We start from the raw sequence: 576,716 nt of genomic DNA, 5'->3' as shown, positions 1-576,716 counted from the left end.
CAAAGGGTTGCGATACCCCTATAAGGGAACCCAAATTTGAAATGGAACAAGGGATGAAGATGCCTAAGGAAGCTTCGAAGAGCTTCACAGAAGTCTCTACTCTAGGTAGGAGGGACCCAATTGAGCCGGGGATGGATCCCTCTATGCTTACTACCTTTTTAGAGACGTGTATGAAGCTGTTGCGCGATAGTACAACCATTAAGGGACTACAAGAGCTGATCACTAAGTGCGCAGGGTTAGGCGAGCCACGCGTAGTCCAGAAACTGGGAAGACATGCTCTGTGTACTGGATGGGAGATGCGTATGACAGCACAAATCGGTGAGTACGAGATGGACCAGGTCATTCTGGATTTAGGGTCGGATGCGAATGTGCTACCTAAGAAAACGTGGGAACGCATGGGTAGGCCCGCACTGCAGTGGTCTCCTATTCAACTAAGGATGGCCAACTAGCAAAAGATCCTACTGATGGGCCAACTGCAAGGGGTGACAGTGGACATTGAAGGCGTAAGTACGCAGATCGACTTCGAGGTAATAGAAATTGTGGATGACACTAATCCCTACCCTGTGTTGCTAGGAATTGATTGGGCCAAAAACATGAATGGGGTCATCAACTTCAAAAGGCAGAAAATGATGTTCGAAAAGAAGTCACTACAGGTAATTGTCCCGCTGGACCTGGCTAAAGGAGAGCGCTACACTGAGTCGGTGCGCGATGAGGACAATGACGATGAATTGGATTGCATATACCAGATAACAGTGCAAGATCAGGGTCAGGTGAATCCCTCAGCAGACGAAAGATTCTCATGGGAGCGTGATAGTTCATGCACATCAGATACAGATGAGGAGATGGAAAGATGGCAGAATAGATTGTAGGAAGTCACCACACTCAATTGTAATGTGATGATTAGAATATTACGGCACGTAACCACTGAAGTAAGGCAAGGGTCAGCAGATAGCCGCGCAACCAGTGAGGGGTAGTTCATCAACCATGGCACCTTAATCGTCACCCTGAAGCAGCATGGTGCATCGGAAGAAGCGCCGCACGTGTAGAGGAAGTTGAGTAGGAGAAGACGGTTCCATGTACGGATTGGAGGATGTGCACACTGGAGCAGGGCAGTCATCCATTTACAACAAAGGGCACAGCCGTATGTTGCGCAACCATCGCACCAACTGAATTTGCGCATGGAAAGGGTTCGCTGGGCCAATATGACCATACCCAGAGCAGGGTATGCCAAGGGAACTCTATCCACAGACGGATGGGCCATTTCCCCCACGATCCAACCTGCACCCAAAGACTTGCGTGACGGGATTTGACAGTTATGGGAAGCCGTTCAGCGTGGAAAAATGAGACTTCACGAGTTAGCAGAAATGGGGGCCAGAATATGAAAGAAAAGTGCGAAGCTATATGAATAAATTGATAAAATCAAATTAGAACTCACCCACACGGACCGCACGCAAAAGCTATTGAAGGCATCAGACCTGGCCAACTCTCCTACACTATTATGACAAGCCGCAACCCTGCTAGCATGGTTGTGCCTGCACCCTAGGGCACACGAGAACACAAACTGCGATACGCCATCAGACTCAAAGGAATACGAATGGTGCTCACAGCCCGGGCTAGTAGGGAAACGAAAGGCTCACACAATGGGTGTGACCACTTGGCTATCGGTAGAAGGCCCAGTGCTAGCGCTCCATGTAGTTGGAAGAGGGCATGGGACTATAAAACAGGCTACAGAAAAGTTGCACAAGGATGGTCAAATGCATAGGATGCAACCGTGCAACAAGGGCTGCGCTGCCGTGGGGAGAGGATGGAAGGCGAACATTGCAGGTACTGTTCATGACAAGATGTACCATTTAAGACATGGAAGAGCGGGCGGCGGGCAATTAAGGTGTGAGGATAACCGCCAAATTTGCATTAAGGAGCCACGAGGGGGGTGAACGACCGACTTTGAATTTGAAATCATATATATCATACAAGCACAGAGACATACCACAAAGTTTGATCTTGCGAAGAATAGGACACCCTGGGGGTTCCAGCCAAAAGGAGCAAGATGAATGACAAAGTACTGAAGCAAAGCTCGTGGTTTCAGGCACTGCCAAAGGAATACTGAGAGTCATTCCTCAGGTCAATAAACCTTACCACAGAGAGTCCACATAATTCCATGCCATAGGCAACCAAACTCCCTAAATCACCTCAAATGCCGTGGACCAAAAAGGACCCCCAGATACCAGGACCATTGTGGCGGTTGCCACAAAATCCGTGCTTTAGCAACCTCACAATGGAAGAAAAGGGAAAGACTGTTACATTGAAAGCAACAAGGAGGACGAGGGATCCCCGACATATGTCGAATAAATAAACCTCGACGAGGAAACTGTCCAGCCAGTGCACCATCCCAAGTATGTTCCTCCAAGAAAAGGGAAGGCTAAGGTCCCTACCAATCTAGATGACATTGACAACATAATCACCACCCTGTCTCTTCTTCCGGTTGAAAGCACGATGACTGGCCGTATTGCGACAATGAAATTTGAAGACTGGGACCTTGCAGATACAACAAAATTTCCCCATTTGGCAACTAGCGAATTGATGGAGCAGAGCGTGGAAGGGACGGTTACGACACTTCAGCCAAAGGAATGGCTGCGAAAGGTGGAGAACGTCGGGTTGCTCTGTCTCCTGTCCATTCCCCACTTTCTTCGACCCCCTATTACAATCTTGGTCATCAGACAAATGTTGTGTCTGGTACATGATAGATACTTATGGCTTGTAAATCCCATCCAAATCACGGTAGAACTCATACATAGGATCTCACTGCATACCTGCGAAGGAAGAGACCCCAGGGAAATTGTCGATAAGAGCGGTGATGTGGCGATGACCGAAACCCTGAAAAAGAAATATAAGTTGGAGAAAGGGTAGTGAGGGTACGTTATTGATAGTATCTCGGACAGAGCAATATGGTTGCTACCCAGTTGCTGGCCAGGAAAGTGATGTGGAAATGCCGCGGAACCGAGGTTCCAGCAATCGTCATTGCACTAGCAGAGGAATGCGCAGCTGGAGAATGGTTCAATTAGGTGCAGTTCCTTTGTGAAGAATTCCTAACCAACTGTAGGGAGGTCCAAGAGGAGGGAAAGACCTTCCACTATGCATGGCTGTTGTTGTCCATTGTGTTGGTTACCACTGACCTACCTGAAGACAGTCAGTTTCCCTCCTTGGACCAGGATTGGCCAGAAGCCACCAGATTTGCATCGCTTTGGGTGACCAGGGATGCTGAAAGAATCCTGGGCATCAAGATTTTTTGGATACTGATGGAGGCAGATGTTTGACACTAGGTCACCCAGCTACCTCAGTTGTCCATCGAAATCTATGACAGTGTGAAACCTATAGTTGAGATTAAAGCAGACATGCACTTTGTCTACATTTGGGCGCGTAAGGACCCCAACCAAATGTGGACTACACTTCCTTTCATTGCCATTGATGAAGCTATCGATTTAGTATTGGATACTTGGCCATTGGAATGGCACAGACCTGAAGCGGTGTGGCGCAATGAGGCTAACATCAAGAAACAAAATGCTGAAGCGAAGCGCGCCGCACAGCAGAAGCGAAACGAATAGCACGCTACAGAAGTTCGAGCGTCCTGGGTGTTATAGAAATATTTGGGCACTGCAACCCCAATATTATATGTCGATAAACCAAGGGCTCTTTAACCCCTAAAAGTGTTGTTTCATACCCTAAAGGATCATGGTCAATTGATTACATCATTCCCCAAAAGTTCCACCTGAAAACCCACTCGAAACTGGCCAAAACAGGACCATACTGATTGCCCCACTATCAAGGTGCGATGCATACTAACTTCTACACTAGCCAAGTGTGAATCATACTGAAGAGGCCTTGTGTGGGGTGCGATGAGCAAGGATGGACAAATGTCCGAGACAGTTTGCTAAGTGGATGCTCATGGAATCTTCCAGAAACTTCTCATATGACACTTGCCTCTCTGAATTCGCCCAGGGATGAGTAAGAGATCCAAGAAATCTCCAAGTGGAACCAAGAACAACAAGTGGAATGACACTAATCAAAAGCCCAAAGATGACTCACACCCTTGCATACATCTATAAATGGATCCCTCATTTGAGGGATCTAAAGGCTGGAATTTGGTAATTTGTAAGGAAGTGCTGATATTTTGTCTTTGAGAAAATGCATTGTATTGTTGGGCGATATTTCTTTTCATGAGGTGAAGAGGGCTTTGATGCTGGGAAGATGATGTTGGATCAGACAGCTGGGTTGTAATTCTCCCATCTATTATAAATAAAGTTCTTTAAGTTTTCCTCCATACAATCGTGTATTTGTGAATGTTGTTATTTGTGAATGCCATTGTATGATCAATGTATTTTTGATTCTGCATTGTTTATGATATAATAGATCGATATGTTTCGATGGTGTTTTGTTACTTTGTCTCTACAGGTATTCATTGAGCGAGATAAGTAGGAGAAGAGGTGCAAGCTCTATCAAGGGAGATAGAAATCAAGCAAGGAGTCAAGCAGAAGATCTAGGATGGTCCCTTTACTCCTCTCTTATCTATCATACATAAAGGAAATAGAAAATTTCTTTGATTGTTTGTTTCTAGGATAGCTACCAATCCTAGTGGGACTAGGAGATCAAAAATACACTAGTTTTCCCAGAAACAAAATGGAGATTCCACTGGGGATCGAATAGTTTGTTGGTTTGTTGTTGATTGTTTGTTTTATAAACTACAGACAGAGCCTGAAGTTAGCCAGATAGCCTTCGAACTGCTCTTGCTCTGCAATTGCAAAGTAGATGAATGCTGCTTTAGTCAATATCTGGTTTAGTTTATGATTTGAACATTTGACTTACAAGCATTCTAGATGACATGTTGGTAGCTCAATAACCTCCCAATATCATACCCTTGTACTTTGTTCTTTACTGTCCATAATAGCTCAGCTTAACTCACTGAATTCAGCCGCAAATTTGAGCCAAAACCCACCTCAGTTGTGCTCCCTGGCCCATCGCACTGTATACCACTAGAAACCAGTATGCATCGCACTTCCCGAGTGTAGAAGGTGAGATGCATCCCTGTTTCTATGAAGCACAGGTGTGATGATTGAGTAATCCTATTTGTTTCCTTGAAATTTGGGTTCTTTGTCCTTGTTTTCAGCTCTCTTTAATTATTTTGCTACTTATGAACAATATCTCATTACTAAAGCCTCCTTGCATTACATAGACCAGCCTCCATTTGATTATGATTAGTAAATGTTTTTATGTATTTGTCCATAATTTGCGATACTTTGTTGAAAAGTTGTGAAAATCAATCTGTCGTCTTGGTGCAAAAAGTTTCGTAAATGTCGTTTTTGTATCAAAAAGAGAAGTGTCGTTGAATCTTCCTTCCTTGGATAGTCAATTGGACTAATTGTCATGTATTTGATTTGATTTGTTGATATTTGAAGTGTCAAAATCATTTTCTATTCGAAATTGAAAAGTGTCATTTAATTCTTCCTTTTGTTTTGAAAAAGAAATTGTCGAAATGTTTCTTTAAAGAAAATATTTCAGATCTATACTTAGTTTTCCTTTTTGGCATTTCTCACATTAAGGGAACGAAAAACAAATACATGCATTTGCATTTTCATTTAGACTATGTGCGAAAAATGATTTAGGAAAAGTGCATTTAGTGTGTGTTGTTCGCTCTCTATTTGAAAGAATCGTAATCTTCTTTCCTTAGTAGCTAGGATTTTCATTGCTAAAAACAAACAATGATTGTTTATCATTTTAGATTGCATGTTTAGGAATTTTACATATACATCATGCGGTGAACCATTGAAAGGCAAACTTCTAAGCAAGATCAACTCTAAAATAAATTTCAATGAACTGAACAACGCTTTGGAACCTAATGCTACACATCTAGAGGTCCAGGCTAGAGACGTGTTCTGGCGTCGTAAAATCTAGCAACTATCGTTTTCATTGAAGGTTGCATGATTCCTCCTCTTTGATACGACAAGTGCTAGCATGGACTTGTGCTCCCTGTATCGTCGAGTATATATTGGGAGACCACAATAGTCTTATATTCTTTATCCATAAGAAGTTGTGTCTGCCGCCCTATCAATCGCAATGCATTGAACACAACATTCAGGAAGATTGACTACCATACATAAGTCCTTGGTAATTTCTATTTAATTTATCACCAAGGTGCATTTTGCAGTTTTGCGATTGGTTTGGTAATCCATCTTTCTAGATCTCCAGAGTAGTCACTTTCATTCCTATTCGACTCCTTAAAAGAAAAGGTCCATCTGAGCACTTGTCACTTCGGGCTGATTAAAAATCGAAGGGGAATAGAGTCATCTTTAGCTTTTTCTCGACCCTTAAAAATTGAAAAAGAAAATTTGTGTCAAAGCATCATTAAAATTTATCTAAATTCAGAATAACATCCATGTTCCTTTGTTGATCTTAGGTTGAGTTAATGGAGTCTACCAATCATGGAATCCCTCTTGAGGGGATTTCTAGCCCTTTTACATCTTGGGGAAATATTGGTGCACCTCATATGGCCACATTGTCACTACCAGGTTTGACTATTGGCCTGCCAATGTGGCTGTTCTCAACCTCTGTGGTTCAAAATAACATGATTCCTCAGCAATCGAATCAGCGTCCAGTTGATACTAAAGTTGACCCTTCACCTTCCTCTTCGTTTGTTTCTCCCTCCCCTTCTTCATCTTCGCTTGGTGAAAATAGTGATGCTAGTAACCAAGTTCTTGAGCAGAAGAAGAAAGGAAAGGAGAAGAAAAAGAAGAAGCCAGTTAAGAAAGGGGGCAACCATGAATCATCTAGTGAAAATCCGCACACTAAATCTCCAAAATATCCTTGTGTAATTTGCGAAGGAAATGATTTTCATTGAGATTGTCCTTGCATTCTGCGGATCTTGAGAGAATGGTCTCCCCGTTCGCACCGTCCGGTGTCATCAACCTCTGGTGATCATGTTGACAGCACACCATCAACTAGTGAAAATGAAATTCCTGGACAGAAAGGAAAGGTTAGAACTCCGTGTGGATTATGTGAAGGGGACCATTGTCTTCCCCGTTGTCCTTTTTTGAATGAGGCCAAAAGATTCTTGCATAACCGTCCTACTTCACCACAACGACTTCCATCTGGATACAAGAAACTCACCTCAAGTCCTTTACTAGTTGAAAATTCGACTGACTTAACTGAACCATTGGTCGTGTTAGTGTCAGTCTTTGCAGCCTTCCTCCAGTGATCAAATATGCTCTTACAAAGTGATTTTAAGGTGTCAAGGTCAAATTTTGTCATTTCAGTGAGTCTTCAAGTAAAATTTGGTCACTAGGTATTAGGTCTAGGGTTTGCTCTTACTTTTGTCAAAGTTGTCCAAATGTCGGTCCATGTCACCATTCAGATGAGTGTGCCATCATTCAAAGGGTTTTCATCATCATGTCAGGTTCCACTGGGTCATTTTACACCTTGTTCATGCTTCAGTTGCGCCTAGGTAAGGTTCATTTCCCTCTCTTAGGGTTTTGAAGGTAATTTCTCTTGGATAATCAAATCATTAGCAAAACTTGTATCTTGATGTTCATACAACTTTCCCCATCCTTAATGTACCTTATTAAACACTTCCCATCACTGAGATTCCCCAAATTCCTCATTTTCGCACAAACCCTAGTTTCTTGCTACAAACCCTATTTTCTAAGCTAGGCCTGTGTTCTGCCCTTTTGGACCCCTTCCCCCCACTCAATATTTGAAATTCTACTTCCCCCTGCTTCCTAACATCCCTCCCCACTTCCAAAAATTTTCTCAAGAATTAGAAGCCCCTTATCCCCTTCATTTCGTTTCAGTTCGACAAATCCCTTGTTCCACACATTGGGGTAGGTTTTACTAAAATGATATTTATGAGAAATAAAAGATGAATTTGGAAAAACTGAGAGAGGTTTTTGTCCAAAACAGGCCAAAGAAGAAAAACCTCCTTCACTTTTTACACAAGTGTCATGGTTTTAGATAAATGTCAAAAATACAATTGTATCGGGAGAATTGATGCACCTCTGAAGTGACCTTGGAAAAATCAATTTTTCTCCTAGCTTGGTTGGCCAAATGACTTGCCTGATAAGTCAAATGATAGCTAGACACAAAGAGATTTCCAATGAGCTATCATGATCTCAATTTGGAGTTGAGGAAGACCTTCAAAAGTTGACTGTAACAGCACTTTGCCTTTACGCAGCCTCATTTGGCACATTTTGACCAGTCTTGGGAGATTTGACTTTTAATAGGGAAAATGAACTATAAATTGAAAAATTTTAGTTGGGTTGGAAAGTAGACTCAGATACCTTTCCAATGAGCTATCCTACGCCAAATTTGGACATCGGGAAGGCCTCCAAAAGGCTCCTGCAAAAAGGCACTACGCATAGGGAAGGCGCGGCGCATTGGGCAACAATATCCAGTGTAAATTTACACTGGCGCGACGCATAGGGAAGGCGTGGCGCATTGGGATAAAAAGCCTGAAATTCACTCAAAAAACTCTCCCAAATTGCAAACTTTGCTCAATCTTCTTGTGTTCAAGTAAGTTAACATTTCTCCCATGACCAATGAATGAGTTACCTTGGTGTTTATGGTGTTTTAGTGAGAAAATTTTCAAACCCTACCTCCTTGCAATTTTTCCTCAAAAACAATTGCTTAGGGTTTGCAGTTTGAGATTTTGTTGTCAAGTCCACTTCATCACTCCCTCCCTTATTTATTTTCCAATTTCATAAACCCATTCCCTAATTCTCATTAACCCTATATCCCTAATTCTCATTATCCCAAACCCTAGCTACATGTTCCTAAACCCTAATTGTTATCCCAAAATCTAAAAACTATTCCTAAAACCATTCTATTCCAAAAATTCTAGTTGGAAAAATTTCTAAAACCCCTCTTGCCCTCTCCCTCCACAGTCCCACCTATCACTGTTCCCCTTGGTGGCAAAGGTCAAGGCACACCATAAAATCACCTATTTTGCATCAAGACAGTTCAAGGCAGCTCCAAGACATTTCATCCACTAGTAGAGATGGCATCTGATCCGTCATATGATCATGAGGAGGAGACCCACAATGATTCACCAACAGAAGTACATGCACCCAGGAGGCCTCATAGAGGTGGCAAAAACATAAAGAAAAACTGCCAAGCTACCCAAAGAAGGAGGGTGGAGTTCACTTCGCTTGAGCAAGAAATCAACGTTGATCGAGAGTCTTGGCTCGAGAGATTCAACATCCACTTGGAGAGACTACTGGATAAGGCTGACAAAGACAAAGCATTGTTTAGACACATGGCTTTCCACTACATGGCCCAGAACAAGGTCTGCAAGGCATGAATAAGGAATCTAAAGGCAAAGTTAAAGAAGGCAATAAGGAAGCAAAAGAGGCAAAGGGAGCTTGATCATCTTTAGATATTGGCCGAAGCCTCTTTAGCCTAGCATGACACTTGATGGAGAAGCTCCAGCCCAAATTTCAAGAAATTTGGGGCATTTTTGGCATTTTGACAAATTTTGGCACAAAAAACAGGGTTTTTCTCCCTATGCGCCACGCCACGTGGCGCGCGCTTTTGCTAGGGAGCTCCAAATTGCAAAAAGTTTACATTTTTGGATTTTTCATGAAAAATCATGGTTTCTGGTGCATGGCCAAGAAATTTGGGCAAGTTTTGAGTCCTCAGGAGGTCAAAAACACTCAAAAAATGACCTCACTGCCCCTATTTTGACACACAAGAAGCAGTCTTGGGAGATTGAAGTTTTGGAGGGGCAAATGACATCCAAATTCAGAAATTCCACTTGGGTTGGAAAGTAGATAGTTATGGCTTTCTAACAAGCACACTTGGGCTCAATTTTGACTTCAGGAAGTGCTCAAAATCAGCTCCAAATTGGTGCGAAGCATAGAGAATCAGGCACGGTGCATAGAGGATTTTTTGCCCATTTTTCACTGTTCAGCTCAGAAATTCGCCCAGTTTTGACTAGTTTTGCTTCTTGAAGTTACTCTTGACCTTTCATGATGTAATATTGGCACATTTTTAATTGTTCTAGAGGATTCATTCATTAAAAGGTGAAAATTGAATGAATGAATCAGTTTCCTAGCATATAGGGGTAAGTTGTTTGACTACCTAGATTTCAGTTCCTTGTTTAGAATTAGTTCAAATAGCTCCTAGAATGATGAGCTCGACCCCTAGAGGCAAGGGAATAGGTTTGGCTTGTCTATATTATGTAATTTATAAGTCATTTTCATGGTTGGACACTAGGGATTGCTTTGGCATATCATTGTACATTCTATCTCTGCATTTTTGGCTAAGGAAAGACCAGGGTTTTGCAGCACTGTTTGGGATCCATGTGGCTTTATGTTTTGATGGTGTGATTCTCTAAGTAATTGTAAATTCATTAGTGTTATGTGTATAATTTTCCTATCTCTTCTTCTGAATTTGAACAAATGAGTGATTAAGGTAGAATCCATTAACTGTTATGCTCTGCCTTTGAATTTGTTTAAATTTCCATGTTTTCATCTGTTTAAGGAGAATTCTTGAGACTCTCTTGCTCTCCTTAGCTCCTCACCAGTATGATCTATCCATTCACTTAATTTAAAGCATCAAAACGATTTCCTTCCTTGCCCCAATCAAAACTCTACAGAAACTGTGCCTCATCACCGAGCCCAATTTGCATTTCCCTGTATCCAGCACAAAACCCCCAAAAACCCAAATCAAACCCTTGTACTTCATGCCTAGCCTAAGATTAGCTTTTATTACAGTCATCTAGAGCCCCATCGATTATCTTTTGCTGAGATTGACCTGGAGAGAGCCCTCTCCTGTCCTCGTAGGGCTAGCTACGAGGCTGAGTGTGGTTTGATGTGGACCTAGAACCTTGTCTTTTCAGCTTGAGGAAAATCTAGGCTCTAACAGGTCGAAACACCTATTGTTGAAAGTGAACCTTCTAAGTCCACATTGGACCAAAGTCAACAGGTCAAAATGGCAGTCAACCCAGTTTTGCCTTCAAAAGATCCACCTTTATATGGTATCATTCCCAAACAGAGTGAGAATGATACTGTTCAAATTCTTTTTGTCAATTCAGAGTCCGATGAACTTGGGGGCAATCCACCCATTCCTTCACAACAAGAAGAGAATCCCCCAGTTCCCGCTACTCAAGGGGTTATTTCACCCATTTATTTGGTACCCCCTCCAAGCAGTCTAATCGCTTCCTTTGATTGGAATCGACTAGCAAGATCTTACCTTCCTTATAATGTACCATTCCGAATCATAGTACAAGTTTAAAAAATTATTGTGTATGGCACTATAATAGATGAAGGAGCCTTTGTGAGTATCCTTTCCTCAACTGCTTGGAAAGCGCTTGGTTCTCCATCGCTTATGCCTGTTACACAGAATTTGCCAGGCTTTAATAAAGGAACCACTCGACCATTATGGATCCTTCCCAAGTTGCCGATAACTTTGAGAAGGAAAACCGCTTACTTAAATGTGATGGTAGTCCAAGGACCGTTAGATTTCAATCTACTCCTCGGACGTGAATATGTTTACAACATAGAAGCTATTGTTTCAACACTCTTTCAAGTGATGTGTTTCCTGCATGAAGGCAAAATTGTCACTGTTGACCAGCTTTTGTTCCCCGGTTCAAACATAGCTTTAGGTCAAACATCATCTCTAAATGGTCCTTTTGCATCAAGAGTGTCTCTTCAACCTTCATTTCATCCACCTAATTACCGCGAGTAGTCTGGTGAATGAAACAAAGCTTAGGGGGCATGCACCCTTGTCTATTTGGTGGACAAACCCAACCGAAAAAATAAGTTTCCCTATGAGTTATGTGATTGGTCTCTGACACCTTTCACCTTCGTCTATTCTGCGGACAAAGTGCAGGAAGTGTTTTGTCTAAACACTGATAGAAAATCATCCTGCTTAACCACAGTAAGTTTCCATATGGTTACCTAGAGACTCTCTTTTGATGCCTGGGGGCATGCAAACCTTTTTAGGCAAGCAAAAAATGACCAATTTCATTTTTTAACTTTTTATATTTTTTTAGCTTTTTAGTTTTTTAACTCCTAAGGTTAGGTGATTGGTCTGACACACCATTCACCTTCGTCTATTCTGCGGATGAAGCAAAGGAAGGGTTTTTTCTAAACGAGCTGATGAAACCATCCTACCTAACCTCAGCAGTTCCTTAGCTTTAATAGTTTTTTTTAGCTTTGTAGTTTGGTCGTTTCTAGCCTACGTAAAAAGGCAATGAGCAATGTTATCATATGGTTCAAGCTCGTTAAAAAATAAACCTACCAATGAGCATATGTTCCCCTAGAGTTCAAGCTCGTTAAAAAATGAACCCACCTTTGGTAAATAACCCTTGTGATCGCAAATTATATCAGCCTTTTGAACCTTGGTTGTGTTTCCTCCATCACCTCCATCCGTTTGGCCGATCATATGCTTCCACTTGATTGTTTACCATTTTGAGGAACAGCTGCGATGAGTGGTCTTGTTAGCCACCCTCTTCACATCACCATGTTTTGAGAAGTTCCAAGATTACCTAGAACCAGTTGCTACCCTAGATACCACTCGTTCCTCAAAAAAAGAGTCCACTTTAAACCCTTTTCAGACTCACTAAACATGATAATATTATCGATCAATTGGCCTCTCCGGCTTGCTAAAGTGATTGGAAGCACCATCTTTCCTGTGTATTTTAAACTTTTCAGACCTAAGGGATTATCTCATGAAAAAGTTCGAGCGCTTGTCTTTTTCGGCTCGCTAAAGTGATCAAAAAGTCATCCCTTTTGTATTATTTTAATCTTTTTCGGACTTAAGGGATTATGCTACGAAAAAGAACTAGTAGAGTTCTATTTTCGTCCCTTTTCAAACTCTCTAAACATGAAAAGGACCGATTTTTCTTTGTCGTTAAACTCGTTAAAACAATAGTGACAAACTTGTCCACCTGACAAGGATGAGTTTCACTATCACTAGACTCGCTAAAACATAGCAACAGGTTTGCTCGAAGGGAAAATTATAGAACAAGCATATGTTATCCTGCTCAAGCTTGACAAAAATAAAGAGGTACTGGTCAGCAATGACTGGGGAAAAAGGGAAGAAAACTTGAAGAATTTTATTGGTAGCAGGTCGCTCTTGAACATGACACTTTCACTCCATCACCATGATTGAGTCAGGTTGGGTTATTTCGTTCACCGGTCATATCACCATTGGTCCTCCATACCATCCATCTTTTGGGGTTAACGCTACCAATCCATCTCAGTGTCGCCAATATGTTCAAGAGAAGTCATTCAGAGAATTCACCATCTAGTTAATGCCTCATCCACTGCAATACCTTCACCCTCCATTTTTCATGACCGCCATTCCTGAACCTTGTATCATCAGATCATTTTCACCTCCAGAAAATCATTTTCTTCGTTTCATGTCGTAGATGTGGGATACATTAAGGCCCTCCTACGATGGGTCACTTCTTGTCGACATCAGCTCATTATCCAAGAAGTTGACTTAGAAACAACCCTTTTAGTACTTTGAAGCTTGCATGCCTCAATGGCAAGTTTCTCACTTCTGGCGACAGGTTTACATCAATGGCTTTCGACCGAAAGATTTTGCGTGGTGTTCGACATCGGATCATATATTCACACCACGTTAGTTGTACTCTAGTACCTTGAGGGTCATTATCATTATCGGTGATTCCTCTCATGCCTATTAATAGCTTACATTATTGGCTGATAATCAGGTGATGTCTTTCCATGTTCGACTTCAGGACATCTTTTCACATGGATTGACTTATACATTAGGCGATGATTGAACGAGTTTTGAAGATCCCGGATCTAGTTTCATCCATCCGGGCTGCGATATATTGAGGAATATAAAGACATCAAATGTACAAAGAAGCTGCACAGATAGTCATCTAAGCCAGGGAAGATGACTCTTCATATGAAGAATCACCAGTCTGCAACTGCAGACGATTATCTGTTCTATGTACATGAAAATGAATTTATAAAACTGAGCATGGGAATGCTCGCCTCAGCGAGATCATGAAAATAATATAAATATGATGTATTGTATTGTACCTTATACAGGTCACCTTCCAGTTCGAATACCTCAGATCCTCATGATAATGCATTTCACTCGACATCAAAAGATTTATGACTTCATGCTTTAGGGGGAAATTGTTATAGACATATTTGGGCATTGCAACCCCAATCATATATCTCGATAAACCAAGGGCTCTTTAACCCCTAAAAGTGTTGTTTCATACCCTAAAGGATCATGGTCAACTGATTACATCATTTTAGATAGAGGAGGAATGACCTGTTGTAGAGTTTTGTGAACCCAACATTTCGGACTACCAAGTGAGTCCATCATTAGGGGAAGATGCAACAATAGATATTCTTAAGATCTTAATGATCTATCCAAGAGCTATAGTAAGGGTATATATATAAGTTATTAAACAAAATAAATAAGAAATAGGTCGGCTCTTTTTTATTTAATTAATTAATCAAACTATTTATTGTTATTATTATTATTATTATTATTATTATTATTTTAATTTATTCAAGGGGATAACTTAATTGATTAATTTTACTATTTATAGAATTGATTATTATGTTTATTAATTTGTTCAATTTATTCATTAATTTGTTTAAATACTAAATTAATTTGTTTGATTAATAAAATTAGTTAATTCAATTATTTATTCTTTATTTTATTCATTCATTTATATTATTAATTATTAATTTGATTAATTAATTTATTAATTAATAAGTTTAAAGGGATAAATTAATTTCTTATTTTTCTATTTCTAGAATTAATTATTAGATTTCTTACTTTTATGATTTTTTTTTTATTGATTAATTCATTACTATGTTTTACTAATTAACTAAATTTTTGATAGTTAATTAAACGAAATTAGTTAACTAAATTTATTATTATTATTATTATTATTTAATAAGTTTATTGATTTAATTTTATGTATTTATTTCTTTGTTTAATTGTTATATTTGCTTAATTAATAATTTAATTTTATATCATTTTTATTTTATTATTATTTTATTATTATTATTATTATTATTATTTTATTATTTTATTATTTTTATTTTTATTTATTTATATTTTTTATATTTTAATTATTACTATTATTATTATTATTATTATTATTATTATTTTTTCAGATTTAGTGAGTTATTTATCTATAATTTATAGAGTTAATTATTTATTTATTTACTTTATATTATTTTATTTTATTATTATTTGTTTTAATAATTACACCTACATGCATTTTATTATTATTATTTTAATGATATCAAGTGATTATATGTATGTTACATAATTGATGTTTTTGTTAGTTATTTATTTATTTATTTTTTAAGGGTTTTTTAAGGGAAACAGAGTTAATTATTGGCTTTTAAGGTTTCAAGTAAAGGTTTCCAGGTATTGCTTAGTTTTAATCCATCGTCCCGGTTCATGTTGTTCATCCTTTTTTCTATTTCAATGGCTTCCTTGATTTTCCTTTTGAGGTAGTGGTCTTCTTTTCTAACCAGTTTGACGTCTTCCATGCAGATGTAATGAGAGGAAGAGTGAACATGTTCAGCTAAGGCTGATTTAGAGGTCCTTTCTCTTCTTAAGTCAGCAGTGTGTTCTTTAATTCTAATATTAAGAGACCTACCCGTTTCGCCTATGTATTCCTTACTGCATGAGCAAGGAATCACATAAACACCTTTTTGAAGTTTAGGGTTTATGGGATCCTTGACAGAATTGAATAATTGTCTGATGGTATTAGCAGGGATGAATGCTATATTAATGTTATGTTTATTAAGAATTTTAGAGATTTTATCAGTGGTGCCTTTTATGTATGGAAGGGAGACTTGAGGAGGGGATAAATTTTGATTTTTAATATCATTGTTAATCTTGTTTAGGGATAGGTGCATAGCTTTCTTGATGGTATTTCTATTGTAGCCATTTAGTTCAAACACCTTGTGAAGATGGTTAAGCTCATCATTTTTGGGAATGATTACATCATTCCCCAAAAGTTCCACCTGAAAAACCACTCAAAACTGGCCAAAACTGGACCATACCAACTACCCCATTGTCAAGGTGCAATGCATACTAACTTCTACACTAGCCAGGTGCAATGCATACTAAAGAGGCCTTTTGTGGGGTGCGATGAGTGAGGATGGACAAATGTCTAAGACAATTTGCTAAGTGGACGCTCATGGAATCTTCCAGAAACTTCTCATATGACACTTGCCTCTCTGAATTCGCCCAAGGATGAGTAAGAGATCCAGGAAATCTCCAAGTGGAACCAAGAACAACAAGTGGAATGACACTAATCAAAAACCCAAAGATGACTCACACCCTTGCAGACATTTATAAATGGATCCCTCATCTGAGAGATCTAAAGGCTGGAATTTGGTAATTTGTAAGGAAGTGCTGATAGTTTATCTTTGAGAAAAGGCATTGTATTGTTGGGTGATCTTTCTTTTCATGAGGTGAAGAGGGCTTTGATGCTAGGAGGATGATGCTGGATCAGATAGCTGGGTTGTAATTCTCCCTTCTATTATAAATAAAGTTCTTTGAGTTTTCCTCCATACAATCGTGTATTTTCGAATGTTGTTATTTCTAAATGCCATTGTATGATCAATGTATTTCTGATTCTGAATTGTTTATGATATAATAGATCCAGATGATTTGATGGTGTTTTGTTACTTTGTCTCTACAGGTATTCATTGAGCGGGATAAGTAGGAGAAGAGGTGCAAGCTCTATCAAGGGAGAGAGAAATCAAGCAAGGAGTCAAGCGGAAGATCCAGGTTGGTCCCTTTTCTCCTCTCTTATCTGTCATACATAAAGGAAATCACAAATTGCTTTGATTGTTTGTTTCTAGGATAGCTAACAATCCTAGTGGGACTAGCAGATCGAAAAGACACTAGTTTTCCTGGAAAAACTGAGAAGCGGAACAAACTTCGACAGACAAAGCACCAGCTAGAACGGCTACGACAGACAAAAGCCATCGGAAGGAGCCCACAGAGCCAGCCACGGAGAGAAGGATGAAAGGTACACCATCAACCACCACGGGTGCACCCTTAAAATGGTCGTTGCCAACAGAACGGATGAAGCCACAGAAGAAGGTCAAGGTGCCTAAATGGGACAGAGCACTGACCACCTTGACTGAGGGTGACCTAGGTGACATAAGGGACACCATTCGCAAAGCCACTTGGGATGCAAAAAATGACGCCATGTCAGAGCAACAGATTGTGTTGGGGGAGCTCCGTGTGCAACTGCAAGAACTTGGGACACAGGCAGCATAGACGAGAACCACCGCTACTCATGGGGTTATAGGTGTTAGTGTCAGTCTTTGAAGCCTTCCTCCAGTGATCAAACATGCTCTTACAAATTGATGTTAAGGTTTCAAGGTCAAATTTTGTCATTTCAGTGAGTCATCAAGCAAAATTTGGTCACTAGGCATTAGGTCTAGGGTTTGATTTTACCCTTCTCAAAGTTGTCCAAATGTCAGTCCATGTCACCGTTCCGCTGAGTGTACCATCATTCAGAGAGTTTTCATTATCATGTCAAGTCCCACTGGGTCATTTTACACCTTGTTCATGCTTCAGTTGCGCCTAGGTAAGGTCATTTCCCTCTCCTAGGGTTTTGAAGGCAATTCCTCTTGGACGGCAAAATCATAGGCAAAAATTGTATCCTGATGTTCATACACCTTCCCCTATCCTTAAAGTACCTTATCAAACACTTCCCGTCACTGAGATCCCCCAAATTCATCATTTTCGCACAAACCCTAGTTTCTTGCTACAACCTGGCAATTTTCTAGGTTGGACCCGTGTTTTGCCTTTTTGGACCCCTTCCCCTCACTCAATTTCTGAGATTCCGTTTTCCCCTACTTTCTAACATCCCTCCCTACTTCCAAAATTTCCTCAAGAATTTAGAAGCTCCCTATCCCCTTCATTTCGCTTCATTTCGACAAATCTCTTGTTCCACACATCGTGGTAGGTTTCACTCAAATGATGTTTCTGAGCAAGGAAAGATGAATTTGGAGAAACTGAGAGAGGTTTTTGTCCAAAACTGGCCAAGGAAGAAAAAACTCCTTCACTTTTTACACAAGTGTCATGGTTTTAGAGAAATGTCAAAAATACAATTGCCTCGGGAGAATTGATGCACCTCTGAAGTGACCGTGGGAAAATCAATTTTTCTCCTAGCTTGGTTGGCCAAATGACTTTCTTGATGAGTCCAATGATAACTAGACACTAAAATATTTCCGATACGCTATCATGATCTCAATTTGGAGTTGAGGAAGGCATTCCAAAGTTGACTGCAACAGCACTCTGCCTTGAGGCAGCCTCATTTGGCACATTTTGACCAGTCTTGGGAGATTTTATTTTTGATAGGGAAAATGAACTCCAAATTGAAAAATTCTAGTTGGGTTGGAAATTAGACTCAAACACCTTTCCAACGAGCTATCCTACACTCAATTTGGACACAGGGAAGGCCTCCAAAAGTCGTCTGGAAAAGGGCATGGGGCACTGGGATTTGTGCGCAGCGCACACAGACCAGGGGCCGAAAAACGTTGCCAAAGCACTCCAAATTTTGGTGAATGCTATCTAATCAAGAGGTAGGCCTTATGAAATCACTGGTTCATCAAATTTTTTCAATGATATGCTGTTTATAGAGATGTTTGAATGTCACCCAAATGCATAAGGTCAACCATAAGAAATCGCCAAGAAAATGATGCCTAGGGTTGTTAAAATGTGTTGTTAGTGCCAAGGTTTCACTCCACTCATGTATTCCCCTCACCTATCATTTTCCCCATCTCCCCTCGATCATTTTTCCTAAAACCCCGCCCTAAATCACTACCTAACCCTCTCCCTATTCCTCCACTATTTGGTCAACTTAAAATCACCATAAGACCAGCTCATTATGCAAGCAAGGCTGTGGAAGAGAGGTGCATGGTCGAAGAGTTGAAGAGTCAAACGATTAGGAGTAATTTAGGGTGATTTCAGAGCACACAGCGCACACACGAAGGAGCGCAGCGCACTCATTGGGCGCGGTGCACTCAGAGCCCGTCCACTGTGTAAATCCGCCACTGGCGCGGCGCACTGGGCATAACGCACGAACAGGGATATAAAGCCCAGAAACCAATTAATTTGCCTAAAAATTTTTGGATTCTCATCAAATTTGAAAGGTAGGCAACCTACCTCCACTCTTGCATCAAACTTGAAAGGAATAGCATGGTTTTAGGAGTATAAATCAAATGCAAAAATTTTTATAAAGCAAACAAAAGAAGACACAAAGAAATCATGATCCTAGGGTTTATGCTACAGTGACAGTGCTGCCAAGGTGTTTCAAACCCTACCCCATCAACACTATACCAAAACTACTCCCAAATCCCTGACAAATCTCTCCCTTTAACCCCTATTCCCATTTCATCATTCCCCTCCTAATACTCCCTGTTTTATTGTCCCCTTGGTGGCAGATTTTCAAAGCAACTACCAGCTTCATTGGAATCAAAGGGCAGCATAAAACTCAGGGTACAAACAACAGTAATGGCATCAGAAGTTTCATCAGAATATGAGGAGGAGACCCACAGTGACACAACTTCGAGAGAAAGGACCCAAAGGAGACATCACCAGAGTGGCAGACATCTTAGAGATAAGCCAAACACCCTCACCAAGTTGCAGGCATGCCCCCTTGCTATGTCGTGTTTCCAGCACTTAGCATGTTTTGAATTTTGTCAGAGGGTGGCAAATGTTAGAGTTCATCATGAGTTGGCCCATTTTTTTGCACTTCACCTACATGGAGGACAGTCTATCTTGGCTGGGGTCACCTTCACAATGACACATGAAACCATATCAGTGGCAACAGGCATACCAAACATTGGAGAGTAGTGGCATAAGAAGAAGAAGGTAGAGAGGCATCATTATGAGCCTTACATCAAAGACAGTTGTTTGAGCCACCTCACGAGAGTTTTTCCATTCAGATTTTTGAAAGATGAGTATGCCCCGCTCATGAAATTGATCATGAAGTATTTCAGTTGCGAGGGGAGGTTTTCTCGCCTTTATGCCTATCACATCAAGTTGCTCATGCACTTTACCAGGGTGTGGATGATGAACCTCCCATTTTTCATCTACGGGAACATAGAGAGGATGAGAAATTTCATGCAGCACAAGACCCCTCGACAGCAGCTCAATAATGTGTATCACTTTGCCCTTATCCGGATTTTGGTGGACCATCAGTTGGGATTGCAGGGTATTGCTTGGGAGGACTTCATCTCCCGTGACTTCTTCAGCGCTCCACAGGTGGTTTCAGAGGCAGAGCATGAGATAGGGGGCCCATCTCATCAGTATGAGCGACATGAGACTGCTACTATGCCAGTATACATCACCTATCAGAGAGGCAGTAGACCCTTATTTGCAGCAGCAAAGCGAGTGTTATCTCCACCTAGGGTGGAAGGGGCCTCGCTTCCGACATCAGCATCACAGGAGCAGGGTAAGGGTAAGGAGCCAGTGCAGGAGGAAGGGCCATCAGGTGAGCGAGAGACCGAGTTTGTTCTCCTCTAGGATGATGAGACATATGCAGAACCAAAAAATGCAGAGCTTACAGAGATCATCCAGGAGCAGCAGTCAGTGATTGAGTCCTTAGCCCTTGACTTGGAGAGGGCCAAATGGAACATGAAGTACCTGGAGCAGAGAAACAAATAGCTTGAGGACCAACAGATGACATGGAGCTGCAAAACATTCGTGAGCATCACCAAGCTGCACAAAGAAGAAGGGTTTCTCTCACATCTTTGGAGCAAGCAATCAATGAGGATCGGGAGGCCAACCTTGAGAGGGTCAACATGCATTTGGAGAGGCTACTGGAAAAAGCTGACCAGGACCTTGCTCTACTGAGACATATGGCTTTCTGTTACAGGGTGCGAAACATGAGTGCATAGGCCCAGATAAGGAACTTGAAGGCAAAATTGAGGAAAGAAACAAGAAGAGAAAAAAGGGAAAAAGAGCAAGATCGGCTTCGAATCTTGGCTGAGGCTTCCTTGGCCCATCATAACACCCCATAGAGATCCTCCAGCCCAAATTTCAAAAAATTTGGGGAAATTTTGGTCACTTGGTAATTTTTTGGGTAAAAAACAGGGATTTTCTCCCTGTGCGCCATGCCACTGGCGCGACGCTAAAATTATAGAGCTCCAAATGAGGAATGGTTTATAGATTTGGATTAAGTATGTCAAATTATGACTACTGGTGTCCGGGAAAGAGATTTGGGCAAGATCTGGGTCTCTTAAAGGTCAAAAAACACCCAAAAATGGCCTCTCTGCCATTTTTTTGACACACAGAAAGCAGTATTGGGAGAATGGAGATTTGGAGGGGCAAATGAGCACCAAATTCGAAAATTCTAGTTGGGTTATGAAGTAGACAGGATAGGATTTCCAGCAAGACCACTTGGGAACATTTGGACACCTACAAGTTCCCCAAAACAGGCCCCAAAGTAGCTCGATGCACAAAAAAAATGGCGCGGCGCACAAAGGAAAAAATTGCCAATTTGCTTCCGTTTCGCAAAATTTCAGTCCGCGACTTCTCCAAGTGGGCCCGCTCATCTACACTTCGGTTTTTTGGCACCAAAGGTGGCATTTAAAGAGTTTTTTCTCCAAATTGGCTTCTATCCAAGTGGCAAAGGAAGGAAAACGGTCACCCCAAGCCAAATGTCATGTTTGCAGCGCTGCACCTGTAGCTGATGGTTGGCTCTCCATCTCCATTTTGTAATGATTCGAGTAACTCCCCAACCCTTGGGTGTTCTATCTCTTCCTCACACATTCTATATATTGTATGCAAGTTATTTGCAAAGGGTTGGTTGGCTTGTAACTTCTGGGAGACTGTGGGAAAGAAACTTTGTTTCTTCACTGTGTATTTTTGACAGAGAATTAATGAAAGGCAGCGGCTCTGTTTCATGAGATTCTTGTGGTTGTGAGTGTAGCAAATGTGTCTCTTATGTTTTCATATGTATTTAGTTATGTTTCATAATTCAATTCATGTTCATTTCCAGTGAAATTTTCTAAGTGAGATTAGCTAGAATTCAATTTTATTGCTCTGCCTATGGGAAAATTTCATGTTCAGTGTTCTTCTTCTGTTGAAAAGGATTCATGTTCCTATTCCCTTTTCACACTCCTCAGAAATCTCTCTGTTCCACGTTATTCCAAACTAAATTGCTACACTTTCCGCCTGCCTTGCCTCACGAAGTAATCTGTGCCTTTGTATTAAATTCTCTGTTCTTTGCTGACCGTTGGTCCCATACCATCCCAGAAGCTCGGTCATTCATAAAAATTGTTTCTTGTATCCATATTCACTTACTAGCCTAAGATCAATATTTCATTGTAAGTCATCTCAGACCGTTTTCGATTATCTATTCACTGAGCGTGACTCGGAGAGAGCCCTCTCCTGTTCTGGTAGGGCTAGCTACCAGACTGAGCGTGGTTTGTGGTTACCCTAATTTTTGCCTTCCTTCAGCCTGAGGCAGATTTAGGTGCTAACAATAGGTATGTCAGCCACTGAAGGCCGAACTGGCTCATACTATTGCAATTCTAACAGGAGCATTGATAATAGAAAATGAGGAGGACAGAGTTGTGGTAGGATGGCTTATCGGGCTGGGACTCAATTTGGCTACCCTCTCGCGCGAAAACTTGTACCAGTTCCAGGAATGCGCCACGATGGAGCTACGTTCCAGTGAGAGGTGCATGGAACAGGTACTCAGCGAATAGAGAATTAATATAGAATAGTTGAGCCTCCAATGGGACGAAGTCATCACACAGATTCAACAAGTAGAGAAAGTGGTAGGGGAAGCATGTTCGTGTGCCCCTGAGCTGGAGATTGTGGCCGATTTACCTGTTGGGATACAAATCCATAAGCTGGCTAGTGGTTTCTCTGAAGCAAAGGAGGAGGCCACGAAGATTCAGTTGGAGCTCAGTTTGCAGATTGTAAAGCTAAAGCTACAGGCACAACCTTCAACGCCACCAGAGGTCACCAAGCAGTGCAAAAGCCTCATTAGTTTCGGCCGGGAAAAGATCACATGTTCTATGAAGGAATGCACTAACTTGTTGACTTAGTTTCTATTTACGCTCACTTCACTCCAGGAAGATCCTATCCTACAGTGACTGGAAACCGAGGCAAGAGAGCTCCAGTAAGCCTATGATAATATCAAAGGGACCGCGCAGACGGTTGTGGTTACGTAGTGCTTGGCCAAGATGAAGGAGGCCCAAGCTCTAAAAATCTAAGCTAATGCTGCCCGCCAGAAAGAAGCAGTGATTAAAGAATGTCTCCATCCATGGATTGATGAGGCATTCGCGATTTCCACCACCATTGAGTGCAAGGTGGCACACATGCAGATAGAATATGCACTTGGGGCAGAAGCTATGACAGAGACTGATGTGTCGATGACACGCATTGAACAAGTACAACAGATGGCGGATGAGTTTGCTACAAGTACCAATGAAGCACAAAAATTACTGTTTGACCTCCGTGCGAAGATTGTCACACCAGCCGAGTGACTTGGGACGAGTCACAATGATTGTTTTGGGGGGCTGTCGGGTGGAAGAGGGCCCGCGTAATAGTTTTGAGGTTCAAAGCCCGTCATTTTTGGAAAAGTATGGTAAGGACTCCGCAAAGTGCGCGAAGCGCGAATTGTAAATGAGTCAAGTCAAAGGGTTATCCGCCCAAAAATAATGTAAAATAATAGGAAGTGAGTTGGCCTACCCATGGTCTGCGGACCATGGGAATGTATAAATAGAGCAAGGCTCTATGGATAGAAGTTAACTTTTGGTATGTATTTTTGGATCTGGAATGTAATGGGTTTTTGAAGAACGAAGTCTTGAAGCGTCTGTAAGTCCGAGTCAAGGGTGTTGGTAGGTAGATAGAGGCTCTATAGTTGTGTGTGCAGAGGCCTAGTAGAGTCCGCAGCTGTGTGCACAGACCCCTGCAACTGAGTGCGCAGGGTGGATCTAGATGTATTGGTGAAAGAATTGAATAAAGATAAGTTGATTTTGAAATTCTGTGTTAAATCTGAATTATTGCATATCTATGTAATTTATGGTTGATATAACTGTTTGATCTATGTGTGTATGCTTATGTTATGAGTTTATGCAAATCTGTATCTTTTCTGGGTGCGCGAACTGGTTATTTCTATTAAATGTTTGCTTAAAGACCATAAAAAGTAGATCTAATCTATAACAGTGCATTAATAAGTATTAAGGATTTTCCTAGGTCCGGATCTACATGGGGCAGAGTGGCGTGAAGCCGCAGAATGGTGTGCGAACCTTCCAGACCACATCAAGACATCCCAAGGGTTCGGAAACCTGGTTCCAACACCCTCCCATACTACTTCGGGTGAGACCTCAGTCCGCGCTCCACAGGCTGTTGTCGAAAGGGCTAGTAGCTATGGGATTTGTTTAGCTAAATAACTCTTCTGAACCTGGGTCAAGCCCATATAAGCCAAAAAAGTTAACCAACTAGTCAAGCCATGGTTAAGCCAACCAAACTATATTGGAAGGCATCAAAGCATCTGTTGAGATACCTCAAAGGCACTACTCATTTTGGTCTTTGGTATAGATGGACAACAGGAATGAAGTTGTAAGGAATCACAGATGCAAATCAGGAGGGGAGTCATTCAGAAAGGAAGAGCACATCAGGAGGAATTTTCAGTGTCGGGCTAGCAATAGTTTCTTGGTACAACAGGAAGCAGATATCTGTGGCACTCAACTCAGCAAAAGTAGAGTACATGGATGCAAGTCAAGCAACATGTGAGGCTATCTGGATGAGAAAGATTCTTGTTTGGTTATTTGGTCATAAGATGGATCCTACATTGATTTACTTGACAATAAGAGTTGTATCAAACTCTTTGAGATTCCAGTATTTCAAGATTGATCCAAGCACATTGACATCCAGTATCACCATCTACGATATTGTGTGCAGAGGTGGATTATGTTGTTACAGTACATTCCGACAAGGAAAAAGATGCAGATATTTTGACAAAGGATTTGTCAAGAGGAAAATTCGAGTTCCACATAAGCAAGATTGGGGTATATGATAATCCCTTTCTTGCTGAGAGGGAGTGTTGAAAATGAAACAAGAAATTCCTAATTTAATTTTCCCTTGATTAAATTAGGAGAAATTCAAATTTCAATTTCAGCGGAATACTTGGAGGTAGTTAACTGAGGTGACATGGCTCTTTTCACTTAGGTAATTCAGTAAATTCGAGTTGGATACACTTGAGTTTAGTTGTATATGATTGATTGCTAATTTGTAGCAATATATTTCAATTAATTTGAGTTATTGTTAGTGTAACTAGTTCTCACTATCAGTAGAACTAGTGGAGCTCAAGTTAAGGGTGTGTAAATTTTTTCACACTAAGTGATCATCCAGTTGAATGACCAATCAACCCAAAACAATTTTTTCATGCAAAGAATTCGAGTTACCCAATTGAGATTCAATTTCAAGGGCAGTGTACTATCAGTTGTAAACTAGTTCAATTTTTACAGGTGGTGCATGTAGTCAAAGAATTGATCTATGGTAATTGCGTAATTCCTTGGTGAGGAATTTCTAAAAGATAGGGGAAATTTCCCAAGGGAAAAATGCAAGGAAACAAGAGCTTGGAGGCCTGAAATTTTGGCTAAGAATTGGCCAAGGTCAGTCAAGTAGGCAGAGGATAGAAGTTACAAGTGCAGGTTGATCTCAATATTGAGCAAATCATATTGTATTCATCCAGATTCTTTGATTAATGCAATACATATAGGAAAGGGTTCTGAGCAGTTTCTTTCCCATAGATAAATACCTATTTATGTGTGTTGAATCTTGATGAAGGTTAATGATTTGTGTTCTGTATCATGAATTTAATTCCATAGATCAATAGAGTAGCTTCTAGTCTTATGATTTAGAAAATTTCGTAAGCGATTTAGAATCTATACATTAATTTCTACACCACATAGGAAAATAATTAAACATCGAAGTGGTTATAATGGAGATATTGTAAAATGATTCAAGGAATTGTCTGAGGAGAAGCTTTATGCCCCATTGAAATATTAAAGGTCATAGGCACAGGCAATTAAGGTGTAGTGGGTCGAATGGGTTGATAATTAAAGAGAGGGTATAATGGGGGTTATTTAGGTAAAAAGGGTAAATTAAGTAAGTAGTGAATTATTTGGATATAGGAGATCACTTAGCATATGTAGAAAAGGGTAGTAATCATGCTCTTGAGATAATGCGGCTATATAGTTAATAATTAGGTATGCCATACCCACATATCAGTGGCCCTTATAAACATCAAAAGATACTAAAAAAACAGTTAAGACTACCTAGCTCGTAGATGCAAGCACTGTATAAATTGTCGCTCTTTATCTTGATTGCAAAATTCATCTCCGGAGGATAGTCTGTGAATTAATTTCTTGCAAAAATGAAATAAATTTATATCAAGCAACATTAAAGAAAATCATGCCCCTATTTAATATGTTTTTTTCTTTTTCTTTTTTCGAACTCTGCCATCCAGAAATCCTATTTTCTAGCACAAGGTCATCAAATTGTGCCCTTAATGATTTTCACAACTAGAAATATTATTTTCTAGTGATGATAGCTAGAACATGGTTTTCCAAGATAACTAGTGTTCATAGCACCTCAAAACCAATTTCTCGCCACCAATTTTTTTCATCACATCTGTTAGGTTCCTATAACAATAGGAGTCATAACTTTGAATGACTAGGGTGAAGCCTTGTAATATTATACATACCTTTGCTTTCTGCAAATGTTTTCCATATTAAAAAAAAAAATTAAAATGTAAAGAGGCTATGTCCTAAAAGAATAATCAAAGGAAAAAAAGAATCAAAAGGTCAAAAAAATGAAAATATATGAACTCCAAAAGACAAAAGACACCATGAAAGTGTGCAAGTCAAAATGCCACTACTATTTACTTTTTATGCATAATAAATTATTGTGTGTAGCTTGTTACTCATGCCATAATCCATGATAGTCAAATTGTTTAAACTTGGCTATTTCATGCTTTGAATGTTATGTTCATAGGTAGTGAATAAATCTGACCAAATATTATATTCTTGGCAGATCATTAGATAGGTAGAGTGAATAAATGGAGCTCATCAGCTTAATCTGAGCCCTTGGATGATATAAGGTTCGAATTAGATAGTTTATTTTGTAAAGAAAAGAAAAATATTGCTAAGGGTTTGCTAGCCTAAATGCACCCAAATAAAGTGAATAAAAAATGGTAGCATGAGTAAGTGGGTAAGTAGTAGAAAGGTTGCAAAAATGTCATGTAATTATACAAATGCACTTATGTCATCATATTAAATGCACTTTTCAAAAATTCTTAAGTAGAGGACAAAGCAAAGGCAAAGTGGGTGATTGGTACCTTTATCAGAACCATACAGAAATCAGAATATATGGTTGCATGTTGGCACCATACAAGCTACCAAGATACCTCCCAATGAGGTTGTTTGCATTAGAATACTATAGACAAATCATCAATGCAGATGAAGTAAACTTCATCAATGCCAAGAAGAAGGCAAATTTCAAAATAAAATACCAACTAGGACCCTTCATATGCAACTCTAGGGAGGCAGGAAAAGAAGCAGACCTAATTCTGCAGAGAATGAAGTTCCAAAGGAGTTTTGTTTGGAGATATGACCCTTTGGAATTAATCACAAAGAAGAGACAAAAGGTCAAGCTAGGACCTTTCATTCACCATCCCATACCTGAAATAGAAGCCTATGCCAACCAAACAGAATGGGTGGAAGGTACCCTAGTGGACCAAGACAGCACTAGGGTAGACATAGAGAATGCTCTCATTGATCTAGAAAGACAACTTGATGAGGGTTCTTTCCTGTAGGTATTAGAGCAATCAGACCAACCAGAGACAACCATGAGTACTCCTCCAGTTATGAAGACTCCTCAAAATGAGGAGAAAAACCTAAGGAGAAGTAGGGAGGAGGCCACTACATCAGCAAGAGAAACCTCATACGCTCAGCCAGAAACAAGTCAAGCAAAAAGGCAGAAAATGAATCCTGTCTTTGAATAGGAGGATACAGAGGGCTCAACTGAGGTCACCAACACAAAAGGAAAGAGAAGTAGGCCTACCACTCCGTCTGAAGGCAGGCAAGAACCTTCCACATCACTGACTCAAATGTTGGAAAGGAAGCTTAGAGTTGAAGTGTCTTTCTTTAGAATCCCTGCTGACAAAGACCAAGATATCAAGGAAAGATACAAAGAAATCAAAGCTATAAATGAGAGGCTTAAGGCCCAAACATATGCTCAGTACCTAAAGCTGACTCCCACCAATCAAACAAGTTTAATGTCAGCCTTTAACATTAAAGAGTGAAAGTTTCAAATGACCTTTGTTATGCCTACAACCCAATAGCCAAAGACAGCATCAGATTTAAAAAGGGTATATTTTGAAGTGTTGAAAAGGGATATTCATCCCATATACCAGATTGAACTGCACAAACAAGCTGGAGAGATGATATACTCCACCCTGACAGGTAAAGCCATAGTTGCTCACTAGCTACAAAACTCTCTAAACAACATTTCAACACAATTTCAGTTAGAAAAGGCCTCCTCATAGGCCAAGGATACTAGGATCAAGTCCTTAGAGGACTTAATGATTGAATTGGGACACAATCGCAAGGATATAAAAGCCACAGAACAACTTATTAAAAAGAAGAACGATGATATAGCTGCATTGAAGAAACAGCTAAAAATACTTCAGCTGCAACATCCACAAACATTGGAAGTCCTAGAAGACCAGCAGGGGCATGAAGAACTCATAGACATGGTCTTAAAATTGAACGATCAACTAAAAGAGACTAAAAGGGAATTGGATGTTTTAGTCCAATTAAAACAAGCATGTGTGGCCACTTCTTCAACAAGCGTTATCCCTACAGTCTCCACAACAGTGCCATCCACACTAGCAACATCTTTGGCACCTACAGCTCCACTTGCAACAGCCTTGCCAGCAACAACAAAATCTACATTAGCAACAGGTGCATTAGGAGAGAAAGTAGTAGAACTAGTCAAAGCCATGGAAGAGATGTCTATCCAGGCTACTAAAATGAATAGGGCAAGAGAAAAGGTTGCAAGTTTGGAAACAGACTGCAAACTTGCCCAACTGAAGCAGAAAGATGAAGCAAAAAAAGCCCAAAGAATGAGTGAAAGGATCTAAGTCTTAGAGAAATACTTAACACTGGAGAAACCACTTGGGCAAACCAAGGAAATGCTATGGGCCAATATCATTGACTCTGTCAATGATATTTGGCCATCAATCCAGGTTATTTTTGAACAAACAAAGTTAGTAAAGATAGCTACAGAAGCTATCTAGAAAGTGAAGGAGGAGTTGGGAGATAAGCCAGAGTATGCCAATAGACTCATCCACTTCCTCAACATCAAGAATAGATATGAGCTCCATGAGCTAGATATAGAAGATAGGACTGTGAAAATTTTAGAAATAAGGAAGGTCCTTTCCAAAAGGAACCTTATGCTTAATTTAGAAGAAAAGTGCCACAATATGCAGGTAGCCACTGATAGGTTCATGGCTAAATTCCATATTTTAAGGGAGAAAGGTCTGCCTAGTCCTATGGTTATCAATGACAAACCCATGACACAATTGGACTATAGTGATAGGCTTAGAAATTTGGCTAAGGAACCGGCTAGCTCTTCATCCATAAAATCATTACCAATAGGAAAAGTGTTATACAACACATTTGAGAACTTGTTTTTCCTTGAGCATGAGATAAGACATAACCCAATTTTTCCAAGCATACTAAAGCTGATGAAATCTACAAGAGAATGATGAATGTAAAATTACCTGATGTAGAATGGTGGGAGACAATGACTGATTTACTGTGATAAATTTACAGCAAAAAGTTACTGCACAGTAAAAACAGAGCAGCCAGGTAAACAGGTGAAAACAACACATCAGGGTCAAAGAGTATCAGTAGAAAGGTAAAAGTTAAAGAAGACTCCAGCGTGAAACACCACAACTGCAAGCCAACATAAAGGGCTACACTTCAACGATAAAGGCTAGCACAACCATAATAAAAGGGACAGCATGAAATAGTTCATTAGTTGTCTCTATCTTCTTGCAAGAAGATATTTGTATTTCCTAGATTAAATCTCAAGTTGTTTTGAGATATTTTGTAATAATTTTTTGTATAAATACTTCATAAATTGAAGTATGTAGGGTGGATTCCAAAAAATTTCTATAGACTTCTTGTTCTTAAGTCTGAAATTCTATTGTATCAATGACTGGATTAGCTAGCTGGATCAAGGAATAAAGATCAGATATTTCACTGGATTCTTGTGTAAAGAAAAGTTCAAATAAGTATTCTCTCACGTTCAATGTTATTTTTCTTTAAGTTTTTCCACAGTCTTACTTGTATCTCTAAAAATCTGAATGCTATAACATGGAATGATATCTCAGAAATTTCTTAGCTGCACTCTGTTTTGACTATTATGCATATTGAATGTTTTCTTCACTAATCTAAGTTAAGGAATTCTTGATTTCTCCTTAGTTTAGGTAGTTCCTTGTGGTCTATAGCAAAGGATTCTTAATTGCCCTTTGTTCATGATTAACCTCTATTCCTCATTTTAACCCCGATCTGAGAATTCTTAAGTGCTCTCTCACCCTGGTTAGGATCATTTCACCCGTTCAACCTAAAGATTTGCACTTTACTTTGCTAGCCTGCCTTGTGAATATTCCCTTTAATAAATTGATCCAGTTCTACTATCCATTTGTTGACTTCATAGCCCATTGGATTAAAGACCTTTCTCTATCCATCTATTCGAAGAATTCCACCACCCAACCTTCAATTCAAAACCAAAACCCCAATGAACAATAAGAACTAGCCTAAAATCCCAGTAAAACAAAGCTAAATTTCATATAGAGAGCCCTCTCTGAGTCATAGGTTGGCTAGAGCCTATACTTAAATGATTGGTTTGTGGTTACCTAAGTTTATTCCTTCTTATGATAACTTCTAAGGAAAATTTTGAGTGATAACATAGTGGCAACCATAATGGGGAATTCAAATCCTTAGTCCTAAGAAATTTCTAAATTTATATTTCAAGCCTCTTAAAACAATTTATTAGAACTTATTTTAAAAAATCTCACAAAAGAAAAACAATTAGAACAAGTTTTGAAATTATGGCTTCAAGGAGAACTCATTATACTAGGGCTAACCTAGATCCAAACCCGGCCCCAGTATTTGATAATCCCAACCTGATTTCAAGAAAATCCAAAAAATAAGAAAGTTCAACTAGCCACACAACATTGATTAAAGCTAATTCATGTCCTGATGAGTGGTTTTTTTAGAAGATATTCCCTTTGATGAGCAATTTGATTTGTCATTATTTAAGTCAAAGTCTGAAAGTGAAATTTATGATATTGTCCTAGATCCTAAGTTTATTGCAGACCTTGAAGTCCAAAAAGCCAACAAATCAATTGATGAGTACATTCTGAATTCACCACAATCATCCCTTAGTACTGCCAAGATCCCTGAGCTTTCTAAACAATTGTCCACTACTCTTAGTTCACCATTATTCCCTTAAGCTTTTGAAGTCCATTCCCCACCTCCATTCATACACTCACTCCCTTACCAACCTAGCACTACTCACTTACAACTCGCCAGTCCTAGTTCATCCTCCACTACTGTATCATCTTCCAATGCCTCAACCCCACATCTTAGCCCTTCCCAGCTTATAGCCATGGAAAATAGATATGCTCCCCTTGTCTTACCTGCTCCACTTGGTGCCATGCCAATAGACTACCAGAGTAAAATCATCCAATTTGATGGCATAGGACACTACACTGCACAACACCATGTTAATAAGATGACAGACTACTTTGAACTTCATGAAATTGATATTGTGGATGTCCAAATGAGACTATTTGCTCAGACTTTAGCTGGTGATGTTAGGAAATGGTTTAGATCACTACCTGATAATAGTATTGATAGTTTAGAAGTATTTCATCAACAATTTTTGAATAGATGGGAAAAGAAAAAGAATCCTCTACAGATCCTTTCAGAATATGAAAATATTAGGAGAGGACCCAATGAAATTGTTCAAGATTACTGCACCAGATTTAACAATATATACAATGCAATTCCAGTTAATCTTAGACCCCCACTTGACTTAGCATTAATAAATTTCCCTGATGGTTTTGACACAGACATGGCATTCCAACTCAAGGAAAGAAACCCCCCAACCCTAGAAGATATGCAAAGTGTAGTTGTAAGTGTAGAGGCTAATTTATTAGCTAAAAGAGCTAGAGTTAGGAATGAAAGAAGAGGAACAGCTAAAGATGAGCCTTCACCCTCTGACATTAAAATAGATAGCTTAGCGAAAGGCATGGAAATGTTAATAGATAGAATAGAAAATATAGAGAGAGGAAACCTCAATGGGATAACCAACAAGCCCCTCCAGTTAGAAACCAAAACTTTAGGAGAAACAAAAATCAAAATACTGGAAAAAATGGACCTGATCAGAATATTAGACCTCCTTTTCAAGAAAATTATGCGGAAACATCCCATCCAAATGATCTAGAACAAGATACACAGATTAATTTGATGGGATTAGATGATGAACATATTGTTTTTCTAACTCAAGATGAGCAAGAACTGCATATGTTGCAGCAATTGCAAATCGAGTCTGGAGAGTCATTTGATCATAAACAAGGATATGATTCTGCCATTTTTGAAGTGCATAAACAGTGTAATCTGAGTAAAAATAACTCTGATATATGCTCAAACCAAGAAAACAGTGTCAAATCAACCCAAAAAAATCAAAGAAGCCCTGGTTTCTAAAATCCTCCAAATTCTCCCCAGACAAAACTAGAATCCTTCTGGCCCCACCATTGTAGATATAACCCCTAATCAACCTTCTGATGATTAGCCCTCCACTTTAATTCCCCCTAAAAAACCAGTGGACACACCTCAAAACACCATACTTGAAAACGAACAAAAGGAGACCCCCAGTAAAGGAAAACAAGACCATCCCACTCAAATCCCTGCTGTGAAAATTCAAAACCCTCAAACAGAAAAAGGCCCTTTGCCATTCAATTTGGGAGCAGAGGTAGCTAAGTTAAAGATTTCAGTCCCTTTAACAGAACTAATCAAGAATGAAACTTACAAGACACAGATAAACCAGACTCTAAACATTGTTGAAAATGAGGATTCTGTTAACCTGTTTGATGTCAAACCAAAACTTATATTTTGTTCCAAATGTTAATGGAAAACCACTAGAAGGAGGAATACCACCTTTCTACATTAGCCTTAGCATCCATGACAAAATTATTCACAATGCAATGTTGGATTCTGGGGCCTCCCACAACTTAATGCCCAAATCAGTAATGGAGAAATTAAACCTGGACATTACAAGGCCTTACAAGGACTTATTTTCATTTGACTCAAGTCAAGTAAAGTGTCTAGGGTTGATTAAAGACCTGTGTGTTACCTTAGTTCAATATCCTGCCAAGAGCATCCTTATGGATATTGTGGTTGCTGACATCCCACTGAAGTATGGCATGCTATTATCCAGATCATGGGGAGCCAAACTTTAGGGATCTTTACAACTTGATATGTCATATGCAACAATTTCTGTTTTTGGACAACCCAAGAAGTTGTACCGAGAAACTTTAATGAAATACATGGTAAGTAGCCAGGATCGACCTCAAAACTTTCCTATCTACTCCATACATTCAGACATTGATTCTTTTATCCTGTATAATGTTGATCAAACACAAGAAACTCTTTTAGACAGTGTTGATACAGAACCAAAAGAAATTGCAGTTTCAAAACAAGAGGAAATTGTCCAAACTTTAGAACTTTCCACTAAACAAGGTAGTCAAAATGAGGAAAAGTTTGTTGCACCAAATGATGAGAATTATGAACATGAGATATTGTGGCATCTTGAGTTTGATGGGTCAGTCAATAAGTTTGGAGCAGGAGCAAGAGTTTGGATATACAATTTGGAGAATAATCACTCAGAAGGCCATGCATACAGACTAAATTTTAAATGTACTAACAATATGGCTGAGTATGAAGCACTAATTTTAGGTCTTAAATTAGTTAGGAATCTAGGAGCTAAAAGAGTTTCTGTCATGGGAGACTCTGAACTGGTTATAAAACAAATTGATGCTATATATATGACAAAAGACCCTAGATTAAGTTGTTATAGAGGAACCATTGTAGAAATACTAAACACTTTCTTAGAAACCAAGCTTGTTGTAATTCCTAGAAAACATAATATGCAGGCTCATAGTTTAGCAATGTTTTCCAGCACTTATAAGTTACCCTTTCAACCTAACCATCAGTACACTACTGAAGTTAGGCACAGACATGCAATCCTAGATAATTTGAATAATTGACAAATATTTTCTAATGACAGATAGATAAACAATTTTTTAATCTCAGAAGAAGAATTTGTAAATAGAAATATAGATACTAACACATCAATAGATCCTAACATTAAAAACAAAATGGAAATAAATGAGATAGAAGGTGAAGAGATAGATAGATTTCATCCCACTAAAATTACAAAATCAGATGTAGAAAACCTAAAACAAGTTGAGATTGATGAAATAATTAACAAAGACACAGAAGTGATCAATCTCAAAGACAATTTCTTACCTAAGGGATTAACCCCTTTGGAAGATTTGTTTGATTCAAATGATGTTCCTAGGAAGCCCAAAATGGAACCTTGAAATCTGATATAGAGGAGTGTAATATAGGCACTAATGAAAATCCAAAATTGATCAAACTTTCGAAATCACGAACTCCAATTGAAAAGGTGAAATACATTAAGTTACTAAAATAATTTCAGGATGCCTTTTCCTAGAGTTATGAGGACCTCAAATCCTATGACACCAACATCATACAACACACAATCCGCTAAAAATAAATAAAAAACCTTTCAGACAAAAACTTAGAAGGATTAATCTTGTCCTATTACCTTCAATTGAAAAGGAAATCTAGAGAATGTATGATGCTAAGATAATTGCACCAATCAGATTTTCTGATTGGGTTTCAAACTTGGTGCCAACTAGGAAGAAAACTGGTGAGATCAGACTCTGTGTGGACCTTAGGAACCTCAACAAAGTATCACTTAAAGACAATTACCCTCTCCCCAAAATGGATCATATTTTGCAAAGGGTAGTTGGATCAACCAGAATCTCATTATTGGATGGGTTTTCTGGTTACAATCAAATCTTAGTTCATCCTGATGACCAAGCCAAGACTGCCTTCACTACTCCTTGGGGCACATTCATGTATGTGAAAATGCCTTTTGGACTAATGAATGCAGGAGCCACTTTCCAAAGGGCTATGGATATAGCCTTTGCCAAAGAAATTCATGATTTCCTTGTGATATATCTAGATGACATTACTGTGTTTTCAAAATCTAATAGTCAACATTTGGATCATCTAAGGCAAGTTTTTATTAAATGCAGGAAATATGGAATTTATTTGAACCCCAAGAAGTCTTTGTTTGGGTTAGAAGAAGGAAAGTTATTAGGTCATATAATCTCAAAAGATGGTATCCGAATAGACCCTGCAAGAATAGAAGCCATCTTACAGATACAACATCCAAGGAACATTAGGGAATTACAAGATTTCTTAGGGAAAATTAACTTTCTTAGAAGATTTATTTCTAATCTAGTAGAATTAATTAGATCACTAAACAATATGTTGAAAAAATATTCGACCATAAAATGGACTGTTGAGGCTAAGAAATCCTTTGAAGATATCAAACTAGCCTTAACTAAAACACCAGTTTTGATCAGTCCAAAATTTGACAGAGATTTCATCTTATTTTCCTTTGCTTCTGAGCACACAATTGCTATAGTTTTACTGCAGAAAAATGATCAGGGCTATGAACAACCTATTTCTTTCTTTAGCAAAGCCCTCAGATATGCCCCCTTAAAATATAGCATAATGGAAAAACAAACCTTTGCTTTGGTCAAAGCTATCAAGGATTTTAGGGTATATATTTTATATTCTCATATAGTAGTCTATGTTCCTAATTCAGTAGTCAAATACATCTTAACTTAGGGTGGTCCAGATGGAAAGAGGGGAAAATGGATTGCTACTATTCTAGAATATGATATAGAAATCAAACCAACTAAGTTAATCAAGGGCCAAGGTATAGCCAAGCTCATGGCTGAATCAAACTGTCAGGCCCTAGATATAAACTTTATTGCACAAATAGATAATGAAGAGAAGATGGTGACTCCACTAATCAACCAGGCCTTTATTTAATCACCATGGTATGCTGATATCATTTATGTTTTATTGAATTTACAAGCTCCTCCCTAATTATCTAAGAGAAAAAAGCATATTTTTAATGATGAAATCCTTAAAATTTTGTATATTAGACAATGTTTTGTTTTAGAGAAAACATGAAGGTATTCTTCTCAACTGCTTATTAAAAGATGAATCTGACAAAGTATTACAAGAGTTTCATGCAGGTGACTGTGGAGGACACCTTTACTGGAAAACCACTGCTAATAAGATTCTTAGAGCCGGTTTCTACTGGCCTACATTGTTTTCTGATGTAAAGAAATATGTGACCTCCTGTCACAAATGTCAAATTTTTGAGGGAAAGAAAAAGCTTCTACCTTTACCCCTCAAGCCAATCTCTGTTGAAACACCTTTTTAACAATGGGGTTTAGACTTCATTGGTGAAATTCACCCACCCTCCTCTGCCCAACACAAATGGATCCTCACAGCCATAGACTATTTCACAAAATGGATAGAGGCCATACCTTCAAGGCAAGCCATTGACACTGTTATCATAACCTTCCTTGAAACCAACATTCTATCAAGATTTGGATGTCCAACTAAAATCATTACTGATAATGCAGTAGCCTTTAAATCCAAAATGATGATAGATTTCTGCAACAAGTATCATATAACCCTGGGCCATTCCATAGCCTATTATCCTCAAGGAAATGGACTGACAGAATCCTCAAACAAAAGTCTGGTGAACATCATCAAAAAGTTGTTAGAGGATAATAAGAAAACATGGAACAAAAAGCTAGTCAATGCCTTATGGGCAGATAGACTAACCACTAAAAAATCAATTGGTACCTCTCCCTACCAACTAGTTTATGGGATGGAAGTTGTTTTTCCATCCTCCTTGGGAACACCAGTGATGAAGTTGCTTCAAGAATTGCAGGTTGAACCAAATAGTATCCAAAGAAGAATCAACCAAACAATACATCTTCAACAAAACAGGGAGGAAGTATATATCAGGTCTCAAGTTGTGCAGGAAAGGATTAAAAAGATTTTTGATAAGAGAACCAAGGCCAAAGATTTCTACCTTGGTGACAAAGTCCTAAAGTGGGATTCAAGGAGGGAAGATAAAGGTAAACATGGGAAATTTGATTTCCTATGGAAAGGTCCATATGTCATTTATGCTTTCAGAGGTAATAATTCTTTCTTCCTAAGAGAAATGGATGGTACAGAAGCAGAAGGTGGACCAGTGAATGGTCGAATGCTCAAACATTATTTTGAACCTAACTACTGATTTTTATTTTCCCACTGTACATATTTCATTTTCCAAAAAGTCTAGTGTGGATTGGGATGGTGATTTTTGAAGTTGAAGCTCGAAGAGAAGGCCCTAAGCTTTAAGGATTCACTGTCATAAGTATCAATAATGCAAAGGCATAGAGGATAATTTTGCAAGGTAACTTCAACAACAGTTCAGAGGCTACTAATCCAGAAAGTTCTTGACATTTCACCAAAAAATGCCATCCCCAAGTGGAGCCACTGTTAGGTTCCTATACCAATAGGAGTCATAATTTTGAATGACTAGGGTGAAGCCTTGTAATATTATACATACCTTTTCTTTCTGCAAATGTTTTCCATATTAAAAAATAAAAATTAAAAAATGTAAAGAGGGTATGTCCTAAAAGAATAATCAAAGGACAAAATGAATGAAAAGGTAAAAAAAATGAAAATATATGAACCCCAAAAGAAAAAAAGAGAACATGAAAGTTTGCAAGTCAAAATGCCACTACTATTTACTTTTTATGCATAATAAATGATTGTGTGCAACTTGTTACTCATGCCACAATCCATGATAGTCAAATTGTTTAAACTTGGCTATTTCATGCTTTGAATTTTATGTTCATAGGTAGTGAATAAATCTGACCAAACAATATAATCTTGGCAGATCATTAGATAGGTAGAGTGAATAAAAGGAGCTCATCAGCTTAATCTGAGCCCTTGGATGATATAAGGTTAGAATTAGATAGTTTATTTTGTAAAGAAAAGAAAAAGATTGATAAGGGTTTGCTAGCCTAAATGCACCCAAATAAAGTGAAGAAAAAATGGTAGGATGAGTAAGTGGGTAAGTAGTAGAAAGGTTGCAGAAATGTCATGTAATTATACAAATGCACTTATGTCATCATCTTAAATGCAATTTTCAAAAATGCATAAGTAGAGGACAAAGCAAAGGCAATGGTTCACAATGTGATTTATTTAACATCCCCTCATTCATTTTAACCCCTATAACACTCACTAATTTCCCTTTCATAATAAAAATATTAATACCTCTAGTTCTTTTAGTCAAAAAGGCTTAGAGAATTTCTCTGACTTCTGGTGGGACCGGACCCTCGGCTTGATGACTTAAGAAGGAAAGGTGTTAAATTCCCTTATAATTCATTCATCCCCCTCACAAAACCCCTTTTCCTAAGGTTAAGTTCTTTTGCCTAGGAAAACCCCTTTATAAACATGTTTTATGTAAAAACCCACCAAATACATTTATCCTAAAGTACTAAGTGTATGGAATGCACATAACATTTCATATACCTAAGTACAATACCCCTTTCGCTCATTTCACCGCATATTAACTTTTTTAACTTTATTATATAAATTTCTAAAAAACCCAGTGTCCTGTATATATTTAACTCCTTTATATAAATTAACCTCGCCCCTTAGTTTATTTATAAACTATATTACTACCCCATATCCCACAAATATATTAAAACCCCGCCCACAGTCTTTAAGCCTGTATTAAAGCGTCCCCGATGAGATTAAGTTCTAAGATAATCTTATACCATCGGTGATTAGACCCATGGCCCCCCCAAAAAAATTTATGTCTAAATCGTCGTGCAGCTTCATCTCCCAATCATTGTTGATTATCCCTCCTCCTCATCCAACGACCCGTGATCATATCGGTCGTGCCCGATGTCCATCCTTTACCCACTTGATACTGTGGTTTTCCACCTAACCCCCGATGCTACGTGTCAAATGAGAAGTGGAATTGTGCGTCCCCTCCCAAATACTGCCCGCACCACAAAAGCGGTGCGATGGCCCTCCTAAACCCTTTCCCCCGTCTAACAGATAAACCGCCATTGTTCCTCAATCAATGAACCCACCAAAAATTAACCGTTTTCGCTATAAAACCCCATTTACCCCTCTTTTCACTCTTTTCGCACAATTGCCATTGACAATTCAGAAAAGCCGTTGCGACCCCTGCAACTAGCTAATTCACTCACAGACCTCCGCCATTGCTCCACAAACGCTGCAAACAGCCCAGCTCGTTCACCAGTCCATGCCAGAACCATACGAACCTTTGTAGCCTCCATCAACCACCATTTACAGTCAATTTCACCCAATTCCAGGTATTTAACCATGGAAAACCAACTCCATTGTCAAATTCCAAGTAAATTCACCCTCGTAACACTGTTAATTAAGTGAAAAATATCAAATTTACTTTGATTTTTACACTCTGAGCCATAACCATCTGCACAACCATCGTTGCCCTAAAAACTCTGAATTACCCCCCACACTCAAATCCACAAGAACTGAGTATGGCTGCCCCCATCGCCATGGACGTGAGACCCATTACCACCCCCCATTTGGACCTGGACCACCTTCCTTTAGTTGATAAATATTTCCAAATAAAAGATACCACTGCCATAGAGCCCCTGCTCAAAGTACATTGCCAAAGTAGGGATAGATACCTTAACCATGCTGATGAAATTGGCCTGTGGGAGTCAAATTTTCCCAAGTACCAGTTCCCCCAAGTTCACATATTTCCAGAAATTGTCCATATGTGTTATGCATGCTATGTCCCCAGCCACAAAACCATAATGTCTCATGACCAGAAGGTCCTCTTTACCATCACAGCTGAGTCTATAAATGAAATGTTGTAGCTCCAACTAGGGCCAAACCTAACTCCCCTTTCAATTGGAGACCTGTTGGACCAGTATCCCAAGCTTAGTTCTGCAAAATTGGCCCAATTGTTCCAAACCTTCATTAGAGAAGAAAAACACATCCCTAAGGATTCCCCTCCATATGTAGCTGCTATTTTTCCCCATGGGGCCAGAACATTGTAGCCATGATATCCTGTGTTTTGGGGTACACCACTAGTGAATACATTGATGAGTTAATCCTTGCCTTCATGTCCATTTACACTCCGGGATAGCCTCCTGTTGTCATTTATGACTATGCCCAATTTATAGCTGATAGGATGCATGAACAATTTCTTAGAATGAGAAATGAAAGAGTTTTCAAGTATTCCTCAGTCTTATATCATATGTTCTTGTATTATCAACCTAATAAGTTCCCATTCACCCTTCAAAAGCTTGACACCAAGGGCCAGCCCAGATCTGTAATCTTTTGGACCCCACTTTTTCATGAGTCTGGATCACCATATACTTACTTAGACTTTATAGATTCTTTTGTACATCCCATCATGACCATGCTCACTAGGAATCCTCCACCTAGGATAAGCCTAGAAATAAAGAGATTCCTCCAACTTTCCAGGCAAACCAAAGTGGGTGACTGGTACCTTTATCAGAACCATACAGAAATCAGAATATATGGTTGCATGCTAATATGAAAACTATAAAGTATTTGGTGATATATTTGTAAAAATATTCAAATTTATTATGTTTTTATATATACTTTTGGCGATATTTAAGGTGAAATAATTTTGTATTATAAAAATTGGGTGAATTATTTTTACAAAAAATGGAAATTGGCGAATCGTTTTTTTTGGAAAAACCACATAAAATTGGCCCACCTATGAATATTAGTGATCTCTTGTTGAATGTTAGTTTTGTCGTGCTAATTTCAACTTCAGAATTAAATGCAACTACTTATCATTTGCTTCATGTGCATATGTTTCCTCTATGGTGTCTGTGAATGAACCATGGAAAATTTTAGGGGCGAATGTTCGCCCTTTCGCGAAATTAAGGGGTTTTAAATTTTTAGTGGGTGAATATTTTGTATCATAGTACATTTTTACAAATCACCTCAAATAGCCCACCTTGTTTTAAGGGAGAGGGTAAAAAAGGTAAATTTAGCCCTTGAAATTAGGAGTTACAACCTTCCATTCGCCCTAATTTTCAAGAATAGGTTTTATTTAAGTGAATCCTATGGGCCAAATACCATATTTATAAAAGAGGTATGGTAAATTAATAAAAATATAAATAAATGAAAGGTATGGTGAATAAATAAAACATTTTTTATATTTACTCCATAAGTCACCTTATATACATGCAAGGGTGTAAACAAATAAAAATATAAGTAAAGTGGAGGTATGGTAAATAAATAAAACCTCTTTTTATACTTACTCAAAAGGTATGGTAAATAAATAAAAATATAAATAAACTAGACGTATGGTAATAAATAAAACCTCTTTTTATATTTAGTCCACAACCCTCGTTCTATTTATGAAGGCTCAAAAAATAGGTTTTATTTAAGTGAATCCTATGGGCCAAATACCATATTTCTAAAAGAGGTATGGTAAATTAATAAAAATATAAATAAATGAGAGGTATGGTAAAAAATAAAACATTTTTTTATATTTCCTCCATAAGTCACCTTATATTTACGAACACTCAAAAAATGTGTTATATTTAGATGAAACCTATGGGAAAAATACTATGGGACAAATACCATGGGCTAGATTGTTATTAATACCATGAAAAAAACATTATTAACCCTAATATTAGTATTAATAAAAATAAAAATGGCACATGGTATTGACCCATGGTATTCACTTGGAATGTAGCCTATTTAAATGGGGGAATTAAACCAGCATAGATCCATCTTTACTCTGGATCTACTAACCCCCCATAGGTATCAAATATTTTGATATGCAAACTAGCATAGAGTGAAAAAATATTTGATCCCTCTCGGGCTTGGTGGATCAAGAGTAAAAATGGATGTTGTAATTTAATGTATGTTAAACATTTTAGCTTGGTTAAAATTAAAAATAAAATAAAAATCAACTATTAATTTTACTAATTTTTATAAATTACTAATAGTAATTTTTAAGCTCCAGGTTTATGATAACCCATGGTATTGACCCATGGTAATACCATGGTATTCATGTGAGCATAGACTATTTAAAGGGGAAATTCTATCATCTTAGATCCATCTTAATTCTGGGTCTACCAAGTGCTCAGAGGGATAGATAGATTTCATGCCCCCTAAGAGTGGTATAAGTGGAGTTAAGATGGATATAGGTTGGTTTTTATGATAATGAAGATATTAAATAGACTTAGGAAATTATATTGTAAAAACATCTTAAGGTGAATGGTTAAAGCATAGACATTGGACAAGTATATTTGTATACTTCTGTTTTAAACTTAAACAAATCCAGGGCTAAAAGGAATGGAATGATTGCACTAGTCATCCTTCTATAACTTTCCAACAGAGGCTGGAGTAAACAGATTGTAATTTGGGTAATTTTTCTAACTACAAATAGGAACATACTTGTGTATTGGCAGGGTATGGAATTCTGCATTTGTGGTTTACCTATATAGATTCCATGGAGAAGTATTAGTGGTGTGACATCAATTGTCCTCAAGCAGAGGCTTTAGTTTTACTCTTTTCTAGAAGGAAATACTTTCTTCCAACATTTTTGAGTTCCATGAAAAATTTGAAAGTCCTAATAGTATTCAATTATGGGTTCAAGAGATACATAGTATTCAATTATGAGTTAAAGAGATCCACACTAAATGATCTATTGGCCTTATCTTCACTTAGTTTAAGACTATTCACTTGGAGAGGCTGCATGTGCCCCCACTTCAAGAGCATAGTAAAGTCATGTAGAACTTAGAGAAGCTATCTTTAACTTTTAGTGAAGATCGGAAAAATGTCTAGGTTCAATAACACCCAGTCGAGCATTAAGCTTCCAATAATGCTATATTTTAACCTGGAGCACTTTTGTGATTTGGAGGAGATGCCCCCTCATATTTGTGACACATCTTCAGTTGTGAATTGGACTATTACTAACTGTCATTTCCTTCGAAAGTTACCTGATGACTTGGGGAACCTCAACTCTTTAAGAATGTTAAGGAAGGAAAGAAAGTACATTATGCTAAGTTCTCTTATGCTTTTCAAGTTTTTCTTGGATATCTACAATGTTTCAGGTAGGAAAGTACATTCTGTTAATGAAAATTTGTCTTGATAGAAAGGCCCAATTTCAAATTCTAATGCTTTCAAAAAACATTGTATAACTGTAATGTTTCTAAAAGGAAAGCATATTTTTTCAATTTAAGTATCATGATCCCATATTCAAAGTTATTTTTCAGTAACCCATTAGGCTTTGTAGCTTTGAATAAAGCCATGTCTTTTGATAATATCCTCTTCCAAATTAGAACACAGTTTCCTTTTGGCAATAACCACATACAATGTCTTGATTTTGTTATTGAGAAAATAGAGGTTGTGAAACAAGCTTGTGCCATACAAGGACTTGATTCATTGATTATGTATCAATTATGGCTCTTGATGTAACAATGTCTTGATTTTGTGGCTTGAAAATAGAGGTTATGCTTTACTATTTCACAAAATTTCTTACAATCTTTCCATAAGTATTGATTTGTAATCTCAGTCACTGAGGGATGACAAGACAAAGGTAATATTCCATGGTTTGAAGTTCCCCTCTTACTAAATATTTAAATATATTACCACAATTTAACTGTTAGTTAAAGGAATTGTATTTGATTTGTAAACAATTCATTGCTTGATTTATAGATTTTGATTTTTTCCCTTTTTTATTTTTTTCTCAACTTTAGTATGAGATATCTTCCAAGATTTGGGTTCCCTTGTTTCCCCACCATAGCTACTAGGTTCATATGCTATCATTAAATATTCTCATAACATTACAACTTTTCCAGTAAGTGTGCTTTGAAACATTGTTGTTACTTTTCCATGGGGTTAATGCAAATAAGCACTGCAACTAGTGCCATTATTTAGATTAAGTGCCGAAATATAGGTGGTCTTGTAATGATGGAGTGATTTTTTTCTAGCTACTAAGGCCATATGCATTTTTATCTCTTATGTTATCCTAAGATATTCAAATTCAGAATAAGAATTGAGGTCTCATTTCCACTGTAGATTGCAATCAGTTTCTTGAACATAATATATAGTAGATTATCATTTACTAATCAACTATGGATGTGATCCCTTGCAGGAAAGGAAATTCAAAGTGACTTTGATTTCACATTGATTTGTCAAAACATCCACATAGGAAAGGAGATTCAAAGTGACAATGATTTCACACTAATTTGTCAAAATGGAGGCAAGAGAAAAGGAAACTTTGTATTCAGCAATGCTCTTAATTTCATATGTACATGCATAGACATATTAGTAGAAAATATTGAAGGGTTGCCTAAGTAATATTTTCCATTCCACTACATTCTTTACAGCTTGTAAATAAATGACTCGGAACAATTCATTACACTACTTGTTATTCTTTATTAATCAGTGGTTAAGATTTTGATATTGAACTGGCTAAGATTTTTCTTCCTTCTGTGAAATTGTGTGTTCTATAATGCTTCTTTTCCATTCACTATGTATAGCATATCAAGTGTGTCTAATGGAGTAGGAATATTGGAAAGTCTTGTGATCCTTGAACTATGTTACATGGCAAAAACCCATCGGGGCAGGGTAGTTGCATCCCCACAAAGGGGTCACAAATACCAAAGTTGGTACTGGCTAGTGCCTTGAGCTAGAAAATTTCCTTTACCCTTGTATTAACAGTGAATCTGGAGAGGATTCTAATATTGTCTTTATAAGATTTATATCAGTTAAGGTTGATGAATAAAATTCATGAGACATGAGCTAGGATGTCCTTGCAAGGTGGTTGTTGATTATTGGAAGCTATGATGGCCATTATGTCAGGCCAGGTGGTCACACTCCCTTGATCATGAGCACGATTGTGATCAAGATGGAAGACTTCACAATCTAGATTGATTGTTTAGCAGTGATAGTTAGTGGACTCATTCACAAAAGCTTCTATTTCACTAACCCTTTTTATAGAGTTGTCAAATTCAATTTCCAAAGGTTTTAATTACACTATAGAGTTGAGTTCTGAGAGAGTTGTGATTCACAGTTTTAAGTATAACAGCTATGACACTTGAATGAAGACAAGCATAGTAGAGGTATCAGACTCTGTTATAAGCTTACCTGCATATTATAAGGGGCTTGGTTGGCTTTTTTATAATTTTATAAACAAGTTCCATGTCGTGGAAATGTGAAACAAAAACAGTGATATTGCCACCATGTGGCTCTTGTCATATATGGTTTTATACTTTTTCAAAAAATTCTCTAAGAGTTCACAATGCTAAGATTCACTGGGACTTTACAAAGTTTTATTATTTATTGAAAGACTCGCCAAGATCTTACAATATTTTATAATTGAGTAAAATATTCACCATGCTTGGTGAGAAATTCGCCAAAAAATTATATATACATATTATATTAATGATAAAATCACCTTCCATTTTTCCTATATACCATGGAGATTCGCCCATTTATTATACATATAAATTTAGGGGGGGTTCTTAAAATTTTCACTGCAATGAACAGGTAAATTTTTATCAAGTTTTATGTCAAATTCATGAGAAAAATAACATGTAAATCAAGTGTTGAACAACAACAAAAAAATGTACAACAAACCATCAAAATGAACACTTAACACAGTGTTTTGATGAAGGATTTCACCCCTCTTGGGCTACATCTCCTTGGTCCAGCTTCCATGGCTTGGGCCTCTATATTAGCTCAAAATGGAAAAATTGTTGTTTACAATATCTACTTCTCCTGAAACCTGCTTCGATGTGCTCAGAACATCAAAATCATCTAGGAATGCCTTTTCCTGATCCCAATTTGGTCGAATTTTGCAAAATTTATGGAAAAATCAATTTCTCCTAGGAATTCTCCACTAAAACTGGAGGAACTCCAGTTAACTCCACTAAATTTGGAGTTACCGTTGAATTTGGGGGACCGCCAAATTTTCTGCCATCTTAACTAATTCGCAGTTAATTAGGATAAGCTCGGATTAATTACAATAAAACTACAATTAACACTAATACTGCGTGTTTATGGTTAGCATATAATGTTGTAATGGTCACATGCGGATTATCTGATGGTTAAGCTGTGAGTTAAGTTGATGGTTACAGTAGCACCAGCAGTCGATTTTTATGGTGTGTTTACATGGGAGGGGGTTGGCTCCCTCCTCTCCCCAATTGACAACAATTATGACTTTAAAGATATGTTGTGACGGTAGTATATTAAGAACCAAAGTGCGGGTATAGTGGTAAGTCATGTGGTTTGTTGGGGAGAGGTTGTGGGTTCGACTCCGCTGACCTACCCATAAAAAATTTACACTGCGCGCTGATAAGTCTGACCTTTGGGGAGGTACACATGGCAGCCTTCGGGCTTGCCACTTGTCCCCATCTCATTGGTCCATCCTCCGACCAATAATATGAAGCCAAATCACCACACCTTTAACCAACCACAATGCGCCACTTGGTGAGTCCTTATTGGAGATTGACCATCCCTTTGACCTGCCTAGTTACCTACCACATCAATAGTATGGACTGCTGATTGTGCAGTGACTGTGCTTTTTTTTTTGCAAAATTCCACTGTTTCGCAAAGTGGACACAATGTGATACCTTCCTCATACGAGCTCCGTTTTGAGTGAAACGAGTTGCATTGGGGTTGTATCTTTGAGACAGACACCTTCGTTCAGTGTTTGAGAAATTCTAAGAACTTTAATTTTTGAGCTAAATATTGATCACCTGATCATTCCTCCCCACTGGAAGCCTTTTGGACCCCAAAAGATATTATCAATTATTCAGAAGGTGAGGGTACAACTCCCTCACCTCCTTGATATGCAACCATTGTTCCTTATAAGGATTTTGTCCCTTCAGTCCCACTCGAAGGTATTCAACATTCCCTCTCTTTGAAGTTCTAGTTCTTTTGTCAAGTATGAGATCTTGCTGAAGTTCGTCAAGATATTCTGGTAATAAATCATCTATTGATGGCAGCTGAATATGTTCTCCTTGATCATCAATCAAAGGAGGCTAAAAAAATCTCAAATTCTCAATAGTAACAACATAGTATATTTGCATTTAACGAGGGAAATCTAGTTTAAATGCATTGTTACCAATATTTTCCAGAATTTTAAAAGGACCATAACGGATTGGCTTCAACTTTTTACCTTCCCCTTGAAGTCTCTCGTTTCTAATATTTAACCAAACTTCATCTCCAACTTGAAATATATGATCGACACGATGTCTCTCATGCCTTGCCTTGTAACTGTTTTGAGTTTTTCCAAGTTGTTCTTGCACTGTGTGATGTATCAACTGAATTTGATCAATGAAATTCCTTGCCTTATCGATGTTGGTGGGCCCCAGTATTGCAGCAATAATGATGCAACTCCTGGAACTCCCTTCTTTAATTTTATCAACCCGGTAGTTCGTAACAAACTTGGAAGCGACGGTGCTGTATGCACAAGTACTAGCTCTTGCCGCAGCTGTCACTTGGTCAGCTGGCACAAGTCCACTAGGAGCTTAAGCCAACTTCTATGAGCTCTTAGAAGAAGCTTTTTAATTGATGGATGAAAGCTAACTCGAAGGAAGCTAATCTAATTGCGAAAAGAAACTGAAAGCCAAAAAGAAACACAAACCCTAGCAAACCCTAATTCTACCAGCTAGTCCTATTGACGCAAAGGAGAGCATGCAAACTACTGAAAGAGATGCCATTACTTCTATGAAGGTAAAATGCATGTGTCTAAGTTATCACTATCTGAAGAAAACATCTTTTTGTATTTTTGATTAAGTTGTTGGAATTATCATGCATGTGCTTCTAACTATTTTTTACTGTGCAGAGGTGGATCAAGGAGGAGAAATGCTTGGAAGAGGTTGGGAAGGTTCGGAGAGGGCCTAAGGGGTCCCTAACACCCTTCTAGAGAGTTTCACAAAGTTTGGCTGCCAAGAAACCGCGTTTATGAGCTTCTACAGGAAGTCTGCAGGGGTTCTACAGGATGTTCTGAAATTTCTACAGGATGTTCTGCGATTTTCTACAGGATGTTTAAAAATTGGATTTTGGAGGATGGGTGAGTGAGGGTAGATGCATGAATGGATATGGAGGTAGGATAGGGGTCTGAAGTGGCCGAGGAACTGGTGGATGGAGCTAAGGAATGGCGAGGATGGTTCGATTTGTTCAAGGGAGAGATGAAACGATGTTGCACAAGAAGATGAGAATCATGGCAAAGTAAGCGAATGAGGCAAATGTAAGGTAAGGGTTCTAAGTGAAGGGTGAAGCAGGTAGGTTGGATGGAGTATGGGCAGGTAAGGAAGGATAACATGTACTCTGCAAGTGGTTTTTCAAACTGACCAAACAAACACTTATAAAACCTATGAAAACATGAACAATGGAGCTTGAAGAAAACATGAACATCCCATTTTTGGACATTCTAATCATCAGAAAAGAGGATGGCTCTTTGGGCCATAAGGTTTTCAGGAAGTCAACCCACACAGAAAGTTACCTCCATGCGGATTCCCACCATCACCCAGCCCAAAATTTTGGTGTTCTAAACACTCTTGCCATTAGAGCCCTTCGAATTTCGGACTCAGAGCATCTGAACGAAGAAAAGAGACATTTAGTTTCAACTTTTAAGAATATAGGCTACAAAGATCATGAGATTAAAAAAGCCATAGAAAAAGCTGAAAGAAAGTTGTTATCTCTCGAACCTAAGGATCAAGACCAACCTCAATGTGGTAAGGTTTTTCTACCTTATATCCATGGGGTTACAGACAAAATCGCTAAAATCCTAAGAAAGAAAAGCATTATAACTCATTTCTCAGCTCCTGGTACTATCAGGCAAAGTTTGAAGTCTGTAAAAGATGATATTGACAAGCATCAACTTAAAGGAGTCTATAAAATAGACTGTTCTTGTGGAAAAAGCTACATAGGTGAAACAGGTCGCTCCCTCCAGACAAGGCTCAAGGAACATGGCGCTGACATCAGGAATGGAAGATCTCGGACCTCAGCCTTGGCAGAACACTCCTCGAAGACTAAGCACCACATCTGCCTGGAAAACACATCAATTATCGCAAGGGAAGAGCAGCATCAGAGACGAAAGATCAGAGAAGCACTTGAAATTATTAAGCATCCTTGTAATCTGAACAGAGACAATGGTATGGAGATTAGCGGGAGCTGGCTTCCCTTGATCAGGGAAATCAAAAAGCGTCAACCCATCCCCAGGTAAGCATTCAGCAGGTAAGTTATCCCTCTCCTATTCTATTATTATTGGTCAGTACCTTTTTATTTATATCATAAATAGAATTATTAACATTAAAATACTTTAATATATTAATTTCTATATAGCTATTAATTAATATATTAATTATTATATTAATTAATTATAAATATTAATTATTTATAATTGTTAATATGATTTGGTTCAAATATATTAATTTAATTTATATATAGAAATTGATATATTACCCGAGTATTTCTATAAGAATTAATTTATTATCCCTTTATTTTATAGAAATAGCTCTTTTAACTTAATAATTGCTATAATATAATAATTTCTATATAACTATTAATTAATATATTAATTATAAATATTTATTATTTATAATTAATAATATTAATTAGTTTAATATATTAAATTAATTTATATGGAAATTAATATATTTTAGTTCAATCTATTATCTAATTTTAGTATTAGCTCTAATTCCTTTTTAATCTATAGGTTATAAACCAAGATATTAACTCTTCAAAAATTTTAATAAAATAAAAGTAATTTATTAAAAATAAAAATAAATTAAAAATATAATTAAAAATATAAATTAAATTAAGATTCTAGCTGACAGTGTGTTGTTCCTTAAAATTTATCCTCATGAGTATTTATTCTGTCTAATCTGCTCTTCTTTTATCATCATTCTCAAACCCTGATGATGGATCCCATTTGGGATTTGAAACGTTGGTATAAAAATGTTCATACTGTGGATTCTCTGGTCAATGATTCAAAAAAAAACCTATGACCTAGTTACTTTACTCTAATCTGACCTAACAGCAAAAGGAAATGAACAGAAGTTTATTCGAAATGAAATATGTGAAATGACTATGCAACTAAGAAATCATAAACTGAAGCATGCAATCAAAACTGATATCAAGTTCGACAACTAAGAATCCAACACTATTAATTGCATGGTGAAGCAAAGAATGTGTTTTGTGGGCAGCAAGGTTACATTGGTCCCAGCTCATGATTCCACTGAAGGGTAGGTGAGATCCAAAGTACTTGGTAGCCTTTTTCTGAATATATCCCCTGTGATTAACCTATCAAGTAAATCTGAACATGAAGAACCTTTTTAATCATCAAAAGCAACCTAAATAACAACACAATATTTAAATCTAAATAGCATATTTTATTCTAAGAATGCAGCAAAGACACATGAAAGTAAACAAAGGAGGTACTGGGCGCTTGAGATGGGCCCAACCCCAAGAGCTACAGCCTCCTAAGAGAGATTTAAAGCTGGTGCAAAGCTAGATTCATCTTTATTGAGCAAGAAAAGAAGAGTTACATCAAAACTGTCCACAAGGGAAACTTGAAAATGAGCTGAAAGCAAAGCTAATCTATTGCCTAAAAATCGAACTACAAAATGACTAACTACTGGCTAACTACTAGCTAACCCAAATGAGGCCCTAAGCCTTCTTATTTATACAAATTGAGAACCCCAACAATCCTCCTAAACTTTAGGGACTCGGCTGCCCAAAACTTGTAGTTAACAGCAGTCCTACTTGACTTGCTTGGCTGCCCTTGTGCTAATTGATTTGGTGGCCCTTGAACTCCCAGATGATGGTGGAGAATTCGAGGTAAGGGCCCATAAATGAAGGGGACACCTTCCTACAAATCCTCTCCCTTGTTCTCCCACGAATTTGGCTGCCAAGTGCTCATTAAAACCTTCAATTTTCTCTCCAAATTGACCAAAAAGGCTACACAAAGCACACATTAGACTTGTTGGCATAATGACTAACCCAATTCACTCTATTAGCATAAATATAATCAAAAACGTGCAATAAACTAATGAGAATGGTGGATTAAGTCGAATTAGGAGGTTGAATGAGCCCAAATAATTATCCATTTTTGGGGCTCATCAGATGTCACTATGACCATCGATGGTGACATCATTCTCAAAGATGAAGCTGAATGGCGATCTTGGTAAGTACCCAGAACATGCCTCAAATGGTGATGTGTTTGTGGAAGAATGTTTTTTCCCTGTTGTATGCATGTTGTATGTAATGCAATTGTTCATCCCACAACTTGGGATGTTTGCTGCAATATCCTCTAAGAAGATGAATTGTTGTCCTGTTGACCACATCAGTTTGTCCATCTATTTCCAGATGAAAGGTTGTAATCTTCTTCAACTTAGTGTCCATCATGTCCCACAAACTTGACCAAAAACTCCCAACAAATTGAGAATCTCGATCACTTACAATGGAAGTAGGAAGACCAAAATGAACAAAAATATTTTGAAAGAAAATATGAGTTGTTTATTCAGCTGTAATTTTATTTTTACATGGGGTTAGAATACACATCCTGCTGAACCTGTCTAATCATGACCTTTCCTTGGCAATGGAAGACCTTCTACAAAATCCATTGAGATGTTCTCCCATGGACATGAAGGTACCAGAAGTGGAGTGTACAATCCTAGTTTCTTATTGCCAGGCTTACTTGTTGCACACAAATAACATCCACTAATGAAATGAGATACATTATCAAATATGCTTGGCCAATAACAATACCTTTGGAGATTTGCTATTGTCTTGCATACACCAAAGTGTCCAGCAATCAATGAAGTGTGTGCCTCCCTTATGGTATTGTTTCTTTCTCCTTGTTGAATACATAACTTGCCCAAGTGATAAACAAACTATTATGTACATGGTAATCTAAATCTTCAATTTGGTTTCCTTGCCTCAAGCTTGCATACACTTTTTTTTCCAAAGGAAAAAGCAGTAACTTTTATTAAAAAATAATGAAAGTTACAAATTTTGCATATGCCATTAAGGCCCGAGTGCTTTCACACCCCCGCAACGTTAGGAGGCTAACGTGCAAAAGAAAAGAAAAGAGAGGAAATGAGAAGAGAAGAAGGAGAGAGAAAAAGAGAAACAGAACAAAAATTTCAGCTGCAAATGAGATTCATGCTTCACGTTTTTCTCCCCTTTTTCTTTTCGACCTTACGCCATTCTCCTTGAGAGGGTTCGGTCGAAGCTATGACTATCTGAGTTTCTGTATTCTGTGGGATGGTTTCTTTATCTGAATCTGAAGTATCAGAGTGGTGATGTCGTTTGGTGCCTCCCGTGCTTGGATCCACCATTGTCATCTCTGTTTTGTCATGTAGACTAGTTCCCTTCTGATTCTCCATTTCTTGTGATATCTCAGTTTTCTCTGCAAGGGTCACTTCCTCCTCTGCTTCTGACTCTTCTTCCTCAGAATCTGGGGGTGAGAATTGCCAGCCTTTCTTCTGCTTCCCTTTTTGCTTCTTGTTGGTTTTCTTTGCTTCTGGGCATGTGCTTTGCAGGTGTCCGGTCTGCCTACATAGCCTGCATCTGAAGGCCGTGTTTTCATAGTCTAGTACTTGCTGCCAGTTTTGTTGTTTGTAGATTAGCTTTATACTGTCCGGCAGCCCTTTACTTAAATCTACTTCCACACAAATACGTGCGAAAGTATAGATCCTGTCATCGATCCTTTCCAGGTCTGTTTTAATGTATTTCCCTATACTGTTTCCAATGCCTTCCAAGACTCGATCGTTCCAGAAGTGCAAAGGAAGGTTGTATAGTCTGACCCAGACTGGCATTTTGGTAACTGTCATTTTGTTTGGATCAAAATCCGGGAACCATGGAGTCATAAACAGCCCCGAAGTTCCCCAGAACCATGGGCCTGAACTGATGACTGTATCTCTGACCTCCTGGGATGTAAATTTTACGATAAAAAACCCCTTAGAACATAGGTGGATCTCACATTCCATGGTCCAACTGGTAAAAATCCAATGGAATAGATCCAAGGGTTTGGGCCAATAGCTGTTAAATCGGCAGATTAGAGCTTGTGTTTCATAGGATTGGACGAAATCGTCAAGCCCTGTAGAATCTAGATTTATAGCTGGGGTTTGTTCTGCCTGATCTACAATGTATGGCCTGGGTACGTTTCTGCTTGGATCTGAAGATGGCCCTGCTTCTCTGCTGCCCTGAAGAATGTTTTTGTAGGATGTAGTTTTTTTCCCCTTGTCTCCATTTTGCTGTCCTTGAGGTGGAGCCCTTGGCTGTCCCTGAGGCATAGCCCCTCCTCTCAATCTGAAATTTAATGTAATGGTTGATCCAGGTCCAATCTCATAGCTATCAATCGATCTGATATCCTGGAGAGTCCTCCTTCCACTGATCAGATGTTGGATCTGAACAGGGTAACCCATTTCAGCCCAGATCTGTTGTTTCAGCTGCAGGGATGTGCTTCCTGCATGAACCCAAACTAAACGAGATTTTCCTTGAGGGGGTTTGATCAAAATCTGAAAACAAGAAATTTTTACCTGCTCTGGCTGAAAGCATGCCTCCAGATCTGACCCAGATTTTGATTGATTTTTCTTGAACTTGTCTGGATCTGCTAATGATTTTGCCAAATCAGTAAGATCCACCCCGGATCTGCAAGTTTTTGCCCGATCTGAAGTGCTATTTGCCGGATCGGGGCTCCTATTTTGCCTGTAGCTCTTTTGCATGATCTGCTTGGCTTTTAAACTCCATACTTCCTGCACATTTTTTTGTTCCGGGCCGCATTTGAAAACCCCGGTCTTCTGCAGAGGGAAAACCTCCTCATCTATCCACGCCGCAGGGGGAGCTACCGATGGTGTATACGCCCCGCCGTCTTTCTGTGAGCTTGTATTGCGTTCCCCATCCATGCTCTCGCAGATCTTTGAGACAGAAAGCCCCATACCCGCGTGGCTGCATATTTCTGGGCGTGTTTGAACCGGTATTCTTTGACATGTCGGCCATTTCTCTGATATTGTTTGCAGGGAAGATGCCCTCTCCCCATCGAACACTGTTTCCCCCAAGTCTGAAGCGCCCTCGGCCCCTGAGGCGAATTTGGGAGCCGATGCGGCAGCACTCAGGAAGCTGTTTGCGCGAACCCTAATCATCGCCATCATTCAATCAATACCAAATCCAGTCAAGCTTGCATACACATCTTGAAAGTCATTATCATATGCATATTGCTCGATGTAACTTTCATGTAAAATATAATTGTGCTTGAGTATAATGGATGAATTTACAATAGGCCTAGAAAGCATATCAGCTACCTTATTGTAGATTCCCTTTTTGTATTTGATAACCAAATGAAACTATTGTAGAAAATCCATCCATCTGAAGTGTCGTGATTGTTGCAACTTTGACTGTGACTATAAGTACTGCAATGGTTGATGGTTGGTATGGATAATGGTCTCCTTCCCCATCAAGTAGTGTTTCCATTTTTTAACACTTTGTACCAATGTGTAACGTTCTTTGTCATAATTCGGATAGTTAGTCACAGCACCATTAAATTTTTCAGAATGAAACGAAATGAGCTTACCATGCTGCATAAGAACTGCTCCCATGGCATAATTACTAGCATATGTTTGAATCTCAAATGGTTGTCTAAGATCCAGAAGAGACAATACTGGTGTTGAAATGATATTTTGATTTAAAGCATCAAATGGTTTCTGTTGTACATCTCCCCAATGGAAGGCTTTCTTGACACTAGTCAATTCATGTAATGGAGATGCAATGGAAGAAATATTAGCAATAAATTTCCTCCAATATTGTGTTGCCCCTAGAAAGCTTCTTACCTTTGTAACTGTACCGGGCTTGGGCCAATTCACAATGATGTCAACCGTATAGGGGTCTATCTTTAGCTCACCTCCTCCAAAAATGTGTCCCAAATAAACTAAATAAGTCTTGCCAAATTCACACTTTGACATCTTTAAAAACAATTGTTCTTTTCTCAAGATATCAAGTACTTTGTTCACATGCATGACATGTTCATCTCTGGATTTGCTAAATATGAGAATATCATCTAAGTAAACAATGAAAAATTCATCTAGAAATGGTCTCAATACATCATTCATAACTCTCATGAAAGTAGCTGGAGCATTTGTAAGGCTGAAAGGCATAACAAGCCACTCAAACAATCTTTGTTTCATTTTAAATGTGGTTTTCCAAATGTCCTCTTCAGTTATTCTAACTTGATGATAACCACTTTGTAAGTAAAACTTAGTGAAATACTTTGCATACCTCAATTGATCAAGAAAATCATCAATTCTTGGGAGTGGATAATGATTCTTTACCGTTATTTTATTTAGTGCACATAAATCCACATACACGCACCAAGACAATGGGTTAACCACATGGCAGAGTATATGGGCATATGATACCTTTGTTCAACAATTCTTGAAATTACTTCTTGATTTCCATGCTCTCCATGATCGACATGTGATACATGCCAATGTTTGGAAGTGGAACATCCTGCTGCAGCTATATCTCATGCTGAATTCCCCTCTTGGGAGGTAACTCCTTTGGTTCCTGAAGCATCTCGCCATACTTTCTTACCACATCAAACAAATAAAATTTTAATTTATCATCAAAACCTTCAAAATATTCATAATCAATATCATTATTTTTTTGAATCATGAGAAGCACAAAATTTTTACTTGCATTTACTAGTCTCTTCATCTGCCATGCATTAACCAAAGAAATGTTTAACTTTTTGTTGTGGGATCTCACAATATACTCTACTCCATCCTTCAGAAATTGGTATTTGTTCTCATGGTGATAAAATAATGCTTTCCTATCATACAAATATGGGCTTCCCAAAATGATTCCTGAGATGTCAAGTGGAACTACATCTAACTCAACTTCATCAATGAATTTTTCAGTAATGGAAAACCTAAATAAGCATTTCCTTGTAACCTGTAAATTTGCATTATTGACTATCCAACCCAAGGGATATGGCTTATGATGAGGTACAGTTTCAAGGTTAAGCTTTTTGACCAAGTCTTCTGAAATTAAGTTCGACTATGACCCACTATCAAATAATGCATTAATCTTTGCATGATTTGAAATTACCCTTACATGAAACAACTCTATCCTTGATTCTTCATTTGGAGTGTTGTTGTGACTATATGAGGAACTAGTGCTTTCAATAGCTTCTTTCCCTTTTGTGACCATGGCTGAAATCTTGGTCTCATCACCAGAATCTGATCCAAGATCATGTTGTGTGGTAGTTGTCGTCTTTTGTTTTCCCTTATTGTTTAGTTTCTTAGGCCTTAGTTTGGGATGTAATTTCCAACAGTGGATTTCATCATGCCCTACTTTGGAACAATGTTGGCATATAGTTTTCTCCCCTTCTTTATTTACACTTGAATTCATCTTTCCTTTCCATTTTCCACCCTTCTCTTTCTCCTTACCCTTAAATGGCTTCTTCTTACTACCCTCTTCCTAAATGTTCTTTCATCTTTCTTCAAGGTGTGTGGATTTCACACATACCTCATCTAAATTGCTTGGATTGAACATCAGGATAGTGTGTTTTAAATAGGAATGTAAACCCCCAATATATTTCAACAATGTATGTTGTGAATTCAAGTTTACTCCTAACAACAAAGCCCTTTTCCTAAACTCCTGGGTATAGTCTTGAACTGTTTGGCCCTTGAGTTGCCTAAAATTTTTCCAACTCATAATGGCTTTTTGCATATAGGCTAAAGGATAAAATTGTCTTTTAATTGAAGAAACAAATTCAACCCAAGAAATGGATACCTTACCATGAATTCACATTTCCTCTCGAGTCTTTGCTTCCCACCAAACTAGTGTTGCTCCTTCTAGCCTCAATGAAGTCAACTAGATTTTTATGTCATCTTCTTGAAGGTTCTGAATTCTGCAATAAACCTCCAATTGTTGAATCCAATTGTCTAACTTTTCTGCAATTGTCTAAGTTCAAACATAATGTCCAATTTGAGTAAGGGGTTTTTTTCCTTTAGGGTTTTTGAATGAGTATGAACATTTTTTGTGGTGGAAGTGGAAGATGGTGTTGTTTGTGATGATGAGGATGATGAAGATGATGAGGAAGATGAAGATGGTGGAGATGGAGGAGGCTTTCCTCCATTACCCTTTGAATCCCTCTTTTCATCTTTTTAATCTCCTGAGCTTCCCTCTCCATGTGGGGTCTTAGAAATTTCTCCAGCCATTCTAGTATTCCTCTATTCATAGAGGACTCTAACCATGTCAGTTAAGTCATAGAAATCTTTCTTGAATGCTTCCTCTTCTGAAATACCTTCAATCTCTCCTCCTCCATACATGATGGCTTTGGATTCAAGCTCAACTTCTGGTACTACTTGAACCTCCCCAATTTCAATTGAAGGTAAAACTTTAGGTGCTTCAAGTGCAGCTGGGATTGGCAATTTGGGTGGATATTATGGCCTTGTGGCTCTCCTTCTTCTGGGCATTACCTTAGGAGTTACAACCAACAGTTTCCCTTCTCCTCTTTGCAACTTTAACCATGTAAGCATCACAAATTTGCAACCATTAAAACCCTACTTGCACAAAACTCAAGAAATCAAACAAATAACCTTTTCTCTTATACCAACTTGATCTATTATTGAATGTTAGTTTTGCTGTGCTAATTTCAACTTTAGAATTAAAAACAACTACTTATCATTTGCTTCATGTGCATAGGTTTCCTTTATGGTGTTTGTGAATGGACAGGTAAATTTTTATCAAGTTTTATGTCAAATTCATGAGAAAAATAACATGTAAATGAAATGTTGAACATAAGAAAATAAATGTATAGTAAACCATCAAAATGAACACTTAAAATAGTGTTTTGATGAAGGATTTCACCCCTCCTGGGCTACATCTCCTTGGTCCAGCTTCCATGGCTTGGGCCTCTGTATTAGCTCAAAATGGAAAAAGTGTTGTTTACAATGCTCTACTACTCTTGAAACCTTCTTCGATGTGCTTAGAACATCAAAATCATCCAAGAATACCTTTTCCTGATCCCAATTTGGTCAAATTTTGCAAATGTTATGTCAAAATCAATTACTCCTAGGAATTCTCCACTAAAACTGGAGGAACTCTAGTTAACTCCACTAAATCTGGAGTTACTACAAAATTTGGGGGACTTTCAAATTTTACAGCATCTTAACTAATCCGCAGAAGCTCTTATTAATTACAATAAAACTGCAATTAGCGCTAATACCGTCTGTTTATGGTTAGCATATAATGCTCTAGTGGTCACATGCGGATTATCCGATGGTTAAGCTACGAGTTAAGCTTACGGTTACGGTAGCACTAGCTGTTGGTTTTCGTGGTGTGTTCACATGGGAGGGGGCTGGCTCCCTCCTCCCCCCGACCACCAATAATTATGACTTTAAATATATGTTGTGACAGTAGTATGTTAAGAACCAAAGCATGGGTATAGTGGTAAGTCATGTGGTTTTTTCAGGTGAGGTCGCGGGTTCGACTTTGCCGACCTGCCCATAAAAATTTTACACTGTGTGCCAATAAGTTTGACCTTTGGGGAGGGACATGTGGTGGCCTCTGGGCTTGCCACTTGTCACCTCCTCATTCATCCATCCTCCTGATGAGGCTCATCATTGGGTAACTATATGGACCTTAAGTCACCTCCTAGCTTAGTCAAATCAACTCTTCTCACAATTTATTACATGTTTTGATTACATTTTGTTTAATGAGATGAGTTAAAGTGAGATACTATGCCTAGTGGACTAATATGCACTGAATGCAAGTTTGAAAGAGAAAATCGAAGAATTTTGGCAAGATTAAGGTTTGAAAATTGAATGGGACAAGGGAGAGATATTGTAGGAGGTAAATCCTCCTCATTTACTCCTCCCTCATTCGAATATTCCTCCATTAATCACACCAGCTTGGAGTACAAGCAGCCAAGTCATGAAGATCAAAAGGCAGCCGAGCAAGTGATAGTCAAAGAGTTATTTCATCTCGAGTTTGGGATCCAAGCCTCCCTAGATTTAAGGAATTCGTTGGGGACTTCAGTTGTATAAATAAAGAGGCCTAGAGCCTCATTAGGATTCGAATTTTGGTTGTAAAAACACTAGTTATTTTTGAGCTCCAGACTTGTGGAAGACATTGCTATGTAATTTTCTGTTTTGATAATGAGAATGAGCTTTTTCATGATCCAGTACTGAGTTAACTTAGAGGGCTAAAGCTCTTGGGTTAGGGCCCAACCCTAGCAGCAAAGGCTCCTCTTCTTGTATCTGTATGCTTAGATTAGTTTCATAGATTCATGATTAAATTGTCCTTAGAAGTATTTCATTGTAGGCAGTGTAGATTTGATTAGTTTGTTTATTAGTTTTCTTCCATTTGTGCTTTACTTCAACAGTAGGTTAGAAGGGGAAAAAATCATCACAAAGCTTTCAGTAGGTGTCTTGGCCTCACCTCTTCCTTCAGGGATCATGACTTGAGGAAAGGACCCCTATGCAGCCCCAAAAAGACAGATTTCTATTTTCTCATAGAATTTAGAGTTTACTGTACTTGAACCAGCATTTGATCAGTTTGCAAGTGTAGGATTTAATTACCATCTCTTCCATCTTCAGTCTTATAGTAGATCTCATCAATGATTCCATTTTATTCTGCAATTTTCCTCATGCATGAAGTAGACAACTAGCTCATTAAACTCTGTTTTTCTAGCTTATTAGAATTCTTGTTTACATGGTTTTTTGGCAAATATCAATATCTGATGCAGAGCAGGTGTTTTAGAATTTGAGAGAGATCCCATAGAAAGCAACCACCTTCCAACTTCATCCATCCATAATCATTCCTTGCTTTCACCAAGACCTTCACCTATTTCATCATTTTATATAGAAACTCCTCCAGGCATGTTGAGAAAATCAACCATATCCTAGCCTTGGTTTTGAGTTTTGAGTGACCCTAGGCATTTTTTCACTCCATTCCAGCTACCAACCACCTTCCCTAAGCCTTCCATCACCTCTAGCACCCGTTGTTTTTCTCTCAGCTATATCTTGTAGAAATACAAGGAATCCTATAGGTTTTTAGGATATCATATAGGTTTTCCAGTAGTGGCCTGTTTTGAGGCCGAATTGAGGGAAAACCTCTAAGATGCTGAACAAGGGAACCTGAGGGTCTCCCAAACCTCCCAACCATCCACTAGCATCCCTAATCCACCTGCCACATCACCAAAAGATATTAGGGTTTACACTTGATTTTCCATAAAAAATAATAAAAAGAAAAAACAAATTTATTGTAGTCCTTTACATTCACAGTAGTTATGTTGATGTTTTGAACTTCCATTCTTAGGATAGTAGCATTTCATACATGTTATCTTGGCATTCTTGTAAAGAATAGTATCTCAGTAGTTAGTTAGCGAATGGTGTGTTTTTAGCATAGGATTTAAGTCATTTTCCTTATTGCAGTAGACAAGCTTTCTCCTAGAGTAGATTTCTCTTTCTCTCATCAGCAATCAAGCTTCTTCTGAATCCATAGAAGTCTAGATGGAAATCCCTAGTGGTCTCCCACCAGTTGAACAGTGAAAAAAGGTAGAAACATCACTTTTACTTGTGTATAGAGCACTGTCACCTCTAGGTTTGTACGAACCCTGGGTTGATAAAGTAAAGCTAGTAGCTCCAGGAGTTGCAGCATTCTTGCTGCAATACTGGTGCTCATCACTTTTTGGCGTCGTTGTCGGGGAGGTGTCTGAGTAATATGTGATTACTGCTTTCTTTCTTCCATTTCTTGTCTCTGATATTCCGCTATTAGTTTCAGTTCTACAAAAGTAATTTAGATTGCTTCCTTTTCCATGCTTTATTCTTTTCTTTCCTTTCCATTTTGTAAGTAAGATTTCAATCAAATAGTTAACTTTTCATTCAATCAGTATTTTTCATTCAGTCTGCAATTTCAATTCTGCAATTACTTTCAAAGTTTGAAAAAACACAAAACAAAACAAAAACATTTTTTTCCATGCCTCGTAGGAATAGGGATAACTTAGGGAAATTTTTGCCAAATACCCCCACTGCTTCAAACAACCAACCTTCCCTCTTCTTCGGTGGTTGTGAACTGGAGGAACCCTTAGGTGAGAAACCAGACATATTTGAAGAACCTACAAGGGAAGAAGGAGAAGAAGAACCCATTCCTACTGAACCAATGGCTAAAAACAGAAATGACAGAGGAAATAGAGAAAGAATTGAGGGTGCCTTCCCCATCAGGGAAACCAATGGGAATACTAAGATAAAAAATATAAGCCCCTCTACCCTTCCTCATTTCCATGGCCTGACCACAGAAGACCCAGAAACTTTCTTATTTGAGTTTGTTGTCATATGTCGAACCTATGACTATACAAATGATGAGCAGAAATTGAAACTATTTCCATCCACTCTCAAGGATGCAACTTTGCACTGGTTCAAGTGTTTACTTGGAGATAGCATCACAAGTTACAACTTGGGCTCAGATGTAGCAAGCCTTCAACAACAAGTATCGAGACAATTGTAGGTCTAAAGACACTAAAGAGGAAAATTTTAGGATGACCTTAGGCAATGATGAATCCCTAGAGGATTATGAAGAAAGATTCTAGCTTAACTACAAAAGGGCCATGCGCACAGTTGACCCTGAGTCACTGAAGTTGGTCCTGATTAGAGGAGTAAGGGAAGATCTTCTGGATACCTTATACCCTTTAATAGGAGGGGATATCTACCAATTACCCTATGAGGATATCAAGACTGTCTTTAGAAACCATTCTAGGGTAGCTAGGAAAAAGGGTAGGGGTAGTCAACCTATGGTCAGTCCATCCTCTTCTAATTCATCCATCAATGGTGAAATTGGAAATATGCTAGAGGGTTTCAAGAGTGAGATGTTTCAAACCCTTGCCCTACAGATAGACACTATGCACATTAAGATAAATCAGGAGGAACTAGAGAGAGCCTTGGCCATTTTCTATCCTAGATGCACCATGAGGCACCCTAGGAACAAATGTCCATTGAATTCTATTGAAATCTACTTAGTCTATGAAGAAAACCACTTCATAGACAAGTGTCCTTCTCTACTTGGACTAAAATTTGTATATCAAGGAGTTGAAGGGGTCACTGAGTAGCTCTGCTACATAAACCAAAAGAGTTCTCATGGGCCTAGGCCATACCAGGAGGGCATGAAAGGCTCGTCCCATGCATATTACAACCCCAACAAGACCACATCCATACCTTCTTGGGGCCCCCCTGTTCATCCTTGCTTGTCTACACATCCTCCTTGGTCCTTTGCACCTCAGTATCATTCCCAGCCAGCTAGCCAGTCATTTCAACCATATGCTCTGCCACAACCTCAATGGAATGCACCGCCCCAGGGGTGGAGGCTCCCATACAACAATGTTCAGCTTTATTGCCTTCACCATCTTCTCAACCAAAACTTTTACACTCTACTCCACCTAAACAACCCTAGATGCGTGCGCAACAAAATCTGAACCTGAACAACAGATAGGTACAACAAATATATAGTGGAGAGACATCTTATCCAGCTTATGTTGTGGAAATTCAGGAAATCAAACTGAAATCTAGGAAAGTACATCTGGACAACCAACCTCTACCTCCACCTAGGGAGGTTGAGGAAGAAAGAGAGGAAAGCATGCTTAAAGTAAATCCACCATCCTTTCCTGGGAGATTAACCCAATCACTCCAGCCTACCCCAGAAGAGACTGGACTTCTGGGAGAATTGAAAAACCTATGTGTCAAAATTCCACTTCTCCAAGCTATTAAAGATATACCTATTTACAACAAGTTGATTAAGGAGAAGTGCTTCAAGCATCCAGGGAGGCGAAGAAGATATGTCCCTACCATTAATGTCATTGGACAACTATCCGACTTAATGTTGGGATAGGTAATCTGTCCAAAGCATTTGGACCCTGGAAGCCCTGTAGTTGATGTGCACATCAATGGCACCATTGTCCCACACACTTTGATCGATCTTGGGGCTACCATTAATGTGATGACCAAGGACACCATGCTCAAGCTCAACCTCCAAGGTTCATTGAGAAAGACCACAACAGTTCTGCAACTTGCAGACCACTCCACAATGACCCCTAAGGGGATGGTGGAGGATGTGATGGTCTCCATTGATTCTTGGGTATACCCTATAGATTTGCTAGTTCTCCAACCTAAGGCTAAGCTTACTGGTTACCCTCTCATCCTTGGGAGGCCCTGGTTAGCGACCGTCGATGCTTACATTAGCTGCAGAGCTGGAAATATGACCATCAAGAATGGCCATGCTTCCAGGTAGTTAGTCCTATACCCTCCTTCTCAGCCATCTCTAGAACATGACTTACCTTTGTGGCTAGAAGAGGAGGAAGAAGATGAAGTTAATTCTGCCCAACTATATACCTTAGAAACGACAATGGGAGGGGGACAGTAGGATGAAGATGATTTGATTGAACACATACTCCAAATTCCAACTCCCACTACATTGTCCTTAGAAGAAATAGTAAAGGAAACCTAGAACAACCATCATCTTGATCTATGCTTAGCCGATTCCAACCCTCTTCATGTTAAAATGATAGAATTTGGCCCCGAGAGAGCTTTGAAAATCAATCCATCTCTTTCTGTTCTCCAAGAAGAAACGTTGTGCAACATGCTAAAGGAACATATGGATGCCTTTGCTTGGAGTTACAAAGAAATGAAGGGAGTGCACCCCTCAACGTGTACTCACCACATTTATATCAAAGAAGGTTGCAAGCCAGTCCGACAACCCCAAAGGAGAAAGAATACAACTCTTAAAGATAAAGTCAAAGAAGAACTGCAAAAGCTGCTAGATGCAGGATTCATTTACCCTATCTGAGATAGTGAGTGGGTCTCTCCTTTGGTGTTGATTCCAAAGAAAAATGGTAAGTGGAGGATTCGTGTTGATTACAAGGAGTTAAACAAAGCCACAAAGAAGGACCATTTCCATCTACCTTTCATCGACCAAGTGCTAGATGGCCTGGGAGGGAAAAAGTTTTTCTCTTTCCTTGATGGATTCAATGGGTACAATCAAATCCAGATCAGCCCGAAAGACCAGGATAAAAGCACCTTCACTTGTCCTTGGGGTACTTTCACCTATATGGTCCTTTCTTTTGGCCTATGTAATGCTCCTACCACTTTTCAAAGAGCAGTCCTAAGTATCTTTGCCAAGTGAGTCCATGATGTGGTAGAAATTTATATGGATGATTTTACACCTTATGGAGGTGATTTCCAGGAGGCGTTGTTCAACTTAGGTAAGGTGTTGCACAAATGCATTGAAATGAACCTATGTCTTAGTCCCAAAAAAAGTGAATTCTTGATGACTACAGGGACCGTGCTAGGTCATTCAGTATCTCTATAAGGACTGTAGGTGGACCCAAACAAAATAGCTATCTTCCAAATGGTCCCACCTCCACAAAAGCAGAGATATGTCAGAAGTTTCCTAGGGTTAGCTTAATACTACCAAATGTTTATAAAAGAATTCAACAAGTTGGCTTCTCCTTTATTTGGGTTGTTGGCCAAAGACTCTGAGTTTGTATGGTCAAAAAGCTTTCATGAGGCCCTCGACACCCTGAAGGACAAGTTAACCACTGCATCAATTCTTCGAGGTCCAAATTGGGCCCTTCCTTTTCATATTCATGCTGATGCCTCACACAAAGCCATAGGAGTATCCCTATGCCATATAGATGAAAAATTGCCTTATGTCATTTACTTTATTAGTAAGAATCTGTCAAAGGCCGTATTGAACTACACGGTGACCAAAAGGAGATCTTGGTTGTTGTGCATTCATTGAACAAATTTAGGCATTATATTACAGGCTATCAAACACTTGTACATACTGAACATGCTACAATAAAATATTTAATGAATAAACCTAATGTGAATGCCCAGATAATTAGATGGTCACTTTTACTATAATAGTTTGATCTAACTATTTTTGATAAGCCTGGCAAGGAAAATGTTGTTGCAATTTTTTTGTCTAGATTAACTTTTCCTGCAGGTGAGGATGGAATGCTTGATGATCAGTTACCAAATTAGCACTTATTTTCCATTTCATTTCTCTCTCCATTGTTTGCTAACATAGAAAACTATTTGGTATATGCACAGTTCCCACCGAATTTGTCCTCCAAAGAGAAAAGCAAGATTGTGAGGAAGAGCACCCCCTTCACTTCGATTAGGGGCAACCTCTTCAGACTAGGCCCGAATCAAATTCTGAGTAGGTGTGTTAGGGAGGAGGAAGTCTTTGACATCCTTTTGACCTATCATGATGGACCTTGTGGAGGTCACTTTGTAACAAAGAGGACAACATTTAAAGTGTTACAAGCTGGGTATTATTGGCCCACTCTTCATCAGGATGTGAAAATATATACTAGTCAGTGTGATCGATGCCAAAGGATGGGAAAGCCTACTCCAAGAGATGAAATGCCTCTGTAACCTCAAGTGACTTTTGAGCCATTTGACAAGTGGGGCATGGACTTCATTGGACCTATTGACCCTCCTTCCAAGAAAAAGTAGTATATCATTGTGTGCACTGACTATCTGACTAAGTGGGCTGAAACCAAGGCAATTAAGGCAGAAACAGAGGAGAAGGTGGCTGAGTTCTTAAGGGAGAATGTATTTTACAAATTTGGGTACCCTAGAGAACTGGTCACTAATCAAGGCAGCCAATTTACCTCCAACATGATTGAATACTTGTTAATCCAGCATAAGATCAAGCATAGAACCTCCACTCCCTATCACCCACAAGCTAATGGGAAAGTGGAGGTGACCAATAGAGCATTGGAGGGCATCCTGACCAAAGTGGTTAGCAGCAACAGGAAAGATTGGGTAGATAGACTAGTTGAGGCCACCTGGGCCTATAATACCACCTGGAAGACCACCACTAGATTCACACCTTATGAGCTGGTCTATGGGAAAAAGGCCCTGTTGTCCATTGAATTTGAGTATAATACATTGAGGATGGCAGCCCAACTAGATCTAGATCTCAGTAGTGCACAAAAAGAGAGATTGCTCTAGTTGAATGGTTTAGATGAGTTCAGAATGCAGGCCCTCCTACACATAGAGGTAACTCAAATTTAGAGGAATATCTCACATGATAAGAACATCAAAGATAAGAAATTTCAAGATGGTGACTGGGCCTTGTTATATGATTCCAAATATAAATACTTTAAGGGAAAGTTAAGGACAAGATGGTTAGGGCCTTATATTATAGAGAGATGTCATGATAATGGTTCAGTGTAGATTAGAACCATAGATGCAGAGGCCATTCCTTTACTTGTTAATGGGCACAGATTGAAAGTTTACAAAAGTACATTGTCAAAGCAAGAGTTCATTGATGGTATCAATAAAACAGTGATGGTGGTGGAGCAAGTCTCAGCTCCTGCCTCATCAAGTCACTGAGAAAAGAAAAATAAGGAGACTCGGGTGAAAACCTCCATGAGGTGCCTGAGTCCCACTATTGGGCTGAAAACCTCTTGGGGTGGCCCAATGGTGTCAAAAGGAAAAGGAAAAAAGAGAAATAAAAATATATCTAGGTGAAAACCTCACTTGAGGCACCTAGGGTAAGTAGCTAGAATGAAAACCTCTTGGAGTCAAACTAGTTGTTTTCAAAAAAAAGAGAAAAGAAAAAATCATGAAAACTGTTTGCAGGTCAATATGAGGACGATCAGAGAGCAAATGAGAATCGAAAGGGACCTATTCCACTCATATTTTTATTTCTCCATTCATTTTCCTTCATCATTCCACTGTTCCTTTCATTTTTCACTCGTTTTCCTCAGTTTGCAAGGTACCTGTGTTTTCTACAGGATTCCCTGTAAACCTACAGGATCCCTTGAAAACCTACAGGATGATCCTGTAGGAATTACAGTGGCTTCAGAATCCTAAAGTGAGTAACCCTAGGGCAAGGAAATGACCTGCCCATGTCAAAAAAATAAAAACCTACATCACAATTTCATTACCATACCTCTCTCCACCTTGATCACCCCTGCATTCATCATTAAAAAAAAAATCAGTTTTCAAAAAATTCACAGTCTTCAAGAGAAAACATAGAGAAAGGATGAAATAGAGAGCAGAGGGGAACAACACCTGAATGTATTTCTCATTATTCACACTCCTAGACCTCCTCTCTATCCATGTCATCATCCTCAAGTCCCAACAGTGGAAATGATTAAAAATTCTGAGGGAGAAGCAACTACAGGACATCCTATAGGAAATCCTGTAGCAGCCTATCCCACAAAATAAAAATCATGAGTTGCAGTGAGCTTCTAGCATGGAGATCCAAGGGTAGAAGAAGCTCCAAAGCAGTAGCAACACAATCATCTTCAACACCAGGTACCTGCACATCAAGGCAATCATCAAAAGGGAAAGATATATATAAAAAAAGGAGGGAGAAATAACATGCAGCCAACACACAACAAGCACCTCATGTCCTCAACAAACTACAGCAAGGTATTATCACCACAGGTAAGTATCTCGCTTCACTCTCTCATTTTCATAATGTAATCAAAAGATGTAAAGATTATGGACGAGTTGGTTTATAAGTGAAAAGTGGATAGTTAACTTGGCCACCTTCGTTCAATCAGCAAGGAAAAAACAGTTAGTCCCCTCACATGTGGTAGCAATCAAGTCAAAGAAAATGAGAATGAGGTTATAAATAGTTGAGATTACGGATGCCCGAAGTGGGAGTTGATCACGAGGAGAGGGGAATGATGATGTGGTAGTGGGGACCGATAGTCCAAAAAAAGAAAATTGCACCTCGGCTGCCAGCACACCACCTCACTCAACTCGACCATAAGAGGAAATAAACGTTGATCCCCATGCACTCATGCATTCATCTCCTCGAGGCTCACTCTAGCAAAGTCGTTCTTGTACCCAAGCAACCTAAAAAAGAGAAAAAATTTATCTTTCTCCTACATAGGACTTCCTACAGGATCACACAAGAATCCTACAAGATACAGTTAGGTAGTCTACAGGATTGGCAGAGAGCAGTTTCAAAGGAGAAAACACAAGGGTTGGCTACAACAAGCACCATGAGGAGGTAGGCTCTACATTTCCTTCCATTTTTCCAAGTGAAAAGGATAGAAAAATCTCCTAGTTTGATTGAATTTGATAGTTGTGTAAGGGAATAGTTCCACAAGTATTTCAATCCCATTTCCTCCTTCATTAAAATTTGTATCATACATCTTTGCTCCTCAAAATTCACCAAAAAAAATGACAGGGGGGTTTAATATAAGGGAGCCCATCAACACTGTGAGGATTCACCAACACCCTCCTGTGCTAGAAATCTTCACAAGGCATAATTGGATGGGGTATTTTGAGAAATTAAGGGGGTATGATGATGAAGTAGCCCAATATTTTTCTCTCTCCCTCATTCCACTGACAAGAACCCATGCCACTATGGTGGTAAGAGGCCTCTCCATAGATCTCACCCCTGAACTCATAAGCAGAATTACCACACTTCTCCTAGGAGTTCCTTGGAGAAAGGAAGATAAGGGGGATAGCCAAACTGCCAAGACAAATTCTTTCTAGAGGGAGAGGAGCCCATTGAAGACAAGAATGGAGTAAGGAGAACAAGCATACCATACCCATGGAATGAGGTAAGCTAACACCTTATAAAATAAATATCATGTGAAGGTAGGTATAGTGTGGTTTAGGGATATCACTTTAGGCTTCTCGAATAATTGAGGTTTGGAGCAGATACACCTCCTCACCACAGGCTCGACATATTGTACTTCCTTCTACAATCACTGATAGATACAAGCATAAAGGTGCAGGAAGGAAACTACCAACAGTTAGCCCACCATGGGTTAATTAGAATCATCATAGGATATGCCCTCCAAAACCTTAGAATTCCTATCCAATGGGAAATTTTCAAAGACATGCAGACAAATGAGGATATCAAAGCCCTCACATATGATATTAGCCTACTGTTAGTGAAAAGGATGAAGAATAGACTAAAACAAATGGAGAATAAGCAGAGAGGGATGAAGAGGAGATAGATGAGGATGAAGAGGAAGAGAAAGAGGAAGAAGTTGATGAAGAAACAGAGGAAGATGTCAAAGAGGAAAATGATAAACAAGATGAGGATCTAGAGGGAGAAGAAGAGGGTGAAGACAAAGGTGAAAAGGGTAATGGAAAAGAAGAGGCATAAGACAAGGAGGAGTCACCTAGGGTGTCTCCAGAACCAACTGAGATAGAGGCAGCAGCTTCCCTCATTGCCCTTAATACCCCTATCAAAAAAAAGGCAAAAGACAGATGAAAACCCCCTTATACTTCAGAACAAGAAAAAGTACAAGGATAAGGTAGTGAAAAACCCAAACTCCAACCAAGGTTCCCATTGTTATTGAGGTCTCACCTAAATAGCAAGAGAAGATGGCTCCTCTTACAAAAACTCAAGAAGAAGGATCCTCAGCATAAACCTCCCCTAAGTCTACTATCACCTATGTGAGAAGACCTGTAACCAGATCCACCTCATCCAAAGGAAAAGACATCCTACAGGATACATAGCAGGACCTACAGGAAGCAGAGGTAATCCTACAGGAAATTCTGCTAAACCTACAGGAAACTCAAAAATTGGAAAAGGACGGAAGTATGCAGCTAGAAACAAAGAGAGAGGACCCAGAGCTAAGGGAACCTAGTCCTCAACCTAACCTTGGCTCCTACTACAAATTTATTGACGTGGGTAGGGTCATTCCACAAAAAATTGTCATTCCATTATTCTTTAAGCTTGAGAAAGAAAGATCCAGAACACATAGATGGATGCAGATTTCCAAGTCCAAGGGAGTGGAGGACATTAGTCACATGGAGGAAAAGCTCAAAGATATGGGCAGAGAACTAAGTAGCCTAAGAGACAGAGAGGCCATAATGAAGGCTTAGTTAGAGACGGAAAATGCATGGTTGAAAGGACAACTACAAGAAAGAGAAAATCAATTAGCAGCCATGGCCAATATATCTTTGGAAGCAATCCAATGCAGGATGCCAACTAAGTCCTATGCATTATACCTTAAGTAACATTGGCTACATTTCCAAATCAAGACCCTAGCATAGAGACACACTATTCCATTCTAGGATTATAGACATTTCATTGATCTCTGTGATCAAAGTACATTAGAGGATATGGCTAAGATGTCTAAGTTCTACTTGCATAACATGGCTTTGACATATATGAATGTATGGGACCCTAATGCAAAGCTGGGGGATTTACAGTTGATGGATTTGGTATCATGGATGAACCATGAGGAAGAAAGGGCTACAGAAATGAACAAGATATTGGCAAGGGAACAAACTGAGCCTCTGATGATAAAAGCTTAGCAGTCCAATCCAATGGTTGTCATTAGCACACATAATCTAATTGCAAATCATCCTCAAGTTGCACCCAGGTATCTTGTTGCCAAAGAGCAAGCAATTACACATTTTGAGGATATGTTCAGACTGTTAGGGGATGACATCATGCAAGCTTGCAAAAGGAGATGGAATACTTTTCCATATAGTTTGAAAATCATAGAGTACCATTCTCCTCAAAGGATGAGAGAAGCACTAAACATGACACCCATGTATAAACAAACCATCCAAAGGCTGAAAGTCAATTGGATTGGCTTGAGACTTAGTCCACCACTGCTCTTGGGGATGTTATAAGGAAGGAAGGAAGAGGAAGAAAGAAAGTAGTGGGAGGAGGTAGAAAGGAAGGCAGGATTCTATGCACAGGAAGAGGAAACCACAACAGAAGCATGGGATGTCAGGGAGGCCACTAGAGCTATGAAAGACATGGATATTGATTGAGTTGCTCATAGGATGAGCAACACTTTCAATGGGGGGTGATGATGAGCTTCATCATTGGGTAACTATATGGACCTTAAGTCACCTCCTAGCTTAGTCAAATCAACTCTTCTCGCAATTTATTACATGTTTTGATTATATTTTATTTATTGAGATGAGTTAAAGTGCGATATTATGCCAAGGGGACTAATTTGCATTGAATGCAGGTTTGAAAGAGAAAATCGAGGAATTTTCGCAATATTAAGGTTTGAAACTCGAATGGGACAAGGGAGAGAGATTGTAGGAGGTAAATCCTCCTCATTTACTCCTCCCTCATTCGAATATTCCTCCATTAATCACACCATCTTGGAGTACAAGCAACCAAGTCATGAAGATCAAAAGGCAGCCGAGCAAGTGATAGTCAAAGAGTTAGTTCATCTTGAGTTTGGGAGCTGAGCCTCCCTAGATTTAAGGAAGTCATTGGGGACTTCAGTTGTATAAATAAAGAGGCCTAGAGCCTCATTAGGATTCGAATTTTGGTTGTAAAAACACTAGTTATTTTTGAGCTCCAGACTTGTGGAAGACATTACTATGTAATTTTCTGTTTTGATAATGAGAATGAGCTTTTTCATGATCTAGTACTGAGTTAACTCAGAGGATTGAAGCTCTTGGGTTAGGGCCCAACCCTAGCAGCAAAGGTTCCTCTTCTTGTATCTTTATGCTTAGATTAGTTTCATAGATTCATGATTAAATTGTCCTTAGAAGTATTTCATTGTAGACAGTGTAGAGTTGATTAGTTTGTTTATTAGTTTGATTCCATTTGTGCTTTACTTCAGCAACAGGTTAGAAGGGGAAGAAACATCACAAAGTTGTCAGTAGGTGTCTTAGCCTCACCTCTTCCTTCAGGGATCATAACTTGAGGAAAGGACCCCTATGCAGCCCCAAAAAGACAGATTTCTATTTTATCATAGAATTTAGAGTTTACTATACCCGAACCAGCATTTGATCAGTTTGTAAGTCTAGGATTGGATTACCATCTCTTCCATATTCAGTCTTACAACAGATCTCATCAACGATTCCATTTTATTCTGCAATTTTCCTCATGCATGAAGTAGACAACTAGCTCATTAAACTTTGTTTTTCTAGCTTATTAGAATTATTCTTGTTTACATGATTTTTTGACAAATATCAATGTTTGATGCATAGCAGGTGTTTCAGAAGTAGAGAGAGATCCCATAGCAAGAAACCACCTTCCAAATTCATCCATCCATAATCATTCCTTGCTTTCACCAAGACCTTCACCAATTTCATCATTTTACATAGAAACTCCTCCAAGCATGTTGAGCAAATCCAACCATCTCCTAACCTTGGTTTTGAGTTCTGAGTGACCCTAGGCATTTTCTCACTCCACTCCACCTACCAACCACCTTCCCTAGGCCTTCCATCACCCCTAGCACCCATCATTTTTCTCTTGGTTATATCCTATAGAAATACAAGGAATCCTATAGGTTTTTAGGACATCCTGTAGGTTTTCCTGTAGTGGCCTGTTTTGAGGCCGAATTGAGGGAAAACCTCTAGGAAGCCACACAAGGGTACCTGAGGGTCTCCCAAACCTCCCAACCATCCACCAGCATCCCTAAGCCACCTGCCACATCACCAAAAGAGATTAGGGTTTACACTTGATTTTCCATAAAAGGAATAAAAAGAAAAAAAACAGATTTATTGCAATCCTTTACATGCACAGTAGTTATGTTGATGTTTTGAACTTCCATGCTTAGGAAAATAGCATTTCATACATGTTATCTTAGCATTCTTGTAAAGCATAGTCTCTCAGCATTTAGTTATAGAATGGTGTGTTTTTAGCATAGTATTTCAGTCATTTTCCTTATTGCAGTAGACAAGCTTTCTCCTAGAGTAGATTTCTCTTTCTCTCATCAGCAATCAAGCTTCTTCTAAATCCATAGAAGTCTGGCTTGAAATCCCTAGTGGTCTCTCGCCAGCTAAACAGTGACAAAAGGAAAAACCATCACTTTTACTTGTGTATACAACACTGTCACCTCCAAGTTTGTACGAACCCCGGGTTGATAAAGTAAGGGTGGTAGCTCCAGGAGTTGCAGCATTCTTGCTACAATACTGGTGCTCATAACCTCCAACCAATAATATGAAGCCAAATCACCACACCATTAACCAACCACAGCACACCAGTTGGTGAGTCCTTACTCGACATTGACAATCCCTTTAACCTACCCAGTCACTTGCTACGTCGGCAGTACGGACTGTTGACTGTGCAGTGACTATCCTTTTTTTTTGCAAAATTCCACAATTTGGCAAAGCAGACAGAACACGATATCTTCCTCAGAAGAACTCCATTTTGAGTGAACAATTTGCGTTGGGGTCATATCATCGAGACGAACACGTTCATTTAGTGTTTGAGAAATTCTGAGCACTTTGGTTTTTGAGCTAAATACTGATCACCTGATCAATTAGCCCCTAACATTTTCCATGTGAACAATAGTGCTTTAGTAGAAATAGTGAACAAGTTCTCATGAGGAAAAAAATCTTCTACAAAATCATACTTATCTTCATTATTAAGTATGGATAAAAAGGCAAAAACAACATTTTCTTTTCTAGGTTTATCAATAATTGTAATGTTAAATTCTTGTAGAACAAGTAACCATCTGGTTACTCGACCATGAGTATTAGGTTTGTTCATAAGATATCAGATGGAAAAATGATTAGTGTGCACAAACGCAATGTATCCAGTAATGTAATGACGAAATTTTTTGATGGCGTGAACTACAACAAGAAATCATTTTTTGGTGATGGTATAATTTAGTACGGTTGGGGTGAGGTTTTTGCTAATATAGTGGGCATATGGATTTTTCTCTTCTTTTTGTCCTAGTACAACCCTAATGGTTGTGTCTAAAGTATCAATGTGATTGTGAAAGGGTAAGGACCAATTAGTACCTCGAAGGATAGGAGTAGTGGCATGATCCAGATTTATTCAGGAACGCAATAGAACACATAAATACACATATACACAGAGATGTAGCAGAAATAAAACTTCATTTCATTAATATCAAAGAACTAAAATATGCTTACATGCAGAAATAGAAATAAACTAGGTTGGGCGATGGTAGCTTATCTCTGAGAAGAGATGTGGTGGCTACATGCCTCTAAATTGTGTTACAATGAGGCTCGAAGGCCTATTTATTATTGAGAAACAATGGAAAATTCTAAACATCCAAAAACCTAACCCCAGGAGATGAAGCGCCAAAACTATGGGCCCTGTTTGGGTAAATTAGTACATCAACTTCCTAGGGTTGTAACTTTGGCATACGATCTTTGTTTGATGCCCACAATACATCATTAGAATGGTCTATCCGAGGACTACAAGATTTGATTTTAAAAACCAATCACAGAATTAGGTTTTCCTGTTTTCCAAAAAAACGTCGTTTAGGGCCTCAAAATGGCTCTCGAAGTTCAGGACCCAAAATCTGCCATAAAATAGCAAACTGTGCTATAATTAAGGAAACTGAAAAACTGAAAGAAACAGTGGTGGGGTCCAAGTGGAATAGGGGAGTGGTCACCAATCCACCTAGATTAGGACAAATTTTGTTTAAGTGCACCAAAGGCTTGCTGACATTATTCATTTCGAGAAAATTCCACAACCTTAGTAAAAATATGGAAAAGAGTGGATGTTATCTTGGTAAATTTTTCTATAAATATATGATAATATATTGCATAACCCAAAAATATATGGACATCCTTTTGTGTGGCAGGGGTAGAAAGATTTAGGATAACTTATTTTTTAGCAGGGTCCACTCTAATTCCTTCACACGAAACATGATGTCCTAATACGATCCCTTGATTTAGAAGCATCTGACACTTTTTATTACTAAGGGAGATATTAGTCTCTTGACAACGGATCAACAAGTTTTCTAAATTCTTCATGGCTTCTTAAAATGTATTCCCATATACAATAAAACCATCCATGTAAATTTCAACACAAGCATGAGTAAAATCTGAGAATATACCAAGGACATCTCGTTGGAAAGTAGCTAGTGCATTACAAAATCAAAACAAAAGTACTCAACATGCATAAGTACCCTATTAAAAAGTGAAAATTTTCTTTTCTTTGTCTACAGGGGCCACTTGAATCTGATTGTGATGCAGGAGCATCGAAACACCCTTAATCAAAATTTAAATTCAAAGTTGTGAAAGGGGAAACATAGGCAATCATTGTAAACCAGGGCAAATTATGTTTAAACAGAGCTAAATTGATGGAATTGATCTCTACAAGGCTTTATTAAATTAATTATCTGCCATGCATGTGAATAGAGAGATTTAGGGGTTTGATAGAGCAATTTTGGGAGAAACTCATGGATCTTAAAGGATTCCTCCATTTGTAATTTCCTATATAAGAGAGTTTGTGTTGTGTGAAAGGGATAGATAGAGTATGCAATGTAGCCGCAAGGCAATTTGTGACTCGGGTTGTGAGGCCTTAGCCTGTAATCGAGTTCTGTTTATAATTGAAATATGTGTGTTATTATACATCCAAGAAAAATCTGGATTTTGTGTGTCTGTGTATTGTTTACATATACATTCTTTACTGTAAGTTGATAAATTGCATGTGCAAGTGTAAGGGACAAAGTTCCTATGAACTTCGCCTTAGACAAAGTATGGCAGAGATAAATTTGTGTTGTAATGCGAATTCCACCGATAAGAAAATGAGAGATCCATTGGATTTGAGAACAGATCAATGGAGGAGAGTTTCAATCACAACTGGAGTCGATTGAATAGCACAGCGGAACCGGGGAGCAGTTTTCCAAAGATGGTAAGTGGTATATCACGTGGAAATAAAATGGTAAGCGGAAATTCTTGAGAGTGCGTGATAAAATGTGGAGGCGCCATGTAGCACACCCAAAACAACTTTTCTCGCGTGCTTCCAGAATTTTATCCGTCGTGCTAGTTAGAGCATGATTACACGATAACCGTTGGATGGGCAAATAGATCAATGGTGGAATTTATGAAGGTTCAAGGGAATTGTGATAAGGGTTTTAGTCGGTAAAGATATATTGTGGTTGCAGTATTATTTTATTGTGAAGTCTGCTGATTGAAATGCTTCTGATGTATACGTGGGCCCATAACCCACAATTCCATGTGCGAATTATGTAAAGATGCAGCTTTGCTTCATCAAAGTGGTATCAGAGCAGGGAAAGATTTCTTGCAGAGCGAGTAGCATGCAATGGACGGAGGTACAAATATGTTGTGATTTGGTAAGTGTGTGGTATTTATATTTTTGTGAAGGTAGCAGCAGAGGAAGGTGAGAATATTTGTAGCAGCCTAGAGCATGGAGTGCTCATATGGTTCCAAAGGAGAGAACTAGAGAGATGCCAAAAGACTGAGCTCAGAGGAGAGAAGCTTAGTGAGGTATCATGTAGCAGGGAGGACTTGCTACTGCAGAGGTTTTGTTGCAGCTCACGAATGTTGTTACGAGAGACCAAGAAGGCATATGACCAGGAGGTCATAAAATTTTTGTACCTCGGGAGTCTGATGCAGGAGCATTGGAACACCCTTAATCAAAATTTAAATTCAAAGTTGTGAAAGGGGAAACGTGGAAAATCATTGTAAACCGAGGAAAATTCTGTTTAAACAAAGCTAAATTGATGGAATTGATAAGTCTCTAGAAGGCTTGATTAAATGTAATTATCTTCCATGCATGTGAATAGAGAGATTTAGGGGTTTGATTGAGCGATTGTGGGAGAAACTCATGGATCTTAAACGATTCCTCCCTTTGTAATTTCCTATATAAGAGAGTCTGTGTTGTGTGAAAGGGATAGATAGAGTATGCAATGTAGCCATAGGGAAATTTGTGACTCAGATTGTGAGGCCTTAGCCTGTAATCAAGTTTGGTTTATAATTGAAATATGCATGTTATTATACATCCAGGCGAAATCTAGATTTTATGTGTTTGTGTATTGTTTACATATACATTCTTTACTATAAGTTGATAAATTGCGTGTGCGAGTGTAAGGGATGAAGTTCCTATGAACTTTGCCTTAGACAAAGTATGGCACAAATAAATTTTTATTGTAATGCGAATTCCACCGATAAGCGTGTTAGATACCTATACCAATAGGTTTCATATTTCATGATTGGCTATGGAAGGTCCAAATATGCTCTGCTTTGATGACTCAAAAATCACATATTTCCTAGAGAATCTGATCTGTGCTTATAGCTTGGTATGGACTCAAAGTTTTGATGGATGGTCCAAAAGTCTAATCTGGATCATAACATGGTTTAAATTTGCAGTTGTAGAATAGAGAAAGGAGTCTGTCCAAACTGTTTAATCTTGGCAGACAAGTAGTTCAGGTAGAGAAGAAAAGGCTCCCAACAGCTTAATCTGGGACCTTGGAAGAGATAAGGGTAGAAGTAGATAGAAAAAACAAAGGAAAAGCCAAAGAAAAGAAAAGGCAAGTAAGGGTCTGCAAGTCCAAGTGCACCCTCTAAGAAGAAATAAAAAATGCTAGGCAAGTAGTTGGGTAAGTAGTTGGGGTTGCAGAAAGGTTATCTTTACCATTGCAGATATGTTAACTGTGCTTACCAAGGCAAAGTCTATCAATTGACAAAGTTTTTATCTTCATCAAGTTACAGCAAGGAGCATGACTAACCTCCCTCCCTCCCCCTTTCTTTTCATTACTAACATCCCCTTATCAGCTGAGATTCATGGAAGAAGATCATGGTTTCATGGTGGTTCTTGTTCATTCAAAAGCCACATTTCTTGTGTAAAAATATTTTCATTTTGATCTACTCTTTAAACCAAGTGTTTTGCAAACAAATTCAATATTTTCCCCTTTCATTTACCCCATCCATATTAACTCTAACTTTACTATGTAAATCCCTATATCACCTTTCCCCTACTAGTATTAACACCATGGTGTATAAACCCCAAAATTTGTATAAATATCCTCCTTTTGGCATTATAGCCAATAAGTTCTCTGTCAGGGATCAAATGGCATCTGGTCACTTTGATGAACCTAACCCTAACCCCCTCCTCTGAATTCAGTTGGCCCCTTGAAAAACTTCATTTGCTAAAAAGTCTCACAAATGACCTGGTTTTGCCTATACCCACTTCATTTACAAAATAATTCCTAAATACCTATTTCATTCTCTTATCCAAAGTATATGGGCTGTCTTATTGTGCATAAGTAAAACCCTATACAAGCCCCTTTTACCCATAACCCCTTTCAAATCACGAAAAGACCCAAAAAACCCACTTTTGACCGCCTAAACCAAAGTTGGCGCATGCATTTGGTTTATTTTTTGAAATACATTGAGAACATTATGAAAACCCATATCCTAAGGTCTCCGCCGGGCGCTGTTCCCAAAAATAAATAATAAAAAAGGTATCCGCCCGCATTCATATCCCCCGATCATGTCATCATCCCGTCCACCTTCGGATCAGATCCAAGAGATCCGACGGTCCGTATTAATATCGGAGCGGCCCCCGCGACATAGGTTTAGCGCCCGAGAAAGTGACGTTGCGCTACGTCAGGGCGCGGCCACGCGTCGCCCATTGAGGGCTCTCGGAGCAATATCTTACAATTGAGGGGCCGTATCATAACCGCCCCGAGAAACCGTGGCGGCTAGGGCTAAACCGTAACCATTAGGTCACTCACCGCCCGGTTTGATGGTCCAGCGTAATCTCCACGTCATCACCCTGCCTGCCACCGCATCACACTTTTGTCCGCATCTGTGCCAACGTGCCCGCCACCTCATTACCCCGTGGACCAATGGCAACCCGCCACCTCATCCGATGACGTCATGCTGACGTCATCCAAGGCTGACCCCACCCTATGACGTCATGCTGACGTCATCACAGAAAAAGCGCCAAATTGCAAAAAGTCCATATTTAGCCAAAAAACGCATTTTTTTTGTACTTTTCACTCATTTTCTACTGTTTCCTCTGCATGCTATTTTTACGTCCTGAACTGCGCCACCTGCGGGAAACGTCCGGAAGACCTCCAGAGCACCAATTCCACCCACAGCTACAACCTCTGTTCGCGGTTAGCCAGGTATTTCTCATAGTTCATCCTCCATACGCCTGAAATTCACTCTAAATTGCTCAGAACACTTAAGGAACACTGAAACTCACTATTTCACCGATAGCTTTCCTCTGCAAGCACTTTTAATTACAATTGCAACCTTGAAACCACCAGCAGAGCCTTCATTTCCCTAGTTTTGGCCAAAAACTGTAAACTCCTCGCGCAAACGTGAGACAGTTGGTCAAGTCACTTAAAACCTGCCATAGAAGACAGAGGGAGACCAGGCATTGGTCTTATTTATAATTCGAGCAGTATTTCAATTGCTGCGTGTCCACTCCACCCTCTGCTCCCCATAATTCACAGTTGCATTGCACAAACTCACCTCTGTGCTGTACTGCTCACTTGAAACTAATTCACCTGCAAGACAGAAACTGAATAGACCATGGAGACTCCAATTGCACTGAACATCAAGCCTCTCAATGCCCCTCACCAGGAATTAGAATGGAAAGCCCTGGGAGATATGGATTATCAAATGCTAGACTGGTTTCCATTGGGCTCCAAATATAATATTCAGATGCTGAATGAGTTGAAAGCCCAGCACCTTAGTGGAGCAGACATCTTAGGGATTTGGGACTCAAACTTGCCCATCTACAACCTCCCCCAGGTAAATCCTATGCCAGAGTTGATCTACAGATGCCAGGAGTGCTATGACCCAGGCCAAAGAGCTGTCCTCAGCCCTACAGGCTCAGTCCTGTTCCATATCACCCCAGAGAGTATAAATGAGATGATGCACTTCCATACTGCAAAGCCATTGACCCCCCTCCACATGCAGAACTTGATAAAGAAGGGGAACAAGTTGTCAAATGACCAACTCATCAAAATCAACCAGCTGTTTGTACAACCAGGCTCTGAAGCCATCAGAACTCCTCCTATTGGATATCAGTACTTGAATGAATTGGGCAGAATGTTAGTGGATTTGATCAGCTATGTCCTAGGGTTCAAGGGACTGGAGGATGTGGATGAAATCATAATGGCAATGCTGTCTATATTCTATCCTGGTAAGCCCCCAGCTGTACATTATGATTATGCTACATACATTGCAGATAAGATCCATGACCAGCTTATGAATTTGAAGAGGGAAAGACTGTTCAGGTATACTTCATACATATACCACCTATTCTTGTTTTATCAGCCAGCCTGCTTCTCTATTCCCTTGAAGCAAGTCAATGCCCAAGGAAATCCAAGGTCAGTTGTGTTTTGGACCTCTGTCTTTCATTGTGCCTCTGTATCACCATATACATACTCCGAGTTCATTGACTTATTCATCCATCCAGCCATGACAGTATTGCATGGTGTTCCTCCTCCAAGGTTAACTGATGACATGAGGAGAATTCTCCACCTGAACAAAACCTACAGCATTGGTAATTGGTACCTCTACCAATACCACACAGTCATCAGAATATATGGTTGTGAGTTGAAGCCTTTTAGGTTGCCAAGGTATGTCCCCATGAGGCTTTTTGCCTTAGAATATTTCAGGCAGTTTGGGAATGCCGACTACCTCCACTTTCAAAGCAAGAACAAGAAGTCACAGTTAAAAGTAAGGAGCCAGCTGGGCCCTTTCCTATACAACAGAAAAGAGGAGGGGTGGAAAGAGGCAAACAGTATCCTAGAGGCCCTCAAACTGCAAACTAGCTTTGAATGGATACCCTATGACCCCAATCACTTTGTCTCCCTCAGGAGGATAAAATACAAATTGGGCAGCTATTCACACGTGAGGCAGCCTGAGATTGAGCAGTATGCCAATACATTAAGCTGGGAAGAAGGTACCCTCGAAGAGGAAATTACTAGTGAGGAGCTGCTAGAGAGAGAGGCTAGAAATATTCAAAAGGAAGCTGACTTAGAAACTTGTGGACAGGTTCCCCTCTCATACAAAAAACAACTTGGAGCAGCTGCCTCGTCCTCAACAAAGCATCATCAAGCTGCCATGAATCCTCCACAGACAGTCAACAAGGGCAAAGAAAAGCAGGTGGAACAGCCACCTCCTATGACCGAAGAGGAAATGGAAACCCTAGTGCAGCAACAAGAAGAGATGGAGCAGCAGGGTGAAGGGCAGCAGCAAGAGGAGCAGCAACAACAAAAAGAACAAAGGCAGGAACAACCTGCCCAGCAAAAGCAAACAGTGGAAGCTCCTAAATCCACTGAACAAACTGAGCCTCCAAGGCAAGAGACTTCAGCTGAGGCATCTACACTCCAGACTCCACAAAAGGAGGACACAAGCAGGAAAAGGGACAGAGAAACTCCCCTTACAACGTCAGCAACTCATGGGGAGAAGAGGCAGAGAATCAATCCTCTTTCAGAGGAAGAGATGCCAATAGGGCAGCCGCTGGGTATGGTCCCACCCAGCAGGGAAACATCAGCAAGTTCCTTTCAACAGGAACAGGATAGGGCAATGGGAGGAGAAGTAAGTTCCTCCAGGCAGCAAAGGGAAGGTGGGCCTAGTATTAAACAACAGTTCATCGATATTAAGATGAGAAATGAGCCCATCAAAAGACAGCTGTACAACCATCTGCTAAACTTGGCTCCCACCAATCAGCAAAGACTCATGTCTGCATATGATGTGCAGGGAGGCAAAATGATCATGAGTCATTTCATGCCAACAGCAGTACAGCCCCAAACTGCCTCTGATTATTTGAGGACTAAACTTGGAAGTCCTTGCCAAGGATATCCACCCAATGGACAAAATAGAACTGCACAAGCAAACGGGTGAGATGGTCTATGCTTCTCTGGCAGACCAGACCTTGGATAACTATAGGCTACAAAATAGCCTTAACAATACAGCCTCTCAACTGGAGTTAGAGAGGGCATCATCCCAGGCAAAGGACAACAGAATAAGGTCCTTGGAAGAAATAATCATTGAGATTGGACATGATCCCAAAGATATCAAAGGGATCCAAGAGATATTGAAGTTGAGGGATGCTGACATGGCAGCATTGAGGAGAAAGATGAAACTCCCTGCCACAATCCACCCTCAAACAGATGATGTGGCCCAGCAAAGGCATGATCAAGAGGCCACTACCCTGTTAATATCTCTATACAAGGAGCTGATCCGGACTCAAGACAAACTAGGAGAATCAGAGGCTGCAAAGGCAGCACTACAGGCAGCATTGAAACAAAAAGAAGAGGGTCAAACCTCCCAGCCTCCTCCTGAAATAATCAATCTTGAAGAAGCTGCTCCAACAACTGCCCCTCCTCCTCAACAAACAGGGCCTACAGCACCAACTACATCAACAACTGCACCAGCAACAGAACAGACTCATAGTCTGGATATGCAGAAGCTCCAAAATGAAATTCAAGTCATGGAAGCTCAAATGTTGGAGCTCAATTCAGCCAAAGAATCTTTGGCTAAAATAAATGAGAGATATGATAAGAGCAAACAGAATGCAGCTGAAAAAGATCGAGAAATAAAAGCTCTAAAGAAGAGGATAACTGAGCTTGAGAAGGAGCTCACACTAGAAAAGGTAACAGCAGAGCTAAAAGCAGTCCTTTGGGGCAATATTGGCCGGTCTATCACCAATCAGTGGCAGTACATTGAGACTATAGATGAACAAATAGTACTCATTACAAAGGCCAACAGGGAAATACACAGAGCTAGAGAAAGCCTTGGCAACATGCCTGATGCTGCCACCAGAATGATAAATATTTTAAATAACAGGACAAGCTCTCAACTGGCCACCATGGGAATTGCTCACAGGACTGAGACAATCTCAATGGTTAAAAGGGTCCTGACACTATGAAACCTGGTTGGAACACTGGAAAGAAGAACCCAGGATATGCAGACTGAAATCAACAAGTTCATGGACAGATTTCAGGCATTATAGAACAGAGGCCTCCCCAGCATATTAAGCAGTGTAGGAAGACTGCTTACCCTTGAAAACTACATCAAAAGGGTTGATGCCCATGCTGTAGGACAAATTGCAAGACAGCCCAGCACTTCAGCAGAATCAGGGCCAGCATCAGGGCAAACTTTATACAATAGGGTGGACAACCTATTTTTTATTATGAATGAGATCAATCATCTGTTTGATGTGCCTCCAAATTTCTTTAAGTATACAGAAGCAGATGAAACCATAGAGGCAATTGTGAAGCACCAATTGCCCACACAGGAAGTCTGGAAAAATTTGACACAGATAATATTATCAAGCCAGAACCTGTAAATGTTAATTTTTGTCCAGTTTATAAGTAGTCATACACAGGCAGAATTTTGGTAGATAAGCATACAAAGGAAAGATAAAGGCTGAGCCAACTCAGCAGGGCTATTCGGTCACCACAGCAGCAATCACAATCACAGGTGGCAAACCCGAGAAAATACAGCGCAGCAAGCATAAAGACGTGTTCTCCAGCATTAAAGCAAAGTGGCTCAACCGACTCACTGACCTCCAAAGGTCAAATTATCCTCTGACAGACATAAAGAGCATTTATGCTGCATTCAAAGTTGTAATAACTTCTTTTCTACTTTCTGTACGAAGTTATGAAGATATTTTCTCTCTCAGATGATTCAATGCCTGAGATATTTTGTATAAACATTCCTATAAAGTCCCCTTCGCATGAGCTTGCAAGGGTTGTTGTTGATTTCTCCTAAAGAAATTCTTATGCTGTAAATCCTTTCAGAAGTCTAATAAAGAAAGTGATGGAATTTCTCGGATTTCTGAAGTGTTGAATGTGTTCTGGTGTCTGTTGATAACTGCTGGATTCCTGTGTATTTCACCATACAATAAGTCTCTGTAACTCTCTCTGTTAATTAGTTGTTTTGTTAAAATCCATATATGTTATCTGATTTTCAATACTAAGCAACAAGGAAAAAGAATAACTTTTCAGGATTTATTCACTGAGTACCCTGAGTTCAATCTGTGTTGTTTATGAATGTTTTCTTCAGCTGTAATCTAGGTAAGTGTAATTCTTAATTGCTGCACTTTCAGAATACACCTTTCACAGTGGCCTTTGTCACAGGAATTCAAGTTATGCTCCTGTGCAGTGTGTTCACCTTCACCTCACAAACTTAATAGAAAATTCTTAATTGCTTTCTATTGGTTGACATACATCACCATTTAAGCTAATTTTGTTTGTCAAAGATACACAATAGGCCCTGCAGTTTGAACACCACCAATCCTGCATATCAAATCATTTCACATTCTAGACTCCATTGCCCAATGGTATTTCACTATCTAAACACTATATCATAAGACCTGAAAGAAGTCCTTCAACCAAAACATAAACCAAAACCTGAGCATAATAGCTAGCCTAAAACACCATCATAACAGAGACAAATCATAAAGAGAGAGCCCTCTCTGATTACAGTTTGGCTAGAAACTGTGATCCAAAGATTGGTTAGTGGTTACCCCGGCCGTATTCCCTTGGGAGTCATAGGGAACAACCTGGGTGTTAACAAAGCGAATGAGAGATATGTTGGATTTGAGAACAGATCAACGGAGGAGATTTTCAATCACAACTGGAGTCGATTGAATAGCACAACGGAACTGGGGAGCAGCTTTCCAAAGATGGTAAGTGGTATATCACGTGGAAATAAAATGGTAACCATAAATTTTTGAGAGCGAGCAATAAAACGTGGAGGCTCCAAATAGCACACAAAAGCAACTTTTCTCGCGTGCTTCCAGAATTTTATCCGTCATGCTAGTTAGAGTGTGATTACACGATAACTGTTGGATGGGAAAATAGATCAACGGTGGAATTTATGAAGGTTCAAGGGAATTGTGATAAGGATTTCGGTCGGTAAAGATATATTGCGGTTCCGGTATTATTTTGTTGTGAAGTCCACTGATTGAAATGCTTCTGATGTATACATGGGCCCATAACCCACAGGTCCATGCACGAATTATGGAAGGATGCATCTTTGCTTCCTCAGATTGCAGCCACTAAACCCATCCAAAAAAGAGAAAAATTCCTTCCTGGCCAGGTTATCCAAGATTTGGTCGATAAAGGGTAATGGAAATAATATTTTAAAATATCCTTGTTTAGTATGCGATAATCAACACATATTCTCCATTTTCCTCCTTTCTTAAGGACAATTACCAAAGGGGAAACCAATTTACTATATGAGATAGGATAAATGAAGTTAACATTTAGCAACTTTTGCAACTCTTCTTTTAAAATTTCCTTTATGGTAGGGTTCATCCTCCTCTGAGGTTGTTTGACAGGTCAGATATACTCTTTCAAATAAACATGGTGAGTACACATATTGGGACAGATACCCTTCATATCAACATAATCCCAAGCAAAATCATTGTTATTTTTCTAAAGCATTTGTATCAATTGCTCTTGTTGGAGTGATTCTAAATGGGCATTGATGTTAAAAGTTTTTCTAGGATAGATTTCAATGGCCTAAGTATGATTATCAATGTCTGAAAAGGTCATAAAATCTAATTACTGTAGCAACTCAGTAGGTGAACATGTTTCCTTAAAACATGTTTCTAATATTAGACCATATGGTGACATGCAATTATCTTGAAAATTAGCAATGGTAGTGCAGATCAAGTCATCCTTAGTATATTCTTTAAAAGTACTAGCATGTTCAAGAGTTAGGAGAGGTTAAATTCCTTGTCACTATCCTCAAACCATAAAGGATTTTCAAATTTTATCAAAGGTTTGGCCTATGGATGGATATAAGGTAAGTTTCTTAGTGGAGCCTCCTTATGAAATAGTCATACTTCCAGAGTTGCAGCTAATATAGGCATCTGTTATAGCCAACAAAGGTATCCCTAGGATTAATGGATAGCCCCCATGATTGGTTTTTTGTTGGAGGATTATAAATTTAACTAGATATTCCCATGAATCTATGGATAATATTATATCCTCTATCACCCCTTTTAGTTTAATAGTGGAATGATCAACTAATTGGACGATAGTGGGGGTTGACCTTAAGCTCGACAAGCCAAGCTTATTCATAGTTTCTTTGGTTATTGCATTATTGTTGGGAATGGGTTCCCCCAATAGAAGTTTTCGGGCTAAAATCTCATGTTTTGGGATAATTTTGTAATAAAGTTGTAAAGTCTCCGCATTTTGTGGTCGCAGAGTGCAAAGGTGTCAAGAATCATAAAGGGTTGTCTGCCCTTATTTTGTAAAGTGTTAAGTCAGCTGTAAAGATCCACCCATGTTCTATAAACCATGGGATTGTATAAAAAGGAGCTAAGTAAGTAAGCTCTAAGAAGTGAAGTAAGGAAGAAAGTAGTGAAGTAGAGTGGAGAAGTCTAAGTGTTCTCAGGTCTTAGCGTAGGTAGAGGCTCTGCAGCTGAGTGTGCAGAGGCCTAGGGTGGAAGTCTACAGCTGAGTGCGCAAACCCCTGCAACTGTGTGTGCAAGGTGGATAGAGTTTGTATTAAACTGGAAGATATCCGTAAAGAGAAGTATTATGCAATTACTTTGTATTTAGTTCCTGTTGATGCATCTGATTATATTGTGTTTTGGGTTTAATTTACAATGTTTATTTGATGCGTGAATATATGTGATTGTATCGCTTGATTGAACGCAAGTAAGGATATCAGTTTACGTGGCACTAACTGTGATTGATCAGTAAGATAAGTAAAACACTTAAGATAACTTGGGAACCTATACAATACATTTTCATAGCTGCACGAAAGTACCCGGATCACGGGTTAGGGTTGTGTGAAGGTTAATTTTACACCTTCGCGAAGGTACCGAAGAGCGGAATAAAGGGTAGACTGACAAAACCATAAGGCTTAGCGGCCTACGTGAAATTAGGGGTAGAGGGTATAAATCGACATCACGACCATCTCAGGGTGCAGAAACTTGGTTCCAGCTTCCCCCCATACTGCTTCGGGTGAGACTTCGATCCACGCTCCACAGGTTGATGCCAAAAGGGCCAGTAATGTAGGGATTTGTTTGGCTAACTAACACTGAACCTGAGCCAGGGCCCACAAAGCCAACACATGGTTCTGTTGGTGGGACTAGAATCTGCATGGGACATGTGTGATGTCGTATCGCTAGAATCCAACTAAGAAAGAGATTGAGGACTAGTTGGATAGAAAGATCCATGAATTCGCAGCGCAGGAGAATAGAAACCTGTGGTTGAAAAAGGAATAGTGGCTAGATAGGTACCTGTATACGAAAATCCACGAGATATTTTTCTGTTCCTTTCCAGTTGAGTTATATGAGTGGATTGCGAAGCTAGCAAATAGCCAAGGAAGGTGGAGGCTTGACAGTCCTATTGTCTGGACCCTAGAGCTAGTACAGAGATTGGAAGCTTCTAAGGATAAGATCACCTGCACTGTTGATCATTGGCTTGATTGTATCATAGGAGGATTTGTGATTGAATTCGCGGTCGATACCTCAATCAGTTACAATGAGGCAGAGAGGCATTTTTTCAAAGGTCCGCGAGGTAAGTACTTGAAGTCTTTAAATACTTGGATTAAGATGTTATTGTGTGAAAAACGAGTTATGTAGCTACCTTGATGTTTGGAGCTACACGAAGTGGAAAGACTTATAGGAACGAAGGAAGAAAGGGCCCTGAATATAGCCCACTGATTTCACCTCCTTTGAGTAATGAACAGGTAGTAGCAAAGGCTTCTCCACAAAATGCAATTCAGTTGATGAAAAAAGGATTTCCACGACTGCCACCTCCACCTGCACCACCTCCAACTTCACCACCATCACTTGTGACTTTGCCCACACCACCACCACCTCCACCACAGTTCAACATGGTGAATTCAGTGAAGCTGCCTTTGTTTAAAGGCTTGGGAAATGAGGATTCAGACCAGTTCTGACTCATCGTAAAAGTTGTATGGGAAGCTCAGGGCGTCATAGATGATCACATGAAGAAGGCAACATTAGTTAGTGCTTTACAGGATCGCGCGCTAACTTGGTACATCAAGTACTCTAATGATAACCCAAATGCTGGGTTGGCAGAGATCCAGACCGCGCTGAATAAAGAGTTTAGTAGGCCTAAATCTGAGGCACAATCAATTGTGGGGTTCAAGGAAATTGTGATGAAACCAGGTGAGACACCTTGGGAATTGGATTAGAGATTGAAGTGTAAAATCCATGAAGTTAATATGAACTTAATAGATGGAGAGCACCGTGAGTGGTTCGTGGCTTCACTCCTGCCTCACCTAAGGGTTGCACTGTCACAATAGAAGATTACGACTCAGGCAAAGGCCTTGGAGATTGTAATAAGATTGCATGAAACACCGATGCAAGATCCAAATATAGGGGTTCAGTAGATCCATGTGTAGTTGCAAAATCTTTGCCTCGAAATGCAAAGCTTGAAGCAAGACAGAATAGTTCGACCAGAGGCACGCAAAGAGATATGGTGCCTGAAATGTAAGGGTCAGGGGCATGATAAAGACCACTTCCTGGTCTTTGCAAACTATATTGCAGGAGGAGGACCGATGCCTTTGAGGCTAGAAGCCCAAGCAAGACCAAGCGCGGGGCCTGCGTTGTGGTGCGCTATATGTCAGGTAGCAGGGAAACATACGACTGATAACTGTCATTTGCTGCAGAAGTTTGTACAAACACTGCAACAACTGTTCTGCAACTTCTACAGGTCGGTAGGGCATGATGAGCACAACTGCTGAAGTTATGAATTGATGATGGACAGAACACCCACCTATAGAGTTCAGGCAGAAATGCGACCCCCTAACGAGAGCATTGAGATGGCGTGAATAGGCTTTCAGGGGCATGGATGAGGCCAAGGCAGAGGAGGACCTGGCAAAGGTCGGGGACAATTGATTTGTTATAATTGTGGAGGACCAAGACAGTATTCCCATGAATGCACTAAACCAACGCATTCTTCGTTTAAATATTGTACTCAGTTTGATCATGAGACGGAGGATTGTCCTACACTGATAGCGAGGATACATGACAAAGGGGTGCTACCACCGCAGCTGACTCAGAACCTGCAGATGATGAGGGTTGAGCCTCGTGAAGAGGATCCAAATGTGAATATAGTGCTCCAAAGTGGAATTGCAACGGGTGACGATAAGGGGAAACAACCCGAAGACAGCGCATGGGTTCACAAAGCTCTGGTGAAGGAGGTTGAATTTGATTTGGAGCATGCACGTGAAATGTTCATGGAAGAAAAAAAGAGCTTCGTTGAGGCCTCTACCTCAGGGAGTCGGGATAAGCCTATTCAGGAAATGGACCCTTCTATGCTTACGACCTTTCTAGAGACCTGCATGAAGTTGCTGTGCAATAGCAAGGCTATGAAGGGGTTACATGAACTTATAAATAGATGCATTGGAAATGCTCCGGGTGAACCACGCGTGGTACGAAAGAATGGTAAGCATAAGGCAAGGATAGGGCATGAGATGAGACTCACCGCGCAGATAAGAGAATATGAAATGGATCAAGTTATTCTGGATCTGGGGTTAGACGCGAACATTTTTACAAAGTAGACTTGGGAGCGGATGGGGAGACCTGTGCTGCAATGGTCTCCGATTGAATTAAGGATGGAAAATCAACAGAAAATTATTCCCATGGGATGACTGCAAGGAGTAATTGTAGATATTGAAGGCGTGAGCGCATTGGTTGACTTTGAAGTGATAGAAATTGTGGATGACAGCAACCCCCACCTTGCGCTCCTTGGCATTGATTGGGCTACTGAAATGAATGGGTTAATCAACCTAAAGAAGTGAAAGATGATATTTGAAAAGAAATCGCTTCACATAATAGTACCCCTAGATCCTGTTGAAGGATCGTGCTATATTGAACCAGTCCATGATTACAAAATCAATGGCAATTTGGACTGCATATATAAAATAATAGCGCGAGACCAAGATTGGGTGAATCCAACAGCAGATGGCCAAATTACATGGGATCACAAGAGTTCCTGCACCTTAGACTTAGATGAAGAATTAGAGCGCTGGCAAAATCGGCTACATGAAGTAACTACGTTGAGCTGTAACATGATGACTCGGTCGCTGCACTGTGTGTCGTCAGAGGTATGAAATCTGCCCACTTATGATGGCTTGAATGATGTGGATATGTTTTTGGATGCATTTGAGAGGGAAGTACCAGAGAAGCAGCGCTTCCAGGATTTGGACTGGGCACTGTGCGCTACGCCCGCGAGATGGTGGGGTACGCACAAGGGTAGTTTTGATGACTGGCGCGAGTGTAGGAGGATGATGAGAACATGCTTTGGGAAGCTGAAGGTATGAGTGACAGACAAGTATGATGGGAAGGACGATCCGCGTGCACACTTGGCCAAATGGGCTAAGGCCTATGGCACAAAGCCCCAACCTGAATGGGTGCACTTGTTTTGTCACACCTTGGATGTCATCCTGATGAACTGGTACTTGAAGATAGAGCTCCGCCATGGCACGGGTGAATCAGATATTCTGCACTAAAGGTTCATAATGATTTTCAGCGTCAAAGATGGGTTTGACTGTATTGACGAAGTGCTACAAGAAGTTAAAGCAGCAATCTTTAGGATACCGCGGGATCCTTTGGATCTGATTCAACCCAATTGGATTGCTCAACTGAGCCACGCGATGGAATTCTATAATGTGATAGTCGAAGAAGAAGATGAGGACCCTTGAAAGATTGATATCATTGAAACTGAGGGTCACTGCGAGGACGAGAGATTGCAGATCAAGAATCCTGATACAATGCACCACTAAAAACAAAACAGGTAAATATTGGTACAGAGGTAGAGCCCAAATTCATGAAGATTGGAGATTACTGGGATGACATGACGGTAGATAAGGTCACCGAATTTCTCCGCGAATACCAGGATTTGTTCCCTACCAATTTTACGGAGTTAAAGGGGATAATAGGAGACCTGGGCATTATGAAGATCACATTAAAACCTGACGCGAAGCCGGTTAAGAAAAGACCTTACCATCTCAATCTAAAGTATAAGGAGAAGGTCCGCTTAGAGTTAGATAAGATGCTCATGGCAGGCATCATTGAGCCCGTAGAAGAATCTGATTGGGTGAGCCCAATGGTGGTACAGGAAAAGAAGCAAAAGGATGAAATAAGGATATGCGTAGATCTCAGGAAGTTGAATGACGCTTGCGTGCATGATCCTTTCCCGACTCTGTTCACTAATGAGGTATTGGATAATGTAGGTGGCCAAGAAGCATACTCCTTCACTGATGGGTTTTCTGGGTACCATCAAATCAAAATCGTGCCTGAAGATAGAAGTAAGATGACCTTCATGACTGAATGGGGATGTTTTCAGTACACTATAATGCCTTTCGGATTAAAGAATGCACCTGTGATTTTTTCGCGCGTAGTCATTGCTGCATTCAAAGACTTCATTCATAAGTTTCTGGAGGTGTACTTTGATGACTGGACTGTGTTTGGGTTGGTAAAATTCCATGTGGCAAGTTTGCGCTTAATGCTAGATACTTGTCAAAGGTACCAGATTGCGCTCAATTTGAAGAAATGTCTATTTTGTGTTCCTTTTGGGACTCTGCTGGGTCATGTGGTTTGTAAAAATGGACTGATGGTAGATACCACGAAGATCGCAATGATACTTAACTTGGAGGCGCCGAGGAGTGTGAAACAATTGCGTGCAACCTTGGGACATATTGGGTACTACAGGAAGTTTATCAAGGGCTATGCCCAGATCATCGCACCTATGGAGAAGCTGTTGAAAAAGGATGTCACGTTCTGTTGGAACGAGGACTGTTAGAAAAGATTGGACATGCTAAAAGGAAAAATGGTCACCGCACCAATTTTAGTCTTCCTGGATTGGAAGAAGGAGTTTCATGTACATGTATAGCACTAGGAGAAGTACTGACACAGGTCAGCTGAGGAGACTTGGACCATCCTATAGCGTTCGCAAGCAGGAGGTTATCCAAGGCTGAGAAGAACTATTCCACCATTGAGCATGAAAGATTAGCCATGGTATACGTGCTCCAGAAGTTTAGACACTATTTTTTGGGTGGACATTTTAAAATGTATACGGATCATTCTGCATTGAAATACCTAGTCAATAAGCTTGTGTTGGGGGGGGGAGGGGAATTTGTAGGTGGTTATTATTGTTCTAGGAGTATGATTTTGAAGTTATTGTGAAGCGTGGACGACTGAACGCGGGACCAGACCATTTGTCGTGCATCGAAACGGGGGAAGAGCCCACTAATTTGGATGAGTGATTGCCTGAAGCGTAGCTCTTTGCAGTGCGCATTGCAGATGGTCACTTTGAAGACATCATACACTTCCTAACGATGGGAACTTCCCTAGAAGGCTACACTGTCCAGCAGAAAAAGGAGTTAGTGGTGCACGCGGTAGACTTTTCTGTGATTGTCGAACATCTATAAAAAAATGGGGCCTGATGAAGTATTGTGACGATATGTACCAGAGTTTGAAAGAAGCAGTATCCTCATAGACGCTCATAGGGGTGTCGTGGGAGGCCATTATGTAGGAAGAGAAACCACGCAGAAGATTCTACGTGCAGGGTTGTGGTGGCCAACCCTCCATCAGGATTCCAAAGCCTACTGTAGGGCGTGCAATGTGTGTCAAAGGACTAGCAGGCCATCACAGAGATATGAGCTGCCCCTGAACCCATAGATGACGTTACAACCTTTCGAGAAATGGACTATATATTTTTTTGGACCCATTCAGCCCCAAGGAAAGAAGACAGGAGCATTGTACATTATCACCGTGACTGAGTATTTGACTCGATGGGTGGAGGCACAACCTATAAAGGACTGTATAAGCATGACTGCTACAAAGTTTCTCTTTAAGTATGTACTGACGCAATTTCAGTGTCCAAAGGTTTTGATGAGTGATCGCGCTACGCAATTTCTTAATGAGACGATCAGCGTGCTGACAGAGGAATTTTAGGTGTATCACTAGAAAAGAATAGCTTATCACCCACAGGCTAATGGGATGGTGGAAGAATTCAATAAGGTGCTGGAGAACGTGCTGACAAAGGTTTGCAATGCTCAGCGAAGTGATTGGGACTTGGGCATACTTGCAGTACTATGGGCCTATCAAATGATATGCAAAATGTTGACTGGGTAGACACCCTTTAGGCTTGTATATGGTGTTGAAGCGGTGATGCCCATGGAACACATTGTGCCTAGTCTGCGCATAGTGGCACTCACGAGTATGACAAATCACGGAGCCCTGGAAGAGAGGCTCGTGCAACTTGCTGAGCTTGAGGAAGAAATATTTCTGGCTGGATTTCACCAACAAGTCCAAAAGCAATGTGAAAAAGCATGGCATGATTGGCACATTAAACTGCACACCTTTAAGGTAAATGATCTGGTTTTTTTATATGACAAGAAGTTTGATAAATTTCCAAGGAAATTCAAAATGCACTGGCTAGGGCCCTATGTCATTAAGAAGATTACTGATGGTGGAGCATTTCAGTTGGTTAAATTGGATGGATATCCCTTCCCAGGAAAGGTGAATGGCAGCTGATTGAAGTCATACACTAGTGATCCGGCCAAAGGACTATATGAAGGTAACATAGTCTTAGCGCTCCAGGTAGATGAAAGGAGGTGAAAGACTATAAACTACACTGCTCGGGTTGGGGAACTCCATGATTGGAGGATTTTACGGAACGAGGCAATGTCACAAGGTTTGTGACAGCACAAAGAGAGCTACGCTACCCAGGGAAAAACCACGCAAGTCAACCGGAAAGTGACCGTTAAAGTCACTATTCATGATTTCACGATGAGAATGTGACCATATGGAGTGGATGACTGACATTTAAGACAAATTTATGGGTAAGATCCTTAGAAATATGTCGCCAATCCAGCATTAATGAACCAAATGTGGGGGGAACGGTCGGATTTGAATTCAAAATGGCCTATAAATCACAAGTGGAGGCCCAATGAAAAACACTTGGCATTTATAACATTGATTTGGTGAGCTCTCAGACGTCCATGATCTGCGCATTCTTCAAATAATTACTTGACTGCCTAGTGTTTAATTGATTTCCAAAGTCTAACCACAATTTCATCCATGATTTTATCCCAGGATCCGAAGCTATGGACGCCGAAGTAGTGACAGCCAAGGGGGTTGTGCTGGAGGTTGTTATGGAGGCAGAAGGAGCTGCTCCAGAGGTTGCAGAGGTACTAGCTGAAGTCCCCAAGTCACCACGGATGCCTAGACCGAAGCCTACCCCGACCAAAGAGAGTGTGAAGGATAAGAAGGGCAAGTAGGCTGCGATACCGGTGCACGCATCGCCTAGAAGAAACCCACAGAAGGACAAGCCCACCGCACAGGAAAAGGGAAAAACCATTAACTTGGAGCCGGAGGAGGAAGAAATTGAGGACATCCCAATGGATGATGAGGATTTGGGGGTGGAAGTGGAGGACGTTGAAGTCGAGGGTTCTGACCCTATCACTAAGTTGCCCGAATACGTCCCTCCGTGCAAAGGCAAGACCAAAGTGCTGAAGGACATCAACAAAAGCAAGGTCACCCTACACATACCTCTACTACCAGACGAGATTGTCTTTGAAGGACTGTGCTTGGGGTGGGTTCCTTTGTTGAAACTAGAAGATTGGGACTTAGCTGACAATGAGAAGTTCCTGCACTTGGTGACAGAACAGCTAATGCACCACGTTGTTCACACAACCATCGGGATGACTCCATTGGAACTACGGAAGTGGCTTAGGGGTGTAGACAAAACAGGTCTGCTCAACTTGCTATGGGTGCCACACTACAATAGCACACCCATTACAATATTGGTCATCAAGAAATTGCTATGCTTGGTGCATGATGGGTGCCTATGGCTGGAGGAGCCAATGCCCATCACTGATAGGTTGATCCATAGGATCTCGCGGCTACCCTATACAGGGGAGAATCAGGCCATGATGTTTGGCAGAAAAGGTGGCAAGTCGGCCCTTGCAAAGTCCATGAAGGAGAAATTCAAGCTCGTGAAGAAGTCGTGCAGCTATGCCATCTCGCGTATCTGCGACCCCGCGATCAAGGTGGCCACACAGATCCTGGCAGGAAAAGTTATGCAAAAGTGTCGCGCAGATGAAGTGTCGGCACCCGTCATTGCTCTAGTAGCCCAATGTGCCGAAGAAGTCCAGTTTAATTGGGCGTGCTATCTCTGTGGTGAGTTCCTTGCGAACTGCCACAAGGCACAAGAGCTCAGCAAGACCTTCCATTATGTGTGGCTCTTGTTGTCCATTGTACTAGTAGCCTGGGAGCTACAGAAAGACAGTAAATTCCCCTCGGTCACATCGGACCTACCAGAAGCAGCGAAGTACACTTCACTGTGGGTGACCAAGGATGCTCAGCGCATCAAGGATAGCAAGATCTTCTAGATATTGATGGAAATGAACATATACATGGCTATCAATTGCAAACCGTGATTGTTGCCTACTGTGTTTTCCAAACTGCAGGAGTATGTGGAGTTCAAGGCAAACTTTTAGCGCGTCGCGATCAAGGCATGGAAGGACCCTGAGCAGAAGTGGCATGACTTGCCTTACTTGGCAACGAACGATGCAATTGATGCAGTTCTTGATCGTTGGCTGGCTGAGTGGCACACTGCCTCAAACTCGGCAGTGGGGTCGAGCAAGTCCGCCACGCAACAAAAAAGGAGGAGGCCAAGCTCAAGATGGCACAATTAGCCGAGAAGAGGAAGAAGGAGGCCGCTGACAAGGCCTAGGTAGTGCGCGATGCCACCTAGTAGGCGTAAAAGCAGACAGGTGAAACAGAGCGTGGCTCTGACAAAGGTGCAAGGTCGCCTTCACCTAAAATAGAGGAAGAAACAGACGAGAAAATAGAGCAGCATGGAGCAGACCCACAGACGGTATCGTACCACATCAAATGTCCAAGAGAACAAGAAAAAGTGGGGCCACGGAAGAAATCCAAGGCCAATAAGACATCGCTGGACCCAATCACCCTAACAGAGGGAGATTTGAATGACATTGGAGACATGATGCGGGATGTCACCGCGGAGGTACTGCAGCAACAACAACAACTATTAGGGGCCATCCAGACGGGTCTGCATGAGCTGCAGATCCGTGCATCATAGGCTGACATGGTGTCCACCAACTTCGCTATCAGTACTTTAGAAGCTGCCAAGATGTTGCGTGCGAAGGACTCTCGAGTGATAGTGCTGCTGGATGGAGCACTGACCATAGAAAACGAAGCTGACAGGCCCATTTTCAGTGCCCTCAAGGGAGTGGGGTTGAACTTGGCAGTGCTTCCTAGCGAGGTGCTCCACCTACTGCAGGATGGGGTGATCGCAGAGCTGAGGGCCCATGAATAGCGCGTTGTGCAGGTGATCACTGAGAAGCAAATCAATAATGTGCAGTTGGCCCTACAGTGAGACACTACCATCACCATCGTGACTCAGGTAACTGATTGAAACAAGCACATAGTTCTGGTCATGGAGGAAGCATGCTGAATGGTCCCGGAGTTGTCCATTCCAGAGGGAGAACCGGTCGAGGTGTGCGTTTTCAAGCTTGCCACGGGGGTGCATGATGCTCGCACAGAGTTGGCTAAGGTTTAGCTAGAGCTGAACCTATAGATTGCAGAGTTACAGTTGAAGGCCCAGCCTTCAACTCTGCCAGAAGTAAAGGAGTAGCACGCAACCACTATCATAGAGGCGATAGCAGCAGTAGACAGTGCAGTAGTAAACTGCACACGGCTGTTTGAATAGTCATTCAAGGTCCTGACAAGTCTGCAGGAGGATCCTAATGTATAGCAGTTGGAGACAGAGGCACGAGAACTGCAACAGCGCTATGATGAAGTAAAAGGTATAGTGCGCACCGTCACTCTCACACAGAGACTGGTGAAGCTGCAAGAGGCCAAAACATTGAAGGAACAGGTAGATGCAGCGCAGCACAAAGAGGCAGTGTTGAAGGCACACTTGAAGCCCTAGTTGGATGAAGCTTATTCAGTCATGGTCTCCATTGAAGGCAAGCTTGCTAATCTGCAAACGATTCAGTAGAAGATTCAAGCTGATAGTTCAGGACCAGTGACAAAGAAATTGGTTGAGGAAGTGAAGTAGGCAGCTGCATAGTGCACCGCTAAAGTGGCTGTCATACAGATCGAGGTGGGAGGTCTTCGTGCCAAGACCTCCGCGCCTGTAGAGTGACTCAAGGGCAAGTCACCATGTTTGTGTTGGGGGCCTGTTGGGAACAGGTTCCCCCAAGAGCAGTTTTGGCGCTAAAAACCCATGTTTTGGGATACTTTTGTAATAAAGTTGTAAATTCTCCGCATTTTGTGGTCATAGAGAGAAAAGGTGTCAAGAGTAATGAAGGGTTGTCTGCCCTTATTTTGTAAAGTGTCAAGTCGGCTGTAAAGATCCACCCATGGTCCATGGACCATGGGATTGTATAAAAAGGAGCTAAGTAAGTAAGCTCTAAGAAGTGAAGTAAGGAAGAAAGTAGCGAAGTAGAGTGGAGAAGTCTAAGTGTTCTCGGGTCTTAGTGTAGGTAGAGGCTCTACAGCTGAGTGCGCAGAGGCCTAGGGTGGAAGTCCGCAGCTGAGTGCGCGAACCCCTACAACTGTGTGCACAGGGCAGATAGAGTCTGTATTAAACTAGAAGATATCAATAAAGAGAAGTATTCTGCAATTATTGTGTATTTAGTTCCTATTAATGCATCTGATTATATTGCATTTTGGGTTTAATTTATAATGTTTATTTGATGCGCGAATATATGTGATTGTATCAGTTAATTGAACGCAAGTAAGGATATCAGTTTACGTGGTGCTAATTGTGATTGATTAGTAAGATAAGTAAAACACTTGAGATAACTTGGGAACCTATACAATACATTGTCATAGCTGCGCGAAAGTACCTAGACCACGGGTTAGGGCTACGCGAAGGTCAATCGTACACCTTCACAGAGGTACTGAAGGCATGGAAAATTTTAGGGGCAAATGTTTGCCCTTTGGCGAAATTAAGGGGTTTTAAATTTTCAGTGGGCGAATATTTTGTATCATAGTACATTTTTACAAGTCACCTCAAATAGCCCACCTTATTTTAAGGGAGAGGGTAAAAAAGGTAAATTTAGCCCTTGAAATTAGGAGTTACAACCTTCCATTCACCCTAATTTTCAAGAATAGGTTTTATTTAAGTGAATCCTTTGGGCCAAATACCATATTTATGAAAGAGGTATGGTAAATTAATAAAAATATAAATAAATGAGAGGTATGGTAAATAAATAAAACATTTTTTATATTTACTCCATAAGTCACCTTATATACATGCAAGGGTGTAAACAAATAAAAATATAAGTAAAGTGGAGGTATGGTAAATAAATAAAACGTCTTTTTATACTTACTCAAAAGGTATGGTAAATAAATAAAAATATAAATAAACTAGACGTATGGTAAATAAATAAAACCTCTTTTTATATTTAGTCCATAACCCTCGTTCTATTTATGAAGGCTCAAAATAGAGGTTTTATTCAAGTGAATCCTATGGGCCAAATACCATATTTGTAAAAGAGGTATGGTAAATTAATAAAAATATAAATAAACGAGAGGTATGGTAAACAAATAAAACATTTTTTTTTATTTACTCCATAAGTCACCTTATATTTTCGAACACTAAAAAAATGTGTTATATTTAGGTGAAACCTATGGGAAAAATACTATGGGACAAATACCATGGGCTAGATTACTATTAATACCATGCAAAAAACATTATTAACCCTAATATTAGTATTAATAAAAATAAAAATGGCACATGGTATTCACCAAAATGGCACATGGTATTGACCCATGGTATTCACCTGGAATGTAGCCTATTTAAATGGGGGAATTAAACCAGCATAGATCCATCTTTACTCTGGATCTACTAACCCCCGAGAGGTATCAAATATCGTGATATGCAAACTAGCATAGAGTGAAAAAATATTTTATCCCTCTCGGGGCTTGGTGGATCAAGAGTAAAAAAGGATGTTGTAATTTAATGTATGTTAAACATTTTAGCTTGGTTAAAATAAAAAATAAAATAAAAATCAACTATTAATTTTATTAATTTTTATAAATTACTAATAGTAATTTTTAAGCTCCAGGTTTATGATAACCCATGGTAATACCATGGTATTCATGTGAGCATAGACTATTTAAAGGGGAAATTCTATCATCTTAGATCCATCTTAATTCTGGATCTACCAAGTGCTCAGAGGGATAAATAGATTTCATCCCCCTAAGAGTGGTAGATGTGGAGTTAAGATGGATATAGGTTACTTTTTATGATAATGAAGAGATTAAATAGACTTAGGAAATTATATTGTAAAAACATCTTAAGGTGAATGGTTAAAGCATAGACATTGGACAAGTATATTTATATACTTCTGTTTTAAACTGAAACAAATCCAGGGCTAAAAGGAATGGATTGATTGCACTAGTCATCCTTCTATAACTTTCCAACATAGGCTGGAGTAAACAGATTGTAATTTGGGTAATTTTTCTAACTGCAAACAGGAAAATACTTGTGTATTGGTAGGGTGGTTACGAGGTCCCTAGAAGTGATGAATTTGAATCTTTCTTGGTTTTATATATAGTATTAGGTTTTTTCTCATGCTTTCTGTGAATGACACAGGTGAATTTTATCCTACACCGACTAGGTTATCGATATGTAATTTTGGTAATTTTGATTTCAAAAGATATTTTAAAGAAATGCAATGATTTCATTTGTGTATTCAATAAACACAATATTCTAATGGAATTCTGCATTTGTGGTTTACCTATACAGATTCCATGGAGAAGTATTAGTGGTGTGACATCAAATGTCCTCAAGCAGAGACTTTAGTTTTACTCTTTTCTGGAAGCAAATACTTTCTTCCAACATTTTTTAGTTCCATGAAAATTTTTAAAGTCCTAATAGTATTCAATTATGGGTTCAAGAGAGGCATAGTATTCAATTATGGGTTAAAGAGGTCCACACTGAATGATCTATCGGCCTTATCTTCACTTAGTCTAAGACTATTCACTTGGAGAGGCTGCATGTGCCCCCACTTCAAGAGCATAGTAAAGTCATGTAGAACTTAGAGAAGCTATGTTTAAGCTTTTAGTGAAGATTCGAAAAATGTCTGGGTTCAATAACACCCAGTCGAGAATTAAGCTTCCAATAATGCTAGATTTTAACCTGGAGCACTTTTGTGATTTGGAGGAGATGCCCCCTCGTATTTGTGACACATCTTCAATTGTGAATTGGACTATTACTAACTGTCATTTCATTCGAAAGTTACCTAATGACTTAGGGAACCTCAACTCTTTAAGAATGTTAAGGAAGGAAAGAAAGTACATTATGCTAAGTTCTCTTATGCTTTTCAAGTTTTTCTTGGATATCTACAATGTTTCAGGTAGGAAAGTACATTCTGTTAATGAAAATTTGTCTTGATAGAAAGGCCTAATTTCAAATTCTAATGCTTTCAAAAAACATTGTATAACTACAATGTTTCTAAAAGGAAAGCATATTTTTTCAATTTAAGTATCATGATCCCATATTCCAACTTATTTTTCAGTAACCCATTAGGCTTTGTAGCTTTGAATAAATCCATGTCTTTTGATAAGATCCTCTTCCAAATTAGAACACAATTTCCTTTTAGCAATAACCACATACAATGTCTTGATTTTGTTATTGAGAAAATAGAGGTTGTGAAACAAGCCTGTGCCATACAAGGACTTGATTCATTGATTATGTATCAATTATGGCTCTTGATGTAACAATGTCTTGATTTTGTTGCTTGAAAATAAAGGTTATGCTTTACTATTTCACAGAATTTCTTACAATGTTTCCATAAGTATTGATTTGTAATCTCAGTCACTGAGGGATGACAGTAATGACAAAGATAATATTCCATGGTTCGAAGTTCTCCTCTTACTAAATATTTAAATATATCACCACAATTTAACTGTTAGTTAAAGGAATTGTATTTGATTTGTAAACAATTCATTGCTTGATTTATAGATTTTTATTTTTTCCCTTTTTTATTTTTTTCTCAGATTTGGTATGAGATATCTTCCAAGATTTGGGTTCCCTAGTTTCCCCACCATAGCTACTAGGTTCATATGCTATCATTAAATATTCTCGAAACGTTACAAATTTTCCAGTAAGTGTGCTTTGAAACATTGTTGTTGCTTTTCCATGGTGTTAATGCAAATAAGCACTGCAACTAGTGCCATTATTTAGATTAAGTGCCGAAATCTAGGTGGTCTTGTCAAAACATCCACACAGGAAAGGAGATTCAAAGTGACACTGATTTCACACTAATTTGTCAAAATGGAGGCAAGAGAAAAGGAAACTTTGTATTCAACAATGCTCTTAATTTCATATGTACATGCACAGACATATTAGTAGAAAATATTGAAGGGTTTCCTAAGTAATATTTTCTATTCCACTACATTCTTTACAGCTTGTAAATAAATAACTCGGAACAATTCATTACACTACTTGTTATTCTTTATTAATCAGTGGTTAAGATTTTGATATTGAACTGGCTAAGATTTTTCTTCCTTCTGTGAAATTGTGTGTTATATAATGCTTCTTTTCCATTCACTATGTATAGCATATAAAGTGTGTCTAATGGAGTAGGAAGATTAGAAAGTCTTGTGATCCTTGAACTCTGTTACAAGGCAGAAACCCAACGGGGCAGGCTAGGTGCATCCCCACAAAGGGGTCACAAATACCAAAGTTGGTATTGGCTAGTGCCTTGAGCTAGAAAAATTCCTTTACCCTTGTATGAACAGTGAATCTAGAGAGGATTCTAATATTATCTTTATAAGATTTATATAAGTTAATATTGATGAATAAAATTCATGAGACATGAGCTAGGATGTCCTTGCAAGGTGGTTGTTGATTATTGGAAGCTATGATGGCCATTATGTCAGGCCAGGTGTTCGCACTCCCTTGATCGTAGCACAATTGTGATCAAGATGGAAGACTTCACAGTCTAGATTGATTGTTTAGCAGTGATAGTTAGTGGGCTCATTCACAAAAGCTTCTATTTCACTAATCCTTTTTATAGAGTTGTCAGATTCAATTTCCAAAGGTTTTAATTATACTATAGAGTTGAGTTTTGAGAGAGTTGTGATTCACAGTGTTAAGTATAGCAGCTATGACACTTGAATGAAGACAAGCATAGTAGAGGTATCAGACTCTATTATAAGCTTACCTGCATATTATAAGGGACTTGGTTGGATTTTTTATAATTCTATAAACAAGTTCCATGTCGTGGAAATGTGAAAAAAAAACAGTGATATTGCCACCATGTGGCTCTTGTCATATATGGTTTTATACTTTTTCAAAAAATTCTCTAAGAGTTCACAATGCTAAGATTCATTAGGACTTTACAAAGTTTTATTATTTAGTGAAAGACTCGCCAAGATCTTACAAGATTTTATAATTGAGTAAAATATTCGCCATGCCTAGTGAGAGATTCGCCAAAAAATTATATATACATATTATATTATTGATAAAATTGCCTTCCATTTTTCCTATATACCATGGAGATTCGCCCATTTATTATACATATAAATTTAGGGGGGATCTTAAAATTTTCCCTGACTGAAGGGCGGAATAAAGGGTAGAATGACAAAACACTAAGGCTTAGCGACCTACACGAAAGTAAGGGCAGAGGGTATAAATCGACATCATGACCATCTCAGGGTGTGGAAACTTGGTTCCATCATCTGCCCATACTGCTTCGGGTGAGACTTCGGTCCGTGCTCCGCAAGCTGATGCCAAAAGGTCCAGTAGTGTAGGGATTTGTTTGGCTAACTAATGTTGAACCTGGGTTAGGGCCCACAAAGCCAACAATTATATCTCCTCCTACTAGTTTGATCAAGTATTTTCTATGGGGAGGTTACTAATCTTAGCTATCAAAACAGGGCTCCATGGGTCTCCATATTTTATTGTAATCAACTTTCTAGACATTAAGTCAGATAGTTTCCCTATGACCTGGAAAGTCTTAGGGTCCTTTTTTTTTCCTTCCTATTTTCTTTAAAAAAATTCTTGTACTACTTTTGCATATATGGGAATGTCCCTAATGGTTTGGAGTAATGGAATATTTACACATAAATTCCTCAATTATCCTAGAAATCAAATTCAGGTTGTAATGGGGATTTTTCTAGACTTAATCTCTCACAAAAAGGAACAGGTTTTTTTTCAAGAGAATGTTTGGAGGTTGTATCCTAAATCAGGGGAGAAAGAATTCCAGGTTCTGAAGATGTGTCCTCATCCTCTTTCTCTTGAATGATCGGTGAAACTTGATTTTGAAGCACCTTACCAAAACATAAATGAATGTTTTCATGGTCCATTGCTGAAAAACTATAAGAAGGAAAAAATAATAATTCAACATTGTAGGTGGCTTGAGCTACTTTATTATTCGAATTGGGCCTGGGTTGAGCTGGAAGTTGAGGTATTTGTTGAGTCTGATCTTGAGTGAGTTGATTCGAGGGTAATTGAGGAGGCTATGGAAAATTCTGAGGTGGTTCTTGTGATGTCATATTTCCATATGAAGAGGGCCCTATCCACCCTGGAATCCATCCTTGTTTTTGCATTTGTGGTGGCCATTTTGACCGAGGGATAGGAGGATACTATGCAAAGGTTGGAGGGAAATAAGGATATAGAGATGACACTTGGGTTGTGTTTCCATATGCTTTAGAGGGCCAAGGTTTCTTTTGGGCCACAAAACAGATTAGTTTCATTTCTTCACTAGCTTCCTTGAATACAACTTTAAGCTCTGGAGGAGAAGGACATTCTTGGGTTGAATGCTTCTATTCACAAATGTTGCATATCTCAATATTATTTAATCGACATTCCCTTAAAGGATGATTCTTGTGACATTTAGAACAAAATATAGAAAGTGCCAAGTCAACTTCCTCCTACTTCTTCTTAGCTTGAAAAGCATCTAGTTGGGAGCTTAGGGCGCTACATATGTCAATTTTGAAATTTTCTAATAGCTTGCCTAACTCGGCCTTTGTCACCCCTACTCAACTAGATTTATTACTTCTGGAAGTCACATGTCGAGAAATTCAGTTATGTTTTGAACTCACCCTGAAATATATTGTACATAACTCACAGATCTCATCATAAGTTAAGGTTTAAATTCTCAAGGAAGTCTTCCTGGATCCCGTTAAGAATGAGGATATGTAAGGTATCAGAATCCGAGGAATTTTTCTTTGCTATTTGTAAAGTATACTGGAATCATTCAACATAATCTTCCAAACTTTCGCCATAGGCTTGATACATTTTGAAGACTTCTTCCTTAGTATCATGAAATTTACAATAGTCCTAATATTTTTTCAAGAAAATCTTCTTCATGTCGGTCCATGTTCGAATGGAATTCCCCTTAAGTCCCATAAGCTAACGAAGTGCAGAATATTTTAAAGTTTCGGGAAACAAATTTATTTTTTGTGCATCTATGGAGTAGTCATAACTACGACAGGACATCAAAATAAAAAAGAAATGTGTTAGGGTTTTCCCTAGAAAGGTCGTGGAAATTAGGTAGGGAAGAAAGAGGAATGTTCTTCATTTGTGCTATTGCTTCAGGATCTTGGATGGGAAATTCAAAGATAACAGGGTCTTATGATCCATTTACTTCTTCATTCTCCATTCCTTCCTTATTTGAATTTTCAAGGGTTTGGGCTTTATTAGATGAAAAGGAACTTTTCGTTTCTTTGTGAAATGATTTTTCTTCCCCCATTGGTTCCCCACCTCCTGTTGGTTTCCCTACTACACATTTTTGCACACCGAAGCCTTTCTCAGGTTTCCCTCCCTTGTCTTCTAGAATGTTAGAAGATGTGGCTCCTATAGCACAACGTATTGGGGTTTTTACAAAAAATTTCCTTCTTTTAACTATGTTGTCATACCTAAACTACCATGACTCTAAATGCAAGACATTTAGGAGATAGGTTACTGAAAGGGGAAATAGCTATCTCCCTTTGGTCACTTCTACTCCTAGTGTCATTTCCTATTTGAAGGGAATTCTTAGTACTTTGAGTGCCTCCCCGAACAACGATGCCAAAAATGTCAGAGTGAATATATGTATGTTTAATTAATAATAATTCATTTCATCTATTTAATTATCAACCAGGGTTTGTTAACTTATGGGGACTCCATGTTGTATGCACAATACAAGAATGGCAACAAAAATATGGATATGCAACAATCCTACAAGATAGTTTAATCAAGATTGAGACAAGTTAACTATGATGGTTGTTCTAGTCATAAGCTTACCTGAATTATTGGAGTGCAAATATTATAGACAAGAGAATCAGTTCATAAGGCTTTCCTATCCAAATCTGATTTTGCAGCAGTTCTACAATTCCATGCAATTTTCTAATTTTGCATCAAGGTTTACCGATTTCGTAGCACTGTGCAACCACGACTCAAAACACACTTCAAGGACAGAATGAGGCCAAAAGTAGATTGAAATAAAAATCACACTAATAAAACTTAAATGCACCATCTAATCTATTTTAGCATATCACGAATCTACAGAACAATTAACCAAAATTAAATATTACAAGAAAATGGCATGTAAATAAACAAACATGGAAAGAAGATGTGCGCAACGCCTTACCTCGAGCTAGCCCAAACTCAGGGTTTGTCCTGCACCCAAAGCTTAATTAAACAAAAGGGAGTTTAGCATCAAGATAAGAACATCTACAAACAATTTATATTATCAAAATTATAAGTAGAGTTATGATGATAGTAGTCCTACTTTTCAAAAGCCTATCATATTTATAAGTGTGGGGGAGAATCTCGACCCTAATAAATAACCATAAACTATCCCTAGAATCCGCTAAAATTCCTAAAATTGGACCAAGCATTAATCACATAAAATTAGTATGTATAATATGACAAAGAATCATGTAATGTGTGCCAAAACATCATTTTGTTGGTCCTTTTAATACACAGGGTTCTTAGGATTCCTTCTAGGTTTGAATGGCATCTTGGAGAGTTAATAGGCTTATGCAAGTGGCTACAAAAAATGCTCCACAAGAATATGCCACATTAATATGTAATAAGAGAAATCAACACCCGGGAAGATGCCTTCTAACGAGCTCCGACCTTCTCGTAACTTGTCTGCCCACATGTGTCATAGTATGCTTGAAAAATGAAGTTTCTAGTAGTCTTGAACAATGACAGTCAATACCACTTTTTATTCATATTCACAAACACACACACACAACATTATATTATTGATCACACTCTTAACTAATTTCTAGTTCTTTTGAGACACAAAATAAGAAACCAACAAGACATGTAGATTTCTTAATATGTAGATTCAGTGATATATGATGCTAGTGGATCCATTTTGAAATTGCTATGAAACAAAGGTCCACAAGGAAGCAGAGAAAGGAGGTTGGAGCCTACTCATTGGTAAGGTTGGAGCCCCAATCATGTTGGATCCTAGAGTAGGTTGGAGCCTACTCATTGCTAAGGTTGGAGCCTCAATCAAGTTGGAGCCTAGTGTAGGTTGGGTCCTACTCATCCTTGAATATGGAGAGTCAATAAGGTTGTAGCCTATAGTGAGTAGTTGTTTGCATCTTCGCGGTTGGTGCCTCAACCAAATTGTAGCCTACCATAAGTGGTATCTTGCATATTTTTTGGGTAGTTTCCTCCCGCAGGTTGGAACTCACAAATTGATGTAAAGACTTAAAGACAAAGCATAACAAGAGTTTGTGGTTTTCTCCCATTTGGATTTCCACCTAAAAAATTGTGTCTCCTTGTGATGTGATGCTTTCTTGTGTTGTTGATTGCTTCTGATATGATGGTGCATTAACATAACTGATGAAATAATTTTATTGTTCACTACTAACACATGTATGATTAAGAAATATTATTAATTTATAAGATTGACCTCACATTGATTCACCCCCCCCCTAGTGTGACATTTTTCCCGACAACCCCGTCTACTTAATTAGCATTTATTAAGATTAACCTCACACTGATTCACCCCCCTCCCCCTCGTGTGATCTTTTTGTCGACAACCTCGTCTACTTAATTAGCGTTAAGGCACCATGTATGTTACAACTTAATTGTAGGTTGCAATAAGTTAAATAATGATGTGGAAATCTCATGTTATTTGAAGGAAGTGTTAATTACGATCACCATGTTATGTAAGCCCCATATTATCTTTTATTTTGGATAGGTTAGATCGTGAAGTGGAGAAGATAATTTCTCACAGAATTATTGTATTTAGTGAGACCAAATGACATGAGTACTTTGTTTGTTTGAAGGACAAGCTTGGACCTTAGGAAAATTGTGACATTAAAGAGTCATTTGGGAAAAATGAAGACAAAATATGAGATTTTAAAGAAAGTGGTCTCGACGTACTAAGAAAAACCTCAATTAGATGTTGTTGGGGCTACACTAAGTTTTAATGAGGGAAGATGTAAGGCTTTTTGTTTTTGAGTAGCAAAAGGCACCCTTTCCCTTGATAGCTTAGGAAATCTTAGGTGAGTATGATAGCTTGAAAAGTCTCAATGTTAAAGTTGGATGACATGAGCGTTAGGTTGTCTTGTTGGGCATAATGACACGTCAAAGTGAACTTGACTTGCTAGACGTCTTGGAAAAACGTTTAATAGGAATAAACATGACCAAGTTTAGTGAAGAGTCTAAGTCTTGCTAATAAGAAGTTATTGATAAAGAGGATGCCAACAGATTCGATACAACCTTAGGTTGGATTGTTTTTTTTAGGAGATAATGCTTGAGTGATTGTGATTTATGGCTTGGTAGTCATCAAAAAGAAGAATTGTGTGGTCTTACTTGTGTGCGAGGTAGTTAGGCATGTAAAGATTGAGTTGGTTCGAACATCTTGGGCACTATGAAGTTTGTGCCTTGCCTTGTCGAAAGATTGGGTCTATAATTCCATAAGTTAATGTGGAGTCTAAGTGCATTCATTAGATCAAGGAAATGACTAATTCTCCCTCCATTATATACAATGGGCAATGTGGATTGTTAAGACAACATCATATGAAAGGAGTTGGAGTAATTTGTCAAAGTTAGAAAGTTTGGGTTTCTAGGGTATGACAAAGGAGCAATTCTATGATGGAAGAAGTGGAAACTCAATATTGGAAAATATGTGTTACTTGAGTGTTTTGGACATTTTGAACTAATAAAAAACAAGACTTGCATGATGTGGGCTTGTACGGGCTTTAAGAGTAAGTTGTGTTGTGAAATGTAGTAAAGAAGGTCGGTGTAACCTTGGGCTTAGTTGTACTTCTATAATATTGTGGTGGTCGACTAAGTATACACTTGGAAGAACTCTTTTGGTAACGTCTTCTAATAAAATTCCAGTATGTTGCTTGGGCATCGTCTATAGCAATTCTATGGTGGAAGAAGGGGAAACTCAATATTGGAAAATATGTGTTACTTGAGTGTTTTGGACATTTTGAACTAATAAAAAGCAAGACTTGCATGATGTGGGCTTGTACAAGCAAACAAAACTTGCATGATGTGGGCTTGTACGGGCTTTAAGAGTAAGTTGTGTTGTGAAATGTAGTAAAGGAGGTGGGTGTAACCTTGGGCTTAGTTGTACTTCTATAATATTGTGGTGGTCGACTAAGTATACACTTGGAAGAACTCTTTTGGTAACATCTTCTAATAAAATTCTAGTATGTTGCTTGGGCATCGTGTATAGCAATTCTATGATGGAAGAAGTGGAAACTCAATATTGGAAAATATGTGTTACTTGAGTGTTTTGGACATTTTGAACTAATAAAAAACAAGACTTGCTTGATGTGGGCTTGTACGGGCTTTAAGAGTAAGTTGTGTTGTGAAATGTAGTAAAGGAGGTCAATGTAACCTTGGGCTTAGTTGTACTTCTATAATATTGTGGTGGTCGACTAAGTATACACTTGGAAGAACTCTTTTGGTAATGTCTTCTAATAAAATTCTAGTATGTTGCTTGGGCATCGCCTATACATATGCGGTGTGGTTTAATTGTTGGGATGTTGCAATGTTCTAAGTTAATGTAATGTCATAAATATTTTGGCTAAGAGTTGGCTTGCATAACTTGGGATGTTTACTAAGGCGCAATGATTGAGCATTGCCTCCCTTATTAGCTTTAGTTATAGAACTTTAGATGCAACCTGAGTAGATTAGGTTAGGTCCCATTAAGAAGGTGTGGTCTAGTTGCAAGATGTCTAAGATGACCAAGTCACTACATAGATTAGAAGGCAATACCCCATCTCAATGATGTAAAAACAAAGAGTTTAAGAATGATTTTTAAGGCCAACATAATTACTTCTTGAGGTATTCAATAATGGTCTTGATCTTGTAAAGGATCTATGAGAGAACACTACAAACACCATCACTAAGGTGTGGTGTTCAATCTTTATCGATTTTGTATCAAGGTACAACTAATTTGGCTTTCTATGCATCATAAAGGACATTGTCAAATGGAGATCAATAGCTTGGAAATGGTAAAGTCAAAGTGCGATGTAAAAAATGTCAAGTGAGGAACGTTTTTAAGACATGCATTCACCTAGGAAGTCAAATTCTCTACCATGTCCTTAACATTTACTTTCAAAGTTATACTATCGTTTTAATGATAATAGTAACTACCATGCGTACATGGTACACTGGACCCATGTGACAACCGCGCTGCTCACGCGGATTCTAACCGACAATTGGAATCGAAATAGAAATTAAAATAGCTGTTCATATATGTAGGAAAATAGAAAAAGGGGCCCTCAAAGTAAAGACTCCGCTATTAATTTGATAGTACCAATTTAAGTTTAAGACGCCACGAGAGACGGAGTAATGAGGGAACAATATGAATCATTCATTATTTTACAATCTTTTGGAAAATCAAGTACACTGACAATAGGCCACGTAAGCAGTCTGCCTATATTTAAGAGACTTAGTTACCGGATCGCTAGAAATATTACTTTATCAAGGTTATAAATTTGTTTATCAAGGTTATAAATTTGTTTAGAAAATTTTGGTATGATTTTTGTTAAAATTTGTTTGAAAATTTGGGAAATCGAGGTAATATTTGTTAAATTTTATGATTTTGAGTATTGGGTGGTTTTTGATAGTATTAAATTTATTTCCTTTTCAGAAAATAATTGACAATAGGCCACGTAAGCAGTCTGCCTATATTTAAGAGACTTAGTTACCGGATCGCTAGAAATATTACTTTATCAAGGTTATAAATTTGTTTAGAAAATTTTGGTATGATTTTTGTTAAGATTTGTTTGAAAATTTGGGAAATCGAAGTAATATTTGTTAAATTTTATGATTTTGAGTATTGGGTGGTTTTTGATAGTATTAAATTTATTTCCTTTTCAGAAAATAATTCAAATATTTTTATAATCAAATATTTTTTTACAAGAAATTACTTAATTTCAATTAAAAAAAATAACTTTCACAATAAATTTGTGACCTCCATAGAAAACGCCATCCCTATAATCTTCCAAAATGTAGTGTTTGACTTAGAAAACAAAAGGAATTTATTTATTTACTTTGTTGTTATTTAGGAACTTGACATCTACCTCCAAGGACCCACCAAGGAGGAAAAGATAAGTTGAAAATTAGTTGGGTAGGCATTGCACGAAATGCCCATAATTGATGTCCCACCACGTCCTAACCATATCTCATGAATATCTATAGTACAATATGTGCATGGTTTGTCATATTTGTCTCCCTCACTATCCACATGAACATGATTGCCCATATTTCTAATCCAAACTAAGAAACGACACGATGAGAATGGGGACATTCCAAAACATCATCGTTGCCGTTTGTACATTAATTGGACATATATAAAAATATAGGATAAATTAGTGTTGACTATCAATTAATTCTTTTGACTTATTTTTATAGTCTTGTTTTTTATTTAACGAACAAAAATGTATTTAAAATGATTTAAATTTTGATCTCGTATTGTTTTATTGCGGCTTTCGTTGTTCTCAACGTATATTTCTCTTAAAGAATTTTACATTAGCCTAAGTTTTGGGAGACAATGAGGACTATTAATGTTAGCTTTCAAGTTAATATTAATTCTTCTTTTTCATACTGGAAATATTTTGTGTATATAACATCAATTAATTAGCTGCTTTATGTTTTACATTGTTTTTGCATTAAAAGATTTGTTTTTTACACAACGTTTGCATTTATTTCTCTAAACTTACTCTCTTCACCACTGCCTTCACCATTGCCAATTATCCATTGTCTTTTTCAACCCCAATCGCTTGCCTTTAGCATAACCTCTAAGCCAAGAAGAAAAGAAATTTGAATACGATGGTGATCAGTTACACCTCTATCTATTGAAACTATCCAAACTTCCATTCATGTGAATTGAGAAGAATGGGCCACTCTCCCAATGCCCAAGATATGGAGCTCCACATTGGCCAATAATGTTGCTACCATTGCCTTGGACAATATACTGCTTACTTTGTTGTTGGTTAATTGGATCAATTAATGTCTTGTGATGGATATCACATCCACTAGATCTTTGAACTCTCGATTTGGTAGGTAGATGATACATTTTTATCCAAAGCTAATGAGCAAAGGTCTATGCATGAAGTTGGGTTACACTTTTTGGCAAAGCGAGGACATGTTTTGGTGAAAAAAGGAACATTGATTGTGTCAATTTAAGCACTTGATAGAGCAATTTTTAGGCACTCGATCGAGCTTCTTAAGCGCTTAAACATAGCTCAATCGAGTGTTTAAACAAACCCTCAATCGATCTCCTGTGTAACCCAAGTTAGGAGCTTGATCAAGATTTAGGGATCGATCGAGCTTTATGGCTCGATCAAGCAGAGCTAGATCAAACGTCAGGGCTCAATTGAGCCATTATTTCTTATTCAAAACCTTACCACAGTTGGTGCGCGATTACTTTTTAAATAACTCAATCAAGCCGCTGGTTAACCACGTTGCTCTATTGGGGGTTTCTTTAACCCTCAATTGAGTTATTTGAATTTAGAACTTAAGCGCTCGATCGAGCTACTGAGGTCCTAAAAACCACAGTTTTAGCACCACTTCTACATATTTCTCTATAATACCATTTTGTACCCTAGCAGATGTAGGGCATAATTTGTCTTTAAGTGGCAGAGTTGATCATGTTAGGTTCCTGAAAGAATCCTATGTCCAATGGAATATGAGTTTCACGCTTTCAAATTCATATGATATTTTTCATCTAATTTCTTTTAAACATAATGGTTGAATGTTTTATGGATAGTTTCTAAGGGGTTGAATAAAAAATCAATAACATAAAATATACACAATGAAAAAAATTCAAAAAATACCACTATCTTCGTTTATGAGTGCTCTTCAAAAGGGTACTATTGGTTTTTCAATTTATTTAAATAGTTGAAAAAAATCTTACGTGAAATACAAAATACAATTTAAATATTACTTCATCAAGTTTGAAAAATAATAAAAAAGTATAATTTTGCATAAAAAAATTAAATTTTTAATATGAAAAACATAGTTTTCTCCATTTAAATCATACTCATATACATACATACATACATACATACATACATACATATATATATATATATTAAATTACACATTTTAGACTAAGTTAAGGTACGCAAAGATACACATACCTCTTAAGATGTGTGAAAATTTGCAAGGACAAGCATTTCATTTAATGGAAAATTGATAGACTATACGACACCAATTTTTTTTGCAAAAACAATCATTACAACATCAACAAAATTCTCCACAAATTGTTTTTTTACTCCAAATCAAATTTCACAATGCTTATATGAATTTCGAGAGCTTCAAGTTAATTGGAGTAAAATTTTGAAATTTCATCATCGTATTCGACCCAAAAGTGTAACCCATATTCATACATTCGCTCATAATTTTACTGCAATTAAATAATCACTACTTCAAATAAATAATCTTACCAACATATTTTAGATGTAAAGAAAGATATATATATATATATAGATTACTACTTCAAATTATGTCAATGAATTTGATTAAATATAATATGATAGCTACCCTTCTCAGAGAGAATGAAAAAGACCCATCTACCATAGCTCTTAGCCATGCTATATATGGATACCACGATAAGATTCATCCCTCACTAATAACAATGACTTTATATGCATAAATCTCATCTACCCAACCTATATAAAATTGCTTCAATCCATGCCGGGCAACATTTAAGTTTCTTAAATTTATGTCACAAAAATGTTCCTTTTAAAATAAATCATACCAATGAAGAGTGGCATTATATTGAACTTTGTTATAAGCCTCAAACACAATCATGTGCCCATTTCACATATAAAGAGTTGGACCCATTCATATAGTGATTATGTTATTCTTCATATTCTTCTTATATTTCCCTCACTATGTTTTCATTTATTTGACTTCGGCAAAATAAGTGAAGGCGGACATGAAGAGGAGCGTGGATTAGCATGGATTAAGAGTGGTGACCACACCAAAAGAGACCAATAATTACCATAAGTGAAGCCAATTGGCAAGACAATGCTAATGATGGTTGTGTTCAATGTGTAAGTTGTAAGGTTACTATTTCCTTCTCTTAATAAATATCTCTTTTTAAAAATATTCAAACCAAGCTTCTTAATATTCTACATTTATTCAAAACACAAATATAATAAAACAATTGTAATTCAAATTAATTAAAGATTCAATCATATTTATTACTAAATATTTTATATTCGAAATAATAATAAATTAAATCTATTTAAAAACTTATACATAATGAAAATAAAAAATATATATTATGAAAATTTCATTAAGAGTATTGTAATAAAGTGTGACATATTCAAATTTATTAATTTCAATAATTTTTTGTTATATAAATATTGAAAATTTTCTTATATAAAGTTAGGAATAACATTATCGACATTTGCACTAGATTCTTTTGTTGCGATGTATGTATAGATGGCAAAACAAATTGGGGTGAAATAATAATAAAACAACTATTAGATTAGTAATTAGTAATTTGTAAGTCCAATGGGGTTTTCACCTATAAGAGAAACTAATTTTCCTGAAAGTGGTTGAGACCGGTGGTCGAGACATAGGAGTAACTGTTTTCATTTCAACACAAATTCATTTATCAAAATCTAAAATTTAAATGTGGTTGCTAATTAAATACATCATGAATTAATATTAAATACATGAATTAGCTAACTCAATTTACTCCATGCATAGACACAAAAATAGAGTGCTATGGAGTACCACTAAAGAAATCCCAGGACTACGATTCTGCAAGTTTATGTTTCTTTAGGAGACAACATTGTCTTCCCACAACTACTATTTTGCAAGCTTATTTGGCTTTAAGGGAAAAAATTGTCTTCTTTTGAACTAGACTTCCTTATTTCTCCTCCTATACTCTACAAAATGAAGGTTATCTCTCTCCATCCCTCTTCCATCCATAAGGAACAAATGCCTCTCAAAAACAATTTTAATTGTTTATGATGACTACTTCCTCAAGGTTGGTCTATCACTACTATGAAGGAGCATGACCACTAGTCTACAAGCTTATTTGGCTTTGAGGGACACCAGTCTTTACATTTGAACCAAACACCCCATACTCTGCAAATGCATCCCAACATTGGTTTATTACTTGACACTACAATTATTGATGCAATGGAGACTTGGCCCATACATAACAAACATCCTTTCAAGTTTAACTCACCATCTCCATTTGTGGTATGCAAGCATGTTGTTTCTCATGACGAGAGATATGTGGCCATAAATGGGCCATTCTATATATTATAATTGGTGTTTAATTAAATTAAACAATATGAAAAAAAATCCTTTGATCACTTTTTAAGTGACTAATACAATGCCCTGCACCCCTACCAAATATTATATTTTAGATGCATGTGTTACACGTGCCTCTTGTCATGAAATTTTGGATAGTTTGAAAGGGAGGTGTATAAGGTGACAGACTTGCATGCTTTTTACGATTAGGTGTCCCTGAAGATCTTGGGTAACTTCCTCCTAGATTTCATCCTTGTCCTCTTCCTAGCTTTGTTCCTCCCCTTAATCAATGTTTTGAAAACTCATATTTCAATAGCTTATCTATGGTGACCACTGCTTTGGTCTGGAAATTAAGAAGAAATTGTTTGAACAATGTCTTGATCTGCATGAAAATGAATCTCAACACATTTATTTCCTTTGATTTATTTCTCACGTTTACAGTTTGGAGTAGGCCAACAACATAACGCATGACAGGGACTTTATTTGTAATGTTGGAAACAAATCTTTGAAGGAGTAGGCCAACAGTAGAGTAGGTCAATATTTTATTTGTATGTTGGAAACAAATCTTTGAATATATTTTCATGAGAAACAACTTCATCCTCTAATGAGTTACAAAGACCTTCAAGCGACGAGGATCAAAGAGTTGGAATTCATTGTTTAGTCTTTGTGCTACAACCTGCTTAGAGATCTTTTGAAAATAATTTCAAGTCAAGTTATAGGAAAACGGTACAACTTTTGCACAGTTTAAACTTTATTAAAACCAATTCCTAATTTTCCTTCACAGTAACTTTCACTGCAAAATAATTAAAAATTGAATTGGAATCAACTCGAACATGAATCCATTTTCCCTTCATATAGTTTGAAACATGCAAAATTTGCATCATTTTCTTGGTTTTTCTTTCACAATCACATATTCTCCAACTACATATTGCCCCTGTGTCAATTTAGCATATCAGAAATTATCCAAAAAATTGTGCAAGAGCAAGTATCACTCTCAAACCAATAACAAAAATATCCACCACATTTAAAAAGCATGTGTCCAGTTTTTTTTTCTTTCATAGATTTTCACATAAACTTTGAACAATCTATTTCAGCACATAATTTAAATGTAGAATCCAAGAGAAGGATTTGGTTTTTGCCTAGCAACTTGTCACGTTTATGCATTGTTAAGTTTAACTTCAACATCTACACTTTTGGAGTTCAATACTCATTTATTTATTATTTGGTAGGCATATCATCTATAACACACTTGTTAATATGAGTTTATTTCAAAAACCATTTTGGTCTTCCTCAACATAATCTCTTTCTATGTTTAATTCAAATTTTTTAATTTATTTGGAATATTTACTTTTCTACTATCAATATCAATCTTGAAGTTGAGGTGAGTAAAATTATTAACTTATAAATTTTATGAAATTTAAAAATTATTTATTTATATTTTTTTAATAAGATCTATTTTAAATTTCAAATTAATTTTAATATATTTATAAAATTTTAAATTATATGTAAAAACCAATTAAAAGACAAGATACTAATAAAGGATATCATATTTGTAACAAGTACAATATCAATTATTTATGAGAGTAATCTTCTTATTAGCCCCCACTTTATGGACTATCGATTTTGCTCAGTGGTCAAAGGGATTTTAATTATATTAATCCACTTTAGTTTCCCGAGATATCCAAGTTTAACTAGATTATTTCATTACCATTATTTATTTAAATAGTTAATTTATTTTTTTAATCAAATTTTCGATTGGTTAAAAAGACTATGATTTGACATAAATCCCCTGGTTTAAGTTCATTTATTTGTTTCAATGGTTAGAAATATAAATTGATTTAAAAAATACATTTATAAAAGTTTAAGTATTCCTTCCACACTGAGATTACCATTTCTATCATTTGTTGTTCCTTCTACTCTAAGCTTACGATGTCTCCATGCCAATGTTGCAGTAGTGTTTCTAGGAAATATTTTGGGATCTGTGTAGAGGAGCACTGCATAGGAAAGTCAACTAAGGATCAATGAATGGAATATGGAAATAGGGAAATCCATCAGGTTTAGGTTTTTGGTTTTTTCCCATGATAGTTTTTACCACCCATAGTAAAAATAGGCTGTTTGTCGGCTTTACACCCTAATGTAAATCTATAAATAGATAAAGACATGATATAAAATATATACTCATGCACATACTTAGACTTAGATACTTGTTTGTTTTGATTATGTATTTTTATGTTTGTAAGGGCTTCGCATTGTAATAATTGATCTATTAGGTTGGTGAGCCACGATAATTGGAATGTAATGCAAATTTCACAATAATAATAAAGGAACTATTTGGGTTAATTTATGTGTTTGTGCATATGTGTTGAACTGCCTTTTATTTTGTTTTATATTTATGTTAAATGTGATGGAGTTAATGCACAGACTAGGGGTATACCTAAATTTTCTATTATGAATATCTGAGATACTGGACAGGGACTAATTAGAGGTGTACAATCTACATCTCTTTCATCATTGTAGAACTGTCTAGCTTCCTGCAATCCCTCATAGATGCCTCGGGTGAGTGTGTGGGCAAATTATAGACCTATAATTTGACAGACATAAATTATCGACCAGGGGTAGGTAAGCTTGTGAGATGTTGCACAAAATATATGCAAGCTAATATTGCAAGTGTTGTTCTAAATAAAATCACACACACACAACTTCAAGAACACGTTTCCTCATCAACCCTTAGTAGCAAAGGTTATGGAGTAGACAATTCATCTTTCTACAACACCTAGAATTACTGATGCAAATCAAGAAAAGATACAAACCCAAACAACAACAATTAACTCAATTCACACTTTTCGTAATAGAAATGAAAGCTTATTCAACAATTCCAAATCATTCATCAAATAAGCTCACATTTAACCATCATTCACAAGTTGTTGCAAATTAGAAAAGAGAACTGCAAACTATGTACTAATTCTATTAATGCATGACAAGAATAAATGGAAATAAAAAAAAATCTGTAGCTACAAGAGTTGTGAGTAAAGGGGGCCCTCCCTTACTCACAACCCCTTCAACTATGAAAGGAGTTACTCGATGAAATTCAACAGAACATCAAGTATTATATTAATCTGGAAAATAAATAGTAATACAGGTCTGATATATTCAATTTGTCCTTCTTCTCTCCAGGTCCTCTCTATCCCCCCTGCCAAAATAAACATAAAGGTCTTTTATGCAAATAAATGGGCATAATCTGCCTCAAATTAGAAATTATAACATCCTACAACTGCTAGCTAATAATATCTGAAAAAGATAGCAGAAATAAGAATGACTGAAGGCATGGATCGAGCAGATTTTGTGAAGTTGCTGGAACTACCTCTTAATACGACCATCTGAAAAAGGAATGAAGGTCTGGGCAATTTCAATGACAGTTCTGAGGTGACCAATAGGACAACATCCATATTAGTGACTTTCTCAACAAAACCCATGTCTTCGTTCTCCTCAAAGCTGACCAGAACATGCTCAACCATAGATATCAATGCAGGAAATCGGGGCAGTTACATGAAATCATTGCGTCTATAGGAAATCGACGAACTTGCAGGAAATTTCAAAGTAACTTCAGGAATCTCAAAGCCACTTCAGAAAATGGTTGATCTGCGCAAGATATGGTAAGCTCCTTTGGCATTGTAGGTGATTCGATTAGATAACGTTTTAACTTCGAAAATCCTTAGGAATTAAAGTAAAATGATACATTTAAAAATAATTTTCATACCTTCAAGTTCACAACACCTTCTTGGTCAAAATACACAAAAGATGGTAAAAGAGGGTGTTCAAGGATTAAGAAAGGTTCAAAATAAAGGGGTTAAGACCTCAGAAACACCATCAGAAATGAGAAAAATTGGGACTCAACATCTCCCCCACACCTAGCTTCTTGCATGTCCCTTATGCAAGAAAAAACGTTCCTCCAGGAAGAAAATTCATTCCTTGCTCTGGGTCGCAGCTACCACAACCAGGTGGTATAGGTGTGCCCTGTTAGATTCTTCTTTCTGTACCCTATTCTGATACTCTTCATTCTTCTTTTGCAAATGATCAATCTGAACTTGATGTTTCTTCATAATACGACAGGTCTTCTGATGTTTTATCTTTCCATTCTTCCACCTCTTTTTGCAACCACAAGCTATTCTCCTTCAAGTTTTTATTTTTGTCTAGAGCACCCATTCAGACATGGTGAGCTCATTAATTCCTTAGAGGTCCCCTCATCATCACGCTATCCCTAGGAGAACTATGGTAGGCTTGGTTCCTCAGTCTTGATGGGCTGTGCCCTTTCCTTTGCAGGTTCTTTAATCACCAGCTTTGCGGCCTGGATCCTCATAAAGCATTTAGCAGGTGCGAGGGTGCCCTTTCAGCTTCAGGTTTTACCCAACAGTTTCCCCTGTTACTAAAACTAGGCGGAAATAATTCGAACCCAATGAAAACAAGAAGGTTTAATTAGGAAAGACTCAGGAGTAATGGGAAACTTTGAGTTATGGGGGAACGTGATCATGATTGTCATCATGATCCGTTCTGCCAGATAAACATTGGGAAGATAACATCGTGCAAATCAGAATAATAGGTGGGAATGGGAATTTGTGTAAGATACCAATGGTCAAGGTTGTCTTTTCCATGAAGGTAGCCATGACTTAAATTCATGCAAATTTAAAAAATTTAGTACCATTACTTTTCTTACCCTAAGTATTCTGACGTCAAAACATACCTTCGATCTTACCTTACAACTGTCAATACATTTGATGACGATTGTACTTACTTTAAAATCATGAACCACTTTGAAATCATATTAGATGAAATATCATATAGCTACGTGGCCTCAAATAACAATGATGATAATCTGTACTTTCTAGATTGTGTAGAATATACTCTGCTTAAAATTTTTTCTTCAGGAAATAATTGTTTTTGCTGCAGAAATGATGTTGCTAGAATGTTCTACAGCAATTCCATCTATAGGAAACCATATTCTCACCCTCTTGTACAGTTCACTACACATGAATAAATGGGCTAAGGTCAAATGTACAATGAACTTGTTGGATTACCAGCCATTGAGGTTAGTTATTAACCAACGCGAGGCCCATCACTGATGATGAGAGCGAGGACCAAGATACATCGAATGCATCCTATCAGATGTGAATGTATGAGATGTTGTCGAACCCCCTGTAGGATCCAGCAGTCAAGGAGCCATAACAAATCCCCATTTTTGCTGATGAGATAGCCTGTTGTTAAGATATACAAGCTTCAAGGCATCACCGGTCTCTAATCTTGAAACACAGATAATTTGCTGATGTCGATGGGCCAAGATCATTGGAAGGAGGGCCTTAAGAAATCCCACATCAATCCAACATGAGAAAACCAAAAATTGTCTTGAAAATGAAATTTATTCTAAGGATCCAGAAGGATCTACTGACCTGTTATTTTAACGAGCCCAGGATAGTCCGTGCTCACCATATTTCAATTTTAGAGAGTTTGAAATACTAAAAAATAAGACTCCAAGGGGGCTCCTTTTCCATAATTAGTCCATTAGGCCCAGAAAAAGGAATAAACATGTACCCAATAGACATTCCTCTCATGGTTTAATGAGCCCAAGAAGGAACAAAGTAAGCTCAGTTTATTACAGCAGAATATCAAGAAGAGGTAGTGAAAGGAATGACACCGTTTCCCACCATTTCCATCTCTTTCTTCTTCAAAATCACTTCGATTTTTGCTAGGTCAACTTTAATTCCTACAAAAGAAACACGATGATCCAAGAAAATGCCTTCAGTCATGATTATAAAGCATTTTTCACGCTTAATGAAATATTAGTCTCTCTACATCTTTGCAAAACCTTCCTAAGATTAAGTAAAACTTCTTCAAAAGTATCACCCACCACAATAAAATCATCCATATAAACCTCTATGCAATCATATAAAATATCATAGAAGATACCAAGTATCATATTCGTATCTGCATATTCCCAAGAAAATGTGTCTAAAAAATCTTTCAATATTTGAGTTAATCGATTTCCATGTTCATAAGTTAGGGTAGAATTGATAATTAAACTTTTTCCAGGAAATATCTCAATTACCTTGCTTCCACCTTCATCGTTGGTTCTGTAGGAAATACAGATAGGAGGGATGAATCTAATTCAGATGTTGTACTATGGTCTTGGAAGTTATGCTCAACAGTGACATCTATCGCATGAATTGACTGCCCCTCTAAGTGCTGGGAAAAATCAGGGTTTGAAATAGAGCAATTACTTAAATTATCCCTAATGTTTTCTTTAAGGGCCATAGCTTGGGCTACTATCAAAACTAGTTGAATAATTTTTGAATTAAGTTCTTCCTCAGGCCAATGAATCTTTTCTTATTTCAAGAGGGGTTTAGCAGGGGGATATAGATTGATGTGCTTAATTTCAGCCACATGAATGATGGTCATGTTACCCGGCCTATACCTAATGAAGGCATCCGTTGTGGCCAACCAAGGTCTCCCTAAGATCAAAGGGTGCCTCCCTAAATTAGTCTTAGGCTGAAGAAAATAAAAATATGCAGGATATTCCTAGGAATCTAATGAAATTACGATGTCTTCTAATACACCCTCTGGCTTGACCTTAGATCTATCTGCTAATTCTAATACTGTAGGGGTAGGAAGCAAGTCAAAGGATCCTATATGGGACAATGTTTCCATTGTCATTATATTAATGGATGCACCTAAATCAATTAAAGTATTTATTATTGGATATCCATTGATGAAGGTGGTAACCACAAGAATTCCAGGGTCTGCATATTTTTCAGTGGCAAATCTGATAGACATAAGGCTTGCAATTTTCCCGCCTAATTGAATTATAGAGGGTTCTTTCTTTTGTCTCCCAAAGTTTTTGATACATAGTTCCCTAATATTTTAGCATAGATTGGGATATCCCTAATCGCTTGCAGTGAAGGAATCTTGATGCATAAATTTCTTAACTTGGATACTAGATCAAATTTGCGTTGTTTTATCATTTCTTCCACCCTCAACCTCTTAGGAAAAGGAGGTTGGATAGTTTGAGATGAGGAAGGTCCCTGTGAACATAGAATGTTTTTTTTCTATTGCTTCTTGCACATTTTCTATTTCAGGTGTATCAGGGGTTTCTTCCTCTATAATCTCTTGAATATTTTCTAGTTGGGTCACCACTTTTCCTAACCTTAATTTAATTTCTTGCAGAGATGTAGGAAACTCCTGCAAAAAAGGTACATAAATTTCCTGTAGAGGCTGGGGTGCAATGTAATAGGTAGGACAAGTGGGATAAATGGCCATTCCAATATTGTGATTAGATTGGATGGCTTTATTGTTGAGATTGGATACTAGTTGGGTAGGAAGTTGTTGTTGTACCATTTGTTGTAAATAAACGTTTTGAGGGGAATAATTTGGTGCAACAGGGTAAGGGAAATTCCCCTGCTGAGGTCAGGGCTACTAAGGCATAAGGAAATTGAAAATGTTGTTGTAACATACTTGCATGACATGTTTTCCATGGCCTTTGTTGCAAATTTTGAATGAGCAACAACATAGGATTTTATGGCAGAATAAGTTGTTGTGGGAGTATTAGTCCACTTAGGATCAACTATCAAAACCTGCTCAGAGCTATAACCCCTTGTTGGATTCCTCTGTCTCCATTGCCTTGTTCTTTTATGAACTTTCTCTTCCTTACCATTTTATTAGTGAACGAAGTGGTGCTCACACCACCACTAAAAATATTTGAAAATATTGGACCCTATTCATATATTACGCAGAAAATTTAAAAAATTCTACTTACCAAACAATTAGGACATGGCTTTGGCAAATTCCGATCTCTGTAGCTACGTATGCCTTACCCCACGTCTTACCAATTTGACTCCCCAATCTTGAAAAACTTAAACACAAGAAATCATACGAAAACACTTCTAGTATCATCCCTTAGCACCTCTCCGACAATGGCACCAAAATGTTTGGGCAAATAATAGACTTATAATTTGACAGACATAAATTATTGACTAGGGGTAGGTAAGCTTGTGAGATGCTGTGAAAAATATATGCAGGCTAATATTGTAAGTGTTGTTCTAAATAAAATCATGCACACACAACTTCAAGAACTCTTTTCCTCATCAATGCTTAGCAGCAAAGGCTATGGAGTAGATAATTCATCTCTCTACATCACCTAGAATCGCTGATGTAGATCAAGAAAAGATACAAATCCAAACAACAAAAATTAACTCAATTCACACTTTGCATAACAGAAATGAAAGCTTATTCAACAATTCCAAATCATTCATCAAATAAGCTCAAATTTAACTATCATTCACAAGTTGTTACAAATTAGAAAAGGGAATTGCAAACTGTGTACTAATTCTATTGATGCAAGACAAGAATAAATGGAAATAAAACAAATCTACAGCTACAGGAGTTGTGAGTAAAGGTGGCCCTCCCTTACTCACAATCCCTTTAATTATGAAAGGAGTTACTCAATGAAATTCAAAATAACATCAAGTATTATATTAATCTGGAAAATATACAGTAAAACAGGTCTAGTATATTCAATATGCCCTTATTCTCTCCAGATCCTCTCTATCCCCCCTTATAAACATAAAGGTATTTTATACAAATACATGGGCATAATATGCCTCAAATTAAAAAATATTAAATCCTACAACTAATGACTAACAATATCTAACAAAGATAGTAGAAATAAGCATGATGAGTTTGATCCGTGACTGAAAGCATGGATTGAATGGATTTTGTGAAGTTGCTAGAACTGCCTCTTAATATGGCCATCTGAAAAAGGAATGAAGTTCTGAGCGGTTTCAATGGGAGTTCTGAGGCAACCAATAAGACACCATCCATATTAGTGAATTTTTCAACAAAACCCATGTCTTCGTTCTCCTCAAGGCTGACCGAAACATGTTCAACCATGGATATCGTTGCAGGAAATCAGGGCGGTTACAGGAAATCTCCGCATGTATAGGAAATCAACGAACTTGCAGAGTAGCTGCAGGAATCTTGGAATCGCTTCAGAAAATGGTTGATCTGCGCAAGATGTGGTCAACTCCTTTGACATTGTAGGAGATTCGATTAGATAACGTTTTAACTTTGAAAATACTTAGTAATTAAAGTAAAATGATACATTTTAAAATAATTTGCATACCTTCAAGTTAACAACACCTTCTTAGTCAAAATACACAAAAGATGGTAAAACAGGGTGTTCAAGGACTAAGAAAGGTTTAAAATAAGGGGTTAAGACCTCAAAAACACCATCAGAAATGAGCAAAATTGGGACTCAACAGTGAGACTTGACTTGTTCATGGGTGATGCCAAAAGGGATGACATTTGAGGGGTTTTGTTGGCTAATTCACTCAAAACCCAGGTTTTCCCTCTACATATCAACAAATGGTTCTGTTTTTGGGACTAGGATATACGAGTGAAGGGGGTATGGGGACCAACTAAGGTGGTAAAACATCAGTGGTTATTGACAAAGGAACACGAATTTGCAGCAGAACACACCAGAAGACAAAAAATTAGCCTTGGAGAATTGTTGCAAAGGTATGTTTTCACATATTTTCATGAAATTTTCTTTATCAAATTCCCAATTAATTTAGTCGAGTGTTTGGCATTGGTTCATGATGGCAGCTAGCTCATGTCGGCATTGATGTCAACCCTATGTAGTCTAACTCATGTGTTGATGTCATTCATTGTAGCATGGTTACAACTAATTGAGTTGACATTGAGATGATTATGTTGGAATTGATGTCAACCATATGATGTTAGCCTTGTGATGTATTGATGGACATATCATAGCATTGGTACTGTTGATGATGAGTTGGCACACTAGTTGAATTGGAAACTATGACTTCATGCTTATACTCATCGAGATGACTTGTTGCAGTGTGTTTCCTTTATGATAATGATGGATGTTATCACCTAAAAAATGATCACCTAGTCATTTCTAACCAGGTGGATCCAAGTACACCATGTAGGATTAATTTTACCATAGTAAAATCACTTTCACCATAGGAAATACTTTAGTAAACCACTTTTATTAAATTATTTCTGTTTAAAACTAAAAAACCCAATGAGAATAATTAAATAAATCATTATTTATTTAATTTTCTCTAGGAATAATTAATAAATCATTCTTTGATAATTATTTCTTAATACATTTTACTAAATCACCTTGGAATAATTAAATAAATCACTATTTATTTATTATTCCTTATTCTTACTTTTGGAATAATTGTTAAACCATTATTTAATAATTATTTCAAAATTTACACTTTTCTTAATCCTCACAAAGTGATCAATAAATCGTTTTATTTGTTAATTACTTCTACTATTTTCTAAATAAAGACATGTGACCATTTTGAATATATTTTCCCCCTCCGAAAAATATAATAAAGTATTCCTAACGGTTAGATTTTGATTTGGTCAATAATATTTTATTATTTTCCAATTCCTAATTTAGCTCAATATTTTGTTATAAATAAGAGGGTTTTCCATTCATTCTTCATCATGTTCATTATCATCATCACCATTATCATCTCACAACATTTGAGCTCCCACTTGAGTTTCATCTCGCTTTTGGGGTTTTTGAATATTTGAGAGAGAAGAACAAGATTGTTGAAGCACAAGGACATTAAAAGGACCCATCCCATGGAGGCAGATCTACAGACCCATGTTGTAAATCTTCCTCACCAGGTGTTTTAAATGGATGTTATTCATTTAAAGTCATTTTATTGGGTTATTGCACTTTTCTTTATTGCTACTGTATTTTTTGGACTTGCATCAAATATTTTCTTGTAGGATTTTATCATGTTTTATTGAAGATTTTAAGCATAGAAGAAGCCACATTTTTTCGTTAGGGTCACTTGTCACCAGTGACTTAAGTGAAGCATTTTTGGTACACTTTCTGAAATATTTACGCTAACAAATGTCGACTCTGCTGGGTTTTTAGCTACATAGTCGTCAAGAAATGACGACTCCACTGGATTATTAATTTAGAACCTTGGTGACTGATGCTTTAGCCCTCTTCAGTGTTTTTTCAGCTATTTTTAGCCTCTCAATTTCTATTTTTATATGTCCTTTGTTTTCTGATTTTTTTTGTTTTTGACGGGGTTCCGCATCTTTCTACCGGTCACAGGTACCAGTCGAGTAGGAGATGACACAATCTGGGTGAAATTTATTGAGAAAGGGTTGCAGGAACATAACAAGCTTTTCAATCTATTTTCTGTGTCCCAATGCACTTTTCAATCCCTAAACTATGTCCCAACACACTTTACAGGGCAATACATGCATTCTACATTTTTTAGAATTTATTTATTTATTTTATTTTTTTTGTGCCTGTTGCATGTGTGTCAAGAAGGGACTCCTATATTAACTATTTCACAACTAGGCCTAAATTCACTTACAAAACTCTTCTTGAGGAAGGGAAAACCCCCCTCAGGTTGAGAGTACACCTCCACCCTTTAGAAAATGGGTTTCTAAAGTGAGGACTAGTTTGCAGTAGTCCCAATCACTGTTTTTCAGTCTTTTTGGCACGTTATAACAGTCCCTTTAGACACTTCGTTACAACACCTATTCCACTTTGAATCTAGTGTTAGATTTCCTCCATAGGATCCCCTTGAGTATCCTCCATTTTTTAGCAATTTTCTTCCCCTTTACCAATTGTTTATCCTCTATTGTTTGTTGGTTTTCTGTTCATTTACAATAGATTGTTGCCTCTAGATCTCAGTCCCTTTGACCTTAGATCTTTTGGCCATGTGTGCCTTTGACTATCTTGTTTTCCACCTCTTTCCTTGCTTCTTTTTTCCCTCTTTGGGTGGGGATTTGTGTCCTTGAATTAACTGTCTATTTTTATTTTTTCATTAATTATTTACAATTTTTTAGCACTTTATTTGCAGCAGCACATGGCATCATAAAAATTCTCAATTAACTCATACACTGAACACATTTTTCACACACGTTTGCACACCCTAAGCGAACATGAGCTTGGTTAACACTATCAAGTCAAGACTTGAAACAGTACACCTTAATAATTCAACTCACATGGATTAAGCCCACTTGGGCACTAGGGCCAAACAATTTATGTAGTTAGGTGTAATATCGGTGCGATAGGCTTCCAATAACACCCATCTATCACTTACATTAGGACATAGATTTTTGACATATTAGGGAGCTTAAAATCCTTCACCATCTCATGTTCCAAAGCCAGAGTGCATTAGAAACCCGATTCAGAGGCAGTTAGGCTAGGTCATCGTGTGAGCGGTTCTCCTCAGGGATACCCAACCCATGGCAGGGAATCCCATGGTTTAGTTGATAACCAAGAAGCTCAAGACTCAACCACCCCTATGGGATGAAGGTAACCATAGTGACCAATCATAAGAAAACACCCTATAGGACTGGCTGTGGGTAGTAGTTGGTTCTCTACCCCACCTTTCTCTAGAAAACTATGCTTGTGGGGATTAGATTATGTCAAGAAAGGAGTCTCTTGGAAGGTCATTTGCAATAATACATCTAGGACTTGTTTGAGGATTTAGATCACCTATAGGCTAGAGGTTATTTTTTCTTTGATAGGACGTGTTTTATTGAATTAGAGTAGCATATTAAAATAGTTAGTTTGCACTTGCACCACTACACTAGTGTTTTCTTGTTGTTTGTTACTCGTTTCTCCTATCATTACCCTTTAGTCTATTGATTCATCATTATCTTAACATCATTGTGCCCCTTAGACATTTGTCATGGAGACTTTGTGGAATTCCCCCGTGTTTCCTTTAGGACATCTTACTCCCACCCATCGAGTTAGAGTTCATCCTCCATTTAGTCCTCATTCTAACTCTAGTTCTTCTGATTCTTCTTATTCATCCTTTGATTGCGTGTCTTTCCAACCCCATAACGCCACCATGTTAGGAAAAAATGTGGGTGTGGGAAACCAAGGGTGTAACTAAGGTAACCCCATAGGCAGAACCTTTGTCGGCATGATCACTAACCTCCCATTATTCCCATATATGGTTGGTTTGAGCCTTCTTGAGTTTATCCAGCTCACCAATGATCCTCTTCTCCATGACCCCAATTGCCTGTTATTCCTACCAAAATTCCCTTCGACATTCCCAATTTTGAATGTAATCTTGGAGAAGACCTCACAAATCATGTTCACTCTTTCTGTGTGTGGTGTTCATATAACTCCATCACTAAAGACTCCATTCATCTCTTCATTTTCCAACACACCCTTACTAGAGCTACTGCCAAATGATATGTGGACCAACCGCATGCCTCCCATTCCACCTTCGTAACTCTCGCTAAAGAGTTTATTTCCTATTTCCATTTACCCCTCTGATATGACACTAGTACCAAATTCTTGACCTATTTTTATCGAACTTCTGTCACTCGCCTGTATGACCATGTTCAAGAATGGTGTAGAAGGAGGAGCATGTGTAGGGCCCCTAAATTTGATTACTATGTCTATATGGATTGGTTCCTTAGAATGCTTTTGGCTCCCATAGGTAAGGATGTTACCTCCCACTTCCCTTAGTCTGAGGAAGAAGTGCTCCAAATAACTTTGAAATATGACCTGATTTATGCATAGTCATGTTATGTTTATATTGTCCTTCTTGATCTTCCTCGACCTGGTGTCGCTAATGCACTAGGGGCATCTCATGCCGCTTACAATATCGTTGGATCTATCTCACACCCTGAACCTCCACCATATCCTCCATATCACATGAGTTATGGTCAACACTAGGGGGGACTAGTTCTGCTTAGTCATGTCGCCCTCTCCATCCTTCGCATTTCAATGCTTACCAAGGTACAAGCACGTCATTTTCATATCCCCATCCACATCAGTCGATGCCAGGGCCAAATGTTGCTCCACTTGGTTATCCAAATGTTTTCGCCAATCCTTACTACCCATATGCACTGCCTAGCACTCCATCCCCAATAGCAGCAACACCCCAACCTCCCATGCCTCCTCCATGTCTGCCACAACAAAAACCACCTCCTCAAAGTCAAGTGTATGCTCAACAGAGTGCAGCCAATCCTCCCAACCCCAAGAGAAGGAATAAGGGAAAGGGTAACTGGAACCAACCATCTCAAGGTAACCAAGGCAACCAAGGTCCACCACCTAATGCCCCTAATTGTGAACAACCTACTCCTACAACCTAGCAATAGGGCCAATCACCCAAGCAATAGCAAGCTCTTCAAACAAACAGTCCTCATGCATGTTATAGTGTATTCAACCATTATACTCATGAATGTACCCTTTAACTCAGATTTGTCAAGCATGGGAAGCTATACTTCTAGAGGACTTAGACCCATTTCTCCACCTCCTCCCCCTCTTGCTTCATCACAACCGGATGTACTTACAAATAATTTTCCCCATCAAGTATATGTATCTTCCATTAGGGGAATTTTGAGGTCTAAAATGGGCCTCCTAAGAAAAATGTACAACCAAAATAAAATCTATAAGATCCAATAGAATTCAAGATGATGATGTCAACCATGGGGGATGATCCACCATTTTTGGAGTAAAAAAGTAAAAATATTAAAAAATAATAAAATAATAAAACTACTTTTTCAACTCGTATTTTCAACTCACCTCCCCAATTTTTTCCTCAAATTTTGAGAGTGAGTACTCATTAGATGCAAAATTTAATTTATCATCCAAGGAGTACCCATATTGAATATTTTTGATGGACCCTACTACATGAAAAAATGTGATTGCACATCACATTTTTCATGTACTTCTCATTTTTTGTGTAGTAGGGTCCATCCAAAGTATGCAACATGGGTACTCCTTGGATGAGGAATCAAAATTTTCATCAAACGAGTGTTTCCACTTGAAATTTGAGTAAACCCACAGGAAGATAAGTTGAAAATACGAGTTGAAAAAATAGTTTTATCATTTCATTATTTTATAATTTCATTAGGAGGCCCATTTTAGACCTCAAAATTCCTCTAATGCTAACCCACATAGGGTAATGCAACACCTCAACCTTCAGAATCTGGCCAAAATAATTACTAGATCCACATGACAAATTCCAACGAAGTCAACACCAAACAAGTCAACCTCCAGTCTCGGTCACACCAATATGACAAGCCCCCTGCAAATTCAATGACTAATTCCAAACCCAAATTTTCCTTTGAGCCTTTTTCATCACCAAATGGCACCTTATAGACCCCTCTACCTAAATTTGAGGTCCACCCCAAGATCCCCAAAGGTCTATTACCTTGAAATGTTTCTTCTTCTAAATTTGCCCATAACTGCAACATAGTAGATGAATTGGTGTAGTCTCCTACTACCATGTCAATGGTGGAAGTCCTCTAGACGTGCCCATCCCAATGGAAAGATCTAGTATCTACTTTAGGCATTGTGGATCCCTTTGAAAATCATTTTATTGTCTTTGATGTTGACATAGCAGAACATCTCCCCCTTCCTTCCTCAATTTCCTTTCAAATACCAATCTCCAGAAAGAATGCCATGATCTAGTAGTGTATCATAGATGAAGGTGCCTCCACCTATGTGATGGCCGCTAATATTTGGAAGAAACTTGGTTCCCCTTACCTTTTCCCATCCACTATCACTCTCCATTCTTGGGATAGTCAACCCTTGCAACCCTTTGGTTTATATCACAAATTCCCCATCATTACTGCTAGCAAGATTTCCTTGATTGATATCTAAGTCATTGATGCCCCATTAGATTATAACATCTTGTTTGGTTGTAGTTACATCTATGCCATGTTTGTTGTTGCATCCGCTGTCTTTCGCAAGGTGTGGTTTCCTAATAATGGAAATATTGTCACTATCGATCAGTTGAATTACTATGAACCTAAGTCTTAAACATCTTCTCAGACCACTATCTCATCAGTTACTAGAAATAAGTCTACCCCTTCCTTAACCAATGTGTCTCCTGGAGTCTATAAATATTCCATGCTACTTTGGGCTTCTTATGGCCCAATGCTTACCCCTTATGACCCTAGCTAATGTAGTGTTTCCATGATTCAAGCATCACAGGCCACGAACAAGCTATCTGGTACACCTTCTCAATAGGTGTCCTCTCTGCAACCTCCTACTCCCAACTCAATCCATCCTTCAGGTAATTCCTCCATGCCCATTTCCTTCTACTAGTATCTATCCTCGTCCTTTTCATCCTGGAACCGTTCCCCCAGGTCTTAACCATCCAGGAGTAGTTCCTCTAGGTCATTATCCCTCAGGTTAGATTCTTTTCTTGTTTCCACCACCAAGAATCGTTTCTACCCCTGTTATGGCTACACTATGTCTACCTAACATCACCTTAGGGATCCCATTATGGTACATTGACCTACCTCAAACACACCTCCTAATAAAATTAAACCTTACACATATTTGACCCTAGTTCAACCTATTATTCCTACCCCTTCCTTTGCTTCAGTTCCACAACAACTTCACCAAGAAGCCAATCTTGTTGTGAAAGCATCTGGTGAGGGGGGAAAATCCAAGAAAAAGGGACCCAAAGACAAGGCACCCTAAGCAACTCCCGCTCCTCCTAAACCACCAAATCCTTCTCCTCCATGTGCCTTGTGTGATGTTGTTGGGCAATCCACCAATAATTTTCCTAAACTACCTCACATTAAGAATGTCGTCTCTGATACTTTCCCAGACTCTAACATTAGTAAGGTCCATGTCACCTTACCTTATTCCACCAAAAAGAACAAATCCTTATGCACGAATCACCCTTGTGCATTGTGTGATAGCTATGGCCATTATTCCCATCACTGTCCCCATATCGAATATTTTTGTTATACACTTCAAGTACTTCACGAGTTAGATGTTGCATGTAGTGATTCCACTTCTCCTCTAACTGCGGGTTCTGGCCCCACTATTTTTCTAGAACAAGAGGTTTCCCAACCCACCATTGTGATTCACCCTCTTGATGTTGAGATGAAGGATAGTTGTACCCCTATTCTATTCTTGTTGTCATCCATGGGATTTATCTATTGGGACTCTCTTCAAGTTTCCTATTTTGATTCCATCAAACCCTCTATGACAAACATTTCAGTCTCAACAATGGTATATGTCACATCTACTAGTCATATTTCCATCACTCCAAATGATGCATATGTGAACCTTGTTTCCCATGAGGACGCCTCAGATATTTCCTCTTCATCATGTGGTCCATCTTCCTCCTGTCCTCCCATATTTCATTCTAATGAAGACATCATGGAATCCATGACCACCCCTGATTTTCATCAGGATGATATGCACCATCATTCATACTTCTTTCCGCAGAAAACCCATGACCAATATGTTTGGAGTCCAAATACTTCCTCCATATTGAGATTGATTCATTCAACCACCCCTTACTTTGAACCCATGACTTCGAACCACATCCATCTTGTGTCCATTACATTTCCATTCAATGTTTGGGTAAGGGGGAGTCCATTCTCAAGAGTCCAAGAAAATAAATTCTCCTCAAACCTCGTGTCACATCTGGTAGTGTCGACTCTAGTGCCACTATTCTTCCCCATTCCAACAAATTTTCTAGAGTCCCATATCACTCCATATCACCCTGAGGATGGTCCACTTAATCATTCCTCCATATTACATCAACAACCCAGTCCCTTAGACATTGTTGTTGAACAACCTAAGTGTCATCTAAGTGAGCATCAATTCATTATATTCAAAGCCACTCTTTGGTATAGTGACATCCTGTATATGAACCTAGAAATTCAGTCCATTTGATTCATATATGTAGTGCCAAGTGATATTGGTAATCCACCATTTATTTTCTCATATTGTACCCATCATACATTCTTCCCACAACAAGACAACCATAAAACAACAAATGGTGAACCACATCATCAAAGTATGTTTAGAGTCCACTATTCTAAATACATCTGGCATGTCCATAACATGCTCCATCCATCCATACAAAATTGTGGGGCACATATTCCCCTACATAAACTCATCATCCAATATAGAATTTCGTGCTAATAGGTCCATATGCTTGAATCAATTCTTCAATTATTTGGAACATAATGGTGCTCCACAAACTCATATAGCTAGGGGAATCATTCCCACCTTTGCATACATGATCAATCCTCTCCATCATATATGATGGGGGGTAGTATCTCATGCTTGTGGGTATGATGGCCCCTGCCCACCTTCTCACTAGATCAACATAAGTCTTGTCTTAGATCCCAATGATATAGGTATGGTATATTATCCTCTCATTTCTCGGATAGTTTTTTGTATCTCTCTCTCCAACGAGCCATATACACATCAATATTGTAGATGATTGATACCACATCTTCAAATATTATACTCTATGTGATGCCACACTTACCACCTAGTCCCCATGTTTGACGTGGTGGGCAGGGATGGTCCTAGACCTTCTCTAGTAGTTCATTCCTGTATTTTTTTCTTTCCTTATTTCTTCACCAAGAACCATCCTTCTAAGAAGCATTAAGGCCATATTAGACAAGTAAGGCCACCTACCTGAAAGTCACAGATCCAAATTTCAATGGTTGGTTTTTCCACTACAAGCTCACCAAGATTTAGGGCCTTCTCCTCCTCTCCAAATTATCCAACAACTCACTATGAAAATGAATTGGATTTGGGGGCAAGAAGCCCTTTTATAGGAAAAACCCTATTTTTTTCATCACCCATTGCAACCAAATCATAGTTCAGTTTGACTAACCGTCAACACTGTTGGAAATATCTCACCGAGTTTTATAATGGGTCTCTTTTTAATTTTGGTAATTTGATACATCACTAGGAAGCCATTTTTTCCATGAGGTCTCACTTTGCCACCCATCAAAACCAAATTTATTCATATGAGTCACTTGTACTCTGATACCACTTTTCCTTTGCACTTTTTGACTTATGTGTCGATTTTCGTCATGAGTAACTATCATTTACTCATGTTTTTATGGTCCCCTTTGGGCCTCTCCTGTATGGCAGCATTATCGAGTCACCCTTATTCAGAGTATCAAAGGTGATTCACCCTTACGTCCATGGAGTCTATTCTGAGTCACTTTGAGTCATGTTACAATATATCATCCATATTTGTTTCACATTCATCCCATTGTGCTCATATTTTGCCTCCAGCCATATTTCTTTGTCTTTGAAAATACTTCGTCTGAGTAATTGACCATCCCCTTCGAAATTGAGTTAGTCACTACTAGGTCAATCATGCATATCATGCTCTGACAAGGGAAGTTGTCAGTCTGCCTATAATTGTGTCTCCTTACATCATCATCCCTGGTGTTAGTCCATCAGTCACATTGCTATGACCCTCGTGCTTTTGTTGAGGAATCCTCATTACCTCACCTATGGCAGGCCCTCTTTTGTCGACTTAAGCACATTTATTCTAGGAGAGTGGTCTAGAGGGTGTTGTACCTTGGTTCCATCTTTCATCATTGTTCAGTGCCTTAGATCAAGCAAAGGGAATCATCATTTCCATTTGACTAAGTTTTTTCTTGCGTGCTCGACTCTAGCTCATTATCATATGATTGAGAATCGTACACTTGACTATCTGATGATCCAGTAGATTGTACTAGCATTTCCTGAGTGTGTGTAATATGTTCCAGTCCTCATGATGGAGTAGCTCCCCACATGCCTGAATTTTGATAGCTCATGATCCAGCCTCAAATGTAGTTCCAAATATTTGATTGGTTCAGTTTCAGCTGCTTGTAGCACCCACAACATGCATGCCTCATTCAGATGATCCGTTAAGATCTTCAAAGCATTTTCCTATTTAGCAAGGCTTCTTTGGTTCTGATTCCCCCTCACCATGTTATCTTGAGGGGTATTATGTCTCATGTACTCATGTCAATAAATGTTATTGTATTTAGTCCTGACCTCTGTTTTCTAGGAATATTATATATATGGGACTCATTGTATCATTGTATCACTTTCTGGCCCATCGATGTCAGCATATCATGTATCATGTATCATGTACTTTGTAGCTTAGTCCCACATTCCTGGGAACACCATTATTATTTGTACTCAGTTATCTCAGCGGATATGGGTATGCCTCCCCCACCTCATTTGAGATCATGTACTCCAAAATAAAAGGATACTTATATCAGTTTAGTAGGTCTCGCCCCCTCCATTTCTTCATCCTTCCTTGCATTCCTTCAGTTATCTCTCTCTCTCTCTCTCTCTCTCTCTCTCTCTCTCTCTCCCCTTTGGTGTCTCATGGAAGTGTAACCTACAATGCATTTCAGTCATACAATTTCCTCTTCACCGTTGTACGTTGGGGGGGGATCCGTTATCACCTATCCATTTATAACTAGGTGGATCGAAATACACCATGTAGGATTAACTTTACCATAGTAAAATCACTTTCACCACTGGAAATAATTTAGTAAACTATTTTTATTAAATTGTTTCTATTTAAAATAAAAAAAATCCCATGAGAATAATTGAATAAATTATGATTTATTTAATTTTATCTAGGAATAATTATTAAATCATTATTTGATAATTATTTCTTAACACATTTGACTAAATCACCTTGGATTAATTAAATAAATCACTATTTATTTATTCTTTATTCTTATTTTTAGAATAATTGTTAGACCATTAATTAATAATTATTTCAAATTCACACTTTTCTTAACCCTCACAAAGTGATTAATAAATCATTTTATTTGTTAATTACTTCAACCATTTTCTAAATAAATATATTTGACCATTTTTACTATTTTTTCCCTCTCCAAAAAATATAATAAAGTATTCATAGCAGTTAGATTTTGATTTGGACAATAATATTTTATTATTTTCCAATTCCTAATTTAACTCATTACTTTGTTATAAATAAGAGGGTTTTCCATTCATTCTTCATTATGATCATTATCATTGTCACCATTATCATCTTACAACATTTGAGCTCCCACTTGAGTTCCATCATTCTTTTGGGTTGTCTGCATATTTGAGAGAGAAGAACAAGATTGTTGAAGAACAAGGACGTCAAAAGGACCCATCCCACGGAGGGGGATCTACAGACCCATGTTGTAAATCTTCCTCGCCAAATGTTTTTAACAAAATATCATTCATTTAAAGTGCTTCTATTGGGTTATTTCACTTTTCTTTGCTACTTTTGTATGTTTTGGACTTGGATTAGATATTTTCTTGCAAGATTTTATCATGTTTTATTGCAGATCTGAAGCATATAAGCAACCACATTTGTTGTTAGGGTCACTTGCCACTAGTGACTTAAGTGAAGCATTTTTTCTACACTTTTATCAAATATTTATGCTAATAATGGAGATGTGCTGCAATATGTTACAATTCAGTTCATAGGTGTTGCATCTTGTGAAGGTGTTTGTTGGAGAGTAGAGGACTTGTTGGCTCTCTTGCCAACCTTGTTTGTTGGCCTTTTAGGCCAACCTGGAAGTGACACTTGGGAGATTTGTTTTATCTACTTGAAGAGGTGTTATTAAGCTTAACAGAGGTTTGGAGGTGAGTTCATATGTTAAAGAAGAGGATCCAATAGGTGGAAGAGGTTCTAATTTGAGGTCTTGTGGTTTTTCCTTATGCCCTCCCCAGTCGCATGGAGATAAGGATTATGCATGCGACTAAAGCTCTCCAGTCGATTTTAGCCAATGTTGTACATGCGATTTAGGTTTTTTCAAGAAAAATTCTTCGCATTCCTCACACAAACCAGATTAAAATTGGTATGGAAATTCCCAGAGACTTCTAGAATAAGTTGTAAAGGTTAGGAATGGTTTGAGAAGGTCCTCCAATGATGTGAACACCTTTAGTGCAAAATTAGTGATGTTAGTGGATTAATTTAGTATAATTTGTGCACCCTTGATCCCAACCCAAAGGTTAATTTTGCCCTACATGTTTTATATATACTTCACTTTGGAGTTGAGTGATGGTTGATGGTGAGTGATGGTGATTTAGAGAAGGTTGTATTGTGTGAATATGCTTCAAAGCCATTGGTGAGCTTGATTTCTTTAGTGTATGATCTCTAATGGAAACAATATAAGCAGATCTATCTCTTGAAGCATAGTATTGGTTAAAAATCCCATATTTCATATCAAAGATGCAAAGAGTTGTAGCAGAGTATGGTATTTATGGAGAGCCTAGAATAGCTCCAAGTTTATGACTCTCACATTTGTTTTTGCAAGAGATACTAATGAATTTGGCACATAACCAAAGTGTTTTATGTTGTGTAGTGTTGTCTTCCAGAGATGTTGTTGATTGTATTATGCAACATTCATATTTTGGCGAGAGGGTTTGATATTATGGCAGAGTATGAGTTGTGTTTTTGTTTTTGTTTGGTGATGGTATTTCAGAATTGATGTGGTCATTATTTTTCTAGAGTAGAGAGCATATTTGTGGTGTTATTTATATTTTATGAGATTTTCTTGCTGCTAGAGATTGTATTGTGGAGTTGAATCGAGTTGAGAATAAAGTCTTGGGATCTAGTGTGAAAATATATTAAATTAGTGCTACATACAGTAGAGGAGGAGTGACTTTATGGATGTGGAGCAATGATTGTGAAGTTTCAACAAAAGGAACAGTTTCCCAATCCAATGGTAGTTGGATAGTCTAATCGGAGTTGGGCGAGGATCGATTGATCATGGTGGATTTCAGCAGATGGTAGTTCGTAGATCCGTGTGAGAACATAGTCTTCTGAGTTGATCAGTAGAATCATGTCTCTAGGCTGATGGGAGTCGGCTGATTGTATATGTGGTTGAGTCTCCTAGCTGATGGGAGTCAACAATCTATGTAAAAAGATTATATTTTCTTAATAGAAGATTCATAGCAGTGCAACAGTAGAAAGTGTGGTTTTTTTCCTGATGAAGGGTTTTCCACCAAATATATTGTGTCTCCTTTGTGATGGTTTTGTTGCTCTCATGGTTGTTTGATTTAGCTTCTTACATTGTTATATTCATGTGATGATATAATATGTTGCTAATTTTATGTATGATTCAGTAAGAGAAGTTTTAATTAGTAAAATTGTTAAGAATATCACACTACTGATTCACACCTCCTCTTAGTAGTGCTCGAAGGTTTCCAACAAAAAATTGGTGCCCTATGGTACCACATAATTAGAATCCTTATCTAATTTGAAGAGTAAATTTGGTAAGAAACACATTTTCTTATGCCATAGATTTCTGGTGAAATAGTATATTGGAGGGTTATGTTGTGGAATTTGTGATAGAAAACACTCAATCATAAAATGTACTCAAAAGGTGTTTTTCAAAGGACCGTGAGGAAAATTCTTGAGATTTATTATTACCTAGATAAAGATGCTATTTTGTGAAAAGTGAGTGATGTTGCTAGAATCTAATACCATGAGTGGTTGAATTTCTTTATGCGTGATGGGGAGACTAAGGGTTGACCAATGGATGGCCTAAGAGAATAAAGGCGAGGGATATAGCAAATTACGGGAATGGATGGAATGAGGATGTTGAGACATTAAAGAGATAGAAGCATAGAAGAGGTAAGAAGGGTTAGAGCATGTACATTGGCATAGGAGGAGAGCACGATGGAAGAAGTTAGCGGAGTGTTATGCTATGAAACAATATTTTAACACAATAGTGTGGTAAGAGAGAGGTCTTCATTAGAACCTATGAAAGATGGAAGGATAGTAAGAAAGGTCAAAGAAGGAATGAGATTGATGGGGTTAAAATCTTGGATTGATATACCAAAATATTAATCTTTTCGACTAGTGATGTATCTGCCTAACAGGGAGATGAAAAGAGAAAAATTTATTGAAACACTACAATATTCAACTTCAATCCTTAGATATGCATAAAATTGTTACAAATCTACAAAGAAACTCAAAATATCCAAAGATATACATTAAAGCATTATATGGAAACCAAATGGAAAGTAATGATTTTTATTTATTATGTTCACTTGAGGAGAAGAATGTAGACACGAATATTTGAAGTCCTTCGTGGGAGGGTTCTTTTGATATACCTACACTTTATTTGGATATTTATCTCTCTCTTGGTTGTAGTAGAAGATAATGGTAGGTGAACTCACAATGGAGAGTTTGAAACTAAGAATATCAGAGTGATGACGATGATAATAATCATCTATAAGTACTGAGGGAAAAACCTCTCTATTTATAAAAAAGATTAGGATAGATCTAGATCTAGTCAAACAATAAAATATTATTAGACCAAATCAAGATCTAGCTGTTATGAGTATTTTTTTTTTTTTTTTTCCCGTAGAAAAAAGTCGTAATTTTATTCATAATATGAAAAAATTACATTTTGTAGATGCTTAAGCATATGCAGATGACTGTCCCTGTATTTTCAGGCGAACAGAGATTACACAGTAATAAAAATAAAAGAAAAAGAATGTCAGCTGGTCTATGCTTTCCTGCCCTTCTTCTTCTCCACCCTTCGCCAGCCATCAGAGTTGGAGTTTGGTGCAGTGATAGCCAGCTGATTTTCTGTTGTGGTTATTGGTTGTTCCTTGTCGGATTCCGAGCCTTCAGATCCATGAGTTCGTTTGATGCCACTTGTTTCCAACTGTATTTCTTGTTGCTGTTTCATATTTTCATGCCCCAATTGTGTGTCTGGGGCATTTTCTTCCTGTGTGTATTCCTGTTCCATTGGTGCATCAGGTTTTGATTGTTTTCCTGTAGGTTCTGTCTGCATTTCCTCTTTTTCCCTCCAATTGGTGTGCTGCCATCCTTTCGGCTTTTTCTGTTGTTTCTTGTTCTCTTTGGGGTCCTTCTTTCCCAGTGGGCAGGTGTTTTGGAGATGTCCTGTTTGCATACATCTTAGGCACCTGAATGCTGTGTTTTCATAATCAAGCGGTTGTATCCTCTGTGTATTATTATAGTTCAATGTAATGTGATCCGGTAACCCCTGACTTAGATCCACTTCTACGCAGATTCTAGCATAGGTGAATATTCCTTGGTTTACTCTTTCTTCATCTATTTTGAGGAATTTCCCCAAAGAATTTGCAATGGCTGATAAAACTTTGTAGTGCCAGAAATGGAGAGGGAGGTTGTGTAGCTTTACCCAAACAGGTACTGTTGTTACCTTCATAGTATTTGCATCAAATTCAGGGAACCAGGGGGTGGTAAAGAGGCCAGCATTGCCCCAGAACCAAGGCCCCTGATTTATAATATTGTCGCGTTCTTGTTCTGTTTTAAAACAGACTATGAAGAACCCCTTTGAAACAAGGTAAATTTCACAGTCAGGTGTCCATGTTGAGAAGATCCAGTGATGCAGTGCATCTGTTTTTGGCCAGAAACCATTAAATCTACATATAACAGCGCGTTTGGCTAGATCAGTGTGTAGATCAGGTACCTCTGGCGTAGTTATTTGGATCGTTGGGGATTCCAGTGTTTGTTCCACTATGTAGGGACCTGGTAGCTCTGGTGCTGGACCTGGTTTTGGTTTACTGTTTTCCCCTTTTCCTTTCACCACGTCCCTAAAGGAGCCTGTATTCTTTGAGCTGGATCCAGTGCTTCCTCCTCTCAGACGAAGGTTTATGATGATTGTTGAATCTGTAGTTATATTGTATTCCTGGAGGGTGTAGTGGTCCCTTAGACTGCGTCCCTTGTAGATCAGATTTTGCCCTTGTTCAGGGATGCCAAGAAGGGTTTGTATTCTGTTTCGTAGTTCTGGGATACTGCTGCCCTTCCATAATCTTATGCAGTAACTTCTTCCTTCCGGTGCTTTTAGAAAGAGTTGTGTGAAGTCTGCTTCCCTAGGGTCCGAGCCCTTCTGTGGTCGCTGTAGAACGGTTGCATGTCCACAGATCTGGGTTCTTTTTAGGCTCCCTGTTCTTCTGGGCGCCTGATCTGGTGATTTAATGTCAGATCTGGGTATCTGATAATCTGCCATGGATGTAATGCCTGATCCAGTTCTTTGCATTGACCCTTGTAATTTTCGTGCTCTGTCTTCATCTGCGTCCGCTTCCTTCAGTGTTTGCCGGCTTCCAGAGCCCTCGCTGCCACCTGTTATCAGTAACCCATAAAACTTGCGAGGCCGCTTGGGCGTAGGGGCTAGGTTCACATCTGCGAAGCAGATCTGACCAACCCTTTCGGCGCCGTGGACAACAAACAGTTTTTGGACGGCGGCCATGGTTCGATTTTGCCTTCTCATGAAATTCTTCTCATGTTCTTTAAAATCTTGTAAACCGTATCCAAGAAATACTGATTCTATTTTGGGATTTATAGCTGTAAAATACCAAAGCTCAGAATCATGATAAAGAATATAAAACCCCACCTTCTTGCAAGCCTCGTCGTATCCCAAATCTGCAACTGGGGTTTTCATGGGGTCTTTGGCATCGGCAGTCTTGTATTCTCTGCGTTTCAGCAGAGTTTCTTCTGCGTCTGCTTCTTCGGTGGGTGAAAGGTAGACGAAGGCAGCTGTGGCGCCTTCCCAAGCGAAATGGTAACACACTCTCCCAATGCCCGAATCCCCGTCCGTCGCCACAGCCACTTTTCCTTTCAGTTTTCCTGCAGGTTTGTAAAGCAGAGCCACTGATACGGGGCTCGGCTCCATCAAGTGCGCTGAACCTGCTTGTGTCTCCTGGTGCTGGGGAGGGAACGCCATGGCGAAAATCCACAGTTCTTCGATTCCCGATTCTTCCGGAGCGTCTCTGTTCACAATTCCTTTAACAAAGAATAATGGTTATGAGTATTTTGTTATATTTAGGAGAGGAAAATATTAATGAAATGGTAAAAATTCTTTATTTAGTGAACTAACTCAAAAAATAATGATTAATTAAGTTAATTAAGAAAAGTGAGTAAAGTAATTAATAAATAAAAATGACTTATTAATTACTTTATGGATATATGGTCAAGTTAAGTTAGAAATCATTACTAAATTGTCATTTAATAATTTTTTCATGGGAGAGTGGGTAAATGATTGAGGAATAATAAATAAATAATGCTTTATTTAATTATTCCTATCGTTGGGTGAAGATATTTTTAATTATTTTAACTTGGTAAATAGGAAAATAACATGAAATTAATTAAATGCATTTCTAGGTTATTTTCAAGTGGGTCATAAATAATTTAGAAAAAAGTGGTTCTCTAAATTATTTCAGAAGGTGAAAATGGGTTTCAATGTGTAAAATCCATACTAAATGGTGTATTTTGATCATCCTAGTTGAAAAATTACAAGGTGATCACTTTTTAAGTGATAACAAATTGCCCCCCAATGTATGGAATGAGGAGCAAATCACATAACCAAAATACGTTGTAGGTTCACTTTCACTAGACACTGAAGGGGGCGTCATTGGAGAGAGAGAGAGAGAGAGAGAGAGAGAGAGAGAGAGAGAGAGAGAGAGAGAGAGACTATAACATAGGGGAACTATTATAACGGTAGTAGGTGAGACCTATTGTTCAGAGAAAAGTCTCTTTTATGGTGAGCACATGACCTCAATTATGTGGGGGAGGCATACCTATACTTGCCAAGATAAATCAATACAAATAATAATGGTGCACCCAAAAAATGTGGTTCTAAGAAAAATAATATGTGTTTCATGGTGTGTTGGCATCAATGGGCCAGATAATAATACAATCATACAAAGAGTCCCATATACATGTGCCTGGAATACAAAGGCCAGAACTAATAGAATGAATGTTGTTGAATTAAGTACATAGGACCAAATTCCCCCAAGATGATGTGAGGGGGATATCACAACCAAAGAAGCCCTTCCAAATCGAAAAGGGCCCTGAAGATTTGAATGAGACAATTGAAAGAGGGTCTCATGTGGTGGACTTTGCGACCGACTGAAATGAAGCTAGTCAAATCTATGGAACTACATCTAAGGCTAGATCAGGGAACTATTGATGGCTGGGCATGTGGGAGCCTACTTGAAGGTCCAACCCCTCATGAGGTCTGGGAACATCTCACACATGCTTGGTAAATGTTGGGACAATTTGTTGAAGAAATGGGCCATCAAGAGTATGATTCTTGATCACGCGACAATGAGATGGAAACGAGCACATGAGAAACAACCAAATAAAAGGGCAATTATTGTTCCCTTTGCTTGATACAAGGCACCCAATAATGATGAAAATGGATTTAAGGTACATTGTCCTTTATGCCACTCTCCTAGAATAAATGTTCTAAAGTGGATAGAGGAGGGCCCACTAGAGTTGAGGCAATAAGGAGTCCTCAATAAAGGAACGAGGAAGATAACAATGCGAATGAGAGAGATTGACACTAAGGAGGATGATGGGAATGGAAGAATGGGTGGACTTACGACTTCCCTTGTTAGATCATCACATGCAATTTTGACCTAGCAATGACTAATATGATTATAGAGGGGATGGTAAATAACTGAAATGGGGGCTTTTCGAGGATATATTAGGGAATTTATAGGTCAAATGTTGAAAATACAGGATGCATGTGACACATGGAGGGGATGATATATTGTAACATGACTCGATTGGGTGTTGAATGGACTCTATGGAACATAAGGGTGACTTAATGACGCTACCACAAGAAATATGCCCAAATAGGACCATAATAACATGAGTAAAAAGTGATTACTCACAACTAAACTCGACACATAAGTTGACAGGTGGATTTAATAGGGGGGACTTGACACCTCATGGAAAAAATGGATTGCAGAGGAAGTCTAAAATTCAAAAAAAGGGATTCGATGGTCTAAAAAGTGGCCAAATGGGCCACCAAGAGATGCCTTAAATATTCATGGAAGGATGGGTCCCTTTGAAGAATGAAGGTAACAATAGAATATGGGATTGAACTACTAGAGGAGGTCTAGAATATTGCCCGCACACCAAGTCAAACAAGGGGAGCCGGGTGGGAGCACATATAGTATAATGTTTGAATATATGTTATTAATCATCTACAACATGAAATATGTATATGTTTCGCCTGATACGTTAATAGGAAAAACTATCCAAGAAATGAGATGATAATCAACCTTACCTAGATCATTGGGGCCTAGGCCAAGACTAATGTTAATTAAGTTAGAAGGTAGCCAGAGGGGCCATCATGCCTCCAAGCATGAGACATTTCCCCAACAGATGATGATGGGAGGGACTGATTGGGTTTGCAAAGGTAGGAATGATACCCCCAAATGAATGTGTTTGTAGCATGCTATGGACATGTCAAATGTATTTAGAATAATGGATTCCCAACACTCGTATGATTTTGATACATAATATGATTATACATGATCCAAGTGGCTCTGAAAACCTTAAAAATAAAATTCTTCAAAATGTAGTGAAACTAAGACCAAGTTGTAGTGCTCGTCGTTACGATTCTGGTGGCATATATAACACAAATATCCGAATCTTTATGACCAACTTATTACAATTTTAAGTTGATAGGACAAGCAAGGAAAGAGGACCCCACAATGTGCCACGTGGGATCCACAACTTGCATGGCATCCAACTAGTGAATGAAACTTGTAACCAAATCATTGGACACTTGGACCCTAAAAAACAAAATAAATAAATAAAAATCATATAAAAACAAAAAAACCATGTAAAAACAAAATTTTAAAAGCATTTAAAAACCAACGAATATTAAAAAAACCTAAAAATGTTTTGTTATATGGTTACAAACCATATATGTATGGTTGTTATAAACCATGTCATAAATGGTTTATATAATTAAAATAATCAAATGCCATATATATAGTTGAATGGTTTGTTATGACCAAAGGTCTAGAGTTGTCAACAGTTTTGTTATAACATTGGTGGTTGTTTAAACTATGCCAAACCATTAAAATTTAAACGAGTGGTCAAAGATATCATAGACATGTTTGAAAAAGAAAACTATTTTATTTTATTTTCAATATAAAACAATAAATGACCGGGGTCCACGGGGTTTGAACCCAAGACTCCCAAACAAACGTTCGCCAATTTTACCATTGACCAACCAATATGCCATCGGGGCTGGCCTTGGGAATATCCACTAAGAAAAAGTTAATTTAAATTGACATTTTTTCATTCGACATGACAAAGGCAGAGAGCTATGAGCAGATCATGGAGATCTATGGGCCATGGGGAACCATGAGAATTTTGGAACCCTGAGCACGGGAATTTGGAGGTCGTGAGGGAACCTAATCCAGACTTATACAGGAATGCAATAGAATACATATACACACATAAACACTGATATGCAGTAGAAATAAAACTTCATTTCATTAATATCAAAGAACTGAATATAATTACATATAGAATGGAAATAAACTATCTTGGGTGATGGTAGCTTATCTCTGAGAAGAGATGTGGCAAATACATTCCATTGAACTATGTTACAATGAAACTCGGTGGCCTTTTTATCACTGAGAAATAATGAGAAACCATAAAAATCTAGAAACCTAACCCTATGAGATGAAGCACCGAAAGCTTGTGGGCCCTGTTGGGGTAAGTTGGAATGCTAAATTCCTGGGGTCGTAACATTGGCATATGATCTATGTTTGGATATCATAATACCTCATTTTGAATATCTCGAAGAGGAGGTTGAAAACAAACTAGAAAACAAATTTGGAACTTTTCTAGTCTCTTCGTTTTCCCCAAAAAACGTCTTTTAGTCCCTCAAAATGACTCTGAAAGTTTAGGACCCAAAAAACTACCAAAAATAGTAAGTTGTGCTACAATTAAGGAAACTAAAAAGAAATAATAGTGGGGTTCCAAGTGGGATAGGCAGGTGGCCACCAATATCCACCTATATCATTCCCCCACCCCCCAAGCTTTGGAAGCAATGGTCCCCATTGTGTTGAGTTCCTCCATGAGATGGGGAAACTTCTGTTGAACTTGGTCCTTAGTGAGCCACTTTTTGTTATGCAACCAACTCAGAAATAGATAGATCAATGACTTGAAAATTATCCTCTTCAAGGGGGAAACCTCCTTTACATTACATACATGAATTGTTTTTGGATGATACGAATGATAAGACCTCCTTTCTATATATAAGAGTCTAAGGGGTCACAATATAATTAGAGCCTACATGAAATTAATATAGTAAGGGCACACTAATAACTATAGTGGGCTTCTATAGGGCACAATAATAACAATATGGGGACTGCACGGGCACAAAAATACAATAAGGGGGTTGCACTAATAACAATAAGGGGCTACACTAGTAGTATATGGACCTAACATGCCCTTCTCCTTCAAAAAACTATTTTCCTTAATGCTTGAGTAGTTATGGATGCTTCTATATAAAATTCTCATCCTTCCATGCAGAATCTTCAACGGTTAAGTTCTTCCACTTGATGAGATACTATGATATCGATTGATTTCATAGTTGTTAGGTTCTTGTTTCTGTGAATGATTAAGGTTCTAATATGATTTTTCCTTCCTCCTCATGTTCTGACAATATTGTTTGAAACGGGAGCTTGTCACCTATAACCTTATTTAAGCTTGAAACATGGAAAACTAGGTGCACTCAAGAAGATGCAGGAAGCTCCAATTTGTATGCCATAGTACAAATATTTTACAACTTATAAGGACCATAGCATTTTGGTGATAATTTATTATCCATCTTAGATTTCTTGAGGGACATTTGTTTGTATGGTTGTAGCCATAAAAATACCTAGTTGCCTACATCAAAACTTCTTTTGCTGTGATCTTGATTTGCTTGTTGTTTCATTTGATTATGTGCCAAAGTGAGGTTATCCTTTAAGAGTTGGAGAACTTGTTCTTGATGCTCGATGTGATATTCCACTACATGAACCTTATAATTATTGTTCAACACTTTTTGGAGATCTATAGAAATAGATGATTTTGATGTTTGAATCTCTAGTGAACATATTACGTCCCGTTGTTATTTCTTTAGAAGCTTTATCATGCCATTAGAGATGATTATCTTTCATGTTTTCCCTCTGATACCCCTTAATTCAACTTCCTTTCCTCCCCAAAAAAATTTCAAGAATAGTTCTTGAAAATTAAAAGCTATCGTACCCAAAGATTATAACCATTGGACTCTTATTACAACATTAGCACCACCCATTGGAATGGAAAAAATTGGACTATTCAATACATATTCTCCCATGGATAACTTGATATTATGACACTTTCTAGAGAAATTTATGGTTCCTCCATTGCAGCCATCACTTGACACTCTGGTGCTAGATATAGGGAGCAATTAAATTCCTTGGTTATCTTACAATGAATAAAATTATGGGTACTAACCGAATCAATCAACACTATTACCTTTTTCTTCTTGATATGTCCTTCTATCTTGGGAGTTTGAGGAGTGGTAATTCTTGTCAATGAATTACAAGATATGATTAGATTCATTTCTTCTTTCTCTGGGGTTGGTTCCTTGTGTATATCCTCTTATTTTGACATTTCTTGTTCCTTTTCTTCCTCCTCTTCCCATTCTATGGAGATTAATTTCTTCTCAGCACACTTATGACATTTAGTGTATTTTCTTTCACAACTGTAACGAATCCCTTTTGCTATTTTTTCTTCCAATTTTTGTGGTGTCAACCTGTAGGTTGTGGAAGGCCAGGAGCAACAAAACTTCCATCTTTATAGTTATGAGTGGTAGGCTTCCTTGTTGCCATAATTTTTCTTTCATTTTTTCTTGCCAACCTAAATGCCTTCTCCAATGAATCAGGTTCCCAAAGGAGAACCTCATGTTGGATGTTATCCTTTAAAGTTCCTATGAAGACTTCAATCCTATTATTCTTTAGAAGATCATTTACCCTTATATTCAAATTTTGAAAGTCCTCAATGTGCTCTACCATTGAACCCTTTTGTTTGAGATTTATCAATTGGCTAAAGAAGGTGTTTATCTTTGTATACTCATAATGTGCTATCATTTCCTCTGTGAAAATTGACCAAGTGACAATTTGTTTATGAGAGGAAAGCCATCGATACCATACAAAATTATTGGGTTCTAAATATAAAGTTTCAATACATACCTTTTGTGTGTTTTGCACATTATGGAGATCAAAATATTTCTCCATCTGTAGTATCCATGTTATGGGATCCTTGCCATCAAACTTCCTCATATCAATCTTTGGAATATGGTGGGTCTTCAATCCAATGTCAGATTCTATAAAATCATGATTAACATTTCTTATTTTCTCATCATGAGTTTCCTCTACTACCTTTTCGCCATTAAGAAGCCTTTCTTGTAGTAACTTTGTCCAACCTTCCTTCAAACCTTCCCTATCTTTCTTCAAATATTCCATGTTGCCTTTCAAATTTTCTTCTATACCATCGATATTAGCTTCCATTCCATAGATAAAATCATTTATCTTAGATTCAATCACATTCTTCAAACCATCCATCCAATTTTGCTTACTAGGTGTTTCTATTTTCTTGATTCGAGTCATTCTTTTTCTTACTTTTATGAGCTCAATCTTGCAACTATTTTAACTATGTAATTTCATATCTCCAAGTTTTTAAATTTTTTCTCATGGCAGCCCTCTAAGTCCTATTTCCAACCCCACAGGTCTAGTCAATATTGGATTCTTCAAGGAAGCGTTATTCCCAATCTCCCACGATGAACTGATTATAGACTAGTTCAGTAGAGTGAAATTGTATGGAGTTCCACGTGTCATTTTTTTATATCTTGTTAGCCTCACTCTCTTAAAAAAAATTATAAATCCAAAATAATTTAATTAAATTAAATCATGAGAGTTAGTTCCTCAAACTAGGGAGTTTAGTTAGGAGGAGAGATTCTCTCCAACTAGTCCTCCTAAGTTAGTGTGTAGTTGAGAAATTGTCTCAACCATAGTGTCCAAGATAGACGTACTATCTTGAGACCAACTTCCTCATGTATTTATGTGTACTATTATCATTCTTTGTACATTGGATTGATTAATAATGAAAATGTGAGGAATGTTGAAGGCTCTCTGCCTTTTCCGCCAGTTTGTTTTTTGTGTGTTGCTGGTTTGATTATTGTGTGTTAGTTTGCTGCCTATATGGTTATATGCCTATATGATTAATTTTCATGTGGTATCAGAGCTAAAGAATCCTCTCCTGTGTGATATGAGGATTTGATGAGTGCATCTTATATAATTGTGTATTGTGTATGCATTAACTAGTATGGATCTGCACTGAGGAGCGATCGAGTTAGAAGAAGACGGACGAAATTAATTTGATGGTGGTGTTCGATTTGGTTTTTTAAAGTTTCACTTTGAGGTTTTTTTTTTTTTTTTTTGTTTCGAAGCTTTCTCAGCACAAAATTGTAACAGGTCACATCTGGAGGGCAACCCATTTCATTCATGAACTCGAAAACCTCGTGCACTTTTTCCATCTGGTTGTTCCGGCCATGAGCGACCAAGAGAGGCCGAAATGTCAAGGGAGTTAGAGTGCACCCAGCCCTGTACATGTCCTTCAAGGAAGATATGGCAGAATCTGCATAATCCTCCTTACATAGTGCAGAAACCATCATATCATATGCATTTTTTTGCGCAAAATTCTCCAACTGTTTAATTGTTTCAGTGACTTCCCCCAGCATCTCTGCATCATCATACATGGCAGAGTTCACCAAAAACCCTCAGTGCACATCACTTTTTCCTGAAGGCTTAAACCAACACTGGTTGCACTTAGCATGCTTAAATCCCAGCTGTGGGTACAATCAAACTAAGCTCACAGGGCAAAACTACCAGACAAGAACATAAACAATGGCTTCAGTGATCCGAATGGCCACCAGAGCAGCGACTTCGACAACATTACACCTTTCAAACTTGTGAACTTACAGCGGCTCCAACCGATTGAAACTCTCAATTCGAAAATCTTTGTAAACGGTATGTACTCTGCCCATTTTCGTGCTTCAAATTTTTTCTTATCGAGAGTACACCAAGATCCTTGTTTGAATCTAGACAATATGTGGCACCTCCAATCACAATCGATAGCTGAGAAACATCTTTAACAGTATCTACTGGCATATTGCTTTGACTTTTTGAAGCATCCATAACATTAAGAAGCTCTGTCTTGCTCAATTTTAATCGCTGCTCAATATTCAGGGGTCTCAGCAACAATGCTGATACAACGTCATTGACCATCCGAATTGATTTCCCATCATAGTTATCCTATCCTACAATAATTCCCTCACATATATGAGTCTGTTTTTCATCCATGAACTCTTCCACCTCCAGGAAGCTCATACTACAAAGTTCCACAGCCATCTCTTTATCATCGTGCCTTCCTCCAGTTACTGCTCGAAATGAAACAGATTTGGAGGCACTACGAACAAAAAGAAGCTGAAAGAATTCTGATTCTTCTTCCCGAATGCCGTGCTTTTCCCTTTGCAGCCGCTTTTCCTTGTGAAGCAACCTGTTCCATGATAAAATATCAACAAAGATTTCAAATATCAGAGACAATACAGAACAAACAATTCAAAGATCTGTCAGATGTTGCAAAAGGCATGGAAGGAAGACGGTTTTGGCATTTGATTATTCCACATATCCGCATCTTATACTTTATATTTTGCGGTCAAAGGAATTGAAAAGGAAATATGAATAATAAGGAAAATTGTGCATGCAAACTGATCGAATTCATGACGTGGTGAGCAACAGTGTTGAGCATTGAAGAGATAGCGTTGAAGGTAATCAAACTCGATTTGTGAATAAATGGTGCTTGTGTTGTGTACCGCGGTGAGCCATCAAGGAGAAGCGTGGAGGAAGTAACGAAATTTAAATAAAACAAAAAAAACCTGCATTGAGCCACTTCTCCAAAGAATATATTTAAAGGTGTGTCTTTATGCATTATTTAGTGTGTTTTGACCTTTCAAAAAAAATGTGTTTCGTTCACTTTTTCAAGTGACTAGAATTCAATTTATTAAAAGGATGAATGAAAAAACATTTTAAAAATGACCATTAGATGAAGCTTTTGGAGGAATAAGGTGAGATTTATAAAAATATTTTTTAAAGCTTTGTAATGGAGTGATAAGGTGAGCTTTTTAAAAGTATTTTTTAAAGCTTTGTCATGGAGTGATAAGGTGAGCTTTTTAATTTGAAATTGTTTTTTGAAGTGATAAGTGGTGGATAATTTTGAGAGTGCATGAGCAGTCATTAAAGTGAATTTGAATTTGGTGTTTGAAAAAGGGTCCAAACAACCAAAATATTGTAATTGAAAAGTTGTTCTTGGGTGTAAGAGTTGGTTGTCACTTGTATAATAAAAAGGCATTTTTTTGTGGTGCTTGTGTCCTAGATCCGCCCTAAATTGAATAAGGGGATCTTAGGTACACCGTGTGTAATGAATGCATGTGCATGACTTGTGTCCATTTTGTAAAGATGCTCTTTTTCTTTTATGCTTCAACAAAACAACTATATGCACATAAGAAAAAGTCATCGATCCAGCTCCTCAAATCAAAGCTCCCATAATCAATTAAGTTTATAAGCACAAAGCGTCACATCATCAACTTGATAAGACAATATTTCTAGCAAGTACATTTCACATCATCAAAGAAATCAAGTTAAGGATGCTACAAAATCAAGCATTTCCAGTCAAGACATTTCTACATCAACATCCAATCAAGTTGTCATCTACATCAACAATTTTTGCAGCAATTCAACAACAATTTTTTGGCAAATTGTGCTTGCACAATTATTTAATAAGCTCAATACAAAACTGTAACTTACAAGTTGAATTGTAATCAAAGTCAAATTAAGTTGAATTATAAGGGTGCATTCTCGATTGAAACCGACACCCACACTTTGAATTGATAGGGAATCAATTAAACCAGATGAATACATTAAGTCAAGTAAGTCTTCAACTGAATCATCGAGATTGAATTTAGCATTTGTCATTTGGGTGGATTTTCGACAGTGTTCGACACCCATCATTTTTCAGCACATTCAGTGCATCACTAAGTGCAATAATCAGCCAAGAGTTCAAGAAAAAAGGTGTTTAAAGGAAGTAAAACAATCAAGCAAGCGAGCGTGTTCATAAAATAATCAAGCAAGCAATCATCATCAAATGAGCGTGACTTCTAATCTTCAAGTCAGCCTCAAAAAAAGCATGTGTCTACAGCAAGAACACTAAGATCAAGCAAGCGTGTCAAGTAACCAAATCAAGTGTAACAGTTCAACGCACAACAAGCGAGCCTGTGTAAAGTTCATTACAACATTCATAAAGTTTCTTTCAAGCAAAGTGATCGTCATCAAGCAAGCGTCAAGTCAACAATTCAAGTAAGTGTTTAAAGCATCAGCAATCAGCAAACAATATGAGCAATATTGTCATTTCAGTGATCAACTCAAGTGAGCAATTTTTTCAAGCACGACTTCTTCAACAAGCGAGCCTGACTTCAAAGTATGCAAGGAAACATGGTGACACACATTCAGCTGTCCCAAATTCTTCACAATTCAATATTATCATCATTCGACGACATGGTGCAGATCAACAAAACCACTCTTGCTGACATTCAATTGCATATTCAACATGCACATGAAACAATTGAGTTCCTTCAACTAGAGTCGCAACTACAAAGAGATGAGCTGCAATAGAAGAGTGCTTCTTCCAAGTCATTCAACCATACAGATGGAGATAAAGATGTTGATTCCAAATCACCCATCCAAACAACTTCAAGTGATGAAGTTGTTCATGATCAAATTCAAATTTCTTCCAAACCCATCATCAAGCCATGGGAAGAAATTCCAAGTAATCAAAATCAACACAGCTTAGGATATGTTGAAGATGACGACAACTTACATATCCCTGATTATTCACAGCCCATTCAGTTCATCAGTGCCAGATTACTTGAACATATCACCTCAGCAAGTTCTCTGCAAGTTGTAGACAGACATCAATGCACACAAACTGAAAGTGTAGATAAACAAAAAACAAACTCTCGTTTCAGACAAACCGAAATGTTCTCATTGTCAAAGAACCGGTCATCTAGAAGATCAGTGTTTTGATCTCCATCCTTGTCACCATTGTGGCAAGTTAAATCATTCATTAGAGAAATGCAGCAAACAACGACAGTTAGCCAGATTGAAGATAAATTATTCATGGATTGATCCCTGGGAATGGTCATCCATAGCCAAAATATTGTACAAGTTTTATAATTGAATTCACTCACACATATTGTAGCCAACAATCAAATGAAGATGGTACTCTCGTGCAGTTGAATGGGGGAGTACAACAGTGACACTCTCCAACACCTAAAGGGGGGGAGTTCAGAATTCAGAAATAATTTGAAGAAGATTGTCTCTCCTTTCAGCTAACAAAGGGGGGAAAATGTCAATGAAATTAACAAGTGGTTGTCAGACTGAAAGTCTCGACAACATCAATGAAGCAACTAGTGGGCATCTTCATCAGCCAGAGGGCATCTTCATCAGTAGTGAGCATCAGAAAATTCACCAGTGGGTGATTGATAGCAAAAGCAGCAGTGAACAGTTTTCATCATGGCAAAAGCAACAATGAGTTGTTTTCGACATCTTCAACCAGTGGGCAATCATCATCAGCAAATACACCAGTGGGCATTCATCGAATTGTGTTAGTGGACATTGGATGCTATTTTCAAGCAAAGGATAGTTGGATCCTTTTGTAGCTTGGCACATGATGGAGTTGTCAAGCGACATTCAGAGATGAAGCAAGCATGCAGTTGATTCATGTTCTCTTCAGATTTGAGTTTTTTCTAGCTGATCCTGCATTGGCGGTTTTCAGGCAGTGTTTTTTGAGGAGCAACTTGAGAACTTGGCAGATGGTTCCTTGTTCTTTTTGGATTTATCATTGGGGGGGGGGGGGGAATGTTAGCCTCACTCTCTTAAAAACAATTATAAATAAAAAATAATTAATTAAATTAAATCATGAGAGTTATTTCCTCAAACTAGGGAGTTTAGTTAGGAGGAGAGATTCTCTCCAACTAGTTCTCCTAAGTTAGTGTGTAGTTGAGAAATTGTCTCAACCATAGTGTCCAAGATAGACGTACTATCTTGAGACCAAATTCCTCATGTATTTATGTGTACTATTATCATTCTTTGTACATTGGATTGATTAATAATGAAAATGTGAGGAATGCTAAAGGCTCTCTGCCTTTTCCACCAGTTTGTCTTTTGTGTGTTGCTGGTTTGATTATTGTGTGTTAGTTTGCTGCTTATATGGTTATATACTAGTCCAGTAGAGTGAAATTGTAGGGAGTTCCACGTGTCATTTTTTTATATCTTCAGCCCTACAATTGATGCCCATGAAACTACAACCCTTCCCCTTTCTATCAATTTTTACGAAATTTAAATCCAATTCTCAGAGAGAAAGTTATGACGATATTCCCAAGGTCACTTGTTTTCGATCGAATCTTGGAGCCTGTAAAAACCTTAACTTCCTCAGATCATATCTATGAAAATATAGCGATAATATATGAAATTTGTACACAAGGTTCATCACAATATTTGCTCAATTTAGACTCCATTGGGTTTTAATTTCATCTTCTGAAGTTTTGTAGAAAGAAAGTTATAGTGAAAATTCCACAATGACATGTTTGAAGCAGTGAAACCCTAGAATCCAAAGCTCCGATACCAAATTTTATGCAACCAACTCACAAATAGATAGATCAACGACTTTAAAATTATCCTCTTTGAGGGGGAAACCTCATTTACATTACATAAATGAAAAATTCTTGGATGATGCAAATGATAATACCTCCTTTCTATATATAGGAATCTAATGGGTCATAATATAATCAAAGCCTACATAACAATAATATTGTAAGGGCACAAAAATAACAATAGTGGGCTTCTATGGGACACAATAATAACAATATGGGGACTACATGGGCATAAAAATTCAATAAGGGGCTTTCAATAATAACAATAAGGGGCTACACTAGTAGTATAGGGACCTAACACTTGCCTTGGTGTAGAGTTAACCAGCTTTGACAACCCGATACAATTGGATCTTCTGCTGGCGAGTGTTCTTGATCTGCATGTCCATGATCCAATCAGTTGTGGCCTATTCCATGCGGTTTTGTTTTAGCTCTATTGGTGTGAGATGTTTTGCAATGTTTGATGTGTCCAGTAATGGTGGAAATTATGGCCGAAGGTGACCCACATTGAACACTGGGTGCAGACCAAGGAATGGGGGAATGTTGAGCCAAAAGCATTGCCTCCCACAACCTTAGTGATGGTATAAGGCCCATATCAGAGCAGGTGAATGTTGTAGTGGGTCTCAACAAGATGCTCCTTTTGCAAATGTAACCAAATGTTTTCGCCCACCTGGAACCTGTGTGGCACCTGATGTTGATCATGACATTGCTTGTAATTAGCATTAGCTCTATCCAATATGTGATGGACCTGATGGTGGATGTACTGAATGTGCTCAATGGATATGTTAGTCTTGTCATCTTTGGCCTGGACATGAGCCCAATGTACTTGAGTAGCTGTAAATGGTATGGCCACATTAATGGGACATAGTGGCTGGAATCACAATCCTACCTAAAAGGGGTTGTGGCTAGTTGAGCTATGGAGAGCTCTATTGTAACTATGTTGGACATAGGGGAGACTTTCATCCCATGTGCATGGATTCTTGGATTTTTACATGCGAAGAATGTGCACGATCATCTTGTTGACAACCTCTATTTAGCCATTATTTTGGGGGTGGAACGTCGTGGACTTAGTGAGCTTTGTATCCAGCATCGACTAGAGGCTTGACCAAAATGTACTCAGGAACCTTCTATACCGATCTTAGATAATGGACTGTGGGATCCAAAAGTGTACCCAAACTCATTCAAATAAGATCTTAGCAGTCACTTCTACTATGATACTTTTCTTACAGGCGTCCAAAATGGCCATCTTAGAGAATTTGTCGATGACCAAGAAAATGTAGTCATTTCCATGCTTAGTAGAAGGAAGCCCTGACATATAATCCATGGAGATGGATTCCTAAGGCTGACTAGGAGTAGGAAGAGGAGTATATAGGGATTTCTTCTTGATGGTCGAGCTGGTAATGACATAGGTAGTGGAGGATTTGATGTACTTCCCAGCATCCTATCAAAGCTTCGACCAATAAAAATACTTATGCAACACTGCCACTATTTTCTCCACTCTAAAATGTTTAGTGACCCGACTGTAGTACGCCACCCAAATCATCTTGGCACACTCGCTTGAAGGAACACATAGGTGTCCTAGGTGGCATAATAGTGCACCCTGGGGTGAAAATAAGGAGCTGTCTTTCCTTCCAGGAGAATATGGTATGTGTTGCCAAATTTTGGATCGCTCTTATAAAGATGCAGCCACCCTAAAGTCTCGTGTCCACAAGATTCCAGCACAGTGTCCAGTGCGATGATCGATGGTTGGCTGAGGAGGTTTGCAACAGTATTGGTGTTTCCCTTGTTATACTTAATTTTCAAGTGGATTTGTTGCAGGTATGCGGACCATTTCTGATGGTGATTGTTCTGCAAATTTCCTTGTTTCTGTATGAACTACAGGGGCCGTGGTATGTGTGGGTGACTGTTTCCTTCCCTATAATTAAATGCTTTCATTTTTGGCCCATAATGAAAATTTCACTCGTGAGTCCCAATTTTTCTGATTTTCTAATATGGTCTTTTTAAGAATCCTCACTAGAATTTTTTTTGAGGACTCAACCAGTCCATTTCCTTGCGGATAGTAGGTGGTGGAATGTCCCATGATGATGTTGTACTTTTGCTAGAAACTAATAAACTTGGCTGACTTAAATACCTGAGTGTTGTCAGTTATAATCTTCCTTGGACAACCAAATATAACAAGGATATTCTCCTCCATAAACTTTATGACCACAATATTCATTGCATTCCAAGATGGGATGGCCTCTACCCATTTTGTGAAATAATTCGTGGTTGTAACTATCCATTTGTGTTGACCACTTGATGGTGGGTGTATTTCTCCAATGAAATCTAGCCCCCACTATCTGGAGGGATCCTCTACAAAAACAAGGGTAAAAGGGAGGGGTGCCAACCTCTATTTTTCTTTAAAAATCTGAGCTTTTTCATAGGCCCTAACATATGTATGAACCTCACCAAATAACTCAGGTCAATAGAAACCAAATTTCAGAATATTATGGGTTGTGGCTCTCTAGCTGTAATGTCCCCACTAACACAGTTGTGGAATTAATCAATCACCTTGGGAATCTCCTCTTCTAATAGACATAATAGAAAAATCCCCACCGAGTCCTTCCAGTACAAATGGCCATTTGAGATAACAAACTTCTGGGCTTGTAGCCTCAAGGCCATGTATTTAACTTTGTCAAAATTTAATAGGAACTTCAGAAAAATTAAATAATGGATAATATATTTACACCAATGTGAGATGAGGTACTTCATCTATATTTTCTATGTTGATGTTTCAATTTTCTCTGCTCCTCTTATCCTTTACTTTCTACTTCCATATTTTCCAATATGTTTATTTCCAAGGCTTGGCAGTTAGCCTCAGACAATATTTTATCTAATCCTTGTCCTTTGATCAACTTGGTGAGTTTGATATCCATATCATATTCTCGAATCTTGGCAATCCACTTTCCTCTCTTGCCTCCACTGTCACCCTGCATGAGAATGTCTTTCACAATAGTTGTAGGAACATAAGCTATTATATTTGATTACAAGACATAAATTCAAAAATCCTTTAGACATTTGACCAAGGCATAGGCCCATTTTTTCTAAAATATTATATTTCAACTATGAATCTTGCAATACCTGGCTGAAAAATGCAATCAGATGCTCCTATCCTTCACTATTTTTCTGCAATAAAACAACTGGCATCGTGTTAGGAGAGGCAAAAGTGAAAATGAGAAATGGCCTCTGATAAATTGGGCTAGCTAAAACCGGGGCTTCTATAAAATCCCTTTTGATTTTGGAGAATGAATCTCGAGCTTCAATAGTCCACTTGACCTCCCTATCCTTCTTTAACATTTATGTGATTTCTTTGACAATTTTAGCATAGTTTGGTATAAATCTTCTTAGAAAATTTATTTTGCCCAAGAAAACTTGAATTTCTTTCCTATTCCTTGGTAATGGAATATTGCTAATAGCCTCCACCCTTTTGGGATCAATCTTCACTCCTTCCCTTGCCACAATGAGGCCCAACAACTTCCCTTCACTTAAAGAAAACTGTGATTTCTGGGGGTTTAAGGACAGACCATACCTCCTACATTTTGTGAAAGTGAGTTGCAAGTGTTTGAGGTGCTCTTCATCTAATTTCGAGAAAATGGTTATGTCATCCAAGTAAATCACCATGAATTTATCTCATTCTCCAATGAATGCTATATCCATTTCCCTTTGGAAAGTAGCTCCAACATTTATGAGGCCAAAAGGGATCCTGGCATACATAAATGTTGCTCAAGGTGTAGTAAAAGCTATTTTATTCTGACCCTTAGAGTGTACAATGACCTGATTGTATCCAAAGAATCCATCCATCATTGACATTCGGGAAGACCCTACTACTTTCTGCAGGATATAATTCATATTAGAAAAAGGGTAGTTATCTTTCAGTGATGCCTTCTTCGAATTTCTGAAATCTACACATAGCCTTATTTCCCCATTTTTCTTCCTGACAGAGAGTAAATTTTGAACCCAATCTAAATATCTCAAGGGTACAATAATCTTAGCCTATAACATTTTCTTCACTTCCTTTTCAATTGATGGGAGTAACAAAGGATTAACTTGCTGGAGCTTTTGCTTATATGACTCCCTCCAGTTTCTAAAGGAATATTTTGTTGTATTACACTGGGGTCAAAAGTCTTCAAATCATCATATGACCTAGCACAAACATCCATATATTCCTTAAAAAGTTTAAGATATCTTTGTTTATATTCTTTTGGGAATCTTTTAGCTAACTTTATGACTTTAGGATCTTCTTATGTGCCAACATTACAATCCTCCACATATTCCTCAATATATTGTTCAGTTGGATTAGAGGCCACATCATTTGACTGAAACAACCTTTCGAGTCGAACTAACCCTTTGGGGATGGTATTTCTCTTTAGTTGCAAGATTTTGTGACCAACAATAGATTCCTCCCAATCGTCTTGCTTTTCATCTGTTATCTTCTCACCCTCTTGATCAATCACTGAGTTTGAGAATTCCATAATAACCTCCATAAAGAATTTGATTTGTTCTTGATCTTTAAACACCTACCAGTACTTCACATTGTATGGTACTGAAGGCATGTACCTGACCTCAACTTTGTATCTGAGCAAGGGGCTTTGAGGGGCTTTGAAATTACTAATAGTGATTGCTAAAGATTCATCCATCCTATTTCACGCTCTGGGCGAGAACTGAATATTGAAATCTAGGAAAACATTTTCCACCAAATCCCATACTTCATTTATGTAAGAATTCAATATTGGGTGTTTGGTTTGATATTGATTTTTTGATTTCTTCATCACCAATTTTGAGTCCCCATACACAAACAAGTAACCAATATTAAGGTTTTTGGAAGTTTGTATCCCCAACAATAATGCTTCATATTTAGCTACACTGTCAGTGGCTTCGAATTCCAATTTTAAAGAAAAATGAATAAAATTACCCTCGGGGATACCAGCAACACGCTTGCTCCATTTCCTTCCCTGGAATAAGAACTATCAAAATATAATTTCCATACTTGGACATGTTCAAGTAGTTGATTACCCAACTGGGTAGGAAATTCCACCTCTATAACTCCCATGATTTGATCATCTTCTTCTAATAGCAGACAAGAAATATATTTCTCCTTACCATACACAACAACATTGTTTAGACAATTTTCCTTTGCAACTGTCTTCAAAAATATGGATTCCTTGTATAATCAATGCTCCTCTCCACCAAACACTGGAATGGTAGCATATGTTAGATCGATTTTAATAGACCACCCAATTTTCATTCCCCATGATCTAGACAAAAGCATACCAAATCTTGTAGGGCTGCCAACAACTATAATATCCATTACTACATTTTTGCTTGGATTTGAGCCAAATTAACCACTAGATCCTTAATCATTCCTAGGCACTTTACTCTTTTGGAATCAAAGGAATATAAATCTTTGTATGGTTTTTTTATCTATATTCCCAACCATTCCATCACAGATAGAGGCATTAAATTGTGACATGCTCCCAAGTCAAGCATGAAATGATGTAGTAGTAGATCATGGATCACCAAGGTGACATAGAATGGAGGAGTGGAAGTGTCCCACTCCTCCACATGTGGTCCAAATACAACCATGGGCATTTCTTCTTGTAGGTTAAGGCTATCATGAAGGAGGGTAGTGGTGGGTGAGTTCATAAACTAAGACACTTGTGCTTTATAACTTGGTTGTTTCAATAATTTGGTTAAAGGGACAACTATATTGACTTTAGAAGAAAGTATTTCGGATTAATCACATGGTTAGGATTTGGTCGACGTTTCGAACCAACTAATGTGGTTCATCCTCAGGACAAGGTGAGAAATCCATAGATTAGAAGGAATAAATAGTAAGGATGCAACATTGCCCAGAGTTAGCCATTAAAAATTAGTTGTTGGTGGATTAGTTAGAAGGTAAAGAAAATAATTATTTAGGGACTAGAGGTAAGGAAAAATATTGTATATTTTGTTAAAAACAATAAAAATAAATAATAGTAATTAAATATTATCTTGTCTGTTATGGGTTGACTTATTCATATTAGAAAACTCGCTGATAGGAAAATAAATTAAATAAAAATGGATCAAAAATAATATTAACATGTTTAAAATTATCTAATAGAGGGGCGCAAAATAAATAAATAATAATAATAATAATAATAATAATAATAAATAAATAAATAAATAACACATTATAAAAAGATAGAAAATAGAGGGATATATATATATATATATATATATATATATATATAGATATATATATAGATATATCTATCTATATATATATATATATAGATGTATGGATATATATATATATATATAATAATAATAATATAATAATAATAATAAATAAATAAATAAATAACACATTATAAAAAGATAGAAAATAGAGGGAATATATATATATATATATATATATATATATATATATATATATATATATATATATATAGATATATCTATATATATATCTATATATATATATATATATATATATCTATATATATCTATATATATCTATATATATCTATATAAGTGAACAAATATATACATAAATAAAAATAGGGAACCAGGCAGAAACAGAAGAAAATAAACCAAAAAGAGAAGAGGAGGAGAGAGGAAAAGAAGAATGATGAGTTAAGATGAGAGAGCTGGAATCCAGCTCTTACTCAATTTCCAACCATCATCCCTATTAAGATTTTTGGTGTGCCTTTCGATCTCAATCGCCTCCCTAAGCTTCCTGTGGTGGAAATGATCTACTTTAGCGATAACTTTGGATTCTTCAATACAAACATGGTGCTTCGATTTTTCTGCATGTTCAGCTAAGGCTGATGAGCGGGAGCGATTGTGTCTGATGTCTGCTGCATGCTCATTGATCCTCTGTTTAATAGACCTACCTATTTCTCCAATGTAGGGGATACCACAAGAGAAGGGAACAAGGTAGACGCCTTTCAAGTCCTTAGGGTCAATAGGGTCTTTAACTGATCTAAGAGACTTTTTAATGGTATTGAGAGGTTGGAATGAAGAAGAAACATTCATCTTCTTGAGGATATGGGGAATCCTATCTGTGGTTCCTTGGATATAAGGAAGACGAAACTTAGAGATAAGATCATATCTCTAAGGTTCATCTTCCTTATATCCAAGGAACCACAGATAGGATTTCCCATATCCTCAAGAAGATGAATGTTTCTTCTTCATTCGAACCTCTCAATACCATTAAAAACTCTCTTAGATCAGCGAAGACCCTATTGACCTTAAGGAATCAAAAGGCGTCTACCTTGTTCCCTGCTCCTGTGGTATCCCCTATATTGGAGAAATAGGTAGGTCTATTAAATAGAGGATCAATGAGCATGCAACAGACATTAAACACAATCACTCCTGCTCATCACACTTAGCTGAACATGCAGAAAAATTGAAGCACCATGTTTGTATTGAAGAATCCAAAGTTATCACTAAAGTAGATCATTTCCACCATAGGAATCTTAGGGAGGCGATTGAGATTGAAAGGCATACCATAAATATTAATAGGGATGATGGTTGGAATTTGAGTAAGAGCTGGATTCCAGCTCCCTCATCTTAACTCATCATTCTTCTTTTCCTCTCTCCTCCTCTTCTCTTTTTGGTTTATTTTCTTCTGTTTCTGCTTGGTTCCCTATTTTCATTTATGTATATATTTGTTCACTTATATATATATATATATATATATATATATATATATATATATATATATATATATATATATATATATATATATATATCTATATATATATATATATATATATATATATATATATATATATATATATATATATATATATATATATATATATATATCTATATCTATATATATATATTTCCCTTTATTTTCTATCTTTTTATAATTTCTTTATTTATTTATTTATTATTATTTTTTTTTGTGCCCCTCTATTAGATAATTTTAAACATGTTAATATTATTAAATTAATATTATTTTTGATCCATTTTTATTTAATTTATTTTCATATCAGCTAGTTTTCTAATATGAATAAGTCAACCCATAACAGAGAAGATAATAGTTAATTACTATTTTTTTTTAACTAAATATACAATATTTTTCCTTAACTCTAGTCCCTAAATAATTATTTTCTTTACCTTCTAACTAATCCACCAACAACTAATTTTTAACGGCTAACTCTGGGAAATGCTTCATCCTTACTATTTATTCCTTATGATCTATGGATTTCTCACCTTGTCCTAAGGATGAACCACATTAGTTGGTTCAAAATGTCGACCAAATCATAACTATGTGATTAATCCGGAAGACTTTCTTCTACATTATGGATCACAAAATTCTTAGATCTATATTGACTTTCCTTAGCTCTTTTTGAAGAATGACGGTAGAGGGATTCCTACCAGTTTTAACAATCTAAACAGGGTATTTTCCCTCATTAAAGATTGAATTTATTTGTGGTGGAAATTGATCTGTTTTGGAGGCTTCAAACTCGATTAAGAATGGGATTGGAGGATTCTTTTTTGATTGGTGGTACAAGGTTCAATGGTTTCTTCCCTTTATCTATTGGATTAGGGGGAATTCAGTGAAGAGTTTCCTCATTCTGATCCTACATTCTGGACCTTTTCCTAGATGACTTGAGATCATATTTCCTATGTAACTAGGCCTGCACGAAGTCAACAAAATGTTTACAATAATTATCTATCTCATCCTCATCTAGTGGGCATCCAAATCATCTCCTTCTCCTTCATGTGCTTCTATTTCATTTTCTTCCTCAGAAAGAGAAGAGAAGTGGTTTTCTTGAACGTCTATAGTTTCTTCAACTTTCTCCTCAGGAGCATATTTTAAATACAAATGAGGATGAATATGATCATGTTGATCCTTTCTCTCCCTTTGCAAGAGATGCAAGGGAGTCCTCCTGTATTGGGGATTAAAATTTATGTTAGGATTTGGTTTACTTTGTCGAAGGGGGTTTTTGTTTTCCAACTCTAGTTCTATGAGTTTGTTAGATAAATTCCTTATCAGATTTTTTATCTCATCTAATTTTGGTCCTTGGGTTTCCTTTACATGGCTCGAAAAACTAGCTTCTTCCTTTACCCTTATCCTATCACCATATTCAGCCTTCCCTTTCCATTTTCCAATGGAGGTGAAATTTTCTTCGACTTCCAGGGCATTTGTTTGGATTTGATCCAAACTACAAGACTTTCTGGCTCTAAGGGTAAACCCAAAATTTGGTTCAAAGGCTTTGAAAAAAACCACTTTGGCAGTAACCTGTGGTTCAATTTTAGCAAGAAGACTGTTATACAATTTATTAAACCTCTTTATAAATTCTAAGACATCTTCATTAGGTTTTTTCTTCATTGCATTGAATTATTTAAGAATATACCCGTGGTCTCTTTCCTCCCCCCATTTCTACATAAAATAATTCTACATCTCCTCTCAGGTATTTATTAAAGGATTTGTTAAAATATTGAACCATTTCCTAGCATTTCCATCCAAAGACTGGAAAAAGAGTCTTAGTACTACGTCCAGATGTTCTACATTCAGATTCTCAGCAAATGCACAAAAGGTTTTTATATTCTTGTGGGATGAGATATCATCCTCTCCAGTGAACCTTGGAAGGAGTTTAAGATAATCTTGTGGCATCTCATTCACGGGCATTGCAAGTTGAGTGGAGCATATTTATTAAGTAGAAAACTAGGGACAACCATGTTTTGCAATGGAGGTGGTAGAAGATTTATCACAGGGCTTGGTTGAGGAGCTGTATGGAGTATGGCTATCTGGGGTTGAGATGAAATGTCACTAGTGCTGATAGTCAGAATAGTAATTAGGATATATTTGACCTCTTCAACTTTTGGAAAGGTATGGAATGTGAAAGGAGGTGAACTGAAAGACGCTTCTTCATATTTGACTCTTGAGGAGAATGAAGTAAACAATGGGAAACATTCTTCAGAATATTCCAAAACTTTGGAAGAGGACTCAAAGTAGTTTATCTCAACCTTCTGAGAGTTGGAAGTTGACACCTCAGGCAACGAGATCACAGGACCTAGAGTAATGGGAGTCCCCTCTTTCCAAACTCTCTTGGATATGATTTTTTTAGGATCAAATACTAGGGGAGTTTTCTGTTGAGAAGTGTCAGAACATGTATGAGGCCTTTTGAAAGTTAGGGTGATCAAACAAAAATTTAAATAGTGGAGTTTCCAAGGTGAGAGATCTTCAACCCACACCCCCTTTTTCTCACCTAACCAAGGGGTGTACAAGTGTCATACCCATGGAAAATATTATGATTCGTCCCCAATAATGATGCCAAAAGATGTTGTAGCCCCTAGAGACAACCTCTGGGTTGAGAAGAGGTCAGTGCCTAGGACATCTTAGAAGTGTGTGTGGGATTTTCTAAATTTTTTCACTTACATTCAACATTAAACACATTTTTAAAACAAAATTGGTTCAAAATCTCTTTCAAGAGGGTAGAATCAATTGATATCAAAGAAAACTCATAAAAGACTTAATATCCAGCTCTAGTGGCTAACTTACAGAAGCACATAGTTCATTGGTCACTATAGCAAGTGTGAAAGGAGAGTATAAAGAAATGAAATCAAATATATAGGGCTTAACATTGAATCTAGTGCATCAGACTTCAGAAAGAAAACATATAAATGAAACACTGAATGACATATCAGATTACATGGAGTGCATATTAATGACATTAGATCTTATTATTCAAAGTAATGTAATATCAACATTAGACATAGATGAATCCATGATTCCATGAAAAATATACCCAGAAGTTACTATTACATATCATTTGAGAAGAAAAAAAATATAAATGGAATGAACACATAAGACAATACATGCTACAACCTTATGCGAGCTAGAATCACCAAAATTGTTATTAATTTGCAGATAGAGCATACATTTTTCCTTTCTCCATTAACAGTTCTAGAGCCTCCTTGAAACCAACATTAAGAACCTCTCTATGAAAAAAAAATTGGAACCTCTCGATGAAAACAAAATTCGGAACCCTTCAAAATGTATCATAAATAATTTTTATAGGGTCTTAGAATGAGTACCCCTTACAAAATATTCCTTCTTTATTTGCCAATTATTCATCACAACAAAATGATGAGAGTGTGCAACTTGCATAGTTGTACTAGATAAACATTAACTAACTTGAATTCATTTCTTGAAATAGAATATTTAGAGAAAACACAAAACAGTAAAGTGTCATGATTGACATGATCAGAAAATATCTTCATCTCTACTGACGAGGTTCTGGAGGAAGAGTTGATGAGTAGATGATTTGGAGTTGTGGAGGATTTATGAACTGATCACATTTGTACTATTGTGTTGGGCTCAGTAAAGGAGAGTGAAAGAAATTTTGATAGGCGATTGTAAGACTTGTGACCCTTGCATAATTTTCCCTGGTGCAAAATAAGGTCTTCACTAGCCATAGTAGCTGGAAATATCTCCTTAGATAGTTCAAAATTGTCCTTCCCTTTAAGGAGGAGGTATTCTTGTGAGATGAATCAACTATGATATTAGCCTCTACAAGCATTTGATTGTATTTATCTCATGGGATCAATCTTCCTATGAGGTCCCAACAACTGGGAAGTCTAGCTCTAAACCTCTGCTTGAATTCTGAGTCAAACTCAACAACATTATTCGACACCCTTTGTAGACATTCCTTGCCCTTGGCTTTGGCTGCTTCCTTATGGATCATCTTGGAGTTCTCCATGATTGCAGTCACCCAATCTACCTCATCTATGGCCCTCAATTCACTGAGTGGTTTTTCATTGACATACTGAATGAATCTTTTAGCTATGTCATCATTCTTTTCATTCTCCTCCTTGGAATATAGGATAAAGAACTCATAGTCCTTGAGTGTAACCTTTTTCTCTTCCATCATGGTTAGATACTCCTAGTTATTCTTCATCTCTATTATTATCTCATCCCATATCCGTTGTTTAACTTGAAAAAGGGACATGTTACCCTTCAACCTGTCTTTTAGTTCAGTATTTTCTTGGTTTGTTGTCTGTAAATTTTTACTGATTAGTTCTGCATTTGTCTTGCCATTCTACAATTGTTTCTACTTTTGTGCAAGGTTTTGCTTGGCATTGTCTAAATCCATATGCACTCTTTTTAGTTCTCCTTCTAAGAGTTGTAGCTCGGTGAGGGTCTTAGTGAGCTGCTTCATGGGATTCTAAGGATTCTCTAGCACAAGAACTACACAAATATGAGAGTCATTTTTTTGTTGGATCTCTTATACCTGTTTCTTGAGGTCCACCAATTCGTTATTCCGGTCTATCATCTCCTTGGATAAGATCTCTTTTTCTTCCTCCACCTATGCTAGTTCTATGGACTACACATGTTCGCTGTCAGACATCTTCATCCTATGTCTCAGTTCTTGGATCTTAGCCTGTGAACTCTAGATAAGAGTTTCTACAACAACTTTGTCTTATGGGTTCACTCCTAGTTTTTCAATCAACTCTTTTAGGTTCTCATTTTGTAAGTGAAAATATCTAGAGTTAGATTTCTCCTTTTTTAGCTTTGTTGCAACCTTCTCTAGCAACATTTTAGCTTTGTTGATGGTCATAGCATTCTGACCTAATTCAGTATACAACATCTCTCCTAAGATCATCCATCTTCCTTGAATATCCTAATATTATTGGTCATGGATTCCATGAACATGCCCACATTATGGTTTACATTTGCAACTTGTGTTTCCGACCACAAAACATCTCCTCTGCAAGATCATGAGGGTTATTCATAAATTTGTCAGCCATGATTAAGGTTTTGTGAATTTTGACTTAACTAATTTTGATCCCCTTCGAAACCCCACAATATAGATAAATAAAACTACTTTGATACTAATATGATCCATAAACTGCTATAAATATACCACTAGATAGTTCATCACAATAAATCTATTAAAATTTACTAGAAAATATGAAATCTACATTATGAGGGTTTATTTCTCCATAGATTTCTCCATCTATTTATTACTATTTATTATGGAAAATTATAATTATGCATAAAATAGAACATAGTGAAATAAAACACACAAAACACAAAATAACACAATATATAACCTAGGAAATCCTTTCGGGAGAAAACCCAGCTGGAAGGTGAGGGCACTATATTCTGTATCTCTAAATGGAAATTTGACGCAAGTACAAAAAAATGAGACCTATGGCCAGTGGGATACTATAGTGAAAAAGTACTCTGTATTTTATCTCTCCATGTCCACTCTTGGCTACTCTGCTCATATATGGAACAAAATACACTCAAATAGAATAGAACCCCTTTTCCTCTTAGTGGCCTGGTTATAACATAGACTGATAGCCTGCTAGTGCTTAGGTTTTACTCCTTCAACTCTTAGATAGAGTTACAATATTGACTCTTATAGAGTCATATTCATAATGATCATGTGGATAGCCCCATTTCCATGAATAATGGGGGATGACATGGATTCCTCTCAAATTATGGTGGTCAAAACAATAAGGTCAACTTCTAAGTGACATAACTTTTGCATACAGACTCCATTGAGGTGATTTTTGTGCTATTGGAAAGATATTTGTGTATAGGAAGTAAAATTTGCATGCTTAAGTGGAAAAGTTTTACCCCAAAAAAATGTCATTTGATGCCTTAAATTACTTCTGGAAGCTTTCAAACCATTCTGCAAATTGGGACCTAATGGTAAAAATGGTCATATCCGTTGATTCCTACAATTTTTCCACTCCAAAAGAATTGAGATGAATTGAATTAGTACTAGAAGTGGACTTGGGAAGAATGGATATGATATTAATATTCATATTTCCTGTAAGGTGAATAAACCTAGAACATGTCCTGGATATGCTTCTTCTATCGAATCATTTCCTACCTTAGTCATGTTGAGTTGCAAAGAGCGTCATTTGTTGCAGGTGCATTTAAAACTAAGTTTATCGAAGAGAAGCCTCTCAGTAACTATGTTGACAATATTGATGAGATGATTGATAATGTATTTTTTGATGAAAATTTTGTTGCTCTAGGATTTGATCCTACAAAATATAAATCTATGCCTATCATCATCCTCATAAGCATTAGATAAATTTACCCTAGAATCTTAAATGCATTCAAATAATTACAAAATGATGTGAAAGATAGAATTGTGTACTAGTGTTGACCATCATGATCATTTGAACAAGTATTTGTAGGCTTCATATCATTGTGTATCATTGGTCATATAGTCATACAATGTTCTTCTTATTTGTTGTTAATTTCCTTGGAAGTGGAAGGTTAAGAAGTGAATAGAGTTTTTTACTAGAATGTTTGTCAAATGAAGTTTTTGATTGGGTTTTTTTATCAATCAAGATCATATTTGTGTTTTATCACTCCTGCTCCTTTAGTTGTGTTTAGGTTGGGGGGGGGGGGGGGGGAGGTTTGATGATAACAAAGATTATATTTATGGATAGAGACTTCCTAGTTGATTAGTTGACTAGGAGTATGTTTTGGGCAAGAATTTTTCAAATTATTTGATGAATTAGATGGTTGCCTTGATGGTATTTTTTTACTTATGTTTGTTTAGCATTGGTGGTGACAATGCTCATACATATTTAAGAGTGTTGTTTTACCATACTTGATCAAATTTTATTGTTAGAACAAATTAAGGGGGGTGAGTTGTGCTATGTAATTTGTTTTCCTCCATGTGGAGTTTCAACCATAATTTTTATTTGGACACTTTAGTGTCTATAGGCCTCAATGCTTTTTTTGATGGTTGATGGTTGTTCCTTTTGTTCAAAAATTTTTGTAACATCCCCTGCTTCGACCCCAATTTATGTAATTTTTTATTATGATTGTATTGTTAGCATGGAGTGCCATGCCCAACTAATATGCTAATTAAGATTTAAATTTTTTTTATTAAAATTTATTAACTACCAACTAAAGGACAAACTTCCTTATGCATCAATAGCCCATGGGAAGCTTATGTGCCTTAAAATACTAGCCATAAGTGAAATTTGAGCCACTAGTTGAACGCTAATTGAATGACTTGATAGGGGTATGGAGAGATAAGACTGGGGGCACCATTTGGTTGTGTTCCATGAATAAGCCTTCAGCTATCCTGCATTGAGGTCCTTAAGCCACCAAATAGTCAAGTTAATTGCCATAGGATAGATTTTGACCCAATAGAGCTACCTACATTAATAGATTGTAATGAGATGGGATTGGGAAAGGTGGGAAAAGGATCATACCCATCCCATTTCTCTCATGAATTGAGACTAGGAAAGGGTTGCCTCATAAAAAGGAGGCTCACACATAGAGGATAATTAATGGAGAGTGTTTTTTCTTTAAGATACATGGAAGATGCAAGTAGAAGTACAAGAGGGTCTTTAGTTTTGTTCCTAGATATGCACACAAATCATATGAGAAAAACATTTCTAAAGAGAAGAAAGATGCAAAAGATATTACAATAGAGGAGGACGTGAAGAGGAGAGTATAAAATCCCATGGATATATGTTGTAGAGTGCATGAAGTTGGGCATTGAGCTCAAGGAGCAGTGATGGAGTTTGTGATTGAGCCTTATGCTTAGAGATTTGGGTGCCATTCCCTATATTCATGTCTTGAGGCCATTGGGCTATGTATTTATGTTTGAGTGGTAAGTGGGAGCCTTACATAGGTGAGTGTGTTATTATGGTGCTTACTACTAGAGAACAATTGATAAGACACTGGGACAATAGAATCCACCAACTGAGTGCCTAGCCAAGCCCTTGGTGTGAAATCATTGACCAAGAAACCCCTCAGACTATGGATTTGGCTAGGGGTTTCTTAGCTACAAGAAAGTTACAATTTAGTTGGCCTATGGTTGGGTGGCATGTGGAAATCCCTCCTTTAGTTTATAACCATTTAAACATACATGAATAAGTATACATGTTCATGCATATTGGACTGTGGATTGTGAAATTCCTTGTTGTGCTTAACATTAATGCAAGCCTGCCATGTATGCTTATGAATGACTTCTCAAGACTCACAGTTATGCTCTGGATTTATAAACTATCTCATATGTTTTTGGTTTAATGAATCTTTTTATTATGAAGTCCCATATTATGCATATGGTCCACAAATGTCTAGTATGTTGTAAACAAAAACAATACTGAAATCGATTAATGAATAAACGAATCAAGAGCCATGTGATAGATTGTGGGTTTGTGCATCTTCATTTAGTTACCATGGATGAAAATTGTCAATGGTAAAAATGAATGATTGGACTGTGTGGATTACTACCACATTCATGACTTATAGAATATTTTTGCATGTCTACATCTAATTTATTAGAGTTCACTTGGGATTAACTTGCTATCTTATAAACCTTCAGTTATATTTAATATTGGAATTTTATTTTCGATGTTGTGTTCATGATATAAAATTTGAATAACATGTTATGAATTGATTTAGTACTTAGGTTTTGTTGGTGTCTTTTCAACTCTTGAATAATGTGATTACTATGTGTTGTTCTCTCTTTTGGGAAATATTAGCTCCATTCAATGGGTTTGTAACTATAGCTCCCCTTGATTTACTGGAAAATTGGGTGAGTCCCTTATCAGTTAATTAGATAGGGAATAAAAACTTAGAATATGATAGTTAGGCCCTTGGGCGTCAACTCATAAGGGATGGGTGGGAGTTGTTACTTCCCCTTAGCCTACAACAAAATTTTCATGGAAATGCTCCTATTCCTTTCCAAGTCGGGGTCTAATATGACTACTGAGTAATATGAAGAGAAGATCGATTGTCGCTCACTACCACTACCTTTGTTTTTTCACAAATTATTAATAAGTGACATTGGTGAAAAAAGAGTCAATCCAATAGTGGTTTCTGCACCTTGGAACCTTGTTTCCAAGATACTAGCCACCATTAATATGTTTTTGACCAATAAATTCATAATTGAGCAATGTCAGTGGAAGAATGACCAATCCAATGGAGGTTATAGCTCGTGGAACCTAGCTCACAAAAAACACAACCACCCCCAACATGTTCACCACTTATTTACTTGATAAATACCGAACAATAGAATTTGGTTGATTCGACAAAGGTTCCAAGCATAGACCCTTGTCATCAGGTCATCACTGACCCCATGAATTCTAGTGCTTTGCTAATCCTACTAACCAAGTGCAAATACAAATATTAGGTCGATCTAGTCATGGTTCTAGGTCGAGGAACTATGACATTAGGTTACTGTCCAATGTTAAGTTCCCTTGCACTTCGGTGAACTTTGTAACAAGAGAGCCAATGAGGAGTTGGCAATCCAGCCATGGTTCCCACCAAGATACTTCACACCTTAACACATTACCATGAGAGATTTGATGAGGATAACGGTGGAACCTACCTGGAAGGAGACTTCCCACCATTGGAAGCTTCATGCCTTAACACATTGCCATGGAAGAAATCGGTGAGGATGGGACGATTCGGTCATGGTTCCAAGAGTGGAACCTTGATACAGATGGATCACCCATCATTGGAAGCTTTGTGCCATAACACATTTCTATAAAAGAGTGATGGGATTTTAGCGAATCCATTCATGGTTCCAACAGTGGAACCCTATTGTCAAGAAACCACCCATTGCTAACTTTTATAACTTGTCAATTTGCAATGGGTGGGCACATGAAGGAGTGATCGCTCCAATGTGATGTGGAACCAAACCTCTACAACATACAAAACTATGGACCCATAGTGATGACCTAAGATGGCCACCACAACCTGTTGGAAGCCACATGGGTGCCACATGGCACCACTGGGATGACATGGCTTCTTTTAATAGGTTGGAAACTTCTAACATGAATAACTTTTGGCCTAGTTAAATGAGTAAGACCTTCCTTAGCCCAAGAATATTTAAGAGGGTGGAAAGAAGGTGGTTTCAGAGTGGAATAAGAGCAAATGTTTAGTATTGAAACGAATAAAATTAGAGCTCTAATACAGAGTGGTATTAGAGCGAAGGTTAAACACTAGACCTTTGGGAATAAACTTTGAGCTCTAACACAGATGGTTTCAAAGCATTGGTTCAACACTTGACTTGAAGAGGCTCATAAGAAAATGATAAAATTTATTATGATAGTTGAATTGTTATATATATGCTAACTTTCAGCTTGCAGATGTCATGGATACAAACCTTGATCAAATGCTTACATGTATTTTTATTATATGTAACTGGCATGGGTTTTAGATGTTTGAAAAACATTATATCAATATGATTAGTACCGACATGACAAGGTAATGAATTAATATGTTTATGTTGGATTAATATGATAATTGTGCATGTGTGACAACACACATGAAGACAAAAAATTGCAGTAAAAATAGAGTATTAATCAAATGAATCGTGCAACACTATATGGATCAAACCCATCATGAGAAAAGGAGACTCATTTGGGAAAAGGTCAAAATAAAATTCCCCTAATGGCATGCATATCCTCAAAAGCTTGAAAGTTAAGTTGAGTAGTTCCAAGGAAAATAATGAAAGACTCTTAAGAAAGTAAGAAGAACAAACAAGGCTAAACACAATGCTTCTACAAAACCTATCATGCATACAAGGCCTGTTGCGACATGGACCAACCACTAGAGATATGGAAGGTTGTTGTATTGAAAAGATTAGAGAAAAACCTTTTAATTTCTAGAATAAAGAAATATCGTTGAAATGTTTTAGTTGTGGAGGAGAACACCTGATCCATGAATTCTCTCACAAAAAATAAAAGAAGTATATCCCATGTAATATCCAAACACAAGAAACAACAACCAACAATTCAGAAAGTAGTAAATCAAAGATAAATACCTTGAAATGTTGGGGTAAAAATAAACATTTGCTTCTTTACTACCCTTATAAGCATTATGAGGGGAAGGAAAATATTGATCTTCAAGAGACTACCTCTATGAACAAAGCACATGAAAATGCATTAGGGGTAGGTACAACAATGATAAACCAATCGGAAGAACCCTTAGCAGTGGTAGTAGATCTCGTCGAGAGTGTGATGGTTCCTGGAGAACTTAAGAAGGCTAAACTACCCACCTTTGGTGATGAGGTGAAGGGAGATGAGGGAGAATTCCCACAATCTATTTAATATAATGAAAGGTCCATGGTAGTATTATGAGATTTACTAACTAATATTTCATAGCCAAGGTAATCTAATTGTATAACAATGCAAGAGAGAAGGTTTCTCTTACTATTTATAAATATTTTTTGGATCTTAAGGTTGCTATAAACCTTAGGAAAGTTTATGAGAGAATTTTTTACATTTGATAATATGTTAAGTGCTCTTATTGAAGTAACTATATAAGGTTGTTTCATTACAAATGTCTAATATACAATTGACATGTTGAACTCAAAACTTCAAGGAAGATTGAATTGATTATGAAATTGGGATGTTATAATTCATGCATGAATTAATTGTCTAAGAAAAAATGTGTGTAGACAACTAATATGCACATGATTGTAATGGGAAATGGACCCCATGGATATTGCAAGGAAGGAATTTGGTTTGCAAGGTTGATAAAAATTTAAGAAAAATATTTCTCTATGTAATAAAATGGCTATGCTTATTCATGTGATTGCTAACCTTGACAAACTCTCTAATGAGCTTGGAAGTCTATGCTGCATATTCATAGTAGAGGGAAAAACTAGATCAACCAAGGAGGACTTGAATGGGTCCATGTGAACCAAATGGACAATGATGTTAAAAATATGAAAATAGCTTAAGAAGTGAGTTTCCCTTAACTAAATTTGTGCTTGGCTGATATATTTTATTTTCAAAATAATATGAATGCGTGGATGGTAAGCAAATTGAAATTGGTACTTGCTACGTTTTGGATAATACAATCAGGTTACCTAATGGATTCCTTGCACATGGAATATACATGTGCAAAAGTGTGCAAGAATGATCTCTTGTTGTTAATTACCACATGAAAGAAAGTAGTGTGCTCATGCTTTTCCTTATGAGATGTTTTGTGTGAAAATTTGAAAACAATAGAGGCTAAAAGTTAACTCTAAACCTAACAACATATGAATAGTATGGATTATGTGCATGTATGGCACATGCATGACTTAATGCATATGCACGTGTTTGGGTATATGAGCAAATACATTGCTTGAATATGTAAATTGGATACATAATGTAAATTCCATTTATGAAATTTCATTGAAACTTGTAGGTAGCTGAATTGATAAAGTTGTGACTAATATGTGAGGTTGAGATAATTTCAAGGACTATTGAATATTCCAACAAGTATATAAGAAGTCAATTGACTCCTTTAAAATAATTCAATTGAGAATTCTTGTGATGGTATCCAAGTAAGTAAGGAAAGTAACAAGCTAAGGTAAAAAGGTAAAGGAAAGGAATTGGATAAGAATTCCTCTTAGCTGAATTTGATAGCTTTTTTTTTCAAATTAATGTATGTGTTGCATGATATCGAAGAAGGGTAGTTAAGACATGGAGCTTTCACTACAAAAATATTACTATGACTCTTGTAATTCTTGCAAAACAAAATGGAAAACTAAATTCCCCATGAATTTAGAGATGCATCTTTCAATTTTTACACTTTCGGTTGCTAGAATAAATGTTTGATTGCATTTTGAAACTCTTACAATGATTGTGAGGAAAGTATATAATGCAAGATAGTTTTATTCCAGTCTATTCAAAATTAGTTGAAGGTAATAGAATTATTATATGTTTAATAATTCTAAGATCACCTTAGGATGTTGTGAATGTTTGCAATGAAAATATTGTATTTATGAGCACTTACAACTATTTGGCTGATTGGAAATTTAGATTGTAGGTAGAGTATTGGAATGGGGTGTGAGATAGAATCCACCATGACATAATATCATCACATGCAAGGGAGCCCAACAACATGACTACAAGTCTCATGTTTATGAGATAGGAATTTTGAATGAATCACATTTGCGCATTTAAAAAAAATTATGCTTTGAAATTTTTTATCGTATCTCAAGGGAACTAAATTTTGTGACACAGGTGAAATGATAGAGTGAGGAGACTGGGAATAAGACAATTGTGGTTACATGGTATCCTTGTGACACTCTAATAGCTCATGGGAGAAAGTGATAACTAGAACCTTGAATATAAGACCCCATGATAAATGCATTGAAGCACGCCAAACAAGAACTTGGCTATAAGACTCCATGCACAATATAATAGAACACATTAGGCTAAAACTTGAATATAAGATTCTAATAATAACACATATAGGAAAACCCACAGACAGATAGAATGTATTAGATGGGGGCTTCCTCAACTTGAATGGTGAGTAACTGATGGGGGCCTATGAAATAAATCCCTCGACCAATTAAACTACTTGGAATGGGGGTTGCCTAGGCTCAAAAGGGTGACTAACTAATGAGAGTCCTACGTAGACTACCTAAGATGGGGTTTCTTGGGCTTGGAAGGGTGATTAAGAAATGGGAGAAGAAATTTGTCACACCCTCACTAGGATGTGAGCACAAGAGGTCCACTTCAATGAAAACAATGATATAAACTTGTTTCCTATGGAGGAAAAGGAGGTGAAGAATAATGTTAAACATATGGATTATTTTAAAGCATTACCTATTGAAATTTCAACTTAATTTGATTATTATGATTAATACTATGATAAATGTATGCTTTTGATATAGATGATATGATGAACTATCTATAAAATATAGATGATGTTGATTATAATTAATGTTAGAGTAACACAACAAGAGCATAGTGGAGCTAAATACCCTATGGACTAGCCCATTCTGGTGACACTGGAACCCTGTCATATGCATTGATCGACATGAGCTGTGTCATGGAAAATGTGGTGTTATTAAAGCAAGAAATAGGGATGCCTTAGGTTTAAGACTCCATCAATAATCTTCCTATGCAAGGAAGCCTTGCCAGTGAATGGATCTCCCATGGCACTAATGAAACAGAGAATGGGAGGTATGAACTTGAAAGGTGTGTGAATTTGAGGAAGAGGAGAATTGAATGAAATGGTTTTCATAGGATTCATGTACATACTTATTGGGATAAGGAATGCATTGGGTGTGTCCCAAAAAGACAATGATTTAGACCTATTACTTATGGATTCCATATGGCACAATGGACAATCAAGATGGAATGTGTTGAAATTCCAATCGGGCTAGAGGTGGCTATACCATGGATAATGAATGAAATTAGTTGAAACGACAACTCAGGGCATTGAAAATGTCGTTGATGTAAGAGATGTCATTATCAAGCCCAATTTTTGTTTGCGTTCTTTGTTTATAAAACACCAAGGGAAATGTTCCTTTAATGGGATGGGGTTTGTAACATCCTTTGCTTCGACCCTAGTTAATGTAATATTATATTATGACTATATTTCTAGTGTGGAGAACCACAACTGGTTGATATCCTGACTAATATTTTAAAATTTATTATTTAAAATTTATTAATTGCAACTAAAGGATGGGTTGCCTTACGAATCCACAACTTGAGGGAAGATTTCTTGCTAGCTTATGTGCCTTAAAAGACCAACCATGAGTGAAGGTTGAGCCACCAACTAAAGGACAATTGAATATCTTGAGAGGGGTATGGAGAGATAATACTAGGGGGGAGAGGGAAACTAGTTGTGTTCCATGAACATGCCCCAATCTAGCTTGCACTGAGGTCCTAAAGCCATTAGATAGTTGAGTTAATTGATGGAGGATGAAAATTGACCTACTGGATCTACCTGTGCTAATAGATTGTAATGAGATAGGATTCAAAGGAGTGGGCAGAGGACTGCGCCCATCCCATCTCCCTCACAGATCAAGACTAGGGAAGGAATTCCTAGGAAAATGGTAGCTCACAGGGAGAGGATAATAAAAATAGAGCATTTGTTCTCTGGAGTACATGAAGGGAGAAGGATGAAGCACTAAGAGTGTCTTTAATTTCGTTCTTGGAAGCACACAAAAGTCACAAGAGAAAAACATTGTTAAAGAGGATAAAGAAGCAGCTGAACTTATAACAGAGGAGGATGCAATGAGGGGAGTATAGAAACCCCTAAATGTAGGCTACAAAGTGCAAGAAGCTAGGTGTTGTTCAAGGAGTAGTTCTAGAGTTTGTGATTGAAGCCTGTGCTCAAATATTTGGGTGCCATTGCCTATATTGATGAGTTGAGACCATTGGACTGTGTGTTTATACTTTAGTGGTCAGTTAGAGGTTCCAATAGATAAGTGGGTTATTATGGTGCTTACTTTCAAAGAAGAGTTGATAAGCCACCAAGATAGTAGAGTCCACCAATTGAGTTCCTAACCATGCCTTTGGTGTGAAATCCCTATGCAAGCAACCCTTCAAACTATGGATCCATCTCAAGGGTGGTCAATTACAAGAAAGTTGCAGTGTAGCTGGCCTATTGTTGGGTGGAGAGTGGAATTCCCTCCTTTGGTTTCCAACCATTTATAATTACACGAATAAGTACAACTCTTCATGCATATTGGACTATGGAATGCGATAATCCTTGTTGTGCTTAAGATTAATGAAAAGTCGTGTATTCTTATGAATGACTACTTGGGACACATGGTTATGCTAAGGATTTTATAAACTATCTCATATATCTATGGTTTAATGAATTCTTGCATTATGAAGTCCCATTTTATTAATATGATTTACAACTATTTGATATGCTATAAACTGAAAGAATACTTAGATTGCATTGATTAATAAATGACTCATGAGCCACATGATAAACTATGTGTTTATCCATCTTCATTTAGTTACCATGGATGAGAACTATCAATGGCCTTAACCAATGATTGAGCTATGTGGATTAATACCACATTCATGATTTACAAGATATTTTGCATATCTATATTGGATTTCCTAGAGTGCACACAAGATTAACCTGCTACCTTATGAACCTCCAGTTATATTTAATACTAGAACTAATTAGTTCAATGTTGTGTTCATGATCTATCGGTTGAATAACATACTATGAATTGATTGTGTATCGAGGTTGTGCTAATGTGTGTTCAATTCATGAATAATTTGATTACTATGTGTTGTGCTCTCTTCTTGGTAGTACTAGATCATGATCAACATGTTCAATGGGTTTGTAATTATAGCTCCCCTTGAGTTGTTAGACAACTTGGTGAGTCCCTTATTTGTTAATTCATCAGGGCGTAGAATCTAGGAATACAAATGTTAGACCCTTGGGCCTCACCTTATAGGAGATTGGAGAGAGTGGTTGCTTCCCCTTAGCCTGCAACAACATTTCACATGGTGGTGGTCTCATCTGTCACTGAGCCAAGGTCCAATCATTAGATAATTTTTTAGGTATAAAATGGGCCTCCTAAGGAATATTATAAAATAATAGTGGAAATAATAAAATAAAATAATATTTTATCATCATGTTTTGGAGGGAAAAAATAAAAAATAACTTTTTCAACTTATCTCCTTATGATTTTACCCAAATTTTGAGTGGGATCACTTGTTGGAAGCATAATTTAATTTTGCATCCACAGAATACCCATGTTGCATACTTTAGATGGACCCTACTACACAAAAAATGTGAAATACATGAAAAAATGTGATTGCAATCACATTTTTTCATGTATGTCACATTTTTCGTGTAGTAGGGTCCATAGAAAGTATGTAACATGGGTAATCCTTGGATAAAAAATTAAATTATTCTTCTAACGAGTGCTTCCTCTCGAAATTTGACTAAAATCGCAGGGAGATAAGTTGAAAATATGTGTTGAACAAGTAGTTTATTTTTTATTTTATTTTTTTTATCTTTTCACCTTTTTTCTCAAAAAATGGTGAATCATCCCTCATGGTTGACATCATGATATTGAATCCTATTAGCGCTTATAACTTTAATTTTTGTTATACATTTCTGTTTTGAGGCCCATTTTTTATCTCAAAATTTCTCTAATGATGACTATCGAATAATATTCAGGAAAGACTAGTCATTACTCACAACCGAGCTCCTATGTGCTTGCACAAACTTTGTAACAGGAGAGTTGATGAGGAGTTGGTTGATCTGGCCATGGTTCCCGCCATGGAACCTTGCCCACCGGGAGACCACCCATTGCTGGAAGCTTTGTGCCTTAATGCATTACTTTCAGAGAAGTCGATGAGGATGGGACTATCTAGCCATGGTTGCAACACTACATCCCTACTACGAGGGGAATTCCCAGTAGAAGCTTCACACCCTAACACATTATGGTGGGAGAAGTTGATGAGGGTGGGATGATCTGGTTGTGGTTCCAACGATAAGACCTTATTGCGGGGAGGCCTCCCGCTGTTACAAGCTTTGCGCTTTAAAACATTGTTGCAGGAGAGTGATGGGAGTTGGGCTGATCTGGTCGTGGTTCTAATGGTGGAACCCCACTTCCAAAAAAATGCACGACACTGACTTTTGTAACTCGTCAACTTGCAGTGGACGGGCACGTGAAAGATTGGTCACTCTCACATGACGTGGAATCGAACCCCCATAACATACAAACCTATGGACCCATAGTGATGATGTGGAAGTGCCACTAAGGCCTAGTGGAGGCCACACGGTGCCCTTGGGAAGGCATGGCCTCTTTTAATAGGATGGAAACTTCTAACAGACATAACTTTTGACTCTGGACTCAGATTGAGATAAATGTTATATCATTGGAAAACTCTTAATGGGTTGATCACAAAAGTGGTATCATAATTAAATTCTGTGGAAAAATGAGTTTTTTTGTAACCTTATCTTCATAATAGACCTTGGAGATCAAGGAAAACATGTTACACCTTCCTCAACCCGAGAATATTTAAGGGGGTAGAAAAGAGGTGGTTACACTTTGTTTCAGTTCCTCACTAGCACCTATGTATCTGAAGCATCTATGTGGTTGTTGTTAGTGTTTTCCTTTCCCATTCATCCACAATCTCTTCTACGTCAGATTTCAACGAAATTCATTGAGGTTTCTTGGCTTTCCTCTTAGGAGTTTTGATTGTACTTCTTGATTCAAACTTTTAGCCTCCACAAGTCTTCGGTTCTTACCATTCAATGGATGAATGTGGGATCTATAGTTTCAACACCATGCCTTTTTTGAACAATAACATATTTTTCTCTTTTGGAGATGAGGTTTTCCTATAAGTTTTTCTCCTTTTCTTTGGTTATGAGTGTTTATACTTGGATACCTTAGTAGACCTTTTTGTCGAGACTCAATTTTTCCTTATGTTTACTCACATTTCACATAAGGGGGAGTGTTAGTTCAACACATCCTTTCCCAAATGAGCCAATTGTTATTAGTTGTAAGCTCACTATTTGTCAAATTGTTATAGTTATATTTAACTAACACAGAGTCATTTCCATTATTATATGTGGAGTTCTTTGTGTATTTTATACAAAAATAATATAAAATATTTTTTCAAATAATACACACTCACAAACACTCATAAATATTAAAACATTGCTAGCATTTAATGACATGCTGATTAACAACTTTAATTTGCAATAATGAGTTGATTAACGAAATATTAATGATATTTGAAACTCCCTCTCAAAGTTAAAATTATCCTAACCCAAAATTAGGATTATCCTAGATAATCACGATATCTTTAGCAAATTAATTAACACGATAAGATTGTGCACCTCATATATAGAATTCGATAATATCTATTGAATATGGTATTTATATATAGATTTTTAAATAAAATTGGTTTTAAATTAAAAATAAAAAATTAAAAAACAAACACTGTGTTTAAAAAAGTTTTATTCTTGAAACTTTGTTAATAAAATTTACAACATTGGTCACTGGTCACTTCTTCGTGTATTTCAAAAGACAAAAGTGTGAGACGATTTCATATTTGCGTTGTCTAATTTTTTAATGTTTTTTTAATCCAATGATATTATTTTGGACGAAATTGTGAATTTAAGTTGTTTAAAATGTGTTTTTGAATATATAAATGAATTCAGCATATTGAAATAACTCTTGGACACCCAGATTGTTATGTAGACTACACAAATCAAACTTGTGCTTCTAACAAGTCTATGTCAGATTATGGTTAAAATTGGTTGGCAAATATACCTAGAAAAGAGCCAAAACGTAAAAGAATTAGACCACGGCTTTCATATGATTTTTTTAACATTAAAAAACACTAAAAAATATTCAAAGTAGGGCCCTCATAGTACAATGTAATAAATATCAATTTGTGTTGGTTATCGCAACAGAATACATTTTGACCACAAGTATAGTGTAATCGAAAAACCTAAACCACATTGAATGGATTAGAACTATGAATCATTCAAGATAATACTGTCAAAAATTGGGTATTTATAGCTTGAAGAAGTGTTTTATATATTTTTTCCATCAAACTTTAGTAATATAGTATAAGAAGAAATCGTGATTTTTATTATTTAAAATATGTTTATAAGTATATAAATGAATTAAATATCTTCAAAATATTTTAACTTACACACAAATCATATAGATTATAATACTCAAACCTATAATTCCAACAAATATGAACCAAACAAAACCAAAACACGTAAAAACAAAAAAAATAAATAAACTACACCTTTATAACCTCAACTTTCTTAAAAGAAAATTCTTAACTTACCAATGAAATTTAAAATCCCATTTATTTATATTAATGCCCACCTTCTATCATTGATTATTTTGCAATTATTTCTCAAATTTACTTTCCTAGGAAAAACCCCATCCACAAATTCCATTTATTTATATTAATGCCCACCTCCCACCTTATTTTGCAATTATAGCCCAAATTTCTTTCCCTCAGTATCCACATGCAGATGATTGTCCAAATTTCAACCTTAAATCGACAAAGGACACGATGAAGGATGAGAAGATTAACGAGATATTCCCAATGATATTCCTAATGCTGTCCATATGGAGGAGTGGTCATTGTCTCCCTTGCCCAGGAATCCATTCACAACCCTCCCTTTTGTATTTTAGTTAAAGTAGTTCCGTTGCAACCACTCCACTAGGGACAATTCCATGTCCACCATATGTTCCTTGGAAACCCATCCCTCATGATTTAACCAAACGACAAAGCTGCCTCCTTACCATGAATATTATCCTAACCACCATGGGGATTGATGTTGCGTGTTTGATTATCAATTGTGGAGCTTTATAAAATATGATGACAAGCAATAGCCATCTTATAATAAATTAATTATTTAATTGTAAACAAGATTTTTCTGGGGTCTTGGTATGGATTCGAAGTGGGTAGCAAAATAAAATAATTCAAATTTATTATTAATTAAATATTTACTTTTCACCATGTTTAATATATTACTTTAATCCAAAAATTGAATCAATAATTTTATATCAAAAAACCTTAACATAAGATTGAATCACTATCTATCCAAAACCCCTAAACTAATAAAATATTTACTCATTATTTATTAAATAAGTAAATAATTATCAATATCAATAATTTTTACTTTCTCATTTTTATATAATTAAATAAACATATACAGATTCCCATAACTTGCATCTTATCTTCTGGATTCATTCATCATTGCAATTGAGAGGAAAAAGACAACCGTGAGAGATACTCAACTATACTATATCATAGTTATAAATGTATGTTATTAAACTATGTGTTTATCCATCTTCATTTAAAGGGAGTTTTTTTGGTATGAATTTGATGTTTAATTGTAAATTAAATTATTACTTTTAACATGATGTTATAAGATAATTTATTCTTTATAAATAAGTAAAAGATTTATGAATGATTAAAACAATAATAGTAAAGTAAATTAACATTATTAATTTTATAAGTGTATTTATTTTGAAATTTTTTTTTGTAAATTTCTAATTAAATCATGGAAAAATATTAGGTATGGGTTTAGATTTATAATTAAAGGAATATTTTTCATTTAATAAGAGATCAAATGGATAATATTTACCACAACTAGATTGAAACCCTAATATTAAGCGTTACTCCAAAAAATCTAAAAAATTATGTAGAAAATCCAAGCATTTCAATTGAATTCAATTATTGTCCATTAAATTCATTCATGTGTGTGTTTATCCATTTGTGAATTGATTTTATTTTGCAGTGTTACCTAGCTGACATTACAATTGACAATTGCATCGATAACATAAACTGAGAATTTGGTTGATACATTTTCAATGTGGTATCTTTTGTAAATATGTTGTAATGGGTGTATCCAAATTACAATTCAGTACACAGCTCAACGGCTGGAGCCATCGATATTAACCATATCCAACTTTGGAATAATACCTACATCAGCCAATAATATGCGGGGTCTATTCTAAGTTTAGGTAGGATGGCGCAAGGTGTCCTTCGACTATCTGCAATCTGATTCATTGCTCTACGAGGCCTGCATCACAACCCAGTATGAGAGATTCTGAACTATTTCCAATTGTAATGATTATATACATTCAAATTAATGCAAAATCAACCGATTCTTTTTGTTACTTTATATCATGTTATTTAAGGGGAAATTTGTTACAAGTGACACATCTGCTTTGTAAGCAACAAAGTTTGTATCGATGATTTTGGTTTCTAATATTCACAAGAGTGAAAGTATATTGTAGTAGTCACTCCTTGTAAATTGTGATGAAGGTCACTGATGTGTGATTTACTATTCAATTGAATTCACTTTCTTGGGAGGTAGTATAATGTATATAATAAATAATAAGACACATTCCATATCAATTCTAGATTCACATAGCTCAGGACTACAATTAAAATATATTCCAAATGTCTTATCGCGAGAATAGTTAACTCAATAAAAATAACATTTTATGAATCATATGCTTATTGGAGCATATCAACTAGATTTATTAATGTGGTTGTGATACTATATCTTTATACAATGCCATTTATAATCATGCCTATTACATTTTTCATTTGCATCGAAAGTTATATTTTGGCAAATTTAGGCATTGTTATTTAGAATGTGCCAAGGGTACATGGTAGTGGATTTCCCTTTGAAAATGTGAACCTTTAGTCAATGATTGGCCCTTCAATTTGATGGCTCACATATCTTCAAAATTGACACCTTCAAACATATTTAAATTGTTTCCAATTATCAAATGCCTTTCATCTCATGTATCTCTTAGTAATTTGTCCCAACTTTTTATTTTAATATGGTATTTTTATGTCAAGTGGCATAGCCCGATCTTAATGAATTATATGAATTTAAGCTTTATCTATGCAACATATGAGGTTGCTAATTTATTTTAGAGAACACAACAATTAAATGGAAGCAAAACACATGACATAATAGAGGAATTAAAAGAATAACCAATCAATTAATGTTATGCTTCTAAACATTACAAGCATGCCTCAATAGACACTTATTCCCTTGTAACAAAATATGGGGTTATATACTTCTAAAAAAAAAATTAAGATGCCCAACAATCAAATGCTCGACTAGGTCTATGAAACAACAATTAACTAGCACTTGTTGTAACAACCCCGGGTTAAAAATCCATGTAATAAAGTTCATAAAGGAAAAATAAGACCAAGGTCATGGGACAATTATTCCAAGTTGAATGTTAGGAAAAACATCTTAGTGTGGGTGTTCATCTGGTTTATTATGGCTAAGGGAAATTGGCAAAGGCTTTGGAAAGGAAAGAGGCATTAATTGGCAATTTATTTATGAAGATAAAGGAAATTAGGAGAAAAGGAAGGTGAAGTGTCATAGGTTGCATGTGAGGAGGAAAATAAAGGAAAAATAATGGAAAATTAAGAGAATAGAGGCCTCATTCATAAAAAGGCTTATGAGGACCAATTCACATGTTTTTGTCAGTTTAGTTTTGGAGCTCTCTCTCTATTCTCTCTACTCTCTCATATTATTGGACACTTAGAGCATTCTTGGAGTGCTCTAGCATTGGAGGAAGAAAAGCTAAGGAAGGACAAAGAAAGAAAAGGGAAGCACAAATCAAGAAAGGAAGAGTGGGATCTAGTGGCTATAACGAGATTGCTTGTAGGAATTGAGTTGCATGTATGATTTCTTTTCTATTTTTGGCATGCATGTGTGTATTTGGTTCTCTTGTTGTCATTGGAATGGGTTTTTCCAAGTGTGACAATGGTTTTTAGCCTTTCCTTGCCATTTCTAGATAGCCACGGTGTAATGGAGTTTCTCTTATTTGGTTGAGCTGTTTTGGCTTGATGGGACCTGACCCAGGTTCAGCGTTAAGAAACCAAGTAAATCCCTATACTACTGGCCCTTTCGGGATCAAGCCATTGTTGTAGGGAAAAGTATCCGACTCGGATGACCCTATCCCACTCTAAGGGTGATAGTACCTCAGCAACAACTGTAAAGGAAACTACTGAAGGTTTACTTCTTTATGAAAGCAAAAGAGAATGAAAGAATGCACTAACCGTTGCCTTGCGCTTAATGTCGAATCCAAACTCTTCTCTATGGCTGCTTGCTCCCAGCTCCTTGCTCTATTGCTGGCCCAGCTACAATGAGATCCTGCAAAATAGCAAAGAAGGAAACTACAAGCAACATGCAATCATAACTGATTCAAGGATTAGTGTAAATCAAATATACAATTATCACAATATATCATTGAAACAAGAGCATATAGAAGAACCTCAATAGCTTTTATTAATGAAGAAGTAAAGTTCTGAGAGAGTTACAACCATTGAAGGCCCCAATCCAGCAACACCTCCCAGCAGAAAGAATTTCTCCTCTTCACCTCCCTCAAGCAATCACCCAATAGCTCTATAGTGAAACCAACAGCATATCATTACTTTGCACAAAATTCCAGCCCCCTGAGCTCATAGGAGAGAGCTCAATATATAGATGAATTGAGAAAGGATGAGTCAGCTTGCAACTGATGTGTAGCTGCCTTGTGTCCTCTCTCTCTTCAGTTGATCTTTAGTTGATCTTCAGTTCTTGAGTCCACTTGGAGAACCTTGCTTCCACTTGGAGAAACAGAGCCTCTGACTCATCACAAGGTGAAATCCCTGATCCAAGTGTCATTTTTGGAAGATTCCAGAGCAATGACTCAGTGTGCCACTTGTCCAATCTCGCTCAACGCAGGTGGCCTTTGTCCTACCTGCTTTGCAACGCAGGTACACCATGGAGGAGTTGTGTTTCAGCGCAGAAGCCTAGTGGAGCACCTGCTTTGATTTCAGGATTGCTTGTTTTTGAGTGTTTTCAGGTGGAGAACTGATCTGAGAGCTGTTGGTTTGCTGACCTTGTTCCTCTAGGGGTAGGAACATCATGTTTAGGGACTTTGGATCCCTTGGATTATTGACAATTCATGCCTGATGCTGTAAGGCACAAAATTGTCTATAACAGATGCCCCCTAAAGTATGAGGTCGTTTATCGGGTGAAATGCTTTATTGAGAGGATCCGAAGTTCATTCAATCTGCTGAGAAGTGTCCTGTAATAAGATACAATACAATACATTATTTTTCATACACTTTCATGATCTAGCTGAGGCGGGCATTCCCATGCTCAGCTTTATAAATACATTTTCGTACATAGAACAGACGATCGTCTGATTGTAGACCGATAATTCTCTGCTGAAATTATCATCCTTTGAGAAGGATGATCATCTGCTGTAATGATGTACATATCAAATGTCTTTATGTCCTGAATATATATCGCAGCCCGGATGGATGAAACTAGATCCGGGGTCTTCAATCTCTTCCGATCTTCACTCGATGTACAAGTCGATCCATGTGAGAATTTCTTGAAGTCGAACATGGAAAGACATCGCTTGATTACCGGTAAATGATGTAAACCGTTAACAAGCGCGAGAGGAATCACCGATAAGGATGATGACCCTCAAGGTACGGCAGTACAATTCACATGGTGGGAATAAAGGACTTGGCGTCGACCACCATGCAAAATCTTCTGGTCGAAGGTCATTGATGTATACCTGTCGCCGGAAGTGAGAAACTTGCCATTGAGGCATGCAAGCTTCAAAGTACTGAAGGGGTTGTTCCTAGATCAACTCCTTGGATAATGAGCTGATGTCGACAAGGAGCGATCCGTCAAAGGAGGGCCTTAATGAATCCCTCATCAGTGACACGGAACGGAGCTAGTGATTGTGATGAGGCGAAAACAAATTGTGATGTATGATTCAGGGTGGCGGTCATGAAATGGATGAAGGACAATGTATGGCAGTGGATGGGACACGGTTGACTCTTTGCAGAACAACATCTCTTGAACATATAACGACACTGATGTGATGGATTGGTAGCATTACCCCAAAATGTGGATGGTGTGGCGAGGACCATGGTTATGAGACCGGTGAATGAAACAACCCAACCCGATGTGATACGGAGGACAAAGTGTCATGTTCAAGAGCGACTTGCTACCATTAAAGCTGTGAGGTTCTCCCAATTTTTCCCCAGTCATTGCTGACCAGTACCTCTTTATTTTTGTCAAGCTTGAGGAGGATAACATATGCTTGTTCTATAACCTGCCCTTCGGGCAAGCCCATCGCTATGTTTTAACGAGCCTAGCGATAGGGAAACTCGTTCTCGTCTAAAGACAAGTTTGTCGCTATTTAATCATTTTAACGAGTCTAACGACAAGGAAAACTCGGTCCTTTTCATTTTTAGAGAGTCTGAAAAGGTACATAAAGTCAACTCCAAAATTCCTTTTTCGTCATTTAATCCCTTAAGTCCGAAAAAGTATAAAACAATACAGAAGGGATGAATTTTCGATTGCTTTAACGAGCCGAACAAAACAAGCGCTCGATCTTTTTGTGCAATAATCCCTCAGGTCCAAAAAGATTAAAATCTAGAGGAGGGATAGCTCTTCCGGTCCTTTTAACGAGCTGGAAGGCCAAAACTCGGCAAACTTTTCATATTTTACGAGTCAGTGAAAAGAGCTCAAAGAAGACTCGTCTTTTGAGGAACGAGTGATAAACAGGGATAGCAGCAGATTCCAGGTACAGGTTGGAATTTTCCAATCACGGCAGTGTCACAAGGATGGCTAAGTGAAATCACTTTTCGCAGCTGTTCCTCAAAATGGGTAAACAAACATATGGAGATGAACGATTGGCCAAATGAACGGATGGAGGTGATGGCATATAAACACGACCAAGGGCTTTTAATATGGCTGTCAAAGGTTACATTTACCAAGGTTATTTACCGGTTCATTTTTTCTGGGTGAGCTTGAACTCTAGGGGAAGATTGCTCACAACTTATGTTTATTTTTTAACGAGCATGAACTATGTGCTAAAACTGCTCGGATCTTGCGTTTATTTTTTAACGAGCATGAACTGTGTGCTAAAACTGCTCGATTATACCAGTCATAATACAAGGAACGCCTCAGGTGAGGTATTCTTATTTAAGGAGCTATACCTCACTAGCTACTCCAATTTGGCAAGTTTTGACTTTTGCCCCACATCCTTTCTTTATGCAAGATGGAAATGGCTAATCCTACGAGTTTAACGGGTTAGACTTATAGGTTTAAAGGGGGGACCTAAAAATTTAAAAAAAATAAATAGTCGTCCCGTGCTTGCATTCCAAAAGGTTCGCATGCCCCCAGGTATAAAGTATAATTTCTAGGTTCATCCTCTTACTTATTATCCGAAAAATGGTTTTGTTCGCTGCCGCAAACTAAACTCTTTTTCCGGCGATGTCTATTACTAGGTTGCTAAGGATGGTGACTACTTGTTGCAGCAACTTCATCTCTTTCTTTGGAGGCTGCCCCTACTTATCCTTTAAAACATATGTTTTAATGGGTGAGGCTTGAACTCTAAAGATGGTGGCTACTTGCCGCCACAAATGGATCTCCTTCCTCAGGAGAGCCTAATTTCTAGACAAAGGGAGCCGATTATTTCGCTCACATAACTTTGACAAAAGAATTTTATCCTAGAACAACCCTCTCTTCCTTCCTTCGGACGGGGTACGGACTAGTCATATTCTTCTGCAGAAATTAACTTTATACCCAAGGTTTCCTCTGCCCAAGGCAGGCCAGGGTGCATGCCCCCTGGGTCCCAGTTCTTTCTTCTGAATCACTCGCATTCATCGGGAAGTAGAACCAGGGGTGGAGGCATTCCTTGAGTGAATAAACCGTTAAGGGATGGTATTTGACTATTTGCGATGCGTGATCCTGGAAATGAAAGTTGGTCTACAAGTTTGACCATTCTTCCTTCGTGCGGAAAACACATAACTCTAAAGAGTGAGGACACTATCGCCTCCATGAAATATATATAGTCTCGTCCAAGGAGTAAGTTATAAACCAAGGGTCCCTGGATGACCATGATGTTCATATGAACTGTCTTCCCTTTCAATGTAACTGGAACATTGGGAAGAATCCCTAACGGGTGACTGGTTCCTTTATCAAAACCTGATAGATTTCTTATCTCAGGTAAAAGCGTCGGGGAACCCAGTGCTTTCCAAGCAATAGAGGAAAGGATACTCACAGATGCCCCTTCATCAATGATAGTTCCAGCCATCACCATTCTGTAGATTTGGACGATGATTCTGAATGGGATACTGGCTGGTAACCGGGGTTTGCCTAGTTGATTCCAATCAAAGGATACAACTAGGTTGCTTGGTGGTGGGACCGAATACACGGCCGGATACGACCCTGACGATGTTCCTTCCTGCGATAAAGGAATGGGCGCGTTGCCCTGATGCTCATCAGAGTCTGTGTTGATGAAAAGAATCTGGATGGTGTCATCCTTATTCTCTTCAGTGAGGGTGTCATTCGAAGATGAATCTTCAACGACGGTGTCATTTGAGGATGAAACCTCTGAAGGAAGAACCGGGTCAACTGCCGTTTCGACCTTTAGACTTTCGTCTGGTCTGGATTCAGTAGGTTCATTCTCAATGACGGACACTTCAGCTGACCACTTGAGCGGGCCAGCTGGATTTTCAACTATCGAGGGATTAGGCACGAGTTTTTGGTATCCAGGAGGAAGTCGTAACGGTGATACCGGACGATCTTCCAAAACTCTCTTCGCCTCATCTAAGAATGGACATCGGTGGATGGCGTGATCGCCTTCACACAACATACAGGGTGATCTTGGTCTCCCTTTTCGTCCTTCACTCTCGCTAGTTGATGGACTGCAATCAACATGACTACCAGAGGTTGATGCTACCGGATTGTGCAACCTGGGGGACTAGTCCCTTAGTATCCGGGGAATACAAGGACAATCACGATGGAAGTGGGTCCCTTTGCAAATGACACATGGCGATTTAGGCCCGGTCGGTGCAGTGTGTGGATTTTTGTCAGATGTCTTTTGCTTGCCCCCAGTCGCCTTCGCCATAGGCCCCTTCTGCTTCTTTTCTCTCTTCTTCTTTTCCTTCTTCTCCATGGGAGGCTGACTTCTGCCGGCTCTACCCTGTGAAGATGAAGGATCAGAGGAAGAATCGTAAGAGGTGGAAGGCTGGTGGGTAGCTCGAGACTGGTCTGACTGTTGATTCGACTGCTCAGGATTAGTGGCGATTTGAACTACATTAGTTGAAAAGAGCCATACAGGTAGGCCAATTGTCAATCCTGGAAGTGACAATGTGGCCATATGAGGCGCACCAACATCTCCCCAAGAGGAGAAGGGATTGGGACTTCCACCAAGGTGACTTCCTTGGTTGGTGGGCTCCATACTTTTCAACTGAAAGATCAAAGTGGGAATAACAGGTGATTATGTTCCGATTAAAATAAATTTTATTAACGACGCTTTAGACACAACTTTGCTTTTTCATGTTTTAAGAGTCGAGAAAAAGCTAAAGATGACTCTAGTCTCCTTCGATGTATTAATGAGCCCGAAGTGACAAATGCTCGGATGGACTTTTTCAGTTATAGAGTTTGAAAAAGGCCAAAAGAAACTGCTCTGGAGTTCTAGGCAGAGGGTGTGCCAAACTTTTCGCGAAACCACAGAATACGTTTTACGGTACGGGTGGTCGATCTTCGTGAATGCTGTGTTCACTGCATCGCTATCAGTAGGGCGGCCGACACGGCTTCCTATGGATAAAGGCTTTGTTCCTATAGGGGTCTCCCAATATATACGTGACGGTACGTGGGAGCACAAGTCCGTATTAGTGCCACCGACTCTCAGGAGGAATCACCCACCTTCGTAGAGATCGACAGTCACTATGTTTAACGACGCCGGAACACGTCTCTACCTAGACCTCTATGTGTTTGCGTTATGTTTCAAAGCGTTGTTATGTAAATTGAATTTATTTTAATGTTGATCTTGTTTAGCAGTTTGCCTTTAAGGATCACCACGAGATGTATATGACAAATTCCTGATGCAGTCTAAGATGAGAAGCAAACTTTTCAATCTTTCAACTTTGAAAATCTTAACTACTGAGGGAGAAGAAAGGCAAATCTTTTCTCACAGATCATAGAGCACACACTAATGCAAATTTTTCCTAAATCGTCATGCAAACAGTCAGATGCAAAATGCACAATGCATGTATTTTCTTTTCCCTTTCTTAATGTTGATGGGTTACAAAAAGAAAGTTGTTATATAACTTTGATTTCGATTTAAAGCGAAAACAAACAAGTTTGTCCAAAATCAAAAGACACCTTAAGATTTACTTGTTCAATCACTGGAAATGCATGAAATCAAACCATAATGACGAAAGTAAAATGACTAATCAGCTATGGACAGCAAACAAGCTAACTCTTTAGACCAGCAAAATGCCTAACACAGGTTCAGATCTAAGAGGCCAAAGCAAGACTAGTTTACTCTTCATTATGGGAAATTGTAAATGAAGTAAGAAATACAAAATAACAAGTACAATTTCGTTATATAACAGAGGCGGAATGATGGCAAGTAAGGTTGGTTTCAGAACTGGTACAAGACTGGTAACTGGCTGCCAAATCTATAGTGAAAACAGGCAAGAGAAAGGGAGGAAATCCCAACTGCACTAGGCAAAATTGGGCCAACGCAGGTGCTACTCAGCCAGTCTGGCTCTCAGTGCAGGTAGCCCCTTCGGGACCTGCGTTGCAAAGCAGGTAGCCTGTGTACTACCTGCTTTGGAAAACGAAAGTTGCGTTTTCACAGTTTCCGGGTCACAATTTTCTAAAAAATGCACAGTTTTTGCTCAAATCAGAAGCAATCAGTCAAGCACACTCAAAGGGATGATTAGGAGGACGAAAAGCTATCACTAAGAGCTTACAAGGATCCTTGTAGATCAGCTCTTCAAATCATGAACATGCTCAGAAATGAGCTAGAGTAGCTGCCCTCTACTTCGCTTTTGATATAGTCAGAAGCTTTTCGATTTGGTACTCTTTTGTTCAGGAAATGAATAGAAAAATACTACAAACAATCAAACAGATACGATCCCCAGCGGAGTCGCCAGTTTGTTGTAGGGAAAAGTATCCGACTCGGATGACCCTATCCCACTCTAAGGGTGATAGTACCTCAGCAACAACTGTAAAGGAAACTACTGAAGGTTTACTTCTTTATGAAAGCAAAAGAGAATGAAAGAATGCACTAACCGTTGCCTTGCGCTTAATGTCGAATCCAAACTCTTCTCTATGGCTGCTTGCTCCCAGCTCCTTGCTCTATTGCTGGCCCAGCTACAATGAGATCCTGCAAAATAGCAAAGAAGGAAACTACAAGCAACATGCAATCATAACTGATTCAAGGATTAGTGTAAATCAAATATACAATTATCACAATATATCATTGAAACAAGAGCATATAGAAGAACCTCAATAGCTTTTATTAATGAAGAAGTAAAGTTCTGAGAGAGTTACAACCATTGAAGGCCCCAATCCAGCAACACCTCCCAGCAGAAAGAATTTCTCCTCTTCACCTCCCTCAAGCAATCACCCAATAGCTCTATAGTGAAACCAACAGCATATCATTACTTTGCACAAAATTCCAGCCCCCTGAGCTCATAGGAGAGAAATCAATATATAGATGAATTGAGAAAGGATGAGTCAGCTTACAACTGATGTGTAGCTGCCTTGTGTCCTCTCTCTCTTCAGTTGATCTTTAGTTGATCTTCAGTTCTTGAGTCCACTTGGAGAACCTTGCTTCCACTTGGAGAAACAGAGCCTCTGACTCATCACAAGGCGAAATCCCTGATCCAAGTGTCATTTTTGGAAGATTCCAGAGCAATGACTCAGTGTGCCACTTGTCCAATCTCGCTCAACGCAGGTGGCCTTTGTCCTACCTGCTTTGCAACGCAGGTACACCATGGAGGAGTTGTGTTTCAGCGCAGAAGCCTAGTGGAGCACCTGCTTTGATTTCAGGATTGCTTGTTTTTGAGTGTTTTCAGGTGGAGAACTGATCTGAGAGCTGTTGGTTTGCTGACCTTGTTCCTCTAGGGGTAGGAACATCATGTTTAGGGACTTTGGATCCCTTGGATTATTGACAATTCATGCCTGATGCTGTAAGGCACAAAATTGTCTATAACAGCCATGGAGCGGGCACTGAAGTCTCACCTGAAACAGTATGGGGGGATGCAAGAACCAAGTTTCCGCACCTTGAGATGGTTGTGATGTCGGAGTTTAGACCTTCATTTTGCCTTCGCGCAGATCGATAAGCCCTCTAGGGCTTATCAATGTACTTCTCTTATTCGTCCTTGGAGCCTTGGCAAAAGTCTCCAATCGTGCTTTACAGACCCTAAATAGACAGATCAGGTGCTTACATGCCTATTTAATTATCCTTACTTCTGTGTCTATGATGCAGGAGCATCCAGCACCAAGGCAAGCAAACGTGGGCCATGGAAGCAAAACAGAGGAAAGTCTGTTTTAAAGAAGAAAAACAGATTTAAAGTGGATTTAAAGCGGATAAGATGGATAGACTTCCTATTGTTAACAGCCATGCACACTTTTTGGAGAGCTTTCATTGGAGAAAAGTAAGGAGAAGATCTAATCGATCCTTCCTAATGTGTCTTATATAAATGTAATGTGATAGGGTGTGAGATATATCTTATTTGTGAGGAAAATTGTGTGTGGGCAAGATGTAGCCGAGCGTGAGCTCGTTTCTAAGGCTGAAATGCCTTAATTTTGTAACTGTTTTATATAATTTATAAAATCCTGTTCGTGTGTTATTTGTATATGCATGTGTTGTGAGCTTGTCAATCGACACCGATCATTCCAGGGTCGATGGCGATCCATATATCGTGTAACTGTTATATATGTTGATCGATTATTGTTTAAATGCTATGTATGAAGAGCAAGGGAGGATTGGCGTGTTAACCGTTGCTTAAAAGGGTTTTCGATCTCTGTTATATGTGACTGTTTGTTAAAGACAGCGTGCAGCGCAGGGAAGAAATGGGTGCGACTTCCGATTTCTTGGATCGGAGGTGCAGGACTGTCGCGGGGTCTTAGTACATGTTTTGTAATTGTTGAATAGCGTTGAGTGTCAATGAAGAGGCGACGTGGATGCGTGGAACTGGTAAACGTCCAACGTCGATGAAGGTAGACAAAAGGTAGTGCACAGGATCCGTTGGATCACTGTGAGAAGTGGAGTATATAGAATCAAATCGGAGTAGGAGAGATGGTTACATCGCATCGTAATTCAACAAAACCAGATGCGAAGTGTTATCAATAAAATTTGTAAAGAATCGGGTCCGAAGTCAGTATCGGCGTTGTAGAACCGACCATTCAATCCTGTCAAGTTCCGATCTCCAATCAGCCAGATTGGAACTTTGGTATTGTAATATTGTGGTGTTTATTTTAAAATGCATTCAAACGTTGTTTTATGTATAAAGGGATGATTCGATAGTTAAAGAAGATCTATGTTTAAAAGTTTTAGAATGCTTCCGTCGAGGCTTGTGGGCCATCACCCACAGGCCCAGGTTCGAGATTTTAATGGAATTGGGATTTTGGGCTTACCCCAAGATCTCATTCCATCAGTCTACCCATATTAGCTTAAGTATTGGTTAACTTTAACATGCATTACAGTTATCTTCGCGTAAACATATATTCTTACTTGCATTAATATGACAGAGTGAAATACATAGATTCGCGCAACAATATAGAATTAATTCATAACCCCAATATTCCACATAACATAATCGCAACATTCATAGCAGAAGTAAAATAACACACACATAGATGGAAAGTACACACTAATTCAGAATACTTCTCTTTATTGATGATTCAGATTCTCAACATAGACTCTATCTACCCTGTGTACACAACTGCAAGGGTCTGCGCACTCAACTGTGGACTTCTACCCTAGGCCTATGCGCACTCAGCTGCAGAGCCTCTTCCTACACTAAGACTCTTGCTCTTAGCTCTTTATAGACTCTTCTAGTACTTCTACTTCACTGAATGACCCCCTAAGACTCCTCCGAGACCTCCTTTTTATACAATCCCATGGTCGCGGACCAAGGGTGGATCTCTTAAAACTGACACAACCTATCTAGACTAAGGGTATAAAAACCTTTTTGACTCTTGATGTCTTTGTGCTCCGCGACCACAAAATGCAGAGACTTTACATTTCTTTATACAAACTTCGGGCCTTCTACCCCAAAATTGACCCCCAGGGGACCTGTTCCCAACAAGCTAGATTGTTGGATGGTTTCGAAACTGAGTGGGGTGGTCTTAGGAGGAAACACAAGGCCTAGGAATCCTTAGACCTCTGAATGTGGGATTTCATAAATCCTAATTATGTATACCCTCGTTGGGCCTAGGGATCCTCGATCGAGGAATGTCGAGATATAGGGTAAAACCTAGAGGGTGGAGCCTCGTTGGGCCTAGGAATCATCAACTGGTGAACGGAGGGATATACGGTAAATCCTAGAGGTGGAGATGGAAAAATTCCTCATGGTTTAGGTGGAGAGAACCAGAGGCATCCATGTTTGTATAGGTCTAATGATCCCTGGACCGGTATATTGTGGGATTGCAATAAAGCTTGATAGTGTATGTTTCTTGTTTGGGGCTTGGAATCCCTTGGAGAGATTGTGGTAAAGCCTAACTATATAGATGAGGGATTCGATCTAGAAATCTCTTGGTGGATTGCAGTAAATCCTGAGGAAGCCTTGGTTATTTTTTTGTAAGTCCCACTTTCATGCTTGGAATATGGAACCCCTATCGTTTTTTCACATCCCTAGGTCTGTTTAGCATAAGTAATATCTAAACGGGATAAGTTAAAGAAAGATTTGGTTCAACCCAATATGGTTGGGTGGTTCGTGGAATTCCCTGACCTGGTTTCATTTTTCATATGTTAATAAGAGCTCTTTTCCTCTTGCATTTTATGTGTAAATGTACTTGTTAATATGTGGATTTAATGATTGTTCTATCATTGTTGATCTGTTGGTTATATGATTGTTATAAGAATGGTTTTATGACATATTTTAGCCATGGATCTCATCATATTTTGATTAGTAAATGAATGAGTTACAATGGATGTATGAACTAATATATAATAATGAAACTATTAAGAGAGGGCATGAGAGCTTCTCGACAAATCTCAGATAAGTATGGAGTCCCTATGCTGAGATGTGTTTATATTAAAAGTATATTAAATGTTCATGATTGTTACAGATCCATTTGGGCACATCACTCCCATCATCCAGATCAGTGTTTTAGGGCTCGTCAAACCCTAATTTCAGTTGCTACATGCCCTAAAAAAGTCACCCTTTTGAATGCCTCCTTCCCAGATAGTTTCATGACTTGAAGACATTTTGAAATGACCTCTAGAGGGACCAGTGCAGGTAGGCCCATGTAAGGGTGCGCTGCAGAGCAGTTAAGTCCATGCTAGGGTGCTCTGCAAAGCACTTAGGCCTTCATTCACCTGCGCTGGGCGAGATTGAGTGAAATTCACAGAGGGTTTGGGGAATATTCTTATCTTTTGGAGTCATCTAGAAGGTTACCTCACTTATCAACCCCTATGAGCTCGAAAATGGATGAGGAATGAGTTAAGATGCATCCTATCCTCTCATCCCTTCCTCCATGGAACTAATTCTAAGTATAGAAGGCCATTCAATACCACCATTTATGACATAACCTCCTTCATCTCCCTATAAATTGACCACTCATCTAAGTGATCAAGGGCTGGACTATGTTGAATTGTAAGGATATAATGTTGCTATGATAATTGGCTTTGAAGCAAGTATTGCAATGCTACAAGTTTGTCATGCTTTTGATGTGATGTGGATGGGATCCAAGCTGGAGGAATGACTTTGAATCAAACACAATGGTTGTAATTACTTATTCTATTCAATAAAGTATTTTTCCATATGTTTGTATTTTCATATGATTCTTATATGTGTGAAATGTATCTGATTCCATTCACTTGTATTTAATAGATATTTTTCTTTGATCGGATCTTTGTCTTTTGTTTGTGTTTACAGGTACTTCTCAAGCATGTTAAGTATGGGAAGGAGCGACAAGATTGATACAAAGGAGACAAGAGGAAAGAAGAACTACAAGTAGGTATTCTCATCTTCTTTGTCTTATCTATTTCTTATAGGAAAAGGCTAAAGTGCATTAAACTATTGTTCTAGATATGACTACTTATCTAGGGAATTAGTATTTATCCGTAGATACCAAATTCTCCAAAACAAATTGGTGACTTCGCTGGGGAAGATCATCCTTCCTAGTAGCTTATCCACCTCCTAGGACACTCTTGCAGACCCTACTTGTGTTCATTGATTGTATTTCAACTCTTTTTCATTGAAATTTTGGTCAAAACTATGTCAAATTTCCTTTTGAAATGGCTCACTATCACCAGCGTAGGCTTGTGAGGGACACAGTGCACTGCAAAGCACCCTTGGCTTAGGGACAGTGCTTTGAAGTGCACTGTCTCCCATTCAGGGCTACGCTGATCCTCCTAGGGTTAGTTTCCCACCTTTGGAATGAGTTTTTGCCAACTTTTCTCTATTTGTTTGCTTGTTGATTGATCAATGAATGTCATGTCTCAGAGAACAAGTTTCTATCTCCTTTGCTAGCCCTACTTTGACTTGATTGATTAATGTTTCTTAAATGTTTTCTTTTTCATTATCGATCCATAGTCAAAGTTAGAATATAGTTGATTAATCTTTGTTCGAAAGAAAGTGTTGTAAAAGTATTCTTTTCCTTCGAAACAGAACTGTCGTAAAGTCTTTGTTCTTGTTAAAGATTGATTGATTATATGTGCATTAGTTTCCTTTTTCTTCACATTCACATTAAGGAAATAAAAAAGAAATACATGCATGTTGCATTGAAAAAGTTTGTGTGTGCTCATAGGAATAGTTTAGGGAAATTGCATTAGATTGTGCTCTTTTCTCTTTGATCGAAAGAAATCTGATTGCTCTATCCCTAGTAGCTTGGATTTTCATTGTTAAATTGAATTTAAAGAATGCTTATCATGATAGTTGCATTCCTAGGAATTTCAAAATACATCACATGGTGAACTTGAACTGCAAATTCCTAAGCAATATCAACTTAAAATTAACATTAATTTACCTAATGGAGCATTGTCATTAATGAAAAACATTTAGTGGTTCTAGGCTAGAGACGTGTTTCGACATTATAAAACAAAGCAGTTGTCACTAACTTGTCTGCAATACATCTTGAGTGTGATACCTCATTCCACATACGTGAGTATATCATAGTTCATCCACGTACCTTCGGGTATATAGGGCGGTGTTACAGTACGTAAAGTATATGGGAATGCTCTCACTGTGCGGTTTTGCATTAGACAACACTTATACGGATTGGGCCTCCACGTACCTTTGGGTATATATGGGAGGATAAAACTAGGTTTCTATCCATCCTTAGGTAACCGTGTCAGATGCCTTGTACACTGTGATACACCGAACACAACATTCAGGGAGATTACCTGCCCGTACTTCTTGGTTTGCTAGGATGTATTCTGCAGTTCAGAGTTGCTTGGTAAACCTTTTGCCTAGCTTACCCATTTTTGTTTATTTCTTTTTTGATAATAAAATTAATCAGCAATCATGGAGGAACATCAACCCTGACCCCATCGTTCGCAGAGAACAACGAGTAAACCGCCTTTGCCACCCAAAGCTACACCTATTTGGTCAAAGCGGTCTCGTTTAACTGAGTCAAGTACATCAGGAACTCCTAGTTCTTCATCTGAATTACCCAAATCATCCATTTCGGTAAGATTCAACTTGATTCTCTTAGATTGGAAGGTGCAACACTTATTTGGTAGGAATCCAAAACTCAAGAGGACATGAAGAAACATGGTAAGGTTTTATCCTCTTGGAATGATTTTGTTGTTGCAATAAGAAGGAAATTTTATCCATTAGCATACATGCAAAAAGTTGTTATGGATTGTCAAAACTTTAGGCAAGCTAAAGGTCACAATGTGCAAAGCTATACTCAAGCATTTAGAAAAAGAGCTTTGATTTTGGGTATAGATTTATCCTCTCTATATATTTTTCTCAAATACATTGGAGAATTATAGTTACTTGAGACATAAAATTCTTATGTTTAACCCTACAAAACTAGATGAAGTTTGTGTACAAGCAACTCATTTAGAGGCAAGAGGGAAAATGTTTCTATATAAGCTAGTGAGAAGTCATTCAAGTCTAGAGAAAAAGGAAGAGGGAAGTTTAAAGACAAAGATAAGAAGAATGCTTCAATTAAGAAAGAAGGAGAAAATATCACATGTAAACATTGTTCTAAAGAAGTCCATGACAAAGACCAATGTTAGAAACTTCATCCTGAGATGAGACGCAAAAAGTTTAATAACAAGGAGAAAGAAAAGATTTCTACAACTACACAACAAGATGTAGGATCTGATTCCGGAGATGAAACAAAAATCATAGCCATGGGATTGAAAGGTAAGGAATCAACTGCATGTACTAGTTCTTCTAGAAAACCCATTGAAACTCAAAATAAAAGAGAAAGAATAAAGTTTTTCCATATTAGAATCATCACAAAACTTAACAAGGTAGATACTTTGTTTGATAGTGGTTCACAAGAAAACATTATTTCAGAAGACATTGTCAAGAAACTAAATTTGTAAACCATTCCTCATCTTAAACCTTATGATTTGGGTTGGGTATGTGACAATTGTTGCACTAAAAATTGTCACCTTGACATTCTGCAATCTGTGTGAGTCTATCACCACTCATACTTTCCTCCTTTGCAAGTCTTAAGCCTCAGTTCTTCATATCAAGCCTTGAAAATAAGAGAAAGTCCTCAAAAGTCTATAAAACTCTGGTTCCGCACTTTTTCTTAGCATTACCTATGGTTCCGAACCTGATGGTCATGTCTCCTATGCACCTGACCGCTCTGTCACTGTGTTATGGGTGCGGACCCCTGTAAAAGTAAAAAAGGCGCAAGTATATTCTTAAAAACTCACTTTGAGTCATTTCTAGAAGCTTCCGGAAGGAATCTTGAGGTGGCAAGTTCACTCCTTTAAGGTTCATGCATCCCATACCTTAAGAAGCTAACCCCTTGATGTGAGGAGCTTATCCCTTTGAAGGAGGACTCTATCCCTTGATAGGTGGACCTGTAACCTCCTTCCTTTGCACTATAAAATGAGGCATTGGGCTGGTTACTGGAGAGGTTGAAAGCTGAATATTTTTGAGGTGAAATGCTGCTGGAACTTAGTCTTCCTAATTGAGCTTTTGTAAGGAAAGATTACATACCTCTTTGATCTCATTTGGAAGAGTGTGAGGCTTGTCAAAGTAGAGGAGATTCCTGTTTCAGGCACTGGGAAGAGCTTGTACAACATCAAGGCACCAAAGGTTGTAAAGTTCTTCTATTTTCAAAGTTAATACAATCAAGTTTATTTTTATCAATAAGCTGTGTTTTATGGTTTATTTTATGGATTCCTTGATCACCATGATGAACATGATTTATTATATTAGCTATGCAGGTGTTATTTGATGTGTGCTTGTTTGTGATAGTAGGTTCTCAAAAGGAAACTCTTTCGGATAGTTGAATGATGGCTGCCACAAACTAGCGTTGGACTTAAGGTAGGGTCTAAACACCTCTATAGTTTTTATTAATGAATCACAATATGTTTAGAGAAAGGTAGATTTTCTTGTACTGCTTGTTGCTATATATCTTTTGATACTAGGGAGATCGGCCTTGTCTACAAGATCGATTTATCCGGCCAACAACAATGCCAAGTTACAAGTTGTTGAGAAATGGCAACAAGAGATTCCAGTTTAAATTTGTCCTTGAATTTAAACTGTGAATTAAAATTGAATTCTATTATCATATCAACTTGTAAATAGTTAATTAAGTTCAATTAACTTAATTAGCTTAGGAATTTCTAGTTGGAAGTCTTTCTGTAGTCATGTATATGTTCTCCCTAAGTTTTAGGGGTCTAGGATGAGTTTAATTGTAAGTTGTAATTAGATAACTCAATTAATTGAGTTATGTTAAGTTAAATTAATTCCAAATTGTTTGAGGAACTAATAGAGAGCTAACAGTTACTTGGTGCACTAGTGCATCCACAAGTGTCACTCTAGTTAACTGAAGATTCTCTCATCAGAAACTCATGCATGTCGATTATGAGAAAGACCCAATTGAGACTAGAGTGCAGGGACAATGTAATATCAATTGTATGAGTTACTGAGTTGTATAGATCATTCATGCAGTCAGGAAGTCAACCTAGATTGGATTGAGTAGGAAGCACTAGATTCCTATTAATATGGGCTATTCAGCCATAGGAACTGTGCTAGGAAATAGTGGCTTGGAGGGAACATGGATTGGTTAAGTGTAGGCTAATATCTTTCTTGTGAGCTGAGAGAGTTGAGAATACTTGTGTGGAATTGTTCTAGTGAGAACAATATTTGTATCTTCACTCATATTTTTTATATATGCAATAAAGATAGTGGGCTTTTTAGTAGTGCCTTTCCCTAGATACATCTTGTGTTATGTGCCATTGATTTACCTTCTTATTGTTCATATTATTTTCATCAATCTATTGGCTTCCGTTGGTTGAAACTAGAAGTAGATTCTTGTCCTGTGCTTTAGTACATTGCATGAGCTTACAAATCTATAGGATTTTCTACATGGTACCACAGCTGAAGACAATATACTAGAGGAGATTTCAAAGTTTTGAGTTTTGGGTTACAGGTGAAATTCGAATTTGCAATACATACTTTAGGATCAGAAGATGGCATTCTATGGTTTGTGGCTCGAGTATGCCTTGGAAGGAATCTCGAATTTTATATCCTAGAGGGACAGAATGGATGTTGTGCTAGAGGATAACAACTTGAAGGAATTCGTTGATTAAAAAATTCCTAAGCCGATAGTATCGAATGCACAGGATTTGGCCGAATGGAAGAAGTGTGTGGTGTAGTTGAGGTAGATAATTCTTGAGGGAGTTTGAGACCACATTATATCGAGTCTCCATGCCAAGGAAACTTCATATACTATATGGAAAACATTGATGGAACTATATCAGAATAACGGTCACCAAAGGAAATTGGCACTGAAGGACAAACATCGAGAAATCAAAATGGAGAAAGGTGAGACGATTCCAAAATACTTGACCAAGTTCACTCAGTGTCATAATGAACTTGGAAGTGTTGGAATCACAATTGCCAAGGATGATATGGTGAGTATTTCTCTTATAGGAGTCCCAAAGATTTGGCAAAGTTATGAGGACTCTTTCAATGGTCAGGATAAGCTACCAGATTTGGAATGACTGTGGTCGTATTTTATGCAGGAGGAGATCATGAGGAACACTAGGGATGGCTCTTCATCAGAGGCTGATGATGAAGAGAATTTTGCCTTAGCAATTAAGGCGAAGAATAGGAAAGGGAAAGCTTCTCATTCCAATTTTTTTTTTATCATGGAGGTAAGAAGAAAGAATTGACGAAAGTTAAGTGCTTTCATTGTAATGAGGTGGGCCATTTTGCGACAAATTGTCCACTAAAGAAGTCCAAGAAGAATTCCTTAGGAGGAGCGGCAGGTGAGGCTTTGGCATCTCAATTCGAATTGGATTTTTCCCTCATTGCATGCATGGTGTCATCAATGATGGGAAGTGTATGGTACTTAAATAGTGGAGCTTCATTCCACATGACTAGTGACAAGGAGTTATTCAGTCACCTGGAGGAGAAAGATCTCAAGATGCATATCGAGATGGGTAACGATGGGAAGTATAGTGTTACTGGATTGGGCACAATTATTTTTCAAAGGGAGCATGGTGCTCCACTCACCTTGAAGAATTTTATGTTTTTTCCAGGGCTGAAAAAGGACTTGGAATCCATTTCCATGCTTGAGGATAGAAGCTATGATGTGATCTTCTCGAAAGGAAAGGCATTCCTTCGACGCATAGCCACGGGTCAAGTAAAGATGATAGGGATTTTGGTGAAGAATCTCTATAAGCTGTAGGTAAAGGAGTGTGCTTCTTTGAGCACAAAAGAAGAAAAGGCTTAGAGTTGAGATGTTGGTGAGTTGTGGCATACAAAATGGGGCCACTTGTATTATGGGGCTTTCAATATATTACCGCAGATCTCTACAGTCTTCCCAAATGTATGCTTGAACAAGTTGATACATGCAAGGGGTGTACTTTGGGAAAATACACAAAGTCTTCCTTTCATGACAGAGATAGTCGAGTAGAGGTTATTCTAGAGCGAGTCCATTCATATGTGTGTGGACCATGCTCGACACCATCCACGACCAAACAAAGGTATTATGTTATATTTGTTGATGACTTTTCTCGAAAATGATGGATATTTTGCATGCAGACAAATGATCAAACCTTCACAAAGTTTTGTGAGTTTAAAGCATTGGTGGAGAAAGAGTCGAGCAAGAAGCTTAAAGCTCTATGGAGTGATAATGATGGTGAGTATGTCACAAACAAGTTTAAGAACTTCTATGCAGCGAAAGGGATTAAACGGGAGTTGAAGAAACCTCATAACCCTTAGACGAATGGGGTGGATGAGAGGAAGAACATAAGCATAGTAGGGGCATCGAGGGTGATGTTGTAGGATCAGGGCCTACCACTACACTTGTGGGTTAAGGCATGCAACACAAAAATTTATGTTCAGAACTGTAGCCCACATCAGATACCTGAGATGAAGACACCAGGGGAGGCTAATTCCAATAAGAGGCCAGATGTTGGTCAGTTCAGGATTTTTGGGTCATCGGTATATTTCCATGTGACCAAATATGCATGGAAGAAGCTTGAGACGACAACAGAGTTGGGAATATTTGTGGGGTACACTAATACACCTCACAACTATTGGGTGTACTTGACGACCAACAGGATGATGGTGGTTTGCAGGCATGTCAAATTTGATGAGGAGAAGGCCATGTGAGTTTCCCTTGAGAGGGAGATTGAACTACATGTGGTTGAGGAGGTTTTAGCTCCTAAGGTTGAGGAGCCTCAGATTGATCTGAAGAAGCCATATGTAGAGGATTTGGGAGTAGAGACGTCCACTTAGGCAGAGGCTTCCATAGAGGGAAGAAAGTACACCAAAGAGGCTAACAAATTGTTGGATGATGCATGGGAGAATGTGGGAGCACTCACTTCTTAGCGCAGGAAGAGGAGGTCACCTGAGAGCTACACTAGATACATGGCTCTTATGGGTGAATTTGTTGTAATGGAGCCACATTCCTTTAAGGAAGTAATGAAGAAACATGTTTGGGTTGATGCCATGGTGGAGGAGTATGACTCCATAGTTCGCAATATTGTTTGGTATGTGGTCCCGAGACCAGAGAAAAAGTCAGCGGTGAGCTCCCATTGGCTTTACAAGGTAAAGCAAGATACATATGGTAGTGTGGAGAAGCATAAGGCTAGATTTGTGGCCTATCGCTTTTCACAGGTAGAGGGTGTTTCAGGGAAAACTAGTGTCGAACTACTAGTCCCACTAAGATGGGTAGCTATCTTAGAAACAAACAATGAAGTCTTTTCGAGAGTTCCTTTAAGTGTGATAGATGGAAGAGAAGAAAAGAGGACCAACCTGGATCTTCTACTTTGATCCTAGCTTGATTTCTCTTTTTCTTGATAGAATTTGCCACTCCTCTCCTACTTGTCCCGCTTCAAAGAGTACCTGTAGAGTCAAAGTAGCAACAAAATATCAAAGCATCTCTATCTATAACATCATAAACAATGTGGAATCAGAAACACATTGACCATACAATTGCATTTATAAACAATAAGATTCACAAATACGAGATCATATGGAGGAAAACTCAAAGAACTTTATTAATAGTAATGTAAGAGAGGATTACAACCCAGCTGTCTGATCCAGCATCATCCTCCCAGTTGTAGAAGCCCTCTTCACCTCATGAACAAGCAAATCACCCAACAATGTAATGTCTCTTCTCACCAACAAACCAACAACACTTCCTTACAAAATACAAAATTCCAGCCTCTAGATCTCTCAGATGAGGGATCCATTTATAAATGTCTTGCAAGGGTGTGAGTCAGCTCTGGGTTTTTGATTAGTGTCATTCCACTGATAGTTCTTGGTTCCACTTGGAGATTTCATGATCTCTTACTCATCCCTAGGCGAATTCAAAGAGGCAAGTGTCACAGGAGAAGTTTCTGGAAGATTCCATGAATCCACTTTGCAAACTGTCTCTTCCATTTTTCTATTCTCGCTCATCGCACCCCATAGAAGGCCATTTGAGTATCCATCACACCTGGCCAGTTAGGCAATTAGTATGCATCGCACCTTGCCCATGGAGCAGTCTGTATGGTCCAGTTTTGGGCAGTTCTGAGTAGTTTTTCAGGGGGAACTTCTGGGAAATGATGTAATTAGTTGACCATGATCCTTTAGGATGTGAAACAACACTTTTAGGGACTTAAGGATCCCTTAGTTTATGGACATATGAGTTTGGGGTTGCAGTGCCAAAATATGTCTATAACAGCTGCCCCCTAAAGCATGAGGTCATAAATCTTCTGATGTCGGTTGAAATGCTTTATTCATGAGGATCCGAGGTATTCAAACTGGAAGGTGACCTGTATAAGATACAATACAATACATCATCATCATATTATTTTCATGATCTAGCTGAGGGGGGAATTCCCATGATTAGCTTCATAAATTCACTTTCATGTACATAGGACAGACAATCGTCTGTTGTTGCAAACTCATGATTCTTCGCATGAAGAGTCATCTTCCCTGGCTTAGATGACCATCTGTGCAACTTCTGTGTATAATTGATGTCTTTATTTTGCTGAATATATTGCAGCCCAAATGGATGAAACTAGATCCTGGGTCTTCAAAACTCATCCAATCTTCTCCCGATGTACAAGTCGATCCATGTGAAAAGATGTTTTGAAGTCGAACATGGAAAGACATCGACTAATTACCAACCAATGATGTAAGCTGTTAACAGACGCGAGAGGAGTCACCGAGAATGATGATGAAACTCAAGGTACTACAGTACAATTCACGTGGTGTGAATATATGAGCCAATGTCAAACACCACGCAAAGTCTTTTAGTTGAAGGTCATTGATGTAAACCTGTCGCCAAAAGTGAGAAACTTGCCATTGAGGCATGCAAGCTTCAAAGTACTGAAAGGGTTGTTTCTAAGTCAACTTCTTGGATAATAAGCTGATGTCAAAAAGAAGTGACTTGTCATAGGAGGGCCTTGATGTATCCCACATCTGCGACGCGAAACAGAGCAAATGATTTTTGTGGAGGTGAAAATGAACGGATGATATGAGGTTCAGGAGTGGCGGTCATGAAAAATGAAGCGTGGATGTAATGCAGTGGAAGAGGCGTTTGTTGGATGGTAAATTCTCTGAATGACTTCTCTTGAACATATTGGTGACACTGATGTGGACTGGTAGCGTTAACCCATGGATGGTATGGCAGACCAATGGCGACGGTGAATGGAAAAACCCAACCCAACTCAATCACGGTGATGGAGTGAAAGTGTCATGTTCAAGAGTGACTTGCTACCAATAGAGTTCTTCAAGTTTTCTTCCCATTTTTCCCCAGTAATTGCTGACCAGTACCTCTTTAGTTTTGACAAGCTTGAGGAGGATAACATATGCTTGGTTTATAATTTTCCCTTTGGGCAAAACCGTGGCTTTGTGTTTAGCGAGCCTAGCGTCAGTGAGACTCGTTCTTGTCTGGGTGGACAAGTTTGTCACTATTGTTTTAACAAGTTCAACGACAAAGATAACTCGGTCCTTTTCAAGTTTAGAGAGTTTAAAAATGGATGAAAGGGAGACTCCAATAGTCCTTTTTTTGTGGCATAATCCCATAAGTTCGAAAAAGTGTAAAATAATACGAAAGGGATGAATTTTCAATAGTTTTAATGAGCTGACAAAGACAAGTGCTCGATCCTTTTGTTTAATAATCCCTCAAGTCCAAAAAGATTAAAATATATGAGAGGGATAGTTTTCCCCTTACTTTAACAAGTTGGGAAGGCCAATAGATCGACAATATTTTTATATTTAACGAGTCTAAAAAGAGTTTAAAAGAGGCTCATTTTTGAGGAACGAGTGATATTTCTAGGTAGCGGCTGGTTCTAGGTAAGTTTGGAACTTCTCAAAACATGGCAGTGTGAAGAGGGTGGCAATCAGAATCACTCATCGTAGATGTTCCTCAAAAGGGTAAACAATCAAGTGGAAGCGTATGGTCGGCCAAATGAAATAGAGGTGATGGAAGGAACACAACCAAAGTTCACAAAGGGCAGATATCAAAGCGATCACAAAGGTTATTTACCAAAAGTGGATTTATTTTTTAATGAGCTTGAAACTTGTGCCAACATGTGCTCAGTGCAGGTTGATTTTTTAACGATCTTGAACCTTGCAGGAACATTATTCTTGATATTGGTCAATGATATTCAGTTTACCATTTAACATGTTAGATTCTTTTCTCGGTCGTTCAACCTGCTCAATTGCTCCATCAAATTGATTAGAAATACACATATACATGCTTGAAAAAATGGATTAAAAACTAACAGTTTTACTTGAAGTACCTGAATAGTAATATAAAAGTAGTTTTACCTCTCATTTTTACCATTTCATTTCAAATTTGGGATTTGGAGCTCTGGAGTGGTTTTCTTCCTCAAACTTCATCAACTAATTTTAGGAGATCTGGTGGACTATTCCCTGCGCCATCAGGACCAGGTAGGAGCTAACCCTGAGCTCTTCATTTTCATTCCATCCTTTTCTGATTTTGAGCAAGTTTTCCCTTTTTTCTGAGCCCCTGGGGTTGGAAGAAATCGTTCTCCCATCATCGTACCTGCCCTATATCAAAAGGTGTGATGCATACTGAGCTGTACACTGGCTAGTCAGTATGCATCTCACCTAGTCCAAAGGCAGGGTGTGATGGGCGTAGAAGGGAAACTTTGCACAGTGATTTCTCATGAAATTTTGCTTGTTTTTGCTCAAATTTGGATCCTAATTCATATTTTGTCTGTGACTCAGATATTTGTTGGATCAAGATGGTCATCACGTGGCGTGAACGCGAGCATGAAGAAGAAGACATGATTTCCTTACATGATCAGGGTACTGTTACTGCATTGCGAAACTGTGGTTTGCTCAAATTCTTCCGTATATCTAGCATGAGGCAACAAATCAGCTTGTTGCAGTATTTCCTCGATGCATGGGATCCGATCAACTAGGTGTTCCAGATTAGAGGTAAATCCATCCCATTGATAGTCGAGGACATCTACTTTTTGATGGGGTTATCGAGGCATGGTGCCCCTCTTTCACTGTCGGGATCCGCCCGTGGGGGTGAATCAGTGAGAGATTATATCCGTCAACTTTGTAGAGATGGATCTCAGCCTAGTAGAGATGGCAAGATCAATATCCAGGATGTCACTGATCGGCCTCTGAGGACCATTTTATTCACCTTTGCTAGATTGGCTGGTAGCGCAGCTCTTCATTTGGTGAACAGATCTTATGTGCAGTATGCTTTAGAATGCCTGGAACCAAAGGTATTCAACTGGTGTGAGATAGTACTTTCAGTGATAAAAAAACAGCTCTCTAAGGTAAAGAATGGAAGATCTAAGAACTTCGGATATGGTTCCATTTTGACTACCTTTGCCTTAGAGAGGATCCCACTGATGCAGCCACAACATATTTCACTAGGATTGCCAACACCGAGGGAACCTAGGATGTAGAGATGGGTTGATCTCATGGCCAGACATGCTGGTTAGCCACAGATTACTTTCTTTGATGCCTTTTTTGAGTGGTTCGACTGTCAGGAGATGGTCTTCTCAGAGTATCCGTATGTCGGGATGGACTTCCGAGGTGACCCGGATTTGGCGTTGCCGGCTGGTGAGAAATGGGGTGTGATAGGTAAAGATTTTGACCATATCTTTGTTTATCAGTTTTATAATGTTTTTTTGATTTATCAAGAATAATTGAACTCATGTACTTGACCAGATGTTGGGCCAGTGAGACCAGCGGCGCTCCCAAGGGCGGCAGCTGGCGTTCCAGTAGTATAAGCTGTAGGGAGGGTTGTCCTTCATGATTTGGACATAGCAGAGACCTTGGTAGTATTGCAGGATTAGATCGAGGGTCTTACCCTTGGCATCCAGGATGTGAGGACCGACAAGTTACCTCTAAGGCTACAACGCCATACTACTAGTGTTCCGGGTCGATGGACTAGGCTCCTGCGTATGATTGCACAGGCGGTGACAAGTTATCACCAACATCATTAGTATAGGATGCTTTTCTGCATTTACTTTTGAGTTTCTTGGTCGCATGACCGATTTTGCCTTGTACACAAAACATTATGTAAAACTATAAACAGTTATATATTTTTTATTTTCGGAGTTTATTTTGGTTAAGTTATGTGATCCAGATGCAAATGTTGATGTAAAATGATTTTATTTAGAAATGTTGAAAATGTCTGTCTAACACATAATTCGCTAATGAATCAGTTAAAGTGTTTAAGTTTCTGGAAATGTGTTGATATTGAATGGAATCAAACTGCCTTTCCAAAATATTTACTCTTAGGAACATACGATATATAGCTGGGTTCCAAATTGAATAGATGCCAGTAAGTTGTAGAATGATGAGTTGAGAATCTAGCCTGACAATAAGTCGGTGTATGCCATGTGAAATGGTATCAGAGAGAAGCTCTATCAATGCGCTGTACTCAGCGATGTTGTTCATTGATTGACCAACACATATCCCTCTGAAACTCACTAACTCGCCGTTTGGATCAGAGATGGCCCAAATTGCAGAAGATAGGTTCCGCGTTGTACGAATAGCTTTGTCAGCGTACCCAACGAATGTTTCCAAAAAGTCCAACATCTGCAATAAATGCAAAGTGGATTACTTAACCAAAATGAAAACTCTTGACGAAAACAAAAATGAAACAAAAACATATAAAGAGATTACTACACTTGATCAAGCATAGTATCGCTTAAGATACAACCCGATCCATGGTTGTGATAGTGGAATTCCATCGTAATCTACCAGCTCATAGGCTCCTTTTGCTAATACCCGTTTAACAATGTAGGGGCCCATCCATAATGATTGGAACTTACCTGCTCCCAATTTATCAGAGTCCTAATCATAGAGTAAAACCAGGTCACCTTCAGAGAAGACACAAGGCTTGACATTTTTGTCAAATTGTTCTTTGACACATTTCTTATGCGTTTCGTTAGCCAGCACAGCATCACGACGAGTTTCATCCAAGTGGATTAGTTCCAAGAAATGAGCCTCTTCCTCTGAAGTTTCGGGGAGTAGATCGATTGCGAGCTTTGGAGATGAAATCTCACACTGAATCGGTAAGACAACTTCTAGGCCGTACACCAACCGAAAGGGCGTAAATCTAGTGGCATTTCTCACCGAGGTTCTATATGCCCATAGAGCTGAGTATAGGATTAAATGCCAATCCCATTTGTGGGCTCTGATCATTCTCTACAGCATGTGCTTGAGGACTTTGTTGATCACTTCAACTTGTCTGTTAGCTTGCGGATAATATGGAGTAGAACTATCATGGGACAATCCTAATTTGGCAGTCAATTCAACCATCATGTGATTGCGAAAATGCGATCCATGATCTATGACTATAGCCTGTGGAACACCGAACCTAGAGACTACATGATTGAAAAAGAAAGGAGCAGTCTTTTTGCCGCTTTTGTTTAATGTAGGCATTGCCTTGGCCCATTTTGTAAAATAGTCGACAGCGACTATGATATACCCATGCCCCCTAGCTGAGGTGGGGTTACATGTCATGAAATCTATGCTTCATTTGGTGAATGGACCAATAGCAACTACTGGATGCAGTGGTGCGGGTGGTAATCCGGTTTTGTGATAAAAAATTTGACAAGCATGGCAACTTCTTACTACTATTATGCAATCTTTGAAGATAGTAGGCCAGAAGTAGCCAGATCACAAGACTTTCTGTGCAGTAGTGCAGCCAGATAGATGCCCCCCACATGTGCCTAAATGACAGTCATTCAGGACTTTTTTGGCCTCCTCATGTGTGAGGCACCTTCGCAGAACTGTATCGACACCATGACGGTAAAGTGTATCACCGACGATCATGTAGTATTTTTCTTGGTATTGAGTACATTGCTATTCTGAGCGAGAGGTGTTAAGCCTAAAGGTTTGGGTTTGGAGATAGATTAGTATATCTCCGTACCACGGGTCGCCTGATGATATCAGAAACAATGTTTCATCCACGATCGATGTTTTAGATGTTAAATCATTGGATGATGATGGGATGTCGCAAAGTAACTCCGTAAAAACCAGAGATTTCTTTGATTTGGATTTGTTGAATTCCAGATCAAACTCTTACAAAATGGCTATCCATTTTGAATACTTGCCCCCTAGCAATTGACACGACAAGATGTAGGTCATAGGGTTGCAATCTGACAAGATGGTAGTTTTGTGAAAGAGTATGTAGTGTCTAAATCTCTGTACTGCTTGAACAACTGCCAAAGACAGCTTTTCAATGTAGGAGTACTTACTTTCCATATCATTTAAGTTATGGCTTAAATAATAGACAAGATGTTCTATTCCATTGTCTTCTTGTACTAAAACCATTGTGATGGTTGTATCTATGGTAGCAAGATATAGGTTAAAGTCTTTTTGATAATCAGGAGCATACATTAATGATGCTTTTACTAGGGAACTTTTCAAAGCATCAAAGGAAGCTTGCGCAACCTGATCCCAGTTGAAGGGAACTTCTTTTTTCAAAAGACATGTATAACCTTTAGCAAGTTCAGCGTAATTTGGAATGAACCTCCTTAGAAAGTTTGCTTTCCCTTGGAGTTTCTGAATCTGAAGAAAATTTGAAGGTGGAGGCATGTCGATGATTGCCTGAACCTTACATGGGTTGAGTTGAATTCCATCCTTAGAAACTACGAAACCAAGTAATCGACTAGAACCAACACAAAACACACACTTGTGTGGATTGAGTCGTATCTTGTAGTGTCGGCAATGTAGAAATATAGCTCTCAGATGCTATGGATGATCAGTCTGCTTTCGCAAATGAGCCGGTAAATCGTCGAGATACGGTTAAAAGATGTGTTTGATGTCATGGAAGGCATAGTTCATTGCCCTTTGAAATGTTTCCCCTGCATTCTTCAAACCAAAAGGTAGTTTGCGGTACGTGAATGTGCCCCATGGACATATAAATGTAGTCTTTGACTGGTCCTGTGGGCGGATATTGATTTGATTATATCCAGAAAATCCATCCATAAATGAAAAGACTCCGCATCTGGCACATTCATGATTTATCTAGTCGATGAAGGGTGTAGGGTAGTTGTCCTTTGGACAAGCTTGATTTACATCCCTGTAATCGACGCACACTCTAATTGTTTCTTTCTTTTTCATCATAGGAACGATATTTGATACCCAATCAGTGAGAGGAACGGGGTAAATGAAACTAGCATGTAAAAGTTTTTCAACTTTTGCCTTGATGGCAACGGCTTTCTTCGAGTGAACCGGTCGAAGCCGTTGTCGTACTGGTTTGACATCGGGATACATCTTGATTTCATGTTCAACGATGTTGGAGTCAATGCTTGGCATTTCTTCGTATGACCAAGCAAAGACATCTCTGAATTCGTGAAAGAGAGCGTAGTATATTTCCAGTTCTGAAGGAGAACAAGATTTTCCAACATGTACATTCTCTACAACATCTGGTTTGGTCGAGATATTAATGGCAATAGTTTCTTCAATATTGGATAGATTTCGCTCTAAATCCACCGTATTTATAGTATTCGATAGAAAATAAAAAACTGAAGGATGATTAAGGTCATAAGAGCAATCCTCATTGTTATGTTGAGGTTGGGAATGATGGTGGTGATCTTCCCATGGTGTCTCTCCTATCATCATTGACTAAATTATTCCTTCGTCTGTAGAATGTACATGTGACCAAGGATCAGAAGAGGTACCATACTCTAGAGACCTATCTATCCAAACACTTGCTGAGCGTTGATTTGGGTTTGCCGCCCATCCCCAGAATATTGATTGCTACAATAATTCTATGGGACTTGGGGGCAACACCTGGTGATGATCCATGCTAACAAAATGTTTGAAATTCTTCTTAAACTTTGATGATGTAGAAGATATCATGTTATAGGTTTCCACTGTGGCCACTTCCACTAGATTACTCAGAGGCGGAAGGGAAAAAGTGCCCATTAAAGAAGGGTCTTTTAGGAGACCTACTCTGATATTTTGAAGCGATTGAGAGCTTCCATGGATCAATGGAATGCTTCCGGTAACTTGAGAACTGTTGGGGAGGAAGGTTAGTTGGTCAATGATTGTGATTCCACCTTGAAATGGGAATGAAATATTTCTAAAATATGTTGACACAACAGCAGCCATAGCATAAATCCAGGGATTGCCCAGTAGGATGTTGTAGTCAAGGTTTCCATCAATGACCTCGACTTCAATTTCTACTATCTTGCCCCCTAGTTTGATTTGCAAGTTACTTAATATCCCATATGGCACGTATGTTCTTCCATCGAATGCTTTCAATTTCATTGATGATCATGACAAGGGTGGAGAGCCTAAAGTTTTCCAATAACTCATTGACATAATACAGGTAGATGCTCCCTCATCAATTATTATTCAATGAACAGTTTTGTTGAGGGCTTTTACCTGTATGAGGAAAGTGAGCTGTGCTGGTAACTAAGGTCGGTATCCTTTATGATAAAGGCCACTAGATTGGAATCCATTGGATAAATCCCACCTATCACTGATAACAAAGCCTGTTTTGGGATAGGCAATTCTGTAGTACTTCAAGTGTCGACATGGCGGATGGCGATTGGGCCAGATCCTCCACTATATTATAATTCTGTGTTGCTCGAGCATGAGGATTAAATGTCGATTTATGTACTACTCCCTTAGGTGGTTTTATTGTTAATTCAGGAATGATTGGTGGAACAACTTCTGACAAAGTTGTTGTCGAACTGCTTGGTTGATCTGTAGCCTTGTCGTTCGATGATTGTGGATTTCCATAATCCTTATTCCTTGTAGATATCAAAGTGTCATTTTGCTATTTTGAGATGGATAGCATAAGCACTTGGGATGGGGAAGCACGATCACTAGAAACTAGGTTAGTTTTTGGATTTGGAAATGGATTAGTCAATACTGCTGAGGTATTTGAAGTCTTTTTGAAAAACTTCTTGACTTCAGCTTGATGTGGACAATCTTTTGTGTAATGGTCCTCATCGCATATGAAACATGGTCGATTAGGTTTCTTGTTTCCAGTAGGGTTTCCAGAAGGTTTCTCAGGAGTTGAATCCTCCTATTTCTTCTTTTTGTTTATCCCTTTCTTCTTGCCCCCTGGTTGCTTAGCATTTTTTCCTTTGTTGGTTGACACGACATTGACCTCCGAGGTGAGAGGTTCCTCATCTGCTTTTTGACTAGAAACCGTACGGGCTTTCTTAGATGTAGCCTTTGCGGTTTTCATGCTTGTCGTACCTATCACGCCATCACTGGCATGAGAGTCTTTGTTTGATTTAGGCAGAGGAGGAACGGAAAATTCTGGTCTAGGAGCGTCAGGAATTTTGTCGTAGAGCATGCCAGACTGAGTATAGATCAAGTCTAAATATTGCGCATGAGCAATGAATTGCTCTTCTATAACAACTTCTCCCTTAGCCACATCTTCTGTAATAGAGGGTAACATTAAATTTATAAACCATTCAGCTAAAATCTTATCAGGAACGTACGTCTTCACCATTCTTCTACGACGCCACCACTCATGAATATGATCAGATATGTGAGTGGTTGTCATCTGTTTAAAGTTGGTACCTTATGGGTAACTGAAAATGGGTTAAAAAGGTAGTGGCAAGGGTGTTGAAGTTATCAAACAAATCTCTAAGCAATTATATATACCATTTCGCTGCCGGGCAAGTTAATGTTCGCTAAAAAAGGAGAAACCTAATCGAATCATCATTCAGGGTGTTGGATGAATACCGAAAATGGAATGTCTTAACATGATTCGATGGATATTCACCTGGATTTCCATTGAATTTAGGAATATCAGAGGGAATTTACGAGGAATTGCAGGCCACCAAGGGGCGTAAACAATTGGATCATTCGTCAAATGGTTTAGATATGGTAATTCTAGCATTGCTACATAGGGCAACTATTGATTCAGGTTAGGCGAAGCATACCCAAGATAAGATGGGATCGCCTGAGTAGTAGGTCTTTGCATACTAGCATAATGTATTTGATGCTGGTAACTTTGATAAGGTTGATGGGCATAACCATTATAGTATGGTTGTTGATAACCACTTTGGAAATGCGGTTTCCCATTACTTACAAAGACTTATTGCTCAGGTCCTTGGTATGATTGCTGGAATTGCGGTCGTTGATATTGAACCAGCCACGGTTGTTGGACCATTTGTATTGTCCAATACTGGATGATTGACCAAGATGCAGAGTCATAGTACCTGTTTGAGCCTGAGTCGCTCTAGATAAGGAGGCACTAACCTGAGGTTGTGATTGAATCGCTGAAATGAGAGGTTGTTATATTGCAACTAGAGAAACTTGAGGTTGACATACAACAAGTAGTGCTTGTACTTGCGATACAGTCACAATAGTAGGTGTAGTGGGAATATTCAACACAGGATGGATTGGTTGCATTGAATATACAACCCTTGGTTGTTGAGGCAGTATTGGTAGCCAACCGTTGGATGTAATTCCAGTTTGACCTGAACTTTGTTGTAAACTCTCATATGGCTTTTCTCCAGGAGGGAACAATGAAAAGGCATAGTGCCCCCCATATGGTGGTAATCTAGTACTTAAATGGTAGATTGGACTTTGAAGACACATTGGATCAACTCGTTGAGTTTCAACATAAGAAATACCAGATGAGAATCTGGATGAAGAAATAGGAACTGACCATGTCGTCGAAATAGTCCCTGATTGGACTCTGGCTTATTGTTGATAACTTGCCGAGACAGATGGTATACTAGCAATCATTGTAGGAATGGCAACAGGAAGCTCCACCGTAGCTGTGTTAGTTGACACAGTCCTAGATGTTGATGGTTGTTCATACATGTTTAGTCTATCCAAAGGATTTCCTAGCGATTCGTCAGGAACTTGCGATGAAAAAGAACTAACTTCTTTAGTAGAAGGATGTAAGGGATCCTAGTTCCAAAATGTATTAGAGTACTGGGTGGAATATCCTCCACTATCTCTTCTATTGCAATCAATCCAGGTGGAAGAGGTAGACCGTTAGGTCCGTAAAATATTTCTGGAGCCGAAGAAAGTGTAGCTTCTGCAATAACATATACTGGAGGGGTGACACCTTCTGAATTCTGGAATTCAACTTCCAGATGTTCAGGCAAGTGAACTTCAGTTTTTGGATGAGTCTTCGGTGGAGCTGTTTCAGGAATAGAGGTGTCTACCATTACACTAGGATCAGTTCTAATGTCCTCTTGTAACTGCGGAACTTCTTCTATAAAGGCAGATGTACCAGAAATAATTGGAGTAACTGTAGTCTCTGGTGATGTTGAAACACAAGTTTCAAATAAATCAGGTGAATTCGAATCAGTTAAACAAGAACGCTTTTCCTGGGATGGTTTCGTTTCTGGGGTCAAAGATAGTTGACTCGCTAGTCTCCACAAACGACAGGGTTTTGATTGGCTTTCTTCCACGATTGCAGATTACTTGATCAACTCAAAAATTAAAGGGGAAAAATATTATTTCGATTTTAATGAATTTTAAGACACTTTGACGCAACTTGCTTTTTCAATTTTTAAGAGTCGAGAAAAAGCTAAAGGTGACTCTAGTCACCTTCTATTTTTAATGAGCCCGAAGTGACAAGTGCTCAGATGGACCTTTTCTTTTAAGGAGTTGAAAAGGAACGAAAGTGACTACTTTGGAAGTCTAGACAGAGGGTTTACCAAATCGATTGTAAAACTACAAAATACACCTTGGTGATAAATGATAGAGAAATTACCAAGGACTTATGTATGGCAGTCAATCTTCCCGAATGCTGTGTTCAGTGCATTACGATCGATAGGGTAGAAGACACGGCTTCCTAAGGATAAAGGATATTAGACTATTGTGGTCTCCCAATATATACTCGATGGTACAGGGAGCACAAGTCCATACTGGCACTTGTCGTATCAAGGAGGAGGAATCACCCAACCTTTGATGAAAACGATAGTTACCAGGTTTTACGACACCGGAACACGTCTCTAGCCTAGACTTCTAGATGTGTTGCGTTAGATTCCAAAGCATTTTTATGTTCATTGAGGTTTATTTTATAGTTGATATTGCTTAGAAGTTTGTCTTTCAAGGTTCACCGTGTGATGTAGATGTGAAATTCCTAAATATGCAATCTAAAATGATAAACAGTCGTTTATGTTCTTTTAGTAATGAAAATCTTAGCTACAAAGGAAAGAAGATGATGATTTTCTTTCAGTAGAGAGCATAGAACACACACTAAATGCACTTTCCTAAATCAAATTTCGCAAGCAGTCAAAATACAGATGCACATGCATGTATTTGTTTTTTGCTTTCTTAATGTGTGAATGACAAAAAGAAAGCTAAGTACAGATTTGAACTATTTTCCTTCAAAGCGATAGTATTAACAATTTTTCTTTTCAAAACGAAAGGAAGACTAAGACGACACTTTTCGATTTCGAATTGAAAAATGTTTTGGACACTTGAAATACTAATAATTTCAAAATCAAGCATAATGACAAAATTACAATCAACTATCTAGAAGAGGAAGACTTTACGACACTCTTCTTTTGATTCAGAATGACAATTACGACACTTGCATCAAAAACGACAGTTCGATTAGGCTACTTTTGACAAAGGAAGATTGTAAATGATTGACAAATACACAAAAACATTTACAATTCCTAACTGATGGAGGCTGAAATAATGTTAAGGAAGATGGTTTCAGCAAGAAGGTACTGATCATGAACAACAAAACTACTTAATAAAGCTAAAAACAAGGAAGAAAAAGAAAATTTCAAAGAAGAAAAATAGTTCACTCAATCATCGCACCTGTAACACAGGGAAATAGGGATGCATCTCACCTGCAACACATGGGAGGTGCGATGCATCCAGGTTTCATAGTTACAGACAGTGTGATGGGCCAGGGAGTGAAACAGAGCTTGGTTTTTGCTCAAAACTTACAACTAAGTTCAGTTATTTAGGCTGAGTAATGATGGACAGTAAACACAAAGCATAAGGGTAGGATCTGATGAGGTTCTGAGCTACCACAAGGGCACTTAAGATTCTTTGTAAGTCAGATTTTCAGTTCATAAACCAACCCAGAGATTGACTGAAGCAACATTTATCTACTTCGCAATTGCATAGAAAAGGTGTTTCGAAGGCTAGCTGGCTAACTTCAGGCTCCGTTTGTAGTTTATAAAGCAAACAATAAACAAAAAAAACAAACTATTCGCTCCCCAGTGGAGTCGCCATTTTGTTTTAGGGAAAACTAGTGTCAATTCGAACTGCTAGTCCCACTAAGATGGGTAGCTATCTTAGAAACAAACAATGAAAGCTTTTCAAGAGTTCCTTTAAGTGTGATAGATGGAAGAGAAGAAAAGAGGACCAACCTAGATCTTCCGCTTTGATCCTAGCTTGATTTGTCCTTTTCTTGATAGAATTTGACACTCCTTACTTGTCCCACTTCAAAGAGTACCTGTAGAGTCAAAGTAACATCAAACTATCAAAGCATCTCTATCTAAAACATCATAAACAATGTGGAATCAGAAACACATTGACCATACAATTGCATTTATAAACAATAAGATTCACAAATACGAGATCATATGGAGGAAAACTCAAAGAACTTTATTAATAGTAATGTAAGAGAGGATTACAACCCAACTGTCTGATCCAACATCATCCTCCCAGTTGTAGAAGCCCTCTTCACCTCATGAACAAGCAAATCACCCAACAATGCAATGTCTCTTCTCACCAACAAACCAATAGCACTTCCTTACAAAATACAAAATTCCAGCCTCTAGATCTCTGAGATGAGGGATCCATTTATAGATGTCTTGCAAGGGTGTGAGTTAGCTCTAGGTTTTTGATTAGTGTCATTCCATTGATAGTTCTTGGTTCCACTTGGATATTTCATGATCTCTTACTCATCCCTAGGAAAATTCAGAGAGGCAAGTGTCACAGGAGAAGTTTCTAGAAGATTCCATGAATCCACATTGCAAACTGTCTCTAACATTTGTCTATTCTTTCTCATCGCACCCCGCAGAAGGCCATTTGAGTATGCATCGCACCTGGCTAGTTAGGCGATTAGTATGCATCACACCTTGCCCATGGAGTAGTCTATATGGTCCATTTTTGGCCAGTTTTGAGTAGTTTTTCAGGTGGAACTTCTAGGAAATGATGTAATTAGTGGACCATGATCCTTTAGGGTGTGAAAAAACACTTTTAGGGACTTAAGGAGCCCTTAATTTATGGACATATGAGTTTGGAGTTGCAGTGCCCAAATATGTCTATAACAGAGGGGATTAACTATCAGGATACCTTTAATCTTGTTGCAAGGTATTTGTTTTACCTTAAGAAACCAATTTCCTGGCTGTGCCGAAATTGTTCTTAATACATTAATGATTATTGTTTGTTGTCACTTATTTGTCACTTTATTGTTTTTTGTATTCTTAAATGAAGTACCTGGAAAACTTGGTCTTTAACCCTTAAGACATATGTGACCGGAAAATCTTAGAGTGCCATTTGTTTCTAGATATAAATGAGGAATGAAGAAAGCTTGAAGGATAAGTTTAAGATAATACCCTGCTTAACAAAAAACCTACTATCCGTCACTTAGAAGAATTATGAAAATGAGAACTGAATCATAGACAATATGCTACTTAACACAAAAACTATTATCAGTGACCCTTAGAGAAGTTAAAGATAATATGCTGCCTTACACAGAAACTATTCTCTATAACTTAGAAAGGAAGATGAAAACTTAAAGTATAGGAGCGCTCTTTTAAGGGACTTTAAATTTATCTACATAAGCAAATAAAGACCTATAGCTTCATTACTATACTTGAAAGAAGAAAACATAATATGACACATGATAGAGAAGTTACAAAATTATACCCAACAATTCATGGAAATTTCTGATTCTTTCATTAATCAATAGCTATATCAGGATACAATGGCTTAGTCTCTAGGTTCTCCAAAATTCAAACCACAACATTTTTCTTTGTAGTTTTTTCTCTTTTATACATTGGGAATAGTTACTGATCTCTGAAACTATCAAACTACTTAACTGCTTCTCTAACTATCTAAAGTAAAAATTATTATAGAATTTTATAGAGGGTAAAAGACACCTCAAATAACATACAATAACAAGAAATGATTAAAATAGAAGATGAGGCTAACTACTGGCTTTTCGGCTCTATTAATCGGCTCTTGAGTTCCTCTATGGATTCTTTAATAATTCTTAATCTGCTTTAACCGTAATTAACTGTGTTAGACTTTCACTTGTGCGGAATGTTGGCATTATGGCACATGTTTGGCACTATGGCATAGGTGTTGTCCTTGATGGCAACTCACTCAAAGGGCAGATCATATTTCAGGCTCTCAGAATGAAAGAAAATGAGGTATACATAGGTTCATCTTAACAAAATCGCGTATACACGCAGTTGTACCGATCAAAAGACATGTATACATATGCATGCACTTTCATGCAAAGAAAAGCACGTACATGTGGGAAAACTTATGGTTGGTCCATGGTATTTAGTCTGACATATTTGAACCTATGGTTTTGGTCCTTGGTATTGCATTTAAAGTGTTGAACCCAAGTATTGGGTCCCTAGTATTAGTTCTCAATGGTTTTGGACCATGGTTTGAGTAAGGCCTAAGACTATAAAAAGGGAAGGAGATCATTTGGCAAGGGTATTGACTTGTATGTTGAATATCTTGAGAGAAGCAAGATCTGGAATACTGGTGATTGGTTGGTGAGTTATAGCTAGATCTGAATCAAGGAGGAACCTGAGCATTACATGATGGTTAAGATCTATTGATGGGTCAAGATCTCAAGGCTTGAATAGTAGTATCATTGTGTGATTTTGATCTATTATATTTAGCGCACAGTTAGATCTATAAATCTGATACTCTGGGTATAACTGATGTCTGATTAAGTAAAAGGATGAATTATCTTTTATTGATCTGTACGCAGGTTCGACACAGCAGAGGCACATATACACGCAGGTTAAGCAAGTGAAGACTACGTATACGCTGGTTGGTTTTGGAATAGCTGCGTATGTACGCAGGTTTATATTGGTGAAGTAGCGTACATCTCTTGAAATATGTTTTAGCTGCTTCTGTTTATTGCTGCAGTGTTCTGGGTTCAGAATTGGTGTCTGGTTACTGGTACTGTTTTCTGGTTACAACATTCTGAGAATTTATTGGTTGATTCAGTATTTGTTTGCACAAAGGAGTTTGGTTAATGCAGATATACTTGATGTTTGATTGATATACATGGATCCAGTCTGAAAATTTATGAAACATGGTCCCTGGAAGAAAAGAGAAGGTTGAAGCCTTCTGTAGGTCAGCACCTACGTACTAGTACCTCAGCTAGTACAAGAGCTAAAGGGGTTGTAGCTCCCTTCCAAGAGAATATGGAGAACAAGAGAAGGTTGTAGCCTTCTGCAGGTTGAAGCCTGCATGCTAGTATAAGGCTGCACCCGTACAGAATCATTGTAAAAAGAAGTTTCTAATTGAAAGAAAATAGAGACATGTTGCAGCAGGTGGTTTTCACCCACATTGGGTTTCCACCTTACATCTTGTGTTCTTTTGTGTGACTGTTTGCTCTAATTTTCTGTTCCTGCTTACTGTTATATGGTTCTGACACACAGATTAATGATCAACATCTGAAGAATGAATTAAATTATAAGTCTGGAATTTATACGTGAGTTTCATTAGTCAGAGTTGCGTATACACGCTGCTTTCATTCACTGAAGTAGTGTATACAAATCTTTGTATAAATTGAAAAAGAATTTGACTTAATAATGTTGATTCACCCCCCCCCCCTCTCAGTATTATTTCCAACAATTTGTATCAGAGCAGGTCCTTCTGAAGAAGCTTAATCGCTTGAAGGAAGATCTATCATCATGAGTAGCTACGAAAAAGAAGCATCAATCAGGCCACCAATTTTCGATGGAAGCAACTTCGTCTATTGGAAGGTAAGAATCATTGCCTATCTTCAATCTCTTGGTACAGAAGTTTGGGATATTGTGGAAACAGGATACACTTTTCCATCAGCAACTCCTACAGATACGGCTGGTAAGAAGCAGTATGAAACAAATGCAAAGGCGGTCAATACTCTATTAGGGAGCCTATCTCAATCAGAATTCGTCAAGGTTATGCAGCTCAAAACTGCAAAAGAAATATGGGATAAGATTGTTCTGAGCTATGAAGGAGATGAACAGGTAAAACAAGCAAAACTACAAACTCTCAGAATTCAATATGAAAATCTCAGAATGTACAATGATGAAAGTGTGGCTAACTATTTCCTACGTATAGATGAGATTGTTAATTGTATGAAAAATTTGGGTGAAGAAATAAAAGAAGTTGTTTTGGTTGAAAAGGTTCTAAGATCTTTGTCTTCTAAGTTTGAATCAAAGGTTTATGCCATAGAAGAAAAATAGAATCTACAGAGCCTTACCATGTCACAGCTACACGGAATCCTAACTGCTTAAGAAATGAGAAAAGGGGGACCATTAGAAAAGAGAGAATCCGCATTCAAAGCCTCAGGAAAAGGAGATTACAATGACTCAGGACATATGTTGGAAGAAGAGGAAGAGTCAAATTTTGTCAAAAACCTTCAGCGGGGTTCTGGAAGATTCAGTGGTAAGCTCCCTTTCAAATGTTTTTCTTGTGGAAGAGTCGGTCACTATTCTGCCAAGTGTCCTCATAAAGATGAGCTTAACAAAGGTAAGGAACCAGTTAGATGGAACAGAAAACAGAATGTAAGTAAGAAGAGCTATTACACACATGAAGATTGTGATGGACTTTCAAATAGCAATGAAGATGAACAAGGTCATGATTATAGAATTTCGATGGCTTTTGAAGATGATGATTTCTTGGATGCTATAGATGAAGAAAGTCTTTATGAAGAAATTTCTAAACTCAAAATTTGCTTAGAGGAGAAAAACATGATTATAGATACTCTGACATCCCAACTTGTTGAAATGGAGAAACACAATGAAAAGTTAGAATGTGAAATTGTGGGACTTAGAAAGGACATTGAGAAAACGAAAGCTCTTAATCTTAGATTTGCTAAAGGATCTGAAACTTTAGATGAAATTATCAAAGTACAACATTCTCCTCTAATCAAGACAGGTCTTGGGTATACCAAAGAAACATCTCAAGCACAGAAGCCATCTACCTCCAAAAGTTATCTTGAAGCTACAAGGAGAAGTGAGCAGGTTGATAATCGACAGTAAAGGCCCAATGGAGATCACCAGGTAAATCAGGGACAATTTACCTCAAGAATGAACAAAGACTACCAGGTAAATCGGGGGCAATCTGCTTCAAGGATGAACAAAAGCTACAACCAACCACAGGTAAATCATTCTCAATTTACCTCAAGAATGGATGTCAATAGAAACTACAATCATTTGGTTGGTAGATTTGATAATCGCAGGAGTTTCTTCAATGGCCAATGTTTCTCTTGTCATAACTTTGGTCACAAAGTAGCTCAATGTGTTGCCTACAAGACAATCATGACTAGAGAAGCTCAAAAATAAAGGAGTATGACTGGGATCATGAAAAGGACCTATAATAACTTTTCTGCTCTTGAAAATGAAATAGAATGTTCTATTTGCAACAACTTCAGCCATGAAGATTCTTAATGCAGGAGTAGGTTTCGACAAATAACTCGGAAGGAGCAAGCTTCATTAAGTCCCAAAACATGGAAAAAGAAAGAACTGCTACCATAAAGATGTGGGATAGCCTTATATGCGGAAGGACAGGAAAATCAATGGTACATTGACATTGGATGCTTAAAACATATGACAGGTGATAAAGATAAACTTCAGTCATATAGTGCGTTAGAAAATGAAAGGAAGGTCTCATTTGGAAATGACACCCCTGCACTCATAAAAGGTAAAGGTTCTATTCTTTTGAAAGAAAAGGTCAAAGCTGGAAATGTTATGTATGTTGATGGCTTAAAGCATAATTTATTAAGTGTCAGTCAAATGTGTGATCAAGGAAATGAAGTAATATTTCGATCAAATGGATGCATTGTTCGTGAGCTTGATACAGGAGAAACAGTGATCAAAGGCATAAGAACTCCAAATAATTTATATATACTCAAGGGAGGAAAACAACAATGCTATCTAAGCAAGAATGATGAACACTGGCTATGGCACAAAAGATTGGGGCATCTAAGCTTCTCACAGATAAGGAAAGCATGCAAATATCAAGCGGTTCGTGATCTATCTGACATCAGAATTCCAGATAATACAGTATGCAAATCATGTCAATTTGGTAAGCAAACCAGAACTAATTTCCCTGAGAAGGAAGAATCAGCTAGTAGGCCACTTAAACTTGTCCATACAGATGTATGTGGTCCATCTAGGAAAAGGTCACCTCGAGGAGAAGAATACTTTATATTGTTCATTGACGACTTTTCCAAGATGTGTTGGATAAGACTTATGAAGCATAAAGATGAAGCTTTCGAAAAGTTCAAATCATTCAAAGCCTTGTTGTAAAATGAATCAGATCGTAGAATCAAATGCCTCAGGTCTGATCGAGGAGGGGAATTTACCTCGAATGAGTTTTTCGATTTTTGTGAAGAACATGGAATAAGAAGGGAATTCTCTACTGCAAGGACTCCTCAACAAAATGGAGTAGTGGAAAGGATGAACAGAACAGTTCAACAAATGGCTTGTGCTATGATTGATGAGTCTGGAACTCCCGCAACCTTCTGGGGTGAAGTCGCATTTGCTGCAGTTACTATTCTCAACAAGACAAACGTCCGGGTAAATAGCACTCAGACTCCTCACGAACTATGGTATGGTAAGACTCCCACGGTAAAATACTTCAAAATTTTTGGGAGCAAATGCTACATCAAAAAGACTGATGAAAACCTTGGCAAGTTTGAACCTAGAGCAGATGAAGGCATTCTCCTTGGTTACTCTCCCCACAACAAAGCATATAAGTGTTACAATAAAAGACTTGGAAAAATTGTTGAAAGTATTGATGTAGTGGTTGATGAAGAAGGAAACATTCCAAGGCAAGTAAAATCTGAAGAGTTTGAAGATGATGAGGACTATCCTTCTACAACAAACCAGACTCATGATGAAGAAGAAACCCATGAGGCACCAGAAGAACAGATAAGGATAGAAGAAAAGACTCCATCCAGGTACGTTCAGAAGAATCATCCAGAAGCTTCAAGTTATCTATCATTACTCTCCTCCATTGAACCAAAAAATGTAAGAGAGGCATGCAAAGAAGAATGCTGGGTAAAGGCCATTGAGGAAGAACTTGAGCAGATTGAAAAGAATAACACTTGGGAGTTGGTTCCTAGACCAAAAGATAAGAATGTCATAGGAACAAAATGGATATTCAAAAATAATCTAAATGAAAATAGGGATGTGATTAGGAACAAGGCCAGACTTGTTTGTAAAGGGTATGCTCAACAGGAAGGCATAGACTTTGAAGAAACTTTTGCACCAGTTGCCAGACTTAAGGCCATAAGGATGTTCCTTGCCCTTTCTAGCTTTCAGAAGTTCAAAGTATTTCAAATGGACGTGAAGTCTGATTTTCTAAATGGAGACTTGGATGAAGAAGTGTATATTGAGCAACCAGATGGGTTTATCCTTGGAAATGATCCAAAGCTTGTATGCAGACTCAAAAAGGCTCTCTATGGCCTTAAATAGGCTCCCAGGGCTTGGTATTATCGCTTGGATAAGTACCTCCATCAACAAGGTTTCACAAAAGGTTCCACAGATAGCAATCTGTATATAAAAGTTGACAATGATAAGTTGCTAATACTTGTTGTGTATGTTGATGATATCATCTTTGGTAGCAATGAAGAAGACATGAGTCAAAATTTTGCTTTGGTGATGCAAAAAGAGTTTGAAATGTCTATGCTTGGTGAGCTCACATATTTTCTTGGTTTACAAGTCCAACAAAATAAAGACGACATTTTTCTATCACAAACCAAGTATCTCAAGCAGATCTTGAAGAAATATGGGATGGAGGATTCGAAACCAGTATGTACCCCTATGGTAATAGGATGCAACCTCAGCGCAAATGATGAATCAACAGCAATGCATCAACCAACCTATAGATCCATGATTGGTAGTCTGCTCTATCTAACAGGCACCCAACCAGATATTATGCATGCAGCGGGAATAGTTGGAAGGTTTTAGGAAAATCCAAAGGAAACTCATCTTCAGGCAGTTAAGAGAATTTTTAAGTATCTTCAAGGAACTCAAAACTATGGCTTATGGTATCTTAGAAGTACAGATCTCACACTTCATGCATATACAGATGCAGATTAGGAAGGAAGTGTGGATGATAGAAAAAACACTAGTGGTGGTGCATTCTTTATGGGTCCTGGGTTAGTATCTTGGTTCAGCAAGAAACAAAGTTCAGTTGCATTATCTATAGCTGAAGCAGAATATGTAGTTGTTGCATCTTGCTGCACACAACTCCTCTGGATGATGCAGACATTACAAGACATGCAAATCACTTGTACTCCACCTATCCCCATTCTATGCGATAATACAAGTGCAATCAGTGTTTCAAAAAATCTAGTCATGCATTCAAAGACCAAGGACATACCTATCAAATATCATTTTCTCCGAGAACAAGTGCTTGAACAAAAGGTCAAGTTGGAGTATGTTCCTTCTAAGGAACAAGTTGCTAATATCCTCAACAAACCACTGCCCAGGGAGACATTTGAATACCTCAGACAAAAGCTGGGAGTAGTTGATGCATAATCTTGCTGTTGAATCTTGTCTGTTTTAAAGAAAAGTGGTTGTACGCGAGTTGAATGAGGAGGATCCACGTACATACACCGGTTTATGAAGGTATAGTCGTGTATATGTTGGTTTGAAGAAAAGCAGTGGGGCCAGGCTCAGGATGAAAAGAGTTTGATATGGGTCTGACAGAGACCATCTGGCACAGGTTCAGGGGGAGCATATATTCTTCTAATAATGCATTGTTGGCATTATCTTAGAAGATCTTGGTTCAAATTCATAGTTGGTTTGATTTCAAGTGGAACAAGTGCAGAAGGAGAACATGGGTGCTAGTCTGAATAATGATTGACAAAGGCTGCTGATGTTAGTTGTTGATAACTGTTAGAGTCTTGCTGTAGATATTTTTTCTCTATGTCTTATAATTCTTTTATCAAGGTCATGTAACGGCCTATTTTGGTTTCCCCACTATGCCTGGGATGAATGATGTAATGTACCTATTTGTCATGTGCAAACTTCTGGTGTATCCCCACTTGGATGGGTGGATGAGTCAATCCCCACTTGGTTGGGAGATGGATGTATGTATGAGTCTTTTGTGATAGGAAGGTCTTTTAAAGTCATGTTTCTTGTATAGATCATCTTCTTGTAGACCTTGCCTACAGTTAGGGGGAGCTTGGACAGCACAACAGAGCAGAGGATTCAGCATGTATTCAGGGGGAGCATAACCCTTTGCCCTTGATGTCAAAGGGGGAGAATGTTTTTGAGTGACTTGGGGTTGCCATCAAGTCCAAAGGGGGAGATTGTTGGCATTATGGCACAGGTTTGGCACTATGGCACAGGTGTTGTCCTTGATGGCAACTCACTCAAAGGGCAGATCATAGTTCAGGCTCTCAGAATGAAAGAAAATGAGGTATACACAGGTTCATCTTAACAAAATCGCGTATACACACGATTGTACCGATCAAAAGGTGCGTATATGTATGCACGCACTTTCATGCAAAGAAAAGTGCGTACATGTGGGAAAACTTATGGTTGGTCCATGGTATTTAGTCTGACATATTTGAACCTATGGTTTTGGTCCTTGGTATTGCATTTAAAGTGTTGAACCCAAGTATTGGGTCCCTAGTATTAGTTCTCAATGGTTTTGGACCATGGTTTGAGTAAGGCCTAAGACTATAAAAAGGGAAGGAGATCATTTGGCAAGGGTATCGACTTATATGTTGAATATCTTGAGAGAAGCAAGATCTGGAATACTGGTGATTGGTTGGTGAGTTACAACTGGATCTGAATCAAGGAGGAACCTGAGCATTACACGATGGTTAAGATATATTGATGGGTCAAGATCTCAAGGCTTGAATAGTAGTATCATTGTGTGATTTTGATCTATTATATTTGGCGCATGATTAGATCTATAAATCTGATAATCTGGGTATAACTAATGTCTGATTAAGTAAAAGGATAAATTATCTTTTATAGATCTGTATGCAAGTTCGACACAGCAGAGGTGCGTATACACACAGGTTAAGCAAGTGAAGACTACGTATACGCTGGTTGGTTTTGGAGTAGCTGCGTATGTACGCAGGTTTATATTGGTGAAGTAGCGTACATCTCTTGAAATATATTTAGCTACTTCTGTTTATTGCTGTAGTGTTCTGGGTTCAGAATTGGTGTCTGGTTACTGGTACTGTTTTCTGGTTATAGCATTCTGAGAATTTATTGGTTGATTTAGTATTTGTTTGCAAAAAGGAGTTTGGTTAATGCAAATATACTTGATGTTTGATTGATATACATGGATCCAGTCTAAAAATTTATGAAACGTGGTCCCTAGAAGAAAAGAGAAGGTTGAAGCCTTCTGTAGGTCAGCACCTACGTACTAGTACCTCAGCTAGTACAAGAGCTAAGAGGGTTGTAGCTCCCTTCCAGGAGAGGCTGGAGAACAAGAGAAGGTTGTAGCCTTCTATAGGTTGAAGCCTGTGTGCTGGTATAAGACTGCACCAATACAGAATCATTGTAAAAAGAAGTTTCTAATTGAAAGAAGATAGAGACATATCGGAGCAGGTGGTTTTCACCCACATTGGGTTTCCACCTTATATCTTGTGTTCTTTTGTGTGACTGTCTGCTCTACTTTTCTGTTCTTTCTTACTGTTATATGGTTCTGACACACATATTAATGATCAACATCTAAAGAATAAATTAAATTATAAGTCTGGAAGTTATACGTGAGTTTCATTAGTCAGAGTTGCGTATACACGCTGTTTTCATTCACTGAAGTAGCGTATACAAATCTTTGTATAAATTGAAAAGGAATTTGACTTAATAATACTGATTCACCCCTCCCCCCCTTCTCAGTATTATTTCCAACACGAAAATTGGGCTTATGTATATATCGGGCGTTTTGATTGGCCAAAATACAAAGAAAACATGCCCAACTGCCTTTTCTTCGGATTTGGTTTTAACACTGATTTTCCCTTTATACAACGAAATTAATGCTAATCTTTGGTTTACTGCGGAACTCAAAAAGAATTAAATCGGCTACATAAATCCATCGGATCTGCCTGTTCAATGCTCCATTGACTTCATATCACAAATCGCAATCAGCCCTTTCAAATGATATATCAATACAAAACTTAACGATATGTGATATAACAGATGCACTGAGAGTTTAAAACATAATGCATATATTTTCGGGTCCAGCCAGGGGTGATTTCATATAAGTGCTGCTACATTTTGCGATTGCGATTTAATCACATCGCTAACACACACACACACACACACACACACACACACACACACACACACACACACACACACATATATATATATATATGTATATATATATCGGGTCCATTCTCCACCATAGATTTCAACCCCAGGATCCGATGGTTGATATCAATTTCGAGTGGACTACTTGCACGAGAGTTACCCGCCCAAAATGAGTAGTTTTTCTCTCTCCTCTAGTTGCTACATGTCAACCATTGAATGGAATCGAGCGCTTTCCTCTAAATACCATTTACCATTTTGCATCCGCCCGAAATCCCACTTATAGCTTTAAATCCACCCTTCGTCTTGGTTAACGCTCGGACTTGTTCGCGCCCAATGACTGTAGATCTTCAACCATCGATGGCGGTGATGCTCCTTTGGATTTCTCTTCCACCAGTGCTTCTGGTTAATCTCCACTGTTCATTCCTTGATTCCAATTTACATGATTTAGTCTGGATCGTTCATTTCCTTCGACCTCATCTATTGATCTCCAAGATCCAACGATTCCTATGCGTTCATTCTTTATCTTTCCCCTCACTTTGACTTTGCACCATTTCTTCAGTATTTTGTGGTTCCGGGGTTTTCTTCAGGGTTTTGGCCTTTCATTTTCCCTCTTCTCAACTCTCTCTGAGCTTGACTTTTGTGAATTCTCACTTCGATGCTATTCTTGGGCTTTACAACATAGTATATATATATTTTGGTTATGGCTCTGTATAACCATTTATATTATGATTTAACTTGATCACATGGGTATACTGGGACTGATTCGTTTATACTTGTTCCTTTAGTGATTCCGCTATGTCATTATCATTTCTTCCTCTTGCTTTTATCTTTTTTGAAATATTCTCAAGTTATTGAATGAAAAATGAATACTACAAGCAACAAAAATGCATGTTACAACATCTGGCTCCAGCTGGTGATAGTACTTTGGCCACAGAAGCACTAAGAACTGTAGATTAGTGCCTTCACTTCGGGCATGGAGTCATATATTGCTTCGCATAAATTTAAATTCTATGGTATTTTTACACTAATTTCACTCCGGTATTTACAATGAAATGACGCTTATTCTTCAGAACTGGAAATAATGCTTTAAGTACTGCCGATTGACAGGTAGCTGTAGAGTTTCACCATCAAGATTCTTAAGAATGAAGGTATTATTGGATCTTACTTCAACAATTCTAAAAGGGGCATACCAGAGAGGATCAAACTTCCCATGTTTATCCTTATCTTCTCTTCAGGTATCCCATCTCAATACTAAATATGCAACTTTAAAATCAATTTCCTTGGCTTTTCTGGCAAAAATATTTTTCATCTTTGATTGATACATAACCAAGTTGTCTCTTACCTTGTCCCTGTTCTCGCTTAGCTCCATCACTTTATTCATTTTCTTATCAAAGCAATTGTTTCTTCTTTCGCCTCCTGAATCATTGCAATCACTGGCTTCACAAGTTGACTTGGAAACAGAGCTTGAGTTCCATTTACTAATTCAAAAGGTGATTTCCCTGTAGATCTTCTTGTAGTTACTCTAGCAGCCCACAGAGAAAACTTTAACTTAGAATCCCAATCTCTTTGATTTTATGCAATGGTTTTCTTAAGGATCTTCATCAAAGTTTTGTTAGTATATTCAACTAATCAATTTCCCTGCAGATGGTAAGCCGTTGAATGGGACAAAGTAACATTATAATTGTGACAAAAAGAAATAAACTTACTTGAATTGAAGACTTGAGAATTGTCTATTATAATTTTGATGGGGCATCCAAACCTGCTGAAATATTATCCTCCAAGAACTTCATTACTATCTGATCATTTTCTTTCTTAGTAGGTATAGCCTCTACCCATTTGGTGAAATAATCAGTTGTTATGAGAACCCACTTGTGTTTTCTACTTAAAGGTGGATTGATTTCTCCAACAAAGTCCAATCCCCATTGTCTATATGGCTCCTCTATGAAAACTGGAATCAAAGGTAAAGGGGCTAATCTCTTTTTCTCGGCAAAAAGTTGACACTTTTGACAACTTCTAACAAACTTATATGTATCACCAAATAAAGTAGGCCAATAAAATCCTGCCTAAAGGATCTTATGTGTGATTACTTTCCAACTATAATGACCTCCACACAACCCCTTATGATAATCTTTGATTGTTTCTGTAAATTCAACATCTGTTAAACATAGCAATAAAATTCCAACAGGATCCTTCCAGTACAATATGCCTTCTAGAATCACATATGGTTGTGCCCTGATCTTTAGTGCCCTATACTTTGTTCTATCTAAGGATTGGGGACAGGAAAGAAAGCACAAATAATGAATTATATGCTTATACCATTCTGAACACAAAAATTTATACCTGATCTTCATACCTAGATCTTACTTTCCTTCACTTTCTTCAGCTGCTTTTTCATCCACAGGTGCCAGCAAGTTGATTCCCAATTCCTGAAAATTTGATTCTGTCAACATTTTTGCCAATCCTTGTCCTTTCACCAAATTTGTGGGTTTTATGTCTAAATCATATTCTTGGATCTTGGCTATCCATTTCCTCTTCTGCCTTCTACATCTCCATGTAGTAATACATCTTTCACTGCAGCATTTGGTACATAAGCAATGATTTGTGACTGCAACACATAAGTTTTAAAATATTTCAAGGCTTTTACCAAAGCATACACCTGTTTCTCAAGAACATTATATTTCAGCTCAGAATCCCTAAGAATCTTACTGAAGAATGCAACTGGCTGCTCTTTCTCTTCATCATTCTTCTGCAATAAGACAACAACTATTGAACTTGATGATGCGAATGAAAAATCTTGGAAAGGCTTTCGGTAATGAGGGCTGATTAAGACTAGAGTTGCCTGTAATGCCTCTTTAATCCTAGAAAATGATTCTCTAGATTCTTTGGTCCAATTCACTTCATTCTCCTTCTTTAACATATTAGTAATTTCTTTTACAATTTCTGCATAGTTGGATACAAATCTTCTCAGGAAGTTTATCTTTCCCAGAAACTTTTGAATATCCTTTTTTACTCCTAGGCAATGGTATTTTTTGCATGGCTTGTGCTCTGGCTGGATCTATCTTCACTCCATCTTTAGAAACAATGTGCCCCAATAGTTTTCCTTCTTCTAGAGTAAAAATGGATTTCTTGGGATTTAAGGCAAGTCCAAATCTTCTACATATATCAAAAGTCTCTTCCAAATGGTCCAAATGTTCTTCATCAGACTTTGAGAAAATAGTAATATCATCCAAATATATTACTACAAACTTATCTCCAACAAAAGCAATGTCCATAGTCCTTTGAAATGTAGCACTTGCATTCATCAATCTGAAAGGAATTCTAGTACATAAAGGTTCCCCGTGGAGTTTTAAATGTCGTTTTCTTCTGATCCTCCTTAGCCACAATAACCTGGTTATAACTAGAAAATCCATCTAGTATTGCCATTCTAAAAGATCCCGTTACCTTTTGCAACACATGATCCATTTTAGGCAATGGATAGTTATCTTTCAAAGAAGCCCTGTTGAGATTTCTAAAATCCACACATAACCTTATTTTTCCATTTTTCTTTCTTGCAGGTGTTAACACCCAGGTTGTTCCCTATGACTCCCAAGGGAATACGGCCGGGGTAACCACTAACCAATCTTTGGATCACTGTTTCTAGCCAAACTGTGATCAGAGAGGGCTCTCTCTTTATGATTTGTAACTGTTTATGATAGGGTTTTAGGCTAGCTATTATGCACAGGTTTTGTTTACGTTTTGGTTGAAGAGTTTCTTTCGGATCTTTGTGATGTATTATTCAGAGAGTCAAGTATCATTGGGCAATGGAGTCTATGGCTGTAGGTGTCTAGAAACCTTGAGGTGAACTGGTGAAGTTTGCAGGGCCATTTGGATACTTCATAGAACAAATTTTGATTTATAACACAAACAGGTGAAAAAACCAGTGAAAGCAATTAAGAATTTTCACTAAAGCATTCGAGTATTTCCACCAAACTAGGTATGAGAAACAGATAGATGCCTCAGGAGCAAAACTTGAATCCCTGGGGATGTCTATCACTGTAAAAGATATAGTTTTAAAGTGCAGCAATTAAGAATTACACTTCATTCACTGTATCTGAAGAAAACATGGATAATAGCTCAGATTGAGTTCAGGGTAATCAGTGATTAAATCCTGAACTATTCTTCTACTTTGCTATTAAGTTTAAAACATTTAGACAATAAAAGAGAACAAAAGACTCGAAAACATGTAACACAGAGATTTAAGAAAACTTATTGTTTTATGAAACATTCTGGAATCATGCAACATTCACCATTCATCACAACGTATCAAATACACCAAGCTTCGGAAATTCCATTCTCCCTTTGCATTACTTCTCTGAGAATTTTACAGCAAGTGAGACTTCCAAAAGGAAAATAACAACAACCCCCTGAGCTTCTACCAGGGGTGAATATATACTTGCGATTTTTACAAAAATATCTGGGTCCTGAGTTATCTCAGACTTAATATTCTCACCAACTTTGAGATATTATTATCAGAATTTTATTACAGCATTGAATACAAGATAAAGGCGTCTTAATGTTTTGTCAGAAGATATTTTGGCCTTTGGGATCTGCTGAGTCGGTTGAGATACTTTGATTAAATGCTGGGGAACCCGACTTTATGGCTTGTACGCTGTATTCTGGGTTTGTCACTTGTGATTGTGACTGCTGCTGTGGTGAGTAAATAGCTTTGCTGAGTTGGCTCAGCATCTGCCTCTTCCTTGTAGATTTTATTCATCAAAATTGTGCCTGCGTATGACTGCTCATGTGCTGGAGAAATTAGCGCTACAGGTTCTGGCCTGATAAGATTACCTGTGTCAGATTCCTCCACTCTTCCTGTGTGGGCAATTGGTGTCTTATGATTGCCCCCATAGTCTCATCTGCCTCTGTATACTTAAAGAAATTTGGTGGTGTATCAAACAGATGATCAATTTCATTCATAATAAAAAACAGATTCTCCACCCTATCATACAGATTCTGCCCTGATGCTGGCCCTGTGTCTGTTGAGGTACTGGGCTGTTTTGCAATCTGTGCTACTACATGGGCATCAATCCTTTTGTTGTAATTTTCTAGGGTGAGCAGTCTTCCTACACTGCTTAAAATGCTGGGGAGGCCTCTGTTCTGCAATGCCACAAATCTGTCCAGGAACTTGTTGATCTCGGTCTGCATATCCTGTGTCCTCCTCTCCAGCGTACCAACTAGACTTCTTAGTGTCAGGACTCTTTTAACTACTGAGATTGTTTCAGTCCTGTTAGTAATTCCCATGGTAGCTAGTTGAGAGCTAGTTTTGTTATTTAAGACATTGATCATTCTGCTGGCAGCATCTGGCATGTGGCCAAGGCTTGCTCTGGCTCTGTGTATTTCCTTGTTTGCCTTGGTGATGAGTGCTATTTGCTCATCCATAGTCTCAATGTACTGCCACTGATTGGTGATGGATCGACCGATGTTACTCCAGAGGACTGCTTTTAGTTCTGCTGTTACCTTCTCTAGTGCAAGCTCTTTTTCTAGTTCAGCTATTCTCTTTTTTAGAGCTTTTATCTCTCTCTCCTTTGTTGCTTCATTCTGCTTGCTTTTGTCAAATTTTTCATTCACCTTGGCCAAAGTATTCTTGACTTCATCAAGCTCTTTCATTTGGGATTCAAGAACTTGGATCTCAGCTTGTAGCTTCTGCATATCCAGACTGGGAGTCTGTCCTGGTGTTGGTGTAGTTGTTGCTGTAGATGGTGCTGTAGTTCCCGTTTGCTGAGGAGGTCGCCCGGGTTAAATCAACAGGTTGGCGGAAATTCGAAAGTAAACGGTCATGCAGAGAGAACAATAGCGACAGGAGAGAAAAGTGGGAAAAACACGGTTTTTTGGGTAAATATAGACTTTTTTACCATTTCGGCGCTTTTTTTAGTGATGACGTCAGCATGACGTCATTGGTGGGTCAAGGTGAGGTGACGTCAGCTGACGTCATCGGGTGACGTGGCGGTAGACTATTGGTCCAAGGGGGCGATGAGGTGGCGGCCATGTCAGCGGCCAGGTGGACGAATAGCGGGGCGAGTACAGGCGGGTGTGACGTGGCGATGCGTTGGCGGAAAACAGGTGGCGGTTAGGACCGTAGCGGTTACGGTTAAGGTTAACCGCTACGGTTTCTCGGGGCGGTTTGGGTACGGCGCCGAATGTGTCAGGCCTGGCTCCGAGATACCTTAGCGCTTGACGCGTGGAGAGGTACTGACGTGACGCAACGTCAGCTTCTCGGGCGGTAAAGGACAGCAGTGGGGGCCGCTCCGATATTGCTGTGGGTCGTCGGATCTTCGGGCCTCGATCCGACGGTGGGCGGAGCAGGAAGATGCTCGGGTTGTATGCGGGCGGAAAACTTTGGGTAGAGGGTTTTCGTTGGTTTTTCATTGTTTTTTCATAAAATCAAACTGCGCGCTAACCCTTTGGAAATGCGCCAGAGGCGGGTTTTAGACTTTGGTAATTTTCGCGAAGGATTTTTTAAAGGAAAAAGGGGTTTTATAAGGTTTTTCCAATGCAAATGGTGGTTTGAGGAGCGGTTTGACTTGCAGCAAGGGGGAATGGGATGGGACAGGTTCACCAAAGTGACCAGATGTCATTTTGGTCCCTTTTGAAGAATATAGGGCTATAATGCCAAGGGGAGGGAGTATTTATAAGATTTGGGGCTTTATACACCATAGTGTTAATATTATTAGGGGAAAGGGTAAAATAGGGGAGCTATATAGTAAAATTAGAGGTTAATATGAATGAAGGGAGCAAATGAAGGGGATTTTACTGAGTTTATCTGAAATTGACTTGGTTTTGAGAGTAGATCAAAAATGAAAAGATCTTAGACAAGAAATGTAGATTCTGAATGAACTAGAACCACCATAAAACCATGATCTCTCTTCATAAATCTCAGCTAAAGAAAGGGAGTGTTAGTAATGGAATAGAGGGGAAGAGGGAGGTTAGTTATGCTCCTTGCTGTAATTTGATGGAATTAACCACTTTGTCCATTGATAGATTTTGCCTTGGCAGAACACCTCTTGTCATATGTGTAATGGTGAAAATACCCTTTCTGCAACCACAACTGCCTACCCAACTATTTTCCTAGCATTTTTTGTTTCTCCATTGGAGGGTGCATTTAGGCTTGCAAACCCTTACTTGCCTTTTCTTTTCTTTGGCTTTTTCTTTTTTTCTTTTCTATCTACTTCTAACCTTATCTCTTCCAAGGTCCCAGATTGAGCTGTTGGAAACCTTTTCTTCTCTACCTGAACTACTTGTCTGCCAAGATTAGGCTGTTTGGACAGACTTCTTTCTCTATTCTATAACACAAAATTGAAACATGGCATGATCCAGGTTAAACAGTTGGACCATCCATCAAAATTTGAAGATAAAGTCCTCAATCATTGAGACACTCACACACCTTTTTGTTCTCTAGGAAATATGGGATCTTTGTGAACTCAAAGCAGAGCATATTTGGACTTTCTCTTGCCAATCATGAAATATGAAACCTATTGGTATAGGTATCCAACAGTGGCTCCACATGGGGATGGTTTTTCTTTTGAAAGACCAAGAACAGCAGGTCAGATTGCCTTGCTCCTTAGCTGCCCATACCAATCTTTGAAACTTGCTGCCTCAATGTGTCAAAATGGTGTGTTTCTCTTTTGGAAGACCTCTGATTCTATCAGCCTCTTGCTGCTTGGTGAATCACTTGGGAAAACTACTTTTTACAATCTAAAACAGAAGATAATATGTACATCTATATATATACAATGAATCCTTAGGTTCCACTCATGGGGAATAGTCAAAGTAGTGCTTCAGCATCCTGCCATTAACAGGACCTTCATCCAAGTCAGTTTCAGTAAGACTTTTGAGGAAATAGGTGTTGTTCCTTGTACTGCTTGGACAGCAAATGGTCCTTTCCATAAAGAGTCAAACTTTCCATGTTTCCCTTTCTCTTCTCTTCTTGCATCCCACTTTAAAACTTTGTCCCCTACATTGAAATCTTCTGCTTTGGTTCTTCTATCAAAAGCCCTTTTCAGTTTCTCTTGTAGTATCTGCACTCTGCTGAAAACTTGTTCTCTGGTCTGCTGTAAACAAATTATCTGGTTAATCCTTCTTTGCATGTCATTTGGCTCTGCTTGGCTTTCTTGCAGAAGTTTCATAACCGGCACTCCTAGTGATGAAGGAAATCTGGCCTCTAATCCATAGACTAACTCATATGGGCTGGTCCCAATTGATCTTTTAGTTGTTAGTCTGTCTGCCCATAAAGCATTTACTAGTTTCTTATGCCAGTTCTTTTTGTTCTCTTCCAACACTTTCTTTATGATATTTATCAAACTTTTGTTTGATGATTCAACAAGACCATTTCCTTGAGGGTAGTAAGCTGTAGAATGGCCCAAAGTAATGTGAAATTTATGGCAGAAGTTCACCACTTTCTTGGATCTGAAGGCAGCAGCATTGTCTGTTATTATTTTGTCCGGGCAGCCAAATCTAGCCAGTATATTGTTTTCCAAAAACTGAATGATTACTGAATCATTTGCTTGTCTGCATGGGGCAGCTTCAATCCACTTGGTGAAGTAGTCTGTCGCTGTTAAAATCCATCTGTGTTGCCCTGAGGATGAGGGATGAATTTCCCCAATGAAATCCAAACCCCATTGTTGGAAAGGTCTCTCTGTTGCAATGGGCTTCAAAGGAAGTGGCAGCAACTGTCTTTTGCCTTCAAACAGTTGGCATTTGTGGCATGAGGCCGTAAATTTCTTAACCTCAGAGAACATAATGGGCCAGTAGTACCCCGCCCTCAATATCTTGTCCACAGTGGACTTCCAGTACAAATGTCCACCGCAATCTCCAGCATGGAAATCTTGCATGATTTTGTTAGTTTCATTCTCTATTAGACAGTGCAGTAATATACCTTCATGGTTTTTCCAAAGTAAGTTTCCATCCATCACACAAAATCTAGATGTTTTCATTTTTAGGAACCTACACTTAGTTCTGGACAGCCCTGGGGGAGCACACAGGTTTTGTAACACATAGCAGATATCAGAGTACCAAGGAGATTGTTCAAAGGCTACATTGATCTTTGGAGTCGCCAGCTCTGTTTCACTGTCCAGTTGGTTGATATCTAAGGCTTGGAAATTTGCTTCTGTCATTAATTTGGCCAAACCTTGCCCTTTAATCAGCTTTGTAGGCTTTATTTCAATGTCAAATTCTAGTATATTGGCAATCCATTTTCCTCTCCTGCCCTCTAAGTTTTCTTGGGTGAGAATGTCTTTGACAATAGGACTTGGTACATAGGCCACAACATGGGAGTAAAGGATGTAAATCCTAAAGTCTTTAATAGCTTTGATCAAAGCATAGGCTTGTTTTTCCATTATTTGATACTTTAGGGGGGCATCTCTAAGAGCTCTGCTGAAGAAGGCAATAGGTTTCTCATTCCCTTGGTCATCTTTCTGTAATAATACAGCAGCAATAGTATGTTGGGAGGCAAAGGAAAAAATGATAAAGTCTCTGTCAAACTGAGGATTGGTTAACACTGGGGTTTGAGTCAAGGCTAATTTTATACTTTCAAAGGCTTGTTTTGCTTCGACAGTCCATTTGACCTTTGAATCTTTCTTTAGCATATTATTTAGCAATCTGATTAATTCTGCTAAATTAGGGATAAACCTTTTTAAAAAGTTGATTTTCCCTAAGAATCCTTGCATTTCCTTGACATTCCTTGGATGAGGCATTTGTAGGATAGCTTGTATCCTATCTGGATCAATTCTTATGCCATCTTTTGAAATAATATGTCCTAGAAGTTTCCCTTCTTCTAAGCCAAATAATGACTTCTTGGGGTTTAAGGAAATGCCATATTTTCTGCATGTTATGAAAATCTGTCTCAAATGTTTCAAGTGTTCTTGGTCAGATTTTGAAAAGGGTGTAAGATCATCTAAGTAAATGACCAAGAAGTCATGAATCTCTTTTGCAAAAGCAATGTCCATTGCTCTCTGAAATGTTGCCCCTGCGTTTTTCAATCCAAAGGGCATTTTCACATACTTGAAAGTTCCCCATGGGGTTGTAAATGCAGTTTTGTCCTGATCATCAGGGTGTACCAGGATTTGATTGAAACCCGAGAAACCGTCAAGCAATGATATCCTTGAAGCCCCTACTACTCTTTGAAGAATATGATCCATTTTGGGTAGAGGGTAGTTATCTTTGAGTGATACTTGATTCAAATTCCTTAAGTCTACACAAAGTCTAATCTCACCAGTTTTCTTTCTTGTAGGGACCAAATTTGAAATCCATTCAGAGAATCTGATTGGCGCTATGATACCAGCTTTGAACATTTTCTGTAATTCTTTTTCAATGGAAGGAAGGAGCACAGGATTGATTCTTCTCAATTTCTGTTTGAATGGTTTTTGATTAGGCTTGAGGGGAATGGTATGCTGGATAACAGAAGTATCATAAGACTTTAAATCCTCATAACCCCAAGCAAAAACATCTTGAAACTCTTTAAAGAGATCAATGTATTTGGGCTTTTGATCAGGGGGCAAAGAGGCAGATAGCTTTATTATTTTAGGCTTGTCAATAGTACCAATGTTGCATTCTTCAACTCTTGCATCCAATGGCTGCATCTTTGGCTTTCTAGGGATGTCATTTGAGTCAAAAATATCCTCTAGTGGGGTAAGGCCTGCTGGAAGGAAATTGTCTTTGAGTTGTATGATTTCATCTTCAGCGTTGCTCACCTCTTCACAGTCAATTTGGTGAATTTGCTGAATGTTTTCATTGTCGAAAATGGTTGGACTCAGTAATTGTTTTGCTGTTCTAGGTGACATTGGGTGAGCAGACTGTTGAAACTGTATTTGTGATGAACTTGCTTCCTCAAGTATTTGTGATTGACTTGCTCCATCAAGATCAATACTTAATCCTATGAACTCTTGTTGCAAGGTCAAGAAATTGTTTATTTGCATGTCATCCTCAAATACTTGCCATTCTTTAACATTGTTTGGAATAGAGGGTCTGTATTTGACCTCGGCTGTGAAACAGTTATTGGGTTCTAATGGGAGTTTGAAGGTGCTGGCAAACGTTGCCAAGCTGTGTGCATGGAGATTGTGGCCCCTTGGAATTTTTGTGATAACAAACTCAGAGAAGGTTTCTAATATTTCAATTACAGCAGATCTGTAGGACCTCAATCTTTTGTCATTGGTGACAAAATGTCCTTTCACTTGCTGAATTACTAGATCAGAATCTCCCATAATGGAGAGTTTAGGAGCTTGTAGTGATTTTGCTAGCTTTAGGCCCAGCAAGAGAGCTTCATATTCTGCCATGTTGTTAGTGCACCTAAAATTTAATCTGTAAGCCCTACCTTCTGCATAATCTTTCTCTTTATTAAGTATCCATACTCCAGCCCCTGCCCCTAACTTGTTAACTGAGCCATCAAACTCTAGCACCCACAGAATATCTTGCTGAACAGAAGATTTAAGATTCTGTTCATGGGATGGCAATGTGAGCATGAGTTGGGGTTTCTTTTCCCATTTATTTTCTAGGACAATTTCATCACTTGTTTGACAATCTTTGACGACTAGAGGAGGGTTAAGGTGTATTGTTGGGCTAATTGAAGTTTGGCAGGTGCTACTTGTTTGATCAGTGTTTTGCTCTTGTATGAGTGTTTCGGTCCTAATGTCATTGTTGGAGAGGTCTGCGCTGTCATTGAAGAGGATGAAGGAGTCTATGTCCGAATGGACAGCATATATTGGAAAATTTTGAGGCTTTTCTTCACTGCTGACCATATACTTCATGAGTGTTTCCCTATAAAGTCTTTTTGGTTGCCCAAAGACAGAGATAGTTGCATATGACATGTCCAATTGCAGGGAGCCTTGGAGTTTGTCTCCCCATGATCTTGATAACAGCATCCCATATTTGGGTGGGATATCAGCGACTACAACATCCATTAGAATAGTCTTGTTGGGATATTGAACCAGAGACACACACAAATCTTTTATTAGGCCTAAACATTTGACTTGGCTGGAATCAAAAGAAAACAGGTCTTTGTATGGTCTTGTTATGTCCAAGTTCAATCTTTCCATGACTGCTTTTGGCATAAGGTTGTGAGAGGCACCTGAGTCAAACATTGCATTGTGCAGTATTTTATCATGAACATGCAAGCTGATATAAAAAGGTAAAACCCCTGTGACTTCTGATTTTCCATCTACCTCTGGGCCAAACAGTAATTCTGGAGTGTCATCTAGCACGTTTACATCATCTTTGCTATTGGTGAGCTGTAGGGATTTCTTTATCTGTTGCTTATATATGTCATGCTTGGCTAGCTCTGAGAGGGGAATTGCTATCTTTAACTTGCCAATCTCTGTACCTAGGTCAAAAGGTTTGTCAACTTGGGTTTTGGAGTCACGGGTAGCAGTCCTTTCTCTGTTCATTAAATCTTCTTGTTGGATTTCATCTTGATTTTGGAACCTGCCCCTTACACTCATGTCTTGAGGGGTAATGTTTGGGTTAGGGTGAGAGGACGAGGTTGCCATGGGCTGTTGTAGTGGGGACAGTAGTTCAGTAACCTCCTCAACCACTACTTCTTTTGTAGGCACGTTTGTGTTGTCATTAGGTTCAGTGACCATGGTTTCTTTGGACTGTTGTTTCTCCTTTACCTTTTCAGGCTGATTTACATTTACAGTCCTACTCCTTAATTTGTATTGTTTGTGGACTTCATAGACAGCAGTATCATATCCTTGTTTAAAGTCAAAGGATTCTCCTGATTTCGTTTGGAATGTTTTGCTTTCATCCTCCTCATGGTCTTCTTGTGTTAAGAAAACATGGCTTTTACCATCCAGACCCATTAAGTTGATTTCAGGATCTTCATTGAGCTGATTGGCTGAGGAAGTTTCTGCATAGTTTTCTTGAAAAGGGGGTCTGATATCTTGGTCAGCACTTGTTTTTCCTATGTTTGGGTTCTGAGTTCTCCTAAAATTTGGGTTTCTAGGAGGGTTGCTTTGTGATGCCTCCCATGATGATTTTCTTTCAACTGATTCCACTCTCTCACCCAGTCTCTTCATGCTGTTTAGTATTGCATCCAACTTTTGATCAAAGCCTGAGGGCTCTTCTCTGAAGCCAGCCTTCTTTTCCAGCTTTGCCCTGTTTCTCTTGGCAATTAGGTTGGCCTCTACAGTGACTGCAACTCTTTGAGCTTCTGCAAGGGTTGGGGGATCTCTTTCTTTCAGCTGATAGGCCATATCAGAGTCAAAACCGTCAGGGAAGTTATACAGGGCCAAATCAGGAGGGGGTCTTAAGTTCTGGGGGATAGCATTATATACATTGTTAAACCTAGCACAATATTCCAAAACTGTTTCTTGGGGACCTCTTTTAATAGTGTTATATTCACCGAGTATGTGTAGAGGATCTTTCTTCTTCTCCCATCTGTTGGTAAACTCTTGGTACAGGACCTCAGGGGTTGCAATGGAATTTGCATTCAGGGATCTAAACCAAGTTCTGACATCCCCGGTTAAGCTTTGAACAAAAATTCTCATCCTGACACTGTCATCATCTATTTCATAGGTCTCAAAGTGGTCTTGCATCTTCTTAGCATGCTGGACAGCTGTCAAAGGGCCATGGGAGTCAAAAAATGAGATTTTGGTTTGGTAGTCTTGGGGTAGAGCTGGAGCATTGGCTGGTATCTGCAGAGGTGCATATCTGTTAGCCATGTTTATGGGGTTTATGGGGTTAATAGGAACAAATGGGACAGCTGGGATTACAGGTGTAACAGGGTTAATAGGATGGGTAACAAGCGGGGGGCTGGTTGAAAGAGTATGTGCAGATGGTGAAGATGGAAGAGGAGGACTTTGAGGGGTTGATGATGAACTAGGGGAATTAGGTGTGGAACGGAAAAGGACTTTGCGAGGAGTTGGAATGAGGATAGGTTGGTCTGACCTTATATCTGAATCAGCAGGCTTCTCCTGCTTTTGCTGTCTCCTTATGTTCTTTGGAATGATATTTGGGTTATCAACAATGATGGGTTGATCAGGGTCAGGGTTTGCCCTAGTGTGCCTTGGGTTTCTTTTGGGAGCCAGCTTCTAAGTATTCTTTTAGAACTTTATACAAGAAGTTTATATACGCAAGGACTGGATGAAAATTTTGGAATGGCTATATATGTTTCAAAGCTAGGATGAAGATTCCCTAATCAGCTCTTCCCTAAAGCTGTTCCTGTAGCACAGAAACAGTCCTAAGGCCTCTTGGCTAGTTCAGGCTTGATGGTAGCTTTGGAAGATAGATAGTAATTGAAAAATCTCTAAGAAGTCCCCAGTGGAGTCGCCAATTATGTTAACACCCAGGTTGTTCCCTATGACTCCCAAGGGAATACGGCCGGGGTAACCACTAACCAATCTTTGGATCACTGTTTCTAGCCAAACTGTGATCAGAGAGGGCTCTCTCTTTATGATTTGTAACTGTTTATGATAGGATTTTAGGCTAGCTATTATGCACAGGTTTTGTTTACGTTTTGGTTGAAGAGTTTCTTTCGGATCTTTGTGATGTATTATTCAGAGAGTCAAGTATCATTGGGCAATGGAGTCTATGGCTGTAGGTGTCTAGAAACCTTGAGGTGAACTGGTGAAGTTTGCAGGGCCATTTGGATACTTCATAGAACAAATTTTGATTTATAACACAAACAGGTGAAAAAACCAGTGAAAGCAATTAAGAATTTTCACTAAAGTATTCGAGTATTTCCACCAAACTAGGTATGAGAAACAGATAGATGCCTCAGGAGCAAAACTTGAATCCCTGGGGATGTCTATCACTGTAAAAGATATAGTTTTAAAGTGCAGCAATTAAGAATTACACTTCATTCACTGTATCTGAAGAAAACATGGATAATAGCTCAGATTGAGTTCAGGGTAATCAGTGATTAAATCCTGAACTATTCTTCTACTTTGCTATTAAGTTTAAAACATTTAGACAATAAAAGAGAACAAAAGACTCGAAAACATGTAACACAGAGATTTAAGAAAACTTATTGTTTTATGAAACATTCTGGAATCATGCAACATTCACCATTCATCACAACGTATCAAATACACCAAGCTTCGGAAATTCCATTCTCCCTTTGCATTACTTCTCTGAGAATTTTACAGCAAGTGAGACTTCCAAAAGGAAAATAACAACAACCCCCTGAGCTTCTGCCAGGGGTGAATATATACTTGCGATTTTTACAAAAATATCTGGGTCCTGAGTTATCTCAGACTTAATATTCTCACCAACTTTGAGATATTATTATCAGAATTTTATTACAGCATTGAATACAAGATAAAGGCATCTTAATGTTTTGTCAGAAGATATTTTGGCCTTTGGGATCTGCTGAATCGGTTGAGATACTTTGATTAAATGCTGGGGAACCCGACTTTATGGCTTGTACGCTGTATTCTGGGTTTGTCACCTGTGATTGTGACTGCTGCTGTGGTGAGTAAATAGCTTTGCTGAGTTGGCTCAGCATCTGCCTCTTCCTTGTAGATTTTATTCATCAAAATTGTGCCTGCGTATGACTGCTCATGTGCTGGAGAAATTAGCGCTACAGGTTCTGGCCTGATAAGATTACCTGTGTCAGATTCCTCCACTCTTCCTGTGTGGGCAATTGGTGTCTTATGATTGCCCCCATAGTCTCATCTGCCTCTGTATACTTAAAGAAATTTGGTGGTGTATCAAACAGATGATCAATTTCATTCATAATAAAAAACAGATTCTCCACCCTATCATACAGATTCTGCCCTGATGCTGGCCCTGTGTCTGTTGAGGTACTGGGCTGTTTTGCAATCTGTGCTACTGCATGGGCATCAATCCTTTTGTTGTAATTTTCTAGGGTGAGCAGTCTTCCTACACTGCTTAAAATGCTGGGGAGGCCTCTGTTCTGCAATGCCACAAATCTGTCCAGGAACTTGTTGATCTCGGTCTGCATATCCTGTGTCCTCCTCTCCAGCGTACCAACTAGACTTCTTAGTGTCAGGACTCTTTTAACTACTGAGATTGTTTCAGTCCTGTTAGTAATTCCCATGGTAGCTAGTTGAGAGCTAGTTTTGTTATTTAAGACATTGATCATTCTGCTGGCAGCATCTGGCATGTGGCCAAGGCTTGCTCTGGCTCTGTGTATTTCCTTGTTTGCCTTGGTGATGAGTGCTATTTGCTCATCCATAGTCTCAATGTACTGCCACTGATTGGTGATGGATCGACCGATGTTACTCCAGAGGACTGCTTTTAGTTCTACTGTTACCTTCTCTAGTGCAAGCTCTTTTTCTAGTTCAGCTATTCTCTTTTTTAGAGCTTTTATCTCTCTCTCCTTTGTTGCTTCATTCTGCTTGCTTTTGTCAAATTTTTCATTCACCTTGGCCAAAGTCTTCTTGACTTCATCAAGCTCTTTCATTTGGGATTCAAGAACTTGGATCTCAGCTTGTAGCTTCTGCATATCCAGACTGGGAGTCTGTCCTGGTGTTGGTGTAGTTGTTGCTGTAGATGGTGCTGTAGTTCCCGTTTGCTGAGGAGGTCGCCCGGGTTAAATCAACAGGTTGGCGGAAATTCGAAAGTAAACGGTCATGCAGAGAGAACAATAGCGACAGGAGAGAAAAGTGGGAAAAACACGGTTTTTTGGGTAAATATAGACTTTTTTACCATTTCGGCGCTTTTTTTAGTGATGACGTCAGCATGACGTCATTGGTGGGTCAAGGTGAGGTGACGTCAGCTGACGTCATCGGGTGACGTGGCGGTAGACTATTGGTCCAAGGGGGCGATGAGGTGGCGGCCATGTCAGTGGCCAGGTGGACGAATAGCGGGGCGAGTACAGGCGGGCGTGACGTGGCGATGCGTTGGCGGAAAACAGGTGGCGGTTAGGACCGTAGCGGTTACGGTTAAGGTTAACCGCTACGGTTTCTCGGGGCGGTTTGGGTACGGCGCCGAATGTGTCAGGCCTGGCTCCGAGATACCTTAGCGCTTGACGCGTGGAGAGGTACTGACGTGACGCAACGTCAGCTTCTCGGGCGGTAAAGGACAGCAGTGGGGGCCGCTCCGATATTGCTGTGGGTCGTCGGATCTTCGGGCCTCGATCCGACGGTGGGCGGAGCAGGAAGATGCTCGGGTTGTATGCGGGCGGAAAACTTTGGGTAGAGGGTTTTCGTTGGTTTTTCATTGTTTTTTCATAAAATCAAACTGCGCGCTAACCCTCTGGAAATGCGCCAGAGGCGGGTTTTAGACTTTGGTAATTTTTGCGAAGGATTTTTAAAGGAAAAAGGGGTTTTATAAGGTTTTTCCAATGCAAATGGTGGTTTGAGGAGCAGTTTGACTTGCAGCAAGGGGGAATGGGATGGGACAGGTTCACCAAAGTGACCAGATGTCATTTTGGTCCCTTTTGAAGAATATAGGGCTATAATGCCAAGGGGAGGGAGTATTTATAAGATTTGGGGCTTTATACACCATAGTGTTAATATTATTAGGGGAAAGGGTAAAATAGGGGAGCTATATAGTAAAATTAGAGGTTAATATGAATGAAGGGAGCAAATGAAGGGGATTTTACTGAGTTTATCTGAAATTGACTTGGTTTTGAGAGTAGATCAAAAATGAAAAGATCTTAGACAAGAAATGTAGATTCTGAATGAACTAGAACCACCATAAAACCATGATCTCTCTTCATAAATCTCAGCTAGAGAAAGGGAGTGTTAGTAATGGAATAGAGGGGAAGAGGGAGGTTAGTTATGCTCCTTGCTGTAATTTGATGGAATTAACCACTTTGTCCATTGATAGATTTTGCCTTGGCAGAACACCTCTTGTCATATGTGTAATGGTGAAAATACCCTTTCTGCAACCACAACTGCCTACCCAGCTATTTTCCTAGCATTTTTTGTTTCTCCATTGGAGGGTGCATTTAGGCTTGCAAACCCTTACTTGCCTTTTCTTTTCTTTGGCTTTTTCTTTTTTTCTTTTCTATCTACTTCTAACCTTATCTCTTCCAAGGTCCCAGATTGAGCTGTTGGAAACCTTTTCTTCTCTACCTGAACTACTTGTCTGCCAAGATTAGGCTGTTTGGACAGACTTCTTTCTCTATTCTATAACACAAAATTGAAACATGGCATGATCCAGGTTAAACAGTTGGACCATCCATCAAAATTTGAAGATAAAGTCCTCAATCATTGAGACACTCACACACCTTTTTGTTCTCTAGGAAATATGGGATCTTTGTGAACTCAAAGCAGAGCATATTTGGACTTTCTCTTGCCAATCATGAAATATGAAACCTATTGGTATAGGTATCCAACAGCAGGCACTAAATTAGCCACCCAATCAGAATACCTGAGTGGAACTATTATTTTGGCCTCAAGAAACTTCTTGACCTCCTTTTCAATTGATGGTAGAAGAAGAGGATTTATCTGTCTAAGCTTCTGTTTGTAGGGTTTAATTCCCTCCTTCAATGGAATCCTGTGCTGAATAATATTGACATCATAGGTTTTGAGATCTTCATAAGACCATGAAAAGACATCAACATAATTCTTAAAAAGTATAATATATCTTTCTTAAAAATTAGGTGGAACTCCACTGAATAATTTCACTAACCTGGGATTCTCCTGAGTTCCAAGGTTGTGATCCTAAATGTGTTCCTCCTGTGAAATTTACCCTGAGTCAATAGCCACATCATTTGGATTAAAAAGTATTTCAAGGGGAACAAGTCCCTTTGGCATAATATTATCTTTCAATTGAAAGATTTTCTTATTAGCTATTGAATATTTTAAACCACTGACTTCTGCAACTTTTGTTGTTTCTTCTTCATCCTGATCAATTTTTGTGCCCTGAAACTCTTCAACCATAGTAAAAAAATCCTTAATTTGATGATCACCCTTAAAAACTTGCCAATTCTTAACATTATCAGGAACAGACGGTCTGTGTCTCATCTCTATCTCGTATCTTAGTCTTGGATTAATAGGAGGCTTGAAAGTACTAGCAGCCACAGCCAATGAATCTGCTAATCTATTCTCATCTCTTGGAATGAATTGAATGTTAAAAGCTTCAAAAAAGTTCTCAATCAAATCCCATACCTAATTTCTGTATGCCCTAAGCCTAGGGTGCTTTTTTTGGCAGTGATCTTTCATTTGATTAATAATCAACTCTGAATCTCCAAAAGCAGAAATTGACTTAACTCCCATTTGTTTAGCTGTTTGTAAAGAAATAATCAAGGACTCATATTCTGCCACATTTTTTGTTGCCTCAAACTCTAATTTAAAAGAAAAAGGGAGCATATTACCTCCAGGTGCAATTAGAAGAAAACCAACACCTATTCCTTCCTTGGAATAAGCTCCATCAAAGAAACATTTCCACACTTCTTTAGTTTGCAGCTCTGTAATTACATTGGTTGAAGCAAGCTGCTTCTGATTATCTTCAGCCAGCTCTGCATTATCATGCAGCATGAAACAAGCAAAGTCGTCCTTCTCCTGGCTATATACAGGAAAATTAGCTGCTCCATTTTTTGTAATTGTTTTTACAAATCTAATTTCTCTATACAATCTCCTCTCTTCCCCACCAAAAGTCGGTATAAAAACATATGTAAAATCTAGTTTCAAAACACCACCCAATTTAGCTCCCCAGGACCTAGATAGAAGCATTCCAAATCTAGCAGGGATATCTATTACTACTACATCCATGACCAAGCTTCTAGCTAGAATTTGAGCTAGTGACACTACCAGATCCTTAATGACCCCAAGACACTTGAATTTATTCGAATCAAAAGAATACAAGTCCCTATAGGGTTTGGTAACTTGTATATTTAGTTGCTTCATTATTGACAAAGGCATAATATTGTGTGAAGCTCCCAAATCAAACATACAATTATGTAAGAGGAAGTCATGGACCAATAAGGAAATATAAAAAGGAGATATTGAAGGGTCTACTTCCTCTACATGTGGACCAAAAACCACTACTGGTTTGTCTTCCTGCACATTTACATTGTCATTTATAATCTCATTTTCTTTCAAATTAAAAAACTCAGCAATATCCTTTTGATAAATAGGTATTTTTGTTAATTCTATAAAAGGAACTTGAATTCTTACCTTTTCTAACTCCTTAGTAAGACTAAACAAGTGACCCTATTTAGTAGTCCTTTCATTCTCCTCTTCACATTTTTTCATGTCTGGGATTACTTAAGGAATTGAAATAAGTTTCTCCAAAGGAATTTTTCCAGTTTGATCTTGAGAAGACTCACCTCGAAGTATCTGTGTCTTGCCATTTGCATTTTGTTCCTGCTTTCCTTTATTCACTTGTTTTGCAGACTGAGATTCTTATGGAGTCGCCTTTGGTGAGGAAGTTGAAACTTGCTGCTCACTTTCATTTTCTTGATTTCTTGATCTCTTCCTCGATCTCAAGTCATATTTATTATGTAGTTCAACATGCATAAAATTAGAGAATTTCTTCCAATATTCATAAATTTTATTTTCATCATGAATGGCATATGTTTCATCATATTCATACTCTTCTCCTTCGATACCAAGTTCATCTTCATCTACTGCATATAATGTATAAATTTGATCTTCAGGATGCTCTTGTTTTTCAATAGGATCTGCCTCTATATATAATGGTGCTTGAATCTGATCTTGATCTTTTCTTCCTCTCTGCAAAATTTGCAAAGATTGTCTTCTGTATTGGGGATTAAAGCTCTTATTATACTGTGTTTGTTTCTGAGAATTTTTATTTTCTAACTCTAACTTATTTAACTTATCTGAAAAAGTTTTAATTACATTACACATATCCTCCAATGCTTGAATTTGAGAGGATTCTATCTTTGCCTTTCCCTTGTCTTGGATAGGTTGTGTTTCTAGCGCTTTTCCTGCAGCCACCAGATTTACTTCTATCTCTAATGCATCTGTTTGGATTTGATCAAGGGTTGGAGATCTTCTTTCCCTTAATGTGAATCCAAAATTTGATTCAAAAGCCCCTGCAAAAGTTATTTTTGCACCAGCAGGAGGAGGCTTAATCTCCACTGGAAGACTATTGTACAATTTGTTAAACCTTCTGACAAATTCGACCATAGTTTCATCATAATTATTCTTTATGGCATTAAACTTTGTTAATGAATACCCCTAGTCTCTTTTTTCTCCCCATTTCTGGATGAATAAATGTTCCATCTCTTCCCAAGAAGGAATAGAATTATTAGGAAGTCCTTTAAACCATTTCCTTGCTTCTCCATCCAAGGACTGAACAAAAAGTCTTAGAATAACATCTAAATGTTCAATGTTTAGGCTGTCTGCAAAATTGCAAAATACTGATACATGATTCTCTGCTACTTGTTCATCTTCCCCTGTAAAATGAGGAAGAGCTGTGAGGTAATCTCGTGGCAGTTGATTAAACGGTTGTGGTAGTTGAAGGGGTGCATACCTATTCATCAAGAATGAAGGTATTGCCATGTTTATTGAACCTTGATTACCAATAGATGTGGAACCTAACTGAGAAGTAAATGGAGTGTGCAGAGGTGGTAATGTGGCTATTGGTTCAGGTTGAATAATTATAGCAGGTAAAGTAACAGACTCTAAAGATTGCTCTTGATAGTTAGGTTCCTTAAATAAAGATGATGAAAAATATGACTCTTTATCAAATGAATGTTTGGATAAGTTGCTGCCTGATGCAAACAATGTATGAATTGGTGTAATTGGGATCTTAGACTTTCCAACCCTCCTAAAAAATAGCCTTTCAGGATTTGAAAGGGCTTGAGCCTTCTGTTGTGAAGTGTCTGATCTTGTATGGGGTCTTCTTGAAGCCAAAGTTATTACTTTGATTCAAAACAACCAAGTATTTCCTCCTCACTGAACAACCAGAGGAAAATATCTAAAAACCCAGGGAAAAGTGTTCTTGTCTTCTCTCCCTGGAAATGGTGCCAATTAATGTTGTACCTTAAGAAACCAATTTCCTGGCTGTGGATAACTTGTGCTTAAGACATTAATGATTATTGTTTGTTGTCACTTATTTGTAACTTTATTGTTTGCTGTGTTCTTAAATGAGGGACCTGGAAAACTTGGTCTTTAACCCTTAATACATATGTGACCGGAAAATCTCAAAATTGTCGTTTGTTGGTAGATATAAATGATGAATGAAGAAATCTTGAAGGAGAAGTTTAAGATAATATGCTTCTTAACACAGAACCTACTAGCCCTCACTTAGAAGAAATATGAAAATGAGAACTGAATCATAGACAATATGCTACTTGACATAGAAACTATTATCTTCGACCCTTGGAGAAGTTAAAGATAATATGCTGCCTTACATAGAAACTATTATCTATAACTTAGAAAGGAAGATGAAAACTTCAAGTATAGGAGCAATCTTTTAAGGGATTTTAACTTTATCTACATAAGCAAATAAAGACTTGCAGCTTCATTACTATACTTGAAAGAAGAAAACATAAGATGACACATGATAGAGAAGTTACAAAATTATACCCAACAATTCATGGAAACTTCTGATTCTTTCATTAATCAACAACTATATCAGGAATACAGTGGCTTAGTCTCCAGGTTCTCCAAAATTCCAACAACAACCTTTTTCTTTGTAGTTTTTCCTCTTTTATACATTGGGAATAGTTACTGATCTCTGAAACTATCAAACTACTTAACTGCTTCTCTAACTATCTGAAGTAAAAATTATTACAGAATTTTACAGAGGGTAAAAGACACCTCAAAGAACATACAATAACAAGAAATAACTGAACTAGAAGATGAGGATAACTGTTGGCTTTTCGGCTCTGTTAATCGGCTCTTGAGTTCCTCTGTGGATGCTTTAATAATTCTTAATCCGATTTAACTGTAATTAACTGTGTTAGACTTTGACTTGTGTGAAAACTTGGCTTACGTATATATCGGGTGTGTTTATTGGCCAAAATACAAAGAAAACATGCCAAACTGCCTTTTCTTTGGATTTGGTTTTAACGTTGATTTTCCCTTTATACAACGAAATTAATGTTAATATTTGGTTTACCGTGGAACTCAAAAAGAATTAAATCGACTACATAAATCCATCAGATCTGCCCGTTCAATGCTCCATTGACTTTGTATCACAAATCGCAATCGGCCTTTTCAAATGATATATCAATACAAAACTTAAAGATATGTAATATAACAGACGCACTGAGAGTTTAAAACATAATGCATATATTTTTGGGTCTGGCCAGTTGTGATTTCATATAAGTGCCACTGCATTTTGCGATTGTGATTTAATCGCATCACTAACACACACACACACACACACACACACATATATATATATATATATATATATATATATATATATATATATATATATCGGGTCCATTCTCCACCATAGATTTCAACCCCAAGATCTGACAACTGATATCAATTTCGAGTGGACTACTTGCACGAGAGTTACCCACCCGAAATGAGCGGTTTTTCTCTCTCCTCTATTTGCTACGTGTCAACCATTGAATGGAATCAGGCGCTTTCCTCTAAATACCATTTACCATTTTTCATCCACCTGAAATCCCGCTTATAGCTTTAAATCCACCCTTCATCTTGGTTAATGCCCAGACTTGTTCGCGCCCGATGGCCGTAGATCTTCGACCATCGACGACGGCAATGCTCCTTTGGATTTCTCTTCCACCAGCGCTTCTGGTTAATCTCCACTGTTCTTCCTTGATTCCAATTTACATGATTTTGTTTGGATTGTTCATTTCCTTCGACCTCTTCCATTGATCTCCAAGATCCAATGGTTCTTGTGCGTTCATTCTTCATTTGTCCCCTCATTTTGACTTTGTGCCATTTCTTTAGTATTTTTTGGTTCTGGGGTTTTCTTCAGGGTTTTGGCCTTTCATTTTCCCACTGCTCAACTCTCTCTGAGCTTGAATTCTACGAATTCTCACTTCACTGTTATTCTTGGGCTTTACAACATAGTATATATATATTTAGGTTATGGCTCCGTATAACCATTTATATTATGATTTAAATTGATCACATGGGTATATTGGGACCGATTCTTTTATATTTGTTCCTTTAGCGATTCCACTATGTCATTATCACTTATTCCTCTTTCTTTTATCTTTTTTTTAAATATTCTCAAGTTCTTAAATGAAAAATGAATATTACAAGCACCAAAAATGCATGTTACAACAGTACTTGTCGATCAGATCTATATTGGCACTATTAGCACATATGGGTTGGAAGATACATCAGATGGATGTAAAGACATCCTTCCTCAATGGAATGATTGAGGAAGAGGTGTACATAGAGGAGACTAAAGATTTTGATACATTTGACTGTGAGTCGCATGTGTGCCGGCTCAAGAGAGCATTCTATATGTTGAAGCAAGAATCTCGTGCTTGGTACACCAGGATAGATAACTACTTCATCGGGTTGGGCATCATGAAGAGTGAAGATGATGTGAACCTATACCACATAGTGGTAGAAGGTAAATTTTTGATCATTGTACTTTATGTTGATCATCTCATACTGACAGGTGATGATCAGCTGATCATGTCTTGCAAGGAGGACCTTGCAAGAGAGTTTGAGATGAAGGACATGGGGCTCATGCACTACTTTATTAGCATGGAGGTATGGTAGGGAGATGGGGAGTTGTTTGTGTCTTAAGGCAAGTATGCCAACAAGATACTCAGGAGATTCCACATGGAGAGCAGAAAAACCATGGAGACTCCTCTAGCAGGTAACTGGAGGAAGGAGGAGGCTACTTCAAGGGAAGTAGTGGAATCTACTATTTACAAGTAGCTTGTAGGTTCACTCATGTACTTGGTACACATGATTGTATATGTGTTATGTAGTTAAATAGCTTAGTCAAGCAATGGTTAGGCCTACCAAGTTGTATTGGAAGGCATCAAAGCATGTGTTGAGATGCGTCAAGAGCACTTCTCAATATGGATTATGGTATAGATGGAAAGAGGGAGTGAATCTTCAAGGCTTCATCGATGTAGATTGGGCAGGGAGTCCATCTGACTGAAGGAGCACATCAGGAGGGATCTCCAGTATTGGGTTAGCGACAGTTTCTTGGTACAATAGGAAATAGAGATCAGTTGCACTAAGCTCTATAGAGGTAGAGTACATGGCTGCGAGTCAGGAAGCATGTGAGGCAATCTAGATGAGGAAGATCCTAGTTGGTTTGTTTGGTCAATATATGGATCCAACTATGATTTAATGCGATAATCAGAGTTGCATCAAACTCTCTAAAAATATAGTTTTTCATGATCGGTCAAAGCATATTGATATCCAATATCATCATCTCAGAGATTGTGTATTGAGGCAGATTATGTTGTTAGAGTACATTGTCAAGATGTAAATTCGAGTTTCACAGAGATAGGATCAGGGTAGTTGATAATATCTTTCTTGTTGAGAGGTAGTGTTGAGAAATGACAACAAGAAATTCCAGTTTAAATTTGTTCTTGAATTTAAGCTGTGAATTAAAATAAAATTCTATTCTCATATCAACTTGTAAATAGTTAATTAAGTTTAATTAACTTAATTATCTTAGGAATTTCAAGTTGGAAGTCTTTTTGTAGTCATGTATATGTTCTCCCTAAGCTTTAGGGGTCCAAGATGAGTTTAATTGTGAGTTGTAATTAGATAACTCAGTTTACCGAGTTATGTTAAGTTAAATTAGTTCCAAATTGTTTGAGGAACTAATAGAGAGTTAACAATCAGTTGGTGCAATAGTGAATCCATAAGTGTCACTCTAGTTAACTGAAGTTTCCCTCATTAGAAACTCTTGCATTTTGATTCTGAGAAAGACTTAGTTGAGACTAGAGTGCACACACAATGTACTATCAGTGGTATGATTTACTGATTTGTACAGATCATGCATGCAATCAATAAGTCAACCTAGATTGTATTGCACAATTTTGGAAGCACTGGATTCCCATTAATATGGGCTATTCAGTCGTAGGAATTGCGCAAGGAAACAGGGGCTTGGAGGGCAGCTAAATTGGCTAAGTGTAGGCCAAGAGCTTGCTTGTGAGCTGAGAGAGTTGAGCATACTTGTGCAGAATTGTTCTAGTGAGAACAAGCATAGTATCTTCACTCATATTTCTAATATATACAATACAGATAGTGAGGTTTTGAGTAGTGGCTTTCCCCAAATACATATTGTGTTATGTGCCATTGATTTATCTTCTTCTTCTTCTTCATGTTGTTTTCATCGATCTATTGGCTTCTGTTAGTTGAAAGTAGAAGTAGATTCTTGTCCCATGCTTTAGTATATTGCATGAGATTGTGAATCTAGAGGTTTTTCTACACTAGTGAGAAGAAAATGCATACTTATATTTTCCATCACTGCAAATTTTATTAATGAGGTAGAACTTGATGTGGTACCACTTGACATTTGTGGGATTTTTTTAGTAAGCCCATACTTATATGACAGGAAAGCGATATTTCATTGCTATGAGAAAAGTGCCACTTTTTTAAAGATGGGATTGAGTACATTGTTAGAGTACATATCAAGAAGTTGAATTTATCTCTTGTGAATTTTAGACAAATGAAGAGGTTTCTAAATTCTAGTCAAAATTTTACATTGTTGATGATTACACATAAAGACGTTGATGAATCTGAAGCTTTTCAAGGATATGAATAAAGTTTGAAATACGATTTCATTGAGGTTTCTAATCCATGTGATAACATGTTTCACGAGTCTAACATGTTGCCTCCTAAAAGAGGAAAACAACATGAAGTTCATTTGTAGTAGGATGCATCATTGTTGAACATTGGTATGAACAAGATGCGAGTGTTAAAGAATGAAGGAGTCAACAAGCAGATGCAAAATCTATTTGACAAAGAGGACATTAGTTATAAAATATATTCTTATGGGTTTCGTAATGTGTTGGCTTTCAGGAATAATGGTGCATGGTAATGGAGATCACATTTGGTAAAGAGTCAAGCCAAGTGAAAGGCTAGGTATGCTAAGCATTGTTATGACTACAATGTTTAAGGTGAAGTGAACTTGAAATTGAATAAGTCTTATTTTATTGAAGATCAAGGAGAGAATGTTCATATTTCTTTAACATAAGTTTTCTCTTCTAAACATCTTGAAGAATTGCAGCAAGGTCCTATCTTTGATAAAAAGACAAAGACTTCAAAAGTGAAGTACCTTCATGAGGAGCTCAAAGCGACAAAAACAAACAAAGCCAAATGGATTAAAATTGGAATGGTGAGGGAAGTGTACTCTCATTTGTTGGTTGACTGAAAATGAGCTTTTAGAGGTCCAAAAGCTTCCAATGGGGAGGAGTGATCCAAGGGATTAGTTTAGTGCTCAAAATTCAAAGTGTTCAAAAATGATCGAAACATGTACTAGTGCATATATCTCGACTATCTAAACCCAACGCAACTGATTTCACTAAAAACCAATATCATTTGCTTTGATATAGTGTTTTGATTGAATTCTCAAACATGCAAAAATTGTAGAATTGAGAGGATGACTTTACATTTTGGGCCAGTGGTAGGCTACCACTTGGCCACTCCTGATTGGTCCAAAAATTTGAAATTCGATTAGCTCATAATTTAATTTAATATTTTTGGGTTGGAAATTTTTATTAATATCTATGGTTGATTGTGTATTTGAAGGGCCAATGGTTGGAGGCCACGGGGGCCAATAAGAGGTAGCCACATGGCCTCCCGGGACAGGTGTAATTTTTTTTAGGGCTGAAGCACACAATGAAAATTGAACCCATGACAAAGAAAGAAGCACCACATACCATTCACCAACTCACCAATACAATGTTTATTAACAACCTAAGCCTTAAGGTTTGATTTAAGATTGGCACATTTTTTATTTTGGAATTGGGTTGGGGCTAAGCCCCAACCTTGGTCCCCGCACCCACATAACCATGGGGTGGGGCCATCGGCCAAGGCTTAGCCCTAGCCTCGTGGGCACAACCCACAACACCAAGACCCATCGTAAAGAACTGTGGGCATAGTACTCTATGGGGGGCTAGCCCTAAGGGGTGAACACAGATTACATGACCATAATATGACCAGGAGTGCGGAGTGTAGAGGGGACCAACCTTAGGCCACACATGGCCAATACAACCACCAACGCACCATTGGATGGGGGCCAGCCCCTAGGCGCTTGTAGCGAGGGCCAACCCAAGGGCCTATGGCTCACAATGTGACCAAATCTCCAATAGTTAGCATAGTGCGAGCATTTTGGCACCCGACACGGTCACATGTGCCACCAATGTGCCAAGATGCCAAGTAGTTGGGGGTCTGGTCCGCAGGGGCTGTCAGTTAGCTACAACCCCTGGGCACATGGCCCCATGCGTCCACAATTTTCAGAACTCTAGGGTTAATGGACAATTTAAATGTCTGACAAATTCACTTTTTGGGCGGGATTGTAGGCCATGTTTGCGCGTTGATTTCAGGTTTGGGGCACTCAAGTGACATTTGGGTTGAATTGGAGGATGGTTAGCTATGGAATTTGGGAAAAAATTGTAACAAGCAAATTTTTCTTAGTTTTTGGCCAAATGAGGTGCAAAAAGAACCCATATGGGGATTTTTGATAGTTTTGGATCCATTAGAGACATTTGTTTTGCATTCTAAGCAATGTAAATCCATGCAAACATAAATCTGAGCACTTAATGAAAGATACCCTGCATTGGAAGCTGGACCAAGAGATGTAGCCCAGGAGAGGGGTGAACTCCTTTATCATGTTTGTTGTTATGTGTTTTTGATACGATATTTTGTCTCTATTTTATTTTTTAATGGTGTTTAAAAATCACTTGCTTATGTGTTTAGTAACTTGATCCACTACCCAAAACACATATAAAAATTTCACTTGAAATTTGTATATCACCTTCAAGTTTCAATTACAGATCACATGGGTCAACAAGAAACAAACCTCCCTCTCTTTATCAACAATTGAAGAAGATTATATTGTAGCTGCCACCTGTTGCACGTAAATCCTTTGGATGAATCAGACCTTGAAGGAAATTAAGGTAGAGTTTACTAATCCTATTCCAATCATGTGTGATAATACTAGTGTCATTAAGATCTCGAAGAATCCAGTCATGCATTCAAAGACCAAGCATATCCCAATCAAGTTCCATTTCTTAAGGGAACAGGTTGTAGCAAATGTTGTTAAACTTAAATATGTGGCGACTAAAGACAAACTTGCAGATATATTTACTAAGCCACTAGCAAGAGAATCCTTTGAATATCTCATGCAGTAGATAGGAGTCATGATTCCTCCTCCAAAATGACTCAATTTTGGTGTGAGTTAGGAGCTACTCAACATGAGGGATCAATTTAAGAGTAGGTTACATTGGTTTAAGGGGAGTTCTCAAAAGCATATTTTTCCATTGTTGCTAAAGGGGGAGAAAATTACTACTACATTGGAAAATCCATCAAGAAGTCCATGCCAAGTTTCAAGGGGAGCTTATGTTGTTGCCATCAATGCTAAAGGGGGACATTTTTGGATAGTTGGCATTGTATGAATGGTTAGTGGCTGCAAGTGTGTTGGCATTGATTATAATTGGGTTGGACTTGTTTTATATACTTGATATGTCAAGCTCAAGAGGAGTCCTATGGTTGTTGCAATCTCTTGTACTGAATCATCATAGTAGCAGGCTTATTAAAGAAGCCATAAAAAGATGACTATGGGGGATTGGAGGTCTATATTTTGGATGATATTTTTCCTTAAGATATGAACACATATACTCTTGGAATTAGGGTAGTTGGTTAGTACTCTAAAATATCTTTTCAACTATATGTGGAAGTCTATAAATGTCCTCCTGGATTAGAATTTATTGATTGTTGAAGTTAGGGTATTTAACTTGAAGGAAAGATTAATTTCAGATCTTAGAGATTTCAAAACACAAAAAGTCGGAGTAGGTTGGTAGCTTGGGGATTGGAGATCAGAAAATCAGAAGGTCAAAACATCAGAACCTCCATGGTTTACTTAAAATGGACTCTAGATAACATGGAACCAAAGTAGCAGGCAAAATTTTAGAAGGCTGAAATATCAGAGGTCAAAACCTTGGAGCAAGCAGATATCAGAATATTGGAAGGTCAAGGCCATCAGAACCTTAGAACTTCTTAAGAATTGAATTTTGAGAAGTTATGATACATGGAGTTGTGGATATTGTTGAAGTTCATTTTACAAGCACCGAGGGATGCGAAACAAGATTAACAAAGGTTTTCGTTTCAAAAATAAGGCTTGACAGGACCTTTTCTCTCTCCATTGGTAGGACACATGGTAGTATGTGATTGGCCTTGTGCAATTTACATGGTAGAGGATGTCATTATGACATGACTGTATGGTGGACACATAGCAGTTTGATTCAGGATTTTTCAGTAACCTATTGGGGAAAATCCAAGTGACACGTGTCACCACTAAGGAGGCACCACATGGAGTAATGACGACATCATGACATCATCTCAGAGGTTGGAACATCGGAGATTAGGATTTTGTAACCTCTCATTTAATTATTATAAAAATGTTCTGATCTGATAAAGGAGCTCTGATGTGGACTAGTGCTTAGTCGTAGGAAAACTAGAAAACCAAGGGCATAGAAGTGAGACTTAGCATCAAGGTGCTAGGGAATACTTCAGAGGTTAGAATTTTTGGACTCCTTTGAAATTGTAATTTGGAGAGGAATTATGATACTAGGGGCTTTGATATTGTTTTGTGTCTGATCGAGGGGAACCAAAGAACCAAGGGTAGAAGAGAAAATACAAAGGGAGATTATCCCTCGGCAAGATCTGGAGGTCCTAGCACCTAAAAGTTAATCAGTTGGTCACAACTCTCGATTCCATGGTGTAAAACAAGAAGGGGTTAAGCATGTAGGGGCTTGGACCCTTAGGACCCTGCAATTTCATAAGGTCTCTTTTAACAAATGTATGATATGGGAAGCCCCAATATTATTGTATAGAGGAAAATGAAGTCGTTGTTCATAGCATATGGTCCTAGCATGTGTAAAGCTAAAGGGTGCTAATCTCTAAGGGGCTAAATGCATGGACATGGTGATATATTGTAACTTTGTTTTAATAGAAGTTATGACGAGTGGCACTCCAATACAACATTGAGTGTGTGCGAATGGATGAGTCGACAGTTAGATAAAAGAGTGTAGGAGAGTTGGTCACAAAATTAATGGCGACAACAGAGATCATTTGGTCAATATAGAAAGGATCACAAATTTGTAGGGAAGAGTGTTGGGCATGCATTAAGCTGCAAAAGCTACCTCTGACCTTCCTCTGCACGTCTCACTGTATTAAATGAAGCACAGAGAAGCCATCCTCAGGTACTGTCAATATCAAAGAGCCATGAATAAGCATGGGAGCCCTGGTTGAAGTGTGTAGTATTGACTGGAAATTAATTCTCAGCATGAAGAACCACATAGAGAGTTGGTAAACCACTCAGGTGGCCATATTCATAATTTAATCAGGTAGTAGAATTGTAGCATTAAATGCAACAACATCATGGAAGAGGTACACAAAGGTACCAGTGATTTCCATTGAGAGAATTAGGGGGGAAGATAGTATTGTTGCAAGTGTTGAAGAATGAGAGGAAAGCGTGTGTGAGTAGAGAAACTAGCCCAAGTGTTGAATTGGAGCAGTGTGTTATAAAGAGCCTATGGAATAGAACACAAAAGTGCAGAGAATAGGGGGATGTTGCATGATTCCGAGAGAGAGACTATGGGGTAGTGGAATATTGAGAGTAGAATTTGATTTTTCAATAAACTAGTTTGGTACTTTTCTATATTTGTATGAGCCTCTATTTTCAGTTTGAAAATTTTCTCAGAAGTAGAACAATGGCAAGAACAGGTGGTGGCTTACATTCACAAGGGGTGGGTGCCTCTCAGCAAGTAGGTGTTTGTTATCCTAAGAAGGTCGGTGCCTCCTATGAGTGGGTTCTCACAAACAAGCTGATTTAATTAAGTAGGCGCTTAATTTACATCATAACAACAAAAAAATTGGTGGTTTTTTTCCCTCTGGGTTTCCATGTGAAAATATTGGTGTCAATATGTGTATGTTGCTCACATGATGGATTGTATGTACATGTGAATGTTTCATCTTTCTTCTTATTTACTAACTAAAAACGTATTTTGTAAAAGTTTTAAGAACCTCAATATTACTGATTCACCCCCCTCTCAGTAATTCCTTATTCTAACACCTTCACAGGTGAAGAAAATTTGCACAAACCTGAGAGTGTTTGACCAGTCAAGCTTGAGTATGTTCCAGGGTACTCCTGTGTTCAATTATTGGTTTTCACAGTCCTCCTTTAGGAAAAAGTTTAAGTCCACATTCTATAATCTCTATGTTTTAGAACCTCTATCACCCTTAATAGGCAAACTCGTGGCCTCTGCAATAGATTACTCGGCGAATAGAAACTGCAAGTTTCTTATTCATGTTATGAAGCGCTGGAATACTGATTCCCATCCTGCATTTTGGAACAGAGACAACATTTCTGGATAAACCTCAAAATACATTCCATCTGGCTCAAAATTTTTCACATGGCTTTATATTCCTGTCTTGAAAAGCTTCTAAAGCTGTAAATCCTTCCATAACCTTGAATCCTCCTAGCCAAGTGATCCAATCCCTTGTAGAACCTTCCTGCACATTGTAAATAATTTTCAAGATTTGTTGGAAATTGTTGTTTAGGGCTAACTGGGCATTTTAGGGTTTGATTTTAAACTTCTTTATTGGGATTCAAAATGTAGCTAGATGTCACATAAAGGATGAAAAGGGATAGGAATTTGTAAAAATAAACTTAGGCACTTGAGATGATAGGGCTAATAACTTGAAAACCTAAATTTTATTTTTTTCGGTGAGCGCTACGAAAATATTTGAAAATAATTTGTATTGCCAACTGTGGGCCTGTGATAGGTTAATTTCACTACAAAAAGCTTAGGGAAAGCTTTGTGTTAAGTGAAATGACATGTTTTTACATGCTTCTAGGTGTATATAGAAATTTACACAATTTTTTTTTATAGGCCCTTACATAACCATGACTTTTCATAATGAACTGATAAATATAGCCTTTTGACCTTTGGGGAAAGGTGCAAAGCTGATGCTAACATACCCAATAACACGAGAATTTATCATTGTTGAGATTAGATTTGGAAACACTTTTTAAACCTATCATGTGATTGTAAGTGCTAAAAAACTTCTTATTAACCTCACCTTCTCAATTTGATGTTACATTTTATGATAGTTTTAATACACATAATTATTTATTTAGTAGAACTTTATGCCACACATTGATTCCATGCTTTCTCAAATGACTTTTTGTTCCTCATATTTGAAAATATAATAGAATATTTATATATAACCTTTTTAATGATTCAAAAGCTAACATTGAATATGGAATATTTCTTAATAAGTGTTGGGAATGTTATGAGTTTGGAGGTTATGGTGACAAGCCTCTAAATCTCATAACCTACGAATCATTACGCAAGTTTGTTGCGCCTATATGTATGGGAAATTTTCTGAGTCTACTACATTTTGGTGTGTGTGTTAATCCCTTGTAGTCTGAATCTCTCAAAAATTGAGGTTTTCTATTCAAAATCTTTCCAGAAATCCCCATATAAATCCTGACTCCATAGTAGCTGCACTTTTGCTGCGCTACTCTCAAGGTATCAAAATGTGGTAGTAATCAATTTTTTATCACTATTTCATGCGTGGAGGTTCGACACAAATATTGGGGGTTGTCAAAATAACATATAAACCTTTTTTTATAGTAATACATCCAACACTCGGTCAAATCATGCAAATGCATATTCGTTGCGCTTCTACTGCAGATGGTCGTTTTGAAGGATAGAGGTTTATAGATTGAGCATAGGTCGTTAAATAGGTTCCTAAAAATGTAAAGGATGTATTATGCCTATTCATCACTTTTCAAAATATAGGGAATGGATAGAAGTATGATATCCATGGATTTGATATGCTTTTGGAGAAACACAATGCATCGTTGCGCTTTCACACAGTGAAAGGAAGTTGCTATGTTTTTGACTATTTTTGTCATAATTTTGAAAATCGGTTTTTGACAAAATTGAAATGATTTTCGAAAAACAAAGAGAGGTTTTTGGCAATAACATACCAAAGAATAAAAATATCCTTCCGTTTCTTCATAGGTGTCATACATTCAGATATTCGAATGAATATTTATATATTATTTTTCACATTTCGTCATTTCTTGTTTTAGTCATCATTTTTGGGTTTGGATTCTTAGGAGATGGAGATGAATTTTAGGAAAAAGGGACAATTTTCTCTGAAGGACAAGCTCATCTACAAAAAACTCCTTCGGTTTTGTAACCACTATCACGGTTCAAGAGATATGAGTAAATATTTGAACCTATTTTCCAGAAATTTGGTCTGTATTCCTAGAACGCAGTTCCAAATTTAATGTAATTGATTCTATCTTTGGGGAAATGGTTGAGCTCAACACCCTAAGTCCATGGATGAGATAATTGTATGAATTTTAGTGTGAAAAGGGTTGGTTTGTTTTTCAAGGTTTAGAAGAAGAGACACAATGTATTACTTTTTTTTTTACATACTTTTCCAGTGAATGAAAAGGCAGAGGTATGATTTTACAGGGATTCCTGTGTCAGCTACTAATGGTGATGTGCTTCTTTGTATTGTAAGTTTTATCTTTTTTATTATCATGCTCTGAATGTATGTCTTCCTATTTATCCAAGCAAGGATTTATCTCATAATACACTATCAAAGTGCTTTGTTATAGTTTGTTAAACAATCAATGCTTTTCCTCTTTAATGACATTTAAAATTCATCATTTTAGATAGATTCTTTATATGTCATTTTTTATCATTCTTCTACTCACCCTTCTATAACGAATTTAAACAAAAACACCATAAGAATTACCTACCTTTCCCCTGTATAAATATCCCTCATCTCTTCATCTTCTCACTAGAAAATCACCAAATTAACATGACTCCATGCCCAATGGATATTTCTTCTCCCCTGGTAGCAAAATTTTAAAACCTTTATCCCTCTAAGCACCATACCTAGCCTAATATTTAAGTGACAAGATTTGGATAGAGAGTTATCTACAAAAATGGAAGGGCTAGATTCTATCCTTTAAGTGGTTTGTAGTTACCTCTTGGTTTCCTTCCTAGAACCTAAGGAAATTATAGAGTTCTAACATAGTGGAACCATTGTTGGGGATGAAAGGTTTCATCTTCTCTGGGAAATATCGTCAAAGTTTTAGATCTGATTGTTGATGGTGGAAGACAGTCAGACATAAGGAGGTTGTATCATTGGGCCTGGAAATTCCAATCAATGTTACATTTAGATTCAAAGACTCCACTGGAGAATGAGACTAGTTGACAAAGAAATGGAGGGATATTTCAGAAAGAGCAGGTATCAAAGCTTCAGTTTTTTGTAAGAAATCTTATTCTTTTTTATCAGATACATCTTGTCCTTTCCTGAGCATATTAAAATAACTTTCCTTTATTTGTTGTATTTGATTGAAGACTACAAATCTGCACATGATTCTGCTTTTAAGATTGTATATCATTATTTTAAAAGTGAAAATGCATCTACTTTTTGTATTGGTGATCCTAAACAAGATCCTAATGATAATCATAGTCAAGCTAGTAAACCTCTAGATATTAAAGTTGATATGCCATCTCCTGTACCTGATTCTACATTTACCAAGATCAAAGAGAGATATAGGCCTTTGAAGATGTCTTCCATACTTCATGACTTTCTAGCAAAGCACTATAAGTATCTGCCTATGTTTGATGAAGGACATGACAAGATTTCAGCTGAAAAACACATCCAGTTTTTTGAACATTTCCTTGACCTTTTTGAATTTGAATAAGATGATGTATGTATGAGAGAGTTTTCTCAATCATTGCAAGAAGAAGCTAAGAGATGGTTTATAAGTATGCCAGCTGAAAGTATTGACAATTTCTAATTGTTTGAGCACACTTTCCTTGATGTATGGGAGGTTAAGAAAAACCCTTTACAGATTCTAGTTGAGTATGAGAATTTAAAGAGGCATCTAGGTGCGACAATGTAGGAGTTCTCAGCAAGATTTAATAAAGTCTACAATTCCATACATGTTGATATAAAAACCCCTCCCTAGGGTTGGCTATTCTTCATTAACCTCATGGTTTTGATGTTGAGCTCACCTATCATCTTAGAGAAATGAACCCAACCACTTTGGAGGATATGAAGAAAAAATTTGTTGGAGTTGAATAAAATATAATAATCAAAATGGCCAAGACGAAAGATGAAAGCATGAGACTGGTTAAAGAGGAGCCTTCTCCGTCATTCGATAACAAATTGGATGTTATGATGAAAACAATGGAAAATTTGATGAAAAGGATGAATTTGGGAGACAAAGTTGTTGCTAGAGAATAGAGGGACCCAGGAGATCAGCAACAAATAAGACCTCATTTCGAAGAAAATTTTGCAGAAGAAGAAGAGATTTCTGGCCCAAAATGTTTTGTTGCTAATTCATGTCACCATGAGCTAGAAACTAATTGTTTTATATATTCACTTGAAGACAATCATTAAGGTGAATTGGCAGATCAACCTGCAGAAGAGAAGGTTTTTGTTCCAATTTTGATGATGACAATGCATATGTAGTTGACTTTCCCAAGTATGATGAATATGATGATGATTGTATTGTTGATTTTGAGGTTGACTCTTTATAGTGACTAGCGACATGTTCTCATCTAGAAAATGTTTAGTTTCAGTAGCTTAAAGAAAGTTGTCATCCTACATATGTCAGTTATGACAACAATGAATAAAATGAGGAAAGTACTAAATCAGGTGAAGGAACTCTTCGCTTGTGTCTTTCATCATTCCAATTGTTGAACGAGAATTTTCATAGTGTTATAAGTTAGCAGTCTCATAGTCTTGACATAGAACACGAGGGAAAAATGAGTTTGCTGATGGAAACCCTCTACCCTTATGTGTTACCTCATTTGAACTATTGAAAGAAAAATATAAGATTACTAAGGAAGCAGGGAAGCAAGCTGACAACAACATAAATTAGCAGTAACCTTATCATGGATTTGATGACCCTATTACATGTTATATGGAAGACTTTTTTAGTTCAAAATCAGAACCATTAAGTAACGATGAGTTTGAGAATGCAATTGAAGTGTTGAAACATGAAGAGTGTTTTGAATTAATTCAAGGTTTTTTTGTTGCATTAAGCTTTTCTTCATTTGAGTTCCTAAAGAAGAAAATCAGAACCAATATGCAACAAGTTGCAACAGTCTTCTCAGGTTTTCAATGATCTAGTAGCTGGTTATTTGGACGGTTTCTACAGTCAAAGTTCTCCTCCTTTAACTAGTTTTGAACCTGAAAACATAGATCATGAAGACTTATATCGACAGTGAACATCATTGCCTTGTCCAACAGGGGTTTCATTACAAAAGTCATATGAAGATTTTCGTTCCTTTCATGATAGATCTAAATTGGCTTTATGTGAGAACACAAATGCAGTTGAAAGGTTGCTACAGTATGATTGTCTTTTTTTTTCATTTGAAGACCCTTTTGCAATGTTCTTAGAGTCAACATGTGGCCCTAAGTTAAATCTTTTCAAAGTTGAATCTATTTGTAAGTTTTTACTGAAGCTGTCATTAAGTAGGCTTCTCATTTTTCCTCTGAAGTAGTGTAAGCAAGAATATGGAATAACGGATAAATTTCTTTCATGGTTACACTGGCTCTTTGAATTTACATGAATAACCAACACACAGATTAGTTAGAGTGAGTAGGTGTGTCAATAAGCTCAACACTCTGAGCATCTTTTATAGCAGTTTCCCAATTTCTAGCAATTTATTTTGGCAATATGGTATCACTTTTCAGCATTCATATTCATTTTATAGGTGTGGGAAGCTGTCACTAGAATTTGAATCCTGAGGAGAAGGCTTTGATATTTTGGTGAGTTGCTGCCAAATTTTCCAAAATGTAAAAAGTCATAGTCAGTTATAATCAGTCATGGTTAGTCACGAGTCAAGTCAAAGAGTCAATAAAGTCCAAGGGATAGGCACATGGTCGATGACATTAGTTGGCACATCATAGGGAGGATGCCATCCTCATTGGAGCTAATGTTAGATTACTATATTATAATAATCAAAATTAGGTTTAGTATTTTCATAATTTTGTAAAGTTTTGTAAAGTTTTTCTATGATCTCTTAGAGATCAAGTTATTAGTCTTTTGAGAGAAGTGTGAGATCAAGTGATTAGTTTGAGTCTAATTTAGGGTTAATGTGTCATACATAAAGGTAATAGTGGGTTTGGGTTTTCATCATGGGGATTAGTAAATGGTGTCTGATCATGGGTGTCTTGTCATGAGTTAGTGGTGTCAGCTGCAGGATCAAACATTCAAACATTTCATCATACCCTTATCCATCACCACTTGTGTTACGTTTTTAAAGAGGGTCATCATTACACTTGAAGGAGGTCTTGGTCTGAGTAGAGGATTAAAAGGACATATTTTGGCTTCTAAAGAACCCACCGAGTTCATCACCCACCCTCTTCAGATGCTCTAGATATCAAACAAAAGTCGTTGCGCTTTGTCTACAGGGGTCGCTGCGTTTCTGGTTTCTTGTTGTGCTTCTCCAAACACAATGATGTTTTCACCACCATGACCACATCCAAAATTCAATATTACCATTCTTAGATATTTTATGATGTATACAACCTAATTCAATTCCTAAAACTGAGCAGAACACCTGGATAAGCCTCCAAATGTCATAACCTACCATTTGTTGCGCAAGTTCGATGCGACTATCTGTCTAGGAAATATGTAGAGCCTACTACATTTTGATATATCTGTTAATACCTTATATTTTGAATCTCTCAAACATTGAGGTTTTCCATTCAAAAACTTGCCAGAAACCATCATCTAAATCCCGACTCCCTAATTACTATACTTTTGTTGCACTACTGTCAAGGCATCAAAATGTGGTAGTAGATCAAGGTTTTGGGCACTATTTCATGCATGGAAGTGAAATGAAAGTATTGGAGGTTTTCAAAATGACATATAAACCATTTTTCTCAATAAGAGGTCCAACAATCAGTCAAATCATGTAAATGCAGATTCATTGTGCTTCTACTGTAAATGGTGGTTTTGAAGGGAAAAGGTTTGTAGCTTGAGCACAAGTCGTTAACACATGTTCCTAACGTTGTAGAGGATGTCTTCTATCTACTCAACACTTTCAGAAATATAGGGAATGGATATAAGTATGAGAGACATGGAGTCACTACAGTTTTGGATAAACGTAGCACATTTTCCGCCCTCTCACACAGTCAAAGGAAGTTGCTATGTTTTTTAATTGTTTTTGTCATCATTTTCAAAGTAGGTTTTCAATAAAATGGAAATGAATTTTGAAAAACAAAAGGAGGTTATTTTCAAACACTAGCCAAAGAACAAAAAATCCCTTTAGTTTCTTCACAAGTGTCATACATTTGGAGATTCGAATGAATCTCTACAACCTATTTTTTCACTGATTTCATCATTTCATGTTTTAGCCATCATTTTTGAGTGTGTATTCTGAGGAGTGGGAGAAGAATTTTAGAAACTGGGGAGAGTTTTCTCTCATGCAAAAAATTATATACAAAAAACTCCTTCATTTCTTTAACATCTATCATGGTTCAAGATATACGAGCTAACCTTTGACCCCTATTTTCCAGAAATTTGGTTCCTATTCCTAGTAAGCAGTGCCAAATTTAATGTATTTGATTCTATCTTTGGGGAAATTGTTGATCTTGATCCCCTACATCCAATTATTTTCTAATTGTATATATTTGATGAATTTTAGTGTGAAAATGGTTGGTTGGTTGGTCAGGGTTTAGAAGAAGAGACACTATGCATTGCATTTTTTGATTATATATTTTTCCATCCAATGGAAAGATAGAGGTCTAATTTTACAGAGATTCTTGTGTCAGCTATTAATGGTGATGTGATTCTTTGTATTGTAAGTTTTCTCTTTGTTACTATCACGCGTTTAATTTATGTCTTCTTGTTTAGCCAAGCAAATACATTGTCAAAGTGCTCTGTTATAGTTTTATAAATAATTAATGTTTTATCGCTCTAATGAAATTTAAAATTCATCATTCCAGTTAGATTATTTATATGCCATTTTTCATCATTATTCTTCTTACCCTTCTATAGAGAATTTAAAAAAAAGAATTCAGAAGAACTGGCTACATTGCCCCTATAGAAAGATCCCTCAACTCTTCATCTTCTCACTAGAAAATCATCAACTTAACATGACTCCTTTCCGAATGAATATTTCTTCTCCCTTGCTAGAAAACATTTAAAACCTATATCCCTCTGAGCACCACAGCTATCCTAATATTTAAGTGACAATATTTCAACAAAGAGAGCCCTCTCTAAAGTTGGAAGGGCTAGATTCTAGCTTTCAAGTGGTTTGTGGTAACCTCTGGGTTTCCTTCCTACAGCCTAAGGAAATTACAAAGTACTAACAATTAGCATTTGAAAACTAAACATAGTTTCTTTGAATTGTGTAGAATTTGAGTGGGGTTGTTTGCTAATTCTTTTAATAGAAACCAATGACTATGAGGATTTACCAAATATCACTAGTTGTCCTCCAGATTCACCTTTTTCAATTGGTCGATCTCCTTGGTAACATCATTCTCTTTTTCATTCCAATGCTCTTGTAACCTCGACATATATGGCAAGGAATCCTCAGGGCGTTTTGAAATTAGATGGGCCTCAAGTAGTGAGTCATTCACCTCTTCCACTATGGGGTTGGAAATATATCAGACATTGTTGGGAGACTTATTAATTGGACTAATTCTCGCTTCCCAATTTTTAAGAACAACCTTGGTTTGTCTATCATCAATATTTGGTATATGAGACTTTCTACCTTCTTGATTTTCCATTTTAAAAATTATTTGATCTCTTTATTTACATCATCATAACAAGTACTTATCTCCACTAACTCATTAGTTGAAGTGTCACCAAGTTTGCATTAGGTTTCCATTAAATTGAGCTATTCAAAAAATAATTCTTGCTTCCTTCTGAGTTGACTGTTGAGCTCTCAAGCTTCATGTTTGAACCTATCCAACTGTTATCACTAAAAAATGGTCACCTAGCCATTTCTAACTAGGTGGATCGAAATACACCACGTAGATTTAATTTTACCATAGTAAAGTCACTTTCATTGTGGAAGATAATTTAATAAACCACTTTTATTAAATTATTTTTTGATATAAATAAAAACAACCCCTATGAGAATAATTAGATAAATCATTATTTATTTAATTTTCTCTAGGAATGATTATTAAATCATTATTTAATAATTGTTCCTTGTCACAATTGACTAAATCCCTTAGGAATATTTAAATAAATCATTATTTATTTCAATTTCCTTATTTCTATTATTATAATAATTATTAAACATATTTAATAATTATTTTGATTTCACACCTTTCTTGTTTCTTGCAAAATAATTAATAAATCATTTTATTTGTTAATTATTTCTAAATAAAGGTATTTAACCATTTTAAACTCATTTTCCCTCTTCAATAAATATAATAAAGTATTCCAAGTAGTTAGGTCTGAATTTGGTTAATAATATTTTATTATTCTCCATTTTCGAGATTAACTCCATACTTCACTATATAAATGAGGGTTTCATTCATTATTCACCATGATCATTATCATCATCAACATGATCGTCATTTTTTGAGCTCCCATTTTGAGTTCTTCACTTTTGTTTGGGTTTTTCACATTGAGAGAGAGGATCAATTTTCTGAAGCATCAAGGATATCAAAGAACCCATCCCAAAGAGGGGGACTTACAAACCAATCTATATTTCTGCTTCACCAGGTGTTATCAATAAAAGATTAATTCATTTAAAATTGTCTTTCTGATTGTGCTATGATAATGGATACTTTATATTGTTGCTTTCTGTTTGTGTTTAAAATCTAAGACAACAACAACCATCAACTTGTTGTTAGGCTCACTTGTCACCTAGTGACTTAAGTGAAGTATTTTTGGTACACCTTCCAATGATTTTCACACTAACAAATGGCAACTCCATTGGTGTAATAACAACGTTCTTGGGTGACTGAAGTTTAAGGAAATTTTAGCGTTTTTTAACTATTTTTTCTCTCAATTTCTATTTATAGTATTAAACCCTATTTTCTCAAATTTTCAGATTTTATTGGGCTTCTGGTCTTTTCCACAGGTCACAGGTACCAGTCACGTAGGAGACAAAAAAATATGTGCGAGATCTTTTGACCAAGACTCCTTGGAATAGAGCACACTTTTTCCCCATAAGTGAGTTGTAGAGTGAACCTTTTGACTCAAAAGCTGTATTTTCCTCAAAAACAAGTCAATACTTGCATTTTGTACCTTTTGAGGATTTTTTTCAAAATTTTTATGGTTTTGCTGAGAGTGTTGTCTGCAGATTGGTTTGGGTTATTCATCTCTATTTGTTAATCTCGCTTAGGCTTGGATCCACTTGATTTGACTCTTTGAGGAAATAAATAGCCCCCGATGGTTTAGAGTACACCTCCAAATTGTGAGGAAGATATTTGTTGAGTGAAGATATTTCAGATTTGATCCATTACTTTTTAGATCTATTGGATAGGTTTATTTTACCTTTTCTGCCTTTAGATTTTAGGTTTGTCTTCTCTTGCTTAGGATCCCCTTGATCATCCTAGGTCTTAGAGCTTCATACCTATGCTTTACAAGAATTTTGACCTCTGATTTTTGCTGTTTTTCTGCACCATTTTCAGCAGCTTAGAGCCTTTAGATCCCAGTCCCTTGACATCAGATCTTTTTGGCCTCTTTATGTGTCTTTGAGTAGCTTGTTTTCCTTCTCTTGTTTAGTTGGTTAGTGGCCCTTGTGGGTAGGATTTTGGGTTCTTGATTGGCGGTCTATTTTTCTGTCATTTCATATTTATTTATAGTATTTCAGCATTTTACTTTCAGAAGCATATGGAATCATGAAACACACTTAATCAACTCATCCACTTGACACATCATTTTCACACACTCACACCTTAAGTGAACATGATCTTAGTTAACACCGCCAAGCCGAGACTTGAAACACTACACCTTAATAAATCAAAACACATAGATTAAGGCCACTTGGGCATCAGGGCCAAACAATCTTTTTAGTGTAGGTGTAGGGTTGGTGGGATAGGTTTCCAATAACACCCATCGGTCACTTTTCATTGAGACATAGAAGTTGACATATTAGGCAGCTTAAAATCCTTCACCATCCCACGATCAAAGCCAAAGTGTGTCAAAAACCCGATTTAGAGGGGGTTAGGTTAGGTTATCGTGTGAGTAGTTCTCCTCGAGGCTACCCAACCCATGGAAGGGAATTATGTTTGGTGGATGACTACTAAGAAGCTCAAGATTTGACCACCGCCATGGGATGAAGGTAACCGTTGTGACCAATCTTAGGAAAACACCTTATAGGATTGGCTGTGGGAAGTAGTTGGTCCTCTACCCCACCTTTCTCTGGATAACTCTGCTTGCGGTGATGATATTCTATCAAGTAACAAGTTCTTTGGAAGGCCATATGAAACAATAGGTCTAGGATTGTTTGAAGATTTAGATCACCTATAGGCTAGAGATCATTTTATTTGATAAGACGTGTTTCCTTATATTAGAGTAATGTCATTAAATTAAGTTTACACTTGGCACCACTGCACTAGGTGTTTGCTTGGTATTTGTTGCTCTTTTATTCCTATCATTATCTCTTTAGTCTAGACACCATTGTGCCTCGAAGGAATTTTTCACGTCGAATTCAAGGGCTTCACCCTCAGTTCCCATTAGGCCATATTACTCCTCCCCATCGAGTTCGAGTTCATAGTCCCAATCCTCCATTGAGTCATCATTTTGATGTTGATTCTAATTTTGTTGATTCATCTTAGTCATCCTCTAATTCCACATCTTCTCAACTCCATATTGCCATGATGTTAGGCACCAATGCAGGTGCAAGAACATAGGGTGGTAACCCAAGTGCTAACCAGGGTACCCCCACTAGCGGAACCGTAACTGATGTGGTCACTCATACTCCCTTACTTCCTTTTGTCGTTGGTTTAAGTTTCTTAGATTTCAACCAACTTATCAATGATCCCCTTCTCCATGATATTGCATGGCCAACAATGCCCACTAAAATCCCTTCAAACATCCCAAAGTTTGAAGGTAATCTCGAAGAATATTTGACTAATCATGTTCACTCCTTCCATATGTGGTGTTCATCCAATTCTATTACTAAAGACTCCATTCGTCTTCAGTTGTTCCAACGCACGCTCACTGGAGTTGCTATGAAGTGGTATGTAGACCAACCCAGGGAAACCCATTCCACTTTAGCGACTTTTTCCACAACCTTTCTTTCATATTTTCAGTTACCTCTCCATTATGATACTTGTACCGAACTTTTGACTCCATTTCATAAAACTTCTGCCACCTCCTTTCCGACCATGTTCAGGAATGGCGTAGAAGGAGGAATATCTATAGAGAACCTGACTTCGAAGACTATGTATACATGGATTGGTTTATGAGATCACTATTGGCCCCCATTTCAAAAAATGTCGCATCACACTTTCCTTAATCTGAGGAAGAAGCACTCCAAATAGCTCGCAAATTTGATCTGATTTACGCTTAGTCAGGTTATGTTTAAAATTTCATTGATGATCTGCCTTAGCCTGGTGCTACTAACGCACTGAGGGAATCTCATGCCACATATGGAATATTTGGAACCATATCACACCCTCAGCTATATGTTGCACCTCAGATGATTTATGGTCAACCTCAGGGAGGGACCAGTTCCATGTACAATTATCCCTCCCCCAATCCTCCTCAGGGCAATCCTTATCTAGGTCCTAGCACACCATATGCATATCCCCCTGCGCATCAACAAATTCCAAGGCTAGTTGTTGCTCCTACTGCTTATACAAATGTTTCCCTATCTCCCTATTATCTGTATGAACAACCTAGCTCTGCAGCCCCTTCAGCACCAGCGCCTTAGCCCCCCATGCCTGCTCCCCCTCTACTGTAGAAACCACCTCCTCCACAAGGACAAGTGTATGCTCAACAATGTGGACCCAATACCCATAACCTAAAGAAAAGGAAAAATGGGAAGGGAAATAAGGAACCAACAACTGCAAGGTAATCAAGGCAACCAGGATCCTTCACCCAATTCCCCTCAAGGTACTCAACCTAATCCTCTAACCTAGAAATAAGGTGATAAGCCCAAGTAGAACAAGAATATTCATATGAACAAACCTTGTGATTGTTGTGGAATCTATGGTCATTATACCCATGAGTGTCCTATTTTACGTCATATGTGACAATCATGGGAAGCTCAAGCAACTTCTCGAGGATCACAACCCACCGCTCCTCCTCCTCCTCTTGCTTCATCCCAACCAGCCGTGCTTACTAATCATTTTCCTCAACAAGAATACATTGCTTCTCAACCTACACAAGGTAAAGAAGCCCAACCATATCCACCACCCGGTCAACATGATTACCATATTCTCATGATGAATTATGATAAGGTAAATATCGAACAAGTTAACCTCTAGACTCGATTGTGCCAATATGACAAGCCACCTACTAAGTCTGCAACTGAGTCCCATCCCAAAGGGTCTACTGAGCCTCTATTTTCACCCAACAGTACCTTACAGATCCCTGAACCTAAGGTTGAGTTCATACCCAAGATCCCCAAAGGTTTGTTACGACGAAATGATGCTTCTACCAAAGCTGCCCATACATATAACATAGTAGATGACTTGGCATAGTCTCCTGGTCCCATGTCAATGCTGGAAGTTCTCCAAACGTGCCTATCACATTGAAAATATCTACTATATGCTCTAGGCACAATGGATCCTCAAGATGGTCAGAAAATTGTCTTTCATGTTGACAACTCAAATAACCCTCCCTTACCTTCATATGTTTCTTTCCAAATTCCTGCCTCCATTCAAAATACCACTGTCTAGCAGTATATCATTGACGAAGGCACATCCAATTCTGTGATGACCTCTAGTGTTTGGAAACAACTTGGTTCCCCTAACCTATCCCCATCCACCATCACTCTATGTGCATGGGATAGTCATCCTTCACAGCCCCTTGGCTTATACTGCAACTTCCCAGTCACAATTGTTGGAAAGACCATTTGTATTGATATCAAAGTCATTGATGCTCCCCTCAACTATAACATCCTTTTTCGTTGTAGTTATACTTATTATATGTTAGCTATCACATCTACGGTTCAACGTAAGATGTGATTTTCCCATAATGGAAAGATCATCACCATCGATCAGTTGACATATTATGATCCAAAATCCTATACTTCACCTTAGACCAACATTTATTCCATGGATGACAATAAGATTGTCTCGCTTGTCTCTCTAGGAGTCTATAAAGATTCCTCTTTACTTGGTGCTTACTATGGCCCCCAACCTACTCATTCTGAGCCTAGCTCATTGAGTGTTTTCATGCTCCAAGCATCGCGGACTACCCACAAATGGGCCATTATGCCTTCACAACAATTCATACCTTCACAACCTACTGTGTCTAACTTAACTCCTCCTGTCAGTAAAACTCATCAAGGATCACTTCCTTCTCCTAGTATCTCTCCTAGTCCATTTCCACCTGGAACCATTCCCCAGGCCTTAACCATTATGGAGTAATTCCTCTGGGCTACTATCCTTTTTGTCAGATACTTATACCCAAAGAAACCAACATATACCCAGAGAACTTATGATTTAGTCAATTTATCATGTGTTGATCTTTAATTAGTGCATCAGTAACTTATTATATGGTAACTATATACAGTAATAACATAATAAATCATCACACATAAGCAAGACACATGAACACGAAGATTTTAGGTGGAAACCCAATGCGGGAGAAAAACCACCTGCTGTTGTCATTGCTATCTTATTTTAATATAAAGATTTTTTTTTTACAATCTTGTAATGGTGTAGAGTCATACCAGTACGTAGGCACCCACCTGCAGAAGGCTACAACCTTCTCTTGTTTTCCAGATTCTATTGGAAGGGAGCTACAAACCCCTAGATCTTGTACTAGCTGATATGTTTACTAGTATGTAGGTATCGACCTACAAAATGCTACAACCTTCTCTCTTCCTCCAGGGACCACGTTTCATTAATTTTCAGACTAGATGCTCCTGGTACACAACAATACAAAATGAAGGCCTTGTTTCACCAAATTTTCACACTGGACCCATTATAACTTTCAAACTACCTCAACTAATAATAAATTAATCTGAACAGTTAGATCACTGTCACCAGAACACTGTGTTGAACCTAGAAACCTGCATCATCATTCAGAACTAGCTGCAATCTCAAAAATCATACATCAGAATGCATACACTACCTTACTGAACCCAACCTGCGTGTATACACTACTTCCTTTAACAAAAACTACGTATACCTTCAAAACTACTGAATCATAAAAACTTGTAAATCAGAACTATACCAACCAGTAATATTATGAACATCTATTGTCAATTTACAGAGATATAAACAATCAGCAAAAAAGATAACCCTTCTGACTTAATCAATCAATCAATCAGACAAAAACTCCTTATGCATTCATTTTTACTTTCAGATCTAAGTAGACTTCATTGATAGACATCAGTAAAACAACAACACTAATAAGATAGATTAGTCATTTCTGAACAATAGGCTTTTCTTTTGTATACGCTACTTGGAAGATTAAAACCTGTGTGTATACGTGCCTTTGCCAAGGCTAACCAGTGTATAAATCTGTAAATATTAACTTACTACTTCGCTGCTATTCTAGAATTCAAACATACCCAGATCATGACATTTAAAGAATAAAACATGCATAAGCAGTAAGATCTAGCCCAACCAATATCAGATCATATAATGATAAGTCATTTCAGGTCTCATGATCTTGATCCAACATTGTATCCAAGGTGCACAAAATATTTCAAATCATATCATAATCATAGCCCCTGCAACATAAAATATACTTCAAATAGAAGTATTCTTGAGAAACCCTTTCACTTTCACACTTGGCCCTTTGATTTTCTCCTCCTTATATAGTTTTAGCCTTTCTCAATACCTCAGACCAAAACAACACTTAGAACCTATGGTATTCTTGGGTGGGATCAAATAGTCATTACTCCACTCAATATTGTGGGCTAATGCCATGGTGTTGACCATTTGTATTCTTTACTCTTGAATTTCATTAATTTTCCAACCCATACGCGCTTTTCATCTTGTGAAAGTGCGTGCATATGTATACACACATTTTGTTCTGTGAACCTATGTGTATACGCTGCCTTGACAAGGTGAACCTATGTATACATCTTAAACTATCTAAACACATCCTTTTCCTTCAAATTCTTCATTTTGATTAGTAGACCTTTGTTCCAACTTCTTGTGCTTCTGTAGCAATGCCCTGTTACCTCTGAATTGACATGTTACACAGTGAGTTGTCTTTTATCAAATATGAGCAGACCTGTGAGTGAGTTGCTGATGATCCTCATATATGGGTAATTATATGGGCTCATTTTACCTCCTAACCTAGTCAAATCAACCATTCTATTAGCTTATTGTATGATTTTCTGATTATATTTATGCTTATGGAGTGAGTTGAGTTAGTTATGATGCCATGTGGTCTAACATGTGTTTAATGCAGATTATTGATGAATTTTGAAGTCAAAGTCAAGGATCCAGTGGAAAAATGGTAGCAATAACTTGAAGTGGACAAAGGAGAGGACTTATAGGAGGGAATCCCCCTCATTTATTACTCCTCACTTCGAATTCCCCTTCATTCAGCTCAGAGTACAAGCAGCCAAATCATGCACTAGAAGGTAGCAGAGCAAGTGGAGGATGACTATTGATTATCATGAGTTTTGGGAGCCAAGCCTCCCTGATTTTAAGGAAGCTGTTGGTAGCTTCATTTTTATAAATAGAGAGGCCTAGGGCCTCACAAGGGTCAAATTTTTTGTTGGATTTTTTCTTATGTAAACTCTGCTCAACTTCGAGCTTATTATCTTGTGATAGTTTCATGTAATCTTGCTATTGTTTTGGAAATAAAGATGGAATCCTTTTTGAGTTAGCACTGATTTACCTCAAAGGGCTTAAGCTCTTGGGTTAGGGCCCAATCCAAGCAGCCAAGCTCCTCTTTACTTGTATTTGTATGTTTATTTCAGTTTATAGATTAAGTTGCTGTTATATGCATTTCTTCTATGGTTAAGAATAGGTTGCTTTTGATGATTCAGAAGTTGCTTCCATTTGTGCTTTCTATAGCAGGTTAAGTAGTGATAAAGAGAAGATTCAAAAGGATAGCAAGAGTTCCTTGGCCTCTCTTCCTCCCTTTGGGACCATGATTTGAGGCAAAGACCCTCTTGCTGCCCCAAAAACACAGATTTTCCTCATTCATAGGACTTCTAGTGTTTGCAGCTTTTTAGTAGGTTACTAGTCTAGTTCTATTTTGCTTAAGATCTTCTTCATCATGCTTACTTATTTATTTGTAGTAGTCTTCTTTCATGCTTTCCTTTCTTGTAGTATTTCTCATCGTTTCCTTTCATAGATCATAGTTTGGACTACTTTGATGCAAAACTTTGTTTTTCTAGATGCACTTATTTCAATGCTTGCTTGATCTTATTGGTTGACTCTCAGTTCCTTTGTAGTAGATCTATTTTTACAGTAGGCCAAATTATCAACCATCCCATCCTACACCTGATCCATGCCCTACAGGTTGCCCAAGTCTCACCTTAATTCTGCATTAGTTTCCTGCATTTTCCATAGAATTTCTTCCTCTCTCCTTGAGCAAACCCAATCATCTTCCTCTCTCCTGGTGATTCATGGTAGACACTAGGCACCCTAACACCTCATTCCAACCTTAATATACCTTTTCCACCCTCTCTCACACCCTCAAAATAGTGAAAACTTCTCTCGGCCTCCTCTTGTAGGCCTCCTGTAGTTCTCTGTTTTCCTCCTGTAGATTTTCCCGTAGGCTTTATTTTGAAGGCCCCGTGTGGGAAAAGCATCCAGAAGGCCACATGAGACCTCCTAGGACCCATACACACCATCCTACATCTGCTCAAGTCCAAAAACCACCCTCCAATGCTACCTATTCGCTGCCACATTCACACACAATAACTTAAATGCATGTCAAATTCACATAAAAATACATAAAAATCCAAAAAGATGTTTTCTGCTTATTTACTTCTAGAAATATCTTAGTTAGATGTTGTTTACTTCCTTGAGTAGGTAATGACATTCCTTTCATGGTTTTCATAGTGCTTTTTGCAAAAGTAAGATTAGTTGGTTAATTAGGGTTTACTAGGTTTGCTTTACATTTCAGTCTTTCTCCTTTCTCCAGTTAGAGTAGCATCTGTAGAGTAATCTTTCTCTCCTTTCATCACATATAAGAGCTTCTTCTAGAATCCATAGAAGTTGGCTTGAGCTCCTAGTGATCTTGTGCCAGCTAACCAAGTGACAACTTGCAGTAGGAACAAGTACTTGTGGATATGGCACCGATGCTTCCAAGTTTGTTACGAACTACCAGGTTGATAAGAGTAAAGTAGGCAGCCTAGGAGTTGCAGCATTATTGTTGCAATACTGGTGCTCACCACTTTTTGGTGCTGTTTCCAGGGAAGCATCAGAGTATTCTATGATTACTGCTTTCTTCTATTTTGTATTGCAATATTCTGCTAACAGTTTATTTTAGCAAAAGTAGACTAGTCATTCCTTTTCTTTCAATTCTGCAAATTTCATTTTAGCAAGTTCATATCAGTTAGTTGCAATTTTTTTTGTTTAATCAATTTCAGTTTTGCAGGTACTATCAGTGTGGGGAAAAAGAAACAAAAACCAACCAAAAAATATTTCCTTTCATGCCTCGTAGGAATAGAGATAACTTAGGAAAATTTTTGCCCAACACCCCCATTGCTTCACACAGCCAGCCTTCTCTCTTCTTTGGCGGTTGCGATCAAGAAGAATGCTTAGGTGAACAACAAGACATATTTGAATAACCAATAGGGGAAGAAGAAGAAGAAAACATTCCTTTGGAGCCAATGGCTGAAAACATAAATGCTAGGGGGAATGGAGAGAGAATAAAGGGCACCTTTCCCATTCAAGAAACTAATGGGGACACCAAAATGAAGAACATAAGCCCTTTCGCCCTACCTCATTTCCATGGTCTAACTACAGAAGATCCTGACACCTTTTTGTTTGAGTTTGTTGTTATCTATCAAACCTATGACTATGCAGAAGATGAGCAAAAGTTGAAACTGTTTCCTTCTACCCTCAAGGATGCAACACTGTGCTGGTTCATGGGATTACCTGGAAATAGCATCACAAATTGGGCTCAGATGCATCAAACCTTTAACAACAAGTATCGAGACTATTGTAGGTCAAAAGATACTAAAGAAGAATTTTTCTGAATGACCATAGGAAGTGATGAGTCCCTGGAAGACTATGAAGAGAGGTTCCAGCTTAGTTACAAAAGGGCGAGGTGTACACTTGACCTTGAGTCTCTGAAGGTGGTCCTACTCAGGGGAATTCAAGAATATCTTTTAGACACCCTCCATCTACTGGCCGGGGGAGACATATACCAACTATCCTATGAGGACATAAAGACCGTTTTTAGAAACCATTCTAGAGCAGCCAGAAAGAAAGGTAGGGGGAGTCAACCCATAGCCAGTACCTCTTCCTCTAACTCATCCATTAAAGGAGAAATTGGAAACATGTTGGAAGACTTCAAGAGTGAGATGCTGTGGACTCTTGCCATGCAAATGGATACCTTAAATATCAAAAGGAAACAAGAGGAAGCAGATAGGGATTTGGCTATTTTTTGCCCTAGATCCACCAGGAGGCATCGTAGGAATGAATGCACATTGAACTCTATAGAGGTTTGTTTAGTCTGTGAAGAAAATCATTCTACAGATAAGTGCCCTTCCTTACCTAGACTTAAAGCCGTGTATCAAGGGGTTGAGGGAGTCATTGAATAGCTCTATTATATAAACCAAAGGAGGCTACATGGACCTAGACCATACTAGCAGGGATTGCAAGGGATATCTCAGGCATACTACAACCCCAACCAAGTCACTTCCATACCTTCTTGGGGCCCCCTGCTCATCCTTCCTAGTCCACGCCTCCTCCTTGGTCCTTCACATCTCAATATCATGCCCAACTAGCCACCCATTCATTTCAATCCTATGCTCAGCTACAACCCCAGTGGAGTGCATCTCATCAGGGGTAGAGGCCCCAATACAACTCTCTTCCCACTCTTTTGCCTCCACCACCTACCCAACCATAACTGTTACCTCCTGCTCCACCAAAGCAACCCCAAATGCTTGCCCAGCCAAATCCGAACCCAAACAATAGACAGGCCCAACCAGTGTATAGTGGGGAACCATCATGCCCAACTTATGCTATGGAGATTCATGAAATTAACTTGTGATCTGGGAAGGTTCTCCCAGATAGCCAGCCTCCACCTAGGGAGGTTGAGGAAGATAAAGAGGAAAGTGAACCTAAAGCAATTCCACCCTTTCCTGAGAGACTATTTGTGATGGTCCAGCCTACCCCAGAAGAAACTGAACTCCAGGGACAATTGAAACATTTATGTGTGAAGATACCACTTCTCCAAGCCATAAAAGATGTGCCTATCTACAATAGACTGATCAAAGAGAAGTGCTTTAGGCATCCAAGAAGGCGTAAGAGAGATGCCCCAACCATTGATGTCATAGGGAAACTGTCCGACCTGATGTTAGGGCAGGTAATCTATCCAAAATATCTGGACCCTGGAAGCCCAGTAGTTGATGTCCACATCAATGGCACCATGATCCCACACACCTTGATTGATTTGGGAGCTACCATTAATGTGATGACAAAGGATACAATGCTCAAACTCAACCTTTAGGGCTCCTTGAGGAAGACCACGACTGTGCTACAGCTAGCAGACCACTCCACCGTGACCCCTGAGGGGATTGTGGAAGATGTGATGGTCTCCATTGATTCTTGGGAGTACCCTGCTGATTTCTTAGTTCTCTAGCCAAAGGAAAAGTTCACTGGGTATCCTCTCAACGTGGAACTTGTCTCATGATCTTGCAAACTTGCTTCTGGGGTTTTGCAGATAATGATTGTACATGTCAAAGCCTTCACAATCCCTAGCCATATGTCCATATTTAGCACATAAAAAGAAATAACCATTAAATAAACGAACATACCTGGAAGATTTTTCATTCTTCTTTGGAGGCGGTGTTGTAGTTTCTTGTGGTCCTTTTTTCTTGATTTCTTTGGTCTTGTTCTTTGGAGTTGCAACGTTCTTCTTTGGCTTTCCACTTTCATCAACTTCCTTCTTAGAATCATCCTGCGAAGCTGTGGAGCTTGTACCTTCATCAACTGGATCTTTACCATCTTTAATTGTCTTCATTTTCACTTCTTCATCTATCTTATCTTGCAATTATTCTTTTTGGGATCCCTTGAGTTTGTTGATCTCATCACGAGTTTCATCAAGTTATTCTTGCTTTTGAGAAATATCTTATTGAAACCATCTTTTCAAGATCTTCCTTCTTTTTTCTGCCTCCTCAACCTGTAGCTTGAGAAGAGTGGTCTTCTCTACTTCTTTTTTGAGAACCTGTATCGGTTCCTTCTACTTCTCATTTTCAATCCTAAGCCTGCTTATTTCTATTGAAGATGTTTCTAATTCCTTTTGATTTTGGTCAACATCGGATATGTATCTTTGATGACATTCCTTCCTTTCAATTTGTACTTCCTACATCTGTTGTGTGATCCTACTAATCTCTGCAAATGCTGTGTCAAGTTCTTGTTGCTTCTGTTGGACTTCTCTCTTGAGGTCTCGTGTCGCTGTATTATTGATTTCTTCCAACTTCTTTTGAAGTGAATTTTCAATACATTTGTGTTCTTCAACTTCAATTTTGAGACCTTGAACTTGTTCTTCAAGAGTATTGGAATGGATCTTCTCAGCCTTGAGCTCTTTTATAAGCTCGATTGCCTCAAAAAATTCTTCTATGGTCAACCCTTCTTCATCATACTCATAAGGATCCAAATTTTCAATAACATCTTGACTTGACTTCTTTGTTGAATAGAGATTATGAAGCTTTTCCCAAAGAGCTTTAGCTATTGAACATTGACCAACTTTTGTTTTCACATAATTTGGCAAGTCATTCAAAATTACATTCATGGCCTTTTAATTGTACCTTTTAGCTTCATCGGTAGATGTGTCTCCAGAAACAATTGATTCCCATACTCCATGTGCCTACAAAGATACTTCCATCCTAGATTCCCATATCCAGTAATTATCTGCATCAAAATCAGGGGTTGGTACACAATACTCACTTTCTTGATATTTTGTTGTACCTGTACCTTCCTTTGAAATCCTTGTAACCTGCTTCTTTGACTTTCCCATCTCTATGCTCTGAAAAGTGACTTCTAGCGGTTAAGTTGTTACTAAAGGAACTTTCTCTGATTCCAATTGTTGGGAAATACTGAGAGGGGGGAGGTGAATCAATATTTCTTAGCAATTAACACTTTTAATTCTTTTCAGAGCATTAGTTAATCTTCAATTATTATTAACTTTTATTTACTGTTATTATTGCATAAACTTTAATAATAATTGAATGTTAACTAACGCTTTGAAAAGAATTAAAAGTGCTAATTGCTAAGGAATACTGGTTTACCCCCCCGCCCCCTCTCAGTATTTTTTAGCAATTAACACTTTTAATTCTTTTCAGAGCATTAGTTAATCTTCAATAATTAGTTAAGATTCTTAATCTCCATGCTTTCCAAAACTAACATTTTATACATGCCAATATTAGGGAGTGGATCATTCTATTGCAACTAAATCTCAAGCTGAACTACTCTTTTTGTACGGAGTCCTTCAAGTTCCTGAAACATATTTCCATAAGTATCATCAACTTCACTTAATTCATACTTAAGTTTAGGATCACATCCTGAGAAGGATTTGTATTTATTGACATCCTTAGGTTTTACAATCATCAATACATAATTCTTATTGAATTGTCTTATTATGATGTGCTCTTACAATGTAGTCAATCCCTCCTTTGAAGAGATGATATTTGTTTTCCTCATGATAAAATATGACTTTTCAATCATACATATAGGGACTTCCCATGACAATCCTAAAAATGTCAAGAGGTACAACATCAAGTACAACTTCATCTACAAAATTAACAGTGATGGAAAACTTAAGTATACATTGTCTTGTTACTTTCAGTTTGGCATTATCACATACCCAACCCAAAGGGTGAGGTTTAACATGAGGTATTGTTTCTAAATTAAGTTTCTTAAAAATTGCTTCAAAAATAAGATTGACTTTAGAACCACTATCAAAAATATTATCAACCTTATTATGGTTTATGACCACTCTAATATGAAAAAATTCATTCCTTTTCTTATCATTTAGAGATTCAGAGGACTCAATAGAAGAACTAGAACTTGCATTAGAAGTTATACCTTACATTCCCATGGCTGTGATATTTGTTTCATCACCTGAATCATACCCCAAATCTTTTTGAGTTGTAGAAATAGTCTTTTGTTTCGCCTTGTTGTAAAAATTCTTTGGCCTCACTTCTGGATGCAACTTCTAGCAATGGTCTTCATCATGACCATCCTTCTTGCAATGTTTGCAAGTGAGTTTCGTTTCCTCTTTCTTAACAATGGTTTTCTTCTTCCCCTTTCCTTTTCCTTCCCCTTTTTACTTATCAACAAATGGCTTGGATGGTTTCTTTGAAGTATCATCTCACACATTCTTTCCTTGACTTTCAATATGCGTAGCTTGTACACACACTTCATCTTTTTTGGTTGGGTTAAGCATAAGAATAGTATGTCTAATATAGCTATGTAAACCACCAATATACTTCATAAGTGTTTCTTCAATATCTAAAGGAATACCCAAAATCAAAGCTTTCTTTCAAAATTCTTGAGTATAACTTTGGACACTTTGACCCTTAGCTTTCCTAAGATTTTTCCATCACATCATTGCTTGTTGTTTATATGCCAATGGATAAAATTATTTTCTCAAAGTAGGTACAAAATCATTCCAAGAAGAAATAATCATACCACTTTTATAGAGATCTTCTTGTGTTTTTGCTTCCCACCATATGCGAGTTGTTCCTCCCAATCTAATAGAAGAAAGTTGGATTTTTGTGACATCATCATCATATATTTTGGATCCTGCAATATACTTCAATTTGCCTCACCTAATTATCCAAGTTTTTAGCATTCAATTATCCATCATATATTGGCAAATCAAACTTTACATCAATCTTAATGAAAGTGGATTTAGCATGTCAATTATGTCCTTTTTGTGAACAAGTAGGAGATGAAGGAGAATATGGTGAAGAAGGAGGTGAAGGAGGTGGAGGAGGAGGAGACCTACCACCATCACTAGAATCACCATTACCATTACCATTACCATCTGGTGGCTTATGAGAACCATTACCTTGCTCTTTTGGTTGACGAAAAATTTCATCTTGCAATCACATTGTCCTCTCATCATACAATACTTTTACCATGTTAGTCATATCAAGAAAAGTATTTCTAAATTCTATCTTTGTTGGAGAAAGACCATCATCTTCTTCATCTGACATGTATTTCTTAGAAGAGTCAGGAAAAATCTCGCCTACAACATCCAGTCCCCATTTCTCAAATGGTTATTCAATGCTGACTAGTTATAATGGTAAGGCAAATTTCCTCTCTATTCTTGAAATTGTTTGGCAAGTTTTTCACCTTCTCACATAAGCATGTGAATCTTTAAAAATTGTAGGCCAATAATATCCAGCATGAAGGATCTTATGTGCAATTGTATCTCCTCCAAAATTTCCTCCAGTTGGACCTTCGTGTATTTCCTTCAAAACTATATTAGCTTTAGCCTTTTCAAGGCATTTAAGTAGAATAGAGTCATAATTTCTTCTAAATAAAACATCATTCACTAGTTGATATTAATTTTCTTTTAATATTAAAGTTATTTTATTCTCGGATCTAGTTCAAGAGGTGCATATCCATGAGTTATATAGAAAATAAGATCAACATATTGTGATTCTGAGTTAATCAAACATATCTCTTGTAATTCATTGAGTTCACCTGAAAGGTTTTCTGATGAATAATCATTAGAATTAGCAACTAGTTTACACAAACCTTGACGATGAACAATATTTGCCATTTTAATCTCCAAGTCATATTCTTGCAATGTTGTGACCCAATTTTCTCTTTTCTCACCAATTTGTTTATGTATTATAAATTCTCTAACTGTTGAGAAAGGTACAATCACATTGGTATGTGACTTAAGCAAAAATGGTCAATTTTTTTTAATAGATTTGAAGACAATGAAGGCTTCATTCTCAACTTGTAAATAATTCAATTCAACCCCTTGAAAAGATGAGTTTTCAAATGCAGTGGGAACTTCTTCTCCTTCTGCATTTGTTTGTGGTAGGACAACTGCATAAGAATGGTTAGAAACAAAATTATATAACACAAATTCCTTAGAATAGTTAGGTGAAAAAAGGAAGGAGCTTGAACTATTGATTTCTTTATTATCTCAAAGGAATTTCTTTATTATGTCCCCCATTTGTAAATAATATTTTTCCTAATAATATTTTGGAATGGCATAATAATTTGGGAAAAGTTGGGGACAAAACATTTTACAAACTTAATTTGTCCAAGGAATGACTACATGGATTTTTTACTATGGGGTAGTGAAATTTCAGAAATGGCTTTGATTCTACCAGGATCAATGGTAATACCTTCCGTAAAAACAATAAATCCTATTAACACGCTCTTAGTTAAGGCAAAGAAAGACTTTTTAGGATTCAGAGAGATGCCATATTTTATGCATCTGTAAAAAATGTGCTTAAGGTCATGCAAGTGACTACCTCATTTCTTAGAATAAATAGTTACATCATCAAGATAGATTACCAAAAATTTATTGATGAGACCTATGAATGCTAAATCCATGGCTCTCTCAAAGGTAGCTACAACATTGATTAGACCAAAGGGCATCTTTTGATAAATGTAATTACCCCGTTTGGTTTTAGACATAGTTTTCAACTTGTCATCTGGATGAACCAAGATTTGATTATAACCTGAAAAACCAATACCATATAAAAAGATGTTAACTATGATCCTGCTATTGACTGTATAATTTTTTCCATAGGAGGCAATGGGAAATTTTCTTTCTTATAGGCTTTATTTAGATTTGTAAAATCTATGCAAATCCTAATATCACCATTTTTCTTTCTTACTGGCAGCAAATTAGAAACCCACTTTCAGTGTCTGACATGGAAGATGATCTTGACTTAAAGTAATTTGTTTAATTCAATTTTGATAGAATAAGCAACTTTTGGATGAATTTCTCTAAGCTTTTTTTTACAAGCTTAACATCAAGAAGCATAGGGATAATATGTTGAATTATGGATGTGTCATATGTTTTCGAGTCACCATAACTCCAAGCAAAAATATCCTCATATATTCTAAGAAAATGGATGAATCTAAGCCTCTCATCGGGAGAAAGACCAAGTCCAATATTGACATTTTGAGGTTTCCCTTTAGTTCCCAAATTAACAAATTTTAAAGTTGAACTTTGTATCTTACAATTGGTAGGACATTTAAATCTATCCTTCAAATCATAGAGATCCTCCAACTTGACCACATATTTTAACAATGCATTTTTTATTTTATCTTCCTCAGAAGACCTGTTAAGTTCCTTTTCATGCATGTCCTCATTTATGATTTGGTCATCATATGTCCCTTTAGATGTTAGAAAACTCAAAATAACAACATCATCATTAAAAACTCTCTAATTGGTGTTATTTCCTGGAATGGAAGGCCTAAATTATCAATTCAATAGAAAAATTATTGGGACTAAAATCCTCAAGTGGAATTAATTTGGATGCAACATTAGATAACAGGTCAACACTGGCATTTTGAAATCTTGAAATAGGAGAAATGTTAAAAGCTAGAAAATGGGATTTTAAATCCTGAATTAATGCTTCATAATTTTTGAGGTGATTGAGACACAATGAATATTATTTCTAATGTGTTTAAGAATTTAAAATCTAAACTAATTTCTTTTTTAATTCCTTGAACAAGTGCCTCATATTCTGCTACATTGTTGGTGCATTCAAACTCTAATATTCAAGTGAGAATGGGTTTTTCATTTTTAGGATTGATAAGAATACAACCAAATCCTGCACCATCATTGGATTTAGACCCATCAAAGTAGAAATTCTAAAATAAATTATCTACGTGAGCATTTACAAAAGAATCAATAATGTTTATGCAATGAAATGAATCTGTTTCGGAAAAAATTTTGATTTGTGAAGAAACTGATTCAGCAGAATGAGAACCCTGGGATGGAAAATTTCCAAAGAAAGCATCAACATAATAGTTACCTAGAATATTGTTTGTGAAAAAAAACATGGTCATTATATTCTTCGAGATTGGTGACAATGTATTTTAAGTGATTTTCCCTATCTATCTTGATTTGATTTGGTTTTCCATTATATGGATTTGAGAGGTGAGATCAATTGGTAACAAAATATCCATTTTTTTTTTTGACTAGTCTCTACTCAATATAAGACCATAAAATTATGGTATATCAACAACTAGAATATCAATAATCTGGAAAACTTTAGGATTGGATGACAGTCGAATTAACACTTCATTTGCTTCTCCTTACAATTTAACCTTTTTTCTATCTAATTGAACAATCGAAGTGGTTGAATTTTTAGGTACGTTTAATTTCAAGCACACCGAATAGGGAATAATCTTGGAAGAATCCCCAGAGTCAACTAGACAATTATGAAAATTTTTATTGAAAATTTCAAAGGTGAGAAGGAAAGGGGGAGTGTGTGAATTTGATCTGTCTCCTATCAGAATAACATCTATTGAATCAATTTTATCAGATGATGAAGAAGGAGGTTTTGTCTTGGATTTTCTCTTAGAAGTTTTGGTAGTAGAAAAATCAGATGGAAAAGGAGAAGTAGGAATTTCATTTAAAGAATTAAGCAATAATTTCTACCGTTGTTTATGTTTTATAACTTCATAGAGTGAAACGTTTGCCTTGATTTTCTTCATATCTTCTACAATATTATATTCAGCGTTACCAGATATCAATAATGTTTTAGGTGGAGAAGAATTTGAAGTAGATGTGTTTGGTGTACTAGAAGTTTGGTCAGAAGTTTTCTTAGGCATATCTTTTTCAATCAGAGCATTAGTTGTATATTTATGACCTCTTGAATATGAAACAACAACGTTCTTTCTTTTGGTAGTAATAGGCATTGCTTCTTCATTTTCTTCGTCAGATCTAGGAGGAATAAAATCCCAAAGTACACGTGCTTCAACAATGTCTTCTTCTTTTGTTTCTTCATTAGCTTCTTGCACTTCTTCTTCATCTTCCTCATCTTCTTCAGCAGTTGATATCTGTGAGGCTGATTGAGTAGGTGGTGTGGCTAGATGAGTCCTTCTAATTGGTCTAAAATATCGTTTATTGGATGAAATTTCAACAAATTTCCTTTTCAACTCTACCATCTCATTTGACACAGTTTTAAGAACCTTTTGTAATCATTCCATATCAAATGGGTCTTTAGTAGCTTTCTTCTTGGTTTACTCTTTTAAGGTGATGTTCTTTGCATGATTTCTTTCTTCAGCTGCAACTTTCTTCTCAAGGGCTAACAATATTTTCTCAAATTCCAAAGCTTCTTCATGTCATCAGTGAGTGTTTATTTTTGTGCTCTATGAGTGAACATAACAATATTTTAAGGTAGGGAAATAATGTACCAATCGATCTAGACTTTCTGGATCTGTTCTAGATGTAGTTGGAATTTTATTCAAAAGTTTATTCAATCTAGAATTAAAATCTTTAATATTTTCAATAGGGGAGATCTTAAGATTGGATAAGTCATTAATTAATGTAGATGGTGTTTTATCTTCTCCATGTTTTTTAATAAATTTCTCTTCAAATGCATCCCAGTTATTTATTAATCTAGAAGATAAAGAGAAATACCAAGATCTAGTTGATCCTTCAAATGTGTAAGGGAAAAACCTACAAACTACATCCTCCTCAAAAATACCATTCATCTTGATATCTAACAAAAAATTATGAATATGTTCTTCAACAGGAATTCCATCATCCGGATTGTATTTCGGTAGCCATCTCCTTGGATGTTTGGGAAGAGGATGCAAAAGGGGATTCATTGCTATTGCTCTTGGGTTGTTACAAGGTTTTCCATTATGGGATTGATGATGTGATTGGTTGTATATGAGGTAGACCCAAAAATGGATGAGCTTGATGAAGGGTCAATTGAAATAATAATAGATGATAATGCTCCTATGGAACTACTAAAAATTGTAATTCATATTGGTTGGGTAGAAAATGAACAGGTGGATGAATATGGAGTTGTAGATGAACAAATAATAGGAGATAAGGAATGTTAAGAGGATTATAATGAAGAAAATGGAATGGGTTGATATGATATTGAAGGAATGGTAGGTGTGGGATGTGGAGAAGATGTAATATTCTCACTAGCAGAAGAATCGGTACGAGAAAAATGCTTTTTTCTATGGTGAATTTGAAATGGGAATTCAAATCATTTGATTCCAAGTTTTTCATATCTTTCTCCGGTAAGGATTCAAAAATATTTTAGTGAATATTTAGCACTTCCTTCAGATGTCTTGGGTTGATCATATTGTTCACCAGAAATTGAAATTCCTTCAAATTTATATATAATAGTTTGAAGCTTAGGAGATTATGTTGGTTGATTAGGAAGGGGAGTGTTTACAAAAGGTTTACTACCTAATATTTTATCAGGGCTAGGATATTTGGAAGATGGATCCGCAGCTTCATTTCTAGAAGGAGGTGATTTAAAATGGGATATACAAGTTGTAGTTGATTTTTGTGGAGGTGATTGACTCTTGGGATGGGTACTAGATTTAGAGTGTGATCTTCTTGCCATTCACAACTTTTTGACCCTCCTAGCGCAAAAAATGTTGATGGCCAAAATTGACATCATCAACATTCGGGGAATCCACCCAGTCAATGCCCTAATTATACCTTTTTCCATGAAAATTGGTGGTTCCAACTAGTTCAAATGGGTTTCTAGTTACCCGTTCAAAACAAGTATGATATACAAAAACTTAATTATGTAAAGCTAATATATAAATTATCTATAGTACCTGAGTATACAAATCACATGTGTTAAAATGATAACGTTGATTCATAATAATAAAGATTACCATAAAACAACATTAGAATAATGATTTAAGTTATTTTTTTGATTAAATAGTTAATAGAAAAAATATTAAGCTCTCTATATATCATAAATCGAAAATATTGTTCTTTGTAATTAAAAAAATAATAATTCAGACACATCAAAAGTGATACGTGACTAAATTAATATGAAATCATACTAGAACAATATTAAAATATTTATAGGGTTATGCATTCAACACATCAACTAGATCTAATTGGATTTAAGAAATGTTGGTATGGAAATGATGGGAAAACCATTGGGCATGGACTCCGTTTGACAACAAATTACTGCTAACAGGTTATATGAAAAAAATACAAAGCAAAGGTAGCAACAACTTTCTTAGACAATTAATAATTTAGCTGTGGTAGAAGCAAATAGAGATAAATACCAAAAACAAAGCAATTAATGAATTATGTTAAAGATATTTAAGTGGAAAACATATAGCAGCTTGGAAATAGTAAATCTGAGCTAACAAACAAAGTTCATATTTACAAACTTGATTTCCAAAATGTAGAAGACATGTGGAAAAGATAATGGAACAAAAGAGATAACAAACACTAGAAGATAGACAGGAAAACTATTACACAAGAATATCTGTAACTCTCAGAAAATAATGTTAAACAAAGTAATTTATATTGATATAAAAAATGTGTACACTATACCAAAGGATATGCCAAAATATTCCAACCCTTCTTCATTACATAGTCCATGTCTTTATAAGAAAATACAAACTAACTAAAAATAGGTTTCCAACAAAGCTTTAATTACAAATTGCTAAAAATAAAAGAGATCATAAAGTGTATCTCTCAAATACATGCACATAAAACTTTCCAAGCCTATATTCATATCAATATCATGTTATTTGTAGATTCATGGCTAGAGATAAGGATCACCAAGTCGAATTTGATGAGGTGGCATCCATGTCAATAATTCTCCATGATATTTTTCCTCACGAATTCCTAAAAAATAGGGTCCAAATATTCCTTCATATATGGCAAACTGTGACGCCTGTGTAAAATATGAGAGAGGTTTTCTTTAATATATATGTTTGAAAAAAAATAATTATTTTCTAGATGTTCATAAACCTCATTGAACTTTACTGTCTTTTACAAGAAATTATTCAATATTTAAATCTGGCAAAAAGTGTTGTAAATATTCCCATGAATCTTCCAATCTATGAAATATGTGAAAAATATGAGAGAGGTTTTGTTAATGGGCATGTTCCTAACAAAAACCTCTTTCTATTTTAAAAACATCATTCCCATTTGTTTAGAGATCGTGCCCGCAATTACTACCTTTTAGAGGGAAAAAACATAGTAAAACAAAGTTTTTTTGTTGAAATTTGATTTTTTAGAGCCACCCATTAATCGTAATGAAACCTTGTGAAAAAATTTCTCCCATAATATGAAATACCACTCCTTCAACACTTTTATTTATAAAAAAATTGGAATTTCTCCTTTTGGCACTGATACCCTGAATGTGAGCACATTTTTTTTTTAACATATAATAATGCTGACACTCTCGTTGTCAGAACTTTCACCCTATTTATTACAAATTGGAGTTGGCAGTTCCATTATCAACAATTTAAAAATTATAGACTAAACTTGTGAAAACAGAAGGCATAGTAGTGGGTCCGGAAAATATTAGAGCTATCATGGAATGGGCAGTTCCTGGGAATGTGGATGAGGTCAGATCATTCATGGGGTTAAAAGGTTATTATAGGAGGTTCATAAAAAAAATCTCATGAATTTCCTATCATATTACATCATTGTAGAGGAAAGGGAAGGAATTTGATTGGAAAGAGGAATGTGTAGCTAGTTTTGAGCAGTTGAAATAGTTGCTTACAAACGCTCTCGTTCTAAAGATTGCATATCTAGATAAAGAGTTCATGGTATGTACAAATGCTTGCAAGAGAGGACTTGGTGGAGTTGTGATGCAGGAGGCACAAGTGGTATGTTACGAGTCAAGGAAAGTGAATGAGCATGAGCAGAAAAATGTGACGCATTATCTTGAGTTGGCATCAATCATTCATGAATTGAAGATGTGGAGGCACTATCTTCCTGGTAGGAGGTTTGTATTGATGAGTTATCATAGTGGGTTGAGATAATTGTTTGAAAAATCTGATATGAATGCCAGACAAGCTAGGTGGTTTGTCATGCTTAGTTAGTTTGAATTTGTTATCAGATACATTAACTGTAAGGAGAACAGGGTTTTGATGCTCTTAGCAAAAGGGTGTAGTTAAATCATATTACAACAATGAGTTCATATGGGACAAATTTACAAGATTAGATCTTATAGGTAGGACAACATGATGATAGGTACACAGATCTTAAGCACAGGTTACAATAATAGGGTAAAGGTGAACAAGATCTGGACTATCATCTGGTTTGGTAAGATTTAAGGACATGATCTATGTCTCGGACAATAGTGAGCTCAAGAAATCTATCTCAAGGGAATTTCATGTTAATCCATATTTAGGTCACCCGAGATATCAAAAGACATTGACAGCGACTAAGAAGTTCTACTATTGGTCGAATTTGAAGAAATTGATTGCTAATTTCATGATCGCGTGTTTGGATTTCCAATAGGTAAAAGCAGAGTGCAAGCATCCAGGTGGTGTATTGCAGTCGATTCCAATTCTAGAGTGGGAATGGGAGGTAATTTCTATGGATTTCATTATAGGTTTGTTGAGAACATCCAGACAACATGATTCAATCATGGTTGTGGTTGATAGGCTCACTAAGGTAAATCACTTCATAATGGCTAATTATACTTTTAGCTAGTGAGGTAGCTCAGGTCTTCATCAGGGAGATAGTGAGGTTGCATGGTATCCCTAATGTTAGTTTCAAATAGTCACAGTGATCAAATGTACTCTTTCCATATTATTCATAGAGTCTTAGGTCAAATTTTTATATTTTTCGAAATAAAATTTGACACATCTCATGGTTGTCAAATGGTCACAAGTCATGGTATAGTTGTCATTGCTACTCCCTCCAGTGCATTCAAGGTCATCAAAAACCATCATGGTCATGTCATCATTTCATTCCCTAGGTCATCAAAAGAGTCAGTGGGTCATCATATAGGTCATGGTCTAGGATATACATTTGATGATCATCATATTAGTCATCAATATCAAACAAGGGGGTTATGTCATTCATGTTTTACATCATAATGGGGGTTAGAAAATTAGGGAATAAATTTTTCAAAAAGAAATCAAAGTATCATTTCCTATTCAATTTATAATGTTTCAGTCAAATCATATTAGCCAAGTCATTTTGTCAAAAGTACACATGATGTCATTCAACCATCAAAGCCAAAAATTTGATTTTTCAAGTATAAAGGGGCATCAAAACATTTAAAAGTTCATTTAATCCTTTCCATAGCCATCAAATCATTAAAATTCAATCACCACTCCTCTAGTTATCAGTTTGTTGCATTTCTAGAGGGGCTCACTGCACTTCTGGAGGTTGTTGCGCTTTTGATTGGGACACTAAAAGGAGAAAAGAACGGGTTCATTCTTCATTTCATTGTTTCAAAGAATCTTTCAAAAAGTAAGTGGAGCCTTCACAAACCATAAATGCAGTCAATTCCCTCAGGAAATTGATTAAATTCCTTTCTTAGTGTTATGCTGTGTTTCTACTAAATTTTTGCATTTTCATGGTTTTTGGCTCCTTTTTAAGAGAAACCCACTTGTTTATAAGCTTTCCTATCCCTAATTACCACCATAAAACACTTTCTACCTTTCCCCACACTCAAAATCACTAATTTTATCATTTTCCCTAAAAAAACCTAGCTAGTTGCTACGCTTTTGGCCTAGGAGTGTGTCTTCCCTATTTCACCCCTCTTTTATCATGAATTTTGAGAAATTCTACTTTCATGGTGTCCCTAAAACATATCCATACCCCCCATAATTTTTTCAGAATTTTTCTACCTCCATTTCCACTCATTCCCTTCCCTCAAATTGCTACGCTTTAGCTCTGTGTTGCTATCCTACAAAAACACATCAACTATTTGCTGCAGAAACTTCACGCTTCGATTCTAAACAAATAAAATTTATTTTTGAAATCAGGAGGAATTTTTTGTTCATAATATACCCCAAAAAACAAAATATCTCTATTTTTTAGTATAATTTATTATTTGGGAGATATTCCCAAAATACAAGTTGCTACAAGAGAGTCGTTGCGCTTTTGACTTTGATTTTGGTCATCTGTTTCAAAAGAGGTTTCTCAACAAATGAAAATGAATTTTGGAAAAACAAAAGGAATTGTTGTTAAGGAATACCCAATCACAATAACCTCCTTCAGTTTCTACACATGTATCATATAGCGGGATATATTCAACTTTCTTGGAGGCCTATTTCAAAAAATCAAATTCTCCAATTTTTCTTGTTTGTTTTAGTCATTATTTTGTGGCACGAATTCTGAGAAAATGGAAATGAATTTCCAAACACTAAGAGAGGTTTTCATTCAAAACAAACTTATATATAAAAACCTCTCCTAGTGTTGTAAAAAATGTTATGGTTAAAAATATATCAGTTCATCTTTGACCCCTAGTTTATTGCTACACTTCTAGAGAATTTGTTGCATTTCTGGACAGTCTCTTTTGAAGTCAAGTTTGAGGAGGCTTAAATGATGATTTTGGATGGTTCAAAGGTTCCAGAGTGTATAGGAAATCCCAAGGATTCTTCAAAAGTATTCATAAACACTTAAAACACCATCCAATCTATCAAAATTTCAAGCCAAATATTTATTACGATCCGGATACAATTTGTTATGCTTCTGTGTGTGAAGATTTTTTACTGCATGTAAGGGTTAAATGTCAAAATAGGTTAATTTAAATATTTATTTCATGAGTTTATTTGATGTCAATATGTTTTATAATGATTACCATTGTAAAATAATCTTGTAATCAATACTTTGATAGATAATCTCAAGTAGTTTAGGAAAAAGGGGAAAGTTGTTCTAACTCCCCTAGGATTTGGTAATGATAGGATATATGCTTGTATTTGACTTTTTAGAGTGGAATTCAAGTTCATTAGGAGGAATTTGACATCATCTAATATATGAAGCTGAAATGTAATGTAATCAAAGGTTGGATACTAGAAGCTCATACATTTTGAAGTAATGTACTTAAATTTTTGCAGAGAAATAACATACAGTTGTAGCTATTTTTATGGGATTATTGTGATGTGGTTAGTGACATTGTTTTTCTCTAGTTTTCGTTATGCATTTGATGATTAAGTAGTTCTAGAATCCATCTATATTATTCTTGTGTTAATCTCCTAAGTTTTAAACATAATACATTTCCTCCTATGCTCTGTTTTGTTTGATATTGTCACATAAATGTTTTATCCTCTAAGCAAGTGAATTCATTATGCTCACTTAACTCCTTCTATATGATTTCCTCCTCACCACACTACAACGACAGATACATTTTTGTCTATGATTACACCTACCTTGCCTCATTCTATGACTGCAACTGATCATTTGGAATACTTGGCCTAGTTCCTAAACCCAGTGTTCTTTATCCAGCAAACCCTAAATCGAAACTCTACTAAGCTAATACCTAGCCTAAAACCATAATGTTCTCCAGTAACTTTCATTGGTTGTGAGGTTTCTTTTAGAGAGAACCTTCTTTGATTTGGCAGAGCTAGCTTCCAAGTCAAAATTTGGTATGAGGTTACCTCTTTGGTTTCCTTTCTTAGCCTTGGGAAGCTAAGGAGTGCTAACATTTTTCCGTTGTTGCTGGGGAGAGAAAGGTCACATTTTCCCTGTGTGTGTATGACAAGGATCAGATCTAATTGTTGATGGTGGACAGTGATCAAACACATGAAGGTTAAAATCATTCACCTAGTGACTCCAAATTAGTTTCAAATTTAATTCAAAGACTCCACTGGAGGATGAACCTTACCAACATAAACATGAAAAGACAATATGGAAAGATCAGGTATCTAAGTTGGAAATTCATCCAAGACATAATATGCTTTATTGTTAATTATTTATTCTCTTTCCTTAGAATGTCAAGAAGGTTTTCCAAAGTATACTGTATTTGAGAAAATATCCCAGACCTATATTTGATTCCTTATCTTTGAATATGGTGAAGACAAATTCTCCTTATGCTTTTGATATTGGTCAAGACCCTTCTTCTGAAACCTATCTTGATCATATTCAACCTAATGAGCCTCAAGTGATCAATACTAATCTTCCATCTTCTGTACATACTTCTATACCTTTAAAAATCCTAGATAGTTACAAGTCTCTCATCTTACCTCCTATACTCCATGATTTCCTTGAAAATTATTACAAACATCTTCCCAGGTTTCATGGAGAATATGGTAACATCACTGCTGAAAAACACATCCAAATTTTTGAAAATTTTCTCAACATTTTTGAGGTTGAAGAAGATGATGTCAATATCAATATTTTTTCTTTATCTTTGCAAGTCAAAGCCGAGAAATGGTTCAAAAACTTTCCAGTTGCAAGAATTTTCAATTTCCATCAGTTTTTGAAAGTCTTCCTTAATAAATGGGTGATCAAGAGGAATCCTTTTCTGATTTTAGAAGAATATAATCATGTGAAAAGAAAACCAAGAGAAATAGTGCAACACTTTTCCACTAGGTTCAATCAAGTATACCGTTTAATGCCTACTAATATAAAACCACCTCCTGGTTTAGTTCTCTTACACTACATGGATGCCTATGATCTGGAAATGCCATTTAAATTGATAGAAAGGAACACTACAACACTCAAAGAAATGAAAGACAATGAAATAAGTGTGGAAGCTAATCTGCTAGTCAAAAGGTCAAAGTTGAAGGCAAAATAAAGGGAGAACATAGAGAAGGAGAACCTGACATCTTCAGAAGTGAATCTTGACATTTTGGTAAGAATAGTGGAAGAAATGATGCAAAAGATCATCATGAGAGATGAACTCGCTGTTAAAAAACATCATGTCCCACTTATTGCAGAAGAAGAAAAGGTTATTGGTCCTAATCATTTTTCTACTAATCCTTATGTGGGCTTGATGGGGCCTGACCCAGGTTCAGAAGTGCTTTAGCCAAACAAATCCCGACACTACCAGCCCTTTCGGCAATAGTCTGCGGAGCACGAACTAAGGTCTCACCCGAGGTAGTATGGGAGGGTGTTGGAACCATGTTTATGCACCCTAGGGATGTCTTGATGAGGTCTGGAGGGGTTGCGAGCCAACTGTTCCGCGTAGTAGTCTAACCTTCGGGTAGCCCAGTACAAAGCACGACGATGCCCTGCCTAGATCCGTTTTGGAAGTACTACATATCTAACTTGGTTTAGTGTTTCTTACTTACTGATTTCACCTCTTTAATTAGTGCGTGCAATCATAAATCATAACTAGATGCATAAACATATAACAGAAGCATAAACATCCAGATCTATGAATAAATACACAATATTTCCATAAAAAATTATCTTTTATTAATCTTCTGTTCAGTACAATCCAATTCCACCCTACACACATAGTTTCAAGGTTCCATGCACATAGCTGTAGACTCTACCAGGCCTCTGCACACACAGTTGCAAAGCCTCTATCTCCTACTACAACTCACAACTTTGACTTACAAACTCAGACAATATACCATGCTCAGAAACCCATACAATCCCTATGTATTCCAAAAACAGAACTCTCTTCTACCCTTAGAGCCTTGCTCTATTTACACATTCCCATGGTCCGTGGACCATGGGTAAGCTGAACCAATCTATTCTAAATTACAATATTTTTGGGCGGACTACCCTTTGACTTGACTCATTACAATTCGTGCTCCACACACTTTGCGGAGCTTTTACAATGCTTTTACCCAAAATTGTGGGCTTTAAGCCCCAAAACCATTACGCAGGGCCTCCCTTGCCCAACAGGCCCCCAACACAATCATTGTGACTCGTCCCGAGTCACTCTGTTGGTGCGGTGATCTTCACGTTGAGTCCATCTAGCAACTTTTGTGCTTCTTGTATGTCTGCCACACATTCTTGTGCTGTCCGTTGTATCAATTGTGCGTGACTCACTAGAGCATCATTGTCATTGGCACCCTTTTTTCTTTGCGCATAGGTATCCTTCATCTGGGCGAATGTCCCCTCGATTGTGGCGGAAACCGTAAAGGCCTCCTTGAGCCAGGGTTGGATACATTCTTTATGCCTTGCCTCCTTTTGATGTGCGGTGTCGACTTGTGCCTTGCGAGCCTGGGCCTCCCTCATTTTGGCCAATCGCTGAGTAAGGGTGACCGTTGGGGCGATTCCCTGGACATTGTTGTAGGCCTACTGTAATTCTCGCACTTCTGTCTCTAACTGTTGTAGCACTGGGTCCTATTGCAGTGAAGCATGCGTGACAAGGGACTGATCCAACAATCCCGTGCAATCCTGGACAGCATGCTCAATCTCTTGCAACCCTACTTGAATGGCGTGGTGGTGCTACTCTCTGACTTCTGGGGGTGTAGAGGCTTGTGCCTACAATCACAGCTCTGTGATCTGCAAGTCCAGCTCCAACCAGACCTTCACAGCCTCCTCCTAAGTTCTGCAGACTCCAACTACCAGATAGTGAATTTTTTCCACCGTGGGAACTTTCGCCGGCACGGCCAACTCTGAAATGCCGCTACAGGCCTCTTCCACTGCCTGCTCCAATTCCTGTTTTTGGCCGACTAGGTTGTCACATTGCAGGCTGAGTTGGTCCAAATTAACCTTTCGTTCGCTCAAAACTTGGAGGGCGCAACCCTCCCTAGCGCGTAGCTCGGCAATTACCCCATCCTGCAGTTGGTATAACATGCCTCTAAGAAGGGCAGCCAAATTCAATCCCCAGCCCCTTGTGTCACCTTCAGCGTTTGCTAAGACAGTGCCTTCTGGTAACACTAGAGTGTGTGCTATGCAGGCACGCACCATCTGCTCAACTTCGACTACACCTTCCACGAGATGTGGTGGCATCGTTCCTAGGGGCCACACCTGTAGTGCCTGCAACTGCACTCGCAACGCCCCCAACACATTGATTTTCTCTGTCATCAATTCTTCCAGAGAATCCCTGGTGCCCTTTCACGCTCAGTTGCCCCTGTGAAGACTGGCTCCCTCAGAAGTCTTTGTTGTCTTTGTCTTCTTTCGAGCAGTTGGCTTATCCTAACCTCACGGCCTCTTGAGAAAACGCTGCTCTACTTCACTGTAGCTCACCATTGTGTCTATCACAAACTCAGTGATAAACCCTCGTATTATCTGATCCAGCCAATTATCTACTGCTCGTGCGATTTTATCTTCAGATGCCTCTAGCCTACGCACCAATTCTGGAGTCCACACGATGGGTTGTTCAAGTTTGCACCTTCCCTGGATATCTGCTAGCCTTATGATCGACTCATATTGCTCTAAAGAGAAAGAAACGAAGAAGATCTTATGAATTTCTGTGTATACGTAGCGATCCAACCACCTCTTTTCAGATATCTGCGGGGTTTTGTTTTCTTGCACCACAAACTCATGAAGCTTCAGATCCACCCAATATTCAATCTCCTTCTTCGTAGGGTTCCAGCGTTCTGACATCAGACATCCGCTAGGTAGATCCCTATCCTGGCAATGGAACCATTTGTTGGCTTGATGGGGCCTGAACCAGGTTCAGAAGTGTTTTAGCTAAACAAATCTTGACACTATCGACCCTTTCGGCAACAGTCCGCGAAGCGCGAAATGAGGTCTCACCTGAGGTAGTATGGGAGGGTGTTGGAACCAGGTTTCCACACCCTAGGGATGTCTTGATGAGGTTTGGAGGGGTCAGGAGCCAACTATTCCGCGTAGCAGTCTAACCTTTGCATAGCCTAGTATAGAGCGCGATGATGCCCTGCCTAGATCCATTTTGGAAGTACTATAGATCTAACTTGGTTCAATGTTTCTTACTTACTGATTTCACCTCTTTAATTAGTGCATGCAATCATAAATCATAACCACATGCACAAACATATAACAGAAGCATAAACATCCCGATCTGCGAATAAATACACAATATTTCCAGAATAAATTATCTTTTATTAATCTTCTATTCAGTACAATCCAATTCCACCCTGCGCACCTAGCTGCAAGGGTTTGCGCACACAGCTGCAGAGCCTCTATCTCCTACTACAACCCATAACTTCGACTTACAGACTCAGAAAATATACCATGCTCAAAAACCCATACAATCCCTATGTATTCCAAAAACAGAATTGCCTTCTACCCTTAGAGCCTTGCTCTAGGTAAGCCGACTCAATCTATTCTAAATTACAATATTTTTGGGTTGACTACCCTTTGACTTGACTCATTACAATTCGTGCTCCATGCACTTCGCGGAGCTTTTACAACGCTTTTACCCAAAATTGTGGGCTTTAAGCCCCAAAACCATTACGCGGGGCATCCATTTGTTGAGAATGCAACAAGATGATGGAGCTTAGTGGAAAGGAGTCGCCTTCACTAAGTGGGCCCGCAGGCAAATTATGGCACAAAGTATATTTTTAGACATATGGATCATGGTCTATGAGCTGCAGAATGTTGTTTATGGATGATTGGTCATGTTGGGAAAAATAGATGGACTTCTATTTTCTGGTTCACAGCAGGAGTGATCAAAGTCTATTTTTAGATGCCAGGCTAAAAATAGAAAAGTCTAATATTATTGTCTCATAATAATATTTGTACTATAAACTTTATCTTATCCTCTTGGAGCACTTCAGTTTAAGCTACAGATGTGGCACATGCAGCTGTCAGAAGGAAATACGCTTTCTTTGTGGGTTAGTTGAGTTGTTGCATGCATGACTTCAGTTAAAACTCAAGCAGTTGAGTTTGGCGGAGTTGATTGTGAAGTTGATGGAGTTTTGTTCAGTTTGACTTGGTTAAACTAGTTGTAATTAGTCTAACTGCAAATAGACTAATGATGAGTTGTTAAACTAACTATTAACTCATAAAGAAACTAAAGAATACATCAGTTAACTCAGTTGCATGTTAGTGCATGTACAGTTCAACAGGGACAGGTGTTAGAGGTTGAGATTGCTATCAGTTGTGACTATAGTTGTGCATGAGGATTTGCACAAGCAATGTATTGAGTATGCCAATGAGTATTGCGTTGATTTTCCCAGTAGAATAGCCTATGATCATGTGATTTCCAGTGTGAGTGATTCTCAGCAGGTTTATGCAATAGAGGTAGGCAAAGCAGTGGAGCATATTTGAACCTGTGACTTGTTCGGGTCTGAGCTGGTTTGTGTGTAACAGGTGGAGATAGTGCTGGATACTTGAGAGGAGTATTGTACTATGTCATGTTACATGTTATCAATCATTAATATATAGATAGTGTGGGGTTTTCAGCTATAAGCTTTCCCCTAGTTACACACTGTGTTAATGTGTGCATGCTGTTGATGTGTCATTGTTTTTGATGCTGCTAAAATGTTGATCAATGTAGAGGAGCTTATGTATTGTGCATCTATTCCGCAATGGTGCATGATTAGGATAATCTCTGTTGAATATGTGTTTATTATTCAAAATTTCTACATGGTATTAGAGCTGTTGATCATCAGATCTACTATTCAGGAAGTGTTTACATTCTATTTCTTCAGGTAGAGTCTGTAATCGGGCCAGGTAGCCTATGGATTCATCCTTCCTTTGGAAGGTGAGATATCCGATAAAAGCCCATATAGTCAATCTCTGTACGAGAAATATTTTGTTCTCATGAATCTTAGATCCGAGGCAGTTGAGTTTGGAGCTGGTGGAATTCGAATTTGCAGTAGTGTTTTCTTGGTGTCAACGTTGCAATGGCTTTCAACGGATTGCGATTGGAGTATGCTCTTGAGGGCAGCTCAAACTATATTGCATGGAAGGACAGGATGGAGGCACTATTGGATGATAACGGGCTGAAGGAGTTCATAGAGGCGGATGTCCCAAAGCCTACTGATGCTACTCAAGCTGATGCTTGGCAAAAGAAGACAGCAAAATGTTGAAGGATTCCATTGGAGGGCGTGAAGGATCACATTGTGTCTAGCCTGCATGGAAAGACTTCTCCATACTTGATGTGGAAGGCTTTAACAGATCTATTCCAAAGCAAGAGCGATCAGAGGAAGCTGGCGCTCAAGGATAAACTTAGAAGCATCAAATGTGAGAAGGGTGACAGTATGCCCAAGTATCTCACGAAGTTCACTCAGTGCAGAGATGAGCTGGGAAGTGTGGGGGTTACTATTGATGATGAGGACTTGGTGAGCTTGGCTCTCCTTGGTCTTTCAAAGAGTTGGCATTCCTATCAAGAATCTATCAATGGTCGGGAGAAATTGCCAGGATGGGAAAGACTGTGGTCAGATCTTGTGCAGGCAGAATACCAGGGATGGATCTTCATCAAAGGGAACTGATGAAGAAAATTGTGCTTTGGCTGCCAAAGAAAAGAAAGGGAAGAGCAAGAAAGCTTCTCAGTCTAGTGTGAAAGGCAAGAAGCAGGACATTTCCAAGGTGAAGTGCTTTCACTGTCACTGGCACGGACACTATGCCACTAATTGTCCGCAGAAGAAGAAGAACAAGCAAGTTGCTGGATCTACAGTAGGAGAGGCTCTAGCCTCGCAATTTGAGCTTGATTTTTCATTGATCGCATGCTTCGTTTCAAGTGTAATGGGATTGGTGTGGTTCTTGGATAGTGGTGCGTCTTTTCGCATGACGGGAGATCGAGATTTGTTTTTTGATCTGGAGGACAAAGATCTTGGAGTGCACATCGAGATGGGCGATGATGGTAGATACAGTGTGACCGGTATCGCTACCATTTCCTTTGAGAGGGAGTCTGGTAAACCCTTCGTATTGAAGGAAGTCATGCATGTTCCAGGATTGAAGAAGAATCTTATCTCCGTGGCGATGTTAGAAGACAAGGGATATGATGTTGTTTTCAGTGAGGGAAAGGCTTTCCTGCGCAGCATGACAACTAGAGAAACCTGAAAGATAGGTGTTTGAGTGAGGAACCTTTATCAGTTGCATGTAGATGGATGCGCAGCAATGGCATGCAAGGCAGAAGGATTGGTGAGCCGGGATGATGGTGATTTGTGGCACAGGAGATTGGGTCACCTTCACCATGGAGCCTTGAAGATACTGCAGCAGATCACTACAGGGCTTCCTAAAGGCACTCTTGCGCAGTCAAATCAGTGCAAGGGGTGTACTTTGGGGAAGTTTGTGAAAGCCACATTTCACGAGAAGGATAGTCATGCCATGACAATCCTTGAGAGAATTCACACAAACTTGTGTGGACCTTTCTCAGTAGCTTCGACATCAAAACAAAGGTATTATGTGATTTTTGTTGATGATTTCTCTTGTAAGTGCTCGATCTTCTTCATGCAGAAGAAGAGCGAGACATATTCAAAGTTCTGTGAATTCAAAGCACTGGTTGAGAAGGAGTCGAGGAAGAAGGTGAAGGCTCTTAGGAGCGATAATGGTGGTGAATACATCTCTGACAAGTTCAAGGATTTCTGCAAAGCAGAAGGGATTCGAAGAGAGCTCATAGCTCCCCATAACCCACAGCAGAACGAGGTTGCTGAGCGGAAGAACAGAACGATCGTGGGTGCTGCACGGGTGATGTTGCATCATCAGGGCCTACCCCTTCACTTGTGGGCAGAAGCATGCAATACAACAGTTTATGTGCAGAACCGTTGTCCTCACAGGATACTTGGCATGAGTACACCCGAGGAGGCTTATTCTGGTAAGAAGCCTAATCTTTCTCATTTAAGGATTTTTGGTGCTAACATTTACATGCATGTGACGAAGGATGCTAGGAAGAAGTTGGAGCCGGCCGCAGAGGTTGGGATATTTGTGGGGTACACTGATACGCCCCACAACTATCGTGTGTATTTTCTAGATAGTGGTAAGACTGTTGTGTGACGGGATATAAAATTTCAGGAGGAGAAAGCCATGAAGTGTTCGCTTGAGAGGGAGCCACACTTGCATGCAGATGAGGAGCTATTAGTTCCTAAGGATGAGCTTCAGGACGTGGATCAGCCATAGGACAAGGTTCATGGAGTGGAAGAGACCACTCATGCAGCGCCAACCATCAGAGGGCAAAAGCGCTTGACAGAAGCTAAGCGACTGGCTCAAGATGCAGAGAAAGTTGTAGGACCACCTACAGCCCAACGCAGGTAGAGACAGTCACCGGATCGGTACACTCGATACATGGCTCTTATGAGCAAATGTGTTGTGACTGAGCCATCCTCTTTCGAGGATGCTGTGGAGGATCCCGCATGGGTAGACGGCATGGTGGAAGAGTATGATTCTATTGTTAGAAACAGTGCATGGGAGATTGTTCCTAGACTGGAAGGGAAATCAATGGTGGGTTCGAGATGGATCTACAAAGTTAAGCAGGCAGCTGACGGGAGTGTGGAGAAGTACAAGGCAAGATTTGTTGCCCGAGGCTTTTCACAGATAGAGGGAGTTGATTATGAGGAGACCTTTGCACCTGTCGCAAGGTATTCTTCCATACGGACGATTCTTGCTCTCTCAATGTAGATGGGGTGGCACATTCATCAGATGGATGTGAAGACTGTGTTCCTCAATGGAATCATTAAGGAGGAGGTGTACATTGAGTAGCGCGAAGGTTTTGAGATCTTCAGCAGCAAGTCGGATGTGTGCAGGCTCAGGACAACACTGTATGGGTTGAAACAAGCACCACATGCTTGGTACACACGGATAGACAATTATTTCACCGGACTTGGATTCTCCAAGAGTGAGGGGGATCCTAACCTATACCAGATTGTGGTGGAGGGTAAGTTGCTTATCATTGTACTGTATGTAGATGATTTGATTCTAACGGGTGATGAGCTGTTGATACTTTCATGCAAGGATGATCTTGCTAAGGAGTTTGAGATGAAGGACTTGGGCCTCCTTCATTATTTTCTAGGATTGGAAATTTGGCAGCGCAGTGGTGGACTGTTTGTTTCTCAGGGTAAGTATGCTCAGGAGATACTGGAGAAGTTCAACATGCATGGCTGCAAGCCTGTTGATACTCCTCTTCCTGGAGGTTGGAGGAAGGAGGATGCCACTTCGGCAGAAGAAGTGGATGCCACTGTTTATCGATAGTTGGTGGGGTCGCTTATGTATCTTGTCAATACATGACCTGATATATGCTATGAAATTAACCAGCTTTCACAAGCTATGGTTAAGCCTACCAAGCTCTTCTAGAAGGCGGGCAAGCATGTATTGCGGTACAGACAGGAGGATGAGGTGAAGCTATGTGGCTTCACGGATGTAGATTGGGCAGGAAGCCCAACGGACAGAAAGAGCACATCAGGAGGGGTCTTCAGTATCGGGTCGACAACAGTTTCTTGGTTCAACAGGAAGCAGAGATCCGTGGCACTTAGTTCAGCAGAGGCCGAGTATATGGCAGCAAGTTTGGCTGCATGCAAGGCTATATGGATGAGGAAGATTCTGGTCGGTTTGTTCGATTCTCACTTGGAGGCTACTGTGATTTACTGTTGCATTAAAATCTCGGCTAATCCTGTATTTCATGATAGATCTAAGCGTATTGACGTCAGGTACCATCATATCAGAGATTGTGTGCAGTAGAGAATCATGTTACTTTCATACATTCCAACGAAGGATCAGGATGCTGATATTCTGATGAAGGCGCTCACCAGGAGCAAATTCAAATACCACCGAGGCAGGATAGGGGTTGCTGATAATCCATATCTTTTTGAGAGAGAGTGTTGAGAATGCAACAAGATGATGGAGCTTAGTGGAAAGGAGTCGCCTTCACTAAGTGGGCCCGCAGGCAAATTATGGTGCAAAGTCTATTTTTAGACTATGTCTATTTTTAGACATATGGATCATGGTCTATGAGCTGCAGAATGTTGTTTATGGATGATTGGTCATGTTGGGAGAAATAGATGGACTTCTATTTTCTGGTTCACAGCAGGAGTGATCAAAGTCTATTTTTAGACGCCAGGCTAAAAATAGAAAAGTCTAATATTATTGTCTCATAATAATATTTGGACTATAAACTTTATCTTATCCTCTTGGAGCACTTTAGTTTGAGCTACAGATGTGGCACATGTAGTTTTCAGAAGGAAATATGCTTTCTTTGTGGGTCAGTTGAGTTTTTGCATGCAGGACTTCAGTTAGAACTCAAGTAGTTGAGTTTGGTGGAGTTGATTGTGGAGTTGATGGAGTTGTGTTCAGTTTGACTTGGTTAAACTAGTTGTAATTAGTCTAACTGCAAATAGACTAATGATGAGTTGTTAAACTAATTATTAACTCATAAAGCAACTAAATAATACATCAGTTAACTCAGTTGCATGTCAGTGCATGTACAGTTCAACAGGGACAGGTGTTAGAGGTTGAGATTGCTATCAGTTGTGACTATAGTTGTGCATGAGGATTTGCACAAGCAATGTATTGAGTATGCCAATGAGTATTGCGTTGATTTTCCCAGTAGAATAGCCTGTGCTCATGTGATTTCCAGTGTGAGTGATTCTCAGCAGGTTTATGCAATAGAGGTAGGCAAAGCAGTGGAGCAGATTTGAACCTGTGACTTGTTCAGGTCTGAGCTGGTTTGTGTGTAACAGGTGGAGATAGTGCTGGATACTTGGGAGGAGTATTGTACTATGTAATGTTACATGTTCTAAATCATTAATATACAGATAGTGTGGGGTTTTCAGCTGTAAGCTTTCCCCTGGTTACATACTGTGTTAATGTGTGCATGCTATTGATGTTTCATTATTTTTGATGCTGCTAAATTGTTGATCAACGTAGAGGAGCTTATGTATTGTGCATGTATTCCGCAATAGTGCATGATCAGGATAATATCTGTTGAATATGTGTTTATTATTCAAAATTTCTACACCATTGCCTAACACCTTGTTCCCATAAATTATAAAATGATTGTTTTATGTATTCACTCCAAGCCATTCATGAAGATGAAATTCAAAATCAACTTGTGGAGAAGCAATCAACTGATCCAATGTGTATGCTTGATGAAATTACTTATATGGATGATTTACCCAAGTATGATAAGTATGATGATGACTATGTTGTCGGAATCGAGGCTAACTCTTCAAAGCAACCATTAGCATATTTTTGGGAGGAGGAATTTCATTTACAACAACTCAAATATAGCAATCAACCTATGCATATCAATCATGACAATAATGAAGAAAATGCAGAAAATTTCAAAGTAAGTGAAGGGTCTTTACACTTATCTTTCACTTCATTTCAAATTCTAAGAGAAAACTTTCCCAAGATTATAAATCAGTGGTCTTCAATTTTCGATATTGAGCACGAACAAGATAATGAACTTTTTGATTGGGAATCCTTACCCTTGTATTTATCCTCATTTACAAAAATAAGAGATTTTTGGATGTGGAGCCTGATTATATTCTTTATTCAGAGGTATCATTGCATTGGACCCTAGTTCATAATGTGGCGGAAATGTTGCCCATAGTATGTGTACTACAATGGGGGTCTAGTGGGGTGGCAGTGATCTTTAGGAGCCCCCCCCAGTAGGGGATTGCGGGAAGCACCCTTGAAGCTAAAAATAGATGTAAAATTGCCTTGTAAAATGTTGTAGTTTTGTAGTCAATCTGGGTCGTTCACTAGGTGGAGATCTCACAGTAGAAGTTATGTTTAATTTAGGGTTTTTTTCCCTAGAAGGAAACCCCTAACTATATATGAGGGAATTGTATTGCGTCTATGAAGATATGTATTCTGAGTGAGAAAGAGAGAGGAGATTGTGTGAGAGTGAAGAGGAAATTACAATGGATCTGTTGTAGGTTGTATCTCTTTAGTTTGTTGGATAATATAAAAGGAAGGACTGGTTGTTTCTCTGTGGATGTAGCCCAAATTGGGTGAAACACATATATCTGTGTCTCTCATGTTTTATGTGTTTTCTGTGTTTGTATTTCTACAATATAATTTATGTGTTCCATTTCTTTGTAATATATAAATTTCTAACAACTGGCATCAAATTCAAAGGTCTATTTGGCTGATAAACTCACAGGAGAGAAGGGTTCCTGGTTCGAGTGGGAGCAATGGCGAAAGATGGTAGGTTTAGGGTAATTTAACGACCAAAAATACCAGCTATGGAAGATGCAGATGGAATATTATCTGTATCAGCAAGATCTGTACCTACCAGTGAGCGGAAAGACAAAGAAGCTGACAAGTATGAAAGATGCAGAATGGGATATTCTCGGCATAAAGGCACATGGAACAATATGGCTATGCCTAGCGATGTTAGTAGCCTTTAATATTTCAGAGGAAACAACAACAGAGGGTTTAATGTTGGCATTGGCCAAAATATATGAAAAACCCTCGACCTCAAATAAGGTATTTCTTATGAAGCATTTATTTAATATGAAGATGTCAGAAGGTGGATTTGTTGGTGATCATTTAAATGAATTTAATACAATTACCAGTCAGTTAAGTTCTGTAGGAGTAACTTTTGATGATGAAATTAGGGCTCTGTTATTTCTATGTTCAGTGCTAGAAAGTTAGAACAGTTTAGTTACGGCCATTAGTAACTCTATCTCTAGATCTAGTACTTTAAAGTTTGATGATGTTGTTGGTGCAATCCTTAGAGAGGAAATGCGACAAAAAAGCTCCATTAAGACATCAGGGAATGCTTTGACTGCAAAGACTAGGGAAAGAAAAATGGAAAGAGGAAAGACCCCAGGATATTGTAGTAAGTCAAGGAAAGGTAGATCCAAGTCCAGATTGGGGATAGTGTGCTGGAAATGCAGGAAGAAAGGACACCTAAAGAAAGACTGCAAGTCTCGGAAGGGAAAATAAGGAGATGCGCAGCAAGAAAACAATCACGAAGTGAATGTGATATGTGATGTGTTGCAAGATGCCTTGATTCTTTCATTAGAAAATATTATTTATGCTTGGGTGGTAGATTCACAGGCCTCATTCCATGCGACACCTGATAGGAAACATTGTCATGGTTATTTTCAAGGAGATTTTGGACAAGTTCGATTGGATGATGATAAAACTTGTAAAATCATTGGAAAGGGTACAATTTTCATAAAAAAACAGAATAGAAATCAATGGTTATTGAAGGAGGTAAGGCATGTTCCAAATATGAAGAAAAATATGATTTCAACAGGGAAGTTGGGAGGTGAAGGCTGTGTAACTACTTTTACAGATAAAACCTGAAAGGTCACTAAAGGAGCCCTGGTAATAGCAAAAGGAGAAAAGGTTGGTACATTGTATTTATGCAATGGTATTTCTAATTTTGTTAATGCTTTAACCTCTACAAGATAAGATATTGCATTGTGGCATCATAGGATCGGGCACATGAGTGAGAAGGGGATGTAAATTCTTCACTCAAGAAATGTTTCACCAAGTTTGAAGCATGTTGATTTAAAAGTATGTGAGAATTGTGTTTATGGAAAGTAGAAGAGAGTCAGATTCCTCAGAGTTGGGAAAGAAAAGAGGAGAAAAAAATTAGAGCTTGTGCATACAGATGTATGGGGACCTGCTCAGGTATCATCTCTCGGTGGGTCTCGTTATTCTGTTACTTTTATTGATGATGCAACCAGAAAAACCTAGATTTATTGTATTTGAAATAAATCTGATGTATTGGATACTTTCAAGAAATGGAAATCTTTTGTTGAAAATGAGACAGGAAAAAGGTTGAAGTGTCTCAGATCAGAAAATGGAGGTGAATATTGCAATGAAAATTTTGATAGGTACTGTTCAGAGAATGGAATTTGCAGAGAGAAGACAGTTCCAAGAACACCACAAGAAAATGGTGTTTTAGAAAGGATGAATAGGAAAATCATGGAGCGTGCAAGGTGCATGAGATTGCATGCAAGATTGCCTTTACAATTTTTGGCATATGGTGTAGATACTACTATTTATCTAATAAACAGAGGGCCTTCAAGTTCCTTGGATGGTGATATTCCAGAGGAGGCATGGACAGGTAAAATGGTAAGCTACTCATTTTTAAAAACTTTTGGTTGTGAAGCCTTTGTCCACATTAATAAAGAAAATAGAACAAAGCTTGAGGCAAAATCAAAGAAATGTACCTTTATTGGATATGGTGTTAATGATTTTGGTTATCGCTTTTATGATTATGGAAAACACAAAATCATTAGGAGCAGAGATTTCATATTCAACAAAAATGTTTTGTATAAGGATTAGATGCATGAAAAGAAATAGGAAAAAGAAAATAGAGAATACACAGTTCTTGATGACATCATAGAAAAAGTGAAGGTGCCTGAAAATCATAATGATCAATAGCCAAAACAGAAACAACAACCACAACAGCAACACGCACCTCAAACACTTGAAAGTGGTGTTAGAATATCTACGAGGATAAGTAGATCCCCTGAGTGATACTCTCCTTCATTATATTATGTATTGTTGAATAGTTCTTGTGAACCAGAATGTTATGAAGAAGCAGTGCAGGTAGAAACCAGGAAGAAGTGGGAGAAAGCCATGAAAGATGAGATGGACTCCTTAGCACATAACCAGACTTGGGACTTAGTCAGGTTGCTTGCAAGTAAAACAAAATTGCAGAATAAATGGGTTTACAGGTTGAAGGAAGAAGATGGAGGTAGAAAAAGGTATAAAGCTAGACTTGTGTTGAAGGGGTTTGTACATAAAAAGGGTATAGACTTTGATGATATTTTTTCTCCTGTTGTTAAAATGAATTCAATTAGAACTATTGTAAGTCTAGTAGCAGCTGAAGATTTGCATCTTGAGCAGTTCGATGTAAAGACAACCTTTCTCCATGGGGATTTGGAGGAAGAGATATATATGCAGCAACCACAAGGATATGAGGTAAAAGGGAATGAGAAACTAGTGTGTAGGTTGAAGAAGAGCTTGTATGGCTTAAAACAGGCTCCAGGGCAGTGGTATATAAAATTTGACAGGTTTATGTCTGAAAAAGGTTATACTAGATGTCACTCTGATCATTTTGTTTATCTCAAAAGGAAAAATGATGCTAGCTATATTATATTGTTATTTTATGTAGATGGCATGCTTGTTGCAAGTTCTAACATGCAGGAAATAAATGTGCTCAAAAGAAAATTGGCGAACTCGTTTGCAATGAAGGATTTGGGTGCTGCAAAACAAATCCTTGTTATGAGAATAACTAGAGAAAGAAGAATAAAAAATTAACATTGTCTCAAAGTGAGTACATAGAAAAGGTTTTGAAAAGATTTAATATGTATAATGCAAAGCGAGTTAGTATACCTATGGCTAGCCATTTCAATCTAAGGAGGTGTGTTCCAAGGCTCAGGAAGAGATGGCTTATATGTTTAAAGTTGCATATGCATGAGAAGTTGGAAGCTTAATGTATGCAATGGTCTGCACAAGGCCTGATATTGCACATGCAATGGGAGTTATAAGAAGGCACATGAACAATCCAGGAAAAGAACATTGGATGGCGGTGAAGAGGATTCTCAGGTATTTGAGAGGTACCACAAATCAAGCATTATGCTTTGGTGGTTCAAACATTTCTCTACACGGATATGTTGATGCAGATATGGTGGGTGATAGAGATAACAGGAGCAGCACCACAGGGTATGTGTTTAATGTAGGTGGAACAACCGTCAATTGGGTTTCAAAACTAAAAAGTGTTGTTGCACTCTCAACAATGGAAGCAGAGTATGTTGTTGCTACCAAGGCTAGTAAAGAAATGATTTGGTTATAAAGGTTTCTGGATGAATTGGGTAAGAAGTAGGAGTTGGGCAGGTTATACAGTGACAACTAGAGTGCCATACATCTTGCAAAGAACTCTGCATTTCATTCCAAGACTAAACATATACAACTCAAGTACCATTTCATACGGTAAGTGTTGGAAGATGGATAGTTGCAGCTGGAAAAGATACACACTAGCTAGAATCCTGCAAATATGTTAACAAAAGTTGTAACCAGGGAGAAACTGAGATTTTGCTTAGTTTCAATTGGTCCTGAAGTATGATGAAGAATATGAGAAATAGATAGGTCCAAAGTGGAGGCAATTTCTAGCAAATGAAGAAGTGGTGGAGTTGCTATAATCAGTCGCCAAGTGGGAGATTGTTGGGTGTGGAACCTGATTATCTTCTTTATTCAGAGATATCATCGCATTGGACCCAAATTCATAATGTGGTGGCAACACCACCCATAGTATGTGTGTTGCAAAGGGGGGTCCAAGGGGGACAGTATCAATCTTTAGGATCCCCCCCTGGCGAGGGATCAGGGGTAGCACCCTCAAAGCTAAAAATAGATGTAAAATTGCCTTATAAAATGTTGTAATTTCGTAGTCAATATGGGCCGTTCATTAGGTGGAGATATGACAGTAGAAGTTATTTTTAATTTAGGTTTTTTTTCCCTCGAAGGAAACCTCTCGCTATATATGATGGAATTGTATTGCTTCTATGAATATTTGTATTCTGAGCGAGAAAGAGAGAGCAGATTGTGTGAGAGCGAAGAGGGAATTAAAGAGGATCTGATGTAGGTTGTATCTCTTCAGTTTGTTGGATAATATAAAAGGAAAATAAAAAGAGGCATTAATTGGCATTTTATTTATGAAAGTAAAGGAAAATAGAAGAAAAGGGAGATGAAAGGTCATGTGATTGAATGAGAAGAAAATTGAAGAAAAATAGAGAAATTTGAAGAAAATAGAGGGCTCAATAATAAAAAGGCTTCTCAGGATCAGTTCACAACTTTGGTTGGTGAAGTTTTTGTTGGTTAAACTTTTGTCTGTTTTAGCTTGGGGATCTCTCTATTATCTCATACTATTTTAGAATTAGAGCATTCTTGGAGTACTCTAGCATTGGAGAAAGGAAGGCAAAGGAAGGGATAGAAATAAATGCAAAGAAAAGGATAAGCAAGGAAAAGTTGGATCAAGCAACTTCAGAAGGAATACTTACTGGTAACAAGTTGCATGTGTGATTTCCTAGCTGGTTTGTGAATTGTTAGGTCCCTATAATACTAGTATATTCCCTTTATTCTTATTGTTAGTGTAGCAACCTATTTCTATTGTTGTGTACATGTATCCCCTATGTTGTTATTATTATGCCCCATCGAAGCCCATTATTGTTATTGTTGTGCCCTTACATTATTATTGATATGTAGGCTCTAGTTATATTGTGACCCCTTTGACCCCTATATATACCAAGGATGTATTTTCATGTATATTATCCAAGAATTGTTCATTTATGTAATGCAAAGGAGGTTTCTCCCTTGAAGAGCATAATTTCTAAGTTGCCAATCTATCTTTTTTTCTATTTTTTGAGTTGGTTGCATAACATTTGGTATTAGAGCTTTGGATTCTAGGGTTTTTCTTCTTCAAATAGGAAATCCTGGAATTTTCACTATAATGTTTTGCCTACAAGGCTTGAAAAGTTGAAATTTCAACCACATAGAGAAGAAATCTTGGTGAAATTCATGTATTAATTTCATTCTTTAGTTCACTATATCGTCGGAGATATGATTTGCGGAAGTTATGGTTTTTGTAGGCTCCATAATTTAATCTCAAACAAATGACGTAGGGAAAATTTTCATAATGTTATCTCTAGGCATTGGATTTGTTAGGTCCCTATAATACTAGTGATTACCCCATTACTATTGTAGTTGTATCCCTTATTAATATTGTTGTGCCCCTATTGTCTCCATATTGTTATTACTCTGCCCCATAGAATCCCTATTGTAATTTTTGTGCCTTTATATTATTATTGTTAGGTCAGCTGGGTTATATTGTGACTCCTTAGACTCCTATATATAGAAAGGAGGTTTTGTCATTTGAATAATCAAAGAATCATTCATTTGTGTAATGTAAAGGAGGTTGCCCCCTCAAAGAGGTTGAATTCTAAGGCATTGATCTATCTTTTCTATCTTTTTGTGAGCTAGTTTCATAACATTTGGTATCAGAGCTTTGAATTCTAGGGTTTCGATGCTCCAAATAGGTCATCGTGGCATTTGTGCTATAACTCTTTTTCAATGATGTTTCAGATTCAAAAAAAAAAACCCATTTGGGCTGAAATCGTTCTGAACCGCAAGTCCAAATTTCAAATCATTTCACGCTATATGTTCGGAGATATGATCTGAGGAAGTTGTCATTTTTGCAGACTCTCAAATTACATTCCAAACAGGTGACCTGGGGAAAATAATCATAACTTTTGTTTTGAGCATCAGATTGAAATTTCGTAAGAAGTTTCAGAAAGAGAACAGATTGTAGTTTCCTTTGTATATTTTTCATATCCTAAGGTCAAAACAGTGACACGTGGCACTTCCTACAAGTTCGCTCTTCTGAAAAGGTCTATAATCAAGTCATCTTGGGAGATTGTGCATAACTCTGCCTTGGAGAATCTAAATTTGATCAGACTGGTGGAATTGGAAAGAGGACACAGAGGGCTATGCAATTTCAGATCTGGATGATCCGAAATTACAGAGATACATCAGAGGCAATATTGAGCTCCTACAAAGTGAAAAAAGGTGTGTAGATTTTTTTAAATTTTTGCTTAAGCTTGGTTTGAAAAATTATTTTGAAGGAATTAAAAGGGCATAATAGAGCATTATTATCGATAAATGTGTTGGCATTATGATTCAAGTGTTGTCCTTGATGGCAACTCTCTCAAAGGTTGGTACAGGTGCTCAGAGGTTGGTACAGGTGATGGCAACTTAATCAGAAGACAGATCTTAGTAAAGCATGCCAAGGAAGTTCATATACGCAAGTTCGTTAAGCCCAAGTCGCGTGTACACGCTAGTTGGATTCATAAAAAGCGCGTGTATGTGGAAAAGTATCTTTGGTCCATGGTGGTTAGTCCTTGGAAGTTGTGCCTATGATTTCGGACCATTGTGTCTCGACGGGCGTGTCGATCCCTAGTTTTGAAGTTGATGGTATTGTGTTACTATGGTTTTGGCTCTTGGTATTGAGCTAGGCCTAAGACTATATAAGGAGAAGAAGATCATTAGGCAAAAGCATCTTTCGACAAGGCTTGAATATCTAAGAGAGAAAGAGATCTGATATGCAGGTTCTGGGTTGCTTGATCTAAGCCAAGGAGAGATCACATCGGTTGATGGAAGACTAGATCTAAGGATAGATCGGGATCTAATGGTTTGAAATGCACTATCATGATATGGTTGATTATGCGTATTTCTAGATCTGCATATTGTCGCAATGTTATGTTCTGGGTCTAACTAATGTCTGGTACAGCTGCAAATTGAGAAAGTTTATTTTTAGATCTGTACGCAGGTTGGCTTCGGTAAAAGCGCGTGTATACGCGGGTTTTGTTCATTGAAGTAGCGTATATCTTTTGAAGCTTGATTTTGGGTTTACAGTGGGGTCTGACTGTTATTGCAGAGTTCTGTAGTCTGCTCTGTGTTCTGGTAACTGGTGATTGACAGGGTTCAGTGGTTCAATGATTCAAAGTTTGGTTGTTTTATGCTTCAATGATCTGTTGTGGAAATTGAATGAATTGTGGTCTTCAGATTGTAATGTTGTGCTTCAGGAATATCCAAGTCTGAAAATGTATGAAAAGTGATACCTGAAAGAAAGAAGATTGTAGGTCAGCACCTACGTACTAGTATCTTGGCTAGTACAAGAGCAAAGGGGGTTGGAGCTCCCTTCCAAGGAAGTTTGGAGAACGAGAGAAGGTTGTAGCCTTCTGCAGGTTGTAGCCTGCGTACTGGTATAAGGCTGCACTAGTACAAAAGATTGTAAACTGAAGTTTCATATTAAAGAAAGATAGAGACAACTTGCAGCAGGTGGTTTTCACCCACATTGGGTTTCCACCTTATATCTTGGTGTTCATGTGTGTGGCTTTTGATCTGTTCTGTTATAATGCACATGTTTACTGTTAATGTGGTGAATAATGTCCTGATGCACTTAACTGAAGAATAAGCTAACTAAATTGTGAGTTTTCTTCTTATACGCTGGTTCACTTAACTGAAGTAGCGTATATGTTTCTGAGCATTGAAAAGTTTGATTGATCTGATAATACTGATTCACCCCCCCTCTCAGTATTATTTCCAACAATTGGTATCAGAGCCGGTCCTTCAGAGAAGCTTGATCGCTTGAAGGTAGATCATTCATCATGAGCAACTACGAGAAAGAAGCATCAATCAGGCCACTGGTTTTTGATGGAACAAATTTCAATTATTGGAAGGTAAGAGTTACTGCATATCTTCAATCTCTTGGTACAGAAGTTTGGGACATTGTAGAAACAGGCTATGCTTTTCCTTCAGCTACTCCTACAGATCCAGCTGAGAAAAAGACATATGAAACAAATGCAAAAGCAGTCAGTACTCTATTAGGAAGTATATCCCAAACAGAATTCATGAAGGTCATGCACTTCAAATCAGCAAAAGAGATATGGGACAAAATGATCACTAGCTATGAAGGAGATGAACAGGTAAAGCAAGCTAAACTTCAAACTCTCAGGATTCAATATGAGACTCTCAAGATGTATAATGATGAAAGTGTGGCTAATTATTTTCTTCGGGTAGATGAGATTGTTAATTGTATGAAAAATTTGGGTGAAGAAATAAAAGAGACTATAGTAGTTCAAAAGATTCTAAGATCATTATCCCCAAGTTTGAATCTAAAGTATCTGCAATAGAAGAAAAGGAAAATCTCAAAGTTCTCACTATGTCTCAGCTACATGGAATTCTAACTGCTTATGAAATGAGAAAGGGAGGTCCATCAGACAGAAGGGAAGCTGCTTTTAAGGCATCAGGAAAAGAAGATTACTATGAAGCAAGCCATGTTCCAGAAGAAGAGGAAGAAGAATCAAATTTTGTCAGAAATCTTCAAAGGGGTGCTGGAAGGTTCAGAGGTAAGCTACCTTTCAAATGCTTTGCTTGTGGAAGAGTAGGTCATTATGCTGCAAAATGTCCTTTTAAGGATAAAGGAAAAGAACCTGCTAGATGGAACAAGAAACAAAGTGCAAATAAGAAAAGCTACTACACCCATGAAGATAGTGATGGCTTATCAAACAGTGATGAAGATGAACAAGGTAATAAATATAAGCTGTTAATGGCATTTGAAGATGATGATTATGAGGATGCTGTAGATGTGGATAATCTCTATAATGAAATTACTAGACTCAAGAGATGCATAGAAGAAAAGAGTGTGATCATTGATACTTTGCAATTTCAAATTGATGAAAAGGAAAAACATCTTGAAAAACTAGAAGGTGAAATTGTTGGTCTCAGAAAAGAAATTGAGAAAACAAAAGCTATTAATCTTAAGTTTGTCAAAGGATCTGAAACTTTGGATGAGATTATCAATGTGCAGCGGTCTCCTCTAAACAAGACAGGTTTGGGCTATAATGGAGAAACCTCTCAAGCATCCACCTCAAAAAGTTATCTTGATGCAGCAAGAAGAAATGAGCAGAAGAACAATGAAGATAATCAGGTAAAGCAGGGACGAATTACAAACAGAAACTATCAGGGACAATCCTTCTTAAGGGTGAACAAAAGCTACAACCAACCACAGGTAAAATCTTCTCAGTTTGGCACAAGAATAGATGAAAATAGAAATTACAATCAGTTGGCTGGTAGATTCAATAACCGCAGAAGCTTCTTCAATGGACAATGCTTTTCTTGCCATAACTTTGGTCACAAAGCAGCTCAATGTGTTGCATATAAAACAATCATGACTAGGGAAGCTCAAAAACAAAGAAGTATGACAGGGATTACAAAGAGGACCTATAACAACTTTTCGGTTCTTGAAAATGAAGTTGAATGTTCTATTTGCAATAATTTTGGTCATAAAGAATCTGAATGCAGGAGCAGGTTTCAGGAGAAAAAGGAACAAGCCACGAGCACCAAAAAATGGAGAATAAAGGAACCTCAGACAGAAAGATGTGGGATAGCTTTTTATGCAGAAGGACAGGAAAATCTATGGTACATTGACAGTGGATGTTCGAAACATATGACAGGTGATAAAGAAAAACTTGAATCTTATTCTACTTTAGAAAAGGGAAAGAAAGTTTCTTTTGGAAATGATACTCCTGCAACTATAAAAGGAAAAGGTATTGCTCCTTTGAAAGAAAAGGTCAAGGCTGGAAATGTTTTGTATGTTGATGGATTGAAGCATAATCTACTAAGTGTCAGCCAGATGTGTGATCAAAAAACCGAGGTTATTTTCAGATCGAATGGATGTCTTGTTCGTGATCTTGATACAGGTAAAACAGTTCTCAAAGGCAAAAGAACTCCAAATAATCTGTACATATTTGAAGAAGGACAACAACAATGCTATCTTAGCAAGGATGAAGAGCACTGGTTATGGCATCGAAGGTTGGGACATCTAAGCTTCTCACAAATAAGGAAAGCATGCAAATATCAGGCAGTTCGCGATCTTCCAGATATCAAAATTCCAGACAACACCATATGCAAATCTTGTCAGTTTGGAAAGCAAACCAGAACTAACTTTCCAGAGAAGGAAGGATCAGCTAGCTTGCCTCTTGAGCTAGTCCATACAGATGTATGTGGTCCATTTAGGAAAAGGACACCTCGAGGAGAAGAATATCTGATATTATTCATTGATGATTTCTCAAGGTTTGTTTGGTTAGGGCTTATGAAACACAAAGATGAAGCATTCGAAAAATTCAAATCCTTCAAAGCATTGGCTGAAAATGAATCAGGACACAAAATTAAGTGCCTCAGATCTGACAGAGGTGGGGAGTTCACATCAAATGAATTTTTCGATTTCTGTGATGAACATGGGATAAGAAGAGAATTCTCTACAGCTAGAACTCCTCAGCAAAATGGGGTTGTGGAACGAATGAACAGAACTATCTAACAAATGGCTCGTGCTATGCTCGATGAATCAGGTACTCCTGCAACCTTCTGGGGTGAAGCTGCACATGCTGCTGTTATCATTCTTAACAAAACAAATGTCCGAGTAAATAGCACTCAAACACCTCATGAGCTTTGGAGTGGTAAAACTCCTTCCGTGAAGCATTTCAAAATCTTTGGGAGCAAATGTTATATTAAGAATACTGATGAGCAACTTGGCAAACTTGAACCTAGAGCAGATGAGGGCATTCTTCTTGGTTATTCTCCACATAGCAAAGCATACAAGCGCTACAATAAAAGACTTGGCAGAATTGTTGACAGTATTGATATAGTGGTTGATGAGAAGGGATATATTCCTAGGCAAGTTCATCATGAAGACATTGAAGAAGATGAAGGTTACTCTCAAAGACGAAATGATGAAGAAGAAGAACCTCAAGAAGAAGAAGAATCTCAAGAAGAACCAGAGGAGCAGACAAGAATAGAAGAGAAGAATCCATCCAGATATGTCCAAAAGAATCATCCAGAAACTCAGATTGTGGGGCAGAAAGAAGCAGGAGTACAAACAAGAAGGACACTTGCAGAAGCTTCAAGCTACTTGGCTCTACTCTCCTCCATTGAACCACAAAATGTGAAAGAAGCATGCAAAGATGAATGTTGGGTCAAAGCAATGGATGAAGAACTTGAGCAAATCGAAAAGAACAACACTTGGGAATTAGTTCCTAGACCAAAAGATAAGAATGTAATAGGAACAAAATGGGTCTTCAAGAATAAATTAAATGAAAATGGAGAAGTAATTAGAAACAAGGCCAGACTTGTTTGTAAAGGGTATGCACAGCAAGAAGGAATAGATTTTGAAGAGATCTTTGCTCCTGTGGCAAGACTAGAGGCCATCCGAATGTTCCTTGCTCTCTCAAGCTTTCAAAACTTCAAGGTATTTCAAATGGACGTGAAATCAGCCTTCCTGAATGGAGACTTAGAAGAAGAAGTATATATTGAGCAGCCAGATGGTTTCATTCTTGGGAATGATCCAAACCTTGTATGCAGATTGAAAAAGGCACTCTATGGGCTCAAACAAGCTCCAAGGGCTTGGTACTATCGGTTGGACAAATATCTTCACCAACAAGGCTTTTCAAAAGGATCAGCAGATAGCAATCTCTATATAAAAGTTGAAAATAACAAATTGCTAATTCTTGTTGTTTATGTAGATGATATTATTTTTGGCAGCAATGAAGAGACTATGAGTCAAAACTTTGCCTTGGTTATGCAGAAAGAATTCGAAATGTCACTTCTTGGAGAATTGACATATTTTCTTGGATTGCAAATCCAACAAAATGAAGGAGGTATCTTCTTGTCTCAAACCAAATACCTCAAGCAGATCTTGAAGAAGTATGGCATGGAAGAGTCAAAGCCAGTTTGTACACCCATGGTTACAGGATGCAGCCTCAGTGCTAATGATGAATCAGCAGCAGTTCACCAACCCACTTATAGATCCATGATTGGGAGTTTGCTTTATTTGACAGGTACTCGACCAGATATTACACATGCAGTAGGAATGGTTGGAAGATTTCAAGCCAACCCAAAGGAAACTCATCTTCAGGCAGTCAAAAGAATCTTCAAATATCTTCAAGGGACCCAAAACTATGGCTTATGGTATCCTAGAAATACAGATCTCACTCTTCATGCTTACACAGATGCAGATTGGGCTGGAAGTGTGGATGATAGGAAAAGCACAAGTGGTGGTGCTTTCTTCATGGGTTCCAGATTAGTATCTTGGTTCAGCAAGAAACAGAGTTCGATTGCCTTATCTACAGCTGAAGCAGAATATGTGGCTGCGGCATCTTGTTGCACACAACTTCTTTGGATGATGCAGACCTTGCAGGACTTTCAAATCACTTGCACTCCACCAGTGTCTATCTTATGTGATAATACTAGTGCAATCAGCATTTCAAAGAATCCAGTCATGCACTCAAAGACCAAGCACATACCAATCAAGTACCATTTTCTCCGGGAACAAGTGCTTGAACAGAAAGTCAAGTTGGAGTATGTTCCTTCTAAGGAACAAGTTGCTGATATTCTCACAAAACCACTGCCCAGGGAAACTTTTGAATATCTCAGACAAAAGCTGGGAGTAGTTGATGCTTCATCCTGCTATTGAAGCTTGTCTGTTCTACAGAAAAGTTGGTATACGCAAGTTACGAAAGGTATATACGCGTATACACGCGGATTTTTGCTGGGAAAGTCGCGTGTAAGGTGTACGCTTGTTGCAGAAATTATATCCGCGTACATATGCTGTTTTATGCAGGAGAAATCGCGTATATGAAGTTCTGAACAGCAAGGGAAAACTCTGGAGTTCTGAACAACAATGGGAATGTCAGAATTCTTCAGGCACAGTTTCAGGGGGTGCAACAGGCACAGGTTCAGGGGGAGCAGCTTAAAAGTCTCATAAAGCATTGTTGGCATTCAAATGTTTTGGTTGTTGGTTTCAGGAGAAGGAGCTCAGAAAGAAATCCTGGTTGCTGATCTAACAAGATGTTTATCAGATGCTGCTGGTGCCTTTCCTAAGTCTTGGTCTAGATCTGTTGTCTCTATGTCATGTATCTCTCTTGTCATATCTCTTTTATGGTGTCAAGGTCATGTAACGGCCTATGTTGGTTTCCCCTCTATGCCTGGGATGAATGCTGTAATATAATTTGTTGGTTCTGATATGTCCCCTCTTGGTAGGGAGTATGGATGTATGTATTGAGTCTTTTGGTGATAGGAAGGTCTCTTATGGTGTATAAGTCTTGGTTCTTGTTGAAGAACATCTTTTGCAGATCTGGCCTACTGTCAGGGGGAGCACGAGTCAGCACAGCCAAGCAGAGGTATCAGCATGTCCTCAGGGGGAGCACAGCCCTTTGCCCTTGATGTCAAAGGGGGAGAGTGACTTGGTGTGGTGGTTGCCATCAAGTCCAAAGGGGGAGATTGTTGGCATTATGATTCAAGTGTTGTCCTTGATGGCAACTCTCTCAGAGGTTGGTACAGGTGATGGCAACTTAATCAGAAGACAGATCTTAGTACAGCATGCCAAGGAAGTTCATATACACAAGTTCGTTAAGCCCAAGTCGCATGTACACGCTAGTTGGATTCATAAAAAGCGCGTGTATGTGGAAAAGTATCTTTGGTCCATGGTGGTTAGTCCTTGGAAGTTGTGCCTATGATTTCGGACCATTGTGTCTCGACGGGCGTGTCGATCCCTAGTTTTGAAGTTGATGGTATTGTGTTACTATGGTTTTGGCTCTTGGTATTGAGCTAGGCCTAAGACTATATAAGGAGAAGAAGATCATTAGGCAAAAGCATCTTTCGACAAGGCTTGAATATCTAAGAGAGAAAGAGATCTGATATGCAGGTTCTGGGTTGCTTGATCTAAGCCAAGGAGAGATCACATCGGTTGATGGAAGACTAGATCTAAGGATAGATCGGGATCTAATGGTTTGAAATGCACTATCATGATATGGTTGATTATGCGTATTTCTAGATCTGCATATTGTCGCAATGTTATGTTCTGGGTCTAACTAATGTCTGGTACAGCTGCAAATTGAGAAAGTTTATTTTTAGATCTGTACGCAGGTTGGCTTCGGTAAAAGCGCGTGTATACGCGGGTTTTGCTCATTGAAGTAGCGTATATCTTTTGAAGCTTGATTTTGGGTTTACAGTGGGGTCTGACTGTTATTGCAGAGTTCTGTAGTCTGCTCTGTGTTCTGGTAACTGGTGATTGACAGGGTTCAGTGGTTCAGTGATTCAAAGTTTGGTTGTTTTATGCTTCAATGATCTGTTGTGGAAATTGAATGAATTGTGGTCTTCAGATTGTAATGTTGTGCTTCAGGAATATCCAAGTCTGAAAATGTATGAAAAGTGATACCTGAAAGAAAGAAGATTGTAGGTCAGCACCTACGTACTAGTATCTTGGCTAGTACAAGAGCAAAGGGGGTTGGAGCTCCCTTCCAAGGAAGTTTGGAGAACGAGAGAAGGTTGTAGCCTTCTGCAGGTTGTAGCCTGCGTACTGGTATAAGGCTGCACCAGTACAAAAGATTGTAAACTGAAGTTTCATATTAAAGAAAGATAGAGACAACTTGCAGCAGGTGGTTTTCACCCACATTGGGTTTCCACCTTATATCTTGGTGTTCATGTGTGTGGCTTTTGATCTGTTCTGTTATACTGCACATGTTTACTGTTAATGTGGTGAATAATGTCCTGATGCACTTAACTGAAGAATAAGCTAACTAAATTGTGAGTTTTCTTCTTATACGCTGTTTTACTTAGTCACAGTAGCGTGTACACGCTGGTTCACTTAACTGAAGTAGCGTATATGTTTCTGAGCATTGAAAAGTTTGATTGATCTGATAATACTGATTCACCCCCCCTCTCAGTATTATTTCCAACAATTGGTATCAGAGCAGGTCCTTCAGAGAAGCTTGATCGCTTGAAGGTAGATCATTCATCATGAGCAACTACGAGAAAGAAGCATCAATCAGGCCACCGGTTTTTGATGGAACAAATTTCAATTATTGGAAGGTAAGAGTTACTGCATATCTTCAATCTCTTGGTACAGAAGTTTGGGACATTGTAGAAACAGGCTATGCTTTTCCTTCAGCTACTCCTACAGATCCAGCTGAGAAAAAGACATATGAAACAAATGCAAAAGCAGTCAGTACTCTATTAGGAAGTATATCCCAAACAGAATTCATGAAGGTCATGCACTTCAAATCAGCAAAAGAGATATGGGACAAAATGATCACTAGCTATGAAGGAGATGAACAGGTAAAGCAAGCTAAACTTCAAACTCTCAGGATTCAATATGAGACTCTCAAGATGTATAATGATGAAAGTGTGGCTAATTATTTTCTTCGGGTAGATGAGATTGTTAATTGTATGAAAAATTTGGGTGAAGAAATAAAAGAGACTATAGTAGTTCAAAAGATTCTAAGATCATTATCCCCCAAGTTTGAATCTAAAGTATCTGCAATAGAAGAAAAGGAAAATCTCAAAGTTCTCACTATGTCTCAGCTACATGGAATTCTAACTGCTTATGAAATGAGAAAGGGAGGTCCATCAGACAGAAGGGAAGCTGCTTTTAAGGCATCAGGAAAAGAAGATTACTATGAAGCAAGCCATGTTCCAGAAGAAGAGGAAGAAGAATCAAATTTTGTCAGAAATCTTCAAAGGGGTGCTGGAAGGTTCAGAGGTAAGCTACCTTTCAAATGCTTTGCTTGTGGAAGAGTAGGTCATTATGCTGCAAAATGTCCTTATAAGGATAAAGGAAAAGAACCTGCTAGATGGAACAAGAAACAAAGTGCAAATAAGAAAAGCTACTACACCCATGAAGATAGTGATGGCTTATCAAACAGTGATGAAGATGAACAAGGTAATAAATATAAGCTGTTAATGGCATTTGAAGATGATGATTATGAGGATGCTGTAGATGTGGATAATCTCTATAATGAAATTACTAGACTCAAGAGATGCATAGAAGAAAAGAGTGTGATCATTGATACTTTGCAATTTCAAATTGATGAAAAGGAAAAACATCTTGAAAAACTAGAAGGTGAAATTGTTGGTCTCAGAAAAGAAATTGAGAAAACAAAAGCTATTAATCTTAAGTTTGTCAAAGGATCTGAAACTTTGGATGAGATTATCAATGTGCAGCGGTCTCCTCTAAACAAGACAGGTTTGGGCTATAATGGAGAAACCTCTCAAGCATCCACCTCAAAAAGTTATCTTGATGCAGCAAGAAGAAATGAGCAGAAGAACAATGAAGATAATCAGGTAAAGCAGGGACGAATTACAAACAGAAACTATCAGGGACAATCCTTCTTAAGGGTGAACAAAAGCTACAACCAACCACAGGTAAAATCTTCTCAGTTTGGCACAAGAATAGATGAAAATAGAAATTACAATCAGTTGGCTGGTAGATTCAATAACCGCAGAAGCTTCTTCAATGGACAATGCTTTTCTTGCCATAACTTTGGTCACAAAGCAGCTCAATGTGTTGCATATAAAACAATCATGACTAGGGAAGCTCAAAAACAAAGAAGTATGACAGGGATTACAAAGAGGACCTATAACAACTTTTCGGTTCTTGAAAATGAAGTTGAATGTTCTATTTGCAATAATTTTGGTCATAAAGAATCTGAATGCAGGAGCAGGTTTCAGGAGAAAAAGGAACAAGCCACGAGCACCAAAAAATGGAGAATAAAGGAACCTCAGACAGAAAGATGTGGGATAGCTTTTTATGCAGAAGGACAGGAAAATCTATGGTACATTGACAGTGGATGTTCGAAACATATGACAGGTGATAAAGAAAAACTTGAATCTTATTCTACTTTAGAAAAGGGAAAGAAAGTTTCTTTTGGAAATGATACTCCTGCAACTATAAAAGGAAAAGGTATTGCTCCTTTGAAAGAAAAGGTCAAGGCTGGAAATGTTTTGTATGTTGATGGATTGAAGCATAATCTTCTAAGTGTCAGCCAGATGTGTGATCAAAAAACCGAGGTTATTTTCAGATCGAATGGATGTCTTGTTCGTGATCTTGATACAGGTAAAACAGTTCTCAAAGGCAAAAGAACTCCAAATAATCTGTACATATTTGAAGAAGGACAACAACAATGCTATCTTAGCAAGGATGAAGAGCACTGGTTATGGCATCGAAGGTTGGGACATCTAAGCTTCTCACAAATAAGGAAAGCATGCAAATATCAGGCAGTTCGCGATCTTCCAGATATCAAAATTCCAGACAACACCATATGCAAATCTTGTCAGTTTGGAAAGCAAACCAGAACTAACTTTCCAGAGAAGGAAGGATCAGCTAGCTTGCCTCTTGAGCTAGTCCATACAGATGTATGTGGTCCATTTAGGAAAAGGACACCTCGAGGAGAAGAATATCTGATATTATTCATTGATGATTTCTCAAGGTTTGTTTGGTTAGGGCTTATGAAGCACAAAGATGAAGCATTCGAAAAATTCAAATCCTTCAAAGCATTGGCTGAAAATGAATCAGGACACAAAATTAAGTGCCTCAGATCTGACAGAGGTGGGGAGTTCACATCAAATGAATTTTTCGATTTCTGCGATGAACATGGGATAAGAAGAGAATTCTCTACAGCTAGAACTCCTCAGCAAAATGGGGTTGTGGAAAGAATGAACAGAACTATCCAACAAATGGCTCGTGCTATGCTCGATGAATCAGGTACTCCTGCAACCTTCTGGGGTGAAGCTGCACATGCTGCTGTTATCATTCTTAACAAAACAAATGTCCGAGTAAACAGCACTCAAACACCTCATGAGCTTTGGAGTGGTAAAACTCCTTCCGTGAAGCATTTCAAAATCTTTGGGAGCAAATGTTATATTAAGAATACTGATGAGCAACTTGGCAAACTTGAACCTAGAGCAGATGAGGGCATTCTTCTTGGTTATTCTCCACATAGCAAAGCATACAAGTGCTACAATAAAAGACTTGGCAGAATTGTTGACAGTATTGATATAGTGGTTGATGAGAAGGGATATATTCCTAGGCAAGTTCATCATGAAGACATTGAAGAAGATGAAGGTTACTCTCAAAGGCGAAATGATGAAGAAGAAGAACCTCAAGAAGAAGAAGAATCTCAAGAAGAACCAGAGGAGCAGACAAGAATAGAAGAGAAGACTCCATCCAGATATGTCCAAAAGAATCATCCAGAAACTCAGATTGTGGGGCAGAAAGAAGCAGGAGTACAAACAAGAAGGACACTTGCAGAAGCTTCAAGCTACTTGGCTCTACTCTCCTCCATTGAACCACAAAATGTGAAAGAAGCATGCAAAGATGAATGTTGGGTCAAAGCAATGGATGAAGAACTTGAGCAAATCGAAAAGAACAACACTTGGGAATTAGTTCCTAGACCAAAAGATAAGAATGTAATAGGAACAAAATGGGTCTTCAAGAATAAATTAAATGAAAATGGAGAAGTAATTAGAAACAAGGCCAGACTTGTTTGTAAAGGGTATGCACAGCAAGAAGGAATAGATTTTGAAGAGACCTTTGCTCCTGTGGCAAGACTAGAGGCCATCCGAATGTTCCTTGCTCTCTCAAGCTTTCAAAACTTCAAGGTATTTCAAATGGACGTGAAATCAGCCTTCCTGAATGGAGACTTAGAAGAAGAAGTATATATTGAGCAGCCAGATGGTTTCATTCTTGGGAATGATCCAAACCTTGTATGCAGATTGAAAAAGGCACTCTATGGGCTCAAACAAGCTCCAAGGGCTTGGTACTATCGGTTGGACAAATATCTTCACCAACAAGGCTTTTCAAAAGGATCAGCAGATAGCAATCTCTATATAAAAGTTGAAAATAACAAATTGCTAATTCTTGTTGTTTATGTAGATGATATTATTTTTGGCAGCAATGAAGAGACTATGAGTCAAAACTTTGCCTTGGTTATGCAGAAAGAATTCGAAATGTCACTTCTTGGAGAATTGACATATTTTCTTGGATTGCAAATCCAACAAAATGAAGGAGGTATCTTCTTGTCTCAAACCAAATACCTCAAGCAGATCTTGAAGAAGTATGGCATGGAAGAGTCAAAGCCAGTATGTACACCCATGGTTACAGGATGCAGCCTCAGTGCAAATGATGAATCAGCAGCAGTTCACCAACCCACTTATAGATCCATGATTGGGAGTTTGCTTTATTTGACAGGTACTCGACCAGATATTACACATGCAGTAGGAATGGTTGGAAGATTTCAAGCCAACCCAAAGGAAACTCATCTTCAGGCAGTCAAAAGAATCTTCAAATATCTTCAAGGGACCCAAAACTATGGCTTATGGTATCCTAGAAATACAGATCTCACTCTTCATGCTTACACAGATGCAGATTGGGCTGGAAGTGTGGATGATAGGAAAAGCACAAGTGGTGGTGCTTTCTTCATGGGTTCCAGATTAGTATCTTGGTTCAGCAAGAAACAGAGTTCGATTGCCTTATCTACAGCTGAAGCAGAATATGTGGCTGCAGCATCTTGTTGCACACAACTTCTTTGGATGATGCAGACCTTGCAGGACTTTCAAATCACTTGCACTCCACCTGTCTCTATCTTATGTGATAATACAAGTGCAATCAGCATTTCAAAGAATCCAGTCATGCACTCAAAGACCAAGCACATACCAATCAAGTACCATTTTCTTCGGGAACAAGTGCTTGAGCAGAAGGTCAAGTTGGAGTATGTTCCTTCTAAGGAACAAGTTGCTGATATTCTCACAAAACCACTGCCCAGGGAAACTTTTGAATATCTCAGACAAAAGCTGGGAGTAGTTGATGCTTCATCCTGTTGTTGAAGCTTGTTTGTTCTACAGAAAAGTTGGTATACGCAGGTTACGAAGGGATATACGCGTATACACGCGGATTTATGCTGGGAAAGTCGCGTGTAGGTGGACGCTTGTTGCAGAAATTATATCCGCGTACATACGCTGTTTTATGCAGGAGAAATCGCGTATATGAAGTTCTGAACAGCAAGGGAAAACTCTGGAGTTCTGAACAGCAATGGGAATGTCAGAATTCTTCAGGCACAGTTTCAGGGGGTGCAACAGGCACAGGTTCAGGGGGAGCAGCTTAAAAGTCTCATAAAGCATTGTTGGCATTCAGATGTTTTGGTTGTTGGTTTCAGGAGAAGGAGCTCAGAAAGAAATCCTGGTTGCTGATCTAACAAGATGTTTATCAGATGCTGCTGGTGCCTTTCCTAAGTCTTGGTCTAGATCTGTTGTCTCTATGTCATGTATCTCTCTTGTCATATCTCTTTTATGGTGTCAAGGTCATGTAACGGCCTATGTTGGTTTCCCCACTATGCCTGGGATGAATGCTGTAATATAATTGTTGTTTCTGATATGTCCCCTCTTGGTAGGGAGTATGGATGTATGTATTGAGTCTTTTGGTGATAGGAAGGTCCCTTATGGTGTATAAGTCTTGGTTCTTGTTGAAGAACATCTTTTGCAGATCTGGCCTACTGTCAGGGGGAGCACGAGTCAGCACAGCCAAGCAGAGGTATCAGCATGTCCTCAGGGGGAGCACAGCCCTTTGCCCTTGATGTCAAAGGGGGAGAGTGACTTGGTGTGGTGGTTGCCATCAAGTCCAAAGGGGGAGATTGTTGGCATTATGATTCAAGTGTTGTCCTTGATGGCAACTCTCTCAGAGGTTGGTACAGGTGCTCAGAGGTTGGTACAGGTGATGGCAACTTAATCAGAAGACAGATCTTAGTACAGCATGCCAAGGAAGTTCATATACGCAAGTTCGTTAAGCCCAAGTCGCGTGTACACGCTAGTTGGATTCATAAAAAGCGCGTGTATGTGGAAAAGTATCTTTGGTCCATGGTGGTTAGTCCTTGGAAGTTGTGCCTATGATTTCGGACCATTGTGTCTCGACGGGCGTGTCGATCCCTAGTTTTGAAGTTGATGGTATTGTGTTACTATGGTTTTGGCTCTTGGTATTGAGCTAGGCCTAAGACTATATAAGGAGAAGAAGATCATTAGGCAAAATCATCTTTCGACAAGGCTTGAATATCTAAGAGAGAAAGAGATCTGATATGCAGGTTCTGGGTTGCTTGATCTAAGCCAAGGAGAGATCACATCGGTTGATGGAAGACTAGATCTAAGGATAGATCGGGATCTAATGGTTTGAAATGCACTATCATGATATGGTTGATTATGCGTATTTCTAGATCTGCATATTGTCGCAATGTTATGTTCTGGGTCTAACTAATGTCTGGTACAGCTGCAAATTGAGAAAGTTTATTTTTAGATCTGTACGCAGGTTGGCTTCGGTAAAAGCGCGTGTATACGCGGGTTTTGCTCATTGAAGTAGCGTATATCTTTTGAAGCTTGATTTTGGGTTTACAGTGGGGTCTGACTGTTATTGCAGAGTTCTGTAGTCTGCTCTGTGTTCTGGTAACTGGTGATTGACAGGGTTCAGTGGTTCAGTGATTCAAAGTTTGGTTGTTTTATGCTTCAATGATCTGTTGTGGAAATTGAATGAATTGTGGTCTTCAGATTGTAATGTTGTGCTTCAGGAATATCCAAGTCTGAAAATGTATGAAAAGTGATACCTGAAAGAAAGAAGATTGTAGGTCAGCACCTACGTACTAGTATCTTGGCTAGTACAAGAGCAAAGGGGGTTGGAGCTCCCTTCCAAGGAAGTTTGGAGAACGAGAGAAGGTTGTAGCCTTCTGCAGGTTGTAGCCTGCGTACTGGTATAAGGCTGCACCAGTACAAAAGATTGTAAACTGAAGTTTCATATTAAAGAAAGATAGAGACAACTTGCAGCAGGTGGTTTTCACCCACATTGGGTTTCCACCTTATATCTTGGTGTTCATGTGTGTGGCTTTTGATCTGTTCTGTTATACTGCACATGTTTACTGTTAATGTGGTGAATAATGTCCTGATGCACTTAACTGAAGAATAAGCTAACTAAATTGTGAGTTTTCTTCTTATACGCTGTTTTACTTAGTCACAGTAGCGTGTACACGCTGGTTCACTTAACTGAAGTAGCGTATATGTTTCTGAGCATTGAAAAGTTTGATTGATCTGATAATACTGATTCACCCCCCCTCTCAGTATTATTTCCAACAATTGGTATCAGAGCCGGTCCTTCAGAGAAGCTTGATCGCTTGAAGGTAGATCATTCATCATGAGCAACTACGAGAAAGAAGCATCAATCAGGCCACCAGTTTTTGATGGAACAAATTTCAATTATTGGAAGGTAAGAGTTACTGCATATCTTCAATCTCTTGGTACAGAAGTTTGGGACATTGTAGAAACAGGCTATGCTTTTCCTTCAGCTACTCCTACAGATCCAGCTGAGAAAAAGACATATGAAACAAATGCAAAAGCAGTCAGTACTCTATTAGGAAGTATATCCCAAACAGAATTCATGAAGGTCATGCACTTCAAATCAGCAAAAGAGATATGGGACAAAATGATCACTAGCTATGAAGGAGATGAACAGGTAAAGCAAGCTAAACTTCAAACTCTCAGGATTCAATATGAGACTCTCAAGATGTATAATGATGAAAGTGTGGCTAATTATTTTCTTCGGGTAGATGAGATTGTTAATTGTATGAAAAATTTGGGTGAAGAAATAAAAGAGACTATAGTAGTTCAAAAGATTCTAAGATCATTATCCCCCAAGTTTGAATCTAAAGTATCTGCAATAGAAGAAAAGGAAAATCTCAAAGTTCTCACTATGTCTCAGCTACATGGAATTCTAACTGCTTATGAAATGAGAAAGGGAGGTCCATCAGACAGAAGGGAAGCTGCTTTTAAGGCATCAGGAAAAGAAGATTACTATGAAGCAAGCCATGTTCCAGAAGAAGAGGAAGAAGAATCAAATTTTGTCAGAAATCTTCAAAGGGGTGCTGGAAGGTTCAGAGGTAAGCTACCTTTCAAATGCTTTGCTTGTGGAAGAGTAGGTCATTATGCTGCAAAATGTCCTTTTAAGGATAAAGGAAAAGAACCTGCTAGATGGAACAAGAAACAAAGTGCAAATAAGAAAAGCTACTACACCCATGAAGATAGTGATGGCTTATCAAACAGTGATGAAGATGAACAAGGTAATAAATATAAGCTGTTAATGGCATTTGAAGATGATGATTATGAGGATGCTGTAGATGTGGATAATCTCTATAATGAAATTACTAGACTCAAGAGATGCATAGAAGAAAAGAGTGTGATCATTGATACTTTGCAATTTCAAATTGATGAAAAGGAAAAACATCTTGAAAAACTAGAAGGTGAAATTGTTGGTCTCAGAAAAGAAATTGAGAAAACAAAAGCTATTAATCTTAAGTTTGTCAAAGGATCTGAAACTTTGGATGAGATTATCAATGTGCAGCGGTCTCCTCTAAACAAGACAGGTTTGGGCTATAATGGAGAAACCTCTCAAGCATCCACCTCAAAAAGTTATCTTGATGCAGCAAGAAGAAATGAGCAGAAGAACAATGAAGATAATCAGGTAAAGCAGGGACGAATTACAAACAGAAACTATCAGGGACAATCCTTCTTAAGGGTGAACAAAAGCTACAACCAACCACAGGTAAAATCTTCTCAGTTTGGCACAAGAATAGATGAAAATAGAAATTACAATCAGTTGGCTGGTAGATTCAATAACCGCAGAAGCTTCTTCAATGGACAATGCTTTTCTTGCCATAACTTTGGTCACAAAGCAGCTCAATGTGTTGCATATAAAACAATCATGACTAGGGAAGCTCAAAAACAAAGAAGTATGACAGGGATTACAAAGAGGACCTATAACAACTTTTCGGTTCTTGAAAATGAAGTTGAATGTTCTATTTGCAATAATTTTGGTCATAAAGAATCTGAATGCAGGAGCAGGTTTCAGGAGAAAAAGGAACAAGCCACGAGCACCAAAAAATGGAGAATAAAGGAACCTCAGACAGAAAGATGTGGGATAGCTTTTTATGCAGAAGGACAGGAAAATCTATGGTACATTGACAGTGGATGTTCGAAACATATGACAGGTGATAAAGAAAAACTTGAATCTTATTCTACCTTAGAAAAGGGAAAGAAAGTTTCTTTTGGAAATGATACTCCTGCAACTATAAAAGGAAAAGGTATTGCTCCTTTGAAAGAAAAGGTCAAGGCTGGAAATGTTTTGTATGTTGATGGATTGAAGCATAATCTACTAAGTGTCAGCCAGATGTGTGATCAAAAAACCGAGGTTATTTTCAGATCGAATGGATGTCTTGTTCGTGATCTTGATACAGGTAAAACAGTTCTCAAAGGCAAAAGAACTCCAAATAATCTGTACATATTTGAAGAAGACTAAAGACATTCCGAAAACAACATTTAGAACTCATGAGGGTCATTATGAATTTTTGGTCATGCCTTTTGGCCTTACCAATGCACCTTCTACATTTCAAGGTTTGATGAATTCCATTTTCAAACCCTTCCTTAGAAAATTTGTGTTAGTATTTTTTGATGATATACTAATCTACAGCAAGTCTTGGAAGGATCATGTTGAACATGTTGACAGGGTGCTACAACTATTGAAGGAGAAACAATTATATGAAAAAAGATCCAAATATTTCTTTGGAGTATAAGAGGTGGAATATCTGGGTCATATTGTATCTCATGAAGGAGTTAAGGTAGACCCTAGCAAAATTAAAGCCATTAAGGAATGGAAAATCCCCAAATTCATAAAGCATCTGCGAGGATTTCTTAGGTTGACAGGGCATTATCGCAAGTTTGTTAAGAATTATGGGAGAATAGCAGCACCTTTAACAACATTATTGAAGAAAGATGCATTTTCATGGACTCCGGAAGCAACAAAGGCCTTCGAACATCTTAAAGAGGCAATGTGCCAAGCACTGGTCTTAGCTACACCAGACTTCACAAAAACATTTATTGTGGAATGTGATGCTTCAGGAAATGGAATTGGTGCTGTTTTAATGCAAGATGAAAGACCCATTACTTTTGAAAGTCGTCCAATCAAGGGAAAGTTTTTACACAAAGCTATTTATGAGAAGGAAATGTTGGCAATACTACATGCACTTAAGAAATGGCGACCCTACCTAATGGGAACACACTTCAAGGTAAAAATGGATCATGATAGCCTTAAATACTTTTTAGAAAAAATATTATCCTCTGAAGAGCAACAAAAGTGGGTCACAAAGACGCTGGGTTACGACTTTGAAATCATTTAAAAAAAGGGAAGCAAAATGTGGTGGCAGATGCACTCTCAAGAGAGGATGAGGATGTAGAAGCATTGATGTGTGCCATTTCTATTATCCAACCAGATTAGATAAATGAAGCAAGGGAGGAATGGAAGAATGATGAAGAAGTATGGGCACTTTTTCGAAATTTACAACAAGATTCCAGTATATCTGATACATTTAGCTGGAAAAATGATTCGTTATGGTACAAAGATTTCTTATACCTCTGTAAGAATTCCCAACTCAAACAAAAGATTCTTATGGAATTTCACACTTCTCCCTTAGGAGGGCACTCAGGATTTTTAAAAACTTACCACAGGGTTAAGAAGGATTTTTTTTGGGATGGCCTTAAATCAGATATTCAAAAGTTTGTGGCAGAATGTTTGGTTTGCCAACAAAATAAAATTTAAACAATTAAGACTTCGGGTCTATTACAACCTTTATCCATTCCAAGCCAACGTTGGGGGGAGGTTTCAATGGATTTTATCACAGGTTTACCCAAGTCTAAGGGAAAGAGTGTCATCATGGTGGTAGTTGACAGAATTACCAAGTATGCACACTTTTGTGCATTATCACATCCATTTAAAGCCAGTACAATTTCTACTGCATTTATGGAAACAATTCAAAAGCTACATGGAAACCCAAAGATTATTGTAAGTGACAAAGATCCCATTTTCTCTGGAAATTTTTGGATAGAATTATTTTCTTGTCTTGGTACTCAGTTAGCTCATAGATCATCTTATCATCCTCAATCTAATGGGCAAACTGAGATAGTAAACAAATGTTTGGAAGGATATCTTCGTTGCTTTGTATCTGATAAACAAACACAATGGGTCAAATGGTTGCCTCTAGCTAAATGGTGATATAACAGTTCCTTCCATACAACAACAAAAATGACCCCATTTATGGCACTTTATGGATATCAGCCACCATCCATCACATCATATTTAAGAGAAAATTCTAAGGTTCAAGCAGTGGAACATCACATCGAGCATCAACAACAAGTCCTCAAACTCTTAAAGAATAACCTCATGTTGTCATAGAATAGAATGAGACAACAGGCAGAGCAACATCACAACGAAAGAAGTTTTGATGTAGGTGATTGGGTATTCCTACGGATACAACCATATAAACAAATGTCCCTCAAGCAAGCTACGAAGGATGATAAATTATCACCAAAGTATTATGGTCCGTACAAGGTGTTGCAAAAGATTGGTACTATGGCATACAAATTGGAGCTTCTTGCAGCTTCTTGAGTGCACCCAGTTTTCCATGTTTCATGTTTAAAGAAGGTTATAGACGACAAGCTCCCAGTTCAAACAATATTGCCAGAACTTGACGAGGAAGGAAAAATTATATTGGAACCAGAAGCAGTCACAGAAACAAGAACTCGACAGCTACGAAATTGATCAATTTCGGAGTATCTCATTAAGTGGAAGAACTTATTCGCTGAAGATTCCACATGGGAGGATGAGAATTTTATACAGAATCATCCAGAACTACTCAAGCATTGAGGACAACACTTTTTTGAAGGAAAGGGGCATGTTAGTCCCTATAATACTAGTGATTACCCCATTACTATTGTATTTGTATCCCTTATTAATATTGTTGTGCCCCTATTGTCCCCATATTGTTATTACTGTGCCCCATAGAATCCCTCTATTGTTATTTTTGTGCCTTTATATTATTATTGTTAGGTCGGCTGGGTTATATTGTGACTCCTTAGACTCCTATATATAGAAAGGATGTTTTGTCATTTGAATCATCAAAGAATCATTCATTTGTGTAATGTAAAGGAGGTTGCCCTCTCGAAGAGGATGAATTCTAAGGCGTTGATCTATCTTTTCTATCTTTTTGTGAGCTAGTTTCATAACAGGATTTGCATTTCATAAAAGGTGACTAAACTTTCATGGATAGTAATTTTTCATTTACCATTTTCAGAGCCAGAGGTCGAAACAATGACACATGGCACTCCATACAAGTTCGCTATATTGAATTGGTCAATAATTAGGCCATCATGGGAGATTGTACATAATCCTTTATTGAAGAATCAAATATTGTTATGACTTATGGGGTTGGAAATAATACTCATAGGGCTACCACAAAATGAAATTTTAGAGCTTGGAGATCCGAAATTACAGAGATACAACAATTTCAATATCAAGCTCCTAAAAAGCAAGAAAAAAGTGTGTATTTTTTAAGTTTCCATAACTTTTGTTTGAAAAAGTAGTTTGAGGTGATTCAAAGGCATATATATCAATATTTAGTTATTTAAAGCCTCCCAAACAAAATAATTCTACACCCATTAATCCCTCATAAATATTTACAATGATGCATGAAGAGGAAAAAGTGCAACATGATATATAAACGTTATGGGAGAAAGTGCAACAAATTTCACTATCACAAAGAGAAACAAAAGATACATGGATGGATTAAAAGGGGAAATGGATAGTATAAAAGGAAATATGGAGTTTTTTTAAAGTAAACATGGATGTGATGAATTTAAAGTTGGAAGGGTTGACAAATTTGTTGCAAGAAAGGCGTCCCGATGGTGACATGTAATTGATAAAAATCATGAGGAAAAAGGAATATGAATTGTGATTTTTAAAGGATCCAATGTGGGGTTTAAGAACCACCACATTCCAAATATATATATGAGGAATTTTGATGGCAAGGATCCGGTAACATGGATACTATAGATGGAATAATATTTTGTTGTACATGATGTGCAACCCTCACAAAACATACGTATTGCATATTTATATTTAGAACCCAATCAATTTGTATGGTATATATGGATTTTTCCTCGTAAACTACTTGTCACATGGTCAATTTTTACGGAGGAAATGATACCACATTATGAGGATACAAACAACAACACCTTATTTAGCCAATTGATAAATCTCAAACAAAAGGATTAAATGGCAGAGCACATTGAAGACTTCCAAAAACTGAATATTAGGGTAACCAATATTTCAGAGGAGCATATCGTTCATGTCTTCATAGAGAATTTAAAAGATAAAATCCAACATGAGGTTCGCCTTTGGGAACTTGATACATTAGAGAAAGCATTCAGGGTAGCGAGAAAAGTTTAAAGCAAAATCATGGCAACAAGGAAGTCTACCACTCACAACTATAAACATGGAATTGTTGTTGCTCCTAGTTTTCCACAACCTACAAGGTTGAAACCGCAACAATTGGAGGAAAAAAGAACAAAAGGGATTAGTGACAATTGTGTTAGCAAATACACTAAGGTCACAAATGTGACGAGAAGAAAATATTATACATAGATTGTGAAGAGGAGGAAGAAAAGGAACAAGAAACATCAAAATAGGAAGATATACACTAGGAACAAACCCCAGAGAAAGAAGAAATGAATCTGAACAATCTTGTAATGCATTGGTAGGAATTACCACTCCTCAAAATCTCAAGATAAAAGGATATATCAAGAATAAAAAGGTAATAGTTATGATTGATTCAGGTAGTACCCATAATTTTATTCATTGTAAGATAGCCAAGGAATTGAATTTCTTCCTATATCCAGCACCAGAGTGTCAAGTGATGGTTGAAAATGGAGGAATTATAAATTACTCTGGAAAGTGCCATAATATTAAGCTAACCATGGGGGAATATGTATTTAATATTTCAATGCTTTCCATTCCTATGGGTGGTGCAGATGTTGTATTAGGAATCTAATGCTTACAATCTTTGGGAATGATCGCTTTTAATTTTCAAGAACTTTTCTTGAATATTTTTTGGGAAGGAAATTAATTTTAATTAAGGTGGATCACAGGGAAACCAAGAAAGATAATTATATCTAATGGCATGAAAAACATTCTAAATAAATAACAACAAGGCATCATTGCACAATTACCCTCACAAGATGTTCAAGCATCAAAATCATCTATTTCTCCAAGTCTCCAAATTGTTTTGGATAATCATTCCAAGGAATTTGGGACTCCCAAAGGCCTCCTAACCATGCGTGATCATGATCATGTTATTCATTTGATTCCAGGAATTGTTCATCCAAACATCAGACCTTACAGATATCCATATGCCCAAAAGAGCGAAATTGATTGTATGGTTGCAAAAATGCTATAAGCTAGTATAATTCAACCTAGTCAAAGTTCTTTCTCTGCTCTAGTAGTATTGGTGCACAAGAAGGATGGATCATGTTGTATGTGTCCAGATTATAGGGAGCTCAAAAAGCTAGTTATTAAAGATAAATTTCACATTCCTATCATTGATGAATTGTTCGATGAATTACATGGAGAAATTTACTTCACCAAGATGGATCTTCGTTCATGATGATATCAAATTAGAATGAAGAATGAAGATATTCTGAAAACAACATTCAAAACTCATGAGGGTAATTATGAATTTTTGGTCATGCCTTTTGGACTTACTAATGCACCTTCCACATTTCAAGGTTTGATGAATTCCATTTTCAAATCCTTCCTTAGAAAATTTGTGTTAGTATTTTTTGATGATATACTAATCTATAGAAAGTCTTGCAAGGATCATGTTCAACATGTTGACAGGGTGCTCAAACTGTTGGAGAAGAAAAAATTATATGCAAAGACCTCCAAATCTTTCTTTGGAGTACAGGGGGTGGAATATTTGGGCCATATTGTATCTCATGGGGGTGTTAAGGTAGAACCTAAAAAAATTAAATCCATTAAGGAATGGAAAATCCCCGCAACCACAAAGCATCTTAGGGGATTTTTCGGGTTGACAGGGTATTCTCACAAGTTTGTCAAGAATTATGGGAGAATAACAACAATTCTGTTATCACTCAGGTTGTTCCCTTTGACTCCCAAGGGAATACGGCCGAGGTAACCACAAACCAATCTTTGGACTGCAGGTCCTAGCCTACCTGCAGTCAGAGAGGGCTCTCTCTTTAGGATTTAGCTTTGTTTAAGGGATGATTTTAGGCTAGATATGATGCACATGGGTTTTGTTTGAGTTTTGGTGGGATGGTTGATCTATTCAAGCAGAGTTGGCATGCAAAGAGTAAGAAGTTCAAACCATTGGGCATGGAGTCTATGAATGTGAATTGAAGGGTGTGTTTTCCTTGGCAGAAGAGGGGAATATGGAGCAGGATAGCTACACATGGCACAATGATTAATGCTGGAACAAGGATGAAATGGAGGTCAGGGGATGAGAGGCAATTAAGGATCTCTCATCCAGCCAAAGAGGGAAAGTGGATGAAGACTATATAGGAGAAATGAAGGATTCCTAAACAGCATTCAGAAATGAGAAATAGCTTAAACATGATCAATTAAGTATGCATATTTATCACTAATTTAGAGGAAAACATAGAAAAGTTACAAGAATTGAGCACAGAGGGCATGAAAGCCAGCTCTGAAGTATTCCTTCTTCCTGCAACTTAGATTATGATATACAGATGATACAGATACATATAAACTGATAAACAGAGGGAGGAAAGACTTATTGAACCATGAGAAAGTACATGAATTCCACATCAAAGCTCTTCAGCCATTGAAAGCACAACCAGCCAATTCAGATGCAAATATTCTAGCAATCTTTGATTACAGAAGTTCTTAAGCTTATAGCGCAAGTCTGGAATGAGAAATTCAACCAACCAACCCTTTACACTATACAGAGGGTGGTCTTTATAGAGAAAATATCTAAAAATATGTACAAATAGCAGATCTGAGGGCAGATCTGGAGAAATGAATGATTGTAACCTAACATTTATTGGAATGAATGAAATAATATCTATCTAGTCAGCTGCGCAGGGACAACAGCCTCAAGAATGAATTAATATGGTCCTTTGGAGCTCTGCGCTGGAAATTTGCCATAACTGCGCCTTGGGAACTTGCAGCGCTGCTCTCAGGTGTCTTTATACACTGTTTTGGCAATAACTAGGCTTTAAACACTTGAATTGCCTCTTTAGGCAGTTCTACTACTGCAAAGTGGCTTTAATGCTGGCTTTAATGCTCATAACTGGATCTGGTGGGCTTTGATGGCTCTGAGCTGCTTTATTGACTTTGATGGGGGCCTCTTTAATGTTCTGCTGCTTTTAGGCTGCTGATATTTTGAACTGATACTCTATAACTGTCAAATCGCCCCATTCTGCTCTTTGAATGCAAAATAACTGCTGCAAGTGCTTTCCGTGGCCCCTAGAATGCTATCGGCGCACGGCCGATCAAAAATGGTCCTTAAACTGATAAATTTTGCAACACTGGGTCAAATAAAGGAGCTTTGGCGGCATGCCGAGGAGAAATCCCTGCATTTGGAAGTATTTGGGCCTGGAGTGATCTCAAAATGGCTAAGGAAACCATCATTTCCTTTATACCTGGGCGGGCACGGGCACCGCACAGAAAACATTAAAAATGGCCCTTTTATTATGAACAGGCGGAATGCCTTTAAAACATGAATTTCATCAAAATTTGGGGCTAGGTGGACACTATGCAAAATACTAAATCCTGGCCGTTGGATCCGGCGCGGGCCGATCCAACGACTGGCGCAAAATCGGCGATCGGCGGATTGGCGGATCCCAAACCATAATGCCTCCGATGAGCGATGAACCCCACGGACCCGAAATGCATTATAGGCTCCCTTTTGATTTAGATCGGGTCCGGCCCATTGACGAACCCAACTCGGCGGATTTTAATAAAAATGATAAGTGGACCCGAAACCCATTCAAACTGCTCTTTATAACTTTTCGGCTCCGGCCCATCGGAGCCTTTCCATTTCGCTGTACAAGGGGCCATTTACGGACCCGAAAAATATATATGTCGTGCCTTATTATTATTTCAGCTCCGGCCAGTCGGAGCAATATATGGGGCAATGTGATCAAAAACAGGTCATTGATTTGAGGGCCCAAATGGACGGCGGAGATTAAGTTGGCATTTCGCTATCGGCAGGGTCATGGGGTTGCCACATAGAAACGCCGAAACCCATCGGACCCGAAATGCCTTTATGCTGCGCTATATTACTTTTCGGCTCCGCTGGTCGGAGCCATACGGGAGTGATGCGATTAAATATGGGCCGTTGATCTCTAGGCTTGAATGGGCGGCTGAGATTAAATCGGCGTTTCACGTCGGAGGAGAGCATGGGGTGTGACTTCATTTTTGTTGCGATCGCCGAAATGGGGGTTGCGACTTAATACGGGCCATCGGATCTGAGGCTTGATCGGACGGCCGCGATATGTATAATGCGATAAAGGGGAGATATGATAAGGGGGGCCTCTGATAGCAATATCGCATCGGAGGAGAGGGAAATGGTGTTATATATATATGCGGCCAACACTGTTAGCACCTCCGATAGTGATATTGCGTCGGAGGGAGGGGATTCGGATCGGAGGAGGGCTTAGGCCTATAAAAAGGGGTTCATGCCTTGGGAAAGGTAAAACAAGGCCCAAAGATGGATTTTTATACATATGAAGGGAAACTATGCAAAGGAATGAGTCCTTATGCATTTGGGAGATGGTTAGAGGGGGTATTGAGGGCTCTTGCTAAGTTTCAGATAAACTTAGCAATTCCCGAGGATGTATATGGTTATCTTTCAACCAGGGGGAGGGGATAAGTATATAGGGGAGTAATATACATAGTTTTAGTAGGGGAAGGGGAAATAGATAGGGAGTTACATAGTAAAGTTAGTAGTTAACATGAAAAGTGATAAGAAAGCACTAAGTATGTGAATCTTAGGCTATTAAGAGGGAAAATGACTCATAGAAGCAGTATGGACCTTCCTTGAGTGAAGCAGATCTTCACCAAGGCAAATGATACAGAGAATGATGAAACTAAGAGGTATCAAGTAGATCTTGACCTCTTTGGGGGAAGTTTGTGAGTGATTTGGGGAAAGAGGAAGAAGGGGAGTTAGACATGCCTCGCTTGAAGTCCTCCAACTGAAAAACTACCTTAAACCAAAAATGAATTGCTTACCAAAAATTGGAACACAACAGTGGCATTTAGACTAGCACACTTTCATGGACAGTTCTTTGGCCATCTGTAGCAAATATGGAGCATTGCAGCATGCATTGTACGACATATTTGGCATGTAAAAATGTCGATCATGAAAGATGATTAACTTGCTGCAGCAGGAGGCTAATAGTGGCTCCACTTGGGGATGGCTTTTCCTTTTGAAAAGCCAAGAACAGCAGGTCAGATTTCCTTGTATTCAATTGTCGCTGTGCTCTGCAAAATTCCCTTTGTTGGTTGCCTTATTGATCCTACCTACCTACCTACCCTAACCAGCACTTACTTTGCTGTTAGGTGAAGTGAAATAACCAATGCAGCCATTTAAGCAAAATAGACATCAGTGAGCTTTGCTTCTTGTGCTTGCAGGTGAGAAAAACTAAGGTCTTGCAATCTGATGTGGCTTTTTTAATCTTTAAGAAGATCGGGAAGCTACTGACCTCCTTTGCTGTGTTTAAACACTATACAAAATTGTCCTGCAACATATATATACAATTGCTAGGCTGAAATAAAGGACTGTACAAAGGTTCAGGATCGCTACCATGCCTTGGAGTCGGGAGATCATCAACATTTTGATATTGAGGCACACAGCCCGCTAATGGAGAAGAGCACTGATCTCTTTCATTATTCTGCCTGCCAGTAGATGGGTCATTCAAAACTTGCAAAGGTGCTTGCACTTTATTACATACAGGCTCATTTGGAACCTGACTGATCTGCGCAGGCTGCTCCTCTTCTTCTTCAAATACCTGAGATGGCTGAAAACAAAGCGGCAGGGAAGGGAGTCGATTTATTTGCTCAGGTGCTGCTGCCGAGTCTTCCTCAATCTGATATTCGATGGCTCTTCGGGGCTGCAAAACTAGAGCCGATGCATCTGGAACAATATTTTGATCATCCTCCAGGCAGTCAATAACAGGACTTGCTGACAAATGTTTATTAATTGCATGATAGTTCTCCTTAATAAATTGAAAAGATTCAAAATAGAAAGGTAAAGTTCCTTCGCTGATATCAAAATTTTCTGCGCTTTCCTCCTTTACTTCATAGCTAAACTGGGCAAGCTGATCATTAGATTCAAGCTGCTGAGCCTGAACTTCGCTTCCTGCCAAAATAGGATCTGATTCCTCTGCAAGGCTGATTTTGTTGTTAGGCTCATAATCATCATCATACAGATCATATTTGGGCAGATAGTTGAAAGAAGAGAAGCTATTATATTCACACAGTATATCAGGAGACTCCTCCTTCACATATGGCTCTATGAATATGTCATCTGATTTGTGGTAGGTTTGTTCGTGAATGTCACCACTTTCCTCTTGCGCAACAGATGTGTCCTGGCGCTCTAAACTTTCTACTTTCATTGTGATCAACTGCATCATTTCTTCTGAGTTTTGTAACACACTATGAAGTCTTTCTTCTTGCTCTGCCTTGCGCTATTTTTCCCTCCTCTTTAGATTTGCCTCCACGTCCACGGCTACGTCCTACATCTGTTTCAAAGTGGACGGGCATATTTCTCTCAAACGAAATTCCATTTCTAGATCAAAAGCTCCTGGATATTGCAATAGAGCCAGATCAGGGGGAGGCCTAATATTCAATGGCATAGAGAGATAGACTTGATTGAATCGATCAGAAAATTGCTGAACCAACTCATTTGGAAGCCTTTTTAACTCATCATAGTCTTGAATGAGTGAGAGGAAACTGTTATGAAACCAGCTCAAGAAAAGATAGAAAAGATAGATCAACGCCTTAGAATTCAGCCTCTTCAAGGGGGCAACCTCCTTTACATTACATAAATGAACAATTCTTGGATGATACAAATGAAAAGACCTCCTTTCTATATATAGGAGTCTAAGGGGTCATAACATAATCAGAGCCGACATAACAATAATAATGTAAGGGCACAATAATAACAATAGTGGGCTTCTATGTGGCACAATAGTAACAATATGGGCACTACATGGGTACATCAATATAATAAGTGGGTTGTACTAATAACAATACGGGGTTACACTAGTAGTATAGGGGCCTAACATGCCCCTCTCCTTCAAAAAGCGTTGTCCTCAACGCTTGAGTAGTTCTTGATGCTTCTGTATAAAATTCTTGTCCTCCCATGTGGAATCTTCAGCAGGTAAGTTCTTCCACTTGATGAGATACTCCGAAATTGATCGATTTCGTAGCTGTCGCGTTGTTGTTTCTGTGACTGCTCCAGGTTCCAATATGATTTTTCCTTCCTCTTCAATTTCTGGCAATATTGTTTGAATTGGGATCTTTTGCAACTTTTGAATAAGTGGCCATACTTCTTCGTCCTTCTTCCATTCATCCCTTGCTTCGTTTATCCAATCTGGTTGGATAATAGAAATAGCACAAAACAATGCTTCCACATCCTCATCCTTTCTTGAGAGTGCATCTGCCACCACATTTTGCTTCCCTTTTTTGTAGATGATTTCAAAGTCATAACCCAACATCTTTGTGACCCACTTTTGTTGCTCTTCAGAGGATAATCTTTGTTCTAAAAAGTATTTAAGGCTATCATGATCCATTTTTACCTTGAAGTGTCTTCCCATTAGGTAGGGTCGCCATTGCTTAAGTGCATGGAGTACTGCCAACATTTCCTTCTCATAAATAGCTTTGCTTAAAAACTTTCCCTTGATTGGACGACTTTCAAAAGCAATGGGTCTTTCATCTTGCATTAGAACAACACCAATTCCATTTCCTGAAGCATCACATTCCACAATAAAGGTTTTTGTGAAGTTAGGTGTAGCTAAGACCGGTGCTTGGCACATTGCCTCTTTAAGATGTTTAAAGTCCTTTGTTGCTTCCGGAGTCCATGAAAATGATTCTTTCTTCAATAATGTTGTTGGAGGTGCTGCTATTCTCCCATAATTCTTAACGAACTTGCGATAATACCCTGTCAACCCAAGAAATCCTCGCAGATGCTTTATGGATGTGGGGATTTTCCATTCCTTAATGGCTTTAATTTTGCTAGGGTCTACCTTAACTCCTTCATGAGATACAATACGACCCAAATATTCCACCTCCTGGACTCCAAAGAAACATTTGGATCTTTTTGCATATAATTGTTTCTCCTCCAATAGTTGTAGCACCTTGTCAACATGTTCAACATGATCCTTCCAAGATTTGCTGTAGATTAGTATATCATCAAAAAATACCAACACACATTTTCTAAGGAATGGTTTGAAAATTGAATTCATCAAACCTTGAAATGTTGAAGGTGCATTGGTAATGCCAAAAGGCATGACCAAAAATTCATAATGACCCTCATGAGTTCTAAATGCTGTTTTCGGAATGTCTTCAATCTTCATTCTGTTTTGATGATATCCCGAACGAAGATCCAGCTTGGTGAAGTAAATTGATCCATGCAATTCATCCAGTAATTCATCAATGACAGGAATGGGGAACTTATCTTTAATAGTGAGCTTGTTGAGCTCCCTATAATCTGGACACATGCGCCATGATCCATCCTTCTTGTGCACCAATACTACTGGAGTTGAGAAAGAACTTTGACTCGGTTGAATTATACTAGCCTCTAGCATTTCCGCAACCATACGTTCAATTTCACTTTTTTGGACATATGGATATCTGTACGGCCTGATGTTTGGAGGAACACTTCCTGGAATCAGATGAATAGCATGATCATGATCACGCATAGGTGGGAGACCTTTGGGAGTCTCAAATACCTTGGAATGATTGTCCAGGACTTTTTGGAGATCTGGAGAAATAGATGATTCCAATGTGGAAACATCTAGCGAACATAATTGTGCAATTACACCTCTTTGCTCCTTTTTTAGAAGCTTTGTCATGCCATTAGAGCTGATTATCTTTCCTGGTTTCCCTGCAATACCCCTTAATTCAACTTCCTTTCCTTCCACAGAAAATTTCATGAAAAGTTCTTGAAAATTAAAAGCTATTGTACCCAAGGATTGTAGCCATTGGACTCCTAGTACAACATCAGCACCTCCCATTGGAATGGAAAGCATTGGGCTAGTCAATACATATTCTCCCATGGATAGCTTGATATTATGGCACTTTCCAGAACAATTTATTGTTCTTCCATTTGCAATCAGCACTTGACACTCTGGTGATGGATATAGGGAGCAATTCAATTCTTTTGCTACCCTACAATGAATAAAATTGTGGGTGCTTCCTGAATCAATCAACACTATTACCTTTTTCTTCTTGATTTGTCCTTCTATCTTGATGGTTTGAGGAGTGGTAATTACCGCCAATGCATTACAAGATATGGTTGGATTTATTTGTTCTTCATCTAGGCTTTGTTCCTGGAATATATTCTCTTCTTTTGACCTTTCTTGCTCCTTTTCTTCTTCTTCTTCACAATCTATGTAGAATAATTTCTTCTCAGCACACTTATGACCTTTTGTGTATTTGCTATCACAATTGTAACAAAGCCCTTTTGCTCTTTTTTCTTCCAATTGTTGTGGTGTCAACCTTGTAGGTTGTGGAAGACTATGGGAAACAACACTTCCGTCTTTATAGTTGTGAATGGTATGCTTCCTAGTTGCCATAATTTTGCTTTCCATTTTTCTTGCTAACCTGAATGCCTTCTCTAATGAATCAGGTTCCCAAAGGCGCACATCATGTTGGATATTATCCTTTAAAGACCCTATGAACACATCAATCCTATGCTCCTCTGGAATATCTTTTACCCTTATGTTCAATTTTTGGAACTCCTCAATGTGCTCCATTATTGAACCCTTTTGTTTGAGACTTATCAATTGGCTAAAAAAAGTGTTGCTTTTTGTATCCTCATAATGTGCTATCAATTCTTCCGTAAAAATTTCCCAAGTGATAAATTGTTTACGAGAACAAAGCCATTGATACCATACAAACTGATTTGGTTCCAAATATAAAGTTGCCATACGTACCTTTTGTGTGTTTTGCACATTATTGAGATCGAAGAATTGCTCCATCTGTAATATCCATGTGGCGGGATCCTTGCCATCAAAATTCCTCATATCGATTTTTGGAATGTGGTGATTCTTCAATCCAACATTAGAATCTATGCAATCATGATTAACATTTCTTTTGTTCTCATCATGAGTTTCCTTTACTACCTTTTCACCATTAGTAAGTATTTCTTGTAGAAAATTAGTCAAATCTGTCTTCAAATCTGCCATGCCTGTCTTCAAATTTGTGTTCAAATATATCTTCAAATTGTCCATCTTAGCTTCCATGCCATTCATCTTAGCTTCCACGCCATTTATCTTAGCTTCCACGCCATTTATCTTAGCATCTGTTAACTTTTGTGAGCGTGACATTTGTTGCACTTGTTCTTGTAATTTTGATATATCATGTAGCATTTCTTCCTCTTCTTCATGAGTCATGCTAGAGCTTTCAGGTTCCTTACTAGGTGTTTTCATTTTCTTTCCTCGGGGCATAAGTTACCGATAATAATGCTCTACTATGCCCTTTGAATTTCTTCAAAATAAATTTTCAAACCAAGCTTAAGCAAAAATTTAAAAAATCTACACACCTTTTTTCACTTTGTAGGAGCTCGATATTGCCTCTGATGTATCTCTGTACTTTCCAGTCATCTAGTTCTGAAATTGTGACCTGTAGTAGCTATCTGTGTCCTCTTTCCAATGCCACAAGTCTGACCCAAATTGGATTCTCCAAGGAAGAGTTATGTGAAATCTCCCACAATGACTTGATTATAGACTAGTTCTGTAGAGCTAACTTGTACGACGTGCCACAAGTCACGGTTTGGACGTTTGGATCTAAAAAACACCCACAAGAAACTAAAGTCCGTCCTCTTTCTGTACCTTTTTACAAAATTTCAATCCGATCCTTAGAGAGAAAGTTATGACGATTTTCCCCTGGTCACCTGTTTTGAATGTAATTCAGGAGTCTGCAAAAAGACCAAATTCCTCAGATCATATCTCCGAAAATATCGCGCAAAAAGCTCTGAAATTCGGACCCAAGGTTCAGCGCCAATTATTCTCAAATGGGTTTTTGTTGCGTCTTCTGAAACATCACAGAAAAAAACGTTATAGCGAAAATGCCACGATGACCTGTTTGGAGCAGCGAAACCCTAGAATCCAAAGCTCTGATACCAAATGTTATGAAACCAGCTCAAGAAAAGATAGAAAAGACAGATCAACGCCTTAGAATTCAGCCTCTTCGAGGGGGAAACCTCCTTTACATTACATAAATGAACAATTCTTGGATGATACAAATGAAAAGACCTCCTTTCTATATATAGGAGTCTAAGGGGTCATAACATAATCAGAGCCGACATAACAATAATAATGTAAGGGCACAATAATAACAATAGTGGGCTTCTATGTGGCACAATAGTAACAATATGGGCACTACATGGGTACATCAATATAATAAGTGGGTTGTACTAATAACAATAAGGGGTTACACTAGTAGTATAGGGGCCTAACAGAAACTAACTTTGATCATCCATCTATCAAGGAAGAGCTTGGAACACTGCTGAAGATTTGAGATGCTGGCCTCAGGAACTGCTTTAAACCAAGTCCTAACTTCACCTTGAAAAGAAAGGGCAAATAGTCTAAGACTGACATCTTCATCTTCTACTTCAAATATATTAAGATAATCTTCAAAAGCCTAGATATGTTTCTAGGCAGTAATACCATTTTCTCGATCAAATCTAGGGAGATACTCAGGATGATTTGCAGGCAAAGGATTCAGCACAGGAGGCAAAATGAGAGGCTTATATCTATCAGGAACTTTACGTGACACAGGAGTATATACAGGAACTGTAAGACTGGGCTCTATTTTTGGTTCCTCCTTGGCTGTATGATGATCTTCAACAGCATTTGAAGACTGCTGCTCTAATGTGCAAGGAGGCTTTTCATCAACATTTTCCAAAGGAAAATCATAAAAATATGATATAGAATCGTCTTTAAAATACAATATACACAAAAAAACTTTATGGAGAAAAAACATGACCTCTTGGATAGTAATCCAGGTCAAAAGCCTGATCTGCTCATATATCTCTTTTGGGTTCATTTCTCTAGTGGAGTCTTTATTATGAGTGGAGTCGCCAGGTGGATGAATTAACCTTGAAGTGCCTGATCTCTGTCCACCATCACAGATCAAAGCTAAACATGAGAAGCTCTGAAGAAAAGGGACACTTTCTCTAGAAAACAAGGCAAACTGATCCAAATTGGGGGTATACAGTAATAAACAAATGATTTCAGGTCCCCAGTGGAGTCGCCATTATGTTATCACTCAGGTTGTTCCCTTTAACTCCCAAGGGAATACGACCGAGGTAACCACAAACCAATCTTTGGACTGCAGGTCCTAGCCTACCTGCAGTCAGAGAGGGCTCTCTCTTTAGGATTTAGCTTTGTTTAAGGGATGATTTTAGGCTAGATATGATGCACATGGGTTTTGTTTGAGTTTTGGTGGGATGGTTGATCTATTCAAGCAGAGTTGGCATGCAAAGTGTAAGAAGTTCAAACCATTGGGCATGGAGTCTATGAATGTGAATTGAAGGGTGTGTTTTCCTTGGCAGAAGAGGGGAATATGGAGCAGGATAGCTACACATGGCACAATGATTAATGCTGGAACAAGGATGAAATGGAGGTCAGGGGATGAGAGGCAATTAAGGATCTCTCATCCAGCCAAAGAGGGAAAGTGGATGAAGACTATGTAGGAGCAATGAAGGATTCCTAAACAGCATTCAGAAATGAGAAATAGCTTAAACATGATCAATTAAGTATGCATATTTATCACTAATTTAGAGGAAAACATAAAAAAGTTACAAGAATTGAGCACAGAGGGCATGAAAGCCAGCTCTGAACTATTCCTTCTTCCTGCAACTTAGATTATGATATACAGATGATACAGATACATATCAACTGATAAACAGAGGGAGGGAAGACTTATTGAACCATGAGAAAGCACATGAATTCCACATCAAAGCTCTTCAGCCATTGAAAGCACAACCAGCCAGTTCAGATGCAAATATTCCAACAATCTTTGATTACAGAAGTTCTTAAGCTTATAACGCAAGTCTGGAATGCGAAATACAACCAACCAACCCTTTACACTATACAGAGGGTGGTCTTTATAGAGAAAATATCTAAAAATATGTACAAATAGCAGATCTGAGGGCAGATCTAGAGAAATGAATGATTGTAACCTAACATTTATTGGAATGAATGAAAAAATATCTATCTAATCAGCTGTGCAGGGATAGCAGCCTCAAGAATGAATTAATATGGTCCTTTGGAGCTCTGCGTTGGCAATTTGGCATAACTGCGCCTTGGGAACTTGCAGCACTGCTCTCAGGTGTCTTTATACATTGTTCTGGCAATAACTAGGCTTTAAACACTTGAATTGCCTCTTTAGGCGGTTCTGCTACTGCAAAGTGACTTTAATGCTGGCTTTAATGCTCATAACTGTGATCTGGTGGGCTTTGATGGCTCTGAGCTGCTTTATTGACTTTGATGGGGGCCTCTTTAATGTTTTGCTGCTTTTAGGCTGCTGATATTTTGAACTGATACTCTATAACTATCAAATCGCCCCATTCTGCTCTTTGAATGCAAAATACCTGCTGCAAGTGCTTTTCGTGGCCCCTAGAATGCTATCGACGCATGGCCGATCACAAATGGTCCTTAAACTGATAAATTTTGCAACACCGGGTCGAATAAAGGAGCTCTGGCGGCATGCCGAGGAGAAATCCCTACATTTGGAAGTATTTGGGCCTGGAGTGATCTCAAAATGGCTAAGGAAACCATCATTTCCTTTATACCTGGGCGGGCACGGGCGCCGCACACAAAACATTAAAAATGGCCCTTTTATTATGAACAGGCGGAATGCCTTTAAAACATGAATTTCATCAAAATTTGGGGCTAGGCGGACACTGTGCAAAATACTAAATCCTGGCCGTCGGATCCGGCGCAGGCCGATCCAGCGACTGGCGCTAAATCGACGATCGGCGGATCGATGGATCCCAAACCATAATGCCTCCAATGAGCGATGAACCCCGCGGACCCGAAATGCATTATAGGCTCCCTTTTGATTTAGATCGGGTCCGGCCCATCGGCGAACCCAACTCGGCGGATTTTAATAAAAATGATAAGCGGACCCGAAACCCATTCAAACTGCTCTTTATAACTTTTCGGCTCCGGCCCGTAGGAGCCTTTCCATTTCACTGTACAAGGGGCCATTTACGGACCCGAAAAATATATATGTCGTGCCTTATTATTATTTCGGCTCCGGCCAGTCGGAGCAATATATGGGGCAATGTGATAAAAAATGGGCCGTTGATCTGAGGGCCCAAATGGACGGCGGAGATTAAGTTGGCATTTTGCTATTGGCGGGGTCATGGGGTTACCACATAGAAATGCCGAAACCCATCGGACCCGAAATGCCTTTATGCTGTGCTATATTACTTTTAGGCTCTGCTGGTCGGAGCCATACGGGAGTGATGCGATTAAATATGGGCCGTTGATCTCTGGGCCTGAATGGGTGGCTGAGATTAAATCGGCATTTCATGTCGGAGGAGAGCATGGGGTGTGACTTCATTTTTGTTGTGATCGCCGAAATGGGGGTTGCGACTTAATACGGGCCGTCAGATCTGAGGCTTGATCAGACGGTCGCAATATGTATAATTAGATAAAGGGGAGATATGATAAGGGGGGCCTCCGATAGCGATATCGCATCGGAGGAGAGGGAAATGGTGTTATATATATATAGATATATATATATATATAGATATATATATATATAGATATATATATATATATATATATATATATATATATATATATATATATATATATATATATATATATATATATATATATATATGTAGCCAACACTGTTAGCACCTCCAACAGCGATATCGCGTCGGAGGGAGGGGATTCGGATCGGAGCAGGGTTTAGGCCTATAAAAAGGCGTTCATGCCTTGGGAAAGGTAAAACAAGGCCCAAAGATGGATTTTTATACATATGAAGGGAAACTATGCAAAGGAATGAGTCCTTATGCATTTGGGAGATGGTTAGAGGGGGTATTGAGGGCTCTTGCTAAGTTTAAGATAAACTTAGCAATTCCCAAGGATGTATATGGTTATCTTTCAACCAGGGGGAGGGGATAAGTATATAGGGGAGTAATATACATAGTTTTAGTAGGGGAATGGGAAATAGATAGGGAGCTACATAGTAAAGTTAGTAGTTAACCTGAAATAGTGATAAGAAAGCGCTAAGTATGTGAATCTTAGGCTATTAAGAGGGAAAATGACTCATAGAAGCAGTATGGACCTTCCTTGAGTGAAGCAGATCTTCACCAAGGCAAATGATATGGAGAATGATGAAACTAAGAGGTATCAAGCAGATCTTGACCTCTTTGGGGAAGTTAGTGAGTGATTTGGGGAAAGAGGAAGAAGAGGAGTTAGACATGCCTCGCTTGAAGTCCTCCAACTGAAAAACTGCCTCAAACCAAAAATGAATTGCTTACCAAAAATTGGAACACAACAGTGGCATTTAGACTAGCACACTTTCACGGACAGTTCTTTGGCCATCTGTAGCAAATATGGAGCATTGCAGCATGCATTGTACGACATATTTGGCATGTAAAAATGTCGATCATGAAAGATGATTAACTTGCTACAGCAGGAGGCTAACAAGTTCTAACAACATTACTGAAGAAATATGCATTTTCTTGGACCCCAAAAGCAACTAAGGCCTTTGAACATCTTAAAGAGCCAATGTGCTAAGCACCAGCCTTAACTATGCTAGACTTCACAAAAGACTATTGCGGAATGTGTTGCCTCAGGAAATGGAATTGGTGTTGTTTTAATGCAAGAAGGAAGACCCATTTCTTTTGAAAGTTATCCAATCAAAGGAATGTATTTACATGAGCCTATTTATGAGAAGGAAATGTTTGCAAAACTACATGCACTAAAGCAATGGATACCTTACCTGATGGGAAGACACTTCAAGGTAAAGACAGGTCATGCTAGTCTTAAATACTTTCTAGAACAAATATTAGCTTCAAAAGAGTAGCAAAAATGGGTCACAAAGATGTTGGGTTATGACTTTGAAATCATCTACAAAAAAGGGAAGCAAAATGTTGTTACAGATGCACTCTCAATAAAGGATGAGGATTTGGAAGGATTTCTTTGTGCCACTTCTATTATCTAACCTGATTCGATAACTAAAGCAAGATATGAATGGAAGAATGATGAAGAGGTGTGGACAATCATTCAAAAGTTGTAGCAAGATCCAAGTGCATTTGATACATGTAGATGGAAAAATGATTCATTATGGTACAATGATCGCTTATATATTTGTAGGAATTCCCAACTCAAGAAAAATATTCTTTTGGAATTGTACGCCTCCCCCTTAGGAGGGCACTCATGATTTTCTAAAACTTCCCACAAGGTAAAGAAGGAATTTTTTTGGGATGGATTTAAATTTGATATTTAGAAGTTTGTGGCAGGATGTTTGGTTTTCCAACAAAATAAAGTTGAAGCAATTGAGACCCCAGGTTTGTTACAACCTTTAGCCATTCCAAGTTAGCGTTGGGAGGGGGTCTTAATGAATTTTATCATAGGTTTACACAAGTCTTAAGGAAAGAGTGTCATCATGGTGGTAATTTATAGACTTACCAAGTATGCACACTTTTATTTATTATCTCATCCTTTTAAAGCTAGTACAATGGCTATTTCATTTATGGAAAAAATTCAAAAGCTAGAAGGAAACCCAAAGATTATTGTAGGTGAGAGAGATCCCATTTTCATTGGAAATTTTTGGAAAAAAATATTTTATTTTCTTGGTACTCAATTGGCTCATAGCTCATCTTATCATACTCAATCTGACAGGAAAAATGAGATAGTGAAAAAATGTTTGGAAGCATATTTTCGTTTCTTTGTATCTGATAAAAAAACACAATGGGTCAAGTGGTTACCTCTAGCTAAATGGTGGTATAACACTTCTTTCCATACTGCAGCAAAAATGACCCCATTTATGGCACTTTATGGATATCATCCACCATTCATCACATCATCTTTAAGATACAATTCTAAGGTTCAAGCCATTGAAGATAACATCGAGCATCAACAACAAGTTCTACAACTCTTAAAGCATAACCTCACAATGGTGCAGAATCGAATGAAACAATAGGAATATCAACATTGCAGTGAAAAAAGTTTTGATGTAGGTAAATGGGTATTTTTACAGCTATAACCATAGAAACAAATTTCCCTCAAGCAAGCTAATAAGGATAACAAATTATCACCCAATTACTATGGTCCTTACAAAGTGTTACAAAATATTGGTACTATGGCATACAAATTGGAGCTTCCTGTATCTTTCTGAGTACACCCAATTTTCCAAGTTTCATTCTTAAACAAGGTTATTGGTGATAAGCTCCAAGTTCAAATAGTGTTGCCAGAACTTAATGAAGAAGGAAAAATCATATTTGAGCTTGAAGCAGTCATCGAAACAAGAACTTGACAGCTACGGAATCGATCAATTTTAGAGTATCTCATTAAGTGGAAGAACTTACCTACTGAAGATTCCACATGGGAGGATGATAATTTTATACAGAAGCATCTGGAACTACTCAAGCATTGAGGACAATTTTTTTTTAAAGGAGAATGGAATGTTAGGTCCATATAATACTAATATATTCCCCTTATTGTTATTATAAGTGTAGCCACCTATTGCTATTGTTGTGCCCACGCATCCTCCATGTTGTTATTATTGTGCCCCATAGAATCCCACTATTGTTATTATTATGCCCTTACATTATTATTGATATGCAGGCTCTGATTATATTGTGACCCCTTAGACCCTTATATATACCAAAGAGGTCTTATCATTTGTATTATCCAAGAATTGTTCATTTATGTAATGTAAAGGAGGTTTCCCCTTTGAAGAGGATAATTTTTAAGTCGTTGATCTATATTTTCTAAAATTTTGTGAGCTAGTTGCATAACATGAATGCTTGTTACATGCATGTGTGTATTTGGTTCTCTTGTTTCCATTATCATGGGTTTTTCTAAGTGTGACAATGGTTTCAGCCTTTCCTTTCCATTTTAGGATAGCCATGGTGTGATGGGGTTGTTTTATTTGGTTGAGCTTTGGATTCTTGGATGATTTTGGAGCCAAGTGAGGTGGTCTGAGGAAAATTTCCATAGGGCCTAGAAATCCCTTCACCATTTTTGGCGGGATTGTGGTAAAGCCTGAGGGTGGACACAGGCAAATTCCTGAAGATATTGGTGAAGAAATTCTAAGGAATCAATATTTTTTGGGTCTAGTAATCCCTTGAGTGGTTTTGGCAAGACTGCGGTAAAGCATGAGGCTAGAGGTGGTTTAATCTCTGGGAAGTCCTAGTTGTTTATGTATTGGTTTACTTATGTGATCTATTGAATGGTTTTGGTGGGATCGTGGGAGCATGATGGTGGAGATGATTTAATCTTTATGAAACCATGGTTATTTTTGTTTTTAGTCCCACATTCATGCTTGGAATATGGCATAGGGTTGACTGGATGAAAGGAAGATTTGGTTCAACTCAATCTATGGTCGGGTGGTACGTGGAAGTCCCTAACTTGGTTGAATTTTTCATATGTCAATAAAGGCTCTTTTCCTATTGTATTTCATGAGTACTTGTACTTTTTATTATGCGATTTTGATGGTTGTTCTATCATGGTTGTTATTCTGGTTATAAGCATGGTTCCATAATAGTTTCTAGATATGGCTCTTGATATATTTTGATTAGTTGATTAAGGTTTAATGAAAGCATGAGCTAATAAATGTGATTAAAAATATTATGAGAGGGCATTATACCTTCTTGATGATTCTCAAATAAGTATCAGACCCCTATGTTCATATATGCATTCATGACATGTAGATTACATGTTCTCAATATGTTTGAAAAAATGATTGTCATGGTTAGGCCTGGTTAAGTAAAGTCTTTGATCAATATTTTTATGAATGATTTTTTCCTAATGTTATTTATCATTATGGGAAGTCTCACCAAGTTCTAGGTAGTGGTATGGAGGCTAGCCTGAAATAATGGCTCATAATCTGGGACAGCAACCTTTGAACTGAAGAATTTGGGTCACAACCACACCCTAGTAGGATTATGCATGCAGTTGGAGGTCCTCAACCATGTGGAGACCTTTTCATACATGCATTTTGGAGCCCATGTTATGCAACCAACTCACAAAAAATATAGATCAATGACTTAAAAATTATCTTCTTCGAGGAGGAAACCTCCTTAACATTACATAAATGAACAATTCTTGGATGATACAGATGATAAGACCTCCTTGGTATATATAGGAATCTAAGGAGTCAGAATAAAATTAGAGCCTACATAAAAATAGTAATGTAAGGGCACAACAATAACAATAGTGGGCTTCTATGGGTCACAACAATAACAACATCGGGGATGCATGGGCACAACAATAACAATAGGGGCCTACACTAACAATAATGATAAGGGGAATACACTAGTATTATAGGGACCTAACATGCCCCTCTCCTTCAAAAAAGTGTTATCCTCAATTCTTGAGTAGTCACGGATGCTTCTGTATAAAATTCTCATCGTCCCATGTGGAATATTCTGTGGGTAAGTTATTCCACTTAATGAGATAATCTGAAATTAATTGATTCCATAGCTTTCGAGTTCTTGTTTCATGACTGCTTCAGGCTAAAATATGATTTTTCCTTCTTTTTCAATTTATGAAACATTGTTTAAACTGATATCTTTTCATCGATAACCTTCTTTAAGCATGAAACATGGAAAACTGGGTGTACTCGGGAATATGCAAGCAACTCCAATTTGTATGCCATAGTATCAATCTTTCACAACACATTGTAAGGACAATAGTAAAAGGGTGATAATTTATTATCCTTCTTAACTTTCTTGAGGGACATTTGTTTGTATGGTTGTAGCCATAAAAATTCCCAGTTTCCTACATCAAAACTTATTTCACTGCAATATTGATCTACTTGTTGTTTCATTTGAGTCTACGCCAGAGTGAGGTTATCCTTTAAGAGTTGGAGAAATTTTTGTTGATGCTTGATCTAATATTCCACTGCTTCAACCTTATAATTTTCTCTTACATATGATGTGATGGACAGTAGATGATATCCATAAAGTTCCTTAAATGGGGTCATTTTTTCTCCATTATGGAAGGATGTGTCTATTAGAAAATTATATATTACAGAGAAATGGAACACATAAAATATACTGTTGAAATATAAACACAAAAAACACATAAAACAAGAGACACACAGATATACATGATTCACCCAACTTGGGCTACATCCACAGGAAATAGCCAGTTCTTCCTTTTATATTATCTAGCAAACTGAAGAGATACAACCTACAACAAATATGTTGTAATTCCCCCTTCGCTCTCACACAATGTCCTCTCTCTTCTCAATTAGAATACAGATCTACATAGACACAATACAATTCCCTCATATATAGCGAGGTGTTTCCTTATAAGGAAAAAAACCCTAAATTAAACATAACTTCTACTAGCAGATCTTTGCCTAACGAATAGCCTAGATTGACTACAAAATTACAACATTTTACGAGGAAATTTTACATCTATTTTTAGCTTCGGGGGCGCTGCCCCCAATCCCTCGCCGTGGGGGGGGCTCCTAAAGATCGCTGCCACCCCCCCTGGACCCCCCTTGCAGTGCACATACTATGGTTGGTGTCGCCGCCACATTATGAACTAGGGTCCAATGCGGTGATACCTTTGGATAAATAAGATAATCAGGCTCCACACCCAACAATCTCCCACTTGGAGACTGATTATAGCAACTCCACCGTTGCTTCATTTGCTGGACAATGACTCCACTTTTGACCTGGTTGTTTCTCATATTCTTCATCATACTTGAAGACCAATTGAAACTGAGAAGAATCTCAGTTTCTCCCTTGTTACAACTTTTATTAACATATATAAAGGATTCTGGCTAGTGTGTATCTTTTCCAGCTTCAACTGTCCATCTTCCAACACTGACCGTATGAAATGATACTTGAGTTGTATATGTTTTGTCTTGGAATGAAATGAAGATTTAGTTGAAAGATGTATGGCACTCTAGCTGTCACTGTATAACCAGCCAAACTCCTGCTTCTTAACCAATTCATCTAGAAACCTTTGTAACCAAATCATTTCTTTACTAGCCTCTGTAGCAACAACATACTCTGCTTCCGTTGTTGAGAGTGCAACAACAATTTGTAGTTTTGAAACTCAACTGATAGTTGTTCCACCTACAATAAACACATACCCTGTGGTGCTCCTCCTGTTATCTCTATCACCTACCATATATGCATCAACATATCCCTGTAGAGCAATTTTTGAACCACCAAAGCATAATGCTTGATTTGTGGTAACTTTCAAATACCTGAGAATCCACTTCACCGCCATCCAATATTATTTTCTTGGATTGTTCATGTACCTTCTTACAACTCCCACTGCATGTGCAATATCAGGCCTTGTGCAGATCATTGCATACATTAACCTTCCAACTGCTAATGGGACACACCTCCTTACTTAGTTTGAAATGGATAGCCAAAGGTATACTAATTGGTTTTCTATTCTGCATATTAAATCTTTTCAACAACTTTTCTATGTACTCACTCTGAGACAATCTTAATTTTTGATTCTTCTTGTCTCTAGTTATTCTCATACCAAGGATTTGTTTTGTAGCACCCAAATCCTTCATTGAAAATGGGTGTGCCAATTTTCTTTTGAGCACATTTATTTCCTACATGTTAGAACCTACAACAAGCATGTCATCTACATACAATAACAATATAATATAGCTGCCATCATTTTTCCTTTTGAGATAAACACCATGATCAGAGTGACATCTAGTATAACCTTGTTCAGACATAAACCTATCAAATTTTAGATACCACTGCCTTGGAGCCTATTTTAAGCCATACTAGCTCTTCTTCAACCTACACACTAGTTTCTCCTTCCCTTTTACGTCATATGCTTGTGGTTGTTGCATATATATCTCTTCCTCCAAATCCCCATGGAGAAAGGTTGTCTTTACATCTAACTACTCAAGATGCAAATCTTCGGCTACTACTAGACTTAAAATAGTTCTAATTGAAGTCATTTTGACAATAGGAGAAAATATATCTTCAAAGTCTATACCATTTTTCTGTGCAAATCCCTTCACTACAAGTCTAGCTTTACACCTTTTCCTACCTCCATTTTCTTCCTTCAACCTATAAACCCATTTATTCTACAATGTTGTTTTACCTGCAGGAAACCTGACTAAGTCCCAAGTCTGGTTATGTTCTAAGGAGTCCATCTCTTCTTTCATGGCTTTCTCCCACTTCTTCCTGGTTTCTACCTACACTGCTTCTTCATAACATTCTCGTTCACGAGAATCAGTCAACAATACATAATATAATGAAGGAGAGTATTGTTCAGGGGGTCTACTTATCTTGGTAGATATTCTAACACCACTTTTAGGTGTTTAAGGTGCTTGATTTTGTTGTGGTTGATGTTGTTGTTCTCATTGTTGATCATTATGATTTTCAGGCACCATCACTTTTTTTATGATCTCATCAAGCACTGTGTATTCTCTGTTTTCTTTTTCCCATTTCTTTTCCTGCAGCTGATCCTTATACAAAACCCTTTCATTGAATATGACATCTCTTCTTCTAATGTTTTTTTATTTTTCATAATCATAAAAGTGATAACAAAAATCATTAACACCATATCCAATAAAGGTACATTTCTTTGATTTTGCCTCAAGTTTTGTTCTATTTTCTTTATTAATGTGGATAAAGGCCTCACAACCAAAAGTCTTAAAAAATGAGTAGTTTACCTTTTTACCTATCCATGCCTCCTCTAGAATACCAACATCCAAGGAACTTGAAGGCCCTCTGTTTATTAGATAAAAAATAGTATCTACAGCATCTATCCAAAATTGTAAAGGAAATCCTACATGTAATCTCATGCACCTTGCACGCTCCATGATTGTCCTATTCATCCTTTCTAATACACCATTTTCTTGTGGTGTTCTGGGAACTATCTTCTCTCTACGAATTCCATTCTCTGAACAGTACCTATCAAACTCTTTGCTGCAATATTCACCTCCATTGTCTGATCTGAGACACTTCAACCTTTTTCCTGTCTCATTTTCAACCAAAGCTTTCCATTTCTTGAAAGTATCCAATACATCAAATTTATTTCGAATTTAATAAATCCAGGTTTTTCTGGTTGCATCATCAATAAAAGTAACAAAATAACGAGAGCCACCGAGAGATGATACCTAAGAAGGTCCCCATACATCTATATGCACAAGTTCTAATTTTTCTCTCTTCTTTTCTTTCCCAACTTTGAGGAATATCAGCCTCTTATGTTTTCCATAAACACAATTCTCCCTGAATTTTAAATCAGCATGCTTCAAACCTGGCAACAAATTTCTTGAGTGAAGAATCTTCATCCCATTCTCACTCTTGTGCGCAAGCCTATGATGCCACAATGAGATATCTTCTCTTGTAGAGGTTAAAGCATTAACAGAATTAGAAATACCATTACATAAATACAACATACCAACCTTTTCTCCTTTTGCTATTACCATGGATCCTTTAGTGACCTTCCAGGTTTTATCTATAAAATTAGTCACACACCCTTCACCTCCCAACTGCCCTCATGAAATTAGATTTTTATTCAAATATGGAACATGCCTTACCTCCTTCAATAGCCATTGATTTCCATTCCACTGTTTTATGATGTACCCATTCCAATGATTTTACAGGGTGTATCATCACCCAATCGAACCTGTCCAAAATCTCCTTGAACATAATCATGAAAATGTTTCCTATTAGGTATGGCATGGAATGAGGCCCCTGAATATACCACCCAAGCATCAATAATATTTTCTAATGAAAGAACCAAAGCATATTAGAACACATCACCTATCACATTCGCTTCATGATTGTTTTCTTATTGTGCGTCTCCTTCTTTTCCCTTCCGATACTTGCAGCCGTTCTTCAGGTGTCCTTTCTTCCTGCTTTTCTAGCACACTATCCCTGATCTAGACTTGGATCTTCCTTTCCTTGACTTACTGTGATATCCTGGGCTCTTTCCTCTTTCCATTTTTCTTCCCCTTGTCTCAACAATCAAAGCATTACCTGATGTCTCACCGAATCTTTTCCATCGCATTTCCTCGCTAAGGATTGCATCGACAAAATCATGAAACTTTAAAGTACTGGATCTAGAGATAGAGTTACTAATGGCCATAACTAAATAATTCCAACTTTCTAGCAATGAGCACATAAAAAATAGAGCCCTAACTTCATCATCAAAAGTTACCCCTACAGAACTTAACTGACTGGTAGCTATATTAAATTCATTTAAATAATCAGCAACAGATCCGCCTTCTGACATCTTCATATTAAATAAACTATTCGTAAGAAATACCTTATTTGAGGTCGAGGGTTTTTAATATAGTTTGGGAAATGCCGACATTAAACCCTCTGTTGTCATTTCCTTTGAAATATTAAAGGCTACCGATGCCGCTAGGCACAACTGTATTGTTCCAAGTGTCTTTCTGTCGAGAATATCCCATTCTGTGTCTATCATACTTGTTAGCTTCTTTGTCTTTCTGATCAATGGTTGGTATAGATCTTTTTGGTACAAATAATCTTCCATCTACATCTTCCATGGTTGGTAGTTTTGGCCGTTAAATTTTTCAGCCCTAAACCTACCATCTTCCGCCATTGCTCCCGCTCAAGCCAGGAACCCTCCTCTCCTCTAAGTTTGTCAGCCAAATAGAAATTCGGCTCTGATACCAGTTGTTAGGAAATTATATATTATAGAGCAATGGAAGACATAAAATATATTGCAGAAATATAAACACAGAAAATGCATAAAACAAGAGAGACATAGATATACGTGGTTCACCCAATTTGGGCTACGTACACGGAGAAATAGCCAATCCTTCATTTTATATTATCTAGCAAAATGAAGAGATACAACTTACATCAGATCCATTGTACTTCCCTCTTTGATATCACACAATCTGCTCTCTCTTTCTCACTCAAAATACAGATCTACGTAGATGCAATACAATTCCCTCATATTTAGCGAGGGGTTGCCTTCTAGGGGAAAAACCCTAAATTAAACATAACTTCTACTGTCAAATCTTCACCTAATGAATGGCCCAGATTGATTATGAAATTATAACATTTTACGAGGAAAATTTACATCCATTTTTAGCTTCGGGGGCTTTGCCCTTGATCCCCCGCCAGGGATGGGCTCCTAAGGATCGCAGTCGCCCCCCTAGACCCGCCTTGCAGTGTACATTTTACGGGAGATGTTGCCCCCACATTACAAACTGGTGTCCAATGTGGCGATACCTATAAATAAAGAAGATAATCAGGCTCCACACCCAATAGTGTCATACCATTATTCAACTAGAGGTAACCACTTGACCCATTATGTTTTTTTATCATATACAAAGAAATGAATATATCCTTCCAAACATTTGTTCACTATCTCATTTTTCCTGTCAAATTAAGGATGATAAGATGATCTATGAGCTAATTGAGTACCAAGGCAAGAAAATAATTTTGTCCAAAAAATTCTAGTGAAATTGGGATTTTTATCACTTACATTAATCTCTGGGTTTCCATGTAGCTTTTGAATTCTTTCCATAAATGTAGTAGAAACTATACTAGCTTTAAAAGGATGAGATAATGAACAAAAGTGTCAATACATGGTAAGTTTATCAACTATCACCATGATGACACTCTTTCCTTCAGACTTGGGTAAACCTGTGATAAAATCCATTGATATCTCCTCCCAATGCTAACCCGGAATGGATGAAGGTTGTAACAGAGCCGCGGTCCTAATTATCTCAACTTTAGTTTGTTGGAAAACCAAACATTCTGCCACAAACTTCTAAATATCAGATTTAAGGCCATCCCAAAAAAATTCCTTCTTGATCCTGTTATAGGTTTTTAAAAATCCTGAGTGCCCTCCTAAGGGGGAGGTGTGTGATTCCAAAAGAATCTTTTGCTTGAGTTAGGAATTCTTACAAATATATAAGTGATCTTTGTACCATAATGAATCATTTTCCAGCTAAATATATGATATGTATTGGGATATTGTTGCAATGTTTGAGTGAGTGCCCACACCTCTTCTTCATTATTCCATTCATCCCTTTCTTTGGTTATCCAATCAGGTTGGATAATAGAAATGGCACAAATCAACGCTTCCACGTCCTCATCCTTTCTTGAGAGTGCATCTAAAACAACATTTTTCTTCCCTTTTCTATAGATGGTTTCAAAGTCATAACCCAACATCTTTGTGACCCACTTTTGATACTCTTTTGAAGATAATATTTTATCCAAAAAGTATTTAAGACTACCATGATATGCTTTTATCTTGAAATTTCTTCCCTCTAGGTATGGTCTCCATTGCTTTAGTGCATGCAGTATAGCCAACGTTTCCTTCTCATAAATCAGTTTTTGTAAATACTTTCCTTTAATTTGATGACCTTTAAAAGAAATGGGTCTTCCTTCTTTCTTAAAACAATACCAATTCCATTACCTAAGGCATCACATTCCACAATAAACGTTTTCGTGAAGTCAGGCATAGATAAGACCAGTGCTTGGCACATTGCCTTTCTAAGATGTTTAAAGGCCTTAGTTTCTTCTATAGTTAAAGACAATGCATCTTTCTTCAGTAATGTTATTAGAGGTGTTTTTGTTCTCCAATAATTCTTAACAAACTTGCAATAATACCCTGTCAACCTAAGAAACCCTTGAAGATGCTTTATGGTTGCAGGGATTTTCCATTCCTTGATAGCTTTAATTTTGTTAGGGTCTACCTTAACACCCTCATGAGATACAATATGACCCAAATATTCCACCTCCTATACTCGAAATAAAAATTTGAAGGTTTTTGCATATAATTATTTCTCCTCCAATAGTTTGAGCCTCCTATCAACATGTTGAACATGATCCTTCGAGGACTTGTTGTGGATTAGTATATCATTAAAAAAGACTAACACAAATTTTCTAAGGAAGGGTTTGAAAGAGAAATTCATCAAACCTTGAAATGTCGAAGGTGCATTAATAAGGACAAAAAGCATGGCCAAAAATTCATAATGACCCTCATGAGTTATGAACGTTGTTTTCAAAATGTATTCAATATTTATTCTAATTTAATGACATCCTAAATGAAGATCCAGCTTGGTGAAGTAAATTTATCCATGTAATTGTTGGGAATGGGTCCCCTGGGGTCATTTTTGGGGCTAAAAGCCTAAGTTTTGGGTAGAAAGCCCGAATTTTATATAAAGGAATGTAAAGTCTCCACATTTTGTGGCCATAGAGCGCGAAGCTAACAAGAGTCAAAAAGGGTTTCTGCCCTTAGTTTAGATAGCTTGTGTCGGCTTTAGAGATCTGCCCTTGGTCCACGAACCATGGGATTGTATAAAAAGGGAGTCTTAAAAGAGTCTAACGGAAAAGTAGAGTTCTAAGTAAGTTTGAGTTCTTGAGGAGTCTGTGAAGAGCTAAGAGTGAGAGTCTTAGCATAAGAAGAGGCTCTACAATTGAGTGTGTAGAGGCCTAGGGTAGAAATCCATAGTTGAGTGTGCAGACCCCTACAGCTGTGTGTGTAGGGAAAATAGAGTATATATTCAAAATCTAAATCATTAATAAAGAGAAGTATTCTGAAATTACTGTGTATTTTGCCTCTCTGGATTGCATGCGATTATGTTATGTGAAGTTCTGAGTTTATGTTATAATGCTAATTTGATGGGCAAATATATATGTTTCTACCTGCTATATGAACGCAAATAAGGATATATGTTTATGCGAAGCTAAACTTAATTTCATGGTGAAATTGATGAACACTTAAGATAATTCGGGAAAGTATATAATAACACAGTAAAAAAGGCACGTAAGTGCCTGAGTCACTAGTTAGGGTTGTGAAAAGGACAATTATATACCTTCATGAAGGTTCTAAGAGATGGAAGAGAAAGTACATCGATAATCCCTAAAGGCTTATCAATCTACACAAAGGAAGGGTTTAAGGTATAAAACTAACATCACAACCATCTCATGGTGTGGAAACTTGGTCCCTGCATCCCCCCATATTGCTTCGGTTGAGACTTCAGTGCGTGCTCCATGGACTGATGTCGAAAGGGACAGTAGTGTAGGGATTTGATTGGCTTACTGACTCTGAACCTAGGTCAAGGACCATTAAGCCAACAAATGGTTCCATTGCCAGGACCGAGATTTGCATAATGAGATGTGTGATGTCGCATCATTGGAATCCAACTAAAAAGGAGATTGAAGGCTGGTTGGATAGAAAGATCCACAAATTCACGGTGCAAGAAAATAGGAATCCGTGATTGACGAAGGAACAGTGGTGGAACATATATTTGTACACAGAAATTCATGAAATCTTCTTCTTTTCTTTCCCGGTTGAACTATATGAGTGGATCACGAAGTTGGCAGATGGCTAGGGAAGGTGGAGGGTTTACAATCCAATTGTTTGGACCCCGGAGTTAGTGCAAATATTGGAAGACTCTGAAGATAAGATTGCACTTGTTTTCGATCATTGGCTTGATCGTATCATAGGAGGGTTTGTGACAGAGTTCGTGGTCAATACTTTGGTCAGTTTGTTGGGTTATGTTATATTCTTTCCATGATTAGCCCACGTAGTTAACCAGGGGGTTAGAAGGGGAGTGGAGCCCCCTGTTCGTTGCGCCGATTGCGTAGCGAGGGGAGTCACAGGGGGTTTGAGGGGTGTAGGTAACCCCATTTTATGGGGTCCAGGGCAGCACCCCGGAAAAGTTTGGTTTTGGATCCTATGTTAGGTTGGGCGGACCTACCTATGGTTTTGTGCATGATTTTCGCACATGTTTTTGGATGTGATGGTTTTCGGTGTATGGTTTTGGATGCGATGGTTTTCGGTCCATGGTATTGGATGCTTTGGCATGTATAAATATGTATTGTAACATTGAAAGGAAAATAATGAAAATCAAGCTTGTAGTCCCGGTTTTGGGATCTAGGATAAAATATCTGTGTCTATGTGTTTTATGTGTTATGCTATCGCATTGTTTATTTTCTATCTTTTAGAATTCATATGCAGGTAATTTCTGTATAGGGTTAAAACCTACATTTGGTATCACAGTTGTTTTGGCTTCAAGAGCACACCTTTTTTGCTGAGGGGTTTCACTCGGGCCTGTGGTAGACCATGTTCAGTGGGAGATTTGCGAGATTGATTCTGGTGGTGAAAGAAGATGGTGAGCAGTGGAAAGAGAGAAATCGAGAAATTTAATGGTCAAAGTTTTGAGTTGTGGAAACTCAAGATGGAGGATCTATTGGTGGATAAAGATTAGTGGATCATGGTAGATCTAGGTATTGAACCAACGGGAGTGTCCGATGAAGAATGGAAGAAGTTAGATCGGAAGGAAAAGAGCACAATATGATTGTGTGTCTCAAGTTCAGTATTCCTGAATGTATTAGGGGAAGCTACGGCTAAGGCTTTGTGGAACAAGTTAGGGACTTTATACCAATCTAAGTCTCTAGTGAATAAATTGATCCTGTGAAAAAAGTTGTGTAACCTGAGGATGAAAGATGGAGACTCAGTGACAGAGCATCTGAATGCATTTAATACTATGGTAAGTCAGTTATTATCTGTTGATATTAAAATTTCAGATGAAGATACGTGCATCAGTTTGTTGTATTCTCTACTAGATTCGTGGGATAGCCTGGTTATTACAATAGGTAGCAATACAACTGCCTTGCAATTTGATGAAATAGTCTCATCCTTGCTAACGGAGGAGATGAGACGGAAAAATATGGAGAACCAGAATGGTGATGCCTTGTCTATACGAGGACAGTCCCAGAACAGAAACAAAAATAAGTTATCGAGTGGGAGATATAAATCTAGAGGGATATCTCAATCTCCAAGAAAACCTATAGAAGTGGTGTGCTGGAAATGCGGAAAGGAAGGGCACTACAAAAGGTACTATAAATCTAAAGCTCCTGATAAAGGAAAGGGATCTGATGATGCTCCTTTTGCAGAGGCGAAAACCACCTCAGATGAAGGTGGGGATTTGTACTTGGCTTCTTCAAGTACACATGTAGATTATGAGGCATGGTTGATTGACTCAGGTGCATCCTTTCACTTCACTCCCCATAGAGAGTGGTTCTGCAAGTATGAGAAATATGATGGTGGTGATGTATTCTTGGGGGATGACAGGAAGGCTAGAATTGTTGGTCGCAGAATATTAAAGTTGAAGTTGCAAGGTGGAAGGGTTAGAACACTTCTGGGTGTTTTGCATATTCCTGCAGTAGCCATAAATCTAATTTCTGTAAGCAAGCTGGATGATGCAGGTGTAAAAACAGTGTTCGAGAAGGATACCTGCAAGATGGTTCGGGGGCACTAGTATTGATGCAAGGAGTTTTAATTGGAACTCTATACAAGCTACAAGGTAGCACTGTTGTTGATGGGTGCAACAGTTCCGTGGTTCTTGAAAGTGGAGCAGAAAATCTAGTGGTCTTTGGAGAGAAGACCATGCTGTGGCATCAAAGGCTTGGACATATTGGAGAGAAGGGCCTTCGAATACTTCATGGTAAAGGTATGGTAGAAGGTATGAGTAATATCTCTCTGGATTTTGATTTCTGTGAAAATTGTGTATATGGGAAACAGAATCAGGTGAGTTTCCCCTCTGGTGTAAGAAGGCGAAACATATATTAAAGCTTGTGCACAGTGATGTGTTTGGACCTGTGAAGGTTCCATCGCTGGGTAAGTCTATGTACTATGTATCATTTATAGATGACTTATCAAGGAATACATGGATATATTTCCTTAAGAATAAATTTGAAGTCTTTGACAGGCTTAAAGAATTTAAGGCTCTGGTGGAAAACTAGATAGAGAAGAAGATAAAGGTGCTGAGGATAGATAACAGTGGAGAGTTTTGCAGTAGGGAATTTGAAGAATTCTATAAGAAGTGTGGTATATCACGGCAGAAGACTACTCCATATACACCTTAGCAAAATGGAGTTGCAGAAAGAATGAAAAATACGTTGATGGAAAGGGCAAGAAACCTGCCTAGTGGTACCAAGTTAGGACAAGAATTCTAAGTAGAGGTGGTGGAGACAACATGTTACCTGGTCAATAGAACTCCTTCATCAACATTGGAGGATAAGACTCCACAAGAGGTATGGACTGGTAAGAAACCCTCTCTTTCACATCTGAGGGTATTTGGATGTCATGTTCCAAAGGAGAAACGAACCAAGTTGGATAGTAAATCTGAAAAGTGCATCTTTATTGGGTATAAGAATGGTTTAAAGGGTTATAAGCTTTGGAACCTAGTAATAGGGAAGGTTGTGTACAGCCGAGATGTGGTGTTTAGAGAGGTGAAAGATGTTATTAAACATGAAGTCCAACCAAAGGAACCTGAGAAGATAGAGTTTGATCTAAAGGAGGAAGGATCAGACTCTACAACAAGGGAGGAATCAGAAGATGAAGAGCCACAAACTCCGAGTGTAAGAAGATCAGTTCGAGAAAGAAGGCAACCAGAAAGGTATAGTCCATATACTTTCTAATCAAATTTTTCCTTATCTATTACTGATGATGATCCCAGAAATGTGAAGGAAGCAGTAGATTCAAAGGATGGAAAACTCTGGAAACAGGCCATGGTTGATGAAATGGCATCTTTGCACAAAAATGAGGCTTGGGATATGGTGGAGTTGCCGGCTGGAAGGAAACCCATTGGCAGCAAATGGGTGTTCTAGAACAAGACAAATGCATAAGGAAAGGTGGATAAATACAAAGCTCAATTGGTAGCAAAAGGTTATTCCCAGGTGCCGGAAATTGATTTTGGTGATATTTTTTCTCCTGTTGCCAAGGTAACTTCAATTAGATTACTTTTATCTGTTGCTGTTGCTTTTGATTTTGAGGTAGAACAAATGGATATGAAGATAGTATTTCTTCATAGGGATCTGGAAGAGGAGATCTACATGAAGCAACCTGAAGGCTTTGCAGTGAAGGGTAAGAAAGAACTGGTATGCAAGTTAAAGAAGTCTCTGTATGGGTTAAAATAGTCACCAAGGATGTAGTATCAAAAATTTGATACATTTACATAGGGACTTGGCTTCACCATAAGCAAAGCAGATCACTATGTGTATTTTAAATTAATTGGTGACCATGCTATTTATTTGGTCTTGTATGTGGATGATATGTTGCTGGTTGGAAATGACAAAGAAATTATCCAAGATTTGAAGACCCATTTGTCCTCCAAATTCAACATGAAATATCTTGGTGCTGCAAACTATATTTTGGGCATGGAAATTAAAAGAGATTAGACAAAGAGGAAGCTCTGGTTAAACCAGAGGAAGTATGTTGAGACAATATTGTAAATGTTTAATATGCAGGATAGTAAACCGGTGAAGGTTCCTATTCCTGTAGGTGTAAAGTTATCTGTTAAATAGTGTCCCAAGACGCAAGAAGAGGAAGAGGACATGTCCCGTGTTCCATATGCAAGTGTATTCGGTAGCTTGATGTATGTGATGGTCTGTACTAGACCAGACATGGCACATGCAGTGGGAGTATTGAGCAGGTTTATGTCAAAACTAGGGAAGGAGCACTGGACAACAGTGAAGCGGGTTTTTAGGTATTTGCGTGGCACTAGTGATTATGGTTTGTGCTACCAAGGAAGACCAAGATTGGACAGAGTGTTGGATATTCATGGCTTTGTTGATGCAGAATGGGCTAGAGATCTAGATCAGAGAAGATCTACAAGTGGGTATGTGTTTAACCTATTTGGAGGTGCAGTCAATTGGATGAGTAAGAAACAATTTGTAGTGGCACTATCAACTACAGAGGCAAAATACATGGCAGCCACTCATGCAAGCAAGGAAGTAGTTTGGTTGCAGAGGTTGTGCTCAAATATGGGGTTAGTACAGGGAGCTATAAGGATAGACAGTGACAGCCAAAGTGCAATTTTCCTGGCAAAAACCATGCATATCATTCAAAGACAAAGCACATTGATGTTTAGTATCACTTTGTGACGGATATGATAGAAGAAAAAAAGGTGCTGCTGGTAAAGGTGGACACTTTGAAGAATACTGCAGATGCATTGACAAAATCTGTGAGCTCTGATAAGTTCTCTTGGTGTAGAGAAACAATGGGTGTTGTAGGGCTGGATAAATGACTAAGATCTCTTGTGGCTCCCTGTGGAAAGAAAACAACAAGTGGGAGAATGTTGGGCTTGGTTATACTCTTTCCATGACTAGCCCATGTAGTTAACCGGGGGGTTAGAAGGGGGGTGGAGCCCCCCATTCATTGCGCCGATTGCGTTGCGAGGGGAGTCACAGGGGGTTTGACGGGTGCAGTTAACCCCACTTTATGGGGTCCGGGGCAACACCCTGGAAAATTTTGGTTTTGGACCCTATGTTAGGTTGGGTGGACCTACCTATGGTTTTGTGCATGATTTTCGCACATGTTTTTGGATGTGATGGTTTTCGGTCCATGGTTTTGGACGCGATTGGTTTTCGGTCCATGGTATTTGATGCTTCGACATGTATAAATATTTATTGTAACATTGAAAGGAACATAATGAAAAATCAAGCTGGTAGTCCCGATTTTGGGATCCAGGGGAAAATCTCTGTGTTTTATGTGTTATGCTCTCACATTGTTTATTTTCTATGTTTTAGAATTTGTATGTAGGTAATTTCTGTACGGGGTTAAAACCTACATAGTTACAGCGAAGCAGAGTGCCGCTTCTTCAAGGGGCCGTGAGGTAAGTACTTGAAATCATTAAATACTTAGAATAAGATGCTATTGTGTGAAAAGAGGGTCATGCAGTTACCTTGATATTTGGAGATATCCGAGGTGGAAGGTCTTTTAGGGGCAGAGGTAGAAAAGGTCCTGAGTATATCTCGCTGATTGAGGCTCCTTTGAGTGACGATGAAGGAGCAGTGCAAGCTTCTCCACTAAGCGCTATTCAATTAATAAGACAAGGGTTCCCATGAATACCTACATCATCTCCATCCTCATCCCATACATCCTCACCTCCACCACTTACCCCATCACCCACACCACCGTCACCTCCACCACTGTTCAACATGGAAAACTCTGTAAAGCTACCTGTATTCAAGGGTGTAGGAAATGAAGATCCGGACCAGTTTTGGTTTGTCGTGAAGGCTGTATGGGAAGATTAGGGTATCACGGATGATCAAATGAAGAAAGCAACATTGGTTAGTGCTTTTCAGGATTGCATAGTAACGTGGTACATTAAGTACAACACTGATAACCCGACATCTGCGTTGGCAGATATCCAAAATGTGATGAATAGGGAATTCAGTAGACCTAAGTCTCAAGCAAAATCCATTGTGGGATTCAAGGATATCATGATGAAGCCTGGGGAGACACCATGGGATTTGGATCAAAGATTAAAGTGTACGATCCATGAAGCCAACATGAACCTAACTGATGGGCAACACTACGAATAGTTTGTGGCCTCACTCCTACCTCACCTAAGGGTTGCGCTATCACAACAGAAGATTGGGACCTAGGCGGAAGCTCTGGAAACCACGATGAGACTGCATGAGACACCAATGCAGGATGCTAATCTGGGGGTTCAACAAATTCATGTGCAATTGCAAAACCTTTGCCTTGAAATACAAAGCCTGAAGAAAGATAGAACAGCTTGTCCAGAGGCACGCAAAGAAGTCTAGTGCCTAAAATGCAAAGGTCAGGCTCATGACAAGGATCACTATCCAGCCTTTTTGAATTATGTTGCAGTAGGGGGACCAATGCCTCTAAGGCCAGAGGCTGTAGCAAGGCCATGTACAGGTCCCGTACTATGGTGTGCTATATGCTAGGTAGCTAGGAAGCATGCAAATGACAATTGCCATTTGTTGCAGAAATTTGTACAAACACCACAACAACTCTTCTGCAATTTCTATCAATCAGTAGGTCATGACGAGCGTAATTACCATAGTTATGAATTAATGATGGACATGAACAACAAAATAGAGGTTGGTCCCCATCCCAATGGTCCACCAAGAATGAAATCTCTTATTCGTATGATCTAAAGAAAAGAAAGAGTCTGGGGACACTTGCATACAGGGTGCAAGCAGAAATGTGGCCTCTGGACCAAGGCTTTGGGGGAGCCCAAGGTGAGTATCAGGGGCACGACCAAGGCCGAGGTGGAGGAGGGCCTGGTAGAGGCTGAGGGCACCTTATTTTTTACAATTGTGGAGGACCAATACACTATGCGAGAGACTGCTCGAATCTGACGAAACTTTCATATCGTTGTTGTACTAAGTTTGACCATGCGACTAAGGATTGCCCTATATTATTGTCTAAGATTCACAAAAAGGGGGCGCAGCCTCTGCAGTCGACGTGAAACCTCCAGTTGATGAGGGCTGAGCCTCGCGGGGAAGACCCTAAGGTAAACATTATGCTGTGAAGGGGAACGAAAACTAGTGAGGATAAAGGGAAGCAGTTTGCAGAAGGTGAGTGGGTCTGCAAAGCACCAGAAAAGGAGACTGGGTTTGATCTAGAGTGCATAAAAGAAATATTTATGGAAGCAAAGAAAAGCTCTGCTGAGGCCTCTACCTCAGGAAGTCAGGAGAAACCAGTTGAAGGAATGGACCCATCCATGATTACCACATTCTTGGAGACCTACATGAAACTACTCTATGATAGTAAGGCTGTGAAGGGACTGCAAGAACTGATCAATCAGTGTGTTGGCAATGACAGTGCTACTGGCAAATTGTGCGTAGTCAAAAATCTTGGTAAACATAAGGCAAGGATGAGACGTGAGATGAGACTCACCGCACATATAGGAGAATATGATATGGATCAAGTTATCTTGGATCTAGGGTCAGATGTGTTGTTCTACCTAAGCATACATGGGAGTGGATGGGGAGATCTACGCTGCAGTGGTCTCTGATTCAGTTAAGAATGGAAAATCAATAGAAGATCATCCCCATGGGACGATTGTAGGGAGTAACTATAGATATTGAGGGCATGAACGCATTGGCTGATTTTGAAGTAATAGAAATTGTGGATGACAACAACCCCTACCCTACGCTCCTTGGTATTGATTGGGCTACTGACGTGAATGGGGTGATCAATTTGAAGAAGTGAAAGATGAAGTTAGAGAAGAAATCGCTTCACGTAGTAGTACCCATGGATCTTGCAGAAGGACCGTGCTATACTGAATCGATCCGCCAGTACAAAAGCAATGACGATTTGGACCATATATATAAGATAATAGCGCGAGAACAAGATGGGACTGCGAAATGTCATACACATCAGACTCGGATGAAGAATTAGAACACTGGCACAATTGATTACATGAAGTATCTACGTTGCACTGTAATATGATGACTAAAACGTTGCGATGTGTGTCATCGGAGGTAAGGAATCTGCCTTCTTATGATGGGTTGACTGATGTGGATATATTTTTGGATGCATTTGAAAGGGAAGTGCCAGAAACACATCACTTCCCGGCCTTAGATTGGGTGTTGCGCACTACATCCGCAAGATGGTGGGGTACGTACAAGGGTAGTTTCGATGATGGGCATGAATATAGGAGGATGATGAGAATACGCTTTGGATGACCGAAAGTACGGATCACAGACAAGTATGATGGGAGGGATGATCTGTGCGATCACTTGGCGAAATGGAATAAAGCTTATGGAGCGGAGCCTTAGCCTAAATGGGTGCATATGTTCTATCATACCCTGGATGTCATACCAATGAATTGGTACCTGGAGAGAGAGATCTGCCATGGCATAGAAGAATGGGATTTTTTGTGCCAGGGGTTCATAATGATGTTCAGCATTAAAGACGAGTTTGATTGTATTGACGAATCACTACAAGAGGTTAAAGCAGTGATCTTTAGGATACCACATTTTCCTTTAGATATGATTCAACCTGATTAGACCACTCAGCTGAGCCATGCCTTGGAATGTTATAATGTGACCGTTGAAGAAGAAGGCGAGGATCCCAAGAAAATTAATATTCTAGAGACTGAAGGTCACTGTGAAGTTCAAGGACCACAGATAGAAAACCCAGACATAACTGAACCACTCAAAACTATGCAGGTGAACATTGGCGCAGAAGCAGAGCCAAAGTTTGCAAAGATTGGGGATTATTCGGACAACGCGACAGTAGATAAGGTTACCGAACTACTCCACGAATATCAAGATTTGTTACCCACAAAGTTTTCTGACCTAAAAGGAATAATAGGAGACCTAGGTGTCATGAGGATCACCTTGAAATCAGATGTGAAACCTGTGAAACAAACACCTTACCGCCTTAATCTGAAGTATAAGGAAAGGGTCTGCATTGAGTTAGATAAGATGCTCATGGCAGGTATTATTGAACCAGTGGAAGAATTTGATTGGGTAAGCCTAATACTGGTTCAAGAAAAGAAACATAAGGAAGAAATAAGGATATGTGTAGATCTCAGGAAATTGAATGACACTTGTGTGCATGATCCTTTCCCGACCCCGTTCACCAACGAGGTCCTCGATAATGTAGGCAGCCAAGAAGCATACTCTTTCACTGATGGGTTCTCTAGGTACCATCAGATCTATCACGCCTGAGGATAGAAGCAAGATGACCTTTACAACTAAATGGGGATGTTTTCAATACACCCTAATGCCTTTTGGGCTAAAGAATGCACCTGTGATCTTTTCACACGTAGTCATTGCGACATTCAAAGACCTCATCCATAATTTTCTAGAGGTATATTTTGATGATTGGACAGTGTTTGGATTGGTCAAGTGCCATGTGGCAAGTCTGCGGTTGATGCTAGATACATGTAGGAGATACCATATCACACTCAATCTGAAGAAGTGTTTGTTTTGTGTCCCCTTTAGGATCTTGCCAGGTCATGTGGTATGTAGACAAGGATTGATGGTAGACCCCGTGAAGATCATGGTGATAATCAACTTGGAGGTTCGAGGAGTGTGAAACAACTGCATGCAACTTTGGGGCATACCAGATACTATAGGAAGTTCATCAAGAGCTATGCCCAGATCACTGCACCTATGGAGAAATTGTTGAAAAAGTATGCTACGTTCTGTTGGAATGATGAATGTCAGAAGATCTTGGATGTGCTGAAAGCGAAAATGGTCACCGCGCCAATTCTAGTCTTCCCGGATTGGAAGAAGGAATTTCATGTGTGCGTGGACGCATCATGTATTGCGCTGGTAGCCATACTGACACAAGCCAGTGAGGGAGAACTGGATCATCCTATAGCATTTTCAAGTAGGAAGCTATCTAAAGTGGAGATAAATTATTCCATGACAGAGCGCGAAGCATTAGCTATGGTGTACACGCTACAGAAGTTCAGGCACTATTTGATGGTCAGACACTGTAAGATGTATACAAAACATTCTGCATTAAAGTACCCGGTCAACAAGCCTGTGTTGGGGGGAAAAATATGTAGGTGGCTACTGTTGTTCCAGGAGTATGACTTCGAAGTTATTGTGAAGCCAGGATGACTGAATGTGGGACCTGATCATATGTCACACATTAAAACTTGAGAGGAACCTACTAATTTAGAGGAAGTACTACCTGACGCATAGTGCTTTGTAGTTCGCGTCGCGGACAGTCACTTTGAAGATATTATCCACTTCCTGATGACAGGAACAACTCTGGAAGGTTATACAAGTCAACAGAAGAAGGAAATGGTACTGCGTGCAATAGACTTTTCTATCATTGTAGGGCACTTGTACAAAATGGGATTAGATGAAATATTGTGACATTATGTGCTGACTTTGAATGAAGCAACATCTTCATTGAGGCTCATGGAGGAGCTGAGGGAGGACATTATGTAGGGAAATCAACAACACAGAAGATTCTACGTGGTGGGTTGTGGTGGCCAACCCTACATAAGGATTCAAAAGCATATTGTAGGCCATGTGATGCATGTCAAAGGACTGGAAGGCCATCGCATAGGGATGAGATGCCTCTAATACCGCAGGTGACGTTACAACCATTCAAAAAATGGGCAATTGACTTTGTAGGACCAATTCAGCCTCAAGGAAAGAAGACGGGTGTGCGGTACATCATCACCGCCACTGAGTATTTAAATAGATGGGTGTAGGCACAACTTGTGAAGGACTTCATAGGCATGATAGCAACAAAATTTATTTTTGAGAATGTCCTGACGAGATTTGGGTGTCAAAAGATTTTGATGAGCGATCGTGGTACGCACTTTCTTAACGAAACAATCAGCGCGTTGACAAAGGAATTTCAGGCGTATCATTAGAAAAGTACACCTTATCATCCACAAGCTAGTGCGATGGTGGAAGCATTTAATAAGATAGTGCCTTGATGAAGGTTTGCAATTCTTAGAGAAATGGCTAGGATGTGCACATACCTGCGGTACTATGGGCCTACTGAATGACTTGCAAGAAACTAACTGGACAAATGCCTTTCAGACTTGTGTATGGCATAGAAGCTATGACGCCAATGGAATACATTGTACCTAGTCTATGCATAGCAAAATTCACAGGAATGGCAGATCACGGAGCCCTCGAAGAGAGGCTTGTGTAGCTAGTAGAGCTTGAGGAGGATTGATTTCTAGCTGGATTTCATCAAAAATTTCAAAAGGAGCACGAAAAGGCATGGCACGAACAACACATCAAACTACACACCTTCAAGTTAAATGATCTGGTCTTATTATATGAAAGCCAATTTGATAAACTTCCAGGGAAACTTAGGATGCACTGGCTAGGGCCGTATGTCATCAAGAAGATTACAGATGGTGGAGTAGTTCAGGTGGTCAAATTGAATGGAGAATCCTTCCCAGGAAAAGTGAATGGCAAACGATTGAAGCCATACACCAGTGATCCATCTAGGTGACTATATGAGGGAAGCACAGTCTTAGCATTCCAGGTAGCTGAAAGGAAGCACAAGACTATAAAATACACTGCCTGAGGTGGAGAGCTGCACGATTGGGGAACTACATGGAATGAAGAAATGTCATAGAGCCCATAGAAGCGTGGAGGGAGCTACGCTACCAAAGGAAAAACCGTGCAAGACAACCGAAAAGTGACTGTTAAAGTCACTATTCATGATTTGATGAAGAAAAAATGGCCAAATGGAGTGGGGGGGAGGCATTTATGTCAGAATTTATGGACCAGGTCTTTGAAAATCTGCCACCAATCTAGCATTAATGAACCGATTGTGGTGGAATGGTCGGATTTGAATTCGAAAATGCCTATAAATTACAAAGGGTTGCCCTGCGAAAAATAGATGGAATTTTGAGAATTGAGGTGTTGAGCTCTCAGGCGCGCATGAACCGTGAATACTTTGAAGCTTTAATAGTGAGTTCACGTTTGAGAAGTTACCAAAGGAGACATAGGAGTTGTTGAATAGCATCATGTTGATGCCGGCTGAGACTGTAAATGTTGGGGAAGTAATGATAGCCAAAGGATCTATTCCAGAGGTAGCGATGGTAGTTGAGGGAGCTACCCCAGAGGTTACAATTGTGGAGGCATTAGCTGAAGTACCTGTTGAGGGCCCCGAAATCGGGTCAACAACAAGGGGGATACCCACCCGGTCGGGAACCTGGTTGGCGGCTCCTTGCCCGTTTGGTGTAGCGGGTCCGACTTGGGATGATGGGACCAACTTCCAATCTAAAAGATGTGTGTGTGTGTGTGTGTAGATTTTGAAGATACTAATCTAAAGGTAATTTTAAACTAATTTAATTCTAGACTCTAAACTAACTCTATGCTACTGTAATCTAACAAAAACAGCACATCTAATCTATACTAACCCGAGGTAAAATTATTTCATTATGCGATCTAAAAAGATTTCATACAATAACTGGTAATAAAGATCATTCAGCTATCATAAGAATATAAATCAATTAAGATAAACCATTCTGCATAAGAAGTTAGGCAAAACAGTTGTGAACAGCATATCGCATAATCAGTTATTCATATGTCAAGCACAAACAAATGATTCCACCGTACAAAAGTGCCAAATGGTAATCCAGACATTCATACATTAACATATAAACAACTCAGCTGTATATCACTCTAAGAATATGAGCAGAAATTAATCAAGAGATAAAAGTACCATTTATGACTGATTTTCACTCACAAACTTCAAGCAATAACGATTTATCTCTACTTACTTCTAACATCTACTAAGAGTACAGAAGTGCAACATTAGTAGCAGACATTAAAATGTAAACATAAATAAATCTCGATCCATCCATTCATCAAAAACCCCCTCCGAGGGTGCAAAAGTGCATGTTCTGAGGACACGTTTTTTGACAAATTTCCGGACCCTTCTCCAAATGCCATGAGAAGGGTTAAATACTACTAACTAACTAATCTTAATTACACAAATTTAGGGAACGGCTTCAAATGACCGCCCTTTTACTAAAGAAAATTTATTTCTAAAAATTGAATCTAATTTCTAACCGTTTCTGTATCTGCTCCTTAGTGCTGTAAGCAATGTGAGGTTTGCCTGGAAAGAGTCAGCTGGTTGTCTTTTCCTTTTGCTCAGGCGATAAAAGTAGAAATAACAAAAGTTGGCACCTCTTTCTGACAAACTAGAAGATATTTTTGAAAATCTTCCTCTGGCTGGGTGTTTTTTGCTGTGTGTATACTTAGTATAACCCAGATTTCTTTCAAACTGATTGTGCTGTTGCTATTTCAGTTTCCGACCATGCGAATGACTCAATGAGTTAGGGATTTCGTTGCCTGAACAATCTTACGTATTGAAAATTGCTTCCGTTCTTTGTTCCAGGCTTTTCTGAAGCATCATCCCTTTTCAGCGTTTTTCTTTTTGCTTTATCCAATATGAGCTTCAGGATCTTTTGCAAACATGATGCTTTTGTGCACCTTTGACTCTGAGTCTTGGATAGTCTATTTTCATCAGTGTCTGTGGAGTGATACTCTGGAATCCGCGGCTCTGCTGCATGCAGCATTCATTTGCGAAGGCATCTCCTCTTTGTTCTTCTAGTATTGGCGCTTTCCCCTTTTCCTTGGATGTTTCCTGTATATAGATTTATATCAGTTACTGCCTTACAGTTTACGCAAAGGAAAAGAGACATGACGAAAAGATTGACATGAAAGCTTTAAGTTCTAATGAATGCATAATCATGACCCTCATAATGACTTGACTCTTCGAAAAACGCAACACGATCATCTTTGGATACTCAGGCGTGCAATCATTAATTTCCCTTAAGGTGCGCGCTCAATTTTGGGTTTATAGATCATGCCGAAGAAACTTTGCGATGAGTGGTTTCTGCGATTCGCATCGCAGCAATTAATAGTCTCATTCGTCGTAGATCGCAAATCGCAAAATCACAGTTTGTAGGATCGCAGATCGCAAATCGCAATATCGCAATTTTCATTGGCTCGTTGTGTGCTGCTTTTGCGACGTTTGCGATATGCGACGTCGCATATCGGCCGTCGGCGATTCCTTTTTATTTTCTTTTAAGGGCACTTTCAAAATATGCGATGAGATGAATGTCGCATCACTTCATCGCAACTTACTTACGCGCATAGGAAAACTCTTCACTCTCTCTTTGCGATGCGATATAGCTTTTAGGGAGTTAAATACAAAAATTTGGATAAAAATATTTTTGGGATTTTTTGTTAAGGGTCCCCCTTTGCTTGATATTATTGCTAATACTAAACAAAGAGGGGGGTTGTTGGTGACCACAACAATGGCGATTCACTGTGAAGAACCAGTTATCTCTGCTTTTCTATTAACATTTCCACTTCCGAAACAGAAAAATTTTCATATGTCTAAATTTTGTTATGGACAGATAGAGTATATTACCCCTTATCCTGTCAATGATACTTTGTCTCAACCCTTCTTTTTGTCCAATTGTCTGCTTCCCTAGGCTTAGTTCTTGCATTCATACCAGACATTACTCGGTCCTTTTTAAAAGGTAAAATAAGGTCTTCTCTGCGTACTGGCTTTTAAATATGCTCATTTGTCGTAGGTAGAGCCTCTGCTGCCCGCAAGCGTCCATAGCCTCGACAGGGTTACCATGTTATCCAGCAATGATCCTTTTTCCTGCTTGAGGTTATTTACAACATTTCAGAGAAAAATCCTTTTTGGCACTTTTTCCTTTTTTACTCTCTAAAGAACAATTTCTTGGTTTGGTGGCCAAATTATGACACAGTCATTCACTTGATTTACACTTTTGCTGAACAAGCTGGCTCGTGATGAGACCCCTTGTCTTTTGATTGCAACAATCTTGAGTCGTTGCCCTGTTTTGATAGACAGTATTGGCAAAGTCAGCAAGTTTAATATCTGTGATCATGATAATCCGGCTCGTGATGAGACCTCTTATTCTTTGAGATATAGTGTTTTCTTGGATTGTTTCTCTGAATGCTGCGGTTTCCTTTTGCAGGGAGGAAGTCATTGTTTTTCCTTAAGAAAGCTCTAGACGACAATAATAGAGTTTTGAAAATAACAGCTTTGTAGAGAATATTTATTTTATTATTGATGATACCTTTCATTGTGCTGGGATAAAACAATTTTTAACCAAAGGTTGATTTCATCAAAGTCTTTTGAAAGGTTGAAACTAATATCATTATTCAGGCTAAAGTTAACTCTATTTGTCAATAATAAAAATCAGATTTTTCGAAAAGTTTTGCTATTTGTACAAGTGAAATCAAAATCTGATAGAGAGTTAGTGTGCTCTTTCATGAATCTTATGCAATGATCATTTACAACCGGTTTTATTTATAAGAAAGAGAAAAATAAAATAAAAGAAACTAAAACTATCCTACAAAAATAGAAGAGTGATCTTCTATGGAAAATACATTTTAAGAATCTGTCCATTCACAGGCAAAGAATCTCTTCTACCTGCCAAATCCTGCAACACAAACTTTGATGGGCCTATGACTTCTATAATCTGAAAAGGACCAAGCCACAGCTTCTGAAATTTCGTATGTTTGCCCTTTTCTTCATGAGCCTTATCCCATTTCAAAACTAAATCTCCCATCTGAAAGTTCTTTATGGTTATGATGGCTGAGTCAAAAGAGGATTTTATTAGCGCTTGGTGGTGAGCATGGGTTTTCTTAGCTTGTTCTCGGCGTTCTTCTAGTTTGATTATTTCCATTTGTCTTAATTGCAAAGAGGAAGTAGATACTTTATCGATGTGTTGTACTAAAGACAAAGAGCGAATGACTAAGTGAGTTGGAAGAACCACTTCTTTCCCATAAACTAAATTAAAGGGAGAAGTGCCGATTGAAGCTTTCTTCGTGATTCTATCTGCCCATAAAGCATTAACCAGCGCTTTGTGCCAATTCTTTTGGTTTTGGTCAACTGTTCTTTTAATAATCCTGATTAGGTTTTTGTTTGTTGATTCAGCCAACCCATTACCTTGCGGATAGTAATTAGCAGAATATTTCAATTTGAACCCTCTTTTTAATGCAAACTCAGTCATTGCATTTCCAGAAAAGTATGATGCATTATCAAACATTAAGGCCGTTGGCAATCCAAACCTAGTGATGATAAATTGATCTTTGAATTCAATAATGTTTTTAGAATTAACTGTCTTGAGAGGAACTGCTTCTACCCATTTAGTAAAATAATCTGTTGCCGTGAGGATATACCTATGCTGCTTAGAAGAGTGAGGAATGATCTCACCTATTATGTCCAAGCCCCATTGGCTGAATGGTTGCTCGATGTTGACCGGCTGTAGTGGCATGGATGATTTCCTTTGTTTCCCTGCAGCAGTCTGGCAAATTTGGCATTTCCTTACACAATTTTATGAGTCTTTGAACAACGTGGGCCAATAATATCCTGCACGTAAGATCTTATGCGCAGTAGTCTCTCCAGCATAGTGTCCACCTGCTGGTCCATCGTGGAGTTCCTGCAAAACCTTTTCGGCTTCAGTTTTCTCAAGACACCTAAGAAGTACAGAATCGTAATTCTTTTTAAACAAAACATCATTTATGAGCTGGTATTGATTAGCTTTCAATCTTAGAGCTCTTTTCTTGGTGTGATCCAAGTGCGATGGAGCATACCCGTTCTTAAGATAATAAATGGTGTCCGCATATAATGATTCTGCGTTGTTTAGGCTTACCTCATACGTGTGTACCTCTTCAGATGAGTTCTCAGGAATTTGCGATGCTCCAGCTAACATCTTGCCCTTGACCCCTTACGATGTTTGCTGGTTTGATCTCAAGATCGTACTCTTGTAGAGCGGTAATCCAATTTGCTCTCTTTTTTCCCACATCCTTCTGTACCAACAAGTTTCTTACCGCTGGAAACGGTACGACGACTTTGGTATGGGATTTAAGTAAGAAAGGTCTGAAATATTTGATCGCTTTGAAAACAGCATACGCTTGTTTCTCCACGTCTGAATAATTGAGTTCAACACCTTGTAAGTTCGAGCTAAAGAATGCGATTGGAGCTTCTGCCTTCTCTTGATTTACTTGAGTCAAAATCGCGGCATAAGATTTCTCTGAGGTAAAAGTGTATAAGATGAAAGATTCTGAAAAATTTGGGGTAGCTAAAGATGGAGCGTTGATGATAGCTTGTTTGATCAAGTTGAATGCTTCGTGCTCATCTATGCCCCATTTAAAATTTGAATTCTTTTTTATCATATTTTGTAAAGGAGAAATAATACGTGAAAAATCGGGGACAAACCTTTTTACAAAATTGATCTGTCCAAGGAAAGATTGCATGGCCTTTTTGTTATGGGGTATGGATATTTCGAAAATTTCTTTGATTCTGTCAGGTTCAATGTGAATACCAGATTTCGACACTATGAATCCGAGCAATTTCCCTTCACTTAATGCGAAAAAAGATTTCTTTGGGTTAAGTGAAATTCCATACCTTAAGCATATTTGAAAGATCTGTTTCAAATCTTTGAGATGGTCGCTTCGCTTCTTGGAGTACACTGTTATATCATCCAGGTAAATCACTACCGATTTATTGACTAAACCTTTAAATGCGATGTCCATGGCTCTCTGAAAGGTAGCGCCGGCATTGATCAGACCAAATGGCATCTTCCGATATGCGTATGTGCCCCACTTGGTTCGGAATGTGGTTTTCAACTGATCATCGGGATGTACCAACACTTGATTGTATCCTAAAAATCCATCCAGGAAAGACATTAATTCTGAGCCCGCTACTGCCTGTAGTATTTGCTCCATAGGTGGGAGGGGAAAATTATCTTTCTGACAGGCTTTGTTGAGATTCCGGAAATCAATACAGATTCTAATATCTCCATTTTTCTTCCTAACAGGCACCATATTGGATACCCATTTGGAGTGTCTGACTGGGAAAATTATTCTGGCTCTCAACAATTTATTTAGCTCAGTCTTTATCTAATTTTCTAAGTTGGGGTGGATTTTTCTAAGCTTCTGCTGGACAGGTTTTTCATTGTCAATCATAGGGATAGTGTGTTGAATGATAGAAGTGTTGTATGTTTTCAGCTCATCGTAATTCCATGCAAAAACGTTTTTGTATTGTCTCAGAAGACGGATATACGCTAATTTTTCTTCAGGGGCTAGGTCGTGGCCCAGATTGACGTTTTGCGGCTTCTGATCGGTTCCTAGGTTCACTAATTCATAATTCAGAGTTGAACTATAGAGTTTAGAATTGGCAGACCTTTTAAACTGACTTTTCAAATCATATAAATCTTCTAACTTAACCACCGATTTAGGTATAGCATTATCAGTGCTATTTTGCTGAATTTGGTGATCATGATGATCTTCGTCAATTATTTGATTTGAGTAGGACGCTTCAGAAGTGAGGAAATTTACAATGTCTGGATCGTCATTGAATACTCTCCAGTTGGTGATGTTGTCAGGGATGGATGGTTTAAAGATTAATTCTATTGAAAACCTATCGGGACTAAAATCTTCGGAGGGAATCAGTCTAGAGGCTACGTTAGCTAACAGGTCTGCGCTCGCATTTTGGAGTCTTGGGATTGACAAAATATTGAATGCTATGAAATGTGAAGTCAGATCTTGTACTAAAGATTGATAGTGCTTTAAATGACTTGACATGCAATGTATGGTGTTACGTACCTGTTTGACGACAATTTCGGAATCTCCAAAGACTTGAAGATACTTAACATTCAAGCCAATTGCTTTGTATAGGCCTTGCACCAAGGCTTCGTATTCTGCTGTATTGTTTGTGCAATCGAACTCAAGTCTGCATGTAAGAATGGTCTTGTTCCCATCTGGGTTAATCAGAACACATCCTGCTCCTGCTCCCTCGTTAGATTTAGAGCCATCAAAATATAATTTCCAAAATAAAGATGTATTTACAGAATTATCTAAAAAATTAAAACACTTTGAATCATCATTTTGGGAAAAAATTTCAACTTGGGACGCAACTGAATTTTCTAAGTAAGGTGAAGTGTGAGCATTGAAATTGCCGAGGAAAGAATCTACCGAGTAATTGCCTATGATACTGTTGTTGTATGCTATTGCTTCGTTCTCTTCTTCCAATTCTGTCACTATGTACTTTTGGTGCAATTCTCGTTCAACCTTTATTTGATTGGGTTTGCCATTGTAGGGTAACCACATGTGCGACCAGTTAGTTGAGAAATATCCGTGGAGTTTCTCGGACCAATTCCTGCTAAGAATTAAACCATAGAATTCAGGGATATCAGCTACTAGAATGTCGATAACCTGACATACTTTCGGGTTAGACGACAATCTTATGGTCACCTGGTTAAGTTCACCAATCACTTCGACTTGAGATCGATCAAGTTGAACTATGCGCACTGCAGATTTCTAAGGCTGAACATTCAATTTGGCACATATTGATCTGGGTAGAATATTTGTTGAAGCACCAGAATCAATCAGGCAATTGTGCACGTTTTTATTGAAAATTTCATAAGTGAGGAGAAAAGGAGGAGTATGGGATCTTGACCTTCCTCCAATCAAGGCAATGTCATTCGGATCAATCTTATTGATCATGTTGGTTGGAGTTCTTCCCATGCTGTGGGAAGCTACAACTGTAGGTAAAGATGTAGTAGGCACGACATGTAATTCTTTCATCATTATTTTCTGTTGATGTTTCAATTTGCTCAATTCGTACAGAGTGATATTAGCCCTAGTCTTTTTCATGTCATCGATAATGTTATACTCCATTTCATCCGACACTATCAGTGTTCTTGATGGAGGTACTTGATCTGATTGGATTGGGCTAAATTGGGTCGCTCTAGCGGTTGTTTTCTTTGTTGCGACCTTATCTTTTGTTGCAGGGCTTGCGCCCTTCTGTTTAGGGGTAGTTTGGGGAGGATCAAGTTGATTTTTTCTTCGTGTGCTAACCGGAAATGCTTCTTGATCCTATTCTTGTGGGAGGATGAAATCCCACATTCCTTGTAGTTCCACAACTTCTTCATCATCGGTCTTCCCTTCAGTGATATTCTCTTCTTCTTCTTCTTCTTCAGATTCGACGTTTGAGACAGCATTGGGTGGTTTCACCTCCATGGGAAGGTTTCTTTTAAAAGATCTGTAGGGCTTTTTTGAAGAAGTTTCTGCTACTTGTTTCCTTATATCAATCATCTCGTTGGACATGGCCTTTAACACCTTTTGTAATCCTTCCATATCGAAAGGATCTTTCGTTTGCTTCTTCTTGGTGTCTTCTTTGAAAGAGATCTTCTTAGATTTGCGTTCTTCTATTGCAGATCTCTTTTCTAGGGCAACTACATGTTTTTCTACTGCTAACGTCTCAGTTAAGTTTTCAACTAAGGTCATCTTGTTTGCCCTATCTACAAAGATAGCCAAGTTATATGGTAAGGCCGTGATGTACCATTCACATCTTACTTCCTCGCTGGGTTGAGAAGCAGCAGGAATCTTGTTGAGGATCTTATTGAACCGTAAATTGAAATCTTTAATGGGTTCTCTAGTCTCAGCTTTAAGATTAGATAGGTCATTGATCAATGTCGCTGTTGATCTGTCATCGCCAAACTTGGTGAGGAATTGACTTTGAAAAATGTCGCAACTTGTGATGGACCCGGAAGGTAACGAAAAGTATCATGACCCGGCTGTTCCTTGCATTGTGTAAGGAAAAAGTCGGACGACAGCATCTTCGTTGGTAACTCCGTTGAGATTAACAGAAAGCATGAAATTATTGATATGCTCTTCAGCTAGCATGCCTGTTTCTGGATTGAATTTAGGTAGCCACTTCTCAGGATGGGCCAGTATTGGGCTCAGGGGTGGAGGCATTAAAACCGCCCCAGGATTGTTCCATGGAGACTGGGCCATCGTTGAGCCACTAGTTAATGAGAGTGCAGAAGACGGTCCCTGATGCTGAGATGATGAAGGTATTATGATCTTTGATGATTGAAGAGGAAGTGTTGAAGATGGATGAGTGATTTGGGATGAGGATGTGGGTGGTTGACTTCGCGGTGAGGGTGTTGAAATGGACGAAGTGGATGAAAGAGTCTCACGGTCAGACTCTGGTGGTGCTTTCCTTGCTCTTTTCCTAGTAGGGAGAGGGAGTTCACTTGGTTGAATACCAAATTTTTCACTCTTCAATCTGGTCAGAGGATGAGCAGGATTGTACTGCGAAGTCATGATGCTGTTAGATTTATCAGCCCTATGAGAAAAAATAGAGAATCGCTGGAGTTTACGAATCAAAGTTTGAATTTCAGGGGGTTCAATAATGAGTTGGTCTGATATATTGGAGTAGGTAGCAGCGGTTGATACTCGAGCGACTTCTAACTCCAGGTTTAACCGTAGTGGAGAAGTCGGGGGAGTTGATGAGGGTGATTTACTCTCAGAATGGCATTTATATTTTGACTTAGTTGCCATTCATAGTTCGTGCCCTCCTTCTAGCGCCAAATATGTTGAGGGCCCCGAAATCGGGTCAAGAACAAGGGGGATACCCACCCGGTCGGGAACCTGGTTGGCGGCTCCTTGCCTGTTTGGTGTAGCAGGTCCGACTGGGGATGATGGGACCAGCTTCCCAATCTAAAAGATGTGTGTGTGTGTGTAGATTTTTAAGATACTAATCTAAAGGTAATTTTAAACTAATTTAATTCTAGACTCTAAACTGACTCTATGCTACTGTAATCTAACAAAAACAGCACATCTAATCTATACTAACCCGGGGTAAAATTATTTCATTATGCGATCTAAAAAGATTTCATACAATAACTGGTAATAAAGATCATTCAGCTATCATAAGAATATAAATCAATTAAGATAAACCATTCTGCATAAGAAGTTAGGAAAAACAGTTGTGAACAGCATATCGCATAATCAGTTATTCATATGTCAAGCACAAACAAATGATTCCACCGTACAAAAGTGCCAAATGGTAATCCAGACATTCATACATTAACATATAAACAACTCAGCTGTATATCACTCTAAGAATATGAGCAGAAATTAATCAAGAGATAAAAGTACCATTTATGACTGATTTTCACTCACAAACTTCAAGCAATAACGATTTATCTCTACTTACTTCTAACATCTACTAAGAGTACAGAAGTGCAACATCAGTAGCAGACATTAAAATGTAAACATAAATAAATCTCGATCCATCCATTCATCAAAAACCCCCTCCGAGGGTGCAAAAGTGCATGTTCTGAGGACAAGTTTTTTGACAAATTTCCGGACCCTTCTCCAAATGCCATGAGAAGGGTTAAATACTACTAACTAACTAATCTTAATTACACAAATTTAGGGAACTGCTTCAAATGGCCGCCTTTTTACTAAAGCAAATTTATTTCTAAAAATTGAATCTAATTTCTAACCGTTTCTGTATCTGCTCCTTAGTGCTGTAAGCAATGTGAGGTTTGCCTGGAAAGAGTCAGCTGGTTGTCTTTTCCTTTTGCTCGGGCGATAAAAGTAGAAATAACAAAAGCTGGCACCTCTTTCTGACAAACTAGAAGATATTTTTGAAAATCTTCCTCTCGCTGGGTGTTTTTTGCTGTGTGTATACTTAGTATAACCCAGATTTATTTCAAACTGATTGTGCTGTTGCTATTTCAGTTTCCGGCCATGCGAATGACTCAATGAGTTAGGGATTTCGTTTTCTGAACAATCTTACGTATTGAAAATTGCTTCCGTTCTTTGTTCCAGGATTTTCTGAAGCATCATCCCTTTTCAACGTTTTTCTTTTTGCTTTATCCAATCTGAGCTTCAGGATCTTTTGCAAACATGCTGCTTTTGTGTGCCTTTGACTCTGAGTCTTGGATAGTCTATTTTCATCGGTGTCTGTGGAGTGATACTCTGGAATCCGCGGATCTGCTGCATGCGGCATTCATTTGCGAAGGCATCTCCTCTGATCCAGGTGGATATTGGTGGCCACCTGCCAAGTCCACCTGGACCCCCACCATTGTCTTTCTCAGCATTTTCAGTTTCCTTAATTGTAGCACAACTTACTATTTTTAGCAATTTTTCGGGTCCTGAACTTCTGGAGCCGTTTTGAGGCCCTAAACGACGTTTTTTGGGAAATCTACCGCCAGCAATTTTTTTGATAAAAATCGTCTTTTCCGTCGTAGTCCTCGGAGAGATCTTTCCAATTGGCTATCATGCACGTCAAACGGAGATAGTATGACCAATTCGCGACCCCGGGAAGTTGATGTACCAACTTACCCAAAAACGGGGCCCACAATTTGGCGTTTCATCTTCTAGGGTTAGGTTTTGGAATGTGAAGGGTTTTCTATTGTTTCTCAACAATAAATAGGCCTCCGAGCCTCATTGTAAGACAGTTCAGAGGCATGTAGCCATCACATCTCTTCTCAGAGATAAGCTACCATCGCCCTAGCTAGTTTATTTCCATTTCTGTTGTAAGCATATTTGAGTATTTTCCATTAATGAAATGAAGTATTATTTCCGCTGCATCTTTGTGTATATGGTTATCTCTGTAATTTGTTGCGTTCCTGTTTAAATCCGGATCAGTGGTATCAGAGCGGTCTGCTTTTTCTCTGTTTTTCTTTGCATGTCCCCAACAAGGTCGGGATATAAGGAGTTAGGGCTTGAACTGGTTGAACCTTTGCAAGACTAGCCTCGCAAATCCCGACGGCCTCCCATGGCGGACGAGAAGAAAGACGAGGGGGCAGGAGATCCCATCAAAATCTTGCTCGAAGAAGCCCTCGAGCGACAACGGAACGCGATGATGGACAGTTTTGCCCAGATCCTTCAGCGGCTACCGAGAAGCAACGCATCGGCTTCCAGCAGCTACTCTGGAAACGCCACACCCTTTAAGGTACAAGTTAATTTTGAAATCCCCATATTCGAAGGTCAGATAGACGCAGATGCCGTAGATAAATGGTTAAATCTGCTAGAGGGTTATTTTTCTGTTCATGAATTTTCGAGTCGGGAAAAGATTGTTTTTGCTCTCCTCAAAGCAGCCCCCCACGTCAAGGACTGGTGGGAAACCTACTGCGAGCAGAAGGATGAAAGTACTGGCTCACTATTTTCAGCCGCACACACCTGGGATTCATTCCGGGATGCTATCAAGGAGCAGTACTACCCTGTCGGGAGCTATGAGGATGAATACATAAAGTGGACCACGCTGCGGCAGGGAAGGGACCAAGACGTGCCGGAGTTCACCAATCTTTTCCATACCCTTCGCACAAAGTTGGGTATCAAGGATTCGGAGCAACATTTGATACTCAAATACCGTGGCTGCCTGCACAAGTACATCCAGGAAGAAATACAATTCCTAAACATCCCCTCGCTCGGCACAGCATACCGGTATGCCGTCAAGGTCGAGCAGAAGTTTAAACAAAAGAAGCGAGACTTTGGATCTGCGAATCCAAAGCAGGGGAAAGGTGCCCCTAAACCACAGAACAAAGGACAAATCCAAGGCGGGACAGCCCAAGACAACCAGCCGAAGCTGCAAGCAAAGAATAGCGCCGCGAAGCCGAGAAAGGACATTGGAAAATGGTGCGAGTTCCATAAGAGCTCCACTCACAACACAAGTGAGTGTCGGGCCAAGCAGTCACTGGTGGCTGAGCTAAAGGTTTCAGAATCAGATGCATGTTCCGACACGGAGTCAGAACCTGATAAGGGGTATGAAAAAGGGAAGCAGATCATTGATGTGGACCCCAGCGCCACTGTTGCTACCGCAAAGATCCAGAAAAATGAACCCGAAGATCCAGAGGAGGAGGAGCGTCTCTTCCACTCCCAGATGTGGGTAAAGGGCTCCCCGATACAGTTCATTGTTGATAGCGGGAGTCAAAAGAACCTCATTTCGGCAGAGGTCGTGAAGCGGTTGGGCTTACCGACCACATCACATCCACAACCATACACCATTGGGTGGCTTCACCAAGGACGAGATCTTCGCGTGAGCCAGCAGTGTCGCCTTCCATACAACATCAAGCCCTTCACGGATGAGGTATTGTGTGACATTGCTCCCCTTGAAGTTTGTGATGTATTACTAGGACAACCATACTTGTGGAAGCGACATGCTGTGTATGAATCGAGGCCCCGTGCAGTTATTATTATATTAGGAAATAAGTTGTTCAGGATACCAGAGGTAGCACCACCTGCCGCCCTCTCTTTGATTACTGCAAAACAATGCAGTAAGATCATTTCCAAAACCAGGAAATTTGTTTTCCTGATGATACGCCCTCAAGGAAAGAAGAAGACAGTGGCCGCAGCCTCCAAACGGGGCCCCTCTGCACGACAACTACAGATGGACAAGATTGTGGAGGAGTACGAGGACATCTTCACCTCCCCGGCAGGGGTTCCTCTGCACTGTCAAGTCAAGCACTCCATCGATCTGACCCCAGGTGCACCGCTACCCAATGGACCAATTTATCGGCGCTCTGTTCTGGAGAACGATGAAATCAAGAGGCAGATTCAGGAGCTCCTGCAGAAAGGTCACATCCGTCCGAGTTCATTGCCCTGTGGGAGCCCGATCGTGTTGGTACAGAAGAAGGATGGGACGTGGAGACTCTGTATTGACTATCGGGCGCTGAACAAGATCACTGTCCGTAATAGGTACCCGATCCCACGGATTGATGACCTCCTAGACCAACTAAAGGGGGCGAAATATTTTATCAAGATTGATCTAAAGTCAGGATATCACCAGGTACCAATCGAACCCTCAGATGTGTGGAAGACTGCCTTCAAATCCAAGGAGGGCCTCTTCGAATGGTTGGTCATGCCTTTCGGATTGACGAATGCTCCTGCAACCTTTATGAGGCTAATGGATGACATCTTGCGGCCATTCACCAACTCCTTTGTAGTAGTATACTTGGATGACATTCTGATCTTCAGCCAGAGTTGGGAAGAGCACCTCCACCACATCCGACAGGTTCTCCAAACACTGCGGCAACACAAGCTATGTGCCAATTTGGAGAAATGCACTTTTGGCATGACCGAGGTTCAGTATCTGGGATACATCATTGATGAACAGGGGGTGCATGTCGATCCAGCCAAGGTCCAAGTCATTCGGGATTGGCCCTCTCCAACCACTCTAACAGAGCTACGCAGCTTTCTAGGTCTTGCCAACTTCTACCGCAGGTTTGTGTTGGGTTTTTCTCATATTTCTTGGCCCTTGAGTCAAGTCACCAAGGGCGGGCCGAAAGCAAAATTCTTTTGGTCTGAATCTCAACAGAAGGCATTCAGGGAGTTGAAGGATCGCCTCTGCACGGCACCAGTGCTCGTGTTACCAGATTTACAACAACCATTTGAGGTCGAGACAGATGCCTCTGACTATGCTATTGGGGCAGTCCTTACTCAACATGGACATCCAGTGGCATATCACAGTGAAACACTTTCAGACACAGTCCGGAAGTACCCCACTTATGATAAAGAGATGTATTCCATTGTACAGGCCTGCCGACAATGGAAGCATTACATTTTGGGGAAGGAAACGGTCATCCACACAGACCACCGACCTCTGCAGTTCATACAGACCCAAGGGAAATTGCAAAATGATCGCCATCAGAAGTGGTCTACATACCTGCAACAGTTTCACTTGAATATCAAGTACAAAAAGGGCAGCACCAATAATGTTGCAGATTGCCTCAGTCGACCACCGATCATGGCACTAACCACCGTGCTCAACTCCTGCGGGCACGAGACTTCTGATTGGCCACTTCTCTACAAAAGCGACCCAGAATTCGGCCACACATACCAGACACTCTTGGAGGGTCGGCAGGTTGCAGATTTTCACCTCCAGGATGCCCTATTATGCCACCTCGGTCACCTTTGTGTTCCTTCAAGCGAGCGTGCCAAGATGATTTGGGAAGCACACTACAGTCGGGCTGCTGGGCATTTCGGGGTCGAGAAAACAGTGGCAGTACTACAAAATTATTTCTATTGGCCGAATCTTCGACAGGATGTTGGGAAGTACATCCGATCATGTACTGCCTGTGCCATTGCCAAACCGACCATTAAGAAGCAAGGCCTCTACACCCCGTTGCCTACCCCTAGTCGACCTTGGGAATCCATCTCCATGGATTACATGTCAGGCCTTCCTTCCACTAAGCATGGAAATGACTGTGTTTTTGTGGTCGTCGACAGGTTCTCAAAGATGGCCATTATGATGGCCTGCAAGAAGAATATCACAACAGAAGCCACTGCTAAACTCTTCTTTGAACGAGTGTGGGTGCACTTTGGGATCCCATAGTCTATCATCTCAAATCGGGACAGTCGGTTTCTCAGCACATTTTGGTCCAGTCTCTGGTCAATGATGGACACCAAACTCACGAAGTCCACAGCCTTCCATCCTCAAACTGATGGCCAGACAGAGGTTGTCAATAGGATGATTGTGCACATTCTGCGCATGTATAACTCAAAGCATCCACGCACATGGGACGAGAGCCTCCCCTATGTTCAGCATAGCTACAACCGAGCTCTTCACAGCTCCACTGGCCATAGCCCTTTTCAGGTGGGTTTGGGATTCCAGCCACTATGCCCCATTGATGTGGCCATGCCACTTGCAGCTACTCACATGAATTCAGCTCATGTCCAGTCCGAAATAGATAAGGCCACCAGCTTCATTGAGCGCATCCAACATATTCGCCAGCAGGTCCATGAAATTCTTGAGAAATCAAATGCCAAGTACAAGCAGCGACATGATCAACATCGGGTGCCACACAAGTTTCAGGTGGGCGACAAAGTCTGGTTGCATTTGCAAAAGGAACGCCTTACTGGAGCCTATCGGAAATTGAGACCACTCCGATATGGTCCTGACACCATTACTAAGGCTATGGGAGACAATGCATTTGAGCTCAGCATTCCCCCATTCCTTGGCCTGCACCCAGTGTTCAATGTGGACCGCCTTCGGCCATACTTTCCACCATTGCTAGACACATCCGACATTGCAGAACAGCTCAAACCCACAGAATTAAATCCAGATTGCATGGAACAAGCTGCAACTGATCGGATCATGGACACACAGATCAAGAACACTCGCCAACAGAATATCCAACTGTATCGAGTTGTCAAAGCAGGCCAACTCCTTCAGCAGGGCAAGTGGCTCACCAGGGAACAAGTTCAGAGGCATGTAGCCATCACATCTCTTCTCAGAGATAAGCTACCATCGCCCTAGCTAGTTTATTTCCATTTCTGTTGTAAGCATATTTGAGTATTTTCCATTAATGAAATGAAGTATTATTTCCGCTGCATCTTTGTGTATATGGTTATCTCTGTAATTTGTTGCGTTCCTGTTTAAATCCAGATCATCCTCTCTGTTCTTCTAGTATTGGCGCTTTCCCCTTTTCCTTGGATGTTTCCTGCAAGATTTATATCAGTTAGCCTTACAGTTTACGCAAAGGAAAAGAGACATGACAAAAAGATTGACATGAAAGCTTTAAGTTCTAATGAATGCATAATCATGACCCTCATAATGACTTGACTCTTCGAAAAACGCAACACGATCATCTTTGGTTACTCAGGCGTGCAATCATTAATTTCCCTTAAGGTGTGCGCTCAATTTTGGGTTTACAGATCATGTCGAAGAAACTTTGCGATGAGTGGTTTCTGCGATTTGCATCGCATCAATTAATAGTATCATTCGTCGCAGATCGCAAATCACAAAATCGCAGTTTGTAGGATCGCAGATCGCAAATCGCAATATCGCAATTTTCATTTGCTCGTTGTGTGTTGCTTTTGTGACGTTTGCGATATGCGACGTCGCATATCGGCCGTCGGCGATTCCTTTTTATTTTCTTTTAAGGGCACTTTCAAAATATGTGATGCGATGAATGTGGCATCACTTCATCGCAGCTTACTTACGCGCATAGGAAAACTCTTCACTCTCTCTTTGCAATGCGATATAGCTTTTAGGGAGTTAAATACAAAAATTTGGATAAATAAATTTTTGGGATTTTTTGTTAAGGGTCCCCCTTTGCTTGATATTATTGCTAATACTAAAAAAAGAGGGGGGTTGTTGGTGACCACAACAGTACCTAAGTCACCACGGTCGTCCAGGCCGAGGCCTACCCCAACCAAGGAGAGTTCAAAGAACAAGAAAGGAAATCAGGCCATGGATTGAAAATGATGCACAATCTCATATTGGCTCTATTCGCATTGATAATGGAAAAGAATACACTTCAAATTAATTTGAAAACTATCTTCACCAACATGGGATCAAACATCAAAACATTGTTCCTTATAATCCCCAACAAAATGGAGTAGCTAAAATAATGAATAGGACAATCTTAAAAATGGTGCGCTCCATGATGTTTTTCAAAAATGTACAATTGATGTTTTGGGCTGATGCAGTTCTATGTGTTGTATATGTAAAGAATATATGTCCATCTAATGCTATTAGAAACAAGACTGCTTATCAAATGTGGTATGGGCACATTCCTTCGGTAAAGCATCTCAGGGTCTTTGGTTCCACATGTTATGCCTTGATACCAAAGGTACATAGAAACAAACTTGGTGCAAGAAGTCGTAAGTGTATCTTCCTAGGGTATTTAAACACCTCCAAAGCATACCATCTCTATGATGAAGTCAATAAAAATTTTGTTGTATCTAGAGATGTAATCTTTCTTGAATCATCCAAAACTAACAATGTTGTTAAACGGTAACTTGATCGATTGGATAGATTTGCAAATGTAAAATCATTTCAAGAATTTCATATTCCACATATTGAAGGGGGGATTCCTATACTAGATCAACCTGTGGAATCTTCTTGAAGCATTCTCTCCCCTGCATGAAACTCCAACAACAGATGATACTTTGAATGATGTGATTGATAGAATTGGGAGACTCAATCTTGATTTAGTCCCAACTCAATCAACGGAGCAACCTGGACCATCTGAGAAAGGTCCCCCAAAGTGGCTGACAAAGACGCTTGAAAGTGTGCATCCTGATGAGGTTGGAAAGACAGGAACTAGAAATTCAAACCAGCAAAATGGAGGTGATGTCGCTGACTCTGGTTCACCTATTGCTATGGATGTTTCTTATGATTGTGAATTGAATTTGTCTACAGATTTTGAACCAACTTCCTTCAAAGAACCTGCTTCTCATGATGAATGGAAAGAAGAAATGCTATAAGAGTATGATGCCTTAATAAAGAATGGCACTTGGAAGCTGGTTGATCCTCCATTGGGAACCAAACCAATTGGCTTCAAGTGGGTCTACAAGAACAAGTATAAAGCTGATGGCTCACTTGACAAGCACAAAGCTAGGCTTGTGGCAAAAGGTTTTGCATAGAAGGAAGGGGTCGATTATGAGGAGACTTTTGCCCCCTCAAAAAAATGGGCTACCATCAGGACACTCTTTTCCCTAGTAGCTCAGAATGGTTGGAAAGTCCATCAAATGGATGTAAAAACTACTTTCTTGAATGGAGATCTAAAAGAGAATGTTTTTATGTCCCAGCCTGAAGGATTTTTTGTGAAATGATATGAACATAAAGTATGCAAACTTGTGAAATCCTTGTATGGCCTCATACAAGCACCGTGAGCCTGGTATGAAAAATTAAATGAGCATCTTCTGAAACTGAATTTCAAACATTATGATCTTGATGATGCAACTTTTTTTGTCAAGAAGGTTGGAAAAATAGTTCTATATCTTTTGGTATATGTAGATGATCTTTTGATGACAGGGAACAATGAGAGCTACATTGCATCCATAAAGAAGGAATTGAGGAAAGGTTTTGAAATGACTGATTTGGGATATGTTCATTACTATCTTGGTATTGAAGTAACTCAACATCTGAAGTCCATATTCCTTTTTCAAAATAAGTACATTGGAGATCTGTTGAACAGGTTTGGCATGACTGAATGCAATCCTCTGACTACTCCAATGGAACAAAACTTAAAGATCACATCCATTGAAGGAAAAGAAGTTGAGGATGCAACAAAGTATAGATAGCTTGTAGGAAGTCTCAACTACCTAACTACTACCAAACCAAACATTTCATTTGATGTTGGAATCCTCTCTAGGTTTATGCAAAAGCCTTGTGAGGGATATTGCTCTACTGCAAAAGGAGTTGTAAAGTACTTGAAGGGAACTCAAGACTTTGGAATCAAGTATACACAGGTGGGCGACTTTAGCTTGATTGGGTACTCTGATTCAAACTTCGATGGAGACAAAGAAACTGGGGTATCTACTTCAGGTTATGCTATGAGTCTTGGATCAGGAGTTGTCTCCTGGAGATCACGGAAACAATCGGTTGTAGCAGATTCCACAATAGAGGCAAAATATGTGGTAGCAGCTGAGGAAACAAAAGAAATTGTGTCACTTGAGAAAATTCTTGAATATTTGTAGGTAAAACAAGTACAATAGACTCCACTCATGATTGAAAATACCTTGGCAAATAAAGTTGGACAAGAACCCAAAGTTCCACGATCGAACAAAGCACATCAATACTAAATATCATCTAATTCGACATCAGGTTGAGGCCAAAACAATCCATCTCCGCCATTGTTCCACTAATGAGCAAATTGCAGACATCTTCACCAAAGTGCTTGGAAGAGAAAACCTTGAAAGATTCAGAACGATGCTTGGACTCACCAACATCCCTTCAGATTAAGGGGGGAATGTTGACACCTAATCATAGGGATTGGGTGAACAACTATAATTAGTGTAAATAAATAATAGAGAAGATGGAGAGTCATCAGGAGATGAACTGAACAGTCACTTCCTCTTGTATATAATAATGAACAACTTGAATGAATAATATGATTTGATTTTAGGAGTTACCTCCTGGTCTGACAACACCGCAGCCGATGTGCGAGTCACCAAGAAAGCACCTGCAGAAGGATAAGCCTGCTGCGCAGGAAAAGGGCAAGATGGTCAACCTAGAGCTGGAACAAGAGGTCGAAGAAATCCCCATGGATGATGACAATATTTCGATGGAAATAGAGGATGATGAGGTTGAGGGGTCTAACCCCATTTCTAAGCTACTTGAGTACATTCCTCTGCATAGGGGAAAAACGAAGGTGCTGAAGGATATTGATGAGATTAAGGTCACTCTACACACACCCCTACTACCAGAGAAAATTGTCTTTGAGGGACCATGCTTGGGGTGTGTCCCCCTTCTAAAATTTAAAGACTGGGATTTAGCTGAGAGGGATCGTCGCCCTCATTTAGCGACAAACCGACTTATGCACCGTGTCTTCCACAAAAATGCTAGAGTGACTGCTTTGGAGCCGAGGAAGTGGTTGAAAGGCGTGGACAAGACAGGCCTGCTAAACCTGCTATGGGTGTCACATTACAATTGTGCGCCCATCATGAAGATCGTGATCCAGAAGCTGCTGTGCTTGGTTCACGATGGGTGTCTGTGTCTGGAGGAGCCGATACCCATCACTGACATGTTGATCCATAGGATTACGCGGCTGCCACACTCAAGAGAAAATCCAGCCATGGCGTTTGGCAGAAAAGCCGGTGAACATGCCCTTGATGAGGTGATGAAGGAAAAATTCAAGCTAGTAAAGAAGCTGCATGGCTATGCCATCATGAGTATCTGTGACCCCGCAGTCAAAGTGGTGATGCAAAACTTGGAAATAAAGGTCATGAGGAAGTGTTGTGTAGATGAAGTGTCGACACTAGTGATAGCCTTGGTAGCCCAATGTGTAGAGGGCGTGCATTTTAACTGGGCATGCTACCTCTGCGGTGAGTTCATTGTGAACTACCACAAGGCGCAGGATCATGGTAATACATTCCACTATGCATGGCTACTATTGTTCATAGTGATGGTTGCATGGGAGCTACCTGAGGATAACCAATTTCCCCCAGTCATGCCAGACCTACCGGAAGCAGCAAAGTTCGCTTCACTATGGGCTATGAAGGATCCTCAATGGATCAAGGACAACAAGATCTTCTGGATCTTGATGGATATGAGCATCCATAGGGCAATCAAATGTAAGCCGTATTTGTCACCAAAAAATTTTGATAAGCTGTAGGAGTACATGGAATTCAAGGGTGACTTCCACCATGTCTCAATACATGCATGAAAGGACCCTGAACAAAAGTGGCATGAACTGCCATACTTGGCCACAGATGATGCGATTTTAGTGGTCCTCAACTGCTGGCTGACAGATTGGCACACTACCACGGACTTGATAGTGGGATCTAACAAGTCCACCACACAGCGAAAGAAGGAAGAAGCCAAGCTTAAGATGGAACAGTTGGTGTTATAGACATTTTTGTGCCTTACAGCTCTAAGCATGAAATTTCCATAAAACAAGGGATCCTAAGTCCCTAAAAGTGTTGTTCCGACCCCTAAAGGAACAAGGTCAACAAATTACAGCTTCTCCCAGAAGTTCTCCACCAGAAACTGCTCAGAATCAGTCAAATCAGGATCATTTCAGCTGCTCCACTAGATAGCTGCGTTGCATAGCACCCAAGTACACTAGCTAGGTGCGTTGCAATGCACCTAAATGCACTACCAGGGTGCGTTGAGCGGGAAATGACAAATGGCAGTGTCATTCCGCGAGGTGGACAGACAATGGAAACTTCCAGAATCTTCCCCAATGACACTTGCCTCACTGAGTTCGACCAAGGATGAGTAAGAGGCTCTCAGTCTCCAAGTGGAAGCAGGAACTAACATAGAGAAGACACTAGTCAAAACATAAGCTGACTCATCCTCTTTGCATACATCTATATATGGATCCCTCATCCCAGAGATCTGGAGGCTGGAATTTTGTACATTGCAGAGAGTTGTTGTTGGTTTAGGGATAGATTTCAGAGTATTGGGTGATTTATGCTTTGTTGGAGGTGAAGAGGGGATTCTATGCTGGGAGGTTGATGCTGGATTAGGAATCATCGGTTGTAACTCCTCCTGGATCTTCTTGTTATATCAATAAAACTATTTGAGTTTCTCCTACATGCTTGTGTATCATTGATGTTTGTTACAATTGTATGTTTAGCTTAAATCTGATCCTAAGCTATTTATGAATATAAATCCATGTCTTTGTGTAGTTTTCTTCTTCTGTGATCTTACAGGAACTTGGTGAAGCTGGGCAAGTAAGGGAGCAGGTAGCTAGAAGCTGTCAAAGAGGAGAGAGATTGGATCAAAGGACTAGCGTAAGACACAGGTTGGTTCATCCTATTCCTCTTCGTTTATAGTTCATAAAGAAGAATACGAAAGTAGTTTTCTCTGTTTGTTTCTAAGGTCACTGTCACACCTTAGTGGGATAGGGTCGTTCTGAGTAGACACTTTTTCCATTAACAAAATGGCGACTCCGCTGGGGATCGTGTCTAATTAGTTTGTTTGTGTTTCTCTTGTTGTTTGTTTCATAAACATAGAAGTAGCAATCGAACTGCATTTGCCATTAACAAATGCAAAGTAGACATCTGCTACTTCAATTCATTCACTGGATCTGTTTATGATCTGGACAGCTGATTCACAAATGATCTGATTACCCTTTGTGATAGCTCTTAGACCTCCTTTAAATCTACCCTCTGATTGTGCATTACTGATTGCTTTTACTCGGCCAAAAACCATAGATTAAACTGCAAACCGTGACCCAGAACCCGGAAAGAATTCTCGTTTCTACCCCAGCACAGGCTTTGTGAAGAGATTCTGCATTTCAACGCAATTCCCGAGAGGGCTACCTGCGCTGCAATCTAGTTTCTCTGTGTAACAGGTGCGCTGATCAGCCTAGCCTTGTGCAGCTGAGGTTCTTTGCTTCATTTTTCAGTTTTGTCTCTGATTTTTGCAGCCTCTGATCAGTGTGTGTGTCTTTTTAAAAACCCCTTTTCTTTGCCTTGATTCCGCCTCTTTTGTACAAAAAGAATGTAGATGTTTTTGTGTGTTTGTTACATCATTTATAGTTTTCCATTGAAAAAGTAGAATAGTCATACTGCCGTCCTTTGATTTAGATCTGTTGTAAGTGTTGATTTTGATCATAGGAGAAAGATTATTTGCTGTTGATCGTCGATTATACTTTTACTTTTGCCTTTGGTTTGAATTTGTGACTTTCTAGTGTCGAAACGAGTATTTATTTCAAAATCATAAAGAGTCGTAACCATCTCTACTTTTTGATTTCGAAAAGAAGCTTGTTTGTGTTTGTCACTTGAAAGAAAATTCAGATTTGTACATCAACTTTCTTTTTAGGCATCAACATTAAGAAAGTGAAAAACAAATACATGCACATGTGCATTTTCATATTGACAGTCTGTTTGGCTTGATTTAGGAAAAGTGCATTTACAGTGTGCTCTTTGCTCTTTGAGAAAAGATTGTGTCTTTCTTTTCCCCTTGTAGCTAGGATTTTCATTTCTGAAAAGAGATAAGAGTTTGCTTATCATCTTTAGATTGAATTTTAGGAATTACATCTACATCTCGTGGTGAACCAAAAAGGCAAACTTCATAAGAAAAATCAACTTAAAATAAATTGAATGAATCTAACAACGCATTGGAACTTAACGCACAACATTTAGAAGTCTAGGCTAGAGACGTATTCCGGCGTCGTAAAACCTGGTAACTGTTGTCCTCACTGATGGTTGGGTGATTCCTCCACTTTGAGACGATAAGTGCCAGTACGGACTTGTGCTCCCACGTACCGTCGAGTATATATTGGGAGACCCCTATAGGCTTAAAACCTTTTATCCATAGGAAGCTGTGTCGGCTGCCCTATTGATCGCAATGCACCGAACACAACATTCGGGAAGATTGACTGCCGTATCGTAAAAGGTATTCTGTAGTTTTGCGATTGGTTTGGTACTCCCTCTACCTAGACCTCCAGAGTAGTCCCTTTCGTTCCTTTTCAGACTCCTTAACGGAAAAGGTCCATCTAAGCACTTGTCACTTCAGGCTCATTAAAAATCGAAGGAGACTAGAGTCATCTTTTGTTTTTTCTCGACTCTTAAAAACTGAAAAAACAAGTTGTGTCAAAAGCGTCTAAAATTCATTTAATTCGGAAACATACTTCCCCTTTTTATTTTAGTTGATCGAGTAATCCGCAATCGTGGAAGAAAGTCAATTGAAACCCCGTCGTTCGCGGAAGCTTACGAGTCAACCGTCTTTGTCTCTGGAATCGAAACCAGTACGTGTTGTTGGGAAAAGTATCCAATTTGGAATGCCCCTATCCCACTCTAAGAGGTGATGCTGCCTTAGCAACAAACAAGGTAAACTAATTGAGTATTCTTCTTTATGAAATGTATATGAGGAGAAAGGATCTAACTAACATGTGTCTTTCGCTAGTTTGTTGATCCGATTGCTCCTCTCTTCAATAGCTCCCAGCTCCCAGCTCCCTCACTGGCCCAGCTTCACTGAATTCCTGCAAGATCACGAGAGAGAGAAACTACAAGAAGATACAGACATACATTCATAAAAATCTCAAGATCAGATTAAGCTAAACATGTAAGCATAACAAAACATCATTGGTACACATCATGTAGGAGAAACTCAAATAGTTTATTGATAGAATAATAAAGTCCAAGAGGAGATACAACCAAGTGAGGCCTGATCCAGCATCTACCTCCCAGCAAAGGAAACCCTTCCTCTCCTCCAACAAAGCATAAATCACCCAATGTACTAATCTCAATCTCAAACCAACAACAATTCTCTGCAAAGTACAAAATTACAGCCTTCTGAACCTCTGCATGAGAGATCCATATATAGATGTAAGCAGAGAGGATGAGTCAGCTTATGTTTTGACTTGTGGCTTCTCTCTGTCAGTTCTTGCTTCCACTTGGAGGTTGAGAACCTCTTACTCATCACTAGTCGAATCCATTGAGGCAAGTGTCATTGGAGAAGATTCTGGAAGCTTCCAGGGTCTTTCCACCTCATTGAATGAGCTTGCCATTTGTCATTTCCCGCTCAGCGCACCCTGGTAGTGCTTCCACCTGCATTGCAGTGCACCTAGCCAGTGTAACTTCTGCATTTCAACGCAGGCAGCTAGTGGAGCTTCTGAATTGACTGTTTCTGAGTGGTTTTTGGTGGAGAACTTCTGGGAGAAGCTGTCATTGGTTGACCTTGTTGCTTTAGGAGTTGTAACAACATCTTTAGGGACTTTGGATCCCTTGAATTATGGACATTTCATGCTTATAGTTGTAAGGAACAAAAATGTCTATAACAGTTGCCCCCTAAAGTATGAGGCCGTTTATCGGGTGAAATGCTTTATTAGGAGGATCCGAAGTTCTTCCAATGCTGGGAGGAGACCTGTAATAAGATACAATACAATACATTATTTTTCATACTGCTTTCATGATCTAGCTGAGGCGGGCATTCCCATGCTCAGCTTTATAAATTCATTTTTCTGTACATAGAACAGACAATCGTCTGATGGTAGACTGATGATTTTGATGAAATCATCATCCTTTTGGTAGGATGATTATCTGCTGCAATGCTGTACATGTCAATGTCTTTATTTCTCTTGAATATATATCACAGCCCAGATGGATGAAACTAGATCTGGGGTCTTCAATCTCGCCTGATCTTCACTCTAAGTACAAGTCGATCCATGTGAGAAATGTTCTGAAGTCGAACATGGAAATACATCGCTTGATTACCGGTCAATGATGTAAACCGTTAACAAGCGCGAGAGGAATCACCGATAATGATAATGACGCTCAAGGTACTACAGTACAATTCACATGGTGTGAGTAAAGGACTTGGCGTCGAACACCACGCAAAATCTTTCGGTCGAAGGTCATTGATGTATACCTGTCTCCGGAAGTGAGAAACTTGCCATTGAGGCATGTAAGCTTCAAAGTACTGAAGGGGTTGTTCCTAGATCAACTTCTTGGATAATGAGCTGATGTCGACAAGAAGCGATCCGTCAAAGGAGGGCCTTGATCTATCCCACATCAGTGACACGGAATGGAGCAAATGATTTTCATGGAGGTGAAAACGATCTGATGATATATGGTTCAGGGTGGTGGTCATGAAAAGAATGAAGGATAATGTATGGTAGTGGATGGGACACGGTTGACTTCTCTTGAACATATCGGCGACACTTATGTGATGGATTGGTAGCATTTACCCCAAAGGTGGATGGTATGGTGAGACCATGGTGATGTGACCGGTGAATGAAACAACCCAACCTGACTCAGGCACGGAGTGGAAGTGTCATGTTCAAGAGCGACTTGCTACCAATAAAGTTCTTTGAGTTTCTTCCCAATTTTTCCCCAGTCATTGCTGACCAGTACCTCTTTATTTTTGTCAAGCTTGAGGAGGATAACATATGCTTGTTCTATAATTTTCCCTTCGGGCAAACCCATCGCTATGTTTTAACGAGCCTAGCGATAGTGAAACTCGTTCTCATCTAAAGACAAGTTTGTCGCTATTTAATGTTTTTAACGAGTCTAACGACAAAGATAACTCGGTCCTTTTCATTTTTAGAGAGTCTGAAAAGGTACATAAAGTAAACTCCAGAAGTCCTTTTTCGTCATCTAATCCCTTAAGTCCGAAAAAGTATAAAACAATACAGAAGGGATGAGTTTTCGATAGTTTTAACGAGCCAAACAAAACAAGCGCTCGATCTTTTTGTGCAATAATCCCTCAAGTCCAAAAAGATTAAAATCTAGAGGAGGGATAGCACTTCCGGTCGCTTTAACGAGCTGGAAGGCCAAAACTCGGCAATCTTTTCATATTTTACGAGTTAGATGAAAAGAGCTTAAAGAAGACTCGTCTTTTGAGGAACGAGTGATAAAACAGGTTAGCAGCTGATTCCAGGTAAGGGTTGGAATTTTCCAATCACGGTAGTGTCACAAGGATGGCTAGTGAAATCACTCTTCGCAGCTGTTCCTCAAAATGGGTAAACAATCATATGGAGGTGAATGATCGGCCAATGGAAAAGTGGAGGTGATGGTGCAAACACGACCAAGGCTTTAATGGCTGATAATTTCACATTCACGGTGGTTATTTACCGGAGGGTAGTTCATTTTTTAACGAGCTTAAACGTGGAAAAACACTACTCGGTCTTATGTTTATTTTTTAACGAGCATGAACTATGTGCTAAAACTGCTCAATCTTATGTTTATTTTTTAACGAGCATGAACTATGTGCTAAAACTGCTCGATAATCCAGTCATATGATAAGAATGTCTCGTGTAAGATGCCATTTTTTATGGAGCTTGCGCCTTACCAAAGCTATGCCCCGCTTCCTTTCGTTATGCAAGTTCGGAAACGACTAATCCTACGAGTTTAAAGGGTTAGACCTACGGGTTTAAAGGTAGGACCTAAAAATTTAAAAAATAAATAGCCGCCCCTTGCTTGCACTCCAAAAGGTTTGCATGCCCCCAGGTATAAAGTACGATTTCAAGGTTACCCCTCAATTTGCAGATAAAACATTTGTTCTACCAAGAAAGGCCTACCTCTTTCAGGTTACCAAATATTGTCTCATTTGCGTAGCAAACAAAACACTTCCTCAGTGATGTCTACCGAGATAGACAAAGGTGAGTGACAACGAGCGCCAAACACATAAATTTGACAAGAGAATCTTATTCTAGAATAACCCCTCTTCCAAGACGGACGGGGTACAGACTAGTCATATTCTCCCGCGGAAACCTACCCTATACCCAAAGTTTTCTTGCCGAAGCAGACCAGGACGCATGCCCCCTGGGTTCCATTCATATCCTTTCGAATTACTCGCGCTCATCGGGAGGACGGACCGTGGGTTGAGACATTTCTTGCGTGAAGAGACCATTTAGGGAAGGTATATGACTATTTGCGATGCGTGATCTGAGAAATGAAAGCTGGTCCACGAGCTTGACCACTCTTCCTTTGTGCGGAAAACACATTACTCTAAAGAGTGAGGAGACGATGGCTCCCATGCAATATATATAGTCTCGTCCAAGGAGTAGGTTATAATCCAAGGGTCATTGAACGACCATCATGTTCATTTGAACGGTCTTCCCTTTCAATGTGATAGGCACATTGGGGAGGATCCCTAAAGGTCGACTGGTTCCTTTATCAAAGCCTGTCAGATTTCTCATTTTTGGCAAAAGCGCTGGCGAACCAAGTGCTTTCCAAGCAATAGAGGAAAGGATACTCACAGATGCCCCCTCATCAATGATGGTGCCAGCCATGACCATTCTGTATATTTGGACGATAATTCTGAATGGTATGCTTGCTGGCAAATGGGGTCTGCCTAGTTGGTTCCAGTCGAAGGAGACAACTTGGTTGCTTGGTGGTGGGACCGAGTAAACGGTCGGGTATCTCTCTGACGAACTTCCCTCCTGCAATAAAGGAATGGGGGAAGTGCCCCCGTGCTCATCGGAGTCTGTGTTGATGAAGAGAATTTGGATGGTGTCATCTTTATCCTCTTCAGTGACTGTATCATTCAAAGATAAAACCTCTGAAGGCAAGACCGGATCAACTGCCGCCTTGACCTTTTGACTTTCGTCGGGTATGGATTCAGCTGGTTCATCTTCAATGACCGGCGCTTCAGCTGACCACTTGAGTGGGCCAGCTAGATTTTCAACTAACGAAGGACTCAGCAAGAGTTTTTGATATCCAGGAGGAAGTCGTAACAGTGAAACCGGACGATCATCCAAAACTCTTTTCGCTTCGTCTAAGAAGGGACAACGGTGGATGGCGTGATCGCCTTCGCACAGTCTACAGGGAGATTTAGCTCTCCCTTTTTGTCCAAGGACTTCACTTTCACTAGTTGACGGTATGCATTCAACATGGCTATCAGAGGTTGATGCCACCGGATTGTGCAATCGGGGAGACCAGTCCCTTAGTATCCGAGGGATGCAGGGACAATCTCTGTGGAAGTGGTCTCCCTTGCATATGACACATGGCGATTTAGGCCTAGTCAGTGTTGTGTGTGGATTTTTGTTAGACGACACTTGTTTGCCCCCAGTCGCTTTTGGATCCTTCTTCTTCTTCTCTTTCTTCTTCTTTTCCTTCTTCTCCTTAGGAACTTGGTTTTTTGTTTTACCAGTTCCGTCAAGCGAAGAGGAAGGAGGAGAGGAAGAATTAGAGGAAGTAGAAGGCTGGTGGGTAACTCTGGACTGGTCTAACTGTTGATTCGACTGTTCAGGAATAGTGGTGTTCTGAACGACATTAGTTGAGAAGAGCCAGACCAGCAAGCCAATTGTCAGTCCTGGAAGTGACAATGTGGCCATATGTGGCACACCAACATCTCCCCAAGAGGAGAAGGGACTAGGATTTCCACCAAGGGGAATTCCTTGGTTGGTGGGTTCCATTTTCTCAACCTAAAGATCAACACAGGAAAAAGGGGTGATTGTTCCGTTTAAAATAAATTTTAACGACGCTTTAGACACAACTTGCTTTTTCAATTTTAAAGAGTCGAGAAAAAGCTAAAGATGACTCTAGTCTCCTTCGATGTTTTAACGAGCCCGAAGTGACAAATGCTCGGATGGACTTTTTCCGTTATAGAGTCTGAAAAAGGCCAAAAGGAACTGCTCTAGAGTTCTAGGTAGAGGGTGTGCCAAACTTTTCGCAAAACCGCAAAATACTTTTTTAAGGTACGGGCGGTCAATCTTCCCGAATGCTGTGTTCAGTGCATTGCGATCAGTAGGGCGGCCAACACGGCTTCCTAAGGATACATGTTTTATGCCTATAGGGGTCTCCCAATATATACTCGACGGTACGTGGGAGCACAATCCGTACTGGCGCTATCGTCCCTCAGGAGGAATCACCCAACCATCAGCGAGATCGACAGTCACCAGGTTTTACGACGCCGGAACACGTCTCTAGCCTAGACCTCTATGTTGTGCGTTAAGTTACAAAGCGTTGTTAAGTTCATTCAATTTATTTTAGGTTGATCTTTCTTAGAAGTTTGCCTTTTTGGATCACCACGAGATGTATGATACAATTCCTAAATGCAGTCTAAAGATGATAAGCAAGCTTTTATATCTTTTCAACAATGAAAATCCTAGCTACAAGGGGAAAAGGAAGACACAAACTTTTCTCAAAGAGCATAGAGCACACTGTAATGCACTTTTCCCTAAATCAAACCATTCAGACTATCAAAATGCAAATGCACAAATGCATGTATTTGTTTTTGCTTTCTTAATATTGATGCCTAAAAAGAAAGCTGTTGTACAAATTTGAATTCGATTTCAAGTGAAAACATAAACAAGTTCCTTTTTCAAAATCAAAAAGACGATTACGAAACTTTATGATTTACTTGTTTCAACACTAGAAATGCATAAATTCAAACCAAACGACAAAAGTAAAAGCTCAATCAACTGTGAACAACAAACAAACTCACTCCTAAAATCAAAACGACACTTACGATAGGTCTAGATCTAAGGGCGACAGTATGACTAGTTTACTTTTGTAATGGGAAACTGCAAATGATGTAACAAATACAAAAGAACAAATACAGTTTCTTTATACAACTGAGGCGGAATTGAGGCAAAGAAAAGGAGTTTCAGATAGGTACACTGACTGATAACAGGCTGCAAAAAACAGAGATAAAACTGAGCAAAAGGAAGAAGGGAACCACAGCTGCACAAGGCAAAGGCTGATCAGCGCACCCTCAGCACAGAGAAACTGAAATTCATCGCAGGTATCCTTCACGGGACCTACATTGAAATGCAGAACCTCTTCACAGAGTTTGCGCTGAAGCAAAAACGAGAGTTGTTTCTGGGTTCTGGGTTACGGTTTGCAGTTAAATCTACAGTTTTTGGCCGGATCAAAGCTATCAATTAGGTACAATTAGGAGGATGATTTAAAGGAGGACTAAGATCTATCACAAAGGGTTGTTAGAGCGCTTGTGGATCAATTTGTTCAGATCATAAAAACAGGCCCAGTGAGTGGACTAGAGTGGCAGATCTCTACTTTGCATTTGAAAATGGCAAATACATTTCGATTCGGCACTCCTGAGTTTATGAGAAGAACAACAATAGAAACACAAATAAACCAACAAGATACGTTCCCCAGTGGAGTCGCCAATTTGTTGTTGGGAAAAGTATCCAATTCGGAATGCCCCTATCCCACTCTAAGAGGTGATAGTGCCTTAGCAACAAACAAGGTAAACTAATTGAGTATTCTTCTTTATGAAATGTATATGAGGAGAAAGGATCTAACTAACCTGTGTCTTTCGCTAGTTTGTTGATCTGATTGCTCCTCTCTTCAGTAGCTCCCAGCTCCCAGCTCCCTCACCGGCCCAGCTTCACCGAATTCCTGCAAGATCACAAGAGAGAGAAACTACAAGAAGATACAGACATACATTCATAAAAAGCTCAAGATCAGATTAAGCTAAACATGTAAGCATAACAAAACATCATTGGTACACATCATGTAGGAGAAACTCAAATAGTTTATTGATAGAATAATAAAGTCCAAGAGGAGATACAACCAAGTGAGGCCCGATCCAGCATCTACCTCCCAGCAAAGGAAACCCTTCCTCTCCTCCAACAAAGCATAAATCACCCAATGTGCTAATCTCAATCTCAAACCAACAGCAATTCTCTGCAAAGTACAAAATTCCAGCCTTCTGAATCTCCGGGTGAGAGATCCATATATAGATGTAAGCAGAGAGGATGAGTCAGCTTATGTTTTGACTTGTGGCTTCTCTCTGTTAGTTCTTGCTTCCACTTGGAGGTTGAGAACCTCTTACTCATCACTAGTCGAATCCATTGAGGCAAGTGTCATTGGAGAAGATTCTGGAAGCTTCCAGGGTCTTTCCAGCTCGTCGAATGAGCTTGCCATTTGTCATTTCCCACTCAGCGCACCCTGGTAGTGCTTCCACCTGCGTTGCAGTGAACCTAGCCAGTGTAACTTCTGCATTTCAACGCATGCAGCTAGTGGAGCTTCTGAATTGATCCTGAATTGACTGTTTCTGAGTGGTTTTTGGTGGAGAACTTCTGGGAGAAGCTGTCATTGGTTGACCTTGTTGCTTTAGGAGTTGTAACAACATCTTTAGGGACTTTGGATCCCTTGAATTATGGACATTTCATGCTTATAGCTGTAAGACACAAAAATGTCTATAACAGTACGGACAAAGCGAACTCGTTTAACCAATTCAAAATCTCCTATTAAAGTTAGAACAAGTGTTCCAATGACATCAGAGATTCCGGTTACTCCAAACATTTCTGGAATCCCTACCTCTACAGAAGAAGTTCAACAGCCACAGAAGGACAGTGATACTGATCCTAATCTGAGAGTAAACACTTGTGTTACCGAACTGTTAGGACTCAGAATTGACTTATTTTGACCTTATACTTTTGCCATAATATTATCTTTTTCAGTCATAAGTTGTAAGCTTTGATTACATAATGACTTAATCTCCCCAAGGTACGAAGTAACTTTCCGCATATCTATATGTTTAATTGTTCATTGCATATTCGTGAGTATCTTTATATTTATCTTTGAAAAGCTGATTAAATTGTCAAGTAATTGTCTTAAGCCTGCAGGAATTATAATTTATAGTTGCTTTAACACCAGAAACAGCAACTACGCAGTTGCTGCAACACCAGAAACAACAACTACGCAGTTGCTGCAACACCAGAAGCAGCAACTACGCAGTTGCTACAGTCAGCAACAGCAACCATCTAAAGCAGGCTATTTTGCAACAGCTGGAAATAACAACCGGCAACTATCTGAAGAACGCTGACGCGGCACGATCTGCAGCTATCTAAAGCGGGTAGAACACAGTTACCATTGCTTAAATCAAGAACAGCATGGGGAAACGGCAAAGGAATGCAAAGATCCCGAGAAGACGGTCGAAGACAGTTACCAGCTGTGTAACAGCCAGTACCTAAGAAAGAATATGTTGTTATACTGTTGTAACAGCGGTCTGTAATTCTTATTTTTGATAGAATGGGTTAACTGAATGAACTGTAATAATCTATTGTAATAGATGTCTCCTCTATAAAGAGGAGATATCTACATTAGAAAGTGGAATGTGTAATCTGTAAGTGAGATTTTGAGAGACATCAGCAAGTCTGAACTTTATTGTACTTGAATCTTTTGGCAGATGAATAGAAGATTGTTCTGAGCACTTAATCTAGCCTTTCTGTTCTGGGGAATCTTGTGAGAGGGACTGGGCCCACCTTCCTCACAAGATTCACCCATTTACTTTTTTGTTAAGTGTGTAAGTGTGTGATAGTTTCTTTCTGCTGATACTCTGTTTGGATTCTGTAGCATTACCTTTGGTATTTCCGTTTTGCTAGTACTCTGTTTCATTCATTGCTTGAAGTTGTGCAAGGATATTTCACCGGTGAATTAGAGTGCAGTGTGTGTTAGCAATCTAGTTACAGGGGCAGGTGTTGAACGTCCTCACCTGGAGAATAGGGTCCTGATCCTCTGCCAGCAGAGCATCCATCATTTTACTTTTCAGATTTGTAATCTTAACTGCTTTCATTTCATCAGTACTGATAACTTAGTGTAAGAATTACGTATACTACAGCTTTTTAATGCTTTTAGAATTAAGTACATACAGTACGCGGTAGCCTTTGGAATAAAAAGACTTTCCCAGGTTGACAATTAATGTGGTACTTGAATGTTTAATCAATAAACAATTCAACTAGCCAACATTTTGGCGCCGTTGCCGGGGAAGGCAACTAAAGATTTCTGAAAGCATTAATGATTTCTTTGTGAAAATAACAGGTGCATGAGAGGACGCAAGAAACCTAATTTCACAGGTGGCAAGGGAGGAAGAAAGACTTATATCGACGAAATCATCTCAAAGGCCGAAACATCACAGAGGACGAGTTCCCGGAGACCTCAGATCCAATACTCCTCACAAACGGATCGACAGACGGAGGAAGTACTGGGACCTGAAAGGAAGCTGGAAGTACCAGAATACACTGAGGAACCGGTAGAAGAACCTGAAGAAACAGAAGACACAGAAGATAAAGTAAGCGATTCAGGAAAAAGACCAATGGAGGATAACAGAACAGAAGGAAGGGGGGAGAACTCACTTTCTACCCTGGAGTTCCCAATTGGGGATCTCCCGAGAGGAACGACCCCTATGAAGAACATTCCACTCTCGGCATTACCCAACTTCCATGGGTTATCCTCTGAAGACCCAGATGAATTCCTCTTTGAATTCGACATACTATGTAGAAGTTATGATTATATAAGTCCTAATCAGAAACTAAAACTGTTTCCAACAACACTAAAAGGGAATGCGTTGAGGTGGTTTATGAGCTTAGGAGCTCAGGCAATCACCACCTGGGACCAGATGAAAGAGGGATTTCTGGCCAAATATCAAGACTACTGCCGAACAAGAGAAAGGAAAGAAGAATTGTTTAAAATGGTTCAGAAGGAAGACGGGAGCTTAGAAGATTTTGTGGAAAGACTGCAGTATAATCTGCAGAGGTCTGACCACCCCAACATGAGTAAAGATATTCTGAAAACCATATTGCTGAAAGGGGTAAGAGATGACTGCCTGGACATGTTGAACATGCTGGGAAAAGGGGACATTTCGAAGGAATCATTTGATGAAATCATCAATATCTGCATGAGATGCTCAAAAGGAGCAGGGAATAGATCAAAGAGCAGGGATAATGTGTATTCAAGAGTTCAGAAGTCAGCCAGTGGAGGAGAAACAAGAGATGAAATAGGTAACTTATTGGAAGAATTTAAAACTGAGATGCTAAGTTCTTTTGCTTCACAAATTGATGCTCTGCAGGTTAAGAAGAAACAGGTGGAAGCAGAAGCTGCTTTAGCCATTTTCTGTTCCAAATGCAGAGAAAAACACCCACTCAGAGAATGCCCACTGGATAAGATACCTATCTGTACAATCTGCGAGAAGGACCATGAAACACAGCAATGCCCCTCTCTGCCTGGAATCAAAGCAGCACTGCAGTCAACCGAAGAAGAGGCTGAAGTAGTGTACTTGATGACACAGAGGAGGCAATGGCCACAAAGACAAGGTATGAGCTCTAAAACAGCATTCAATCGTTGGAATAATAATTCTCCTTTTCAAACAAGCTACCCACCCATGAACCAAATGCAGTACCCACCCTTTAATACAATGAGTTTTCCACTTATGCAGCAACCAAATCTTCCTTTTCCCGATCCTACTATATGGAATCCTTGGGCTCCCCAGCAACCGTATTTTAATCAATGGAATCCAAACTGGGCAGCCCAACAGATACCATTTCCTCAACAACAACAGTCTCTTTCCTTACCATCTAATACTCCTCCAAATAACCAGGCAATGAGACCACAGCTGCCTGTGCAACCTAACCCCAATCCAAATAATAATAAAGCCCTGCAAGTTATTGACATTCAAAATCAGTCTGTCTCTCCCCTGCAATGTAATGATATGCATCTTCGCTCAGGGAGAATTGTTGAACCCATCATAGATGATATTACTGACTCTGATAAAGAAGAAGTTAGAAAAGAGAAACCAGCTAACAATAATGCTGAAACAGCAGAATCAGCACCTAATAATAATGATCAAACAATAGATCCGCCATTCCCTGAACGACTGGCTCTCACTAAAACACCTGAGCAACCTACCTTTAACCTTTTAGGAGAGCTACAGAACTTGTATGTTAAAATCCCATTATTGCAAGCATTAAGGGATGTTCCCATTTACGCTAGAACTATTAGAGACATTTGTATAAAAAAACCAGGAAGGAAGGCTAAGGATCCCCTCATAGTTCATGTGATGGGAGAATTAACTACTTTAATGACCGAAAAAGATTATCCTGTAAAGTATGGTGACCCTGGTCACCCTACAGTAACAGTCCGGGTTGGAAAAACCTTTATCTCTAAGGTTCTAGTAGATTTAGGAGCTGCAATAAATATTATGACACTCGAAACAGCACAATTGCTCCAGTTAAAAAACTTTATCAGGGAAACTCCAACTATCTTAGAGTTGGCTGACCGTTCTACAATTAAACCCGAAGGGGTCATTGAAGATCTTATAATCTCTGTAGAATCCTGGAATTACCCGGTTGACTTTTTGGTGTTACAAACTAAAACAAAGTTGGGGGGTCACCCGTTGATTCTAGGGAGACCTTGGCTGGCTACAACAGATGCTTTCATCAGCTGTAGATCTAGATCAATGACCATCTCTAATGGGCAGGAAACTAACCAGCTTACCCTCTATCCTCATGCTACACCCATGATTAATAATGACAATTCTGTATGGGTAGACTATGAGGATGAAGAGACCCAACCTATATTAACAATTGGACAAGCTTTGACTTTTAAGGACTCCACCGAAGATGAATTAATCAGCAGCTTTATTTCTGAACCCTCTTCGGTCAGCCCTGAAACATATAATCACTTCACTGCAATCTTAGAATATGAATCCCAGCAGAACATGAAAGATGAAAACTTATTTTAGCCAGCAGTAGGCAGCCCTTCCAAAAGTACAACAATTGAAATTGAACCTGGCAAAACATTAAATATAAATCCTGACTTGACTAATAATGAAAAACAACAATTAATAAAGTTACTCCAAGAAAATAAAGAGGCATTTGCATGGGACTACTCAGACATGAAAGGGATCTCCCCTGAATTATGCACTCACCGTATCTATATTAAAGAGGGATCCCAGCCAGTCTGTCAACCCCAGCGAAGAATGAACCCCAACCTTAGAGAAATTGTGAAGGAGGAACTTCAAAAACTTTTGAATGCAGGATTTATATACCCCATATCTGATAGTGAGTGGGTCTCCCCACTTGTAATTGTACCCAAGAAAAATGGGAAATGGAGAGTATGTGTGGATTACAGAGCATTGAATAAAGCCACCCAAAAAGACCATTTCCCTTTACCATTTATCGATCAGGTATTGGATAATTTAGCAGGTAAGAAATTCTTTTCATTCTTGGATGGGTTTAGTGGATATAATCAGATTAAGATTGCACCCCAGGACCAGGACAAAACCACATTTACTAGCCCGTGGGGGACCTTTGCTTACAAAGTACTTCCATTTGGGCTGTGTAACGCTCCAGCAACATTTCAAAGAGCGGTGATAGGGATCTTTTTTGATATGTTAAATGATTCACTGGAAATATTCATGGATGACTTTACTCCTTATGGAGTGACTTTTGAGGATGCACTGCAAAATCTTGAAAAAGTACTTAAGCGGTGTATAGAAGCACACCTTGCCTTAAGCACTAAAAAGTGCCATATGATGATGAATCAAGGTATTGTATTGGGTCATTTCATTTCATTTTTAGGAATTCAAGTCGATCTAGCTAAAATCCAGGTAATTCAGAACCTCCCTATCCCCAAAACACAAACTGATGTAAGAAGCTTTCTAGGACATGCTGGATATTACAGAAGATTCATTAAGGATTTTTCCAAAATAGCTTCTCCTCTATTTGTTATGTTAATGAAAAATGCTGAATTTAAGTGGACTGATGATTGTGAAAATGCATTCAATAAACTTAAACATCAGTTGTCCGCAGCTCCCATTTTGAGAGGACCTGATTGGACATTACCCTTTCATATCTCCTCTGATGCCTCAGACACGGCAATTGGAGCTGTCCTGGGTTAGGAAGAAAACAGTCTCCCCTATGCCATCTATTTTATTAGCAAGAACATGACACCAGCTGAGCTAAATTACACAGTTACTGAGAAGGAATTTCTAGCAGTTATTTATGCTACCAACAAATTTAGACATTATATTACTGGCTACACTACCTTTGTTCATACTGATCACTCGAACATTAAGTATTTAATGAATAAATCAGTTACAAATGCCCGAGTCACCAGATGGTTATTACTATTGCAGGAATTTGACATCACAATTGTAGATAGGCCGGGTAAAGAAAATGTAGTTGCTGATTTCCTTTCTCGTTTAAAAACTGATGAAAATGCTCCAGTAGATGATTCTTTTCCTGATGAGTATTTATTTGCAATATCTGCTCACTCACCTTGGTATGCAGACATTGCCAATTATCTAGTTGCAGTAAAATTACCGTCACACCTATCACACATGGAAAGAAGAAAGATCATCCAGCAAAGTGCTAGGTACAGCTGGATAAGCGGGTGTCTGTTCCACACAGGAATAGATCAAGAAATCTGGAGATGCATTGGTGAAGACGAGATTTATGATATACTAAAAGCTTGTCACGATGGCCCTTTTGGAGGACATTTTGCAGACAAAATAACAGCTGACAAGGTACTTAGAATGGGTTATTATTGGCCATCACTTTTTAAAGATGCCAGAAAATATGTGAAGGCTTGCGACAGCTTTCAAAGAATGGGCCAGCCTAACCATAGGGATGAAATGCCACTTAATCCCTAGGTAACTCTTGAACCTTTTGAGAAATGGGCATTAGATTTCATAGGTCCCATTAATCCTCCATCTAATCAAAGAGTCTATATATTAGTATTCACGGATTACATGACTAAATGGGTAGAGGCCAAAGCACTCATTAAAGCTAATGAAGAAGCGGTACTAACATTCTTATTTGAAGAAATCTTTGTTAGATTTGGACTACCCAGAGAATTAGTCACTGATGGAGGACCTCCTTTTAATTCTCATGGCTTCAAAGATACGCTCCAAAAATATCATATCAAGCATAAAATGACCACACCATATCACCCCCAAGCAAATGGGCAGGTGGAAAGTACCAACAAGGTCATAGAAGCCATCTTAACAAAAACAATAAAGGAGAATAGAAGGGACTGGTTTCAGAGGTTTCCTGAGGCTCTATGGGCCTATAGAACCACTTGGAGAAATACAACAGGCTTTTCACCCTATGAATTAGTTTTTGGAAAGAATGTTATTTTCCCTGTAGAGTTTGAGATTAAAACCTTAAGAACTACCTTAGCTGTTAACCTTGATTTAACTGATGCACAGACAGCCAGGTTGCAGCAGCTTCAGGAATTGGATGAGAAAAGACTGGATGCCATCCATCAAACAACTATGATACAACAACAAAGAAGCATATGGCATGACAGAACCATCAAGCAAAAGCAGTTCCAGAAAGGTAACTGGGCTCTACTTTATGATTCCCATTTCGAGAATTTCCAAGGGAAGCTAAGAACAAGATGGTTAGGGCCGTATGAAGTGGATGCTGTTTTCCCAAATGGAACAGTTAGACTTTTAACAATTGATGGAAGCAGAACACCACTGTTAGTGAATGGCTACCGACTTCGGTTATATCAGCGGCCGGTTTCCAAAGAAGATTTTAAAGCCACTTGCATGGCAATAAAACAGTATTCTTTTCCAGGGGAACTTGCTGTCCCTCAAAGCACTTGACTTTCTATTATTTATGTAATGTTTTCTTAGGTTAGATATTCTTTTTTTTTTAAGAAACTAATAAATCCTGCCAAGGATCGTGATATTACATTTCAGTATTTTGCAGATTTTAGCCTGGGAAGTAGCTGAGAACAAAAGTTTCAAAGGAATTACTTTGCAGACTCGGAACTCTTGTTGCTACAACACCATTTCCATGTTGCTGCAACACCACTCCCGTGGCTGCAACACCATTCCCTGTTACTGCAATACAATTTCCTGTTGCTGCAACACCATTTCCCGTTGCTGCAACACCACTCCCGTTGCTGCAACACCATTCTCTGTTGCTGCAACACCATTCCTATTGCCCCAACACATTTCTCGTTTTTTATAAACGTCTAATATCATTCCCTGTTGCCACAACAGTAATTTTTCGTTGCTGCAACACCAATCCCAGTGCTACAACATCGCTTCCCGATCACGGAATATCTTTCCCAGCAAATTCCCTCACGTACGAAAACATCAGTCTTACCACTTCAGCCCCAAGGAACAAATTTTGATAAAATATACCACTTCTTGTGATGATTACAGCACCCTACTATCACTTCCCATCATTATCATTACAAATCACCGGTATTCCCATGCTCGTAGATCCGCGGTAATCATTATGATCCAGCACAAGACAAGACAAGACTTTTTGACGCAGCAATCAAAAAGGTAAAATACGAAGGTACGCATGATTATGTATGGACATTAAATAATAGATAATGCAGAGAAGTTGATAAGACTATCAAATCATTGTACTTCCAATCATATCGTTGACAAGTAGGAGGGGGGGATTACCAAAGCAATTCCCATTATGACATACTACGCCAACTACCGCCACCCTTAACTCTCCCAGTAATATATAAAAGCCACCCTATCACAGCATGTTACCATTTGCGACGTTCTACTCTGAACTGAAATTGGAAGCTCGGCTCTGAACTCTGAAAGTTACTGAAGCAATAGCTATGGGAGGAACCCTCATTACACATGAGCCTGGCACGACAGCAGTCCTTGAACTCTTTCCGGAGATTTATCAAATTTTCTTGCAAGCGGGATGGATAGAGTACTTCAGGAGACTTCTGGACTTTGACTAGCAGCAAGTCCTTGAATTTGCATGCAATTTAACAGAAGGATTCTCTGTCGTCCAGGGAGTTCAAGTTCCAATCACGGAAGAAATCATAGCCGAAGTTACCGGGCTACCAACTAATTGCACACGGTGGTTCAGCAGAAAGCACCTGATTCTTAATGCACAACAGGATTTTCTCCGACCAGGCGAGCAGGTAGAGCCCAAAGGCAGAGGCGTAGCACTTCGGTCGTTACCTCAACCATGGCTGAAAGTCGCTGAATTTGTCAAGCAATATCTGACGTGCGAAGGCCGCTACCAGGTAATTTACTAGCACGATTTCGTCCTGTTAAATCATTTGAGAAATGGTCAGTTAATAAACATGCCATATTATCTATTGGGTTGTCTCCAAAATATGTCACGTTATGCTGTGAAAGCGAAGCGTCCACTTCTTTCCTTAAAACACCACTGCTTAGCCCAATTGCTGATTAATAAAGCCCTCGCTCTAAATAACCCTCCAGCCCCATTAATCCCCATCAGGAGGCAGAAATTCCATAGCCGGAGCATGAAATTCCTCATCAAGAAGAGGAAATCCTTCACCAAGCTGAGGACACACCTCAGCAAGATGAAGAACTTCCTCAGCAAACAGAGGACATGCCTGAACAAATCCCTCTAGAAAACCCTCAGCAAGTAGAGCACATTCCTGAACAAATCCAGCAAACACCCCCGCAAGTTGCTGAGAATGCCACAAAAACAACCCCATCTCCCAAAGGAACCAATCCTTCCATTCCCATACTTGGTATTTCTACTGATGACTCCGATGACAATATCCCTATTACCCTGCTTAAACGAAAAAGGCAGCAGGAAAAGAAAGCCCCATCGAAAAGAAGAAGAACTAGGGTTTCAGCTAAGGCACCTGCTACTCCGGCTACTGTCCCCATCCTAAAGAAAGCTAGCCTAAAGAGAAAAACACCTGAATTCCCTGCTTCTCTACCAAAGCGAAGAACTCGGTCATCAGTAGCAGCTAAATCTCCCAATTTCCCCAGTTCACCGCCCATCACTATAAGGATCCGCACTCCCACCAGTCCTCAAAACTCCTCTCCCTCACCCTCGGAAGCTGAGATGCGGAGCGTTCATAGCTTCATGACATCATACTTTAAGGCAGCTGACACACAAGAACTAGCTGCCGACACCCAAGGTAATAGTGACCAAGTGGCTGCAACACAGGAAACAGCCACTACCCCAGGTGACACACAAGAACCACCTGTGGGGAATACTGATCAAAATGATGAAACACAACCTCTGCCTCCATTGGAATCTACTGCTCCTCAGGACCAGCCTACCATACCTGCCCTACAGGAAGAAATTGAATTCCTGAAATCTCAGATTCAGGACTATCAGGAGGAAATAATAAGGGTTAAGGAAGCATATCAGAATGAATTCAGCCTGCATGTTTTAGCACGAGTAGCGTCTGCAGCAGAGAAGAGTAAAGATAATGAATATGTGTGTACCAATTGTGGTGAAATATATACTCAGGCAGGATATAAGGTGGTGGTAGAGCCAATGAAGGAAGCATCTGATGTTGTAGATGAAACAAAAGAGCCTGCTGATACACAGACGGAAATGCCGCAATCCTCTGCTGAAATAAAAGAACCTGTTGTCACACAAGAACCAACAGGCTCTCCAGAAAAAGTGCAAACAGAAGAACCTGTTGTCACACAAGAACCAACAGGCTCTCCAGAGAAGATGCAGGACCAAACTGAAGAACTTACTGACACACAAGAACCAGTAAGTTCCTCAGAAACTACACAGGTCCGAACAAAAGAACTTACTGACACACAAGAACCAGTAAGTTCTCCAGAGATTACGCAAGAACAAGCAGAAGAGCTTGCTGACACACAAGAACTAGCAAGTTCCCCAGAAATTATGCAGGAAGAAACAAGGAATGAGAAAGAGGAGAATACAGATTCACCCCGGCCTACCCAAATTGCTATGGAAGAAGTAATTGCACAAGAATCAGGAAATGCAGAAGAAAACACAAACTCATCTCGGCCCACTCAAAGTGTCATGGAACGAGAGGAAGAAATAGAATAAAATCAGGAAAAAGGTATAGACTCACCCCAGCCTACCCAAACTGTTATGGAGGAAAAAGAAATAGTTTCAGCAGGAAATGAAGAAAAATTGGACTCACCCAGCTCTATTCAAATTGCCAAGGAAGCAGAAAAAGAAGAAGAAAATTAGGAAAAAGAAGAAGAAGAAGAAAATCAGGAAAAAGAAGAAGAAGAAGAAAATCAGGAAAAAGAAGAAGAAGAAGAAAATCAAGAAAAAGAAGAAGAAGGAAATGAGGAAAAAGGCACAAACTCACCCCGGCCCACCCAAATCACCATGGAACAAAATGAATCAGTACAACAGGAAGAAGAGACACTAGCCAGAAATGAAGAAAAAGATGTTGGATCATCCCAGACTATTCCTACAGAGCAGGTTATCCTTGTGGATGCCTTTACACAGACAGAGCTTCCCTCCGTTACTGATGTATGCACAGAAACAGATAGTTTTCAAGCATTAAAGGGACAGTGGTGGAGGGAATATGAGCAGTCGCAAGGCAAGGCATTCCAGCAGCAAAAAGGGATCTGGTTTAGTCATGCATACAAGAACTGGGAAGCATTGGAACAGTGCAGAGCCCAGTACAAGGAGATCAAGGAACTAAAAGCCAGATTGACCCAGATGTTTGAATTGTTCCAAAGACTACTTGCCACAAGGCAACCTTCTTTTAATTATGCAACATTTCTGAGGGAAAGACTCACATTTTTGCAGATAAAGGCTGTCAAAGAAGGTAGACCTCATCAGGTAGTTACATCAGAGCAGTTTATGCAAACCTTTGCACAGGCACCTAAAAATGATCAACACTTGTTATGCGAGCTCTATCTCCATAATGAAGCCATGTCCGAAGAAAGAAATATGAATATGATACCTGTAGTCGGTGACATACAGCTGAGAGCCTTTATCTCCTTTTTAGCTAATCAACTTACATGGCAGAACGCCTTTGCTTCAGCTCAGCATAATGAACAGAATTATCTTCTGTGGATTAGAGCTGAACCATAGAATGCAGCCACCTTTATTGCACAACACTTGAGAATGGTAAGTGATCATGAAATGAAGGACCATGTTAAGCAACTGCAAGCAATGGTCCTGAAAGACTGTCAGCATTATGTAAAGACTAAGGCATCCTTGACTGTCAAGGCAAACAAACTGTTTTGGGAAAACTGCCCCAAAGAGAGGCAGGAATATCACCCTTATAATCCACCTAATTTGCAGGTGGCACTCTCAAGGGTACCTCATTATGTTAATTGCATGCAACACTGTGCTGAAAATTGGATGGGTTACAGATTTAGATTTCCACTTTTATGGCTGTCTGGTGAACAATATAAAGGACAGTTTGGATTGTCCAGCAGGGAAGAAGCAGCAGCATGGAGGCAAATACAGACTGCCTGTGGATTCAGAAACAAATTTGATGCCACTTCCTATAACTATTGTCTCAGTAATCTACATTGTTCATCCCAGTACTCCGACTCAGACTCAGAGTAGGCATTGCATGGGGACATGCAATCTCTTCAGTTGGGGGGGATGTTAGGACTCAGAATTGACCTATTTTGACCTTATACTTTTGCCATAATATTATCTTTTTCAGTCATAAGTTGTAAGCTTTGATTACATAATGACTTAATCTCCCCAAGGTACGAAGTAACTTTCCGCATATCTATATGTTTAATTGTTCATTGCATATTCGTGAGTATCTTTATATTTATCTTTGAAAAGCTAATTAAATTGTCAAGTAATTGTCTTAAGCCTGCAGGAATTATAATTTATAGTTGTTGTAACACCAGAAACAACAACTATGCAGTTGCTGCAACATCAGAAACAACAACTACGCAGTTGCTGCAACACCAGAAGCAGCAACTACGCAGTTGCTACAGTCAGCAACAGCAACCATTTAAAGCAGGCTATTTTGCAACAGCTGGAAATAACAACCGGCAACTATCTGAAGAACGCTGACGCGGCACGATCTGCAGCTATCTAAAGCAGGTAGAACACAGTTACCATTGCTTAAATCAGGAATAGCATGGGGAAACGACAAAGGAATGCGAAGATCCCAAGAAGACGGTCGAAGACAGTTACCAGCTGTGTAACAGCAAGTACCTAAGAAAGAATATGTTGTTATACTGTTGTAACAGCGGTCTGTAATTCTTATTTTTGATAGAATGGGTTAACTGAATGAACTGTAATAATCTATTGTAATAGATTTCTCCTCTATAAAGAGGAGACATCTACATTAGAAAGTGGAATGTGTAATCTGTAAGTGAGATTTTGAGAGACATCAGCAAGTCTGAACTTTATTGTACTTGAATCTTTTGGCAGATGAATAGAAGATTGTACTGAGCACTTAATCTAGCCTTTGTGTTCTGGGGAATCTTGTGAGAGGGACTGGGCCCACCTTCCTCACAAGATTCACCCATTTACTTTTCTGTTAAGTGTGTAAGTGTGTGATAGTTTCTTTCTGCTGATACTCTATTTGGATTCTGTAGCATTACCTCTGGTATTTCCGTTTTGCTAGTACTCTGTTTCATTCATTGCTTGAAGTTGTGCAAGGATATTTCACCGGTGAATTAGAGTGCAGTGTGTGTTAGCAATCTGGTTACAGGGGCAGGTGCTGAACGTCCTCACTTGGAGGATAGGGTCCTGATCCTCTGCCAGCAGAGCATCCATCATTTTACTTTTCAGATTTGTAATCTTAACTGCTTTCATTTCATCTGTACTGATAACTTAGCATAAGAATTACGTATACTATAGCTTTTTAAAGCTTTTATAATTAAGTACATACAGTACGCGGTAGCCTTTGGAATAAAAAGATTTTCCCAGGTTGACAATTAATGTGGTACTTGAATGTTTAATCAATAAACAATTCAACTAGCCAACACGAACAAGTTCCATCTACAACCGGTTCGGAGAGTCTTGCTCTTCAAACATCTGTCGTTGTCGATTCCACACCTTCTTCGGCACCAGAAATATTTTAAGGACCTGACGGTCTTCCCCTTCCACCTGGTCTGATTGCAATTGAAGAAATTGTAGAAGATCCTCAAACAAGTACTCCAATGCACTTTGGAGTCAAGATCACTCTATATCCTTCTTCATCAAAAGTTAGTCTACCACCAGCGGAAGTTCCTGTAGAATCGCTAGGTAATCTTTTGGATAGACTACAAATGTCTGAACAATCGTCAACATCTAGGACTGTGTCATCTGACACAGCGATAGCAGAACTCCATGTTGTCACTCCGACAATGTTCGTCGGCATACCATCTGTCCCGACTAGCTCTCAACCGCTAGAAGGAGCCCACTCAGGGGCTATTTCGACAGTCTGGTCCGTTCCTGTTTATTCATCTGGAATAATATCCGGAAACTCTTATGTTGAGTCTCAACAAATTGATCCGTTTGGAGGTCAATTTGGGCAGTCCGGTCCCCAAGGAAAAACAATTCCCTTGAGTTCTGGATTACCATTGTATGGGGGGCAGTATGCCCTTTCATTATCCCCTCCGGGAGGATATCCATACGGGAGTTCACAACAATATTCAGGTTATACTGTAATTACCTCAAGTGGTTGGGTACCTATACTACCTCAACAACCAAGGGTTGTTTATTCGATGCAAAAATGTGTACCTATGTCGAATATCCCGACTACACCGGCTATTGTGACGTGTCACAAGTTCAAATGCTGCCTGTTGTATGCCAACCTCAGATTTCTCAGGTTCTAATGCAACAGCCCCTTGACCCTGTGACTCAACCACAATCGCCAACTAGTGGGGCGACACAGGTCCAGACGGGCACAATTACCCCACACCTTGGTCCAACGGTTAGTATAGCACAACAACACATGGCTTCACAACCATGGCTGGTGCAATACCAACAACCACAATTTCAACAAGTATACCAAGGTTCTGAGCAGCAAAACTTTAAGAACAGTGGACAGCCGTACATTCAAAACGGTCAAAATCAACCATTTTACAATGGCCATGTCCACCAACCTTATCAGTCATACCAGCATCAAATGCATTATGCTGGAATGCAAAGACCAATTGCTTAGGCAATCCCATCTTACCCTGGGTATGCTTCACCTAATCTGAATCAGCAGTTACCATTCGTGGCAACTTTAGAGTTACCTGATTTAAACCGGTTAACAAACGATCCAATTGCTTACACCCCTTGGTGGCCAGTGATTCCACATAAACTTCCATCAGATATTCCTAAATTTAATGGAAATCTGGGTGAAGATCCATCGAATCACGTGATGACATTTCATCTATGGTGTTCATCAAACACCCTAAATGATGATTCGATAAGGCTTCGCCTCTTTCAGAGGACGTTAACGGGTCCAGCGGCAAAATGGTACATTGAATTACCTAGAGCTTCATTCGACAACTTCAGTACTTTAGCCACAACCTTTTTAACCCATTTTCAATTACCAATAAGGTACGAAACGGGAACAGAACTCCTTACCAACTTCAAACAGACAACGGCCACTCACATATCTGATCATATACATGAGTGGCAACATCGTCGTAGGATGGTAAAAACGTACATTCCCGATGAACTATTAGCTGAATGGTTTATCAAGTCATTATTGCCTTCCATCACGGAAGATGTGGCAAAGGGGGGAGTCCTAACAGAAGAGCAAGTTATCGCTCGTGCACAATATCTGGACTTGATCTATACTCAGTCCGGCACGCTCTACGACAAAATACCTGACGCCCCTAGACCGGAATTCTCAATTCCTCCTCCTCCTAAATCGAACAATGACTCTCACGCCGGTGATGGTGTGATTGGCACAACAGACACGAAATCGACAAAGGCTACATCCAAGAAGGCCCATAAGATTTCAGATCAAAATGCAAAAGACGAACTTCTTGCTTCGGAAGTAAATGCCGTATCGACAGATAAGGGCAAAGAAACCAAAGAACCAGGAAGCAAGAAGAAAGGCAAGGGGAAGAAGAAGAAACAGGATGAGTCATCTCCTGAAAAATCTTCTTCAAACCCTCCTGGAAATAGGAAACCCCCTGCGGGGCGTCATATATGCGATGAGGATCATTGGACGAAAGAGTGTCCATACAAAGCTGAGCTTAAGAAATTCTTTAAAAGTTCAAAAACCTCAGCAGTGTTAACTGATCCGTTTCCAAATCCAGGAACAAATCTGGTTGAAAGTGGAAATGCTTCCCCATCTCAAGTGCTGATGTTGTCGATTTCGAAATAGCACAATGATGCTTTGATTTCGACAAGGAACAAAGATTACGGGAATCCGCAGCTGTCGAACAACAAGGATAAAGATCAACCAAGTAGTTCGACAACAACTTCGACAGAAGTTGTAGCACCCACTATTCCTGAATTGACAATAAAACCGCCGAAGGGAGTAGTACACAAGTCGACATTTAATCCCCGCGCTAGAGCGGCGCAGCATTATAACATAGTGGAAGATTTGGCCCAATCGCCATCCGCTATGTCGACTCTTGAAGTACTACAAAATTGCCCATCCCAAAGGCAGGCTTTATTATCGGCCATTGGTGGGATTGATCCAAAGGATTCCAATCTTGTATCCTTCGACCACAAAGGATCTGATCCTCAGTTACTGGCTCAACTAGCTTTCCTCGTTCAAGTGAAAGCCCTCAACAAAACTGTTCATCGAACAATTATTGATGAGGGGGCATCTACATGTATTATGTCGATGAGTTGCTGGAAAACTTTAGGATCTCCAACCTTGTCGCGGTCTGCGACGACATTAAAAGCAATCGATGGAAGGACATATACCCCATATGGTATCCTAAATAACTTGAAAGTTGAACTAGGGGGAAAAATGGTAGAAATAGATGTTGAAGTCATCGCTGGGAATCTTGATTACAACATCCTACTAGGAAGACCATGGATATATGCCATGGCAGTTGTTGTGTTGACTTATTTTAGAAAGATTGCATTTCCCTTTCAAGGAGGGATTACAATCGTCGATCAACAAAACTTCCTCCCCAATGGTTCTCAAGTTACAGGAAGCATTCCCATGATCCATGGAAGCCCCCATTCGCTTCAGAATATCAGAGCAGGCCTACTAAAAGATCCTATACTAATGGGAACTTTCGCTCTTCCACCTCCAATCAATCTGGCAGAAGTAGCGTCAATAGGAACCTGCAACATGATATCTTCCACAAAGATCTCAGAAAATGATATCAACATGGATCATGCAATGGTTTTGCCCCCAAGCCCAATGGAAATATTATAGCAATCAATGTTTCTAGCATGGGAGGCAAACCCAAATCAACGCTCATCAAGCGTTTGGATAGATAGGTCTAGAGAATATGGTACTCCTTCAGATCCTTGGTCGCAAGTGCATGTCACCGACGAAGGAATTCTCCAAGCTATGGTAATTGAAGGAGCACCGTGGAATGATTCCCACCATCGTTCCCTTCTTCCGGATTGCGAAGAAGAGACTCAAAATGACCTTTATCATCCTTCAGTCTTTGATTTTCTATCAAATACTGTAAATACGGTGGATTCCGAGCGAAACTTATCCAACATTGAAGAGACTATAGCCATAAATATCTAGACTAAAACAGATGTTGTATAGAATATTTATGTTGGCAAATGTTGTTCTCCTTCAGAACTGGAAATATATAACGCTCTTTTTCGCGAATTCAGAGATGTCTTTGCTTGGTCATACAGTGAAATGCCAGGCATCGACTCGAGTATCGTTGAACACAAAATTAAGATGTATCCAGATGTCAAACCAGTATGACAACGGCTAAGGCAGGTGCATCCCAAGAAAGCCGCTGCCATTAAGGCAGAAGTTGAAAAACTTCTCCATGCTGGTTTCATCTACCCGGTTCCTCTAACCGATTGGGTATCGAATATTGTCCCTGTTATGAAGAAACAGGGGATTGTGTGTGTCGATTATAGAGATGTAAATCAAGCTTGTCCAAAAGACAACTACCCTACACCCTTCATCAACCAGATAATTGATGAATGCGTCGGATGCGAAATCTTTTCATTCATGGATGGATTCTCCAAGTATAATCAAATAAATATCCGCCCACAGGACCAGTCAAAGACTACATTCATTTGTCCGTGGGGCACATTCGCATATCGAAAATTACCCTTTGGTTTAAAGAACGCAGGGGCGATGTTTTAGAGGGCAATGAATTATGCCTTCCATGACATCAAAAACATCGTTCAACCATACCTCGACGACCTTCCGGCTCATTCGCGAAAGCGGACTGATCATCCACAACATTTAAGAGTGATATTTCTATGTCGCCGACACTACAAAATACGACTCAATCCGCACAAATGTGTATTTTGCGTCAGTTCTGGTCGTTTACTTGGCTTTGTAGTCTCCAAGGATGGGATTCGTCTCGACCCATGCAAGGTCCAGGCAATCATAAATTTTCCTCCACCTTCAAATTTGCTTCAGATTCAGAAACTCCAAGGGAAAGCAAACTTTCTGAGGAGGTTCATTCCAAATTACGCCGAAATTGCTAAAGGTTATACACGTCTTTTGAAAAAGGAGGTACCTTTTGTCTGGGATCAGGTTGCACAAGCTTCCTTTGATGCTTTAAAAGATTCCCTAATGAAAGCATCATTAATGTACGCCCCCAATTATCAAAGAGATTTTAACCTGTATCTGGCTGCAGTAGATACGACCATCGCAATGGTTTTAGTTCAAGAAGTCGATGGAATTGAGCATCCTATATATTATTTAAGTAAGAACTTAAATGATACAGAAAGCAAATATTCTTATGTTGAAAAACTAGCGCTTGCAGCTATTCAAGCGATACAAATATTTCGACACTATGTCCTCTTTTGGAAAACTACCATTCTGTCAGATTGCAACCCCATGACTTATATATTGTCGCGACAGTTGCTGGGGGGCAAATATTCAAAATGGATAGCGATCCTTCAAGAGTTTGATCTGGAATTTGTAAAATCCAAGTCAAAGAAAGCTCTAGTTTTTGCATAACTATTATGCGATCTCCCATCGTCATCCAACCATGAAACATCTGAAGAATCAATCATGGATGAGAATTTGTTTATGATATCTACAAGCAATGGGTGGTATGGAGATATAATAATTTATCTCCAAACCCAAAAATTTAGGCCAAACACCTCACACTCTGAACAAAAACATATTCGGTACCAAGCAAAAGACTACATGATCATCGGTGATACACTTTACCGTCGTGGTATCGATACAGTTTTGAGAAGGTGCCTCACCCATGAGGAGGCCGAAAAAGCCCTGAATGAGTGTCATTCAGGCGCCTGTGGGGGGCATCAATCTGGATATGCTACAGCACAAAAAATCTTACGAGCAGGATACTTCTGGCCAACAATGTTCAAAGGTTGCATAACCGCAGTCAGAAGTTGCCATGCTTGTCAAATTTTTGATAGCAAAACCAGAAGACCACCCGCACCTCTACAGCCAATAGTTGCTGTTGGGCCGTTCGCCAAATGGGGCATCGATTTCATGACATGTAACCCCACCTCGACTGGGGGGCATGGGTATATCATAGTCGTAGTTGACTATTTTACCAAATGGGCCGAGGCGATGCCTACATTAGATAATACTGGTGAAACAGCTGCCCTTTTCTTTTTCAATCATGTAGTCGCCAGATTCGGCGTACCACAGGCTATAGTCACAGATCATGGATCGCATTTTCGCAATCACATGATGGTCGAATTAGCTGCCAAACTAGGGTTGTCTCACGATAGCTCTACCCCGTATTATCCGCAAGCCAACGGACAAGTTGAAGCGATCAACAAGGTCCTGAAGTGCATGTTGCAAAGGATGATCAGAGTTCAAAAAAGAAGGTGGCACCTAATCCTGTACTCAGCCTTGTGGGCTTACCGAACATCGGTAAGGAATGCAACCAGGTTCACACCCTTCCAACTGGTATATGGCCTGGAAGAAGTCTTACCAGTCCAGTGTGAAATCTCGTCTCTCAAACTCACAATTGATCTCCTCCCCGGAACTTCAAAAGAAGAGGCTCGTTTCTTGGAATTAATCCAATTGGATGAAACCCATCGTGATGCCGCTTTGGCTAGCGAAGCCCATAAGAAACGAATCAAGGCGCAGTTCGACAAAAATTTCAAACCCCGTGTCTTCTCGGAAGGTGACTTGGTCTTGCTTTACGACCAAGAATCCGATAAATTGGGAGCAGGTAAATTTAAGTCTTTATGGATGGGCCCCTATATTTTTAAACGAGTGTTAGCAAAAGGAGCCTACGAGTTAATGGATTATGACGGAATTCCACTGGCGCAACCTCGTAATGGGTTGTACCTCAAGCGTTACTATGCATAAATAGTAACCGATATGCTTTTGTTATATTTTTGTTTTCCCTAAAGTGTTTGTTTTGGTCGAGTAATCCACTTTTTACACTTATTGCAGATGTCAAACCTATTGGAGCCATGTGTTGGATATGCCGACGGAGCGAGTCGTAGTTCGCGGAACCTGTCCTCCGTAGCCTGGGCCATTCTTGATCCAAGCGGCGAGTTAGTAGGTTTCAGAGGTGTATGTATTGGTCAATCAACGAATAACATCGCTGAGTATAGCGCGTTGATAGAACTTCTCTCTAATGCCATCACCCATGGTATACGCCAACTAATTGTCAGGCTAGACTCACAACTCGTAATACTACAACTCAATGGTATATATTCCGTCTGAAACCCAGCTATTTATCGCATGTTCCTAAGGGTTAAGATTTTGGAAAGACAATTTGATCTTATTCAATACCAACATATTTCCAGAAACTTAAACACATTAACCGACTCATTAGCAAACTATGTGTTAGATAGACATTTGCAACATTTATAAAAAGAAACACATCATCAATGTTTTACATGTGGATCATATAGCTCAACCAAAATAAAACCCCGAAAATCAAAAATATATATAGCTATTTATGGTTTACATATAATGTTCTGTAACCAAGACAAAATCGGTCACATGACCCAAAAACTCAAAATGCTAGGGGGCACCCTAGTCTAATGATGCTCGTGATAGCAAGTCACAGCCTGTGCGATCATGCGTAAGAGACGAGTCCATCGTCTGGGCACACCAGTAGTATGTTGTTGTAACTGCAAAGGTAGTTCGTCAGTCCTCACATCTGGTATACCGAGAGTGAGGCCCTCAATCTGCTCCTGTAAAGCTGAGAGAGTCTCCGCCACATCGAGGTTGCGAAGAATAACTCTTCCGGCGGCCTCTCATGCTGGGGAAACAGCTGGTACTCTCAGGTGAATTACTGGACGAACAAGACCAACATCTGCATGTACACATGAGTTTGATTAAAGTCTTGATAGAATAAAGCACAAGGACATTATGAACAAAAACAGTAAACAGCAATATGGTCAGAGATTTTACCAATAGCACCCCACTGCTCGCCATCCGGCAGTACCAAATCTAGATCACCCTGGAAGTCCATGCCAGCATATGGATACTCGGAATAAACCATCTCCTGACGATCAAACCACCTGAAGAAGGTATTAGAAAATGAAATCTGAGACTGGCCAGCATGCCTAGACATATGGTCAACCCATCTCTGCATACGTGGTTCAGTAGGAGAAGGCAAATCGAGTGCAATGTACTGCGGCTGCATCAGTGGTATCTTCTCCAAGGCAAAGACGGTCAAAGTGGAACCGAACCCAAAGTTCTTCAACCTCCCGTTCTTTATCTTGGTCAACTGTTCTTTCATCACAAGAACTGCGTCGCACCAGTTGAACACCTTCGGTTGGAGGCATTCCAAGGCATGCTAAATATAGGATCTGTTGGCTACATGAAGAGACGCACTACCGGCCATCCTACCAAAAATAAACAGGATATTCCTAAGAGACCTGTCAGTGACATCACGGATGATGATCTTGCCATCTTTACTCGGCTGAGATCCTTCCCTGCAATACCGACAGACATAATCACTCACAGAATCGCCTCCTTAGGCCGAACCTGACAAAGAGATGGGGGCACCCCACCTCGACAAGCCAGTCAAGAAATAGATGTCTACTGCAGTCAAGGGGATAGATTTTCCCCTAATCTAGAAAACTTGATTGATAGGATCCCAAGCATCGAGCAAATACTGCAGTAAGTTAATCTGCTGTCTCATGCTAGAGATGCGGAAGAACTTCAGCAAGCCACAATTCCGCAGCACGTTCACTGTAACTGGATCATGTAGGGCAATCATGTCCTCTTCTTCATGTTCTCATTCTCACCATGTAAAGGTCATCTTGCTCCGAGATCTCTGAAAAAACAAACAAGAGAGGAGTTAGATCCTGATTTTGATGAGAAACAGGAAAAAATTCCATCAAAAACTGTGCAACAAATTCCCTTTCTTCGCCCAACGCACCTGCAGCAGTGTTCCAGGTGCGTTGAATGTCAAACTGCCTTCATACAGGCCAGCATTCAACGCAGGTTTCAATGTACTGAGGGTGCGTTGATGGCAGAACGAATCCCTCAAACCCCAGTGGCTCAGAAAAGTAGGGAATAAAGCACAAAATGCAAAAAGGAAACCATGAAATGAAAGAGCTCGGGTTTAGCTCCTACCTGGTCCAGACGGCGCCGAGAATCGTCCACAGAATCTCCCGAAATCAACTGATGAAAATCGAGGGGGAAAAGCACCTCCAAAGCTCCAACAAACCAAGTTCAAATGAAATGGTAAAATGAGAGGTAAAAAACACTTTTTGATTGCTTTTACGTAGTTCAAAGTAAAATATTAGCGTTTTAATCTCATTTTCAAGCAAATATTGTTCATTTCTGACTAGTTTGATGAAGCAGTTGAAAAATACAGTACTATCTTTGGAAGGACAAAGCTATTTATGGTAAAAAATCAAAACAAGACCATCTAATCGAGCAGTTTTAGCACATAGTTCAAGCTCGTTAAAAAATAAACATAAGATCTGAGCAAATGTTTCCACCCGCGTTTAAGCTCGTTAAAAAATGAACTATTCCCCGGTAAATAACCACCGTGAATGAAGCATTTCAGCCATTAAAGCCTTGGTCGTGTTTGCACCGTTACCTCCACTTTTCCATTGGCCGATCATTCACCTCCATTTGATTGTTTACCCATTTTGAGGAACAGCTGCGAAGAGTGATTTCACTAGCCATCCTTGTGACACTGCCGTGATTGGAAAATTCCAACCCTTACCTGGAATCAGCTGCTACCCATTTTATCACTCGTTCCTCAAAAGACGAGTCTTCTTTAAGCTCTTTTCAACTGACTCATAAAATATTAAAATATTGCCGAGTTTTGGCCTTCCAGCTCGTTAAAGCGACAGGAAGTGCTATCCCTCCTCTAGATTTTAATCTTTTTGGACCTGAGGGATTATTGCACAAAAAGATCGAGTGCTTGTTTTGTTCGGCTCGTTAAACCTATCGAAAATTCATCCCTTCTGTATTGTTTTATACTTTTTCGGACTTAAGGGATTAGATGACGAAAAAGGAATTTTGGAGTTACCTTTACGTACCTTTTTAGACTCTCTAAAAATGAAAAGGACCGAGTTATCTTTGTCGTTAAACTCGTTAAAAAGATTAATAGCGACAAACTTGTCTTTAGACGAGAAAGAGTTTCACTATCGCTAGGCTCATTAAAACATAGCGATGGGTTTGCCCGAAGGACAAATTATAGAACAAGCATATGTTATCCTCCTCAAGCTTGACAAAAATAAAGAGGTACTGGTCAGCAATGACTGGGGAAAAATTGGGAAGAAAACTCAAAGAATCTTTATTGGTAGCAAGTCGCTCTTGAACATGACACTTCCACTCCGTGCCTGAGTCGGGTTGGGTTGTTTCATTCACCGGTCACATCACCATGGTCACACCATACCATCCACATTTGGGGTAAATGCTACCAATCCATCACATAAGTGTCACTGACATGTTCAAGAGAAGTCATCCAGAGAAGTCACCTGTGTCCCATCCACTACCATACATTATACTTCATTCTTTCATGACCGCCATCCTGAACCGTATATCATCAGATTGTTTTCACCTCCATAAAAATCATTTGCTTCGTTCCATGTCATTGATGTGGGATTCATTAAGGCCCTCCTTTGACGGATCGCTTCTTGTCGACACCAGCTCATTATCCAAGAAGTTGATCTAGGAACAACCCCTTCAGTACTTTGAAGCTTGCATGCCTCAATGGCAAGTTTCTCACTTCCGGCGACAGGTATACATCAATGACCTTCGACCGAAAGATTTTGCATGGTGTTCGACGCCAAGTCCTTTATTCAGACCACGTGAATTGTACTGCAGTTCCTTGAGGGTCATCATCATTATCGGTGATTCCTCTCGCGCTTGTTAACAGTTTACATCATTGACTGGTAATCAAGCGATGTCTTTCCATGTTCGACTTCAAAACATTTCTCACATGGATCGACTTGTACTTCGAGTGAAGATCGGACGAGATTGAAGACCCCGGATCTAGTTTCATCCATCCGGGCTGCGATATATATTCAGGAAAATAAAGGCATTGAAATGTACAGCATTGCAACACAGATAATCATCCTACCAAAAGGATGATGGCTCTATCAGAATCATCAGTCTACCATCAAACGATTGTCTGTCCTATGTACATGAAAATGAATTTATAAAGCTGAGCATGGGAATGCCCGCCTCAGCTAGATCATGAAAACAGTATGAAGATATTGTATTTTATTGTATCTTATTACAGGTCTCCTCCCAGCATTGAAAGAACTTCGGATCCTCCTAATAAAGCATTTCACCCGATAAACGGCCTCATACTTTAGGGGGCAACTGTTATAGACATTTTTGTGCCTTACAGCTCTAAGCATGAAATGTCCATAAACCAAGGGATCCTAAGTCCCTAAAAGTGTTGTTCCGGCCCCTAAAGGAACAAGGTCAACAAATTACAGCTTCTCCCAGAAGTTCTCCACCAGAAACTGCTCAGAATCAGTCAAATCAGGATCATTTCAGCTGCTCCACTAGTTCGCTGCATTGCATAGCACCCAAGTACACTAGCTAGGTGCGTTGCAACGCACCTAAATGCACTACCAGGGTGCGTTGAGCGGGAAATGAAAAATGGCAGTGTCATTCTGCGAGGTGGACAGACAATGGAAACTTCTAGAATCTTCCCCAATGACACTTGCCTCACTAAGTTCGACCAAGGATGAGTAAGAGGCTCTCAGTCTCCAAGTGGAAGCAAGAACTGACAGAGAGAAGACACTAGTCAAAACATAAGCTGACTCATCCTCTTTGCATACATCTATATATGGATCCCTCATCCCAGAGATCCAGAGACTGGAATTTTGTACATTGCAGAGAATTGCTGTTGGTTTAGAGATAGATATCAGAGTATTGGGTGATTTATGCTTTGTTGGAGGTGAAGAGGGGATTCTATGCTGGGAGGTTGATGCTAGATCAGGAATCATCGGTTGTAACTCCTCCTGGATCTTCTTGTTATATCAATAAAACTATTTGAGTTTCTCCTACATGCTTGTGTATCATTGGTGTTTGTTACATTTGTATGTTTAGCTTAAATCTGATCCTAAGCTATTTATGAATATAAATCCATGTCTTTGTGTAGTTTTCTTCTTCTGTGATCTTACAGGAACTTGGTGAAGCTGGGCAAGTAAGGGAGCATGTAGCTGGATGATGTCAAAGAGGAGAGAGATTGGATCAAAGGACTAGCGCAAGACACAGGTTGGTTCATCCTATTCCTCTTCGTTTATAGTTCATAAAGAAGAATACGAAAGTAGTTTTCTCTGTTTGTTTCTAAGGTCACTGTCACACCTTAGTGGGATAGGGTCGTTCTGAGTAGACACTTTTCCCGTTAACAGTTGGCCACAAAGAAAATAAAGGAGGCTGAGGATAAGGCCAAGGCAGAGCATGCTACCATGAATTAGATGGGTGGGTAAGCAGAGAAAGAGGAGTGTGGCTCTGACCGGAGTCATAAGTCACCTTCCTTGGAGACAGAAGAAGAAGACGAACAGATGGAGCAGGGAGGAACAGACCTAGAGACAACTCCATTTTGCACCAAGCACAATAGAGATCTAGAAAAAGTAGGGTCGTGGAAGAAGTCTAGGGCTAGCAAGATGTCTCTTGACCTGATGACCCTAATGGAGGGGGACTTGAATGGGATAGGTGATATGGTGAAGGATGCCATCGCGGAACTCCTACAGTAGTTTGAGCAATAGTAGTAGCAAGCTTTGGGTGCTATCCAGATGGGTTTGCACAAGCTGCAAATCCATGCATCTCAGGTACAGACGGGCACAATGTCAACTAGTTTGGCATCAGGAACATCAGAAGCCACAAGGATGCTGCGCACACAGGATCCCTGAGCAATAATGCTGGCGGATGGAGCACTGACTACAGAGATAGAAGCTGACAGGCCCACTGTTAGCACTCTCAAGGGAGTTGGACTTAACTTGATCACGCTTACCAGTGAGGCACTTTACCTTTTGCAAGATGGCATGATCATAGAACTACGGCACTATGAACAACGCACATTACAGGTAATCAGTGAGCAGAAGTTCAACAATGGCCAGATGGATGTACATCGAGACTGCACCAATGACCTCGTGAAATACCTTACGGACAAGAATCAACGCATAGCTAAGGTCGTGTCTGAGGCATGCAAACCTGTCCTAGAGTTGGACATTCCTGAGGCTGAGCCAGTAGATGTGTGGGTTCAGAAGCTCACAGGTAGAGTACATGACGCACGCATAGAATTGGTAAAGTTCCAGTTGGAACTGAACCTCAAAATCATAGAGTTGTAGTTGAAGGCCCAAACTTCGACTCCGCCAGAAATTAGAGAACAACGCGAATCAGTTGTCAAAGACGTCGTAGCGGTAGTGGACAACACAGTGAAGGACTGCACGACACTCTTCGAGTAGTCACTAGATGTGGTCACTAGCCTGCAAAAAGACCCCACTATGTAGAGGCTGGAAATAGAAGCGCGGGAGTTGCAGCAGTGCTATGACGAAGTTAAAGTGACGGTGTGCATTGTCGCCATCATGTAGAGGTTGGTAAAGTTGCAAGAGGCCAACACTTTGAATGAGTAGGTAGATGCAACTCAACACAAGGAAGCAGTGCTGAAGGCTCACTTATAGCCTTGGTTGGACGAGGCCTATTTGATCATGATCACTATTGAAGGTAAGCTGGCTAGTATGCAGAAGACTCAGCAAAAGATTCAGTCGGATGGCATAGGGCCAGTAGTAGAGCAGTTGGTCGAGGAGATGAAGAAGGCAGAAAAATAGTGTACCGCCAAAGTTGCAGTAGTCCATGTCGAGCTAGGAGGTATTCGCAACAAGATCTATGCACCAGCTGAGTGACTCAAGGGTGAATCACCATGTTTGTGTTGGGGGCTTGTTGGGAACTGGTCCCCTAGGGTCATTTTTGGGACTAAAAGCCTAAGTTTGGGGCAGAAAGCTCGAATTTTGTATAAAGGAATGTAAAGTCTCCGCATTTTGTGGCTGCGGAGCGTGAATATAGCAAGATTCAAAAAGGCTTTTCGCCCTTAGTTTAGATAGCTTGTGTTGGCTTTATAGATCTTCCATTGGCTCGCGAACCATGGGATTGTATAAAAAGGGAGTCTTAGAAGAGTCTAAGGGAAAAGTAGAGCTCTAAGTAAGTTTGAGTTCTTGAGGAGTCTGCGAAGAGCTAAGAGAGAGAGTCTTAGCATAGGAAGAGCCTCTGCAGCTGAGTGCGTGGACCCCTGCAACTGTGCGCACAGGGTAGATAGAGTCTGTATTGGAAATCTGAATCATCAATAAAGAGAAGTATTCTGAAAGTACTATGTATTTTGCCTCTCTAGATTGCATGCGATTATGTTATGTTAAGTTTTGTGTTTATGTTATAATGCTAATTTGATGCGCAAATATATATGTTTCTACCTGCTATATGAACCAAAATAAGGATATGTTTACATGAAGCTAATCTTAATTCCATGGTGAAATTGATGAACACTTAAGATAATTCAAGAAATTATACAATAATGCAGTAACAAAGGTGCGTAAGTGTCTGAGTCACTGGTTAGGGTTATGTGAAGGACAATCATATACCTTCGCGAAGGTTCTAAGAGATAGAAGAGAAAGTACATCAAGTAGGGCTTATCGATCTGTGCAAAGGAAGGGTTTAAGGTATAAAACCGACATCACAACCATCTTAGGGTGCGGAAACTTGGTTCCCGTGTCCCCCCATACTACTTCAGGTGAGACTTCAGTCTACGCTCCATGGACTGATGCCAAAAGGGCCAGTAGTGTAGGGATTTTCTTGGCTGACTAACACTAAACCTGGGTCAGGGCCCATCAAGCCGACAGTAATTCATCCAACAATTCATCAATGATAGGAATGGGAAATTTATCTTTAATAGTGAGCTTATTGAGATCCTTATAATGCTAACAAATATGCCATGATCCATCCTTCTTGTGCACCAATACTTCTGGAGGAGAGAAATAACTTTGACTAAGTTGAATTATACTAGCCTCTAGCATTTCTGCAACCATAGGTTTAATTTCACTCTTTTTGGCATAGGGATATCTGGAATGTCTTATGTTTGGAGGAACACTTCCTAGAATCAAATGAATAGCATGATCATGATCACGAATAAGTGGGAGGCCTTTGGGAGTCTCATATACCTTGGAATGATTGCCCAAGAATTTTTGGAGATCTGGATAAATAAATGATTTTGATGTTTGAACCTCTAGTGAGCATAATTGTGCAATTATTCCTCATTTTTATTTCTTCAGAAGCATTTTCATGCCATTAGAGCTCATTATCTTTCCTACTTTTCCTACGATACCCCTTAATTCAAATTCCTTTCCTTCCTAAAAACATTTAAAGAAAGTTTCTTGAAAATTAAAAGCTATTGTCCCCAAATATTGTAACTATTGGACTCCTAGTACAACATCAACACCCCCCATTGGAATGGGAAGCGTTGGACTATTCAATACATATTACTCCATGGTTACCTTGATATTTTGGTACTTTCTAGAGTAATTTATAGTTCCTCCATTTGCAGCCATCACTTGACACTTTGGTGTTGTATATAGGAAGAAATTCAATTCCTTGGCCATGTTACAATGAATAAAATTATGAGTACTACTTGAATCAATCAACACAATTACCTTTTTCTTCTTGATATATCCTTCTATCTTGAGAGTTTGAGGAGTGGTAATTCCTATCAATGCATTGCAAGATATGGTCGAATTCATTTCTTCTTTCTCTAGGGTTAGTTCCTAGTGTATATCCTCCTCTTTTGATGTTTCTTGTCCCTTTTCTTCCTCCTCTTCACAATCTATGTAGAATAATTTATTCTCAACACACTTATGATGTTTATTGTTTTTTCTATCGCTATTGTAACAAACCAATTTTTCTCTTTCTTCCTCCAATTGTTGTGGCGTCAAACTTGTAGGTTGTAAAAGGCTAGAAGAAAAAACACTTCCATATTTATAGTTGTGAGTGGTGTAATTCTTTTTTTCCATAATTGTGCCTTCAACTTTTCTTGCACCATGAATTCCTTCTCCAATGAATTAGGTTCCCAAAGGCGAACCTCATGTTGGATGTTATCCTTCAAATTCCCTATGACGACATCAATCCTATGATCCTCTGGAATATCAGTTACCCTGATATCAATTTTTTAAATTCCTCAATATGCTTTTCCATTGAACCCTTTTGTTTGAGATTTATCAATTGGCTAAAGAAGGTGTTGATCTTTGTATCCTCAGAATGTGCTATCATTTCTTGTGTAAAAATTGACCAAGTGACAAGTGGTTTATGAGAACAAAGCCATTGATACCATACAAATTGTTGGTTTCTAAATATAAATATGCAATGCATACCTTTTGTGCATGTTGCACGTCATGGAGATAAAATATTGCTCCATCTATAGTATCCATGTTACTAGGTCCTTTCCATCAAACTTCCTCATATCGATCTTTGGAATGCGATGATTCTTAAACCCATCATTAGAGTCTCTAAAATAATAATTCATATTCCATTTTTCCTCATCATGATTTTATGGATTACCTTGTCACCAATGGGAAGCCTTTCTTCTAACAATTTTTCCAAACCTTCCTTCAACCCCTCTATCTTGACATTCATCATTGCTTCCATGTCTGCTTTTAAACCTTCATTCAAAACTCCCATGTCCCTTTTTATACCATCTATCTTAATTCCAATATTCCTTTTTATAGTATCTATATTAACATTCATCATGGATTCCAATTCATTTTTCATTACTTTTTGCGAGAGCGAAATTTGTTGCACTTGGTCTCGTAAATTTGATATATCATGTTGCATTTTTTCCTCTTCTTCATGCGTCATAGAATATATTTTTGGCTGCTTACTAGGTGTATCTATTTTTTTGTTTCAAGACATTTTGGAATCAAACAATGATATATATACTTCACTATTCCCTTTGAATAACTTCAAACTGATTTTTCAAACAAAATTTTGCAAAACTTAAAAACATACAGACCTTTTTCTTGCTTCTTAGGATCTCTATATTGAAACTATTGTATCTAAGTAATTTCAAACCCCCAAGATCTGAACTTTCATCCTATGGTAACTCTCTAATTCTTCTTTCCAATCCCACAAGTTAGACCTAGATTGGATTCTTGAAGAAATAGTTATGCCCAATATCCCATGATGACCTTATTATAGACTAGTTCGGTAGAGTTAACTCATACGAAGTTCCACGTGTCACTATTGCGACCTTCGGCCCTGAAAAGTATACCCAAAAAAATAAATCTCGTGCACTTTCAATCATGTTTTAAGAAATTCCAATCTAATGTTCGGAGAGAAAGTTATAACAATTTTCCCTAACTCACATGATTGAGATGGAATTATGGAGCCTGCAAAAACCCTAACTTCCTCGGATCATATCTCCAAAAATATACCAAACCAAGTTCTGAAATTCATACATGAAGTTCACTAATATTTTTTGATCCATGTGGTTGCTATTTTAACTTCTAAATCCTCGTAGGAAAAATGTTATATCAAAAATTCCAAGATGACGTGTTTGAAGATGCAAAACCCTAGAATTTGAAGCTCTGATACCAAATGTTATGGAACCTACTCATAGAAAGATAGATCAATGACATAAAAATTATCATATTCGAGGGGGAAACCTCCTTTACATTACATAAGTGAATAATTCTTAGATAATAAAAATGATAATACATCCTTGGTATATATAGGAGTCTAAAGGGTCACAATATAATCATAGATTACATAACAATAATAATGTAAGGGCACAACAATAACAATAGTGGGTTTCTATGGGGCACAACAATAACAACATGGGGGATACATGGGCACAAAAATAACAATAGGGGGCTACATTAGCAATAATAATAAGGGGAATACACTAGTATTATAGAGACATAATAGCCCAGGTCAGCAAAAGGGCATTGCAACTTAGGATATGGGCATTGGGAGTGGTTGTTTAGCTCTTGCGTGTCCTGTAGCACTTGAGGAAGGTCAGTAAAATTTCAGTTTGTTGATTTTGCTTCCTTAACTATACTTAGGAGGTTGAGTCATGTCATAGTTTTCCTCAACTCATGTTTTCCTCAACATACCTGTGAAAGTGGGTAGATGTGGGAGGAGCATGTTACACACCATCAAGTAATTTTGTGTGGCATGGTTTTCCTTTAATGATGATGATGAGTCAAATTGCATTCAAGGATAAAAACCATTGATGGTTTTTTCCACTACTAGTTTGATAATTGATTTATGATTGGCTTCTCAACTATGTAAAAAAAAACAAACTTAATGAAATAAAGAGTTAATAAGATAGGATTAAGATAAATAATAAAAAAGGAAACATTAAAAATATTAATATAACTATTGAGGTAACAATAAGAAGTAAAATATAGAATAGGATGGTTGAAAATGAAGTATGCTAAATATATGGTTGAGAAGTTTGGGATACTAGAATTTCTAAAATGTTTTATAAAAAGAATTTGAAATACATTGACTTGTTTAAGGAATTCCAAGATGTGTTTGCTTGGGGTTATGAAGACCTCAAATCCTATGATACTTCAGTCATCCAACATACTATACCTTTGAAAGAAAATCAAAAACCGTTTAAACAAAAGCTTAGAAGAGTGAACCCTGTCCTTCTTCCTCTGATTGAAAAAGAAGTTAAACGAATGTATGAAGCAGGAATCATTGCTCCAATTAGGTTCTCAGAGTGGATTTCAAATCTAGTCCCTACTAGGAAGAAAACGGGAGAGATAAGATTGTGTGTTGACTTAAGAAATTTGAACAAAGTCTCTCTCAAAGACCATTACCCCTTACCAAAAATGGACCATATCCTACAAAGGGTAGTAGGAGCCTCTAGGATCTCATTGTTAGATGGATTCTCAGGATTCAATCAGATTTTAGTACACCCGGATGATCAAGACAAAACTGCCTTTACAACACCTTGGGGAACCTTCAAATATGTGAAAATGCCTTTTGGGCTTAAAAATGCAGGGGCTACCTTTCAAAGAGCAATGGACATAGCCTTTGCCAAAGAAATCCATGATTTCCTAGTAGTCTACCTTGATGATCTTACTGCCTTTTCAAAATCAGACCAAGAACACTTAGAACATTTAAGGCAAGTATTTCTAATTTGCAGAAAATATGGCATATCATTGAATCCAAAGAAATCACTGTTTGGCCTAGAGGAAGGCAAGCTCCTAGGTCACATCATTTCAAAAGATGGCATTAGGATCGACCCGGACAGAATTCAAGCTATCCTTCAAGTGCCTCATCCAAGAAACATCAAAGAACTACAAGATTTTCTAGGGAAGATTAACTTCTTGAGAAGATTCATTCCTAATTTGGCCGAGCTCATAAGACTGTTAAACAATATGCTGAAGAAAGATTCTAAAGTAAAATGGACCATGGAAGCCAAACAAGCCTTTGAGGACATCAAAAGAGCTTTGACAAATACACCAGTCCTCACAAGTCCCAGGTTTGATAGAGATTTCATTATCTTTTCCTTTGCATCTGAGCATACAATTGTTGCTGTCCTATTGCAAAAAGATGACCAAGGGTGTGAGAAGCCCATTGCCTTCTTCAGCAAAGCTCTTAGAGATGCTCCCTTAAAATATCAGATCATGGAAAAGCAAGCTTATGCCCTTGTAAAGGCCATCAAGGATTTCAGAATTTACATTTTATACTCACATGTGATTGCCTATGTCCCAAATGTTGTGGTTAAAGACATTTTAACTCAAGAAGGAATTGAAGGCAAGAGGGGCAAATGGATAGCCAATATTTTAGAGTATGATATTGAAATCAAGCCTACAAAACTGATAAAAGGACAGGGGCTAGCCAAACTAATGACTGAAACCAATTTCCAAGCCCTTGATATCAATGAACTGGACAACGAATAGGAGATGGCGACTCCACAGATCAATCAAGCCTTTTTACAATCCCCTTGGTATGCTGATATATGTTTTGTATTATTAAACCTGCAAGCTCCTCTAGGGTTGTCCAGAACTAAAAAGAGATTCTTGAAAATGAAGGCATCAAAGTTTTGCATTATAGACAATGTTTTGTTTTGGAAAAATCATGAAGGAATTTTACTTAAATGCCTAACATTGGACGAAACTGACAATGTCCTCAAGGAATTTCATGTAGGTGACTGTGGAGGACACTTATACTGGAAATCAACAGCTGATAAAATCCTAAGGGCTGGATTTTATTGGCCCTCCCTGTTTGCTGATGTGAAAAAATTTGTAATGTCTTGCCATAAATGCCAGATCTTTGAAGGCAAGAGAAAATTGTTACCTTTACCACTCAAACCTATTTCAACTGAAAGACCATTCCAACAATGGGGTTTAGACTTCATAGGTGAAATCCACCCTTCATCCTCTGGCCAACACAGGTGGATCTTGACTGCCACAGACTATTTTACCAAATGGATAGAAGCCATCCCTTGTAGGCAAGCCAATGACTCCATTATTATGCAATTTTTAGAAACCAACATCTTGTCCAGATTTGGCTATCCAGATAAAATTATTACAGACAATGCTGCTGCTTTCAAATCCAAAAAAATGATCAACTTTTGCCACAAATACCACATGAACTTGGGCCATTCCACGGCCTATTACCCTCAAGGAAATGGCCTAGCTGAGTCCTCCAACAAAAGCCTCATCAACATCATCAAAAAGGTCTTGGAGGAGAACAAAAAGAATTGGCATAAGAAGCTGGTAAATGCACTATGGGCAGACAGATTGACCACTAAAAGATCTATTGGTACAAGTCCCTATGAATTGGTTTATGGAATGGAGGCCAGATTTCCTTCATCTTTGGGAATCCCTGTGATCAAGTTACTACAAGAGATACAAGCAGAGCCTAATGATATTCAAAGAAGGATCAATCAAACTATTCACTTGCAGCAGACAAGAGAAGAAGTATATCAGAGAACCCAGGTCCTACAAGATAAACTCAAGAAGATCTTTGATAAAAGAACAAAAGCTGAAGATTTCTTCATAGGAAACAAAGTGCTGAGATGGGACTCCAGGAGGGAAGATAAAGGGAAACATGGCAAGTTTGATTTCCTATGGAAGGGGCCGTATATTATTCAAGCTGTACAAGGTAATAACACTTATTTTTTGAAAAGTTTGGATGGCACAAATACTGAAGAAGGCCCAGTCAATGGGAGAATGCTCAAACATTATTTTGATCCCCTTTGATGAACACAACACAGCTATATATTGTACATAAATATTTGTACTTCAAGCATTTTTGTTTATAGCGGCTAGATAAGGAACTAAATGCAGCAAATTTTGAAGGAAAATCAGGGAACTGCATCACCTTTTGATGTGTATTTTGAGTCCACCATAAGAAATCAAGAAAAGGATTTGGGAGGGCTAAAGATGTTGATAAGCAATCAGAAAAGTCAGCAAAGACTGAGCTGTTGTTTTGTACAGAGCAGCTAAAAAAGGGTACTACATGCAGGTTACAAAGATTCAGATCAATGGTCTCCAAGAGAAGGGAGTTTTAGGATACATCAAAAGTTGAAAAATAAGGCTATCTGACATGATGTTCTTGGCCTTTCACAAGGAAAGGCCATCCCCAAGTGGAGCCACTGTTAGGTTCCTATACCAATAGGTTTCATTTTTCATGATTGACCTGGGAAGTGCCAAATATGTTCATCTTTTCATGCTACAAAGGTTCCATATTTTGTAAGAGCATTGGAAGAAAATTAAAATGTGTAAAGAGGGTATGCCCTAGAAGAATTATTAAAGGGTAAAAAGAGTAAATTGGTCAGAAAAAATGATAGAAATGAACCCCAATGAAAGACCAGGAAAGTGGCTAGCCAAAATGCCACTGCTAGCTTAATGGATGGCCCAACAGTTCAATCTGGACCATGCCATGTTTTAAATTGCTTGTTTTAGATTAGAGAATGAATACACGTCAAAACAGTTCAAACTTGGCAGATGAGTAGATAGGAAGAGAAATGAAGGAGCCCAACTACCTAATCTGGGCCCTTGGAAGAAATAAGGGTAGGTTTAGATAGGAGGGTAGTCAAAAGAAAAGGAGATAATCAGGGTTTGCAAGTCTAAGTGCACCCATTCAATAGGAAGAAAATTTTTTAGGTGTATTAGGCTGGGTAGGTAGTTTGAGGTTGCAGAAGCAGGGTTTTGATCTCTTGTTTGTATGGTTAAACAAAACTTGTCTCATCAATGACAAAAGTGTCAAAGCAGTTGTTTGGTGGCAGAACTTTGGAAGCATGTCTAATTCCCCTTTCAACCCCCCACAAATCACTCACTAACATCCCCTCAAGGACCTTGGGATCTGCCCAACAAGTCTTGCTTTCACCTCAGTCTTGTAAAATATCAAGCTAGGTTTTCGCTCTCTTAATGAAAAGAAGCCATATTTCTTGTGTAAAATCACTCCTTTACATTCCATTCACTTTCTATGTCTAAGTTTCAGTTCATAAACTTAGCCTCTCCCCTACTCTTTCACTTCACAAACTCATATTAACTTCTAATTCTATTATATAGCTCCCTAACTACTTTCCCATCCCTATTTCTACAAAAAACTATATAAAATCCCAAAAAATAATACATATCCTACCCTATAGCATTATAGCTATGTAAATATAGTTTCGGCAAATAATAGCCCATCTGGGACTACTATTAACCCTTCTGCGTCGTAACCTGGAGTTAATTTAACATCTAGTTAAATTAATAACCATGTCTCAAACCACATAACCGGGAACCCATTAACCTAAAGTTTTAACCTCCCCTGTGACATATTATAACATTAAATACGGGCAGGTCCCCGCGCCGTATCGCGCCAACATCTAACCATTCCGTCAACCATCGATTTGGGTCCGGCAGATCCGATGGTCCAGGTTGATTTCGGAGCGCCCCCGACGTACGGGAGTTAGCGTCCGATAGCACGGCGGTTTTGTCGTAGTACAAAAGACGCATGTCCTGTTTTCATTGCGTTGGGCCTCCTATGACACATACGCCCCCGTAGAGAAGGTGGCTCGATAAAACCATTTACCGCCTTCTGTCTTGGTGACACGTCCTCGTGATGTCACCTCCGCGTCAACCCGCCGCTGCTCCGTGTCACCGCCACCTCATCTGCTTGCGTCCCCACCCTGCCACCGTGTCCTATGCCACGTCATCACCCGAGTCAGCTGCCACATCACCTTGCCGTACCCAGGACCCGTCGATGACGTCATGCTGATGTCATCGCAGAAAAGCGCCAAAAGCGCCAAATATGCCAAAATTTCATAAAAACATGTGTTTCGACCGTTTTAAGTCATTTTCATTGGACAATTTGGGAGCTCTGTGCATGCTGTTTTACGTTGTTTATCCACCCAAGTGCAAATTCGATCATCCGAGCCGCTGCCACCTGCAAATTCACCGCCATTGTTCTCCATTGCACCAGCTCAGTTGCCCTCGGCGCCATTAAAACTAGGTATTTGCCGAATTTCGCCTGTTTACCCCTGTTCTTGCCATTTTCTTCAATTCACTTGTTTGAGTACCTGCAAATTGCCAAATTTAAGACTCTGCAACACCTGAATGCTGCCCAAAATTTACTGAGTAACCCCCTGTTCAAAAGAAATCCTGCAAACCCACGACCATTTGCAAAATTCACCGTCAGAAAATCATTTCTAACTGAGTGTTGCCGGCAGAATTTTCGTATTACCCATGCATTGTCCCCTTTGCTACATTCCACTGCAAAAAACTTCAGTCATTGGGCTAAAATAATCCCCTTTTCCCTCTGCAGTTTTCCCACAGTCTTTAAATCCCTGTGAATTCATCAAAGAAAAGAAAGGCCTGTCAAAACTCTACAAAAATTACCTCTTTGTCATAAACTACAGGCAGTAAAGACCATTGCCTCATTTAAACTCAGTCTACAGCTCTTTTGCAAATCCTCAGAAGCTCTTTCATCAGCCTGTTGTTGCACTAATCCTGTTTCCAAGGATAAACACAGATAAACCTCAAAATGGCCACTCCCACAGCATTAAATATTGCCCCCTTGAATGCACCACATAGGAACCTGGAATGGCTGCCCCTTGCTGACAGGGATTATCAAATGAAGGAAATAGTGGAACTGACTAACAAATATCACATTGAAACCTTTTGTGAGTTAAGAAAAAGATACAGGAGCAATGCTGATATCCTTGGTATCTGGGAGTCCAATCTGCCAATTTATTATCTCCCACAAGTAAATGTATTCCCTGACCTTATCCATCAATGTTGTCAGAATTATGAGCCCACTCAAAGAGCAGTTTTGGCTCCATCTGGGACTTTTTTGTTTCACATCACCCCTCAAGCCATAAACAATATGCTAAACTTTGAGCCAACAAAGCATCTGGTTCCTCTGTCCATGAAGCTTTTGCTTGACCAAGGTGCCAAGCTGCCCAACTCAGAGATCACAAAAATTGCCCAGCTGTTCATGCAACCAGATTTTCAGCCCCGGCAGCCTCCTCCTTATCTGCATGTATGGTTTAATGAAACAGGGAGAATGCTAGTAGACATCATATCCTGCATCTTAGGATTCAATACCAGTGAGTATGTTGATGAGACAATTTTAGTAATGTTGTCCATGTTTGCTCCAGGACAGCCCCCTGCTGTCCAGTATGATTATGCCACCTTCATAGCTGATAAGATTCATGAGCAATTCATGAACCTGGAGAGAGAAAGGGTGTTCAAACATACCTCCTATATATATCATTTGCTGTTGTACTATCAGCCTGATAGTTTCCCAGTTTTCCTCAGAAAATTAGATGCCAAGGGGGAGCGAAGGTCTGTAATATTTTGGTCATCAGTCTGCCACCATGTTTATTATTCTTCATATACCTACTGTGAGTTTATTGACCTATTTATACACCCAACTTCCTCCTTACTGATGAGCACTCCTCCTCCTAGGCTCACTGATGAGATGCAAAAGATCCTGCAACTTTCCAAAAGCTACAGCATTGGTGACTGGTATTTTTACCAAAACCACACAGTAATCAGAATTTATGGCTGTGAATTGGCCCCTTACAGACTGCCCAAATATGTCCCCATGAGACTCTTTGCCTTGGAATACTTCCGGCAATTTGGTAATGCAGATATGATTCATTTCTATGGCAGAAGCAAAAAGGCACAACTCAAGATTAGGCATCAATTGGGCCCATTTATTTTCAATAAGAGAGAAGAAGCCTGGGTGGAGGCAGACAAAATGTTGAAAAAATTTCTGTTACTAAAAACAAGCTTTTATTGGGCACCATATGACCCCAATCACTTTATAAGCCTTAGAAGGATCAAATATAGGCTTGCAGCATATGAACACTTCAATATCCCTCAAATTGAACAACATGCTAATCAACAAGAATGGGTAGAGGGCACTCTAGTTGAAGAATTTTCTGAGGAAGAGATAGCAGAAAAAGCAATCAAAGATCTTGAAAAAGCAGTTGACTTGGAATCTTTTGGACAGGTGTTTTTCACAGCCCCTCGGCATCTTGGAGAAGGCACCTCATCTACCACTGCCTCCCAGCAACCTGCCCAAGTAAGTGCCCCAACAGCAACCACAGATAAAGGTAAAGGGGTGCAGCATTCAGAAGAGCAAGTAGAAAATTTGGAACAGCAAGAAACGATGGCAGATCGGCCTACTTCTACTGATGAACAAAGTCAAGGGCAAGACCCTTCTACTCAAGCAAAGGTGACAGAAATCCCAGTATTACAGACACCTCTTAATGAGGAAAGGGCAAAGAAAAGGGATAGACAAGAAGAAACCCCTCCAGGGACATCCACCAAGCAGCAAGGGGAAAAGAGACAGAGGTTGAATCCTTTTTCAGAAGAGGAAATGCCAGAAGGACAAACAGAACAGCAAGTTCCCCCCAGCATGGAGACATCAGCTAGCTCCTTTCAGCAGGAGCAAGAGAGACAACAAGGGGTGGAGGTAACATCCACCAGCCAACAGAGCCGACAGGGCTCTGACATCAAAAAGGCATTTACTGAGATCAAGGCTAGAAATGAGCCAGTGAGGTACCAGCTATACAACCAATTGCTAAGGATGGCACCCACCAATCAGCAAAGGCTAATGTCAGCCTATGACATCCAGGAAGGCAAAATGACTCTTAGTCATTTCAGACCTACAATGCAGCAACCCCAATCAGTTGCTGACTATATTAGAACCAATTTGGAAGTAGCCACCAAAGATATCCATCCCATGGACCAGATTGAATTGCACAAGCAGAGCGGGGAAATGGTATATTCTACCTTGGCAGATAAAACATTGTTAGCTCATAGATTGCAAAACTCTTTGCACAATACTTCTGCCCAACTAGAATTGGAGAAAGCTTCATCACAGGCCAAGGACAATAGAATCAAGTCCTTGGAGGAGATCATTATAGAGCTGGGACATGATCCCACTGATCCCAAGGGTGTGCAAGCTTTGATAAAAAAGAAGGATGAAGACATAGCCGCCCTTAGAAGACAAATCAAGCTGCCATCTACATTGCATCCTCAAACTACAGAGGTAGCACAACAAAAAGAAGAGCAGGATGTGGTAGCTTTGCTTATGACCTTGCATAAAAGGTTGATAGAGACAGAGAGTGCCTTGGAGGCATCATTACAGGGAAGACAGGGAGAGTTGGCCTCTCAGCCAATTCAAATGGCTCAAATCTTTACAGCTGCTCCTCCTACGGCCACCACAACAGTCCCTCCCATTACTCCAGCATCAGAAGCAGGTACCTCAAGCTCAACACCAATTTCAGCAACTACTACAGCACCTGCAGAGCAAGGCACCAGCTTGAGAATGGACAATATGATGAAAGAAATAGAAGCCCTGGAATTGCAAATGGCGGAATTGAAAGAAACCAAAGAAAAGCTAGCTAAAATTGAGGAAAAATATGACAAGTCAAAGCAGGAGGTAGCTGAGAAGACAAGGGAAGTAAAAGCCCTGGAAAAAAGGATAAAAGAACTGGAGAAAGAGCTCACTTTTGATAGAACTCTAGCTGATATCAAGAAAATTCTGTGGGCCAAGATTGGCCAATCCATTACAGACCAATGGAAATCCATTGAAACCATGCATGAGCAAATGGATTTGATAGGCATAGCTCAATTTGAAAATCAAAAGGCTAGAGCATCTTTGGGTAATATGCCTGAGCAAGCTAATAGGATGATCCAATTTCTGAACACTCACACCAAGGAGCAGTTGGCAGCATTAGGAATCAGAAATAGGACTGATACTATCTTATTAGTAAAAAGGGTGTTGACCCTAAGGAATTTTGTGCAGACCTTGGAAAGAAAGTGCCAAGAGATGCAAGCAGAGGTGGATGAGTTCAAAATAAAGATCACAGCATTACAGAGCAGAGGGCTACCTAGCCTAGTAACCAGTGCTGGAAGACTGCTGTCACATGAGCATTATGCCAACAGGGTGAACAATTATGCTTCCAATCAAATCACAGCTTCCTCAAGCACATCAGAAGAAACAGGGCCTCCATCTGGACAGAGTGTCTTTGATAAATTAGAAAATCTATTCTACATTGCACATGAGATAAACCATCTCTTTGAAACCCAGCCAAACTTTTATAGGTACACTGAAGCTGATGAGACACTGATCAAAATACAAAGGCATCAGCTACCTACAGAGGATTGGTGGAGAGGAATGATGGAGACATTGCTCAGGTGATTTTGATTAGTAATTCTTTTTGTATGTTATAGGCCAACACATACAGATGATATGCTCCACCTGTCAAAAGGGAAGAAAAGGTAGTGCAAGGCAGAAACAGAGTGATCACTATAGCTCAATAAATGCAAAGAAGCCGAGCACCGATGATGAAGACAAAGACAAAGATAGCAACAAGCAGTATACCAGCGACAGGGCAGCACACGCAGAATAAATGCGCAGCAAGCAACCGACTCATTCAGTCCAGAAAGTCAAAACTCCTCTGACAAATTGGATAGCTAGCGCATTCATCTTTACTACAACATTTATTCCTTCACTTACTACTTCTTAAATAGTTGGTAAAGAAAGTTATGAGTTGAAAGCTTATCCTCATGATATTTTGTATCTTCCTTTTGTATAAATACCCCCCCATAATATGTATTTGGGGTTGGTAATTTCATTTCTGAACTGCGCTGTAAGTTATCAAAGCTATATAATACAAAGGTTGCTGGAATTTCACTGTGCTGAACCATCTGAATGTGGAACTGAAGTTCTGGGAACACTACAGAATTCTTGCGTCTTTTATGGATCAATAAGTCTCTCTTCTCTGTGTTTTTATGTTTTCTATGTGTGCAATTTCATGTATGTTCCATAAACTTGGTAGCAGAGAAGAGGAATAGCACAGAATTTGCTTAAGGGTACTCTGTGTTCAATCTCAGTTACTATATATGTTTTCTTCAGAATTAATCATAAATAGGAATTCTTAATTGCTCCTATTTGCATTAGTTCTTTCATTCTGAATATTGCTTAGGAATTCTTCATTGCTCCTTAGTAATCTTCATGCACTTTCCCCCTGCCAGCATAATGAAAGATTCTTGAGTGCCTTTCATTCTCTGACTTAATTTCACCATTTCAGATACCAAAATTGCTCCTAAATTGACTACCCTGCTCTGTAGCAAACTCCTTTACCAAATGAATACTTCAACATTTGAACAGCTCACTCACTCTGACTCCATCTACCCAATGGAAGAAATTGTTCCTTACTTACATTCCTGTTCCACCTGAAATTACCCTCCAACAGAATCAAAACAAAAATTGAGCATAATAGCTAGCCTAAAATACTCCATAAACAAAGCTAAACTTACAAAGAGAGAGCCCTCTCTGGTTGCAGGTAGGCTAGGACCTGCAGCTAAAAGATTGGTTAGTGGTTACCTCGGCCGTATTCCCTTCAGGAGGCAGGGAACAACCTGAGTGATAACAACGTTGTGACCAATGGGAAGCGTTTCTTCTAACAACTTTTCCAAACCTTCTTTCAACCCCTCTATCTTGACATTCATCATTGCTTCCATGTCTGCTTTTAAACCTTCATTCAAAACTCCCATGTCCCTTTTTATACCATCTATATTAATTCCAATATTCCTTTTTATAGTATCTATATTAACATTCATCATGGATTCCAATTCATTTTTCATTACTTTTTGCGAGAGCGAAATTTTTTGCACTTGGTCTCGTAAATTTGATATATCATGTTGCATTTTTTCCTCTTCTCCATGCGTCATAGAATATATTTTTGGTTGCTTACTAGGTGTATCTATTTTTTTGTTTCAAGACATTTTGGAATCAAACAATGATATATATATATATACTTCACTATTCCCTTTGAATAACTTCAAACTGATTTTTCAAACAAAATTTTGAAAAACTTAAAAACATACAGACCGTTTTCTTGCTTCTTAGGATCTCTATATTGAAACTATTGTATCTATGTAATTTCAAACCCCCAAGATCTGAACTTTCATCCTATGGTAACTCTCTAATTCTTCTTTCCAATCCCACAAGTCAGGCCTAGATTGGATTCTTGAAGAAATAGTTATGCCCAATATCCCATGATGACCTTATTATAGACTAGTTTGGTAGAGTTAACTTGTACGAAGTTCCACGTGTCACTATTGCGACCTTCGGCCCTGAAAAGTATACCCAAAAAAATAAATCTCGTGCACTTTCAATCATGTTTTAATAATTTTCAGAGAGAAAGTTATAATAATTTTCCCTAATTCACATGATTGAGATGGAATTATGGAGCCTGCAAAAACCCTAACTTCCTCGGATCATATCTCCAAAAATATACCAAACCAAGTTCTAAAATTCATACATGAAGTTCATTGATATTTTTGATCCACGTGGTTGCTATTTTAACTTCTAAATCCTCGTAGGAAAAATGTTATATCAAAAATTCCAAGATGACATGTTTGAAGATGCAAAACCCTAGAATTTGAAGCTCTGATACCAAATGTTATGGAACCTACTCATAGAAAGATAGATCAATGACATAAAAATTATCATATTCGAGGGGGAAATGTCCTTTAAATTACATAAGTGAATAATTCTTAGATAATAAAAATGATAATACATCCTTGGTATATATAGGAGTCTAAAGGGTCACAATATAATCATAGATTACATTACAATAATAACGTAAGGGCACAACAATAACAATAGTGGGTTTCTATGGGGCACAACAATAACAACATGGGGGATACATGGGCACAAAAATAACAATAGGGGGCTACATTAGCAATAATAATAAGGGGAATACACTAGTATTATAGAGACATAATAGCCAAGGTCAGCAAAAAGGCATTCCAACTTAGGATATGGGCATTTGGAGTGGTTGTTTAGCTCTTGCGTGTCCTGTAGCACTTGAGGAAGGTCAGTAAAATTTCGGTTTGTTGATTTTGCTTCCTTAACTATACTTAGGAGGTTGAGTCATGTCATAGTTGTCCTCAACTCATGTTTTCCTCAACATACCGGTGAAAGTGGGTAGATGTGGGAGGAGCATGTTACACACCATCAAGTAATTTTGTGTGGCATGGTTTTCCTTTAATGATGATGATGAGTCAAATTGCATTCAAGTATAAAAACCATTGATGGTTTTTTCCACTACTAGTTTGACAATTGAGTTATGATTGGCTTCTCAACTATGTAAAAAAAAAACAAACTTAATGAAATAAAGAGTTAATAAGATAGGATTAAGATAAATAATAAAAAAGGAAACATTAAAAATATTAATATAACTATTGAGGTAACAATAAGAAGTAAAATATAGAATAGGATGGTTGAAAATGAAGTATGCTAAACATATGGTTGAGAAGTTTGGGATACTAGAATTTCTAAAATGTTTTATAAAAAGATAGAAACCCAAAAATGTTCTATAATCTATATTCTCAAAATTAAATATAATATTCCTTATCCTATCTTCCTCATAAAAGTGAGTCTTTCTCTCATTGTGAATATGACTATTACTAGGTATTGAACAGACAAAAACAAGATAAACATGGAAGACAAAAAATTATTTACATTGCTTCAAATTCTAATCAAAACCACATACAACTCAAGCAAATTTGACATTAATATAACATGTTTTGGCAAAATCATTGAGGAATTAATGAAACTATCATTTTGCATAATAATGATAATATAAAAAATAGTATTACATCCAAATTTAAAAATAAATCATGGTGTGATAGAAATAGACGATAAAAGAAAACCAAGATACTATAAGGAGATAATTTACCATAATATAGAATATTAAAAGTGTCTCTTTATTTTGAGAAGTGTAAAGAAGAAAATCAACATAACTAAAATCAAAACAATTTTTCATGAACTCCATTGTAAAAGAAAGTGTTAGAACAATCACTGAACATCGAAGGTAGAAAGAATTCGTCATTTTTATGACTCGAAAAAGATTAAAGATAAAAACAACTTTTTCTTAAAATACCATATATACACTCACATTACATCACAATTCATAAATATTCAATATTAGTAAACTCAAATCTTTTTTATATATATATTTTTTAAATATTAAATTTAATTTCAACTATAAATAACCATCAAAATCATTATTATCAATTAAAATATATACATAAATAAAATATTGAAATATAATATAATATAATATAATAATTTGAAATATATACAGATAGATTGGAGCTTGAGATATATTCATTCATGCAGTGTCCTTAAGATTTGGGAATCTCCTACTTTTAGCTTTATCTTTATCCTTGGGCCAATGGTAAGTTATGTGTGACACACAAATTATGTGAGTGCATGCACCTCATTGGAAACTTGTGCATACACCTACTCAAATATTCTATAAAGTAAAAGCACACACATATTCGTCGTATGAGTACTCAAAAATTATATTTTACATGAGTCAAAAAATTCACATAACATAATCTTTTGTGATGTCATCCCCGCGTTGTACGGAATTAATTTCTATTATCAATGATCATCATTTCATAGTTGTGATTATAAAATCTTAACTCATTTCCAATGATTTCGGTTTTACCTTTTAGAATTCCAAGCACATCAATATCATCATCACGTTTCTATGATTGAGATGCCATGACTAGTCTATCTCTATTCATGAATTGTCTTAGGCTTTGTGATTTGGTTGAATCATGAGGGATAGGAATTGTTTAGTGGACCAACTTTCAGCAGTCCTTAGCCAATGGGGTTTGCTTTACTATGGTCTATTTCGATTGGCTGACACTGACAACATTGTGGGAATATCCCATTCTTATCCTCATTCCCCAACGTTGTGGGGTTATGCTGCAAACATAAGCAATCATGTGCGTGTGGATTTTGAGGGCAACCAATCTTATATCACAAAAGTACATATCAAACCATGTATATATTATCTAGAACTCAAATGTGTAGAATCTATAGATGTTAAAGATGACCCACAAGATATTATCCCAAAAATGTTTATAGTGGATGTTAAATATGACACAAAAGATATGATACCCAAATTATTAAGGATGTTAGCATCGAAGTGAGGAAATATAGCTTCATATCAAATCAATGACTTATACCTTAATGCTAGCTTTCAAATGCACAAAAAATTTTGTGTGCTTAAATGCCTTATAAACCATTATTATCGCACAATTGTTGTAATAATTTTTAATAATGTTAAACACCATTTTTACTGGAAGTTATTTTTAATACAAATTTGGGTGTGTTCCATATTTCATGTATATAAACTTAGAATTTGAAAAAATGAGAGTGAATATTGATCACTTTTATGTCTTTGTTTATTATAACTTTACTTAGGAATACTTACATATTCATAACAATTAAGGGGAGACAACCAATATGGAATGAAATTTTAACATAAAGATTTTACGTTATGACCAGTTTTAACATAAAGATTTAAAGATTTTACGTTATGACCAGTTTTAACATAAAGATTTTATGTTATGATAAGATAACATAATATTGGTGGCATAAATAACAATCATAAATTAAAAAGACCACAGGACATGACATTAAAACCATAGTGATATTACTATCAAAGAGAGATAGGATGGAATCACATCATTTGCCAAAGATAGCTTTTGGTTTACCAAATTTTTTTGGTGTTTGTAATGTCTTGTAAGTCACACATCTTTCAAAATTATTATACTTACTTACAAATTCACCTATTTCCTTGTGGATTCTCTTAAAATACAAACTAAGAATGTGAAACTTTATTTCTCCACAATAAAGATCAAATATCTTCAACAATATAGGGGCCTAGCCATGCAGTTTCTATCTTTCTAGGCTTACCTTTCACTCAACTATCATATAGTACTACGAGATATCCCATGTTTAAATAATTTGTCTTAATGTCCCTATCATGCCATGGACTATGTTGTTGTTTTTGAACATTCTGATGATGGATCTCATGCAGTCGATCATATTCCAGTTTATACAATTGGTACAAACATTCCTTTTCAACTTTGTCAATGTCATACTTTAGGACAATCGACAAGTTGGCTATGTTTGTTGTGAAGTGACGTGCAATTAGAGTTTCTTAATCATACACTAATTTGAATGGAGTATGCCTCGTTGATCACTTGTAAATAGTTTGATATGCCCATAAAACTGCTAGTACTTTGTTGTTTCAATCATTTCTACCAATTCCGCATATTTGAGTATGTCCTCTATGAAGAGTTTTATTAACCGAATTAATTGCACCATTATATTGGAGGTGATATATTGTTGTGTTTCTATGTTTTATCATAAAAAATTGTAGCAACTTTTTGATGGTAGCATTGAAAAAGTGTGTTCCCTAATCACTGATAGGAGTCAGCAGGCGTCCAAATATTCTTATTCTATTTTGATAAATAAATTTGGTTGCTACTTCCTTGGTACAAGATTCAAATGGCTCAACTTCTACCCACTTTGTTAAATACTCAATTGCAACAATTATATATTTTTCATTAGTCCATTTTTCTCTTTGAATAAAGGGGCCATCAAAGTTGATGGCCCTAATTTCAAAGGGAAGAGTAGTGTCAATTGATTACAGGGGCCTTTTTTTTTTGTAAAGCAGACGACCCATTCTTTGACATATGTCCCATTTTTTGATTTCTATTCGGAAATATTTGAATAGCGTTGGGCACCACAGTCCCACCTAGAGGATATTTATTGATGTTGTGTCACTTTAAAAGTATCCTCTTACCGTGCCCTTATGAGCTTCTTCAATTATACCTTGTTGTTCATGTACTAAAACATACTAACGAAGTACCTTGTCTACTCCTAATTTATATAATTTTACATTAATTAATGTCAAAGGAACCCCTTTCATTTATAGAACATCTTCTTATTTTTAGTAAGGTATTTCAATGATTTTCCTAAATAGAGAATTTGTACAATTTCTACAAATTCTACAAAGGTTCCTTTGACTTGCATCATATAAATCGTTATTAATGCTTGTTGGTTCTTGTCTTGTGTCAAATCAGGATAGGTGATCTTACCCAAAATGATTTTAGTCTGATCACACCATTAATTCAAATTCGAATTCATGAAATAGTAATAACCACTGATAGATCCTCCCTTGATGTATTGGCTTATTAGCAAGGTCTTTCAAAGCCTAATAGTAAGTGAAGAATGTTAACAGATTGGCTAAGAGGTAGTGGCATAATTTTTGCAGGGAAAAGATCATGGATAGTGTTTCTCATTCTGTTGTCGAATAATTCATATTTTCTTTGTTCAATTTTCAACTAACATACACATTTGGGTGTTGATTGTGTTGTTGTTGGGTTTTGTTAGTATTGCTCCAACTTATACATTGGATGTGTCCACATGTATGTGAATGTTTTTAAACTAGTTGGGAAATTATAGTATTGGTCCATCTACATATTTTGTTTTTAATAGTTCGAATGATTGATTACATTCTTTTCCCTACACATATTGGACATCTTTTCTTTGTAGTTCATCGATTGGAAAAGCTATGTTAGCACAATGCTTGATAAATTTCCTATAATACCCTATATGTCCCAAAAATATTTTGATATTCTTTTGATTAATAAAGGGCTAAAGTTGAGGAACATTTTAATATTTTCCATATCAAATTTGATTCCTTGTTTACATACAACATGTCGCAGTAGTATTCCAATAAGTGTGGAAAAAATAAACTTTTTAATATTAAGAGACATATGAATCTCCCTACATATTTTTAGCATGATTCTAAGCCATTGCACATGATCTTTTAAAAGACTATAAATAGTCTAGCCATTGAAAGAGACAACCATTTTGTTATATATATACTCTTGGAATGCTTTTACTACAATTCTAAAGAAAGTTTTTAGTGTGTTTTTCAATCCTAATGGCATAACTCTATACACAAAAGAACCATTTATGAGACAAATGTTGTTTATTCTTGATCCTATTTTGTTATTGGTACCTAATTATATCCTAAAAAACCATCTATGAATGAGTAGTACTCATTCCATGCAAATTTGTTTATGATTTCATCGAGTAATGAAGTTGGGAATGAATATATTATTGATAATTTATTAAGACCATGAAAGTCGATGTTGATTTTTAATTTATTTGGGTCATGCTTCTTTTATCGCATGGCCATTGGACTTACCCATTCTATCTTTTATATAGAATTAATCATGATAGTATCTAGAATCCTATGGCTAGGATGAAATGTACCACCAATGATTAGGGGATTTGCTTGGTACAAAGTCCTAATTAAAGCTTGTTAGAATATGTTGTCATTGATTTCAAGCATTGATGTGCTATCATTGAAGTAAAAGGTGTTGTTGGCATAGGGTGGATGTCGAATAAGTATTGAGAAAGGTATTTTCATTAAATGTTGTCAAAATAAGTTCTCATTAAGTATCCAAGATCATTTGTGTCATAGGAAAATTGACAAGAATGATTAAAGGCATTGATAAAGTTTCAAATAATTTAGAGCCAAATTTAGTTCATAATATGTTCTAAGTGGATCTTGCAAGTGGCCTAGACGGACAGAGCTCAGAAAAAAAATTGCAATGGTATGTTGAAGTATGAAAAAGACCTCCTGGATTGAAAGTTATTGACAGTCAAAGTTATGAGAGTGAAAGTCAAAGTTTAAGGCTATGCAACATAGTCATTGTATAGGTGGTATCCACATAGGTGCATGTGTGGAGACCAATAAAAATATAAGGATGGTTATGCGCTCGACACATCACCCTAGAATTGTTCAAATTCTATAGTGAAGGTCCCCATGTTCGGACAGGGTGTCCTGGGGTCAATCTTGTAATAGTTTTTATTATCTCTGTATAGTCTTCGCATTTTCAGGAAGAAGAGCACAAATGTCATAGAATTCAAAGGGGCATTAGGAAGGTCAAAGCCCCTTAGTTTGTTAGAAGTTAAGATTTTTTGTGACCACCCATGGCTCACGAACCATGGTATTGTAATGAAAGAATCTATATAAAGGAGTCATAGTGAGTCATAGGAAGTAACTCAATCATTGAAGATCTATGTATGGGCAAGTGAGATAAGACATAAGAGTCTATTTTTTGTACTTAGGTGAAGGGGAAGACTCTTGCAGCTATGTGTGCGAAGACCTTGGTAAGTCCGCAGTTGAGTGCACGGGCCCCTGCAACTATGTGTGTAGGGAAGAAAGAGTCTGTAACAAAAGGATTGATCATAATAAAGACTATTTTGGAGCCATATATGTGTATTTGTGACTTCATGTTTACTTAAAAAAAATTGTGTATTCGCTTCGTTTTCTGTAATTATCTTAAGAAACACTTAATTAATGCACGAAAGTAGTAGATATGTTAGTTTACTTGATGATATGGATGTTTAGAGAAATTGGCATAGAGTTAGAAGTTGTAATCTATAAGTTATCTTAATTTCCACATTTCAAGGGATAGGGTTCACGAAGGCTGGGATAAAGCCCTAGAAATAATAGAAACCCATCACATAAACTTCTGGATGCAGAAACCTGGTTCTGTCATCCCCCAAGACTGCTTCAAGTGAGACTGCAACCTGCGCTACGTAGGTTGTTTCCGAAAGGGCCAACAGTGAAGGGTTTTGTTGGTTGTCGTAGCTAATTTTGAACTTGGGTCCAAACCCCCTTAAGCCGACAAATGGTTCTGTTGCCGGGATAGGGATCTATTTGAGGAATGTGTGATGTCAAATAAATGGTTCCCAACTACGAAGGAAATCTAAAATTCGATGGTTTGGAAGCTAAACAAATTTCCAGCCCAGGAAAAAAGGAATCCACGCATGTTGAAGGAAGAGTGGTTGAATAGATATCTATATATAGACAAACACAAGATTTTCTTCTTCTCTTTTTGTGCGAATTACACTAGTGGTTGTCTAAATTGGTGGGCAGTAAAGGTACGTGGAAGTTGTACAACCCTCTTTTGTGGACTCCAAAGTTGGTAAGGCACTTGGAGGCCTCAGAAAATAAGATCATGAGGGTTGTCGATTACTGGATAGATAAAATTTTGGGTGGATTCATCACTGATTTCGCGATCGATACATCTGTCAGTTATAGTGAAGTTGAACGATGGTTTTTCAAAAGACCAAGAGGTAAGTATCTGAAATCCTAGAAGACTTGGACTAAAATGCTATTGTGCAAGAAAAGGGTTATGCCATTAAATTAATGTTTAGAAGAGATCTGACATGAGCTACGCGAAGTGGAAAAACATTCAGAAGCGATCTATATTTAGGTGTTGGGTACAGTCATCTGTTGGGAGCGTTTGATAGTGATGAAGAAAGTAGTGTTCTAAAGACACCTCTAAGTGCGTTGTAGACGATAAAGGAAGGTATCGCAGGCATACCACATCCATCCACTCCAACGCCACCATCACCTCTGCCTCACACACCTACACCTACACGTCCGCCTCCACCTCCACCTACACCTCTGCCTCCCCCTCCACCTCCACTATTCAACATGGCCAACACTATGAAGATGACCCTGAACAATTTTTTTTTGTAGCATATGGTGTGTGGAAGTCACAGCAGATTACAGATGATGACTTGAAGAAAGAGAAGCTAGTTACAACACTGCAAGATAGAGCACTAAGCTAGCATATTAAGTATTATTTGGCTCATCCAAATGAAACACTAGACGAGACAAAGAAACCTCTCAATAATGAATTCAAGAAGCCTAGGTCGCAAGCCCAGTCAGTGATGGAGGTCAAAGAGATCTAGCAGAAGGTGAATGATTCTGCATGGGACTTTGATCAAAGGTTGAAATTTTTGTTGTAGTAAGCTAATATGTAGATCACGTATGACCAACACAAGGACTGTTACATTGCTTCACTATTGCCCTATTTTAGATTTCCACTGTCACAACAGAATATTGGAATGCAGGCTAAGGCATTGGAGATTGCTATGAAATTATAGGCCTCACCCATTCAGGATACGAATCTGGGAGTGCAACAGATTCAGTCACAGTTGGCTAGCCTGCATATGGAGTTGCAGAGCCTCAAGAAGGGAAAAGAGGTCGAGAATGAGGTCCGTGTGGATGTATGGTGTTTGAAATGTAAGGGCCAAGGTCATGACAAGGATCATTGCATGGTGTACCAGAATTATCTAGTTGGAGGAGGTCTTGTCCTCTTCAAACCAAAGAAAACTATTGGGCCAAGTATGGGAGTGGTACCATGGTGTGCTATTTGTTAGATTACGGGAAAACACACGATGAAAAAATGTCATATGCTGCAAAAATTTGTGCAAATTCCACAACAGTTGTTATGTAATTTCTGTAAGTCTGTGGGTCATGGCGAACACAATTGCTGGAGTTATGAATTGATGATGGATAGGACACCAACATATTGTGGAGCGATAAAAAGGTGTCTTGTGAACTCCTAATTACCTCACATTAATTATCAACCCAGGGACGACTTTTTATTTCAAGAGTGTACTCTGTCTGAGGCGGCTATTTTCTTAAGAGCAATGTTGTGCAATATAGTGCTTAAAACCCAAAAATAGATGAACGCTTGAAAAAGAAATCTAATTGGAACAGCAAGAAACTAAAATGTTCTAAACTAAATCATTCATTCAAACAACCATCAATCGAGGATATGGTAGCAATAACTCAATCCTCCAGAAATTGATGAAGGAAAAGGAATTAGAGTATGGATCATGGATCTGGGAGCATAATAGCGTCTGCTGTGTCTCACGACAGCCTTGATCCTCCTCTCACACCAAAGCAATAAATGCAAGGAAACGGAATGGCAGCAAGTAAAAATGAAATAACAAAAGGAAATAGAACAACCGTAAATGAAACAGCAATTAAAAGAACTAAATCTCGCGAGTCAAAAGTAAACTTGAACCAAACTCACATTTTGCAATGAAATAACAATCTTCAAAAGCAATTTACTTTATGAGGCGATATTCACAAATGAATTATGGAACAACAACTATCACCCGTATGTACATGATTTACATTAATATAGCAATCTGAAAGTATGGAATGATATAACTATGTTTCTGAACGAAGGAACATTGTCCTCAAGCCTCACAAATACTATTTCATAAGAATCTAATGATGATAATATTCATACCAATTTCCTGCTATGGAAATAGATGCAATTCGAATAGATTCACTTTGCGTAATACAGAGACATGAGTGAAGGAACGTATTCAGATTTAGATATTAATCATGAAGCATAGTCTGTCATATAAAAGATATATCAGATTGCTGAAACAATAGAAAGAAACAAACCAAACCCAAATCACCGTATGATACAACAGCGGCAAGTGTCCGTTGGAGCCGGGCCCGTAGCTTCCAATGGCACCGCCGTAAACTTACTTCAGATGCAGGGAGAAATAAACGCCAAGCCTTTTACATTAATTGCATTATCAAAAGTATAACAGGATCGGGTCTCAACGAAACTTAATAATCAAAGTCTGTTATGAAATTTATCATTACAAAATACAATCGTTCCCTTCCGCCCCGCCTCTGATCTTTGGTTTCCTTTTAAATAAAGAAGAATCAGAGCATGGATAAGTACAATCATGATTTTTCTTACAAATTTAGGTTGATTCCAACCCATTGATCAACAAGAACAAGGCGGATTTGGATTTGCAGCTAAGATTTGGAGGGCGGCCGCAACAGCAAATCCCAGAAAATCGTGTTCAAAGAACCCTGCGTTTCTCCCTGTACAAGCCGAATTTGGGCAAACTGTTCTTTATGAAGATAATTGGGCCCGTTCTGGACAAAACCCATGTTCCGGATTTTCCAAATTCGTCTTCATTTGCTCAGAATCTTAACCGCAAAACTGTCACTCCTTAAACCAGCGAATTTCTGAGTTGGCTGATTTAAAAATCAAATCTTCAATTTGGAAGTTACTTTGGAGGCTAAGAATGGCAAATGATGTTACAACCAACTTATTAGAACTATCATTGATAAAATAATGCATAATAATCAATTTATTAAAAATAAAAGAGAATAAATAATATTCATCCATGAGAGCATAAATTAGTTATAAAATGGATTTAAATGATAAATTATAATAAATGTCATGATGAAGAATGGTGGAAATGGGTGGAATAAACCTTCACAAGTGAGAATAATCATGGCATATTAACGACCCCACACACCCCCACACTCAATATGTTGCATGTCCTCATGCAACGAAAACTGAATATATTGCATGTCCTCATGCAACCCAAAGACAAAAACCATGTGTTAACCAAGCAATAAAAATTTGAGAATAACTGAATGCTTCCTTAATTAATAAATATTCAATTTTAGCAATCTTGATGAAGGCATAACAATTTTTACATTGACATTCAACTATATGTATGAAGTTGCAGCAAAATATGCTATAGATAACAGCAAACTTCATTAAAACTACAAACCAAATTTTGTTGAAATGTTGCAAGTAAATTTACAATACATGAATGTCTCTATGATCCAAAAATCAGATCGTTTTGATGCATGGATCATGAGATATAAATAAAATGGCTGTAGGTGAGAGTACATGATTTCCGAAATTGTATGAACCAATTTAACTTGAAATGATCTAGGTTTGTATATTTTAATAGTATGTCTGTGTTTCCTAGAGATCACAATAATTGAGTTCATAATTTTAAAAATATTATGGAAATCAATTTCTACACTGAAATTGTATGACTGAAATTGCATGCCTTAAATGAGAAAGAAAATAGGAAACATCCATCATGCGTAGCGATTCCTCCCCCTCTTTGAAAAATTAGCATGTCCTCATGCGATGCGAGAAAACAAATAGAGGTGGTTGCTACCAGCTGTTGAATTCTATGCTTGGTGTAAAACAACATGAAATAAGGGAGGTGTTGAGAGTGAATAAGAATAGCAATGGATGATAAAGAATATGAATGACGTGGGTATAAGAAAGAAATGAATGAAAGGAACACTCCCCCACACTCGAAAATGACATGCTACTGAAAAAGGGGAAGTGGTAAAGATGTGGAATGAAGGATGACAAATAATGTTCAAAATGGATTTGCATTAGATTCTCCTAAATTTATAATAAATTAGAAAACTATGCAATTTTACCTCAAGTTTTACCTCCAAAAATGTGGAATGACATATAAATACTGGCAGTTGTTGAAGCTGATGTAGGCAGAGTTGGTGCTGAAAGCGATGCAAAAAGGTAGAATCCAGGGAAGCACATCATGTCTGAAGAATTGTTCACGTTCACGAGCCTCTACTGTGAAGTGCAATAGTGTGGTCATGCTACGAATAGAATGCTGCCCATACTTGTTGTTCTCCTGTAAACAAAGCACTATTTTGCATACAATGTTCTTGAATCCATAGTGTTAGCTTTGAATAGCAACAGAGAAAATGCATGCAAAATTGCAATTAGAAAAACTTATGTATACATGCAATACTACTATGTTGTCAAATCAACAAGGTATGGCAAAGTGTAGTAATCATATCGCATGCAATCCCATAATGCATACATTCCCCCCCTCCAATTGGAAAATGGGTTCCATAACCATAAAGCATATGAGAGGGGTGGTGCGGACGGCAAGGCAATGGAATGAACAATATATCAGTAAGTAAAGCAGAGTACACTTATCAATGATAGGACGGTGAAAATTATGGTTATGTTGAGAGCAAAGTGTGTAAAGATAGTTATGAATAAGAGATAGGACGCTTTGGATTGATGATAGTTTATACAAAACGAAAAAAGGACAACAATATGCTAAAAAGATGCTTTGCTGACGGTATTCTAGCTGAAAATGATGTGATTGATCATAAAACACTTTCTCATGCATAAAGGTTCAAACAGGGAAAAAGTTAAGGAAATAACTTCTCTGATAAAAAGAAAATAAGAAAAGGGTATTATAATAATAATTGACGAAAAGATATAACTTCAATACCATAAGCAGAGCCGCTGCTGCCAGCAAGCGTCCATAGCCTCGGCAGGGTTGCTTTTTAACCCATATGAGCCAGGATCCTCAATTTATAAATGGAGAGTTTTAGTGCTGTTGTACAGAAGAGATCAGTGTGCTGGCGTGGTAACCAGACAACCACACTGCCATTCACTAGGAGGTAGCAAAAGTGATTAGGCCGGCTCGTGATGAGACCTCCTGTTCCAAGGATAATTTGGCTATCCAATGGATCATAACCCTGGTGTGGTGGCCATAATGGGAATGTCACTTTGTTACAGCCTTATGAACATGGTAGGCTGGCTCGTAATGAGACCCCCTATCCTCCATCTGCGAACAAATTTTTGTTGTTATTACACATTTTTATGATAAAAAGAGGGAGACTCAGTACTCCTTAAGAGCAGGGATGGCGGAAGAAGTTGAACATGTCAATATAAAAAATATACCCATAATCTCATTTATTACAGACAGAGAAGATTATAACCAGGAAGGGTGGAACCAGCATGGTATTAAGATGATCAATCAATATCATGTACAACAGAAAACAATGCAGTAAAGGAATATATAAATAATTGTGTCCCTTTTAAAAAGAATCTATCATCAAGGAGCTGTCCTTTTAAAGATCATAACGTGAATAATATTAACTTTGCTTCAAAAGAATCCATAATTCCTGTCCTCATAAAAGTAGTGTACTTCATGCCATGAAAGAGAATCAGGAGAATGTGGTTGAGCTGAACTATGAATAATCCCACAAGAGAAAGGAAATGGTTGCCCTCTAAAATATTCCCAAAGTGTTGCTCTTTTGAATGAACAGCAAAAACACTCAAAAAGTGGTGTTCCGTGTAGGGAACATCAAAGAAAATGCACACCAAAAAAACAAAAATACATACAAAAAACGTGAAAATGCAAATGTCGTTCCTTTTGAAAGAGAAAAATCCATGCAAGCAAAAACTCGAACTGCTGTTCCTTTTGAAAAAGGAACAGCAAAAAACTCAAACTGCTGTTCCTTTTGAAAAAGGAACAGCAAAAACACACCAAATGCTGTTCCTTTTGAAAAAGGAACAACAAAAAACTCAAACTGCTGTTCCTTTTGAAAAAGGAACAGCAAAAAACTCAAACTGCTGTTCCTTTTGAAAAAGGAACAGCAAAAACACACCAAATGTTGTTCCTTTTGAAAAAGGAACAGCAAAAAACTCAAACTGTTGTTCCTTTTGAAAAAGGAACAACAAAAACTCAAACTGTTGTTCCTTTTGAAAAAGGAACAACAAAAAACTCAAACTGCTGTTCCTTTTGAAAAAGGAACAGCAAAAACACACCAAATGCTGTTCCTTTTGAAAAAGGAACAGCAAAATGCTATTCCTTTTGAAAAAGGAACAACAAAAAACTCAAATTGCTGTTCCTTTTGAAAAAGGAACAGCAAAAACACACCAAATGTTGTTCCTTTTGAAAAAGGAACAGCAAAAAACTCAAACTGCTGTTCCTTTTGAAAAAGGAACAGCAAAAACACATCAAATGCTGTTCCTTTTGAAAAAGGAACAGCAAAAACTCAAACTGCTGTTCCTTTTGAAAAAGGAACAGCAAAAACACGCACTGCTGTTCCTTTTGAAAAAGGAACAGCAAAAACTCAAACTGCTGTTCCTTTTGAAAAAGGAACAGCAGAAACACACCAAACGCTGTTCCTTTTGAAAAAGGAACAGCAAAAACACACCCAACGTGAAAGTGCAGAAGTGCTGTTCCATTTCGAAAAGGAACAGCAGCTGTTCCATTTCGAAAAGGAACAGCAAAATGTGAAAGTGCAAAAAGTGCTGTTCTATTTCGAAAAGGAACAGCAAAATGTGAAAGTGCAAAAAGTGCTTTTCCATTTCGAAAAGGAACAGCAAAATGTGAAAGTGCAAAAAGTGCTGTTCCATTTCGAAAAGGAACAGCAAAATGTGAAAGTGCAAAAAGTGTTGTTCCATTTCGAAAAGGAACAGCAAAATGTGAAAGTGCAAAAAGTGCTGTTCCATTTCGAAAAGGAACAGCAAAATGAATTGTGAAAAAGGAACAACAAAATGTACTGTGAAAAAGGAACAGCAAAATGAATGGCTGAACCAAAAAGTGCTATTCCTTTAGAAAATAAATAGCAACACGACAATGATGTCCTTTTGAAAAAGGAACAGCAGGAACGACAAAAAAATGCACACAAATGTTGTTCCTTCAGAAAAGGAACAGCAAAATATACAACCATAAAATGCAAGCACGCAAAGAATGAATTAGCTGTTCACTGTATTGAAGCTGAGGATGGGTCACAGTTTGAATGAAGCAACACCTGAAACACAAAATATAAGAGAAATTAGAAAAGAAACAACAAAAAGCAGTATGTAAATAAATAAATTGAGTTACAACAGCTATGATGTTATGTCAAAAAAATGATCTATTTGAAAAATGTTTTGGCAGCAGTGACAAGACATGAATCTTGAAATTGAAATCAATTCTTCATTTGTTCTATTATGAATCTGTTGGGTAATGATTTGGATAAAATTCCTTTGTTTTATAAAAATTTCTTTGAAAAATCACGCGTCCATAAGTTAACCTTCTTTATTTTCCCAAGACCTACAAAAAACGAGTATCTACCTGCAATAAAACATTAAATCATGAAGAAAGAGAGGTGTACGGACTCCCTTAATCCAAGAATTATGTAAAAAACTAACAAGTAGTTACTCTATATAACAAATCCATAGAGAAAATAACAAAGTAAAGTTTATTTGTTACCTGCGGGAGAGCAGTGGCCAATCATACTAACCAGCAGTGTTTTAATCACAACTTCTTTGTTTTTCGTCCAAATTGAGTGATTCCAAAGCCAAATGAAAGCTAATTCAATGGTGTATCTCCAATAGAAACAGGTTTTAAAAACTCAATGATATGATATGTCAAATTTGTTTAGAACAACCTGCATAATAGAGTCATCTTCGATTACCCGGCTTAGACCATCAGTTGATATTTCAAGCGTAACTTTTTCGTTTGATGTCGGATTCAAATGATTCAAATTGGAAATGAAAGTAGATTCATTTATTTATCTCCAATAGAAACAGGTTTTGAAGACAAGAAGAATTGATAGGTCAAATATTGTAAGGAACAGCCGGAAAAACATAGTTTTAAGGGTACTGATTTACGATAGACAGTCAGTATTTTGATCATAACTTCCCCATACGATATCAAAAATGAGTGATTCCAATTGCATTGTAAACTAGATTCATAGGGAAATCTACCATAGAAACATGTTTTAAAAATTCATCCATTTAGGCCTCCAAAAAGTGACTGTCCCAACTCTGTTCCTGAGCTGCCCGCTAGACATCCGGTCAATGTTTTGGCTCTAACTTTTTCGTTTCAAATCCAAATTGAGTGATTCCAATTGGATTGGAAAGTAGACATCAAGGGCTATTTAGGATAGAAACAGGTTTTAAAAATATGGTCATTTAGGCCTCCAAAAACTGACTGTCCCAACTCTGTTCCTGAGCTGCCCGCTAGACACCCTGTCAATGTTTTGGTTCTAACTTTTTCGTTTCAAATCCAAATTGAGTGATTCAAATTGGGTTAGAAAGTAGACATCAAGGGCTACCTAGGGTAGAAACAGTTTTTAAAAATATTCATTTTCGGTCCCTCAAAACTTGACTGTCCCGACTGTTTTTCCAGAAAGTTCATCAAGCCCGCAAGCCAAAAAAATGAAATTCAAGCATTTTCTTTTAAATTGGTGATAAAAATGAAAATGAGTGTTTGTAGAACTTATTATTTCCATTATGATTCATCTACAAACACAAATTATAAAAAAATTATCACCGATGTTGATTTGCATAGCATGTTGCAACAAAAACCCTAGTTTTACAAAAGAACAAAATGCACTTATTTATGTCCTTATTTTGCTTTATTTTATTCACTAACCTACTTTGATTGAAGGATGAATATGACTACGTGTATAAGTACTTCCAGTGAAGCCATTTTCGAAATACGGCTTCACGTATGCACATACCCAAATTTGAAAAATGCATATTAATGGATATTAGGGTATGAGAAGGTGGCTTCCCTTGAAAAAATGATATCAAAAATTGTTGAAGCATAGAGTGATGTTGCAAACAAATGATGGAGTGAAACCAATCTTCAATGTATCCTTTATTTTCTTGATTTCGCATAGCCATCATATCATGAAGTTCTTGAGCTTTTAAAATAGCTTGTTGATGCATAGTAAAAGAAACCTCATTTTCTTCCATAACTTCTACAATTTTTGCATTTGAAACATTCTGAATCTCATTGTAGGTTTTCTCTAATGACACATGTGAGATAGAATGGGTGGGAAGGGTGGGTAAATTTTCCAGCTCAACATTGTAAGCATGTTGTACTGGTTTATTATGGTGGGGGTGTGAAATTAGTTGAGCAGGAGTATTTTGATGATGTGGCTGATTGGGTTGTGTGAATGGGCAAGCAAGGTGTTGTGAAAGAGCTGGTGGAGAATATGGAGAATGTGCTTGTGCTACAAGATGAGGGAGAGTAGTCATGCCATCATAAGATGAACCATGCCCAACTTGTAAACAAGATAGGTGGTTATATTGACATCGCTGCCCTAACACATTAGCATTCCATAATGGATTATGCAAGTATGACGATGGAGAAAAAGTGTTTTGAACCATACTTGTAGGCCATGATTTCTGTGGTTTTGACCTTGTTGCAGCTTCCTTACCTCTTTGATATGCCACTTCCATCATAGATAAGGAAGAGCGAGTATCTATGAGATGCTCCTTTCGGTCATGAGAACAAAACATTTCATCAAATTCTTCATTTTTATGAACCTGCAAAACATCCAATTTTTCTTTTAAAGAGCTAATAAAATCCAATTTAAAATTTTCAAATAAAGCATTGATTTCAGCTCTTATGTCTCTTATTCTTGTAGCATATTTGGAAAAGGAAAAACAAACATCTCTAAAATTCTTACCAGCCTTGGAGATTCCTCTTGAATACCTTATGCACAACTCACAAACATCATCATATGATAACTGAAAAACATCACCTTTTCCTATCAGATTTAGGGTTTCTAAACATTTATCTTTGATTCCTTTAAGAAGGCGTGTTTTTAAGATCTCTTTTTCCAAATGCTTATATTTTGATTTTTGAAGGTTATAATGAAACCGATCTACATAGTCCTCCAAAATTTCATCTTCCCCTTGTATCATATAGAAAATATCTTCATTGGATTTGCGATAGTCTTGGTACTTCTTCAAGAATATGTTCTTCATGTCCTCCCATGATTGGATGCAATTCCCACCTAGGCTCATGAACCATCGGAGAGCTGCTCCTTTTAGAGTAAGAGGAAACACTTTCAATCTTTGATCATTAGTACAATAATCATATCCTCTGCAAAGTATTTCAAACTCAAACATAAATGTATGTGGATCTTCATTTGCTAAACCATGAAAATTTGGTAAAGATGGGGGAATTATGTGCATTTGTGTCATTCCTAGATCTTTGATAGGAAATTCAAAAGTAGAAACGTGAGCCATTTCTTACCATAATAGAAGATGTTCTTCATGTGTTTCTTCGAGGCTCCTCCTTCAAATGTTCCTGTCAATTGGTTAGTGAAATGGGTGGTGCTTACATCACCACTTGCGTGAGATCATGTGATTCATTTTTTAAAAAAATTCTATTTTTCCTAATAATTCACACAAAAATTCAAACATCTATTTCTATTCTAGGTTCTTTTAAGAGTCCTGCTGGAAAGCGGACGGTGGAGCAGGGCTTTTACATGCTCCGTACGCAGGTTCTTACCTTCCGTTTTTAAGATCCAACTCTTCCCTAGCAGGCACTCATCAGATTCACACTACTCTTTAGAAATGGCTACACTCTTCCCCGGCAACGGCGCCAAAATGTGGAGCGATAAAAAGGTGTCTTGTGAACTCCTAATTACCTCACATTAATTATCAACCCAGGGACGACTTTTTATTTCAAGAGTGTACTCTGTCTGAGGCGGCTATTTTCTTAAGAGCAATGTTGTGCAATATAGTGCTTAAAACCCAAAAATAGATGAACGCTTGAAAAAGAAATCTAATTGGAACAGCAAGAAACTAAAATGTTCTAAACTAAATCATTCATTCAAACAACCATCAATCGAGGATATGGTAGCAATAACTCAATCCTCCAGAAATTGATGAAGGAAAAGGAATTAGAGTATGGATCATGGATCTGGGAGCATAATAGCGTCTGCTGTGTCTCACGACAGCCTTGATCCTCCTCTCACACCAAAGCAATAAATGCAAGGAAACGGAATGGCAGCAAGTAAAAATGAAATAACAAAAGGAAATAGAACAGCCATAAATGAAACAGCAATTAAAAGAACTAAATCTCGCGAGTCAAAAGTAAACTTGAACCAAACTCACATTTTGCAATGAAATAACAATCTTCAAAAGCAATTTACTTTATGAGGCGATATTCACAAATGAATTATGGAACAACAACTATCACCCGTATGTACATGATTTACATTAATATAGCAATCTGAAAGTATGGAATGATATAACTATGTTTCTGAACGAAGGAACATTGTCCTCAAGCCTCACAAATACTATTTCATAAGAATCTAATGATGATAATATTCATACCAATTTCCTGCTATGGAAATAGATGCAATTCGAATAGATTCACTTTGCGTAATACAGAGACATGAGTGAAGGAACGTATTCAGATTTAGATATTAATCATGAAGCATAGTCTGTCATATAAAAGATATATCAGATTGCTGAAACAATAGAAAGAAACAAACCAAACCCAAATCACCGTATGATACAACAGCGGCAAGTGTCCGTTGGAGCCGGGCCCGTAGCTTCCAATGGCACCGCTGTAAACTTACTTCAGATGCAGGGAGAAATAAACGCCAAGCCTTTTACATTAATTGCATTATCAAAAGTATAACAGGATCGGGTCTCAACGAAACTTAATAATCAAAGTCTGTTCTGAAATTTATCATTACAAAATACAATCGTTCCCTTCCGCCCCGCCTCTGATCTTTGGTTTCCTTTTAAATAAAGAAGGATCAGAGCATGGATAAGTACAATCATGATTTCTCTTACAAATTTAGGTTGATTCCAACCCATTGATCAACAAGAACAAGGCGGATTTGGATTTGCAGCTAAGATTTGGAGGGCGGCCGCAACAGCAAATCCCAGAAAATCGTGTTCAAAGAACCCTGCGTTTCTCCCTGTACAAGCCGAATTTGGGCAAACTGTTCTTTATGAAGATAATTGGGCCCGTTCTGGACAAAACCCATGTTCCGGATTTTCCAAATTCGTCTTCATTTGCTCAGAATCTTAACCGCAAAACTGTCACTCCTTAAACCAGCGAATTTCTGAGTTGGCTGATTTAAAAATCAAATCTTCAATCTGGAAGTTACTTTGGAGGCTAAGAATGGCAAATGATGTTACAACCAACTTATTAGAACTATCATTGATAAAATAATGCATAATAATCAATTTATTAAAAATAAAAGAGAATAAATAACATTCATCCATGAGAGCATAAATTAGTTATAAAATGGATTTAAATGATAAATTATAATAAATGTCATGATGAAGAATGGTGGAAATGGGTGGAATAAACCTTCACAAGTGAGAATAATCATGGCATATTAACGACCCCACACATATAAAGTACATATGGAGGTTCATCCTTAGGATCAAGGCACAACTGCAGTATGTGGAGGATTTCAGGGATGAGGAAGAGGACAAGGAGGAGGGGCTGGAAAAGGTTGTGGCCAGATCATCTGTTACAATTATTGAGAACCAGGTCACTTTGCGCGAGATTGTCAGAATCCAATGTACCCCTCATGTCAATATTGTCGCTAGTTTGATCATGTCATATAATATTACCCTATGCTCATTGCAAAGATGCAAGAAAAGAAGACTTAGACTCAACAGCCTACCTAGAGCATCTAGATGATGAGATTTGAACCGCGTGGAGAGGTTCCTAGTGTTAATATTGTCACGCGAAGTAGCTTAGCTATCGGGGAGGATAAAGGGAAGCAACCAGAGGAAAATGTATGGGTTCACAAGGCTACTGATAAGGAGACTAGATTCTATGTAAATAAGGTAAAGGAAACATTTATGGAAGAAAAAAGGAGCCTTGTAGAGGAAGGAGCTTCTACGTCAAGGAGTCAAAGTATGGGAAACCATGAAGACACCAGTACTACGTAGGAGGTAGAACCGTCATTATTAGCATCATTTTTAAAAACCTGCATGAAGCTCCTACGGGATAAGAAGGTAGTAGAAGGACTGCAAGAATTGATAGATAACTACACTGGAAAGAATAAGTCATTGTCGGAACAATGCGCAGTACTTAAGGTGGGAAAAAGTAAGAAGAGGATTGGTCACGAAATGCGATTGACTGCCTAGATTGGAGAATACGAAATGGACCAGGTGATTCTTGATTTAGGATCTGATGAAAATGTTCTTCCAAACAATCCTGGGAAAGAATGGGAAGACCAACACTACGGTGGTCCCCAATGCACGTGAGGATGGTGAACTGGCAAAATATTATTCCTATGGGGTGCCTACATTGAGTGACTGTGGATATTGAATGGGCACGTACCATAGTTGATTTTGAAGTAATCAAAATAGTAGATGGCAGTAACCCATACCCAATGCTTCTTGGAATTGATTGGGAATTTGATATGAACAAATTCATCAACTTGAAGAAGCGCAATTTGAAATTTGAAAAGAAGGAATTAAGGGTTATTGTGCCATTGGATCCAGTCGAGGGTCACAATATACTGAAGAAGTCCACGATTATGAGGAGGAGGATGATATTGAGCAGATCTATAAGCTAACTGCACGAGATGAATATTGGATCAACCATATGGCAGATGGGTGAATTATGTCAAAGAAGGATAGCTCTTGCAATTCAAATTCAGATGAGGAGCTCGAACACTTGTAAAACAGGTTGCATGAGGTATCATCGTTGCAATGAAATAGGCTTACAAGTTCACTCCGGTTTATATCCACTGAGGTATGTAACTTACCGCATTATGATGGTTTAGAAGATGTCAAATTATTTTTGGATAAATTTGAAAAATATGTACCGGAGGAAAATCGTTCCAGGTATAGACCTCACGTTGAGAGCTATGCCTCCTAGATGGTGGGGTACACATAAGAACAACTTTGCAGACTGGAAGGAATACCTGCGGATGATGAAGCTATGATTTCGATATTCCAATACCTGCATTATGGAGAAATACATAGGGAAGGATGATCCGCGTGACCATCTAGCTCGATGGATGAAAGCATGGGGAGAAGAACCGCAACCAAATGGTTTTCATATAATTTTCCATACTTTGGATACGATTCTGATCTACTGGTATCTAGAAATAGAGTTGTGACATGGAACCACATAACAGGATGTTCTAAAAGAAATATTTCTGTTAACTTTTAGCTTTGAAGATGGATTTGAATGCATTGATGAGGCATTGCAGAAGATTAAAGTTGCAATATTCAAAATTCCTGAAGAACCTGTTGCATGGGTACAACTAGATTGGAGCACGCAGCTGCACCATGCACTCGAATGTTACAATGTGACCACTGAGGAAGGAGAAGAAGACCCTAGGAAAATCAATATTCCTAAGTTAGAAGGACAACTCGAAGCCTCCAGGCCTCAAGCAGAAGTCCCTGATATCTCATAGCCTTTGAAGACCAAGTAGGTGAATATTGGATCAGAACAATAGCCAAAATTTACAAACATAGGTGACTATTGGGATGAAGATATAGTCGACAAATTTTTGGAGCTACTACGAGAGTATCAAGACTTGTTTCCCACCATGTTTTCTGATCTACAAGGGATAGTGGGGGATCTTGGCGTCATGAAGATCAATTGAAAGCCAGATGCGAAGCCAATGAAGAAACACTCCTACCGGTTGAATTCTAAATATAAAAAAAATGTGCGCAAAGAATTAAATAATATGCTTGCAGCAGGGATTATTGAACCTATCGAGGAATTAGACCGGATTATCCCCATGGTGGTTCAGGACAAGAAAACACAGGGTGAAATTTGGATATGCGTAGATTTGAGGAATTTGAATGATTCTAATGTCCATGATCCATTTCCGATGCCATTCACAGATGAAGTACTGGAAAATGTTGGAGGTTAGGAAGCTTATTCATTTACTGATGGGTTTTCATGGTACCATCATATCAAGATCACAGCGGAGGATAGAAATAAGACTACCTTCGCCACTGAATGGGGGTGTTTCCAATATATAGTTATGCCTTTCGGACTTAAGAATGCCCTTGAAATTTTTTCTAGTGTGGTATTTGTAGCCTTCAAGGACTTTATTCACAAGTTTTTGGAGGTCTAATTTGATGATTGGACTGTGTTTAGGTTAGTTAAGAGACATGTTTGCAATCTTCACCTTATGTTGGATATGTGTCGAAGCTATTAGATTTATCTTAATTTGAAGAAATGCATATTCTGCGTACCATATGGAATATTGTTGGGCCATGTAGTCTGTAAGCAGAGGTTGATGGTCGGCCCTACCAAAATTGTTGTAATTATTAATTTGGAGCCTCCGAAGAATGTCAAACATCTGCACGTGACATTGGGCCACACAGGTCACTACATTAAATTTATCAAGGCATATGTGTAGATCACTACGCCCATGGAAAGATTGCTAAAAAAGGATGTGACATTTTGCTAGGATGATGACTGCTAGAAGAGTTTGGATGTTTTGAAGGAGAAAATGGTCACCACACCCATTTTAGTGTTCCCCGATTGGAGGAAAGAGTTCCATGTACATGTAGATGCATCATGTATAGCACTAGGATTTGTGCTAACCTAGCTAGGTGAAGGTGATATCGATCATCTGATAGAATTTGAAAGTAGAAAATTGTCTAAGGCAGAAAATAATTATTCTACCACATTGCGCGAAGGACTCGCAATGGTGTATGTGCTGTAAAAATTCATGCACTACTTGTTGGGTGCGCACTTCAAGATGTACACGAGCCATTCTTCTTTGAATTACCTGTTCGACAAGCCTGTGTTGTGGGGGGGGGGGGATTTGTTGATGGTTGTTTCTATTTTAGGAATATGATTTTGAGGTAATTGTGAAGCCAAGGTGCTTGAATGCTGGACCAGATAACCTTTCACAGATTGAGAATGGTGACGAACCTACAAATCTAGAGGAGGAATTTCTTGATGCACAACTCTTTGTTGTGCACGTTGTTGACAACTATTTTGCAAACATAATCCAATTCTTGTCTATAGGTATAGCTCCTAAAGGGTATTCCATGCAGCAAAAAAAACGAGTTGGTTTTCTGGGCTGCATATTTCTCTGTTATCACTAGACATTTATATAAAATGGGATATGATGAAATATTGCGAAGGTATGTCCCGGAGTATGAACGACAAAGCATCCTCACTGAAGCACATGGAGGAGATGAAGGAGGACATTATGCGGGAAGGGAAACTATGCAGAAGATCCTATGTACGGGACTATGGTGGCCAGCTGTGCATAAGGATGCCAAGGTTTATTGCAGGGCATGTTAGCTACCTATATCAATAGGTTTCATATTTCATGATTGGCAAAGAAAGTTCCAAATATGCTCTGCTTTGGTGACACAAAGATCCCATATTTCCAAAAAAGAGACAAGGTGTGTATATAGCTTTATGGTGACTAAGTTTTGATGGATGGTCCAAAAGCCTAATCTGGATCATACCATATTTCAATTTTCTATTGTAAAATAGAGAAAGAAGTCTGTCCAAATTGCTTAACCTTGGCAGACAAGTAGATTAGGTAGAGAAGTAAGGTTCCCAACTGCTTAATCTGGGACCTTGGAAGCAATAAGGGCAGTTCTAGATAGAAAATCAAAAGAAAAAGCCAAAGAAAAGAAAAGGCACATAAGGGTCTGCAAGTCTAAGTGCACCCTCCAGGAAGTAACAAAAAATGCTAGGAAATAGATGGGTAAGTAAATGGGGTTGCAGAAATCTCATTCCTTTCAAGTGAGTGTTTGATAACATGTTTTGCAAAAGAATATCAGTGGATTGAGAAGGTTCTCTTCTCCATCATGTTGCAGCAAAACAAAGGAGCATGTCTAACTTCCCATTTTCCCCTTTCACATTCATTTACTAACATCCCTTCATCAGTACAGATTCATGGAAGAATTTAAGGTTTTATGTTGGTTCCTATTCCTTTAAGAAGCCACATTTCTTGTCTAAAATTCTTTTTATTTTGATCTACTTCCTAACTAAGTTTAAGCTCCATAAAGCTTAGTAAACACCATTTCCCATTCTTATTCCCCCCCCCAGTACTAAAAACTAACTCTATCTATTCTAAATCCCTTATGTTCCCCTTCCCCCTACTATAATAACACCATGGTGTATAAATCCCAAGCATTATATAAATATTCTCCCTTTTAGCACTATAGCTAAATAAGTTTGTTGAGGGAGACATTGGTCCACCAGGGACCAGGGTCAACCCTATCATGGGATTGCTCTAGCCTCTGGTTGGAGTAATAACCTCCCCCTAAGCACTCACCTCCCCTCTGTTCAGAAATTCCACAAAGGACCCCCTTACCTCTGCTAAAACCCACTAAAAACCCTTTTTCCTACAGAAAAAACCCAAAAAACCCATCAAAACCCTTAAATCCTAAGTTCCGCGCATAAATATTAATTTGAATATTTTAATGCCGGCGGGCCCCCCCCAACATGCACGATCCGTCGGGAGGCCCGCCAGCCATCCATCATCTGCCACCCTCGATCCAACGATGGGCCGGTATTTTAGGATCTGGATCTGCCGACCTTTAGCGTCCGGGGAACGGTGGTTTTCCGCCTCGTACATGGGACGCGTGGCAGGCGGCGTGGTTGTTCGGAGCCCCCCTCCCAGATACCGCCTATGCCCAAAGGTGGTGCGGGGAAACCGCTTACCACCATCCCCGTGACCACCTCCTCCTTATGTCATCTGTTGGGACTCACAATTGACCTATTTTTGACCTTATCTTTTGCCGTATTATTACCCTTTTGTAGTCATAAGTTGAAAGCTTTTATTTTATAATGACATATTAACCCCAAGGTATGAAGTAACCTTCCGCATATCTATGTTTAATTGTTTATTTCATATTCGTGAATATCTTTATACTTATCCTTGGAAACGCTGACTAAATTGTCAAATAATCGTCTTAAGCTTGCAGGAGTTATAATGTATAGTTGCTGTAACACCAAAAACAGCAACTACGCAGTTGCTGCAACACCAGAAACAACAACTACGCAGTTGCTGCAACACCAGAAGCAGCAACTCCGTAGTTGCTACAGTCAGCAACAACAATTACCTAAAGCAAGCTATTTTGTAACAGCCACGAACAACAGATGGCAGCTATCTAAAGAATCTTGACGTGGCATAATCAAGCGGAAGTCTAAAGAAAGAAGAACACAGTCAGCATGAACAAGCATGGGGAAATGGCGAAGGAATATGAAGATCCCGAGAAGACGGTCAAAGTCAGTTACCCGCTGTGTAACAGCTAAAGCTCAAGAAAAGAATGTATTATCATACTGTTGTAACAGCACTCTGAATTGCTTATTTTTGACAAGATGGGTTAACCGAATAGGCTGTAATACTCTATTGTAATAGATGTCTCTTCTATAAAGATGAGACATGTACATGAAACAGGGATTAGTCGGTGTCTATGGTCAGTTTGTAATCGAGATTCTGAGAACATTAGCAAGTCTGAACTCTATTGTATTTAATCTTCTTGGCAGATGAATATAATACTGTTTTGAGCACTTAATCCCGTCTTCGTTTTCCTGGGGAATCTTGTGAGAGGGACTGGGCCCACCTTCCTCACAAGATTCACCCATTTACTTTCTTGTCAAGTGTGTAAGTGTGCAGTAATTTCTTTCTGGTACTCTGTTTGGATTTGATAGCATTACCTCTGGTATTCTTTGTTTTGCTAGTACTCTGTTTCATTAATCACTTGAGTTTGTTTCTCACCGGTGAATGAGAGTGCAGTGTGCGTTAGTAAATCTGATTACAGGGGCAGGTGCTGAACGTCCCCATCTGGAGGATAGGGTCCTGATCCTCTGCCAACAGAGCATCCATTATTTTGCTTTCCAGATTCATAGTTTTAATTAATTGCTTTCATCTTAACAAGTACTGTAATGACATAGCGTAAGAATTACATATACTACAGCTTTTCGATGCTTTTAGACTTTAAGTACATACAGTACGCAGTAGCCTTTGAAATAAAAAGACTTTCCCTGGTTGAAAATTAATGTGGTACTTGAATGTTTAATTCATAAACAATTCAACTAGCCAACATTTTGGCGCCGTTGCCGGGGAAGGCAACTAAAGAATTCTAAAAGCATTAATGGTTTCTTTGTGAAAATAACAGGTGTATGAGAGGACGCAAGAAACCTAATTTTACAGGCGGCAAAGGAGGAAGGAAGACTTACATCGACGAAATCATCTCTAAGGCCGAAGCGTCACAGAGGACGAGTTCCCGGAGACCCCAGATCCAATACTCCTCACAAACAGACCAACAGACGGAGGAAGTGATAGGACCTGAGAGGAAGCTGGAAGCACCAGAGTACACCGAGGAACCGGTAGAGGAACCTGAAGAAATAGAAGACACAGAAGACAAAGCGAGTGATTCAGAGAAAATACCGATGGAAGATAACAGAACAGAAGGGAGAGGGGAAAACTCGCTCTCTACCCTGGAATTCCCTATTGGGGAACTTCCGAGAGGAACAACCCCCATGAAGAATATTCCACTCTCGGCATTACCCAATTTCCATGGGTTGTCCTCCGAAGATCCGGACGAATTCCTCTTCGAATTTGACATACTATGTAGAAGCTATGATTACATAAGTCCTAATCAGAAGCTGAAATTGTTTCCAGCAACACTAAAAGGGAACGCACTGAGGTGGTTTATGAGCTTGGGAGCTCAGGCAATCACCACCTGGGACCAAATGAAAGAGGGATTTCTGGCTAAGTATCAAGACTACTGCCGGACAAGAGAAAGAAAGGAAGAATTGTTTAAAATGGTCTAGAAAGAGGACGAGAATTTGGAAGATGTCGTGGAAAGATTACAGTATAATCTGCAGCGGTCTGATCATCCTAATATGAGCAAAGACATTTTGAAGACCATACTGCTGAAAGGGGTAAGAGATGATTGCCTGGACATGCTGAACATGCTTGGGAAAGGGGACATTTCTAAAGAACCCTTTGATGAAATTATTAACCTCTGTATGCGGTGTTCAAGGGGAGCGGCAGGCAGATCGAAAAGCAGAGATAATGTGTATTCAAGGGTTCAGAAGTTAGCCAGTGGAGGAGCAACAAGAGCTGAGATAGGTAACTTATTAGAAGAATTTAAAACTGAAATGCTAAGTTCTTTTGCTTCACAGATTGATGCTCTGCAGGTCAAGAAGAAACAGGCAGAAGTAGAAGCTGCTCTGGCAATTTTCTGTTCAAAATGCAGAGAAAAACATCCACTTAGAGAATGCCCATTGGATAGGATGCCTATATGCACAATCTGCGAAAAGGATCATGAAACACAGCAATGCCCCTCTCTGCCTGGAATCAAAGCAGCACTGCAGACAACTAAAGAAGAAGCTGAAGCGGTGTACCTAATGACTTAGAGGAGGCAATGGCCACAGAGACAAGGTACGAGCTCTAATACAACATTCAATCGTTGGAATAATAATTCTCCTTTTTACCCACCCATGAATCAAATGCAATACCCACCCTTCAACACAATGAACTTTCCACTTATGCAGCAACCAAATATCCCTTTTCCTGACCCTACTATGTGGAATCCTTGGGCCCCCCAGCAACCATACTTTAATCAATGGAACCCAAACTGGGCAGCCCAACAGATACCCTTTCCTCAACAACAACAATCTCTTTCCTTACCATCTAATAATCCTCCGAATAATCAGGCAATGAGACCACAGCTGCCTGTACAACCTAACCCCAATCCGAATAATAATAAGGCCTTGCAAGTTATTGACATTCAAAATCAGTCTATTTCTCCCCTGCAATGTAATGATATCCATCTTCGCTTAGGGAGAATAGTTGAACCTATTATAGATGATATCACGGACTCTGACAAAGAAGAGACTAGAAAAGAGAAACCAGCTAACCATAGTACTGAAACAGTAGAAACAGCACCTAACAATAACAACCAAACGGTAGATCCACCATTCCCTGAAAGACTGGCTCTCACTAAAACACCTGAACAACCTACCTTCAATCTTTTAGGAGAGTTACAGAACTTGTATGTCAAAATCCCATTATTGCAAGCACTAAGGGATGTTCCTATATACGCTAGAACTATTAGAGACATCTGTGTAAAGAAACCTGGAAGGAGGGCTAAGGACCCCCTCACAGTTCATGTGATGGGGGAATTAACCGCCTTAATGACTGAAAAAGATTACCCTGTCAAGTATGGTGACCCTGGTCACCCTACAGTAACAGTCCAGGTCAGAAAAACCTTTATCTCTAAAGTCTTAGTAGACTTAGGAGCTGCAATAAATATCATGACTCTCGAAACAGCTCAATTGCTCCAGCTGAAAAATTTTATCAGGGAAACTCCTACTATCTTAGAATTAGTTGACCGTTCTACTATCAAACCTGAAGGGGTCATTGAAGACCTTATAATCTCTATAGAATCCTGGAACTACCCGGTTGACTTTGTGGTTTTACAAACCAAAACAAAGTTGGGGGGTCATCCGTTGATTCTAGGGAGACCTTGGTTGGCTACAACAGATGCTTTTATCAGCTGTAGATCTGGATCAATGACCATCTCCAATGGACAAGAAACTAAACAGCTGACCCTCTATCCCCATGCCACTCCCATGATTAACAATGACAATTCTATATGGGTAGACTATGAGGATGAGGAAACCCAACCGATATTAACTATTGGGCAAGCTTTGACCTTTAAAGATTCCACCGAAGATGAACTAATTAGCAGTTTTATTTCTGAACCCTCTTCGGTTAATCCAGAAACATCTAATCACTTCGCTGCAATCCTAGAACCTGAATCCCAGCAGAATATGAATGATGAAAACTTATGCCAGACAGCATTAGGCAACTCTTCCAAGAGCACAACAGTTGAAATTGAGCCTGGTAAAACGCTGAATATAAATCCTGATTTGACTGATGATGAAAGGCAGAAATTAATAAAGTTACTCCAAGCAAACAAAGAGGCATTCGCATGGGACTACACAGACATGAAAGGAATCTCCCCTGAATTATGTACTCATCGTATATACATTAAGGAGGGATCCAGACCAGTCTGTCAACCCCAACGAAGAATGAACCCTAACCTCAGAGAAATTGTAAAGGAGGAACTCCAAAAACTTTTAAATGCAGGATTCATATATCCAATATCTGACAGCGAGTGGGTTTCTCCACTCGTAATTGTACCAAAGAAGAATGGGAAATGGCGAGTATGTGTAGACTATAGAGCATTAAATAAAGCAACCCAAAAAGATCATTTCCCTTTACCTTTTATTGATCAAGTATTGGATAACTTAGCAGGTAAGAAATTCTTCTCATTCTTGGATGGGTTTAGTGGATACAACCAAATCAGGATTGCACCCCAGGATCAGGACAAAACCACATTTACTAGCCCATGGGGAACCTTTGCCTATAGAGTACTGCCATTTGGGTTGTGTAATGCTCCAACGACATTTCAGAGAGCGGTGATAGGAATCTTTTCTGATATGTTAAACGATTCATTAGAAATATTCATGGACGACTTCACTCCTTATGGAGTGACCTTTGAAGATGCCCTGCAAAACCTTGAAAAAGTACTCAAGAGGTGTATTGAAGCACACCTCGCTTTAAGCACTGAAAAGTGCCACATGATGATGAACCAGGGCATTGTATTAGGTCATTTCATTTCATTTTTAGGAATCCAAGTCGACCCAGCTAAGATTCAGGTGATTCAGAACCTTCCTATCCCCAAAACACAAACAGAGGTGAGAAGTTTTTTAGGACTTGCCGGATATTACAGAAGATTTATTAAGGATTTTTCTAAAATAGCTTCTCCTTTGTTTGTGTTATTAATGAAAAATGTTGAATTCAAGTGGACTGATGACTGTGAGACTGCATTCAATAAACTTAAGCATCAGTTGTCCACAACTCCTATTTTGAGAGGACCCGACTGGACATTACCCTTTCACATTTCCTCTGATGCCTCAGACACGGCAATTGGAGCTGTCCTAGGTCAGGAAGAAAACAATCTCCCCTATGCTATCTATTTCATTAGCAAAAACATGACACCAGCTGAGTTAAATTATACAGTAACTGAGAAAGAATTTTTAGCAGTTATTTATGCTATTAATAAATTTTGGCATTATATTACTGGCTATACTTCCTTTGTGCATACAGACCACTCGGCCATCAAGTATTTAATGAATAAATCAATTACTAATGCTCGAGTCACCAGGTGGTTATTACTATTACAGGAATTTGATATCACAATCGTAGATAGGCCAGGAAAAGAAAATGTAGTTGCTGATTTTCTTTCTCGTTTAAAAACCAATGAAAATGTTCCAGTAGATGATTCTTTTCCTGATGAGTATCTATTTGCAGTATCTGCTCACTCACCTTGGTATGCAGACATTGCCAATTACCTAGTTGCAGGAAAATTACCATCACACCTATCACACAGGGAAAGAAGGAAGATCATTCAGCAAAGTGCTAGGTACAGCTGGATAAGCGGGTGTCTGTTCCATACAGGAATAGATCAAGAAATCAGGAGATGCGTTGGGGAAGATGATATTTATGACATATTGAAAGCTTGTCACGATGGTCCTTGTGGAGGACATTTTGCAGATAAAAGAACAGCTCACAAGGTACTTAGAATGGGTTATTACTGGCCATCACTTTTTAAAGATGCAAAAAAATATGTGAAGGCTTGTGACAGCTGCCAAAGAATGGGCCAGCCCAACCATAGGGATGAAATGCCACTCAACCCTCAGGTAACTCTCGAACCCTTTGAGAAATGGGCATTAGATTTTGTAGGTCCCATTAATCCTCCATCCAATCAAAGAGTTTACATTTTAGTATGCACAGATTACATGACTAAATGGGTAGAGGCCAAAGCACTCATTAAAGCTAATGAAGAAGCAGTACTAACATTCCTATTTGAAGAAATCTTTGTTAGATTTGGACTACCCAGAGAATTAGTCACTGATGGAGGACCTCCTTTTAATTCTCACGGTTTCAAAGATACGCTTCAGAAATATCATATCAAGCATAAGATGACCACACCGTACCACCCCCAAGCAAATGGGCAGGTGGAAAGCACAAATAAGGTCATAGAAGCTATCTTAACAAAAACAATAAAGGAGAATAGAAGGGACTGGTTTCAGCGTTTGCCCGAGGCTCTTTGGGCTTACAGAACCACTTGGAGGAACACAACAGGATTTTCACCCTATGAATTGGTTTTTGGAAAGAATGCTATTTTTCATGTAGAATTTGAAATTAAAACCTTAAGAACTGCCTTAGCTGTTAACCTTGATTTAACTGATGCACAGACAGCCAGGTTGCAGCAGTTGCAGGAACTGGACGAGAAAAGACTGGATGCCGTTCACCAAACAACTATGATACAGCAACAAAGGAGCAGATGGCATGATAGAACCATTAAGCAAAAGCAGTTCCAGAAAGGTAACTGGGCTCTTCTTTATGACTCACGTTTCGAGAACTTTCAAGGGAAGCTGAGAACAAGATGGCTGGGACCGTACGAAGTGGATACTGTTTTCCCAAATGGAACAGTTAGACTATTAACAATCGATGGAAGCAGAACACCACTGTTAGTGAATGGCTACCGACTTCGGTTGTATCAGCGGCCGGTTTCCAAAGAGGACTTTAAAGCCACTTGCATGGCAATAAAACAGTATTCTTTTCCAGGGGAACTTGCTGTCCCTCAGAGCACTTGAATTTCTATTATTTATGTAATTTTTAGGATTAGACATTTTTTTTTAGGAACTAATAAATCCTGCCAAGGATTGCAATATTATATTTCGAGATTTTGCAGATGTAGCATGGGAAGTAGCTGAGAGCAAAGGCTTCAAAAGGAATTACTGGGCGGACTCCGAATTCCTGTTGCTGCAACACCATTTCCTGTTGCTGCAACACCATTTCCTGTTGCTGCAACACCATTTCCCGTGGCTGCAACACCATGTCGCTGCGGCATTATCCCCGTTGCTGCAACACCACTTCCCGTTGTCTCAACATTATTCCTGTTGCTGTAACACTAGTTCCATTATTCCAGCACATTCCCCGTTTTTACAAACGTTTCCCCCTAATCCCGGTTGCCCCAACGGTAATTCTCTGTTGCTGCAACACCAATCTCGGTGCCACGACAGTGCTTCCTGATCCGAAATATCCTTTCCACACGAAATATACCACCTTTCGTGATGATTACAGTACCTCACCGTCACTTCCCGTCATTATCATTATAAATCACCCATATTCCCGTGCTTTCAGATCCGCGGTAATGATTATAATTTGACAGCAGACGAGAAAAGACTTTTTGACGCAGCGATCCAAAAAGGTAAAGGACGAAGGTACGCACGTTTATGAATAAGCATTAAATAATAGATAAGCGGAAAAAGGCTGATAGGTCCACCAAATGATTGCATTTCCCAATCATATCATTCACACGTAGGAAGGGGGGGGTTACCAAAGCAATTTCCATAATGGTAAACCACGCCAACCACTGCCACCCTTAATTCTCCCGGTTGTATGTAAAAACTACAGCATGTTACCATTTGTGATGTATACTCTGAGTTGAAATCGGTAGCTCGGCCCCGAATTCTGAAGATTTACCGAGACAACAGCCATGGGAGGAACCCTTATCACTCATGAACCAGGCACGACAGCAGTTCTGGAGCTCTTTCCGGAAATTTACCAAATTTTCCTGCAAGCTGGATGGATAGAATATTTCAGGAGACTTCCGGACTTTGACGAACAGCAAGTCCTGGAATTCACATGCAATTTGACAGAAGGATTCTCTGTCGTCCAAGGAATTCAAGTTCCGGTTACGGAAGAATTCATCGCCGAAGTCACCGGACTCCCAGCCACTGGTACAAGGTGGTTCAGCAGGAAGCACTTGATTCTGAACGCGCAGCAAGACTTTCTCCGTCCGGGCGAGGAAGTAGAAACCAAGGGCAGAGGTGTAGCATTGCGGTCGTTACCTCAACCATGGCCAAGAGTCGCTGAATTCGTCAAGCAGTATCTGACATGCGAAGGTCGTTACCAGGTAATCTACCAGCACGACTTCGTTCTGTTAAATCACTTAAGAAATGGTCAATTATTGAACATGCCATATTATTTGCTGGGTTGTCTTAAAAATATGGCACGATATGCTATGAAAGCGAAGAATCCAGCCCTCTCCCTAAAACACCATCGCCTAATCCAACTGCTGATTAACAGAGCTCTTCCTCTGAACATCCCTCCACCCCCCATTAATCCCCATCCGGAGGAAAGAATTCCACAGCCTGTGCAGGGTAGTCCTCATCAAGAAGAGGAAACTCCTCGTCAAGCTGAGGACACACCTCAGCGAGACCAGGAGCCTCCTCAACAAACGGACGACACCCCTGAGCAAACCCCTTCGGAAAACCCTCAGCAGACAGAGCATATTCCCGAACAACCCCAGCAAACACCTCTGCATGTTACAGAAAATGAACAAGCAGCAGCGGAATTAACTGTGTCTCCCAAAAGAACCAATTCTCCCGCCCCCATACTCAGTATCTCTACTGATGATTCCGACGATAATATCCCAATTACGCAGCTTAAAAGAAAAATGCAGCAGGCAAAGAAAACCCCAGTAAAAAGAAGAAGAACGAGGGTTTCAACCAAAGCACCCACCACCCCGACTACTGTTCCGACCTCAAGAGCCAGCAGGAAGAGAAAAACACCTCAATTCCCTGCCTTTTTACCAAAAAGAAAATCGGCAGTAGTTGGATCCCCTGATTCCTCCAGCCCACCATCCATTGCTTTAAAACCCCGCACTCCAGCCACTTCTCGAAACCCTTCTCCCTCACCCACAGAGGCTGAGATGCAGAGCGTTCATAGCTTCGTGGCATCATATCTTAAGACAGCTGATACACAAGAACCAGCTGCCGACACCCAGAATGATAGTGAGCAAGTGGCTGCAACACAAGAACCAGCCACTACCCCAGGTGACACACAAGAACCACCTGTGGGAAATATTGATCAAATTGACGTAGCAGAACCTCTGCCTCCACTGGAATCTACTGTCTCACAGGATCAACCTACTATACCCGCCCTGCAAGAAGAAATTGAGTTTCTGAAAGCTCAGATTCAGGATTACCAGGAAGAGATAATAAGAATCAGGGAAGCATATCAAGAAGAATTCAGCCTGCATGTTTTAGCAAGAGCAGCGTCGGCAGCAGAGAAAAGCAAAGATATCGAATATCTGTGTACAAGTTGTGGTGAGATATATGCTCAGGCAGGATATAGGTTAGTGCAAGAACCAATAAAGGAAGCCCCCGAGGCTGAAAATGAAACAAAGGAGTCTGCTGATGCTGAAATAAAAATTTCACAATCAGAAAGACCTGTTGTTACACAAGAACCAACAGGATCTGTAGAAAAAGCGCAGTCAGAAAGCCCTGTTGTTACACAAGAACCAACAGGAGCTTTAAAGGATGTGCAGACAGAAGAACCTGTTTCAGAGGAAGTGCAGATAGAGAAGCCTGTTGTTACACAAGAACCAACAGGATCCTTAGAAGAAATGCAGTCGGTGAGACCTGTTGATACACAAGAACCAACAGGTCATCCAGAGAACATGCAAGACCAAGACCAGGAACTTACTGACACACAAGAACCAGTAAGTTCACCTGAAGCTGCACAAGATCAAGAACTTACTGACACACAAGAACCAGTAAGTTCCTCAGAGGCTGCACAGGAACAAACAAAGGAGCTTCCCGACGCTATGCAGGAAGAAAAGGAAGAAGAAAACAAGGACTCACCCCGGCCTACCCAGACTATCATGGAAGAAAAGGAAAAAGATACAGATTCACCCCGGACCACCAAAATCAATCTGGAGAACAATGAATTAGCCCAACAGGAGGAAGAAGCTCTGGTCAAAGATGAAGAGAGAGATGCTGGATCATCTCAGCCCACTCTGGTTGATGCCTGTATGCAAACAGAGCTTCCCACTGTTAGTGATGCATGTGTAGAAACAGAAAGTTTTCAGGAATTGAAACGCATATGGTGGAGAGAATATCATCAGTCTCAAGGCAAAGCATTTGAACAACAGAAAGGGACCTGGTTTGACCATGCTTATAGGAACTGGGAAGCACTGGAACAGTGCAGGGCCCAGTATAAAGAAATTAAGGAACTGAAACACAGGATGTCCCTGATGTTTGAGTTATGCCAAAGGATGCTCGCCACAAGGAAACCCTCCTTCAACTATGCCACATTCTTAAGGGAAAGGCTTGCATTTATTCAGCTGAAGGCCATCAAAGAGGGGAGGCCTCATCAAGTGGTCACAGCAGATCAGTTTATGAAGACTTTTGCAGAGGCACCCAAGAGCGACCAAAATCTGCTATGTGAATTGTACCTCCATAATGAAGCTGTGTCTGAAGAAAGAAACATGAATATGACACCTGTAGTAGGTGACATACAATTGAGAGCGTTCATCTCCTTTTTGGCGAATCAGCTTACCTGGCAAAATGCCTATGTCTCAGGCCTCCAAAACGAACAGAATTGCCTTTTGTGGATTCGGTCTGAACCACAGAACGCTGCCACTTTCATTTTACAACACTTAAAAATGATAGACAATGATGATATGAAGGATCATGTTATGAGACTGCGAACAGAGGTCCTAACAGACTGTCAGCAGTATGTAAAGACCAAAGCATCATTGGCTGTGAAAGCAAATAAGCTATTTTGGGATAACTGCCCCGCAGAAAGGAAAGAATATCACCCGTATAACCCATCAAATCTGCAAGTAGCATTATCAAGGGTACCTCGGTATGCTGAATGCATGCAACATTGTGCTGAGAACTGGATAGGTTACAAATTCAAGTTCCCTCTTTTATGGTTGCCGGGTGATCAGTATAAGGGTCAGTTTGGGCTTTCTAACAGAGAAGAGGCAGCAGTATGGAAACATATACGAGCTGTTTGTGGTTTCAGAGACAAGTTTGATGTTACTCCCTACAGCTATTGTCTTAGTAATCTGCATTGTTCGTCCCAGTTCTCCGACTCAGACTCAGAGTAGACATTGCATGGGGACATGCAATCTCTTCAGTTGGGGGGGATGTTGGGACTCACAATTGACCTATTTTTGACCTTATCTTTTGCCGTATTATTACCCTTTTGCAGTCATAAGTTGAAAGCTTTTATTTTATAATGACATATTAACCCCAAGGTATGAAGTAACCTTCCGCATATCTATGTTTAATTGTTTATTTCATATTCGTGAATATCTTTATACTTATCCTTGGAAACGCTGACTAAATTGTCAAATAATCGTCTTAAGCTTGCAGGAGTTATAATGTATAGTTGCTGTAACACCAAAAACAACAACTACGCAGTTGCTGCAACACCAGAAACAACAACTACGCAGTTGCTGCAACACCAGAAGCAGCAACTTCGTAGTTGCTACAGTCAGCAACAGCTATTACCTAAAGCAAGATATTTTGTAACAGCCACGAACAACAGATGGCAGCTATCTAAAGAATCTTGATGTGGCATAATCAAGCGGAAGTCTAAAGAAAGAAGAACACAGTCAGCATGAACAAGCATGGGGAAATGGCGAAGGAATATGAAGATCCCGAGAAGACGGTCAAAGTCAGTTACCCGCTGTGTAACAGCTAAAGCTCAAGAAAAGAATGTATTATCATACTGTTGTAACAACACTCTGAATTGCTTATTTTTGACAAGATGGGTTAACTGAATAGGCTGTAATACTCTATTGTAATAGATGTCTCCTCTATAAAGAGGAGACATCTACATGAAACAGGGATTAGTCGGTGTCTATGGTCAGTTTGTAATCGAGATTCTGAGAACATCAGCAAGTCTGAACTCTATTGTATTTAATCTTCTTGGCAGATGAATATAATACTGTTTTGAGCACTTAATCCCGTCTTCGTTTTCCTGGGGAATCTTGTGAGAGGGACTGGGCCCACCTTCCTCACAAGATTCACCCATTTACTTTCTTGTCAAGTGTGTAAGTGTGCAGTAATTTCTTTCTGGTACTCTGTTTGGATTTGATAGCATTACCTCTGGTATTCTTTGTTTTGCTAGTACTCTGTTTCATTAATCACTTGAGTTTGTTTCTCACCGGTGAATGAGAGTGCAGTGTGCGTTAGTAAATCTGATTACAGGGGCAGGTGCTGAACGTCCCCATCTGGAGGATAGGGTCCTGATCCTCTACCAACAGAGCATCCATTATTTTGCTTTCCAGATTCATAGTTTTAATTAATTGCTTTCATCTTAACAAGTACTGTAATGACATAGCGTAAGAATTACATATACTACAGCTTTTCGATGCTTTTAGACTTTAAGTACATACAGTACGCAGTAGCCTTTGAAATAAAAAGACTTTCCCTGGTTGACAATTAATGTTGTACTTGAATGTTTAATTCATAAACAATTCAACTAGCCAACATCATCCATGCGTCATCATGACGTAGCACCATCTCCCGTCCCCGCGCCACGTGGCCCTCCACGTAGCCCTGCCACCTTATCCGCCCGCCACCATGTCCGGCCACGCTGGCCTACACCTCAGCAGCCACGTCACCCTCCGTACCCGAGCCCGCCATGACGTCATGCTGATGTCATCGGCGGAAAGGCGCCAATTACTCGTTTTTTCTGAATTTGTCGTTAAAAGTCACAGTTTGGGCTGTTTTATGTCATTTTCAAGCGAAGAAGACATAGCCGTTGCCGCTGGTTCACTGCCAAATCGCCTCCGGACCTCCAAATTCAAATTTGCAACCGTGCCAACTCATCAACTCAGCTACATTCAGCCTTCACTGTTCGGCCCGCAGGCTTTCTAAGCGATTTGTCCAGGTATTCACCATAATTCTCCCATTTCGCCCATGCATACCATTTCTCTGCAAATTCACCATTAAAAAACCTGTCAAATTCCACAATTAAGCATTGTCTGCTACTTAAATGAGAGCTAAAGTAACCTGCACTACCCCAGCACTATAATTCGACATTGAAACAGTCAATTTGCTGCCCAAAATTGTGAATTTGTCCTCGAGGTGCCCGACATTGTTCCTTTTTGCCGGGTGTGGACCAGCTGCAGCTTTTTACCAAAGTAAATCTCACATACCCTCTGCAATTTACCCCTAGCAATTCACAATCCCTGTGAATTTTCCAAAAACTGCAGAAACCAGCCTGCCTTTTCCACTGTGAAAAACATTTCAAACATTATCTGCAATGAGTCTATCACTTAAGCTCTGAAGAACCTTGCAATCCTTTGCACTCACCTTGTTCAAAATCAGATTATACCTGGAGGCCTTGCCCTTTGCTGACAAGGACTACCTCATTGAAGACTTTGTGGGCAACAGGGACTTCTTGCAGACCTTCAGGCAGTTAAGAGAGGACTACGTGAATGGTCATGATACATATGGGATATGGGAGTCAAACCTGCCATACTACTGTCTCCCCTCTGTAAATGTTTTTCCTGAGATCATTCACCTATGTGCTGGAAACTATGATGTGCAGCAAAGAGCCATTAAGTCTCCATCTGGGAGCATCCTCTTTCACATCAATCCTGAAACTATCAATAAGATGCTCCACTTTGATCAAACTGAGCTGCTGTTCCCCTTTTCCATGAATTATCTGCTAGACACTGGTGCCAAGATGACCAGTGAAGAGATCCAAAGAATCACCAAGACATTTATGAGGCCTGAGTGCCAGCCCACAGGGCCACCTCCCTACCTGGATGTCTTTTTCACTGATGTAGGCAGGTTTTTGCTGGACATGATTGCCTATGTGTTGGGGTACAAAACCAGTGAGCATGTGGATGCAACAATGCTGGTATTGTTAGCTGCTTACAGCTCAGGCCAGCCCCCTGCCCGCAAGTACAACTTTGCTAAGTTCATAGCCAACAAGATTCATGATCAGTTGAGCAGAGTGGACAGATAGGGTGTCTTCAAGTACTCGTCCTATATCTATCACCTCTTCATGTACTATCAGTCTGAGGCTTTTCCATGCTACATCAAAAAGCTGGATTATAGAGGGGAAAGAAGATCTGTTATCTTCTGGACCTCTGTCTATCACAAAGTCTCAAATTCACCCTATTCCTATTGTGAATTTGTTGACCAATTTGTATACCCAGTCTCTTGCCTATTGATGAGGTCCCCTCCTCCCAGAATATCAACTGAAATACAGAAAGCTCTGCAGCTTTCCAAAAAATACAAAATAGGTGATTGGTACCTATATGAGAATCATACAGTCATCAGAGTCTATGGCTATGAGCTCTGTCCATACAGGCTCCCAAAATATGTGCCTATGAGGTTATTTGCCTTGGAGTATTACAGGCAATTGATTCAGCCCGACCTCACCCACTTCCACAGCTCCAAAAAGAAGGCCCACCTCAAGTTCAAACACCAGTTGGGCCCCTTCATCATGAATAAGAAAGAAGGATGGGAAGATGCCGACCTAATCCTCAAAGATAAATACAAGTTGTCATATATTTTTCGGTGGGTCCCTTATGACCCTCAAGGCTTCATTACTGCTAGAAGAACCAAGTACAGGCTTCTAGGTTATAGGCATTGTCAATACCCACACATTGAAAGATATGCCAACCAGCAAGAATGGCAGCAGGGTACTCTAGTTGAAAAGCTAACTGAAGAAGAGACAATGCTAAAGAATGTAAAGGAGCTTGAAAAAACTATTGACCTAGACTCTGTCCAGCAGGTACCTTTCAAACGGCCTTATTCAGCAGGAGAAGGGACCTCGGCCTCAAGGACTGCACCAGTCGTACAGGCACCTTCCACAGCAGCACCAGCTACAGACAAAGGCAAAGGGACAATGGGTGCAGAAGAAGAAACAGTGAAAGAAAAGCCTGCCCCTTCAAATGAGCAGCAGCAAGAGCCCCAACAAGGGCAGCAAACAGAACACTAACAAGAGCAGACTGCCCCTCCACAAACGGAGCTACCAGCAGCTCCAGCAATGCAAACTCCACCTCCACAAACTGAGCCATTGACTGCTCCAATTTTGCAGACCCCAGCACATGAGGAAAGGGGTATGAAAAGAGATAGAGAAGAGTTCACTCCTATTAGTGGATCCTCCCAACAACCAGGAGCCAAAAGGCAAAGGGTAGGCTCCCCAGAGGTAGAAGACATCACTGAAGATTTCTGGACAGTGCAAGGAAAGAAAGGTAGGGCAGCCAACAGACAGGTACAAGCTCCTTTCAGCAGGAGCAAGGATTACAACTTGGTTTGGAGGTGTCTTCCTCCTCCCAGCAGAGCAAGAAGCCCAAGAGCACTAAGGCTTCCTTCAAGCAAATAAAGGCTCAGAATGATCTGCTGAGGGCAGAGGTCTACAAACAATTTATAGATGCAACACCAACCCAGCAAGAAAGGCTAATGTCTGTGTATGACATTAAAGAGGAAAAAATCATCCTCAGTCACTTTAAGCCTACAATACCGCAGCCTAAGTCAGCTGCAGATTTTGTGAAGACAAGGGTGGAGGTCATGGCCAAAGACATCCATCCCATGGACCAGATTGAACTCCACAAGCAAGCTGGAGAGATGGTTTATGCAACCTTAGTGGAGAGGGCAACAATGGCCCATGAGCTAAAGGAGTCCCTGAAAAATACCAACACACAGTTGGATTTTGAGAGAATGTCGTCCCTGGCCAAAGACAATAGAATAAAGTCACTTGAGGACATCATTATTGATCTAGGACATGATCCTAGTGATCCAAAGGGTGTAAAGGCCCTTCTGAAGAAGAAAGAATATGACCTAAATGCATTAAAGAAGAGGTTAAAGCTGCTGCCCACAGAGCACCCTCAAACAGCAGAGCTACAAAAGGAAAAACAGGTTGATGACCAACTGGACCTCATAATGCAGCTAAACCAGAGTGTCCTGGATTTGGAGAAAGAGCTGGAAGGAGCATTACAAGATAAACAGGGAGAGTCCACATCCCAAGCTCCTCCAACTACTTCAACGACAGTAGCAACTACAGGGGCAGCAGTGGCCCCCACAACAGAAGCAGCAGGAACAACATCAGCTCCAGATGCCAGCACAAGTGTAGAAGAATTGACTAAGGCCATCAAGGAAATGGAGCTCCAGGCAAATGAGATAAAAAAGGCAAAGGAAAAATTGGCAGAGCTGGATGCCAAGTATGACAAATCAAAAGTAACTGTAGCAGAGCAGGGCAGAGAAATAAAGGCCCTAAAAGACAAGATAAAGGCCTTAGAGAAGGAGCTGAATCTAGAGACTGCCATGGCCGACATAAAAAGGATTCTATGGGCCAAAATTGGCCAATCCATCAGTCAACAATGGAGGTCAATCAAAACAATACATGAGCAGATGGACTTAATGGTCCAAGCACAAGCAGAAATCCATAAGGCCAAAACATTACTGGGAGACAGACCTGAACAGGCCAACAGAATGATAGACTTCCTGAACAGGCAAGAAAAGGAGGAACTGGAAGCCATAGGCATTGCCAACAGAACAGAGGCTGTCCTCACTGCCAAGAAGGTACTAACTCTTAGGAATTATGTACAAACAGTGGAGAGGAAGTGCTATGAGATACAGGGTGATGTGGAGGAATATAAACTCAAGATGGCAGTGCTGCAAACAAAGGGCCTGCTCAGCCTCCTAAGCAGTGCAGGAAGATTGATCTCCCGAGATAAATTTGCCAACAGAATGGCAACCTATATTGAAAATCAGATTACTGCATCTGGCAGTACATCTGAGCAAACAGTGCCTCCCACGGGACAAAGCTTATATGATAAACTTGAAGGCCTGTTCTTCATTGAAAATGAGGTGAATCATCTTTTTGAAACTCCTCCTAACTTTTATAGATATACAGAGGCCGATGAGACTTTGATAAAAATCCGGAGACATCAAATGCCTAAGGAGGATTGGTGGCAAGCAATGCTTCAGATTTTGCCACGGTAGCCTCAGTTGTTCGGCCACTGCCAACTCCACGTCACTACAAAACAAACAGCATGACAAAGTCAGCATTAAAGGCAGCTGAAAGGTGACTCAACACATGGACAATGACAGCTAGCCTAAGGGATAAGACAATACGCAAATTTTGACAGCGTATCCTCAGCCGACTCCAACAGCCGCCAAACCAACTGCTTCTGACTATTTTTTGACAGCTAAGGCTCTAAAGAGTTATTTCAGCATTAACTCTCTCAGCTAGAATGCTCCAGAAGTTGGCATAACATAAATGAGCCATTAACTCATTCTCTGATATTTTTCTTATGTAAATTTTGTATATATACCCCCCTTGGCAACGCATTAAGGGTTGGTGATTTTGACTCTAAGTCAAATCTATTGTATACATTCAGTTTATCTAATACAAAGGGCTGGACCAGCTCAGTGATTTCCTGAAATATTTGATGTCTGGATGATGCTATGTGTGCTGATGCAGAATTCCTGTGCTGCCTGATGAAATAACAAGTTTTCCTCAATCTTTGTTATTGTCTTCTTATGTTTATTAAATCATACTCATGTTACACTAAACTAGCAGTAGAGAAAAAGAATAGTGCAGGATTTGTTTTATTACACCTTGCACTCAATTTTTACTGCTGTAAATGTTTGTCTTCAGAATTAACCATGGACATGAATTCTTAATTGCTCATGTTTCTATTAATTCTATAGGTATGAATGTTATCTAGAAATTCTTCATTGCTTCCAGAATAATATTCTCACTGTCTTTCTTTAGCAGTTTATTGTAAGATTCTTAATTGCCTTGCATAAACTGGATACACCACATTCAATCACCATTTCAAAAGTTGTTTCTCAGACACTAATCTGGCTCTGCAGCATCACTTCATTATCACACAGCACATCAAGCAAACTAAAGGACCACTGACTCCATGCCCAATGGACTAAGACATGCTAGTAGGCACCTATATATATTGACTGGAATCATCACCAAACACATTCCAAAGACAAAACCTTGAACATCATAGCTAGCCTAAAATACTATCAGAACAGAGACAAATCATAAAGAGAGAGCCCTCTCTAATTACAGTTTGGCTAGAAACTGTAATCCAAAGATTGGTTAGTGGTTACCCCAGCCGTATTCCCTTGGGAGTCATAGGGAACAACCTGGGTGTTAACATAATTGGCGACTCCGCTGGGGAACTCTTTAGGATTTTCTAATTACTATATATCTCCAAAAGCTACAGATGAAGCTTGAATATCAGCCAGGAAACCTTCAAAACTGTTTTTGTTTTACATTAACAGCTTTAGGGAAGAGCTCCTTCAGTCAATCTTCATACTAGCTTTGAGATCTATATAGCCATTCCAAAATCTTATCCAGTCCTTGCAGATATAAATTTTTTCCTAAAAAATATTCAAAAACTAGTTAGAAGCTGGCTCCCAAGAAGAATCCACGGTACACTAGGTCAAATCCTGACCCAAATCCACCCCCTGTTTTTGAAAATCCTAACACCATCCCTAGGATCATTAGGAAGCAGCAAGAGCAGGAAAATCTTGCTGATTGGAGTCCAGAGACAGTTCATCCTAACCCTGTTTCCACTCCTATCAAAGTTCTATTTCGGTCTACCCCTGTCTCCCCCAGTTCATCATCCACATCTCAAAGCACTCCTCTCACTTCTTCATCCACTGCACACATCCCCTTGACCAACACTCTAAGTGCTGCTACACCTGTTACCCCTGTGGTACCCATCATTCCTTTTGTCCCAGTTGCCCTTGTCAATCCCCCAAACCTTGTGAATATGGCTAACAGATATGCACCTTTGCAATTACCTGCTAATCCTGCAGCTTTACCTCAGGATTACTAAACCAAAATCTCATATTTTGACTCCACTGGCCCTTACTCTGCTATTCAGCATGCCAGAAGGATGCAAGACCATTTTGAGAACTATGAAATAGATGATGATAGTGTGAGAATGAGAATTTTTGTCCAGAGCCTAACAGGTGATGTCCGAACTTAGTTTAGATCATTAGCTACAAATACTATCACAACTCCTGATGACCTTTATCAAGCCTTTACTAATAGGTGGGAGAAGAAGAAAGATCCCCTGCACATACTTGGTGAATATGACACAATCAAACGAGGTCCTCAAGAGACCGTTTTGGAGTATTGTGCAAGATTCAATAATGTATATAATGCAATACCACAGAATTTAAGACCTCCCCCTGATTTAGCCTTGTACAAATTTCCTGATGGTTTTGACCCTGATATGGCCTATCAGTTGAAGGAGAGAGCACCTGAAACCCTTGAAGAAGCCCAAAAGGTTGCTGTCACAGTAGAAGCAAACCTGATTGCTAAGAGAAACAGGGCAAGATTGGAAAAGAGAAACATATACAAAGAAGAACCCTCGACCTTTGATCAGAAACTGGATGCAATACTCAATGGCATGAAGAGATTGGGTGATAGAGTGGAATCAGTTGAGAGAAAGTCATCATGGGAAGCACCACAAAACAACCCTCCTAGGAATCCAAATTTTAGGAGAACTCAAAATCCAAACGTTGGCAAGGCCAGTTCTGATCCAGACATAAGACCCCCTTTCCAAGAGAATTATGCTGAGACTTCCACATCAAGTGAACCCAATGAAGATCCCCACATTAATTTAATGGGTTTGGATGGTGAAATTCAAGTCTTTTTAACACAAGAAGATCATGAGAATGATGAAATCAAGCTGTTCCAAACCAAATCAGGTGAGTCATTTGACTTTAAACAAGGCTATGACACAGCTGTTTATGAAGTCCATAAACAATACAAGTTAAGGAGTAGAACTGTAAATGTAACGCAGCCTGAAAAGATAAAGGATAGCCAGTAGCCCAAAAGAGCCATAGTCACAGAGCCAAATGACACAACGGAATCACTTGCAAAGGAAGTAACCATTGAAGAAGTCACTGAACCATTTTCTTCAAAACAGCAGCCCATGGCTACATCATCCTTGCACCCTAACTCAAGTGTCACTCCTCAAGAGATAAGCAAGAAGGACAAGCCTCAAGATCAAGATAACAAAAAGAAGAAGAGTTAGTGAACAAGGAAAGAACTGTCATCCACAACCAAAAGACCCAATCTGATAGACCCTTTGACCTGGAAACTGAAATTGGTAAATTGAAGGTAGCTATTCCTCTTTCAGAACTAGCCAAGCATGACATTTATAAACAACAAATCAAGAAGTCCCTTCAACTTACTAACAACAAAGATGATGTCAATGTGTTGGATGATACCCCAGAATTGCTGTTCGGTCCAGAAGTTGATGGAAAAACAGTAGTCACAGGGATATTACCTTTTTATGTCAGTTTACATGTTCATGATAAGATATTGCACAATGCAATGTTTGACTCAGGTGCCTCTCACAACCTCATGCCAAAAGCAGTCATGGAAAGATTGAATCTAGATATTACAAGACTTCTCATTTGACTCCAGCCAAGTTAAGTGTCTAGGCTTGATAAAAGACTTATGTGTGTCCCTGGTTCAGTACCCAAATAAAACAATTCTCATGGATGTGGTGGTTGCTGATATCCCACCTAAATATGGGCTGCTGTTATCAAGATCATGGGGGGCTAAACTCCAAGGTTCCCTACAACTAGACATGTCATATGCAACCATCTCTGTCTTTGGGCAACCAAAAATACTGTACAGAGAAACACTTATGAAGTACATGGTCAGAAGTGAAGAAAAACCTCAAAACTTTCCCATATATGCTGTTCATTCTGATATAGACTCATACATTCTTTTCAACGACAATACAGGTCTTACAAATAATGATGTTGAAACCAAAATGCATAAACAAGATCAGGACATTAATGAACAAGCTACTGCTCTAGAAATCAAGTTGATTCAATCAAGTGATCAGACTATCCTAGAAGACAAACCAGGTGAAAAACCAGAACTTCAACTTATGATCCCAGATCACAAACAAGTTATTAAATCTCCCCTAGAAAAAGAAAACCTATGGTTTCTAGAATTTGATGGGTCAGTCAACAAATTAGGGGCAGGAGATGGAGTTTGGATACATAATAAACAACACAGTCATGCAGAGGGCCGAGCCTATAGGTTAAACTTTAGATGCACCAACAATATGGCAGAATATGAAGCTCTCTTGCTAGGCCTTAAGCTAGTAAAATCCTTACAAGCCATGAAGGTTTCAATTATGGGAGATTCAGACTTGATTATCCAACAAGTAAAGGGAAATTTTGTTACTAATGATAAAAGACTGAGATCTTATAGATCTGCTGCTGCTGAACTACTGCAGTCCTTCACTGAATTCCAGATTACCAAAATTCCTAGAACCCATAATCTGCATGCCCATAGCTTGGCCACATTTGCAAGTACCTGCAAGCTACCTTTTGAGCCCCACCATTGCTTCACAGCTGAGATAAAACACAGACCTTCTGTCCCAAATAATGTCAAGGATTGGCAAGTATTTGATGATGATACACAAATAAACAATTTCTTGACTTTACAGCGAGAATTTTCAGGACTAAACATTGACACTGAAAGAGCAAGTCAATCACAAATACAGAGTAAACAGAATAACAAGCCAATGTCACCTAAGACAGCTCACCAAATCCTACATCCAACAATTTTTAACAAAGAAAACATACAAGAACTTGGAGAAAACAGTTGGGAGGAGGCAGCCGAAGATGAAGCTGAAGTTATACAATTGAAGGACAATTTTCTTCCAACAGGCTTAGCTCCTTTAGAAGACATTTTCGACTCCAATGATGTTCCCAACAAACCAAAAATGCAGCCCCTCAACACTGCCATAGAAGAGTGTAACATTGGGACTGCTGAACAACCCAAAATAATAAAACTGTCTGCTTTATTACCTCCTGATCAAAAGCCTAAATACATTGACCTCTTCAAAGAGTTCCAGGATGTCTTTGCATGGAGTTATGAGGATTTAAAATCCTATGACACCTCTGTAATTCAACACACTATCCCTCTCAAGTCAGATCAAAAACCCTTTAAACAAAAATTGAGGAGAATCAATCCTATGCTTCTCCCAGCAATGGAACAAGAGGTACAGAAAATGTTTAAGGCATGCATCATAGCACCAATCAGATTCTCTGATTGGATTTCAAACTTAGTCCCTACAAGAAAGAAAACCGGTGAAATAAGGCTATGTGTTGACCTAAGAAACTTGAATCAAGTATCCTTGAAAGATAATTACCCCTTACCCAAGATGGATCACATCTTGCAGAGAGTAGTGGGGGCCTCAATAATTTCTCTACTTGATGGATTCTCAGGTTTCAACCAGATCTTAGTTCATCCTGATGATCAGGACAAAACAACATTTACAACCCCATGGGGAACCTTCAAATATGTTAAAATGCCTTTTGGGTTGAAGAATGCAGGGGCTACATTCCAAAGAGCAATGGATATTGCTTTTGCCAAAGAGATTCATGACTTTCTTGTCATTTATTTGGATGACCTCACACCTTTCTCCAAATCTGACCAAGAACATTTGAAACATCTAAGGCAGATATTCATAACCTGTAGTAAATATGGAATTTCCTTAAATCCCAAGAAATCCCTGTTTGGTTTGGAAGAAGGTAAACTATTGGGTCACATCATTTCAAAGGATGGCATTAGGATCGACCCAGACAGAATCTAGGCCATCTTACAAATGCCTCATCCAAGAAATGTAAAGGAATTACAAGCCTTTTTGGGTAAAATCAACTTCCTGAGGAGATTTATCCCAAATCTGGCCGAATTGAGCAGATTACTAAATAACATGTTAAAAAGGATTCAAAGGTAAAATGGACGATAGAAGCAAGTCAAGCCTTTGAAGGAATAAAATTGGCCCTCACCCAAACTCCAGTTCTAACAAATCCGCAATTTGATAGGGAATTTATCATATTTTCCTTTGCTTCCCAACACACAATTGTTGTTGTCTTATTACAGAAAGATGACCAAGGAAATGAGAAACCCATTGCTTTCTTTAGTAAAGCTCTTAGAGATGCACCCCTGAAATACCAGATTATGGAAAAGCAAGCATATGCCTTGGTCAAAGCTATTAAAGACTTTAGGGTCTACATCCTATACTCCCATGTTATAGCCTATGTACCAAGCCCAATTGTGAAAGACATGCTTACTCAAGAGAACTTAGAGGGCAGAAGAGGAAAATGGATTGCAAATATTTTAGAATTTGACATTGAAATAAAACCTACAAAACTGATAAAAGGACAAGGTCTGGCTAAATTAATGTCTGAAACAAATTTCCAAGCCTTGGACATCAACCAACTGGACAGTGAACCGGAGCTGGCGACTCCAAAGATCAGTGTAGCCTTTGAACAATCCCCCTGGAACTCTGATATCTGTTATGTGTTACAAAACCTGTGTGCTCCCCCAGGACTGTCCAGAACTAAGTGTAGGTTCCTAAAAATGAAAGCTTCAAAATTTTGTGTAATAGATGGCAATTTGCTTTGAAAAAACCATGAGGGTATACTGTTAAGCTGCTTAATTGAAAATGAGACTAACAATGTCACCAAAGAATTTCATGCAGGTGACTGTGGTGGACACTTGTATTGGAAGTCCACTGTGGATAAAATACTGAGGGCTGGTTACTATTGGCCCACTGTTTTCTCTGATGTCAAGAAATTCACCACCTCATGTCATAAATGTCAAGTATTTGAGGGAAAGAGAAAATTACTGCCACTTCCTTTGAGGCCTATTGCAACAGAGAGACCTTTTCAACAATGGGGCTTGGATTTCATTGGGGAAATTCACCCTTCATCTTCAGGCCAACATAGATGGATTCTAACAGCTACAGACTACTTTACTAAATGGATTGAAGTTGTTCCATGCAGACAAGCAAATGATTCCACTATCATTCAGTTCCTTGAGACCAATATTCTTTCTAGATTTGGTTGTCCTGATAAAATAATAACAGACAATGCTGCTGCCTTCAGATCCAAGAAGATGGTGAATTTCTGTCACAAATTTCACATTACCTTGGGCCATTCTACTGCATACTATCCCCAAGGAAATGGCCTTGCTGAATCATCAAATAAAAGTCTGGTAAACATCATAAAGAAAGTGTTAGAAGAAAATAAAAAGAATTGGCATAAGAAACTTGTGAATGCCTTATGGGCAGATAGACTAACAACCAAGAGATCAATTGGGGTCAGCCCATATGAGTTAGTCTATGGATTAGAAGCTAAATTCCCTTCATCACTAGGGATTCCTGTCATGAAACTTCTTCAAGAAAGTCAAGCTGAACCAAATGACATGCAAAGAAGGATCAATCAAATAATATGCTTGCAGCAAACTAGAGATCAAGTTTACAGCAGGGTTCAAGTTTTACAAGAAAAATTAAAGAAAGCTTTTGACAGAAGGACTAAGGCAGAAGATTTCAATATTGGAGACAAAGTCCTCAAGTGGGATTCAAGAAGAGAGGATAAGGGAAAACATGGAAAATTTGACTCCCTTTGGAGAGGGCCTTTTGTCATACAAGCAATACAGGGAAATAACACTTACTTTTTGGAAAATCTGGATGGCATTGACTTAGGTGAAGGTCCTGTGAATGGCAGGATGCTGAAGCACTATTTTGACTACCATCCATGAGTGCAGCCTAATTTTCCTTTGTACATAATCAGCTGTATATATTTTCTTTCAGCAAATAAATAGTTCAGTTTGAGAAGTCACTATAAATAAACAGAAAGGGGGCTTTACATGCTAGAAAGTCCACAGAGGTAGTAGCTTCTAGTTTTGAAATACAAAGAGAGAATTTTCAAATTTTGGAAAGAATAGATCAAGGGCCAAGGCATTCTGACCTGCTGTTCTTGGTCTTTCAAGAAGAAAAACCATCCCCAAGTGGAGCCACTGTTAGCTACCTATATCAATAGGTTTCATATTTCATGATTGGCAAAGAAAGTTCCAAATATGCTCTGCGTTGGTGACACAAAGATCCCATATTTCCAAAAAAGAGACAAGGTGTGTATATAGCTTTATGGTGACTAAGTTTTGATGGATGGTCCAAAAGCCTAATCTGGATCATACCATATTTCAATTTTCTGTTGTAAAATAGAGAAAGAAGTCTGTCCAAACTGTTTAACCTTGGCAGACAAGTAGATTAGGTAGAGAAGTAAGGTTCCCAACTGCTTAATCTGGGACCTTGGAAGCAATAAGGGCAGTTCTAGATAGAAAATCAAAAGAAAAAGCCAAAGAAAAGAAAAGGCACATAAGGGTCTGCAAGTCTAAGTGCACCCTCCAGGAAGTAACAAAAAATGCTAGGAAATAGATGGGTAAGTAAATGGGGTTGCAGAAATCTCATTCCTTTCAAGTGAGTGTTTGATAACATGTTTTGCAAAAGAATATCAGTGGATTGAGAAGGTTCTCTTCTCCATCATGTTGTAGCAAAACAAAGGAGCATGTCTAACTTCCCATTTTCCCCTTTCACATTCATTTACTAACATCCCTTCATCAGTACAGATTCATGGAAGAATTTAAGGTTTTATGTTGGTTCCTATTCCTTTAAGAAGCCACATTTCTTGTCTAAAATTCTTTTTATTTTGATCTACTTCCTAACTAAGTTTAAGCTCCATAAAGCTTAGTAAACACCATTTCCCATTCTTATTCCCCCCCAGTACTAAAAACTAACTCTATCTATTCTAAATCCCTTATGTTCCCCTTCCCCTACTATAATAACACCATGGTGTATAAATCCCAAGCATTATATAAATATTCTCCCTTTTAGCACTATAGCTAAATAAGTTTGTTGAGGGAGACATTGGTCCACCAGGGACCAGGGTCAACCCTGTCATGGGATTGCTCTAGCCTCTGGTTGGAGTAATAACCTCCCCCTAAGCACTCACCTCCCCTCTGTTCAAAAATTCCACAAAGGACCCCCTTACCTCTGCTAAAACCCACTAAAAACCCTTTTTCCTACAGAAAAAACCCAAAAAACCCATCAAAACCCTTAAATCCTAAGTTCCGCGCATAAATATTAATTTGAATATTTTAATGCCGGCGGGCCCCCCCCAACATGCACGATCCGTCGGGAGGCCCGCCAGCCATCCATCATCTGCCACCCCCGATCCAACGGTGGGCGGGTATTTTAGGATCTGGATCTGCCAACCTTTAGCGTCCGGGGAACGGTGGTTTTCCGCCCCGTACATGGGACGCGTGGCAGGCGGCGGGGTTGTTCGGAGCCCCCCTCCCTGATACCGCCTTTGCCCAAAGGTGGTGCGGGGAAACCGCTTACCACCTCCTCCTTATGTCATCCATGCGTCATCATGACGTAGCACCATCTCCCGCCCCCGCGCCGCGTGGCCCTCCACGTAGCCCTGCCACCTTATCCGCCCGCCACCGTGTCCGGCCACACTGGCCTACACCTCAGCAGCCACGTCACCCTCCGTACCCGGGCCTGCCATGATGTCATGCTGACGTCATCGGCGGAAAGGCGCCAATTACTCGTTTTTTCCGAATTTGTCGTTAAAAGTCACGGTTTGGGCCGTTTTATGTCATTTTCAAGCGAAGAAGACATAGCCATTGCCGCTGGTTCACTGCCAAATCGCCTCCAGACCTCCAAATTCAAATTTGCAACCGTGCCAACTCATCAACTCAGCTACATTCAGCCTTCACCGTTCGGCCCGCAGGCTTTCTAAGCGATTTGTCCAGGTATTCACCATAATTCTCCCATTTCGCCCATGCATACCATTTCTCTGCAAATTCACCATTAAAACACCTGTCAAATTCCACAATTAAGCATTGTCTGCTACTTAATTGAGAGCTAAAGTAACCTGCACTACCCCAGCACTATAATTCGACATTGAAACAGTCAATTTGCTGACCAAAATTGTGAATTTGTCCTCGAGGTGCCCGACATTGTTCCCTTTTTCCGGGTGTGGACCAGCTGCAGCTTTTTACCAAAGTAAATCTCACATACCCTCTGCAATTTACCCCTAGCAATTCACAATCCCTGTGAATTTTCCAAAAACTGCAGAAACCAGCCTGCCTTTTCCACTGTGAAAAACATTTCAAACATTATCTACAGTGAGTCTATCACTTAAGCTCTGAAGAACCTTGCAATCCTTTGCACTCACCTTGTTCAAAATCAGATTATACAATGGCTGCCCCTGCACCCTCAGCCCTCAGTGTAGCTCCATTAAATCCACCAAATAAAGACCTGGAGGCCTTGCCCTTTGCTGACAAGGACTACCTCATTGAAGACTTTGTGGGCAACAGGGACTTCTTGCAGACCTTCAGGCAGTTAAGAGAGGACTACCTGAATGGTCATGATACATATGGGATATGGGAGTCAAACCTGCCATACTACTGTCTCCCCTCTGTAAATGTTTTTCCTGAGATCATTCACCTATGTGCTGGAAACTATGATGTGCAGCAAAGAGCCATTAAGTCTCCATCTGGGAGCATCCTCTTTCACATCAATCCTGAAACTATCAATAAGATGCTCCACTTTGATCAAACTGAGCTGTTGTTCCCCTTTTCCATGAATTATCTGCTGGACACTGGTGCCAAGATGACCAGTGAAGAGATCCAAAGAATCACCAAGACATTTATGAGGCCTGAGTGCCAGCCCACAAGGCCACCTCCCTACCTGGATGTCTTTTTCACTGATGTAGGCAGGCTTTTGCTGGACATGATTGCCTATGTGTTGGGGTACAGAACCAGTGAGCATGTGGATGCAACAATGCTGGTATTGTTAGCTGCTTACAGCTCAGGCCAGCCCCCTGCCCACAAGTACAACTTTGCTAAGTTCATAGCCAACAAGATTCATGATCAGTTGAGCAGAGTGGACATACAGGGTGTCTTCAAGTACTCGGCCTATATCTATCACCTCTTCATGTACTATCAGTCTGAGGCTTTTCCATGCTACATCAAAAAGCTGGATTATAGAGGGGAAAGAAGATCTGTTATCTTCTGGACCTCTGTCTATCACAAAGTCTCAAATTCACCCTATTCCTATTGTGAATTTGTTGACCAAATTGTATACCCAGTCTCTTGCCTATTGATGAGGTCCCCTCCTCCCAGAATATCAACTGAAATACAGAAAGCTCTGCAGCTTTCCAAAAAATACAAAATAGGTGATTGGTACCTATATGAGAATCATACAGTCATCAGAGTCTATGGCTGTGAGCTCTGTCCATACAGGCTCCCAAAATATGTGCCTATGAGGTTATTTGCCTTGGAGTATTACAGGGAATTGATTCAGTCCGACCTCACCCACTTCCACAGCTCCAAAAAGAAGGCCCACCTCAAGTTCAAACACCAGTTGGGCCCCTTCATCATGAATAAGAAAGAAGGATGGGAAGATGCCGACCTAATCCTCAAAGATAAATACAAGCTGTCATATAGTTTTCGGTGGGTCCCTTATGACCCTCAAGGTTTCATTACTGCTAGAAGAACCAAGTACAGGCTTCTAGGTTATAGGCATTGTCAATACCCACACATTGAAAGATATGCCAACCAGCAAGAATGGCAGCAGGGTACTCTAGTTTAAAAGCTAACTAAAGAAGAGACAATGCTAAAGAATGTAAAGAAGCTTGAAAAAACTATTGACCTAGACTCTGTGCAGCAGGTACCTTTCAAACGGCCTTATTCAGCAGGAGAAGGGACCTCGGCCTCAAGGACTGCACCAGTCGTACAGGCACCTTCCACAGCAGCACCAGCTACAGACAAAGGCAAAGGGATAATGGGTGCAGAAGAAGAAACAGTGAAAGAAAAGCCTGCCCCTTCAAATGAGCAGCAGCAAGAGCCCCAACAAGGGCAGCAAACAGAACAGCAACAAGAGCAGACTGCCCCTCCAGCAATGCAAACTCCACCTCCACAAACTGAGCCATTGACTGCTCCAATTTTGCAGACCCCAACACATGAGGAAAGGGGTATGAAAAGAGATAGAGAAGAGTCCACTCCTATTAGTGGATCCTCCCAACAACCAGGAGCCAAAAGGCAAAGGGTAGGCTCCCCAGAGGTAGAAGACATCACTGAAGATGTCCTGGACAGTGCAAGGAAAGAAAGGGAGGGCAGCCAACAGACAGGTACAAGCTCCTTTCAGCAGGAGCAAGGATTACAACTTGGTTTGGAGGTGTCTTCCTCCTCCCAGCAGAGCAAGAAGCCCAAGAGCACTAAGGCTTCCTTCAAGCAAATAAAGGCTCAGAATGATCTGCTGAGGGCAGAGGTCTACAAACAATTTATAGATGCAACACCAACCCAGAAAGAAAGGCTAATGTCTGTGTATGACATTAAAGAGGAAAAAATCATCCTCAGTCACTTTAAGCCTACAATACCGCAGCCTAAGTCAGCTGCAGATTTTGTGAAGACAAGGGTGGAGGTCATGGCCAAATACATCCATCCCATGGACCAGATTGAACTCCACAAGCAAGCTGGAGAGATGGTTTATGCAACCTTAGTAGAGAGGGCAACCATGGCCCACGAGCTAAAGGAGTCCCTGAAAAATACCAACACACAGTTAGATTTTGAGAGAATGTCCTCCCTGGCCAAAGACAATAGAATAAAGTCACTTGAGGACATCATTGTTGATCTAGGACATGATCCTAGTGATCCAAAGGGTGTAAAGGCCCTTCTGAAGAAGAAAGAAGATGACCTAAATGCATTAAAGAAGAGGTTAAAGCTGCTGCCCACAGAGCACCCTCAAACAGCAGAGCTACAAAAGGAAAAACAGGTTGATGACCAACTGGACCTCATAATGCAGCTAAACCAGAGGGTCCTGGATTTGGAGAAAGAGCTGGAAGGAGCATTACAAGATAAACAGGGAGAGTCCACATCCCAAGCTCCTCCAACTACTTCAACGACAGCAGCAACTACAGGGGCAGCAGTGGCCCCCACAACAGAAGCAGCAGGAACAACATCAGCTCCAGATGCCAGCACAAGTGTAGAAGAATTGACTAAGGCCATCAAGGAAATGGAGCTCCAGGCAAATGAGATAAAAAAGGCCAAGGAAAAATTGGCAGAGCTGGATGCCAAGTATGACAAATCAAAAGTAACTGTAGCAGAGCAGGGCAGAGAAATAAAGGCCCTAAAAGACAAGATAAAGGCCTTAGAGAAGGAGCTGAATCTAGAGACTGCCATGGCCGACATAAAAAGGATTCTATGGGCCAAAATTGGCCAATCCATCAGTCAATAATGGAGGTCAATCAAAACAATACATGAGCAGATGGACTTAATGGTCCAAGCACAAGCAGAAATCCATAAGGCCAAAACATTACTGGGAGACAGACCTGAACAGGCCAACAGAATGATAGACTTCCTGAACAGGCAAGAAAAGGAGGAACTGGCAGCCATAGGCATTGCCAACAGAACAGAGGCTGTCCTCACTGCCAAGAAGGTACTAACTCTTAGGAATTATGTACAAACAGTGGAGAGGAAGTGCTATGAGATACAGGGTGATGTGGAGGAATATAAACTCAAGATGGCAGTGCTGCAAACAAAGGGCCTGCCCAACCTCCTAAGCGGTGCAGGAAGATTGATCTCCCGAGATCAATTTGCCAACAGAATGGCAACCTATATTGAAAATCAGATTACTGCATCTGGCAATACATCTGAGCAAACAGTGCCTCCCATGGGACAGAGCTTATATGATAAACTTGAAGGCCTGTTCTTCATTGAAAATGAGGTGAATCATCTTTTTGAAACTCCTCCTAACTTTTATAGATATACAGAGGCCGATGAGACTTTGATAAAAATCCGGAGACATCAAATGCCTAAGGAGGATTGGTGGCAAGCAATGCTTCAGATTTTGCCACGGTAGCCTCAGTTGTTCGGCCACTGCCAGCTCCACGTCACTACAAAACAAACAGCATGACAAAGTCAGCATTAAAGGCAGCTGAAAGGTGACTCAGCACATGGACAATGACAGCTAGCCTAAGGGATAAGACAATACGCAAATTTTGACAGCGTATCCTCAGCCGACTCCAACAGCCGCCAAACCAACTGCTTCTGACTATTTTTTGACAGCTAAGGCTCTAAAGAGTTATTTCAGCATTAACTCTCTCAGCTAGAATGCTCCAGGAGTTGGCATAACATAAATGAGCCATTAACTCATTCTCTGATATTTTTCTTATGTAAATTTTGTATATATACCCCCCTTGGCAACGCATTAAGGGTTGGTGATTTTGCCTCTAAGGCAATCTATTGTATACCTTCAATTTATCTAATACAAAGGGCTGGACCAGCTCAGTGATTTCCTGAAATATTTGATGTCTGGATGATGCTATGTGTGCTGATGCAGAATTCCTGTGCTGCCTGATGAAATAACAAGTTTTCCTCAATCTTTGTTATTGTCTTCTTATGTTTATTAAATCATACTCATGTTACACTAAACTAGCAGTAGAGAAAAAGAATAGTGCAGGATTTGTTTTATTACACCTTGCACTCAATTTTTACTGCTGTAAATGTTTGTCTTCAGAATTAACCATGGACATGAATTCTTAATTGCTCATGTTTCTATTAATTCTATAGGTATGAATGTTATCTAGAAATTCTTCATTGCTTCCATAATAATATTCTCACTGTCTTTCTTTAGCAGTTTATTGTAAGATTCTTAATTGCCTTGCATAAACTGGATACACCACATTCAATCACCATTTCAAAAGTTGTTTCTCAGACACTAATCTGGCTCTGCAGCATCACTTCATTATCACACAGCACATCAAGCAAACTAAAGGACCACTGACTCCATGCCCAATGGACTAAGACATGCTAGTAGGCACCTATATATATTGACTGGAATCATCACCAAACACATTCCAAAGACAAAACCTTGAACATCATAGCTAGCCTAAAATACTATCAGAATAGAGACAAATCATAAAGAGAGAGCCCTCTCTGATTACAATTTGGCTAGAAACTGTAATCCAAAGATTGGTTAGTGGTTACCCGGCCGTATTCCCTTGGGAGTCATAGGGAACAACCTGGGTGTTAACAGGGCATTCGATGTTTGTCAGAGAATGGGGAGACCATCGCAAAGAGATGAATTACCTCTAAATCTACAAGTGTCATTACAAGATTTTGATAAATGGATGATAGACTTCATGGGACCAATTCAGCCACTAGGAAAGGAGATTGGAGCTAGATATATCATTACAGTGACTGAATATTTAACCAGGTGGGCTGAGGTGTAACCTGTAAAGGATTGTAGCGCAACTACAACTGCAAAGTTTATTTTTGAACATATTTTGTCTCGGTTTAGCTACCCAAATATCTTAATGAGAGATAGTGGTACGCACTTCTTAAATGAAACAAATGTTTCTCTACTCAAAGAATTCCATATGTATCACCAAAAGAGTATGTTGTATCATCCTCAAGCGAATGACACTGTAGAAGAATTTAACAAAATTTTGGAGACTTTCCTTAACAAGTATTTGCAATGCAAAGGGAAATTACTGGGATGTGTGGATACCTATTGTTCTATGGGCATATAGAATTACCTGCAAGAAGTTGATTGGACAAATGCCATTCAGATTGGTTTATGAACAAGAAGCAATAATGCCGATGGAATACATAGTGCCCAGTTTGCAGATTTTTGCGGTCATTGACATGGCCGATTGGGATACCATGGAAGAATAGCTCGCGTAACTCGATGAGTCGGAGGAAGATCGTTTCTTGGAAGGTTTTCATTAGTAGGTGTAGAAGGATCGTGAAAAGGCATGGCATGATATCCATATCAAACAATGAACCTTTAAGAATGACGATTTGGTATTATTGTATGACAGTAAGTGCACAAAGTTTCCAGGGAAGTTCCAAACGCATTGGCTAGGGTCGTATATTATTAAGGAGATCACCAATGGAGGTGTAGTTCATATCGCGAAGTTGAATGGGGAATTATTTCTAAGAAAATCCAATGGGAGTCAATTGAAGCTTTACAGGGGTGATCCTGCCCCTATGCAATGACTATATGGATGTAGGATAGTCTTAGTGTTCCAGGCAGTTGGAAGGGAACATGGGACTATAAACTACATTGCCAAAAGAAAGGTTGGACGAAGTGATGGGGTTGTGCAACATATCAAGGAAAAGCGCAAAGGAGAGCTGCGATGAAGGAGTTGCGTTATGATGGTGGATCCCATGCAGTTAGGCCAAAAAGTGACCATTGGAGGCACTATAGCTGATTGGATGTTGATTTTTCCGTTAAAAGGGGGGGGTGCATTTAAGATGCATATCTCTAGAAATATGCCACCAAAATTGCATTAATGATAGGGAATTGGAGGGAACGGACAAATTTGAATTCAAATTGAGATATAAATATGGAATCCCACTCCAAATTCGAAGACTTTTCTCCCTAAGAATTTTCCTTAAGCTATTGCACTTTCAATTTTGTCTAGAATAGTGTTGTATGTCTGATAAGGATTGGGAGAGCATTCTTTCACAGCTAGAATTCACAAACTTACTTGATTGGCACCGTGAGATAATCCTCGAGAGAATGATTGCAACACCACCTAAGAGAGAGGCGACCCAACCTATACCTACAAGGTTTCCTACTACCGCACCTAGGTCACCAAGGCCTAAGCCATATTATTCCACAGTGGGAGATAAGGTAGAATAAGCCCCAACAAGCACCGGTGCAACAATCACTGCAGAAAAACCTGACTGAAATCCACCAGAAAAGAAAGATGGATAAGTCTAAAAAGCCAACAGAGCCCCTGGACCTAGATGAGGAAGAACTGTGCGGGGGTGTAGAGGAAATTGACATAGAAGAGGTTGAGCTAATAAATTGGCTACCGCCATATATTACACTAATAAAATCCATAGCTAAAGTGCCCAAAGACCCGGATTCTATGAAGTTTATGTTATCCACACCTTTGCTGCCAGATAATGTGCTATTTGATGGCCTACTGCTGGCCCGTATACCGAACTTGAAAATGGAAGATTGGGACCTAGGGGACCACGAGAGGTTTCCATGGTTGTCACCAAGTAAGTACCTAAAGAAGGTCTATTATGAAGAGGTGGACATATGCAGCTTGAGCTGATGAAATGGGTGGCTAGATTTGGGGGCGCGCTACTCCTAAATATGTTGTGGGTGTCACACTTCAGTCACACCACTATTAATACAGTTTGTGTGGGCCAATTGTTGAAACTGGTGCACGATGGGTTCCTCTGGTTGGGAGGGCCCATCTCGATCAATGACATGTTGATCCACATAACAACATTGCTACTATACCAAGGAGTGGACCTTGCAGAGGATTTCTAAGGAAAATCACAGGAGAAGAAGTTGGCAAACCAAATGAAGAGTGATTTTGGTCTGGTTAAGAAGTCGCATGGGTATTACATTCAGTCCATATCAGATGGCATGATGTAGTTTTCTACACAGATCTTGTTTGGTAAGATCATAAACAAGTGTCGCGCTGATGAAGTGTTGGCACCTGTCATCTCTTTGGCTATGTAGTGCGCCAAAGGAGTCTATTATAGCTAGGCTCAATATTTATGCCATTAATTTCTAGATGATTGCAGAGAGGCACAGGATGATGGAAATTCATTCCACTACGCGTGGTTATTATTATTTATCACATTGGTGGTTTGGAGGATGCCTGAAGAAAGACAATTCCCTCAACAAGACTTAGACCTACCCGACGCCACGAAGTTCGCTTTGCTATGGGTTACCAAAGACCCCACACAAGTGATGGAGACAAAGATAATTTGGGTCTTGTTCGAGTCAGAGCTAAGCATGGTGATTAACGAGCGGCCAAGGTTATCACGAAGTTTGCACCAACAGATGCCAATGTCACAGACTTCAAGAAAGATTTCCATAATCTGCACATTGATGCGAAGAAGGATGTTACGGGAATATGGTATAAGTTGCCATATTTAGTTGTTGAAGATTATATTATAGGGGTTGTCAGTAAGTGGCCAAGTGATTGGCTGACCCCCTCTGATGTCGTCACAGGAACGAGTAAGGTTGCTGAAGGTGAATCAACGTAGAAAACAACAACGACAGCAGAAGAAAAGAAGAATGAGGCATGGAAGGCTTTTGCTAAAGAAAAGGCTATGACAAGGGAAAAGGTCGTGCAACACAAAGAAGCTACTACAAAAGAGAAAGAAGTGGCTGCCAAGGAAAAAGAAGTAGCAAAGGAAAAGGCTATGTCATAGGCCACCATTGACCTTGGCAAGACAGACACTGAGTGCACGGACATGGAGGAATACATAGAGGGAGAAGAGGAATGGGGCACAGGCTTGGAGTCTCCCTTTTTAGTCAAGAAGAGGTAGAAAAGGAGTTCGAAAATGCCACACAAGAAAAAAAAATCAGATAAATTATCAAGAGTGACACCTTTGGTCCTCATAGAGGGGGACCTCGATGAAATTGGGGATGTGGTCTGTGATGCAATGATAGATCTTTGGGGCCACTTTGAAGTGCAATACCAATAAACACTAGGTAAGGTACAACAGGGTCTGTGGGAATTGCATGTCCAAATAGGTCCCATTCAAGCGAGCGTGGGATAGGTGATCAAGAAGAAAGTGAGCATGAAACAAGCGAGTGGGTAAGCCCTAGAATCAGAACTCACACTGGATCTCTGCACAGTGCATTTTCCTGAGGGATCCTTGTGTGCCGATTTAGCAGAAGGTGGGTGCACCTATTACATATGAAGGACTTGAGTCTGAACTTGGTCATGCTTCTTATTCAGAGCCTTCACTAGCTGCACCAAGGGGTGTCAAACAAGCTTCGAATTTGGGAACAACGCGCGCTGCTGATCATAATGAAGGTAAAAACCAATAATCAATAAATCTTTGAGGAAAAGGCATAGGCCATCAAGGAAAAGGAGGAGGTCAAAGTGTGAATTCAACAAATCGAGGCAGCCATTGCATAGGCCTATAGTGAACTTCCTGAGCTCTAGCTTCTAGCTGACACGACCTTTGCAGAAAAGATCGAGAACATAGTTGCTGCAGTAAAGAAGTCATAGGTAAAAATCAGTAAAGTCAAGTTTGAGTTGCAGTTGCAATCTCAAAGCTACAACTTAAGTTGTAGCCCACGATGCCTCCATAAGTCAGAGAGCAAGGAAAAGTTGTTATTAATGAAGAGATGACCACCTTGAAAATTGTAGTCATGGGTTGCACTCAGTTGTTCAAACATGACATGGAATTATGGACCTCGCTGCAGGAGGATCAAACTCTATAAAATATCGAAGCGGACATCACAGAGAAGCAGAGGTAGTTCAATGAAATTAGGTCGAAAGCACAAATCTTAGCACTAGTGCAAAGATTCACCAGGTTACAAGAAGGAAAGCTCATCCAGAGTGAAATTGATGAGCTGCGTCGCAAAGAAGAAATCATATCTTCAAGGATGTAGCCTTGGGAAGATGAGGCTAGTCAGTTGACATTGTTAGTGTAGAGCAAGCTGAAGGCCATGCAGCAGACTCAGAGAACAATGGGTCTTGCAGTCAAAGTACCAACCATTTAAAATTGGTTGAAGAAGTCCGTCAGGCTGGTGCGCAAGGGACAACAGACCTGCAAGTTTTGCAGATTGAATTTAGTGAGCTATAGATGAAGATCGAGGCACCACCAATAGAGTGACTTAATGATGAGTCAGGACTTTGTGTTGGGGGTCTCTTGGGACAAGGTCCCATGGGGTCAATTTTCTAATAGTTTTTGTTCTCTGTAAAGTCTCCGCATTTTGAGGAAGTAGAGGGTGAAGGTCGTAGAAGTCAAAGGGGCTTTAGGAAGGTAAGAACCCCTTAGTTTGTTAGAATTTAAGATGTTTTGTGACCTGCCCATGGTTCGCGAACTATGGTATTGTAATGAAAGAAGCTATATAAGGGATTCATAGCGATTCATAGGAAGTTACTCAATCATTGAATATCTACGTATTGGCAAGTGAGATAAGGCAAAAGAGTTTGTTTTTTGCATTTAGGTGAAGGGGAAGGCTCCTGCAACTGTGTGCATGAAAACCTTGGTAAGTCTGCAGTTGAGTGCACGGGCCCCTACAGCTGTGTGTGTGAGCAAGAAAGAGTATGTAATAGAAGGATTGATCATAATAAAGACTATTTTGGAGCCATATTGATCCGAATTGGATCCTTGAAAATTATCAGAGTTTCTATGACTATTTCAAATGAGCTATCAGGGAATACCTCTGGACAGTGGCAGTTTGTAGCCAACACGAAACAATGAGGACCCTTGGTCAAAGCACGCTGACCGTTGGCCCATGGAGACTGCGCAGTGGCACAAACTAGCAAATAGGGAGTACAGATCTGAAAATAGAGGCCGTTTCTGATACACGATTAGCGTGCAAGATAAAAACCTCAGAGAAGGAAAAGCCCTAGCACTTGGTCATGTGAAAAACGGGTAAACTGTGCGGAAATACCCGAAACGTTAGAAGGTGGGTCCTGTGCCCAAAAAACCGGTGAGATATCGCAAGCCCCTCAAGCAGTAAGTGGGTTTGGCAGAGGACCAAGTGATGCCATACATTGAATGACGCGTGTCCGGCGGATGAGAGAGAAAACCGCTCTCATCCCAGGGTAATGGTCAAGCAACTCACCCGTGCAATAAAAGTGATGACCATAGGATCTGGAGGCCCGAGATCAATGACGGAGATTACACCCGATGGGAGACCGGATTTGACGGAAGAATAGGCTGAGGCATATAAAATTTGGGGTCCGACATGACCATTGAGCTGGCGGATGAATCATTTCATAGAATAACCGAAATAATTACCATTCAAGGAAGAGCTGGCGCTTAGTTCGTGAGGGGACAAGTGGCCACCTCTCTATGAAATGTTACACAATGGTGATGACACAGAAGCAGGGAATTCTAGTGGACAGAGGCAGGCGATCTGAAGAGCCAGAAGAGGAGGCGAACAGTCATAGGACAGATTGGCTTTAAGTCATGAACAGATAAAGAGCAGAAGGGAGATAGAGGAGAGAGTGAAGCAAGAAGTAGAGAATAGAGAAGTCGAGCTGACCTGTAGAGCTAAGGTAGCATCGAGCAGACAGAACTGAGAAGGCTTGAGAGGTTCAAGCAATCCCTGTGAGGATATCAGTCGGGAACTGAGTACCAGATTAGACTCATCCCATTAAGACCAGTTGAGGTTAAGACTTGGTAAGGGGGATTCTGTGTACTCTAGTGGCTTGGGGAATCCAAGTACCACCCTACTAAGCATCATCTATTAGAGGAGACTCAAATTGATCTCCTCATTGTAAAAACTCTACTTAAAGACACAATAGAAAAGGCCACCACTGAAAGCTGGACCAGGAGATGTAGCCCAGGAGGATTGGGGTAACTCCTTATTAAATTGTTATGTTTTGCATTTGCTTGTTGTGTTTCTATTACTGTTTTCCAATGCCTGTATATTTCACAATCTTATCGATCCATTGCTTAAAATAACATAGGCATATCCCAGCGCATGAGTCTGTAATACCTTCATTAATTTCATAAGGTAACCTAGAGGTGTGATTTCAGATCAAGTGGTATCAGAGCTATAAGTTGTTAAGATTAGACAAGCTTATGCTGGATTTAGCTGTTGAATGTTAACTAGATCGAAGCTCAAATTAGGAGGAGAGTTGGTCGAAACCAATCCTGAAATTGGAAGAGTCTACCCTCATAAGACAATGTCGGAGGAAGGTTATGTGGGGCCAGACCCTCAAGTTATAGATAGTTTCCTGGCCATAAGGTCCATGGTAGAGGAAATGTATAAGGACTTTAGAAAACATAAAGATGAAGATTCATTAGGCTCCAAACAAGACAAAGGAGAAGAAGAGTCTCTCCTCCATGACCCCTCAAAAGGCAAAGGGAAAGAAGAAAACTTTCTCACACCTCCTGATAGCCCTAAACATAAAAAGAAGACATATTTGATTAAACTAGATGTTAAATTTGATTTACCAATATATGATGGAGAGTTGAATGCAGAAAAGTTGGACAATTGGATTAGACAAATTGATGTTTATTGCAGAGTGCAAAGTATCGACTCAAACAAGAGCAAGATTCAGCTGGCCAGCCTACACCTTGGAGGCACTGCCTTAGTTTGGTGGGAAGGCAGGACCCACACTGACATGAAGAGACATGGTAAGACTCTTTCTGTCTGGAGTGAATTTGTTTTTGCAATTAAAAAGTAGTTCTATCCACTAGCCTACATGCAGTAAGCCATAATGAGCTGGCAAACTCTTCGACAATTGAAAGGGCAAAGTGTACAAGGATACACCAAAGAATTTTGGAAGATAGCTATGATTCTAGGAAACTCATTAGACTCACCTGAGACTCTGTTGAAGTACATCGGTGGTCTACATAGCTACATGAGGCACACTATCCTCATGTTTAATCCCACCAGTATAGATGAGGTATATGTTCAAGCTACACATCTAGAAGCTAGAGGAAAGAATGGGAACCCAGAAGTTGGGGGATCATCCCTAAGGAGAAAAGAAAACAGAAATGGAAATCAAGGAAGGCCAACACTGCACAGAAAAGCAAATCTTCATGCACTCACTGTAAGAAGGATGGGCATGATGATGAGCACTGTCAGATTCTACATCTAGAGCTGAGACCTAAGAAGTTCGAGGGCGAGAAGAAGAAGACTGCTGCAGCTATTCAGAAGGATTTGGGGTCGGACTCAGGAGATGAAACAACCATTGCAGCCATGGGTATACACGGTAAGGATTCTTAAGAATCTACTAGTAATTTTGCACTATCTACTATTGATGAAGAAAATGAGAGAAAAAGAAATGAGCTTTTCCATATTCAAGTTATTTCCAAACACTAAAAGATTGATACTTTGTTTGATAGTGGCTCACAAGTAAATTTAATTTCTGAAGCAATTGTAAAGAAGTTTTGATTATTGATTACACCTCACAAGAAACCATACCCATTAGGATGGTTAAGTGATAAAGCAAAACTACAAGTGACTAGACAATGCAAACTCAAGTTTTATTTTGGGTCAACATTTGTAGATGAGGTTGAGTTAGACACAATTCCTTTGGATATATGTGGAATTGTTTTAGGAAGTCCTTAGTTGTATGACAAAAAAGCTATTTTCTATAGAGCTGAGAACAAGTATCTACTCGTTAAATATGGAATAGAATACTTTGTAAGAGCTCATAAGCTCAATAATAATTAGACACTCATAAACTCAGGGCAGATGAAACAAATTATAAATTCATGCAAACAATTTTTACTGTAAAGGAAAAGAAACCTGATAAAACCAATGTATTTGAGGGATGTGGTGCTAAACAGCAAGCTGATTTAGAAAAAGTTGTTTCAGAGTATGATATCTTGTTTCAAGAACCTAAAGGCCTGCCACCCAAGAAGGAAATAGTGCATGATATTAATTTGCAGCAAGATGCTCCATTACCTAACATTGGAATGTACAGGTTGTCTGCTTTAGAGAATGCAGAAATCAAGAAGTAGGTGCAGGAGTTGCTTGAGAAGGGGTTCATCAGACCTAGCACATCACCATGTGGATCTCCAATCATTTTGGTGAGAAAGAAAGATGGCTCGTGGAGAATGTGCATTGATTACTGAGCACTGAATAAGATAACAATCAAAAATCGTTATCCCCTTCCTCGCATAGATGATCTATTAGATCAATTGAAAGAAGTTGTTTATTTTTCCAAGTTAGACTTTCATAGTGGATATCATCAGATCAGAGTTGCAGAACAAGATGCATGGAAGACAGCTTTCAAAACAAAGCAAGGATTGTATGAGTGGTTGGTTATGCCTTTTGGATTAACTAATGCTCCTGCTACTTTCATGAGAATAATGAATGATGTACTAAGACCTTTTCTTGATGATTTTGTTATTGTTTATCTGGATGACATTCTGATATTTATAAAAACATGGGAAGAACATTTAAAGCATGTTAAGTAGACATTAGATGTTTTGAAAAGAGAAAAACTTTAAGTTAAACTCTCAAAATGTGAATTTGGCAAAACATCCTTGAATTATTTGGGACATACAGTAGGGGGTGGTGAATTGAAGATAGATCCCTCTAAGGTGGCAGTCATTGTAAACTAGCCTAAACCCAAATCTGCTACAAAAGTTAGGAGCTTCTTAGGAGCAGCACAATATTGGAGAAAGTTCATTTCTAACTTTTCCTTAATTGCAGCTACCTTACATGCTTTAACAGGATTGAACAAAGTGTTTCAGTGGGGAGGTAAACAGCAAAAAGCCTTCACCACCTTGAAAGAAAAGATTAGTACAACACCAGTACTAGCACTACCTGATCTTCAAAGACCATTTGAGATCCAAACGGATGCCAGTGACTATGCCATGGGAGCAGTGTTGATACAGCACAGTAAACCCATATGTTATCATTCTGAGACATTTAATTCTATAGTAGTTAACTATCCCACATATGATAAAGAATTGTATGCATTAGTACGAAGTGTGAAAAAGTGGAAACATTACTTAATGGGCAAAGAAATAGTTATACATACTGATCATCAACCACTTCAATATATGCACTCCCAAACTAAGTTGCAGCAATCAAGACATTATAGATGGATGGGTTTTTTACAACAGTTTCATTTAGTCATTAGATATAAAAAGGGCATACACAATAAAGTTGCAGATATGTTATCTAGACCCATAATAAATGCATCTACTATGTTTAAGCATAATTTTGTGTTACATGAGAGCTACATTGAACAATATGCTCAAGATATAGACTTTAAAGATGTATATATAACTTTAAGTCAGGGCAAATGAGTAGAAGAATTGGATTATCATATTAAGGACTGACTCCTATATCATTGTGGGAAGCTATGCATTCCGCAAACTAAAAGAGTAAAGATAATTCGAGAAGCACACACTTCTCTAATATCCGGTCACTTTGGGTTAAGTAAAACAGTTGCACAGCTGCAAAGATTTTGTTATTGGCCAAAAATGAACGAGACAATTTCTAGATATGTAAGAGGGTGTACTATGTGTTCTAAAAGCAAGCCCAACAATAGAAAACTAGGCTTGTACACTCCATTATCGGTTCCTTCTCATCCTTGGGAAAGTGTTTCCATGGACTTTGTTGGAGGACTACCTAAATCTAGGAAAGGTCATGATTATCTATATGTTGTTGTGGATAGGTTCAGCAAAATGTGTATTTTTATACCTTGTAATAAACAGATTACAGCTGAACAAACTACAAAACTATTCTTTCAACATGTATGGGTTCATTTTCGATTACCCACTTCCATTATATCTTATCGAGACACCCGATTTGTGGGAAAGTTTTGGTGAAGTTTGTGGGAACTGATGGACACCAAGCTGAAGAAAAGCACAACCTTCCATCCAAAAACTGATGGCCAGACAAAAGTAGTCAACAGGATAGTGATCCAGTTGCTCAGGGGATATTGTAGTAAGAATCCTAAGCTTTGGGATGAACATTTGTGTTATGTGTAGCATGCTTACAACCGAGCCAAACATTTCTACACAGAGATCTCCTTTTGAGACCTGTTTTGGTTTCACACCAAGGTCTCCCTTGGATTTTGTCTTTGGTAAGGACACAACAATTGAGGGACACAACGATGTGGACAAGGCAACTAGGTTCATTGAAAAAATCCAAGAGATCCATTAGGAAGTACAGGAACAGCTGGAAAAGAACCAGGCCAAATACAAGGCAAGGCATGACAAGCATCTGATGGAGCATAGTTTCCAGGTTGGTGATCAAGTGTGGCTGTATATCAGCAAGGACAAGATGCAAGGTGAAGGTAAAAATTTGAAACCAATAAGGTATGGACCTTTCAGGATCCTTGAGAAAATTGGTGAGAATGCTTTTCGCCTTGATTTGCCAGCTTATATGCACATCTACTCAATCGTCAATACAGATAGCTTGAGATTGTTTGAACCTTCACTAATTGAGGATCCCAAAGAGCAGAGTCAATTGCCTTCTATTGATGACCTGCTACCTGAATATCTTAATGAATTGCACGAAGACATAGTTCTGGATAGGAAGGTGAGAACGACACACAGGGGAGATGTTGAGTACCTCAGAATTGGGCTCAGGGGTTCAAATCCAAGTAGTGAAAAATGGATAGAGATTGGACAGGTGAGAAAGTTGTATCCTCACTTAGTCAATGCTTGAAAACCAACTTTTGGTGGTCCAAAATATTTTTTAGTGGGAAGGCCGTGATCCGAATTGGATCCTTGAAAATTATCAGAGTTTCTATGACTGTTTCAAATGAGCTATCAGGAAAGACCTCTGGACAGTGGTAGTTTGTAGCCAGCACGGAACAACGAGGAACCTCGGTCAAAGCGCGCTAACCGTTGGCCTATGGAGACCGTGCAGTCGTGCAAACTAGTAAATAGGGAGTCCAAATTCGAAAACAGAGGTTCGTAGGATAAAAAACTCAAAGAAGGAAAAGCCCCGGCACCTGGTCATGTGAAAAACAGGTAAAACCATGTAGAAATATGCCAAATGTTAGAAGGCGGGTGTTATAGACATTTTTGGGCACTGCAACCCCAAGCATAAATGTCCATAAACTAAGGGCTCCTAAGTCCCTAAAAGTGTTGTTCCAACCCCTAAAAGAACAAGGTCATCTAATTATAGCTTCTCCCAGAAGTTCTCCATGAAAAACTGCTCAGAAATGGTCAAAACTGGACCATTTCACCTGCTCCATAGGCAAAGTGCATTGCATCTCACCTAAATACACACAGTAGGTGCATTGCATTTCAAAAAGCCGTTCTATGGGGTGCGATGGGCGAGAAGGGACAAATGGCAGTGTCAATCCGCGAGGTGGAGAAGCATGGAATCTTCCAGAAACTTCTCCTATGACACTTGCCTCTCTGAATTCGACTAGAGATGAGTAAGAGATCATCAATCTCCAAGTGGAAGAAAGAACTATCAGAGGGAAGACACTAATCAAATCACAAGCTGACTCATCTCCCTTGCAGACATCTATATATGGATCCCTCATCCCAGAGATCCAGAGGCTGGAATTTTGCATCTTGTAAGGAATTGCTGTTGGTTTCTTGAGGCAACATCATAGTGTTGGGTGATCTAAGCTTTTCATGAGGTGAAGAAGGGCTCACTTGCTGAGAGGATGATGTTGGGTCAGAACGATTGGTTGTAACTCTCTTGGCTCTTTCTTGATTATCAATAAAGCTATTCAAGTTTTCCTCCATAGTCTTGTGTGATTTATGTTTTATGCATTTGTATGGTCAATTTACATCTGATCCTAGATTGTTTATGATAATAGATCTATGTTCTCGTATAGTGTTATGCTGCTTTGATTCTACAGGTACTCTGTGAAGCTGGGTATACGAGAAAGCAAGTAGCAAAGGACTATCAGAAGAGAGAGGAATCAAGCAAGGAACCAAGCGCAAGACAGAGGTTGGTCTCCTTTATTCTTCTCTCATCTATCTTTCATAAAGGAAAACGAAAGTAGTTTTACTTTGTTTGTTTCTAAGGTAGCTACCAGCATTAGTGGGATAAGCAGTTGTGCATAGACACTTTTCCCTGTAGCAAAATAGCGACTCCACTGGGGAACGAATAGATTGATTGTTTATCTACATTTGTTTACTTTATAAACTTACAGACGGAGCCTGAAGTCAAGCCAGCTAGCCTTCGAACTGCATTTTCTATGCAAATTCAAAGTAGATCAACGTTGCTTCAGTCAATCTCCAGGTTTTGTTTATGAATTAAACAATTGATTTACAAGCTTTCTAATTGCCCTCGTGGTGGCTCTAGTAACCTCCTTAGATCTACCCTTGTGATTGATTTACTGATTACTACTTGCTCGGCCAAAATCCCTGAACTGAACTACAAACTGTGACCCAGAACCCAATCAAAGTCTCATCCCTGGTCCAGCGCACTATCTGTTCTGTGAATCTCAAATTCAGTGCACTTCCTAAGTGTAGTAGGTGCGCTGCATTTCAAATTCACTGTGTTACAAGTGCGCTAATCAGACTAGACATTGTTCCTAAATTTTGGTTTCTGTGTTCACTCTTTTCAGATCTATTCAAGAGTTTTGCTACTTGTAGTCAGTGCACCTCTGTTTGAAACCCCTTTCCTTGCTGTTATTCCACCTCCGTTGTGCAAAGAACTGTAAATGCTTTTATGTATTTGTTGAGTCATTTTCAGTTCTCCTTTACAAAGAAGTAACGTAATTGTACTGTCGTTTCTTGATTTGAAAGTGTCGCAAGTGTCGTTTTCAGTCATAGAAGAGGACCTGATTGTTCTTGATAGTCGATTACCCTGTTACTATTGTATTTTATCTGAATTAGTAGTTTTTCTAGTGTCTAAAGCAAGTTTTCATTTCCAAATCGCAAAGTGTTGTCATTGTCTTCATTTTGATTTTGAAAAGAAACTTGTTAGTAATTGTCGCTTTGGAAAATAATTCAGATTTGTGCATTAGCTTTCTTTTTATCATTAACATATTAAGAAGGCTGAAAACAAATACATGCATGTGCATTTGCATTTAGACTGTTTGATTGGTTTGATTTAGGACGGTGCATATAGTGTGTGCTCTTTGCTCTTTGTTGAAAGAATACTGTCTCTCTTTCCTTAGTAGCTAGGATTTTCATTGCACAAAGAAGATAAAACGACTATTTATCATCTTAGATTGCATTTTAGGAATTGTACATCTACATCACGTGGTGAACCTGAAAGGAAAATTTCTTAAGCAAGATCAACTATAAAATAAATTTAATGAATCTAACAACACTTTGGAACCTAATGCACAACATCTAGAAGTCTAGGCTAGAGACATATTCCGGCGTCGTAAAGCCTGGTAACTGTTGTTCTCACTATTGGTTGGGTGATTCCTCCACTTTGAGACAATAAGTACCAGTACAGACTTGTGCTCCCACGTACCGTCAAGTATATTTTGGGAGACCACAATAGGCTTAATCCTTTATCCATCGGAAGCCGTGTCTGCGCCCTATCGATCGCAATGCACTGAACACAACATTCGGGAAGATTGACTGCCGTACCGTAAAAATTATTCTGCAGTTTTGCGATTGGTTTGGTAATCCCTCTGCCTAGATTTCCAGAGCAGTCCCTTTCGTTCCTTTTCAAACTCCTTAATGGAAAAGGTCCATCTGAGCACTTGTCACTTCAGGCTCATTAAAAATCGAAGGCGACTAGAGTCATCTTTTGTTTTTTCTTGACTCTTAAAAATTGAAAAAACAAGTTTTGTCAAAGCGTCTAAAATTCATCTAATTCGGAAACATACTTCCCTTTTATTTTTAGTTGATCGAGTAATCCGCAATCGTGGAAGAAAGTCAATTGAAACCCCGTCGTTCGCGGAGGCTTACGAGTCAATCGTCTTTGTCTCCGGAATCGAAACTATTACAGACAAAGCGAACTCGTTTAATTGGTTCCAAATCCCCTGGTAAAGTTAGAAAAAGTGTTCCAACACCATCGAAGACTCCGGTTACTCCAAACATTTCTGGTATCCCTGCCTTTACAGAAGAAGTTCAGCAGCCACCGTGGGACAGTAGCACTGATCCTAGTTTGAGGGTAAACACTTGTGTTACTGAACCAGTTTATCTACAACCGGTTCGGAGAGTGTTATTCCCCAAACATCTGTCACTGCAGATTCCATACCTTCTTCTGCACCAGAAATATTTTACGGACCTGATGGTCTGCCTCTTCCATCTGGTCTGATTGCTATAGAAGAGATTGTGGAGGATCCTACATCTAGTTCTCCATCGCAATTTGGAGTCGGGATCACTCTATATCCTTCTTCATTAGAAATTAGTCTACCACCATCGGAAGCTCCTGTAGAATCGCTAGGTAATCTTTTGGATAGACTAGAAATGTCTGAACAACCGTCGACATCTAGAACTGTGTCATCCGACACAGCGACGGCAGAACTTCTTGCTGTCACTCCAACAATGTTCGCTGGTATACCATCTGTCCCAACTAACTCTCAATCGCTAGAAGGGGCCCACTCAGGGGCTATTTCGACAGTATGGTCCGTTCCTATTTGTACATCCAGAATAGTATCCGGAAACTCTTATGTTGAATCTCAGCAAATTGATCCTTCAAGGTGTCAATTTGGGCAGTCTGGTCCTCAAGGGCAAACCATTCCTTTAAGTACCGGATTACCGTCGTATGGGGGGCAGTATACCCTTTCATTGTCTCCTCCAGGAGGACAACCATACGGGAGTTCACAACAAAATTCAGGTTATGCTGGAATTACATCTAGCGGTTGGGTGCTGATACTACCTCAACAACCAAGAGTTGTGTATTCAATGCAACAATGTTTACCTATGTCAAATATACCAACTACGCCAGCTATTGTGACAGTGTCGCAAGTACAAGAGCTGCCTGTTGTATGCCAACCTTAGGTTTCTCAGGTTGTAATGCAACAGCCTCTTGACCCTGCGACTCAACCACAATCACCGACTAGTGGAATGACACAGGCCCAAACGGGTACAATTACCCCTCATCTCGGTCAAACAGTTGGTATCGAGCAACAACACATGGCTTCACAACCATGGCTGGTGCAATACCAACAACCGCAATTCCAACAAGTATACCATGGGTCTGAGCAACAAATATTTGCAAATAGTGGGCAGTTGTATATTCAAAATGGTCAAAATCAACCATTCTACAATGGTTATGCCCACCAACCTTACCAAAGTTACCAACATCAAATGCATTATGCTGGTATGTAAAGACCAACTGCTCAGGCGATTCCATCTTATCTTGGGTATGCTTCGCCTAACTTGAATCAACAATTACCCTTCATGGTGACTTTAGAGTTACCGGATCTAAATCGGTTAACGAACGATCCAATCGCTTACGCCCCTTGGTGGCCAGTGATTCCGCATAAACTTCCGTCAGATATTCCTAAATTTAATGGAAATCCGGGTGAAGATCCGTCGAATCATGTGATGACCTTTCATATTTGGTGTTCATCAAACACCCTAAATGATGATTCGATTAGTCTTCGCCTTTTTCAAAGGACGTTAACTGGTCCGACAGCAAAATGGTATATCGAATTGCCCAGAGTTTCGTTTGACAACTTCAGTACCCTAGCCACAACCTTTTTAACCCATTTTCAGTTACCAATAAGGTACGAAACGAGAATAGAACTTCTTACCAATTTCAAACAAACAACGGCCACTCACATATCTGATCATATTCATGAGTGGCGACGTCGTCGTAGAATGGTAAAAACGTATGTTCCTGATCAACTTTTAGCTGAATGGTTTATTAAGTCTTTGTTACCTTCCATTACAGAAGATGTGGCAAAAGGGGGAGTCGTCACCGGAGAGAAAGTTATTGCTCGTGTGCAATATTTAGACTTGATTTACACTCAGTCTGGCACGCTCTACGATAAAATACCTGACGCTCCCAGACCGGAATTCTCGGTCCCTCCTCCTCCTAAATCAAACAATGACTCTCATGCCGGCGATGGCGTGATTAGTGCAACAGACATGAGATTGACAAAGTCTACATCTAAAAAGGCCCGTAAGATTTCCAGTCAAAATGCAAAAGAAGAACTTCTTGCCTCGGAAGTAAATGTCGTCTCGACAGATAAAGGCAAAGAAACCAAGCAACCAGGAGGCAAGAAGAAAAACAAAGGGAAGAAGAAGAAACAGGAGGAATCATCACTTGAAAAATCTTCTGCAAACCCTCCTAGAAATAGGAAACCAAAAAATCCATGCTTTATATGCGATGAGGATCATTGGACATCAAATTGTCCACACAGAGCTGAGCTTAAAAAATTCTTCAAGAATTCAAAAACCTCGGTAGTATTAACTGATCCGTTTCCGAACCCAGGGACAAATCTGGTTGACAGTGGAAATGCTTCCCCGTCTCAAGTGCTGATGTTGTCGGTTTCCAAACAGCAAAATGATGCTTTGATATCGACAAGGAAAAAAGATTACGGGAATCCACAGCTGTCGAACAACAAGGATAAAGATCACCCTAGTAGTTCGACAACAACTTCGACAGAAGTTCCACCGCCCATCATTCCTGAACTGACAATAAAACCGCCAAAGGGAGTAGTACACAAGTCGACATTTAATCCTCGTGCTAGAGTAGCACAACATTATAATATAGTGGAATATCTGGCCTAATCGCCATCCGCTATGTCGACACTTGAGGTACTGCAAAATTGCCCATCCCAAAAGCAGGCTTTATTATCAGCCATCGGTGGGATAGACCCAAAGGATTCCAATCTTGTGTCCTTTAATCATAAAGGATACGATCCTCAGTTACCAGCTCAACTAGCTTTCCTCATTCAAGTGAAAGCCCTCAACAAAACTGTTCATCGAACAATTATTGATGAGGGGGCATCTACATGTATTATGTCGATGAGTTGCTGGAAAACTTTAGGATCTCCAACCTTGTCGCGATCTTCAACGACATTAAAAGCATTCGACGGACGAACATATACCCCATATGGTATTCTAAGTAGCTTGCAAGTCGAACTGGGGGGGAAAACAGTAGAAATATATGTTGAAGTAATCGACGGAAACCTCGATTACAACATCCTACTGGGAAGACCATGGATATATGCTATGGTTGTTGTTGTGTTGACCTATTTTAGGAAGATTGCATTTCCCTTTCAAGGAGGGATTACAATCGTCGATCAACAAACTTTCCTCCCCAATGGTTCTCAAGTTATGGGAAGCATTCCAATGATCCATGGAAGCCCCCATTCGCTTCAAAATATCAAAGTAGGCCTACTAAAAGACCCTATATTAATGGGAACTTTTGCCCTTCCGCCTCCAATAAATCTGGTGGAAGTAGCATCGGTAGGAACCTGCAATATGATATCTTCGATTGAAAAGATCTCAGAAAATGATATAAACATGGATCATATGCAGGTATTGCCTCCAAGCCCAATGGAAATATTGTAGCAATCAATGTTCCTAGCATGGGAGGCAAACCAAAATCAACGCTCATCAAGCGTTTGGATAGATAGGTCTAAGGAATATGGCACCCCTTCAGATCCTTGGTTGCGAGTGCATTACACCGACGAAGGAATTGTTCAATCAATGGTAATTGAAGGGGCACCATGGGAAGATTACCACCATCGTTCCCTTCTTCCAGATTGTGAAGAAGATACTCCTGATGACCTTCATCATCCCTCATTTTTTGATTTCCTATCAAATACTGTAAACACGGTGGATACCGAGCGAAACTTGTCCAACATTGAAGAGACTATCGCCATAAATATCTCGACCAAAACAGATGTTGTAGAGAATATTTATGTTGGCAAATGTTGTTCTCCTTCAGAACTGGAAATATATAACACTCTTTTTCGCGAATTCAGAGATGTCTTTGCTTGGTCATATAATGAAATGCCAGGCATTGACTCGAGTATCGCTGAACATGAAATTAAGATGTATCCAGATGTCAAACCAGTACGACAACGGCTACGACAGGTGCACCCCAAGAAAGCCACCACCATCAAGGTAGAAGTTGAAAAACTTCTCCATGCTGGTTTCATTTACCCAGTTCCTCTAACCGATTGGGTATCAAACATTGTTCTTGTTATGAAAAAACAAGGAACGATTAGAGTGTGCGTCGATTATAGGGATGTAAATCAAGCTTGTCCAAAAGACAACTACCCTACACCCTTCTTTGACCAGATAATTGATGAGTGCGCCGGATGCGAAATCTTTTCATTTATGGATGGATTCTCTGGGTATAATCAAATAAATATCCGCCCACAGGACCAGTCAAAGACTGCATTTATTTGTCTGTGGGGCACATTCGCATATCGAAAATTACCCTTCGATTTAAAGAACGTAGGGGCAACATTTCAAAGGGCAATGAATTATGCCTTCCATGACATCAAAAACATCATTTAACCATATCTCGATGACCTTCCGGATCATTCGCGAAAGCGAACTGATAATCCACAGCATTTAAGAGCGATATTTCTACGTTGCTGACACTACAAGATACGACTCAATCCACACAAATGTGTGTTCTGTGTCAGTTCTGGTCGTTTACTTGGCTTTGTAGTCTCAAAGTGTTGTGGGGAAAAATGCTTATGCAGGACGATCCTATCCACCTAAGGTGTGACAGTGCCTTAGCAACAAACGAGTACAACTATACTGGTTTCTTCCTTTATGAAATGTGAAAGAAGAGAGATCAATAGACTTATCGGTGTCTTCCGTTTGTCCCTCGATCCAGATCCTCTTCCCTTTGGGTGTTCACAGCTACTTGCCTCCTCGCTCGCCCAAGAGAATAGCTACTTGATTCCTGCGAGATCACGAGAGAACAGCTACTTGCGACAAGAGAAGAACACAACACAAAGGCAAATATACATATTCATAAATGATTCAGGATTAGAAACAAATCAAATACACTAATGCAATCATACATCAAGAAAACATCAGCATATAGGAGAAACCAAGATAGCTTTATTGATGAATAACAAGGTTCAGGAAGAGATACAACCCAGAGGGCTCCAATCCAGCATCTCCTTCCCAGCAAATGGAATTCCTATCTTCAACCCCTTCAAAGCATTAAGCACCCAATAGTTCCAGTCTCAAACCAACAACAATTCTTTGCAATAACAAAATTCCAGCCTCTAGATCTCATGGAAGAGAGATCCATATATAGATGTTTGGAGAGAGGATGAGTCAGCTTGAGATCTGACTAGTGTCCTCTCCCTCTGTCAGTTCTTGAGTCCACTTGGAGGTTCTTGCTTCCACTTGGAGATTTGGAACCTCTTACTCATCACCAGTCGAATTCCCTGAGGCAAGTGTCATTTTGGAAGCTTCCTGGGTTTTCACACCTTGAGAAATGAGCCTGCCACTTGTCCATTCTCATTCAGCGCAGGTAGTCTTTGTTCCAGTTGACATTCAATGCAGGTAGCCAGTGGAGCCATTGACATTCAGCGCAAATAGTTAGTGGAGCAGTTGACATGATCCTGAATTGACTTGTTTTTGAGTAATTTCAGGTGGAGAACTTCTGTGAATTGCTGTGGTTTGTTAGCCTTGTTCCTCTAGGGGTAGGAACAACATGTTTAGGGACTTTGGATCCCTTAGATTATGGAAATTTCATGCTTAATGATGTAAGGCACAAAAATGTCTATAACAGTTGCCCCCTAAAGTATGAGGCTGTTTATCGGGCGAAATGCTTTATCAGGGGGATCCGAAGTTCATCCAATGCTGGGAGGAGACCTGTAATGCAATACAATACAATACATTATTTTTCATACTGCTTTCATGATCTAGCTGAGGCGGGCATTCCCATTCTCAGCTTTATAAATTCATTTTTCTGTACATAGAACAGGCAATCGTCTGATGATAGACTGATAATTTTGATGAAATTATCATCCTTTGTGTAGGATGATTATCTGCTGCAACAATGTACATGTCAATGTCTTTATCTTTCCTGAATATATATCGCAGCCCGGATGGATGAAACTAGATCCGGGGTCTTCAAACTCGTTCGATCTTCACTCTAAGTACAAGTCGATCCATGTGAGAATTGTTCTGAAGTCGAACATGGAAAGACATCGATTGATTACCAGTCAATGATGTAAACCGTTAACAAGCGCGAGAGGAATCACCGATAATGATGATGACCCTCAAGGTACTGCAGTGCAATTCACGTGGTGTGAATAAAGGACTTGGCGTTGAACACCACGCAAAATCTTTCGGTCGAAGGTCATTGATGTATACCTGTCGCCGGAAGTGAGAAACTTGCCATTGTGGCATGCAAGCTTCAAAGTACTGAAGGGGTTGTTCCTAGGTCAACTTCTTAGATAATGAGCTGATGTCGACAAGAAGCGATCTGTCAAAGGGGGGCCTTAATGAATCCCACATCAGTGACACAGAACGGAGCTAATGATTTTAATGGAGGTGAAAACGATCTGTGACATATGATTCAGGGTGGCGGTCATGAATGGATGAAGGATAATGTATGGCAGTGGATGGGACCCGGTTGACTCTTTCTGAACGACTTCTCTTGAACATATGGCGACACTGATGCGATGGATTGGTAGCATTACCCCAATTATGGATGGTATGGCGAGACCATGGATGTGACTGGTGAATGAAACAACCCAACCTGAATGTGGTACGGAGGAAAAGTGTCATGTTCAAGAGCGACTTGCTACCATCAAAGCTTTCTTTAGTTTCTCCCAATTTTTCCCCAGTCATTGCTGACCAGTACCTCTTTATTTTTGTCAAGCTTGAGGAGGAAAAAATATGCTTGTTCTATAACCTGCCCTTCGGGCAAGCCCATCGCTATGTTTTAACGAGCCTAGCGATAGGGAAACTCGTTCTCGTCTAAAGACAAGTTTGTCGCTATTTAATAATTTTAACGAGTCTAACGACAAGGATAACTCGGTTCTTTTCATTTTTAGAGAGTCTGAAAAGATACATAAAGTCAACTCCAAAATTCCTTTTTCGTCATCTAATCCCTTAAGTCCGAAAAAGTATAAAACAATACAGAAGGGATGAGTTTTCGATAGTTTTAACGAGCCGAACAAAACAAGCGCTCGATCTTTTTGTGCAATAATCCCTCGGGTCCAAAAAGATTAAAATCTAGAGGAGGGATAGCTCTTCCGGTCACTTTATCGAGATGGAAGGCCAAGGACTCGACAATCTTTTCATATTTTACGAGTCAATTGAAAAGAGCTTAAAGAAGACTCGTCTTTTGAGGAACGAGTGATAAACAGGGTTAGCAGCTGATTCCAGGTACAGATTGGAATTTTCCAATCACGGCAGTGTCACAAGGATGGCTAGGTGAAATCACTCTTTGCAGCTGTTCCTCAAAATGGGTCAACAATCATATGGAGGTGAACGATCGGCCAAATGAAAAGTGGAGGTGACAGGTGCAAACACGACCAAGGCTTTAATGGCTGATGGTATAACATTCACAGCGGTTATTTACCGGGATAGTTCATTTTTTAACGAGCTTAAACGCGGGTGGAAACATTTGCTCGATCTTATGTTTATTTTTTAACGAGCATGAACTATGTGCTAAAACTGCTCGGATCTTGCGTTTATTTTTTAACGAGCATGAACTTTATGCTAAAACTGCTCGATTATATAGTCAAATTTTGATTTTTTACCATAACTAGCTTTTCTCTTTTCAAGGATAGTACTGTATTCTCAATTGCTGCATCAAACTAGTTAGAAATGAATAACATTTGCATGAAAACGAGATTATAACCCTAATATTTAGCTTTGAACTACGTAAAAAGAAATTAAAAGGTGTTTTTACCTCTCATTTTACCATTTCATTCGAACTTGGTTTGTTGGAGCTCTGGAGGTGCCTCTTCCCCCTTGATTTTCACCAGCTGATTCCGGGAGATTCTGCGGACGATTTTCGGCGCCGTCTGGACCAGGTAGGAGCTAAACTCTAGCTCTTTCTTTTCATGGTTTCCTTTTTCCATTCTGTGCTTGTTTTCCTGCCCCCATGAGCCCCTGGAGTTTTTCTAGGGCGCTCTGCCATCAACGCAGGTGGTCCATTCGAAACCTGCGTTGACTATCAATCTGCCTTAAGGCAGTTTGACCTTCAACGCAGGTGGGACACTGGTTACCTGCGTTGGACACAAAAACTGGTCTTCTTGCACAGTTTTTTGATGAAATTTTGCCAGTTTCTCATCAAATCCAGGAACTTACTCTTTCTTTTGTTTGTTTTGCAGGGATCTTTGAGCAAAATGTCCCTTACATGGCGAGAACGAGAACATGAAGAAGAAGATATGATCGCTCTCCATGACCCTGTCACGGTGAACGCGCTGCGGAACTGTGGCCTGCTGAAGTTTTTCTGTATCTCTAGTATGAGAGCACAGATCTCTTTACTGCAGTATATGCTTGATGCTTGGGATCCCATCAACCAAGTATTCCAGATTAGGGGAAAATCCATCCCCTTGACCATAGTGGACATTTACTTCTTGACTGGGTTGTCAAGGCGGGGTGCCCCCATTTCTTTGTCAGGTTCGGCCCGGGGGAATGACTCCGTGAGAGATTACGTCCGCCAGTATTGCAGGGAAGGTTCCTAGCTGAGCAGAGATGGCAAGGTTGTTATCCGTGAGATTACTGAAAGGTCTCTCCGGTCCATTCTGTATACTATTGGTAGGATGGCCGGTAGTGCATCTCTTCATGTTGCCAACAGGTCTTATGTACAACACGCCTTGGAGTGTCTCCAACCGAAAGTATTCAACTGGTGTGATGCAGTACTTGTTCAGATGAAAAGTCAATTGACCAAGGTAAAGGATGGGAAGCTGAAGAACTTTGGATTTGGTTCTGTTTTGACTGCCTTTGCCTTGGAGAAAACACCACTAATGCAGCCTCAGTATATTGCACTCGACCTGCCTTCTCCTACCGAGCCACGCATGCAGAGATGGGTTGACCACATGTCTAGGCATGCTGGTCAATCTCAGATTACTTTCACTGATACCTTCTTCAGGTGGTTCGAGCACCAGGAGATGGTCTATTCCGAGTACCCATATGTTGGCATGGATTTCCGAGGTGATCCGGATTTGGTGCTACCGGATGGCGAACAGTGGGGCGCTATTGGTAAAATCTTTGACCATATTACTGTTTACTGTTCTTATTTATAATGTCCTTGTGCTTTATTCTATCAAGACTTTAATCAAACTCATGTGTGCATGCAGATGTTGGTCCTGTTCGTCCAGCAGTTCGCCCGAGAGCGCCAGTTGCTGCCCCAGCAGGGGAGACTGCTGGGAGGGTTATTCTCCGCGACCTTGATGTGGCTGAGATCCTTACAGCTGTGCAGGAGCAGGTTGAGAGCCTTACTCTCGGGATTCCCGATGTGAGGATTGATGAGTTACCTTTGTAGTTGCAGCGGCATACTACTGGCGTGCCTAGACGATGGACTCGTCTCTTGCGCATGATTGCACAGGCCGTGACGTGCTATCATGAGCATCACTAGACTAGGGTGCCCCCTAGCACTTTTGAGTTTTTGGGTCATATGACCGATTTTGTCTTAGTTACAGAACATTATGTATGAACGATAAACAACTTATATATATTTTGATTTTCGAGCTTTATTCTGGTTGAGTTATATGATCCATATGTACAATCATTGATGATGTGTCTCTTTTTATAAGTGTCGCAAATGTCTATCTAACACATAGTTTGCTAATGAGTCGGTTAATGTGTTTAAGTTTCTGGAAATATGCTGGTATTGAATTGAATCAAATTGTCTTTCCAAAATCTTAACCCTTAGGAACATGCGATAAATAGCTGGATTGCGAACAGAATATATACCATTGAGTTGTAGTATTACGAGCTGTGAGTCTAGCCTGACGATTAGTCGGCGTATACCACGGGTGATGGCATCAGAGAGTAGTTCTATCAACGCGCTATACTCAGCGATGTTATTCGTTGATTGCCCAATACACACACCTCTGAAACTTACTAACTCGCCGCTTGGATCAAAAATGGCCCAGGCTGCGGAGGACAGGTTCCGTGAACTACGACTTGCTCCGTCGGCATATCCAACACATGTCTCCAGAAGGTTTGACATCTGCAATAAGCGTAAAGAGGTGGATCACTCAACCAAAACAAATACTTTAGCGAAAACAAAATACAACAAAAACATACAGGTTACTATTTAGGCATAGTAACGCTTGAGGTACAACCCGTTGCGGGGTTGCGCCAGTGGAATTCCGTCATAATCCATTAACTTGTAGGCTCCTTTTGTTAACACTCGTTTAACAATATAGGGGCCCATCCATAAGGAATTAAATTTACCTGCTCCCAATTTATCGGATTCTTGGTCATAAAGCAAGACCAAGTCACCTTCTGAGAAGACACGGGGTTTGACATTTTTTTCGAACTGTGCCTTGACTCGTTTCTTATGGGCTTCGTTAGCCAAAGCGGCATCACGATGGGTTTCATCCAATTGGATTAATTCCAAGAACCGAGCTTCTTCTTCCGAAGTTCCGGGGAGGAGATCAATTGCGAGTTTAAGCGACGAAATTTCGCACTGGATTGGCAAGACTGCTTCCAGGCCATACACCAGTTGGAAAGGTGTGAACCCAGTCGCGTTCTTTACCGATGTTCGGTAAGCCCACAAGGCTGAGTACAGGATTAGGTGCCACCTTCTTTTGTGAACCCCGATCATCCTTTGCAACATCCGCTTCAGGACCTTGTTGATTGCTTCAACTTGTCCGTTGGCTTGCGGATAATACGGGGTAGAGCTGTCGTGAGATAGCCCTAACTTGGCAGCTAATTCGACCATCATGTGATTGCGAAAATGCAATCCATGATCTGTAACTATGGCCTGTGGTACGCCGAACCTGGCGACTACATGATTGAAAAAGAAAAGGGCAGCTGTTTCACCAGTGTTATCCAATGTAGGCATCGCCTCGGCCCATTTGGTAAAATAGTCAACAACGACTATAATATACCCATGCCCCCCGGTCGAGGTGGGGTTACATTGCATGAAATCGATGCCCCACTTGGCGAAAGGCCCAACAACAACTATTGGCTGTAAAGGTGCGGGTGGTCTTCTGGTTTTGCTATCAAAAATTTGACAAGCATGGCAACTTCTGACTGCGGTTATGCAATCTTTGAACATGGTTGGCCAGAAATATCCTGCTCGTAAGATTTTCTGTGCTGTAGCATATCCAGATTGATGCCCCCCACACGCGCCTGAATGACACTCATTCAGGGCTTTTTTGGCCTCTTCATGGGTGAGACACCTCCTCAGAACTGTATCGATACCACGACGGTAAAGCGTATCACCGACGATCATGTAGTCTTTTGCTTGGTATCGTATACGTTTCTGTTCTGAGTGAGAGGTGTCAGGCCTGAATTTTTGGGTTTGGAGATATATTATTATATCTCCATACCACTCATCGCTTGCAGATATTAGAAACAAACTTTCGTCCACGATTGACTCTTCTGATGTTTCATCGTTGGACGACGATGGGAGATCGCACAATAATTCTGCGAAAACTAAAGCTTTCTTTGATTTGGATTTTACAAATTCCAGATCAAACTCTTGAAGTATGGCTATCCATTTTGAATATTTGCCCCCCAGCAACTGTCGCGACAATATATAAGTCATGGGGTTGCAATCTGATAGAATGGTAGTTTTCCGAAAGAGGACATAATGTCGAAATCTTTGTATCGCTTGAACAGCAGCGAGTGCTAGCTTTTCAACATAAGAATATTTGCTTTCTGTATCATTCAAGTTTTTACTTAAATAATATATAGGATGTTCAATTCCATCGACTTCTTGAACTAAAACCATCGCAATGGTCGTATCTGCTGCAGCCAGATACAGGTTAAAATCTCTTTGATAGTCCGGGGCATACATTAATGATGCTTTTACTAGAGAATCTTTCAGAGCATCAAAAGAAGCTTGCGCCACCTGATCCCAGACAAAAGGTACATCCTTTTTCAAAAGACGAGTATAACCTTTAGCAAGTTCTGCGTAATTTGGAATGAACCTTAGAAAGTTTGCTTTCCCTTGGAGTTTCTGAATCTGAAGCAAATTTGAAGGTGGAGGCAAATTAATGAATGCCTGAACCTTGCAAGGATCGAGACGAATCCCATCTTTAGAGACTACAAAGCCAAGTAAACGACCAGAACCGACGCAAAATACACATTTGTGCGGATTGAGTCTTATCTTGTAGTGTCGGTAACGTAGAAATATCGCTCTTAAATGCTGCGGATGATCAGTCCGCTTTCGCGAATGAGCCGGAAGGTCGTCGAGATATGGTTGAACGATGTTCTTGATGTCATGGAAGGCATAATTCATTGCCCTCTGAAACGTCGCCCCTGCGTTCCTTAAACCAAAGGGTAATTTTCGATAAGCGAATGTGCCCCATGGAAAAATAAATGTAGTCTTTGACTGGTCCTGTGGGCGGATATTTATTTGATTATACCCGAAAAATCCATCCATAAATGAAAAGATTTCACATCCGGCGCATTCATCAATTATCTGGTCGATGAAGGGTGTAGGGTAGTTGTCCTTTGGACAAGCTTGGTTTACATCCCTATAGTCGACACACACTCTAATCGTCCCTTGTTTCTTCATAACAGGGACAATATTCGATACCCAATCGGTTAGAGGAACAGGGTAGATGAAACCAGCATGGAGAAGCTTTTCAACTTCTGCCTTAATGGCAGCGGCTTTCTTGGGGTGCACCTGCCGAAGCCGTTGTCTTACTGGTTTGACATCAGGATACATTTTAATTTCATGTTCAACAATACTCGAGTCAATGCCTAGCATTTCATCATATGACCAAGCAAAGACATCTCTTAATTCGCGAAAAAGTGCGTTATATATTTCCAGTTCTGAAGGGGAACAACCTTTGCCGACATAAATATTCTCTACAACATTTGTTTTAGTCGAGATATTTATGGCTATAGTCTCTTCAATATTGGATAAGTTTCGCTCGGAATCCATCGTATTTACAGTATTTGATAGGAATTCAAAAACTGAAGGGTGATAAAGGTCATGTTGAGTATCTTCTTCATATTCCGGAAGAAGGGAATGATGGTGGCAATCATTCCATGGTGTCCCGTCAATCAACATTGATTGTAGAATTCCTTCGTCAGTCCCATGCACTTTCGACCAAGGATCTAATGGGGTACCATATTCTCTAGACCTATCTACCCAAACGCTTGATGAGCGTTGATTTGGGTTCGCCTCCCATGCCCGAAACATTGATTGCTACAATATTTCTATAGGGCTTGGGGGCAAAACCATTGCATGATCCATGTCGACATCATCTTCTGAGACCTTCGTGGAAGATATCATGTTGCAGGCTCTTACTGATGCTACTTCCCCTATATAGAATGGAGGTGGAAGTGCGAAAGTTCCCATTAATGTGGGGTCTTTTAGTAGGCCTACTCCGATGTCTTGAAGCGAATGGTTACTTCCATGGATCATGGGAATGCTTCCTGTAACTTGTGAACCATTAGGGAGGAAGTCTTGTTGGTCAACGATCGTAATCCCTCCTTCAAATGGGAATGCGATCTTCCTAAAATAAGTCGATACAACAGCTGCCATGGCATAAATCCATGGTCTTCCCAGTAGGATGTTGTAGTCAAGATTCCCATCGATGACTTTGACATCTATTTCTACTGTTTTTCCTCCTAGTTCAACCTTCAAGTTATTAAGGATACCCAACGGGGTATATGTCCTTCCGTCGAATGCTTTCAATGTCGTCGAAGATCGCGACAAGGTTGGAGATCCTAAAGTCTTCCAGCAACTCATCGACATAATACATGTAGATGCCCCCTCATCAATAATTGTTCGGTGAACAGTCTTGTTGAGGGCTTTCACTTGAATAAGGAAAGCTAGTTGAGCTGGTAACTGAGGATCGTATCCTTTGTGTTTAAAGGATACAAGATTGGAATCCTTGGGATCAACCCCACCAATAGCCGATAACAAAGCCTGCCTTTGGGATGGGCAATTTTGTAGTACTTCAAGAGTCGACATAGCGGATGGCGATTGGGCCAAATCTTCCACTATGTTATAATGCTGCGCCGCTCTGGCGCGAGGATTAAATGTCGACTTGTGTACTACTCCCTTTGGCGGTTTTATTGTTAATTCAGGAATGATGGGTGGTACAACTTCTGTCGAAGTTGTTGTCGAACTACTTGGTTGATCTTTACCTTTGTCGTTCGACAGCTGCGGATTCCCGTAATCTTTGTTCCTTGTCGAAATCAAAGCATCATTCTGCTGTTTCGAAACCGACAACATAAGTACTTGTGACGGGGAAGCATTTCCACTATCAACCAGATTTTGACCTGGATTGGGAAATGGATCAGTTAACACAGCTGAGGTTTGCGAACTTTTAAAGAACCTTTTAAGCTCAGCTTTATAGGGACAATTTTTTGTCCAATGATCCTCCTCATCACATATTTGACATGGATTTTTCCTATTTCCAGGAGGGTTTGAAGAAGTTTTTCCAGGGGATGACTCACCCTGTTTCTTCTTCTTCCCTTTGTTTTGCTTCTTCTTGCTCCCTGGTTGTTGGTTTCTTTGCCCTTATCTGCTGATACGGCATTTACTTCCGAAGCAAGAATTTCTTCTTTTGCATTTTGATCCGAATTCTTACGGGCTTTCTTAGACGAAGCCTTTGTCGATTTCGCGTTTGCCGTGCCAATCACACCATCGCCAGCATGAGAGTCACTATTTGATTTAGGAGGAGGAGGAATTGAAAATTCCGATCTAGGGGCGTCAGGTATTTTGTCGTAGAGCGTGCCAGACTGAGTATAAACTAAGTCTAGATATTGTGCACGAGCAATAACTTGCTCCTCTGTTACGACTCCCCCCTTGGCCACATCTTCCGTTATAGCAGGAAGTAACGACTTTATAAACCATTCAGCTAAAAACTGATCGGGAACGTAAGTTTTCACCATCCTGCGACGACGACGCCACTCATGTATATGATCGGATATATGAGTGGTCGTTGTCTGCTTAAAGTTGGTTAATATTTCCGTTCCCGTTTCATACCTTATCGGTAATTGAAAATGGGTTAAGAAAGTCGTGGCTAGGGAGCTGAAATTGTCGAACGAGGCTCTAGGTAATTCAATATACCATTTTGTCGCTGAACCCGTTAACGTCCTCTGAAAAAGGCGAAGTCTTATCGAATGATCGTTCAGGGTATTTGATGAACACCACAGATGAAAAGTCATCACGTGATTCGACGGGTCTTCACTTGGATTTCCATTGAATTTAGGAATGTCAGATGGAAGTTTGTGAGGAATCGCTGGCCACCAAGGGGCGTAAGCAATCGGATCGTTGGTTAACCGGTGTAGATCGGGTAACTCTAAAGTTGCCACGAATGGTAACTGTTGATTCAGGTTAGGTGAAGCATACCCAGGGTACGATGGAATCGCTTGAGCAGTGGGCCTTTGCATACCAGCATAATGTAATTGATGTTGGTATGACTGATACAGTTGGTGGACTTGACCACTGTAAAGTGGTTGGTTTTGACCGTTTTGAATATACGGTTGTCCACTGTTCGCAAAGATCTGCTGCTCAGAACCTTGGTACACTTGCTGGAATTGTGGTTGTTGGCATTGCACCAGCCACGGTTGTGAAGCCATGTTCTGTTGTGCTATACTAACTGTTGGACCAAGGTGTGGGGTAATTGTACCCGTTTGGACCTGTGTCGCCCCACCAGTTGGCGATTGTGGTTGTGTCCCAGGGTCAAGGGGCTGTTGCATTACAACCTGAGAAATCTGAGGTTGACATACAACAGGCATCGCTTGAACTTGTGACACTGTCACAATAGCCGGTGTGGTCGGGATGTTTGTCACAGGTACACACTGTTGCATAGAATATACAACCCTTGGTTGTTAAGGTAGCATAGGTACCCAACCACTTGATGTAATTCCAGTATAACCTGAATATTGTTGTGAACTCCTGTATGGGTACCCTCCCGGAGGGGGTAGTGAAAGGGCATATTGCCCCCCATACGGTAGCAATCCGGAGCTCAAGGGGATTGTTTGTCCTTGGGGACTGGATTGCCCAAATTGACCTCCAAATGGATCAATCTGGCGAGTCTCAACATAAGAGTTGCTGGATATTATTCCGGATGAACAAACTGGAACAGACCACACTGTCGAAATAGTCCCTTGGTGGACTCCTTCTAGCTGTTGCGAGCTAGTCGGGACAGATGATATGCCGGCAAACATTGTCGGAGTGACGGCAGGGGCTTCTACTGTCGCTGTGTCATTCGACACAGTCCTAGATGTCGACGGTTGTTCAGACATTTTGAGTCTATCCAATAGATTGCCTAGCGATTCTACAGGAACTTCCACTTGTGGTGGATTAACTTCTGATGTAGAAGGAAATAGAGTGACCCCTACTCCAAAATGGGTTGGAGTACTTGCTTGCAGATCCTCTACAATTTCCTCTATCACAATCAAACCAGGTGGAAGAGGAAGACCGTCAGGTCCGTAAAATATTTCTGGTGCCGAAGAAGGGGTTAAATCGACAGCGACAGTTGTTTGGGGAGCAAGACTCTCTAAACCGGTTACAGATGGAACTGGTTCAGTAACACAAGTATTTGCCCCCAGACTAGGATCAGTATTACTGTCCCTCTGCGGCTGTTGAACTTCTTCTATAGAGGCAGGGTTTCCAGAAATGTTTGGAGTAACCGGAATCTCAGATGTTGTTGGAACACTTGTTCTAACTTTGATAGGAGATTTTGAACCGGTTAAACGAGTTCGCTTTGTCCGTACTGTTTTCGATTCCGGAGACAAAGACGGTTGACTCGTAAGCCTCCGCGAACGACGGGGTTTCAATTGACTTTCTTCCACGATTGCGGATTACTCGATCAACCAAAATACAAAAGGGGAAAGTGTTTTTCCGAATTAAATGAATTTTAGACGCTTTTAGACACAACTTGCTTTTTCAGTTTTAAAGAGTCGAGAAAAAGCTAAAGATGACTCTAGTCTCCTTCGATGTTTTAACGAGCCCGAAGTGACAAATGCTCGGATGGACTTTTTCTGTTATAGAGTCTAAAAAAGGCCAAAAGGAACTTCTCTGGAGTTCTAGGCAGAGGGTGTGCCAAACTTTTCGCAAAACCGCAGAATACTTTTTAGGGTACGGGCGGTCAATCTTCGTGAATGCTGTGTTCACTGCATTGCGATCAGTAGGGCGGCCGACACAGCTTCCTAAGGATAAAGGATATATGCCTATAGGGGTCTCCCAATATATACGCGACGGTACGTGGGAGCATAATCTGTACTAGCGCTATCGTCCCTCAGGAGGAATCACCCACCTTCCACGAGATCGACAGTCACTAGGCTTAACGACACCGGAACACGTCTCTAGCCTAGACCTCTATGTTGTGCGTTATGTTAGTAACAAAGCGTTGTTAAGTTCATTTAGTTTATTTTAGGTTGATCTTTTTAAAGTTTGCCTTTCAAGGTTCACCACGAGATGTATGATACAAATTCCTAAATGCAGTCTAAAGATGATAAGCAAGCTTTATATCTTTTCAACTTTGAAAATCCTAGCTACTAAGGGAAAAGAAAGACACCATCTTTTCTCAAAGAGCAATCAGCACACTCTAATGCACTTTTCCTAAATCCAACATGCAAACTTATCAAATGCAAATGCACAATGCAGGTGTTTGTTTTCCGCTTTCTTAGTATTGATGCCTACAAAGAAAGCTTTTTGTACAACTTTGAATTTGCTTTTAAATGATCAATACAAACAAGTTTACTTTTTCGAAATCAGAAAGGGTAGAAGAGATTACAACACTTAACGATTTTCGAAATAAACTTTTGTTTCGACACTTTTAAAAAAGACAAATTCAAACCAATAAGCAAAAGTAAATATATAATCAATCTGCAAACAGCCAATGAACTCTCTCCTAAGATCACAATCAGATCTGAATCAAGGGCTACAGGATGACTATTTCACTCATGCAAAGGAAAACTGTAAATGACGCCACAAACACATAAAAACACTCACAGTCTTTTTGTACAAAAGGAGGCGGAATGTAAGCAAAGAAAAGGAGTTATCAGACTGGTACCTATGCTGGTTAAAGGCTGCAAAAACAGAGATCAAAACAGGGCAACAGAAAGCAGAGAACCCCAGCTGCACAAGGCCAAACTGGTTCAGCGCAACCTCAACACTGAGGATTTGACATTCAGCGCAGGTAACCTTCACGGGACCTGCGTTGAAATGCAAACTTCCTTCACAGCAGTTGCGCTGAAGGAGAAACTCTCGTTTCTCCTGGGTTCTTGGTCACAAATTGCTCAAAAATCAACAGTTTCAGGCCAAATCAGAAACACAAGCAAGGTATAACTAAAGGGATGCTTTGAAATATACTAAGACCTATCACAAGGATCATCAAATCATTTTTGAATCCATTGTTCAGATCATAGACAAGTCCAGCAACTGGATCAAAGCAGCAACTTTCTACTTTGCATCCGGGAAAAGCAGATGCAGTTCGATTGTTGCTGTCAAGTCTATGATGCAAACAAATGATAGAAACACAAACAAAATGACTAAACAAATTCTCCCCAGCGGAGTCGCCAATTTGTTGTGGGGAAAAATGCCTATGCAGGACGATCCTATCCACCTAAGGTGTGACAGTGCCTTAGCAACAAACGAGTACAGCTATACTGGTTTTTTCCTTTATGAAATGTGAAAGAAGAGAGATCAATAGACTTACCGGTGTCTTTCGTTTGTCCCTCGATCCAGATCCTCTTCCCTTTGGGTGTTCACAGCTACTTGCCTCCTCGCTCACCCAAGAGAACAACTACTTGATTCCTGTGAGATCACGAGAGAACAGCTACTTGCGACAAGAGAAGAACACAACACAAAGTCAAATATACATATTCATAAATGATTCAGGATTAGAAACAAATCAAATACACTAATGCAATCATACATCAAGAAAACATCAGCATATAGGAGAAACCAAGATATCTTTATTGATGAATAACAAGGTTCAGGAAGAGATACAACCCAGAGGGCTCCAATCCAGCATCTCCTTCCCAGCAAATGGAATTCCTATCTTCAACCCCTTCAAAGCATTAAGCACCCAATAGTTCCAGTCTCAAACCAACAACAATTCTTTGCAATAACAAAATTCCAGCCTCTAGATCTCATGGAAGAGAGATCCATATATAGATGTTTGGAGAGAGGATGAGTCAGCTTGAGATCTGACTAGTGTCCTCTCCCTCTGTCAGTTCTTGAGTCCACTTGGAGGTTCTTGCTTCCACTTGGAGATTTGGAACCTCTTACTCATCACCAGTCGAATTCCCTGAGGCAAGTGTCATTTTGGAAGCTTCCTGGGTTTTGACACCTTGAGAAATGAGCCTGCCACTTGTCCATTCTCGTTCAATGCAGGTAGCCTTTGTTCCAATTGAAATTCAACGCAGGTAGCCAGTGGAGCCATTGACATTCAGCGCAGATAGTCAGTGGAGCAGTTGACATGATCCTGAATTGACTTGTTTTTGAGTAATTTCAGGTGGAGAACTTCTGTGAATTGTTGTGGTTTGTTAGCCTTGTTCCTCTAGGGGTAGGAACAACATGTTTAGGGACTTTGGATCCCTTAGATTATGGACATTTCATGCTCAATGCTGTAAGACACAAAAATGTCTATAACACAAAGGACGGGATTCGTCTCGACCCATGTAAGGTTTAGGCAATCATTAATTTACCTCCACCTTCGAATTTGCTTCAGATTCAGAAACTCCAAGGGAAAGAAAACTTTCTGAGGAGGTTCATTCCAAATTACGCCGAACTTGCTAAAGGTTATACACGTCTATTGAAAAAATAAGTGCCCTTCGTCTGGGATCAGGTTGCACAAGCTTCCTTTGATGCTTTAAAATAATCCCTAATGAAAGAATTATTAATGTACGCTCCTGATTATCAAAAAGACTTTAACCTGTATATGGCTGCAGCGGATACAACCATCGCAATGGTTTTAGTTCAAGAAGACAACGGAATTGAACATCCTATATATTATTTGAGTAAGAACTTAAATGATACAGAAAGCAAATATTGTTATGTTGAAAAGCTAGCGCTCGCAGCTGTTCAAGCGATACAGAGATTTCGACACTATGTCCTCTTTCGAAAAACTACCATTCTGTCAGATTGCAACCCCATGACTTATATATTGTCGCGACAGTTGCTGGGGGGCAAATATTCAAAATGGATAGCAATTCTACAAGAGTTTGATCTGGAATTTGTAAAATCCAAGTCAAAGAAAGCCCTGGTTTTCGCAGAATTATTATGCGATCTCCCATCGTCATCCAACGATGAAACATCCGAAGAAACAATCGTGGATGAATCTTTGTTTCTGATATCTTCAAGCAATCCCTGGTATGGAGATATAATCCTTTATCTCCAAACCCAAAAATATAGGCCTAATACCTCCTACTCCGAACAAAAACGTATTCGATACCAATCAAAAGACTACATGATCGTCGATGATACACTTTAACGTCGTGGTGTAGATACAGTTTTGAGGAGGTGCCTCACCCATGAGGAGGCCGAAAAAGTCCTAAATGATTGCCATTCAGGCGCGTGTGGGGGGCATCAATCTGGTTACGCTACGGTGCAAAATTTTTTACAAGCAGGATACTTCTGGCCAACAATGTTCAAAGATTGCATAACCGCAGTCAGAAGTTGCCATGCTTGTCAAATTTTCGATAGCAAAACCAGAATACCACCCACACCTCTACAGCTAATAGTTGCTGTTGGGCCATTTGCCAACTGGGGCATCGATTTCATGACATGTAACCCCACCTCGACCGGGGGGCATGGGTATATCATAGTCGCAGTGGACTATTTTACCAAATGGGCCGAGGCGATCCCTACATTAGATAACACTGGTGAAACAACTGCCCTTTTCTTTTTTAATCATGTAGTCGCCAGGTTCAGCATTCCACATGCTATAGTCACAGATCATGGATCACATTTTCGCAATCACATGATGGTCGAATTAGCTGCCAAATTAGGGTTGTCCCACGATAGCTCTACTCCATACTACCGTAGGCCAACGGACAAGTTGAAGAAATCAACAAGGTCCTGAAGTGCATGCTGCAAAGGATGATTGGAGTCCACAAAAGGAGTTGGCACCTGATCCTGTACTCAGCCTTGTGGGCATACCAAACATCGGTAAGGAATGAGACCGGGTTTACACCTTTCCAACTGGTGTATGGCCTAGAAGAAATCTTACAAGTTCAGTGTGAAATCTCGTCCCTCAAACTCGCAATCGACCTTCTCCCCGAAACTTCAGAAGAGGAGGCTCGTTTCTTGGAACTAATCCGATTGGATGAAACCCGTCGTGATGCCGCTTTGGCTAACGAAGCCCATAAGAAACGAGTCAAGGCGCAGTTCGACAAGAATGTCAAACCCCGTGTCTTCTCAGAAGGTGACTTGGTCTTGCTTTATGACCAAGAATCCGATAAATTGGGAGCAGGTAAATTCAAGTCTTTATGGATGGGCCCCTATATTGTTAAGCGAGTGTTAGCAAAAGGAGCCTACAAGTTAATGGATTATGACGGGATTCCACTAGCACAACCTCGTAATGGGTTGTACCTTAAGCGTTACTATGCATGATTCAATGTGGTAACCTATATGCTTTTGTTACATTTTTGTTTTCGCTAAAGTATTTGTTTTGGTCAAGTAAGTCTGCTTTTTACATTTGTCGCAGATGTCGAACCTATTGGAATCTTTTGTTGGATATGCTGACGGAGCAAGTTGTAGTTCGCGGAACCTATCTTCTGCGGCCTGGGCCATTTTTGATCCAAGCGGCGAGTTAGTAAGTTTCAGAGGGGTATGTATTGGTCATTCAACGAATAACATCGCTGAATATAGCGCGTTGATAGAACTTCTCTCTGATGCCATCACACATGGCATATGCTGACTGGTCGTCAGGCTAGACTGACAGCTCGTCATACTACATCTCATTGGTATCTACTCCGTCCGAAATCCAGCTATCTATCGCATGTTCCTAAGGGTCAAGATTTTGGAAAGGAAATTTGGTTTTATTCAATATCAGCATATTTCCAGAAGCTTAAACACATTAACTGACTCATTGGCAAATTATGTGTTAGATAGACATTTGCAACATTTATAAAAAGAAGCATCTCATCAATATTTGCATCAGGATCATGTAACTTAACCAAAATAAAACTCCGAAAATCATATATATATATATATATATATATAACTGTTTATGGTTTACACATAATGTTCTGTAACCAAGACAAAATTGGTCAAATGGCCCAAAACTCAAAATGCTAGGGGGCACCCTAGTCTAATGATGTTGGTGATAACAAGTCACCGCCTGTGCAATCATGCGTAAAAGCCTAGTCCATCGACTTGGCACACCAGTAGTATGTCGCTGCAACCTCAAAGGCAGCTCGTCAGTCCTCACATCTGGAATACCGAGAGTGAGGCCCTCGACCTGATCCTGTAATGCTGGAAGAGTCTCGGCCACATCAAGGTCGCGAAGGATAGCCCTTCCCACAGCCTCTCCTGCTGGAGTGGCAGCTGGCACTCTCAGGCATACTACTGGCCGAATGGGACCAACATCTGCATGATCACATGAGTTCTGATTAGTCTTGACAGAATAAAGCACAAGGACATTATAAAAAGAAAAACGATAAACAGAAATATGGTCAAGAATTTACTAATGGCACCCCACTGTTCGCCAGCCGGCAGTACCAAATCCGGGTCACCCCGGAAGTCCATACCAGCATATGGATACTCAGAATAAACCATCTCCTGACGATCGAACCACCCGAAGAAGGTATCAAAAAAGGAAATCTGAGACTGACCAGCATCCCTAGACATGTGGTCGACCCATCTCTGCATACGTGGTTTATTCGGTGGAGGTAAACCAAGTGCAATATACTGCGGCTGCATCAGTGGTATCTTTTCCAAGGCGAAGGCGGTCAAAATAGAACCTTATCCAAAGTTCTTCAATCTCCCACTTTTCACCTTGGTCAACTGTTCTTTCATCACAAGGAGTATTGCATCACACCAATTGAACACCTTCGGTTCGAGACATTCCAAGGCGTATTGCATATAAGATCGGTTGGCCACATGAAGAGCCGCACCACCAGCCATCCTACCAAAAGTGAACAGAATGGTCCTCAAAGACCTGTCAGTGACATCTCGGATGATGATCTTGCCATCTTTACTCGGCTGAGATCCCTCTCTGCAATACCTGCGAACATAATCTCTCACAGATTCACCTCCACGGGCCGAACCTGATAAAGAGATAGGGGCACCCCGCCTTGATAAGCCGGTCAAAAAATAGATGTCCACTATAGTCAAGGGGATGGATTTGCCCCTAATCTGGAACACCTGGCTGGTAGGATCCCAAGCATCAAGCAAATACTGCAGCAAGTTGATTTGTTGTCTCATGCTAGAAATGTGGAAAAACTTCAACAAGCCACAATTCCGTAATGCATTTACTGTAACCGGATCATGTAAAGCAAGAATTTCATCTTCTTTATGCTCACGTTCTCACCATGTAATGGTCATTTTGCTCCAATAAATCTCTGAAAACAAACAAGAGAAGAGTTAGATCCTGATTTGGTGAGAAACAAGCAAAAATTTCCATTGAAAGTTGTGCATAAATTTCCTTCCTTGCGCTCATCACACCTATAGTAGTGTTCTGGGTGTGTTGCATGTCAATTGGCCAGTGGACAGGCTAACATACAATGCACCTTTCGATGCATAAAGGGTGCGATGGAGCCAGGGCGAGTTTTTCAAACCCCAGAGGCTCAGAAAAACCAAAAATCAGGCTCAGAATGCAAAATGGAAAGGATGAAATGAAAGAGCTCAGGTTTAGCTCCTACCTGGTCCAGACGGCGCCGAAAATCGTCCACAGAATCTCCCGGAATCAGCTGGTGAAAAATCAAAGGGGGAAAGCACCTCCAAAGCTCCAACAAGCCAAAGTTCAAATGAAATGGTAAAATGAGAGGTAAAATCACTTTTAAATTACTTTTACGTAATTCGAGTAAAATATTAGTGTCCTAACTCATTTTTCAAACATATATTGTTCATTTCTAACTAGTTTGATGAAGCAATTGAGCATGCAGTACAATCTTTGAAAGAACAAAGCTATTAATGGTAAAGTCAAGAAATGACCGTTATATCGAGCAATTTTAACGTGGACTTCATGCTCGTTAAAAAATAAACATAAGCAATGAGCAAATGTTTCCCCCAACATTTAAGCTCAATAAAAAATGAACCATTTTTTGGTAAATAACCGTCGTGAATGTAGTACTTCAGCCTTTAAAGCCTTGGTCGTGTTCTCATCATCACCTCCACCCTGTATTGGCCGATCATTCACCTCCATTTGATTGTTTACCCCTTTTGAGGAACAGCTGCGAAGAGTGATCCTGTTAGCCATCCTTGTAACACTGTCGTGATTGGAAAATTCCAAACCTTACCTGGAATCAGCTGCTACCCGAATTTATCACTCGTTCCTCAAAGACGAGTCTCCTTTAAGCTCTTTTCAACTGACTCATAAAATATGAAAAGATTGCCAAGCCATTGGTCTCTCCAGCTCGTTAAAGTGACCGAAAGTGCTATCCCTCCTTTAGATTTTAATATTTTTGGACCTGAGGGATTATTACACAAAAAGATCGAGCGCTTGTTTTGTTCGGCTCGTTAAAAGTATCGAAAATTCATCCCTTCTGTATTGTTTTATACTTTTTCGGACTTAAGGGATTAGATGACGAAAAAGGATTTTTGGAGTTTCCTTTACGTCCCTTTTCAGACTCTATAAAATTGAAAAGGACCGAGTTATCTTTGTCGTTAAACTCGTTAAAACCTAATAGCGACAAACTTGTCCATAATAGACAAGAATGAGTTTCACTATCGCTAGGCTCGTTAAAACATAGCGATGGGTTTGCCGGAAGGGCAAATTATAGAACAAGCATATGTTATCCTCCTCAAGCTTGACAAAAATAAAGAGGTACTGGTCAACAATGACTGGGGAAAAATTGGGAATAAAACTTGAAAAAACTTTGTTGGTAGCAAGTTGCTCTTGAACATGACGCTTCCACTCCGCATCCAAGTCGGGTTGGGTTGTTTCATTCACCGGTCACATCACCATGGTCACATCACACCATCCACATTTGGGGTTAATGCTACCAATCCATCATGTCAGTGTCACCGATATGTTCAAGAGAAGTCACTCAGAGAATTCACCTGTGTCTCACTCGCTGCAATACATTTATGCTCCATTCTTTAATGACCGCCACCCTGAAACTTATATCACCAGATCGTTTTCACCTCCATTAAAATCATTTGCTCCGTTCCATGTCATTGATGTGGGATTCATTAAGGCCCTCCTCTGACGGATCGCTTCTTGTCGACATCAGCTCATTATCCAAGAAGCCGATCTAGGAACACCCCTTTCAGTACTTTGAAGCTTGCATGCCTCAATGGCAAGTTTCTCACTTCCGGCGACAGGTTTACATCAATGTCCTTCGACCGAAAGATTTTGCGTGGTGTTCGATGCCAAGTCCTTTATTCACACCACGTTAATTGTACTGCAGTACCTTGAGGATCATTCTCATTATCGGTGATTCCTCTCGCGCCTGTTAACAGCTTACATCACGGCTGGTAATCAGGAAATGTCTTTCCATGTTCGACTCCAGAACATCTCTCACATGGATCGACTTGTACTTTGAGTGAAGATCAAATGAGATTGAAGACCCCGGATCTAGTTTCATCCATCCGGGCTGCAATATATATTCAGGAAAATAAAGACATCAAATGTACATCGTTGCTGCACAAATAATCATCCAATCTAAGGGATGATGGCTCTATTAGAATCATCAGTCTACACTCAGACGATTGTTCGTCCTATGTACATGAAAATGAATTTATAAAGCTGAGCATGGGAATGCCCGCCTCAGCTAGATCATGAAAATATTATGAAGATAATGTATTGTATTGTATCTTATTACAGGTCTCCTTCCAGCTTGAAAGAACTTCGGATCCTCATGATAAAGCATTTCACCCGACATCAAAAAGATTAACGACCTCATGCTTTAGGGGGCAACTGTTATAGAAATTTTTGGGCACTGCAACCCCAAGCATAAATGTCCATAAAATAAGGGCTCCTAAGTCCCTAAAAGTGTTGTTCCAACCCCTAAAAGAACAAGGTCATCTGATTATAGCTTCTCCCAAAAGTTCTCCATGAAAAACTTCTCAGAACTGGTCAAAACTGGACCATTTCACCTGCTCCATAGGCAAAGTGCGTTGCATCTCACCTAAATACACACAGTACGTGCGTTGCATTTCAAAAATCCCTTCTATGGGGTGCGATGGGTGAGAAGGGACAAATGGTAGTGTCAATCCACGAGGTGGAGAAGCATGGAATCTTCCAGAAACTTCTCCTGTGACACTTGCCTCTCTGAATTCGACCAGGGATGAATAAGAGATCATCAATCTCCAAGTGAAAGCAAGAACTATCAGAGGGAAGACACTAATCAAATCACAAGCTGACTCATCTCCCTTGCAGACATGTATATATGGATCCCTCATCCCAGAGATCCAAAGGCTAGAATTTTGCATCTTGTAAGGAATTGTTGTTGGTTTCTTGAGGCAACATCATAGTGTTGGGTGATCTAAGCTTTTCATGAGGTGAAGAAGGGCTCACTTGCTGAGAGGATGATGCTGGGTCAGAACGATTGGTTGTAACTCTCTTGGCTCTTTCTTGATTATCAATAAAGCTATTCAAGTTTTCCTCCATACTCTTGTGTGATTTATGTTTTATGCATTTGTATGGTCAATTTACATCTGATCCTAGATTGTTTATGATAATAGATCTATGTTCTCGTATAGTGTTATGTTGCTTTGATTCTACAGGTACTCTGTGAAGCTGGGTATATGAGAAAGCAAGTAGCAAAGGACTATCAGAAGAGAGAGGAATCGAGCAAGGAACCAAGCGCAAGACAGAGGTTGGTCTCCTTTATTCTTCTCTCATCTATCTTTCATAAAGGAAAACGAAAGTAGTTTTACTTTGTTTGTTTCTAAGGTAGCTACCAGCCTTAGTGGGATAAGCAGTTCTGCATAGACACTTTTCCCTCCCGCGCCCAAAAACCGATGGGATATCGCAAGCCTCTCAAGCGGTAAGCAGGTTTGGCAGAGGACCAAGCGATGCCATACATTGAATGATGCGTGTCCAGCGGATGAGAGATAAAACCGCTCTCATTGCAGGGTAACAGTTGAGCAACTCACCTGTGCGATAAAAGCGATGACCGTAGGATCTGGAGGCCCCAGATAAATGGTGGAGATTGCACCTGATGGGAGATCAGATTTGACGGAAGAATAGGCTGAGGCATATGAAATTTGGGGTCCGACATGACCACTGAGCTAGTGGATGAATCATTTCATAGAATAACCGAAATAACGACCGTTCGAGGAAGAGCTGGCACTCAGTTCATGAGGGGACAAGTGGCCACCTCTTTGTGAAACGTTACACAGTGGTGATGACACAGAAGCAGGGAATTCTAGCGGACAGAGGCAGGTAATCCAAAGAGCCAGAAGAGGAAGTGAACAGTCACGGGACAGAATGGCTTTAAGCCATGAACAGACAAAGAGCAGAAGGGAGACAGAGGAGAGAGTGAAGCAAGAAGCAGAGAACAGAGAAGTCGAGCTGACTTGTAGAGCTAAGGTAGCATCGAGCAGATAGAACCGAGAAGGCTTAAGAGGTTCAACCAATCCCTATGAGGATATCGGTCGGGAACTGAGTACCAGATTGGACTCATCCCATTAAGACCAGTTGAGGTAGAGACTTAGTAAGGGGGAGTCTATGTACTCTAGTGGCTTGGGAAATCCAAGTACCACCCTACTAAGCATCATCTATTACAGGAGACTCAAATTGAGCTTGTCATTGTAAAAAATCTGCTTAAAGACACAATAGAAAAGGCCACCACTGAAAGATGGACCAGGAGACGTAGCCCAGGAGGATTGGGTGAACTCCTTATTAAATTGTTGTGTTTTGCATTTGCTTGCTGTGTTTCTCTTATTGCTTTCCAATGCCTATCTATTTCACAATCTTATCGATCTGTTGCTTAAAATAACATAGGCATATCCCAGCGCATGAGTCTGTAATACCTTCATTAATTTCCTGAGGTCACCTATAGGTGTGATTTCAGATCACATATCAGTGTATCTGTGACTTTATTTTTACTTATACATTTTATGTGTATTGGCTCTATTTTTTGTAATTATCTTAAGGAACACTTAATTAATGCATGAAAGTAGTAGATTTGTTAGTTTACTTGATGATATGGATGCTTAGAGAAATTGGTGCAGAGATAGAAGTTTCTATCTGTATGTTATCTTAATTTCTGCATTTCAAGGGATAGGGTTTGCGAAGGTCGGGATAAATCCCTAGAAGTAACAAAAATGCATCACATAGATGTCTGGATGCGGAAACCTAGTTCTGTCACCCCCCAATACTACTTTGAGTGAGATTGGATCCTGCACTACATGGGTTGTTGCTGAAATGACCAGCAGTGAAGGGTTTTGTTGGTTGGCGCAACTAACTTTGAACCTGGGTCTAGACCCCCTTAAGCCAACACCCCAGAAGTTATAAAGGAGTGCATAATGTGAAAATCTGAGATGATTAGACACTTGGCATATGTAGTAAAAGATGTGGCAGGAAAAGTGAATTAGGATTTGCCAACATAGGTCCTCACAAAAACTCACCCTAAGAAATCATCCCCAAAATAATGAAAACAAACACAAAAGGTGATGTCCTAGGATGACTAACTCTGGGACGACATGGCCAAGTGATGCAAATAGCATTGCAATTGTAGATTAACATAGAGGAGGCAAAATAGTCCCATATATAAAATTTCATCTTGAAGTTCCAAACCTGTAAGAACCAAAGCCAATGAAATTTTAAGGGAGTTGGGAGGACATGACACTGGGAGGACTTGGAGGAGGTGAAACAATAGAGTGACGAGTTATGATTGGCCCAATGTGGGCCCATGTGATACATGAGAGTTAGGGGAAGTCATAAGAAGAAGGCTCATGAGACAGTCTAGAAAGAAAACTTACCCTATCATTTCAGTGATTGGTTTGGGTGTGTGACATAAGTGCCATAGGAGACATCACCCTGTGAGGAATGACTCCAGAAGAAAAAAAAGGTGCATGTGAGATTGCTTCGAGATGATGAGGCTCCTAGACATAGTGGAATGCAAGTTGCATGCATGATGGAAGTTGAATATTAATGCAAAGGGTGTAGGTGGAGAGGTGGTCCCCCTAGGGACACATAACCCCAGAGTATAGACCCTAGAGCTATTTGCAAATGTGCACAAAGAAAGAGTCGAGGGATAAATATTAAGCACTAGGATGTGGTTCCATGCGACATTGTGACCTAGAACACAAAGAATTTCATAGTGTTAAATGATCCCTCAGAGATATAGCATAGAAATGGCCCACGGAAGGTTATATGCATGGTTTTTGGTTTAAGCACTTTGGGCCTATATTAAGGATTAGAACTGAATGGGTTGACAACTTCAAATTTGGCATTTACACCATATTTGGTGGTTTGGAAATAAGCTAGTGGAATAATAATGTTTAAAGGGAAATACATGAACAAGTTGGCAACAAGAATGGCAGAATGAATGGTTTGGAAGAAAATTTAGGGGATTAGCTAAATTTGGTGATGCACTAAATTTAGAAAAATCTCTGCTAAATCTTGTAAGTTACTAGAATCTAGGAAAACAATGGTTAAACTTATATTTTCTTATAGATCAGGTAGATAGATTTTGAAGACATTGTGTACATCAAGAGGACATTCCATAAGTAAAGAAACAACAAGTTAATGAGATAAAAACCTTTTTTAATTTACATTTAAGGGCATGATGACTAAATTTCAAAGAACTAAAAATATCAGTCCAAAATTCTTTATAAGGAAACTTGAACAACCAAGTTGGTGGTTGTTGGTGCAACGATATCCATAATGTTAGTATCCATCAGGGGTGAATCAAAGATCATATTTGGTATCTAAAAGGTGTCTTAGAATGAAAAGGATGCATTGGTGATATTGTTTTTAATGGTGCTTTTGCTGTATGTAGAAAAGGTTAGAAATCAATGAATAATATTTTTTGAAAGTGTCTTGATGGTGACTGAGGTATTGAGAGAGGTGAATTGAGGTAGTTAAATCATGTAAGTAGAAAAGTGGTGTTTTAAGAGAGCATAAAAGAGTTTATCCATGTAGGGAAATAACTGAGGTATACTAGTAAGCAAAATTTTGTCTGAAGTGGGAAAGTCTTGTTGATCTGAGTTTGAAAATGAATGAAAGATGGACCAACATGGTTAGAAAGTGGTAACTCGTATTTTAGGGGTCTGTAGATTATTTAGTAGTGATTGGTAAATAAATTAGGGGAAACAGTCCCTTTCAGTGGAAACTGATAAACAAGTAGGGGCAATAGTCCCTTTTAGTAGAAATGGATAAATGAGCAAGGGTAGAAGTCCCTTTGAATGGAAATTGATAAATGAGCAGGGGAAAAATTACCTTTTAGTGGCAGTTGATAAAGGAGAAGCAATAGAAGTTCCTTTCAATGGAAGCTGATAAAATTGCAAGTGGAAGCTTGTGGGGCAGTGATGTAATAGAAAGTTGTAGCGTATGTTTTCCAAAAGTAATAAAAAGAAGATTTATGTCTTTATATATGTTTCACATGTGTATGACAATGATTATGATGTTGATTACATGAATGGTTCCTAAAGTGATTAGTGTAATTTGTTAAGAGTTGTATAATTTGGTCACACTACTTATTCAGCCCCCCTCTCAGTAGTATCATGATGTCCATTGTTTGCAATAGAGCTTACACAATTTGGGACAGGAGTCGTACCCAGTATGTGGGCCCAACTACCACCATGTTCATTTGAGAATTGGTTTTGGATAGATGAGCAATAGAAAGGAAATTCAGATAATACTTCTAATAGAATGTAAGCGAGTACAACTTTATGAAATACTTTAAGCAAAATATACAAAGAATATAATAGTAGATGGACATGAATCTTAGAAAAAAAAGTGTTAGAAAACTTTAATAAATATGCATGAATAAAAGAATAAATTTTTTATAAACTTTGACTTATTTCTCAATTAATAACAAGTGTGATGGAATAAATCAACAAACAATCTCAGACAAGATGTAAGTTTAAAATTAATGAACTAGTTCATAAAATATCAACAAATAAACAAAATCACATACCATTAAATCACCACAAGAATAGTCTCACAATTTTAAAAAACACATGAGTGAATTTCTTTCCTTGGCCCAAACAAGCTTCTCAAAATTAAGCTGAAATATCTGATGCACCATTACATTAAGCATCCATGAGATCCAATAGTGGAAATGTTAAACTATCACTTGATCTTCGAAACATATGTACAAACTTTCCTCTTCTATGGTGCTCAAAGAAGTCCAAGACTAACATTCCACTTCTCACTAGCCATGAGTGTATATATATACAACGTGGGCTAACTCTTCATATCCCATGACCTTTTGACTCCACTAATGTCATTTCAACTTTGATATGACTTTTCATTTTCCCTCAATATTCTAATTTCTATTTTATTTTTATTTCTAATCCTAATTTTATTTACATAATACATGAGAATACAAAATAATAATAAAAATGATGTTCTTTTATTGCTAATATCAAAATGCGAAAAGGTAAGACTTCAACTTGTATTTCCTAAGTAAGTTTATCATGTCAAGCTTTGTAGTCAGCTTTAATGGATATGAGAATTTCATTTATGTTTTTACGCTCAAGAGAATAAGGAAACATTGTCTTCATATCTGTATGAACTTAGTGGAGAAGCATATAGATCATTGTTTGTAGATTTGTTGGTTCTACCACGTGTTTGGTAACAACTTCCTTAGTAGGCTTCAGGTCTTTCTAAGAAATGGATTTCCTATTTGCATCCAACATTTCTTAAATTCCTTGCAAGATTTATTGTTATGGCCTTACTATTCCCCCTACTTTGACTGAAGGTATTTCATGAGATTTGATGATGTCTTATAACATGCTATGATCCTATCAAAAAGTGATAATTATCCTAGTTATACCCTTCCCCAGGTTTTCTTGAGATTACATGATCATCCTAACTACTGCCTTGTGATGAGGCTCATCATTGGGTAAAATATATGGACCTTAATACACCTCCAAGCTTACTAAAATCAACTCTTCTCATAACTATTTACATGTTTTAATTATATTTTTCTTAATGAGATGAGTAAAAGTAAGATGTCATGTCTAATGGTCTAATGTTCATTAATTGCAGGTTATTTGGAGAAAATTATGGCTAATTAGGGTGCAGGAACTTGAATGAGATAAGAATGAGAGATTATAGGAGATGGATCTCCCTCATTAAATCCTCACTCACTCGAAGATCCCTCAATCAAATCACACCATCTCAAAGTTGCAGGTAGCCGAGTCATGAGGATCATTGGCACCCAAGCCAGTGATAGTTAAGAATGAGTTAATCTCAATATTGGGAACCAAGCCTCCCTAGATTTAAGGAAGTTTTTAGAAACTTCAGTTGTATAAATAAAGAGGCCTAGAGCCTCATTAGGATTCAGATTTTTTATGCAAGATAGATAAGTAGTTTTCGAGTTGAAGGATTGTGACCAAATAGTGTTATGTATTTTTTTGATATGTTAATTAAAATGAGAAGCATTCCCTTGATCCAACACTGAGTTGACTCAGAGGGATGAAGATCTTGGGTTAGGGCCCAACCCTAGCAGCAGAGGTTCCTCTTATTTTACTTGTATGCTTACGTTATCTCATAGATTAGTTGTTAAATTGATTTTGGTGTTGCTAAATTACAAGTATTGGTAGATTTGATTAGTTTGCTTCTGTTTATTCATAGCTTTGACAATAGAATTATAGAGATAAGAAAATATTCAAAAAAGGTTGATAACAGGTGGCTTCTACCTCATTCCTCCCTTCAGGGACCATGGCTTGAGGAACAACTGCCATTCATCCCAAAAGGACAAAATTTTGTTTTCTTATGAAATTTAGGGTTCTTCTACTAATTAGGTCATCCTTTTTTAGTTTCACAAGATAGGTTGCAGTTGTCATTTCCGATATCTTAAGTTTTCTTTAGATTTCATGTTGCTTTCATAATACGTTTCAAGAATTTCCATGCATGAACTTGGAAAATAAATGAAGCAAATTCTATTTTCTTATATTTTTGTAAACCCTTCTTGTTTTGAGATGATTTATGGATAAATGCCATCAATGATGTATATGTTGTAGGAGTTTCTACATTGCAAGAATACCTTATGTCATCAACCTCATCCAAACCATATCCACCCATGATCGCCAAGGGCCACTAAGTTCTCAATTCGAAGTATCATTTTACAAAGACAACTTGCCATGCTTATTGAGCAAATCCAACCATCATAAAGCTTTGGTTTGAGTTCTGAGTGAGTTCCAACCACTCCCTTGCCTTATTTCTTCCATTCCTCACCTTCCCTAAGCTCCATACCACTTTCCAAATCACTCCTTATGCTTTCAGCTTATTCTTGTAGGAAAATAGGGGATCTTGTAGGTGAACTAGGACATCCTGTAGACATCCTATAGGAAAACCTGTAGTGGCCTGTTTTGAGCCCGATTTGTGAAAAAAACATCACGAAAGCTAGGAGAAGACCCCTGTTTGTCTCCTGAGCCATCTGACCCATCACACTCATCTCCCTCCACACCTTTCGCACCTTCCATGCAATCAATAAGGATTAGCATTCATATTTTTACAAAAAGATAAAAAGAAAAAGGTTGTTATGTTTATTCATGCACACAACAGTTAAGTGCTTGTTTAGATCAGATTCCATGCTTAGGGTAGTTAATATTTCACATGGGTTAAATTAGAATTCTTTTGAAAACTATGTATATTAACACATAACTAGATGAGTTATGTGTTTTAGGCATCTATTTCAGTCTTTCATTACTACGGTAAGTAGCATTTCAATTCTCTCCATTAGGGTAAAATTATCCTCTCTCAATTGGTACTCAAAATTGGTTGGAGAAGACCTACTGGTCTATCACCCCAGATCAATAGTGACAAAGAGTGGACCCATTACATCTATTTGTGTATACAAAACTGTCACCTCCAATTTTGTATGAACCTCAGGTCAATGAAGTAAAGTTGGTAGCCCCAGGAGTTGTAGCATCCTTGCTGCAATACTAGAGATCATCACCTTGTCTCATTCCTTACCCATTCCATAATTTCTTGGTAATTTGTCGGGTGCATGGAAATTATTTGAGCCCCATTCATACATGATTTCCACTGCAGTCAAGGCTTCCTTTAATGATTCTCCTTTTTGCCTTAGCTCATTTTGGATGGCCATGAGTGAAAAATATGTCTTTTAAGTTTATCTAATTGTTTCATGCTTTCTTCTCACATCTTGATCTCCTCTAATGTAGATTTCTGTAAGTCCTCCTCATGAGAACTTGAAGTGGACAAATCATGAACCTCCCTATGGAGCATTTCCTGTTCGTGCTAGGAATCAGCTAAGTTCTCTTCTAATTATTTTACCTTATTCACTAGTTTCTCAATCTTCTTCTTTGTTGTAGTGATGAATGTGGATCATGTAGAGGCTATCACTATAGGATTGATTGTAGTATCCAATACTATATCGTTTTTAGTCGTTACCAAGAAGAGTGTGGTTGGTTTCTAGGCAAAGTACTTCCATGTTTATTGAACAACCTTGTTTGATCTATGATCAAATCTAAAACTTGATATATATAACACTCGATATTCTTCTTCAGTTGAGATTCCCATTTCCCCAAGTGGTAGATTTCCTCTAGTTAGTGGCATGGGAAGATCAACATCTGTCATGGTAATAAGGCTTTTGTTTCTTCCAGAGATTGTTCCTTTTGTATTTGTTTATCTGCTAGCTCCGCAAGCCTTTCATCTTCAAGCTTCTTTGAATTTTTTTTTATCTTCTCCTCCTATTGATTTCTTTTTATTTTTCCCTTCCCTATATTTGATTCTTCATTTTTTCATCTATATTCTTCTTGTTTTCTATTTTCTTCATCCAACTTTTTATTTTCCTCTTCCCGCTTCTTCGCTTCCTGTTCAACCTTAATATTTTTCAATTTTTCTTTCTCTGCTTCCTCCTTCTCCCTTCCTCTCTTTAGGGAGAGTTTCTCCTTTTAGGATTATTTTCCTTAGGAGGATTCTCTGTTTGTATCTTAATGATTACGTGTGGGCTAAGAGCTATCAACTTCCTTATTTTCATCCCCGTTCTAAGAAGCATTGTAATAGTTCTTTACATTTTGTTCTTCCTCATCATTGGTTGGGCTGTATGGTCATGTGTACTTTATTTTTTTTAAATGGCTTGCATCTATACCCATGGGATCATATATCTAAAATCTTAGTGTATTGAACATGACACATTCTAGATCACTGACCTCTACTTATGCTTCTCAAAATATCTAAATACAATATCTTCCTACATACATTGGGAAGGAGGACCATGGTGGCTCCTTTCTACAACATAACATTCCTATAAGCCCTGTTTTGATTTGATATAAAATTTCCTGTAATATTATTTTGTCTGTAAAAAACATAGGAAGTTGATGAAGAGCTCTACATGATCTGTATACTCTGGTATATGTGGAATCTATTGGTGTAAACAAGTTTGTGTAGTCTTGCAATTTTTCTCTAGCCCTGTTTTACATACACTATGATTCTATATTGAAGAGTATATAATATAACGATGAGATTAAAGTTTTACTAAGTTTTTGGCACACACTCTTGTAACCAGTATCCCATAAAATCCTATAGTAGAAGTGTACAGGTGTTATTTATAGAGCAAAGTTCCACCTCCATCCCAATGTCTTAAATTGACAACTTGCACATATGGAATTGTTGGGTGATTTAATTGTGAGTTAAATCCCTGTCATTAATTTTCAACCCAGGGTTCGTAGAACTGATGAGGTATACCTGTACTATATGTACTAGGTAGTTATTTACCAGAATAGATTAATCTAATGCAGTTAAAACTAATTACCAAACAATTTAAATCAATATAATCCAAACCAAACCAAACATAAATAAATTGAAATCACACTTGTAGAATTGAAATCACACCACACTTGAATAAATGAAATCACACTTGCATAATTGAAATCACACCAAACTTTCATAAATGAAATCACACTTACTAAAAGGAAAAACACACTTGCTGAAAAGAATGAAATAAAATAACTACACTATGTTACCAATATGTACAAAGGTGTGCAAACTATGGTTGACGAGGGCCCTCCATTCCTTAGCAAGCACACTGAACAACTATCACATATTGGAGATCAAAGTGGCAGTATGCATTTGATAAAATGAGTTACAAGATATTACAGGAATTCTCTATCCTCACTTTACAAATCACATATTGGATGGAACTTGGAACCTCCAAATAACAACTAACACCTGATCAATAACAAGTTATCAACTTGACAACCCTTTGTATGAAGGGTGCACTCTTATTTATACAAAAATTAAGGATAACTATTCAATAAATATAGATCCTTAGATCTCTCTTAAATCCACATTTATCTCTTATGGTTACAACCAATCTCCCAAAAATGTAAGATACAAATCCTCACATATCCATGATTCGTCTCCTTTGAGTGTGCATAGTTAATGATCTACATCTTCTACAATTATTCCACAAATCTTCATGAGTTGGAATTTGAAATTGAATTTGTCATTGGGTGGCCAAGTAGGACCCCTCTACTAGGACCCCTCTAGAATCTCCAAGTAGGCCTACAATATCACAAAACTCATAACACTTTTAGATATATATGAAAATATGTTAATTTCCTAATATTTAATCACAAATTCACTTAAAATACTTAAAATCAATGAGTTGGAAAATAATAATAATAAAACCACCTAATTGTGAAAATGGTTACTGAATGTATTGTTATGGAGTTACACAGCCACAGAATGAGGGTAAAATGATGGAAATGAAGGTGAAAGTGGATGACATTTTGGAGACCCAACATACCGCCCAACTGAAGATCTCGCATGTCCTCATGCAACTATTGCATTGCTTCACTTAATCATAATTTTATCTTCTTGAAATGTTTTTCTTCTATATGATCTTTGGCTTTGTATTGATTCTCTTTTAACTTTGCATAATCATATCATTTGACAATTTTATTCTTTTCGAAAAGTGTAGTTTGAAATACATTTGATTGCAACATATATTTTTTATGGTTGGTTCTTGTGTGACAACCAAAATTTTATGAGTATTGGTTCTTGTGTAACAATAATTTTGTTATTTTTTTGTTGCATCAAATACTTGAAAACATTGAGAATTCATTTTTAAGCTACATGGTGATTGTCAGCCATTTAATGTGCTCATCAATTGTTCATTGCAAAACATATAAACTTTTTGAATCAAAATGCAATAATATTTGATTGGGAAAAATACGTTGGTTAGGATGAAATGAAATGTGACATGTAGCATGAAATGTGAATATATCGTCCCCCGAACTAAAGGTATTTTTAGTTTTTGGAAAATGAGCAAGGGAATATGAATGTGGTGAGGGATTTTCCAAAATCACAATTTTAGCATCTAAGGAATTACATGATTAAAAATTAGAAAATTACATACCTTCACCTACCTGAAAAGTGGACAATCTATGTATATAGAAGTGTGTGGCCACTGATGCTGGATCATGGAATGTGAAGTAAAATAATCTAGTATGCTTCTTCTTTCTCTTGGTTGTATGAATTTAGGATGAGATTGGAATCTTTACTGCTATGGTTGCTTGATTGAGTCATGCTGCAAACTGCTGAAATCATATAGTCTTCATTCGTTCCTACTCGGTGGAATAATTCTTATCTGTGAATAGATGTTTCGATGTAGAACATAGAAAATAAACTATTGGATTACTGGCCATTAATGAATTTCATTAACCAACATGAGACTACTCACCATTGATGTCAATGATAGTCAAGATACCTAAGTAAATCTTACTCGGTACGAATAGATGTGACGAATTTGAGTAACCTAGAACATCCAACAAACAGGGGACATTGATGTATTCCCACTATTTATTAGTGAGAGAAGTTTCCATTAAGGAATGTAAGCCTCAAGGTACTTGAAATATCTCTAGTTTTGATCCTAGATGATGTGCCAAAGTCGATGTGTCAAAACTTGTTAGAAGGGAGGCCTTAATGAATCTTCCATCATCTAAGGCGAGTATGAAATAATAATTTGAAGGACTATAGATGGAAAATTTGCATTGAAGCAGGTTTATTTGATAGAAAGGAAGAGGAAAATGGGATGACTCAGATTTGTAAGGGAGCTGAATGGTTTTATTTTTTAGTTAAGGGTGAGTGAAAATGAGGTAGGAAAGTATGAAGATTGCAAAGGGAAATGAGTTTTTGGTAGTAAGGAGATGGAAATTTATGGATCAACTATAGGCTTAGAATGAGTAGCAATGGTAAAATTGATATTTTTTTAGTAGCAATGGTGTTATGGATCTAATTTGACATTGAATAATCATGCTCTTCTGAAAGAAACTTGGTCTTTAAAAGGTACTCATGCATATAGTGATCTACTTCATCATCCTGGAATCTGCAAAAAATTAGCAATTTCTACAATAAAATGTAATATTATCGAGAGAGAGAGAGAGAGAGAGAGAGAGAGAGAGAGAGAGAGAGAGAGAGAGAGAGAGAGAGAGAGAGAGAGATGACTCTCTTCGTCTGATATATACACAAAAAAAACTGAGAAATAATACTAATAAAACAAATTCAAGGTCGAAATATTAAATGCACTTTTACCTAAGTGGAAAGCAGTGCCATGGATCACTTGTTATTACATTGTTGGTGACTTCTTCATTGTGTTTCTAACCAATTTTGAGCTTGAGACATGTTTTCCATACACTTAATTCTTTATCAATAAACCATAAACCAAATTTGCATTAGCTATTGAATTATGTCGATTTTGCAACTACCAAAAATTTGGATCGTTGCATGCCTTTCCACTTTTACAACTTGCATTTAGACTTAGATGATGGTCTGTTAATTATCGCAATTCGGTTTTTAATGTTTGCAGGTTTTAATGAATGTCTAAGTCTGTAACTGCATTTGTTCTTTTTCTCTAGTGATCCACCCTTGTCCATGATCTCTGGATCAAGAGAATGTTCAAAATTCAAAATTATTGGATCATCTTGAAACTAGTGCCAAAGAATAGATCTTGTCGCTCTGAATCCAATGCAATTCATTTCACTAAAATATGACTTTTGATGCTCCCGAAATCACGTTCTGGTCATTTTTTGAAATAAAAAAATTGAATTTTGTGTTGGAGGATTGCCCAGTCAATAGTCTGTACGCTAATTGGGTCATGGTACTTGGAAATTTTTTATTAGTTCTCGTCAGCCAATATATGGTTGACACTTGGGACTATTTTATTAGTTGAAATGTACCTTCTTTCTACTATTTCTCGAGTTGTTGTGGTGGGTCAACGAGGAAGTGCCACGTGGACCAACCATTGGTTTCCATGTGGCATCCTTGTGGTGGACTAAAATTCTATGAGGGTGAACATCCTCCCCACGAATAAAACCCATGACCTCATGTGTAACAACAAATCCCTTTACCAACTCACCTACCATTGTTTCTTGTTAAATAAACCTTCGAAATACCTTTTAAATTTTAACCCGCGCACATTTTGGGAAGGGCCTGGGGCTAATCCCTAGCTCCTGGCCCTCCAGTGCCATACAACCATAGGCCGGGGTCGAGAACTATGCCTTAGCCTAGCCCACAGTCTCATTCAGTGTGCAGGTAACCAATGCTAAGATTAAAGGAGCTAATGGAGAATGTGACAAACCCAGGGTCGTATGGCCCTCCATATGACCACACTAGAGGATAAAAACAGCTATGTGTGAATTTTAACTCTCCTGCAATTTTGACATCGGATTTGGAATATAGGTCGGGTTTGCGTGCAATTTCCATGTTCAGGGCGCACAAGCCAGGTTTAGTTTGAATTGTAGGATTATTAACAACAAATTGGGTAGAAACTTAAAACAATGACATCTTACTCAATGTTTGGCCAAATGAGGTGAAAAAAGAGTCAAAACAGGGGTTTTCAATAGTGCTGGATCCAATGGAGGTATTAGTTTTGTTGTTTGAGATTTTTAAAAGCCTATAATTATACTTTTGATTATGAATTTAGATCTCTTATCCAATTTTTATTGCAAAATTTTAAAACTAACTTTGTTTAGTTGTCTTTTCTGATCTTCTAGGTCGAAGAGAGCATAAGAAGACAGAATACTCAACAATATTGAAGTTTTTCATTCATTTGGAATGTGAAATTTAAAATATAAAATGAAAGGATTTGATATCTAACTTCAAATTGTGGCTCTCAAAACTCTATTTCTCTCCTTCTTCTCAAATATTTCTTCTCTTTCTACATCTTCCTGCAAGTGATTAGTGATCTAGGTGGCTCTTATTGCACCACCCATAAATAAAATGAAATCGAGCTTAACAACTTAAAAAAAAAATCATCACCAAACTTGATTTTTATTCGTTAATTCTATCTTACTCTACTCTACTTGAAATAGAAAGATTGTTTCAAGCGTATGCATATTTCCAGCGTAACCATGTGCATAACAAGAGTAAACATATATTCATGTTTAGTTCTGAAAAATATACATTAAAAGACAGCAAATAATGAAAGACCAGTTGTCTTGATAATACAATCAAGAAGTAAGGAATAATGGAAGAGTGATGTGACTTGATCATTGATTGGAATGATCTTTCAATAAGGTCATGAAATTCTTGATTCTTTTCTTGGCTTAGATCACATTGAATATCCTCCTTTGTTAGGCATTCTTCAATCTTAGATTCTATTGGTTTCTCCCCATCAAAAGTATTGCATGATTATTTAATCTCTTCAACAGATTGACAAGAGGAATCAAAAGAGTCTTGAAGATCCTCTCTGGAGGTGGAGAGATAGACAAGTTTCTACATGTAGTTAAAATATACTCTTCCTGAGAGGCAGATATTCCAGTTGTTGCTAAGATTTGGGAAGGTTCTTGGAAGAACATTCTTCAAGTTCTTAATTGTTTGTGAATTACTCCAATTGGTTGATAATTCTTGTCGTGCACACAAATTAGTACAAAATTTTGAAAAATTATTGAAATCAGGTATGCAAAATTATTTTAATATGTTTTTAACCATGCATTTAAAAATGAATGCAACTATAATGAGTTTTCTAAACTTTCAAAATAAGCACCTATGCATACCTCCCCAGTAATGGTGTCAAAATGTTGGGTGATTTAATTGTGAGTTAAATCCATGTCATTAATTGTCAACCTAGGGTTCGTAGAACTAACGAGGTATATCTGTACTATATTTACTACGTAGTTATTTATCAAAATAGATTAATATAATGAAGTTAGAATTAATTACCAAACAAGTTAAATCAATCTAATCCAAACCAAACCAAACATAAAGAAATTGAAATCACACTTGCATAAAGGAAATCACACTTGCAGAATTGAAATCACACCAAACTTTGCATAAATTGAAATCACACTCTTAGAATTGAAATCACACCACACTTGCATAAATTAAATCACACTTGTAGAATTGAAATCACACCACACTTGTAGAAATGAAATCACACTTTGTAGAATTGAAATCACACCACTTTTGCATAAATGAAATCACATCACACTTGCATAAATGGAATCACACTTGGTTAAAGGAAAAGCACACTTGCATAAAATAAAAACACGCTTGCTAAAAATAAATGAAATAAACTAACTACATGATGTTACCAATATGTACAAAGGTGTTCAAACTGTGGTTGATGGGGGCCCTCCATTCCTCATCAAGCACATTGAACAACTATCACATCTCGGAGCTCAAAGTGGTGGTGTGTATTTCATAAAATGAGTTACATGATATTAAAAAAATTCTCTATCCTCACTTTACAAATCACATCTTGGATGGAACTTGGAACCTCCAACTAACAACTAAAACCTAATCAGTAACTAGTTAACAACTTGACAACCCTTTGTATCAAGGGTGCACTCTTATTTATACAAAAATTAAGGATAACTATTAAATAAATATAGATCCTTAGATCTCTCCTAAATCCACATTTGTCTCTTATGGTTACAACCAATATCCTAAAAATGTAAGATACAAATCCTCACATATCCATGATTTTTCTCCTTTGAATGTGCATAGTTAATGATCCACATCTTCTACAATTATTCCACAAATCTTCATGAGTTGGAATTTGAGATTCGAATTTATGGTTGGGTGGCCAAGTAGGACCCTTATAGAATCTCCAAGTAGGCCTACAATATCACAAAAATCACAACACTTTTAGATATATATGAAAATATGTTAATTTCCTAATATTTAATCACAAGTTCACCTAAAATACTTAAAATCAATGAGCTGGAAAATAATAATAATAAACCCATATGATATGAAAATGGTTACTAAATGTAGGTTTATGGAGTTACAGAGTTACGAAATGAGGGTAAAATGATGGAAATGAAGGTGAAAGTTGATGAAATTTTGGAGACCCAAAAAGAATCTAGGATATATGATGCCATATAAAATTTGGGTTTCTTCCTTTTCGATGTCTTATGGAATTTTTTTACATTTTCCATGATGGATGCAACTTGAATCTCTACACAATTAAATATTTTTCGCTTCTTGTGTGCAAGCTTACATAATCGAAACCCAACTATATTCGAAGAATTGTGCATATTCCTATCATACTGTCTACAACACGTTACTACCACCATATGATATGATTTTCTTAATAAATTGCTTTTATATATCCCTTTTGATATAAATAGAAACTTATTGGGCTCTTTCCATGAGGTCTTTAAGATATCTTTGCTATAAAAATTGAAATTGTAAACCATTTACATGTAAGTAATACTTGGTTGCTTGGCAACTTGTAATATTTGGCTATCTTGGGATATGTGTAGGATTTTATCTCAAAACCCTTATAATCTTAGACAGACATATCTCTTTCATCTATGCACTTGATTATCCACTCAACCATTTTTTCATATGGTAGGATGGCAGGGTATGCTACTATTTTTTGAAACTAAGATTTCTTGACATTGCAATACACCTCACTATCTTATTCATCTTCAGACAATTCTACAAGGAAAATAGCTGGTAAATCCTAGGCCATGTCATAGGTACTGGCTTCTCAATATAATAGGTTGTGTTATTGTAGATTGGAATGAAAATTATTGGACTCTCCACTCGCCCTTCTTCACTAGCTTTTGCAATCTCTTTACCCTAGATTTTCGTATTGGGTGGAGCCATGTCTCCTATCAATGAGGAATTGCTAAAACGATCCAAGTACACATAACCTGAAATTTTGAAAATATTCATGATGACAAGATGTCAGAATAAAAATAACTACATAAATTTAGTGCACTATGAAGGGTAAGATGAATCGGTGGATTATTACAAAAGTGAGGGATACAGTCTGCACCAAGGAAACTTGTGCAACAATGCCTTGATATGAGGAGATGGTATGTGATGTCATTGCATGTAGTGAGAGGGGTTAGGATATTTTGTGGCAGAAACTATGGGACAAGATTGCACTGAGTGAAAAATATGCTACAACGCAAGGGAATATCACAAATTGTAGGAAGCAACTATGTTACAGTGGCACGGTTAAATTTTTTAACAATAATGTTGTGAAAGGAAATGAGACAGTTAATGACAATGGAAGTGCATTGTTGCATGAAGAAAAGGGGTAAATCATATAATAAGTTCTGCTCCGTAGTGAAAAGAAGAGAGGTATAATGCATTGTAGCACAAAGGTAAGGTCTTTGGAAATGGGGAAAATGTAGTATAAATTATGGTTAAGTGTGTCGTTGTGCAGAGCTAGGTTACTTTCCTACTCCAAATATTCGTGTTGTCACACAAAATTTTATGAAAAAAGGAGTTGGAATAGGTGTTGTTGAAGAAAGGTTGGGCATAAATGGGAATTTTTTCATGTGAACATGCCCTAACTTATGCTACTAGGTCATAGAAGATGAATGGCTAAGTGTGGAGTATCAATGGGATCAAAAGATGAGAGTAAGATGTAGGCCAAAGATGTAAACTAAGTGACTCAATGTTAAATATAAGGTGATAGGGTGTGCTAGAAGGTCAAATGGTATAAGCTGAAAGGTTACGTATGATGAAGCTCTAGAGAGATGAAGAGTCGGGTGCAAGTATTTACTAGTTACTTAGCATGAGAATTGATCTCCTAACGATAAATATGTCTCTAGTAGAAAGGCATTCTCTACTAGTCCTACTTGTAGTGAAAAGCAAGAGGCTTAGGAAATAAGGAGGTAGGGTGAAAATGAATGGAGGAATCAACCCCTTTTATAATTGTGTTGCACGTTTGAGAGCTAGGGTTTGTATTAAATTCACATTCACATCAAGTTTAGAATTAAGGCATAAGGTTGTATGATAAGGTCATGTATGGTGGGTTGGTGGAATTACGTTAGAGAAGCTCGCAGTATGCGAGGTTGGATAACATCATGTCACATCAAGGATCAAGTGTGTGTATATATATTGGACAAATATGTGCCACACTACTGGGTAGAGATGTGATAGGGGTTAGAAAAATGCAATAGGCTTCATATGAAAATTTCAAAGTGCATACATTATCCTTTTAGATGTATTAGAAAACAAGAATTTTTATTGTTTGAAAGTTCAAAGTAGGGGGACTCCAAATTTTAGAATTGGTGATTGACTAGTAGGACCTCAACATCTCTGGTTAAGCTCCTATTGTGGTGTATTCCAATAATTTTGGATGTATTGATCTATATATATGGGTACCACTAGTTTAGTTGTTTAGCCCCGATTAGAGATTTAGTCTCTCAGTTACTTTTCTTGATCTTGATTTGTAACAAACCATTATAATATGAGTCAGATACCAAAATATTTGATATGAGATGGATATATTATGTATGTGAGTTTAAAATATTCACAATTAGATATGCGCCTTTGATGTTTCTTTACTGCCAATGAGCGTCCATAGCCTCGATGGAGTCACTCAAGAAATCACAAGCATTGCTTCATTACCGAAGAGTGTCCATAGCCTCGACAAAGTTGCTTGCTTCACCTCTTTGTGTAGGAAGCCTTTCTCATGCCTTTACCCTTTTATTTAATTCTTATTTTCATCCAATGATGCATAATTTGGGCATTCACTATGATAGGGTGGATTAGTTATCCAAACTTATTTTACTATGAGAGGTTATTCCTCATGTTTTAGAGATTTTAATATTTTTTGAAATGGGTTTTCTAACTACTGCAGTCTTCTCCCCATCACTTCTCTAACAATTAGATTGACACATTTGAGTACACAATTTATTAAAATGAAACCCATCAAGTTACAAAGATACTATTAAGGATACAGGGTTTATCGACTTAGTTGAGTTCCCCACATGATCCAACTCTTATTTTCTATTTGGGATGATATTGACTCGTTAACATGCTCAGGATTGAACCAGTGGAATAATATATAATGTTATCCAACTACCAAACAATTACCACAATCTCATTATGGAATTCGACATAAAATCATTGATCCTTGGTACAAGCAATTTATTTATGTACAAACCCTCTTATTTATGTACACGGGCCTAACAGTAAAACTAAAAGAAAAGTGCATAAGAAAATGAAATAAAATAAATGTGGTATATGGAATTAAATGAAAATAACATAAGGCAGATAAATAGGAGTAAAGGAATATGTACAACTAAGAAAATAACTCAAGGATTTATTAATGAGAGTATAGTTTTAGATCTTGGCTGTTAATGGGATGGGACTCAATATCCCCATTTAAAGTTTGCTAATATATGTATTCAGGACAAGATTTTCATGGATCTGAAATGGACCAAGACACAAGGGCTAGAATTTAATATGTTTTCCCTTTTCATCATGGGATTTATCCCATTTTAAGATAATGATGTTGGCATTATGATGCATGTGTTGTACTTGATGGCAACCCACTTGTAGCAGAACAACTCACTTGTACATGGTAACTAGATGAATCTACAGAAGAGATATCATATGTGACAGAATGCATGACAATAGTATTTATAGATGTGATGAAATGCAGGGCAGCTTCAAGGAATCAGTTCAGAAGGCAACTCTCTCAAATGAAAGATCATAGTATAGCAGGTAAACAACAAGAATGAAGAAAGAAAGGTATATGCAGGTTCACTTTATACAAAGATGCGTATAACGTGCACATGCACTTTCACAGAAGGAAAGGCCCATAGATGTCGAAAACTAAGTTTTTGTCTATGGTATTTGGACCATGGTATTTTGGTATTGGTCCATGGTATTTGGTCTGAGGTATTGACCCCAGGTATTGGATCCAAGGTATTGGTCCTACGTGGTTTTGGACCATGGTATTGAGAAATGCCTAAGACTATAAAAGGAGGAGAAGATCTTTAGGCAATGATGCAAGTCTTGAATATCTGATGAAGTGTGAGATCCAGTATGCAGGTTATGGGTTTATGATGCTTTGCTTGATCTAAGCCAAGGAGGAATCTCAGCGGTTGATGGAGGACAATATCTAATCGAGATCTTATGGCTTGGAATGACTCATCTCTATATGGTTTGATCATTCTTTTTCTAGATCGGTATACTGATGCTTGTGATGTTCTGTAAATATTATGATCTGGGGATAACTGAAGTCTAGAATAGCTACAAAATAATGAATGAATATTTAAAGATGTATACGCAGGTTGACTTTGATAAAAGCGCATATACACACAGGTTAGACACATATAAGTAGCGTATACCATGTGAACTATGATGTTTGAAGTTACAGGTGGTTTTGGTTGTTGATGCAAAGTTTTGAGTTCTGGTGACTATTTACTGGTGACAGTATTCTGCATATTCAGATTGTTTGATTGTGATTAGCTTCAGTGTTGATGGATGAGATCTAATAATGGATCAGGATCATAATGACTTATCTTTGTGTGATCTGATGGACTAGATCTAGTTGCTAGCACACGTATTATCCTTTTGTAAGTAATGATATTAGTATGTCTGAAGTCGGGAAGTGCAGCGAAGTTATAAGTAAGTATTTGATGACATATACGCTGGTTCGCTTTGGTGAAGTTGCATATACATGCTAGTTCGAATCTTCCAAGTAGTGTATGCATTTTGATGCATGATTTTTTATTATACAGTTGGCTCTGAATATTGTTGCAGAGTTCTGGGTTCTGCACTATGTTCTAGTGACTGTGTTTTGATGACAGGGTTTCAGTGATTAAGTTGTTGGGTGATTCAGAGAGTAATGATTGAGTATTCAATGAATGGGTAATGCAATAGTTGTATTACAGTGGTGATTGATTTTGAGCTTCAATGTTGTTGATGGGTCCAGTATGAAAATTGGATGAAACGTGGCCTTCAGATTATGGTGTTGTGCTCCAAGAGTATCCAGTCTGAAAATTTATGAAATGTGGTACCTGGAGGAAGAAAGAAGGTCGTAGCCTTCTATATGTCAGCACCTACGTACTATTAAATATATAGGCTAGTACAAGAGCTAGGGGGTTGTAGCTACCTTACAGTAGAAGTTGGAGAACAAAAGAAGGTTGTAGCCTTCTGTAGGTAGAAGCCTGCGTAGTGGTATGAGTATGCACCAGTACATTGTTGTAAACATATTTTCTTATTATTAAAAGAAGACAAAGACGACAACAGCAAGTGGTTTTTACCAACATTAGGTTTCCACCTTACATCTTGGTGTTCATGTGTGATGCTTATGTGTGATGGTTCTTTCTGTTATTAACTGCACATGGTTACTGTTTAATGTTTAAATAAAGTACTGATACTCAAATTAAATATCAACATATGATGAATTGAAAAAATCATTAGTTTGCTAGATATATTCTTGTTTCCTTAAACACAATTGTGAACACACGCGGGTTGCCTTCATTGAAGTAGCATATATGAAATTGAGAAAGAGATTATTGACTTTACTAATACTGATTCACCCCCCCTCTCAGTATTTTTTCCAACAATTGGTATTAGAGCAGGTCCTTTGGTAGAATCTTGATCGCTTGAAGGAGATTCGTAGAACAATGGGAAAGAAGCTAAAGAAGAAAGCGCCTTAGAAGAAGAAGACATCTCCAAGGAACTATGATAGTGGGAGAATCGATTGGGGAATATGTGAAAGCAACACTTCAGATTTAGAATCACCTCAGAATGAAGATGAACAAGCAAAAGAACTATCAGGTATGAATTTGTTATTCTCTGGTGATACATTTCTCCATCCATTTGAAGATGATGAAAGTGATAGTGAAACAACTGAATTTTCTCTTATGGGTGAGGAAGAAAGATATAAAATAGAGTTAGAATTTAAAAGGATTATGAACAAAATTAGAGATCAACAAGATCTATTGGACAAAAGGGAATGTGACTCCAAAGAAGAAGCTACCAAACTAAAAGCTCAACTAGAGGAAGGAAACAAGACAAGGAAGAAATTCAAGGAAAAGGAAGATCAATGTCAAAAGCTACAGGATGAAGTAACATCATTAAGAAATGAAGAAAATGAAAGGAGCACAACAATCAAGAAACTTAGAGATAGATCCAGTTACTATGAAAGTCTTGAAGCTAAGATCCTATCGCTAAAAGAAGATCTTGAATAATCAAATAAGCAGAATAAAGAACTACTCCAAGCTCTTGAAAAACAAGAAAATGAAGTTCTTGAATTAATACATCAGTTGGAAGAAGGAAGAAAAGCTGAAGGAATCATGAAGAAGCAGTATATTGAAAATGAAGAGCAACATTAGGTTGAGGTAAATATTCTAAAAGATAAATTAGAAAAAAATTATAAGCTCTTACGATTTCAAGATAGTACAAAGATCTTCGATGATATTCTTAGTAGTCAAAGGTCTCCTGCCATCAAAACTGGTCTCGGCTTTCATGAATTTGTTGAAGATGAATCTAGTTCACAAAGTAAGACAAGGAACTCTAATTCGAAATCTGAAATACTCAACAAGGAGATGAGAGGTCAATCCCATCAACAACCAAGGAAAGAAATTCTTCAAAGAAAATATTTTACTCCTAACTATGGAAGTGATAGTCGATTATTTCCTCAAATGAATAATGTTGAATTTTATGTATGTCATAATTTTGGACATGTTGCAGCTAGATGTAGAAGTAGAATGGTTCAAGACCGTCACACAGAAATATCATCACGTTCCAGGTACTTTAAGGGATATTGTTTTGCTTGCAATATGTTTGGTCACAAAGCCATTGACTGCTATAGAAGGAATATGAAACATATGAGATGTTATGCATGTAACAAGCTTGGACATATAGCTAAGGAATGCAGAAAAAAAGTACGGGCACCATACCAAAAGGAGAAAACATCATCACACTCGAAGATATGGAAGAAGAAGGAAGTACAGTTAGAAATATGTGGCACAGCACAATGTACAGACATTACAGACTCAGAGGGAGTTGAAAGTGTGAAACTTCAGTGTTCTAAATCTCATACACAAGTTTCATGAAGAGAAGTCGCATATATACGCAAGTTAGACACTGCACAGTCACGTATATCTTAGTTTGAGGAAAAGCAATGGGACAGACTCAGGAAAAAGGATATGATATGGTTCAGTCAATTATTTCTCTATTTAATGATGGTTACAATCTGCTGATAATGTGTGGAAATATATTGATACTGATAAGATGTTGTTTTTGATCCTCAGAAGTTAACTTGATGTATATCTGATTGTTGATGATGCCTTCATACTTCTTGCTGACATGTGCATGATCAAATCTGACAGTGAACAGATGGAACAAGTTCAGGGGGAGAACATGCTATGCTTCTAATAAAGAATTGTTGGCATTATGTTTAGAAGACTTTGGTACCTAATCAATGATGATGATGTTTATATGGCTAAATGATACATCTTGCTATGTTATGGTTATGAGTTGCCCATGATAAAATCTCATATGATACTTGGGGGTCACATAGTTGGTTTTTAGATCAGATTCATGGATGGTTGTGGATGATTCTTTGATGATGCATATAGTCATATATATTTCTTACATGATGATCTTCATAAGGACAAGGAGAAGTAAAAATCTCGAGTACACAACTTCATTATTTAATGATGAGCCACTCATTTCTTTTATGTTGTTGTCATCATGCCTTCTAAAGATCATATAGTACAATTATGATGCAGGATTCCTATGGTTCTTGGTTCTCACATGGTTGAGGATCGCAGTTGTTGATGATATCAAGAAATCTTAACAAATGACCAGAAGATCATGGCTTGTTAGATACATATTGATATCTCTTTTATATATAGTATGATGGATACATGGATGATTACTTAAGTTGCATATTGTTGGTTGGCCAAGATAATGGTATTATTGCAGGTCACATGGAGACATAGCTATTTGAAGACATGGATATTCTAAGACATGGCTTACTTAATCACTTTGAGTTCTTACCTTATGATGATAGGTTGATACTCACATATGTTGATTATCATGGTTGATGCTTATTAGATGTGGGATGTTCCCTAGTGATGATACATGGTTGATATATTGAAGGCTTTTATGGAAAGATCATACTCTTATTGATGACAATGTTATGATCATAGATGATGACTATGGTGTCTTTTAACATATAGATGATATGATGTGAATGATTGGAGATATGACATATGCTGAGGTTATGATAAGTCTCTTTCTACTAAGGAAACGAAGCAAGTTGATCTTGATGAAATCAAGAGGATGAGTTGATATCTATATGCAGACATACTTTGTCACAGGTTGATGAGATTTACACTGTCATATCTTGGGGACTAATGATGGACATATACAGGTTGTTGGTTTGGATGTTGTTGACAAATGTTGCTGATGATAGTTGTTGATAACTATCATAATCTTGTTTTAGATATTTGGTCTCTATGTCATGTATATCATTCGATGTAAAGGTCATATCAAGACCCATGATGTAATAGTTTGTCTCTGTCTATTGTAGTCTTTTGATGAATCCCTCTTGGTCATATGATGTAATTTGTACCCCCACTATGCATGGGAAGGATGATGTAATATTTCAGTCATGTATAAACAATTGGTATCTGGTATATCCCCACTTGGTTGGGTGGATGAGTCAAGTTTATCCCCACTTGGTTGGGAGAATGAATGTATGTATGAGTCATTGATGATAGGAAGGTCAAACTCACATAGTTGAGTTATAGAGTCATGTTATTTTCTTGAAAATATTTGCAGACTCTGCATGTGCTCAGGGGGAGCATGGATGATACAGTACATCTCAGCATGAACAAAGGGGGAGTTCAATCAAAGAATTCAGCATGTGCCTAGGGGGAGCATGATTAATATTCAACTATTCAGATATGAAAGTCTTCTGCTCTTAGGGGGA

The sequence above is a fragment of the Pinus tabuliformis genome, chromosome 3_1, assembly GCF_031772625.1.
Source record: "Pinus tabuliformis cultivar Carrire ecotype Pingquan chromosome 3_1, CPIR1, whole genome shotgun sequence".
In the NCBI taxonomy this organism is placed as follows: Eukaryota; Viridiplantae; Streptophyta; class Pinopsida; order Pinales; family Pinaceae; genus Pinus; species Pinus tabuliformis.
This window is presented reverse-complemented; position numbering follows the sequence as displayed.